We start from the raw sequence: 576,716 nt of genomic DNA, 5'->3' as shown, positions 1-576,716 counted from the left end.
GCACTTCTGGAGTGTGCTCTGATCCCTGGACAATGGCAAAGGAAGGCCTGTTCCCAAGCCACACCTACAGACTTCTCCCCAGGTTTTGGGGTGTTCTACACAGACCTGAGGGCCATAGCATGTCATATTGTGCTTGAAACACTTCAATAGTCCCCTAATTGGTTTCCCTCCAGACTACCCTCCACACCTTAGCTAGAGTGACCTAAGTACATATCTGATCTCACTGTTCCCGTTCTTGAGACGCTTCAGTGGCTCTCCAGTACCCCAGGGCAAAATCCACACCCTTGACAGGTCTACAAGGCCATGCGTAACATTGCTGTGGCACACTTCCCCTAACAGCTTTCAGCCAGAAAGAACTAGATTGACCTAGTTCTGTCTCACTTGTGTGCCTTTACACATGCCATCTGCTCCACCTACAAAGTTCATGTCCCAGCCACCAACCCCACCCTAGGACTGCCTCATTCCTATTTGCTTTCAGGTGTCAGCTTGGATGTCTCCTTTTCCAGGAGTGGATGCCTGATTTCACCCACCACGCGCTGGCACGCTGCGCTTGCTCCCACTCTTCACGCTCTGTTTTATTTTGCTTGGTTATTTGTCTATCTGTACTGTTAAAACCTTGGAAGCATAAACCAGGTCCTGTATCTGTTGACCTAAAAGGAAGAAGCTGAGCCAAAATTAATATAAGTAGTGAAGAAGCTCAAGGAATTTCACCCCAAAATATAACTCCTTGGTATAAAGAGTAGTTTGGATAAAAGCCCTTGGAGATCAACAGACATTGGAAGAGGCTTTCCCTCTTTCTGACTCCCTGGTCAGGTTTTCAGTCTGCTTACTCGCTAAGCTAGGCTGAAGTTCACATGCCAGAACTCAAGTATGTGAGCATGGAGGCTGTCGCAAGGCCACGTTTTAGTATGATTTAACACAATACAGAAAAAAACTCAAACTCTGTAAAATAATTTAAAGAGGTTTACTCTGAGCTGAATATGTGTGACCACGGGCCTGCGAAGCCACATCCAAGAAGCCTTGAGTAAGTGATCCCGAGGTGGTTGGGTTATAGTTGGGCTTTATACATTTCAGGGAGACAGAAATTGCAGGTAAAATCACAAATCAATACATGGAAGGTAGATAATGGTTTGGCCCCAAAAGGCAGGACATTGCAAAGGAGGGATTTGGGGGTGGCTTACAGGTGATAGATGGGTTCAAAGATGCTTTGATTTATAATTGGTTGAAGAAATCAACCTTTGTGCAAAAGCTTGAAATGTTTTAAGATAAGGAAGTCTCTTAATCAGAGACAAGCCACAATATACAGACTCAAATGATCTTTAAGGTAAATTGATGGCCTGTAGATGTTCTTTAACCCTTGCCTTGCACGGCCCTGGGTCCTGTTAACAATTTAGTATTTTATTGTCACAAAGAGTCTGTTTTGTCAGTCTTGTGACCTGTTTTAATATTGATGCTGGTCCATTGTATCTAAACTCCAAAACTGAAGCAGTATAACCAGGTGTGTGGGTATAAGATGTATCTCACCTCCCCTTCATGGCCACGAACTCAGTTTTAAGGTCTTGCTGGGGTCCCTTTTGACAAGAGGGGGTCTGTTTAGTTGGCCACAGGACTTAGGATTTTAACTTACATATATGTGATGTGGCACACTGGTGAAACCATTCTCACAGGGTTAACAAGAATTCTGGCAGAAATATAGTTATAATTAAGCATTAATCAGGCCACACTTTGGCCCACTTCCTTATAACCAAAAGTCGCATAGCATTAGATACTGATCATTCTGCATCCCCATTGCTCCTATAGATAGAATTTCTGATGTTAGAATGGTAAGTCTTTTGGTTAAGAATTGCTTACGGTGTTTTTCAGATTCTGCTCCTGAATTCTAGCAGAACAGCTGACACCAACCAGTTTGCAGACCCCCACAGAGGAACCAAATCATCATGAGAATGCAGCTTCTCCATCTCCTTGTCCCATGACTTCATCCTGCACTCTTCAACCAGGCAGCACTCTCCACACATTGACCCACTCCAAACACCTTAAAAATTCCTGGAAGAGGTGAATTTGAGGTTTCTTCCTATCTCCTCCTTTGGTGGCTCTGTGACTCAACCTCTTTTTCTGCAGCAACCTGGTGTCTTGTGCATTGGGCAATGAAGCTATTATGGTTACAATTTAGTGGTGAGCTAGCCAGGAGGCCCCTCATGGTCATTTGCCTGAGGTTAAAATCTGCCTCAACATATCTTTCCCAAAATGGTCAAATTTAAAGCCCTCCAAACAGACCCTGCAAAGTCAACATTCCTAAATCCTTTCCCTTACCCTTGGAGCCCATAAATTTGCCCCAGAACTCAACTTGGTGAAACAGACTTGAGCCTACTCCTGTCTCCTTGCTGACCAGCTTTGCAATAAAAGCCTTTCTTTTCCCAAAAGCTGGTGCCATAGCTACTGGCTTCTGTGTATATTGGGCATCGAGCCCATTTGCTCCATGACAATGGCAGAGCAATTACCTGCCATTTGGTCATCCTCTGTGCCTGGGTAATCAAAGCTGTCATCCAGGGTATGTCAGGTGACCAATGAATATGGACTCTCCCCCTTCCTAATATGGTCTGGTCAGTCTTTGCCAGACTATATAGTCACATCTCTGATGGCAGTTAAAGCAGTTCTTTACCAAAGGTATCCAAAGCTGTAAAGACCCAGAGCACTGAAGGTTGTGACCATTTACTTTCCATTTTCTCGTGCCAGTACAGTCTGGGGTTTGAGAGCCTGAGTTCTAGAGTTACACTGCCTGAGATGGATCCCAGTTCTACCACTCTCTAGCAAAATGACCTTATGCAAGTCACATGAACTTTCAATCCTTTGGTTCCTCATAAAATAGATAAATAATAATAATGCCTTCTCTTGGTATTATTGTGAGGGTTAAATAAGACCATCAATGCAAAAGAGCTTAGAACAGAGCAATTCTTCAAATAAACTAACAGCTGTTAGGTCAATAGTGACAGATTCCAGATCTCCTAGGGACAAAAGTGGGTGCTGTTGCCCCCATCTTGGTCCTGTCCAACCCTGATTCTCCGGACCTGGGGGAGGAGGACTACCCTATGCATCTGCCAATCAGAACTTGGCACTCCAGCTGCAAAAGAGTGCAGAGGACTCTCTAGCCTACAGGCCAAGCTGCATGGGTACCATACAGTCCGGAAAGTGACCTAGAACCCCCATGTGCAGTAAGACTCAGGCCATGCAGCTCCCCAACTGTCCAATCAAAGTGGTTTTAGGTGATGTTTGAACCACAGGGAGGTCCCTATCCGGACACCATAAAACAAGACCCAGACCATAACGAAGGTCTCTCTTTTCCTGCTGTGACAAGGGGCCTGGTTGTCATCTGTGGCATATGTACCATGCTCTGTAAATCTGTATCTTGCTCTTGCCCCATAATCCTATCTTTCTCTCTTCAATAAACCTCATTTTCATGCCTGCCTAACTTTGGCGTGTCTGGTCATTCTTCAACCATGAGTGTGCCAAGTACCAATGGCTTCAGACTGAAACCTGGCACAGCTACTACTATTTGCACAAAAGGGGAGGCAAAGGCTCAGGAAGAGTGCTCCTCATTCTCTGTCTTCCTCGTCCCACTTCTTCCCCTTCACAATCCTCCCTTTAAGCCCTTACTGGGGATAGTCTTCCCCTCCCATAGGATGAAGCAAGACTCATCCCATTCTCTTCTTGGTTCTGCCATTCCCTCAGGAGGATGTCATTGTGGCCTTGTGTTGGGGGAGGGCTTATGGGCACATAATCGGTGTTTCAACTCCATTTCACTCCTCTCCACCAGCAAAGGCCACAGTCCGCTGTTCACTGAATGACCTAAAAGCAAATACCCCTTGTTACAGCAACAATTAATTTTCTTCCAAAGACAGCAGTCTAGGATATGTAAGGAGTGCATATTCGTCCCATTAACACAGCTTTGACCCTACTCTTAAGGAAGTAATTATCCTGGCCTTATTATGCAAGAGAACCATTGCCTACTTCCTGGCCTGGTTTTTATTACAAAGCATTTCCCACCCCCCTTAACTGAAAAGCCTTCTGCCTGAATCAGGAGACTAATGGCACCATCTCCTTGGCATAATTTCTCTGACCCCAAATTCCTCTTTTAATAACAGCATTTTTCTTGCTGCTGTCCCATTGTCCACTTGCATCTTCCTGTTTCCAAGCTCCAGCCCCTTGTGAGAACTCCCACTCTGCCTCTGCTGCAGTTTGCAGCCTGAAGGGTACCTCCTGGTCCCAGCTTGTTGCAGAGATGACTAACACATCCTAAACCCAAAGATGAATCACAGATTACCAGCCCCCACCAATTTCTCACAGACCCTGTGACCTCCTCAGGCTCCCAGCCCTGTCCTCCTGGAGCTGTGGCTCTCACCTTTGTCCCTGTCCACCCACCCTGCATGCACTTGTACCCACACTGTTTACACCAGGGCATCCCTGGGCTTTTTCTTTTTTTACTTTTATTCTCTGTGGCACTAATAAAACAGTCCTCAGGTAATGCCCAATCCCCAGTTCTGACCATAATTCCAGATCTTCCCACAACTGAGCAACACTCCCACAAATCCCATTGAGAACCTCTGTTCTCCATTATATTCCAGTGCTACAATTTCTATAAATTTCTTACACATGCACTAACAAAAAACACAATTCCTTCCAAGGGAAAAAAAGGGCCACTCCTCCACCTCCCAATTCCCCAAGAAATTGGTGAGAGTTAATTCCACCTAAATCCAAAGCCCCACACACCCAGAGGGAGCCAATAACCCAGTGCCCATAATGGGCTCTCCAGCTCACCCCACCTCAGCCTCCGTCCCAATTTTCTAAATCTGCTCAGCAACCACAGCCATTAAATCCAGAAACTAATTTGTAAGGAAAACAATGAGAAGAGTAATAGTCTCTCTGTAGGATTCCAATGGAAGGGCCCATAGGGACTGGTGAGCTATAAAGAACTGGAGAAAGGTACCTGGAGAAAAATCCCTCTAGTAGAATGCAAGCTGACCCTGCTGCAAAATGAAAACCTGCCCCAGCCCACGGGAGCCTGTACTCAAGTTCCCATTATGTATCCTGCAAACGGACTTGCTAAAGGGCAAGCAATCGCAGGCCTGCTCCCCGCAGCCCAGAGGTAGCCTACAGAGCCATCTCCAGGATGCGTGCCTGGGTTGATTTGAAGCAGTGCTATTTGGAAAAGGAGAAAAAGAAAAATAAAGTGGGGAAGTGGGAGGGGGGAAAAGAGTCAGAAAGGCTGAAGAGAGAGTGAGCTGGCAGAGAGGGCAGTCTAGTGGCCAACCTTGCCAAAGGGAAATACTGATGTGATCTTCTGTTCTTCATGGATGGAGGCTGGGGCCTTAGAGATGGGGAGAGATTCACCTTGAGTCATCCAGTGAGTCACAGGCAGGAGGCAGAAATAGATCTTATGACCCACTGTTCCTTGTCACAGATGTCTTGTAACATCTGTAACCAGGACTCGGGTGCTCCTTGCAGGTTGGCTCATTTGATGAGATGTCTGTTCCCTTCCATTCCAAAGGCAAGTGATTTAAAGTCCAGAAGGACCAAGATCTTCAAAGAAACTTTCCTGGCCAAAGCTACCTCTCTACTCACATCACTTATATCTGTCACCTGTCATTGGCCAGGTATAACTCACTCACTCTCTGTCTCTGCTTTGCCTCTACTGCCTTCTTGCTTCCACACGCCACACACGCTGGGTCCACCTAGGACTTTTAGGTCTCACTGGGAGCTCCTGCAGTCCAGAAAGCCTCTCTTGATCAGACTGACCCAATTTTGCCCCTTTCTCTTACTTGTATTCCCTTAAGGCTTGTAATAGACAGTGCAGATTGCCTACCCCTCATCCAAGTCCCCTTCAGTGCCTACGACGTCAGAACTCAGATTTAGTTCTGATAGTCACCCTCCCCCTGAGCTCAAGGAAGTTGTTCCTTCCCCAGCCCATTCCTGGTTTTGGACATGTCATGTGAGGATATTCCTATTTCAAAATGTAGGTTTTACTATTAATCAGGTATGGTGAGGCCAACAGAGCAGGAGATGATTGTCATTGAATAGTTGGTTACTCACAGTTCCCAAGAGGAGGGACATACCACATGATGCGGGGCCACATGGGGAAGCACCACAGTTAGTCAGGAGAGAGGGAGCAGTGGAAAACATGGGCAAGAGCCTTTATTGCAATTTCCACAGGATGGAACAAATGAGTCAGGGAAAGCAGGCTTAGGACTGCCTCTGGGGTGTGGGGACTGTCCCTGGTTGCCTGGTACCTGACCCTGGGGTGGTTCTAAGTGTGAGAGCCTAATAAAGGAGGTGGCTGGGGGTGTGGGCTCTGCATTGATTGGTTTGTATATGAAAGGCAGGTCCTAGGCAAGAAGTTTACTATCTCTAGGAATTGTCCAGTCCTGGAAGGAGAGTTTCTCAACAGTCAGCAAGGCTCCAAGAGATCAAAGCATCAGAAACACAGAAAATAGAGAGGTATTAATACAATTACCCTTGGAGCTGCTGCAGCCATCTTGGACCATGTTGGAAAAGACCAACAGAATTCCTGAGAAGCCCTTCCAGGCCTCTTAAACTTGTTGAACTACCAAATTAAGCCACCATAAATTACCTACCTCTGATATATATTCTCATTATATGAGATAACAAATCCCTTATTGCTTTAGCCTATGGAGCAACCAGAGTGGGCTTTTACATTTTAAAACAAATTAGACCATATTACTCTCCTGCTTAAAACTCTTCAAAGTTTCAACTTACAAGTTGTGCACGGTCCACAAGGTTTGTGTGATCTGGCCTCTGTCCTCCTCCTAGCCTCATCCTCACTCTCTAGCCATACTGGTGACAACTCGAAATAAGTGACTAAGGCAAAGATCTCAATCAGTGGAGGTTTACTGATTGAGGACACGTCTGGCAAATGTACAAACTACAGAAGCATCTGTGACCTGTGCTCTACAAAGAGGGATTTGGGAACTTGGTATTTAAGGAAAGAGGGTACACAGAAAGAAAAAGGAGGATGGAGGTAAGCAGTGAGGCAAATGGTTACATTCTTGAGAAATTTTAGTTTGTACCCAGGAAACCATTACATAACGTGAAGTTAGAAGAGAAAAAGGAAGTGAAGGAAGCATCAATTATGTAGATGTACCTGGGTAGGTGGAAGAATGAGTGATCTCTTCCTGTCTCTGTTTTGCACGTGGGAAGATAAACTTGTAATCAACATTATTAGTATAGAATTGAACAGACTTTAGTTTTAGGAGCTAGTCTTAGCCTGCAGACCTAAAGTTACAATTCACATGTCCTTATTTATGGGAGGCCAGCCAGGAATTTCTTTATGGATGATCTGTGGGGGCAGTACTTGTAGATGCCTGAGGCCTTTTACCTTTTTGTGGGGAGCTGGCCAATGCAATGTTAGTAACAGCTATTCAGTTGGAAGGAGGTGTTGAATGATTCAGGCTTCAGGCTTGACCTTCCCTTTCCCATAAGGAGTTGGGTGGGAGGGTGGTCCTGAGATTTTTATTTTCCTTTACACTGGTCTGGTTGTTTTTTGTGTCCTCAAACATTCCTCAGGGCTTTTGTACTAACACACTCTCCCCTCAGAACTGCACCTGGTTGCCTCCTTCTCATTATTCAGGCCTCAGAGCCCTTTCTCTGACTTCCACATTTAAAATAACTCCATTCTCTAACCCTGTTCCATCCCATTATCCTGTTTTATTTCCTTCATTCTCTGAAAATTATCATTTTATACACATATATACTTTTTTGCTTGTTTTTCATCTCTCCCTATTGGAATTTAAACTCTAGGAGAGCAGGACCTTATCTATCCTGATTCACTGCCTTATTCCAATGCCCAGAATGGTGTCTGGCACACGATAGGTGCTTCATGAAGGCTGCCCAGCTGCATGATTGAGCATTAGGTTCTCAAAGTGGCATCTGTCCTTTTGGTGTCTCTCTCATGTCTTTCACCTCTCCCAGTTCAGTGCTGTGGCCCAAACAGGTATTCACCACATATTTAATGCTTATTGGCTGGATGACCCAAGAAGCCTTTCTTCTAGAATTTCTGATCTTCTTAAATACGGAATTTTCTGGGTAGTACCAGGATTTCACATTGAGAAATCCATCATACAATGTACATAGATAAGACTCAGAAATTTGTCCTCCATTTTTTCAATAGAGGATATATCTGTTCATCAAGACAGACTCATCCTCCACATGCATGAAGGTCTGATCTGCCCCACACTTGGGACCTGTGTGTCCAGCTAAGCTCATATATGCAAATACTTCCTGAATTTTTAATTACTTCCAACACAGAGAACACATTTAGAGCCCCTTGCCAGTCATTCTGCATCTCTTACCACTCCAAACTGCTTGGGAAAATGAGTTTTTCTGCCACAGGGGATAAAGAAGAAAACTAAGGACTATATATTTTTTTAATTAAGTCCGTATTTGGTACTATTCTCAGATGCATTGAATCTATTTGTAATAAATGAAAGTGGATTTGTATTTCTGAAAAACTGATTTATCTCAGTACTCTTCTATTTGCTGGCCCATTGACTTTTAAGCCCCTCCAAGGGCTGTTCTCAACTCAAAATCTACTGGGCAGCTTATCCAGGTCCGGTAGCAAGAACAGCCACAGCAGGTTCCTAAAGCTCTTGAAAAGTTTGCAGGAAGCAGAGTTAGCCGAGGGGAAACTGAGCCTGAGATGGCAAGTCCTGGACACGGTCACTACTGCTATTCTAGGAATACAACATCACACAGGACATAAAATCTCCAACACCGCAGTTTGTGTCCTGGCCCTGACCCTCTGTCACCATATTCACCCATTTCCATTCTGGCCTAATTACTCCAAACCAGGCAGAAAGTGATTTAAAGAAAGATAAGTAAGCTTGGCACTAGCCTCTAAGATGGAAGCATCAGTATCTATTGGGGGCAATTTTACCTCCAAACAAAAAGAATCAAATTCCTCTTCCTTTAGTAAAAGGTGTTGGGAAAGCAATCGGATTAAGCATTATGTTTTGGTTAAGGTATTTTGTTTTTTGTTTTTTTTTTGAGACAGAGTCTCACTTTGTTGCCCGGGCTAGAGTGAGTGCCATGGCATCAGCCTAGCTCACAGCAACCTCAAACTCCTGGGCTTAAGCGATCCTACTGCCTCAGCCTCCCAAGTAGCTGGGACTACAGGCATGCGCCACCATGCCCAGCTAATTTTTTTTTTCTATATAGATTTTTAGCTGTCCAAATCATTTCTTTCTATTTTTGGTAGAGACAAGGTCTCACTCTTGCTCAGGCTGGTCTCGAACTCCTGACCTCGAGCGATCCACCCGCCTCAGCCTCCCAGAGTGCTAAGATTACAGGCGTGAGCCACCGCGCCAGGCCAGTTAAGGTATTTTTGATTGCAAATAACAAAAATCCACTTGAGCTAGCTCAAACAAAATAGAAAAATGAATTATATGGATATAAGAGTATCTCATAGAACCCAAGATTGGGGAGATGATATCTCAGGAGAGATCTAAACCAGGAGCTATAAAAGCCACAGAAACCAAACCAGCTGTTTGTTATTTTTCTTTCATTCGGGGATCACATAGACTCTCATCTCTTCCTTCTGCATCTCTGAGATTTCATTCTCCCTCTGCAGCCTGGCTTTTCTGCTTCTCTCTATCTCATAGCAACCATTCCACTCCCAAGTTTATATGTTCTCCGTTCTAGCCACACACAGGAATTTAACCCTCTCTGAATCACAACTCCAGGTTCCTGGGAGGAAGAGTCTGATTGCTCCGCTAGAGTTAAGCATCCACTCCTGGTCAAGTGAACATATGCTAACAGGTATTGGAAGAACATCCCAATGAGTAGCAAGAGTGAGCCAAGGAAGATTCTCAGACAAAGGGGTTACTGAAGCCTAACCAGAAGTCCCCCAAAACGTCTAAACAATATCATTACCCCACACGGACATACAACCACCTTTTCATTCTGCCACTGTTGCAGCTCTGTTGCCTTAACTCCAGTAACCTGAGAATGTTAAAAATGACTACAGTCTGGCCCTTTATCAGTTGCTTTTCTTATCCGAGAAAGTGTCATTTGTTATTAGAACTTTCTAATGAATACTAAAATAATTTTTTCCAGAGTAGGTTTTTTTCTTCTTCCAAACTCCTGGCTCATACTCACTCTCACCACTGGGAACTGCGGCAGTGGTCCTGGGGCCATTTTAGTTAAGGCTAAGACATAATAATAATGATGATGGGAAGAGGAAGGTAAAGAAGAAGAGCAAATGGACATGGAAGAGGAGCAGCCAGCATTTAATGAACATTTACAACTGCCAGGCATTGCAGTAAGCATCTCAGGGACTCAGTAGCCAGTCCCTTCCTCGAGCAATTTGGAGACACTGGTAGCTATAATTGCATTATCCTCCCACATTCAGGATTACTGCCCTCCCCCAGAAGTCCCTGCAAGTGCTTGGTTTGATTGCACAAAATATTGCTAATTATTTTCATTTACACAAATAGCTTTCATTTGTATCTAATCACCATGTAGCACAAAGATGATTATGTGTTGATTAACTTTGCTTTAAGATTAATTTCAACATTAAACTCTACCCATTATTTCAGGCTTCTTAGTTGTTGTGTATACAGAATTGATTGTCTACTCAAACTTAAAAATAATTAGAGGAAACATATCCTGGGATGCTAAGTTACAATACAGATGGCACGTGAGTCTTTTCTCAAGCAGTAAAGGCTAATTGGATATTCCAAACAATTGATCTTAAGATATCTAAATAGCTTTTTTGAAGTGGAAAGGATTTTAGAGTCATACAGGTATACAATATGGTCTAATTGCATTTTCAAGGTGCTAAACAGAGAGGTGGGCAACAAGATACTGTGGAAGTAATAAAGTCAAATGCCATGGCCAGCCTGCCTCCAACAATTACTAGCTATGCTACCTTGGGAAGTGGGGGTGTGCAGTTACATAGGGAGAAACCAACATTTGTTGAATGCACACTATTATAAGTACTAATACTGCCAGACACTTGAGTAATAGTGGTAGTGATGACAATATGGAAACCAGATGCTAGCATTTATTGAGGTCTTTCTATATGCCATGCAATATCATACTTCATCCTCAAAATAACCCTGAGGGACTGGAGCTGTTATCCTCATTTCACAGAAAAGGAAACCAAAGCTCAGAGATGCTAAGTAACTTGACAAAAGTTGTGTTGATAAATCATAGATGGTCTGGATTTGAATCCAGATCTGTTGGGCAGCAAAACTCAAGGTCTTTCTAGTTCTAGGTTATCTCCAAGGTTAAATGATCCCTAACTTCCCTGAATCTCAGTTTCCTCATTGTAAAGTCGGATAAAAATATTTTACTTAAAACACGAGGTATTTATGTGGCTCAACAGGATTACATACCTGAAATAGCATATATTGTAAAATGCTAGCAAATATAAATTTGTTAAGACTTAGAAAACTTACCCATTTTCCTTGAGGAAAATAAGTCAACTTTCCTCCTTTCCTCCCTCCCATCTCTCCTCCCTTCCTGCCTTCCTGACTCTTCTTTCTTATCTTCCTCCCCTTCTGTTTGTCCCCCTCCTTTGTTCTCCTCTGCTTTCTTACCATCCTCAACAACTCCACCCCCACCCCCACCACTGCCTACTTTGGGAAAGAATTAACCAGAGAGCCCAGGAGAGTGTGCATTTTAATCAGTCATCTATGATTCACTGGGAAATGACTTTGTTGCTCTGAAAACAGGAGACCTGGAAGTTTCTCACCTACACAGAGCGGGCTGCACACCCAGCAGGGGCTCTGGACATAGTTGCTAAATGATGAATGATACTGTAGCTCCAGGTAGGGTATTTACTGGATAAACATGAGCAATTTCTTTTTATAGGATCATCTTTATGCTGAGTCTTGGGCACCAACCTGGATTGCCTATAGAGAAACTGGACATCTGCCCTTGATAGGGTGCAATGGATAAGTCATAGTACCTGTGATCAGAGGATCTAGATCTGAGTCCCAACTGTGATACTTTCATGCTGTGTGACCTTGGGAAAGTTACTTACCCCTGCTGAGCCTCAATTTTCTCATCTGTAAAAAGGGGATAGTGGAAACAGCATGTGTATTATATAAAGTAATAGGTACTTTGTAAACAGTATGTTTATAGTTAATCACAAATATTAGTTGTGATTATAATTATGTATTTTTCTAGTAATGGGGAGAGGACAAGGGTGAATAGCAGTGGCTTGAGCCCCTGCAAACTCTCTCTCATGAACAGGATTTACAGAGGGTTCATCTGATACCTTTTAGGAGGTTTGTTCACTCATAGTCCTTTATTATTTTCATTATTTGGAAAAAGAAGCACAGATGTCATTTACCAGAACTTGCAGAGCACACACTTGCACCTGAGACAGAAGCAGTGATGGTGGTGGGCAGAAGGCTCAATTCCGGAGGACTGGGCTTTGTTGGGGTCGGGCCCATCTCACTGTGGGGTGACTCACAATGGCTCAGGGAAGTAACTGAAGAAGGGAGAGGCAAGTGTCCATTATACACAATTGGCAATCACCCCACACCCCTGGCCTATGTGAATCCCAGCACTGCCAAAGCTGTTGCCTTTACATAGTGTCCTCCACTCCCAACTGCCCAGACACTCATCTTGAGCTGGCTTTGAGAAGGAAGGAATGCTGATAGGAGGAAGACGCCTGGTGCAGTTTGCCCTGGGATCCTCCTGCCCCCAAACATCAGGGCAGGCTCAAATCTCCCACCTCCTTAGGTACAGCTCTGGCCACACCCACACTGAGAAGGGAGTGTGAACCCTGGACACGCACTGAACTTGGCATTGGAAGACAAGGACCATATTAAGGTTCTGCCACTAAAATGCCACATAACTTGGGCAAGTCACTTACTTTCTCTGAGCCTCAGCTTCCTCCACAGTAAAATGGAGATATTAATATTTGCTGATATGAACATCAAATTTAAAAACAAAAACAATGCAAACAAAAATATCATGGGAACAAAAATAGTAGTTAAATGTTTGGTTTTAGGAGAACAATGAAACAGTTCAAAGTAATAAGCTAGATGTACATCTAGCAATGTGGTTAGATCTTAAAAACATGGTCCTAAGTCGAGATTGCAAGAAACATAATGAGCTACATAACACAATACTATTCACATAAGTTAAAAATACATGCTCACAACACAATCATACATGCTTGTTAACATTCAACAAATTAGAATAGTGATGGGACCAGGGAATGAGAAGAAAAGGAGTGAATGAATGATTGAAGGACAGGGGTCTTGCATGGACCAGTGGTGATAGTGTAACATGAGCTGAGAGGTAGATTAACCCAAACCTGTGTACCTGAGAGCCAGGAAAAATAATGTTATTATTAAGCATCAGCTTTGTGAAGTAAGAGAGAATTGACAACAATTTCTTCTGCAGTGTAGGCATTCCTTTATTCATTTATTCAATAAACATTTGTTGAACATCTACAACAGGCCAAACTGTGCCAAGTACCAGAATTATAGAGCTTTCAACAATAATGTCCTGCCCTGACATCCCCTTGTTTACAGACAGGGAAACAAATGGTCACAATATGGTATGATAGTGTCTGATAGAGGTGAAGACAAAGGAACCCGGCAGAGGAGAGGTCCTATATCCGGGGTAGGGGGAGGACCCTGGGTCAGCGGGAGGCGGGAAGAGGATGTTTGAGTTGTGCTGAAAGGTGATGATGAACAGGGCTTAATCTGGTGAAGAAGGTGGGGGTGGAGACTTTAGGTACAGGAAATAGCAGGTTCAGTGGCATTGAGACATGAAGCAGTGAGTTCCTCAGCACAAACCGACACAGACTGTCCCACGGCCGGGGCCTGGGAGAGCTGAGGCCAGAGATGCAGGCAGGAGCCAGCTCCAAATGATCTTCAAGACCAAGACGGGAAGTTCAGATCTCCCTAAACGTAGGGGAGCCAATGTGGTTGTACACAAAACATCACACTCGGACGTGTATCTTTAATAGCCATGCTGGGCACAATGTGGAGAAAGGTTAATGGAGAGAAGCTTGAGGGTGGGAGACCATTTAGGAGGTTGCAGGAGTGCTGGGGGCCTGAGCTAAGGCAGTGGCAGTGGGGATGGAGAGCAGAGACCAAGGGCAGAGATAGGAAGAGGCAGAGTCCAGGGTTATGCTGACTGGTGTCTGACTGGACGTGGGGTAGAGAAGGGGTAAGAGAGGGTCAGGATAATGGGTCAAGACTCCTGACTCAGAAATCAAGGTAGCTGACCATGCCATTTCCCAGAAAATTAAATCCAGGAGGAGGGACAGCCTTGGATAAACCAGTGAATTCCATTTTGGAGAGACTGGGTTTGGGGTACAGAAGGTGGCCGTGTGCACATACACAACTCGGGAGAGGCCCTGGGTTGGAAAGATCTGTATTTGGCAGCACTGTGAGGTAAAGCCACAGGAAGAGATGATATGTCAGGGAGAACTTAGAGGATGAAAAGAGAAGAGGGCCGAGAATGGACCATCCATTTGAGGGATGGGTGGAGGAATTGGAACCTGTGGAAAGAAGGAAAGAAGAGACAAGATGAGAAGAAATGAAGAATAAACAAGTCACGGAAATCAAGGAGAAGGTTGGTTTCAAGGAGGAGAAAGCAGAGATCAACAGATAACACATATAACATCAAGACTGTGATGATTATAGCAACCAAAAGGCTACAGGGAACAAGAAGTGGATCTGTGCTACCATGGATTGAGAAGCAGGGAGCAAAGTAGAGGCAGCAGGTGCAGAAAACTTTCAACAAAGTGAAGGGAAGGGAGACGATAGAACCATGACTGGAGGAATCAAGGAAGGAATTTTTGAAGGATGGGAACAACTTGAGCAGATACAGAGGAAAGGATTCAGGGGAGAGGAAGAGATTGAAGACGCTGAAGAGAAGGGAAAGTTGATGGAAGGGGATCACAGCCAAGGAGAGAGATGAGGGTGGGGTGCAGAATGTAGCTGAAGGGGTGCACATGGACTAAAGAAGGGACGTTTCTTCCGCTGGATGCAATGAACTTTCCAGCTTTCCTAAAATACTGCTCCATACATAGCCATCTGCTCCCTGGAAAATGAGACTGGTATCTGTTAATGAGATTCCTGTAAAGCTTGTTCCACTTCATCCTTTCCTCATTTTCTCTCTCCTCAACTTCCTCCAATAATGACAAGAACACTGAAGTGCCTGAGCAGCAGGAGAGAGGGCCAGGAGCCAGCAGAGGTGGGGACGGGAGGAATGAGTCCAGCCTACGATGGGCAGAACCCCTAACTCAATGCCTCCGCCAAACCAGAAAGCGAGCTGCGGAGCCTCACTCAGTCATGGGATACTGTCCTGGCTTCTTGACAGCATAAACCTGTTCTAACTTTCCCCTGGTTCCCAACTCTGGATCCACCTCTCAATTTTTAACTTACCCCTGCTCCTCTGGCTTGTGGAGGTTCTTTCGTTTCTGACATCTCACCCTCGGCTCCTCCTCGAGAATTTTGCCTTGTGTTCAATTCTTGAACACTCCATTTTTTACTATGTTGGGTAAAATTCATGTATAATACTTATGCCCCTCCCCACTCAATAAGAGATTTGAGGTGGTTGACAAAGACATATTGACTATAACAAAATGTGTTTAATGGGATCATGAATGGGAAGGAAAAGCAAAGTTAGAAGAAATAGGATAAATCCAACAATAAGGTAAAAATGCCAAAAATGAATTTTGTAAGTTTCTGTATACTTCATTTTAAATGGTCATAGATCGAGTTCTGAGCTTCCTGGCAACCAACATAAAGAGAGAAACATGATGAGGTATGTAATTCACTGTACTTTTAAATAAAAACAAAGATATTGTGAAATACAAAAAGACAGGAATCCAAAATAAGACAGAAGCAAAGGGAGCCTCCAGGATGAGAGTAAAGGAAAATCCTAGGATGTTAGCCCTGCAGCAGGCCTAGAGAGCACCAGAACATTTCTGGAGCTTTCTCCAAACAGCCGTCTCCATTGGAGGAAACTGATGGAACACTTGATATGTTTGCAAGTAGTGAAGAGTTTAGACAATTGGTGGAAAGCTCAAGTATGAATTAGTGATAAATATATAGAAAGTAAGCACAAAGATGATAATTATCCTCAGTATAAAAAAATAATAGTACAAGAAAAACTAATACCTCTGCTATGAGTAGCATTTATGTGGTCACAATAATGTAATCATCAAATGTTGATATAGTCATGCATTGTTTAATGATGGGGATACATTCTGAGAAATGCGTTGTTAAGTGATTTCATTATTGTGAGAACATCAAAGAATGTGCTTATATTAATACAAACCTAGATGGTATAGCCTACTACGCACCTAGGCTATATGGTACAGCCTATTGCTCCTACATTACAAACCTGTAAAGCATGTTACTGTACTGAATACTGTAGGCAAGTAGAACACAATGGTAAGTATTTATATATCTAAACATGTCTAAATATAGAAAAAATACAGTAAAAATATGGTCCAAAAGATAAGAAATGATACATCTGTATAGGGCACGTACCATGAATGGAGCTTGCAGGACTGGAAGTTGCTCTGGGTGAGTCCGTGAGTGGTGAGTGAATGTGAAAGCCTAGGACATTACCGCACAGTACTGTAGGCTTTATAAACACTGTACACTTAAGCTACATGAAATTTATTTTAAAAAATTTCTCTCTTCAATAATAAATTGACCCTAGCTTAGTATAACTTTTTTACTTTATAAACTTTTAAAATTTTCTTAACTTTTTGACTCTTTTGTAATAATATTTAGCTTAAAACACAAACATGTGGTACAGCTATATAAAAATATTATTCTTTATATCCTTATTCTATAAGCATTTTTCCTATTTAAATTTTTTTTTAACTTTTTTATTGAAAACTAAGACACAGGCCGGATGTGGTGGCTCATGCCTGTCTGTAATCTTAGCATTCTGGGAGGCCGAGGTAGGGGTGGGAGGGTGGGGATTGCATGAGGTCAGGAGTTCAAGACTAGCCTAAGCAAGAGCGAGACCCTGTCTCTACTAAAAACAGAAAAAATTAGCTGGGCACAGTGGCAGGCACCTGTAGTCCCAGCTACTGGGGAGGCTGAGGCAGAAGGATCGCTTGAGCCCAGGAGTTTGAGGTTGCAGTGAACTATGACAACACCTCTGCTCTCTATCCCCAGGTGACAGAGTAAGACTGTCCCAAAAAACAAACAAACAAAAACAAAAAACTAAGACACAAACACACACATTAGCCTAGGTCTATACAGGATCATGATCATCAGTATCATTACCTTCCACCTCCACATCTAGTCCCATTGGAAGGTCTTCACGGGCAGTGACACACTGAGCTGTCATCTCTTATGATAACAATGCCTTCTGCTGGAACACCTGCTGAAGTGCCTGAGGCTGTTTTCCAATTAACTTTTTTTATAAGTAAAAGGAGTACACTCTAAAATAATGATAAAAAGGATAATAAATACAGAAACCTGTGACATAGTCTTTTATTATCATTATCGAATATATGTGCTATATATAATTATATGAGCTACACTTTTATGTTATTGGCAGTGCAAAAGGTTTATTTACACCAGCATCACCACAAACATGCGAGTGATGCATTGCATATGACACCATGATGGCTATAACATCACTAAGCAATAGGAATCTTTCAGCTCAATTATAATCTTATGGGAATACTGTCATATATGTGGTCTATCATTGACTGAAATGTCATGACTGTATATCAATATAAATATCAACCAAACCTATGCTATGTCTATCGAGAGGAGAAGAAAGTGACTGTGAGATATAATGAATGCTCATTGTTGTTTTAATCTACTAAGTGTTATATCTCTCACTATAAAAATGGAAATGTGGAAATCAATAAATGTCTAAAACAGAACAATCAAGAAGTAGCAATATAAGCTTGTTATTTAGAGATATGAAAGTTATACCAAAAAAAAAAAAAAAGCTTACAAAGTTGGAGCTGGAGGATGCACTTCCAAGATGGCTCACTCGCATAGCTGGCAAGTTATCACTAGCTGTTGGCAGCAGGACTCAGTTCCACACCACAAAGGCCTCTCCGTAGTGCTGCTTGAGTGTCCTCACAACATGGCAGCTGACTTCCTCCAGAGCGGGCAGTATAAGAAAGAACATGATGGAAGCTGCAGTATCTTTTTTGACCTAGCTTCAGAAGTCACACTCCATCATTTCTGGTGTGTCTTACTAGTTGTACAGGTCAGTCCTATTCAACATGGGAGGTGACACACAAAGGCATGAATTACCAGGTGGCAAGGATCACTGGGGGCCATCTTGGAGGCTGCCACACAAGTATTCAAAAAGTAGAAACTTGCCTGACACAGTGAACCTTGTCCTTAACATTCTTCATAAGCACATAAAGAGACTAGTGAAAAACTGGTCAGTCCTGTGCAATAGAGCTAGCCAGCCAGGGGCCAAAATCATGTGTTCAGGCACGCAACTCTCTGAAGGTCACTGAAGGTCTGACTTACCTGTGGATAAGACTTACGGAATCTAGAAGAATGGTGGGAATACATGTCGTTTACCTCCATTAATGCTATTTTTTACAACCAAGCATTTGGTAAATGTTGAGCTACAGGGAGCTCAGTGTTATGCTATCTGACAAGTACACGGAGTTCAGCTCCTCTCTGTTGCCAATTAAGGGCAGAACCATAGTCTTTAATAGGCTGAGCTGGAGATGGGCTGTCAGCCTCCTGTGAAAGTTCAGGAGTCTGGCTAGGGCACATGCTTAGCTGGAAGGAGAGCTTCTTGTGTGTAATACCTGTTCTAGATGCACACAGCCTTGGCATTTAGTGCAGGCCAACTTTAAATCCACATCCCTCCTCTTTGCCCCAGAGCGGGAAAATGATTCATTCCTCTTTTTAACTCTATCAACCCTTCAAAGTCCAGCTCAAAAGCTCCTCTCCATCCAGCCTCCTTCACTCCCTCCGTATCTGCTCTTCTACCCCCTCCAGACCAGTGTCCAGGACACTCGGCCCTGTCCCATCTTACTAACCCCTGCTTGCTGACGCATGGGTGGCTGTAGAGGAAGGGTGGATACAAAGGGGATTAACACGCACACAGATATGGACATATTGACCCCAACAACCCCCACTGTCTCATTCAGACATAGAAAACCCCTCACCCAGGTACCCCCAGGGTCAGCTTGTACCTTCTCGGACTTCGGGTCTGTGTAGAAGCCCTTTTGCCTTTACAAAGTGTGCCCTCAGAAAGGACGATCCTGGGGGCACAGAGAAGCCAAGAAATGATATCCAAAATTTTGTGTTTTTGTTCAGGAATTTTTTTTTTTTTTCCCAGAAAATGCCTGAACTTTTTCATCAGATTCTCAATACCCAAAGAGGTTACGAATCCTTGTTGGTGGACACAAATCACAGCTTGCAAGCCAGATGTGGCCCTTTGAGGTTATTGGTTTGGAACACATAGTGTTTTGGGGGTTTTTGACAACATCTACAAGTCAGATGATTTTACACTAAAATCCAGATTTTTTGGCTTTAAAAAAAATTTTGAAAAATGAGACAACATTAAGTCCACATCCCCTGGTGGCAAGAACTGGCTAGCTCGGGGCAGCAGCCGCCCTTCAGATGGGGCATGGGTTCCCCACAGCCCCCAACAGTCCAATTTCTTTTTGATGATTTTGCCTGGCCCCATCCTAGTTTAGACTCTTTGTTTAAGATTTTCAAAAATGAGAATGTTTCTCTCCCAGCAGTTGGCTTTTATTGGTTTCAAGCCACTGCTCTCCATTTTTATTAACTCTCTCCACCTAGCGCCCGGCTTTTAACAGGGTCACCCCCTCAAGCACATGCTGGTCACTGGGGCGCTCTTCCTTCCCTGGCTGACGTTTCCTTACCTGTGGAGGGGCCTACCTGAGCGGGGCTGCCGTCTGACTCCATCCTCGCTGCCGGATCCACGGTGGACAGTGGTTAGAAATCAGGCAGGCACCGGCCCTTCCTTCCCTTCCCCCTGGCACTGTGAAAGCGAGTCTGCCTCGGTTTCTTCAGGCTGCGTGTGTACATGCGTGCGTGCTCGCCTGCGCCCTGGTGGGGTGGACGTTGACAACTCCATTTTTCTCTGGATGTGAGAGCTTTCAATGGTAACAAAGGTGTTACTTTGTTCTCCACCAGTCTGCACATGGTCTGTTTTCTCTCTTTAGCCCAAGGATTCAGAAATCACAACTGCTCTTCACTTGTTAGCTGTGTGACCTTAGACAAGTCACTTACACTCTCTTCTGCCTCAGTTTCCTGGGCTGTAGAAAGAGGATGATAGTACTAGTGTCACCCTCACAGAGCTGTCATAAGGATAAAATGAGATGATCCACTTGTAAATGCTTAGCCTAATATCCAGAGCATCATAAGAACCCAATAACTAGGATCTGTTTTAATTTCTGGTTGCAGGATTTAAAAATTAAACCAAATCAAACCAAGGAAATAAAAAACAAACTAGAGAAATATTGATTCTCCCTGGTTGGGGCCTAGTCCCTCAGCTCTCCCCTTCCTCCCTTGGATGATTCCTGAAGTGGCTCCAGGAAACTCTCAGGGATCCACCCCGGGCTCCTCCAGACGTAGTTTCAAACCACTCTCCTGGCCACTCGAGGGCCCCCCACCCACCCTGTGCTGGAGTCTGGACCCTTAAGAGCAGCCCTGGATCCCTGTCTCCCTCCCCCGACATTCCACAATCCCAGGTCCTGTTGGTCCCACCTAAATTTTTTCCCCATCTCTCCCCTTTTCTCAGCCCCATTGCTACTACCCCTGCCTTCGTGGATTTTTTTTCTTTCATCCATGAAATCCAATAATTCACTCATTTAGCAAATATTTATTGGCACCTACTATGTCCCAGGCTATAGGTACTGTGGATACAGCAGTGAGCAAAACAGACGCATCTCTGCCCTCAAGGAGCTTCCATTCTACTGGAAGGAGACAGAAAATAAACAGATAAGTAAAAGATACAGTGTGGTGGGTGGAGAAAAATAAACCATGGATGTGGGACAGGGAGTAGAGGGTGGGGGACTGTTTTAAATGCAAGGCTAGGAAGGCGTCACTGGAAAGCAGACAGTAAGCAAAGTCTTGAAGGAGATAAGGGAGAGAACCGTGTGAGCAGCTGGAGGAAGAGCAGTCGGTGAGGGGAATGCAAAGGCCCTGAGATTGGCATGACTGGCGTGTTCAAGGACCAGTGTGGCTGAGCCATGGAAGACTAAGTGGAAGATGAGGTCGTAGAGACAGGTCAGCCTGTGTGGGGCCTACAATGCTTTGGGGCTGTACCCCGAGTGTAATTGAGCCTTAACTGAGATCTCCCCATTTCTCACCTGCAATGCTGCAATAGCCTCGCATTTGGCCTCCCTGAGGTGTCTGTCCAGCCAGAGTCAGCTTTTTACAACTCTCATTCTTAGCACCTTCAACAAATTGTCAGAAACTGTCAATTTCCCTATTAAAGCTTTAAAACTTCGTGATTTGGGCTTAGGCTCTCCTCACTGACATTTCTACAGCCACTATCCAAGAAACACCCCCTGCCCTGATTCTGCGTTAGAATGTAGAACTCATTCTAATTCCCTGTGTAGCTCACAGTTTCTCACACCTTTATTGTTCCAGCTGTTCCCTCTGCACACAGTGTGCCCTTCTTCCCCTTCCCTCTCCTCTAACCACTCAAGGTTTCCCTAACCACCCTGGAGGTAAGGAGAACATCCCCATCCTGCCATACCTCTCTGTCCAGTCATTCATCTGTCTGCCCTAGTAAACTTCTCTGAAGGCAGGACAGTAGTTAGCACAATTCCTTGAATAAAATAGAAGCACAATTAAATTTCATTTTAAAAATGAATGATCTTTTCCCTACTCTCTTTAAGCCCAATCCATTAAGCTAGAATTCATCTTTTCTTCTTAAGCACTACTTTGCATTTGGTTTCAGCAGTTGTCACAATCCAGTCTTTCTTAGTTATGTGTATATATGTGTTTTATCCCCTTCTGGGTTACAGACTGACCAGGAATATTGTAATTCACTTTTGTAAGCACATTCCACTCTCACCCTTGCACTGCCTAGAATGAGATGCCTCTTGCAGGGAGATTCCTTTTTTTTTTAATTAGAGAAAAGACATACAAATTTATTAACATGTACACAGGGAGAACCACAGAGTGATTACCTACAGGGAGATTCTTGTAAAACTAAGAGCATGGGCTTTGGAATCAGACGGACATTTGCATCTTGGCTTCCTGACCTGGGTGGCCTTGGCCTGCCATTCTACCTCTAAGCTTTGCTCTACTTTTCTGGAAAATGGGGATGGCAATGGTGAAGCCTGTCTCCTGTGCTATTGCAGGGGTTAAAGGAGCTACTGCACAGGGGTTGCCATTGATTAAGGGCTCAACCAAGGCAGTTGTCATCATTAGAGGCACTGTGTAGTATTTCCCAAACTTGTGTAAAATTCAGTCCTTTTTGAAGGAAAAAATTTTTCATAGGATCTCTGAGAATATGTATGCAAAAACACTGACTTTTGTCTTTATAAATGGTATAGGAATTTTTGGAATTTTTGTAAAGCTTATCATAAAATTGGAAAGCTGAAATTCCAAATTCCAGCAATTCTTGGAAAACTTGCAGAACATAAGACTGCATCCACAGATTCAAATATGAGAAGCTTTTGTTTACTAAGTTGACTTGGGGCAGAACCAAAGGCAGTCGGGGCGGGGGGCACTTCCGTTACTGACAGTGTGGCGGTTTCCCTCCAGAGAACATTCTTCGTGGTGGTCTGCAGAGACCATAGCCTTTTGTTCTTTCTGGGTGGTGGGGAGGAGGCTTAGGAGGAGCCAAAAGGCCAGTGGTTTGTCCCTGGCAACTCTAGCCTGGTGTGGCTCCAGCCCATGGGTGTACGCGACCTCCTGCCTGAGCCCTGGAGCCAGCAGTGCCTTGCACAAGACTGCGGGGAGCAGGACTGTGGCAAGAGGAGGGCTTGTGGGCAGAGACAGAAAGAAATTCAGGGAAAATAATGTAGAGAAATGTTATATCTCTAGCTGACGGGAAAATCACCAAGGCAAGAGAGGGTCATTCACATCAAAGAAGAACCAGGGCAGCTCAATGTAAACAGAACCCCTGTCCCTCCTCCTTCCCTGCCCCAGACTGATAGGGTCAAAGGAAGCCCTGCAGGGACTGAGGATCCTTTGGGGGTGGTGCACAGCTGGTCTATAAGTGCTACTTCTCAACCCCAGCCTCCCAACCCACTCCTCACCTCACCTCTCTGCTCACAGAAGCCAGTTTCTGGTAGTCATCCTGGGCACTGACTCAGAGTGGAAACATCTAGGGATTTTTCAGCTGGGGTTTCAAAGAGATCTTGAGTGCTCCCTCCCTACCAGCAGCATATGGTAGCTTCTCCCACATAGACAGGCCAAGGCCTCAGTAGTAAACATATCAACTGCTCACCATTCCCCCTCCCAAAAACCTAAATAAAAGTATAAATGATCATGACCGCAACTAGCAGATTCATTCTGCAAATGCAAACAGAGATCATTGCCATTTGGAATTAATCTTGCAGACAGCAGCAGCTGCCCAGGAGGAAGGGCCTCCTCTGAAGCTCTCTTTTCTCATTAGAGACCCTTACTAGAGACCACCGAGCTTGGAATGTTATTTTTCTCCCCTCAGGAGACTTTGGAAAGAGTAAAATGACATTAAACCAAGCCTAGCATCCTCAAATGTTCCCAATGGCAACTTTGCAGGGGCATAGGGAGCTATAATCGCGCAGCGTCTGGGTGTGAGACAGGTCCTGGGGGTTCCCCTATCACCACGACTGCCGGCTATCCGTGCACCTGCGACAGCGCTGGTGAAGACAGAATGCCAGGGACCAGCCACCTCCAGGAAAGAGTTGTGGATTAGTGGAAGAGCTGGCTCTGCTCTAAATCAATGTGGTATACCGCAGTCGGTACTGAAAGAAAGAGAAACTCCACCCACAGAGCCCAAAGAACTGAGCAGAACTTTTCTTTCAACCCACCTCCTTCTTTCACCACTGTAAATTGGAAGGGTTTTCCAGAGGGTAATTTGGCAATGTATGTCAAAGGTCTTACTAATTTGATTTCTAGGAATTTACTCCAAGGAAATAATCTGTTTTAATTTGTTTTAAACCTATAAATATTCTCTTTGGAGTGTTATTTATGATTAAGCATAAATGACCCAACAATAAAGGACGGATCGAATAAATAATGGCATTTTTTACAGTGGAATACCATGCAGCCATCAAAAGAAAACTCTTGAAAAAATTAATGATATGAGGAAAACTCTCATGCTATGTTGGTAATCTTTAAAAAGCATTTTTCCAGATATTATTTCAGCTTATTTCCAATATCTAAAGGCAGAACAAAACAGATGTATAAGAAAATAAATGGAAAGATATATTATTGTGTGGTGGGCATATCGATAATTTTTTTTCTTCTTTATACTTTTTAAATTGCCTACAATTAGCATGTATTACTTTTTAATTAGGGCATAACAGCAATAAATTTTTAAAAAGACAGACACATACTTTTACCTAATACATACACATTTAGAGAAAACTTCTTATCACTTTGCCCCTTGAGAAAAGGCCAGACTTGAGGAAGCGCTGAAGAACACCAGGCAGAGCCACTGACAGGGAAAGAGTGATTGGCAGGACCGGCTACATCACAACGCAGAGTCCCTTTTTCAAAAATTAAGAATTTCAAGACAGCAACAGCAGAGCATTAAACCAAGCTCAGGAGCTTCTCAGTGCAGGGACCTGTGCAACTGCATGGGCCACATGCCCAGGAAGCTGGCCCTGGCTTTGGCCTGGAGCAGGACTGCCTGGCCCAGCAGGTGAGGGTTTGCAGACGGACACATACCAGGAGGAACCGACAGGCAGTCCCACTGCCTCCTCCCCTGCAGATTTTTATTCTTCATCAATCCAGCTTCTCAGCAATCAACCTTGGGAACAGAGGTATACCTTATTATATATATGCAAATCAGAAGCCAGCCAAGATTACTTAAACCCTGGATCATAACCTCTTGTTTTTCTAAGGTGGCTGCTTATTTATTCTACTTTAAGAATACCAGAAAGATGCCAAGCCATCTTCTATCCTGAAATTAATTATAGTCCCTAACCAAAAACAGAATGTGGAATTTTTTTTAAAAAGCGGTTTCTGATTATTTTCTCTCCAGAATTATCAGGCACCCCGACTTGCAGAATGTCATGGTCTTTCCCAGGTTCAAAGCACCCTTTTTTCCCCAGTTCCTTCTTTTTGAGAGCAGAAAGGAAACTCATTAACAAATTCACTACAGAGCATTATTCATTTTGCTTGTCTCATTCAAAGGTTTTTAATATCAAGAGTTTCAGTAAACCACCCCTGAGTTGTGATCACATGAATTGGAGATCTATTTAACAAGGTCCACAGAGCAGCATCCCTGCTAACAACAAGCACAGGCAAGGCTGGAGGAAGCCTGTTGATTCCCCTTGTTTGAGGGGGAGCAAACTCATTACCTAACCCTTGGATTAAATTATGTGCAAAGCAAATCTCTCCCTTTGCAACCAGTCACAGCAGCTGCCTGCCACAGAAATGCAAACAAATCAGCTTCAAACCACAGCCAGCCACCTGCCTGAGCCTGAGCTGGTGAAAAATGGATGCAGAATTACTCAGGCAGAAACGCACATGTTAAACTTCTTTCTCTAACTTCTCCAGGAGACTTTTTACCTGAGGCCAAGTTAGGGTGAGTGGGATGGGGAAGAGCCTTAGTTCTACTCCTCACCCCAATGGCCAGAAGCACCCCTCTCATTTCCTAGATGCAGCACGTGGAGGTTTGCCCTACCACCAGCCATTCCAACACCTTTGAGCCTCTTCCCTCTAGACCTTTCCCTCTTTTATCTTGCTGAAAAATGGAACAAAATTTGAATGTTGGAAAATATTCTGAAGGGCACCTAGGTCCACCTCTCAGCTACTGTTTGCATCCTCTGTCCAGCTTCACCCAACATTCATCCAGCCTTTGTTTAAACACCTTCAGGAACAGGGAGCTCACTACCACCAAAGGTAACACAAAACATTCCTGCACACAGCTGACTGTTCTTCCTTTTGTTAAGTGGAACTCTTTCTCTTCCTGTGATTTACATCTATTAAGCCTAGTTCTACAATTTGGGGCCAGATAAAACAAGTACTGTCTCTTCATTATGATGACCTTCCTGATATTTGAAGACAGTGCTTTTATTTCCCATAGGTCTTTCCATAGTAGGTATTATTTCCTTCATTTCCCGAGGACCCTGGCATGTGACTTTATCTCTTGGAGGCTAAGTTTTCTTACTTGCAAAATGGAGATAATACCATCTACCTTTCATGATTGTGGTTGAGATTTAAAAAGAATTCATTCAAGCATCTCACAGGAACCTGGCACACAGTAAGTGCCTAATAAATAGTGGCAGCTCTAATTATCATCTTTACCTAGGACAGAAAGGAACAATGCGTCTCCGACCTGACCGGAGCAGAACAACACAGGACCGTTTCCTCTCCTTGGCACCATGAATAAAAAGTTCTCTGGAAAGGAATTCAGACGAAAGAGACTTTATTCCAGCGGACAGTTTTGCAAAGCAGGAAAATACAGCCTACCCTACAAAATGAAGGTGCTTCTGGAGAACAAAGGGAGGGATTGTCTTTTATAGAGAAAGCTCCCACCCAGATTCACCCCCCCCAACCTGTCACTTACGCAAATGAAGGATGCAAACTTGCGTCGTTCTGATTGGTTGACGCAGGTCACAGCGTATTGTTGGTTCAGGCCCCATAAACAGCAAAAGGCAACTATGAAAGTCCCAAAGTTAAGTGAAGGTGGGTTTGTGATCTCTAGTCAGCCAATGGCCGCTGGGCTCTACTTTACATTTAGGTCCAGGGAGCCACTGGGGATCCGTCTTGAAGGACTGGCTCTCTCAGCGCTCACCACCCGAACGCCGTGCTCCTCCTAACGCGGCCTAAGGAGTGTCTTCTTTTTGAGCGGCCCGACCACATGGTTCCTACGTACACAAACCTTGCATCAACCAAAATCCTTAAGTCTCTTTGCTTTAAACCTAGGGGGCAATTGCAGGTGGCTGTGAACTGGGACGACGCCTACCCGGTCGCACATGGTAAGCGTTAGGCCTGCTCAGGCTGGGAACCCGGAAAGCAACGGCAGGGCGGGACGCGATTAAGGGCTTAAGAAAAGTAGGCAGCTGCTGGTTGTTACCGCTTGACACGTATCGCCAGGGGGGGCAGGAGGAGCGGAGGCCGGCGGTGAGGAGACTCGCCCCGGATCCGCCGCGGACCCGGCCGGGCCGCTTCCTCCCGGCCGTGCGTGCGTCGATCATCTCTCGCCGGCTTCGCCGCCAGCGCGCTTCAGCGCCTGTTCCGCTGTCCTCTCTCCTCAGACTCCGAACTGCCTCCGTCCTCTCACCTCAGCAGGTCACCCTGCTGTTCCTTTCCCAGCAAGACTGGAATTCGTTCCGCGCACACTCTGCATTTCCACTCGGGATCTTTGTCCCCGTGCCCTGAGCAGCCCTGTCCCCTCCCCTCCCTCGTCTGGGCTCCCTCTGTTTCCCTCTTTCTCCATTTCGTGGCCAGTCTCTGCCTAGCTTCTACCTTGTCCCCTCAGGAAAAAAAAATTAAAATGTTTTCCTTGCCCTAAAAATTCCTTCTCTCACGTGATAATGAGCATAATAATGAGACACCACTTCTCATTCATGAAGCTCTCAAAAATCAATGCGTGGTAACGCTGTCACAATTTTTAAAAATTACATAAAGGTATCTATAGATGATACCGTTTATGTGAATTTTTAAAACATGCAAAGCAGTTATAAAAATTGTACTGGTACAGATACACTCAACAAACTAATGCTTTTAAAAGGCGTGAGGATGATACTGACTTAAGCGTGGTGGTCACCTGTGGGAAGGGAGCCAGGAAAGGTGGGGGGATGGGTTAGCTGTATCTGTACGCCTACCTGTCTTTTTTTAGAGAGAGAGAGAAAGATCTGCAGCAAGTATCATAAATGTCAACATTTTAAGTCTGAGTGGTGGTTCATGGTTGCCAATTATATTAGTCTGTATATTCAAAATATTGCATAATTAAAAATACATTTTAGAAAACCTTGCTCAGCCCTGCTCCTCTTCCTCTCCTCACTCCTGCCCTCCCTGTCTGCCTGTTGATGATCGAATTTCTTCCCTGAGTAGCTGGTGGTTTCACTGCCTCCTCTCCCTTCATGGACTCCAGTGTGTCCTGTGCCTCCCTACAGCCTCTCTCCAGCCCTTTGGCTCACCTGCCTGACCTCTCTGAACGCCGGAGACTCCTGCTGCCTCCTCCTTGGACCTCTCTCCTCGCTTGGATGTGGAGATGAGGACTTTTCCTGGTTCTACTCAGTCTCTCTCCTTCACTGACCCCTCTTCATCATCCCAACCCCTGAATATAGGCAGGTGCATCCTTGAACTTCAAGCCTCTTTTCCCATCTATGCTTTCTCCCTCAACAAGCTCACCCACTCCCATGCAGTCACTGCAGCGAAAGGGTGGAAAGCATGACCTTTGGAGCCAAATAGACTTTAGTACAATCTCTGGCTCTGTGTGGAGACCATGTGGGAGGAAGTGGTGACCTTGGGCAAATTATGTGTTCAAACCTCAGTTTCCTCATCTGTAAAATGGGGATAATAACACCCCTAATCTGTAGGCATGTTGTAAGAATTAAATAAGACAATGCGTTTACAGTTAATTCAACAAATGTTAGTGATTATTCACACAATGTATTTACCTTGACTCTAATGAGTCTCTGCAGCAATACGGCCCTGATGGGGTTTTTTGTTTGTTTGTTTGTTTGTTTTTTGCTTTTATTTCTTTCTACACCCTTCGAAGCAATTTATATTCTCATAAAACTAACCTCCTTGCTGTTTCCTGACTTTGTGCTCAACCACTTCCACACCTTTGCTCACGCTAGTCCTTCCTCCTGGAACACACTCCCACTCCAACCTTTCCTCTAAGGCCCCTCCACCTTTGTGGAGCCCCCTCAAATCTCCTCATGGGAGTATGACCCCTTCCTCTTTGGAATTCTCGTGAAACATTGTCCCTCTCTCAAGAGACTTATCTTAAACTAAGTAAGTAGTGTTAGCTAGTAGAGGGAAACACATACCTGTTTTATTTCCCCACCCTTAACCCTCTCCTCATTCTGCCACCTCAACTGAGCTGTAAACTCTTGATGGCACAGAAGTCATCCCGTGTTCTCCTCAACCCCCAGCACAAAGGCTGGCTCTCGTTAAATATTTGTTGGTGGCATCAGCTGTTTTGAAGATTGAGACCACTGCCTTAGTGCTGTGTCCAGCGGGTAGAAAGGGCTCAGCGAACAGTGCTGCCGTTTATTATTTCTGTGAGGTGCCAGGGGCCTGAGGTGAGTGCCCTGCAGAAGCTGCAGCCCAAGCAAAGGTGAATTCATGGGTGAATTCAGCATGTCCAGGCTCCAGGGGACGCAAGGTTGGCAAAAAGGCCCTGTTCCTAGGAAACTTACAAAGAAAACTGTGTGCAGAAGAAACGAGGCTCTGGTTCCTGCCTGGGTTCTGGTTCCCTGGCTGCTGGCCCTCGGGCATAGTCCTACACCCGGGAGAGGAACAGCTTCTTAGAGCTGTGAAAAGACATGGTGTCTGGGGCACTTGCCTGCTAAGCTCCTAGAGAACATTCTCACAAGGAGAGGATAATCAAAGACCCTCCTTTCTTCCTTTGTGCCTTCTAGCCTTTTCCTCTCCCTATTTTCTTCAAACGTTCGTGGAGCCAGACCACGAGGCACTGAAGATGGAAAGGGAAAGTTACAGTCCCAGTTCTCAAGTGGCTGGTTCCACACCAAAAGGGACAGTTTCACAGTCTAGTTTGGGCAGATGGGTCCATAAAGAAATAATGACACACAGCAAGGTAAGAGCACCTGTGCTGGAGCCAGGAGGGATGGCAGGGGCATTTGTGAGCCTCCTGCAATAGTCCATGAGTGATCATGACAGTGGTGGCAGTGGGTGTGGAGAGGAGCCCTCACCCGCTGCCCTCCGGCTCAGGCTGAGGAGCCTCTGGAAGGTGAGCCATCCCCTACCCCAGGCAAGGTTGGGGTCGAAGGTCCTCCCATCACATAACACCTGTCACACCGTGATGTAGTTGCCTATTTATTCATCTTTTTATCCCACTAGTCTGCAAGCTGTGGAGACAAGTCAAGGTCTGTTTTATTCACTATTGTGAGTAAGCACATAGCACACAGTTAATACTCCATCATTGTTCATTAAGTTTTTAATTAATCAATTGTCTGTTCCAGTTGGCTTTGAGATTAAAGTGTTCTCACAGATTCTGCCTCTCACACAGGTTCAGACATCAGCATCTCTCAGTGGCCTTCCCTGACTCCGGCCCTCGTCTCGCTGCCTCTGATTTTCTTCCTTTTCCGTGAACAGAGTGTTGGGTCTTGCTCTTGCTCGACACTGTCATGGCATTTGACTTTGCCGCCTGAACACCATCTTTGGCTTTGTATTTCCTGCCTGCTGATGGCCACTCACAGAAGTTCAATCCCAGAGTGTGGTCCAGGTAAGGCAGAGCTCATACCCCCTTTTCTGAGTCCGGGATACCTACAGTTTGTTTTTGTTTGTAATCATCAACTCCCTTATGTATGACTTTTCATTTGTGCATCATCCTTTTGCTCCTCCTTGGCAGACAGGCTCCTGGCCTGTCCCATTCCTTGGTTGCCCCAAACTCAGCACAGACGCCAGACATTGGATGCTAAGTATTGAGTAAAGAGAGCAGCTGGCATTTGTGGAGCTTTATGATTTACAAAACACTTTCACATGCACCATCTCATTCAGTCATCACACCATGCCTGTGAGGGAGATATTAATAATGCTGCTATGTTACAGATGAGGAAACTGAGGTCACACAGGCAGAAATAGCTGAACTATAACTTGAACCTTGGATGTTGGCTCCAGGCCCTTCAACAACACTGCCCTCGGGGAGGGGTAAGCCAGCCCGATCCTTTCCAGACCATGAATCAATACAAGTGTTTTTCTGCCTCACTTGCTCTCATTAAAAACCCACAGAACATAAATCACAATTTATGGCTGATAATTTGCCTGCAATTTACAGGCTTTCAAATGAATACTGAAGTTTGATTTAAACTCGATTACTTCTATCTCAATTTAAAATCCAGTGATACGATTGACATTTCTCTATGTCTCCCCATCCTTTGGTATTTCTAGTTTACATTTTTAAAGTTTCCCTACATGTCCAAATAATATATGAAAATAAAAAATATTTCTCCTCAGTCAGGACTAAAGAGGGCTATAAACAACAGAGAGGGGAAGAGAAGGGAATTTGCTAGGTCATAATTAGAAATCAGAAGAGAAACTCACAGCTGTGTATGTTTACCTCCTCTGTACTGAGAGGGAAAAATGCTTAAAAATCCAGGTCATCGTTAGGATGCAGTTAGGGTGGGAGCTCAGGTAGAGAAAGAATTCTCAACACAGAGATTAGAATAGAGAGATGTAAAACTTTATTTTACTTTCCCCTAAAGAGAAGCAGGGAAAGGGCTCAGCACAAGAGAAAGAAAGAAGTACTTTCTCCAAGGCTAAGGGGCCTGGGCTTTTTATTGGGGGTTATAAAGGGTAAAAAACCAAAATTTTTATTGTGGCAGATTGATAACAGGAAAAGCAGCAGTGAAGCTGCTATGTCTGGCTTTTCCCCTTTTTCTTTCTCTTCTCTGTGTGGCTCGCTTACCAAAGTCCTTGGAACGTGGTTCTGGCAGGAATCGAAGTGGTGAGCTCGAACCCCTGCAGTCCACTTAGGGCTCTTCAAGGCTGTGAAAACAACTCTCAGAGATGCCGCAGGTGGTTCATCTTAAAGACAACAAGTTGAGCCCCAGGTGGTTAATCAAACAAAACAAAGGGGGCAGTTGTGCTGTGGTCTTTCCCTTCAAATGGGCAATTATGTCCTGTGAGTTTATTCCTCTTTTTCTCTCTGCTGGAGAGTTAATTTTTTCTCTGTTAGATAGTTTATTAGCAAGGCCTTCTTTTCAGTCATCAAGTAGAGATTCCAGGGGGTAGAAACCATAGCTTCCTCAGCCATTACCAGCATTAAACATGCATCTGCTTCACAAGTCACTGAGTAAACTAACACCATGTGTGAAAGGACTGGATCGGGTACATGAGTTAGGATATACTTGCATGACCTGAGGGTGCTAGACCAGATGCCTTTTAGGCCTCTCCCAGCTTAAAATTGTCAATGTTTCTGGTCTGAGGAATACTCTGCCATGCTCCTTGTGAGTCCAAAAAAGGCACCTGGTAAGTGTGCCAACTTTAAATCTTTCAAAGATCTTTTACCCCTGTTCTGCCTCAGACTAGAGTGGACAGCTGATTAGAAACAGTGATGGAAATTCCTCAAAGTGGATCCAGTGGCTGCAGGGAGAACTGACAGGTGACAGCGAGAGAGGAGAGAGAAGAAACACTCAGTAGAAAAGCATAACAGCCACATTCCACATAGTGTAATTGGTTCTGAAGGCATCATGGCAGCGCAGCACAGGATAGTAATTGATGTGGATAACAGCTCTGAGTCATCAAGAGAGGTTAAATCACAGATACGTCACTGGGAGCTGGTTACTCAACTCATTTATAAAATATTTATTGGACACTCGGTATGTGCCTGACTCTTGTCTGAATCCTGGGGCTAGAAAGGGAGCTAAGGCATGGTCCCAGCCCTCAAAAGCCTCTCTGGACTTCAGTTTCTTCAACTGTAAGATGTAGAAGCCAATGTAGATGATTCCTAAGAGTCCTTCCTATGAGTTCTGAATGCTTCATGCATTAGGGCTTGAACCTCAACAATCCTAGGAGATGGTAATCCAGGTAATAGAATCCTGTTCTGCAAATAAGCGAACTGAGGCACAAGCTGAGGGGTTAGCATCTTGCTCAAGATCACACAGTTAATAAGGAGCAGAGCCAGGTCACACAGCCACATGGACCAATCGCATAGAAATAGAAAGGTCATCTTACTCCCACCCCGTGCTCTTTCCACACTATCTCCCTTCCTCCAAAAGGGCAATCAGAATAGAGAACAGTTCATGCATTTGACAACTGCATGGATTTACAGGTCTGGAACACAAAATTCAGCAGCTACAAAACAAAAATTATGTGCAATTGGACAGTAATAAATATCTGTAAGGTGAAGTGCCAGCAAAACAGCATTGAAGGATCTGTCAAAATCAACAGCAAGATAAGTCAAAAAAGAGACACATGCTGAACAACTAAAATATCTTTGAGCAAAAATGTGGTAGAAGGAAAAAGGAAGCACTGTGTACATGAACACACATGCACACACACAGTCATTGCTGGCAGAGCTGGTCCAGGCAGACCGACAGGGGGTGATGTCCTGGTGCACCTTGCTTTCGCCCCTGAGGGCTGGTGCAGGATACCTGTCAACCCCTCCATTACCGAGAACACAGAGATCCATGATGGGAAACATGTACCATGTCTTCCTACCAAGCAACATACAAATGGAGAAGGAAGGAGCTGAAAAGCCACTGGTTCAAGACAAATGGCTTATAATGCCAAGTAGAGATGGCCACTGACATACTGTTCAATGTCACAATGGCAAGAGTTGCAGGCCCGGGATGGAGCATTTATTGAGCACCTGCTTTTCTGGGTGCTCTGCTACATATCTTACAAACCCTAGCTCATCCAGGCCCCACAAGTCTCTGAGGTAGGAAACAGTCACTGAAGCTCGGAGAAGTGATTTGCACAGGATTACACAGCTAGCAAGTGGCAGAGCAAGCACTTGAAGTCAGCCTGGGTTCAGAGCTCCTCCACACAGCCTCCATGGCACAGGTTCTGGCTCCAATATTTATTAGCTATGTGGCCTTAGACAACTCATTTTAATCTCTCTAATCCTCAAATTCCTGATGGGATTATTGTGAAGATCAAAAGAGATAAAATACATGAGAGCACTTTGCTAACTGAAAAGACTTATGCAATGATGATGATACTAATGGCGGTAATAATAATATATATCAAGTACCTACTATGTGCCACGTATTGGGCTTACTGCTTTACAGAGATTACTTCATTTATTTAATTCTCACGACAATCTATGAAGTGGGTACTATGACCTCCATCGTACAGATGCTCACAGAGGGGAAGTATTAATAACTTGCTTCACATCACACTGTAGCAAGTGGCCAGGCAGGGGTGGAACCGGGAACCCAGATTTAACTACTCCAGAACACTTGCTATGAACCAGATGCTGAGCACCTAGGTCTTCCCACTACCTCCTGCAGTTTTATTACCTTCCTCTCCTGTGGCCACGGGGCAGAGATGTGATGGCCTAGCTTGAGAACTTCCCCTTAGACGCTAGAAATCATCACTGTGGGAAGGCCAGCACACTCTGCAATTGAAAGGTGACTGCTTTCAGTTTTTATCTGTATATTGTCTTTGTCCAACTGAATTGGAAATTGCTACCAAGAACATTTACTGCTTGCTGGCATCGTGTCACTCCTGAGCTAGGTCTTGAGTTGAAGACAAATACGCTGAGTTCCAAGGATTCACAGTCTGATGGGGGAGATGAATACATACAGGCGTTTATTCATTCAACAAGGACGTATTGAGCCCTTTGATGAGTGAGGCTCTGTGTTAGGCCCTAGGGACACAAAGATGAGCAAGATACAACACACCGTGATCCAGGCTCCCACTGAGATATGCACAGCATGAACAGGGGCCGTGGGAAAGGTACCTGACCCCTGTGAGTGGGGATAGAAATGGTCAGAAAAGCTTCTCAGAAGAAGTGAGGTTTCAGAACTACCACATACTGATTGCACTACTAAAGGGTCCACATATCTCATCCTAATCCTCACAGCAACAATCCTGTTGGATAAACATTATTTTATAGATAAGGCATAAAGTAACTTTGGTAAGTGGCAGAGCCAGACTCTGATCCCGGGAGCTCTGACCCCAAAGTTTATGCTCTTTCGAATATGTCAGGCTGCCTGTGAGAACACTGTGCTACAGGCTCTAATGGAGGGAGAGACGACACACCATGAATAAACAGAACAGGAAAGAGTGACTGACCTGGCCATCTGGAAGCTGTCGAGGAGGTGTGACTTGAGTGAGCCTTGGTAGAATGATTCAGGACAGGCCTTGCACAGGCTCTTTCCTTATTCTAGTGCATTCTCTGGGGTCATGTGCAGAGAGGAATGCTCTAAGGGGTCAAGGCCATTGCACAGCTGTCCAGGGGATGGGGGGGATATTTTGATGAGGAGGAAGGGTAAAGATTAGGAGGAGTCTTTGGGTTGTAGGAAATAGAAACCCAGTCATACTAATTAAGAAAAAAAAAAAGCAAAGTGAAAAAAGGGGGTATTTATTTTAAGGATTTGGACATTGTGTATTAATAGAACCCAAGAGCCAGAAGTGTACTGTGACCGCAGGAGAGACGGTTGGAGGCCAGACGTGAACATTGGCCTGAATCAGCTGTTCCTTCTCTCCTGCCTGTGCTTCTCTCTGGTGTCCACCGCATCCTTTTCCCCCTGCAGTCTGGCTTTCACTGCCTCTGGGTAGCAGGGCAAAGATGCCTCTGTCTCTGATCTGCAATTCTAAATCCTTAGGAGAGAAAGTCTGATTTCTTTCCCTCTGACCACCCAGCAGTGGCCAGGGAGTAAGGGTGTTTATTCACAGAGAAGGCAGAATTTGAGTTGGGTAGACCCCTAGGGGTCATGCGGAATGTTCTGGAGAGGCGTCTAACTACGGGCATTGTCAGAATCCAAGTTCTGGTAAGAGAGTGCTGAGAGTTCTTTGTTTTTACTTTCTCACTCTGCCCTTTAAAGTAATACATTGCCGTCCACATTTATAATTCTTCTGTGGAGTTATTAAATCCATAAATAAAGATTTAATCTATTAAGCTCTGCATTGCAAGAACCGAAGTTAAAGACCAGGTGGAACAGAGCTTCCCAGACTTGGTGGCCAGGGGAGCAAAGGAGGAGGGCCTTGGCCTCCAGGCTGCTGGGGCAGAGGCGCCTGCAGAGTCTGCAGCTGCTGACCGGGCTAAGGCCAGTGGGTCAGCGCCTGCTCTCCAGCTGAAGAAACACAAAAGCCCTCCTGGACCAGAGACCACACTGCAAAGACGGCCACAGCGAGGCTGGACAGCAGGCCCTAATGAGACCTATCCTGAAGGCCCCGAGAAATACCAGGACAGTCAGTCTGAGCAGCCCTCAAATTGGGCATGCTTTGCCCTATACCAGGTAGAGAAATGGGAACGGTGGAAAGGGACGCTCCCACGAGCCTGGGGGAAGGGGCACTTGTACAAGGAGAGGGATTGAGAAGGGATCCAAAAAAATCTGAGACTGGAGGAGGAGGAAGAAGAGGGAAAGGGCTCTAGTTCCTGTTTAGTCCCAGAGGAAACACTGACAGCTGAATCAACAACTTCATTCCATACATCTCTGCCCTCCCCTTCCCCATCAGCCAGGGCTCTCACAACATTGGCTCAGGTTCCTTGATTAAAATGAACAAAATGAACACTTTGGTTTCTCTGGCGGACAGATGCTAAGACCAGCATCAAGGAAGAGAGGATATTGAGAACAGAGAGGAGAGCTTAGAATTTAGGGCAGGAAACACTGGGGCCCAGTGTGGGGCGGAGGGGAGCCCTCTGAACACTGTCTTGTGATGGGGAAGCAACATCTGGACCACGGCTCTGGTGGGCAGCCATCTCCATCGCAGCAGCACCCCCTGGTTCTTGATGCGATCCGTGCAACCCCGTCCCTGGCTGTTTCCTATCTCAGGGCCAGGTGTGGGGCAGATGTGGAACTCCTCTTGGGACGTTTAACCCTCTCTCCTCCATTAGGGCCTTTGCCTTCCCCTGTTCAACCAAACCAGAGGTCATAATGAGACAGGGCACTGGGAGGCATTGCTTTGGGCACTGCTTTGGGCATTCCTGCAGCATTAGCTGAGTCAGGAAGTCTCACATCAAAGTTTCAAATTATCTTGATGGAGGCAGGGCAAGTTCCAACCAGTTAGAACCAAGATGGTGGAGAAATAGAGGGTGCCACCCTGATTCCAGGAAAATACCACCCCTCCCATGAATATTCCTCCCTTGTTTAGCCTATGATTATGCCATTGCTTAAGTAGAAGGGCAACAGGAACCAGGGGGCTAGTTCTTTTCTGCAGGGAGAACTTCCCTCTGCTCTATATGTGGAGTAGACTTTCTATAGTTTCTGAATAAATCTTGTTTTCACTTTATACTGTCGACTCACTCCTGAATTCTTTCTAGGGTGAAGCCAAGGACCACTTGGACCTCAAGAGGCTCCTAGCATTGGGAGTCACTTTCCTGTGTCATCTCCTTGGCCACCCAGACCCCAAGTTAGGACCATATAGCAGTGGCATCAGATTCTCATAGGAGCAAGAACCCTACTGTAAACTGCACATGCAAGGAATTCTAGGTTGTGTGCTCCTTATGAGACTCTAATGCCTGATGATCTGAGGTGGAGCTGAGGTGGTGTTGCTAGTGGGTGCAAATACAGATTATCATTAGCAGAGAGGTTTGACCGCACAATAAATGTAATGCACTTGAATCATCCTGAAACCATATCCTCCCTCCCCTCTGTCGGTGGAAAAATTGTCTTCCATGAAACCGGTCCCTGGTGCCAAAAAGATTGGGGATGGCTGTTCTAAAGCATCAGACCCTTTTATTCCATCTCTCTTTCTAACTCTGTTCTCAGGACTTTCTTTCTGAATGAAAAGACATAAATTCACTCCATCTAACTATGGCTCCCCCTATAATTGGGTGGCAGGAATTTTAATCTTCACACCATGCAAATTTAATTAATTGATGGACACTGGGTGACTCTGGCCTTGGGAGTTGGTAGGGACTTGTTCCTACACCAAGCAGGAGTCCAACAATTCACTGTATCCTTTTGCCTTTCTTCTTCGATCTCTTCTGTGTTTTGGACTGTCACTCATTGACCTGTTTTGGTCTTAGTGCATAAATGAATGCCTATCATTATTTCATAGCTGCATTTATACTTTTTGTTAGGGTGGAAACTTACTAGGTGTTCACAGGGGGTTGAGAAAGAATTCTCAGACAGTGATTAGAATATACAGAAGTAAAAGTTTATTTATTTTCCCGAGGTGGGGCATGACACACAGAGGGAGGAAAAAAATGATAAGCAATTGAGGAAAGCTGTTTGGAGTTTTAAAGGGTAAAAATGGCCTTCCCGCCACCCCCACCTCTGCTTCAGCAGACTGGTAACAAAAGCAGCGGCTGAAACTGTTGTAGGTGATCTTTCCGGCTTATCTGAATTCTTGAAATCTGTCAAGCAAGAGTTGAGGCAAAGAGCTGGAGCAAGGAGTTTGTACTCCTACTGTCCACTTAGGGCTCTTCAAGGCTGAGAAAATGAAGTCTTAGAGATAAGTTAGATCACAGGTGTTTTAATTAAAACAAAGGGGGTAGTTGTGTTGTGAGTTTATTTTCCATATTTTCTATTTGATAGTTTATTTTCCTCTGTTAGATAGGTTATTAGTAAGACCACCTTTCACTTTTTGCTTTAGCTATTTGGGCAATTGTTTCCATTCTTTGTAAAGCAGGTCATTTTCCCAGTCTATTTTGAAATTCTTTTCTTTGTTCAATAGAGGTCCCTTGTGGTGATTCTGAGATGCCAAAGCCCTATTGTTTCGGTGACCCCAAGTTAAAGGGCTGAAAAGGCCCCTGGGGGACACCAGGTGCTGAAATAGGCCACACATTGGGTGAAGTAGGCCACACACTGGTGTCCTCAGGTTTTTGTCGATTGGGAAAGGGATTCTCTTTGTTTTTGATGATCCCAAGTAAAAGGGCTGAAATAGGCCTCTCGGGGACATTACTAGGCTAAAATAAGCCATAACTGACCCATACTGACCCCAGATTTGTTTCTTTCTTTCTTTCTTTTTCTTTGAGACAGACTCTTACTCTGTTGCCCAGGCTAGAGTGCTGTGGTGTCAGCCTAGCTCACAGCAACCTCAAACTTCTGGGGTTAAGCAATTCTCCTGCCTCAGCCTCCCAAGTAACTGGGACTACAGGTGTGCACCACCACACCTGGCTAATTTTTTTTTTCTATTTTTAGTAGAGACGGGGGTCTCACTTTTGCTCAGGCTGGTCTTGAACTCCTGACCTCAAGTGATCCCCCTCCTCACCCTCAGCATCCCAGAGTGCTAGGGTTATACGCGTGAACCACCACTCTGGCCAACTGGATTTGTTTCCTTTCTCTGCAAACTGAACCACCTTGTGTTTTCTTCTTCCTTTTTTCCTACTGCCTTTTCACACTTCTTAGTTCTGATGTCCTATCTTTACTTGCCCTAAAACTAAGACTTATTTTTCTAGCAGTTGGCTGACTATTGCTTCTTAGGTTGTTTGCTTCCAAGACTCTTAAACTCCAGCCTTACCTTTGGTATCTTAATTTGTCTAGGCTGCTTGAGATCACAAAAACCTATTCTTATGTCTGAGGTCTCTTATTGCTGGCATTCAGGCCGCTACTCTTCCTGTTAACTCTTTTTTCCCTTTTCCCAAACCCTAAGCAGTTTCTTCAAGTCATATTATAATTGCTTTTTGGCGGGGGCACCTCAATGTTACATTTGTTCTCACACTGAAGCCTGTTCTGGGCACCTAGTTCTGTAACATTTGTTTTGCTGTGTTCCTTATACTGGAGGATAGGATATAGCCTCGGTTCCTCTGCAAAGATCTATCCTCTAGCTTTTGTGTTTTCTCAGCTGCACCAACCTTGACTTAGCAAGGTTTGGCCACTATTGCCTTGTTGACTGGAAATCTGAGAGACAAGACATCTTTAACAAGCATCTGTGTCAAATATTGTTAACTAACCCTTGTGGTATTAAGTTACAGGGCCTTGGCTCATGGGTATCTCACACCAAATTCAAGTTAACCGAAGTCCTGTTTTCAGACCCAGGAAAAGACAACAATCAAAATAAACTGCTTTCATGAAATAAAGGACCAGGCCTGTATTCAGAGACATTAAGACACATTTAATAATTTTGCTTCTATCTAAATTAATATAACTCTGTTACTACATAATGTAACTGTTTAGCTACCTATGAGCTCCATTTTCCTGTCATTATCAGAACTAACTAGTTGGGAACATTTGTCTAGGGTTAAACCTGTTTCTCCTGAGCCCCCACAGGTTGGCACAGAGGACCTCGCATGTTCCTGTAATTCCATAGAGAACCTCAGGTACCTGCTCACAAGGCTGACTCTCGAAGACAGCAAGAAAGCTAAGTAACACTCATTCAAATGACTAGTATGAATGTGCTTGCTCTTCTTTTCTTAATCATTGTTAGTATTTTCCTAATAATTTACTGGTCATCGTTACTTTGCTTGCTTCCTAGTGGCTGGACTCAAGTCACTATCATAGTTATTAACCAAACTTGCATTTTGCCTTACTTCTCCACCATGCTTACATTACACTCCCTCCTCCTCCTGGAAAAGACCTTTTCTGTCCATCTTGGACATCTTGCATTGTGGCTGAACAGGGAGTGTGGTAAGTGCTGTTGCAAACACATCTTGTTGCAACCACATTAATGATTCAGGGGAGGTAGAACAAAGGGCAGACATTTTCCTTCAACAGGCTACATGGCTATGTAACATCAATAACCCCACTGCCCATACTGTCTGGGATTCTATTAGGAGATGTTTGTCCAGTATCATTTGGTTCCTTCCCTTCTTAGGGCCCTATTAGTTAAACTGCTTTCAATCTCTGTACCATGTTTGTTTAATCCTCTGGTAAAATTTGTATCTTCCAGGTTACAGTAATTTCAGTTCAAACTGATGCTAATACAAGGCTTCCAACCCATCCCACCAATCTATTAAGAACATGGAACCATCCTGCAACTGGGCCCCTTAGACCAAGTTTCTGGAGATTTTTATTCCCCCAATACTAGGCAGGATCTATTCCCATAAAACCAGCAGGAAGAAGCTACAGAAGACAGACCTTTGTCCTTCTACAATCCTTTAAGATTAAGGGAGAGTATTATCTCTGAGGGGGGAATAGGACAGAGAATTGGCAGGTATTGCTTTGGCCATTGCTTTGGACACTGCTTCAGGCTGCGGGCTGCAGTCCACAACCCATGGGCAGAGGACCAGTACTGGTCAGTGGCCTGTTAGGAGCCAGGCCACACAGCAGTAGGTGAGCAGCGGGCCAGCAATCAAAATCTGTATTTATTTACAAGCCACTCCCTATCGCTCATATCACCACCTGAGCTCTACCTCCTGTCAGATCAGCAGCCGCATTGAATTCTGCATCATGGTGAGTTAGATAATTATTTCATTACATATTACAATGTAATAATAATAGAAATAAAGTGCACAATAAATGTAATATGCTGAATCATCCTGAAACCACCTCCCTCCCCCACCATCTGTGGAAAAACTGTCTTCCATGAAACCAGTCCCTGGTGCCCAAAAGGTTGGGGACCACTGGCTTCAGGCATTGATTCAGGCATGGCTTTAGGCATTGCTTTGGGCATTGCTGCAGCATAACCTAAGTCAGGAAGTCTCAAAACAAAGTTTCAAATTACCTTGATGAAAACAGGATGGAGGCAGGGCAGGTTCCAACCAGTGAGAACCAAGATGGTGGAGAAATAGAGGGTGCCACCCTGGTTCCAGGAAAATACCACCCCTCCCATGAATATTCCTCCCTTGTTTAGCCTATAATTAAGCCATTGACCTTAAATACAAGGACAATGGTAACCAGGGGGCCGGTTCTCTTCCGCAGGGAGAACTTCCCTCTGCTTTGTCTGTGGAGAAGACTTTCTATAGCTTCTGAACAAATCTTGTTTTCACTTTATTCTGTCGGCTCACTCCTGAATTCCTTCTTGGTCGAAGCCAAGGACCACTTGGACCTCAAGAGGCTCCCACCATTGGGAGCCACTTGTCCTGTGTCAATAAGCTGTTTCTGCCAAGTGATGACTTGTAGATGGTCTGAGAAGAGGTGATGAGGCTGCTTTTTGATGATAGGATTCAGCCACCAAGGCTGTCTCCTTGAGCAGCAGATAATTTAGTTTAATGAATTGGACAGTTCACTGGATCTACCCACAAAGTTCCCCTCACCTTCCAAAATGCTTCCAAAATAGCACTAGCTGTTGTATAGGAGCCAAATGGAAAAAAAGATAAAAGTAATAAATGACAAGGCCCCAGAGATTTCTGCCCTTTCCGAAAAGTCTGAGTGAACTTTTCAAAAGAAATTTTAAACCTTAGGGGGAAAAAAGCTGCTTTTTTCTTTCTTGTTGAGGAAGCAGGCAAAGAAAGATACCCCAAAGACAAGCACACATGTGTGAGGCAGCAGGATCTAGTTTTCATGGAACTGACAAGGCATGAAGACTGTACTTCCTATTAATGGTTCCTTGATGTCGTTTACACACAGAGTCTCAGAATTACTCTTTAGTCAGGGTCGTCAAAAAGCAACTTCTGATGTTCGGTGCTACATCCAGATAACTTCACGGACACAGCCCTACCCTCCGGCTTCAGACCAGCACACACACACACACAAGCTCCTCTGCCACATGAGTGCATATACACACACACACACAGACAAGCTCCCCTGCCACATGCGTGCATACACACACACACACACACACACACTCCTCTGCCACATGCGTGCATACACACACACACACACACATACGCTCTTCTGCCACATGCGTGAGTACACACACACACACACACACACACACAGGCTCCCCTGCCACATGCGTGTACACACACACACAGACAAGCCCCCCTGCCACATGCGTGTACACACACACACAGACAAGCCCCCCTGCCACATGCGTGTACACACACACACAGAGAAGCTCCCCTGCCACATGCGTGTACACACACACACAGACAAGCCCCCCTGCCACATGCGTGTACACACACACACAGACAAGCCCCCCTGCCACATGCGTGTACACAGACACACACACACACACACACACACACACACACACACTCTCTCTCTCTCTCTCTGCCGCCCGCGCCGAGCCCCCCCCGCCGCCCCGGGGCGCAGTGCCCGCGGGAGCCAGCTGTCCGTGGGCAGCCCCCGGGCGGTGACAGGTGACAGGCAGTCATTACCGTTGCCAGCCCCACATTAGGAGGGAACGGAGTGGGAGCGGGCTCCCTACAGCGGCGCCGCGGTGAGGTGCGCGCGGCCTCTCTGTCCCCTTCCTGCCGACCGAGGACAGAAGACAAAGGGAGGCTCGCAGGGTCCCGGGGCGGGAAGGAGGGCTGCGCTCGCCGCCCCCGCCGGGGTGAATAACCGAGAGGACTCCCGGGGCCGCCGAGGTGAACTGCTCCATGAAAGCAGTGGCTTTCCCTCGGCCAGCCTGGCCCTGACACGGGGACGGGGCGAGGCGGGGTGGGGGCCGTGGGGACAGCTGCAGACTCCTAGCGACTGCGGCCCGAATCCTGGCGCCCTCGTCCCCTCCCCTGCCCGCTTCTGCAGTCCCGCCAGAGGCCAGGGCGCTGGGCCAGAAAGGGTTAGTTTCCAGGAGTTCTGGACAGACTTCAGCCGGCTCAGGGCTGGGGTGGGCAGGGGGGATGGCGAGGGTGCAGAGGAAAGCGGGGAAAGACCGGCATCTGGGACACGGTCACTGCCCCTCCTCCCTGCCCAAACCGCAGACGCTGTGGCAGCAGGAAAATCAGAGCGGTTCAGACCAAGAACGATTGTGCAACCCGCCTGGGGAAGAGCCCAACGCTGGACGTGGGAGTGGGGGTGGGAGAGGGGGTGGGAGTGGGGGGCAGAGTCCACTTCAGAGGTGAGACTTAACGTTATTACTAAAAACACATGCGTTTAGGGCTCTGGTTTCCACACTACACTTCAACGGAATCGACATCCATTTTCTGGCTCCAAATCTGCTGAGAATTGGAATTGGAAGCTCTACCCCTGGGCCTCAGAGTCTCATGGCCAGAGGCACAGTGCCATTGAGGTTCTGGGGTAGTGGCTGTAGATGACAGTGGGTGTGGCAGGAGGCCTTTCATCCAGTCTCCTGAAGTGGCAAGATTCAGCCGCTTCCAGGGCGCCTAACAGTAAAATCTCGCTCAGCAACGGGAGCCCAGCCAAATCCCTAATGTGGCTTAAGGAGTGGGGATGTGGTGGGAGGAAGAAAATGGAGGGTAACAGGGAGAAATCTGATCTGTGGGCTACCCCAAACAAACACAGGAGAGGAGTAGTGTGTTTTCCTTTTAATGCAAAATGTTGCAATACAAAACAACATGGAGAAAGTCCCATTCTTCAGGACACTGCAGGGAGGAGTAAGGAGACAGGGCAGAGTTGGAAGTCTTCTCCTATTCCTCTCTCCCCTAAGTCACACCGAGGGCAAGAACATGCTAGTCTGCTCCCTGGGGTTGCCCCCATACAAGGGTTAGAGCTCTGGGTCTGAGTCATCTTTGGCCTCAGATTTGTTAACGTGGGGCAGGAGAGAAGCGTGAACAATTTAGTTTTTACTCTTTGCTCTAACAGGATTACTCAGGATCTGGAGTTCCATATGAAATTAAGGGGCTATGAGAATTTGGTTGCCACTGGCTAAAAAATAGGGGATTTGAGCTGCAACTTGCCCACATTTGAAGAATGAGGAGCAGGAAATTAGTGGGAGTATAAATGGACAGGGGTGAGAGAGATTCAGAACACAAGGAGGCTCCTCAAACCTCCTCCTCTTTCTTCCTCATCTCCAGCTTATAGACAATCTGGTAGCCATCATCCCAGGCATAAAGCTGGCGCTCTCGGGGGTTATAGCGGAGGCTGGCATGGGCACCGTATCGGCGGGGAAAATAAGGGAGTGCTGCCCGTTCAGGGGCGAGGGTGCCACTAGCGTCAAAGGAGCACTGGATGCGGGCCCGACTAGCAGGGCGGGTGTTATAGACAACATACAGGGTCCCACAGATGACAAAGGCAGCCTCAGCGTTCTCTCTGGGGCATGGTGTGTCCCACTGCTGCTCTGTGTCCAGTGTCTGTGGATCTAACTTGGCCAGACACAAGTGCCTGTCATCCTCTCGGGTGGCATAGACAGCCCAAAGGCCTTCCTCATCGGCTGCCAGGTCAATGTACGTGTCTGTTGTCAGGCCATACGGGGGGATCAACCCCTCTGCTGGGAATACTGAGCTGTCCACCACTGTTCGGTTTGCAAGGTGGAATTTGATGAGCTGCAAAGTGTTCTCCAACTCCCCACCCCCTCCGGGTCCTCCAGGAGGCCTCCGGGCATAATAAAGAAAGCCACCATACACCAGCTGCCCCGTGCCTACCCAGGGGAAGGGCACCCGGACTCGGGAAGCTTTCCGGGCAGCCATGGCAAGGGTGAAGTCTCGCAGCCTTGGGAAGACAAAGGCTGTGTCATTCTGTGTCCCATCTAACACGTAGATCTTCTCTGTTGGCCCCAATGGATCCTTGGTCCACAGACCAGCTGGGCCACCGAATCGCTTCAGAATCTTCATTGATCTTACCTGAGAGATTGTGTAGCCACAGTCTGGTGGGGAAGGAGAAAAACACAAGAAAAGGAAATAGAGGCAAGAGTTAGATGCCTATAGCAGGAACTCCTCCAGGGTGAACTATCTGGAGAACAATTGGGCATTTGCTCAGGGGATGCCTCTACTCTCATGGAGAATTGAGAAAGAGAAGACACCACAGGGACCTGGGTCTCCAGAAACTCTCCTTAGTGGACCAGAGATTTCTGTAATATAGATCCCAGAAGATAGAGCCACAGTGGACCACGACAGAGAGAAAAAGAAGCAAGGAAGAATACAGGTTCTGAGAGTGTTAGGAGCCTGCTTTCAGATCACTTACCTGTCACCATATCGTACTTCTCATTTCTTCTGCCCTTGCTTTTGGTCCCAGGCCCTCCAGCCACCTTCTCATCAAACTCTACACAGGGTAGAGCTGGGTTCTGGGTCTCCAGATAGTCAACCTCCCGCTCCAGACGGTCTACTCTCCCTGAGATGGTGTCAGCCTCAGTTCTGAGTGCCTCCCGCTCCTTCTCTGCCACCTCCAGCAGTGGCAGCATCTTGTTCTTGAAGTCCCGCAGCTCTGCGGCATGCCGACTACTCTGGTCCTGGCACTGGGCCAGCCGTTCCTGAAGGGATGGGGGCCCGGGAGGGAGGCTGCAGGGTTACAACTTCCAAGCAGGGAGAGGCCCAACCAGGGAGTCAGGAATGGGAAAAAGAGCAAACTCAGCCAGGCTTCAATATCCCCTTCTACTCCCACAGAAAAGGAAACCAGATGTTCTGAGGTGCTAAATGTGCAAAGAGCCCGGCTCAGATTCACCTAGGCCCCTGCCCCGACTCCCTGCCTCCAACCTGTGTTCTCTGTGAGCAGGGCCACTGAGTCATCTGAGCCTCCAGGGAGGTCTAAGTGCTTGAAGGTGGGAAGGGTCTCTGCTCCATTATACAGTTCTGCTCTAGGGAATTAAGGCACTATAGACCATTAACTGTTAAAAAGCAGGCAGCTGCAGAGTCTCTGGGAACCTGCAACTTCAATAGAATCATTAACTCCTCCTGAGATGCAACCCCACATCTTGGCTCTCATTTTCATTTGTGACCTTATCCCACCTAATCCTGGGGGTAAAATACAAAGGTCTATTTGCTTTGGAATTGTTCTATGTGGGGAAAGAGGAAGGCTTATAATTTTGAGGATCCTCTTATTAAAAGACAGAATTTTCTGTCGGTTCTTACACAGCCCCACCTTATCATCCCCAGACCCTTGACAAACTGGTTGAACCAACAGAAGATGTGGAATCCTTCCAGGCTGGGCTGGAAAAGAGTCCCTCACCTCTAAGGCAGCTAGTCGGCGTTCCATGTACTCCACAAGGTGGTGCTGCTGTCCTTGAAGGGGTCCGGACCATGACAAAAGGAACAAGATGAGGAGAGGAGTGCTGGGCCCCATGGCAGCCTGGAGAGTGGGGCCAGAGTAGAACGAGTGTGCAGTGTGCAGTCAGACTCAGTCGGCCTCTTCCCCTCAAGCCCGCCGGTTAGCTTTGGAGGCGGGGTGGGGGCGGCGCCTTTTCTTTCTGATCTCTGGGTCTCTCTCACTACTCTGGAATGCTTTCACAGTCTCTTTACAACCCCCACCCCCTCCTTTCCGCCTGGACTGATCAAACACAGATGGCCTCATTGCACAGCAGCCAGAAGCCTTAACCACCTCCCGCCTAGGCGGTAGGCTCCCTTGGAGGGGAAAGAGATGGAAACCCAAAGGCAGAGGCCTTCTGGGCAGTCAATCACCCAGGGAAAGGAGCTAGCTGCAGGAAGCAGAGACCCCAGAGAAAACTCAGCAAACTCTATTCCTTGATTTAGGAGAATGCTTCCAATGTTGACTTCTTAAGAAACTGACATCCTTCATGAATCCTTCCCGTTCCCTGCAATAATAGAATGGATTGTTTTTTGCCTTGTTTAATGGAAGCTGGAAGCAGAGTAAATGAGGTTGGTGGGGAGAAAGAAGGAAAAAAGGCTAAAGTGGTTGAGTCTAACTTCTGCAGCTCATTGGCGCCACCTTGTGCTAAGCACCTGGTGTCATCTCTCAGGATTAATAGAGAAACCAAGGCTTAGACTTCACTGTATGTGGAATATTTTCCACAAAGCCAAGTAGATTGAATTTACAGGGGTTTTCCTCACTAAAATGCAGATTTCCCACAGACGACCTAAGTACTACTTTGGGGACTATGCCAATATCTTTGATTTAGCCCAAAGAAGAGAATATAACTGAGGTAAAAAACAGGTCATTGAGAAGTCAATAAAAGTAACTCTTAATTATCTGGAAATGAGACTGACAGCAGCGCCATTCTACATGGCTTTCCTTTGCCTGAAAGTGGCCAAGTTATTCTCTTACCAAAACTGAGGAGTGTTCAGCAACTTCACACTAATTTACATTCATTTTTTTAGGAAAAAAATTAAAATATATATATATGTTGCAGTCTAAATTAAAATAAAAGTATTCTGGCCTCCCTACTACTGGGAGAAAACAGACTATTGATCATTACTCCTAGTTAATGGTCCAAAAGGGTATTTCTAGGTATTTCTCATTTCTGTATCCCAACTAGGACTGCAGGAGCCCAAAATGAATTAATAGCACTATAAGGTAGACTTGGCCTAAAACATAGGTGTCAAAAAAAGTCCAACAAATACAGCGTTTATTCAGAGACTTGCAGTGAATAATCTAGACAAACCCCTATTTCTTTATGAGGAGAAATTTTATTCGCTTTATAATGAAGAGAAATCTGATCAGAGGTGCTCTGCCTCTACACTGCTATAATTGTACAACTTGAAAGGAGGGAAAAAATAGCATCTTCCTGTGGTGACTTTTATTTTCATTCTGCTACTTTTAGATGTTTGGTGAAATATGCTAGGAAACAAAGTTTAATTATCCTGTCTCAGAAGTTTCCTACCTCTTTCAAAGGGTCAGATCCAGACAATCTTAAAGTAAAAGGCCATAGACACTACATTCTTGTGAAGTATTCCCTATAAAAACCCTATTCATTTCCATTATTGGTATTTGTACAGAGAAAGAAATTATCTCTAATACTCTACTCATGTCCAAATGCAGGGTGTTTAGCCACTCCAAAGATGTCATCTGATGATCTCCTTTGTACCCCATAAGAGAAGTAAAAAACAGCCACGTGAATCAGAAAATTTACCCATTTTATTGATGCATTGCAATTGCTCTACATTTTACCATATTATGTAGAAAATACTGAAAATACAAGCTACTTTGTAAAACCAAAGACAAACATTGAATCCAAAGATAAACTATGTTTTACACAATGGACCCTTTTCCCATAGTTAGTATTAAATTTTAAATATCTATTTCTTTTGTTAAAATGATTATTTTACATACTCCCTAAGTACATCTGCATTACAAACAGCTCAGTAATTCTCAGAAACTATCTGTTTCTAGAGGCTTGTTGTAAACGAAAGCGCACAACCAGAAAAGGGAGAAAGCAAAAAAATGTTTAAATCACACACAATAACTAGCATATCAAATACATTTAATAAAGTAGGAATTCCATTGCAATATCAAGGATTCAAAGCAGAAATACTAACATTACATAAATGTACATATAATGTACTGCTACATGTAGTGAGATTATTTTTCAAGCTGAATTGAAACCACACATTATATAAAGTTTAGCAACAAACAACCATGTAGACATGCTGCACCATCCATCAGTTTAAAAAAAAAATCAAAATAGGAAGCAGGCTCGGGCCATTCCTGTCACTGAGAGGCAATTTCATTTCCTATCCTAAAACAAACCATCTCAACTAGTAGATTTTTGCATAATAATGCTGAATAAAACACACATTACTGTGCTTGCCTGGCTAAGGGCAGTCAAGTTTAGCCCCTCTAGCGGAGGACGATGGATGAGCAATCACAAAAACAGGCTTGGAATGGCCAGAACAGTTTGAAATGGAGTTATTATTCCTGGGGTTGGTATTTCAGCTGAGCACTGAGAGTGTTATCACCTCCTGGGAGCTATTAAAAACTACGGAGTGATCAAGTGTCTGGATGAGCCCAGAGTGGCTATACTTAACCCTTCCCCACTTCCTCTCTCACCTGGAAGGGGAGAAGCTGGAAATGCAAGTTCTGAGAGAGGACTTAAAGCCTTAAGCTGGTTTAAGGTCAGGCCACTGTGACCCAGGCCAGCTGCTCGCTAAATTCATGGGGCTTACCCCATGCTGTCAGGGCCAGCAGTGTTAAGCCTCAAGGACAGAATCTAAAGCCACACTGAGCACATACACATTCAGCAGACACAGGTGGGTGTTTATCTTGGTAGATCTGAAATGCCAGTTTGCAGAGTAAGACTGAAAATCTCTAAAGTTTTTAAAGCCACACACTGCTAGTCAGGTGATTAAGGTAATGATAGAGGCTCTTGTATTACCTTTTCCCATGGAGTTAGACTCCTATCTTAAATGGTATCTACTTATTGGACTGGGGGGCAGGAGTGGGGTTTTGTTTTGTTTTTCTGCATCTCATTTCTTTAAAAAACAACAAATCTTATCCCTTGTAGAGGAAAGACAAGGAACAAAAAATGTTTCCATTAGAAACTAGACCTGTGTTTGAACAAGAAAATCAGAATGTGCTTGGCAAAAATGAGACACAGAGACCACACACACTGACCAGAAAATTGTATAACACTAGTGACAGAAACTATACAAATTGCTTGGCTGTCTTGACCAATATAGTACTGAAAATACAACTCAATATAATGATGAAAAAAATACAGAAAACACATGTTCCTGGTAGGCTGTACTGATTACCTGCCCCATCTTGGAAGCCCTTACTCCTTACGATAAAGAATCTCCAAATACTTTGACAGCTCCTCGGTGTTCAACCTGGTACAGAGCTTGCTGACCAGGCTCCAGAAATCTCCCATCTCCATCCTGCACCTCCTTAACACCATCTCTACACAGAACCACTCCTAGAATTATCTCTCAAATATATGATTTTCAATTCAGATGGAACACATCTGTATCTTAGGGTTAACCTTCTTCCTCCAAATCCTTTATGGGCAGGAATGTCCCCATCCCCAGTACCTTCCACTTGACCCAGATCCATGCAGGAGCTGAGAATACAAGGACAATTTTACAGCTTGAAGGGCCCCAAGAATATACAAAGTTGTTTAAAAGAAACCTCAAAAGCCCCAATGACTCAACAGGCTTTGGTTCCTTCTTGATATTCTTCACCGGCTAAGAAACCTTTCTGTGAGTTCCTTGTCACCAGTGGCACAACAAAACTCCTCCTCATAGTATGGGAACATGGTAAGCAATACAACAGGCTCTTTGGTATAAACACATCTGTTATATGCTTTTCTTTTTCAACAAGCAAATATTTTACTAGGAATGTCAACTATTTGCAGGAAGAACTGCCACATGGGAAAAAGAAAAAAAAAATCTCATTCTAAAAATGATTGCACATACTTTTAAAAAAAAAGGAAATGAATATTTAATATTAGCTTGACTCCTCTCACCTGCTTCCTGAATTCTCACAGAAGCAAGGTAGCGACGCACAGTGAGAGAGCCACATAGGAAAAATGCTTCTGTGAGAACTCAGCTGAGAATCCAAAATAGAAAGGGGTAGAGGTGATGGTAAAGGAGAAAAGCTGCTGTTTTTACTTTTCGATGTCAGCAGGGAAACTGAGAACAATGCATTTACACAACACAGCTACTAATCCTGTTCTGATGAATCCCAGTGAACAGCATAGGGTCCACCGGGGCTTGCTGGTCCATCCTAAGGCAAGCTCACTGTAAACTCTATAAACCACTACATTATCATATAAGGCACTACAATAAGGGAAGGAGGGAGAAAGGGAAGAGACACACACTGAACAACTCCTCACCAGACACACCTGTGCAAAACAATTCCAAGGGTCTCCTCTCCTTGCAGGCAATGCCCCTGCTCATTCAGCACTACAGTAATATGCTCTAATATAATTGCAATTAGTTCACATACATTCCAACAAGTATCAGTTCATTTTGGTTTAAATACAATGGAGACAAAAATTCCATCTCCGGGGCAACACTGGAGGATCAGATACACACTAAATACACAATTCAAGTGTAATCACTACACATTTGATTACAAATAACATTTTGGGTTAGCAGGAAAAATTGCTTGTTATATTTTTCTAATCAATATGTACATATTTAATTATGCAAAATATTAAAACACCACCATTACAAAACTTCTAAAATATTTTTAAATTCAGTAATAAATTTTTAAAATATTTTTTGCAATTCCTACATGCACTTATTATATAAGTCTTAATAAGAGAGCATTCAATTTGCTGCTGGCATACAAAGGAAGCTACTTTAAAGTATAAAAGCTATACACAAGAACGTTCTTATCTGGTTTCAGATTTTTTAGCTTTCTCCCCAAACAAATCACATAAAACAGAAGGGAGAGACAAAGGAAACACACAGAGGTGTATTACTGAAAATTCATACTAATCTTTAGGCAAAGCTCATCAATGCCAACAACCTTTAGGCAAAGCTCATCACTGCTAGTATCTCATAATAGAGATTTTGCATATAATAAAATAACCATCACCATACAATAATCACCTTAATGGCTTTTCCAATGATAAAATTTAAGCTGAATCAGAGGGAGGACTTTTAAAAAATAATTTAAAAAAAAATTCATGGTGCTTCATTTAAAAAGAATACTTGGTGCTTTCACCATAGGTATGGATTCTTTCACACTAAGTTACCAGCAAATGGTGAGCTGCCTTTTTAACATCACTTGATAATAAACACAGAAGCAACTGAGAGAATCCCAATAGTAACACAGAGTAATATGTAACCAGTTTTGCAAAAATAACAATTGCCCATTAAGTATAATGTGACATAAAAACAAAACTAAAACACTAAGTTTACATGTCCCATGAACAAAGATGAAATTTTGAGGAGAAATGCCTGATATTAAAATATAGACTTACATAAGCTGAGTTTAAAATGAAATAGGCAAGTAAGTCTCAGTTTTTAAACAAACAAAAAGTAATGATTTTTCTTTTCTCACTTGTTACCAGATTTAAGTCATTCTATCAGCATTTTTCCTCTGACCAGCAATCACAATAAAACAAAGTTAAATAAAGAGGGGCTTCATATGTTTTTAAAAGCATTTATAGAAATCAAGTCAGAGAGACAAAATATTTTTTCAAAGGGTAACTTCAGAGCGATCTCTCTTCCTTGGTAACTGCAGAAGATGGGCATCTAAACTCTTCCATATACCAAAAATGCTGTCACAAAAATAAAGAATTTTAAAATAGGGCAAACTTTGGGAGACTACAACAATGCAGTCAACACTGAGACAGGTTCCCCCAGAGAAAAACTTTCTGCTTCAGTGGGCCCCTGCAGAACAAGTTGCTGGCTAAGAAGTTTCAAGAGAGGGTAAGGGAGGAGCTCACCATAGCCCATTATTAAGAATTCAGGAGTAGGCCAAGAGCAGGCAGCCATGACTCCTCCTCCCTCATGCTCATCAACTACAAGTAGGAATACTGGCTGATCTTGGTAGGACTCAGCGGGTATCCAGCGTAAATTGTTGAGCCTCGGGAAGACCCAATGTAGGACTGGGTGGCAAACTGGTGTTGGTATTGAGCAGGGGCCACATTGGCAGAAGTAAGGAGGCTGGGCCCAACACTGACAGGGACCTGGTGCACCAGAGTGCTAGGGTGAGCGGTATAGGCTGCAGCATGCCTTGACGAGCCCTGGGGAGAGAAAAGATGAGCAATGGAACTGGTGGAGCCCAGTGCAGCAGCAGAGGTGGGGGCAGCATACGTATACAGGTGAGCCTGGCTTGGCAGGTGAGCAGGGGCTGGGGCCAGATGTGGGTGCCCCGTCGAGTGTAGTGGGCTGCCATGCTGGAAAGCGTAGGGGGCTTGGGAGAGTGGGGCCACAAACGCCTGCTGCCTGCGGGGGGCAGGGTTGCTGCTTCTCTCCTGCGAGGTTGGAGCTGCCGATGACTGCTGGTTCTGGAAGGAGGAAGAAGGGAGTGAAGAATCTTGAGGTCACTCTGGCTCAGGGCACCAAAGGCCAAAGTAAGAGTTGAGGTCTTGACTTGTACAGTTTCTGGACTGCTCCAGCACAGAATCTCCCAGACTGGCACTGAGTGCTGTCAGAAGTCAGCCACCCATCCCTCTGCCTCTTAGCGGAACAGATCCTAACCCAGTTCAGGTTAACAGCAGTTTGCTCTTAAGTACAACAGAGGAAGGGGGAGAACCAATGGTTCATAGGGTTCTCCACTCATGCAAGTCAATAACTATTGACTCAACTCACCCTATTCTGGCATCAGTGAACTTGAATTTTTCCTAACCTTTCTTTCTTTCCATTGTTTCCTTTTGTTCTCCTCTGAGTTCTTCATATCCCTTTTGAAACATGGAGCCTAAAACACATGCACTTACATCTGCACTTGCATGTGCGCACTCTCTCTCACAGAGCTACACCCTCACATGGACAATTTCTCACTACTGGTAGACATACAAGCACCAAAATTTTAGCTGAGGAAAGAGTAAACACAAATGGAATAAAATGACCCTCACCACCCCATCAGATCAGATGGGCAGTGAAGGGGGATCCCCAAATCCCAGACTCTAGCAACAGGTGGGACTAGAACCAGTTGAATAAATGGTCAAAAAGCTTTTCACTGTCTCTTGACTTAAGTAAACAGTGTTAGGTTCAGGTTATTTATGGCCTGGGAGATAAAGGAAAAGAATCTGGTCTCAAAGCATGTGGTGATACAGAAACAGGCATGCCTAAAGCATCCTGGGCTCTTTCTAAATTCCAGACATTTCTCTAATCTTCCAGATATACTATGGAGGTCTGATGGAAAATCCGGACTGTACATCCTGAACACACAGACTGAATGAAGAGACACAGCATGTGCAGATACGACGCAGGCCACAGAACATCAAATTGTTTGACACAAAAGGGGCTTCATTTGGCTTTATTCAGCAGTCCAGCCAGAAGCAGGGTTCTCCAGAGAGTAACAACAGGGGGGGCCCCAAACAGAAGGCAGCAGCCCCTAGCGCTTACCTGGCTAAGGTTGAGTGGCTGTGCCGCACTGGTCCCCCCGCGTTGAGCTCGATACCCTGTAGGGGTGATACAGCATCCAGATGACTGCCCACTTACTGAGGCCACTGGCTTGGTCTTATTGCTCAGGAGACCTAAAAAAGGGTCAGGGCTTAGTGATGCACAGATACCTGCTCAGTATCACTGAGCTAACCTCAGATGGTGTATTAATCAGTCCACATTTGTAGTAGTTTGCAAGAGTTAAGGTCTCACGTGTACCTTACTTAATTCCATTTACACCAGAACAACAGAAACTATATCACCAATTTCTTTTCTTTCTTTGCATAAAACTTCACAAAGGATCTTCAAAAGGTTCACTTGAGTAAATATTACCTAATCTCTTCTTATGGACAAGGAATTACTAGAAATGCAAGCATAAGTAAGACAGTCCCTACCCCCAAGGAGCCTACAGTTTGATGTAGAAAGGGATTAAACAAGTACATAAATGACAATGTGAAGCTCAGAAAGATATTGGTAATTCTTAGGATATTTAAGTGTCAAAAGTGTTTAAAGACATGCAAGATTCTATCCTGTTGGGCACTTACTCTCTTCAAATTCTAAGAAATTATAGGACAGTTGAATATAAAATTTTGCTTCCTTCTGTGTTCCCATGAGGAAAACTGGAGCATTTATTCACTGACTTGGAATAGCCTATATTCTTTGGGCCCAAGAGTGGACAGAGGTCCTCATAATTCTGTTCAGTAGCCTCACATCAGGAACTTCTCCCTTGTCTGCAATGGGACTGTTGTCTACTTCAGAGGAGAAAAGTCACACTGAGGCTTACCACAGTATCTTTAAGTCAGAACCTGTTTATTATGCCTATGGAAGTAACATAATCCATAACAAAACATTATTTATGCAAGTATGGCATAGATGGCTATGCTGACAGCAAAATTCATGCTCCTCTTCCTTGGTGTAAAGTTGCCACTGAGAAGCAGCTGCCTAGACAAGACTACATTTCCTCAGCCCCTTGACTCTAAGTGGGGCCATGTGAGAAGTGTTCACATTTCCAAGCTAAAGAGGTTAAGAAATGTGTGTGCCTCCTCCAAACTTTCTATCTCCTTCTCACTGTTGAGGTCCTGACTTGTACAGTTTCTGGACTGCTACAGCACAGAATCTCCCAGACTGGCACTGAGTGCTATCAGAAGTCAGCCACCCATCCCTCTGCCTCTTAGCGGAATAGATCCTAACCCAGTTCAGGTTAGGATCTGGATGCTCAAGGCTCTGGTCCTAATTCATTGAAGGCCTACCAACCAGGAACACTTGCACTGGGAGGTTATATGAGTGAGAAGTAAAGTTCTATTATGTTAAGCCACAGAAATTTGGGATTTGTTACTGTAGCTAGTATTACTCAACTAACAGTAACTGAACCAGAAAGCCTAAACCCAGTATCTAACAGAGCAAAAAAGATGAAGGTAATTAGGTTGATAATAAAACCAACAAAAGCATCATTGCTATGCCATTGAGCAAGAAAAAAATCTAAAGGATGTAACTGTTTTCTAAAACACTTTTGCAGTCATTTTTAATACTGTGAAGTCCTGTCCACATCTAGATTGAATGTGTTTTTGAGACTAAAATGTCATTTTTATATTAATTCAAGGAAAATAAATATAGGAAGATAAACTGATAGCCAAAAATAATTTCACACAGCAGGGAAATGATTTCTGAATTAAGTACACTTTAAGAATATCTATGCCCACTGGTCTCTACCACTAACACAAACAGATTATAGCAAAATATTAAGCATGTACACATCAAAGGAGAATTCAACTCCAGCTGTGAAGACATACTCACCTGAGGCCTGGGTTGCTACAGTGCAGTCACCGAGCTGAGTTTTCAGTGGAGGCACAATGATGGTGCGGGTGCCAGTGCCATCTGCCACAACTCTGCCAGGCCCCTCCAAAAGGGGTCCACTATTGCCCCGGAGAGCACTCAGATTATCAGTGGAATAAGGGCTGCTCAAAGAAGAGTCAGAGTCTGGAGAATCATTGACAGTGACATAACTGATGACATTCGACCTCGGCTTCAGGCCAGAGCTGAAGAGAAGAAAAATACATAAAAGTTCAATTACCCTTTTAAGCAATGTTTCTGAGATGGTCTCTGGTCCTCCCATTATAACAATGATGATAATGATGGTAAGAATAACAGCAGCAGGAAACTTCTAAGTGCTTATTATGTATCAAGCACTATTCTAATGTTCCATATACATCTCACTGAATCCTTACAACAATCCTATGAAATACGTACTATTATCCCCATTTTGCGGATGAGGAAACTGAGGCATAAAGAGATTAAGAAACGTGTCCAGTCACACAAGTGGTAAGTAATGAAGATGGGATTCATACCAGAACAGAATGTCTCCAGAGGCCACACCTCTAACACCTACTTTGTGTTGCCTCTTAGCCATTCCTATTCACAGTTATTTCACTAATATTCTTCAAACATCACTTTTTTTTATATCATCCTTCTAGACTATTGATTCCTTATTATATCTAATCAAACTTCTGACCACATACTTTTTTTTTTTTAAGGTTCCTTCACTAACTGATTCCCACCTTACTAACTTTAGCTTTTCCTTGGTTTTTGATAGGCTTGGCTCCAGTCAAAGCAATCATGCTGGTTATGCCTCATACAACACTTTTGCCACAATTATGCCGCTTTTCCTCACTAGAAGGTTTACTTTTTCTCTTCCCCAAATTGGTTTAATGACCACTTTCAAAACTTAGTTTCAAGTCCACCATCTTACAAACAGTCTCTTTGACCTAATAAGCTCTAAATTTACTCCAAATTTACTCTTTCAAATTTATTTAAACTCACTTGCATATTACTTTCATGTATGAATCCTATCTTTTCAGGTAAAAGCAGGGTTATTCCCTCTTCCACATGCCTAACACCAAAAACCCAGTGAAGAATACAACATAGAACAATCAAGGCAGTTGATTATGTTCATACTAAGAGAGAGATGTGTATCCACTTTTTAAACTTACCCACTCCCTTTTAGTTAACTTCTCAGTTAAGGACTCAGACTAAGGTATTAGGATAAGAGGAAACAATCTGGTACTTAATTTCTTAAGCTTTCAGATCATATAGCAAAAGGGAAAAGGAAGACAGCCCTACTTAAAGTTCTACCTCTTCCCAAGAGGCCTTTTCAGATTAAGAAATTGCACAAATTTCAAATAATTTCTTATCTACCTACTCATTCCAATTAACTTCATTTATGTGCTTCTGTTATGGTTATCTGTTTTCAGACCATAAAGTTCCTTGAAGGCAGGGATCATGTCTGTAGTGTAATGTGCATTTCAAGCCCTAGTAGCTTATCAACTTAATACTATAAACCTGTTCTCTAACATATCTGAAAGACTGATATAACTGATGAACATGTATAATATTATAAAAAAAAAAACCTGACAATGCTTGATTATGAAAACTTAAGGCATTTTGGCCGACTCATCCAAGGCTACACTTCCACAATACTTTTTAGTCCTTTCTTTCATAGCCAAAACTATGCCACTTGCCTGAAGCCAAAAGACCAAAGAGCCTAGGAACCATTCATCTCTCTTACCTATTGGGCTTATATTTGTTGTCCTCTTCCTCATCGGTGTCACTTCGGATAGTGATGACACTCACAGGAGGGCTGGGAGTATCTGGAATGATGATTGGCTGATGCTGATCTTGGACAGGGACTAGGGAATTATAAGAAGATGTGGTGCGGAGGGGACTACTCCCAACCAGAGAATAGACTTGGGAAGGCAGAACATCCAGAGAGGACCTGTAGGAAAAGTTCACGAGGAAAGATGGTTCAGTCTTTAGCCTCCCACACTGTACGCCTTTCCCTCAGACTGCTCTCCAATTTGCTCTTTGATTCCTTTTTACCTAATCATTAAGCTAACACACTTTACTATAAAAGTTCCAAAGAAAATCAAACTAACCACTCTGGCCAGAGTTTCCAGGGACAAAAACACTAAAATAAACAGAAATTTTACTTTTGTAAGCCCTTTACTCTATGGTTAAAGTTCACACTGTAAAGTGGGCAGAAAAATAAAAACATCATAAAGAAGGCCTGGATTCAAAGTGGCAGCAGGGAGAAAGAACTATCATGACCTGGGCACACCTGGTGTGCATGCGCAGATGAAAAGATTGCCTCTTCCTCAATTTGGCAGGTAGCTGCTACTTCACACCAAAGTGTCCATATCACAGCACTCCAAATACCAGGCAACATATCTGGCACATTTTTAACTATCAGCTCTAACACAGACTTACTTGGAAGACACTGGAGCAGACTGCTTATTTTTCTTCGAAGGAAGAGAACTGGATTGTTGTCTGACAACATGGGCAACGCCAACATTCAAGGGCTGAGCAGTAGCCAATGTCACGTGGTTAGTCAGCAAGGATGGCTGTTGCATGATAGTGCTGTACTGGTTGCCATGAGAGTGGGCATTCCTGTGCCAATAAAAAGAGAAGAGTGAATCCTAAAACCATTGGAAAATCAGGAACAAACAGGTATTAAAATCAATTAACCAAATACAGCTGCATTTTATTTTTAAAGCAGGGCACCTGGATTACCAGGCTTTAGGATCTCACTATAGGGATATTTAATTGCTTAAGACCTTCTTTAAATCTGGAGTAAATGATTCCTAACGTTAGAACCTATTATTTCCCTATATTCAAAGTTTTCTTATAACTCTATTTCCTAGCCTGATACGGGTTCTTTTCTTAAAGGATTTCAAAAAGAGATGAATTTTCCTTTATTTTCTTTCTATTTGCTCTCCATATCATCAAGTGCTCGTACCCTAAGGGATCTTCCTTTACAAATCTCCCAGAGTAACTTAGGGCACTTGCCTCCAGTCTGCTAGTTGCTGGCCACTCCCCATGGCCTCTGGAATCATTGTTGTGGGTTGGACAGAGTTGTGTAGAGCTACCCCAGGCAATTGTTGCCAAGTTGAAGGCAGGAGAATTTGCTGAGTTCCTCCAGGCCAAGCCTGCTGTAAGGAAACACACACAAAAAGATCCAGACTTGACTCATTCTTGGCTTTTTCTTCTGTTTTAAAAGAAAGAAAAATTTGTATCTTAAAAGAAGTTGCTTGTAGATTGTTAACTTGCAGAGATTAAAAAAGAAAGGTCAGAGGGGCTCAAGGCTACAAGTCTTATGAATGGGGAAGGAAAACATACTGCTTTCTCTTGGCCATCTCCATAACCTGACCACAGGGTATTAAAGAAAAGAAGATCCCTGCAGTTAAGAGTTTCTATTATACTGTAGAGAAAAGGAGTCAAAGTTCAGAGGTAAGCTCTGGTTAAATGCTGGAGTTTCATTTTTGCAACAATTCTAAAATATATCCCTAGAAAGAGTTAAGAGGACTCCCTTGAGATTAAAAATAGGAACTATAAAATTTGAGTGCCAATGAGATAAGACATCAGGTTAATTCAACCCATAAAACAAAGAGCAGAATAAAGAGTAGTTTCCTTTTTTAAAGGGGTAGTGCTTGGAAAATGGAGCCAGATGTGGATGACCAAAGGCCAAGTCCTTTGGGAAAAAAGCTTATCCCAGCAAGAGAAAGAAACTTCATCATTTACAGCCATATGATAGAATTAAACAATAAGGCAATAAGTAAAATGCTTAAGAAATAGATGCAGAAAACATGTTTTGTTTTTAATAGCTCCATAAAATATATGCTTTATGTATCATTTGTAGAAAACAACGTAAAAACTAATCATTACAAGAAAATACATCATTTGTAGTTTTTAACAAGCAATGTCACCTGCAATAATAGATTGAGCAACAAATATGTTTTCTGTACTTCTTACAGAAATTCTGGCATTTTCTGAAAAAATGGGAACAGATTTGGAAGTTTCCTTTTTAAACTTGAATTCTGCAGTACAATTACCTATAATGCTTGGATTCATATGGTTCTGTTTCTTGAATTTCAAATTGCAAGGCCATCAACACACTATTTTAAAAATATTTCTGCAAGTAACAGATCCACTTGTTACAAATACCGGTTCCAAACAAGACGCCTTCAAAGCAGAGAAACTGCAAACACGTCTGCTACCATAAGCAGAATTTAAAACAAAACAAAACAAAACAAAAAATGAAAGAAGTATGTTAAGTCACACCATGCGTCTTTCCATAAGCCAACACCTGCACAAGACAAAGCATGTAGTTTAATACAAAGCAAGAAATAACATTCCAACGTGAGGCAGAAATCTGGCGTTCCAAGCGACGAACTGTTTTGACAGAGGAAGAACAAAAATATGCAAAGCTTAGCAAATGGCTAGTGCAAACTTAAGAAAAGCAGCAAAGGAGAAGTGTCAACTAATATCCCAATCTCTAAACTATAGGTGAGCAAGTTAAAACCAGTGGCTTAGATCACGTGGGAAATATATCTCACTCCCTTGCACTCAGATCTCATGCTTATGAGAAAATTAATCTGGAGGTGACAGAGACTTTTAAACTAAAAACCAAAAAAATTCCGACCAAAGTATGTTTCTGAAAGTGTTTTCATTCATATGAATACTTGAGCAACAACAAAAGAAATTTAAAGCTACTTTGACAATGAGAAATAACAGGGTCCAATAGTATCTTTTAGGTTTTCAAATGCTTACCTAAATTTAAATTTCAAATAATGAAATGCTGGATATCCAATAAATAATTCTAATGCCCCCAAATAAACCAAAACACATCAAAATATCACTCTTAAGTTTATGAATCCTGAAATACACCTCAAAGTCCTGTTTATGATTTCCTATCTCTAAGCCTAATACTACTGTAGTTACAGCTACATTCAATAACTTTTCCCCATGACTGTTAGTAACAAAGATATTTATTTGCATAATTCATCAGCTATATTTTTACCTTTGTATAAAGACCTATTTGTAAAATATATTAATTTGTCCAAAAATCTCTAAAAATGAGTTCATCATTAATTTCAACCAACAATGATCTACAATATGATCTACATACAAAAGGGAACATCTTTAAATGGAAAATATAAACTGCCACTGATCATGAATGGCAAAAAGAGCTACCTTCATGTGGAGGATGGTTAATATCAACAGATAAAGCAATAAATTAAGAGCATCTTAAGGATTTCTACATAAACAACAGTTTTAGAAGCTTAAAATAGCAAAAAAAGAAGAAAGCTAACTTGTCAAGGAGTTCAAATTTTGAACATCCGGGTACCTGCAGTAGAGCCAAACTAAAGGCCATTTCCTTCATTCTCAAAGATCAGAGGGTAAAAGGGCAGATAACAGTGTTGAAGCTCTTCTGAGGCTACACCAAGAGCTTTTATCACACTAGGCTGGCAAAAAAGAATCAAGGGATCTGGCTCCTTACAGAGCTACACTGAACATTAGAGTCAAATAGTGCTTCAGCAAATGTTGGGGGAGGAAAACAATGAGACATTAAAGATGTAGCAAGAACACAGCCACAAGATGGCACATGCTTCCATGCCCTCTGCAAAGACTAAGCTAAAAATTTTTTTTGAAAAATGAGAAAACCAGAAGAAAACAGAACAAAAAAAAACAAGAAAAAATAAAAAAGAAAGAAACCAAAGAAACTCCGTTAGTAACACAATCAAGTGAGGGGAATTACCAGTACAGCGGCAGTCTGTTCAACCAGCGCCGGCCGGCCGGCTGCGCAGCTCAGAGTAAAGGGCACCGCATACTGCGGTGTGATGGTGGCTACTTGAGGGTGGAGAGTTGCTACCATTAGTGGTGTACAGCTTCCCTGAAACGTAGATTAGGCAGGTGAGTGAAACAAACATGAAGGCAGGTTATCTGGATTCAGAAGGGTTCTCATTCCCCCCAAGTTATTACTGACAAAAACCAGTAATTTCTTACCACCTAAAATGTATGTACCAAACACAACTTTCCCCCTTCAACTCTGTAGAGCATTGGCCCACTAGGTCAAATGTCAATGGCCTGAAGCAAAAAAGCATAGGAATCCTTCTTGGGCCAGACTCAGGGCATCAGTTCTATGAAACAAAGATATTAAAAATCGCTCCTACTACTCACAAAAGAGGATTTTTGGATTTCAGAATTTCCTATGGGCCACAAATATTTACATATAGAATCTAAAATGTAATATTTGTTGATATACAAATATTTCATGATTTTTTCAATCATCTTAGTTGCATGTTCCATGGCAAGTATAAAGTTTTAAAACTTTTGATAGCCTGGTTAAACACAAGAAATGAAGGAATGTAATACTTGAAGAGGCCTCCTGATGTGATCCAGCCTCTTAACCATGATGCAATTTTAAAAGAGTAAGCAAAAGGTACAAACAAAGGAAGCAAAAGTGGAACCTTATATTTTAAAAATGTTGCCTATGTACTGTATCTTTAAGAGCTCTAAGGTTAAAAAAAATTCATACCACAAAATTAGAGTAAACTTACTCAGAAGACCGTTTCTCAACGTCTGGATATTTACCTGTGCGAGTCAAAGGAAGACACTGGCAGAGTTGCAACAGTGTTAGGAATGAGTATATTGTTCCATATAGTTACTTCATTTTGAGCCCACTGAATCATGACCAAGAAAGATCTTGTAGTCAAAGCAAATATCATTTTCTGGGACAAAATATCTGATTCTCGAGAATGCTTCAGCAATACTGAGCTGGCTTTTACCTGTGTAAGAACTCCTGACTGAATCTGTAGTGGCTGAGCAGCTGGTGCCTGGGGTACAATTGGCACAGCATTATCCATCCTCACAGGGAATCCAGAATGCTTTGTTGTTGCTTGTAGTCCAGCTGAGGAAAACAGCATCACAGTTAAAACTGCTTTGCTAGGTCTGGGAGTACTGTTTGTTTTAGATTTTTTTGCTTTTAGCTTTTCTGTTCAAATAATCACTATTCAGGTTTTAGTTCTAGAGACACTTAAGCCAAGTTTCATACATAGAAGCCTTGGGAGTTAATAAAAGGGAGACTTGGTTCCCTCCAGGTTTGATTAATGGAAAGACGTTTGATACAGTGAGGGCTGGTTTTAAGGGAATTCTAAATTTTTTTATGCTACAAAATTTAAAACACAACATTCATCCCATCCCCACTGACAGCATAGGCAAAAGTAAATAAAACCCTTCACTTAGTAAGTTACATTTATTTTTCAATCCACTACAGGAACAAAAAAAAAACTTCAGTGTTTTTAAAACTATAATCTCTTAAAAGCAAGACAAATACTAATTTTTTGCTAATTAGGTAAGAAAAATTATGAAAAGCTCAGTAACTTATAATCTAAGTTACCCTTTTATTTAAAATGTTTTAAAGGAAGTTTTTCCCTACTCCTCAAAAAATGTAACGTAGTTTACAAATTAGTCATATATTTATCGTTAACCAGTGTGTGAACTGAAGAAATTATGCCTAGGATAAAAAATTTTTAAAAGACCATTTGGTTTATGAAAACATTTTTCTACTTATTTTAGAAATCTGCTCTTGTCATTGACAGATTTCTAATCAACCTCTTTTGTAGTTAATGGGCAGCTAGGAAAATCAAGAATTTTGCTGCCTTTAAAACAGTGACCAGGCCTTCTTTATCTTTTTATTCATAAATGTTTCTTACAAATAGGAAGATCTCATTCTGGGGGAAAAGAGGGGTTAAAGACAGTTCTCCCTTTTGCCAAGACTTGAGAAAAGAGCCTTCTCAAGAAAGTTCTCCCAAGGAACAGCTTTCTTCTAAACCTACCATATCAAAACTGTCAATATAGAGAATTTAGCTTTCTATTATGCCTCCAATTAACTAATGCCTACAATTTTGTGAAGTGAGGATATGAACTTTTTTTATTTTAAGAGATAAGGTCTTGCTCTTTGTCATCTAGGCTGGAATGCAGTGGCATGATCATAGCTCACTACAGCCTCAAACTCCTATGCTCAAGCAATCCTCCTGCCTCAGCTTAGCTTCCCAAGTAGCTAGGACTACAGGTGCACACCACCACTCTCAGCTAATTTTTAAAATATTTTTGCAGAGACAAACTCTTGCTACATTGCTCAGGCTTGTCTTCAACTCCTGGCCTCAAGCAATCCTCCCTTCTCAGCCTCCCAAAGTGCTGGGATTATAGGCATGAGCCACCATCCCCTGCCTGAACATTTTAATTAGAAGACTCCTTCAGTGACATTTTCTAAGCTATCACCAACTAATTTCTCCTAATATTACTATGAAGGTATGAAATAAGCATGATTCATTAATCATAATTCTGTGATTTTCAGCAAGTCAGTCGTCTAATTTTCCACTTCAGGAATATATGAATAATTTAATAAATTGTTAAGAAAAATACAATCCAGAAATGTACAAAACAAGAGGGAATAGTAAAATCAGAATTAAAATACTCTGCCAGTACCTTTTTTAAAAAGTACTACTTATATAAAAATAAAAAATAACAAATCCATATATTAAGATAAACAAGTTGTCAGCCATGCTTCCTTAGGCAATGCTATCTCATAAGAAAGCTTGTCTACAGTGTCAGGATATATGCCTAAGTACGAGACAAGGTTATCATAATAGCCTCCTAAAAATTGGTAGGACCTATGGAGGGAAAACTTAGGAGGAAATGTTCACTATAGAAGTTAATCTATGGCTCCCAGGGTGATAAAGTAAGGACAAAATTACAGAATAATAGTTAACCAATGAACAAAATGTCTATCTATTTTGGTCAACTGAAATAGTATCGAAAGTAGGATTTATAGTACTGACCTACAAATGTGACTCTAAAGTATCAGACTGCTACAGTTATTTAGGCTAAGCCACAGCAGGCAAGCTAGTTTAAAACTAGTTCCCTCTTTGCACAAGTGGAAACAAAGAATTAACAAAAGGCAACACTTTTGGAAGGTTCTCTCTGAATCCTGACCTAAGAAGGATTAATTTCATTTTCTGCTGTTATTTTTGTTTTATTGAGCATTGCCCTTTAAGTATAGAACCTTGAATGTATGGAAAGAAGGGTAAATTGCCTAATTGATGAGGGTCTATCCTCTAAGTAGAGGCACCTTGTAAAATAACAGATGGTCAAAGAAAAGTGGGCAACCTGGAATATACAGAACTACTGGGTAGAAATCAGAAAACTGTGGAGGTTGGCAAATGAACCAACAACTCTTTACAGCTGTGAGTTAAAACACTGAGAGGCAGTATGGAATAACACTTCAAAATACATAAGCTGTGAGTTCCACTGCCTAGATTTAAACCAGGGTTCTGCCATAATTAGTTATAATACTTCAGACAGATGAGGGAATCGTGCTCAATTTTCTCATTTATTTAAGTTGGGGTTAATGACATTACCCACCTAAGGTTGTTAGTGAGGATGAATTAATATATGTAAAAGCACTTAGAACACTATCTGGCATATAGTAGTACATATTATGTATCATCATTATCACCTTAATTTTAAAACTCCCATTGGGAAATTTTAAAATTTGCTCTACTAGCTCCTCAGGTTATTCAGATTTCCTAGATAGGAAAAAACATTTCCAAAGCTTACACTTACCTAATTATACCAAAAAGGGTTATCCCATTTTTCCCCTCTACCTCTTCAGTTTACATTTTGTTTTGTTAAAGGAACTCAAAAGTTATTCTGCTTCATCTCTTAAGTGTCACCTGAGAAGCAGCAGAAAACTTCAGGGTACCACATCTGAAAATTGTTCCAATGAAACTCACTTTGGAAAAGGTGGAAGAAAGGGTGGCTAATTTGCTAAGTTCAGTAGAAGAATTACTCAACATATGACAACCCAAAGCACAGAATTTACTATTATGAAGCATATGCAGAAAATATTTGGTAAATCAGGCTAAATTTGCATTTACGGATTTTGAATCTGCTCCTCCGCTCTCCCTGTGGTTTCTCCCTGGTTTACATCGCTATCGCTCTCCTGTCCTCCCGGTAATCTCTCAGTCTCCCCTATCCCCTCTTTTCTTTCTGCTTGCTCCGACTCTGTCAGAAACCAAACAAACAAAAGAGTCACAGTCAATAAGTAACTGATATAAAAAGATAAAAATGATACCTGCTTCTATGTTAAGTGTTATGAGAAGCCTGAATCCTGGTTTATTCTCACAGGGTATGGACACTGACTTTCTATTGGGAAGTCAAGTGTATTGTCAGACTATAGTTTAAAATAATTTAATCTTCTAAATGGCTTATCAAATCATTAAACATACATTTCCCATATTTCAGAACAAAAGGACTAGACAGACTGGATTACAAAACAATAATGAGAAAACAGAGGAGGATGGAAATGTGAAAATTAAAATCTTATTGCAACACATGAAGTCAGACTCCTCCTTCAGCTATTCTGTTCCTCTGTTGACAGGAGCTTGCGGCAATGTTATGATTCATAAGCTGAAGCAGATAATCTTAATGCCTTCCCCACACGAGCATCTCAGCTTGCAGAATTTTTCAGGTCAATAAATAATGATCTTGATTTCTGAATGTAATTTAAGAGGTTTCTACATTCTTAAACATGATTTTTACATTTTAGAATAAAATTACTTTCATTTGGAACATAATTCTATAATAGAATGATATGGGAAATAAGATTCAATATATAGCAATTCTGGTTTCAACAAATTTTTTTTAAGATGTATACATTCAGCATATTGACAGATACATGTTTATATGAGATATATGACACTGATACAAGAATTCAATGAGCAAGAAAACTGATATCAGGCAATTCAATTAAGGAAACATAAATTGAGCTCCTATGTCAGGTAGTATCATAAGTAGATAAATAATCAATGTAAGAAGGGGAAATCCACTTTGTGGTATCACCCAATTTCAGTTACCTTGATCATCAGAGATAGACTTTAAACTTGTCAAAGATCAGAACTAAACAACTAGATCTGCCTAAAGCAGGCAGGTCTAATATAATATCATATGATACAGGAGTTTCCCCACTTACTTTGAAACGCAGGTGGACATACTATAAATGTTTGTTGGAATGGATCTGTCTGAGTGCAAATCTGGGTGGTTCCAGGCTGCAAGGAAACACCCTGCTGGGCAACTCCAGGAACTGGTGCGGCAGATGATGGGTACAAAGCCGACTGGTAGTTTAGCAGTGAGACATCTGAATTAGCCAGAGAAAGAGTAGCAGCTGCTGCACTAGAACTGGAAGCTAGAACACTGGCCTAAAAACAAAAGCATTATATTTGTACACTGGTATAAAGTGGCGACAGACAATATTTTTACACATATAGAATTTACCCAGAAAAACTTAGGACAAAGTTTTAAAATATAATCTTAACTATCCTTGAAATAACTCTCAGCTTAAGAAATTTTCCAAGTCCCTAAATTTAAGAAATATTATAAGGTTGAACAAGCAAACAAAGAATAACAAATAGTCCTGTACTGGCTGTGGCTATATAAACCCCAACTACTTCTGTACAAAAAATAGATGGATAGAAGATCCCACCAAATCTCATACACGCTTCCATTTAAAAAGTAGACCTAACAAAGAAATTGGAAAGCTTTCATCTTCAGAAATAAGCTTGAACTGTAAATATTACAGGTTAGCAAACAAATGCAAAACCATCCTTGAAGTCAATGACTTGGAAACCTTTCAAATCAGTAATGAGATATGTAAAATCCTTCTCCTAACAGGGAGAAAGAGTCATTTAGCCAAAGTTAGTATAACTAACAGCAGTGTAATAGTCAGACCCCATTTATCTGACTGTGCTAAGACATATGAGGACATGGATTAGGTCTTTGTATGTAATTTTTGTTAGCACATGAGTGGTAGGTAATATCAGTCTATCAACTTTTGCCAAGTAGAAAATTCTTAGGAAGCAACAATATCACCATAACAAGGACTGGTTCCTCACTCTGTACTCTTAGTAAGTTTCTTCCCCACTTAGGCTTGAGTTTCCAAAATCATTTACTGAATACCTGATTGTGCACTGTATTGAGCTGGTTGCTGAAGCTCATGGTTAGATTTGTGCTTGTATTTGGGGCAACATGTGTAGTGAAGGGACTCTTGATCTGACTCACTGTATCATACATATGAACCCTCCGCTTGCAGATCTCCATGTTCTGAAAACAAGACTTAACACTGAAAAAGAGATTAAAGATTCACTTGTGAATGCTGAGATTTAAACAGATAGCAAATAACTCAAGATAAACACAGATCAAAGTTTTTTTCCCAAGCACTTTCAGATAAAACGAGTCAAAAGATTTTAATAATCATAAAGAGTAAAAATACACATCTAATTTTTAACATAATAATTTTTCAATGAGAAAGAAAAGCATCAGTTAGCACCAAAGTTGCTGCTCACTTGATAGTTCTACTTGTAAGGACCACATCATGTCAGAAAGCCCCAGAATATACCATACTCACTGATTGCTATGTGGAAAATCCAAAAGGTGAGTCATTGTCACAAACTGATGGTTAAGAGTTTTCAAAGGAGTAATTCTCTTATCTGCATCAATTGTTAGCATTTTTTTTAACAGATCAATGTATTCTCTTCGATCCGCCTTCTCTGCCAACATGTCTGTTCCCTCTAAGTCTGTAGACATATTTACCTTCCAGAGGAAAATTTAGAAATATTATACTTCTTCACTTAACCTTTAAAGCTGACACTAAATAGCTGCTTTTCCTCTAAACTATATATATAATCATCAAAAGAGAAACCTGAGGACATTCCTTCTATTACAGTGTAATCATTTCACAGGAGGAAGCTCTTTTTATGCCATCTAATTAAAATCTTTATTTAAATTTAGTGGCAGAATAAAGCTGATAAATTCTTGTCATAAAAATTTGAAATAAACAAGTTAAGCAAAAGTGACTGTTATTACTGAGATATAAAAGTTTCCACTGTTGAAAATATTAAATGACACAAGTGTAAAGTGTTCAAACAGAATTTGTAACATAATAAGCAATCAATAAATGTAGCTCTTATGTAAGTATTTATTTAGTAGAAAAAATGGGACAAGAAAGAAACCTTCATAAGTAATATTTTAAAATGTTGGTATATAACAAGACCAGTTAAGCAAAGCAAGGGAGAAGCATATAATTGTAAAAGTTACTTTGTTAGGATTCAAATTTTCTTTTATATGTATATATATGGCATAATATTAATGCATTTTTCTGTAAAAACTGAAAATGAATACTAGAAAGGTAACAGATTAAATTTGTCTTTAGTATAATAAATGGAAGTGTGTCTCTGATTAAAGAAATATATAAATGTCTGACTTTCTGAAACTTTCCATGCTCACCTGAGCCATGTCATCTAAACAGTTAAAAATGTACTTCCGAGCTTCTTTTGATTTTATTCCAGTCTCCAGTTCATGTTCTTCGGGTGTCTATAAAATATGGATTTTGGGGGGAAAAATTCCACCTCTATGTTATTTTCACATTTTATTCAAAACCAAAGCCCGAATACAAAGAGATTAAGTGTCGTCACCTTGCCAACCATAGATGGTAGACATGAAAGTAATTTATAACCAGAAAATCTTCTGGTGGAGAGATGTGACCTTGATATCTAGCCACCCTTTTAACAGTGATAAAATAAACATGCAAGCAATGATGCAGCACAGTTCCTGAAGAAATGTCAGATAAAAGGGATATTACCATTACTCTCTTAAAGCTATTCTGAAATAAATTGATATCTCAAATGCTAACTGTTCAACAGTCTCAGGCAGAGTGTCACAAGGGTAATCAAATTACTAAAAGATTTCTCAAGTTAAAGGAGTAGGCTCAGAAGTAAAAACTGGATACTTTTTTCAAGAAAAAAATATAAGACCTAGATGTGGACAGTGAGAAAATTATGTTATTTTATCATATTTATTGATAGTAATGACTCTAAAAAACAGTTATTACTAAATGTCTCTAGTTCTTCATATCACTTAATGGTGAATTCTGCTTTCCACACCCCATATCAGCGGCTGACTCAACATATACAAAATCACCTCAGTCAACTGAACAGGCACTTAATGTTTTGTTTTTTAATTAACGACAAGGCCAAATAAGGTACAATGAAATAATTTTTCAAAAAGTTTCCTCCTACAAACATACTTTTCCTTCTTCTACCTCCAGAATTTAATAACTAAACTGTGAATTCAAAGTTGGGGGTGGGAAGTACAGGACCAGGTAGTATAGCAAGGAAGACAGACCTTAAGCCTCCACAGTGGGTACCCCAAATTAGGATCTCTGTTGAAAAACCTGGTTGTTTTTGTTCCGGCACTGAGAAGATATTCAGCTGGCAAGCCTTGTGTTTGTGAAATGTAACGAATCTGAAACATCAAAACAATCAAATACTAATTTAGAGGGAAAAAGGAAATTATTAAAGACTTTTTATACTAAAACATTATTAACTCTGGCCCCAAAAGAAAGGTATTACAAAGAAATTAAATCTCTAATAAATACAACTGAAATTTATCTGTAAATACATATATGTTAACCCATCCACAAGAATTCCCAAATATTTATTTAGTAACTTCCTTGTTACTATATCTGTTATTTACATGGACAACCAGTTTTGAAAATTTTGAGTGTAATCTTTTTTGCATTTTTGTAGACTTCTAATACAAAATTCAGAAAATTTTAGATTTCTAGAATAATTTCTAAATACTTTTTCATGTATTACCAATTTTTTCTTGTTTGTTTTGTTTTACAATGCACTACCAAATTAGAAAGATTAAGGAAAAATTTCCTCAAACCTCTTTCTTCCTTGGATATTCTGGTTCTTGTCAATTGCCTCTACTCTAAATAGCCACAGAACTTATCCCTCATACCATAAAATTTAGCACTTAATCCCCCATATCAGTGGAGGGAACATCAGTACAGGGCAGGTACTATATTTAATTTACTCAACTTTTATTGAACACCTACTATGAACTAGGCTAACAGTTCTCAAAGTATAGTCTGGAGGAACCTCTGGAGGTCTCCAAGACTCTTTCAAGAGGTCTATGAAGTAAAAACTATTTTCATAATAAGAAGTTATTTGCCTTTTTCACACTCTTCTCATGAGATTTCCAGAGATGATGTGTGATGATGTCATAGCTCTGAAATGAAATGGGCTATGAAACAGGCTTGTATATTCTTGTTTTTAAAATTTTGTTTTATTATTCACACTTCTATCTGCTTCTGTAATTCTCCCCAACCAGAAAAGCAATAGAAGAGGTGATTTTCTTCTCTCCCCCACCACCCAAGGGCAATGCAAGAGATAAATTTTTTTACAACCCCCATTCCATATTATGAATGGTTATACTTAACGTGAAACTAGAAAGTAAAAAACTTGCAAGCAAGGAAATAAATCATACTTCCCACTTTCCCCAACCCCAAAATTCTGTTTTAATTTCTAATCTGTATATATTAACAGATATAAGCTACAGAAACAGAACTTTGGAATCCTCAATAAGTTTTTAAGAATGTCAAGCAGGGGGTTGGCAAACCATAGCCTATAGGCCAAATCTGGCCTGCTCACAACAGCAAGGTATTACTTCAAATCTGTGGAAGCACATAAGTGCAAACTAAAATAGAGCATCAGCAAAATAGAAAGATATTTTTAAAATGTCAATCAACTTCTTTTGCATACTTTATTTTTAAAATCCAGGATTAAATCTGTATAACAGAGTAGTATGCAAACATTTTAAATGATAGGGTAGAAGCAAATTTACTGACATGTAAAGATGTTTTGCAATATATTAAGTAGAAAAGCAGATTACTGATTAAATATAATCTCATTTTCTTAAAAAATTACATTTCATTGATTGTAAAAGGCACATTTTTCACATCAACATCCTTGAAATCAAGATACGCGTTACAACCGATAGGTATCCTAAGTTACTTGTTAGCATTCTTTCTTTCTCAGAGGTAAAGAAAAAGGGTGCATCTTTAAATCAATGATGTCTTAGATTTGACGAAATATAATATATATGCCCCTTTATATTCACAAGTTTATATTTGGAACATAACTATATGCAGTAAATATTCATTCATTCTTTCAGTATTTATTAAGACAAGCAGAGGTGATTTGAAAACTTGACATGGTTCTTGCTCTCATAGAGCTTACAGTCTAGTAAGGGAGACAGACATTGAATGTATAATTCAAACTGAGTTGGTATTCTGAAGAAAATAAGTAGGCCTCTATAAAAATATATAACAAAAGAACCTGGAGACTGGTGAGGAAAAGCTCCTCAGGGAAGTGACATGGTAGCTGATAAATGAGTAGGCAATGACTAAATGAAATCAATGCGTGGTAATGTATTCCAGACTACGGGAACAGTATATGCAAGGGCCTGTGCTGAAAGGAAACATATTCTTAACTACTGCTGAAATGATGTCAACGGGGCTAGAGCATGGAAAGAAAGGAGAAATGGTATAAGATTAATCGAGAGAGAGAGAGAGAGAAAGAGAGAGAGAGAGAGAGGAGGGAGAGCCCATGTGGGGGCTCAGAGGCAATATTAAGAATTTAGTCTAGGCTGGGCATGGTGGCTCATGCCTATAATCCCAGCACTTTGGGAGGCCAAGGCAGGAGGATTGCCTAAGGCCAGGAGTTCAAGACCAGCCCGGGCAACATACTGAGATGCCATCTCTACAAAAAATTATTTAAAAGCTTTTTTTTTTTAATTAGCCAGGCATGGTGGACATGTACCTGTAGTCATAGCTACTCAGGAGGCTAAGGCAGGAGGATTGCATGAGCCCAGGAGTTCCAGGTTACATACAGTGAGCTATGATCGCACCACTGCATTCCAACCTGGGTAACAGACCAAGACTCTGTCTCATGGCTGGACACAGTGGCATGCCTATAATCCTAGCACTTTGGAAAGCCAAGACTAGAGGATCGCTTGAGCCCCATAGCTCAAGACCAGCCTGAGCAACACAGCAAGACCCTGTCTCTACAAAAAATAGAGAAATCAGTCAGGTGTGGTGACGTGCATCTGTAGTCCCAGCTATTTGGGAGGCTGAGGCAGGAGGATCACTTGAGCCCAGGAGTTTGAGGTTGCAGTGAGCTATGATGATGTCACTGTACTCTAGTCTCGGCAACACAGAGAGACTGTCTTAAAAAAAAGAAAAAAAAAAAAAAAAAAAACCCACTCTGGACAAAGATTGGAGAATAGGAAAAGGGAGACAGTCTAGTAGCCCAGGTAAGTGATGAAGATAGCCTGGACTAGCAAAGTAACAATGGGAAAAAATGAATAAAATAAAGAGGTATTTAGGACATAAACAGTCAGGAGATAGGCACACATGAATGCAGACACGTACGCTCACTGCAAACTACATTTTCCTTCACAGAATTTATCTCAATTGCATTAGGCAATTATTTTTATGATTATTTACTTAATGTCTGTTTATCACCAAACTACAGTCTACATGAGGGCAAGGACAATGTTTTTTTTAATTCAGCACTGCATCCCCAGTGCCTATAGTACCTGACATAAAGAAGGTACTCACTAAATACATGATGAAAATTAATAAATAATATATATAAACATAAAAAACACCAAAACATAAGAGGTTACCTCTGAGAAGTGAAACTAGTGGAGGTTGGAATTTTTGTCTCTTGGCTAATTGAATCTCTTTTAATTTTTCTACTATATGGATGTACTTAGGGAATTAAAACATTTAAAATTTTTACTATCATACAATGAATTTCTTCATGAAAACAGAATGAGAAGCCTTCACTCCAATGCTTTCACATAGCTTAAAATAAAGCAACAATAAAAAGCTCACATTTAAGCAAATAAAAAGTATTATTGTCATTTGTTATTTTAAACAATTAAAATGTTTTCAATGAATTTGAAGATACTAACTAATATCTAGAGGGGGAATACACATTTGACTTCAAGACTAACAAACATGCTATAAAATCTCAGCTACAGCATCTATGAAAAATTCACAGCTAACATCATACTTAATAGTGAAGAACTGAATGCTTTTCCTCTAAAATTAGGAGCATAACAAGGATATCCACTCTCAATATTTCTATTCAACACTGTACTAGAGATACAATGCAAAGCAATTAGGCAAGGAAAAAAAAGGCATCTAGACTGGAAAATAAAATGTAAAACTATTATTTGTAGGTGACATGATCTTGTATATAGAAAATCGTAAGGAATTCATAAAAAACTATTAGAAGTAGAATTCTATTGGAAAACTAACAGAAAAAGAGTTCAAGCTTAATTACAATCAACTATATATACCAGCAATGAATAATCTGAAAATGAAATTTAAAAATAATTCCATTCATTATAGCATCAATAAAATAGAACACTTAGAAATAAATTTTAAAAAGAAGTATAAAACTTATACTCTGAAAATTACATTGTACTAATACTCTGAAAAAACACTGCTATAGACAAGTTAAATATATAGAAAGATTTCCCAAGTTTATGGATCAGAAGACTTAATACTGTTAAGGTAGCAATTACTTCCCAAACTGATCTACAAAATCAGAGCAATCCTAATCACAATCCCAGCTGGGTTGTTTTTTTTTTTTTTTAAGAGATAGGGTCTTGCTCTGTCACCCAGACTAGAGTGCAATGACTGTAGCCTTGACTTCTTGGTTCACACAATCCCCTGCCTGAGCCTCTCCAGTAGCTGGGACTACAGGGAGTGCCACCATGACACCTGGCTAATTTTTCTATTTTTTGTAGAGACTGGGTCTCGCTATGCTGCCCAGGCTTGTCTCAAACTCCTGGGCTCCAACAATCCTCCTGCCTCCGCCTCTCAAACTGCTGGGACTACAGGCTTGACCCACTATGCCCACCCTGCCCCCAGTTGGCTTTTTTGAGGAAATTGATAAGTTGATCCTAAACTTCATATGAAAATGGAAGAGTCCCAAATAGCCAAAACAATCTCGAAAAAGAACGAGGCTGGAGGATTCACACTTTCTGATTTCAAAACTTACTACAAAGCTACAGTAATCAAAACAGTGTCATATTGGCATAAGAATAGATACAGGATACAGATCAATAAAATAGAATTGACAGTCCAGAAATACCAATATATTTATGGTCAACTGATTTTCAACAAGGATGCCAAGACAATCCAATGTGAAAAGGACAGCTAGTGAATGCTACATCTATTCAGACTGAAAACACAAAATTCTAGATTGAATAGGGGAAAACAATATTTTGCTTTTTTTTCTTCTAATCACTCCAGATATAACCATTTATCTCTCAAAAAAAAAACCCACTTGTGCACCTACTATGTGCCAGACACAGTATCAGGAGCAGAGGATACACTGGTGGTATGAAACTGTCTCTGCCCTCAAGGAGCTTATAGCATGGAGGGTAAAATCACTTTTTTAAAAAGAAGAACAAGAAATGAGAATTCACAATTTACTTCCAGGGCAAAATTTCTTTCCTCAGTGGACCAATTAATTAGGAAATTGTAGCATATCTTCTCCTAAAGCTTATCTATTTTGAAACACAGAACAATTATTACAATACTTTATAACTCAGCTGACTTCCCTCCTAAATCCTATTTTACAGAGACCCAAATTTATCACAGCTTCTGGGACCTAGTGTGTTTTAGACCAAAGAGAGTACTTATACTTCAGTCTGTGCCATGTCTAAAAGGAAATAACAATAGCTCTCAGTGAGTCAATGTTCACTCTTAAAATTCCAGTTCCTCATCCTTATTTTATTTTCATATCTTAACTCACAGGCATGTTAATGAAAGTCCCTAAATCATTACAGACCTAGAAAAGTACCAATCTTAAGTAATATAAAATAAAATTCTTTTTTTATTATAGAATTGCAAAAACTTACTTTAGACTAAGAAGCAGGGAGATAAAATTCGACTATTCTTTAAAAAATTCTTCAGTAGTAATTGGACTACTCTTTCCCTAGTATCTAAATACTTACTAGTACTTCTCTTCCTTTACAATCTATTTCACTAGTAACTACTAACTTTCTATTTCCATCCAAATAAACACTCTTACCTGATCATATTCTGAAGCACCAGGATAAAGAGGCCATCCCAGAAACAGCTCGGCTATCACACAGCCCAGTGACCACATATCAATAGCTTCACAAAATGGTAATCCAAGAATAATTTCAGGGGCTCTAGTAAAAACAGAAATATCAGATAAAAAAATAAATATTACTTGGGGAAATTAACTTTGCTAAGTCCTATTTTAGTATCAGCTAAAGGTACATTTATTTAATAAAACTGCAAACAATCTTTGGTATACAATCTGTCATCCAAAATTCCTGGTGCCAGATGTGTTTGGGAATTCAGAATTTTTTGAATTTCAGAAAGGTAATACAGAACACAAACTATACATTACATAATAATCCCAGTGGAGTTCAAGGCAGTGTCCCATGATCAAACACATTAACATTCCTGTAACAAAACAATGAGCAGTCATACTAAGTTGGCTAAATAAAGACTTTAAATAGACTTACAATGGTTCAAGTCAGGTCTTGCCAATAAAATAGTTTATACCAAACTGAGGGGGAAAATCTTCATTTTTGAGAGCTTTTTGAAATTTAGAATCATAGATGAGGGACCATAGATATTTTTCTTTTTATTTCTAGCACCTTTTAAATTATGAAATAAATCAATTAAATGGCCTGGTCAATAAATACCCCTTTGTGACAGAAATGCCTTCTAAAGAGACATGGTGGTTGACAACATACTCTAGAGCCAGCCTGTCAAGGTTTGAATCCAAGTTCCATCAATTAATAGCTGTAGGTATGAAACTTGATCCTTATCTATAAAGTGGAGACAGTAAGAATACCTACCACATAGGGGTATTGTGAAGTTTAAATAAATTAATATATTAAAGCTTTTAGACCAGTGCCTGGCACATAGCGAGTACTATGTAAGTGTTAGACAGAATAACAACTATTATTACAGTATCACTATTTTAAAACTTTGAACTCTGTGTGCTTTCAGAAATATTCATTTTCATTCATGCTTCAAGTGAGAAACATAACCATAGGGAAACTTAAAGAGAAGACTAAGGTAATCCATAACTCAGAGCTCTATAGATATGAACACATCTAAGGTAAATTATCCCCATTTATAGAGGAAGAAACTGAGGCAAAGAAAGATTAAATACTTTGCTCAAAATCACACAGTTAATGAGTGGCAGAGCTAGGATCTGAATCCCAGCAATCTGGCTCTAGAGTTGAGAATATTATACTGTTTCTCAGTAAGTACATACCCATCTATATAAATCTGTTTGACTGATGATATACATACATAGGCATTTTTCAAACTGTGACTAAAATTAAGAGATAAATGGGTTCAAAAAGGGAATGATAATACGTAACACTAATACCAATAATTATAATAGATGACATTTACATAGTGCTATGTGCCATGCACTAAGTTCTTTATAAAGGTTGAGACACTTAATACTTACAACAGTCCTATAAAAGTAAGAATGATTATGGCATCAATTCTAATATGCACATTTTCTCACATCTTAACATCTCTGAAATTAAGAGGATTTTTACAAGTGATAGTATATTTTAGTTTAATGGCAGTGTCTTTACTTCCTTAGGTGGTACATAAATAGTGTTATATCTTATAATCAATGGCATCTTAGACTCTATGTAGTAAAGTATTACCTCCATTCTACAGATGAAGAAACTGGGCACTGAGAGGTTAAATAACTTGCCCAAGGTACACAACTACTAAATGATGGCACCCAAGCAGTCTAGATCCAGGATCTGAGCTCCTAAGGAATTTATCATCTTCTCTAAATTATTTCCTTTCCTTCTCATAGCATTTGATCTGCTAGGGCACTCCAGATCCAGATCCCTCATGTAGTAGGAACTAAATGGAAAAGCAGATGTCTCCACGAGTAACCATCTAACTGGCTGTGTCTCCTCATGGAATGTCTAGGTTTTCCAAACTACTTTCAAATATTATGTGCTTATTGTTGCTTTGTGTATATGTGCAGTGGGTAGGAGAGAGGCAGATTGAGAGAGAGGGTATAAAATAATTTCTGTAAATAAGAATATCATCTCCAAATAATTATATGTGAATAGTAGCCCTTAGAAAACAGAGTAAACTGGGGGACTCCACAGGATCTAAAAGCTTCCCTGATCCTTACACAGAAATAGCAGAAAATCCAGGCCTGCTCAGACTTAAAGTTTGTGTCAGCTATAGGTAAAACCATCAATATCACGAGTTTTATAGTATTTGATGTGAACTCTGGTTTTGTTCACCAAAGAAACAATCCTCAAAAGTGATATTCCTGTTTTCAGGTGGTTAGAATCATATATTACTGATGGAATTTCAGAGTTCAATTAAATCCCAACAATTATGGCATATTTTTAAGATCATACAAGTTTGACAGGAGCTAAACTACAGAGTAAGAATACTCAGAAACAACATAAAAGCTTTTCTAAAATTGAAAAGGAACAAAATTTTCTATTCCCAGTGAGCAGAATCATTAATTTCCAAGTTCATGACAGTGCCAAAAATAGCTGGCAGGGGGGAGTGAAAATGGCTCTGTGCCAAAATAAAAACTGGGCTTAGAACATTCCAAAGCATCAATTGATTTTGCCATTCTCAGCATACCAGGAGGACATTTTAAAGTCCAAAAGGTAGGTCACAGAGAATGGCCAGGCCACCCGATAACTTATTTCTTTAAAAAGGTAGCAATACTATGTGATAACTGTCAGTCTTCTGGAGCTTAAAGTTTCAGGGAAATTAAGGAAAACACTAATCCCAGCCCCCAAGCCCTGTGTCTTAAAAAAAAAACAAAACTGAAGACTGGCTGAAAGTTTTTTCATTTGGTTTCACCCTGCTTCTAGAGTGACAAAACCAGAGAAAGATTTCCAGCAAAAGCTCACTCAAAACATCAACTCTACCACATCTACCATATATTTATAAAAAGGTAAATATCAAAAGAAAAAATCAGTAAAAGATTAATAAGATTGCTCAGTCCATTAAGGGCTTTTATTATTTGGGCCTAAAAATGTTAGACTTACCTAAACTCTAGGAAGCAAGAAGTCTGAAGTTATTTTCTCTTTTATGGAACAGTAAGGCATTAGAGCAGGTTCACCTCTAAGTATTGAATGTTTTAAACTCTGAATTCAGATTATAATTCTTAGAAATATTTTTATTACATCTTTCCCTTGGCCTCTATTATTTCTCAATCCCTCAATATAAACACTACAGATGCTGAAACTCTGGTTCTACTTCATCTGCATAAGGAAGCTGAGTTAGATAATTACTCTTCTAGGTCCCCTTCCAGCTCTAACATTCTAACAACTGGGCAGTCAAAAAGAGTATCTACTAAAACACAGGAAAGATAAAGAAAAAAAAAAAACTGGCACTATTTACTTTAATAGGAAAATGGCATTAATTGTGCTTTGGACATGGTGGGTCTCCTCTTTGAAGACATATTTCATCCTTAAAGAACAAATACTAAACAGGCTCTTAACTACTGTATCCAAGTGGTAGAAATAGCAATCCCTGCCTTTTGATTTCCCAACTTCAAACTTCTTTAAATTGAAAATTTCTTCTAATATTGTAAAGCTGTATTTCACTGGCTCCCAGAGCAAGCTCAGATTAGGAACACTTAACAGCACAAATCATTCTCTGGCTATTTTCACAAATATTCTTGTTTCTTTCTTCCTATCTTAGAGGCATCAAACCTACTTACTTACCAGATCAGAGATGTTACATAAAGTCTAACTTCCGGCATCTGTGGCTTAGGTGAAACTGTAGTTTCACTGTCAGAGGAAATTAGATTATTTGTCTGTCTAGCATAAACTGAAGATATGCTTTCCTTTTCTAGACCTTGTCCTTCCATAAATAACAAAGTGATTCAGCTTGAAATAAAGGCTGGCTAGTTTGTTCAGAATGGAAAAGCATTGAGCTTGTAAATATAGCAAACCTTTGTCCCTAAAACTCAAGCCCCAAAGACTGCAGCTTTTCTTGGAGTCAGTCTACATTTACAGTGTGCCAGAGAATAGAGCATATTATTTCCATTGCCTGAATCATTTAGTCATGCCCATGGCCAACAGAGACAGCAGGGTGGCAAATTTATGTCAACTGATAATATTTTGGCATGTTCATGAAAATAACCAGAGAATGATTTGTGCTGTTAAGTGATCCTAACCTGAGCTTGCTCTGGGAGCCAGTGAAATAAAGCTTTATTTACAACACTGGAAGAATTTTTCAATTTAAAGATGTTTGAAGCTGGGAAATCAAAAGGCAGGGATTGCTATTTCTACCACTTGGCTATAGTAGTTAGAGCCTGTTTAGTATTTGTTCTTTAAGTTACATTGCAAGAAAAAGCAATGTAAATTAGAAAGGAGGGTAAGAAGAAGGCTAGCTTTGGAGGCAGAATGCATCACCAGCCAAGAGGATTTCACAGAGGTTTTCTGAAAAGACAAGAGGGTCAGGACTTAACGGACTCTAATATGGCAACAAAGCAACAAGAAAGAAGATTAAGAGGACTGCTGTGGATAAAACTAGTGATAAAGAAAGAATGCCTGAGCTGCCATTCCATTTGCCTTAGGCTCATTATCAAGTATTACTATGACACAATAGAACACTCATATTAAATCCTAAACATAGTCAAGCTCTGGATACTAAACCTCAGCATACACAGTACTTACTCAGTAACACACAGAATGAACTCCTGTTTTTAAGGGGTAAACTTAGCTCCACTTAAAATTACTCTTATATTACAGGTCACTAAAAAAATAAGGAAGAGGTATACATGTTATCATAAAATTTAAACTAAATCAATACTTATTCTGGGTTTAGTCATTATTGAGTCTTTCTCTAAGACTATTTATTTTAAAAAATGTGAAAATAAATCTAAAAATAGCAATTAAAAAAGAAAAATAAACTACAAATATACACAACTATTATGTACCCATAATTAAAAATAAAAAATCTTTTTTAAAAAATTCAAATTGGGCCAGGTGCAGTGGCTCACACTTGTAAATCCTAGCACTCTGGGAGGCCACAGAGGGAGGATTGGTGGATCACTTGAGGTCAGGAGTTCGAGAACAGCCCGAGAAAGAGTGAGATCTCGTCTCTACTAAAAATAGAAAAATTAGCTCGGTATGGTGGTGCACGCCTGTAGTCCCAGCTACTGGAGAGGCTGAGGCAGGAGGACTGTTGGAGCCCAGGAGTTTCAGGTTGTAGTGAGCTATGATGATGCCACTACACTCTAGCCAGGGCAACAAAGTGAGACTCTGTCTCAAAAACAAACAAACAAATTCAAACTGGAACTGGGACCCAAAAATTTTAATAGCAACAAGTTAAAATTTTAGGGAAATAGATATTTATAATAAATAGTGCTTGGAACAGACACTGGTTTAGAGACTATAAATCACTAAAAAAATAAGGAAGAGGTATACATGTTACCATAAAATTTAAGCCAAATCAATACTTATTCTGGGTGCAGTCATTTTGAGCCTTTCTCTAAGACTATTTTTCAAAAAGTGAAAATAAATCTAAATATAGTAGCAATTTTAAAAACATACTCTTACAGTCAACAACTAAAATGCAATGGATTTACAGGAAGCTTTGTTGAAGAATTCTAAACATTTGAAAATCATACTTTCTTATAAAAACAAAACCAAAATTACTCAATTGGCAGCTTAAATTAAAAGGATAAGGAAAACCCACAAAGATCAGCAGCCTAATGCTGAAAATTATTCAAATGAATTATAAATTAGAGAAAGCTAAACAGTCAGAACTATTTATCCTTCAAATCTCCTTTCCCTTTAAGAGAAAATGCCTTCAAAAATGATTCATGAAATAATTCTTACCTTCCATTGCTCTCTCTTTTTCAATTTTAAAACTGTTACTACAGAAAATGCACTTTGTCTTTGACAGGGCAGACAAATAAAGAATGCCTAACGGCACAGAGTTAAGACTGAGAAAGAGCTGATCAGCCTTCACCCTTCAGTGGCAATCCCCCCTTACCTCTCCAGCTCTGAGAATGGGATGCTGAGCTGAACTCTTCAGTGTACCTGTAGAGTGTGTTTTATATATATGCGGGCTGGGGGAGGTCGGGATTGCTCAAAGGAAAGTATTAAAAAGCAAATGTAATTAGAACCTAAATCTCTCAACACATAAATAAATAAATAAATAAATAAATGGAAGTGAAATTCTCATAATTAACCAAAATTTCCTAGATCAGCATGAAATCAGAGGCTCTAAGAGTTTCTTTACCTCCAGGAAAAAAGGCATCACAATTTTATAAAACTATAAAATAAGGATGTATTGAAAGACTTAATATTGTTAGCATGTCAATACTACCCAAGGCGATCTACAGATTTAGTGCTATCTCTACTAAAAACCAATGATGTTTTTTGCAAAAAACAGAAAAATCCATCCTAAAATTCATATAGAATCTCAAGGACCCCAAATAGCCAAAACAATCTTGAAAAAGGACAGATTGGAGGTCTCATTCTTCCTGATTTCAAAACTTACTACAAAACTATAGTAATCAAAACGGGGTGGTACTGGCATAAGGACAAATGTATGTAGACTAATGGAATAGAACAGAGAGCCCCCGAAATAAATGCTTGTATACATGGTCAAGTGATTTCAACAAAGGTGCCAAGACCATCCAATGGGGAAAGGACAGTCTTTTCCGCAAATGGTGTTGGAAGAATTGAATAGTCACATGCAAAAATGTGACACTGGACCCTTACACCATACACAAAAATTAACAAAGAACCAAAGACCTAAATGTAAGAGAGCTGAAACTACAAAACTCTTAGAAGAAAACTTAGGGGAAAACGCTACATGACTTGGATTTGGCAATGGTTTCTTGCATATGACACTAAAAACACAAGCAAAACAAAAAGAAGCCAAATTGGACTTCACCAAAGTTAAAACCTTTATGTGTCAAACAACACTATCCAGAGGTGAAAAGACTCATAAAATGGGAGAAAATATTTGCAAACCATATATCTATTAATATCTAGAATATATAAAGAACTCCTACAACTCAACACAAAAAACCCAAATTAAAAAACGTGCAAAAGACCTGAATAGACATTTCTCCGAAGAAGATACATAAATGACCAATAAGCACATAGAAAAAGGCTCTACATCCTTAATCATTAGAGAAACACAAATCAAAACCACAATGAGATACTACTTCACACCCATAAGAATGGCTATTATTTTTTAAAAAAGAAAAAATAACAGTGTTAGAGAAAATGTAGAGAAACTGGAACCCTTGTGCACTACTGGTGGGAATGTAAAATGGTGCAGCCTTTGTGGGAAACAGTTTAGTGTTCCCTCAAAAAGTTAAACATAGAATTATCACATGACCCAGCAATTCCATTCCTAGCTATATATCCAAAAGAATTGAAAACGGGGTCTTAGGTACGTGTATGGCAACGTTAATAGCAACATTATTCACAATAGCCAAAAGGTGATAACAACTTAAGTGTTCATTAACAGATGAACAGATAAATAAAATGTGGTATATACATATAGTGAAATATTATTCAGCCATAAAAAGGAATGAAGATACACACTACAGTAGGGATTAACCTCAAAAACATTATGCTAAGTAAAATAAACCAGACTCAAAAGACAAATATTATATGATTCCACTTACATGCAGTATCTAGAATGGGCAAAGTCATAAAGACAGAAAGTCAAATAGAGGCTTACCAGGGGTAGGAAGAAGGAAGAATGGGGATTTATTGCATAATGGTTCGAGTTTCTGTTTTGGGTGATGAAAAAAATTTGGAAATAGAAAGTGGTGATGGTTACACAACACTATGAATGTACTTAACACCACTGAATGGTACCAATGGGTTAAAATGCTAAACTTCACATTACACAAATTATAACACAATTTTTAAAAAAAGAGAAATACCTATAGATGGCATTTTCTCTCTTTATATGCGTTAAAATATCCTTACAGTATTTTCACAAAAAAAATTCTCAGTTCACAATTTTTATTTTCTCAAAATTTATTACAGGCATTCAGCATGTTGGACATACTTCCTTATAAACATTTTGTGGGTTATCTATTTTTTATTATTTCATTTTTTGACCTCAAAAAAAGAAGATCGTCTTTTTACTCATCTGTAATATTTCATTTCTTGATTGGATTCTTACATGATTTGTATTTAATGCATGACCATTAAAACTAAATATCAGATTCCTTAAAATAAATAACTAGATAAATAAATGAGATGCTGAGAAATAAAAGCACATTTGAAAAGTGCTTTTAGACCAAGGTTAGACCAAGGCTTTTAAAATGTGCTTCTACTTCTCACACAAGATTGTACATACCAGTTTTTTAGTACTGTCCCAATAATTATTATATATTAAAAAGGTAGTTATATTAAAAGTATCAATCTAAAAATATAAATCACTAAAGTGTTAAGGTACTTGGGTCAAAGCCATTCTAGGATGACCAAATAAGTTCAAAGTATTATAGAGAATGTTAAAACAGGAAGAAAGAATATCAATCTTCTGATCTAATTCATGCTACTACAGAAGAAAGAAAATGTAAAAGACTAAAATGCTGCTAGAGTTAAACCTAGAGTTATTCCCAAGGCATTTTACCTGCCAAGATAAGAACTTGGAAAAAACAGCAGCATATGCTCAAATTCATTACAAGTAAGTAAGTATCCTTATATATTTAAAGAGTCTTAAAATGGGAAAATTAGGTATAATGGTACTAAAGAAACAGATGCTAGTATAATTCAACTAATATCAACCTTTAGAATCAGATTGAGTTAATTTTTCTAATGCTAAATAAAATTTCAGATATAAGATAATGTCATATATAGGAATGCCACACACAGAATGAACTAACACATACTATCTTATTTCTAGCTTAGAATCTATGAATAAATAAATTAATTATTATATGTAGCCCTGTGGAATATATGGGAAATATAAGAACACATCTCTAGTCTAAGACATGCTTTTCAGCATTTGCCACTTGCCTGTAGTAACGTGACTGTAAGTAGGTTGAGCACACAGCTTTGGAAACGTGACTAGCAGAACCAAAGTCAATGACCTTCACTCGGTAGGGCTGACGAACTGGATCGACCAGCATTATGTTTTCAGGCTTAAGGTCAGCATGAATCAGACCAAGACTCTTGAGCTTCATCAAGGCTGTGGCCACCTGCTGCAAGATTGGTCTAATGTACTTGAGTGGCAGTGGACTAAACTTGTTTTGCTTTAGAAAATCATACAAGTTCTGCTCCAGCATCTCAAACACAAGGCAGGTGTGATTCTTATGCTGAAAGCATTCATAAGAACGGACAAAATTATACTCATCAGCATTTTCACTGCTTAGGCGGGAAAGGATGCTCACTTCAATCTGTCCTTGTCTGGCGTAGGAGGGGTGGTTCTTCAAGATTTTAATAGCCACAATTTCCTTGGTGCTCCGCTTCCAGCACTTAGCCACCTGTCCAAATGTCCCCCGGCCTAGGAACTCCAAGACTTCATAGCTATTGGTCATAGAGCAAAGGATCTCATGCTGGACCAGCTGGTAATCCCCTTCTCCGCTGGAACTGCTACTCTTTGTGGTCACAGTGGTGGTCGTGGCAGCAGCACCCACCACAGTCCTGTTTTGCAGCATGAGAGGGGGATGTTCTTCTATGATCTGCACGCTACCGTTGCTGTCAACTTCCTCACTTTTTCTTTTCAATCCACATTTTTGATATGGCTCAAGCAAAGAAACGTTGCTTCTGTGAGTCAGGGTCTGACTGCTTTGAAAAGTTGATGTAGCAGCACTGCCCGAGCTATCAGCGGCTGTTACAACAATATGCTCCACTGCAGGAGCTGGGAGGAGGAGGCCCTGGTCGTAAGCAGGGATGTTGAAATTTGCTACCTGGTGAGAGGAGTTGGCTTGACCTTGTGTAGATGGGAGGGTTTTGCTGTGGGTATAATATTTGTCGTTGCTGCTCTGTCCTGAAACATCCCAACCAGAGGGCTCTATTTTCAGTTTCTTCGCACTACAGAAGGCACTCGACGACACCGATGGGGGGGAAAACACCTGCAGCTGTGATGCCATACCTACATTGAGAGAAAGGAAGAATCAGACCACAAGGATAAGAGATACAAGGCATAACGGCAACATTTATGAAAAACACTTAGTGATAAAAGAAACATAATGTAACAATATTTCCCTCCTTACAAAAGCTAATTCAGTCTTCACCTATATTCACAGATATAGTGTCCAGAACATGCTGGACAAAATGAAGGCTATCTACTCCGCTCAGATCATACATAAAATATGTTCAGCTGTCTACATTTTAAGAGGACCATTGAAAAACTGACCAGAACAAAGTAACCAGGATGATGAGAAAGCTAAAGAGTATCTTCTGAAGAACTGAGTAAGGTTACTCTTAGAAAAACATGGGGAAAGGGAGTGAGAAAAGTCCAGTTTTCTGTCCCTGAATATCCCATAGACACATTTATCTCAATAAGAACCAAGACTAAACTGAAAGCTATTTTTTCAGAATAAAGTCTAAACATTTGACATAGCATACAAGCCATTTCATATTTATCTTCTCCCTTCTCAACTATGTGATCCTCAGATGCCTTGGGACTCTATGGTAATCCCTTTTCTCTTGCTACACACTTTCCCCCTTTTCATTAATTAGTCCTCAGGATTAGTAAAATCTCTATCTCTAACCCAGACTTCTCTCTCTCTTGAACTCCAAACCCTATATCCAAATGCTCACTTGATAGAACTTTGGACATCTTATGGACAACTTTATATTCAACATCTTCAAAATTAAACTTAAGAGCCTCCACCCCACCCTCAGTTTTCTATCTCAATTATGAGGTGCCACCAAACACCCAATGCCTCAAGCTAAAAATCAGGGAGGCCATGAGCCTCTGTCCTCAACTATATATGGTGATAGCAATACCTACCTCATGGGGTTGTTCTGAGAATTAAATGGTTTAACATGTGTAAAGTAATAGTGCCTGACACACATTTAAATACAATTACTGTGAATCATTCCTCGCCCTTATTCCTCCATACCTGACCTATACCTTATTCATTCTGTCTCCTAAGTATATTTCAAATCAGCTATTTTTCTCTACCTCTAATTAGCACCATTTTAGTTCAACTTGTCAGTAGCCTCCAAACTAAATCTCCTTAAATGCACTCAGCGGATCTTTGCTTTTAAACTGCAAATCGGATAACTGCTGTCTCTTCTTAACCACCTCCTATCCCCTTCCCCAGGGTTTTTTCATTGTTTTGGGGATAAAGCCCCAAATCCTCAAACTGCCTTAACAAAAACACTCTCCAAAATCTGCTTGCTGCCTTTGAACACCTCCCTTACTTTGATTCCTCCACTCTAGCCACACTGGCCTTCTTTCTTCAGTTCGTGGAAAGCCACTCCATATTCTCAACTCCAGGCCCATTAATATGTTGAAGACTTTCTGTGAAGAAAACTGTTCCTTGACACCTCCTCCACCCATACAAACACTCCCCACAATCATCCCCCACCTGCCACCATGCATTCCCACAGCACCCTGTTCTTCCCTTATAACTTGAAAATATTTGTCTAATGCTATGTTCCCAGCTCTAGTCTAAGTTCCATGAGGACATGTATCATCTCTGTCTTGTTCTTCACTTGTATCACGAGAGCTTTAACATGGACTCTGGCCATAGGCACATACTCAATATTTGCTGGATGAATGATTTGACCCCTGCCTATCAACTTCATGTCTACTACAACTCCTTACCACTCATATTAAACTGCAGTACTTTCAAATGCTTGGTTTTTGGTTCTGTTTTGTTTTGAATGTCCTTCCCTTTTATCTGAGTGGGGTCATTGGGACGTGGGGGAAGTCTCCACTCCAATCCACATAGTATAATTTTATTATTCCTAAGAGAATAAACACATACATCCAGAAAGGAAGGAAATGTGACAAAGAATGTTACAGAACATCAAAAAGCAAAGTGTCCATTTCTGTGTGCCTGAATACAACTAAAAACCATCTGCACTGGACCAGTGAGCTGCAAAGAAGAACAAATCCTCAGCCTTCAATTTCTAAAATGCAGTTTAGATTTAGTTTAATCAAGACTTTCCATAATTTATACGAACCTTGTAGAGAAAAAAAGTTTTCCATCATATGTATTGAGCTGCTAAATTTAACAATCTATCAAAAAACATGAATACAACCTTTATGTAACTAAAAGTATTTAATGAAAATTTTGAATACAAAATTTGCAGTTTATAGCAACTAAAGTAAAAATATTTAATTCATGAAATGTCATACCAATTTTTAAAATATATGTTCACAACTACTCTACAAAAATAGACCATTTGCCAGAGTAATTATTGAAACATTTTACCCAATAAATAACAGATATTTATGATTTCAAATCTTTACACTGTGGAAAAAGCACAAGTTCTAGAACACTTTTCAGAGTGTTTAAAAGTATATAAATGAATATAATTCTTATTCAGAAAGACAAACAATCCACCCAAAAGCAAAGAACACTTCTGAATTTTACTGGCCTTCCCTACAGCAACGGCAAGATGTACTAATGTCAGTATCAGACCACCAGAACTGACTAATACAATGTAGCTGAGACTCATCCTGACCTCAACGAACATAAAATGAGAAGAAAACACAAAATCAAAATAGCCTAGAAAAATCAACAGACTCTTACTTATATTACACTCTGAAATTCAGCTAAAAGAGAAATTTCTAGACACAGGATAAAGATATGTTCCACAAAATTTAAATTTGCAAATGGGGAGGCAATCCTCTGCCTAGGCAGAAAGCTACCAAATAAAAAAATGCAACAGATTAACACCTGTGGAAACTTTACTATGTGTCAGACTCTGTTAAGGAAATTATAAATATTTTCAATTCACATGAGAATAGCTCCCCAATAAATTAAAAGGCCATTTCTGACTTCCTAAAAATGTTGCACCTCAACTCCAGCAATGAACAAAGTCTTTTCATTTACCATCTCAATGTAATGACAAATTTGCCTACTGTATTAATCCCAAATTAGAGCTGATAGGCAAAAGTTTACTGGTACTTGTACTTATTGCTAAAAGAGAATTGATAATTGCTAAAGTCCCAGGCTTTCAAAAACAATCAAATTAACAGTTTCCCTACTCCCTAGCATGGTCACATCTATTTAACATTTACTGGGTGCCCCATAATAAGCACTATAGTTAGATAATCTTACTACAAAAAAAATCCAAATATTATTACCCTGAATGCAACAGTTGGATATGGTAATCATTTTTTAGTGCTTTGTACTTTTTTAGTCCTCAGTAACTTTTACCTGCCCCCCCCAACACCAATAATAAATTCTTGTTGCTTTTCCTCAATGTCATCTTTGCCTCTTTCATACAATTTAACAATTGGTGAGCTAAATAACCTAAAAACAGTACTATATATTGATTTCTTCCTCTAGCACTTACCCTTAGCTGACATATACCACAGATGTACATATTCTCCAGCACACACACTGATATATAAAGTATCCTTATCATTAAAGTACATAAATAAGAGTACATGCTCTATAAAAATAAGGCAATACAAGTTTGGGAAGAAATTCTTTCACCAGAACACCTAAGTCTCTCTCTACTCCACTAAGTTTTCTCTACAACTACTGCACTGCACAATTCTGTACTTACTTAAATAGTCTAACTGGTCTCCCTCAAATTGTACTCTCAAGCCCCCTTTCCAAGCTCCTCTCTCCCAATTCATTCACCTCACAACTGAAGCTTTTAAAAACACACATCTGAAAAAAAAAAAGCATATCTGTCCCCCACTTAAAACCTTAAGATAAAGACTAAAATCTCTTTTGGATTACCAAGCCTTGTAAGATCTGGGTTATGCTTGGTTTTAAAGCCTTGTTTCACACATTCTTTTCCCCAGGCATGCTCTCTTCTAATAGTACTAAGTTTCTCTGAGGTCCTAGAGCAGGCCTTGCTTTTCCCCTGCCCTAGTTCCTTCACACATAATCTTCCCTATCTGAACTTAATTTTCCCCTCTTAGTCTTTTCTTTTCCTAACTTATCTTTCTAGTCTCTGCTTAAAGCTTATTTCTTCAGTATGGCAGAGGCTGTTGGTCTGTATCAAAATCAACCGTTCACTTAGGTTTATTTGAAATGACCTATCTATAGCAACAGAACAAAAGAAAAGCCCTTTGTGTTTAGTAAAAAGGTACTATTTTAGTATGTGCACAGAACAGTCTACAAGGTCTATAAAGCTTAAAGAAAACTTTACCTTTTAAAGGCAGGGGTATGTTATAAATTAAAAAAAAAAAAAAAACCACTATACCTTGAGAAGTTTCCACATAACGAAAAGGTCATATTAACAAAGCAGAGATCAATATGAAACATGAACAACACTAAGAGAGGACCCTGTTTAGATCAGCCAGCAAAAGCTGAAGGAAAACAAGACTTAAGTAAGGTAACAACAGTGTGGTGGATGGAAGATGGAAGAAGCTCTTTCAGAAGAATGAGATGACTTTTGCCAGTATGCCAAAGGAGGTGGAAAAATGAAAAATTGTGTAAAGTAAGGAGATGTATTTGATTGGAACAGAAGACAATGCCATAAAAGAACAGGGACTCTGACAGCTAAAACGGACCTTAAAAGATTATTTCTAACCACACCCACCCCTCCACCCAATTCCAAGATGAGAAAGAAGGGATCCAAGAAAGCCAAACAAGTTTTACACAGAGCTAACGAGTACCAATGGTGGCAAAGAATTCATGTCTTCTGGTTCTTTTTCATCAAGGACTTTGAGAAAGCACTCTACCAGGTGCCCTTAAATAATCCAAAAGAAATACAACTAAGTTTCTCTACCTTCAAAGAGCTTAGAATGCTGCTGAAATGATGAGGCACACAAAAAATTATGAGAAAAATATAAAAACAGGATGTAAAATTTTTAAGTGCCAAATTATGCACTACAGAAATACATTAGGCATTTAGAAGCTAGGTTTCAACAACCAAAGGAAGATCACAAACAAAAACAACAAAAAAAAGGAACCAAAAAGCAAATCAGTGATTGAAGTGGTACTTGAAAGAAAATGATAACTTGTGTTCAGAACAGCATGAAATTTAAGGGGAAGAAACTGGGCAGAAATTAATAGTAAGTCAATAATAAAAAACAGACCTAAAAAAATATAGATTGCTGTTCTACAATCATGAAAATGAAAATAAAAGGACAGATGGCAGATCAAGCAGCTCATGTTTGCAAAATTACTTCAAATTACAAAAGGACCACTTACAATATATAACTAACAAGCTGCACAAATTCCAAGTGTAAAAGTTTACAAGGCAAGTTTGGCTCCTGATTTCTACCAACAAACCATTGATGGAGCTGCACTTATAAAAACAAAGGCACAGAATGAAAGAATTCTATTTTCCAGAGAATTGTGAATTTTGAAACAAATCTTTTCTTTTAGGAGGGAGTTCTTGTTTAAGTCTCAAGTTACCAATCAACTTGCTCCAAAATCCATAAAACTACAATGTCCAGGGATAGGATAAACTACTCAGGAAGATATCACCAGCAAAAGTCCTACTTGCCAAACAGAGTCAGTATATTTATAAGCTCTCATTCACCATTTTACTCTCAGATGCTTTACTGGCGTGGCTGCCTCCAGTTCCAACCACAAGTACTTTACCAAAATATCCTTCAAGCCAGGAGCAGTATCTTAAAGTGAATGACATTCTTCATCGTACCAGAATTATAACACAGAACCCTGAGATAATTACATGTAAAGGTCCAAAATCACCAGCTGAATTACAACATTTAGGTAAAATGATGTTAGACTTTTAAATGTTTTACAGAAAGCTTCAGGCTTTCTATGTGAAAAAAGCTGGTAATGGTTTGCATTCTCTACAATCTTATGAAAAAAAGAAGAAAAAAAACATTTTACAAACCAGGAATCAAAAAATAGCTTTACACAAACAAGAGCAAAATTGTAGGTTTTGCTGAGGGCATCAGCCACTTAATTTAAACCCACTTCATCAGGAGCAGGAAGCCACAATGCTGTTTTCATCAGTTACTAAGAAACAAATAAGATAAAGGACAGATTGGGGCAGAAGAGTCTACATAGCTGAAACTATTATTTTAATGTGATTAGTGAGAATTCCCAAAGTGTCACTAACAGACAAGAAAGAAATTCTAGGGCTGGCTCAAAATGCATCTATCTACAACAAGCAGTGGTTAAGTGGAGAAAAGATTTACTGGAGCTTTTCCCTATTCCCTACCCCCATCCTTCCTATCCCCATCCCCCCTCCTCAAACAGGAAAGAAAGCGCGCCCAGCATAAACACAGGCCATTGCTCACCGTTCGTCACCACAACAAACTGGAGGTTAGACCGACGCTTCTGGAGACTGAGCCCCAGGTCTTGGTTACTAGGCACAAAAAGGGACTCTTCCCCACAGCCCTGTGAACAGTGTGGATCTTAGCTATGAGTTTTGGTTGTTTCCCCCTCTTTTCCTTTTTTTTTTTTTTTCTTTTTAATGAAAGCTTTGAAAGTGGAGACGGGCAGCAAAAGTTTCCCTTTGAACCAAACCTCTAGATTTGCCTTGCACAGATATACATTAGGAAGGCTGGTCCCACGTAGTCTACACCATCATTACAAATTACAAACCTAACGATTACAGAACATCAGCAGAGAGGAAAGAAAAGCTTCCACACCCACCCCACCACCTTCTTCCTCTCCCGACGCTGCTTCCCGGTCCCAAACAGCACAAATAACCCCAAACCACGGTGCTAAGCAGAGCTGTGAAACACACACGCACAAGCCACACACTGGGAACCTGCCACGACAGCCGGGAAAAAAACCTGCCGGGTGAGGAGACGTAAGACGGTCCCCTGTCACTTAAGGACAACACACCCAAGAGAGAAGTGGCAGGAGACAGGGGGAGCTGCCCCAGAAACGAGCCCCAGGCCTGCCCACTTTCCTGGGAACGCGAGCCCCTCCCGCGGCCGAGAGCAGTCGGGCCGCAGGACGCGGCGCCCGGTCCCGGGCTCAGAAAGGCGCCCCCAGCAGGCCGGGCGCCCAAGGAGAGCCCGCGGCCAGCCCGGCCCCGCCTCGGGGAGCGGACAGGAGGTCGCTGCCGGCCAAGGCCCCTTCCCTCCCGTCCACACTCACCGCCGGTGTGTCTGGTTCTCAGCCGCGAGCTGGGGCTGCCGTGAGGAGGCGGCGGAGGAGACGAGATCCGGGGCCCCGCCGCCGGGTCATCATACCCCCCGCGCGAGCCGGCCCGGGCCCCGGCCCCCGCCCCCCGGAGCCGTCCCCGCGCCCGTCCCGCGGGGGGAGCCTCCTCAGCCTCCCGCCCGCTCCGCCACCCGGCCCCTTCCCGCCACCGCCGCCGCCGCCACGGCCCCGCGCGCTCCCGCCTCGGCCTCCCGCTGCCGTCCGGGGCTACCGCCGGGCCCCTGACTCCGCAACCGCCGTTGTCGCCAGACCCGATGAGCAGAGCGCCGAGCGGCCGCCCCGATCCGGGGAGCCCCGCCTCGCCGGAACTGTTCGCCCGCCCGGCGCCATGACACCTACTGAGGCGGAAGTGCCGAGGATCCGGAGCTGACTAGGACCGCAGCATGGTACTGATGGCCGTGGGAGTGGGTGGGCCTCCGTGGGGAGCCAGCGTGGATCGAATGCGGGGGCCGGATTTCCCGCCCCTCCTCACGGTAGACTCCGCGGTAATTTAAATGTGCCTGGTGGCTGTAAGGGGGTCCAGCTGTAAAATGTCATCCCAGCCAGTGTGACATCACCACAGTGTGACAACCCCAGAAATTGGGCAGTGTGCGGGGGATGCAGTCCCTACCCGGGAAGTCCCCCTGCTGGTGAGGAATTACCTCAGCTTAGGCTTTCATATTTTGTTGCCATCTAGAGACATTCTAGCGGTGTGGCATACGTGTATGGGATCCAGAAGTCTCCCTGTACATCAGGAGACCCTTACAGGGCTCTCCCACTGCTGCCTTGGGAACTTGTGTTTGCATTAGGAGGTGAGAAAGAATAGCTGTATTCCCAACCCAACACCTCAAAACATGCAGTGAATGAATACTAACATCATAAATTTCTTGCATCTGCCAGAAGATAGTAAGGCTGGCTATTCAGGAAACAGAATGCGCTGGGCACAACATTCTAAGAAAATGGACACTGCATGAAAACTAGGTTATCCTAACAGAAAGACAGTTGCCATCTCCCAGAGTCAGAAGACTCAACAGGACTTCAGATATACCTCCTGCTGTGTAAAGTGTTCAGATTCCTAAAGTGGGGGATATTTTTAGGGAGACTGTAGTATAATATATTCATTTTTTTCTATCCCACAAGTGCCGGAGGCAGCAGTGATCTGAGCCCTAGAAAGTGTCTGTCTAGCATCATGGATATTTGTATATACTCTGTGAGGAGGGGTCAGATGTAGCTAAGATAAGATTTTGCTATCAAGTTCTATTTCTCAGATCTCACTAACATCCTTGATGTCCTAGGATTCCCCATCTCCTCACAAAAAAAGACCAAATTTTTGTAAAGTGTGCTAAGTACCTTTTAAGGGAAGTCATTTGGGTTTCACCCTGCCTTAACAATACTGGGAGCAGTTCCATTTTATTTGGAACAGGGAAGTTTATTTCCCTAGAGGACCAGGATTATCAGAAGTTTTCAATCCCATGATTTTGTTTGCATATATTCACAGAAACTTCCTTCTTACTATTTAAAGAACTTAAAATTCTCACATTGGGCTGATTAGGCAAACATCAAAACAGAGAGTTCTCTTACTAATAAAGAAATGGGGGGAAAAAAAAAACAGAGTGTTTGGTGATCCAGAAAAAAGCAGAAACCTGTGGTCTAGGGCAGAGCAGATCCTGCTCAAAAAGTCAGCTTTGGGTGAGCATGGTGGCTCACACCTGTAATCCTAGCACTTTGGGAGGCTGAGGTGGGAGGGTTGCTTGAGGCCAGGAGTTTGAGACACCATCTCTACAAAAAATAGAAAAATTAGCCACGCATGGTGGTGCACACCTGTAGTCCCAGCTGTTTGGGAGGCTGGGGGAGGAGGATGGCTTGAGCCCAGGAGTTTGGGGTTGTAGTGAGCTATGATGACACCAATACACTCTAGCTGGGGTGACAGAGTGAGACCCTGTCTCACCAAAAAAAAAAAAGTCAGTTTTAAACACATGAATTGTTTACCATGCCTTGATTCAACCCAACTCTATGGTATGCTCCTAATCTTCTGTTCTCCCAAGTTATGTCCATTCCTCTTTTCAAATGTATCTCAAATTTTACCTTTAGGGAGACTTTGCTGATTGACTCCCACTTTATTCTACTTCTGCATCATCATCTGACTACTTAGATAATTTACTTATTTGTACCTTATGTATTTTTACTTTTTGATCTTTATTGTCATTGTTCTTAGGTCATTTCTTCAGTCTATCTCACTATACAAGAAGCTTCTTAAAATCTAGTATTTTCTCTTCTCTAAAATCATTCATTCAGGCCCGGCGTGGTGGCTCACGCCTGTAATCCTAGCACTCTGGGAGGCCGAGGCGGGCGGATCGCTGGAGCTCAGGAGTTCGAGACCAGCCTGAGCAAGAGCGAGACCCCGTCTCTACTAAAAATAGAAAGAAATTATCTGGCCAACTAAAAATATATATAGAAAAAAAAAATTAGCCGGGCATGGTGGCGCATGCCTGTAGTCCCAGCTACTCGGGAGGCTGAGGCAGTAGGATCGCTTAAGCCCAGGAGTTTGAGGTTGCTGTGAGCTAGGCTGATGCCACGGCACTCACTCTAGCCCGGGCAACAGAGTGAGACTCTGTCTCAAAAAAAAAAAAAAAATCATTCATTCATCCAGCAAACTGCTTGTGTGCCTGCTCTATTCTAGACACTATTCTAGACACTGAGTCAGATGTAAGATGAATAAAACATTGTATTTTCCCTCAGGGAGCTTACAGTCTAGTTAGGAAAAAAATGTATGCAGACATATATAAGACTTGGATGAGGGAGTCAGAGAAGACTATCAGACAAGGGAATATTTGAGCGTGGTATAGTCAAAGAAGTTTCAAAGTTTTGTGTAGCTGCAGGGCATTTGTCCATTCAACAAATGTTTATAGAGCATCTTCTGTGTGCCAGACACTATGTTAGAAATTAAGGATACAAAGAAGAAAAGACATGGTCATGCCCTGAAGGAGCTTACAGTTCAGCAGAGAAGTGGCAGGATATGGAATTAGTAAGGTAAGTTGAGTCAGATTTTGAAAGACAATGAAGAGCTTTTAGAGGTTTAATCAGACAGGTAATATGAGAGAACTAGTGATGGTGAGGAGGATGGCTGGCTGGAGTATAGAAAGGGAGGCTAAGTGGAAAATTAATGATGAAGGTTTGATCAAGCAGGGACTCTCAAGAGAAGGGGGCAGATAAGTGAAATATTTCCTCCCAGGCAAAGTGAGGGCAGCTGGAGAGGGAGATGGGGCTATTAGCAGTTGGAAGCATTGAAGTCTCATTCAGGGTATGATATCCCCCTGGGGCCTAGAGCCTAGATTCAGTGTTGCAGGCAAGAAGTTTCTTGCTCAAGAGCTGCGGTGCTTAAGTCCAAATGGGAGAAGTTAACCAGAAGGCTGCGTCTTGGGAAACCTGAATTGAAAAGCTAGGCAAGCTATCTGAACAAGTTCGAATCCAGTGGGCTAAGAAGAAAAAGAGAATTTAAATAGAAGTCAACAGGTTATAAAACTGGGAAAACCAGATGAAAGTGAAGGTCTGAAGTAAAGGACAAGAGGAAGAACCTGGAAAAATCCCTTGAACCAACAGAAGGAGAGCTCCTTGATTTTTTTTTTAAATCCAGACCCCAGAAAAACCTTTTATTTGGAAATAATTTCAAACATGTAGAAAAGTTACAAGAATAATAAAAAGAGCACCCATATACCCTTTATCTAGATTGACTTATTAACATTTTCCCTCTTTTGCTTTATCATTTGTACTCTGAGAGAGAGAGGATAGATAAAGATATGTTATGCATACACATACATTTTTTTCTGACCATTTGAAAGTAAGTTGCATGCATCATGCCCTTTTACCCTTTAATATTTGCATATCCTAAGAATAAGTACATTCTCTTACATAAACACAATACATATAATTATCAACTCCAGGAAACTTAACATTGATATAATACTTTAATCTACCATCTATATTCCAATTTGTGTCAATCGATCCAATAACATCCTTAGCATTTTTTAAAAAATTTCCAGCACAAGAACGAGTTTAGGATCACATGTGGCATTTAGTTGTCATGTCTCTTTAGTCTCCTTTAATCTAGAACAGTTCCTTAGGCTTTCTTTGCTTTCTTTCCTTTTTTGTCTTTGATAGTTCTGAAGTATACAGGCCTGTATCATTCTTAACTGATACTTTAATTGATATCTTAACTGAAATCATTCTTGACTGATACAAGAGAGAACTAGGAGAAATTGTCTAGAAGAAGGAACTAATCTTAATATAGTGTTCAAAGATTCTGAGAGGTAAAGGAGAATAAGGGCTGAAGAGTATCAAGTGGATACGGCAATTAAAAGGTCACTGCTGGTCTTGGTGAGAGCAATTTTAGTGCCATAGTTGAGGTAGAAGCTCTGTGGTTCCTACATGGGATTACTCATAGTATGAGTGGTGACTGGCAAACTGGGAAGAATGGTTTGGTCCAACTAGATGATAGAATCTGTTCTGGTCAGTACCTGTATTCACCTCAATATCCAAGGAAACTGCTTGGGTCTGTGCTGTCCGCATCAGCTACATCTGGGAAGTCATGAACTGAATCGTTCTGACTACATTCTCTATCACTTCTCTTCTCATAGGAACAAGCCAGGAAAAGTCCTGGCCCCTTAACTGGTTTCATGAAGGGCAAATCTAGCATGAGAATGATAGGGGTTAGAATAGGGCATTTTTGAGGACTGGGTCTCAGCAGAAATGATGGCTTGATGGAATAGGAGTCTGTATGAAAGGCATGCCAATGGGATTAAAGAGGAAGATTTGAATACAGGTAATTAAAAGAAGGAGGAGGTGAACCTAGAGAGCGGTGCTCGCTGCCCAACATTGTGAATGCACTAAATGCCACTGAGTTGTACACTTTAAAATGGTTAATTGTATATCATGTCAATTTACCTCAATAAAAAAAAGGTGGGGAGAGGGAGGTTTTCAGGATCTAGAGACAATGTGCAAGAGACTTTACCCCTAATTTTCCTAACTTTCAAAAGTCAAGCCAGAGACTATTCTGGGGGAAGAGCAAATGCCTTGAATTCTCACATAAACCCATGTTTAACTGCTCCTCAGACCCTCCTCCATAATAATAATTTCTATAATAATTCCTCCCTTTTCTACACATAACCATCTTACTCTCTTTCACTTTTGTCGTAGACCAACCATTTATTCAACAAAAACAAGGAATAGTGCTTTTTTTCTGCCTTTCCCAGGGTCATTCATCATTTTTCATTATTATGCCTCATCTGTTCTGTAGCTTTTCACCTTTTCTGTTACAAATGTTACAGGAGCTTTTAGCATCTGCATTCTAAATGTCTTTGCCTATCATCAATTTCAAGCAACATCCAAAACCAAAATAAATACTCTGGGAAGCCACACTGAGACCCACAAGGGAAAGGGCAATGAAGCAGTACAGGAACTTGAAACTTAATAATTGAGTATTATTTGTGCGAAATCATTTTACACATACTACAAACTCAGAAACCAAAAAGCCCAAATGAAGTGTCCCTTGCCTAGCACAATTCCTGACATGTGGTTGGTACTAATAACTGTTTTGCTGAGTAAATTAATTAGTGCTTATTCACAGTGCTCAAAGCATCAGAATTCAGTAAACTATAGAATATGGTTTTAAAAGACTCAAAATAACAATCTTCATCATTGGCTATGAATTTTAAGTTTTTTATTATTACTTTTGGAAACTCAATTTTATAAAACCATAAGCAGTTAACAAGTGGTTATCAAATGGTTCTTTGCACTGGGGGTGGGAGAGGGGAAGGTGCTCTGTCAAAACCCTAGAGCTGTGGTCCCCAAACCCTGGGCCATAGGCGGGTACCAGTCCATGGCCTGTTAGGAACCAGGCCGCACAGCAGGAGGTGAGTGACAGCTAGCAAGCAAAGCTTCATCTGTATTTACAGCCACTCCCCATCTCTCATATCACCACTTGAGCTCCACCTCCTGTCAGATAAGTCACTGTCTCCCATCACCCCCAGATGGGACTGCCTAGTTGCAGGAAAACAAGATCAGGGCCCCCACTGATTCTGCATTATGGTGAGTTGTACAATTATTTCATTATATATGATAATATAATAATAGAAATAAAGTACACAATAAATATAATGTGCTTGAATCATCCCAAAACTATCCCCTCGACCCCCATTGCCCCGGTCCATAGAAAAATTGTCTTCCTTGAAACCGGTCCCTGGTGCCAAAAAGGTTGGGGACCACTGCCCTAGAGGTTAGATTCTCTAATATGAAATAGGCTTTTACCTGACCAACCTCACTGCACCTAGGATGTCCAGTATACACTTGATCTTAGCCAAAAGGCTGAGAAACAATTTAGGATGTCCAGTATAAAAAAATACGGTCTTTGTTGCCTGATGTCCATAGGAATCCTGACTCTGTTAGTTACTAGGGTGGGATAGTGGGCATGTTAATGAGCCTCACCTTCCTCATTCCTAAAATGGAGATGTTAGTACCCTTTCCTTGCCTCCCTCATTCCATCCATCAGAAAATGTTTTCAGTATTACTTCCAAAAGATATTCTGAATCCACTATTATTCATCTCCACTCACAGTGAGATGAACATGTGAAATCAGAAAGTCTGTGACATGTGAAATATAGAATAACAACTATGGATACTTGAAAATTGCTAAGTAGATAAATGTTCTTACCACATGTACACACACACATGCACACACATACAACTATATATGAAGTGATGGATATGTTAATTACTTGATTGTGGCAATCATTCACAGTGTACACATATATGAAAATCCCATTGTACACTATAAATGTAAACAATTTTTATTTGTCAATTATACTTCAATAAATAAATAAGGATTTTTCAGTCCCATATTGATTAAAAGGGAATGCAGGTTTTAATTATGTATAGACTAGGAGCCTTACAAAGAGAGGATGCAATCTCATAAACCTAAAATTATGTTTTTCATTTAGGTGTTCTTCTGTAAGCTTGTAGAATACCACAACTTGTTAAATTAAACAAAAAGGCCCAATTCAGACTGGATTTGGATTTGACCATGCTCTGTTCTCCATTATATCTTATAGATCTTTTTTTTCCCCAAATGCCCATGCTCAAGCGATCCTCCTGCCTCAGTTTCCCAAGTAGCTAGGATTACAGGTGCATGGCACCACACTCAGCTAATTTTTGTCTTTTTTATAGAGATGGGGTCTTGCTCTGTTCCTCAGGCTGGTCTCCAACTCCTGGCCTCAAGTGATCCTCCTGCCTCAGCCTCCCGAAGTACTCAGATTACAGGCATGAGCCACCACACCTGGCAATATGTTATAGATCTCTCCTCATAGAAGCAGATAGTCAAAGATAAGGACTCATGTTATTCTCCATAAATTTTTATGGTTAAAATTTCATGATAAATAAGTTAAAAATAAAAAGTAAGTGCTCTGATTAATGAAATTTTTTGCTGAAGAGTCTTAGTCTCACAGGAAATGTAACTTTTAACCCCAAGGCTTGTGTTCACTCCAAAGCCAATAAAACCTGTTTTTTTTCTTTTAAGAACATAGTTACGGGGGTGGGGTAAAAAAAAAAAAAGCGTAGTTATAAAACACATCTATTATAAGAAATAGTGTTAATTCGTAAAATATCCCAGTTATTTACTTATAAATTAGCTCACTCATTTTTTCCTCTTCTTTTTATTCCCTCCAGATACATGTATTTATATATTATTTGTGTATACACATATGATTACGTATATACTTTTTCTTTGTGAAAGCTTTGGTGGAGGAAAAGGTATTTCTTTCATCCTGTAGCTATTAATACTTATACTAAAGAGGTGACTCTATAAGATTCATATCCAAACACAGTGTAAAGCCCTTTTCTTCCATAACCTCAGTTCAGCTCACCAGTATCTCTTATTGCTGCAAGAACTTTCTAACTGGTATCCTGCTTTCATTCTTGCCCCATTCTCCATCTGTTGCTTTAAAAAATATATATCAGATCATATCATTCCCCTGCTTTAAAGCACTCCAATAGCTTCTTACTACAGTTAAAATCAAATCCAACCTTCTTACTTTAAAAACTAAGTCACTTTCTGATCCAATTCCTGCCTCCCTCTCTGTTCTTCTCCCTCTCCAATACACGCTCTTCTTGGTGCTTGTTAGGCACAAAGCTCATTCCCATCCCATGGTCTTGGTGCTGATGCTACCTGATCCCTCTACTCCTAGATTTTTACCTGGCTAGTTCCTTTTCATCACTCAGGTCTCATCTTGTCAATCCCACAGAGATAACTTCTTGACCACTGTATGTAAACTGCTCCCTACCACTATTTGCTGGTTTTATTTTCTTCTTAGCCCCATCACTATCTGATAGTTGTTTGTGTATACTGCCTGTCTGTCTTTTAGGATGTATTAATAATCTCCATGTGGGCAAGATATTTTCTACTACTTAATATTCCCAATGTCTAGAACAGTGTCTGACACATAGTAGGTATTCAATAAATAATTGTTGAATGAACAAATAAATGAATGAATTTATGGACACTAGTTTTCTCATAAGACAGTTGCAAGATATAGAGATAATTTTTAAAACAACATGGAACACTTCACAAATTTGTGCGTCATCCTCACGCAGGGGCCATGCTAATCTTCTTTGCATCGTTCCAACTTTAGTATATGTTCTGCCAAAGTGAGCACTAGAGATAATATTTACAAAGTGTCTGCCAAACTCAATTGTTAGCTCCTTGAGGGCTAAGAACTCTGCTCTATTCCCTATTTACGACAAATAGTATTTATTATAAGAGGATTGCCTAAAGGATGTTCAGTCATTCATTCTTCTAGACTGAATAAACAAATGTTTATTCATTCAACAAATGTTTATTATTAAGAACCTGCTCTGTATTCTAGACACTAGAGATGCAGCAGTAAAAAAAACAGACCAAAAACAAAAAAGCCCTGAAGTTTACATTCTAGTAGAATGATAGAATGAGACATACAATAAACTAAATAAGTAAATGATAGTAGTGTATTAGAAAGTGGTAAGTGCTCTATGGAGAAAAGGCAAAAAAAAAAAAAAAAGGAGGGGTAGGGAGTGGCAGGCAGGGTGGCTGCAATTTTGAATAAGGTGACCAAGAAAAGCCTCACGGAGAAAAAATTTGAAGAAGGTGAGGGAGCCAGGTGGGTATCTGGGTGGAAACCATTGTAGGAAGAGGGAACAAGTGAGGTGAATGCTTACCTGGCACATTGGAGTAATAGCAAGGAGGTCAGTGTGGCTGGAGCAGAATAAGTGAAAGGTAGGGGAGTAGTAGGAGATGGAGCAGGAGATCTTGTGGGCTATGCAGGCCACAGTAAAAACTTTTTTCCAGCTCTGAGTAAGCTGGAAAGCCATTGGAAGATTTAATCAGAGAAGTAGCATGATCTGATTTATATCATACCTGCTGTGGAGACTAGACTATGTGTTTGGGGAGCTGAGAGGGCCAAGGTTGGAAGCAGGGAGAACATTTAAGTGGCTATCGTAATAGACAAGAGAAAATGGTTGTTTGGACAAGGGTGGTGGAGGTGAAGATGGTGAAAAGAAATAAGATGCGGGATATGTTTCAAGGTAGAGTAAACAGATTTGCTGACAGTAGTGTGGGTAGGAGGGGAAAGAAAAGAGAAAGGGAGAATAAGAAACAGCCTACTAGGGAAACATAATAGGATTGCTCAGCAGTATGGAAGGCCATTTTGATGTATGAAATCATGAATTTAAGATTGAAATCAGTTAGCCTGGTTGAGTGGTTTCTCCAACAACATCTGGCTGCTCCAGTGTAGGCAAAGAGTCGATACATAGGATGATTTACCCAGAATTGATGTTTATCAAGGCAAGCATGTAAGTGAGAGGGAACAAGAGAGTGATATTATATTGAGGGATATAGTCAAGTCAAGGTGGGAAGTGAAGCTCAGAGAAGGCTTATGAATAGTAAAACATTGGCATTGGAGGCACTTGAGCAAGTAAGCCAGAAGAAAAGGTTTAAAACTGAGATTCAGATGTAGTACAATCTCTGGTAATGACAGGGTGGTTAGGTAGAGGGAGAATAAGGTCTTTGGAGATGAGGAGGTCAAGGAAACTGAATGGCCAGAATGTTGAAATTATCCAGAATGATGACAGAGCTGTGAAGGAGAAGGCTGTGGGCCAGTGAGTCAAGTCTTGATAAATGCAGAGGGGAGAGGATGGTATAGCCAGATGGCAGGCACTTCAAAGGAGAGAGATTTTCACAGGAACGAATGGGAATAATGGTCAGGAGGCAGCACAGGGAGCAAGGAGGACATCAGTGTCACCTTCTTACCTGAAGGTGAGGGAAAGAAAAATGGCCTCTATTTGAGAGGGCTGGCCAGAAAGCAGTGTGCTCAGAGGAGAGCCAGTCTTCAATTTAGGCAAGGAGGATGATGGAGACTTTCAGAAAAGATATTGGGGACATAGGAGAATTTGCTGATCACAGAGCAGGAGACCTGAGAGCCTATTAAAAGGAGGGTAGGAAAGGGTAAGAATTAGGCCTTAAAGACTTAGACTCCTGACAGTGACTGGGTTTTAAACAGGGCTACAAGGTATAAAGGGATTAATTCTGCCATCTCTGGGGTGAGGGTGGGTGACCAGACCTGTTTTTATGGTCCAGGGAGGTTGCCCCAGGGTATTGCAGCTTGGTACCCTTGATGCTCAAAGGTATCGTCCTAAGGCTTGATATGTTGTAAGAGTTTGAGTCATAAAGCTTTGGAATAACCACCGAGGTACATGGGAGAGAGGGTGGATCAAGGACATAAGGAAATGAGAAGCAGCTTTGAAGATACCAGAGGCTGAAATTTGTAATGATACCAGTTATATAGTTCTTTTCTTCAGTGGTTCTGCCTTCCTTCCTTATGTAGGAATTGAAAAAGAGAATTCCAGGACTGATCTAAGGCTGATAGTTTTAGAGCTGGTATGGTAGAAGAACCTAGAACCAAATCAAGCACAATGTCTGGCCCTTTGTTTACCCACAATGTTCTGAAATGCTCAGCCCAGCCTTCTCTGCTCTGCACACCTCTTCTGACCTCTCTGAAGCCTTTTCTGACCTTTCTGGGCCTCTGATGTACCACTTATACTTCTGTTGTGTTTTGGTCTTGCCTTAGGATTTTACAGTTAAACCTGCTCAGCATAGCATTTGAAACTAATGATTTCACCCTACTCTCCTTTTCCATCTGGACAAACAAAGCCTTGGATGCTTCAGGTAATGGCCCTTTTGGCTAGACATGTGTGGCTCCAGGAATCTCCCTACTAGGAAGTACCCTCATCAGCAACCTTTCAGTAGATTTTTCTGGGCCTGGAAAGTAGGATTAGCCAATGGCATTATTCAGGACATGGATTGGGAATGTTAGCCACTGCACTGTAACCAGAATTTAAGATGTGGCAAGGAGAATACGGGAAAAAATTTGTTTAATATATGGGATGCTTTATTGAAGTGCTTTGGTTGCTCTGTCCCATGTCATTCTCCTCCAAACCCTATGAGGAGGGCATTATTATTCCCACTCTACAAATAAGAAAGCTCATGTGCCAAAAAGCTAAGTAACTTGCTAGAGATTAAATATACAGCTAGTAAGTCACAGGATCTATTCCCAACCCAAGTCATCTAACTCCATAATCCATGCCTTTACCGCTATGGCCTATTGTCTTACAGATAGAATCCTGGGAGACAAAGCAGGAAGGATAGGTTGGCCATTGCATTATATGGCTCTAAAATGTTCTGCTGAATAGCATGGGTTCTTGAAGGTTTATGAGTAGAGGAAATGTCTTCTTAGTAAGAGGTAATTAAAGAAGGATTTTTATCTCACCATTGAGGGGGAAATTAGAAAGCCTATGGTATGAGCCTAGAAGATGGGTGGGAATTTGAAGAAATTGAGCTGATGAAGGTTTTTTTTTCCTTCCTGAAGGCAGGTTTTCTCCAAACTTTATATCCCTGACTCATTAAACACCAGGAGTCTGGTTCCACCTAATTCTTTGTCGCTACAGAGCCTGATTAGTAGGGTGAGTGAATTTAACCCAATTTTCTTAGCTCCTCAAAGGCACACCTTTCAGTGAGCACATGGAGGATGGTATGTAGTGCTGGATAAACTCTTCATCCTCCACTCTCCAAAGTTGTTATAAATTGATGAGAGGAGCCAGGACTGGTAAGACAGCCATAATACAATAGTGTAAATATTATAAGGGAAAGAATAACCCAAGGCTAACCAGAAGTTTTGTGTGATTGAAAAAATTCAATAAGCTATCTGTCCAGGAAAAGAACCAAGCTCAAGATTTTGGGAGTTTTTTGTAACCCAGTGGGTCAAGGATATGGTCAAAGAAGACAAAGTTGCCTAGGAATGAGATTGTCAAGGTAGAATGGTATAGTTACATAAAAGCATTGTAGTTAAAGTAAAACGAAGCTTAAATATTTTGAGAATCCCTCACAGGCAGGTGTAGACTCAGATGATAATAAGGGAGAACAGTATCATTCTGTATATAGGTGGGATGTCCTGGGGAAGAGAAAGAGGAAAGCACCATGAGCCCAAAACAAAACAGCTTGTGGTGGTGGTAGATGAGGGGAGTAGGCTGTGGGAGGAACTAACACAGTGACAGCTACTCCCTAGTGGTAGCAACAACAATATGTGCACATGGGCCCCCACACAGAATTTCTTCTGCTTAAGAACTACTCTAAGAATGCAGAGAGAACTTTATCCGTATGATAGAGAACTCAACTCCAAATCCCTTTTCTTGAGGAAAGAACAAGCAGACTCATTTGTCTATTTTCTACCACAAAGGGCAACCTGGGTCAGGAGTGAGAGGTGGCCCTCCAAAGGCAGCCAGGCAGTAAAGGGACTTAAGCCACTGTCAGTCTACTTGTGGAAAAGTACAAGTTCCCCCACAGATCATGAAACAAGTAACTAATGGCTCTCTAGGGAACCTCTTTTCTCCCAGCATGTTCAAGCCTAATTGCAAGATCTTCATACAACTATGGGGTCATCCATAGATGGGATTCTAAAAATAAATTAATTTTAATTGGCCATTTAAAAGATAGACCTGATGCAGCACTTTGATATGAGAAAATATTACAAAATCAAACAAGGTAACTGCCAGGCTCTAGTATAAGAAGTCAGACATTTTTACTTTAGGAGAATAGTATGGAATTTCTTATTATTAAAACACAAACATGTCACCAACAACTAAATTCCTCAAAGCCTTTTGCTTCTGCTCCCCCATCTGAATTCATATAGAATTAGCTTCAAGGAACAGGTGTGACTCAGCACAAGCCAAGAGTGGACAGGCTCCACTGTCGGTAGATGATAATACCAATACAGGGGGCCCCTGTACTGAGAACTACCTAATCTCTCCCAGACACCTTCGGGCCATACAGAAGTGAGACAGCTAGAGGCTCCTAAAGGAAGTCAGGCTAAGCCCCACCCACACAGTTTAGTAGTAAGTATTTATCAACTTAACACATGGGATAATTTTCTACATGTTAACATTGTAGCATTCTAGTCTTCAAGGTATTTTAATGCTATCCTCTTCTGCAGAAAAGATGGTAAGGAAACCTTTCTAGAGGGCAATTTGGCATAATTTACATCAAGAACTTAAAACTATAATCCGACTTCTAGTAATTTACTCTAAGGAAATAAAAATGCAAAATATATGCATAAGAATGTTCATTGTAATATATAATTTAAAACACAGTACACAAAATGTTACATAATATGGGAATGGTTTAATTAAGGTATACTAACATGTGAGGGTATTATACAAATATTAAAAATGACATTTTTAAATATTTAATGACAAACTGAAATGCTTAGGTATTAAGAAAGTAAAATTTAAGATATAAAATTATATACAGTATTATCCCAATTTTGAAAAAAACATATATTTAATACATTTACATGCACAGAAAAAAGACTAGAACAACATATACCAATTGATCTACATGGGGGAATTAAAATTTTTTCTATTTTTAATGATTTCTAAAGTTTCTTATTTCATATACAGAATAATTTCTTTGAAGAACCAGAGGCCAAGGAGAATGAACTTTTGCAATACCCATCATGTGGCAGACACTGAGCTAGAATTTTACTAATTATTTAATAATCTCCATAGCAATCACGAGAGGTAGGTATCTCAGTCCATTTTACAGGTGAGGAACTAGGCTCCGCTATTTATGCAATTGGCTCAGGGTGCCCTGGGTTCAAGGCCAGACAATGCCCATGTTTCCTGCTGCACCAAATGCCTTGCCTGCTGTGACTTAGTAGGCCCTTAGGAGACTTACAGTGAAGGTCACTGACAAAACAAGAGCTGTGTATGGGTTGCCCAAGAGCAAGGACTTATTTTGCTTTCTAAACTCTTCATTTCTTCCTCCAATAGTAGAAAACTCTTTTTCTCCCCCAGACAAGAAACAGAGCTTTCTTCACTGCTAAGGCTTGGGGTTCCATTCTGAAGCAGTTTTTATCTACATGTCCAGCTCCCCATGTCTATGCCTTCTCAGGCCTATTCCCTCATGGCCCTAGTATTGGCTGTCCTGCTTTCTGGTTTGGCATTTTGTCAGGTTATGAGCAGAAGGACAGGGCAGATTGCACACCCCCACCCCTTCCAGCCAGCTGGCTCCTTGGTCTCTTCCCTGGATACTAAAACAAAGAGGCTGTGTGCTCTGGCTCCCTACTGAAATCAAGGCAGTGGGGGGAACAACAAATATGCCAGCTATGTGTACAATCAGAGGAATATCTGGCAGCACATTTGATCTTTTGTGACTTTATTTCAGCCAAGTTGTCAGGGCCTCTAGGCATGGGGGGTCTTGTCATACCCTGAGCCTTAATGCTCAGCTGGGTTCCAGGTACTATGTTGATGAGGGGTGCCCAGGCACCCAGCTGGCTGTTTCGGATGGATCCCCAGTGACACTAACTGCACAGCCTCACGAAGGAGGCCGAAGTGGAATTTTTCGTCACTGTTCCAAAGTGCTTTTGTCCCTTCCTGTTACCTCCCAGAAGCAGAGACAGGAAGTTACTTGGATGGAGGTCACAGCAAGTCAGTGACATTCAGGATTGGAATGTGCTACTTGGACCACCAGTTTATCCTCCAGCACCACAGTTCATAATTTAAAAAACAGAACAACCTAGTGACTTTTATCTGGGAAGAGGGAGGAGGGGACATGGGAAATGGCCCATGACACACAAAATAACAATGAGAATAACTTGGTCCTTTTTGATTCAGACTCTTTATCTCTTTCTATACCCATAAGAATGCATGCTCACAAAAGTTTGAGAAATACTCAGTTAAACAAAATTAAACAGATTAAGATACCATAGGACTCCTAGGAACCTTTAATGTGCTCATGCATACTCCAAAGAATTTATAATGAAAACTATTTCTTAAACACAGTCAACTACAGGCCAGGCGTGGTGGCTCACACCTGTGATCCTAGCACCTTGGGAGGTTGAGGTGGGAGGATCACTCAAGCCCAGCAGTTTGACCAGCCTGAGCAATATAGCGAGATTTCATCTCTACAAAAAATTAGAAAAAATTAGCCAGGCGTGGTGGCACCTGTAGTCCCACTACTCGGGAGGCTAAGCCAGGAGGATCGCTTGATCCCAGGAGTCTGAGGTTGCTGTGAGCTAGGCTGACGCCACTGCACTCTAGCCCAGGCAACAGAGTAAGACCCTGTTTCAAAAAAACAAAAAGTCAACTGTAAAACTAAGGATTCCATAGGCACGAGAACTCCAGTGAACAAGCTTTGGGAAGTGCTGTTCCAGGGTAAGCCCATAAGTATTCTGTAAAGATAGAAAAGTGAGGCCCAAAACAAACTCTTCCCTACCAGCCATCAGCCACTATCTTCAAAACTGCAGCGTGAGATCAAACTAGGTTATCATTCTGTACTTTCCTGTCTGTACTTCAGCAAGGATTTGAGGTATTTTTCCACTTGCTGGTCAAAGCTTCTGGAAGAATACCCTGCCTGGAAAAAGTTCACTGGAGTCAGAAGGTATTTTAGTGCCAGGCCCCTGAACTCAGCAGCTAGAAGAGGTGTGGCCTTGCTGTGAGACAGGGGAGAACCATGTCCCATCCAGGCACTCTGGTTCCCTGTGGCTGCTGGGCCACCTCCCCTGAGTACCAAGCAGGGCTCTAAACCAACGTCCTCCCTGGTTTCTGGACAAATAAACTTCTCCTCTGTAGACCTTAAGTGCACTGAAAATCCCAAGGGGGCAGTCGGCACAGTTACCTTCTTCTGGGACTCACAGAAAGAGACTGCCCCATTCAATTCTTTGCTACAGAGGTCTGGGAACAACTGCTTCTTGATCTGCAAAGGATGGTAGCAGGGCTGCTTCTTAAGGTCCCCATGCCAGGGAGAAAGTTTCCTTTTCTTGGCCTTATTTGAGTTTCTGTCAGCTTGAGATTGATCAGCATTTTTTTCAGGGGATTCAAACACGACACCCTGGGTTCCCCGCCTTTTTAGCCTCCTTTCTAACAGCCAGAGAAAGCTCGGTTTTCTAGAGGAGGAACTCATGTATTGCTGCACAGAGTCTGGAATCAGGGGCATACAGAGTCTGGGGCTCAGGCTGTCCTGAAAGTAGGCTCCACAGGGCTGTCGACTGACAATGGGAACCACCTGGCAAGGCTTCAGTGCTGCAACAAAGGCACGAAGCTCAGAGTAGGAGGAATGGTCAGAGTAAGGGATGATGTGGATATCAGGGTGGGACCTGTGGATTTTCCGGCTTGTGGGAAGGATAGCGATGGTAGGGTGAGTCTGGTTCCAGTGCAGCATGGTGGAATGGCAGATCTCCGTATGGTCCACAGCATGGATGCGGCCAGCCTTCTCGTCTACCGTGAACACATCTGCCAGGCCCAGCAGCTGTACCAACTCCAGACGCTGAGGACTCAATACTACCCAGGTCCGAAACTCCAGGGCCAGCTGCTCTAGCAGTGATTCCTTTCCCAGGCTATAGAGTCCTGAATAATGGTAAAGGGATTGAGGAAAGTAAGACAATGAAGCTACTGGAGAATCCTAATAAATCAACCAAATGTTTAACAAAAACATATAAAATTTATGGAGCAATCCAGGGAGTATATGAGGGAGGAGCTGGCATTTGAGCTGAGATATATGGAGAATGCAGGGGGCAGGGGGCACACAGAATCCACTTTTATTCAGTTCAACAAAAGAAAGCACCTAACAAGTGTTAGGCACTATGAAAACTAACAAACAAAAAGTCTCAGCCCTCAAGGAGTACAACCTACATGGAGACCCAGAAAAAAAACATAGTTAAGGGCACTGTTAAAGATATGTATACAGTGTTATGAGGACACAAAAAAGAGTACCTAACAATTGATGCAGTTAGGGCAAGTTTCCTGAAAATGACAACTGGGCTAAGTCTTAAAGGATGGGTCAGGGTTAACCTGGCATGGAAAGTATATGGTGGAAAACATTTTAGGAGGGGTTAGTTTCATATTACTAAAGTAAAAAAAGAATTGGTAAGAAATGACACTAGAGAGGTAAGGAAAGCCTATATATTAAAAGGCCTTATATGTACTGCTAAGGAGCTTGGACCTAATCATATAAGTGAAGCGGAGCCATTAAGTCAGAAGCAGGAAAATATCTGATTCTAATCATAAGAATAATATCATCAGAGCAGGGCTTTAGAAAGAAAAATACAGCAGCAATATTATTTGACTGCCCAGATAAGAAGTTGGAAGTAGAAGTTCCAATAGAGTTGGAACTACTGAGTTGAGTTCTATACTACTTATATAGAAAGAAACGGAGACATGAATTTGAGTAATGGCTATGGTAACAGATATGGGAAGTGTTATTTAATAGTTGTTCTCAGACCTTTTCTGCAGATCTATTTCAAATACACAACCAGATTATGAACTCCTTAAAAGAACTCACATTTCTTTTATACCTGCTTTATTCCTAATTACCATTCAAATCTCACTCTTTGGGCACAAATGTAGCTGATTTTTTTCTATGTATATTCCCACCTTTTCCCCCTCTCTAGGTCCTTGCCTAATAGACTATAGGCCCTCAAAGTCAGAGACCATATTTTATTCATCTTTATATCCCCACTGCCTATTGAATACTTGGCACAGGGGCTTATTATATACTCGCAGAGTTAATCAAGTCCTACCACAGCACCCTCCTAGCCAGCTGTACTTCTCTGGAAAAATTCTGCATTAAAACTTCAAGAATGGTTAGGGCCAATATTTCTTTATGATCAGTTAAACGATCCTGAGAGTAGGGGATATTTCTCAATCAGTTTGGTAGTCACCCTGGGAGGTATATAATTTTTTCAATGCCTTTGTTTAATCTCACTTTGAAACTCCTTTCAGAGTTGGTACATCTCCTTTTAAAATATTTATAATGGTGGCAAATCTTTTCCCTTTTGTGGACTTACAATTTTGGAAACAACCAAAAAAGTCATTTAGAACTAAATCTATTACTTTTTTTTTTTTGTAAGAGGGGGTCTTGTTCTGCTGCCCAGGCTAGAGTGCAGTGGTGTGATCACAGCTCACCGTAGCCTCAAACTCCTGGACTTGGTCAAGTGATCCTCCTGTCTCAGCCTCCTGAGTAGCTGGGACTATACGCATATGCTACCATGTCCAGCTAATTTTTTAAAAAGATTTTTTTAGGCCGGGTGCGGTGGCTCATGCCTGTAATCCTAGCACTTGGGAGGCCGAGGTGGGCGGATCGTTTGAGCTCAGGAGTTCGAGACGAGCCTGAGCAAGAGCAAGACCCCGTCTCTACTAAAAAAAAAAAAAATAGAAAGAAATTAGCTGAACAATTAAAAATATATAGAAAAAATTAGCCGGGCATGGTGGTGCATGCCTGTAGTCCCAGCTACTCGGGAGGCTGACGCAGGAGGATTGCTTGAGCCCAGGAGTTTGAGATTGCCGTGAGCTAGGTTGACGCCACAGCACTCTAGCCCCGGCAACAGAGTGAGACTCTGTCGCAAAAAAAAAAAAAAAAAAAAAAAAAAAAAATTTTTTTTTAGAGACAAAGTCTTGCTTTATTGCCCAGGCTGATCTCCAACTCAAGTGACCGTCCCCCTCATCCTCCTAAGTAGCTGGGATTATAGGCATGTGCCACCACACTCACCTATTACATTTCTTAAAATAAAAATTTCTTTTCATAAGCTATATCAAAAGGCAACTCCAAAAGAAGAGTCCCCAAAATATTTTGTACCACTGTGGAATCACCAGAACAATCATACAGCTGGTTTTTTTTCCAGCTGTTTTTACAATGTATCTGATTTAAAGCACACTACTCACTTAAATATCTATTTTCTGATAAATTTCATTCATTCATATAACAAATATTAATTGAATGCTTCTATGTCAGGAATTAATGTAGGCATTTGGCATATATCCATAATAAAACAAAGAGCCCTGCCATCATAGAACTTACATTCTAGTAGGGTGAGACAGATAATAAAAACCAAATACAATAAATACGTAAATTATGGAAGATATTGTAAGGTGATGAGTGCCATATTGTCTCTCTTCTACTTAAAATCCTTCAATAGCTCTTTGTTGGGTTTAGGATAAAGTCCAAAATGGCTTACCAGCACTCCAGCCTTTCTAGCCTCCTTGCCCACTTTTCTGCCTTTCTAGCCTCCTTGCCCACTGTCATACTGGAGAGTCACCAACTCTCTGTTCCACAAATGCACAAAGCTTATTCCCACTTCCATCCATGCTCTCAGAAGTTTACATCTGTGTGTGTGAGGGGTGGCAGGGGAAATGGGGAATAAACAATAAATAAGCAATATCATATTTTAAAATATATAAAGTATACTGTGAGATGATGAGTGCTATAAAAAAAGAAAAAATTGGATTGGTATAAGGGATTAGGAGTTGGGAATGGGGATGGTGGGCAGGTTGCAATTTTAAATAAGGTGGTCAAGGTAGATTTCATGGAGAAGGTAAGAGCTACACAAAGATTTGAAAGATGTGAGAACCCTCAAAGAACCTAGATTCGCTAGCTATGGGTGAGAGAAAAAGGAAAAGAAACAACTCACCAATCTTTATGTTATGTTGTGGGTGCTTTTGAATGAGCTGGACAATCTGCTGGGCAGCTTCTTGTCGGGAAGGAAGAACCAGGTCTGGGTTGCAATTGGTATTGTCTAGGTATAAAGTATGGATCTGTTTCCCCAATGTTAGGGCTGGCTCCTTTAGCATGGATGGTATATATCGAAAATCACCTGGAAGAATACATATATAGGGACAGAAGGTCAGAGACAAAAAATAGAAAACAAGCCTCTCCTACCTCCAACAACAGATTAGCATTTGCTTACTGGTCTGTGGAAAAGCTATTATGTGGCTTGGCACTGAACTAGGCAGTATAGCTGCATAGTTTCTTTGTAGAAATGTCTCCATTCTACTCATTTTTAAATTATTCCTTACAAGGTTTGGACTCCTAAAAGAGTGGAAAATCAGTTGAGAAGGGGTCATTGTACTCATATGGGATGAAACTAGAAGGCCTTCAGACTTCTGAGTTAAGACTGTCCAAGAAAAGTAATATCTAGGCTGGGAAGGTAGGAGGGACCCCTCCAGAGGCCCACCTGTGTAGAGGATGGTTCCAAAATATCCTTCAAAGAGAAACATGACGGAGCCAGGGCAGTGATTGGCATCGATGAGGGTTACAGTCATGGTCTCTTTTCCAATTTCATCTAGAGGCAATACATGGCTCTCACCAACCTCCAGGGCTCGGATCCACTGCTTAGATACCTGAGGAAACAGTTGGTCATCCCAGTGACCACAGACTCCCCTCCCTGACACCTCCCTGGAGTAGGGACTATCCCTGTTACACGAATCAAGGAAAGCTGACCAAATCCTCAGCCACCTGAAGCAGAAGCTGCAATGGAGATTCCCAAGCAATCCGCCCTTTCTCCTCTCACTCCCCACCTCACCCTTTGTACAACTTTATTATTTTTTTTCTTAAAACCATTCCATTTTTTTTTATTTCAGCATATGATGGGGGTACAAAAGTTTAGATTACGCATATTGCCCTTACCCTGCTTCCCCACCCCCGAATCAGAGCTTCAAGCGTGTCCATCCCTTAGATGGTGCGCATCGCACTCATTATGTATGTATACACCCATCCCCCCCACACACACACATCTGCCCAACACCCAATTAATGTTATCCCTAAATGTGCTCTTAGGTGATGATCAGTGAAACCAATTTGATGGTGAATACATGTGGTGCTTAATTTTCCATTCTTGGGATACTTCACTTAGTAGAATGGGTTCCAGCTCTATCCAAGAAAATACAAGAAGTGTTATATCACCATTGTTTCTTATAGTTGAGTAGTACTCCATGGTATACATATACCACAGTTTATTAATCCACTCATGTATTGATGGGCACTTGGGTTGTTTCCACATCTTTGCAATTGTGAATTGTGCTGCTATAAACATTTGAGTGCAGATGTCTTTTTTATAGAATGTCTTTTGTTCTTTTGGGTAGATGCCCAATAATGGGATTGCTGGATCAAATGGTAGGTCTACTTGTATCTTTTTAAGGTATCTCCATATTGCTTTCCACAGAGATTGCACTAGAACAAAATGGGAGGTATTAATTTACCAGACTTCAAACTGTACTACAAGGCTGTGGTTATTAAATCAGCTTGGTATTGGCACAAGAACAGGGACACACACCAGTGGAACAGAACTGAGAATCCAGATATAAAACCATTGTCATATAGCCATCTAATCTTTGACAAAGCGGACAAAAACATACACTGGGGAAAAGAATCCTTATTCAATAAATGGTGCTGGGAAAACTGGATAGCCACATGTAGAAGACTGAAACAGGACCCACACCTTTCACCTCACAAAAATCAAATCACAGTGGATAACAGACTTAAGGTACAAAACTATTAGAATTATAGAAGAAAATGTGGGAAAAACTCTTATAGACATTGGCCTAGGCAAAGAATTTATGAAGAAGACCCCAAAGGCAATCACAGCGACAACAAAAATAAATAAATGGGACCTGATTAAATTAAAAAGCTTCTGCACAGCCAAAGAAACTGTCACAAGAGCAAACAGACAACCTACAGAATGGGAAAAAATTTTCACAGGCTACACATCCAATAAAGGACTGATAACTAGAATCTATTTAGAACTCAGGAAAATCAGCAAGAAAAAAATCAAACAACCCTATCAAAAAGTGGGCAAAGGACACGAATAGAAATTTTTCAAAAGAAGACAGAAGAATGGCCAACAAACATATGAAAAATGCTCAACATCTCTAATCATCAGGGAAATATAAATCAAAACCACAATGAGATATCACTTAACTCCAGTGAGAATGGCCTTTATCAAAAAGTCCCAAAACAATAAATGTTGGCATGGATGTGGAGCGACAGGAGCACTCATACACTGCTGGTGGGACTGCAAACTAGTGCAACCTTTGTACAACTTTAAATTAAGAGTTCAGAAAACAGTCTAGGGTGGTCCGATGTTAGTGAGTTATCTCACCTGATTGTCCATAGTCAGTTACAGATTGAACTTATTCTACTCTTTCCCCCCTTCTCACTACTGTACTTGACTAATCTTTTTTAAAAAAAGTCTAGGCCGGGCGCGGTGGCTCACGCCTGTAATCCTAGCACTCTGGGAGGCCGAGACGGGTGGATCGCTGGAGCTCAGGAGTTCGAGACCAGCCTGAGCAAGAGCGAGACCCTGTCTCTACTAAAAATAGAAAGAAATTATCTGGCCAACTAAAAATATATATAGAAAAACTTAGCCGGGCATGGTGGCGCATGCCTGTAGTCCCAGCTACTCGGGAGGCTGAGGCAGTAGGATCGCTTAAGCCCAGGAGTTTGAGGTTGCTGTGAGCTAGGCTGACGCCGCGGCACTCACTCTAGCCTGGGCAACAAAGCGAGACTCTGTCTCAAAAAAAAAAAAAAAAAAAAAGTCTAGTCAGCGATTCTCAAACTTTCTTCTGATCATAATAACTCTTTGGGTGCAACTGTTTAAAAATTTCCAGGACCCACACCAGCCATATTTACTGAATCAAATAGGGTGGAGGTGAGGAGGGAGCTGGAGAACCTGTATTATTTACCCAGCACTTAAGCTGGATTCTTTTTTTTTTTTTTTTTTTGAGACAGAGTCTCGCTCTGTTGTCCGGGCTAGAGTGAGTGCCCTGGCGTCAGCCTAGCTCACAGCAACCTCAAACTCCTGGGCTTAAGGGTTCCTTCTGCCTCAGCCTCCGGAGCAGTTGGGACTATAGGCATGCGCCACCATGCCTGGCTAATTTTTTTTCTCTATATATTTTTAATTGTCCAAATCATTTCTTTCTATTTTTAGTAGAGACGGGGGTCTCGCTCTTGCTCAGGCTGGTCTCGAACTCCTGAGCTCAAACAATCCTCCCGCCTCGGCCTCTCAGAGTGCTAGGATTACAGGCGTGAGCCACCGCGCCCGGCCTAGCTGGATTCTTCATATGAGGCAAGTTTGGGAAACATTGGCGTGGTTTATGTATGTAAAAGGTAGGAACAGTTTCCTTGGCTACACTAAAAGATCTGCTCAACTTACAGCTAAAACATCTCAAGTCAGTAGGTTGGAAGCCACGCTCATATTCTGGCTAGAGATGCACTTCTAGATTCAAATAACTCCCGCAGTTGTACAAATCAGTTGTCCTGGACCCCATTCTAATGACTCCAAGGCTGTGACAGATCGGGAGTCTTCCCTCAGATGCCTGGACTAGCCCATCAAGGCCGACTCCAATCCCGCATACCTGTAGTTGACGATGCAAGAGGTGGGCTGTGATTGGGGAGCAGTAGAGGGGCCGGGCCCAGGTGCTAGATAGGCCCACGGTGTGGTCCGAGTGCATGTGGGACAAGAAGAAGAGCCTCGCGGTACCAGCCCGGCGCAGGCTCCAAAAGTCTACTGCGATGGGCGTATGGGGGATCAAGACCCCGTTCATGGTGGCGGGGTGGGAGAGTCACCGGCGGGAACTTCACAGGGACAGGGCTCCCGTGTGAGGCTTCCATAACGGCCCACCGAAAAAAGTCATGCCGAGGCGAGAACAGGGCCAGAAACCCTAGGGGAAAGCCAGTTCAGTAGAGGAATAAGTTATTACTGTGAGCGGAAAGAAGGAAGTGACCCTTCTCGTAGGAGTCTAGAGATTAGGAGTCCAAATAGCAGAAGGCGCTCGACACTCCAACCCGCGCGCGACAGCGGGGGCCGGGCCAGGCGCTCAAAGCGCGCGCTGCCGGGAGGAGACAGGCCGAAGTAGCTGATTTCCGATTGTGCGCCTCAGCTCCACCAGAGGGAGCCGCGCCGCTGCGTCAGGAGGTGAGAGGTTGGGGGAAGGGCATTCTAAAATCCGGGTCGGGACTACGCTCGGCGTTCGCACGGAGAGTAGCAGCTGCTCCGTTGGGTCTTTGGGCGAGGGGGCGGGACTTCCGCAGAAAGCATGACTGGGCTTCTCCGTGACGGCGACGGCGCGGAGGCGCAAGAAAGACTGGAACTGCCGAGGGAGAGCCTGAGGCCCGTCGGCTGCGGGGTCGGAAGTCGGGCGGAGGGCCTAGAGGTAGCGGGAGCGACCTGTCGGCGGGGCAAACAGCCTGCGGGTCTAGGACAGAGCCTTTGGTGGGGCTCGCCGGGGAGCGGAGGGAGTTGAAGCGTGAGTGTCAGAGGGCCTGAGTTTCGGCCCTGCGGTGAGATCACGCCTTCAGACTTTTCACTGACCACTATTTCCTTTACTCAGGCCCCCACATCACGACTAGGAGCTCAGGAGTTACGTAGGGATCTGTGGGAACTGCGCCGTGACTGTTAGAGAAGATGCCTTACCTTGGCTCTGAGGACGTGGTGAAGGAGTTGAAGAAGGCTCTGTGTAATCCTCACATTCAAGCTGATAGGCTGCGCTACCGGAATGTCATCCAACGAGTGATTAGGTATCACCCAACCCCCTTAGCGTCCTGACTGCCCCCACTCCAACCCCCGTCGCAATCCCCATCAGGGTCACCACCCCTGGCCGCTCTGAAAGAGTAAATGAACGTTCCTACGTGGCAGTTGTATGATTCGGCCTTAACCTCCCTTTCCGGAGTACCGTCTCGGTCTCCCTTGTGGGATATCTTTTACTCAGCTGGGTGATTTCCTCCTATCACAGGCTTGAACAATTACTGCTGACTCCTGGATCTGTAATATATACTAGTACAGACCTCCTTTTTTAGCCTCAGACTCACATACCCCACTGCCACCTGGATAATTTATCAAAGGTATGTGCGAAATAGCACCAACATTCTTCCCTCCTCCCCGAACCTGCTCTTCTGCTTATATTTGTGTTGGTGAATGGCACCAGCCAGCCAAGTCATCCTTGATGACACCTGATCCTTCACTTATGAATTCACAATTCTAAATATCCATCCCCTCTTCTTTATTGGCACTGTTGTTCTGGCTACGGCCTTCATCACCAAAGCAATTGCAGAAGTTTGCTCGTAGGCCACCTTGTCTCATTTCAGTTAGAATTTTCCCATTTACAAATCTGAATATATAACTCTTGCCTACGGTTGTGGTTCACAAACTTTAGTATGTACAAAATCCCCTTGGGTACTTTCTTAAAAAATGCAGATTTTTTTCATCCAGTCCAGGGATTGATTCTGATTTCAGTAGGGTGGGATGGAACCCAGGAGAATCGGTGTTTTTAACAAACATCTCAGCTGATTCTAGTAGGAGACCTCAGTGAAACAATTATCTACAGAATAAAATCCAAACTTATCATGGCACCCCCAAACAACCTGTTAATCCAGTTACCTGCAGACACTCAAAAGAATGTGTTCTTGCTCGTATTTACATGCCTCATAGCATGCATTAATATCATTACCTTTCTGTCACATCTTCCTGGTGAGCTCCTGTTCATTCAGCTAAAATATGACTTCCTCTGTGAAGAAACATTCTCTGGCTTCCTGCCAGTGTCAGACCTCTGGATCCTTTCTGCTCCTTGTACATTACTTTTGTTTAAATACTTGTCTATTGTACTGTAATTAGTGGTGTTCTTGTCTGGCTCCTTAATAGACTTTGAATTCCCAGAGGTCACACCTTCTTCAAGATTGTATCCCCGGAGCATATACCTGGATGTAAAAGCTGAATTTCACTGGAATGTACAAGGGATTCAATAAGTGTTTGTTGAATGAATAGAAGAACAATGTTTATTCTAGGCCCATGGTATGAAGTATTGTGTGGTATAAGAGACAAGGTAGTCCTAGATGCTTCCTTCTAAGAGATCATGATCTACTTGGATAACCAAGACATGTATAAGTAAACCCCCTCCGTTATAAGTTGGAGATGTGTATTTTACTTCTTCCTGCCATGTGTGTTGGTTTCAGGCACATGACTCAGGGCTTGGACATGTCTGGTGTTTTCATGGAAATGGTGAAGGCCAGTGCCACTGTAGATATTGTTCAGAAGAAGTTGGTTTATCTGTACATGTGCACATATGCCCCCCTGAAACCAGATCTGGCTCTCCTGGCCATTAATACACTGTGCAAAGACTGCTCGGACCCCAACCCGATGGTGCGAGGGCTGGCACTACGGAGCATGTGTAGCCTCAGGTGAGCACCCTCTTCCCTGTCTGGTCCTCAGTGGCTGATGAATTCAGGAGATCATGGGGCAGGTTTTTAATGAGGACAATTTGAGTTCCTTAACACTGGGGGAAATACTATTGTTCCCTGAATTCAGATTTTTAGCTAGTACTTTACTTAATAAACAATATCATGTGATTTTATTAAAGGGAGTTTTTCATTCTCACTCTAGTAAGACAGTCCTCAGTTTTGGTTAAAGATTTCTAAACAATTATGAATATATCTTTATTTGCTGCCTGTGCAGCATTATTCCAAATGAAAAATCAAATTACAGCTTTTTAAGTTTGGTGGAGGCTTTCTCCAGTTCCTTATGATGATAGATACACATTCAAACATCTACTAAACTCTCTGTGAAGTGAAGAGGGGCTGAATTGTGTCAAAACTAGTATTTCAGGATCTGGCTAACTCCAGGATGTGTTGCTTAGGATGCCTGGTGTGCAAGAATATATCCAACAGCCTATTCTCAATGGCTTACGGGACAAGGCTTCGTATGTCAGGAGGGTAGCAGTCCTTGGTTGTGCCAAGATGCATAATCTTCATGGAGACTCTGAAGTGGGTAAGTTCAGTATACTCCATCATGATCAATATTTGTTTGTGCCTCTATTATGTATGACTTTGTAAAAGATTATGTAGCTTCAGTAGAAAATAATAATGTGGCCCCTCTTTTGCACATGTCTCTTTAAATAGGCTGCAGGGCTTGGTATTTTCTGAAATTAGAGAAGTCCTTTCTTTGGGGCCCAAGTGAGATCCTTTGCATTAGCTACTTAAAACAGTCTGGAGATGGCAATTTTTTTGCCTTGAATTTGTAGCAGAGAAGTTCAGCTTTGTCTGCTGGGAGCCACTACTCTGACTCTATCCGTGTGACTCTGAAGCTTTTTTTTATCTGGGATCTTTGTTCTTTTTCATAGATGGTGCCCTGGTAAATGAGTTATACAGTTTGCTGCGTGATCAGGATCCAATTGTGGTTGTGAACTGCCTGAGGTCTCTAGAGGAAATTCTGAAACAGGAAGGAGGAGTTGTCATCAATAAGCCCATTGCCCATCATCTCTTAAATCGGTTTGGATGCCTCCGTGCTTTTTTTATTATGAGATCTGCATCTTTGTGGGATCTTGTTGATGTGCTGAATTAAGAAGTGTTGGCGGGCACAGTGGCTCATGCCTATAATCCTAGTTCTCTGGGAAGCCAAGGTGGGAGGATTGCTTGAGCTCAGGAGTGCTATACCAGCCTGAGTAACAGTGAGACCCTGTCTCTACCAGAAAGAAAAAGAAAAAAAAAAATACATAAAACAATAAAACCCAGCCGGGCGTTGCAGTGTGTGCCTGTAGTCCCAGCTACCCAGGAGACTGAGGCAGAAGGATCGCTTACGACCCAGGAGTTGGAGCTTGCAGTGAGCTACAATGACATCACTGCACTTTATCCAGGGACACACAGTGAGACTCTGTCTCAACAACATCAAAAGTTTTGAACAACTTCTGTAGGGTTAACCTACAGAAAGTTAACCATGTTATTAACTTCATCACATTTCACTGAGAGAATTTCTTTCATTGGTCTTAGTTTCTCTTGGTGATAAAGAGAGCAGAAATATCCTGAGGGGTTAGGTTCTCCCCTCCTCTAGTCATTGTGTTCTACTTAACCTACTTATAGTGTCTTAAAATGTAGAGAATCTATGCCCAGTGTACACTGATCACCCACATCTTTGGCCTTAAATGAATGTGCATTTAGATTGTCAACTCATCTTGGAATTTAAAGCCTATCTGTGTAAACTTTATGTAGTAGATAAAAAGAATGATTCAATTATGGCATAGCCTATTTTTAAGAATTCTCCCCTTGTCGTGATGAATAGCTGACTGGTCATGTGGCAGTAGCATGGAGATGGTGCTAATTTTGTTGCTAAAATAGTGCTTTTGTTTTCTTTTTTGGATAGAATGTCAAAACTGGACCAATGGGGCCAGGCTGAAGTGTTGAACTTTCTGCTACGCTACCAACCCCGCAGTGAGGAAGAATTGTTCGACATTCTCAATCTGTTGGACAGCTTTCTCAAGAGCAGTAGCCCAGGTGTGGTGATGGGAGCCACAAAACTCTTTCTGATCTTGGCAAAAAAGTTTCCCCATGTACAAACTGACGTGCTTGTGCGAGTCAAGGGACCTTTGCTAGCTGCCTGTTCTTCAGAGAGCCGTGAACTCTGCTTTGCTGCCCTGTGTCATGTGCACCAGATCTTGCATAGTTTGCCAGGTCACTTTAGCAGCCACTATAAAAAGTTTTTTTGCTCCTACTCGGAGCCCCACTATATCAAACTACAGAAGGTGGAAGTGCTGTGTGAGCTGGTGAATGATGAGAACGTGCAGCAGGTGCTAGAGGAGCTTCGAGGGTACTGCACGGATGTGTCTGCTGACTTTTCCCAGGCTGCCATCTTTGCCATAGGTAGGTGTCTGCTGCTTTTCCTTTTGAGAACCTAGATCAGCCAGCTAGAAAGCTATGGTCAGCGAAACCACAGAGAGCAAAAGGGTGTGAGTCTTGCTTCAGATAGAAAGTACCATGCACTAAAGAATTGAGTCAGTGACTACAAACAAGGGGAAAGGGAGATTTTTTTTTTTGGTCCGGACTAGTGTTGCCATATCTTCCAGGATACACAATACAGGCAAATCAAACTATAATATTTAAAATTTTTGTTGTCTTCTACTCAAAATGCTTTCCTATACATCATCTTACCACAGTCTTGTGAGGCAATCAGGAAAAGTAGACAAGTGGTATTAATTTCATTTTAAAGATGAAGAAACCCAGGCACAAAAAAGGTAATCAAATTGCCTAAAGATCATACAGTTCCTAAACTGGGAGTATAATCCACCTTTTCTGATTCAAAGTCCTATGTCAATTCATCAGTCATTTATTGAGCTTCTACTATAGGCTATGTATTGTGCTGAGTATAGAACAACACAGAATAATTCCTAATCTTCTAGACTTTTTCATACTGCTTTGTCTAGGATTTAAAAGACTAGAGTGACTCAAAGACTAAAAGCAGGCCAGGTTCCATGGCTCATACCTATAATCCCAGTACTTTGGGAGGCCAAGAGTTGGAGATCAGCCTGAGCAACATAGCAGGACCCCATCTATACAAAAAATAAAAAATTATCTGGGTGTGGTGTCACATGCCTGTAGTCTGAGCTATGCAGGAACCTGAGGCAGGAAGATCAAAGAGCCCAGGAGTTTGCGTTTGCAGTGAGCTATAAGTGATAGAGCAAGACCCTGTCTCTGGTAAAAACAAATAGAAAAAGGAAAAGAAAAGAAAAGAAAGCAGCTGGGGAGCTAAGGTTTAGAGTCTTTCAAGTATAAGAGGAGAAGAAAGAACCCTCATATTTAGAATAAAGCATGGTTATTTTTAGGGGCAGAGAAAAGGGAGCAAAGAGCATGGAAATCCTTGTAGTCAGGAGACTGCTTTCAGGCATCCCCAGCAACAACATTCCTTTGTGGGTATGCTGCTACAGAATGGGTGCCTCATGTCTCACTGCCATGTAAATACCTTTGTTACTGTACGGTTTCAGCCTTGTTCAATGAGGAAACCTTTTTTTATGAACTTTCAATTTTCTAGTAATCAATGAAAAATCAATTCATTTTTACGAAAGTTCCCTTTTTATCAAACTTAGATTCTTTCTATTTCATCAAACAAAGGGTTTTTTTGTTTGTTTGTTTGTTTGTTTTTGTATCTCTGGTCCTTTTGTCTTTGGTGGGAAGTGATTTTAGAATGAGGCACTAATATTTGACTTAACAGTTTCCTCTGCTTTCTTTTACTCTGTAGGTGGCATTGCCAGGACTTACACAGATCAATGTGTGCAGATTCTGACAGAGTTACTGGGGCTTCGACAAGAGCACATTACTACAGGTAATGGATACCTTTCTAGGATTTTTCTGCCAAGTGCCTGGTCTATAGTAGTTGCTCAAAAAATATTTGTTGTTGAATGAGTAATGCAGAGGTTTAAACTTTTGCTTACATCATCATCTGTTGCTGTCAGAGAAGCATGGAGTCTATAGATCTAATAGGGTATTGAGTCTTCAGGCTACCATGAGTCTACAAGACTGTACTATAGATAATGAAGGGTACTAGGTTGACTTTGCTTGTTATTTCCCCATTTTTACCTCTCTTTTTGTTTTATGGCAGTATACTATAGGCAGTAGCTTCCAGGTGTAGCACTAGGGTAAAGCGAGTAAGTTACTTAGGATGCAAAATTTAAGAAAGCACTTACTTTCAGGTTCATGCAAGAGCCAACTCTGCATGTCATCTTAAATGTTGCTTCCTAGGTACACCTCACTCGCCTCACCTTAGTCCCAGTCATGGTGGCTCCATTTATACTGTCTTTAGAGTATCATTCAATAGTAACACTACCCCATATTGGCATATAGCTTTACGTTTTACAAAATGCTTTCCCATACATTAGATCATTTATCCTCATGTCAATCTGATAAGAAATTCATTAAATTATTGCCCATGTGATTATATTTCTCAGATAATCATTGACCACCCCTCCAAAACCAGTTTTACAGAAATTCAGCCAGAAATCTAGTCTGAATACGTGACTCTTCTTCAGATTCCTTCCTACACGGAGGCTTTAATCTTGTGCTCTTGTATCCTGGGATATGTTATAGTGGTGGTGCAGACTTTCCGAGACCTGATTTGGTTGTGTCCTCAGTGTACCGAAGCTGTGTGTCAGGCCCTGCCCGGCTGTGAGGAGAACATTCAAGATAGCGAGGTAGACTGTAATTTTCCTTTACTTCTAGGTAGAAGGGGAATGCCTGGGACCCTGCCCTCTGAAATGGAATCTAATTATTCTTTCCACCCCATGTCTGAAGTGGAAACTCTTAGAATTGATTGCCACCTCAGATTTTCTTTCAGACATAGATGGCATATAAATTATAAAAACCAGTCCAGATACAGTGACTCATGCCTGTAATCACAACACTTTGGGAGGCTGAGGTGGGAGGATTGCTTGAGGATGGGAGTTTGAGACCAGCTTGAGCAACATAGCAAGACCTCATCTCTAAAAAAATATAAAAAATTAGCCGGGCATGGTGGCACGCACCTATACTCCTAGCTACTTAGAAGGCTGAGCCAGGAGGATCACTTCAGTCCAAGGGTTGGAGGTTGCAGTGAGCTGTGGTTATACAACTGCACTCCAGTCTGGATGACAGAGTGAGACCCTATCTCAAAAAAATAATATGAAATAAATAAAAATAAAAACAATTTATCTATGGTTTTTATTACAAATAGTTTGTGGTCCCATTGCTCTTTTGAATAGTTTTGAGTCAGAGATTTATACCATGGGGTTTTAAACTGGAATGAGAGTCAAAATCATTTGTGGAGTTTCTACAAAAGTTTGGGCTTCATCCCAGGTCTATTGGCTTAAATATTCAGGAGTAGTGGGCGTAGACAGATAGATTTCTAAGAAAATTCACAGATGACTGTGATGTGCATGCTACGTTATTAATTTATTAACCGCTTTCATGAAAAATTTAGAGAGACTCTTTAGTAGCTTCCACTGAAACACTAAACCCCAAATTGGGTCAGAGGCCCCAAAGCAGAGAAAGCCTTATTTATTGCGTAATCAGCATAGATTATGAAAATTTTGAGTTTTCTCTTGTGCATTAGAATTTTGTTCCTATTTGTTGTAGAGATTGTTGTAGGGGGGAATCAATGAAATGCAAGTTGAAGTAAATTAAAGATTATACCTTTTCTGCTAGCACTAGGGGAAAAGCAAACTGGTGATTGTTTACTGTCTCCTGTGTTTTGGATAGCCAAGTATTGAGCACCTGTTCTAATTCTTTTATTCCATAGGGGAAGCAGGCACTTATTTGGCTACTTGGGGTCCATGGGGAAAGAATTCCCAATGCTCCTTATGTGTTAGAGGACTTTGTAGAGAATGTGAAGTCAGAGACATTTCCAGCTGTTAAGATGGAGCTACTCACTGCCCTGCTGCGCCTTTTCCTCTCACGACCTGCTGAGTGCCAGGACATGCTGGGACGTTTGTTATATTACTGCATAGGTAAGTTTTTCAGAAAGAAATAGTACTTGCTATGACCTATAGTAAAAATTCTCACAGCTTTCATTGTTTGGTGAGTGATATCTGGGACCCAAGAAGAAAATATTAATGCTATCTAGGGTTTTCTCTCCTTCATTTTTTTCTCCTATTATGGTTGGCACGAGGGTATGAGGAAGGCGTTTTTGTTTTTTTGTTTGTTTTTGTTTTTGTTTAGTAGAGACAGGGTCTCGCCCTTGCTCAGGCTGGTCCCGAACTCCTGACCTCAAGCTATCTTCCCGCCTTGGCCTCCCAGAGTGCTAGGATTACAGGTGTAAGCCACCACGCCAGCCACGTTTTTGTTTTTAACTAACTCAAGGTGTTTTCTTATCTCAGAGGAGGAGAAGGATATGGCTGTACGGGACCGAGGTCTCTTCTATTATCGCCTCCTCTTAGTTGGCATTGATGAAGTTAAGCGGATCTTGTGTAGCCCAAAATCTGACCCTTCTCTTGGACTTTTGGAGGATCCAGCAGAAAGGCCTGTGAACAGCTGGGCCTCAGACTTCAACACGCTGGTGCCAGTGTATGGCAGAGCCCGCTGGGCAACTATTTCTAAATGCCAGGGGGCAAAGCATCATGGCCCAGAGCTTCCTAACACTGCATCTTTTGCCACATCAGGTAAAAATAATCCTTACCTTATATCTTATCTTGATAAATCTTTATCTTTTCAATGATTTGTAGAGTATCCTAGCACTAAATCTTAGACTTGCCTGAATTTGAAGACTTTGCGAGCAAAAAAAGAGGTTCATTATTGGTTATTTAAGCCATTTATCCAAAGACAGAAGTACATATTGTATACTTTTGGGAATTCAGGTAAAAAATTTAGCTCTTACAGATTAAGAACATCTCTTACACAAACTTTCTGACTCTTTTAGGAACCCTGATTCCCGAAGAGAACAAGGAGACAATACAAGAACTCCCTGATTCTGGAGCCCTCATGCTAGTTCCCAATCTCCAGCTTACTGCTGAGTATTTTGAGAAAACTTGGCTTAGCCTCAAGGTTGCTCATCAGCAAGTATTGCCTTGGCAGGGAGCAGTCCATGCTGATACTCTCCAGATGGCTCTTCAAGTAGTGAACATCCAGACCATCGCAATGAGCAGGGCTGGGGCTCGGCCATGGAAAGCATATCTCAGTGCTCAGGATGAAACTGGCTGTCTGTTCTTAACAGAACTGCTATTGGAGCCTGAGAACTCAGAAATACAGATCTCTGTGAAACAAAATGAGGCAAGGATGGAGACACTGAACAGTTTTATTTCCGTATTAGAAACTGTGATTGGAACAATTGGAGATATAAAATCATAACAGATTCTTGTTGCTTGTCCTAAGTAAGATGAATAGCTATCAGAGTTCCTTAGTTTTTCATATTACAGCTGCTTGTAAGTCCAGATAATATCAGATGCAAAGGAGAATGGGAAATCTAAGAATCAGGATGCTTATGTCTTGCCTAAAGACCATCAACTTATTCCTTTCATGCCTACTGCTGATTGACCCAATTTTTCAATGGTGATGTTGTAAGGGTTAATGTTGGTAAGGGAATGGGAATGGGGAGAGAATGGGATTTAGATTCTTTTCTAATCAATTTAAGGGATGGTGTTATTAATTAAAGATATCTGACGTGTGGAAACTGACAGGGGTCATCATTTGTGAGGGTTATTCTTTCCTCCCTGGATTATTGTAGTAAACTCTTGGTTGTTCTCTTATTTCAAATCATACTTTTTAGGCCAGAGTCCAAAGTCCTTAGCATGGCATCTAAAGTACCTCTCAGTGTCGTGTTTTGCCACTCCCAGCACACTCTCTCTTCTGGCAAAAGCAAACCACTTGCAGTTCCATGAATGCACCAGCCTCTCTCACCTCTGTGCCATAATATCTGCTTTTATTTCTTGCCTAGAACACTTCCTCACTTTCATATCTTCATTAATTAATAAATACCTAGTCTGTCTTTTGGTGTTCAGCTCACTGCCTTCATTAGGGGCATTCTTTAAGCTGTCGACGTAGCTAGTGCATACATCTAGCAATACTATTGTAATTGTTTTCTTGTCACTTGTCCTCACTTTTTATTCATACCTGACCACATTTTATACATTAATTGAGATAACTTATGGCAAGAACAGATCTAATAACATGATGGTAAAATAATAGATAAGACCAGAGAATCCAGAATGGGGAAAATGAAATATGAATTAAGACCAGCTGGGTTAGGGATGGGAAATACACAAATGTTCAGGCAATAAGGGCCTACATAGATATAGTTGAGCCTCAGATTTGGCTTAGGTGATTCAGGAGTCAGAGTGAAGGGGAACAGTTTTAAAATTATCAGAGAGGAATAAATATTCATTTTTTTCTTTTTTAAGAGAATCTTTGCTTTGTTGCTCAGGCTAGAGTGCAGTGGTGTGATCACAGAGCTCACTGTAGCCTCAAACTCCTAGGCTTAAGTGATCCTCCTGCCTCAGCCTCGTGAGTAGCTAGGAGTAGCCTCACAAGTAGCTACCATGCCTGGCTCTTTTTTTTTTTTTTTTAAAGATAGTGTCTCGCTATGTTGCCCAGGCTGGTCTTGAACTCCTGGCCTCAAGTGATTCTCCTGCCTTGGCCTTCCAAAGTATTAGGATTATGGGTGTGAACCACCAAGTCTGGCCCAGATAATTCTTTGTTGGTGGAAAGGGGGCTTCTCTGCACTGTAGAATGATTTTTAGCAGTATCTCTGGCCTCTACTCACTGGATGCCAGTAGAACTCCTAATTGTGACAACTAAAAACATCTTCAGACATTGTCTAAGGTCCCCTGGGGAGTGGGGGGTAAAGGGCAAAATAACCCCTAGTTGAGAATCCCTGATTCGGACCATGGATCCCAAGGACTGGAAAGGGAGGAATCAGAACAGCTTCAGATTTTTATTTGTTCAGTTAAACTGTGAATGTTTAATTAGGTACTAAAAGAAAACTCAAGTGCGGTTAATTCAAAGTATAACAAGGGAACAGAATACAGGTGGTAAAAACTGAATAAATTCATTGATTAAAAATTAAAGACTATAACTGAAATTGTGACCTGAAGAAAAGTAGGTATGGCCAAGCAATTGAGTAAATAATGATACTAAAGTGATTCTGACTATTGGAGCCTTCAGAAGATTAAGTTGTATTTGGTTGCTTTTCTGTAATGTATGAGACATATATATTAATATGAAATTGTTGCTTTTGGAAAGTGTACTTTTAAAATGATCTCAGTGAAGAACTGATTTTTCTTGTATCTTGGATTTACTAATTTATAAGCAAAATGACCAAAGTTCAACGAGTATACCATGTTCTTCTTCTTCTTCTTTTTTTTTTTTTTTTTTGTGAGACAGGGTCTCACTTGTCAGCCAGGCTGGAGTGTGATGGTGAGATCATAGCTCACTGTAACCTCAAACTCCTGGGTTCAAGCAATCTTCCTGCCTTAGCCTCCCAAGTAGCTGGGACTATAGGTACATGCCACCATGCCTGGCTGGTTTTTTTTTTGTGTAGAGATTGAGTCTTGCTATGTTGCCCAGGCTAGTCTCAGACTCCTTCCCTCAAGCAATCTTCCCACCTCGACCTCCTGAAGTGCTGGGATTACAGGTGTGAGCCACCATGCCTAGCCCTGACCATAATTTTATTGCTATGGACCAGTTCTGTGTCTCCATTCCCCCTCTTTTTGAACAGGAGTTCTGTCATAATTATTCTATCCCTTTAAGATATCAGGTGCTTGGAGGAGTGAGAACACATAACTTGTTTTCTTAGTCACAGGTCTCTATGTTGACAGGAGCTGTACCCAAGGATCTTCATCCACATGCACGCCAGGTGCAGATGACAATGATATAATGAGCCGAAGCCTTTGGGGGAGGAATATAAATTGTTGTGGCCAGAGGACAGCAAGAGAAACAAGTGATAGTGAAAAATTCTGGCCTTGTCATTTTTCAGTAATAATTAGGAGCACATTAGAACTACAAGGGTAAAGGTATGTGGACCAAGGTAGGGGTGGGAGGGTTGGTTTGGGAAAGTGCTACATTGAAGGCCCAGAAGAAGTAACCAAAGGAGGAAAATTTGCTCTGCCTTGCCCATGAGAGCCCATACTCTGTTTCTATAGCTTTACAACATTGATGATACAAGATAGTGCAAAGGAATCAAGACTGGATGAGAAAGGTGGCATAAGCATATTGATAGTGAAATGAGGAAGGTAGTTTATTATTGTGGGAAAAGGGCAAGCTATTTTATCCTAGTTGGATGGCCTCTTATAAACATGTTTTCTTTTTGTATATTGTTTTGGGAGTATGTTATAAATGTATTTTTTAGAATCCTTAAATGGTCAAGTGGCTGTCTCTAATGTGAAAGGTGGCCTAGAATTTTCTCTGAGGGCCCTTCTGACATTAGAGGTCTGAAGCCTGCTTAGTAGTAACTGAAGTTTCAGCCCTTTTGCCTCTAGAGAATGAATGATAGATATTATAATGATAAATGAAAATGGTCCTTTAGTTACACAGGAACATACTTTCTGTTCCTCATCCAAAAGCAATTTATTATCATTTTTAAAAATTAAGATTTTTTATAACAGTTTTAGGTTCACAGCAAAATTGAGAGGAAGGTACAGAAATTTCCTGTACACCCTCTGCCCCCACACATGCATAGGCCCCCCCCATTATCAACATCCCCAACTGGAGTGGTACATTTGTTATAACTGGTGACCTCACCTCATAAATTATCACCCAAAGTCTACAATTATCACCGAAATTCCTCCTTGTCTTTTCATGGCTTGATAGCTCATTTCTTTGTAGCACTAAATAATATTCCATTGTCTGGATATATCACAGTTTATTTATCCATTCCTACTGAAGGACATCTTGGTTGCTTCTAAGTTTTGGCAGTTATGAGTAAAACTGCTATAAACATCCATGTGCAGGTTTTTGTGTGGACATGGTTTTCAATTCCTTTGGGTAAGTACCAAAGAGTATAACGGCTGGATCATGTGGTAAGAGTGTGCTTAGTTCTGTAAGAAACTATCAAACCATCTTCCAAAGTGGCTTTATCATTTTGCATTCCTACCAGCAATGAATGAGAGTTCCTGTTGCTGCACATCCTCACCAGCATTTGATTTTGTCAGTGTTCTGGATTTTGTCCATTTTAATACAATGTGTGTATTCATTGCCATCACTTCAAGCATTGTGACAAATGTATTCCTTCTGTCTTAGGAGAGGCTCTTTTGACATTGCTATCATTGCTGGTCACCTAATTGGACATATTGTCCTGGAAACTGTAGTGGTCATTTGTTTTTCAGAATGGAACAGAAAACAGAAGATTGGCTCTGATTATTTTGCCAGGGAGAAATTCCATTCTGAACAACTGACTCACTGTTTATGCTTGAATCTTTTATTAGTTGGAGCTATTAATAACTTCACCTCTGACAGTTTTGAGTGATAGGTTGAGTGATAGGTTTGCTGATGATGAGTAATGCTTCTGAGACCCAGACCCAAAATCTGTGTTTAGTTACATTAAGAAGGCAGCCAGTACAGCTAAGTGTCCATCCCAAGATCTCTTAAAACTATGATGGAGTCCAACCCTGTTAGGAAAATTCTCTTGTTAGAAAGTGAATCTCAGATCCCGTTTATCTTTGTCAATGGGCCTTGGGCTAAAAGGAAAGACATTTAACATTTACTGCATGCCAAACGATGCTAGGTCATTCCACATAACATCTTTATTCCTCATAATTTCCCTGTGAAATACTTTGTATTATATCCATTTATATAATAATTCCTCAAATGCCCAAGTTTTTTTCCCCCCATCTCCCCAGCCTTTATATATGTTGTCCCTTCACCTGGAACAATATTACTGCTTTTTGCCTAATGAACCCCTGCTTATCCTTCAGAGCTCATTTGAGATGTCACTACTTTAAGGAAGCCTTCCCCATCCCCTAGGTCTGTTTCCTTATTACGCTCTCAAAGGGCACTGTATGTCAATAGCACAAGTAATTGTTTGATTAGTCATTTAATATCATTTCTGATGAAATGTAAGCTCCATGAACTCAGAAATTGTGCCTGTGTCATTTTTCTGTGTTATTTGTAGTGCCAAGTATAGTTCCTTACACACATGTGTTCAGTAAATAATCATATGATTATGGCAAACAAAAGTTGAATGTTAAAAGTATATAAAAAATTTAAATAAATTTAAAAAATAAAAAAGTTGAATTCTAGTCTGTTACAACTTGACAACCTTCCTTTAAATTATACCATATACAGAAACTAACAGGAAGTATTCTTTAATGAAATTACCCAAGAGGCTCTTACTGAACTCTATTTCAGTTACAGATTGGCTAACTATAAAAGTTATTCAGTAATCCTATGTACTGGCTAGGGTGTGGTTCTGAGATAAGAAACTGAGTCTTCAACAAGTTTACCCAGTTCTGTGTAGGTAAGCTCTTCAGAGAAGTCCTACCTTTCTGAGCAGCTATTTTTGATGAAAGCTGGTGGGAAAGGTTCCAGGACTACATGTCCAATTAGGAAACTTTATAAGAGGTAGACACATCTGCTGGTTTACCAGTGTTTCCAACTTCCTGCTGAGCTGAAAACTGCTTGTTTTGTGGAAGAGTAAAACTCAGCAGCAAACTCTAAAATGAAAAGCCTCCAAACTTTTGAGGAACAAACGGAATGCATCGTGAACGCTCTACTCAAAGACTTCTTGGGTCCAACATTGCAGGTTGCTAACCGGGACCTATCCTGTATGGATGAACCAGATTCAGGTAAGGTTTCTGGCCTGAGGTGGTGATTACAGGCCAAAAAAGTATGCTTTATTTCCCCTTAAGTTTCAAAAGGCAAACTCTAAGCTTTTAGCAACACCTAAAGGAAAAAGAGATTCCCAATGAAGGGAGATTTTCTGACTTTGGTATTGACAGCATTGAAGTTCTTGGGAGAAAACAATAACAAAATTGTTTAAGACAAGAACTTTTTCTCATTGCTTAGATTCCTGGGACTTGCTGTCCATTCAAGCATTGTGACAAATGTGACCAATATGTTCCTCTGTCTTAGGAGAGGCTTGCTCTTTTGATGTGGCTATCATTGTTGGTCGCCTCCGGATGTTGGGTGACGAGTTTAATGGAGAATTGGAAGCTTCTGCCAAAAACATCATTGCAGGAACCACTCTGGGACAGGTCAAGTTTCTACTTTGTGCTATTGTTTGTTGGTTTTTTTCCTATTTCAAACTTCTTCTTTTTTTTTTTCCACTACTTTTATACTACCGTAACTAGGAATGTTCTGTGCAAGTTTTGGGTGCTTATATTCATCCAAGGACATACAGCAGGAATTCTCTAATTGCTAACTCTTTAGGAGTTAATGAAAACCTAAGTGGCATAGAGATGGAAAGCTCTTGGCATAGGCTGAACAACCTTCAGCTTGTCTCCACTTGGTTTTCATCAGAGCTGTGTTTAGTGTACAATAGTAATAGCAATTTGCTCTTGACAAAGTGTCTTTTATGCATGTTTTAAAACTTAATTTTGTTGGGGCTAGGTGTCTTTTCCTCCCCAGGCTTCAGCAGTGAAGTATATACAAGAATGACAGGCAGTTTACAAGTCTGATGCAATGAGGGATAAGCCCTTACAGCAGCCCACTGTATTTTCATCAGAATGCTGATTACTGACAGTAACACTTGGATTTTGTATTAGATATAAAGACCATAAGGCAGTGTTCTAGGACATGTTGCTGATTAAGATCAACGATGACAGCTAATATTAACTTATTACAAACTATGTGCCATTATTATCTCATTTAATCATTATACCCCTGTATGAGTTATCATAGAAACTGTTATCACTAGAACCACCACTCCTCATCTGCTGTAACACCATGAGTGCAAACATCTAACCTATTTTGTTCACTGCTATATTCACACAACCTAGAATAGTGCCTGATATATAAAAGGGCCTCAATAAGTATTTCCTGACTTGATACCATTTAAGCAGATAAAGCAACTGAGGCATAGGGAAACAAGTAATTAGGTCACTTAGTAAGTACTTAAGCTAAGATATGTTGTGTGTATATGTATATATATACACATACGGTCTTGCTCTGTTGTCCAGGCTGGAGTGCAGTAACTCCTGGGATCAAGTAATACTCTTGCCTCAGCCTCCTGAGTAGCTGGAGCTACAGGCGTGCACCGTAACACCTGGCTAATTTTTCTTATTTTTTGTAGAAACAGGGTCTTGCTATGTCACCTAGGCTGGTGTCAAACTTCTAGCTTCAAGTGATCTTCCCACCTCAGCCTCCCAATGTGCTGGAATTATAGGTGTGAGTCACTGCATCTGGCTTGACGTGAAGATTTGAACCCAGACTGATTCCAGAACCACGATCTTAACCATTATGCTTTATTCTTCCTATTGTACCCAACTTGGATAGTGTGCCTATGTTACATTCAGGCAGAACTGGACCTATTACTCCCAATTGCTTGCCCTGAGGCTGTTCTATGTAGCTTCTAGCTAAGTCTACTTTTTCTTCCTCATTTAACACAATTTTGAAACAGCCTCAAACTCATAGAAAAGTTGCAAGTATAGTACAAAGAATTTCTCTCTTGAAATCATTTGAGAGTAAGCAGGTGATATATTTCATCACCCCCTAACACTTTTATATTTCCTTCAAATAAGGACATTCTTGTAGAGAACCAAAATCTAACCATGAAAATTAGGAAATTAACACTGATACATTATCATCTAATATATAGATCCCATTCAAGTTTTGCCAGTTGTCCCAATAATGTAAGTTATAGTAAAAAAGATCCAGTCAGGATCATATATTGCATTTAGTTGTCATGCCTCTTTAGTCTCCTTCAATCTGGAATAGTTCTGCAGTCTTTCCCTGATTTTCATGATCTTGACACTTGAAGATTATGGGCTAGTTATTTTGTTGAATGTTCCTTAACTTGGGTTTGTTTGTTTCCTCTTGAATAGATTAAGGATATGCACCTTTGGTAGGAATATCACAGAAGTGTTGTTGTTTTCTTCTCACTGCATCCTGTCAATTGACATAAGATTTCATTTTGTCCCATTACTGGTATTGTTAATTTTAATCACTTAAGATAGTGTCTGTAAGGCTTCTCCACTGTAAAGTTACTCTTTTCCCCTCTGTAATTAATAAGTGTTTTATAGAAAGATACTTTAAAACTATGTAAGTATCCCACATCTCATCAAAATTTCAACGAATTTATTTCTATATCAGCATGGACCCTTAAATTCCTTTTTTACTCAATAGATTATAATCTATTACTATCATTATTTATTTAGGTGTTCATATTGTCCCAGATTTAGCTAGTGGGAGTCCTTTCAATCTAGTCTACATCTTTTTGATGTGTCTCTTATCATTCTTTGAGTGCTTCCTTAATTTCTCACAGAAGAACCTGAACTTTCCAAGCCCCAAACTGGAATCCCCTGTTCTCCAGGGACCTCTGGTTTCTTTTAATGGAGAATGCTATTTAGAAACCGAGATCTAGGTACCTTCCCATGTGGATGCCCTTCTAAGCTCGTTTGGGCTCTGATATCCTGCTCTGTCTGCTGTTGGCTCCTCTATACCCCAAAAGATCTTACTTGGCCCCACCTAATGGCTTGTGGATCACACTCTTTGGGAAAGAAAGAGGAAGAGGAAGAGCTAGTCAATTTTTTTTTAACTTTAGAATTTCCTATACATTTCCTTGTCACTGAAGCAATACCTTTACAGTTTGACCTGCTGGACTATCATGTACTTAATATTTTTCACTCAAATCATTTTATTTTTCTTTCATTTTGTTCGTCCTAAGCAGTGATATCTGAAATCATAGGTTTGATGGACTACTTATATATTTTCTAATACCCATTAACAAAATATTAAAATGAGAAAAGTTATCTGATTACCTCAGATATACCACCAATGGTACATTTGCCACTCTTTAAGAAACACTTGTGGCCAGGCACAGTGGCTCACACCTGTAATCCTAGCACTCTGGGAGGCCAAGGCAGAAGGATTGCTTGAGCTCAGGAGTTTGAAACCAGCCTGAGCAAGAGTGCGACTGTGTCTCTACTAAAAAATAGAAAGAAATTAGCCGGACAACTAAAAATATATAGAAAAAATTAGCCGGGCATGGTGGTGCATGCATGTAGTCCCAGCTACTCCGGAGGCTGAGGCAGAAGGATTGCTTGAGCCCAGGAGTTTGAGGTTTCTGTGAGCTAGGCTGACGCCATGGCACTCTAGCCCAGGCAACAGAATGAGACTGTCTCAAAAAAAAGAAACACTTGCTTTACTGGATTCTTGTACCTGCAGTCTCCTGTACTTTTCGAGTGATACTTTACTGATAGATCCTGTATCTCTCCTCAGGTAGGACCTATACTCCAGGATACAGTGAAATCTCTCAGCCAGGCATGGTGTGCTCAAGATTCCAGCTTAGCTTATGAGAGAGCTTTTCTGTCGGTTTCAGTGAAACTTCTTGGGTATGTGGTCAGTGTGGCAAGACAGCAGGCAAGACTTGAAATGGCAAGACAGGTGGTTATCCCCATGATAGACATGATCAATGGGAACAGAGCCATCCGGGAATTCATCGAGGGCCAAGGAGGTTGGGTAAGTATGTTGGGGCTCCTGGCTTTGCTAGGCATTTGCCCTGTTTTTGTACTAATACATCGTATTCCAATTCATGACCCTTTCTGTAAGTCGGAAAGCAAGCAGGAAAACAGGCCTCCCTACTTTGCTGAAAATGCCCAGATTTTCTTGCCATAGAAAAGGGGAGCAGACTAAGAAGCTCAGCCTGTAGGGATTGGACTCCAGAGTCATGCTACCCAAAATGTTGACTGCTGACTCTCATAAAGCTAATCTTCACGTCCTACACATAATCATCTATAAAATGTATTGATGGTAGAGTTCCAAGCTTATCCTGGCTTCACTTTGCTGCCTGGTAAATTTCTGGATCTTCTTTCCCTAACATCTTTAGGTGTGTGCTGAGGAAGTTCAGGATCATCTAAATATTATGTAACAATAATCTTGTCTGCTATAGTGATAACTGTAGGAGGCATTCTAAGCCCATGACTTCTGCTGTCATGGAGCACTCCCCTCCATTTCCAGTATCAGTAGGAACCTTAGTAACAGCTGTAGTCCCCAGAAATAATCTGCAGATCATACCCTGGTTTCTTATAAAGTTCCTGAACACCATTCCTTTGACTGTAGGATTTTCACTGTCTTTCCTAGGAAAATTTGGAGAGCTGAAGAAGAGGTAGAGCTATTCCCCAGAGTGAACATCACTTCCTTGACTGATTTTGTGATTGATTTCTTCATTTGGTCAGAACTGAACTTAGCTGAATAAATTATTTTCTACTGATTGTTAAAGTTGGGAGCAGCTCCCAGAGGCCTACAGAAATTTTCTACTTTCTGTTTTTACATTAGTTTTAATGAAGTTCTGTTGAAACAAAGACCTCTAGACACAAAATAATGACTTGTTAGTAGAGGAATTCCAGACAACAGGGCAGGCCTTTGCTGGATATATTTTGGGGGAAACGGAGAACAATGGAAACTATTCATTTTCTGTTTGACTAATGATGTACTTTTTATGAAATAAAATTCTTCTGTCTGTGGATCTGAACTAAGTTGCAGCAAGTACAACCTAAAGTGAATAAATACCAGCTCCCTGCTTTATCCTGTGTTGCTCGTAAAACATCAGACTGTGGATTTAGTTCCAAGTATACTGCATTATCTTGAGATTTGAAGATGTGGTGCTCATTGGGATTACACCAGGCAAATGGTAGAGCGGTTCTGGCCTGGGTGTTGTGTATCTGAGGAGACCCTATCCTAGGAAAGCTTAAGATTGGGCTGCACCAAACCCCTAAACTGACCCTTTCGTCTTCTGCCCTTCTCTCAGACCCTTAGAGGACATCCAGTTTTTTAAAGCCCGGTGGCTCCAAGCCTGGCCTCATTTGCTCACCTGCCAGGCTCTTGTGTGTAACATTTGTACCCCAGTGACCGTGATGTTTCCATGTAACTGTTTTATGTATACACATGAATACTTAAATGCCAACATTTTAAATAATTTGATAAAGTCTCTGTAGCCACTCAAAAAAAAAAAAAAAAAAGATTGGGCTGCAGGAAGAAGACATTGTAGCCCAGAGATTAAGAATGGATTCATATTGCCTGATTTTTTTTAACAATTTGATTTCACCGTGGACTAATTATGTGACATTGGACAAGTAACGCCATTGCTCTGTGCCTTAGTCTCCACATTTGTAAAATGGAGATGATCTGGTATATACATCATCAGATTTTTATGAGGGTTGAATGAAACAATACACTTTGTAAAGGGCTTAGGTAGTGCCTGGGTTATTTTAAACAACGTGCCACAAGCAATTTGGAACCCCTGTGATTTGGAATTCATAGGGTTCATAAAGTGAAAAGCTCGACTTTTGCACTCTCCATTAACTCTGTCTCTCACAGATGCAAACCACTCTTATGGCTTTACCTTTCACTTTGATGTGAGTGATTCCTAAATATGATTATGATTATTTCCCTTCTTCTCAAATTTATAGCCACGAACTCTAATTTCTTATACTCATCCTCTCCCAAATGCCAAATAACTAGCCCAAAAACCTCAGTCATTTTTACTATCACCCTTTCTCCAGTCCACCTTACCCAATTAGTCTGTCTTTCTTTCTTTCTTTTTTTTTTTTTTTAGACAGCATCTCAGTATATTGCCCAGGCTGGTCTCAAACTCCTGGGCTCAATAATCCTACCACTTTAGTCTCCTGAGTAGCTGGGATTACAGGATTACAGGTGCACACCTCCATGCCTGGCTTAGTCTTTCTCATTTATTCCTCCCTTTTTGTCATGATTCTTCCCACCAGATTTTATTATCAACAATCTGGACTATTGGCAAAACCTCCTAGTTAGGCTTTCAGTTGATTGTCCTGTTCCAATCCTGTCCTGCCCCATTCCAGTCTGTCCTATGTACTGCCCCCAGACTGACCAAAGCTATGATTTCTTTGTCCATTGTTTCAATTTGTTTTTAGATATGGTATAATTTTTTTTTTTTTTTTTTGAGACAGAGTCTCACTTTGTTGCCCAGGCTAGAGTGACTGCCGTGGTGTCAGCCTAGCTCACAGCAACCTCAAACTCCTGGGCTTAAGTGATGCTACTGCCTCAGCCTCCCGAGTAGCTGGGACTACAGGCATGCGCCACCATGCCCGGCTAATTTTTTCTATGTATATTTTTAGTTGGCCAGATAATTTGTTTCTATTTTTAGTAGAGACGGGGTCTCGCTCTTGCTCAGGCTGGTCTCGAACTCCTGACCTCGAGCGATCCACCCGCCTCGGCCTCCCAGAGTGCTAGGATTACAGGCGTGAGCCACCGCGCCCGGCCGGTATAATTTGTTTTTAAAAAGTTTAACATACCACTGAAGGAAATTACAAGATAAAAAATTTATCAGAGGAAGGCATTTATTTCTTTAAAAAAATTTTAAAGTATCTTTTATCTTCTTGTTTTACCCAATGTGAGCAGAAAAGTATATATTCTTTTTAAATCAGGAAATACTTTCCAAAAGCATTGCTTTGATTGCTATTCTCTTAAAAATCTTTCAGTGGGTGATTGGGTATGTTCATTATCTTGATTCTGTTGATGTATATATACCCTGGTTGAGGGTATGTATACATGCAAACTTACCAAAGTATATACTTTGAAATGTGTATTGTATGTCAGTACTACCTCAATAAAGTTGGTTTTTTTTTGTTTGTTTGTTTGTTTTATTTATTTTTTTTAGACAGAGTCTCACTGTCTTGCCTGGGCTAGCTCACAGCAACCTCCCGCTCCTGGGCTCAAGCGATCCTCCTGCTTCAGCCTCCCGGGTAGCTGGGACTACAGGCATGCACTACCATGCCCAGCTAATTTTTTCTCTTTTTAGTTGTTTGGCTAATTTCTTTCTATTTTTAGTAGAGACAGGTCTCGCTCTTGCTAAGGCTAGTCTCAAACTCCTGAGCTCAAGCAATCCGCCTGCCTCGGCCTCCCAGAGTGCTAGGATTACAGGTGTGAGCCACCGCGCCCAGCCAATAGAGTTGTTTTTTAAAAAAAACCTTCAGTGGGACCCCAATGTCCATCACATAAAGCCTGACCTTCACCCTGGTATTGAAGTTCCCCCAGAATCTGGCCCCAACTACCGTTTCTAGCCTTATCAATCATGATTCTCCTCTACAAACCCAATGCTTTTGTAAAACTAAGCTACTCACTATAGCTACCCCACTCCTATTGTTCTCAGTGTTTCATATTGCTTTTTCTCAGGCTCTACATATACACATCTTCAAGACCCAACCCAATTGTCACTTCCTCCATGAAGGCTATCCAGATAACCTGAACGAGAAGTGATCTTTGCCTCTTCAAACTTTTGTTTGTACCACTTTTATGGTTCTTATCACAAACAGCCTTAAATTGTAGTTATTTGTATACTTACCTTCCCTACTAGAATAAATGATCTTTGAATGATACAATTTGTTGTGTACCTCTGTAGTACCCTTTCTCCCCATTCTCTTGCATGTGTATGAATATTATAAATATTCATTAAAGAATAAATAAATGATTGACTCAGATGAGACTTCAAATTTGATTATATTTTAAACAGGATGCAAAGCCTTACCAAGAGTCCTGACATTCTATTTTAAAAAAAAATTGTTTCAACTGCAAGTTATTGGTTGACTTTTGCCTCTTGAAGATTCTGAAACCAAAGGCAGAGTATGATTCCCCGTGTGGTGTGTGGGAAGCTGACTGTGAGTCCTGTAGCAGGTGAACTGAAGGGCTCGGTGAAGTCTCAGAATGTTGTAATGACAAGAAGCAGATTGCAAGATGGGTAGGGGAGTTTCCTACTGTGGATGATGTGAAAACATGAGGAAATCAGACAAGCTTCATTAAAGGTATGTTATAAGCATCTTCTGTGTTCATTTATAAAAGGAGAAACAAGTCTATTATGGAGATAAAGGAATTAATTTCTTTCTGGCCATTGCAGTCCTTCAGAGTTGGACTCTGAACCTCAGAACCTCAGTAGCAACACTATTCCTTTCATAACATCCCTGTTGCATTGGAAAGTACCTTTTGCCAGGTTCCCATGCCTCCTGTAGGGAAGGCCCATCTGCTCCTGGCATACTGGAATAGCCTAGCTGGAGACAAGAAACATAGACTATGCCAAGCAAGAGACTTGGAATAACTGAGTAAACAAGTCAGAGTGGATCTCTCACCAAAGCCTAACCACATATAGCATGCTTCATGACAACGGACTTATTTCAGATATAGTCAAGACCATGTTAACCACTGTGGGGTTACATAAATGCGTAGAAGACAGTATCATTGCCTTTAGTAAACCTAAAACTGCAGGGGGCATCTTATGTGTCCTCTTTTGAATAAACTCTTTTAAATAAACTTATGAGAGCCAAAGAATGTGTGAATAAATGAAGAAAAGTTATACAGCTGAATATAAAGATTTATACTGAAGGGATTCAAACTAAGATAAGATCATGATGAGATGGAATTGGGGGCAAAATTTTTGAAGAAAAAAAGTAACTGGGCTTTATGCCTTTATTTTCCTCTTGGTGAAAATAAGGGATAAAGATCAGAAGTAGAAAAAAGTGGTAAAATAAACAAGGTCTGTGGGTGATGTGGTTGGATAGGTTGCGTGGTGATGGTTGGTGGCGAGTGGCTTGGTGACAAGCTGAGGAAACTGGACTTATTCCTGTAGACTATTAGTAAATACTTTGGTTCATTAGTATTAAAGTGCAGTTTTAAGAACTGTCATCAAGCCTTGGTTACCAGGAGATACTAGACTGGAAGATATATATGTAGGAAGGTCATCTAAGAGCTTAATTGCTGCAGGAATCCAGATGTGAAAACGAGAATGGCAGTTAAGTGGGAATGGAAAAGACATTGAGGAGAAATGACCAATAGGCCTTGGTGACCAGGAGAATGCTTACAAAAGACTCAACGTTTCACAGACAGTATACATAGCCCATATCAAATTACTGACCCCAGGGCATAGTGAAAGACAACAGTATTGAAACTCAAGCTAAGATTGGATAAGTGGCTTTCCTGGGGTAAAATATATGTCTCCTCAAAGAAACAGAAGGATGTTCGGAGAAACCTGAGTGTTTTTCCTATTGACCAGTTTACTTGCCCTAATAATCTCCCCTAAAATTCTCTTCGATTAAAATTTTTTATTATGTCATTCCTGACCTCCATCACACTGATGTTTCTCCTTAAATTGGCATACTCCGCTCTTGTTGGAGCAGGTGACATTGTGACTGGCACTCTGTTGTATTCTTCCTTCTGCCCACACACTACTGTAGCCGCATGAGGCAGCAGTGAGATGTAGCATCTTCACTTCTCTTCAGGTGCTCACCCACAATTTATTAATACTTCCTACAAGAGCTGACCCTTGATGGTTTCGGCAAAGCATTTATGAGTCTTTTATTGCATGATATTGTTGTGTTCACTTATGCCAGATTTGCTTAAATGTTTCATTGTAAGTTCTTAAATTCTTTTAGGTATTTGCCAGCCTTTGCTATATGACTTATTTTACCTCCCCAGCTCTTGATCTTCCCACAGGATACAAATGAGTCAACACAGCCTTCATTGAAAAGCATTATGCTCCTATTGCCCTCCAGTAACTGTAGAAGGAAGCAGGATAAATTAAGTAGTAGCTTATATTTGTTAAAAATAAAACCAAAGTTTTTTGTTTTCTCCTTCACAGTTTGTTTTTTTCTTTGCTTGAGTGGTCTGCTCAGGAAATGGCCTTGTAGCTAAGTGGGTTTTTGAGGTTTGGTTATTTCACATTGTCTCTATACCTTTTGGTTTTACAGTAAAACAGACTCCTAAAAATTGCTGCTTGTTTTTTTTTTAAAGTCTGCAGTTCTGCCAAGACACTATTTACAGATCCTCAGTTCTTGGGTAAAAGGTCTATGGAGGTATCTCAGCAAATTTTCCTTTCTTATGTTTATTTCTATTTCTTCCCTAAGAAGAGACAAGAAAGTTAGTGAATGTTCTAAAATATGGGCTTGAGAAAAAGAGATATACATTTTATTTTATTAAGTATCTTTTTGCCTAATTAATAAAAAATTAACAAAGTTCTGGTTTTGATGGAAGTGAGGACATTCTAAAGGTACAGAAAGATTGCAAAACTCTCTATTTGTCCAAACACAGAAAATCATTTTCCTTTTAGGATTATGCTTTGCTACTCTGCAATTAAACAAGTTAGTTTGGCCTGGGTGTGGTGGCTCACACCTGTAATCCCGGCACTCTGGGAGGCCAAGGTGGGAAGATTGCTTGAGCTCAGGAGTTTGAGAACAGCCTGAGCAAGAGCAAGACCCAGTCTCTACTAAAAAAAAAAAAAAGAAAAGAAAAGAAAAGAAGAAAAAGAAAAAAAATTAGCCAGGCAAGTAAAAATAGAAAACTTTAGCTGGGCGTGGTGGCACACGCCTGTAGTCCCAGCTACTGGGGAGGCTGAGGCAAGAGGATTGCTTGAGCCCAAGAGTTTGAGGTTGCTGTGAGCTAGGCTGACACCACAGCACTCTAGCCTGGGCAGTAGAGTGAGACTCTGTCTCAAAAAAAAAAAAAAAATTTGGAATGTTTTTATTTTTATCAGTAATCAAGTCCATACCTTCAGTTCTGAGATGCTTTATTAGTTGGTTTAGGGTGTTTTTCACCATATCCTGGTTTTCTCACTACTGTATACCCAGCTCCCTAACACAGTGCTTAGCATTTAGTGCATACTCAATAAGTTTGTTGAACAAATTAATGGGCTTTTTGTCTTTATTTCTAACTTTAAAAAATGGTATAATAATTTTAAAAAGGATCCATAATCCCATCACACTCATACAACTGATTCTTTTTTGCATCTTTTAGCCTTCGTTTATGTGCATATTTTTACATGGTTTTAGTTGTAAATTTGAAATTTTGTATTTTTCTAAATGTAAGGCTTTTCCATGCTTTATGTTTTAAAATGGCAAAAGTAAAAATTGTATTATTTAGAGCAGCAAGAAGTTCTCCTTTAATGCTAAATGGGGATAATTTGAGAAATACCCTATTCCCCAAAAATATTGCTGAAGAACTTATGTGGACCGGGATTGAAATTCTTTATTTGGAATATTGTCTTTAGGCTGTCTATAACCAAGATACTTCAATGACCTTTCCTTTCTTATTATAGTGCTCAATAAAGAGGGTGCAACCTCTTCAGTGTTCAGGATAAACAGTGTTCAGAATCATGATTTCCCGAATCTCCCAAACTCCTGATAGGAATTTGAATAATGTTGCAAAACAGAAAGGATTGCTAATATCTTAAATAGAGGAAGTGCTAACAACGTATTTCCTAGTTTTCTTCAGGATTACTTAAGACTAATTTTGTTAACACATAATTTACTGAACTTCTGCCCTCAAAACAAAAATGATATTCTGGTTTTGGGAGGTTCTCACACTGAATTAAACATTTGGGTAGATTTGTAACCCTTGAGGAGAGAACTTATGCAAGCTGAGGAAGCTTTTTCTAGAAGAGCCTGCCTCTCAGGGGCAAAATGCAGCATGCACAGCATAGCTTCCTGAAACACTGTCTTTTCCAAGACGGTTGCAGAGTAGAGATCTTCTCTAAAAACAGTTCTTCAGGATTTCTGCCCTAAAAATTACACTGTTATCAGCAAGGTGGTTGATTTTTCTTTTTGTTTCTTCATAGTTTACCAACATTACACATAGGGATACTGTGCTAACTGCCTGCTCAGGTGCTCTTTGAGGGGGCCACTTGCTCCTGATCCTATATGAACCAACACTTTCATTCTTTATATCCAGAACCCAAGTGAAGCTCCAGAAGCTACTGGTGGGTTGAAGAGGTGCTGAAATCAACACTTCCCTTAATGTAGGTCAGCACTTCCCCAGCCCTGGGAAAGACACAAACTGTCAGAAGCAGCTGACTTTGCTTCATCCAAAGAGAATTTGAGGTCCATATGGCAGACTTTAAAGTTCTGAATAAATATGTCTCCTCTGATGAACAGAAGTTTGTCATTAATCATACTGACAAGAAACCTTTAGGTGAGCAGTCTAGGTAGAAGACGTGTAATTCCAAACAGTATCTATCCTCCTTTTCTGGGCCTAACTGAACTTTGCAGAGTTCATTTAGGACATGAGAAAACCGAAAGTATCAACTGGGCCTTTGTGCTCATTAGGAAAATGAGGAGAGGCAGAACTCATCTATGAGAGCTGTAATTCTGCCTTTTTTCTGGGAAGCAAGAAGAAAGGTGACTTTTGCTTAAGGGTGATGAAGCAGAAGTCTCAGAACTAAGCAGACCACAGTTTTTGTTTTGGTTAGCCTCTTATTTGTTAAAAACTTGAATTATAACCAGGTTTCTTTGTTAAGAAGGAAGGCACTAGGGCCCTGAAGTGAGATGATGGCTTTGTTGTGTGACCACAGAGGCTGGTTGCATACTAATTTCCTCTAGGGCTTGTGATGAAGTCAGTTAACCACAGCCTTCAGCATGCTCCGCTTAGGCGGCAACAGTGGCTTCTCAGTAGCGTCTCGGCCATGACACACATTTGACATGCCCTCTCTCAACCCGCTGATAGACTATTTCTCTTGCTCTGCAGCATGGACCAAAGAGAAATCCTGCAGAAGTTCCTGGATGAGGCCCAAAACAAGAAAATTAACAAGGAGGAGCTTTCCAATGAATTTTTGGTAAGTCCTGTGTGTGATACTCTCAGGGTAGTTACATACAGTATTTAACTGACTATGGGGGTCCAACTTTCCTAGACCAAATTGCTCTTCGGATACAGTAAATATCAGATCTTGGAGGGGAAGAAGGGAACAAGGCAACCTAAAAGTATGACTTCTTTGGTTTGTGTGTATTTTAGGAATTCTCTTTAAAATATTGGTTTTAATATTTTGTTTGCTAATTCTAGTTCTTCGGAGTTGGGCTAGGAATCTTACTGAAGACATATACCATTCCAAATGTATGAATATTAATATTAATTGAACACCCTGAGTTCTCCAGGTATCTGACTTGTGGTTTATGCTTCAAATCACTAGTTTTAATTAATATTAAGAAGAGACCAAAATTAACTTTTCATGGAATATTACGTTTTTTAGCCTCCCCATGGGATTCTATTTGGATGACAAAGGTTTTTGAAGGGCACTAAAACTTCTCACTGCCACATTTCTCTCTTCTTTCTTTTCTTTTTTCCTATAAAAATATTAGAACATGTGTTTTTACAGTAAAAGGATTACCTTAACTTCTTTGGCTTGAAGAAGTGGAATGGCTAGCGTGGGGAGTAGAGACAGGCAGGGTCATGGTGAGAAACATGAGTACAAGGTAGTCTTGTGTCAAGTAGATTTGATTACCCAGAAGAACAATGCACCTCCTTTAAGGGAACTGTGGTTATTGATGCAATGGCAGCTGGGTAGGCCTCATTCACCTTATAAGCTGGCACATCAGATAACACAGGGTGTTTGACAGTACCTATCCTGTGTTTTAGAATACTTCCAGCTGGTGTTTCAGAGCTATAATAACTTTAAACTCTAGCTTTTCAGTTGTGAAAAAGTGGAAAAGCAAGGGAATTGAAGGTCAAAACCTGAAATTAAATCATGATTCTGTCACCAAATTATCAACTATTTGGCATGTTCCTTAATCTCCTTAAGTCTCTGTTTTTTTATTTTTTGTTTATTTTTCTTAGAGACAGAATCTCACTATGTTGCCCAGGCTGGTCTTGATCTCCTGGGCTCAAGGGACCCTCCCACCTCTGTCTCCTAAGTAGCTGGGATTACAGGAGTGAGCCACTGTGCCCAGCTTGTTTTCTAACTTACAAAATGGAGATAATTTATGTCCTACCTATGTTCACAGGATTGTTGTGATGATTAAATATCAACAATAATCATTAAATGTGGTCACTTATTCAGTACTATTTATTGAGCACCTACCATGTACCAAGTTCCATTCTAAGCACTGAAGACAGAGTAGTGAACAAAAAGAACAAAAACCTTTGCCGTCATGGAGCTAACATTCTGGTACCAGGCAGTAGATATGAAAATACTATGAAAGTCTTGAGTGATTAAATAGTATGATTCAGTGATTAGATATTATGACAAGAACCCCTATGTCAGCTCAAATTGGATAATACTGTGGCATCATGAAAAACGTGCTATCGCTGGCACTAGCCAGGCAGTCTGAGCCCCTCTGGAGAGAGTCACCAGTGAGAAAGGAGGGAGAAAGTCCTAGCCCATGTATCTGTTTAGACACGTGCCTTCCCCCAGACTATAATTCCTAAGCCAAAGTCACCCAAGGCATAGAGGTAAAAAGTGAGCTGATCCCTAATATTTTACCTTTTCTTACCTCAAGTCATTCCTCTCACCAAAATATAGCAGCTACCTCCTAACTGGTTTCTCTGCTCTAGCATTGCCCCACCTTCAGTCAATTTTCAGTTCAACACCCAAGTGATCTTTTAATAATAAAAATCTGGTCATTTTTTCCTCTGCCTAAAAACTTTTTATAGTTTGTATTTTTTAAGCTGCTTCAAATTGTCAACTATGATACATATTTAGAAAAGTACATAAAACATGTAAGTGTAATTATAAAGCAACCACCACCCAAGTCAAGAAACAGAACACTGTCAGACCTCAGAAGACCCTTTCCCCATCAAGCCCCACCCCCACCTCTATGCCCTGTCCTGCCCTAAGGGATAATCACTATCCTGATTTTTATATTAATCACTTCCCTGCTTTTCTAGCTCCTGATCGCAAGGACTTTGTTTTTTGGGTGGTGATTAAGTGGAACCTCACTATTCACTGATTCACATCCTCCAGTGGAAAAACAGAGTCTTGCTCTCAGCCCCACCTAAAGGTTCAGATGAAACAACAGAGAGAGAGCGCTTTGGGGGAGTAGGGGAATGGCGAATGGTGCCAGATTGCTTGCTTGGATAAGGTAAATAATACTACTAAATTGGAGGGCTAGAAAACAAGAGAGTTAGAAAATTGGAGAGTTAGAAAACAAGGTGGGTTTTCTACCCACTCCTGTAATCCCAGCTATTTAGGAGGCAGAGGTGGGAGGATCCCTTGAGCCCAGGAGATCAAAACCAGCCTGAGCAATATAGTGAGGCTCTGTCTCTAGAAAAACAAACAAAAACTAAAAAACAGAGACTTATGGAGATTAAGGAACATGCCAAATAGTTGATAATTTGGTGACAGAATCAATCATCTAGTTCTATTCCACATCCCACCATAAGCCCTTAATGTAGTCTCCAAGGAGTTGATGTTTCTGGGGTTTGAGGACTGATTCTGTCACACAAAGCCACTGTTAGCTTACATGGTGGTGCCTTTGTAGGAATTACCAAAAGGCATTTCTCCTTCCAGGTAGATACCCTGTGCGTCTTAACCTCCATTCTCGACCCCAGGTCCGTGGCTCAGATTTCAGTCCTCACTTCCCTTTTGGCCACGTATTTTTGTACAGAGCACAATACAGATGGCCCTCCATATCCCCCAGTTCCACATCCTCAGATTCAGTCAACTGTGAATTGAAATATTTGGAAAAACAAAGAAACAAAATTACAAATAAAAAATAACACTATAACAACTATTTACCTAGCATTTACATTGTATTAGGCATGATAAATAATCTAGAGATGATTTAAAGCGTACAGGAGGATGTATGTAGGATGTGTAAATACTATACCATTTTAGACCAGGGACTTGAGCATCCACAGATTTTGGTATCTCTGGGGGTCCTGGAACCAATGCCCTACAGATACTGAGGGACGACTGTATTCATAATTAGACGTGGCAGCCCTGCTGTGACAGCTGAAGCCAATGCCATGCTGCTTAGGCCTTTTCCCTGTGCCAGGACTAAATTCAAAAACCTTTCTGTAATTGAAGCTGCTGCTGACTACCCATATAAGATTTTTCTACATTCACCCAAGTATTCATTGAGTGCTTACTGTGTGCAAAGCAACATGCTAGATGCTGGGAATGCAATGTTATGCTCCATGCTTTAGTGGAGCTTGTTTTTGAAGACATTAGAAATTGTCTTAGAAAAGCAGACATTAAAAATTAATTACTCTATTAAATATTTAATTATAATTGTGATAGTCTGGGTGGGGTGTCAAGGAAGTATCAACATTCATTATCTTATTTACTTCTCACTAGAAAAAAAAAAAACCTATGAGGTAGCTACATCTATGATCCGTGACTTACAGATGAGGAAACTGAACCTCTGGGACGTTAAGTAATTGGCCTAAACTCACTCAGCTGTTCAGCTATAGAGATGAAATTTAACCCAGATCTGGCAGAGGTGGTGGCTCACGCCTGTAAAGGCAGCACTTTTGGAGGCCAAGGCAGGAGGATCCCTTGAGGCCAGGAGTTCAAGATTACAGTGAACTGTGATTGTGCCACTGCACTCCAACCTGGGTGACAAAGCGAGATCCTGTCTCAAAAAACAAACAAACAAAAACCTCCAGAAATTTAATGCAGATCTGTCTTATTTCAGAGCCTATGAAATTAATTGTTATGCAATAGTGTCTTGCTTCAGCCAATGACACTGAGTCTCTCAAAGGGCCTAGCTTGACAGTAAGTGCCCAGTTAGTATATAGTTTTTATACAACAGGAAACAGCAGAATGCAACCACACTATTAAAATTTCATAAAGGTACTTAAAAAAAGCCCTTATTGTTATTCTTATAAAACAGATTATTGCAAGTTAAAAGAAAACAAATTAGGCTGGGGCAAGGTGGCTCACGCCTGTAATCCTACGACTCTGGGAGGCCAAAGCAGGAGAATTGCTTGAGGTCAGGAGTTTGAGACCAGCCTGAGCAAGAGTGAGGCCCCATCTCTACTAAAAATAGAAAAAATTAGCCGTGTCTGGTGGCAAGCACCTGTAGTCCCAGCTACTCGGGAGGCTGAGGCAGGAGGATTGCTTGAGCCCAGGAGTTTGACGTTGCTGTGAGCTAGGCTGATGCCATGGCACTCTAGCCTGAACAACAGAGCAAGATTCTGTCTCAAAAAAAAAGAAAAGAAAATAAATTCACCAAAGTGAATTTCCAATAACCAATAACCAGAACTTTCAGTGGATCTTCTAATTCTTGTCCATTTATATGTTTTTATATTATTATAATCATGGCACAGATACAATTTTGTATTCTCGTATTTTCACTTAACATTATACCAAAATTTATCATGCTGATTAAAATGTATATAATTTTTAATAGCTGATGATGCAGCATGGTATAATGAAACAATAATCATAATAATAGTGAATATTTCTATACCTCTTATAGATACTATTCTAAACACTCATATATCAACACATTTACTCCATTGAGGAAGGTACTGTTATTATTTCCATTTTATAGATGAGACACAGAGAAGTTAATTGACTTGCTCACGGTCACATGGCCAGTAAGAGCAGTAAGAGATGGAAATGAATGTCAGGTTAAAGCAGTCTTCCTTTATCTTTTTTTCTTTTTTTTTGAGACAGAGTCTCACTCTGTTGCCCGGGCTAGAGTGAGTGCCGTGGCATCAGCCTAGCTCACAGCAACCTCAAACTCCTGGGCTTAAGCAATCCTTCTGCCTCAGTCTCCCGAGTAGCTGGGACTACAGGCATGTGCCACCATGCCCGGCTAATTTTTTTTCTATATATATTTTAGTTGGCCAAATAATTTCTTTCTATTTTTAGTAGAGATGGGGTCTCACTCTTGCTGGTCTCGAACTCCTGACCTCGAGCTATCCACCCGCCTCGGCCTCCCAGAGTGCTAGGATTACAGGCATGAGCCACCGCGCCCGGCCAGTCTTCCTTTATCATCTGAAGTTGTAACAACTGTGGAGTCATATAAATCTTGGTTTGAATTTAGGTTCTGCCTATTAGCTATGTGACCTTGAATGAAGACACTAAAAAGTGGGAACAAATAATATTCACTTTGCAGAATTGCTGTGAAGGCAGTATGTCTATAAACTGTGTAACACATAGTAGGCACCAAATTATTTAATTAGTTCTCTAATGTTAGACATTTAGGTTATTTCTAATTTTTCATGATTATTGATAACACTGTAATTAATGTTTGTCTGTGTGGTTTTTTCCCCTCTTCTTTTGGCTTAATCCCGAGAATAGATCCTCAAAAGTGTTATTACTGGGTCAAAGAATATTAGCTCTAATTGGTTAAGTATTGCCAAATGTATTTCCAAAACAGTTTTTCTATTTGCCATATGTGAATACTACCTTGCTAGTATTAATTTAGTTACTATAAAAGATAATAATAGATACTTTTTTTTTGCCTGCTTACCATGCACTAGGCAATTTGCTAAGTGTTTTAATATATATGATCTCAATCACTATAACAACCCTAAGAGGAAAGTATTATCTTCATTTTACGCATGAAATGGCAAAGCCAGGATTTGAAACTTTGGTCTGTTTGATTCCAAAGCCTCTTAACCTCTATACTTAAACTTTATCAGGTAAAATCAAAACATCGTTTTTTTAAAATAATTTAATTAGTGCAAAATAAGTACTTTGTTAATTTCATGTTTAATTTCTCAGCCTGAAAAAGTCCCGTGATTATTTTCAATCTACATTTCTTCATATAAATTTTCTTTTCGCTTTCTACAATCACAATGGCTAAACCATAGAACTGTGCTTCAGACTGTGCTAAAAGTACTTCACAAATGAGAACCTCATTGACTTCCCAAATAACCCTTTAAAATGGCTAACAAAGTCCTGCATAGTCTAGCCCTCAAGTGCCTCCCTACTTCTTACAGCACGTTCATTTTCTTGCCCTTGCTGTGCTTCCTCTGCCACAGGGTCTTGCACACATGCTGTTACCTCTCCTTGAACAGTCCTCATACTCCTCTTTACCTAGTTAACATTAATAATTCTTGAGATCTAATAGTCTTTTAGATCTCAGTTTGGTGATCACTTCCTCAAAGAAGCCTTTCTTGACCTCCCTGAAAAAAAATCAAATCTCCTACTATAAATTCTTACTAGCACCATCTGTTATTTTCATAGCATTTACCACAATTTCAATTTTACATTTATTTGTATGATTATTTGATTAATGTCCACTTCCCCATCAGACTTAAGCTTTGCAAAGGCAAGGCTCATATTTAGTTCTGCTTCTCTTTGGTATCCTTAGTGACTAGCGCAGAGTTTGGCGCGTAGTAGACACTGAGGCACAGAGAGGTTAAGCGACTTACCTAAGGTCACATAGTTCATAAACTGTAGAACTAGGATTTTAAATAAAGCTATCTAATTTTTCAGCCTGTGCTCTACCTTCCACCCTTGCTCTACTGTCCCCAACTTATCCATTGGCCTTAATTTTTTAAAATTTCACTTATTTTCTTTTTAACTACAAATTTGTTTTCTATGTCTTGACACTTTTTTTTATCCCACTGCACATTTGAAGATAGGCTTTAATTTTTTAAACTTTTGAAAATTGTGAAACGTGTATACAGAAAATGCTTTAAACACAGATATACACACAATAAAGCAATAAAGCAGGCACCGATACAAGTACCACTCAGGTCAAGAAATGGAACATTGAGGGTGTGGTGGCTCATGCCTGTAATCCCAGCAACTCAGCAGACTAAGGTGGGAGGATCACTCGAAGCCAGGACTTTGAGACCCGTCTGGGCAATATAGTAAGGCCCCATCTCAAAAAAAAAAAAAAAAAAAGAACATTGCCCCCACATTCCTTGAGTGTCCTTCCAGATTACAGCACTCCCTAGCCCCTGCAAGATCAGAGGTAAACACTAGCCTGATACTTTTTTCCTTTGTTTTTCTGCATAGCTTTCATATTTATATATTACTAAGCAAGAGGTTAACTTTTACGTTTTTAAACTATGCATAAATGAAATCATTAAATGTTTTATGTCTTGCTTCTTTCACTCTACATTCATCAATTTTGTTGCATGTAGCTGGACCTTAATTTTTTCTAATCGTTTTTATAAATTCTGTGAAGGCTCAATAGATACAATTACTGTTGTGATCACAGAGTGCATTGAGAGAGGTCATGTAGTCACTTAGAGTGGTATTATTCATTTTGGATCACCATAGTCTCGTGTCTAGGCTTTAGCTATGCTGGTCTAGAAATTCAATTTTGTTAGTATATGCAGAGTTGACGAGGATCAGGTAACTGACTTATGATAACCAAATGCATAAGAAATTCACCAGAAGCCAGAATGCCAATTTATTAATTTTTCAGGGAAAAATAACTGTCAAATAGAGTAGAAGTTTGCATTGATTGGCCAGCATATTGTCTACTTTGGAGGAAAGGATGAGAAGCCAGCTATAACTAGAAAGTGCTTGACGAGCATGGTGATTTTAGTAGCCTCAACTTTGATGGTGTAATGTCTCCATCTCCTTGTTTGAACTCCCACAGGCTGGTGGCCAGCATTCTCTAGACAGCAGTAGGCACACTGACAAGTGTTTGTGTCTTACTTTTCCTTCCTCTAAGCTTAATGAAGACCATCCTCTCTCCTTAGTATATTCTTTATCAGATACATTACAAATAGGTATCCTCTTTGACTAGTTACTGCAGCTGATTGTGGTTTTATGATGTGTATATTTCAGCTATTATATGAGGGTTAAGTCTTGGTTGTGTTATGTGCTGGCCAATTTTGCTGCACATGTTTATGTTAAAACTCTTTAGATGTATTTTTTTCTTTTCTACACTGGAGGCAGCTGAAGCATCTTCATTTAGAAAGCATGTGTAAAAGTATGAATTGTGTATAAAATTAGCAAATGTTGGGTATTAGGCTAAAATATGCATATATCAGCTCATTGGATGTTTATATGTATTTGTACAATAACTAGATGAGAATACAGAAATATGAACACAGCTTTGATTATGGTATATCTTCTTCCTTGAAAAATATTTTGAAGTGAAGATATTGCAAATAAAAGTACAATTAACAGAAATTCAAATAAAAATAGTATTTAATACCACTTTACTTATCAAAAGGACTTATGTTTAAAACATTATAATCCCAGAGTTGGTCAGAATTCAAATATATGCAGTCTCGTATGCTGCTAGTATAACCTTTTTGGAGGCAAAATTTATATACTGTTTCAGATATATATTTGGTAATATGTATCAAAAGCCTTAAAAATAGGCAAATTCTTTGAACACTCTTAAGATTTCATTGAAGGAAATAATGAAAGATGTTTATATTTTGTTCATACACTGTAGTATTGTTTAGAATTATGAAAGGCCGAGTGGGGTGACTCACACCTGTAATCCTAGCACTTTGGGAGGCTGAGGCGGGAGGACTGCTTGAGGTCAAGAGTTCGAGACTAGCCTGGGCAAGAGTGAGACCCCCCTGTCTCTACACAAAATAGAAAAAAATAGCCACTGTGGTGGTCCATGCCTATAGTCCCAGCTACTCGGGAGGCTGAAGCAGGAGGAGTTTGAGGTTACTGGCAAGGTACTCTAAGCCTGGGTGACAGAGTGAAACTGTCTCAAAAAAAAAAAAATTGGAAGCAAATGTCCAAAAATATAAAGGAACAGGTTTAGTAACTTATGTTACACCCCATGCAACAGAGTACTCTGCCACCATTAAAATGTAGAACACAAATTGATAAGTTAAAAGAACAAGTTTCCAAACCCTATATACAGTGTGATCCCATCTTAATACACATATACATAAAATATTGGAAGGTAATATTACAAAATATTAAGGATAGTTAACTCTGGGTAGTGGGATTACAGGTTATTTTATCATCTTATTTTTGTTTATATAATTTTCTTCAATGAATATGTATTACTTTTATATTTTAAAAATTTATATTTAAAACTTTCCTTTAGTCTTGTTAAATTCCATTTAGAAAATAAAAAGCAAAAAAAAAAGGTGAATTTTATGTTTCTTGGGGGTAGGACATTTTTGTAGAAAAGATACATTACATTTATTAAATATAAAGACATATTTACTAAACATGAAGGATTCATCAAGCCCCTAATAGAGAGAAGATACCCAGTTCTGAAGGCCAGGTTTACCCGCTAATGTTGGTTTAAAATATATTAATACTAGACATCAGGCTGGGTGCAGTGGCCTCCTAGCACTCTGGGAGGCCGAGGAAAGAGGATTACTTGACATGAAGAGTTTGAGACCAGCCTGGGCAAGAGCTGGACCCCATCTCTACACAAAATAGAAAAATTAGCTGAGCGGTAGCACATGCCTGTAGTCCTAGCTACTCAGGAGGCTGAGGCAGGAGGATCACTTGAGCCCAGGAGTTTGAGGTTTCAGTGAGCTATGATGACACCATTGCACTCTAGCTTGGGTGACAGAGTGAGACTCTGTCTCAAAAAAACAAAACAAAACAAAAATACCCCCTGAAAATCATGTGTGTGTGTATGTGTGTGTGTATGTGTGTGTGTATATATATATATATATATATATGGTAGTTAAGTCAGACTAGTATTGAAGCAACTTCTGGAGACTCATCAGAAGACCTGAGACAGACCAGAGACCTTGATACATCTTGGTAGTATAAAGAAGATATAAATACAACCTAGTTCTATATGTATTTAAAGTAACAATGCTAACACACAGTTACGAACACAGTACCTCTTGCAGAGCAAGTACACAGATATCTGTTGAATTGAAACGACTCATTTGTGTGAATAAACCTATCCCTTGAGCATATTTACCAGCATTTGTTGACTTTTGTGCACACTAAGGTGAATTTTTTTCTTTTTTCTTTTTGCTGCCACCATGAAAATAAACATATCACCTCTAAAGCTGATTTTTTCCAACTCCATCTCCAGCCTCTCACTAGGGACCATCTAGTCCTACATTTTCAGTTACTCACAAGATATTTTAAATATATTTCTTGCCATTTCTTCACATTTTATGTATCTAAGGCTGAACTTCTTGGTTTACTCACCCCAGTTTGGTTATTGCCTACCTGCCTATCTACCTACCCACTTGCCCTACTATTGCACTGGAATCCAACCTCCATAAGTTTGCCTGTCTTGTTGGAAAAGACTGTGTGCACACTTAGGAGCAGTTCAGTTTTGTCCTTTGTTCCTACTGGTAGGAGTCCTATTTACTGGATTTAGAGGCCAGAGATCCTAATTCCATTCTTGGGCACTCCTGCTTTTTGTGCCCTGTTGGAGGCTTGGGACAATACTGACATGCAGTTATAAAGCACTGAGGAACTACCTTGAGTAGTTCTGGAGACAGCTAAACTTTGATTCTCCTTTCTCACCTAGCACAGGAGGGACAATTTTATTTTCCTCTCTCTAAAATGTAACTTATGTCTTCTATGCAATAACACAGTCCTTCAAGGCAAAGATATCGTGGTCTTCAGTTGTCTCGATGATGTGGGTTCGTTCAAGCGGCTGCCTCACTCCAAGGCCCAGGAGACGAGGGTGACGTATTTGACCAGGAAGCTAATGAGTCTCTCCTGGTGCAGAGGGAATGGCAGGGTCACATGTAGACAAAGTAGACCTGGGTGGAGGGTGCGTGGGTTACTCTTAGGTGTGCCGGGTTTAGGGAAAAGAGGCGCGGAGGTGTGAAGAAGCTGGGTTCTGAGTGGTCCCAGCTTGGTCCCGCGCTGTCCTCCCTTAGCCCTTGCTACCCAGTCCGGCCCACGTCCTGCTAGGATTTCCCAATGGGTTATGCGTGAAACAACAGGTTCCTAGAGCGCCTGCGCCTGCGGAGTGTGTTAGAAGCTGGGGACCAACTGAAATAAACTTTGTCCAGACTTTGGGGGGAAAAAAAAAAGATATCGTGGTCTTGTGCTTTCCTTTTTCCTTCTGTTCTCTTTTGGGAGTGATCTTAACTAGTTTATAAGCAGAGCGTGCAAAAGACTCAGTCCCGATTTCTAGAGTCTTATGGCCAGGGCCCCAGTTCTCCTCTCCTGGCTTGAAAGGAAAGGGGTGGTGTAGTCTTCAAAACAAATGGACTTACTATTAGCTTAACAAGCACACACAGAATCTGGTTTCTTACACATTCCACCCTAGCAGAAAGAAAAGGAGAGGCCTTCACAGTGGTCTGACATTAAGATAAGATGTCTGAGGAAAAAATCAAATTTTTCACACTTTACAAGTTAAAAATTCGGTTGGCATTTCCTGTGTCATGTTTTGCTAGAAGAGTGTCTCCCTTTGTCATCCAGCCAAATGACTCCAGGAAGAAGAAAAGAGTAGGGGAAAAAAAAGCCACTCTGCCCCATTGTTGAAGGTGGCAGGGAAGGCAGCTAACACACACACACACACATACACACAGAATCTTTATCTGTGACACTTTGCCAAATTAATTGAAGCATATTTTATAAAAAGGCATTTGTGTATAGCATTCTCCCTGGAAAGCATTCCACAAGCAAAACAAAACAAACAAATAAAAACCAGTACATCAAGGAGTATGCGGTGGACTCAGTTCTGGAGATTTCTAGAAGGAGCTATTCTGGGACTCAAGATCTTTTCAGCAGCCCTGGGCTCAATAACAACCTGAAAATGATCATTCTGAAGTTGCATAAAAGCAGAGAGGGCTGGAAAATTGGCATATCTTCAGCAGAAATACTTTGTAGGCTGTCATGTGTCCGTGTCATGCCCTTAGTTTAATTCCCAAACTAGCCCACTTGTATACATACATCTTGGTGTAAAAATATGCTGTACAGATACCACTTCAGCACCTCTCCTCCCAAATCCAACTCTGAAAATCTACAAAAATTCAAAGTATAGGAGTCACCCTTTATCTGTGGGGGATATTTTCCAAGACCCCCAGTGGATGCCTGAAACTGTGGATGGTACTGAACCGTATGTTGTTTCTTTCCTATACATACATAGCTATGATAAAGTTTAATATATAAATTAGGCACAGTAAGACATTAGCAACAATAGCTAATAATAAAATAGAATAATTATGATATACTGTAATAAAATTATGTGAATGTGGTCTCTCTCAAAATACTGTAATATTTTTGGGCTGCAGTTGACCACAGGTAACTGAAACCATGGAAAGATAAGAGGGGACTACTGTGTGGCAAAAAAGTAAGATTTAAGAACTGATTATATACCTGCTTTTCAAGGTTGCCTGTGTCTGACTGACCTCTAGAAACAAAAAAAAATGGTCACTGTAAAAAATACATGTTGGCATTTGTGGTCCAGCAAATAAGCAAGCATTGGCTGTCTGTTCCATTTGGCATCCTTAGTTGGAAAAAGTTTACATTCCTACACACTGATAATTTAATGAGCTATTTATTATTTGGAAAGTATCATTTAATTAGATTCTTGATATTTGATAATGTTTGTGTTATGAACTCCCAGCTAACAAACATACTATGATCTCAACATTTTTCCTCTCCTTTTAGAATCATTGACATATTTAACAAGGTATCCTGAGCCAATTTTGAAACCTAATGATGGATTTGGATGATTTGTTTTTTTGTTTTTGTTTTGTACAGCTCACATTTTAATGTTTACTATTAGAAGTGTTTTGATGTTTATTTAGAAGTTTTTGTGACCAGAAATATGATGTAGGAACTGAAATCTAGTTTATATCAATTAGCCTATAATAAAATCGGTTTTGTTACACATCATTACACTTAAAGTTACAGTTTTCTGGATGAGTTATTAGATCAAATTTTCTTCTCTACTATTTCTTTTCTTGGTATCTATCTCCTCAGTGTTATTTTATCTTTATTTTAGGATCCCCTTTCCACACCCCCTTTTTTAAAACTACTTAGTTAAATCTCCTTAAGTAAACTCCTACAGATAGATGCACATCCTAATTAATTACGTGAAAACACTATATGAAATATAAGCAACTAAGTTATAGTAATTAACAATCCCCTTCTTTTAAAATTTTTTCTTGTTGCTAGTCACTTGAGAAAATGTCTTTCTCAATTTCCGTACTTCTCTTGATTAGTTCTCCCTGTGGAACAAAATAGACCATAATCATGGCTTCGAAATGCAAAAGCAGTACTGGGGGTATATTTATGAAGAAGAAAAGGAAAGTGCTAGTTTTAAAGACATCATATTATATAATACTTAGTTGTTAGTGATATCAATTTGTACAATCTTGAACCTAGAAGTCATCTTTAGAGACCTCATAGTTGGAGGCAATGGGAAGTATATGAAAGTTAGCTTGGGGTCTAACTGGGGAGAGCCTTAAGTACGTGGCTAAGGAGTTTGGATTTTTTCCCCTAGAGGCAAAAGGGATTCACTGAAGTTGTTTTGAATACAGGAAAGATAAAGGAATAGTATTTTAGTAAAATTAATTTGGTATAATTTTGTACAATGGATTTGAATGGAGAAAAGAAATATGTGAAGATGAATTAAAAAGCAACTGTGGTAGTTCAAGGTTTAGGGGAAAAGTCCTAAACTAAGATATCTGTTTGTGGGCATGGAAAGGAAGGCTAATGCAAGATAATGCATGGGAAGAATCAATTGAACTTGCTAACTGAATTGGAGGTGGGAATTGTGGGAACGGGAACCAAAAGTCTGGGATAAAGATAGTGCCACTAGCATTTACAGTGGGGACAATGATGATGTTAGTTTTAAATGTGCTGAGCCTGAAGGTGTAATAACATACTTAAGTGGAAATGTTCAGGGCATGGTTAGGAATTCTAGATCAGAATTTAGTAATCAAATCTCAATATAAACATTTGAAACTGATCCAGTAGGAGTTGGAAATATAATTCAATTTGAATCAGTTAAATAAGTCAACAAACATTTGTATGGTTTCTATAAGACCATGCAATATCTCTGAGCAAATGCATATAATAATAGAAGAGCAGAAAGTTGAGGATTTAACTTTGGAACTTTGGGTAATTCTCAATTAGAAGACAGGAAAAAAAAAAAAACCAGAGAGCCAATAAGAAAGAGTGGGAAGTGGGAAGGAGAACCAAGATAACATAAACTAATAAGGGCCAAAGTAGGAGGAAATTTCAAGAAGGAAGTTAAAGAGAATGAAGACTGAGTAGATGCTGAGGGATCTAGCCCACTGGAGGTAAATAATATTCCTCATGTGACCATTCACCGTTAAATGGTGGGAAAATAATGAAAATTATTTTCTTCAGTTTAATTCAACAAATATTTTTATTATCACAGATGTCACCTCCTTCCATCTTTTGCAAATTGAGTAAGGGTTCACCTCCTTCCATCTTTTGCAAATTGAGTAAGGGTTCACAAAAGCCAGATCTAGTAAATGTGGTTTCTTGGAATGATAAACAAAATTTGGAACAGGATTTATTCCCAAGAAAAAGCCAAAGAGTCATTTCCTCTGACCTTAAGTTTTGGTCTACAGTATAATATTAGAAAATGAGAATCATTGTAAGGAGTTACTTCACTATTTTGAGGAATCTTGCTCAACCACATTAAGCTAGCTCCTGCCTGGCACAGATCATATTCTACCAATAGGATATGATGCTTTTTAAAGATTATTGTTTGGTTGAGGGGTAGGCTTAAAGTTTGGGTCATATAAAAAAATGACCATTTTGGGTATTGAAATCTTTGAAATTTTGCTAGATATAGATTATTCACTTAAGCTCCATTTCCACTTAGGACAAAAAGTGATCTGAAGTAAAAAGACTAATGTAACTTAATAACTTTCCTGTTGACCATTAAACTAAATATAAACAGCAACTATAAAGAAAGTAAATCAAACTTTTAATATCTGCCCATTGGGCGGAGCATACAGCTTCCTTTCAGAAGATATTTAGTTATTATAATATTCACCAGTTTCACCTCTAAGTTTTGGCTATATGTGGCTCAGCTGCAGTAAGTGTGATCTTTTCACTTCTCCAAATGTCACTGAACTCTGCTGTCCTTGTGTCCTGTAGCTCTGTTCTGAATGGAGTCAGCCCCAGAGGATGCTGAAAGGCTTGAGGTAGAATGTTTGGGCAGTGAAGAAGGAAAGTTCTCTAGAGACAGATTCTTACCTCCTTTCTCTGGGAGATTAATTATTCTTGGAATTTTATTACAGAAGCTGAAAAGGCAATCTACCAAGTACAAGGCAGACAAAACCTATCCTACAACTGTGGCTGAGAGGCCCAAGAATATCAAGAAAAACAGATATAAAGATATTTTGCCCTGTAAGTTCCATTTCTCCCCATAAACTCATACTTTCTCCCAAATTCAATCACTACTATCTCTTTTTACCCATTGCTTGTTGTTCCTAATCTTAGAACAGGGCATTGGCAAATGAGTTTGCATTATTTATGACTGCAAAAAAGCATTCATTCAATTGCTCACTCATGAGCATCCATTATTCACAGTGTTAGGCCCTGATTTACAGTAACCCCCCTGACTAAGCCCTCTTAATTACACTATGCCTTTCTTTTGTATTATAGATGATTATAGCCGGGTAGCACTGTCCCTGATAACCTCTGATGAGGATTCCAGCTACATCAATGCCAACTTCATTAAGGTACATTGAAAGGAAATGAAAGCATTCTATATTTCTCTAGGTACCTAAAAAAAAGTGTGGGTTCGGGGTTGGGGGAAACAGGTGAGAAGAAGAGGGTATTATCTGTAGTTACCCCATGTAATTTCTATTCCCTTTTAGGGAGTTTATGGACCCAAGGCTTATATTGCCACCCAGGGTCCTTTATCTTCAACTCTCCTGGACTTCTGGAGGATGATTTGGGAATACAGTGTCCTGGTAAATGTAGAGTTGCTTTTGTTACTACTTTATTCTTTAGTTCTTAGGATTAGAGGGGGTACAGTGTCAGGATGTGTGACTGAGACTTCCTATCTATTAAAACTAATGCTTTTTTTGTTAATTGGTTGATGGAATTTCAGGGTTCAGGTATCAAAACCATAATGTCATTCTTGTTCAAGGAAATAGAAGTTCTCACCTTGACAGGATCATTTGGTAACAAGAATTTACTGATTTGAGTAGAGAAACGGGATGTGAGGACAGAAAGAAGGAAGAATAAGAGCAACATTTTATAAGTTACCGGGATTTTTTTTTTTTTTTTTTTTGGTTAAAAAACAAACAGAACAGGCCAGGTGCAGTGGCTCACTCCTGTAATCCTAGCACTTTGGGAGGCTGAGGGAGGAGAATTGCTTGAGGCCAGGAGTTCGAGACCAGCCTGAGCAAGAGCAAGACCCTGTCCTACAAAATATAGAAAAATTAGTCAGGTGTAGTGGCACATGTCTGTAGTCCTAGCTACTCAGGAGACTGAGGCAGAAGAATTGCTTGAACCCAGAAATATGAGGTTGCAGTGAACTATGATGATGCCAGTGCACTCTGGCCGGGGTGACAGAGCGAGACGCTGTCTAAAAAAAAAAAAAAAAAAACCCCAAACAAAACAGAAAAAGAATGATTAACAATTTCTGACTCTGGAACTCATGTATTAACTGCTCTATATAGAGATGTTTAAGTTTCTATTTCATCCCCCCAGATCATTGTTATGGCATGCATGGAGTTTGAAATGGGAAAGGTGAGTTACTTTCTAGTACCTGCAGACCTAAGGGTAAGGAAAGAAGGAAAAGGAGGGAAAAACTGGCAGCAGAACTTACCTTAAGTGTGCCTAGGTAAAAATTATGTTATCTTCCTAGTTTTCAGTTCGGGAATGCCACATGACTCTTGAGTTGGTTTTCTTTTTTACCCCTAAAAACCCCTATTATCCATTTTCCCAGTAGACTCTATGTTTTAAAGTAAAAAGAAGATATGCTTTTTAAAGTAACAGTTACTTTCCCATTTCTAGTAATCAGACATCTTTAACTGCCAGTCAGAGCTTCTAATCCTGTGCTGTCCAACATGGCATCTACTAGCCACATATAGCTATTGAGCACTTAAAATATGGCTATTGTGACTGAGAAACTCAATTATTTTGTTTAATTCTAAGTAATTTAAATTTAAGAACTGGTACTCAATTCAGTTACTGGAAAATGTGAAGTATGGAATAACTTGGGTATGTGAAAAATTTTCATATGTAAATTCTATGAAATCTAAATGAAAATAAAATATTTTCAGTGAAATATTAGTATCTTAATTGAGATTAGCTATAAATATAAAATACACACTGGATTTTGAAGACTTAGTAAAAAAATCAAATATCTAATAACTATTTTATATTGATTATATGTTGAAACTGTTGTATATTGGGCTAAGATGTTATTAAAATTAATTTCATCTGTTTTTATTTCTTAATGTGACTTTTAGAAAATTTTAAATCACACATGTGGTTCACATTTTATTTTTACTGGACATCATTGTTCTAACCTACTGTTGCCATCCTCAGTTGATAATTCTAATCAAAACCAAGGAAACTTGGTATCTCACTTACCTTGTGCAGTTGTTTTAATAGACATATAATTTCTGTTGGTCCTTTTGAAATACTGAAAATAGGTCAAACATCCCTATTTCCACTCTTTCAGACTTCCAGGAAGTCTGTAAGTTGTATCCTTGGAGATTCCAATGATACAGGAGTTGAAGCCCAAGGGGGGTAGAAGTATCTAACCTAAGATGAAGGACATAGAGCTGAAGTTGCTTCTGAATGAGGGAGTGGGTTTTATTTCCCAGAAGAGACTAGAATGTATGGAGGGAAATCACTACATTTTGCTTTGTGCAACAGAAAAAATGTGAGCGCTACTGGGCTGACCCAGGAGAGATGCAGCTGCAATTTGGCCCTTTCTCTATATCCTGTGTAAGTATAAGGTCTGTTCCCATTATGACTGAGCAAAGGCTCCCAGATCTAGTTTATAGAGAGCTTGCTTGCCTTTGAAATTACTAATATTTTAATCTTCTTCTTCTTAGGAAGCTGAAAAAAGGAAATCCGATTATGTTATCAGGACTCTAAAAGCCAAGTTCAACAGTGTAAGTATAAAACAAGAGTGATAAACTCAAAAGCCTATGGAAATTAGGTACATAAATATATATGTGTGTGTGACTCAGGATGGGCATAAGAAAATGGGGAGTGGTGGAGCCTTTGATGTCCTGAATAAGTCTTCATATTCAAGCGACCTTTGCTGTAATCTGTGCTCCCCAATCAATTCCACACCACAGCATACATATAAAATGATAACATTTGTAGGGTGAATAGAGGCTAAACAGTGAATAGAGACTGGGGACCAACATGTGAGCTCGGGCTGTCCTAGGCCCTACTTAGCCTTTCTAAGGCAGAAGGATTTAATATATCAGCATGCCTGTGACCCATTTGAAGCATGCCAGTTGAGAAGCTTTGGCTTGAACTATTTTCAGATCTACCTCCTCTTGTGAATAGGGCAGATGGGGACAAGCTAATAGTAAGTGACCTGAAGTCACTTTTAATTGTTCTCAGAAAGCACCTGGGCACCAGAGATCTATAGAGAAGAAAGTAGAATAAATTGCAAAAGGAATATAGATATAACTTAGTAAGTCAGACTAAGGTTAGGTGGAGTCCTAACCTTGAAATCTCTTTTTATTTTGACTATTTTTTACAGGAAACTCGAACTATCTACCAGTTTCATTACAAGAATTGGCCAGACCATGATGTGCCCTCATCTATAGACCCTATTCTTGAGCTCATCTGGGATGTGCGTTGTTACCAAGAGGATGACAGTGTTCCCATATGCGTTCACTGCAGGTATGATGCTATGTATGAGCCTTCTACCTAGAACAAACCAAATGTCAAATTCTGGCTAGGACTCTGTAATTCAAAGGGAAAGGTCAATGGCAGAAACAAACTATAAAGATTCAACCTGAGCATTAAATTCGTATTTTTCTGATAAGTTACTTGTGAACAGTACAGCTCTAGATCCTCATGCCCTGAGAAGTTGCTTAGGACCTGTCATGAGGTTCACGGTGGCATGACAAATGTGCTTTGGGAAATGGTAGGGTTTGAAAAGTTTCATTGCCTCTAGGCTTCTTCTTCCTCAAATCTGGTGGTGAAATTTTCCAGCTATTGTCAATGATCCACTCTCTACAAGGATACATGCTACTGTGATCTTTCATTTCAGTGCCGGCTGTGGAAGGACTGGTGTTATTTGTGCTATTGATTATACATGGATGCTGCTGAAAGATGGGGTGAGTTTCTCTCAACAGGTACTTCCCATTTGCTTACTCTACCTGCTTTCAGACTTGGGAATTGTTTGGTTTTTCAAAATATCTATCTTCATGATTCATCTTTTCTAGAATATATTCACCTATAGACTCACCCTATCAGATGATTAAATTAGTTCCTAAGTAGGTGGTTCTTAAAGTGTGGTCCCCAGACAAGAAGCCTCAGTATCCCCTGAGTATCACCTGAGAACTTGTTAAAAATGCAAATTATTTGGCCCCACCCCAATGGATTGAATTTGAAACTCTGGAGGTAGGGCCCAGCAAACTTCAGGTGAATGTGATGCGTGCTAAAGTTTGAGAACCACTGGTCCAAATTACATAGTTACCCTTCCTTTATGCGTACTGCTTTAGTAGATGCATTCAACTAATCATAATCAAACTTTGTGTTCCAATCTATAAATCACTTTTAATGTCTAATAGGAAATGGGAAGTTTAAAATATGGGCTTTAGACTTATCTGTCAACTTCTTTTATTTCATAAAACTCTCATGCTTGCTCATCTACTGAGCCCTTGTCCTTCATTATTTCTTTAGTTTGAGACATTTGATTACACCACATGAAATCATTCTGAAGAATTTTTTCACTCTTTTCTAGGGAAAACACTAGGCTCTAAAAATCATGTTGCAAGTGATAAGAAACCTCATTTGTTTTAAAATGCAATGTTTTTCTGATACTATCCCATGTTAGGAGAGCAGATGTCATGGAAGTACAAGACTATGGAAAAGTGGCAATAACTTTAACAGAGGATCAAAAAGAATAAAATATTTTTCCCTTTTATTTGATAGATAATTCCTGAGAACTTCAGTGTTTTTAATTTGATCCAGGAAATGCGAACACAGAGGCCTTCATTAGTTCAAACTCAGGTATGGACTATGGTGAATGGATCAGAACGTGTCTGAAGCTTGTTCCTTCTCTGTTTAATGGGAAGGCATTGAAAGACAGCTGAGGAGAAGAGGAGGCAACCACGTGAAGGGAAAAGTAGAGATGGGAGTTGTGCAGCTATAAGCCAAGGAATGCCAAGGATTGCCAGCAACCAACAGATATTGGCGAGAGGCATAGAATGGGTTTTCACTCAGAGCCTCTGGAAGGAATCAACCCTGCTGACACCTTACTTTCAAGCTTCTGGGCTGCAGAACCATGACAGAATAAATTTCTGTTGTTTGAAACCCCCCCCCCAAAAAAAAAAGGCCAGGTGCGGTGGCTCACACCTGTAATTCTAGCACTCTGAGGCAGGATTGCTTGAGCTCAGGAGTTTGAGACCAGCCTGAGCAAGAGTGAGGCCTGCCTCGTCTCTGTTAATTTAAAAAAAAAAAAAAAAAAAAACAACCAAACAGCTGACTGCTCAGAAATAACACTAATTTACTTTTTTTTTCTTTTTTTTTTTTTGAGACAGAGTCTCACTCTGTTACCCAGGCTAGAGTGCCCTGGCATCAGCCTAGCTCACAGCAACCTCAGACTCTTAGGCTTAAGCAATCCTCCTGCCTCAGCCTCCCAAGTAGCTGGGACTACAGGCATGCACCACCATGCCTGGCTAATTTTTTACATATATATTTTTAGTTGTCCATATAATTTCTTTCTATTTTTAGTAGACACAAGGGTCTCCTCTTACCCAGGCTGGTCTCGAACTCCTGAGCTCAAATGGTCCACCCACCTCGGCCTTCCAGAGTGCTAGGATTACAGGCCTAAGCCACCGTGCCCGGCCACTATTTTAAGTGGTTTAAAGTCCATTGGCATTTCCTCTAACTCTGAATATCCCAGCATTTTGTGTGCATCCCTTGTCCTGGAACAAATTCCTTTCATTCCTTAAATTTTACTGTTTATTCATAAAATATTAAGAAACCAATATAATATTTCTTACCAAAGATGTTAAAAACAATTCAACAAGCTGTTTGACTTATTAGAAATCGCTGGATCATGTTAACTGGAAATTCTGTAGTAATAAAATTCATCTCTGAAACTACAGAAAATCAGGAATTTAGAATTTCTACTTCAGGAAGTGGTAACAGAATCTGTAGAATGTATTCCATATGCTCATCTTAGGAAACACTGAAAAATAAAAATAAAATCAACCATAAACCTATTATCTAGGGACAGCCATTGTTACTATTTTTCTATAGTTTCTCCTACTCCTTATTGTTTGCATACTTAAAAAAAACACAATTACAATTATACTGTATTTACATATCAAAATCTTTTAACTCATCCAAGATTGCTCATGCTTGTTCACTCCATTAAGGAATGTTCTTCCCTTCTCTTCTTAGCCCAAATCTCTCACTGTCTACAATATTAATTTCACCCATATTTCTATAGCAATAATTTTACCCACATTTCTAAGTGTTCTTCATCTTTAATATAGAATTAAGCATTTACCCATTCATTCATTCATCAAATATTTATTGATGTTTATATGTACAGGCAATTTGCATAATTTTTAAGAACTACTTTTTACTACTTAAACAGCAAGACCCTAAAGTGTTTAAAACACTTACAAGTGAACCTGCACATAAGTTTAGAGATAAAACAATTGACAATGGCAGTTCAGATATTTTAATTTGGAAGTTGTGAAATGAAGGGAAAAAATAAAGAGCTGTTATAATATAAACCTATCTGTTTGGCCTACACAGGTTTTCCACTAATAGCTGGTGGAAAAAAATAATTTTTTTTCATGTGTGACTGTAGGTGTTTTCTATATTCAACCTGTGAGGGGGAGAGTTTCTGTGAAATGACAGCATTAACTAGTTTAGTGCTGTCAGACTTGAAAGAAGGCTGTTCCATGTAAATGCATAAAGACTTCAGGAAGTATGCAACCTAGTTATATAAACTGTAATACTCAATTCATAAAATCATACCCTATTTCAAAAAAATTCCATTTCAGGCCCCCTTTTAAGAGTTGGAAGATAGTTGAAAAAGCCTTCACAGTTTGGCATTATCAACGACAAATATCTTAACAGTTGTAGCTGCTTTTTCTGACGCTACTCTAACCAGGAAATGGCACTGTAACCAGATGAATGCTTCCTGTTTGATTTTTCTCTCTTAAAAAAATTAAAGAGTATACCAATGACTGTGTTGGCTGATAGAAACTCTGCATTGTTTCCTGCTAAATTATCTTTGAAAAATGTTGTTCTTTATTTGTATAAGATTGTTTATAAAGTATCAAGGAAAACCCTGAATAGATCCATTTAGATAAAAAATAGATCCAAAATCAAGTGTTTGAGCAGGTACAGAAGCAAAAATGGAGTGGTAATAACCCATAAACTGTGTAATAGAGATCTTATTTCTCTATGGTGAAATCCTTTTATAACCACAAAATTCCAAACCTTATTCAGTGGTTTACTTTTCTTCGGTATCTTTATTATGATGAAATTTCAGCAATTTGATCTAAGTACACTAAAGTAAGAGTCAGAAGATTCAGTTTCTAAACCAAGTCCTGTAAATTACTTCTGAATGACCTTGGACAAACTGTCTATAAATAGCTCTAACAACCTACCTAATTTATAGAGCAACTGTGGGGATCAAGTTAATGAATACATGTTAGGCTAGGTGCAGTGGCTCATCCCTGTAATCTTAGCACTCCAGATAGCCGAGGTGGGAGGATAGCTTGAGGTCAGGAGTTCGAGACCAGCCTGCGCAAGAGTGAGACCCCGTCTTTACTAAAAATAGATAAATTAGCCGGGTGTGGTGGCACATGCCTATAGTCCCATCTACTTGGGAGGCTGAGGCAGGAGGATCGTTTGAGCCTAGGAGTTTGAGGTTGCTGTGAGCTAGGCTGATACCATGGCACTCTAGCCTAGGTGACAGAGCAAGACTCTGTCTCAAAAAAAAAAAAGAATACATGTTGAAACTATCTATATATACACCAACCACTATGTACCTTTTTCCAGGAAAGATGTAGGTGGCTTACTAAAAATGTATCCAGGATGAAATAAATTTTTTTAAATGTGAGCAAGGAAAACAGAATTAAAGGGACGATGGTGGAGGGAAAGAAAAGTAAGAAAGTGGGGTTATTAATAGAACATAAAGACACATTTCTTAAGATCCTTGTACATTAGCTAGAAGTATATCAAATATTTAGCTATTTCTAGTAACCTAAAAGTGCTTTGAAATTTGAATTGGGCCATACAAATGTAAGGCATTGTTATTAAGTTTAATAACTTAAGTTGATCGTCCTTTTGGGTCTGTTATGTTAGGATTTAACTGGTGTTCGTAGTCTTGAAATCTGGTTCTGTAGTTCACCATGGTTTTTTTTTGTTTGTTTTCATCTGTTCCTGTTTGTGATGCTCTTCAGGAACAGTATGAACTGGTCTACAATGCTGTATTAGAACTATTTAAGAGACAGATGGATATTATTGGCGATAAATACTCTGGAACAGAGGTAAAGTTTAAAATGGATATTATGTCAAAATTTTTTTTCATACTTGCTTTTGTTCAAGGAATCTCAGATTAGTTGCAGGACTTATCTATTGTCACAACTAACTTAGGGTGTCAGGTGTGCATACGGCTACATCGAAAATCTCCTGAGGAGAAGGACAAATTAATTTGATGTAATTTAACTTCAAAAATTAATATTTTGGTTAACTTATTAGATACACTTTTCAGCTAAATTTAGAAACAACAGCAATAAAAGGGCAAGCATACATTCTGTTCCCATGTTTTAGACAGTTGTGTGAGGAGTTAGAAGTGAGAGTGATAAATATTAAGTTAGTCATAGTTGAGTGATTTTTCAGGTTATACCAGCCTTGTTTTGATTGTAAATGTCTCACTGAATTTTTTTTAATTAAAAAAATGGTAAATAAAAATTATATGTATTTATGGCATATAACATGTTTTGATATATGTATGTATACATTGTGGAATGACTAAATTGAGCTAATTAACATAGCCATTGTCTCACATACCTATTATTTTTTGTGGTGAAAACATTTAAAATCTACTCTCTCAGTAATTTTCAAGTATACAATATATTGTTAATAACTATAGTCACCACGTGATACAATAGATGTCTTGAACTTATTCCTCCTAACTGAAATTTTGTATCTTTTAACCGACATTTTTCCAACCCCACTGCCCCTACTCCTCACCTGACCTCTGATAACGACTATTTTACTCTCTGCTTCTATGAATTGGACATTTTGGGGTTCCACATGTAAGTGGATCATGCAGTATTTGTCTTTCTGTCTTGATTATTTCATTTAGCATAATGTCCTCTAGGTTCATCCATGTTGTCACAAAGGACAGGATTTCCTTCTTTTTTTTAAAGGCCGTATGGTATTCCATTGTGTATATAAATCACATTTTCTTTACCCATTCATCCATTGATGAACACTAACATTGATTCCGTATCTTGACTACTGTAACGGTGCCATGAACATGGGAGTACAGATAGCTCTTTGACATAGTGATTTCATTTCTTTTAGATATATACCCAGAAGTTAAATTGCTGGATCATATGGTAGTTCTACTTTTAATTTTTTGAGGAATCTCCATATTGTTTTCCATAATGACTATACTAATTTACATTCCCACCAATAGTGTATAAGTGTTCCCTTTTCTCCAATATTTGTTATATCTTGGCCTTTTGATAATAGCCATCCTAACAAGTATGAAATGATACCTCATTGTGGTTTTAATTTGCATTACTCTGATGATTAGTGATACTGAACATGTTTTCATATGCCTGTTGGCCATTTGTATATCTTCTTTTGAGAAATCTTTTCAGGTCTTTTTCCATTTTTTTTTTTTTTGAGAGTCTCACTCTGTTGCCTGGGCTAGAGTGCCATGGCGTCAGCCTAGCTCACAGCAACCTCAAACTCCTGGGCTCAAGCAATCCTCCTGCCTCAGCCTCCTGAGTAGCTGAGACTACAGGCATGCACAACCATGCCTGGCTTATTTTTTCTATATATTTTTAGTTGTCCAGCTAATTTCTTTCTATTTTTAGTAGAGACAGGATCTCACTCTTGCTCAGGCTGGTCTTGAACTCCTGAGCTCAAACGATCCACCCGCCTCGGCCTCCCAGAGTGCTGGGATTATAGGCGTGAGCCACCACGCCCAGCCTTTTGTCCATTTTTAAATACGTTTATTTTTTTCTTGCTATTGAGTTCCTTATATATTAATATAACCCCTGATCGAATATATGGTTTGCAAATATTTTCTTCCATTCCATAGGATGTCTCCTTTTTTTTAATAATTGAAATTTTATTAGTTGAGGATCAGTAAACAGGCATTTCAATTTGCAAACCATTTTTAACATACATACTGAAAATCCAAAAATCCATGTATTGTAATTCTTTTTTAATAGTTATTCCAGTGTCTTTCCAGCTTAAAACTGGAGGCAAATTCTCCTTAAGAGGATATCAAGTACCACTATCTTCTTATGTTGATAAGCTATTACGTAAGTTTGACCAATGCACAACTTACATACATTACATGCACAGATTTTCAATCTTTCACAGCACATTAACAAAGTTATTAGGAAAACAAAACTACCACGACCAAAGATGTTACAGAGTCCCCACAGTTCTGACAGGGAGAGGCATGATCAAGGAGTGGTTTTCTTTAGGAACAATTCTACTAAAAAACAACATGGGGCTGAATGTGGTGGCCCAAGACCAGCCTGACCAAGAGCGAGACCCCATCTCTACTAAAAATAGAAAAAATTAGCTGGGCATGGTGGCACATGCCTGTAGTCCTAGCTACTGGGGAGGCTGAGACAGAAGAATTGCTTAAGCCTGGGAGTCTGAGGTTGCTGTGAGCTAGGCTGACGCCACTGCACTCTAGCCAGGGCAACAGCGTGAGACCCTGTCTCAAAAAAAAAAAAAAAAAAAAGTTTCTAGAGCTACTAAAATTTACATTTACAAAATAGTTGATAAACATATTACTCCTCTGGACTGTACAAGAAGGGAAACAGGGACCACTGATAAAACATGGTATATGATATTAATCAGACTTGGCTTCTTTCTCTCCTGCTTCATCAGAAGCTAGACTTTTGGTTGTAGTTCCTCTGGTTTCTGCAGGTAAATCTTTAGTTTCTTGGTTAGCCACTTCTGCCTGTTTTCCCTTTGCTCCCCTTTTCACTTTTGTTTGCATTTTTTTGTATGAAGATTTATCCTTTCCTGCTGCCTTTTTTGGCTTCGTTTCTACTTCTGCAGGAACATGTTTAGCTGACAACCACGCTGATCTCCTCTTGGGCTCTTCCTTCACTGCCCCTTTGGCTGAGCTGACCTTCTTCCCGGGCGTGTTGGCCATGAAGAGGATGTGTGCCGGGTGCCAAAAAGCTGGGCTGTCTGGCCACTTGGCTGTCTCTTTGCCCTGCATTATTGAATTCTGAGAATATTTTGGAATATCCAAAGGATTTTTAGCTGAAGATCTAAGACTTAAAAACTATTATCATTTGGCCAAATGCAAGCCGATTTCAAAATGTCGAGAGTTCTAGAACATGCTACTTTGATCTATCACAAAAGCTGATGTTAAATACTGTGTAATTACAAAAGTACTAGGTTCTGAACAAACCTTGACAAGACAAAATTGCTGATTTACTTTCATGTAACATATACATTTCAATTTTTAATATCACATTTTTTATTATTAATCTGGAAATATTCACTGAGATTCTACTATTTTCTTGGCATTAGGAATACAAAGGGTATAAGACATGACCCTGATCATAAATCTCATCAACTGAATGCTGAGACCTCAGCAAAATGAGTGGGTGAGGAAAGGAAGCAAGCCAGAAAAACTGTTGGGGTGAGGGAGCTAATTAAGCTATCATAGTTAATGTCAACTCCAAAGAGAAACAATATAGTGAAGGGGAGTATAATCGCTAGGAATTGTTACTTATTTTATATTCATGGCTATTTCATTGGCTAGTAGTCCCAGAATAACATTAAATAATAGGGGGAGGTTAAAATTAAATTAGTTAAAATCTAATTTTTATAGGAAAATAGGAATGATTCTGGTGTTCCACTACTAAGCATGATGCTGAAGATTGGAGATATTGATTTTTTAATTGCTTGAAGAAAGAATTCATTGATTTCTATTTTCATAAGAATTTTTTTCAGAAAGAATGTTGAATTCTATCAGTTGCATATATTTACACTTATGGAATGATCATGGATTTTCTCTTTTGGCTTATTAATGCAGTCATATTATTGGGTTCTTTTTTTTTTTTCTTTTTTCTTTAGAGACAGGATCTTGCTCTGTTGTCCAGGCTGGAGTGTAGTGGTACACAACACAGCTCACTGCAGCCTCAATCTCCTGGGCTCAAGCGATCCTTCTTCATTAGCCTCCCAAGTAGCTGGGACTACAGGCTCATGTCAGCACACAGCTAATTTTCATTTTTTGTAGATATGAGGTCTCGCTATGTTGCCCAGGATGGTCTCAAACTCCTGGGCTCAAGTAATCCTCCTGCCTCAGCCTCCCAAAATGCTGAGATTAAAGGTGTGAACTACCACACCCAGCCAGGATGTTCTTTTAATGTGCTCCTGGAGTAAGTGTGCTAATATTTTATTTTGGATCCAGCAAATGTCAATACTCAAATTTAGCCCAGTAGCAGTGCCATGGTTCCAGACAGCTGGGTTGTTTGGAGTGTGTCCTCAACCAGTAAATGAGAACATACGAACATGGCTCAACGCCTCACAGGGGAAACTAGTGAAAGCTGGTCATGGGGGACTTCTACTTCCAAGAAGATCTAGTATACATACTTTGCCCTATTTCTCCCATAAAGTGCAACTAGAAATCCTGGACATTGCATATATAAAAAAAAAAGAAAGAAAGAAAAGAAAACTCTGAGGAGTGGAGAGAAGAAGGCAGACCAGTTAGGGCACTTAGGACCTGAGGAACAACATTGTGGCGAGTTCCCTGGGTTTTCTTTTGCTTCACATATCCCAAACTTGGTACTAAAAATACCAACCACCGAGAAATGCCAACAGTGTAGACAAAAAAGGCCCAACAAAAGCCTGCTCTCTCTAGCCAAAGAACCAGGAAAGGGGTAGCTTATCAAGACAAAATACTTTAAGACAATAATTGCTCTACTCCAGTCATCATCAAAGAAAAAGCTGGTAGCCTGGTCTTCCACCTGGCATTAACATGACACCCTAATGCCTCCCCACTGAAGTAATATCAGAAGAGAATAAGGAGTTTACCACCATCCAGTGGTAATGAGGCCACCCCTACCACAGTGTCAGTGGAGACCACATGGGGAGCTTCCCTCACAGTGTCTTCCCTTGAATGTCAACAGAGGCAAAGTGAGGAACCTGGTGGAAGTAGAGTCTACCTGGTAGTAATGAGGCAGCACCCCCAACGCCTTTCCCTGCCAGAGCAGTATCAAAAAGCCCCAGCAAAAAAGAGAAGCTTTAACTAAGATCCAAAGTCTCATAAAAATGTGAAAATATCAGGCTTCAGTTGAAAATCACTTTACCACACCAAGAACCAGGAAGATCTCAAACTGAATTTAAGAAAAAGACAATAGGTGACAATGATGAGATGACAGATATCAGAATTATCTGATAAGGATTTTAAAAGCAGCCATGATAAAAATGCTTCAATGACTAATTAAAAATATGCTTAAAACAATTAAAAAAATAGAAAATCAATTGTCCGCATCTATGAAGGTTTACTTCTAGGCTCTTAATTTTATTCCATTGATCTGTAGTCTATACCATGCCAGTACCACACTGTTTTGATCCCTGTAGCTTTTTAGTAATTTTTGAAATCAGGAAGTGTTAGTCCTCCAACTTTGCTCTTCTTTCTCAAGACTGTTTTGGCTATTCAGTGTCCCTTGGGATTTCATGAATTTTTAGGATGGATTTTTCTATTTCCATAAAAATGGCATTGGGCTTTTGGTAAGGATTGCATTGAACCTATGGATCACTTTGGATAGTATTGTTATCTTAACAATATATCTTCCAGTCCTTAGATATGGAATGTCTATTTATGTCTTGTTTAATTTCTTTTAGCAATGCTTAATAGTTTTTAGCATATAGGACTTTTGCTTCCTTGGTTAAATTTATTCCTAAGTATCCTATTTTTTTTATGCCGTTATAGATTGAACTGCTTCCTTAATGTTCTTTACAGATTGTTCATTGCTAGTGTGTAGAAATGCATCTGGATTTTGTGTTTTGATTTTATATCTTGCAACTTTGTTGACTTATTAGCTCCAGGAGGTTTTTTTCGGTTTTGTTTGTTTGTTTGTTTGTTTTGTCTTGTTTGTGGAATCCTTCTATATATCATGTCATTTGAGTATCTGAATATAGAGATAATTTTACTTCCTCTTTTCCAATTTATCCAAATTTATCCTTTTCCCCCCACTTTCCTAATCACTTGGGCTAGAACTTCAGTACTATGTTGAATAGAAAATGTCAATGTTGGCATCCTTGTCTTGTTCCCGATCTTAGGGGAAAAACTAAGTCAGTCTTTCACCACTAAGTATGACATTAGATGTGGGTTTTCATAAATAGCCTTTATCATGGTGAGAAAATTTCCTTACATTCCTAGTTTATTAAGTGTTTTTATCATGAATTTCATTAAATGCTTTTTCTATGTCATTTGAGATGATCATGTGGAATTTTTTCCCTTCATTTTATTAATGTGGTAAATTGTATTGGTTTTTGGATATGAACTATCCTTACATTCTAGGAATAAATCTCAGTTGGTCATGGTGTATAATCCTTAATATAATATGCATCCCAATTCAGTTTGCTAAGCATTTTGTTGAGGATTTTTACATCAATATTCATAAAGGATACTGGTTTGTAGTTTTCTTACAGTGTCTTTGTCTGGTTTTGGTATCAGGGTAATGCTGGTCTCAAGAGAATGAATTAGAAAGTGTTCCCTCCTATGCAACTTTTTGAAAGAATTGTGGAGGACTGGTGTCAATTCTTCTTTAAATGTTTGGTAGAATTCACCAGAGAGGGCATCTGTTCCTGGGTTTTTCTTTGTTGGGAGATTTTTGATTACTGATTCAATAGCTTTACCAGTTAAAGGTCTATTCAGATTTTCTATTTCTTCCTTCATCAGTTTTAGTAGACTGTGTGTCTCTAGGAATTTGTCGATTTCATCTAATTTGTTGGCATATAATTTCTCATAGTGTTCTCTTATAATTATTGTTTTATTTTATTTTTTGAGACCAGTTCTCACTGTGGCTCCCAGGCTAGAGTGCAGTGGTGTCATCGTATTTATTGGCTCACTGCAATCTCAAACTCCTTGGCTAACGTGATCCTCCTGCCTCAGCTTTCTGAGTAGCTGGGACTACAGGTGTGCACCACCATGCCTGGCTAATTTTTCTATGTTTTTGTAGAGACAGGGTCTCACTCGTGCTCAGGCTGGTCTTGAACTCCTGGCCTCAAGCAATCCTCCTGCCTTGGCCTCCCAAAGTGCTAGGATTACAGGCATAAGCCACCATACCCAGCCTCTTATATTTTTATATCTATAAAATTGGTAGTAATGTCCACACTTTCATCTCTGACATTAGTAATTTGAGTCTTCCTTTTTTCCTTAGTCAATCTAGCTAAAGTTTTGTCAGTTTTGTTGATCTTTTCAAAGAACAAACTGTTAGTTTTGTACAGTTTCTCTATTTTTTTCTAGTCTATTTCATTTATATCCACGCTAATCTTTAGTATTTCCTTCCTTCTGCTAGCTTTGGGATTGGTTTTTTTCCAGTTGCTTAATGTGTAAAGTTAGGTTATTGATTTGGGATCTTTCTTCTTTCTTAATGTATGCATTTACAGCTGTAAATTTTCCTCAGTACTGTTTTCATTGTTATCTCATAAGTTTTGTTTTGTTGAGTCTTAGTTTTCATTTGTTTCAGGTATTTTCTAATTTCCCTTGTAATTTTTCTCTTTGACCCACTGGTTATTTAAGAGTGTGTTGTTTAATTTCCACATATTTGTTCATTTTCAAGTTTTCTTTATGTTACTGATTTCTAGTTTTATTCCACTGTAATTTGGAAAGGTATTTTGTATGACTTCAATCTTTTAAAGTTTATTAATACTTGTTTGTGGCCTAACATATAGTCTATCCTGAAGAATGTTCCATGTGTACTTGAGAAGAATGTGTATTCTGCTGTTGTTAGGTGGAGTGTTCTATATAAGTCTGTTAGGTCTACTTGGTTTATCTAAGTGTTTTTCAAGTGCTCTACTTCCTTATTGATCTTCTGTCTTGTTTTCTATCCATTATTGAAAGTGAGATATGAAAGTGTCTGTATTAGATTTCTAGGGCTGCTGTAACAAGTACTACAACCTGGGGTATCTTAAAACAACAGAAAATTATTTTCTTACAGTTCTGGAGGCTAGAAGTCTGAAGTCAAGATTTTAGCACAGCCATGCTGTCTCTGACAATCTAGAAGAAGAATCTTCCTTGCCTTTTCCTTGTTTCTGTGTTTGTTGGAAATCCTTGGCATTCATTGGCTTGTAGATACATTACTCCAATCTCTACCTCTGTCAACACATGGTGTTCTTCCTGTGAGTCTCTTTTCTTTTGAGGTCACAAATTATTGTATTAGGGCCCACTTAATCCATAATGACATCTTAACTAATTATATCCATAAGGACCCTATTTTCCAAATAAGGTCACATTCACAGATATCAGGGGTTACATTTCAACATACCTTTTAGAGAGACAAAATTAAACTCCTACAGGTGGTATCTTAAAATTGAAATGATATTTTGGTTGCATTTCAACTTATCTGAAATCAGGATATATCTTACAATATGGTATCTTAAGATTCCATGAACCAGACTGGGCCCAGTGGCTCATGCCTATAATCCTAGCACTTTGGAAAGCTGAGACAGGAGGATTTCTTGAGGCCAGGAGTTCAAGACCAGCCTGAGCAACATAAGCAAGACCCTATCTTTACAAAAAACTTTTTTAAAAAAATTAGCTGGGAGTGGTGGTATGTTTCTGTAGTCCCAGCTACTCTGGAGGCTGAGGCAGAAGGATGCTTGAGTCTAGGAGTTTGAGGCCATAGTGAGCTATGATCATGCCACTGCACTGTAGCCCAGGTGACAGAGTAAGACCCTATCTCAGGAAAATATTCCATGAACTACAGTAACAAGTTTTATAATGTGATAATTGCTGTAAAAAAATAATAAAGATTGAGAGTAGCTGGGCAGAGACTGAAATGGGATTATAGGTTGCGGGGTCAGGAAAGGTTTTCTTATGCTGATGGCAGTTAAGCAGAGATCTAATTACTTAGAGAGAGCCAGCCATGCAAAATCGGGAACAAAAGTAAATCAATTGGAGGGAATAGTAAGTATAAAAGCCTTGAATTGGAAATGAGTTTGGCATGCTAAAAGAATGGCAAGAAAACCAATGTGCCTAGACTGGGAAGAAAAAAGTAGAAAAAGCAGAACAAGATGAGAGAGGTACAGGGATGTAATAAGCACCTATTAACTTTAGGGTTGAGATACTGAAATATCTGAAGGCAGAGTCTTCTTGAGACTGAAGTTACTCCCCAAGAACATTTAAAAACTATCATATTTCGGCCGGGCACGGTGGCTCACGCCTGTAATCCTAGCACTCTGGGAGGCCGAGGCGGGTGGATCATTTGAGCTCAGGAGTTTGAGACCAGCCTGAGCAAGAGTGAGACCCTGTCTCTACTAAAAAAAAAAAAAAAAAAAAAAAAAAAGAAAGAAATTATATGGACAGCTAAAAATATAGAAAAAATTAGCTGGGCATGGTGGTGCATGCCTGTAGTCCCAGCTACTCGGGAGGCTGAGGCAGTAGGATTGCTTGAGCCCAGGAGTTTGAGGTTGCTGTGAGCTAGGCTGACGCCACGGCACTCTAACCCAGGCAACAGAGTGAGATTTGTCTCAAAACAAAACAAAACAAAACAAAAAAGCTCTCATATTTGAAAAGATGAAGCTATAAGCAAATCCTTTCTAGTTTTTATAACACTATTGGTCTTTTTTTTTTTTTTTGAGACAGAGTCTCCCTGTCTCCTGGGCTAGAGTGCAGTGGCATCATCATAGCTCACTGCAACCCCAAACTCCTGGGCTCAAGTGATCCTCCTGCCTCAGCTTTCTGAGTAGCTGAGACTACAGGTGCACACACCACATCTGGCTAATTTTTCTATTTTTTGTAGAGACAGGGTCTTGTTTTTGCTCAGGCCATTCTTGAACTCCTGGCCTCAAGCAATTCTCCTGTCTTGGCCTCCTAGAGTGCTAAGATTAGTGAGCCACCTCGCCTGGCCACTATTAATCTTTTATTCTGGTCTTTTGATATCAGTATACGAACAAGTCTTGCTTGGTTCAATATTTTGGAAGCTCATCTAACCCTTTCATGAATTATTTTTATTAATAAACTTTTTTTGTTTTTATCATTTTTTCCCACTACTTGTATAATTGTTTAACTTTCATGAATTATTTAAAATTTTTATGTTTTCTGAAAAATTACTTCCTAGCCTTCTAAATATTAAAATATCTCATCGACATTGTTTCACTAAAAACCAATCTCTGACTTATTTCTCTTGAAGAGTCAAGCAAAGCATTCAGTTTCTGAGCAAAATCACACCCTACAAGCAGACTCTTATTCTCCTAATTTACCAAAAAGGTGAGTACATATTTACATATCTAAATGTTGACTAATTATGTCTGTGAAAGGAATCTCACGTTTACACTTCATTGGGATGCTAGGAAGAGGACTTTTTGGGGTATGGTATCATCATTACTCTTTCTTTTTGTTTTAGTGCCATAAAAGAAGCAAAAATGATGAACCAACAGAGCAAGCAAAGGACAAAGGTGGAAAATACAGAAGTTTCTTCCTTTGACTTTAGGACTTCTGAAATAAGTACAAAGGAAGGGTTAAATTTGCACCCTGCTAAACTGAGCACTTCTTTTGACTTTCTGGAGCTAAATTATGGTTGTAACAAAAATGTTGACACAACAATGAAATGGCAGACAAAGGCATTTCCAATAGTTGGGGAACCTCTTAAGAAGCATCAAAGTTTGGACTTGAGCTCTATTTTGTCCGGGGCATGTCCTAATTCTAAACCTGTAAATGCAGAAGGAAGATATTTTAATTCAAAGGAGCCAATAATACGGACAAAATCAACTCCCTTTGAATTGATACAGCAGGGAGAAACCAAGGAGTTGGACATCAAGGAAAATTTTTCTTATTTGGAATCTCAATCACATGATTCTTGTCTTGTGAAACTGCAGGCTCAAAAAATGAGGCATGTTTCTTCAGCAGAGCTGAGTTATTCACTGCCATATGACTCTAAGAACCAAATGTGTAACGCCCCTAATGTAAAGCAGAATGAGTCTAGTGATTTTAGTGTATGTTCTTACATGGATTTAGTAGAAGATCCTTATTTTTCATCATTGCCTCCAAGTAGTGCTAGTTCGAAGATGTCTCTTGATTTAGCTGAGAAGCAAGATGGAACTGTTTTTCCTTGTTCTTTGTTGCCAACATCTTCTACAACCCTCCTTTCTTATTACAATTCACATGATTCTTTAGCACAGAATCCTCCATCCAATTTTCCCTCCCTACTGAACCAAGGGACAGCTGTAGTGGGTAAGTTAATTTTTTAAAGTTTATATAGAATTTTATATAATTTCCTACATTTGGCTTCGTCTTACTCTCCCCTTCTCCTCTGTTTCTTTCTCTTTCTTTTCCTTCTCATCCTCAAAGAAGTAAATCCCAGGAGTGTTTTAATGATGTATTAAGTTGAAAATAGAAACATCAAACATGTAATATTCCATGAAACAGGTAGCAGTGGAGGCAGTCAGATCTGGTACAGGATCTGTGCTAGCAAGAGTGCTTCTAAAGAAGGCAATCCTCACTTCCAGAAACGTATGTCAAAGGCCCATGATTTACCCTTAACATATAGAAGCAGCTTCCAAAAGAACAGCAGAAAAAACTTGATCAATAGCACCACATGGTCACTCACAATTTTTGTTGCACAATCATGTGACTATAATGAGTTGAACATATTGCTAAAAACTGAGTCCTCTTCCTGCAGGAGTAAGAAGGGGAAGACCTGATTTCCTGCCCTTTTATAATAATTTAGATGAGAATATGTGTTTGGTATTTTGTGTAAAATTTTTATCTTATATACAGGTTTACTTTCCAATTGTATCTATTTTATAATTCTATATTTTTTCATATTATGTATATTGTTTTGTTTTACTGAGTAGTTTGAAAGTAGAAGTAAATATCCTGTTATAGATGATTATAATAATTTGATATGGAAGATGAGAGAAAGCAACGAGCAAGTTTAACTCTCTTACGCATATTATCAAATAATTTATAAAGCACATTTTACCTAGAGAGACAGTAGAGAAAACTTTTGTTCTACAACATTATTTATTGTACAGAGTTTCCTAATAGATGTATACAACATTATTTATTGTACAGAGTTTCCTAATAGATGTATACATCATTTGTAGCTTTGTTGCAAAAATATTTTATCTGGATCTAGGGAGTTCCTTCCCAATTAGATTATTTTATGCATTTTAATCTTGTTTTACAACTTAAAGGTACTTTCTTTTTCTAGATACCATGAATACCTCAGACTTCTCTTGAGTGTCAACATAAAAAACAAATCATTTTCAGGGATTGTAGCAACATTGACATGTGTGCCCTCTGGTGGCAGTTTCTTAAAATAACTCTTCAAATTTTCTATACAACTTCTCCATGTTTCTATAGAAATATAGAAAACTGTGTTATACCATTGTATTATAAAAAGGAAAAACACCCATATTCTTGGATTCTGTGTGAAATTAAGAAGAGATACTAAAATCTTTATGATTTTACCTACTATATAACTGAATCTTTGGCATGTCAAAAGTGCTTTATAATACTTCATTATATATTCTATGTGAAACAAAAGGAAAGAATTCTGTAGAAAACAGCCCAAGCTTCTTAAATTTATATTGTTTTGTGTTAACTAATACTCAGTTGCTCAATCAAAATACTTTTGGGCTTTTAACACATTGTCACACTAGAAAAAAAACTTTTTCCTTGGGGCCATAGTGTTTTATTATGAAAATGGAATAAAAACTTCGAAAACAAAATGATCCTTTCTAATTTAATAAAAAATTTGTAATTTTTTATTGTTTTTTGTGCGTGAGTTATATGCAACTTGAAACATACTTCACATGGCTCCCAAGGTGAAGAGATATGTCAGTTACATATGCTTCACGAGGTCCAGGGCTCAAAACTAGTGTGAGTTAAATACAACTCACATGGCAGTTAATGCGTTAAAACAAATAATTAAGATTGAAGAATAAGCAACCACCTCCTGGGTCTGCACCTTAAGACAAGATAATTTATTTTGCCTTTTCCTCGAGTGAACAAATACCATACCAATTTAATGGTGCTTTAATGAAATTTAAATATAAATTCTGGGCCAGGCATGGTGGCTCACACCTGTAATCCTAGCACCCTGGGAGGTTGAGGCAGGAGGATCCCTTGAGTCTAGGAGTTTGAGGCTGTTGTGAGCTAGGTTGATGCCATGGCACTCTAGCCCAGGCAACAGAGCAAGACTCTGTTTCAATAAAAAGAAAATATATATATATATATATAAATTCTGTTACATTTATATTTAATATGAGATTAGAATATAAGAATTTCCTTTGGATTGTTCTAATTAACAACTGTCGTTATATTTCTGACATTTTGGATAGCAACTCCTCCAAAGATAGATGATGAAATTCCCCCTCCACTTCCTGAACGGACACCTGAATCATTTATTGTGGTAGAGGAAGCTGGTGAGTAGAGTTTAAGTATAATATAAGGTGTGTATTAACTAGATTACTTCTCAGGTTCTTTCAATGCTTTATGTGCTATTTGCTGAGCAACATTTGATTTCTAAAAGAATACCACTCCTAAGAATTAGATCATATTCACTTTCTTCCAGGAGAATTCTCACCAAATGTTCCCAAATCCTCGTCCTCACCTGTCAAGGTAAAAATTGGAACATCACTAGAATGGAGTGGAACACCTGAACCAAAGATACTTGACGACTCTGTGAGACTTAGACCAAGCAAGGTCAATAACTTTTTTTTTGACTCTACTCACTTGGATTCAACAGAGTAAAGTTCTACTCTTTGCATTTTTAACACCTATCATTCAATAAATATTAAGCAAATACTAAACATAAAACAATGTGCTAGAGGATGTGGGGGATAAAAAAGATGTATAAGACAAAACTCTTGCCCATAAGAAACTTATAGTCTAGTAGTGGAGATAAAGGATGTGTACCTGAGTCTTTATTTTTGCCTATATTTATTATAACAAGGCAAATATGATCAATGCCATATGAGGGATAAAGAGATTCAGAAGTGTGGGAGATCATAAGTTGGAAGTGATCAAGGAAGATTTAGTGAAACAGAAAACATTTGAGCTGATTCTTGAAGGATAGTTAAGGCAAAAATAAATTTTTCATATGTTTGGTAGGCTTTATCATGTTAGCTGTGATAAAATTACAGAATAATTTTTTGAATGGTAGATGTGCATATTATTAACATAAATCTTTTGGGATAATGTTTCCTTCTTGTGGAAGAAAAATCTACATTTCAAATAATGTTATGCATTTCTATATGTTCTGTGAACCAATTATCTTAAAATTTCAGATATCAGCAAAGCAGATAAAACACATTTAAAAGTTCCTACAATTGCAATGTTGGTAGGCAAATATTCTCTACCTTTTAAATTACAATTTTAACGTACTAGTAATTATTATTATTGTTAATAATATGCATACATATAATGGCCTTTATTTATTTATTTTGAGATAGAGTCTTGCTCTGTTGCCCAGGCTAGAGTACAGTGGTATTATCATAGCTCACAGCAACCTCAAACACCTGGGCTCAAGTGATCCTCCTGTCTCAGCCTCCCAACTAGCTAGGATGACAGGTACAGGCCACCACACCTGCCTATTTTTTCCCCTTTTTTCTTGTAGAGCAAGAGTCTCATTATGTTTCCCAACTGGTCTTGAACTCCTGGGCTCAAGTGATCCTCTGGCCTCAGACTCCCAAAATGTTAGGATTACAGGCATGAGCCTAATGGTGTTTATCTTAACAACTCCGAGAGCAAAAAACTACCACTCTTTTTCCAATGTCATGAAATAACTTCAATTTCAACAATTTATCTCTAATTAAATTTTCAGGGAAATGTTTTACGTAGGAAAGAAATAAGTCAGAGGGGGAACAATTTAGGACTAATTACCATGGGATATAAAAACCACTGTAAGAGTTAAGGATGCCTTTTTGTAATTCAGCACACTTATGAATTAGGAAAAATAGAGTTTACATTTTGTAACTACCTCTATAGGACTATGAAATATAATTTCAAAAGTGCCATTTTCTGCTCTGAATTTGTATAATTTGTGTATATATTCTTTCACTTTCCTTTTCTTTTTTCTTTTAGAGTGTAAAATTCCGGAGTTCCAAATCAGGTAAAAATTTCTCTTGGCCTTAGATGACATTCAGCCCTAAAAATTTATATTCTAAGAATGGTCAATTAAATTTAGAGTGATTCACCTCAGGAGGTCCTTGGTTCTCACAATAGTTTCCGCTATTTATTGATTTACTTCCAGTTTTCCCAGACTAGGAATTTTGTTTTGTGAAAGGCAAGGAGAAGACAGATTTTAGAATTCTGCTCCTTAATATATAACCGTTTAAAAATTATTTCAGATAGGATCTTTTAAAATTTTGAATCATTTCCATTATATAGGTTTTACCATTGTTAACAGTGAGATTCTAGAAAATCATCTCTGGTCACTTAGTTCTTTAATTTGCTATTGCTTCTTCAGTACTTTCCTGAGATTCGTTTGTTTTATACATTGAATAACAACAACAGCTAACATGTATTGGGCATTTATTAGGTACTTTGCATACATTATCGCAGGTGGTAGCTGCCCTTAACATATTTATTCATATTGTATTATTCAAACTATAAATAGGTAATATAACATAGAGGTTAAGAAACATGGGCTTTGGGGTCAATAGGCTTTAATTTCAAATCCCCAGTCTACTAGGAATTATCAAAATACATAACGTTGGTTAAATTACATAATTTCTCTAGTGATCTATTTTTCTTATTTGTAAAAGGAGGAGAATGGAACCCCTTAGAAGATTTTTATGAGGATTATGTGAGATAATGCATATGAAGCTTTTAGTGCAGTGCTTGTCAAATAATAAGTCCTCATTAAATATTACCTATTATAATTTTTATTAGATAATCATTAATGAGCATTTACTAAGTAAGTTCTGTGTACCTTACACAGTGTTAGAATCATCAGGATATATAAGAGTACTACTTAATGCTTATATTGCCTGGCAATTTAGATTTAACGCAGTAAGTATTATGTATTGTGGGTTATTATCAGGGAAGTATTAAGATGAAATGGTATTTTAGAAAGATATCTGCCAGGATATCACTAACTAACAGCTTTAATTCTCAGAATATCTCCTAACACCAAACTGGAAGATGATAAACTATTAATACTTAAGAGTAGTTATCAAATATTTATTAAATGCTTACTGTCTGCCAGTTATTGAATTAGGTGCTAGAAATAAGTACTGTACTTTTGTACACTGCCCAGCATATAAGAAATAAACAAAAAAACTTATTTAAAGACAAATTCTAAGGCCCACAAAACTACAATGACCAATGACAGGTGAGACTTTAGTACTTAACTGCAGTTTTGTTTTTAGGCCTATATAAAAGGACTTAATATAATATATAATAATACTCAGCACTGTATGAGACATGTATGCCACTAGATCACCATGTGTATCTTTAGAAATTTACATTGTGGGAAAATAGCTCTGTTAATTAAGATTCTTTATTATGAAAAATTTCAAACATACATTTAAATCTACCATAATAGCATTATCATACCAATAAAATTAATAATTCCTTAATAGCATCTAATATCGAGACTGTGTTCAATTTCCTCCAATTGTCTCAGAAATGTTTTTTAACAGTTGGTTTATTTGAATCTAGATTCAATGTCTACACATTGCATTTGGTTTATATGTTTAAGTATTTTTAAATCTGTCTTTTAAAATCTGTAACAGTTCTCCTTTTTTATATATTCTCATGTCATTTATTTGTTGAAGAGAGTGGATCATTTGTCTTAAAGACTGCTTAACATTCTGGATTTGGCTAATTGTAACCTCATGGTTTCATTTAACATATTCCTCTATCCCCAGGATTTCATGTAAAATGGTAGTTAGATCTAGAAGCTTGACTTTTTCAGTTTCAATGTCTTTGGAAGAACACTTCTGAAGTGAGCTATAAGTTTTGGATGAATCATACACTCATTTGCTAATGAGATAGGAGAACAAAGTTCTAGAAGCTCCAGTCACCGTTCAGATAATTTTTTATTTGGTGATTAAGATTGATTAATTGAAAAAATTATAGAAAGCCAAAAAGAGTCATGACTTATGACTTTTTAATTGATGGATTTCTTTGCTTTGTTGTATACTTTTTTTAAATCACAGATCTACATCAAGATCGTTCTTCTTCTCCCCCACCTCCACTCCCAGAAAGAACTCTAGAGTCCTTCCTTCTTGCTGATGAAGATTGTAAGTAGCAGTATTTTCTCTCCAAAAAAAGTTACAAAAATGAGGAGGTTAAAAGATTAACAGTAAAGTAGGACCTAAATGGAAAAGGTACAAAGAATGATCAAATAAAAGAGTACATTTTAAAAGCCCATGATGTTCCCCAGAAATAATAGACAATTAAAAAATTAAAAATAAAAGCCCAGAATATATAGTAAAAAATAATGCCTAAAAAAGCCAAGCTAATGCCAGGCATGGTGGCTCATGCCTGTAATCCCAGCACTTCAGGAGGCTGAGGCAGGAGGATTACCTGAGGCCAGGAGATCATGATCAATCTAGGCAACATAGTGAGACCCCATCTTGACAAAAAATTTTTAAAAATTAGCTTCAGCCCAGGAGTTCCAGGTTACAGGGAGCTACAATTACACCACTGCACTCCAGCCTGGGCAACAGAGTGAGACCTTGTCTTCAAAAAAAGATAGAAAGAAAAAAAAAAAGCAAGCATTGCTGAATATATATCTATATACAACCCGGAGGCTTAAGAAGCTATGCCACAAAATTCTTTTTCTCCTTATTTTTTTTTTTAAAAGGTATCCAGGTCAAATCTGTAGAAACTTATTCTACTAGTTGTCCTGACACCATGGAAAATTCAACATCTTCAAAACAGACATCGAAGACTCCTGGAAAAAGTTTCACAAGGAGTAAGGTAAAGAAGATAGCTGGGTTCATTCACGTGGTAACAGCAAACACAACAAAATAAAACAAGAAGATGGGAGTTTTAGAAAACAAGCCAGGGATTTTCCATTTCTGATGGTTTCCCCTTCCCTAGGATTAAGAAGAAAAATTAGATTAAATATCTTTACTAAAACTGTTAATCTCACAACAATCAAAATTAATAGAAGGAAACCACAAAGGAGAAAAAATACAACTTAGTTAAGAACTTATTTCTCCCTAAGGTTAATTTATAAATTTGAAAGATGCCCAATAAAACTATCAACTTGTTTATTCCTGGAACTAGACAGTCTTGATTCCAAAGTTCATATGAGGTAAGGGAGGAGAAAGAGTAACCAGAAAACTGCAAATAAATAAATGAATACATAGATAAAAATAAAAGCAATGGAAGGAGGTTAGCCTTACCAGATATTAAAATATTGTAAAGCCTCAATAATTAAAATGGTATGATACTGGTGTATGAAAAGAAACATATACCAACAGAGGAAAAGGGAAAGTCTAGAAATATTTCCAAATATATGTAGGAATTTAGTGTACGATGAAGGTGGTATCTCAAATCAGTAGAAAGAGAGAGATGATTTAATAATTGTTGCTGGATCAAATAGATAACCACCTGGGAAAAAAGCAGGGTCTATACCTCACATCTACACCAGGATAAATTCTATAATGGCTAAAATATTGAAATGTTAACAAACAAACAAACAAACAAACAGCCCTAACTCATAGAAGTACTAAAAAAAACTTGGAAAGATTCTTTTATAACCTGGGAGTATGAATGACCTTTATAACAATGACTCAGGGCCGGGCGCGGTGGCTCACGCCTGTAATCCTAGCACTCTGGGAGGCCGAGGCGGGTGGATCGCTCAAGGTCAGGAGTTCGAGACCAGCCTGAGCGAGACCCCGTCTCTACTAAAAATAGAAATAAACTATCTGGACAACTAAAAATATATATAGAAAAAATTAGCCGGGCATGGTGGCACATGCCTGTAGTCCCAGCTACTCGGGAGGCTGAGGCAGTAGGATCGCTTAAGCCCAGGAGTTTGAGGTTGCTGTGAGCGAGGCTGACGCCACGGCACTCACTCTAGCCCGGGCAACAAAGTGACACTCTGTCTCAAAAAAAAAAAAAAAAAAAAAAAAACAATGACTCAAAATTCAGAAGTCATAAGAAAAGAGACATATAAATTCAACTAAATAAAAGCAAAAATTTCTGCATGGTGAAAAAAGAAAAATTCCCTTAAAAATCAAAAGACAGGCCAGGTGCCGTAGCTCACCCCAGTAATCCCAGCACTTTGAGAAGTGAAGGCAAGAGGACTGCTTGAGGCCAGGAGTTTGAGACTAGCCTGAGCAAGAGTGAGACCCTTGTCTCTACAAAAAAATAGAAAAATTAGCTGGGTGTGGTGGTGTGCTGTAATACCAGCTACTCATGGGGCTGAAGCAGGAGGATCGCTTGAGCCCAGGAGTTGGAGGTTGCAGTGAGCTATGATCATAACACTGCACTCTAGCCTGGGTGACAGACAGAGACCCTGTCTCAAAAAAAAAAAAAAGAGACAAAAAACAAAGTGGAAAAGAAACCTGCAACTAACATCATAGAAAAGAGGTTATTTCATGGCCGGGCACGGTGGCTCACGCCTGTAATCCTAGCACTCTGGAAGGCTAAGGCAGGCGGATCGTTTGAGCTCAGAAGTTCGAGACCAGCCCGAGCAAGAGCGAGACCCTGTCTCTACTAAACATAGAAAGAAATTATACGGACAGCTAAAAATATATATAGAAAAATTATCCAGGCATGGTGGCGCATGCCTGTAGTCCCAGCTACTCGGGAGGCTGAGGCAGGAGGATTGCCTGAGCCCAGGAGTCTGAGGTTGCTGTGAGCAAGGTTGACGCCATGGCACTCTAGCCCGGGCAACAGAGTGAGACTCTGTCTCAAAAAAAAAAAAAAAAAAAAGAAAAGAGGTTATTTCTTTAACATACATAGAGCTCTTAGAAAGTCAGAGAAAATAATAACCTTAAAATAAAAATGGGCAAAAATATATGATCAGAGTTCACGTATTTCAAAGAGTTCATGATCATGTAGTTCAAAGAAAATAAATGAGTGTTGTCTGCCCTTTAAACATTTGATATGTTCAACCTCATTCATAGTAAGAGAAATACAAATTAAAACCACAATGACATATTGTTTTTCATCTACCAGAATGGCAAGTTCCAAAAGTTTGAGTATGCTCTCTGTTAGGGAGACTATGGGGAAATAAACACACTCCTATGTTGTTGGAGGGAATGTCAAATGGTACAACTTCTATGGAGGGCAATTTAGCAATATCAAAATTACAAATGTAGGAGGTGCCCGCGGTCTGAAGTCAGAAGAGGCAGGAATCGCAGGTGCTTCCAGCTATCAAGGCAGTGACTCTGCATTGTCCACCCTCCTCTGCTCACTCCTGCCTACTGCCACCAGCAAGAGATATCATGCCTAAGGATCAGGAGAGTCCACAATGCAGACATGATCAGCGCATTCAGACCCAGAGTGAGACCCAGAGTGAGACCCTGGAAATAGCCCAGGTGTCCAAGGCTGTGGAGGAGACCTCTCCCTCCTCCCCCAATCCGCTCATGCCAGGCAACCTGAAGGAGGCTCCTGCTGCTAAGATGCTGAGCACTCCTGAGGGTCCTCAGGATTCCTGCTCCTCTGCCATTGCTGTCGCAGCCACCTCATCAAGCAAACCTGATGAGGGCTCCAGTAACGAAGAAGAGGAAAAAAGTCCAAGCACCTCACAGGCTACAGCAGCCCCCAAGAATGCGCCCATCGATGCTGTTGATGAGAAAGTGGCTCTTCTGGTCAATTTCATGCTGTTCAAATATCAAATGAAAGAGCCAATAACAAAGGCAGAGATGTTGAAGATTATCATGCCAGATGATGAAGAGCACTTCCTTGAGCCTTCCCTGAGCACCTCCCGAGAGCCTCTCTGCACATGGAGGTAATCTTCTGCCTTGATGTGAAGGAAGTAGACCCCACCAGCCACCGCTATGGCTTCTTCATCAAGCTGGGCCTCACCTATGATGGGATGCTGAGTGGTGAAAAGGGGGTGCCCAAGACCAGCCTCCTGATCCTGATCCTGGGAGCAATCTTCATGAGGGGCAACCGTGCCACTGAAGAGCAAGTCTGGGAAGTGCTCAGTGTGATGCGGCTATATTCGGGGAGGAAGCACTTGGTCTTTGGAGAGCCCAGGGAGTTCATCACCAAAGAGCTGGTGAAGGGAAAGTATCTGGAGTATCGCCAGGTGCCCAACAGTGATCCTGCACAGTATGAGTTCTTGTGGGGCCCAAGAGCCCATGCTGAAACCATGAAGATGAAACTCCTGGAGTTTCTGGCCAAGGTTCATGGGACTGACCCAAGTTCTTTCCCTTCTCAGTATGAGGAGGCTCTACGAGATGAAGCAGAGAGAGCTCAAGCGAGAGGTTCAGTTAGTGCTGGCTTTACTCCCACGGCCACTGCGAGTTCCAGTGCCATGTCTGGCAGCTCCTCCCACACCTAGTGAAGTCAGGGATAGATTCTTCATCCCTTTGAAGAGGGCAATTAGTGTTCAAGGAACGCAGGCCCAGGGTGGAGCTGGAGGGAATCATCTATGTGTTCCTATTTGTATGTGTAACTTTACAAGTTGTTCTTTTATTTTTGATGCGTGTGTTATATGAATGTTACTTCTTTTAATAGAGCATCAATTATCTTCAAAATCTTCGAGTTTCAAATGATTTTGATCCCACATCTAATGCTGTTCATGAGGTTCGATAATAAGAACTCCTCTTCTGTAAAACATAGTGTAAAACCATCCATTTTATTTTGTGATCTGGTATAAGATAACATGGCATTTCTATAGGCATTTCCTCTGAAAGATGGAGGAATTCAGCTTTAGAAGAGTTGGGCTCAACAGTGAGAACTAGAAAAAAAAAAACAAAGATCTCAATTGTATTCAGTTCTTGTCTTTTATCTTTTTAGTCTTTTTTTCTGTAACATTCAATGATATTTGCATCCATTTGCTTAGCTCTTTCCATAGTGTATGAGAAATAAATCTTAATAAATTCTAAAAAAAAAAATTACAAATGTATATATCCTTTTATGCAACAATTTCACTAGAAGTGAAATTTATCCTACAAATATACTTGTACACATATGAAATGACATGTTTACCAGGTATTCACTGCAGCATTATTTATAAGAGCATATGGCTAGAAACAACATGAATGTTTATCATTAGGAGAACTGACTAAATAAGTCATAAACCATGGTATAGCCATACAATAGAATACCATGCAGCTAAAAAAACAATGATGACTCTCTCAATATATTTATATATAATTTATTAACTTTTGCTTAAAAGGGGAAAATATAATCTATATGTATATTTACTTACATATTCATAAGTAACTCAGGAAGGATACATAAGAAACTAACAGTGGTTAACTACAGGGGACGGGTTCTAAACTGGGTAGAGGAAGACAAGGATATGAGTATTTTTGCTAGGATTTTAAAAATTGTAAATAAATTATTTTTTAAAAAACCTAAAAATGTATTAAATATCTATTTATATAAGAGTACATTTCTGTTAGGTATTAGGAAAATAGAAATGTCATCAAGGACATCTATCTGCCCTTGAAAAGAGTATAGTTAATCTGTTGGAACAGTACACCTCTTTGAGAAACAACATGAAAATTGTCAAGAAGAATAAAATACCATAAAGCAGATTAAAAACAAGTATGCCGAGCAAGTGTGGAGTAAAGAAGAAATTTGTGTAGGTTCCTTGAAGAAATAAGTTAGAGATACCACCATAAAGAAGGCAGAGGACATGGGTTTGCTGAGAGAAGGGAGAAGAAAGTATCATGGCTAACAGTATGGAAGTGGGTCTTAGTAAATTCAGTGCAGAATAAAGAATACGAATGGTTATGTATCACAGCTATATTCTGAAGCCATTGTGGGTTCTGAAATGGTCCTAATAAAGGAAAGAAGTAGGAACGAACTTCATTTTTCTCCCTTGATGTTCTGATAGCATTATTTCTAAGTATATGGTGTGATACTCATATGGGTGGTAAAAATAGCAAGATAAAATCAAGTGGAGATTTTGCACTGAATTAAAAATGGCAAGATGGAAAAATAACTGCATTTCATGTCTACTTTTAAAGAAATTAACCCTTTTGACTTAAGTCTATGCTTCTACTTGATTAAAGTATTTTGGATTTCACAGGAAAAAACTAACATTTTCCCTTTCTTCATGTTTGTAGAGTTTGAAAATTTTGCAAAACATGAAAAAGAGTAAGTTTCTTTGTAATATGTTTCTTATATTACTTTCACAATTATGTATTTTTTCTTTATATATACACTCTGTAAAAAATTAACAACATTTTTCCCAAACACAGCCTCTCTAGTATCCTATGGGTCAGAACAATCACCCCTGAGCCCTATACATTGTGCTAGGCTGCACAATGCTAATGTTGGGCAGGGATTAGGGAGATGGAAAGTTTTCTATTTAACAGACAGAAATAATAATTAGTACAATGTTCCTACCCATCCTAAGATGCTGCCATACGTATGTGTTATTTAAAATTCCCAGCAGTCTAACCTCACGTGTATTTTCTTTGAAAATAGTCACAGCAAAGCATATTGTGAAACAAATGTGTTGAATTCATGAAATAAGCAAAGCATTGACATAAACATTTCCATTTTTACCAAGTATTATTAGCAATAAGTCTGTTGCTTACTATTTTTGCTATATTATAATGAAAATAAAGCCCATAGACTCCTGAAACTGTGAGAAATTATCTTAGAAATCCTTATTTACAAATATAAAATATATAAAACATGGTGCTACACTTTTTAAAATTTTGATTCATTTGGTCAATCATGAAGGACCAAATAGTTACTTGAAGTGATACTGGTGCTATAAGGAGGGACAAAGAGCATTGAGAAAATATGATTTAAGGTATAGCCTAAGAAGGTTTATAGTGGAATCTTACTTTTTCCTTTTGTGTTTTCACTCTATCTCCCTAGCCATAAACTCTAGATTCTTGAGCTAGTTTGCTATCATTGCCATCTTAGTTGATCTCTGAAATGAACTGATTTCTCATTCATGATGGCTGAAGTACGGTTGGAAAATATACCCTTTCTCCTAAATTTATTCAAAAGAGAATTTAAACATTTCAAAAGGAAATTATGATGGGAAACAGGAAATAAAATAGCCAAAAAGCAAAGAAATGAGTGATTAGAATAGCCAGCCAAAGATTGATTTGATCACTTTAGCTTATGAAACACTGTGTTCTTTCTCTAGCTCCAACTATGTCTGAAGATATCAAACAAAGAAATAGAAACTTCAGGTAGATTTAGATTGGCATAGTTTTGAGATATGGTAGGGCTCTCAGAGACAGTCTTATTCTAAGTAAATGCTTCCAGGTCATTCTTGGGATCTAAGCTGTGCTGTATTTCTATTTTTCAGTTACCTTGATCCTCTGGTCTTTTTCCCTTAAATGAAGAAGGACATTTGGCCCCCAAAATTGAACCTGAAGCTTTAGACTTATCTATCTGCCTGTACTTCACGTGTCTTCTGCGTCTTACAGATGGTTTACAACTCCAGAATTCCCTTTCTTCTCCCTGTAGCCTGAATCTCTTACAGATCTATAGTTAAAGCTGGTCCTACTTTTAATGAAATTAGGATTCTTCATCTGTTATTTTAAGCTAGCATCTAAGCCTAGTGTCTTTCATTCATTCAATTAATCAATCAATATTTGGTTAGTGCCTCCTGTGTGCCAGGCAAAGTGTGGGGAGAGTACTCCAGATAGTGGGGAAAAAATGTCTGCAGTGTGAGAATTGGGTGTGTTGTAGGAACTCAAAAGGAAGCCATCAGAGCTGCAGGGTAGTAAGTAAAGAGGAGACAAGAGTAAGGTGAGGCTGGAAAGATGAGGGAGGAGTAGTCAGATTCTTATGGGTCATGTTAAATAGTTTAGAGTTTATTCTAAGTGCAATGGGAAGCTATAAAAGGGTTTTAGGCAGAGATGTTACATGCCCCATTTTTTTTTTTAAGAAAAGATCATTCTAGCTGCTGTATGAAGAATGAATTATAGGGTGATAAGAGTGGAAGCTGTGAACTCTGATGCCTGGTGCCAACTTTTGGTGGGAAACTTTGGAATTGCTCAGAAATCCCTTAGTTGTAAAGTGACAGAAAACCCAACTTAAGCTGACTTAAGCAGAAAAGGAGAATTTATTGGCTTGTAACCAAGGGTTCAGATGATGGAATCAAAACCTAATCTCTCATTCCATCTCTCTCAGGTTTGTTTCACTCTGTGTTAGCTCACTTGTAGGCAAGCTTTTACCCTGTGAGTTGAGGCTTATGATGGAAAAAAACAGCTCTTTCCTGGTTGCTCAAGCAACAGTCTGATGACTATTGTTGATTGGGCCTGATTATCTTGGGTTAGTTCACTTGCCAATCCCTGAACCAATTATTGCCAGTATATTTAAAGTTCTGATTAGGCAGGATAATGTCATATCTAATATTTAACACTTGTTACATGTAGACACTGACCAATCAGCAATGAGGTAGAATCAGCTCCACTGGAAGTATGGGAACTGAAAATTGGGCAGGGATGGTTTCCTAAAGGAAAATTCAAGATCTATTATCAGAAGAGGGAATGAATGCTAGGCAGGCAGCATAAAAATATCTATGACAAGCCAATATGCAAAATAGCAGCTCCTTTTGATACATATGTACAGAATCTTTGCCTCTTTTATAAAAAAAATTTCCTTTTGGGACAATTGTTTTCTTTTTGAGGCATGTATACAACTCTCAGCTCAGTACAGAGATAGTGGTATCTCCTGAACTTCCTTACTTTCACCCATTTCACATTCACGTTTCTGTCTTCAGCGCCTAGCTCAATGCTTGGCACATAGTGGGTATTCAATAAATATGTATTTTAATTGGATTTGACTGAAATTCACTACGTAGTCTAGTGATTCATACTCAAGTAGCTCCTGGAAGAGAAACATGTTTCTTGAACCCTAGTATTAGGTGTGTATGTGCAAACACGTGTACGTAGTTCACACTGCATTCTGAAAACAGCATCAAAAAGAATATTTTCTAATTTCTCCCCATTTACATGCTCTTTGTTAGAAAGTTTATACAAATTTGGAATTACCTTTTATTTTTCATTGCAACATAGTACATGTAAAAAATGTGGAATTTCACTGGATTGTTTTCAAAACTGGGCAGAAATTGATACATGACTATATCAAAGTAGCTACCTGTAAATAACTAAAGTAGCAAAACAAAGCAGTATGACAATGATTTTGGGAGATTATGGGTCTAAATTAGAATCATCTATAATGCGGGAAAAAAGTAGGCTGGAAAGTGGAATGAAGAAAGATTGTGAGAGGAGAGTGTAAGAAAAATCACAAACTTGCCATGGATAAATTAATGTGGAGAACAAATGATTTAAAAATGTACTAAGAATGATCAGAGGGCAAAGTGAGATGAAGTCCAAACCCAAAATGTGAATCCCCAAAAAAGCTGATTCATAATATATATTTGATCTATCTTATTCCTTTGGCAATTTTCTTTAGGGTTGGGCTTTACTATACAATCTGCAAAGAAAAGAAACCTTTAAAACAACCACACATACATACAAATGAGAAGACTATAGTGTCAGTTCATTTATAAGCACCTATATTTTGTTACTATTTGACAGTGATATATTTATTTGGGAGTATTAATTACTGTGGAGGAAATGTTTAAGCTCAATAATTATGCAATCTCACAAACAGTAATCTGAGTTTGTCTTTAGTCTTTCCCTTACATTTTTTCTTTTGATTCCAGGTATCTGTAATTCTTCCCCACCAAGAAAGCATGCAGAATCTGTTCAGTCCAATAACTCCAGCTCCTTTCTTAATTTTGGTATGTGTGTTATTTTACAGCAGAGTTGTGAAAAATTATCTAAATTATTCATTTACAATATAACAGATACAAATGTAAATATGATTATGGTTGTATGTATCAGTCCTTATATTTTTTTCATGTAATTTATCTTTTTAATTTTAACCTCAGCTACCTTTTAACATCACACATAGAACTAAATTATCTAGCATATGCAAAAAATAAACCTAGGTAACCAAATTATTATGTTGGCATGTAGTAAATAAATATGACTAGCCAAATGAAGAAACTCAGATGCTGTGATATTCTGGCTCATATCTAAAGCAAAGTTATAAAAAACATACAAGTGTGATAAAAAGAATAGCAGCTGCTGCTGTCTAATCTTATATAACTCATTCAACAGTAGGAGATGAAGTACAATTCTGACAGCTTAAAGGAATTGCTTACCCAACTGCTCCTAACTGTAAGCTATAAACTTAAAATGACTATATTATTTTAAGCATTCTATTATTCTACGTGATATATATTCATGGTACTATTTAAAACAGTATCATATACAATCTAATTTTTTGTATGAAGTGCAGCAATTAGTAGTAGGATATTACTACTAAAAATTATTATTAACCAAAAAGCAGACTCTCTGACAGGGTCTGGGGGACCCCCAGGAGTTAGTCCGTGGACCACACTTTTGAGAATTGCTGCTTAGTAGTATTGTGGCCTATTTGTATTGTCAAAATTAGGTTGCTGCCACATTCAGATTGCAGGTGGCAAGAGAAGAGAAAAACATGGAGGAGGTATGGCCTCTTCTTCTGGTCTTAAGGCACTGGCCTGGAAGTGGCAACATCACTGTCAGCTCACATTCCCTTGAAGAGAACTTAGATATGTGCTCTAACTAAATTGCAAGACAGACTGGGAAATGTAATATTGCTGGGCAGACAGATATAATTGCCTAGATACATTTCTATTTGAGGAAGAAGCAAAGAAAGATTTTGGTGGATAGGTAGCAATCTCTGCCTCACCTGGGTTATGGTCCCCATGCCACCTTCACAAAATATTTAACTAGAATCTCCGGATCTGTTTCTTTAGCCATAAAATTTTCTTTGTAAGGTTTACAATGTTATAGTTAAGAAAAAGAAGTTATAATTTGTATGAAATCATTTAGCTAAAAACATTTACATAGAATATTATATAAACTGTAAAAAACTATTTTTTCATAGTTTTCTTGGAACACAAATGTTCTCTGCCTCCTTCTTTTCTCTCAGTGATACCACTTGAGTAATTCAAGGCCCACCCAGTTTTACAATAGTCTGTGATCTAATATGAGGATAAAATATTAGACAGCTGCCTCCATGTTGCTTCCTCTCAAATATGCCTAGATCTGAACATTTTATCTACTTAAAAACAACACATTTTTTTCATTGGCCCCTTTTTATAAAGAAGGCTCCTTTTAAAATATAAATTGTAAGGTCATATTATTCAAATAATAATTTTTTTCATTCATATTCATTGAATGAAAAAAAATTATGGTTCAGGTTTATTTTCCCGAGTTGTCCCATATGTAAAATAAGGTAGCTCCCAATTGTTCTAAACTATTGAGAATTGACTAATAGAAGAGACAATATAGGTATTCCTAAAATTTTAGATACTCAGTACCTACATGTGTCCTTACTTCTATTCCCACTCCATTTGGGTTATAATCAAGCTATCTGTACTGATGGGATGATTTTGACTATTACGTGAGACCATTTAACCTGAAGTATTCTTTCTATCTTCTTTCTCACCACTCAGAGGAATAAAATGTACATGAACTAAGCTGTATCACCTCTCCCTCAAATTTTTTTTTACCACCACCATTAACAAATTTAATTTTAGTGGTTTTTATAAAAAAAATCTTCTCTTCCCCTTCCTACTATCCTCTTCAGTTCTGGTACAGTTTTTTAGGTTCAGATTTAAGCAACATTTGAGTAGTTACTAGGTGTCAGGCATTGTACTCGATACTTTTAAAACAAATATCTCATTTGATCCTTATGTTCTTTAAGGTAGATAATATATTTTGTAAGATGAATGAAATTAAAGGTTTAGGAATATCTTTGAGTTTCCCATTCTCTGGTCTTCCTCTGTATTTCAAACCTTTCATTTCTTTATTTAAGCCCCTAAAGTTGCTAAGTGTAAGATACTGTGAAAATACACTGCCATCAAAGAAAAGTCCTATGTTGCCTAAGTCTGCACTCCCCAATCCCCGGGGCTACGGATCAGTATCGGTCTGTGGCCTGTTAGGGACTGGACTGCAGAGCTCCACCCACACCAACCCTGGGTCCGTAGAAAAATTGTCTTCCATGAAACCAGTCCCTGGTGCCAAAAAGGTTGGAGACTGCTGGCTTAAGTGATTAAAACAAAAATAAAAACAAACAAACAAAAAAACCCCCACCAGTGTCATCAATCTGGTGGGGGTCATAAATCTTTTGACAGCATCCAGAAATAGCCTTCATTAATTGTGAAAAATTTCCTCAACCTCCTTCTTTGGGGTGGGTGTGGAGGTCCAAGTTTGAGGAAGAAAGATAAATAAAAATGATTACTTAACTACTTTTTTTCTAGGATTGCTCATTATTTTTTCTAAGCTTTTCAAATATAATCTCTTAGTAAATTGATGGCTTTCTGGGCTGAAGTAGAGGTATAACTGAATTTAATATAATAATTTTGCAAGTAATAGTGCTTATTTTTGTGAAATTGAAATTTCCCAACTGTTTTTTTGATGGATAGGTGGTAGGTAAAGAAAACCATAAATAAATGATATTATATATTGAATTATCAAGGGCTATCATAACCAGGGTTCTTCATCCTATTATTATTACCATTATTAAATTTTTAAATGCTCTACAAACTTAAAATGTATCATTTAAGCTTTAAATTACTATAATGCCTTTATAATTTATTACTAAATTGATCAAAGATGCTGGCTAACCTTTTAAAAAAATCCATGTATTTGCATATATTAAAATATATTCTAAAATCCAAGTATTCATTTCTATATAAAAAACTTTCTCTTTTCATTCAAATTTCTTTTTGTTCCCAGGTTTTGCAAATCGTTTTTCAAAACCCAAAGGACCAAGAAACCCACCACCAACTTGGAATATTTAATACAACTCTGGATTTATACTATAGGCTGCAAGTGCATCTGCAAATAAAACTACTAGAATACTGCTAGTTAAAATAAGTATTCTATATTCATAGTATCAGTAATGAAGATATGCTAATGTTAATAGCTTTTGAAAGAAAAGTAATATGCAAATACATGTCAGCAGTTTTGTATTTTCACATTATTTACATTGGGTTGGAAACTACAAATAAAAGTTTATCACGAGCTTATGTAAAGAATGCTGTATGAGAAACACTATTTTTCTTAACTTTCAAAGGTTTGTAAGATTTGGATCGTAATTAAATTCCTACATTGTCAGAATTTACTATAAAAAGTTTAAAAAAAAATCTTATCTTGTGGTTGCAGTACAAAATTCCTGCTTGTGACAATGACTATTCCCTGGTAGCTATTTTTGACTAAATGGAGTACAACTTGCACATCTTGCCAAATGTACGGGGAAACTAGAGCAGTAAGAAAAGGAGAAATTGTATTTAAGAGAATAAAATGTGCAAATCATGGCAGTAATCATTTTTAAATCTAATCCAACTAACAAGATGTTCAACTACATTCCTGATAAGTTTTAACCTGCATTACTCAATTATGAATTCTAGAAAAATAATCAACTAAATACAGCAGCTATTTTTTGGTAGCATTTCCTTCATTTAAAAATTTATATTCAACCAATCAGAGATAAGTCTAGTTTAAAATAAAGTTCTATGTGAATATGGATCTGCCTTTAAAAAATTTATTTCAAATCTAATTTTATGTAGCAAATAAGTTAGTGGGTAATTATTATTACAAAGAATTCACCCAACTTTCTCAAATGATTTAACATCTTTTTATCGAAAAAAACCAATACGTTATTTCTAACTTTTAGACACATGTAATATTACTTAAACATCATTTGCTCTGTAATATATTTCATCCGGAAGTCGCAGTAGTGTTAGTTTAGGTAGTACTTCTCCAGGAATTAGTGGTATCAAATCACTGTAATTTTTTTCTATTTAAAATTTTTTTTTAATTCTTTTTTTACCCTGGTCTCCCGCATGAAAATCACAGTAATTTTATCTGCTGAGTGTATCACTGAATCAATTATTTCCAAATATCTTTATCAAGGACCAAAATATATTAAACGAATCCGAGGTAAGGTCCTGTGCATGGCGCACACCTATATACAGTCTCAGCTACACGAGAGCCTGGGGCAGGAGGATCCCTTCAGTCCAGGAGCCCCAGGCCAGCCTGGGCAACACAGTGAGACCCCGTCTCTAAGAAAAAAAAAATAATGATGATGATAAAAAGTCCTAGGTAAAAGCTAACTAAAGTGAGAAGTGAGGATAAGATTCTAAATGAACTTCTGAGGAGCAAGCATCCCTTAGTGAACAGTGACAATTTTTGAAGTGTTCTCTGGTAGACACGCTTTTCAAATTTAGAAAATCTTACACATATGATTTGAAAAGATCTTATAAAAAAATCTTAAACATGGTTTTCCATGTAGGAATATATTCACAATAAATGCTGGACTCTACCTTTCCAGGCATTAGAAGGGCTGTGGCTTGACGGCGAGGCGAGGCCGTGCCCACCAGGCTCCCAGGCAGTTCTTGCACCTGACTTGTGACGCCCGTAGTTGTAACCATAGCAATGCCCATCAAAACGCTTCAACAATTTTCTGAATTGCGGCCCTATCATATTTTACAGCAAAACTGCCCTCATTTTACACATTAACTCCTTTTTGCCCTTCATTTCATCCCTCGTCAAAGGTTAAAGGCTGGAGATTCTTTTACCTCATAAAGGTTATGAGAGAAATATGAAATTTAAAAGTCAATATGGAGACCACCTACTCCGTGTAACATGACGAAGGGGCACAGGAAGCCGATGGTGGGAACGCGCCGCCAGACTCCGAAAGCCATAATCGTTTCGGCCGTTAAGGCAGTTGGCCGCCAGTGCCCGCCCAGCGGCGGTTGCGTCGCAGCCCGCAGCGTGCCTCGGCGCACGCTCCCTCTCCGCTCCTCCACTCACGGCGCCGGGGCCGCGGCGGACTACCGCTCCCAGGAGGCTGTGCGCGGCCGGGCGCTTTACAATAGAAGCTCGGGTGGAGAGGCCTGCGGAGAAGCGCTGGGAACCGCCGCTTCCGGCATGTCGGGCTCAGGACGAAGAACTGCCGACCAGTGCAGGGCGCAGGAGAGACTCCAATGCCCAGCGGGCCGTGCGCGGGTGGCGCTTGCGCGATGCGCGGACGGGGGGGCGGTCGGGCCATTTAAATGTGTGTTTGTGGGTGAAATGGCTGCGCAGGTCGGAGCGGTGCGCGTAGTACGGGCGGTGGCGGCGCAGGAGGAGCCGGACAAAGAAGGGAAGGAGAAACCCCATGCTGGGGTCTCGCCGCGGGGAGTGAAGCGGCAGCGCCGAGCTAGCAGTGGGGGGTCTCAGGAGAAGCGGGGGCGGCCGAGCCAGGATCCCCCTCTCGCTCCCCCTCACCGGCGGCGTCGCAGCCGCCAACATCCCGGGCCGCTGCAGCCGACGAATGCAGCCCCAACCGTCTCGGGCCCTGTTGAGCCTCTTCTCCTGCCGCCTCCTCCGCCACCTTCGCTGGCACCCGCCGGGCCCGCTGTCGCTGCCCCGCTCCCGGCCCCAGGCACCTCGGCCCTCTTCACCTTCTCGCCCCTGACGGTGAGCGCGGCCGGGCCCAAGCATAAGGGCCACAAGGAGCGGCACAAGCACCATCATCACCGTGGCCCCGATGGTGACCCCAGCTCCTGCGTTCCGGGCGATCTCAAGCACAAGGACAAGCAGGAAAACGGCGAGAGGGCTGGAGGGGTGCCTCTGATCAAAGCCCCCAAGAGAGGTGAGAGCAGGCGAACTGCCCCGGCTTGGGCTCTAGGTCTTTCTCAGTTCCGACATTCCACACCTTTAGTACTGAAAGACGCCAAACCCTTGCTTACCTCCTGCTGCTTTACTCTCCAGAGCCCACTGGGGTGGACTCTGGATTTCAGACCGTTGACACTGTTTGACCTACTTGAGGTTTCTCGCTCCGAGACGGAGCTGTCAGTTACTAACCCCTCACCAGTCCCCGGGAGCCTCGCTAGGTTTGTTTTCAAATTCGGCAGGCTTTCCGCGCCGCGCCGTTCTGGGCGTTAGATTAGTAGGTGGGGTATTAAAAACTGCTTTCTGAAGTAAAGGCTTGTCTAAAATTCCTTCTCCCTGTTTTCCCTGCCGGAAAGCTTTAGTATTTGCTCCCTTCTCTTCCAGAATATTCATAGGTATGGTTCAGGCATTTAATGAGGGAATTCTTACAGAGGTTACACGACTCACCGGTTGACTTAGCTTCTGTAAGGTAAAATATCAAACGCAGTTTATCTTGGTTCTTTTTCATCTAGAGTAAAAATCATTCCTATATTTTCATATTGGTTATTTTAATTCTTAGAATAGGGATGGGGAAGATTTTCTGTCCCTTTTGATCCTAGGAAATAGGACCAACAGTGCCTCTGAAAAGTGGGAAGTGTACAGTAGATGATAGAGGCAGGAATTCCAGTTGCATTTTATTCTGTCTAGCACTATTTGTGAATCTATTTAATCCAGTAACCCTCAAGAATATTTAACCTAGAAAATACAGGACTGATTGTGTGGATTCTAAAGAAATTCAGTTGGCCAAAATTGGTGTTTTCCCGTTTCCAAGTACCTGCAACATTTGTTTATATTATTTGTGGAAGGAAGAGGTATGCTTTTGATTATGCCATATGTTTGTACTTTGTGTATTATTTTATGTAGTTTGTTAGTTGTTTCTTCTCAAGAAGCTTTTAAGGTACTTCCAGGTTCCTTAGTACTGAGCCAGTTATTACATGCTAATGAACCAGTCTTTCAGCCTAAAGTTTTGTGGGTCTTGCATTCTTTCCACATATTTGGCCTTAACTTAGGGCTAGTCAGTTTTTTGTGGTGCTGTTTCCTCTTTTTTTTAACCTGTTCCTTACAAGGTGAATTTTGTGGTGTTACTGCCAAATAATGTAGCTAGTTGCAAATAATTGCTTAGTGTTTATTGAATAGAATTAAATTTTTCTTCTTTTGATGGTATCCAAATCTTATCCTCAGGAATAGAGCTTGTGGTAAGCTGACAGGAGTGCCAGTTTCCATGACCAATATGCAATGATCTTGCTCTCTTTTATTTTTACCTTTATTCCCCACCTTCTCATTTCTTTTGTGTGTGTGTTTCAACTGTACAGAACTAGAGGGAATCTTAGTGATCATCTGGTTTAAATTTGTATTGTAGAAGAGGAAAGGAAGGCCCAAAGTAGTGAAGGGACTTGTCTAATCAAGTCATAGTTAATTAGTATGAAGTACAAAATTTTTAGATTTTTTTTTTTAAATGAATCATTGGCATAATAGGGAGTGTAACCCAGATTACTGAATCTCCAAGGTGCATGTTGTTGCTTTCTCTTCTTGCTATTCATTTTTTTTCCACTCCTTTGTTTTACATCTTCCCTGTGCTTTGACGTTATGGGGCAGTAGATGATTTTAGATCATCACAGATCTTTGACCCAGCCCCCTTTTATAGGAGGATAGTGGCAATGGTATGTGTAATAATTCACAGTGTGCTTCTTTGAAGATTACACAGGTCCCATGTTCTTTAAAAAAAAAAAAAACAAACAAAAACAAGCCTCTAATCCAGTGCTGAGAGAACTTTCTCAGATGATGGAAATGTTCTGTATCAGTGCTGTCCAATATGGTAGCCATATATGGCTCTTGAACAGACCTGAAGAGTGGTTAGTGTGACTGAGGAACTTAATTTTTTATTTTATTTAATTCTAATTAACTTATAATTAGTCACATATGGCTAGCAGCTACCACATTGAACAGCGCAGCTCTAAACATTTGTAGTTTGCCAATATGTGAAGAAGAGAAGTGATTTAAGATCAGGCTGTTTACACATTTTAAGTTTTGGCTGAAAAATTATTAGATTACCCAAACTATACTTTGGTGGAAAAAGGCTACCTAGTCAAAAATACATTTGGGAGAAAGATGGTTGACTGCACTGAAAACCCTACAGAAAATAAACCGGTTTGAATTTATTTAATCCAGGCTTTTGCACAGTTTAACTGATGCTTTTTTTGTTCTCTGAACATCTTTATACTTGATAGTGATATGTAGGAGGCATGCCTCTCATATTAATCTGAGTTTAAATCATGGCTCTACCACTTACTGTGTGACGGTGAGCAAATTGCTTTAACGTCTCTCAACCTCAGTTTTCCTGTCTGTAAAATGGGGTTATGGTGTTTCATTTATAAAGTAGTTAACGTGGATTAAATGGGGCAATGTGTGGGAGGCACTTAAAACAGTTCCTGGCTCATTGTAGGCACTTGGTTAAAACTGCCTTTTATTATTTTGTTGTATTTGGTCCTTGAAACAACTAATTAATAAGGAGAATGAGTAGTCTCTTTTTATTTACAGAGCTAGGTCTTCCCTTTGCTTATCCTCAGACTTTCAGAAACTATTTTAACTTTTTGAGATAATTACAGATTCACAGGAAATTTCAAAAAAAGTACAGAGAAGTCCTTACCCTTCACCAGTTTCCCCCAGTGGTTACATCTTACATAACAACTATATGATACCAACACCAGGAAATTGACATTAATACACTGTGTGTGTAGTTATGTGCCATTTTATCACATGTAGATTAGTGTAACTACCACTACAATTGAGATGTAGAACTATTCCATCACCACAAAGCTCTTCCTTGTGCTATCCATTTACAGCCTTAGACACTCCTTCTGTTTCTCTACCCTCCCTAACTCCTGGCAGCCACTAATCTGTTCTTCATCTCTATAATTTTGTCATTTTGGGAGTATTACATAAATGGAATCATGCAGTATGTAATCTTTTGAAATTGGCTTTTTTCGCTCAGTATGATGTCCCTGAGGGAATGTATCAGTAGCTCACTCCTTTTCATTGCTGAATAGTGTTCTGTGGTATGGATGTACTGTGTTGTTCACCTATTGAACTTTTCACCTATTGAAGGACATTTGTGTTGTTTCTAGTTTTTGGCTATTACAGATAACGCTTCTACAAACATTCATGTTTAGGTTTTTGTGTATATATAACTTTTCATTTTTCTGGAGAATGCAACTGCTGGGTCATACAGTAGTTAGTCAGCCCTCTGTATCTGTGGGTTCCACATCCATGGATTCAACCAACCTCGGATCAAAAATATTTGGAAAAAAATATTTGGGAAAAAAAATTGTGTCTATACTGTGCATGTACAGACTTTTTTCTTGTCACTATTCCCTAAGCCTACAGTCCCCAGTCCCCAGGCTGTGGACCAATACTGGTCTGTGGCCTGATAGGAATGGGCCGCAGGGCAGGAGGTGAGTGGCAGCAAGCAAGCAAAACTTCATCTGTATTTATAGCTGCTCCCCATTGCTCGCATCACTGTCTGAGCTCTGTCTGATTAGTCACTGTCTCCCATCACTCCCAGATGGGACCATCTAGTTGCAGGAAAATAAGCTCAGGACTCCCACTGATTCTGCATTATGGTGGGTTGTATGATTTTTTCATTATATATTACAATGTAATAATAATAAAGTGCACAATAAATGTAATGTGCTTGAATCATCCCCACCCCCATCTGTGGAAAAATTTTCTTCCATACAACTGGTCCCAAAAAGGTTGGGGACTGCTGCCCTAAGCAATATAGTATAACAACTAAAAATATTATAAGTAATCTAGAGATGATTTAAAGTATAGGGGAGGATGTGTATAGGTTATATGCAGGGATTTGATCCTCCCTGGATTTTGGTATTCCTTGGGAGGTCCTGGAACCAGTCCCTCATGGATACAAACGGATGACTGTATATGTGCGGGTTTTTTAAAATTAATTAATTTATTTAAGATATTGCCAAATTATTTTCTGGAGTGTCTGTACCATTTTATATTACTACCAGTGATGTATAAGAGATCCGGTTTCCCCATATTCTTGCCAGTATCTGGTATTGTCACTATTTTTATGTTAGATATTTTAATAGATGTGTGGTGATATCTCATCATGGTCTTAATTTACATTTCCCTAATGGCTAGTTGATATTAAACAGCTTTTCATATTATCATTTGCCATCTGTATATCTTTGTCAGTTAAATGTCTAAAGTCTCTTTATGTTTCTTGCCCATTTTTTAATTGAATTGTTTGGTTTTTTTTATTATTGAGTTTTGAGAATTTTTTTGTAGATTACAGGTACAAGTTCTTTGTCGACTATATAGTTTGCACCTATTTTCTCCCAGTCTGTTGCTTGTCTTTCCATTGTCTTAGGTCTTTCACAGAGGAAAACTTTAAAATTTTGTTGAAGTCCAATTTACTGAATTCTTTTTTTTTTTGATGGATCGTGTTTTTAGTATTATGTCTGAGGTCCCAAGGCCTAGGTCTCAAAGATTTTCTCCTATGTGTTCTTTCTAAAAGTTTTATAATTTTAACTCTCACATCTATGATCCATTTAAGTTAATTTTGTATAGGTCGAGGGTTTTTGTTTTGCTTAAGGATATCCAGTTGCTTCAGCATCTTTTGTTGAAAAGATTATTCTTCTTCCATTGAATTACTTTTGTACCTTTGTCAAAAATTGGTACAACCTATCAGGTAAGAATGGTTTTTACATTTTAAATAGTTGGAAAAAACCCCATAACACGGGAAAACCATACAGAATTCAAATGCAGTGTCCAGAAATAAGGTTTTATTGGAGCATAGCTCCATTCATTCATACATATTGTCTATTGCAGTTTTTGCATTACAGTAGCTGAGTAGAGTAGTTGAGACAGAGAGCAAAGCCTACTTTCTATCTCTGTATGGAAAAAGTTTGCCGACCTCTGAATTCAGTTGAGACATGTTCAGCACACCAGCTCAACAGCACTCAATCCAAATTCATGTGTAGGCTAATTACAAATTATTACAATCCCAGACATTTTGAGTTGCTCATAAATAGTTGAAAAAAACTTTAATCTGTAAATGCTAGGGTAGTAAACTTGCTTCATCTGTAAAACAGAAAGTAAAGTGATTTTAAAAGAGGTGAAGTGAAATGCTTAAAATTTTTTAGTTATTGATAGAATTGAATATAGACCTTAGTCTTTTCGACTTACGGCAGTTGGCTTTTCTCTTTCCACTATGCCTCTTGGGAATTATAAATTAATAAAAAGATATTTAAGTTATTTCATGTAAATAACAGGCTTGAGTCTAACTAAAGCGGAAGTTACCTGTGTCTTTTGAAATCTCAATTTTTTTCTCTCCCTCTTAATGCTCATAAAAACATAGGACAAAATACTTCCTCAAACTATCAGAATTATTCTTGGTTAGTAAATTTCTGATTTTAATAATATTTTAATACATTTTTAAAAATGAAAGAAAGGGGAGACAATCCCTATAGCTCTTTTCTCCAGTGTCATTAAATGACAGCGTTGCTCTTATGTATGCCCTAGCGAGTCATCCTTCTTTTCTTATATTGTTTCACTATTGACCACCTGCCTAACTGTTATCACAGGGAAAGTGTTCCTAAGCCAGACAGTTAATGGATATTTTCTGTGATGTCAAAAAGCTTTTGGCAGGAATTTTTTTTTTTTAGACAGGGTCTCACTGTGTTGCCTGGGCTGGAGTGCAGTGGCATCATCATAGCTCACTGCAACCTCAAGCTCTTGGGTTCAGGTTATCCTCCTGCTGCAGTCTTACGAGTAGCTGGGACTACAGGCACATACCACCACGCCTGGCCTATTTTTCTATTTTTTTGTAGACACTGGGTCTTGCTTTTGCTCAGGCTGGTCTCAAACTCCTGACCCCAAGCAATTCTGCCACCTTGGCCTCCCAAAGTGCTAGGATTATAGGTGTGAGCCACTGTACCCAGCTTGGCAGGAATTTTAAGACCAGAAGCACTTCATTTTTGGTGATAGGAATGGAGAATTATTGGGATTATAAAGAGAACTGAAAATAGATACTCTCACTTACCAGAGCAACAACTCAAGGACTAATATTTTTCCCTACCCACTCAGAAAGAGGCAAAAACATCTTTAAGGGCATGAAAAGTTTTGCATAACATAAATAATGCCATCTTTTGGATCTTGAAGAATTTTGTAATGGGCACCACGTAAAATATTTGTTGAATGAAATAATACTCTCTTTATTGGAAGTTCTTCCAAGCCACCTCAAGTCCATTAATTGTAACTAGATAATCTTAGTTGATCATCTAATGGAAATGTTGCAGGGAGGGGTCTGATAGAGAAGGCAGAAAAGAAGAGAGTATATATATAGTGTAGTGTATTGGAAGAGTTTGAATTTCAGAGTTAGGTGAGAGTTTGAATCTTGGCTGTTGCCTAATAGCTTTATCACCTAATATAAATTACATATCTTTGTGTCAGGTTCTGTTTCCTTTTCTGGTTTGAGGATTAAAATGAGATAACATATATGGTTCCTATTAGACACTTGGTAAATACTAGTTTTCTTTTTTCTTTCAGAGATTTTTTTTCCTTTTTATGTGTCTCTCTTTTGATACACTCCATTGTACTGTAGGCCAGTAATCTCTAGCTCTGGTTTTGATATTGCAGAGTTGTTGCCAGTTATTTTGAGGAATATTGTCAAATACTATTAATATTATTATGATTATGATAATCAAGATGATAAGGACTTGTGTGTCAGATACTGTGATAAGGGTCTTATATTGATTGTCTCATTTAATCCTTACAATAACTCTGTGAGAGAGACACTAGTATTTTTTTTTTTTTTTTTTTTTGAGACAGAGTCTCGCTCTGTTGCCCGGGCTAGAGTGCCGTGGCATCAGCCCAGCTCACAGCAACCTCAAACTCCTGGGCTCAAGCAATCCTTCTGCCTCAGCCTCCCGAGTATCTGGGACTACAGGCATGCGCCACCATGCCTGGCTAATTTTTTCTATATATTTTTAGATATCCAGATAATTTCTTTCTATTTTTAGTAGAGATGGGGTCTCGCTCTTGCTCAGGCTGGTGAGACACTAGTATTAATAGCATTTTAAGATGAGAAAATTGATATTTTAAGAAATTTATGAACTTACCTAGAGACCTTAGTAAGCAGTAGAGCTGGGACATTAACCTAGGCCTAACTGTAAAGCACCTGTTCTTATCTTAAATAGTGCACTCTGTTGTGTGTAGAATTCATCTGTTTTTTGGTAATAATAGTAGTTAACATGTATTAAGTATTCGTTCTAGGATGATTCTAAGTACTTTACATGCATTTTTCATTTAATTTGTACACTAATTTTATGAGGAGATACCGTTTTCCCCTCCATTTTACCAATGAGAAACAAGGTACAAAGAAATTAACTTGTAAGAGATCATGCTGCCTCATTCATTATTGCTAAGAATGCAAAATGGTACAGCTACTTTGGAATAGAGTTCGGCAGTTTTTTACAAAACTAAACATACTCTTACCAAATGATCCAGCAGTCATACTCCTTGGTACTTATGTACACTCAAATACCATAGATGTTTATAACAGCTGTATTCATATGCCAAAACTTGGATGCAACCAAGATATCCTTCAGTGGGTGAATGGATAAACAAACTGTTGTACATCCAGACAATGGAATATTATTCAGGTAAAAAATATTCAAAAAGAAATGTGCTATCAAGCCATAAAAAGACATGAAGGAACCTTGAATACATACTACTAACTGAAAGAAGCCACTCTGAAAGGCTATATACTGTATTTTCCCCATTATATGACACTCTGGAAAAGGCAAAACTATGGAGACAGTAAAAAGATCAGTGGTTGCCCGGGCTTAGGGGAGAGAGAGGGATGAATAGGCAGAGCACAGAGGATTTTTAGGGCAGTGAAAGTACTCTGTATGGTACTATAATGGTGGATACATGTCATTATACATTTGTGCAAACCCATAGAATGTACAACACCAAAAATAAACCCTAATATAAACTGTGGATTCTGGGTGATTATGTGTCAGTATAGATTCATCAATTGTAACAAACATACCACTCTGGTGGGGAGGTGTTGACAATGGGGGAGGCTATGCATATGTAGTGACTGGGTATATGAGAAAGTTCTGTACCTTCTTTCAATTTTGCTATGAACCTAAAACTGCTTTAAAAAAAATAGGGCCTTAGGGAAAAAAAGGTTGTACTTCTAGGAAGTGGTAGAACAGGGATTCAGACTTTTTTTTTTGGAGACAAGGTCTTGCTATGTTGCCAGGGCTGGAGTGCAGTGGCATCATCATAGCACACTGCAACCTCAAACTCCTGGGCTCAAATGATCCTCCTGCCTCAGCCTCCTAAGTAGCTCTGACTACCGGTGTGGGTCATCATGCCCGGATAATTTTTCTATTTTTTGTAGAGATAGGGATCTTAAACTATGTTGCTTAACTGGTCTGGAACTCCCGGGCTCAAGCGATCTTCCCTTCTTGGCCTCCCACAGTGCTGGGATTACAGGGGTCAGCCACCATGCCTGGCCACAAACCTAGCCAACCACTCTTAAACACCATAATATAGAGAAATGGGGTAAAGTGAGGCAGTATTATGTTTATACAATGATTCACAAGAATTTGGCCTTCAAAATAAGCAGCTTTTTGTTTTTCCTTTGTAGTCAGGTTTTTATGTAGAACTGGAAGAACTCTCAAGAACACTGAAAATAATTTATTTTCAGAAAATAACTTTAGCTTTTTTAAAAAGTATGATTAATAAGATGTAAGCAATTGTAATTGTTTTGCTGTTGCTTACCTACCGTGATTTTTGGAAATTAAGATACTACTTTTTTTTCAGTTTTAAGCTATAATTCAAGTGTAAAAATGGTATTATGAATTTAAGTTTTTTAATGTGGAAAGCAAATTTTTTTGCATTAGTGAAATTGTGATGTCTAATAAATGATGCTATTTGATAATTGAAAATATTAGCCCATATTATCATATGAGGATTTATTGATAGTGTCCTATATTAATAATGACCTTTTTAAAGACTGCCAGCAGTTTGTTTCTCAGATGAATGTTTCTATCTTCCTTTGTAGAATTACGTATTTCTTTTTGTATTTAATCTCAGTTCAATATGTGAAAACTTTCTGTAATCACAGGTATAGTGTAGCTTGGCTCTTTTTCTGTAAAGAAGTGTGGTCAATAAATTTTTTCTTTTGCACTGTGGGGAAAGATTCAAAATGTGACTTCCTGAATACATTAAACCTCTGTTGGAAAGCTAAAACTAGAAATGGAAAGATGCAAAGACTTGATTGATTTTTAAATAACGTCTTAAACTCAAGGCAAGGCAATTGGTATTTTTCTCATAAAGCAACAGTGGCCAACTTATAGTAATAACCTCTAATGACTTATGTATATGTATGCCATTCTCAATTAGTTGCCACCACAAGAATAAATTTTGTTTATTCTTGGGAATTTGTTAGCTCATATGAGATGGGTAGTCTCAAATTTCTTTATGAACAAAGTTGAGCTTTCTGTATCTTAGCCTTAGATAAGAGTCAAAATTTGAAAAAGAGGATTAGTGAGGAGATAGGTTGAAATTTATTTCATATTTTAAACTTATGTTGGCAAATGAGATTACAAATTAAGGTTTTTTTCATTTCCTTGTACAGTGGTTTTTTGTTTTTTTGAGTTGGGCCATGTTGGAATAATTGAATGGTTTTCGTATAAATGAGTTTTGGAATAAAACCCACAGAGACTTGGCCATGTTAGAAATAACCACTGGTAAGCTGATAGTAATACAGAAAACGTGTTACAATCAAGGCAGTTCCTTTTTGGTGTTAATTCCAGTGGCAGATCTAGGTCGCAATCCATCTTCTGCATACCAAATACCTCTTCTGAAGCTTAAAATAACAAGTTCTATTCAGAGACATTTTCTTTTCTTGTTTTCTTGTGAAACTGCTAAAACATTTAGCAGAGGGTAATTAGATGACTATTTTAAAATTGGTCTAGCCTTTATATTTAATGGCATTAACATTTAGTAGCTTGGGTGAATTGCCTAAATTATCAATTTGATGTTGGGGAAAGTATTTAGATTAATTTTATTTGGTAAGAAATATAAATGACTGTTGCTAAGTGTTTTAAATAATTCTCAAAGATTTAGTTATATATACAATAAGAGATTGCTTTATCCCTTGCCAGTTTAAGCAATCTGATTACCTGTATATTTTAGTATATGATCTCAGTTTAAGTACAAGTGATGTTTACAAACAAAAAGTTTTCATTTTGTTGTTCTTAAAAGCAAATATAAACAATGAAAGTTATTTAGTATTTTGTACATTTTAAAGTCTTTGACTTACACTTTTAAATATTTTCTTCAGATTTCATAACTGTTGTAATCTCTGATTGATTTGGAGTGATTTTATATAGAGTTTTGCAACTATCATACATTTACGTATTATACCAAGTAAATTCTTCACTGTAAAATTTGTTGAATTTGTTCTTCTCAGATGTAATAATAGGATTACTTGGGAGTATTTGTCTTAACACTGGCTTACTTGAATCATGTCAGAAATACTATTGTTTGGTGGACAAATTCTATACAGTAAATACTAGATGAAATTTGAAGGTTGGTCAGGACTGTACCTGATATTTAAACCTCAAGATTTCATGTTATATTTTATAACTAGTAAATAAAAGATGTCACTCTGTCTTGGGTTTGTTAATTCATGATAATCCTTTAAAATTAAAAATAAATTTTTAATTATAAAAATAATATGTTTATTGTAGAAAGTTAGAAAATACAGATAAACAGAAAAGAGGCTAGACAGTTATAATACTACCACCCATAGATAACTATGATTAATACCTTGGTATATATTTCTCCAGATAGTTTTCTGTGTTATATAACAAGCATAGATCATCCAGACTTTTTCCTTTCTTTGGGTCCTTTGTTTCTTTCTGCAGTGTTTTCCTTTAGATCTTTATGTGCTTGTCTCGTCTTATTATTTAGAACTCAGTCTAAATGTCACCTCCTAAAAAGAGCTTCCCCAACATCTAGAGTAGCCTACTTATAGCTTCCTGATACTTTCTTTTTCTTGTCTAACTAGATCGTAAGGTCCAAGAGAGTAGGGATTGTATCTGTTTTAGCACCTATCCCTAGTGCCCAGAAGTGTACCTCGCATATAGTAGGTACTTAACAAATACTTAAATGAATAAATGTTTAATATTATAAAAATGGGATCAGAATATCCATGTGTTAAGTGCTCTGGAAAAAAAGGTAAGATACACATCCCTGACCTTAGATTGCTTACGGTCTAGGGAAGAGGTAGAAAATTAAATATGTAATAACACAGAGTGTGATAAGTGTGGAGACAGGGAAAGTACAACTAAGGGACCTCCTGTCAGGAGTAGCTATCCAAATTAGGTGGGGAAGAGTTGTTAGAGAAGGCTTTCTGGAAGAGTGACAGTGTAAGCATTTTGTAACCTTGTAAATTTGTATGTCAGTTTTTTTCATCTATAATATAATCTGTAATGGCTGGGTAGTATTTTATAGTATGTAATACCAGAGTTTAATCAGTCCCCTGTTAATAAATATTTAAAGAATACCTTGTTTTTGTTATTTTAAATAATACTGTAATGAATATCTTTATATATCTTTAATTATTTTCTTAGGTAACTTTTACTTGGAAGTGGGATTTCTGGGTCTGAGGATTATAAATATTTTTAAGACTTTTGACATGTATCACTAAATTGCCCACCAGAAAATTGTACCAGTTTATACTTCTAGGAGTAGTATATGAGAATGACAAAAAACAAAAAACTTTGCCAATTTGGTAATCAAAAATAGTGTATTATCGCTTAAGTTGCTTTTGTTTGATTTGCCTGTATGTACCATAGTAATTTGTAGACTATCACAAAATAGGACCAGCTTCGATTTAGATTTTATGGTGGTTACTGAACAAGTATTTCATACAGTATGGCACATGTGAAATTACTTGGATATTTCCTTTAGTTTTGTTTGTAAGTCATATTAAATTATTATTTATCCTTGCATTATCTGCTTTTTAACATAATCTTCAAGCCAGAATATTGTATTGTAAGATCTCCCATTTTATTCATTTTCTAAACATTTAAGTAGTAATGGAAAATTCAGAGAAATTGAGAATAGGCTATTTGAGATCAAGTACCTTAAGAAGCTTGTATGTTGACACTAATACTAGCAACTAATTTCTTTTTAATTATTGTGGCCAGAAACATCAGATGAAAATGGTAAAACCCAGAGAGCTGATGATTTTGTCTTGAAGAAAATAAAGAAGAAAAAGAAAAAGAAACACCGAGAAGACATGCGAGGAAGACGCCTTAAAATGTACAATAAGGAAGTACAAACCGTCTGTGCTGGCCTGACCCGCATCAGTAAAGAAATTCTCACCCAAGGACAAATAAATAGCACTTCAGGAGTTAATAAAGAGTCCTTCAGGTATCTGAAAGATGAACAGCTATGCCGATTAAATTTGGGCATGCAAGAATATCGGGTACCCCAGGGAGTACAAACACCATTTATGACTCACCAGGAACATTCTATTCGTAGAAATTTCTTAAAAACAGGTACTAAATTTAGCAACTTCATTCATGAGGAACACCAGTCCAATGGTGGTGCTCTTGTCCTTCATGCTTACATGGATGAACTCTCATTTTTGTCTCCAATGGAGATGGAGAGATTTTCTGAGGAGTTTCTTGCTTTGACATTCAGTGAAAATGAGAAAAATGCTGCTTACTATGCTTTAGCAATAGTGCATGGAGCAGCTGCTTATCTCCCAGACTTCTTGGACTACTTTGCTTTTAACTTCCCCAACACTCCAGTGAAAATGGAAATTCTGGGCAAGAAAGATATTGAAACAACAACCATTTCAAATTTCCACACTCAGGTAAGGTAAAATCATTATTAAATTATTCAGTAAATACAGTATCTCAACAGTGTTAACCTCATTCTGTTCCATAGCACTTACCAGCACACTTTTGATAAAAATTCACAGTGATAAAGGTGCTTCAGATTGTTTGTTCCTCTAATTGAAAAATCTTAATTGTTGAGTTCTTTGGGGTGAGGGTTGTTACTTACTTAAAGAATTGCTTTATACATGTTATTTATCATTAGAGATCTTGATGGAAAACCAGTTTGGAAACTAATCGGGTTTTTTACAAATCAGGTGATGTTAGTATGGAGTATGTGATTTAGATCTGGTAGCTTCAAGGTAACTTTAGTTAAGACTTACTTTTGTGTCATAATAAAACACATGAAGGTGTTGGCCTATTTATTTGCCAGGTTTTTGCAGTTTTTGTTTTTCTTCTTTCAGTAACTTGTTGGCAGTCTATCCCAGAAATATACCCCATTTATGTGACTTGGAAGTGTCACTAGGAAGACCGCCATAGCTTCTGCTCCTTCTGCCTATGCACTGTTGTAGGTGAAGACATTTTCTGAAGCCTTGCTTGGGCAGCTAGGCTTAAGTCAGCAGGGAAACGTTTCCTTCCTAACCAGTGGTTTTAACCGAACATATTTTTCAGTGATGTTATTTTAGGGCGTAAGACGAAGTTAATAATGTGTCCTAGGTTTTTTTTTTGCTTGCTTTTCTCATACAGATTATGAATATGAATGGTCAGCTATAAGTTTGTACTATACGTATTGTAAATTCAAGTTTAGTGAAGATTATTTCACTTTTTAAAGATTTATGATTATATATCTCATTTTTTTAGGTTATCTAGTAATTTGCTGCCATTCGTTTACCTTAAGATATATATATTTTTAGATAAATAGACTGTTGCATAATAAGACTCTCAGCTGCCTGCATTATAGTGGTTTCAAGCCACTTAAATTTATTTGAAACCTCCTCTAACTTGAATCTTTTTAGTGAGTCTTACCATCTTTGCCTCCAATGAGGGGAGTATCCAGTTTAGATTTATGAGCTTCAGAATTTCTCTAATTGAAGTTCTCTCTGCAGTAGAGAGAGCAGGAGCAGCCAATCTGGAGAGGTCGCAAGATGGGGCTGCCCAAGATGTTGGAACACGATGTGCAATAAAGGGCTTCGTCTTGGATTTTGGCCTTGTTACCACAATCAGGTACCGAAGTGCTGACTTTTTTAGTAGATTTTCTTTTTCCTTTTTTTTTTTTAAGAGTTTTGCCCTTTGAAGGTTAAGGAATCCTATTTTTATAATATTGCAGAAGACACTGAAAACAGTTCTAATATGGTCCATAATCCCCATAAGTCCTTACTTAACAAGGAAGGATATTGCTGAGAGCAGAGTTAAACATGCTTTATTACTTCAAGAAAGTGACTTTTTTAAAACTAAAAGTTTAAAAAAATGCAGCAAATTTTCTCTTCTGATTGATAGACCAGCAAGCATATCTGAAAAATAAGCCAGAAATTTTGGGGAAAAAAGTCCTGGTTTTGTAAGGGTGACTTTTTCACTTTCATATAAGTCTGTAGTGGATCAAATTAGTGTGTCAACAGACAGTATCCAGTCTAAATAGTTAATAAAAGAATATATCTCAAAATATTCCCTGCTGATTTTTGTCCTCCAATTAATTTTTAAAAATGGAGCTGAAATTTAAATGACTGTACCAACAACTTACCTTGAGCTTTACTTTGAGATTTATAAAATAACCACTTTTAAAGAACATATCAGATTATTATTAAATACTTCGCCACATAAGAATATTGGGGACTATAGTGAATCTTGTGCTCTGGTGATCCTAGAACTTAATTTTATTTATGAATTAGTCATTGGAGAGAGAGAGGGGTCTGGGGTGAATATGGGAACTACAATTAGCCTGTGAAACTTTGATTTAAATTTGCACCTGTTAAATCTTTGACAGATGTTGGGATGGAAGCTAACACAGTAGTTCAGATTTATTTAGTACTTCATGGTTTTGTAGAAATGCATTCACATTCATATCTGAACATTTGAAACTACCTAGGGAGTGGGTAAGCAATTTTATCTGTTTTGCGTTGAAGAAACTGAGGCTTGGAGATGTTCATTGTTTGTTATCCAAGGTCATATAATTAGTAAGTAGAAGAGTCCAGATGTAACTTAGGCCACCTCAAGAATGTCCACATAATTTTACCATATTCTGTCCTTACTTCAGCCATTGGAGAAGAGATTAGTGCTTTTATTTGTCTAACAGTGAAATTAAAGTATCTCAGTTTAAAACAATGTACAAAAGGCTTTTGTTTCTAGGTTTTTGTTTTTTTGTTTTTGAGACAGAGTCTTGCGCTGTCACCCTGGCTAGAGTACAGTGGTGTGATCATAGCTCACTGCAACCTTAAACTCCTGGGCTCAAGTGATCCTCGTGCCTCAGCATCCCAGGTAGCTGGAGCTACAGGTGTACACCACCACTGGCTAAGTTTTCTGTTTTTTGTAGAGATGGGGTCTCACTCTTGGTCAGCTGGTCTGGAACTCCTGAGCTCAAGCAGTCCTCCCATCTCAGTCTCCCAGAGTGCTAAGATTACACCACAGCATCGAATTAATTGAATACCTGGGGTATTTTGGACTTCTGTGTTTTATGAAATCTTATGAAGTTCTGTTAAACCTATAAATAAAGTCTAATAAAGTTTTTATTACTTAGAGACAATTACTGGAAGTCATTTATAGTTTAAATATGTAGCCATAATAATTATTCATGACTATATTTCAAGATAGTTTACTCAGCAAACGTATATTGAGACTCTGCCATGTACTGAGCACTCTAATATTCTTAAAAGGACTAATTGCTGAGTTCAGTCTAGTGGGGGAGATGAATAAACCAGGCAGTATAGGGAAAACCCTATCATAGAGGGAAAACATATTCTGTGATGTTATGTAACTCAGACTTGAGGCATTTAGAAAAGGCATTTTAAGGCATGTTATGCTTAAGTAAAGTCTTCTGATGTTGTTGAAACAGAGCGTTGCTGTGTTGCCAAGGCTAGAGTGCAGTGGCATCATTGTAGCTCACTGCAACCTTGAACTGGGCTCAGATAATCTTCCTACCTCAGCCCACCTAGTAGCTGGAACTACAGGCACGTGCCTCCATGCCCGGCTAATTTTTTTTATTTTGTGTAGAGACAGGCTCTCACTATGTTTCCTAGGCTGGTCTTGAACTCCTGGGCTCAAGGGATCCTTCTGCCTTGGCCTCTCAAAGTGCTGTGATTACAGGAGTGAGCAACCATGCTGGGCCCTTGAGTACCGTCTTGAAAGCAGATTAATACTTAACTTGAGTAAGGACATTTTAAGGGAATAACAGCCTATGCAAATGCACAAGGGCATTTGAGAGTGTGGTACTTTCAGGGAGCTGCAAATAGCTTGACATGGCAAGAGTATATGCTGACTATTAAGGGACGGGAGGAGTTGAGACTAGGAGCAGAGAGACATAATCAAGATTGTGAAGAGCCTTTTATGATATGCTTTTAAAAAATTAGTACTGTTTCCTGAAGGTAATGGAGAGTCATTGGTGAATTTTAATAGGGGAGTGTTGTCAATTTATGTTTGTAAAGATTATATGGCAGTGTGGAGGATGGAACTGAGGGAGGATATGAGGAGAAACAAGAAGACTGGTTACTGTAATGATCAGATCAGAACTTATCCATGTCCAAACTGGTATGGACACTAAAGAGAAAAGAATGAAATTTGAAAAATAATTAGAAGATGGAGATTAACTGGACTTGGTGAGGGAGAGGACAGAGTCTTAAGATGTGGTTTGGATAAATGGGTGGATGGTGGTACTGGTCAAAGTCAATACAGGGTTGAAAAAGCTGGTTTTAAGTGTGGAAGTGGGTGATGAGTGCACTTTGAGATATTTTGAGTTGGAGGTACCTCTGGGGATTTATGGGTAGAAATGTCTATTAGGTAGTTGAATATATGGTTGAAAGATTAAGAGACATGTCTGGGCTTGAGATGTAGAGGTTGGATTCATTAACGTATTGGTAATCCAGGGATAGCATTAGAATGGAAAAGAGATGAAACTAAGGGTGGAATCCTTTGATGCATCCACATGTAAGTATGAGGAACATGGAAAGAGATCAGAAAGAAAGACAGGTGGAAAGAATACGAGGATACAAGTTCTTTAGATTTTAACAGTGATAGAGTGATTAAGTATTTCATCCATATGAAGGATCAAGTTAAGTAAATATGGAAAAGTGCTAGGCTGATCAATTAGGAGTTTAATTGGAGACATTATCAAGACCAGTGCTTTGCAAACCATGGACCTCTAGATACTACTGTAAATTGTGCCTTTTCTTTAGAACTTTGCCACTCAAAGTGTGCTCTACCTATGAATTTGGCACTACCAGGGAACTTGTTAGGAATGTAGACTCTCTTGCTCTTACCTAGATTTTCTGAATCAGAATCTGCATTTTAAAAGATCTCCAGTTGATTCATATGCCCATTAAGGTTTTCGAAGCTTTAGAACTCATCTAGCAGGAGGAAGTAAAATTTTGGTTTGTTTTGTGTAAGAAAAATTGTAACTTCTGTTATTTTTCCGTTTTTAAATTACTGTGGTGGCTAAAACTAGGATTCACATGTAGGTGTTTTTTTCTTTTAATATTCTATAAAACTCAAATGTTTTAACACCAAAGGAGATAAATTCATGATATTAATCGAAACACTAGGATGATCCATGTTTGATTACTTAACTGTCAGCAGTTGATAGAGGATAACTTTGTAAAGTTAAGTTTCTAATCTAAAGGACTACATATGTATTGACACAATACAGTATCTTTATAATTCTGTGGGATTATTCAGGTCTGAATAAGTTTTAAATAGTCATTGGCTAAGTAAAAGTTTTCATCAAAAAGTTTGAATGTTTGTAGATTCTTTAGGTTAGGTAATGGAGAAAAATTAGTGTTCACTTAGAAATGTATTTCTCAAAAAAAATCTATCCATCTATGCATATACACACACACACTTAAGGAGTAAGTACAATCTATCATATTTTTGCTTAGGTCTTATATTTTACTATTGGCTACACGAAAACTTTTTAAATGGTTTTAAACTTTGAATTGTGACAGCTTTGCAGTAAGATAAGTATGCAATCCTTGGCTCCCCCTGCTTTATGAAAATCCTATGGTAGCAAATTAATTAAAAATTCAAATCTAGTCATTTTATGGACCAACAGGATTTTAAAACAGAGAGGAGCCATTTCCAAACTCTTGTTTTATAGGTAAAGAAGATCACATTTTGGTTATGACCTTCCCCAAGTTTAAATAGTGGCAGATCTTCAAAGAGGAATTGCCTGTCCCTGAATGGTATTATTACATTCTATAGGTTAGAGATTATCGTAAATTATATAGTGCATATAATTCACCGGGGAATTGTGTTAAAATGTAGATTTTGATTTTGTAGGTCTGAGGTGGGGCTTCATATTCTGCATTTCTGACAGACTTCCAGGTGATGCTGATGTTGCTATTCAGTGGGCCAGCAAGGCTATATAGGTCTCAAAATCTATATGTTAATTAGAAACACAAACGATAACAGACACTGAAACATATAGTAAAGTTAAAAGGGAATTGTTTTAAATATCACCATCTGAGACTCTTCACCTTATAGCAACTAAGTCATTGAAGGGTGTACAGGGAGAAGGGCACGTGTGCACACCCATGTGTGTGCACAGGGGGAAGAGGAGATTGGCAAATGTGCATATTTTAAGTTATTATAAAAAAATTTCTGTATATAATATTGAGGTCACTCACTGAGGATCATAGCTTTTAAACTTTATTTGGGTAGTAGTAGTTCTTATAAATGTTACTTTTATTACTCTATAAAATGTAAATACAATTGGAGTGTTTAATTTTAATGTCTACTGTTCCAGAGAAAAACAAAAAATGTTATTTGCTCATAGTGTGTTGGGACAAAGGCCTTCAATGGGTTTATTATGTGTTCTCTGATCTTTGATTAATATAATTAATATTTTATAGTGAATTGATAATGCTAATAAAGAGTGGAACTAGTAGAGTGGTCTGTGTCTTGGGAATAACTGAGAAATCCTTAAGGAACTCTATATATCAGTGTGTTATATAAAAGGAGAAATAAATATTTTAAGTGGCATGCTTTATAAAATAAAACAGCATAAATAAAAATAGTAGGTTTGATTCTTTTTTTCTCTCATTCTAAGTATAGCTTATAATAAACTCACTTTGACCCACTCAAACTGGCTGTGTGTTTTAAAATGGAAATGCCTTTTGATTCGCAGGTCATAAGGTTAGGAAGATTGCTGGCTATCTTTTTCATTTCTATTTTTTAAATAATAAGCTTGAATAGACTTCTTCCTGAAACATGAGTTCTGTGGGATAATCTACCCCCTCCTCCACAAACTCCCATATACAGAGTTTTCCATATAGTGCATTTCTAGTTTGGTGTTCTCCTGAGTTATTAACCAACTTAGGACTGTCTTTTTTGTATATGTATTGGGAACCCAGATGAGCTTACTTAACTCTTCAGAAATCTCTACAAGATAATTTTATAAAGTTGAGTTTCTAATCTCAAGGACTATATGTGTATTGATGTAGAGCAATGTGCATATTCAAAGTAATTGTTTAAGATTTTATAGATATTACAAATATATTACATTTTTATGCAAATCTAACTACTATTTTCTCATAGGCATATTTCTGTTTGATCCCACATCCTTCTCCCCTCTCCACTTTGCCTTCTAATTTTACTAAAGGCTGAGTTTTTCCTATTAATGTAATGTCTCCTTCTATGGCAGCCTTATTTTTTACTGTTCTTTGGTCTCCGCTTACCTCCCTCCAGTCTTCCTAACATTTGTTTCTTACTTCACTGTGCCCCAATACATACATTTTGGAAAGGGTAGAACTCAATTTGTTCTTTGCTTTCAGGTGCCATTTCCAGGCCAGATTTTTTCCAAACTTGCCATATCCAAAGAATAATCTGGGGTTGCTAGTGCAGGGTACGCATTAGAATCTCAGGTTCTTTTCCTGGAAATTCTGATTCATTAGGTCTAGAGTGAGGCCTGAGATAAGTACCTCAAGTGATTTGATTCCTATAATCAGCCAAGTTTAAGAAACACTATTTTAAACCATATACCTCATCTACCATTACTCTAATTCTCTTAATTTGACCTGTACATACCATCCTCTTAAAATTTCGTAGCATCATAGACTAAGAGATAATCATCTAATCTCTACAAAGTGCAAATTAAAGAAAAAAATATTTGGATTGGTAATCATTCGGGACTTTGTCTTTCTGTAAGTTTTCATAAGGCTCCCATTGGTCCCTCAACATTGCCTAAGAAGCCTACTTCTTTTCTTTGTTCAGCTCCTTGCCTATTCTCCATAATTACTATTTAAATGTTTTTATCTGTATATATCTTTTCCTCATTCCCTCCTGTTAGAGAAGATATCCCATATCCTCCTCAAAGGCTAATCTGAAGAAAAATGACCTCCAGCCTAGAATTCCCTACCTTTCTAGAGGTATCTCACTGGAGAAAAAAAAAAAATCTATCCATACACATACACACACACACACACACACACACGTATACTTCAGTAATAAATATAATTTATGATAGTTTTGCTTAGGCGTTATAGTTTATAATTATTCTGTTCTGGATTCCATCTGTTAGTCTGCTAAGGTTTTTAAAAAATTGTAAAATATACATAACATAAAATTTACCATTTTAACCATTTTTAACTGTTAATGTAATTCTGTGGCATTAAGTACATTCACAACATTGTACAACCATCACTGCCATCCATTTCGAGAACTTTTCTATCTTACCAAACAGAAACTGTACCCATTTACTTACGATCTTTAATGTCAATTACCTGCCCCCACCCCTCCAACCTTTGCCGCCTCCATTCCCACGGGAAGAAGAGTATAAATTATATTAAATGAATTTCTGCTTTGTATGTGTATTCCTTTCTCTACATAAGTAAATCTTTATCCTGAATTTTTGGTATATTATTTCCATGTATCTTTTAGTATTTTACTACTATGTATGAACAGAAAAACAGTATGTTACTGTGCATTTAAAACGTTATAGGCCAGGCTCGATGGCTCACGCCTGTAATCCTAGCACTCTGGGAGGCCGAGGCGGGTGGATGGCTCGAGGTGAGGAGTTTGAGACCAGCCTGAGCAATAGCGAGACCCTGTCTCTACTAAAAATACAAATATATTATCTGGCCAACTAAAATATATATAGAAAAAAAATAATTAGCTGGGCATGGTGGCGCATGCCTGGAGTCCCAGCTACTCGGGAGGCTGAGGCAGTAGGATCACTGAAGCCCAGGAGTGTGAGGTTGCTGTGAGCTAGGCTGACACCACGGCACTCACGCTAGCCAGGCCAACAAAGCGACACTCTGTCTCAAAAAAAAAGAAAAAGAAAAAGTAAAATTTTATAAATAGTATATTGCATGTATCCTTCTGCAGATTGTTTTGGTTCAACATTGTTTTTGAGAATTATTTTGATACATGTAACTCTAGTTCATTCATTTTAACCATTGTGTTTAGTATTTCATTGGGTTACTATATCCCAATTTATTTATTCTTGGACATTTAGCTTCTTTGCAGTTTTGTAATATTATTGTGTTACAGCAAACATTTGTGTATCTGTTTATCTGCATGTATATCCTGGTTTCTCTGTTTGCCTTTTCTCCTGTCTGGCATGTCATGACTGTTGCCTGGTTTTAGTGACTCAAATAAGGTCTCCCATGTTTGAAAAGTCTTTCTTCTGCTGTTACATTTTGATTGGTAGTGTAGATAGGTGTGGAATTCTAGGTGGGAGGTCGTTTTTCTTCAGATTTATAAAGGCATTGCTCCAACGTTTAAACTTCTAGTGTTGCCATTGAGAAATCCAATGCCGTAAATGATTCCTGATTCTTTTTGGGTGTTCTGTTTTTTTCTTTATGGAAGCTTTCAAAATCTCTTTACTATAGAATTTCAGAATACCAAGGATAATGTGCTTTGAGATAGGTCTTTTTTCTTAAAAAATTACTGTGAAAGATTTCAGACATACAAAGAGATATAAAGAATAATAACAAATAGCTGTGTTCCTACTACCTGGACTAAAAAATAAAACATAACCAGTGCAATTGAACTGTGCTCCCTCCCCCCCCTTTTTAATATGGAAGCACATGTCCTTCTGTTAGAGAAATCTTTCTTGTATTCTTTCTTAATTTCCTTCTCTTGGTTTTCAGTGTTTGTTTTTCTTCAAACTTTTTTGGGTTAGGGGGACAGGGTCTTGCTCTGTTGCCCAGGCTAGAATGCAGTGGTGTCATCATAGCTCAGTGCAGCCTCCAACTCCTGGGCTCAAGCAATCCTCCTGCCTCAGCCTCCTGCATAGCTGGGACTACAGGTGTGCGCTACCGCAAGTGGCTAATTTTTTAAATTTTTTCTAGAGATGGGCTCTTGCTGTTGGCCAGGTTGGTCTCAAACTCCTGGGCTCAAGTGATCCTCCTGCCTCGTCCTCCCAAAGTTCTAGGATTACAGGTGTGAGCCACCTCGCCTGGCCTGAAACTTTTGTTTACTACTTTTATGTTAGGGCTCCTAACTGAATGTCTAATTTTTTCATCTTTTTTTTCTTATATTTTTGTCTTTTTTCTCTCTACTTTCTGGGGGGATTTAACTATCTTCTTAATGTTGATTAATTTCAGCTATAATCTTTTCAATTTGAGAGCTTGTTCTTGTTTCCTCTTTTTAAAATAACTTCCTGTTATTGTTTCATGGATATAATGTTTTCTTTCATCTATCTGATATTAATACTTGTTTTGAAATTTTCTTTTTTAACAATTTTTTTTTTCTTTTCTTTTTTTTTTTTTTTTTTGAGACAGGGTCTTACTCTGTTTCCCGGCTAGAGTGCCATGGCGTCAGCCTAGCTCACAGCAACCTCAAACTCCTGGGCTCAAGTGATCCTCCTGCCTCAGCCTCCTGAGTAGCTGGGACTACAGGCATGCGCCACCATGCCCAGCTAATTTTTTTTTATATATATATATTTTTAGTAGAGACGGGGTCTGGCTCTTGCTCAGGCTGGTCTCGAACTCCTGAGCTCAAACCATCCACCCGCCTCGGCCTCCCAGAGTGCTAGGATTACAGGCGTGAGTCACTGCGCGTGGCCTGAAATTTTCTTTTATGTTCTAAGTTGTCTCTGTTTTCACGTTTTTTTTTGTTTTAGTCTTCTGTTTATGGTAGATGTTTTCATCAAACATCTGGTGATCTGTTCATATTTAAATGTGAGTCAGTATAAAACTCATTAGAAACTCTGTGAGTACATAGGGTAGGGCTTATCATTTGATGACTGGGTGGGGAATCTGGTTATATCATTATGAGAAAAACCTCAGATATTTTAGAGATCTTTTTTTTCTGGGGCTTTTAATTTCCATAGCTAAGAATCCACCACATTTTTGCCAGGGGGTAGAGTAGGTTATATACCTGTCTGCTAGAATTCTTGGAGCTGAGCTATAGAAGGAGGTAGGTGATTGCATTGTTAAATGAATGGAGTTTTCCTTAATCCCTTGCTTTCATTTAATGGTTTTCTCCCATACTTGTGCCTTGTATCGTTGTTTCTGTAATCGTTTTGGTTCACTTTCTACACAAATAGATAAGAAAAGGAGTATGGAGTTAGGGAGGTGAAAAGTAGGTAAATAGAGGAGTCTAACAAGCCCTTAAGCAGATATTAAACCCATCTCCTTTGTTTTTCAGTTTCATGCTTTGTTCCCTACCTTCTAGAAAACTTAGCCTTTCCATGGTTCTGTAGCATAAACTGGCTTTTTGGGTATTCTCTATATAGGTACTTAGTGCTCAAAGGTTCTCAGTCTCCCGATTCTATAAACTTTTCATCTTCCAAAAATGTTTTCATAGCTTGTATCTACAGTTTTTACTTCTGCTCTCTTTTACTTTCTGGGATTGATACCCTTTCCATTATACTCTCATTTGAGTGGGGTTTTAATAAGGAATAGAAATAAATCATGTGCTTAGTCTACCATGTTTAAACAGTAGTTCTCTTCACCTTTTCATCTTTACCAGATTCTTCCTTTTAATGTTGAAGCATGATCACACAAAAGAAGACTTAAATGGAAAAATATACTACTATGTTCTTGGGTAAGAAGAATCAACATCAATATGAGAATTTTTCCTGAATATAATTTTCTTATAATAGAACACAATGCCAATAAAATATAAATAGTTTTTTCTGGGGCAAACAAGCAGATTTTGAAGTTTATATGAAAAAATAAATAGGCAAGAATATCCAGAAAAGAAAAGTAATGATGGAGGAGTGCCCTACCAGGTACCAATACATTCTAAAGATTTAATTATTGAATTACGATGTACTAGTTTTTAAACACTGTTTGGTGAGACAGAAAGGTCCAGAAATAAACCCAGTACATGTAGACATTTGATATATAAAGATGATAGCATCTCAGATCATTTGTGGCAGAGAGAAGATAGTATTGGGACATCTGGGTACATATTTAGAATTTATCTTTGTATTTGTATTACTGTATGCCAAGGTAAATCTTAAATGTGATCAAAGATTTAAATGTGTAAAATGACGTTAAAGTAATAGACAAAAACATGGAAGAATTCTTTTATAACTTTGAAATGGGAAAATACTTTCTAACGACCCTTAAAAAAGCAAAAACCACTGTAAACAAAGTCAGAAGACAAATTATGAAATATAGTGCTTGCTTTGGCAGCACATATACTAAAATTGGAACGATACAGAGATTAGCATGGCCCCTGTGCAAGGATGACACACAAATTCGTGAAGCGTTCCATATTTAAAAACAAAAAAAAAGAGAAAATTATTTACAGCTCATATCACTGACAAAGGATTAACCTCCCTAAATTATAAAGAGCTCTAGAAATAAACAAGAGAAATACCAACAACCCAATGTAAAAATAAGCAAGCAGTGTGAATGGACAGTTCACAGAAAAAGAAATGCAAATGGCCCTTTAACTTCTGAAAAGAGAGAGGAAAATGAAAAATTATTTTTTTTCCTTTTTTTAAGAGACAGGGTCTCGCTGTCATCCAGGTGGAGTGCAGTGGCATGATCATAGCTCACTGTAGCCTCAAACTCCTGGGCTCAAATGATCCTCCTGCCTCAGCCTCCTGAGTAGCTGGGATTACAGGTGGGTGCCACCATGCCCGGCTAATTTTTTATGTTTTGTGGTGACAGAGTCTCGCTGTGTTGCTCAGGCTGTTGTTGAACTCCTGGGCTAAGGTGATCTTCCTGCCTCAGCCTCCTAAAGTGCTGGGATTACAGGTGTCAGCCACCACGCCTGGCCAGAAAAATGAAATTAAAACTACCAAGATACCAGTGCTTGCCCACCACTAACCACCTGAGGTGCTCCCCCCCCCCAACCCCCTATTCCTAAGTTTCACGTAAGACAATTTTTCCTCGGACTATGGGAATGGGGTGGCAAGGACAGCGGAGCTCTGCAGCCCAGTCCCTAACAGGCCCAAGACCAGTACTGGTCCGTGGCCCTGGGGGTTGAGGACTGCAGCTATAGAGCATTGCTCAATCTTTCCATCTTAAACATTCTCCCTTGATCCAGTTTCCCTTTCTGTCAATCTTATTTTCACAGCCAAACTGAAAGAATTGTTTACACCTGCTGTCCTCGTTTCTTCATCTTTTCTCAAATTTGGTTTCAGCCCCCATAATTTCTCTGAAACATCTCTGGTATTACCAATGGGCATTTTTCATCTTCTTACTAGAAACCTCAGCAACATTTTGACCAAGCTCTTAAAATGTTTATTTCCTTGATGTTCAGGATATTGTGCTCTCTTGGTTTTCTTCTTAACCTCTGTGACCACTTAACCACTCCTTTGCATTCCCTTTTTTGCTAGTTTTTGTTACCCTCTTGGGTTTTTTAATTGAAGTTTCTAAGAACTGCTCCCCCTCCCCCAACTCTGTATTTTCTCTAGTCAGGTTAAGTCTAAAGTTTCAATTATTGCCCATCACTAGGATTTATAATCTTAGTCTAGACCTCTTCTGATTCCAGACCCAGCTGCCTTCTTGATGTACCTTTGGGTACACAAAGTACCTAGTTTCCATTGCTGCTATAACGAATTACCACAAACATAGTGGTTTAAAACAACACAAATTTAGTCTTTTACAGTTCTGAAGGATCTGAGGAAAGTTTTTTTTGCCTTTTTTAGATTCTAGTGTCCGTCTGTATTTCCTGGCTTGCGTTCCCTTCCTCCATCTTCAAAGTATATCACTCCAATTTCTGTTCCATCATCACACCGAATTCTCCTAGTCAAATCTCCTTTTGCCTCAGTCTTATAAGGACAGCTATGATTACATTTAGGGTCTACCTGGATAATGCAGGATAATCTCCTCATCTCAAGAAACATAATTTATTCACATCTGCAAAGTCCCTTTTGCCATAAAGTAACACTCACAGGTTCCAGGAATTAGAACCTGGATATTTTGGGAGCCATTTTTCAACCTGTCACATACTTCAAGCTCATCATGTCCAAAACAGAAGATATCATCTCCCCATCCAAACCTGGTCCTCCTCCAGAAGACAGAGTAATTTCTCCATCCAGTTGCAAAGTGCAGAACCTGACAGTCATCCTTGATACTCCTTTCTCTTATCTATCATCTCCAGTTTTTGTCCAAATCTTGATAATTTTATCTCCTGAATACTTTTTAAATCTGTCTCTTTTTTTCTTCCTTTTAAAAATCAAAGCCAGGCATGGTGGCTCACGCCTCTATTCCTAGCCTACTCAGCAGGCCAAGGTGGGAGGATTACTTGAGGCCAGGAGTTTGAGACCAACATAGCAAGGCCTCCTCTCCCTAAAAAAAATAAATAAATAAAGCAGGTTATTAGCTTAGCCTATCATTTATTTGGAATAGTAAAAAAAAGCCTGTTAACTGATCTCTTTTCTTTCTGTGCTCCTCTGAGAAAACTAAATGAACAAAGAAAAAGGGCAAATTGGGTAATTTTACTTCTCTTCAGACCCTTTAGTGGCTTTCCCAAATCCTAAATGTGATCTTCAAGTCTCTCCATAATCTAGCCACAGCTCATTTCTCTAGTCTCGAGAATCTTTATTTTCTGTGTTTAATATCATTAGCTTTCTTTTAGACCTTGGAAAGGGCAATGCTTAAGAGATTTTGTTTCCCTCTGAACTTGTTTTTCAGATTTTAGCTCAATGTTACTTCTAAGAACACTTTATGCTTTGGATCAGGATCCCATGTTTTCCAAGTGTCACATACCTTTCATTCTGAAGACATTGCAGTTTATAGTTAAACATTTATTTAGATTAGGGTCTTCCTCTCCCTACTAGACTGTGAGCCTCAAGTGCCCAGGAACAAGTTTGTTCTGTATCTATGAGAACAGTGCCTGGCATATGATATATAGTCATATGCTGTATAGGAATGTTTTCTGTCTCTGAAGGACCCCATATATTATGCTGGTCCCATAAGATGTAAGGGAGCTGAAAAACTCCTATCACCTAGTGTTTACTATACTTTTTATTGCTATTTTAGAGTGTACTCCTTCTACTAAAAAAAAGTTAACTATAAACAGCCTCAGGCACGTCTTTCAGGAGGTATTCCAAAAGACATTGTTATCATAGAAAATAACGGCTTTCCAGTGGGACAAGATGTGGAGATGGAAGATAGTGATATTGATGATCCTGACCCTGTGTAGGCTTAGGCTAATGTGCACGTTTGTGTCTTAGTTTTTAACAAAGTTTAAAAAGTAAAACAAAAGAGATTTTAATAGGAAAAAGCTTATAGAATAAAGATATAGAGAAAATATTTTTGTACAGCTGTGCAGCGTGTTTGTGTTTTAAGCCAAGTGTTATTAGAAAAGATTTAAAAAGTTAAAAAAATTAAAAAGTTATAAAGTTACTTTAAGATAAAGTAAATTTATTATTGAAGAAAGAAAATCCTTTTTTATAGATGTAGTATAGCCTAAGTGTACAGTGCTTATAAAGTCTACAATAGTGTACAATAATGTCCTAGGCCTTCATATTCACTCACCACTCGCTCACGGACTCACCCAGAGCAACTGTCAGGCCTGGGAGCATCATTCATGGTAAGTACCCTTTGCAGGTATACCAGTTTTTATTTTTTATACTGTATTTTTACTGTACCTTTTCTGTTTAGAAACACAAATACCATTGTGTTCCAGTTGCCTACAGTATTCAGTACAGTAATATGCTTTATAGGTTTGTAGCCTAGGACATAAAAGCTATACTGTATAGCCTAGGTGTATAGTAGGCTATACCATCTAGATTTGTGTAAGTACTCTATGTCGTTCGCACAAGGATGAAATCACCTAATGACATTTCTCAGAACATATCCCCATTGTTAAGCAACACATGACTGTATGATAAACTTGTATTAAATGAATGATACCTGCATTTCTGTAACTCCTATTCTTTAAGGTTATGTAGATCCACTCTTCTATGATAAGCCTCCAAGTATTTGAAGACTATTATGTCTGCCTCCTTTAATCTTTTCTAAAGTTAAGCACTTTTGAAATACTTTAAATTTCTTACACTCTTCCTCCAATTTGAGTTGGTCACAAGTCTCCTATCATCTTAATTGTTCTCTTTTGTGTGTGCTCTAGTTATAGATATTTTCTAGCCCAGATAAGGAGCTAATACTCCAGATGTCATCGTGCAATGCAGAGTTAATTGCCTTCCTTAGTACAAAGTATACAAAATATAGACAAAACCACCATAATAAAGAGACCCAATATACAGTAGCTAGAACAAAAAGTTTCTTGTGTAGCAGTCCAGAGGTAGGCAGTGATGTCATTTAGGATCCTAGTTTCCTTCTGTCTTCAAGTTTTGCCATTCCTTCTTGTGTTACGTGTATGGTTGAGCCTCAGAAAGAGGAAGTGGAGGGCAAATCACTTTCTTATAAAGACATGTTCTGGAAATTGCATATGTAACTTATGCTGATGTCCTATTGGCCATTTAGCTGTCAGGGAGCCCAGCTCGTTGGCCTTATGCCCAGGAAGTTCTCTTACTTAAAGGAAGAAGTAGTTTGCTTGTTTGGCATCAGTTTCATGCAGTTGGTGTATGTTGAGTTTGTGGTCACAAATGCTGTTCATCTTCTAACTTGTGCTGTTAATTAAATGCATCAAAACATTTGCATTTATTTAATTTAATGTAAGTGATAGACACTGTTAATCAGCAGCTCTTCCTCTTTTTTTTTTTTTGCCAGAGTTTAATGGTTAATTACTTCATTTCTGGCATATATAAATTCAACAAATATTTGTTTCTACTTATCAGGCACTTTTGTATTACGCATACATACTATTCAATAATACAGATTATTCTCTTTCACAAAGTTTACATTCAAACACATTCCCTGATTTCTTTTTGAGTAGTTTAAATTGGGGGTTGGTAAACTTTTTCTAAATATGGCCAGATAGTATTTTAGGCTCTGTGGACCATACTATTTCTGTCCATTTCTATCACAACTACTTAGTTAACTCTGCCATTGTAGTGTAAATGAATGGGTATGACTGTGTTCCAATAAAATTTTGGCAGCTTGGATTTGGCCTGTGGGTTGCAGTGTGCCAACTCCTGGTCTAAATTAAAAGCATATGTTTCCTTATCAATCATTTGTCAGCTTCCTTTAGCTTAGTTCTTTACTGAAAATGCATTGTTTTTTTTTCTTCCTTTGAGATAGTGATTTTATTTCCTTTGGATATAGATCTAGAAGTAGGATTACTGAACCATAAAGTAGTTACATTTTTAATTAATTGAAACCTCCATACTGTTTTCCATAATGGCTTTATCAATTTATACTCCCACCAGTGTACAAGGGTTGCCTTTTCTCCACATCTTCACCAGCACTTATCTTTTTGTTTTATTTTTAATTGACACATTGTAGTTGCACATATTTATGGGGTACAGTGGGATGTTTTTATACTTATAGTGTAATGATCAAATCATTTCTTTGTGGTAAGAACATTCAAAATCCTCTATTCTAGCTATTTTTAAATATAGAGTACATCATTAATGATACTCTATTGTGCAATAGAACACCAGAACTTACTCTTCCTACCTAACTGTGACATAGTACCCATTGAACAACCTCTCCCTGTCTCCTGCTTGCCCCTACCTATTCCAGCCTCTGGTAACCATTATTCTACTCTCTACTTTTATGAGATCAACTTCTTTAGACCCCACGAATGTGTACGATCATGTGGTATTTGTCCTTCTGTGCCTGGCTTATTTCACTTAATATGATATCCTTCAGGTTCATCCATGGTGTTGCAAATGACAGGATTTCATTCTTTTTTATGACTGAATAGTATTCCATTGTGTGTATATACCACACTAATTTTATCCATTTATCCTTTAATGGACACTTAGGTTGATTCTGTTTCTTGGCTGTGAAGAGACAGCCTACAGAATGGTAGAAAATATTTGCAAATTATCCATCTGGCAATAAATAAGGGACTCAGCTCAATAACAAAAAACAAATAATCCGATTACAAATTGGGCAAGGCCGGGCGCGGTGGCTCACGCCTGTAATCCTAGCACTCTGGGAGGCCGAGGTGGGAGATCGCTCGCAGTCAGGAGTTCGAGACCAGCCTGAGCAAGAGCGAGACCCTGTTTCTACTAAAAATAAAAAGAAATTAGCTGGACAACTAAAAATATATAGAATATATTAGCTGGGCATGGTGGCACATGCCTGTAGCCCCAGCTACTCAGGAGGCTGAGGCAGGAGGATTGCTTGAGCCCAGGAGTTTGAGGTTGCTGTGAGCTAGGTTAACGCCAGGACACTCACTCTAGCCTGGGCAACAAAGCGAGACTCTGTCTCAAAAAAAAACCAAAATTGGGCAAAAGACCTGAATAGACATTTCTCAAAAGAAGACATACAAATGGCTAAAAGGTATATGAAAAAATGTTCAATGTAACTAATCATCAGGGAAATGGAAATCAAAACTACAATAAGATATCACCTCGCCTCAGTTATCATGACTATTAACAAAAGGACAAAAAAAATAACCTGCTGGTAAAGATTTGTAAAAAGGAGAGCTTTTATACGGTTGGTAGGAACATAAGTTCGTACAGCCATTATGGTTGTCAGTATGGAGGTTCCTCAGAACATTAAAAATAAAACTACCACATGACCCAGCAATCCCTCTTCTGGGTATATATCCATTCAAAGGAAATTAAATCAGTATGTGGAAGAGATCTCTGCAATCCCATGTTTCCTGCAGCACTATTCACAATAGCCAGTTGTTTTTTTTTTAAAGACAATCCTTAAGTTCTTGGCCATTTTTTGAAATGTTATTCTTGTATTACTTTAGTTGTCTTACTTTCTTCATCCTTGCACAGTTTCTTTAACTAACTCTTCCTTCTGTCTCTCAGACAGCCTTTTCACTTCAGGGCAGTTTTTGGTTTTGTTTCTTTTCTTTCTCTTGATTGAGTCTTACTCACTTTAAAAATTGTACTTTGTAGATAATTTCCAAGTCTACGCACTGGTTCTTACCTTTTTGATTTACTTGTAACTCCAAATCCAACTTGTCTAAAACCTATAAATTTTATGTACCTCATTTCTTTGAGCTTGAGACCTTATTTTGAGTCTTTCCTTCTCTTGGGTCTACTTTTAGCCATCTTCAAGTATAAACAAGTTAGAAAAGTGGATAATAACATGTGAAAAGTTGTGAAGACAGCACAGATTATTTAGAATTTGGAAAATGTGTATGTATTTATTTTAGAGACAAGGTCTCAGTCTATCACCCAGACTGGAGTGCAATGGCATGATCATAGCTCACTATAATCTTGAACTCCTGGGCTCAAGCAATCCTCCTGCTTTAGCTTCCCCAGTAGCTAGGATTACAGGGAGGAGCTGCCATGCCCGGCTGAAAATGTGTATATAGAATGTGGCAAATGTGGTGGTTCTTTTGGAATAATAGATCAGGACAGGTTTTGTCTGGACTGAAAAGGATTTTGAGCTAGATGCTATAGTTAATATAGAGCTAAAGGATTTAAAACGGGAAGTTTGGATGGTAAGATGTTTTTTCCTTAAGAGATTATTTGTAGCAGTATGTAGGATGGCTCATGTGGATGGGAATCCTAAAGCAAGGATTATGGTAAGGAGGGTTTTGCAATTAGGTGAGAAATGATTATTTCCTGAATTAAGGCGGTGGTACTGTGGATTTAGAAGGGTAGATTTTGAGATGTAAGGGATGGGGAAGAGGGACTTATTAATTCCTGATTTGGGAACTGAGAATGAAAATCATTAACTGGTGCAGCAAATAAAGAAGGCGAAAAAAGCAGGTTGGAGGTGGAAGGGAACGTTATAAGAAAATGAGCTCAGTTTTGTCGGTATTGCCTTTGAGGGTGTCTGTGGGCCGTCCAGGAGGCAATTGTATGTAAGGCTCTGAGTCTGAGGAATAATTTTAAGTTAGAGATGTAGCTATGGAATTTAGTAGGGGTACAGGTGGTGGTTAAATCTGTAGTATAATTGAAACCACCCACAGATAATATGTTGAATGAGAACGGGGCCAACGCTGCAACAACCGCGTTTTGGAGAGGAGGAAGCCTGAAAGGGAAGTCAAGAAAGCAGATGACTGAAAAACATTCTTTGAATTTGGCGATGAGGAGGTCATTAGTGATTTGTTTCAGGTGAGTGGTGTGGGCAGCAGCCTGACTGCATTCATAAGAAATGTGAATAAAAGGTGAGGGGAGGCAGTAGAGACAGGAAATACTGACGAATATCATAGGAGTAGGATTCTGATGTGGAAAAGGTGTATCTAGGTGCTTTTGATGGCAAGTTGCAGAATATTCAATTTTAAAATGGGCTTAAACGATAAAAGGGTTTTATTGGCTGATGAATTGGAAAAGTCCAGAGGTAGGACTGATGCTTAGAATGTTTTAGGCTTTGGGTTTACAGGCAGTGCTGGTGGAAGGACTCGGATAGGATATGAGAGTGTGTTTATGAGAGAGGGATAAATCTTGAGGTCTAGGCTAGATATGGAAGGAAGTAAGAAGCAGGGCTGATGTTGAGAAAAGAACGTAGGTAAAGGAAAGCCAAAGGTCTAATTTCTTGTAAGTAAAGGAATGAAAACAGGAAGGTTGTGGTTTACTAATCAGGGCTTTCTGTAGCTGGGGAAATTTAGCAACAGTTTTCCAAATAGGCCTTAATACCTTGCAGGTTTCAAAATCCAGTCTTGGTATATTGTAACATACTTATTTACTTGATGGCTCTTCTGCTGCTAAATAAAAATTGGACATTGTTAATTCTTTGGCCCCCATGGGTACTCACACAATGGTATGACCCTGAAGATCCTCATAAGAAGAGGAACTTTCTTTGTGTGTAGATGAAAATAAACGTGTTGGCCTTGACAAAATTATGAGATCATAAAAGTTTGCTATCTTTTATGATCATACCGTCTCTTTTTCTTATGTTGTTCCCTCTCTCCCCTCTTTCAGGTTTACTTTTTTTCTCTTTCCAAATAGGAAAAGATCCTTTATATTTATTCATTCACATAATGATCATCCTAGGTGTTTGCATTTTTTCTTCCTTTTTCTTTTCTTGTGTAGAGACTGGATCTTGCTATGTTGCCCAGGCTGGTCTTGAACTCCTTGGCTCAAGTGATCCTCCTGCCTTGGCCTCCCAAAGTGCTGGAATTATAGGCATGAACAACTGCGACCAGCCAGTGTTTTTATTTCTTAGTTGTATTCAAGTTCAATGCTGTTGAATTTAGTGATATTTGAATTAGGTAAACTTGGAGTGGTGTAATATAAAAATACTCTCACTTTGTGTGTGAGATTTCATGTGTATTCCTTCAAATTAGTAATGCATTATGAGTTGCATATCTCAAAGCTAGTAGACATGACAGTGTATTTCTTCAGAATTGCTTTTGAGTTTCAGTAGCTTTGAATTCTGATAGGTCTTTCGGATATTCCTCCTATAAAATGCCACTATCCTGTATAGATTAGTAAAGGAATTTTTGACAATTGGGAATAGTTGGGGGAAGTATTTGGACAAGACTGATATTTCTTAGTGCTCCTGAAAGTAAATGATTTCTAGGACTGTTGTTGAAGGTTAAATCTACTTTAGTTATTTTAGGATGATTGGCTTAGGAAGGTTAGAATAGTGATTGTAAAAAGCTTCCTTTCTTTCCCTTACTTATCTCTGTGATGATGCTCTTTTCCATGCTGTCTCCTCTGGCTTTTTAATAGCACAACAATCACAGAAAACTTATGGAAGATAATTCATACAAATATATGCAAGGTAATTCTGACCTGGGTAGTTGCTGCTTAAGGATCACCTACAGTGATCTTGGGGGAAGGATTTATAAGGAATTAAGAAATCCCCCTGCTATTTGAGAACAAGATCTAAGACTTTTTTTTCTATATATGTGTATATGTGTGTGGGTGATGTTAAATTGTCTATGGGGAAAAAAAATGAGTTGATTCTAAAAATGCTGCTATGGTACTGCTAACTAGTACAACCTCTATGGAAAGTAATATGGAGATACCTCAAAGAGCTAAAAGTAGAACTACCATTTGATCCAGCAATCCCATTACTGGGCATCTACCCAAAAGAACAAAAGACATTCTATAAAAAAGACATCTGCATTAGAATGTTTATAGCAGCACAGTTCACAATTGCAAAGATGGTGGAAACAACCCAAGTGCCCATCAATACATGAGTGGATTAATAAAATGTCATTTGTATATACCATGGAGTTTTACTCAGCCACAGAAAACGATGGTGATATAGCACCTCTTGTATTATCCTGGATAGAGTTGGAACCTATTCTACTAAGTGAAGTATCCTAAGAGTGGAAAAACAAGCACCACATGTGCTCACCATCAAATTGGTATTAACTGATCAACACTTACGTGCACATATAGTAATAACATTCACTGGGTGTTGGGCAGGTGGGAGGTAAGGAGGGGATGGGTATATGCACACCTAATGGGTGTGGTGCACACCGTCTGGGGGATGGATGTGCTGGAAGCTCTGATTTGGGTAGGGCAAAGGCAATATATGTAACCTAAACATTTGTACCCCTGTAATATGCTGAAATAAAAAAATAAATAAAAATACCGCTGAAGAACTAATAGTGAAGAATTGTATAGTAGATGATCATTTCACTAATTGTGAAATATTGGATGGTCATTTATGTAGACTTTCCTATTAAGGCAAAATAGGTGGCATTTGAAACAGTAACATTTGATCCTCTAAAAATTTTTTTTTGAATCTTCCATAGAGGCCCACCTTATAAAGATAAAGTTCTGTATGTTAGGCTTTTCAATTTAATCTGCATCTTTTTTATTTATTTTATTTATTTATTTATTTATTTTTTTTGAGACAGAGTCTCACTTTGTTGCCCGGGCTAGAGTGAGTGTCATGGCATCAGCCTAGCTCACAGCAACCTCAAACTCCTGGGCTCAAGCGATCCTCCTGCCTCAGCCTCCTGAGTAGCTGGGACTACAGGCATGCGCCACCATGCCCAGCTAATTTTTTCTCTCTATATATATTTTTAGCTGTTCAAATCATTTCTTTCTATTTTAAGTAGAGACAGGGTCTCGCTCTTGCACAGGCTAGTCTCGAACTCCTGACCTTGAGCGATCCTCCTGCCTTGGCCTTCCAGAGTGCTAGGATTACAGGCGTGAGCCACCTCGCCCGGCCTAATCTGCATCTTAACTAAAGTAGAAAATGCTAGTTAACTGAGCTGAGGTGGAAATTCTGATTAGAATCCATTATGTCTAGTCTAGTCCATCTCTATGCACAGGATCTCTCTACTCTTGAGAAACATTTATTCCAAATTGAAGGTAGGATAAGAACATAAATTAACTGACTAGAAGAATGGTTTGTATGGAATTAATTGATAGATTGCATTTAAATGCTAGATAGGATGCTCTAGGCTGCAAATTTGTATATTGTATACCCTAAATTCGCTAGAGAGTTGATATAGAGAAAATGTATATGTGCTCATTACATAACATTAGACTTCAGAAAAGGGAAAGATCATGGAGGGTGACCAGAAAGACTTCTGGAAAAAAAGAACTCTCGAACTGATCTTTGAAAGATGGATAAGATTTGAGTTGACAGAAAAGAGGACATTGCAAGTTGAGCAGATTCAAGAGAAAAATCAATGGAGGTAGAAATAAGTTTGGCATAAGTTCAGTAGGGAAAAAGATCAGCCTGCCTAAAGTGAAGGCTCTTATATGGAAGTTATGGGAGATTGGATTTGATAATGGTCAGCTTTGGTAACTGGCTTGAAGACTTTAAAGCTAGGGAGTACAAAATGAATATAGATATCTGACCATGGTCTTTTTTATTTCCTGCCCTACCGATTTCACTAATGTTTATTCTGGTTTTTCTTCTTAAATAAAGATCACACTTTGAAGTGTTTACAAAGTTCAAAAATCATCATTCTTAGAGAAGTTTAAGTAATCTTAACATCTTCAATATTTCTTTGAGATGTTGGGACAATAGGCTAACTTGCACATTGAAATTTCCATTTGTGGCAAATGTATCAGTGTATTTGTCAGTGTGCTTTGGTGCCTCTCTGTAACTATTGACTTTATCCAAGGTACAGACCATTGAGTTCTTAGTATGTAGAAGAAATAGCAACGTTAGAAACAGTATCCTATTCTAATTCTTTATATTGTAGTATACCTCATTCCGTTTTCCCCCCTTTTGTTTTATACCAGGTCAACAGGACATACTGCTGTGGCACCTACCGAGCAGGTCCTATGCGGCAGATAAGTCTTGTTGGAGCAGTAGATGAAGAAGTTGGTGATTATTTCCCAGAGTTCCTTGATATGTTAGAAGAATCACCATTTCTGAAAGTGAGTGGTAATTCAGATTATTAAAGTTTTGATCATTACTTAAGTGGGCATAGAGTATTAAGTTAACATTGTCTGTTAAAATTAAATTTTATCCAATATTTTGAATAGAAATATTTAGAAAAATATTGCTACAAAGTACTTAACTCCAATTCTTTTTTATTAATAAATTACTATATGAATAGCATTTATTTCTTTGTATACATACACTTACAAAAAATGCTTCTTAGAACTTTTATAATATTTGAGTGGGTGGGGTTAATTTGTAAATAGTCTAAAAATTTTTTTCATGTGACTCATTCATCTGATTTCTAGATGACTTTGCCCTGGGGTACACTTTCCAGCCTCCGACTCCAGTGTAGGTCCCAAAGTGATGATGGGCCTATTATGTGGGTAAGGCCAGGAGAGCAGATGATCCCTACAGCAGATATGCCAAAGTCACCCTTCAAAAGACGACGGTAAACATTTATTTTTCTCAAATAAGCAAAACCACTTTTTTTCCAGTTGATTGCTTATAAAAATGTTTGAGACCTGAGCATAGTTTGAAAACCATTTGTCTGTATTATTTGAAGAGGTTTCTTAAATAAATCTTCTAGTTGTAAGTTCCTTAGTCCAATCCACGTTCATTACATAGTTATCAGGGTGAGGAATCATTCTAAAAAACAAATTTTATTTTTATTTTTTTTCTTAAAACCTTGGCCTTAAATGCCTGCAGGATAAAAGATCAAACTCTCCTTAGTGTAGTCTACAAGGATCTTTCATAATCTAGCCCCAACAGTACCTCTTCTCATCTGCTTCAGCCGTAATAAATTCAGTTTCCAAACCATGGTCTTTCATAACTCTTTGCTTTTGCTTTTTACATGGAATGGTATCCCCCATCTTCCTTTCTACCTAGCAGACTTCTAATAAATTTTCCAAAACTTAACTTGGATGGCACCTCCTTTGTGAAGCTTTTCTTTGTTCCCTTAATGTAATTAATTGTTCCCCTTTCTGTGCCACAACATTCTATTCATTAATGATCTCTTTACATGTTTTTATTATTTACTAATATTTAAGGTAAGCTCCTTGAGGACATGGGCTGTTGTATTCATCTCTGTCCTCGTGACACATAGTAGGTGACCAGTAATTGCTGAATGAAGCAGTAATATAGTCTAGTACAGAGCTTCAGTAATTCATATTGTGCTAACATATTTTGTGTTTCAGACACTTAAAACAAATGTAGATTAACTCACTCTGGTACTTTGAAAAATCTTAGACTATGGAAATAGCAACTTGAAATAAGTGCCCAGAAGTGAGTTCTAATGGACTAGTCTAGACCTTAACTTAAAGCTCACAGGGGAATGATTCTTGAGCTAAGTATGGAATAATCTTAGGTACTTGAGATGATGCATGAAAATACATTGTAAAAATTGTTGTTAGGCAACAGATTTTGTACAAGATAATGATGAATCTTGAAATTCTACTAAATTCTTAAGTACTGTATATGTTTTTAATTCTATCATCTTGGCCAAAAATGACTATTGTTTCCTGATTATTATAAACTTAAAAAATAGAGTAAAAAGAAGGCAAGAAGTCAGCCATTATCTCATCCATTTAGGCATATTAACCTTTCAAATTTTAGTCCATACATACAGTATAAATTTTGTTTGTTTAAAAATATACACATTCTTTACATGATGTTTACTTTAAAAGTTGGGAATTTTTTTCCTTTAGATTTATGTGTTTTATTAAGATGCAGCTATATCATTTTAAATGACTATGTAGTTCACTGTATGGTTGTATAAAGATTTATCTAACCAATTCTTTATTAGTGTAAATTATTTCCAGTTTTTCACTATAAACAGTATTTTGACAAACATGACAGTGGTGTGCTGGAGGCAGTTTGTATCTGCTCACAAGGGCTATTATTAGCCTCATCTTCCAATTCTACATTGAGTGATGTCATATTAGTAGCTGGAAATTAGCCATTTGGGGAGTATTTACACCACAGAAATCAGCTACAAATCTGCCACCTCTCCCCACCTCCCCTAAGCCAGGTGTTAAACATGTACAACATACCACTGATTGTAGATGGATACATGTTTGGTAGATATATATCTTTGTGCGTATGGGTGTTTATTTTCTTAGTAGAAATTACTAAAGGCTCCAAGTATACACATTTCTAATGGACCTCTAGAAATGTACCAATTAATACCCCTACCCATATATTAATACTAAGATAGTGACCTATTCCTCAAACTCTCCATTAATATTCTCTTTAACTTTGTTGATCTGATTGGATGAAAATGTCTCATTTTAATTTGTTCTTCTTTAAGGGGTTTGTTATTTCTTCTTTGGTGATTTCCTTTAATTTCCTTTACCCACATTTCTATTGGAGTGTTTTTCCTTTGTAAAAATTCTGTGTGTATTATGGTTATTAACCTTTTGTTTTTCTTCTGTTGTGGTTTTTCTTTTTGCTTCAGTGGGGATTTTTTTTTTTTTACTCACAAATTTTTGTTTATTTGTAGTCAGATGTCTGTATCTTTTCCTTTGAGGTTTCTCCTTTAGTAGTAGGCTTAGAAAGGCCTTTTCTCATTCAGTATTAAAAATATTCACCTACACTTTTTCTTAGTATTTCTGTGATTTCAGTTTTATTTAATCTACCTGGAATTGGTTTCAATACAGAGGAAGAGATTTAACATTTTCCTCCAAGTAGTTAGGCAGCTGTACCAACATTATTTATTTAATCATCTGTTATTTCTCCAGTAATCTGAGGTGCCATCAAATTTTATTTCTGTTGGTATTAAATGTTCTTAAGTGAAGCATTCAAAAATACTTTGAATTAGAGTGAATGAATCAAAATGTAAATACCAATGTCATCTTTTTGTGTTAATGAGAACTTCTTGTTGCTGAGAATGGTGGAATCAAATGTGAGAAGTTATCAACTTACCAAGGGACTGCTACTGAAGCTGATCTTTGGATTTCCAAACTCCAGAGTTAAAGAAATACATGCACACAGTTTTTAAAAAAATCCAATAGTATGGCAGAGCTTATAATGAAAAATCCTGTCCTCTTTTCCCTCCCAGAGGCAAACTGACTTTTACTAGAGGCAAAAACATTTGTTTATAATGCCTTTTTTCCCCCTACAAATTTTTTTTTTTTTTGAGACAGTCTTACTACTCTCTTGCCTGGGCTAGAGTGCCATGGCGTCAGCCTAGCTCACAGCAACCTCAAACTCCTAGGCTCAAGCGATCCTCCTGCCTCAGCCTCCTGGGTAGCTGGGACTATAAGCATGAACCACCATGCCCAGCTAATTGTTTTTTTTTCCTATATATTTTTAGTTGTCCAGCTAATTTCTTTCTATTTTTTTTAGTAGAGATGGGGTCTTGCCCTTGCTCAGGCTAGTCTTGAACTCCTGAGCTCAAGCAATCCTCCTGCCTCGGCCTCCCAGAGTGTTAGGATTACAGGTGTGACCCACCGTGCCCGTTTCCCCACAGAGTTTTTGACAGGGTTTTGACTTCTTGGTATGATAGATATTCCTTCCTCTTGTTCTCTGAATAGTTAGATGACCCTTGCTTTTATCCTCTTCTTCTCCACTTTTTTATGTCAGCTGTTACTTATACATTGTTGAGATTAATTCATATTCTGCTTTAAAACCATAATTATGTCTCACATGCTTTGTTAATAGATGGATTCTAAAATTTGAAAGCCATTAAATGGCATTTATAATATTATAAGTAGCTATGTTTACTGCAGATGCAGCTAGTGGGCTAAAAATTCTTATTCTAAGTTTCCAATATTATGTTGTCGCTCAAAGGATGAATATACAAAAGGATCTTTGTTTCCTATATTTCATCTAGATACTCAAAACCATGCCACAGTTTTAAAAGTTTTATATTTGGATCATGCTTTAGAAAAAAGTTGTTTTTCTTGCAGTTTCCGATTGCTCTTTTTTTGAGGTGGGGGCATAAACTTTTCTTGACTATATCCTAAATATCTTCTATTATCTTTATTGCTTAAGATACATTACTTTCTTCTAGAACCACACTGCCTTTCTCAACTACTTGACTGTGGCTTTCTTATATAACCTCTTTTTTTTTAGGGTGATGGTAGTTACCTTATATTCTGTCATTTTATCATATCCTTAAGTCTTTTCCAGAATTTTGTTCATACAATCTGCTCTAACACGTCAGTCTTTTACATGGTAATCTTGTTTAAAAATTTTTTACTGATTTATTTTTTTAGAGACGGGGTCATGCTTTGTCACCCAAACTGGGGTGCAGTAGCATGATCTATATAGCTTTACTGCAACTTCAAACTCCTGGGCTCAAGCAGTCTTCCCACCTCAGCTTCCCAAGAAGCTGGGATTACAGGCATAAGTCACCATGCCCCGCCCATGGAAATCTTTTGAAGCTCTGTATTCTGCCTCAACGTGGAAGGCTTATTTCACGGTTATCATCCTAGGACTTCCCATTTAGTGCTTTTCTGCATTATTCTATGGTGGTTGTCTTCCTAGGTTTATTTCCTTCTCTTGCTTGAGCACATTCTCAAGTAATATTCTAAGAAAAGGAAAGTATTTTGAGTCATTATATGTCTGAAAATTTCTTTTTCTGTCACTAAATATGATTAATAGTTTAGCTGGAGTCCAGAGGTTGTATTTTCCCTTAAGATTTTTAGCATTGCTCTAGATTCATGTCTCCTTTCCTTTCTGAGAATTTTTCTAGCTTAATTGCTTTGGTAATTTCTTCTCCATTTCTTTCTTTTTTTTTTTGAGACAGGATCTCACTCTGTTGCCCTGAGTAGAGTGCCATGGTGTCAGCCTAGCTCACAGCAACCTCGAACTCCTGGGCTCAAGTGATCCTCCTGCCTCAGCCTCCCACGTAGCTGGGACTATAAGCGCACACCAGGACGCCTGGCTAATTTTTCTCTTTTTAGTAAAGACTGGGTCTTGCTCTTGCTCAGGCTGGTCTCGAACTCCTGAGCTCAAGCGATACTCCCTCCTCAGCCTCCCCAGAGTATTAGGATTACAGGCATGAGCCACCATGCCTGGGCCTCCATTGCTTTCTGAATCTATTACTAGTTGATCTACACTAGTAGATAATACTAGTATTATTACTAGTTGATCTATATTTACTACTAGTTGAATAATAGATCTCCTGGTATGATTATCCTCATATTTCCATTATCTTTTTGCTTTTGATTGAGACATTTACTTGAATTTTGTCTTTTAACCTTTCTTTTGAATTTTTAAATTTTAGTGTTGTTTATTTTGGTCTTTCTTTGTCAGTCTGCTAACTTCAAATATATCTAGTGATTCTTATTTGACCGATTCATATTTTGAAATAAAGCATTGGCCTTATTGGGAGTTCTTTTTATATCTTGGTGGGGCTTGTCAACAGATAGGTTTGAATTTAGAGTGAACAGGCATGGAAGTGGACATTAAATGATGTGTCCAAATGTCAGAGAATTATGTTCTATTTATATGGCAAGTACAGTGTGTTTAGAGAAACATGCAGGTTTTTTGGCTGAAAGTTTATCAGGATGTTTTTGTATAAGCAATTTTGACTCAAACTGATTCATAAAATGTTTGTTATATTCTGTATCAGGAAGTCCAGAGAGGTTGGCTCCAGACACCATATGGACAGTGGCTCAATGCTATTATCAAGGAACAAGGTCCTTTCCTTTTCTCTGCTTTATCCTTCTCTTTGCCTAGGCTAGATGCAAAGGCCCTAGGCTTTGTATTCACACTTGGCTCTCTTGTTGTGGTTGCTGGAACTGCTATAGCAGTTCTAGGCATCACATCTGGATCTGGTTATATCTAATAGAAGAGGAGACTATCTTTTCTTGTATTTCTTTCTTAGGAGCTATGAAACTCCCCAGAATTCTCCTCAGCAGATTTTCTTTCATTACTGTTACCCAGAATCAGTTCATGTCTATTCTGAAATCAGTCACTGGCAGGGAAATGAGCTTACCATAATTTGCTAGAACTCATCAAGATCTACCTCTGGAGCTTGTGAATTAGGTCACATCAAGGGTAGGATCAGATGCCTAATGAAAATCAAGGTAAGGAGCGGATGTTGGTTGGGTAGCCATTGTCTACTCCATGGGGTAAATGCCTCATTGTCTGCATTTCTACCTGCAGGTGTGGTGAATGACTGATGTATTTGCAGAATTTCACCTCAATTCCTCTTTTCTCAGCATCACTTCGTTTGTCTTATTGTTATTATACCTGGCTGTTTTGGTTGTGTATGGTTTTTTGTTTTTGTTTTTGTTTTTTGAGACAAAGTCACTCTGTCTCCCTAGCTAGACCGCAGTGGCATCATCATAGCTCACAGCAACCTCAAACTCCTGGGCTCAAGTGATCCTCTTGCCTCAGCCTCCTGAGTAACTGGGACTACAGGCATGCACCACCATGCCTGGCTAATTTTTTTCTCTTTTTAGTAGAGACAGGGTCTTGCTGTTGCTGATGTTGGTCTCAAACTCTTGATCTCAAATGATCCTCCTGCCTCAGCCTCCCAGAGTGCTAGCTGGCTGTTTTTTTGGAGTCAGCCTTGTCCAGAGTCTATTGGACATGTCTTCCCTTTTAGCTGCTGATCCCTTCTTGTGTATTCTAAGCCTGTGGCTTTCTCTGCTCAGTTTTATTAGTCCAAGACTCTGGTCATTTTCTATGTTGCAGGAGTTTGTTGATATTGCTTATTCACTAATTCCTTTCCTTTGCTACTTCTTATTCCTTTACTATCACCTTTAGATTATTATATTTAGAAATTTTTGAGCATATAAAAATGCAGAAGATAATATAATAAACTCCCATGTATTTAATACCAACAGCTTTCAACTCTTGGCCAATTCTGTTTCATTTATATACTCATCCATTCCCCCATCTAATCCTCTCTCCCTCCATTATTAGTTTGAAGCCTTTTACTTTCATTTTAATGTTGAAGGAGATCACATGGATGTTTATTTGGCCGTCTTGAATCAGATCTCTAGTAGAATGTTTTAAGAGTTAGAAATGAAAATGACTGAGGGTAAAGAAGCATACAGCCTTAAACTTTGAGTTGCATTTTCTGTTGCTAGACAGCAATACTACATTTGAGACTAATCTAGGATATAGTTTCTACTTTGTTATGGCCTATAGGAAGAGAAAGGTGGTAATCACATTAAGCATTATAAATAGTGTGTTAAATGCTAATGGTCAAAATCATTGAACCGTTCTCAGCCCTCATCTTATTTAAATCTGGTATTGCTTCTGTGCCTTATTGTTATTGATAATTTTGGGGGGGGGGCTCTTTCTTCCTTGCTTTCCCTTTGCTTCACAACGAAATCAACTCCAGATCAATGAATGAAATTAAAAATCTCCAGTACCTACCTCGGACCAGTGAACCCCGTGAAGTCCTCTTTGAAGATAGGACAAGAGCTCATGCTGATCATGTAGGTCAGGGGTTTGACTGGCAGAGTACGGCTGCTGTTGGGGTTTTGAAAGCTGTACAGTTTGGTGAATGGTAAGTAACTCAACTGCAAGGTTGGTTAACATTGTCAAAGAAAATGTGGGCTCTATTTAAAAGGTTGGGGACCAATTTTTAAATTGTGGTAAAATACACAGTTTTCCATCTTTATCATTTTTAAACTGAAGAGTAAAGTATAATCATATTGTTGTGAAACAGATCTCCAGAACTTTTTCATCTTGCAAAGCTGAAACTGTACCCATTGAACAACAGCTCCTCTTTTTCCCTCACCCTCAGGCTCTGGTAACCGTCATTCTACTTTCTGTTTCTATGAATTTTGGTACTTCAGATACCTCATGTAAATGGAGCCATACAGTATTTGTCATTTTGTGACTGGCTTATTTCTCATAGCATAATGTCTTCATGGTTCATCCATGTTGTAACAAGTGTCAGAATCTCCTTCTTTTCTTTTCCCCCTGTACCTCTCCTTTTCATATCTCCTTCCTTTTTAAGGTTGAGGGGTAATCCATTCTATGTATATACCACGTTTTGTGGTATAATCCATTTATCCATCAGTGGACACTTGGGTTGCTTCCACCTTTTGGCTATTGTGAATAATGCTGCTATGAACATGGGTGTACAAATATCTTTGTGTCCCTGCTTTTAATTCTTTTGGGTATATACCCGGAAGTGGAGTTGCTGGATCGTATGGTAACTCTATTTTTAATTTTTTGAGGAACTGCTAGACTGTTTTCCATAGTGGCTGTACCATTTTACATTCAGTTGGGGCCCAATTTTAACAAAGCTCAGGACATAGAGATGTAAAGTAGAGAATAGCAAATGCAACTGATTTAGAATAAAACTATTCTTTTTAGCCACTGTTGTTTTAATTTTGCAATAACTAATCTGATTTTCATGGGTTTTTTTGTTTTAAAGTTTTTAATTTTAATTTTTTGAAAATTGTATGCTTAAGTCCTTAGAAGCCTGTGTATCTATTTCTTTGCTAGTAGTAGCATTTCCAAGAACAAAAAAATTAAAATTTGCCATCATTTTTCATTATGACATGCTTGTTTCTGAAACATAGTTTGTTAATCTTAGGAGTGACCAACCTCGCATAACCAAAGATGTGATTTGTTTTCATGCTGAGGATTTTACTGACGTTGTACAGAGACTTCAGTTAGACCTTCATGAACCCCCAGTTTCCCAGGTAATAACTCTTGCTTTTTTATTACTCTTTGAGTAAGATATTAGAAATAATTGTCTACACCTATTTTATTTTGCATAGTGAGTTTAATTATATTACTATTAAAGGCTGGGGGAGGGGTGCCAAAAATCACTGAGACAGAGCTTCTCACCACATGTACTCACCATCAAATTGGTTTCACTGATCATCACCTAAGAGCACATTTAGGAATAACATTAATTGGGTGTCGGGCAGATGTGGTGGGGGGGGCGGGGATGGGTGTATACATACAAAATGAGTGCGATGCACACTGTCTAGGGGATGGACACGCTTGAAGCTCTGATTCGGGGCAGGGGGCAAGGGCAATATACATAATCTAAACTTTTATACCCCCATAATATGCTGAAATAAAAAAAAAAAAAAAAAAAGAAACAGCTTCCCAAGCAGAATGCTTGAGATCTCTTCAATCTTTGGGATGCCAGGTGGGCCTGGACTGGTCAGAGGGCCCAGGCTGCTCAGTTCTAGGCAGTCTTCACTTGTTAACCCCATTGTATTTTGTGTCAACTGCAAATGGATGAATGACACTGAAAGGGAAGATAAAATGTTGCCCTTACATGTGGCAAAAAATATTGATATTTAGCTGCATTTTGAGATACTTATTTAAATGATTCCCTAGGCCATCCTGACTTTAATATGAGGAAAAATATTTCTCAAGCATTACAGGAATATTTAGAAAGTTATGTATCATTTAGTGTTATTTAACTTTGTCATTATAACACCTTTTGTCTCTGCTGTTTTCTTGTGCCAATTATGTTTTATGTGACTAAATTATTCTATATTTTAAAGTCTCATGCAACTTTTTTCCTTTCTTTAGTGTGTACAGTGGGTGGATGAAGCTAAACTAAACCAAATGAGGCGGGAAGGCATTCGTTATGCTAGAATTCAGCTTTGTGACAATGATATCTACTTCATCCCTAGAAATGTCATTCATCAGTTCAAAACAGTGTCAGCAGTGTGCAGCTTAGCCTGGCATATAAGGCTTAAACAGTACCACCCTGTTGTGGAAGCCACTCAAAACACGGAAAGCAATTCTAACATGGACTGTGGTTTAACTGGAAAGCAAGAATTAGAAGTTGACTCCCAATGTGTGAGGATAAAAACTGAATCTGAAGAAACATGTACAGAGATGCAGCTTTTGACAACTGCTTCATCATCCTTCCCACCTTCATCAGAACTTAATCTACAGCAAGATCAGAAGACTCAGCCTATCCCAGTTTTAAAAGTAGAAAGTAGACTGGACTCTGACCAGCAACACAATCTGCAAGAACATTCAAGCACTCCTGTGTGACATGTACATATTCAAACACATTTTTTAACTTTTTTAAATTTTGATGTGAAGTTATAGTTTTATAACTGGCTTAAGTTAAGTTTTATTGGAGAAATCTTGCCTATAATTCTATAAAGAGAAATGACATTCCACAAATGTCAAGCATATCTTTTTTACACAGATTATGCAAAGTTAAGAGTTGTATCTTATCCCGTTAGTACAGTATGTAATAGTGGGTCTGCTGCTACTTTCTGTTTTAAGGTGTGAGGTAATACTTCAATCTCTTCTTCAAATCAAAATGAGAATTCTCTGGAATAACAGATTCTTATTTGGTGAATAATTCACTTCCTTAATTTTCTCTTGCCTTTTCTCTTGCCACACTTGCTGTTTTTATGATACATCAGATTTATGGTATAGGACTTGTGTCTTTATGGCACAGATTCAATTTCTACAGTAAAAATGGCATAGGTTGCGGGAAAGACTTCCTGCATCTGGTATATGGGCAAGTAAGTTATTTATTTCTAACCACAAAGAACAAGTAGTTTCTAAGGAAAATTCAGTGGCTCTCTGGTTTCTTAACAAAAGAGAAAGCACAGCACTTTCTGATCCAAACTGTCTTTTTTGTATCTGTTACTTAAAGCCCAGTGGATATTTCAATTAAAAAAATCTAAAGATGAATAGTCCTTGGTCATTCATTATCCATGGTTCATTAATCTCTTCTAGAATATATGGTAACTATGGAAGATATTTTGGGTAAAAGAGACATGATACTCTATTGTTGATACGATACTCTATTGTTCTGCTTCCTAGAATCCTCACATTTCGTGTGGATACTTTTGCTTCCTAAACTGATTACAAATATCAAACTTAGAGAATTGTAGCAATCTTTCTGATGAGGCTGCCATATTTTGAGCATCAAACTTACGATAAACTATTCTTGTCACTTGGCATCAACTTCTTCATAATGAATATCTACTATTGAGACACTCCACAGTTTTAACTGGCGAATACCTGGGTTTATTTACTATTACTCTGTGTTGCTATTTTCTAATAAGGAACGCAGCACTAGGCTTCATCCTAGAGTTTCAGGTAGCCTAATGCTTAGTGCCTGAGTATTTCAGTTTTTTCAAACAGGCACAGTTCATATAGCTAATGTGGTCCCAACTTTCTGTTATTTTAGAATGTTAATGCTATACATATTATACTTTCTCTTAGTTAATAATACAGTAGGCCTTTTGTTTATTAAAGGAAGAGTACTCCCCACACCTAAGACCAGATTTTTGTATCTACCTGGTTACAGTGCAATTTGGAGATTTTGTTTTCCTGGATGGTGAGATTTGAAATATTTACATTAACATAGGCAAAAAAAGATGCTGCTTTATTATGTCTGTCACCATGAAAACTTAGCTGCATCTTTTGAAATATCAAATATGAATTATTTCTAAAATATTCTGAAATAGGTTAAATCTTATATAAATATTACTTTGTGCAATATTGTTGTGTAGTTAAAAGCATATTAGCAAAGTATAGAGGTCACTGTGTAAACCGATAGAAAAGTAACCATCAGCAAATACTGCAGTGATTAGTTAGAATCTGTATTATTCCTTATATATATGTATATGTATGTATTCTCTGTTACAAAGGATGAAGACAAATAGGGAAACATTTCAGTGTAAACCATTTATGAATTGGAAGTGATGTTGGCTTTAGTTATCTTTGTAAATAAGGTAATTAGAATGGTATGAAAGGTAATGTGATTATTGCAGGGGTGTTTTTAAATCTTAGATATAAATTCTAGGGTAAATTCTAGTTTATCAAGACTAGTTTTTAAGGGACCTGCCTTCGAGGGTGTTTTTTGTTATTTTTGGGGGGAGGGTGTTAAACACAAAGTGTGTGGGTGTGCGTTATTTCTTGTGATTATTTTTCTGTCCAGAAGAATTTCATAGAGCTTTACCAGGCTGTGCAAAGTAAAATTCTTCTCAGGCAACATTTGCTTTTTAAAATAATCATGAAGAGCAAGGTTGTTAAAGCAAAAAGTTTTTTATTTTTCTCGTCTTCCAAGATCCGATTTCCCCATCTCCCACTTGCCATCCAGCAGATGCCATCTGTCATCTAAGCTGGTCATTGCTAATAAACAAGGAGACTGTCTCCTGACAGCCAGCACTGTGTATAATCACTCAGGAACCAGCGGATCTGCAAAGACCTACAATCAAAAGCAAATCCCCATTTTCCTTTTATAAAACATTCTACCCTCACCTCCAGTATAAACACATTAAAAGAGTATTAAAAATGTTTAAAATCATGTACTAATAAATTCATTGTATGTTAGAATTGCAATAGAATGGAGAGAAACATTTAGCTAGTAATGTATCTGGAAACCTTGAATGTCCTATGTGAGTATTAGATTTTAATAGCATGCTTTAAAGACTGATGAATATAAAAGCAGAAGTTTTGAGTTTTTTACCGCTTTCGAAGCTGTATCCTAGTTTAGTGATACAAATGATCACAACTTTTCTAAATCATAAAATTACTTGGTTTAGTGGAGTGAGGCATGGAGCAATCTGGCGTCTTCTGATTTGTAAAGTAGTGATGGCAGTGAAGTTGTAACTGGAATTTAAGCTGATCTTCCTTTTTGGTATATTATCCGTTGTGCCAACTCTTGAGATTACTTGCAGAATGTGGCTATAAGTTTTAGTATTTTGTGGAGCAGGAGGATATTTTTAAAACATGCTTATGGAAAGGACAGAATAAATGAATATTCCTAACTTAGTTAAGTAGAATGATTTTACGGTATCCATTAAAAAGGATTAAAGTCTTCCCCCTGCCCCAGAAGTCATTTCCAATTACCAAGATATGCCCTGAGTAGGATTATGATACAAAGAGGTAGTCCAAATTCACGAAGCAATAATAAAAACCTGCATATTATTAATAGTTCCCCTTAAACTTTTAACTCTTTAAAAATGAATTCCTAGGCTTAATTGTACTTTTAATTTCCTTATTTAATACTTAGAATTTTTAAACTGGCACTTCATAGTTTTTAATTAAAGACTTTTGAAAAGTGCCCATTCCCCTTAGAGACAGTTGGAATATCAGTTGACTAATATTACAAATGCTTGTAGGGGGAAAAGGAGCTTATTAAATAAAGTTCTTTACTAAACCTTAAGAAAAGATGTCTTGCATCAGTCTTAACAGGCATAAAAGACACACTTAATGACGGGAAACTTTTGCTTCTTGCCTTTCCCTATATAAATGTTATTGTCTAGAATGAAAGCTAATATAGGAATGAGACTCCAAAATCCATGAAAACCCTTAGTGAATATATTCTTAATCATTAATATTAGCCCATTATATTTTCATTCATATTTGCCATTAAAAATTTATTTGCATTTTTACCTTTAGGATAATTGAGTTTGTGTCTTTCTAATCTGTTTTATCATTGCTACAGGTTTTTAAAAAAGAACCTTTCACTAGCACATGCCAGATGTTAACATTTGTGCTAAGTTTTGTTTTTAAAACAGGTTGTAGCTGTATTTATTGGCCATGCAAGTAGAGGAAATGCACAATACATATGTTTTTCTTTAGCACGTAAGAGACCTATCCTTATCTTGAAAGTTTGTTGCTTTAAAAGCAAATGTCTCTCCATAAAAATTATGGCCTTCCATTTTCTTCATACATTTTTAGGATCCACTTGTGCATGTAGTTGAGACCATTGTCTCTTAAAATATAGCACTTTTCAATTCTCTCTAAAGAAATACTTATGTACTACTTACTATCACATGTTGTAAATTTTCATGTAATAGTGTTTTCTGTGACTAAACTTCATTTTGATTGGCAGCTATGACTTTTTTTCCTGTGGCTTTAATTTATCTAAGAGGTCTTTGCATATAGATGAAATGTATAATTTGCCTGGCGGACTATTTGCGTTGTGTGGCCTTAGTTTGTTTATTGACATTAACGAGTGTTTTAAAAAGGTTTTTTAATGAATAGTCTTAAATCTAAATTTGTGTGAATAATAATCCTTTTAACACAGTGCTTTTTTGTAGCTGTCTAAGTGTGTTAAATTGTTAAGCTATTTCTTTGTAAAATAGGACAATGGAATGCATAGAGGTCTTTTTTTTTCCTGTAAAGTATTTTTTTAATAAACAAAGTCTGATTTGTCCTTTACTGGTGTTTCATCACAAAATGAATAGCACATGTGAATTCTAGATACCTGGAACCTGTTTTTAGAGTACTGATCCCTCGCCTTCAGTATCCCTTGTTATTTAAAAAAAATTTTTAAAGAAAATCTTGTGATTTTCTTTTGTAAAAGAAATTCCATCCATATTGAGATGTAGTCAGTTCTGGGGAAGAAGAAAAATTACTCTTAACATTTGTGGCAGTTATGCGTCTTGTTACTTAAATTGGCTTATATGAGAGGACCATTTTAAATTTTTATTCTGGTGATGTACATATTCTTGAAGGTGCATGGAGTATTAATGCAGATGGTATATAGACTTTTTAGATGTCTTTGTTTTGATGTATTATGTGATACAAGAAAATGAATTTTTTCCTCATCAGTTTCTGTTGGTGTGAACTTCTCTTTAATTGAGGCACCTGTCCAAAGCAGAGAGCCCTTGGTTCTGATGAAGAATAGAAAAGGAAGGCAACTAACATTTTTTGAGTAACTGCTATGGGCCAGGCACTTTATATGAGGGACTCTTATTTAATCCTCACAGCCTTTAGTAGGAGGGTAATTATCTCCATAATTAAGATGAGAAAACAGGCTTGTTAGGTTGAATAAAGTGCCTATGATCACATAGTTCATTAGTGGGAACAGGGATTTGAATGCAGTTCTGGGTTCAAAGCCCATGCCTTGTTCAATGGCAGCCTTAGGAAGCACTGAAAGGTTTCTAACAGGGCTCCTGAAAAATGGTTTGCTACTTACCACTATACTCTCATAGGACTCTTTTGAAAATTAAAACAATGTAATTAAAAATCTCTCACAGGACTTTAAGTGACTCAATTCCTACAGACACACACACACACACACACACACACAAACCTCTTCTGTGTGCTACACAATAAAGTAAAACAATTTTACTATTAATGTAATTTAGGTTTTAGAGCAAATATTTAGATGTGCAATAAATGACTTTTTATTTGTCATTTATTTTTTAAGGTGGCCAATTTCTCTTGAAGCCCAACAAAACTAATGTTTAGCTCTAAGACGAAAAGCTGTCAAAGAGCAAAAGCAGAAGGAATATAAGATGTAAGTCTGAGTGAAACAATTTTAAAAAATTAGTCCCATGGAAGTTACTTTTATCTTAGTCAATTTTCCTCATCGGTAAAAAGGGAATAACTTCCACCTGGCGCTGATTTAATGAATTATAAGAAATGTATGTAGAACATTTAGTGCCGCACCTTTTAGGCTTTCTCAAGTGGAAGCTATTATCTGGTCATTGGCTTTTCCTGGCCCAAGTGCTACATGCTGTGGGCAAGCAAGAACATTGCTTCAAATAAGGTGAGGAGAATGACCTTTAGGGGTCAGTGCTCCATTAATAACAAAAATAAAAGAGGAGGAAAGTGGCTCAAAAACCCTATTAACTATCCTTGAATACTCACTTTAGGGCTCAACTATTCCTTCCTCCTGACCTCTGTCAGCCTACTTGAATTAACACATTAACTGCCACACTAGAAAAAAAAATTTTTCCTTGAAGTCAGGGCGTTTTATTACGTAAATAGAATAAAAACTTCGAAAACAAGACGATCCTTTCTAATTTAATGAAAAATTTGTTTTTTGTTTTCTGTGCGTGAGTTAATTGCAACTTGAGAAATAGTTGACGCGGCTCCCAAGGTGGAGACGTTTAAGTTACAAATGCTTCACGAGGCCCCGGGCTCAAAACTAGCATGAGTTAAATACAACTCACATGGCGGTTGATGTGATAATCCAGAAACAGTTCCCACCGCCACCTTCCCTTGACCTAGTTTGGGAAAAGTCTCCTGTGACTCCCCCAAGCCTTGTCCCTGCTCTTTATCCTTGTGCACCAGAAAGCTCAAGTCCGCGAGGTGAGAGGGAGGGAGTCGCTAAGCTGCAGCCCGTTAGGCTCTTGGTCTCAGGGCGGCGGAAACGCCCGCAAACATTCGCTCATTCAGCAAATACTGAGAACCTATGTGCCAGGCTTGGGCGAGGCCCCAATCTCTTACCTCGTGGAGTCCACAGCCCACCGGGAAAACCGATGTTAAGCAATCAAACGCAAAGATAAGTGTTAGAGACATGAACCCGGAGCTATTAGAATATCAGGACCGACCTCCTTTAGACTAGTGGATGGGAAAGTCGTTTCTGAGAACGCGACTTTCAAGTTGAGACACGAAGAGCGACCTGATCGAGGCTGCTCTCGGCCAGGGGTCCCCGCGCGGCCCCCCAGCCCCTCCATCCCCTCCATCCCCGAGCCCGGACGCAGGCTGGGCGGGAGGGCCCGGCCCAGGGGCGGAGCCACCTCCGCACAGAAAGCCGGAAAGCGGAAGCCGAGGGTGGCCGCGCTGTGCTCTGCCGAGCCGTCTTCGCCCGGCTCTGGGCGGGCTGAGTCACGGCCCGGCTCGGCCCGGCCCGAGCCAGGGAAGACGAGCCCTGCCGCCCCGCCGCCGCTGCCTCCAGGGCCCTGGGGCCTTTGCACCTGTCATTTCCAGCCTGGCACCAAGCCTTCAGCTGTCACCCTAGCGAAGACTCCTTAGCTTTTTATACCCTTCATTTTCCAGTTTATTCTGTGCTTATTTCACGGTCAGTCTGGTGACCCTGTAGGTTGCGCTTGGAGGGGCCGTGTCTGCGGCAACAGACTGCCGTGGTCTGGGCGTTGGGCGCCCGGCTGACTCCGGGGCTGGGGCGGCCCCCGCGGTCTCCATGGTAACGGCCCCGCCGGCGTCTCCGCCTCTAGGGGAAGATGCGGCCTGCAGGGCCCGCAGCCTCGCTCGCGGCCGGACGGCGGCCGCTGAAGACGGAGGCCCAGGCCGCTGGCCTGCGGGGCAGCGGGCACCAGGTGAGAGCCGGACGCTGGGGTGCGGAGGAGGGGGGTGCGGGTCAACTCCAGCGGCCTCCCCTCCCCTGCATCCGTGAACACACTCGCACAAAATATTGCAGAGGCTTCTCCGGTCGCCACTGCGCCAGTTTTTTTTTTCCTTTTTATTCTGGCCAACAGCCGGAGAAAGAAACAAGCAGCTCATGGAGAGGCTGAAAGAAGCGATTTTCGAGCGCTACCCAAACTCGAAGAGTTAACTTCAGCAACTGGACTCACCGACTGGTTTTCCTTCATTTTCAGTGAAATCCCATTCTCTGGCTGGAGACACAGATGGCCTCAAATGAGAGAGATGCTATATCGTGGTACCAAAAGAAGGTAATGCCAGTATCTTTTATTTGTCAAGAATTCTTCCTGCAAGAAGCTCCCACAACGAATATGACGTTACTTTTCCCTGAGTTTGGTAATGCCAGGTATTATTTTGTGATATCTGAACATAAACGAATAATTTGGTGTACAAGGTCATTCCGTCTTTTAAACCCCGTTCTAGGTCCCAGAATAAGATTTTTGAGTCACTTCCCTTCTCCAGGCTGCAAACACAATGTCACGGCTATGCTTTGAAAGTTTTCTTCTGATCAAACTGCCTTAAAAAGAAAAAAAAAGAAAGAAACCCTAATCTGCTCAGATTAGTACTCTGAACAATCTTATTGAGCTCCCCCTTACCTTTTATTCCTTTCTAGTTTTCCTATTGATGCTTTCTTTAAGAAGTGGAAATATCTTTTAAGGTAATATTTAATTTGAAATATTTTGGGCATTGTTCTTTAACTTGGTTTTAGGTCCACCTGTTTTAGATTTCTGAAAGAAACAATCCCTTGGAAGTACTAATTTATTCTAACTCTGAGAAGCACATACATTTTTCAGATAATAAATTCATGACTTTTGTGGGGCTTGACTTAAATATAAGGATTTTTGCATCATTTAAATAGCCTGCTCCCTATTTCAGATTGGAGCATATGATCAGCAGATATGGGAAAAATCAATCGAACAGACTCAGATTAAGGTAAATTGATTTCTTTGATTCAATTTCTTTGGTTAAGGTCAAATGATAACTTTGTTTTACTGCATCAATGTAAAGAGTGGATTGTACTTTTTAAAAAATCTGCACTTGTCTACCAAGTATGACATTCTTTACTCTTTGAAGTTTATTAGAAAAACAACAGTGCAAGCATGATGATAAGTGACAGTTCACATTGGCCTCAGTATCAAGGAAATAGAAATAGGAGTAGTTGATCTATGACGAATTAGCGAGCAAATGTCCTATATAAATGGGGCTATGATTACTTTGCTCTGGCCAGTTTTTACCACATGACAATCAGGTCCAGTGTTGCAAGTTTCAGATTTTTCAAGAAAACCTGAAAGTAATGCATTTTTATGTGAAATATCCAGAGTTTTAAGAGAGTTGCCGTACCTTCTCAAGCCAAATAAAACCATTTGCAACCTGAATCCAGCCTGTGGGCTCCCATTTTTTCTGTCACTGGTTTAGAGCATGTCTTAAGTTTTTCAGGTTCTTAAGAACTGAGCAGATTATTAGGCTATTTCATGCTAACCAGGCAACCAAAGCCTGTTGTTTATAATTCAGAATGCCAGTTTATTAATCTATAATAGGGAAGGAGAAGGTTAAATAATCTTCTGATATTCCAAAGTCAGGGTTGTGGGGTCAAGGTGTATGGGGATGCTAGTGCAAATTAGTCATGGAATGGTTGCTTGGTAGTCAGATGTAACTGGATAGTTTTGAGAGATGTAGAAAAGCCTAAAGAACCATCCCTTGCCCTAAAAAGAATGTTATTTCTCTGACTTTAATATTAGGTCTACAGATTCATGGCTTCACTTCCTTAGAAAGTGCTGATAAATGCTGGCAGATTCTTGTTTTTGAACTCTTTTTAAGAGATTTTTTATGGTTCTTCTATGAACACTTTTAAAAAAATGGGTGACTACAACTTAATAGTTTTTTGTTAAATAGGTAAATAAACTAAAAAGCTATTTGAACCACAAGGTACTTGCTAACTTTTCATAATCTTGTACAGTCCTTGATAATGGGAGATGGAGTTAGGATGAATAAATCCCCAGATTTTATTTTGTAACTTTCTAAATTCTGTCCCATTATTCTTTCGTGAGCTGCTACACAGTATTGATAGTAAGTATGAAGTTAGATCTTGTTTTGTGATCTCTAGCTAGTGCTATAGTTTGTCTGGGTTTTGGTTTCCTTAAAAGGATTTTACTTCCTAGTATAGAGTTTCCTTACCTCCTTCCCCTAGACAATTAAAAGATTTCCTCAATTCTTATTTCCACATGATTTAATACATTCCTTTTAGTGTACCATATCAAAGTTATTTGTTAACCTGTGTGTGTTCATAGGCCTTGAGGGCAGGAATTCTGTTTGTATTCCACTCTTAGAACATCTTGATTCAGAGTAGGAACTCGGTGTCTGTTGCTATATTTAATTGAACTCCATCCATGATGCGTATTTTTAATCATTGTTCTCTGGTCCGATAATCTACCTAACAACTCCTTAATGTATGCTTTTTAATTTAGCAGGAGTAGGAAGAATGAAATTTAAAACAACTATAAAAACCTACTGAGCTAATGTGCCACACATGTATGAGGGGTTAAGAATACAGTGAAAAAGACGTGGTTCTAACCTTCGTGGGTTTCCTAGTCTAATAGTGATGGGAGAAAAGCCAAGATATCTTTTTAATATGTTTAATATGTTTAGTTAGGTCTTAGACAAAAATTGATCAAAGAATAAAGTAACATAATTTAAATATAGATTGATACAAATACAAATATTTTCGAAAACAAATAGAAAAATAAGGAAAGAAAAAACAGAAAAAGAAAAAACTTAAAATATATTAACATCAGATTATAGTAAAGAATTAAAAATTATATATGTAAAAGTATAATTCAAAATTATGAAAGGCATAGATTTTTAAAATCTTGGATTATGAAAAGTGGTATGCATTCTTCCACAAACATTTATTGAGCTACTGTGTTTTAGGCATTTTGCTAGGTGCTGAGCACAAGAGGAAAAGTATTAAAAAGCAGAAGTGTAAGACTTGGTTAAGGGAAGAGCAAATAGCTTAATATGATTGGAGGATAAGGTATATAGATGGAGTGATTGGCCATAAATCCATTTGGTGTTTACTTGACTGCTTTACTAAGAACTTCAGATAGTATTCTGTACAAATGGAAAAACTTTGATGATTTTTTAGTAGAGGGGCCACATCATATCTGTGTTTTTGAAAGATAGAAATAAAAATACAGACATTATAATGGAATCTGTGGAATGTTTCCAGAGTAATACTTGATGTAATTATATTACTCTAAATGTCTATATTAACAAATGTCTAGATTGAATAGGAAGAAAGTTACAGTGAATCATTAATATTGAAGAATCTAGAGAGAAAATAGTAATAAGCCAAAGTAAAGCAGGGAAGTAAATACCAAACATAAAATTAAAGCAGCCATTATGTATTCTTCATTTAACAAGTATTTGTTGAGTACCTACCTACCACGTATCGGGTAGTAGCTATGTCTACATAATGGTGAGCAAAAACACTCAGCATTTTTCTTTTCATGCAGTTTATGGTAAAGTGGGAGAGAAACAATAATAAAAATAATCCTGATGAGTAAAAATTACTTTGTGATAAATTTACTAAGAAGAAGAGCTATTATTTACAAGCTACTACATGTAAAATAAGGAAAATAAGTGAACCTAGTCAAGGAGGTGAGATAACTTTCTCTAAGGAATTGATGCTTAAAATGTAATCTGAAGGATCTGTAGAAGTTAATTAAGTGAAGAACAAATATACTAATACTGCACAGATTTCTTCAGAAAACAGAGGAGGAAATGCACTTCCCTGCTTATTCTGTGAAACTAGTATTACCCTGATACCAAAGCTAGACAAAGACAGCATAAGAAAATTCGTTGTGAACATAGGTGTGGAAATCTTTAACAAAATATTAACAAAACAAATTCAACAACGTACAAAATGGATCATCTACTGTGATCAAGTGGGATTTATCCCAGGAATGCAACTTTGGTTTAACATTTGAAAAGAAATTAATGTAATATACCATATTAATAGAATCAAGTACAAAATTACATGATCTCAGTAGACACAAAAAAGCAGTTGATAAAATTCAATGCCCATTAACAATAGACTAGGAATAGAAGGTAACTTCCTCAATCTGTTAAAGGTTGTCTAGGAAAAATCTACAGCAAACATTCCACTTGATGGTTAAAGACTGTTTTCCCCCCTAAAATCAGGAACAAAGCAAGGATATCTGCTCTTACCACTTTTATTTAACATTATACCAGGGGTCTTAGCCAATGCTATAAGGCAAGGACAAGAAATAAAAGGCATCAAGATGGGAAGGAAAATGAAAATTGCCTTTATTCTTGATGACATATTCCATATTTAGAAAATCCTAAGGAGTCTACAAAAAATTATATTGACAAATGAATTTGGTGAGATCTCTAGATACAAGATCAGTATACAAAAACTGTGTTTCTATATACTGGTAGTGAGTAATTCAGAAATAAGAACATTCCATTCATAACAGTATCAAAGAGAATAAAATATTTAGGAATAAGTTTGACATGGAAAGTATAAGACCTGTCTATAGCCATACTACCCTGAGTGAGCCCGGTCTCATCTGATCTCAAGCCTGGTTAGTACTTGGATGGGGAAAAGTGTAAAACCTGTACTCTCAAAACTACAAAACATTGCTCAGAAAATTCAAAGGTCTAAATAAATGGAGTAACATTTCACATTGATGATCTGGGAAACTCAATATTGTTAAAATGGCGATTCTCTCAAAATGTATCTATGTATTCAGTGTATCAATAATCCCTTCAGGGCCGGGCATGGTGGCTTACGCTTGTAATCCTAACACTCTGGGAGGCCGAGGCGGGTGGCTTGTTTGAGCTCAGGAGTTCGAGACCAGCCTGAGTGAGACCCCGTCTCTACTAAAAATAGAAAGAAATTAGATGGACAACTAAAAATATATAGAAAAAATTAGCCAGGCATGGTGGTGCATGTCTGTAGTCCCAGCTACTCGGGAGACTGAGGCAGAAGGATTGCTTGAGCCCAGGAGTTTGAGGTTGCTGTAAGCTAGGCTGACGCCATGGCATTTTAGCCTGGGCAACAGAGTGAGACTCTGTCTCAAAAAAAAAAAAAAAAAAAAAAAAAAAAAAATCCCTTCAAAATTCCAGTGGGCTTTTTTGCGGTAGAAGTTGAATAGCTAATTCTCAAACATACATGGAATACAGAGGATGTAGAATATTCAAAACAGATATAAAAAGAACAATTGGGGGAACTTATTGGATTTCAAAATTTATTATAAAGTTACAGTAATCAAGATAGAGTAATATTGGCATAAGTAATACATTGATGGTACAGAATAGAAAATCTAGAAATAAATTCTTACCATTTAATCAGTTGATTTTTGATAAAGATCTCAGAGCAATTCAATGAAGAAATGATAGTCTTTTCAATAAATGATACTAGAACAATTGTATATCCACATTTATAAAATGGACTTTGATTCTTACCTGACACCATACACAAAAATCACTTAAAATAGATCATAGATGTAAGTATAAAAAGTAAAACTTAGATTTTTCTGGAAGAAAACATAGAGGATTTTTGTCACCCTGGGATAGGCAGATATTTCTGGGAAATACATCTAAAAAAGAAAAAAATGATAAATTGGACTTCATCAAAATTAAAAACTTATTCAAAATATCTCATTAAAAAATGAAAAGACAAGCCACAGACTGAGAGAAAATATTTTCAAATCATGTATATAATGGAGTATTTGTATCCAGAATATATAATAAGAAGGCAAAAAACCCAATTTAAAAATGGGCAAAAGATTTAAATAGATAAAACCTAAGGTGTGAAACTATTAGAATTCTAGAAGACAATGTGAGAAAAACTCTTATAGACATTGGCCTAGGCAAAGAATTTATGAAGAAGACCCCAAAGGCAATCACAGCGACAACAAAAATAAATGGGACCTGATTAAATTAAAAAGCTTCTGCACAGACGAAGAAACTGTCATGAGAGCAAACAGACAACCTACAGAATGGGAAAAAATTTTTGCAGGTTACACATCTGATAAAGGACTGATAACTAGAATCTATTTAGAACTCAGGAAAATCAGCAAGAAAAATATCAAACAACTCTATCAAAAAGTGGGCAAAGGACATGAATAGAAATTTTTCAAAAGAAGACAGAAGTATGGCCAAACAAACGTATGAAAAAATGCTCAAGATCTCTAATCATCAGGGAAATATAAATCAAAACCACAATGAGATATCACTTATCTCCAGTGAGAATGGCCTTTATCAAAAAGTCTCAAAACAATAAATGTTGGCATGGATGTGGAGAGATAGGAACACTTAAACACTGTTGGTGGGACTGCAAACTAGTGCAACCTCCGTGGAAAGCAATATGGAGATACCTTAAAGAGATACAAGTAGACTTACCATTTGATCCAGCAATCCCATTATTGGGCATCTACCCAAAAGAACAAAAGACATTCTATAAAACAGACATCTACACTTGAATGTTTATATCGGCACAATTCACATTTGCAAAGATGTGGAAACAACTCAAGTGCCCATCAATACATGAGTGGATTAATAAAATGTGGTATATGTATACCATGGAGTACTACTCAGCTATAAGAAACAATGGTGAAATAGCACCTCTGTTCTTTTCCTGGGTAGAGCTGGAACCGATTCTACTAAGTGAAGTATCCTAAGAATGGAAAAATAAGCACCACATGTGCTCACCATCAAATTGGTTTCACTGATCATCACCTAAGAGCAAATTTAGGAATAACATTAATTGGGTATCGAGCAGATGTGGGGGATGGGAGGGGATGGGTGTATACATACATAATGAGTGCGATGCGCACTGTCTAGGGGATGGACACGTTTGAAGCTCTGATTCGGGGGAGGGGAGCAAGGGTAATATACGTAACCTAAACTTCTGTACCCCCATAATATGCTGAAATAAAAAAAAATTTGAATAGACATTTCACCAAAGAAGGTAAAAATGGCTAATGGACACATAAAAAGATGCTCAACATTATTAATTAGGGAAGTACAAATGAAAACCACATAAGATACCAAATATATATATACAATGCAAAGGACATGGAATATTCAGAACAAATTTAAAAAGAACAGAGTTGGAGGACTTAACATTACTGGATCTCTGAAACACTTATTTGAATGGCTAAAATTAAAAAGACAAAGACTGACCATACCAAGTGTTGGCAAAGACATGGAGGAACTAGAACTCTTGTACACTGCTGGTAGGCATGGAAAATGGAAAATAGTTTGGCCGTTTCTTAAAATGTTGTATATATACTACTTCCCATATGACTGAACATTTCCACTTCTAAGTGTCTACCCAAGAGAAGTGAAAATGTAAACACATACAAATGTTCATAGTAGCGCTATTCATAATAGCCAAAAATTGGAAAAAATCCAAATATCCATCAGCTGGTAAATAGATAAACTAATGTGTTAGATCCATAAAAGAATACAGTTTAGCAATTAAAAACTATTAATACATGACAACATGGATGAACCTCAAATATTATGCTAAGTGAAAGGAGCCAGACAAAAAATACAACATATTGTGTGATTCGTTCCTATGAAATTTCTAGAAATCTGTAGAGATAGAAAGCAGATAGATGGTTGCCTACGGGTTAGGTGTGTAGGAACAGGCTAACAGGTACAAAAGAACTTTTTGGGGTAATGGAAATGTTCTAAAGTTTGAGGTGATGATGGCTGTTCAACTTAAAATTTAGATTTTTAGTAAATTTATATATTAAAACTCTATACTTAAAAATGACTGAATTTAATAGTATGTAAATTATACCTCATAGAGCTATTTTTATAAATCACAATGATAGAAAAAAGTAGGAAACATAATGTACATAAATTTATACATGTTCACAATGAAAATTATCTTCTAAAATTTCTTAATTGAGAGAATATAGTCAATCTAATGTCTAAAATTATTTTCAATGATGAAGCTTAACTTAGTCCTCCAAAATAAGACTAAAACATTTCCTGTTACTGTTTAACATACTGTTTGAGATACATTTGCTAGGATGAGCAAAGCATTCTAATGTTTTCTTTTTCTTTGATTTTTAAAAAAATTAATATTAGAATGAACAAAAATCACTGTTTGAAAATAGCGTGGTTTTATACCTGTAGAATGAAAAAGGCTAGTCAAGAGCACAGAGACTACTTCAGCTGTATTCGTGATGTTTTATTTCTTAAGCTGGATGGTGGATATATGACACATGAGACTCCTTATTAAAGATGACAGTTTGAATACACACATTAATTTCCACCTGATCTCTCCTAAAACCCCTCAAAATTACAATAAATACGAACGGATATCAGCCCACAAGAACAAAAAGAATGGGAGAGGAGACAGTTAATGAGAACTACCAGTATAATTTTAAAGGTTGGAAAGTGGATAGAAAGTGAAGAAAGTAAAAATCTAAGTGTCTACACTAGGGAAAGCCAATAAGAAACAAGTAAAACCCCTATGTTTAAAAATTAAGAGGCGGGGCGTGGTGGCTCACGCCTGTAATCCTAGCACTCTGGGAGGCTGAGGTGGAGGATCTCTTGAGGTCAGGAGTTCAAGACCAGCCTGAGAAAGAGACCACCATCTCTACTAAAAAAAAGAAAAAATTAGCTGGGCAACTAAAAATAGAAATGAAAAATTAGCCATGTGTGGTGGTGAGTGCCTGTAGTGCCAGCTGCTTGGGAGGCTGAGGCAGGAGGATCACTTGAGCCCAGGAATTTCAGGTTGCTATGAGCTCCGCTGACACCACAGCATCTAGCCTGGCAACAGAGTAAGACTCTCAAAAAAAAAGAAAAAAAGATGGTGATGCATCAGCTATATCTGTAGGAGTGAGGTAGAACTGAAAACAGGATAGTTTTAGCATATGTATAAGGGACAATAGACCTACCCCAAATCTTCTTCCTTATTTCACATAGCCACATAGTTACCCTTATCTTCTTCTGACAGAAGACTGGATTGAAGCCTGGAGAGGCTGAGCCAGAGAAGTTCTGGATTCTGGAACACCAAAAACAAATGAGAGTTGGGTGAGATGCTATACCAATAATGGGGATTAAGTGAAGGTCTAGTGGTCAGGTTTATAACCTCCAAACAGAAGACTGGAATTTCTTTTTGCAGAAACTGACTATCCAAAGAGAAATCTAAGGATACTGAAAAGTGAAATGACTGGCCACCTCTCTATGGTGAGGCCCGCTGTTCAGAAAACTTCATCCATTGCATGCGTAGTTTGATTCGGCGTGTTAGTGCCTCACTCTTAAGTATAAATGAGTAATTAAAGATCATCAAATATTTGAGACATAAAGGAAAAGAAGAAAAGAGAAAAGCAATGTGGGAATCATAAGAACACTTTTTAAAAACATAATGTCTTTAAAGAACTGAATACTAGCCGGGCGCGGTGGCTCACGCCTGTAATCCTAGCTCTGGGAGGCCGAGGCGGGTGGATCGCTCGAGGTCAGGAGTTCGAGACCAGCCTGAGCAAGAGTGAGACCCCGTCTCTACTAAAAAAATAGAAAGAAATTATCTGGCCAACTAAAAATATATAAACAAAAAAATTAGCCGGGCATGGTGGCTCATGCCTGTAGTCCCAGCTACTCGGGAGGCTGAGGCAGTAGGATCGCTTAAGCCCAGGAGTCTGAGGTTGCTGTGAGCTAGGCTGATGCCACGGCACTCACTCTAGCCCGGGCAACAAAGTGAGACTCTGTCTCAAAAAAAAAAAAAAAAAAAAAAAAAAAAAAGAACTGAATACTATAAAAAGACTGGAATAAATCTGAGATCTATTGTACTACATGGTGACTATATTAAATAATCTTGAAAAATGCTAAAAGGGTGGATATAAAGTATTCTCACCACAAAAATGATAAATACATGAAGTAATACATATTTTAATGAGCTAGATTTATTCATTCTACAATGTATATACTTTAAAACATGGTGTTGTACATGCTAAATGCATACACTTAACATCTGTCAATTTAAAAAATAAAAAAGAATGCTTAAAAAAAGGACTATGCAAGAGAACTTGTATATACAAGACTATACAAGAGACTATAGCAAGAGAACTAGAAAAAAAAAAATCAAATACATGAGAAAAGTTAGAAGATAAAGTTGAGACCCTTTCCCGGAAAAGCTATGTAAGAACAGGGAAAAAGAAAATAGTAAAGTGAATACAGTTCGTGTAGGAAACCTAACATCAAACTAGTAGGTGTTCCAGAAAAAAAATACATGTAGAGGAAGAAATTATCAAATAAAAAATACAAAAATAGTACCCTAGAACTGAAGTACTATATACACATTTCCAGTTTGAAAGGATCTTTTGAGCGATCAGCACTAAGAAATGTTATCATGGAGTTTTAGAACATTCACAATTAGAACTTGAGTTAAGCATGGAGTAGATGGAAGGATTGAAACCGATCATGTACAAAAGAATGGGAGTCAGAAGGATACTGGGTCTCTCAGCAGCAACTTCTGGCTCATCTGGTAGCTAGAAAGAAGACAACAGAACCTTCAGTGGATGGTAGAAGACAATGGCACATGAGAGAAATTGATTTTCAACCTCAAGTTTTATACCTAGCCTAACTGTTAACCAAGTGTAAAGGTACCAACATAAAGATATGTTTAGAGCTTCAAGTTTCAAAAAAATTCATATCTATGCTCCCTCTCTCTGAAAGCTATGCGAGGACGTATACTGTAATATAATGAATGAATAAACCAAAAAAGAGGAATCCATAGTACCAGGAAACAGGATATACAAAAGAGGGAAAAGAAATTTCAGGATAATTCCAGATGTCCTGGGATGATAGCTTATATCTGGCCTAGAAAACAACCTGTCTAGAATGGAATATGAGGACAGAAAACTAGTATAGACATCTTCAAAGGGAAAAATAAAGAAACTGATGTTTGAGTAAATTGAAAGCATATAGGTAACACTTATAGAGAGTTTGAAGATGAATTAGTAAGAGGTATATAGAAAATTACGTGAATGAAAAAAATGAGGGAATTAAAATTCTAAGACAAAAAATTTATGAGAGGAAAATTTAATCATGGTTAACTGCTTGGCTTAGCTGTGAACAATGTTTATGTAATCATGATATTAGATATCAAATATCAATTTAACTAAAATTTGTGATAAAACTATAGTTCAGGAGGGTGTGTGTTATAGTCATTCATAGTTAGCATGTAGTTTGTGTCTTCTATTATCTAAAGCAACACACACAAACTGAATTGATCCTTATGACAATTCTATGAGATACAGGCTATTATCATCCCCTTTTTATAGGTGAAGGAACTGAGGCACAAGGCCAAGAAAGTTATCTCCTCATCTTCAAAAGTAAGAAATGAATGGGTAGCATTTGAAATAGAAGAAAGCACTGTAAACATTTTATTTAGAAATAAGCAGGAAGATGGCTGGCTGTGGTGGCTCATACCTGTAATCCTAGTGTTTTGGGAGGCCCAGGTGGGAGGATCGCTTGAGGCCAGGAGTTCAAGGCCAGCCTGGGCAACATAGGGAGACTCTGGGTGTGGTGGTACGAGCCTTGTAGTCCTAGCTACTCTGGAGGCTGAGGTGGGAGGATCACCTATACCCAGGAGTTCAAGCTTACAGTGAACTATAATTGCACCTCTGCTCTCCAGCCTGGGTGACAGAGTGAGACCTTGTCTCAAAATAAATAAATAAATAAATAAATAAGGAGAAAGAAGAAATAGCTAGGAAGTGGGAATCAAGGGTAAGGCAGGGTGAGGCTGGAAAGAGTTATTTTTTGTTATTAGCCTTTTTATTATTTTAATAAAAAGATTTAACTTTAAAAAGTTTTCCTTCAAAAAAATATATTAAACGAAGTTATCTAATAGTATATACATGTCTCCATATGAGATAGATAGGTAGATATAGATGTAAATGAATATATAGGTGTATTGGATATGCCAATATCCTTTATGCAAAAACAACAAATCTCATTAGTGTTTAGACAGGAGTTTTAGAGCCAGATAGACTTAACTGTATATTATATTAATTTTCCTGATTATTTATTACCTGTAATTATTCTTACTTGTAAGAGAATTATATGGTCCTACCTGTTGTCACGTGACCTGTAGTGCCTTCGTGTAGGAGGAGAATTCTTCTTTGCCCCCACAGACTTCTAGCTTGGCCCTGGGGTTTGCTTGGCCAGTGGAATGTGAGCTGAATGTGACCTCCGCTCCCATGACCCAGCCCTGTTCCTTCCCTTCCCTATTCAGTGAATTGCTAAAGTCAGGATTTAGAGTCCTGTGGCTTTGCCTTCACACTAATCTCCCATTTTCAATTACCAATACTTCTAGATTCTACTTGCTAAATAGCTTTTGAATATGAATGCTTTTCCTAATTCATGCTTCTAATTTCCTACTCTGACCTATTTTGTCTGTACTCAGCTTGTTGGCAAACTATCGCCTATGGGCAAATCTAACTGGAACTCAGCCAGGCTCAGTGCTTTACATATTTATTTTCGATGTCTACGTGCTACAGTGGCTGAGTTGAGTAGTCGCAACAGAGTTGGTGTAGTCCATAAAGCCTAAAATACCATCTGGCCCTTTAGAAAACATTTGTCCTGATCTAGATTACTGGAGTAGGTTTTTTTAACTTTCTGACTGCTTTCTCTTGCCTCTTATCTCTCCCCATCCTCCATCACGAAGCCAGGTTGTTGCATTATTGTTTCTGTTATAACACAAATTTGATTGTTTTTCTTATATTTAAAACTGTTTCCTGACTTCCTAGCATCCTTACAATACTAGCATGATTATAGTTTTTACAATATGGCTTTTACCCACCTCACCAGTTTATCTCTTTCACTCGTACCTTGCCCTATTTTCATTTCCACTCTGTGCTTTAGGCCTTCGTGAACTTTCTTTAGTTTCTGTCACGTTATTTGTTACTTTTGGGTCCTCTCATGCTTTTCTTGATTCCCCATTTTGCTACATCTCATACCCAACTTTGGAAACTCTTATACATCCTTCAGGTCTTGGGTTCGATATTATTTTCTTTTGGAAATTTTTCTTGGACTTCCTGAATGTGAGTTAGGTGCCCTTTACACATGTTCCTATAGTACTATATACTTGCCTTGTAATTGTTTTGTTCATCATATGCCCTAAATCAGGGGTGACTTCCCTCTCTGTGCCAGACTGTCTAATAATTTGATTCTTTTGATGGTAATAAAATGGAAATTTGAGCACACTAGGAAATAGATATGTGTTACAGGGTTTCACTTGTCTTTATTCCTCGTTAAATACAAAGTGCAACAATATTGCAGGAATACTTCCAATGTTTTTATCCCTCTACCAAAAAGTAGGAACTTTGTCAAATGGGTCTGAGCTTATGATGGTGCTGCATGTTTATGTTGGAGGCAAACAATAGAGAGGGCTGAGTACAGCCCACAGCTAGGTCTCTGCGGAGAATTTCTAGACCACCACTCTGGCAACTAGTGCAGGGGTATCCTGATTCTCTCCTACAGTTTTTTCCCTATGCTGCTAGGGTAGAGGTTGTGGCCAATAAGAAAATCCACTCGTGACTCCCCAGGGTTTAATTCCATTAAGCCTTTCAAAGTTAAGCAATATATTTTTTAACCCACTTTTTTAAAAATTTCAGAATATTATGGGAGTACAAATGTTTAGGTTACATATATTGCCTTTGCCCCGCCTGAGGCAGAGCTACAAGCATGCCCATCCTCCAAACAGTGCTCACCTCACCCATTAGGTGTGAATATACCCATCCCCTCCCCTTCCCCCTCCCACATGCCCGACACCCGATTAATGTTACTACCATATGTGCACATAAGTGCTGATCAATTAATGCCAATTTGATGGTGAGTACATGTGGTGCTTGTTTTTCCATTCTTGTGATTCTTCACTTAGTAGAATGGACTCCGGCTCTATGCAGGATAATACAAGAGGTGCTAGATCACCATTGTTTTCTGTGGCTGAGTAGAACTCCATGGTATACATACAACACATTTTATTAATCCACTCATGTATTGATGGGCACTTGGGTTGTTTCCACATCTTTGCAATTGTGAATTATGCTGCTATAAACATTCGAGTGCAAAGCAATTATCTTTGATCTTAAACAAAACCTCTCCCTATTTTGATTAGGGTTCCTTTTGTAGCAATATCATATAATGAGGGGCAGGATAATGTAGTGATTAAGAGCACAGACATTGGAGTGAGAATGACTGGGTTAAAATCTCTGTGCCTTGGTTGCCTCAGCTGTAAAGGATAATAAAGGTACCAATTTTATAGGACAGTTGTGAGGACTAAATGAGCCAAACAAGTTAGTGTAAGTAGAGTCATGTGCTGCGTAAATGACATTTCAGTCAATGACGGACTTCATATACAATAGTGGTCCTGTAAGATTATAATGGAGCTGAAAAATTCCTATCAACAGTGACATCATAGTTATCGTAATGTCATAGCCAATGCATTACATGTTTGTGGTGATGCTGGTGTAAACAAACCTATGCTGACAGTCATATAAATGTATAGCACATACAATTATGTATAGTACATAATACCTGATAATAAACGACTATGTTACTGGTTTATGTATTTGCTAAACTATACTTTTTATCATTGTTTTAGAGTGGCCTCCTTCTATTAAAAAAAAAGCCTCAGGCAAGTCCTTCAGGAGGTATTTCAGAAGAAGGCATTGTTATCATAGGAGATGACAGCTCCATGCATGTTATTGCCCCTGAACACTTTCCAATGGGACAAGATGCAGAGGTGGAAAATAGTGATATTAATGATCCTGACTCTGTGTAGGCCTAGGCTAAGTGTGTTTGTGTCTTAGTGGAAGAAAGGAACAAAGTATATATAAAACCAGAAAACAATAAAATGATATGATTAAGTCTTCACTTATCAATAATAATCTCAAGTGCAAACTGAATAAACTCCCCACTTAAAAGATGTAGACTGGCTGAATGGATTAAAAAAAGCAATCCAACTATATGCTGTCTAGAGAAAACTCACTTCACTTCTAAAGACACATATAGACTGAAAGAAAAGGGATGGAAAAAGATACTCCATGCAAATGGAAACCAAAATGAGCAGGAATAGTTAGATAAAACAAACTTTAAGTCAAAAACTGTAAAAAGAGACAAAGAAAATCGTTATTTAATAATAAAGGTATCAATTCAGCAAGAGAATATAATAATTGTAAATATGTATGCACTCAACACCAAAGCATCCAGATATATAAAGCAATTAGGTGTAAAGGGAGAGAGATAAGTTACAATACAATATTAGTTCAGGACTTTAACACCCCACTCAGCATTGGACAGATCAACTAGACTGAAAATTATTAACAAAGAAACATTCTATTTAAATTGCATTTTAGGCCAAATGGACCTAACAGACATTCATAGAGCTTTTCATCTAACAGCTGCAGAATGCACATGGTTTTTATCAGCACGTGGAACATTCTCTAGGATAGACCACATGTTAAGTCACAAAACAAGTCTCACAGTGCAATAAAACTAGAAATCAATAACATGAGGAACTTTCAAAATTAAACAAATATATGGAAATTAAGCAACATTGTCCTGAATGATCAATGGGTCAATAAAGCCATTAAGAAGGCAAATTTTTAAAATTCTTAAAACAAATGAAAATAGAAACACAGCATACCTTTATTTTTGTGCTAGTACTAGGCTTTTTTGGTTACTGTAGCCTTATAGTATAACTTTTAATGTCTTGTAGATTGATGCTTCCAGATTTGTTCCTTTTGTTTAAGGTTGATTTGGCTATTTGGGCTCTTTTCTGGTTCCAAATGAGGCATAGAATTATTTTTTCTAGACCTGCGAAAAATGATACTGGTATTTTGATGGGGATTGCACTGAATCTGTAAATCACTTTGGGTAGTATGAACATTTTAACAATGTCAATACTGCTAAACCATGAGCATGATGTATTTTTCCATTTGTTTACATTCTCTGTGATTTCCTTCCTCAGGGATTCATAGTTCTCCTTGTAGAGATCTTCCACCTCCTTGTTTAAATATATTCCTAGGTACTTTATTTTCTTTGTTGCTATTGTGAAAGTTATTGAGTCTTTGATTTGATTCTCCACTTGACTGTTGTTGGTGCATAGAAATTCTACCGATTTGTGCACATTGATTTTGTAACCTGAGACTTTGCTGAATTTATTTATCATTTCAAGGAGTCTCTTGGCAGTGTCTTTGGGGTTTTCTAGGTATAAGATAATATCATCAGCAAAGAGTGATAGTTTCACCTCTTCTTTTCCATTTGGATACCCTTGATTTCCTTCTCTTGTCTGATAGCTCTGGCAAGGACTTCCAGCACTATGTTGAATAAAAGTGGTGACAATGGGCAACCTTGTCTGGTTCTAGTTCTACGTGGGAATGCTTTTGATTTTTCCCCGTTCAGTATGATGTTGGCTGTGGGTTTGTCATATATGGATTTTATAATTTTGAGGTATGTTCCATCTATGCCCATTTTGTTGAGAGTTCTTATCATGAAAGGATGATGAATTTTGTCATATGCTTTTTCTGCATATATTGAGATGATCTTATGGTCTTTGTTTTTGCTTTTGTTTATGTGGTGAATCACATTTATGGATTTACGTATATTGAACCATCCTTGCATCCTTCCGCATATTGCCATCTGAGCTTTGACAAAGCAAATGACAATATACACTGGGGAAAAGAATCCCCATTTAATAAGTGGTGCTGGGAAAATTGGATAGCCTCATGTAGAAGATTGAAACAGGATCCATATCTCTCGCCATTCACTAAAATTGATTCAAGATGGATAACAGACTTAAACCTAAGACATGAAACCATAATAATTGTAGAAAAAACTGTTGAAAAAATTCTTCTAGATATTGGCCTAGGCAAAGAATTTACAAGGAAGACCCCAGTGGCAATCACAGTAACAAAAAAATTGATGGGACCTGATTAAATTAAAAAGCTTTTGTACAACCAAGGAAACAATCAATAGAGTGAATAGACAGAATGGGAGAAAATGTTCACATGCTATACATTTTATAAAGGGCTAATAACTTCAATCTACAAAGAATTCAAGCAAATTAGCAAGAAAAAAATCAAACAGCCCCATTAAAAAGTGGGTAAAAGACATGAACAGAAGCTTTTCAAAAAGAAGATAGACAAATGGCCAATAAACATATGAAAAAATGCTCAATGTCACTAATCATAAGGGAAATACAAATCAAAACTACAGTGAGATATCACCTAGCCCCAGTGAGAATGGCTTTTATCAAAAAGTCCCAAAACAATAGATGCTGGTATGTATGTGGAAAGGAACACTTATACATTGTTGGTGGGACTGCAAACTGGTACAGCCTCTGTGGAAAGTAGTATGGAGATTCCTCAAAGAACTAAAAGTAGGCCTACCATTTGATCCAGTAGTCCCACTACGGGATATTTACCCAAAGGGAAGAAAAGGTCATTTCATCAAAAAGAGACTTGTACTCGCATGTTTATTGCAGCACAATTCACAATCGCAAAGAGGTGGAATCAACCCAAGTGCCCGTCAATTCATGAGTGTATTAATAAAATGTGGTATATATATAACATGGAGTACTACTCAGCCATAAATGAATTAATACCTTTTGTAACAATCTGGATGGAATTGGAGACCATTCTCCTAAGTGAAGTATCGCAAGAATGGAAAAAGAAACATGATGTGTACTCACGATTAAATTGGAGCTAACCAAACAGCACTCATGTGCATAACAGGAAGTAAAACACAATGGAAATCAAACAGGTGGGAGCAGGGAGGAGGGGGATGGGTGAAATCATACCTAACAGGTACAATGTACACTATCTGGGAGATGGGCACTCTTATAACTTTGTCTCAAGCAGTACAAAAGCAATCCATGTAACCAAAACATTTGTACCCCTGTAATTTAAAAAAAAAAAAAAAAACAACTTAAAAAAAAAAAGATGGCATAGCAAAACCTATGGGATATAGCTGAAGCAGTATTAATTAAGAGGGAATTTTATAGCAATAATTGCCTACATTAAAAAGTAGAAAGATTTCAAATAACCCAATGGTGTATCTCAAGGAACTAGAAAAGCAGAAAGAAATAAAACCCAAAATTAGCATAAGGAAAGAAATAATAAAGATCAGGGTAGAAATGAGTGAAATTAAGACTAAAAAAAGTACAAAGGATCAACAAAGTGAAAAGTTTTTATTTTTAAAACAGTCACTTTGTATTAACTGACCAGATTACAAAAATAATCATGGTAGATACCTTAGTTCATTCTTCTGATAAGCAGTCGATCTGATCTTTCCTGTTGCCAGCATCTCCACCTTCTACAAAATGGGTTGTCTTTTTCTTTGTTCCACCTCTTGGAGATGATAACCTGAAGGGCCACAGGAAGTGATTTGCTTCTCTGAAGTGTTTTCCAACAGTATAGATCTCAAGAATCACATCCTCCATGCAGATGATGCCATACTTACCAAGAGATCGAGCAATCAAAGTGTTACCTGTCAACGCAATTCTCTTACTGATTTCTGCCATAACCACACTTGTTGATTAGTTCATTTACTGACTTTAGGGTTGGGTATCCCCATGCAATATATGGTTCTGCAATCACCAGCATGTTCATTGAAGCCTTGTGGAGCTTAATAAAGGTTCCATTGAAGATCTGGCAAAGGCGAAGAAGCTGCAACACCTTTCAGACCTTTGGGCTCCATCCCTCTGATCCTGATGACAAATGCCAATTTGGGTTCTGTAGGTACCTAGAAGTTGCCTGCTTTTCTTGTCATCCAGCCATTCGAATCTCAGTTTTGTACATCTGCCTGTATTCTTTGTGATAGTGGTTAGCTTTTTCATAGATAAGCTTCCTCCTTGCCTTTCAAAGCATCTTTTGGGCAAACTTCTTTCTCAGGCACTTGACCCTCAGCTCTGCAAAATTCCTTTGCTTTTTCTTAAGGGTTTCTGGCATAGCAGGAACCTCTCTTTTTCTTCTCTTAAACACCCTCCGTGGTTCCAGCCAGAAAAGAGTATTTTTTTTTGATATGGTAAGGTTGATAAACCATTTGGTAGACTAATCACAAAAAAAGAGAAAAGACCCAAATAAAATCAGAAATGAATAGGAGATGTTACAACTGATACCACAGAAATACAAAGAATCATTTAAGGCAATTACAGGGGCCAGGCACAGTGGCTCACACTTGTCATCCCAGCACTTTGGGTATCCAAGGTGGGAAGATCACTTGAGGCTAGGAGTTCAAGACCAGCCTGGGCAACATAGCAAGACCCTGTCTCTACAAAAGAAAAAAAAATTAGGTGGGTGTGGTGGCGTATGCCTATAGTCCTAACTACTTGGGTGGTTGAGACAGGAGGATTGCTTGAGCCCAGAAATTTAAGGCTTCAGTGAGCTATGATTATGCCACTGCACTCCAGCCTGGGAGACAGATCAAGATCTTGTCTCAAAAAATAAGATAATATAAGGTAAGATAAAATAATTAAAAATAACCATTACAAACTATACTCCAATAAATTAGAAAACCTGGCATAAATGGATAAATTACTGGATACATACAACCAACCACAATTGAATCAAGAAGAAATAGAAAACCTGAACAAACCAATTATGAGTAACAAGACTGAATCTGTAATAAAAAGTCTCCCATCAAAGAAAAGCCCAGGACCTGATGGCTTCACAGCAGCATTTTACAAAACAGTTAAAGAATTCATACTAATTTTTCTCAAGCTCTTCTAGAAAATTAAAGAGGAAGTTCTTCCAAATTCATTCTATGAGGTCAGCGTTACCATGATACCAAAACCAGATAAGGACACAACAAAAAAAGAAAACTATGGGGTAATAGCTGAGGAACATAGAAGCAAAATTCCTCAACAAAATACTAGGAAACTAAATCTAGTAGGACTTAAAAAGATCATTTACCATAATCAAGTGGGATTTATTCCAGGGATGCAAGAATTGTTCAACATGTGCAAATCAATGAATGTCATATATCACATCAACAGAATGAAGGAAAAAATCATATGATCATCTCAATAGATGCAGAAAAAACATGGGATAAAATTTAACAACCTTCATGATAAACACTCTCAATGAGTTAGATAGAAAAGGAATGTACCTCAATACAGTAAAGGCCATATGTGACAAACCCACAGCCAACATCATACCAAACAGGGAAAAGTTGAAAGCTTTTTCTCTGAGATCTGGAACAAGACAAGGATGCCTACTTTCCCCATTCATATTCAACATAGTACTATAAGTTCTAGCCGGAGTAGGCAAGAGAAAGAAATAAAGGACATCCAAATTGGAAAGGAGGAACTCAAATTGTCCTTGTTTATAGACAACATGCTATTCAATATATAAAATCCTAAAAGCTCCACCAAAAAACTCTCAGAACTGATAAGCAAATTCAGTAACATTAGAGGATACAAAAATGAACCTAAAAATATCAGTAGCATTTATATATACCAACAGTGAGCTAGCAGAGAAGTCAGGAAAGCAATCCCATTTACAAGAGCTACCAAAAAAAAAAAAAAAAATTAAAATACCTGGGAATGACTTTAACCAAGGAGGTGAAAGATCTCTACAAGAAAAACTTACAAAACACTGATGAAAGAAATTGAAGAGGACACCAAAAAATGGAAACACATTCCATATTCATGGATTAGAAGAATTAATATTGTGAAATGACCATGCTACAAAAAGCAATCTACAACATTAATGCAATCCCTATCAAAATACTAATGATATTCTTCACAGAAATAGAGAAAATAATCCTGAAATTCATAGGGAACCACAAAAGACCCCAAGTAGCCAAAGCAATCTTGAGCAAAAAGAACAAAGCTAGAGGCTTCACACTAACACTGCAGTCCCCAACCCCCGGGCTGTGGGCCGGTACCAGGCCATGGCCTGCTAGGAACTGGGCCGCACAGCAGGAGGCAAGTGAGAGAAGCTTCATCTGTATTTACAGCTGCTCCCCATCACTTGCATCACCACCGGAACTCTGTCTGCCTCCTATCAGATCAGCGGTGGCATTAGATTCTGCATTATGGTGAGTTGTATAATTATTTCATTATATGTTACAATGTAATAATAATAGAAATAAAGTGCACAATAAATGTAATGTGCTTAAATCATCCTGACCAACCCCCCCTCCCCACTGTCTGTGGGAAAATTGTCTTCCATGAAACTGGTCCTTAGTTCCAAAAAGGTTGGGGATTGTTGCGCTAACAGATTTCAAAATATACTACAAATCTATAGTAATGAAAACAGTGTGGTACTTACCTAAAAGTAGATACATAAGCCGATGGAGCAGAATTGAGACCTTGTAAATAAATCCACATATTTACAGCCAAATGATTTTCAACAAAGGCACCACAAATATTCACTGGAGAAGGGACAGTTTCTTTAGTAAGTGGTGGTGGGAAAACTGGATATCCATATGGAGAAGAATGAAACTAGATCCCTATATCTCACCACATCAAAAATCAAGTCAAAATGGATTAAACACTTAAATGTAAGATCTGAAACTACTAGAAGAAAATAAGGGAAATGTTTCAGGACATTGGTCAGGGCAAAGAGTTTATGGAGAAAATCTCAACAGTACAGGCAACAAGCAAAAATAGGCAAATGGGATTATAGCAAACTAAAAAGCTTGTGCACAGCAAAGGAAACAATCATCAGAGTGAAGAGACAACCTGCAGAATGGGAGAAAATATTTGTAAATTATTCATGCAAAGGGGATTAATTTCCTTCCATATTATGGATCTCATAGAACTCAACAGAAGAAAAGAATTCTATTTAAAAATGGGCAAATGAACTGACTAGACATCTCTCAAAAGAAGACATACAAATGGCCAACAGGTACATGAGAAAATGCTGAACATAACTAATCATCGGGAAAATGCAAATCAAAACCGCAGTGAGATAGCATGTCACCCTGGTTAGAATGGCTGTTATGAAAAAAGACAACAAATGCTGACGAGGATGTGGAGAAAGGGGAACTCTTATATACTGTTGGTGAAAATGTAAATTAGTGTGGGCATTATGGAAAACAGTATGGAAGTTCCTCAAAAACTAAAAATAGAGCTACCATATGATCCAGTAATTCCATTACTGGATATATATCCAAAGGAAAGGAAATCAGTATGTTGAAGACATATCTGCACACCCATGTTGATTGCAGCACTATTCACAATAGTCAACATGTGGAATCAACCTAACTGTCCATCAACAGACAACTAGACAATGTGGTATATATACAGAATGGAAAACTATTTAGCCACAAAAAGAATGAAATTCTGTCATTCACATTATGTTAAGTGAAATAACCCAGGCCCTGAATAAATGCCACACGTTTTCATGCATATATGGAAGCTAGAAAAGTTGATCTCATAGAATTAAAGAGCAGGATAGTGGTTCTTAGAAATGGACAAGTGGAAGAGGGTGAGAATGATAACCAAAAGTTGATTAACAAGTACAAAAGTCCAGCTAGATAGGAGGAATAAGTTCTAGCATTCTGTAGCACTATATGTTGACTACAATTAACAATTTATTGTATATTTTCAAATAGCTAGAAGAGTGGATTCTAAATGTTCTTAATACAAAGAAATGATTAATGTTTCAGGTGATGAATATGCTAATTATCCTGATTTGATCATTATACATTGTATAAATGTATTGAAATATCACATTTTGTCCCATAAATATGTACAATTATTATGTGTCAATTATGAATAATAATAGAAGCAAAAAAAAGTTACTCGGTTTTGAGGAGTGAAGTTGGGAGGAAAGGAGAGGTGGCTCAGGAGACCATTATTTTTCACTTATTGATCTTTTGGCACTGTATGAATATTTTAAGAAGTGATAAAGTACATGGATGAGTTAGTTGGTAAAAACTAAAACAAAATACATATTAATGACAAGTTCCTTTAAGGAATATCAGGACTAAAGTGTCCCACATAAAAGGGAGTCAGATATAGAGAAATCTTTTGTATTCTCTCTCTATATAGAGGGAAATCTTTTGTATTATCTTTTGTATTTAAAAAGGCTTTTTTTCCTTGTTTATTTTGGTTTTGTTTTGTTTTATCCTAGGGCTTCAAAAACAAACCAAAAAAGATGGGTCACATAAAGCCAGACTTGATTGATGTTGACTTAATCAGAGGTGAGTTCTAAAATTGGTTTGTTTCGTATGCACATTATTATGTTATTTCATAGTGATACTAAAGACTATTTTTTTATATCTTCCCTATGTGAGGGTATACTTTATCTTCTAAAAGTAACAGTCTTCTCTCATCAGTCAGGCTTTAGCACTTTTTACCTTTTGCTTTAGTACTCTGTGTCTGTATAAATTACATGGTTTTTATAAAGATGAAGGAGAGATGAACCTGGAGACTTGCTGTCGTGTAATTGAGCTCCTGTCTTAGTGATTGAAGTTAGAAGTTATTACATTTAACAAACATCTAAGAGGGTTTTTTAACTGAACAGGTAATATGCTGATTTTTTGCTCTCACTTGAGTTTAATGTAGTGCTACAGCTAGGCATCCATATATTGTATATAAATGTTTGATGTTTTGTTTTATTGTATGTTTAAAGGCTCAACATTTGCCAAAGCCAAGCCTGAAATTCCATGGACATCTCTAACTCGGAAGGGGCTTGTTCGAGTTGTATTTTTTCCGTTGTTCGTTAATTGGTGGATTCAGGTTACCTCTTTAAGAATCTTTGTTTGGCTGCTACTGCTTTACCTCATGCAAGGTAATTGGGGGAGGGTGGAATAAGCTATGAAAGTTTCTTTTTGCTGCTTTTGCTACTACGAAGACCTACTGTTCTTACATTTACCCGTTTGTTTGATGGTTTAAAGTACACAGAAATGAAGGGCTGTACACCATTTGGGGGTCGTCTTAAAATCATTTGCTATGAGAGAATAAACAAGATTGTCTCTTTCTCCTCTCTTGAATTTCTCTCTGCCTGTTTCACTGGCCATGACTTCTCAGTCTTGTCTTCTGTCTGAGCCTTGAATATTGAATTACCTAAAGGTTGGATCCTGGGTTCTGTTCTGTTCTCTAGGTACTCTCAACAAGCCCTATTACTTTAAATATAACTGATATACTAGTGATTCCCAAATTTATATCTTTAGGCCAGATCTGTCTGCTGAACTTGAGACTTATAAATCTCCCTGCTTGACATTTCCATATGGAGATTTAACAGGTGTCTTGAACTTAATAATATAAAAAATGGAACTCTTTTATGTGTGTATGTGTGTGTGTGTGTGTGTGTGTGTGTGTGTAAACTTATTCCTCTTTAGGTCTTCTTCATTTCATTAAGTGATACCATTGCTCCACCAGTATTCAAGTGAAAAATTAAATCTTCCTACTCTAGCCTAACATCACTTGTCACATCCTGTCATCAAGTCTTGTAAGTTCTACCTCCAAATTCTTTATCTCATTCTCTACTGCCACTATCATTGTCCACCAGCATTTCTTTGTCTAGACCACTGGTATAACATCTACTCTGAGCTTTCTTTCTACCAATCATTCTTTTTACAGCAATTAGAGAAATATTTTAGAAGTAGAACCCATATCATGTCATTTGCCTGCTTAAAACCCATTAGTGATGTCCTGTTGGCCTTGGAATAAAAATCCGAAGTCCTTTCCGTGGCCTATAATGCCCTGCGTGATCTGTTCCCTGCCCTCCTCTCAAACATCATCTCTTACCACTGTTCTCCATGTTCACTCCAGGCATAATGGCATTTTTTCTTTTCCTCACACAAAGCTTTTCTTTCTGTTTGAAGCACCTTTTTTTAAAATTTTTTATTTTAGCATATAACAGGGGTACAAATGTTTAGGTTACGTAGATTGCCCTTGCCCCACCGGAGTCAGAGCTTAGAGCGTGTCCATCCCCCAGACGGTGCACACCACACCCATTAGGTGTGTGTATACCCATTCCCTACTCCCCCCTCCCATCTGCCCGACACCCGATGAATGTTATTACTATATGTGCACCTTAAGTGTTGATCAGTTAATACCAATTTGATGGTGAGCACATGTGGTGCTTCTTTTCCATTCTTGGGATACTTCACCTAGTAGAATGGGCTCCAGCTCTATCCAGGATAATACGAGAGGTGCTAGGTCAGCATTGTTTTTTGTGGCTGAGTAGAACTCCACAGTATACATATACCACATTTTATTAATCCACTCATGTACTGATGGTCATTTGGGTTGTTTCCACATCTTTGCAATTGTGAATTGTGCTGCTATAAATATTCTAGTGCAGATGTCTTTTTTATAGAATGTCTTTTGTTCTTTTGGGTAGATGCCCAGTAATGGGATTGCTGGGTCAAAAATGGTAGTATTTTTTCTTTCTTTGGAGACAGGGTCTTGCTTTGTTGGCCTGGCTCTAGAGTACAGTAGTGTCGTTATAGCTCACTGCAGCCTCAAACTTCAGGGCTTCAGCAATCCTCCTGCCTCAGCCTCCTGAGTAGCTGGGACTATAGGCATGTGCCACCATGTCTGGCTGAGTTTTTCTATTTTTTATAGAAACGAGGTCTTGCTATGTTGCTCAGGCTGGTCTCGAACTCCTGGCCTGAAACTATCCTTCCATCTCAGCCTCCCAAAATGCTAGGATTATAGGAGGGAGCCACCATGTCCAGCCTGTTTGAAGCATTCTTAAGGCTTTTCAAATGGTTGGCTTTTTTCTCATCTTTAAGATATCAGTTCAGATGTAACTTTCATAGAGATGCCATTCCTATCCTTTCTAAATACTCTTACCACCTCCCAGTCACCATCACATGAATCAATTTTAATTTCTGTATTACATGTCACTACCTGATGTTATCTTTTTCTCTTCTCGATATGTACAGGGACCCAGTATAATCGCTTTGCCATCATATCCCCATTGCATACCAGAAATACTTTTGGAAAGTGGGCAGTATATACTATGGTTACACCTGTGCAAAAAAGATATGAAATAGAACAAAGAGGACAAAGTTAGGTTAAGGTGAAAGAATTATGGGTTATGCTGTCTACTTTTATCTGTGTCTGTTAAAATTTTTTTTAAATTATTAATGAAAAATATGTCTGAAGTTACAAATCTATAGGCTTAATTTTTTTTTTTAAAGTTGTGAAAGTACCATGAAATAGAATTTGTGTGATGATGAAAATGTTCTGTGTCTGTGCTGCTCAGTACAGTAGCTGCTTAGCCATATGTGGCTATTGGGTACTCAAAATGTAGTTAGTATCACTAAGAAACTCAATTTTTAATTTTATTTAATTTTAATTGTCTTCATAACTCTCAGTCTAATGGCTACTTAATAATCCGTCATATGAACATACCATCATTTAAAACTCATTTTAATGTCTGTATCAGAAGCTGTCATATGGATTTACCATAAACACTTTTTTATAGCTTAAGGGCACCATAATTTATATAACTCCTCTGTTTTAGTCTGTTTGGGCTGCTGTAACAAAAATGCCATAGACTGGGTGGCTTATAAACAACACAAATTTATTTCTGACAGTTCTAGAGGCTGGGAGGTCCAATATTAAGGCACCAGAAGATTTGGTGTCTGGTGCGGGCCTGCTTCCTGGTTCATAGACAGCAGTCTTCTTGCTGTGTCCTCACATGGTAGAAGGGATAGATAAGAGACCTCTTAGGAACCCCTTTCATAAGGGCACTAATCCGAAGACTGTAGCCAGCTGGTCAGATGTCAGAGTGATCCTGGGAACCTCCCTAACGTGCTTTCTCATTTTTTACAATATGGATAGATGGATAGGTTGAGAACTTTTCAAATCTTTAAGTTCTGCTTCCTTTTTGCCTTTTTTTTTTTTTTTTTTTTTTTTTCTGAAATAGGACCTTGCTTTGTCTCCTGGGCTAAAGTGCCATGGCGTCATCATAGCTCACTACAGCCTCAAACTCTTGGCCTCAAGCAGGCCTCCTGCCTTGGCCTCTCAAAGTGCTAGGCATGAGCCACTGTGCCCAGTCTGACAATTCTATCTTTAAGTCATTTCTTTCTTCTTGCATTTTATTATAAAGCACTTAGAAGAGTCAAGCTGCACCTTCAACACTTGACTTAGAAGTAACTTCAGCTAAATAATCAGTTTCATCACTTGCAACTGTTACCTTCCACAAAACACTAGAACACAAGCACAATTCAGCCATGTTCTTTGCCACTCTATAACAAGCATTGCCTTTCCTCCAGTTTCTAATAACATGTTATTTCTCATTTCTGAGACCTTTGCAGAACAGGCTTTATCCCGTATTTCTGCCTCTATCCTGTGTCTGGTTACTTAGGTATTCTCCAAGAAGACTGAGGCTTTCTCTCTAGCTGTTTTCTTTTCTTTCTGATTCCTCACCAGAATTTCCTTTAAAAATAAGTTTATGGCAATCTAGGCTTTTTTCTAGCATAGATCTCAAAACTCTTCCAGCCTTTACCCATTACCCAGTTCTAAAGCTGCTTCTACTTTTTTAGGTATTTGTTATGGCTGGGAAGTCCAAGATCACTGGCAGATTCAGTGTCTGATGAGGGCCTGCTTTCTGGTTCATGGATGGCCATCTTCTTGCTGTGTTCTCACATGGCTGAAAGGGCGAGGGAGCTCTCCAGAGTCACTTTTATGAGGTCACTAATCTCATGAGGGTTCTGCCCCCAGGACCTAATCACCTACCAAAGTCCCCACCTCCTAATATGATCATATTAGAGGTTAGGATTTCAATATGAATTTGGGGAGGGACATATTCAGTACGTAGCATCTTCCCATATTGTGGGCATTTAGGGTATTTCTGGTTTCTATTAATAATGCCATCATGAACAAAATTTTCCTTGTATTATTTCCTTAGAATTTATTATCTGAAATAAAATTAACACATCAAAGAATGCAAACATTTCAGGCTTTTAGTATGTATAGTGAAATTACTGGTAGCACAATTTTTCTGGAAAGCATTAGATTAGAGTTCATTGTTTTACCACAATCTTACCAGCATTATTATAATTTTAAAAAATTGTTATGTAATTTGATATGCAAAAAACAAAAAACATTTTGTTTGTTGAATGTGCATTTCCCCTTGGTCATTTGTAAAGGTCAAATTAAATATTTTTTCCACACACTTGTTAAAGAATTTATTCTTTCCTTGTTGATATATATTACATTATTTATATTAAATTTTCATATACACCATAGTCTGTTTCTGGGCTACATGTTTTGTACCATTGATTTGTCTGGGTAGTCTCATATCTCTACCATACTGCTTTAATTCCTATAGCTGTTTAATGTGAATTAACACTGAACAAGACAAGTATTTCTTTATTATTCTGCTTTTCAACATTTTTCTCTTAGGCTTTCTTGCTTGCTTATTATTTCCAAAATAGGTTAGCGTTATTTTATCATGATCATAACAAAATAAAACAGAACCCCAAAAACAAAGCCAACAACACTGGAATTTGAATTTGAATTCCCCTGAGCCTCCCCTTTTGCCAACACATACACATATACATATAGATATGCTTTTGGAGGATGGGCAGAAAATTGACTTCTTTCCAATATTCATTTTCCTATACAAGAATATGATATATCTCTCCTTTTAATCCAAGACTTCTATTTTATCCCTCAGTAAAGCTTTGTTGGATTTTTTTTCTTGTAAGACCTACTTAGATCTTATTAAACTTAAAGTCAAATTTTTTTATTGTGATAAAATATACATAACATGAAATTTATCATCTTAACCATTTCTAAGTGTACAGTTCAGTGGCATTAACTATATTCATACTGGTATGCAGCCATCACCACTATATACCTCCAGAAATTTTTTCATCTTCCCAAACTGAAACTCCATACCCATTAAATAATAACTATTCCCCGGTACCTCTAGCCCCTGGCAACCACCGTTCTACTTTCTGTCTCTATGATTTTGCCTACTCTAGGTACCTCATATAAATGGAATCATATAGCATTTGTCATTTTGTGACTGGATTATTTCCCTTAATATAACATCCTGAAGGTTATCCACATAGCATGTGTCAGAATTTTCTTCCTCTTTAAGGCTGAATTATATTGTATGTATATACCACCATTTGTTCATACATTCATCTACTGATGGACACTTGGGGATTTCCACCTGAAATTAAAATATTTTGATTTTTTTCTTGCTTCTAAAGATACACAACTTTGTTTTACAAATTTTAACTAGTTCTCACTGTTATATTTGAAAGCTATTTGTTTATATTTAAAATTATAATAATCAGCCACTTCATTGGACTCTTTTTCATTAATTCTAATAGTTTTTCAGTGCTTCTCTTAGATTTTGTAATTATACAACCATATTGTTGGCAAATAATAAAAATTTGGTCTCATCCTTTTCCATACATTTCATTTACTTTTATTGAATTAGTCAGCATTTTGGAGTAGTATTAGGTAACAACAGTAAAAGTGGTCATCCTTGTTTTGTTGCTTATTCAGTTTGTCTTAATTAATACATGATGTACACTGATTTTACTTATATCCTCTTTAGCATGTTTAGGAAATATTTTTATATTCTTAGTATTTTAGAAGAGATTAGCATTTAAGATTAATTACAAATCAGCAACAAATGTTGATTTTTCTTTCAATGGAATACTTTTTTACTGTTATCTAGAGTTGGGCCAAACTTAACAGGTTAAGGGCACAGTCTTCCACAAGACTGTATTCCCTTCAGATACCAGCCTCAAATTTAGGAGTCTGAAGGGTCACTCTCACTTCTCACTAGCTGACTAGAGTTTTAGGGGTTCCCCACTCACTACCTCAGGTTAATAATTAGATAGAATGACTCACAGAACTCAGGAAAGTGCTAAACTTACAATTATAGCTTCATTATAGCAAAAGGATACAAATGAGAAGAGATGCATAGGGCAGAATCTGGGATGGTTCCAAATAGGATGCTTCTGTTGTCCTCAAGTAGCAATATGTAGGATATTGCCACCCAGGGAAGCTCACCTGAGCTTTGGTATCCAGAGTTTTTATTGAAACTTCATTGTGTATGCATGATTGATTGAATCATTGGCCATGTGGTCAAACTTATTTTCCAGTCTCCTTCACTCCCAAGAGGTCTTCTGATACAAAGTGGCTCAAAGTCCCGAAACTCTAATCACATAGTTGATCTTTCTGCTGTGACTAGACCTCATTCTTAGTTAACTTATTAGCATAAATTATCAAGTCTGGTAACAAGGGCCCCAAAATGAATAACAAAGATTTCTGCCAAGTTGGAAATTCAAGGGCTTTAGACATTACCTCACGGGAACTGGGACCAAAGGCCAGCCAAATTCTTTATTACATAACTTTTAATTGAGATTATTTGTACTGCCATGATCAAAATTACATTATATTAAATTATTAGATTAATTCAGTTCAGTCAACAAATAGTTAATCCTATTATGTCTGTGCCAACTATTTTAGGTGCTGAGATAGATTTCCTACTTCTAAACTGTCCTTGCATTTCTAGCATAAACCCTACCTGGCCTTGTTGAATTATTCTTTTGCTATATTGTCAAATTCATTTTGATAGTATTTCAATTATTTATTCAACAAATATTGAGTGCCTAGTCTGTACCCCTGTACTGATCTAGGTATAGCAGTGAACAAAACAGACAAAAATCCCTGCATTCATGGTGCTTACTTTTGAGTGGTAAATTTATATATATATTCACAAGTCAGCAAGGTCTGTAGTTATCGTTTTGGAGCTGAAATGGTGATGTTTGAGTATCAGGATTTTATTAGGGCATGAAATGAATTTGGTAACTTTCTTTTTCTCCATACAGAAATAGTTTACATATCACAGAAATAACCATTATGTTATAGTCTGAAAGAACTCATCTATTAAATTGTCTGTATATGGAAATTTTTGGAGATAACTTTTGATAGTTTTCCATTTCTTTCATCATTTCTTTGACCATTTTGTATACATCTATAAAGAGGCGATATGGCATGGTAGTTAGTAGTGAGGTATGTGGAGCCTGACTGCCTGTGTTCGGAACCTAGCTTTGCTAATTGTTTTCTGTGCAGCCTTGGAAAATAGTCTTCCTTTGAGCAGCAAAACACTTCAAAATGTGTGTTTTATAACAGCATCTTGTTATTTTGTATTGGAAACTCTTGGAATTTCTAGATTATCATGCTGCCAGAAAAGCAGATCCTTTTAGTACATTATTCTTCACTTGCTCAGGGATCTAGGACTTCGGGTTTTCACTCAAAGCTAATGTACAAGTGGATGGGTATTATAGAAAATTATCTACTTGTGTGCTTTTTTAACTGATAGATTTTTGTAGAAACAATTTCTATAGTTATCGGAATTAATTTTAAAAATGAGCCTCTAATGTTTTACATTTTAAAACCTCTTCAGTTATAGCGATCATCTTATATTTGATGATGCCTATTGTGAATATAAGTGAAGTACTTGGACCCTTGTGCCTTATGCTACTCATGGGAACTGTCCACTGTCAAATTGTGTCTACTCAGATAACAAAGCCGTCAGGAAACAATGGAAATCGGAGAAGAAGGTAAAATGAGAGATTACACTGTAGTATATTTTCTGGGAGAGGTATTATAGAGATATATAAAATCTTTGATTAAATAATTTAACATCTTCCTATTTTGTGTATTTTTGATCATTTTTTGCCTTAAAAAATGAATGCTTTACTTTTCACTTTTCTCCTTGATGTTAAGAAACGTTGTTATGAACTTTTAATCCTAGTTGAAATTTTGTCATTCATTATAGTTGTTTAAAAGGAAAGATTTCACGTTATTATTATTTTTAATATATATTTTTATTTCAGAATATTATGAGGGTACAAATGTTTTGGTTACATAAATTGCTTTAGTACCATTTGAGTCAAAGTTATAAGTGTGTCCATCACCCAGATAGTGTGCATTGTACCCATTAGGTGTGAATTTACCCATCCTCTCCTCCCCCTCCCACCTGCTGGATTTCCAATGGATGTTATTTCCGTATGTGTACATAAGTGTTGATCGATTAGTTCCAATTTAATGGTGAATACATGTGGTGTTTGTTTTTCCATTCTTGTGATACTTTGCTTAGAAGAATGGTCTCCAGTTCCATCCAGGTTAATAGAAGAGGTATTAGTTCGCTATTTTTTTATGGCTGAGTAGTACTCCATGGTATACGTATACCACATTTTCTTAATCCACTCATGTATTGATAGACACTTGGGTTGTTTCTACTTCTTTTCAATTGCTGCTATAAACATTAGAGTGCAGGTGTCTTTTTTATAGAATGTCTTTTTTTCCTTTGGGTAAATACCCAGTAGTGGGATCACTGGATCACATTGGTAGATATACTTTGAGTTCTTTGAGGTATCTCCATACTACTTTTCATAGAGGTTGTACTAGTTTGCAGTCCCACTAGCAGTGTATAAGTATTCTTATTTCTCCACGTCCATGCCAGCATTTCATTTGTTGTTTGGGGACTTTTTGATAAAAGCCATTCTCACTGTGATATCTCATTGTGGTTTTGATTTGGATTTCCCTGATGATTAGAGATATTGACCATTTTTTCTTGTATTTACTGGCCTTTAGTATATCTTCTTTCTGTTCATGTCTTTTGCCCACTTTTTAATGGAATGGTTTGATTTTTTTTCTTGCTGATTTGGGTTCTTTATGCATTCTCTTTATCAGCCCTTTATCAGATGTATAGCATGAAAATATTTTCTCCCAATCTGTAGGTTTTCAATTCATTCTATTGATTCCTTAGCTGTGCAGAAGCTTTTTAATTTGATCAGATCCCATTTATTTTGTTGTTGCTGTGACTGCTTTTGGGGTCTTCTTCATAAATTCTTTGCCTAGGCTAATGTCTATAAGAGTTTCTCCAACATTTTCTTCTAGAATTCTTATGGTATCATGCCTTGGGTTTAAATCTGTTACCGATTGTGAGTTGATTTTTGTGAGTGGTGAGAGGGTGAAGATCTTGTTTCAGTCTTCTACACGTGGCTATCCAATTTTCTTTTAAATTCAGTCTTAATCAAAATTTGGTGAAAATTAACCGTAAACAAGGATCTTGGTTATGTTGGGTTAGTGGTACCAAAATTTTACCTTTTTTCAAAGGTGTATAATAAGAGTTGATTTCTATGTGGTCTAAGCTTTTAACAAAGATTGATTTTGACTTTTTTACATATTGAATTCATGTCATGTTTTTATTGATTATGTGGTATATGTGAATTTTGGAACTGTTGAAGATTTCTTAAGTATACACAGCATTATCTTCGAAAAGTTATATTATCTTTTCTCAGAATATCTCTAGATTTTTTGCTCCCATAAGCAATTACTAAATAAGAATTTTTCATTTGGTACAATGAATTGCAACATATTCTTATTTTTAAATGTTATTTTCAAAACTTTTAAAAACAGATTTCTTATAAATTCAATTAAATTGATATGTTTTTTAAGAAAATCAAGTGCTGTACTGTGTCTCATTGGTGTTTGTAAGATATATCTTTCAATTGCATAGGATATCAATAAAAGTGATCAGTTGCTATTATTTTTTGTTATGCTACTAAAATTTGTGAAAGGGATAGATTCCTGATGTCCGTACTTAAGGAAATTGCTCCTTCTGCTAGTGGTGTTGAGTGTGGCTGAAAAGACTCTTGATCATAAAAGTGAAAATCTTCCTTCTAGTAATGTTTCTGATAGCAGTTGTATTTCTTTAATGATAGAACAAAATGATAGTATAGGACTTTGGTTTGGAATCTGTTTTTGCCCTTAAATCAGAAATGTTCTTGCATAATTTATCTTCAGTATATGAGGTGCACTCTAGTTGATTTTAGGTAGAAATTTGTCAGTATGATTTTCTGTAGGGATATTTTGGGCATAAATAGAAAAGGTCTTGAATAATCTGAAGTTAATAATTTTTTTGTAGAAAATTACGAAAAACTATAAATGGTGATGGGAACCGAGAAAATGGAACTAACTCCTCTGATAAAGTCAGAGGAATAGAAACTTTGGAATCTGCACCCATTATTGGTGGTTTTTGGGAAACACTCTTTGGCAACAGGTGGGTGTCTTAACATTGCAATTTTTCACTTGATGTTGTATTCACATTAGTGTTTACAGAGTATATAGTATCGTCAGGCCATAGGAGTAAGTAGTGTAGGCATGCTATCACTGTGCTGATTTTTTTAAGAGTTCTAGAAGGATGCTACACAGGAACCTGGTGTTGATGGGCTGTAGAACAGAAAGGGAAAGGAATTAAAGACATATTTTACCTCATTCATAATTTTGCCAGTTGTGACAGCGCTAGTATGACTCAAAAAATACTTTTGTCATTTATTAATAATTGTGACTTAAAGTTTCTTTGCAGTTACTTTTTTGAAAATGAAGTATGCTTCACATATTTTTTTAAAGTTATGTTTAACCCTGTAGTTGAAGTGCTTGAGTTCTTTGTGTTGAATATTGTACTGGGCACTGTGCATCCCTGTTCTCAATGATTTTACTGTCTAGTTAGGAAGAAAAGAGCAGCACATGTGGTACAGTCACAGCAGTGTAAAAATATTATGAGGGGTTACATGTTCAGTAAATGCCATGTAGGTTAGCAGATAGAGTGATTACTTTGGGGAAAAGTGGTCAGCAGGAGTTAGGAAGGAGTTGAGTTACTGGGCTTTGAAGGCTGGGTAGCATTTTCATAGATAGAAGAGAGGAAGATATTCTGTGAAATTGTATGAGGTAGGAGTTGGTATTGTGTTTGAGAGGATAAGTGGAGAGGACTGTGAACCTACCTTTTTGCAAAACTGAAAAGTACAAGCTCTCTCAGTTAATTGACATGAGTCTTTGAAGAATAGATTCACATTCTCTATGACTATCTGTGAGTGAACACTTTGTCATTCTACACACTTAGCAAGCTAAAGGTCGGAAAAATATGGTTCCTGAATTTTCTTGATTTCTAGACTAATGTATCTTAATTACTCCTCAGAAGAAAATGATTTCATGAAAGATGTTATTTTCAGAAAACTAGTTAGTAATTATTTTTCCTTTCTTAAAAATAGGATTAAAAGAGTATCTAACAAAGGGACTGAAACTGACAATGATGCAAGTTGTCTCCATCCTATCATTAAGAAGAGACAATGTCGACCAGAGATGAGAATGTGGCAAACAAGAGAGAAAACAAAATTTTCAGATGGAGAAAAGTGCCGTAGGGTAAGATTTAGATGGGTATAAGTGTAACAAAATCTTTTCTTTCCCATGTAAAATTTCCCTGTTGTTAGCCCCTGCTAGCAAGACAAAATAGATACTAGTAGGTTTGTAAATTTGTCCTAAAACAAATAAGTAAAACCACAGGATATGAAAAGAAAAGATCACATGAAGACTAGAAGTTAGTCTTAAGATTTCTAGGACTAGAACTTGTTACTGATTTTGCTACTAATCCAGCCTTAGCAGTAGACTCATAGATTTAATAAAGAGATTGGTGTAGAGGCTACTGTGTCATATTCCAGAGAAACAATGTTAGTATAGTAAGGGCTTGGGATACTATTTTCTAGGTAGATAGAGATGGTCTGCTCTATGTCTAAAACGAACTATATACATTTACTTCATAGTCTTGAAGTGGTTTCTTATTTGTTAGACTGTGACATTTAGTCTAATATTTATTGAGCCATTACTATAACCAGGCATTGTTCTAAGTGCTTTACATATATAATACTAATTTCATTTTTTTCAACAATCCTATGAGATAGGTGCTTTTATTAGCATGACTTTTCAGATGAGGAAACTGAGCCCCAGAGAGATTTAGTATATTGCCCAAGTTTATTATGTATAGCTAGTAAGTAAAAGAGCTGTGATTCAGGCTTAGAGTTTGACCCGAGTCTTGGTTTTTAGCTACCAAATAATACTATGTCATCATTTAGACCATTTAAAGTTAATATTTTTCTTTATTGAGATCAAATAATATATAGGTTTGTTCAGTTTTGGTTCAGTTTACTGCTTGGTAGTTTTTACATGATTTTTTGCTTTTACATATGCAGCTTATTAGAGTATTTGGGGTTGTCCTCTGTGAAGGTGTTGTGTTCTCTTTGTAGGAGGCTTTTAGGCATTTGGGTAATGGGATTTCAGATGATCTGTCAAGTGAGGAAGATGGGGAAGCACGGACACAGATGATATTACTGCGGAGGAGCGTGGAAGGGGCCTCAAGTGACAATGGCTGTGAAGTGAAGAATAGAAAATCAATACTTTCAAGGCACTTAAATTCTCAGGTAATTTTTATTTGAGTTTATAAAAGCATAGCACTGAATTATTGAATAGTAACAAAATATTTAATTTGTTTTTCTATTGTTTGGTTTGATCTTTGGCAGGTAAAGAAAACCACTACAAAGTGGTGTCATATTGTACGGGATTCAGATAGTCTGGCTGAATCAGAATTTGAATCAGCAGTCTTCAGCCAGGTAAAGTATCCTTTTGAGCGATTTTTGAGTATAATAACTTTATCCATCCCTTTTTTTATTGGTTGCTCTGAAGTAGTATTTATATTTGCCTGCCCTTCCCCTGCCTCCAGTTATCCATCTACTTACCTGGCAGCTTTTAATGATTACTCACTCAGAAAGAGAATGAATTCTTTTTCATTTCAACTCTACTCTTAAAAGTCATAGGTGATGCTCAGAAAGAGGTTACTTAATCCTGAAGTGATGAGAAAGTTATTTAACATTCATTTGGAATGTGGGGGTTTATTCTTAAGCATCGTAAATTGGATTGACACTGATAAAGATAGATTTTTGAGAAAAGACCTTTGAAAGACAGGAGTAGTAAATCTCATCCTGAAAGCTAATGGACATTTTGTATCATTTGGAATATTACAGTTCACAGGTGAGCAGAGTAGATGGTGGTATGGTTTTTGTTTTGTTTTGATTAATAAGGCAATTGTGGTTATGGAATAACTTCATACTTGTTTGTATTGCTGGAGAGCTACGTTGTTTGTCCTTTTCTTTGCCTAATTATCCTTTAACATATGGGGCTGAGTCTCTGGACATGACTATGTCTAAAGTAAGCTTACAGTATTTAGTTATTTAGTTACATTTGGCATTTATTTAGTTTTTTAAAAAAGTATATAGATTTGGGGGTGCAAGTCCAGTTTTGTTGCATGGATGCATTGTGTAGTGCTTGAGTCTGGGCTTTTAGTGCACCAATCACCCAAATAGTGTACATTGTACCCAATAGGTAATTTTTCCTTCCTCACTCCCCTTCCACCCTCCCACCTTTTGGAGTCTCCAGTGTTTATTATTCCACTATGTATGACCATGTGTACCCCTTGTTTATCTTCCACTTAAAAGTAAGAACATGCAGTTATTTCATTATCTGTTCCTGCATTACTTCACTTAGGATAATGGCCATCCAAATTGCTGCAAAGGACATTATTTCATTCTTTTTTATGACTGAGTAGTACTTCATGGTATATATACACCACATTTTCTCTATCCAGTCATCAGTTAATGGACACTTTATTTGATTCCATATCTTTGCTATTGGTAATGGTATTGCAATAAATGCAAAAGTGCAAGTATCTTTTTGATATAATGATTTCTTTTCCTTTGGGTAAATACCCAGTAGTGGGATTGCTGGATTGAATGGTAGATATATTTTTAGTTCTTTGAAAAATCTCCATACTGTTTTCCATAGAGGTTATACTAATTTACATTCCTACCAACAGTGTATAAACATTCCCTTTTCTGTGCATCCTTGCCTATTGTTTTTTGACTTTAATAATGGCCATTCTGACTAGAGTAAGTTGGTATTTCATTGTGGTTTTAATTTGCATTTCTCTGATGATTAGTGATGTTGAACATTTTTTTCAGATGTTTGTTAGCCATTTGTATGTCTTCTTTTGAAGACTGTTCAGGTCCTTTACCTACTTTTTAATGGTGTTATTTGATTTTATTTCAGAATATTATGGGAGTATAAACAGTTTGGTTACATATAATGCCTGTGCATCGCCTAAGCTAGGGCTACAAGCATGCCCTTCCCCCATACAGTGTGCTCCTCATCCATTAGTTGTGAGTTTACCCACCCCAAGCCCCCCTGCCACCTGACCGGTACCCAGTGAATATTACTACCATGTGGACACCTTAGTGTTGATCAGTTAGTACCAATCTGATGGCGAGTACATGTGGTGCTTGTTTTTCCATTCTTGTGATACCTCACTTCAAAGGATGGGCTCAAGCTCTATCCAGGATACTATAGGAGGTGCTAGTTCACCATTGTTTTTTGTAGTTGAGCAGTATTCCATGATTTTTTTTCTTGTAGAGTTGTTTGAGTTCCTTATAGATTCTGGATATTAGTCCTCTGTCAGATGCATAGTTAATGAATATTTGCCTCTCATTCTGTAGGTTGTGTATTTACTCTGTTGATTATCTTTTGTGGTGCAGAAGCTTTTTAGTGTAATTAAGTCCCATCTGTTTGTTTGTTTGTTTATTTGTTTATTTTAGAGACAGAGTCTCACTCTGTCACCCCAGGCTCTAGGGTGCAGTGGTGTGATCATAGCTCACTGTAACCTCGAATTCCTGGGGTAAGCGATCCTCCTGCCTCAGCCTTCTGAGTAGCTGGGACTACAGGCACCCGCCACCACATCTGGCTGATTTTTAAAAATTTTTTGTAGAGAGGGGATCTCACTATGTTTCCCAGGCTGGTATTGAACTCCTGGGCTCAAGTAATCCTCCTGCCTCAGCCTCCCCAAGTGCTGTGCCCAGCAGTGAGCCACTGTGCCCAGCCTCATGTGTTTATTTTTGTTTTTATTGCATTTGCTTTTGGGGTCTTAGTCATAAATTCTTTGCTTAGACCAGTGTCCAAAAGAATTTTTCCTAGGTTTTCTTCTAGAATGTTTGTTGTTTCAGGTCTTATATTTAAGTCTTTAATCCATCTTGAGTTAATTTTTGTATGTGGTAAGAGAAAGGGATCCTGTTTCATTTTTCTGCATATGACTATCCAGTTTATTGAATAGCGTTGCCTTTCCCCAGCGTATGTTTTTGTCTGCTTTGTTGAAGATCAGTTGGTGGTAGGTATATAGCTTTATTTCTAGGTTCTCTATTCTGTTCCATTGATCAATTTGTCTATTTTGTCTATTTTGATACCAGTAACATGCTGGTTTGGTTACTATAGGCTTGTAGTATAATTTGAAGTTAGGCGATGTGATGCCTCTGGCTTTGTCCTCTTTGCTTAGCATTGCTATGGCTATTTGGGCTATTTTTTTGTTCCATATGAATTTTAGGATTATTTTTGTAATTGCGTGAAAAACTACATTGGTATTTTGATAGAAATTCCATTGATTCTACAGATTGCTTTGGGCAATATGGTCATTTTAACAATATTGATTCATCCAATCCAGGCAGTCTCACAATATTTAGAGTTGGGGACACTTTGTGTATGTCAAAAGGTTCAGCCAAGCCAATTGAGTAGCTCATCTGGGTGTGGTTACAGGAGTCATTCCCATTCTAGAACACCTTAGTTGAACAATCCCATGACTTTGCAATAACTTCTTAGAGGGAGTCCTTTGAAAATCCTCTCTTCTAGAGACATCAGAGTTTAACATTTAAATATTAAAATGTATTATTATGTGAAGGCTTGTGAACAAATGAATACATGATGACAGACTTATGAAGGTTGCCAGCCATTGCCATAGATAACTTCTTCTAATTTTCAGATATGTAATTCTTTTTAAAGATGAATAAAAAATTTGTTTTGTTTTGTTTTCCTTTAAAGGGCTCTAGATCTGGTGTGAGTGGTGGCTCTCGAAGTGTCAACATGTCAAGAAGAGACTCAGAAAGCACCCGCCATGACTCAGAGACTGAGGATATGCTGTGGGACGACCTGCTGCATGGCCCAGAGTGCCGGTCATCTGTCACCAGTGACAGTGAGGGGGCCCATGTGAATACCCTTCACTCAGGGACCAAACGCGACCCCAAAGAGGATGTTTTTCAACAGGTCTGTGAACATGTGATAATTGCTAACATTTACTGTGTACTCACCATGTTTCAGGCATTATATTGTCTCATTTAACTTTACAATAATCCTATAAGGTAGATAATGTTGTTATCCCCAATTTAGAGGCTAGAAAATTGAGCATAGTTTATAAGTAAAGATGTTAGGATTATAACTCAGGAATTAGTAATGTAGAGTTGCCCTAAATTAAATTTTTCTTCATATCTCTTTTCTTCATTAGTTTCCTAAGAATGATCCTTAATGTTCATTTTACATTAGCAAGGTTGTTTGATTGGTATGTCTGCCTTATAATCTTCATAAACATCAGAGTATTGTATATGAATTACTAGGAAATGGCTTTGCTTGCTTCTCTAATGAATAAATCAAGTTATGTTTTTAATTTCAGGTTTTATATTGATATCATAAAATCAGATATCTCTTAGAAGGTATCAGCCTTTTAACTAGATTCATTCTGTATCTGTAGAAATTTTTTACCATCTGTCATGTGGTAATAATAGTTCCTATTTCTTAGGAATATTGTGGAAAAGCTAATGAGATAATATAAAGTGTGTAGCAAGAGTCAGCACCCAATAAATGTTAGCAGTATTATTCATATCTCCATCAGAGGGACAGTTGGCTTCTGCTTGAATACTTCAGGAGCGGGAGTGCTTATTATTTCCTGAGACAGCTTATTCCACTGCTGGATAGACTGAAAGATAAGAAATGTTTCTCATACCAACGTTTCAGATGTTTAATCACCATGATCATGATCCTTCTTAGTTTTTTGTTCTTTAGGCTAAATATTTCCACATAATGGCCTGCAAATAGTGGATGATGGATATATGTTAGTTTAATTATTGAATTTCTTAATTCTAAGATACCATTGATTTAAGTTATACATTTTCATGACAAAAATCCACTTTATTAAATGTATACAATTTTTAAAAAACTAACCAGAAACAATATACATTTTCTCATTAAAGTTTTATGCTACTTTCTCCAATTTTGCTATCAAAGTTTGTGTCTAAATATTCTTTACATTCAGTCTGAATATTCATCTAAATTATTAATATATTATCCCTCAGTAGTTATGACCTCCTTAGTACTTTTGGGATTTGCGGTATAATTTTAAGACATATATAAGAATAACTAGGTGTGGTCAACTCACCAGGTCAGTTGGAATTCATTTCCCAATTCCCTGTGCCTCACCTTTTCCTCTCCTTTTATTCCGCATATTTCTGAATACCACCAGTAACCACCCAAGGCAGAAACCTTGGAGTCATTCTTGACCCCACTCTCTCCATCATTTCTGTCGTCATGTTCTCTTGATTCACCTGTCTAAATAGCTGCATCTGTCCCTTTGTGTCTACCCTGCTTGGTGCAGGCTGTCGTCATCTCTCATCTGGATCATTTTATCAGCTTCTCTAGGCTTGCCTCCATTCCTTTCATTTTCCTCACTACAGCCAGAGTGACACTTCTAAAATACAAATGTGATAATACAGTCACTCCCTTTAAAATCCTTTGTTCTTCCTTCTGGATTGTGTGCTTCTTCTTCTTCTTATTTTTTTTTAAGACACAGTCTCACTCTGTTGCCCAGGCTAGAGTGCCGTGGCGTCAGCCTAGCTCACAGCAGCCTCAAACTCCTGGGCTCAAGTGATCCTACGGCCTCAGCCTCCCGAGTAGCTGGGACTACAGGCATGTGCCACCATGCCCGGCTAATTTTTTATATATATATTTTTAGTTGTCCATATAATTTCTTTCTATTTTTAGTAGAGATGGGGTCTCGCTCTTGCTCAGGCTGGTCTCGAACTCCTGAGCTCAAACAATCCTCCCACCTCGGCCTCCCAGAGTGCTAGGATTACAGGCGTGAGCCACCGCGCCTGGCCTTGATTGTGTTTTTGTGTTCTTTTATTTGCCCTAATACAGTCTCATCTCTGACCATTCCCTCCCTGCTCTTGACATGCTGTACTTCAGCCCAACTGAACTTCTTCCAGTTTCTGATATGTACTAGCCCCTGTGTGCTTCTGGGCCTTTACACATGCTGGTTTCTTTGCCTGGGACATGCTTTTCTCTAATACCCATTCCTTTGGCTCACTCTTTTTTATTTTTCAGGCAGGTCTTGGCTTGAGTGATACTTCCTTCAGGAAGCCGTTCCTAAATACTTCTAAAGCACTCTTCTCTTTCCTTACCATGCCATATAGTAACTCTGTTTAATTATGTCTCCTTCAGAAGTCTGTAGGCTCCTTGATAGCAAGGAAGCCTATCTTGTTCTCCATTTTATCTACAATTCATGATACATAGCAGGTGCTTAATAAATATTTGTTGGATAAATTGATGAATCAATGAATAAAATCAATAAATGCTCATTGGCATTATACTAAGCATTGTAAGAGAAAGAAGAAATATGCCATATAATTCCTTTCTATAAACTTATTTTAATTTGAGGACAAGATGATTATATAGGAAATAAGTAGAGGACACTATAAAAGCACCGTATAATAAGATGCTAATTTGTCTGATACCGATTATATGGGTTTTTAATTTCAGACAAGGGCAAAATTAATGAAGCTGTGGCTGTCCAAGAGGACTATTTTAAGTAAAATGGGTCTTCAGCTGGTACTTGAAAAATAAGACATAATATAGCAGAGGGGGACAGGGAGATGTTTTCATTGTGACTGTCTCTTGAGCTTGAGCTTTTCTAAATCTCACTACTTTTCTGTGTCCTGGTTAGGCCAGAGACAGGCTTAACTCTTGTCATTCGTGTGATATATAAGACTTTTTAGCACCTCTCCTATTTTACTTCCTGATTCTCCCAGTATAGTCTCATTGCTCTGGAAATACTTTCTTCCTTAATATCCTGTGAATACACTAAGCTTATCATCACTTCCCCACCTTTAGAGAGGGAAACAACCTTGGAGATCATGGAATCCTTTCTCTTCTCATTATAGAAGACATTTAGCCTCTCTCCAGGGAAGAAAATGGCTTAGAAAAGTAAAGAGGACTGTAAATCAGCATCATAGAGGTGGTTTATTGGCGTGATGAGCTTTGTGAGAGAGAGACTAGACTGATGAGATTCAACATTGGTGAATGTAGCCTGCGAACTAGCCAGAGGGAAAGAAACTAACGGAGGAAAGGAAGAATGGATATAAACACTTTTATGTTTTTCTCTTTAGAACCATTTATTCTGGCTTCAGAACTCAAGTCCTGCCTCTGATCGAGTCAGTGCAATAATCTGGGAAGGTAATGAGTGCAAAAAGATGGATATGTCCGTGTTGGAAATAAGTGGCATCATCATGAGCAGGGTAAGATTGAATAAGTATTCAGGTGTTTCAAAAAAATGTACTTAGTGGTCAGGAGCTATTTTGTAAGAATCTACTTCATGATTAAAGCAATACGACTGCTCTTGAAACACAAATATATATATATTTAATTTTTTAGTCAGAGTCTTGGTAGTATTTTTTTTATTATACATGTTCTCTGTTAGGATGAGATGAACAACATCAGTTCAGATGTACTCTACAAATATTCTTTATCTCATTTAAGCCTAGTTTTTAATAAGATCTAGAAGTCATAAATCTGTGTCATTTATATTTGTACTTTTAAAATGTGTTTTTAATAGTCTAAATAGTATTTGATAAATACTGCTTTGTAACTCCATTTAGCTATGCAATAATGATGGAAATTTTAACTCAATTCCCAGGTTAATGCATATCAGCAAGGAGTAGGTTATCAGATGCTGGGAAATGTTGTCACCATTGGATTAGCATTTTTTCCTTTTATACATCGACTTTTCCGTGAGAAGAGCCTTGACCAACTAAAGTCCATTTCAGCTGAGGAGATCTTGACTCTCTTTTGTGGCGCACCACCTGTTACACCTATTATTATTTTGTCTATAATTAATTTTTTTGAAAGATTGTGTCTTACTTGGATGTTTTTTTTCATGATGTGTGTGGCAGAGAGAACATATAAACAGGTCAGTGGAGAAATAAGTAAAATTTTTTACCTCTGTTTTTGTATATGGTATTCCATTGAGTTTTTGTTCTTTTGATTTGGTCTCTTTCCAAAAGTTAATGTGGGCAATGAAAGATTGATAAGTGGACATCTGGTATTTGTGAATTTTAATGTTTGTGTTATTGACTATTTACAAATGACATGTTGTAGTCTGAAATTTTGCTGAGCTCCATGTGTAGAAGTATGTGACTTTGTTTTTTATCTGTGGCATAGGTAGTAATTCTCAAAGTGATAATGTTTTTGTGAAAATGTTTTAGAGAAATAAATTTGTTGAAATTTGATGAGTTATGGATTGAAGACTTAATATATTGATGATATGCATAAGAAATGTGATTTTGGAGGGAAATATAATTTGAAAATAACCCAGAGTTATATAGAAACATTTGAGTTGTGAAGTTGGAGATTCATAAACTCCAAGCATTCTTTGGGGATCTCCAAAGGATATTCCTTGCAAATATCAAGAGTGTACCATTTTGTGAAGAAGTATATTACTATATAATGTGCTTTGGAAGCAACAGGGGCATGAACTATTAATGAAATTTTTTCCCTGCCCCTCTAAATGATTACTGATTAAGATTTCATTCTTTTAAATATTCTTTATATGCTGGGAATATTGTTGACAATTATATGAATGCATACACAGAGACATATGTACATTTCACTTTGTGATTTTTTTTTAAACTTCTTCTAGAGATTTTTATTTGCAAAACTCTTCAGCCATATTACTTCAGCCAGGAAAGCTAGGAAATATGAAATACCTCATTTCAGACTTAAAAAGGTGGAGAATATTAAAATATGGTTATCACTTCGTTCCTATCTAAAGGTGAGTTTTATTTAACTAACAATAGAGAGAATATGCAAGAATATGCTCACTGAAGTTTCTGGCAGCAGTTAGTAGGCAGTGTAGTTCTGGTTATTACACAGATTATATCAGCGAGTGACAGACTTGCTGGACATCAAGTTGGATGCCATCTATCTGTAAAGCAGGCAGGGGTAAGTAAGAGCTTAGAAAGGGAAAATTTAAATTTCCTAGGGTGGAGTGATAAATATTGCATTTTTTTTTTTTTTTTACTTTTTGGGAAATATTTCAGCTGAAAATATGTCAATGAATTAGTCCCCCCTTAATTTGGAAAGGTATGATTTCAATAAAGTTGATGATGTCCAAAATATGTTAAAATCCTATGTCAAAAACTTCTTATAAATGTTGTTTTCACACTAATGTAGTCAAATTCAGAGTGTTAATGAAGTGAGGGCTGTTGTTGTCTCTGACATAAACTAAAATTTTAACTTGTGTGTCTCACTCCACAGAGACGGGGTCCACAGCGTTCAGTCGATGTGGTTGTGTCTTCAGTCTTCTTACTGACACTTTCGATTGCTTTTATTTGTTGTGCCCAGGTAAAAGTTTTATGTCTGCTTTAAGGAAAAATGAAAATTTTGTTACAGAGTTTACTTCTTGTTTTAGAGCAGGTCACTGTGTATTTAAGTATGTATTTTTTAATGTAGCTACATTTCTTTTACTATTTTATAGATACTTGTTAATTTTTGTAACTTTTAAAGATGGGAATAAAGATACCTTTGAAGTCCTTTAAGACACGAAGATCACTCTAATTTAATTTTAGTTGGTAATTATTGACTGATAATAAAGCTGTCATACCATGATTGCAGAATATTGATTTTCTAACTGCATCACTACTTCTACCTTTATTAGTTGTCACTCCAAGGTAGACCTTTCCTTTCTTTCTCATTTATTTATTATACTATGGAATCGATCATTCTTATTTTTATCCAGTGTGTTAAAATATATTACTATATTTGTTTTTATGCCTAAATTGTCCCAGATTTGGCCAGTGGGAGCCCCTTGAAGCCCCCTCCTGTGTCCTTTTGACAGATCGTCCTATCATTTTTTTTTTTTTAAGCACTTCTGTGCTTTCTATATTACAAGAAGCTACAGGCTTATCTTATACTTGCCCATTTATTGAGTTTTAACTTAATTCTACTGTGGTCAGAGAACATACTCTGAATGTTTTCAGACCTTTGAAATATGTAGAGGCTTTATTATGCAGCATATGTTCAGTTTAATTAAATCTTCCATCAGCACTGTGAAAGGATTGGTGTTCTGTCATTGTTTACAGTGGTGTTCTATATATGTTGGTTAGTCCAAGTTTATTAGTTGTGTTGCTGAAATTATATTCTTACTGAATTTTTGGTCTGCTTATTCTGTCAGCCATTGGTAGAGGTGTGTTAAGCCTATTATGATTGTGGGCTTGTCTGTTTTTCCTTTTATTTCTGTCAATTTTGCTTTATATATCTCGAAGCTGGGTAACCGGGCACATTCAGATTTTGAATTACTATCCATCTTCTTGGTGGATTGACTTTTATGTCCTTTATCTTTTTAATTTTTTTTTCCTGAATCCAGGATCCAATTCAGAATTACATATTGCATTTAGGTGTCATGTCTCTTTAGTCTCCTTTAATCTGGAAAAGTCTCAGGCTTTTCTTTGCCTTTTATGACCTTATAAAATATCTCTATTTCTGATGTTTCTACTTCATTTGATGTTAATTTAACTACACCAGCTGTCTTTTGATTAGTTTTTGCATCTTATATCTTTGTCTACTCACTTTCATTTTTTTGTTCTCATAGTTTAGATGTGTCTCTTGTAATCAACATGTCCTTTTTTGGTTTCTTATTTCTCAATCTAGCTTCATAGTCTTAGTATTTTGGAGTTTCTGGCCCATTTAAACTTAACATAATTACTGTAACTACAAATACTATTTGGTTCCTATTTGGTCCATGTGTTAATTTTCCTTTTTCACTTCTCTCTTGCCATCTTTTTATTAACCAAACATTTTTTAATGTTCTACTTAATCCTCTCTATTAACTTGTTATATATATTTTTTACTATTATTTTAATAATGAACACAGAGATTACAATATGCATCTTTAGCTTAGTATAGTCTAATAAAATGATTAATTTACCATTTCCTTGATAATGGTAGGATCTTAGAACCCTCTATCTCATTTGCCCCTTCACCTTTTGTGTCAGTATTGTCCTTCCTTCTAATTTTACATATATTTTAAACCCACAAGATGAAATTGTTATTGTTTTGTGTATCATTCATTTATATTTACCCACACATTTACTGTTTCTATTGCTTTTCATTATTTCCTGCATTTCTCTGTTTCTCTCTGGGATTATTTTCCTCCTACTTGAGTATCCTTTTTAATATTTATTTTAGTGTCATTCATCTGCTGGTGATGAATTCTCTGTTTTTACTTGTTTGAAAGGTCTTTTATCACTTTCATTTTTTTTATTTCAGCATATTATGGGGGTACAAAAGTTTAGGTTATGTGTATTGCCCTTGCCCCCCCCCCTCCCTCAGAGCTTCAGGAGTGTCCATCCCCTAGACGGTGCGCATCACACTTATTATGTATGTATACACCCATCCCCTCCCCCCCACAGCTGCCCGACACCCAATTAATGTTATTCCTAAATGTGCTCTTAGGTGATGATCAGTATTACTTTCATTTTTGAATGATTTTTTTTTTTTTTTTTTTTTTTTTTGTGGTGGGAAGAGACAAGGTCTTTTTCTGTAGCCCAGGCTAGAGTCCAGTGGTATCATCACAGCTCACTGCAACCTCAAACTCCTGGGCTCAAGTGATTCTCCTGCCTCAGCCTCCTGAGTAGCTGGGACTACAGGTTCACACCACCATGCCTGGCTAATGTTTCTATTTTTTGTAGAGATGGGGTCTCGCTCAGGCTGTTCTCAAACTCCTAGCCTCAAGCAATCCTCCCACCTCAGCCTCCCAAAGTGCTAGGATTACAGGTGTGAGCCACCACACCCAGCCCAGTTTCCATATTTTATCTTGAGAAGGCAGCTGTTAGTTTTGTTGCTGCTCTTTTAAATGTAATATCCTTTCTCTCTGGCTGATTTTAAGAGTTTTTTCTTGTGTTTAGTTTTGTAACAGTTTGTGATGTGTGAATTAGTTGTCCATTGCTGTGCAACAAAGTGTATCACTTTTCTGAAGAGTTGGGCCTAGGCTGTTACTATTTGTTACTTTCCTCCCCCTAATTGACGGGTGTGAACATCTGACCCAGATTAAGCTAAACATTCTCTTTTTTGGAAATCAGAATTAAGAACCTGAGATATCAGGTGGACTTTGGAGAAAAAAATGCCAGCAAGGGTTTGTGGAGCCATAGGGTGCCATGACAAACCAAAGCTGGTACAAGTGAAAATTAGCAGGGAAGCACAAAACAAAGTTTTGTAAGGCAATGAAATTAGCTAAGAGGAGTGGGGATAGGAGCCTAAACGGCTCTAAGGGAAGAGAGAGAGAGGGCAGTTGTTTGGTGACTTATTATTTTTCAAAAAGTCTCCATTTGGTTTCTGTTAGAGTTCTCTGTATATTTTTCAATAAATTCCATCTATTGGGCTTGGTGGGGTAAATTTCTTCACCTTTAAATCAACAAATTTAAAATAAACAAAAACTTTTTACCAGAAAACTTGATACCTAATAGGCACTCAATAAATGGTAGCTGCTGCTGCTATTGTTATTTGGATCCTAAAATGGAATAAAAAATGATCCTTAGGGTTTTCTAGTCATAGTAATGGGAGGGGCCATATGTTATAGGGAGATCACTAGACATAATGCAAATTTAAAACTTTGAAAAATGGTCACCATATAATTGTGAGTGGACACACTGGTGGTTAAAGTAGCTAGAAATGCATTAATCTTATTTTACTTACTATATTTTCCTTCTTTGCTACTTCTAGACCCTTACTGTCTTTCATGAAAAAGATAAAATCTAGGAAACTTAGAGAAATATATAATGATTAATTAAATAGATAATACTTTATGAGTATTAAAACTCTTCTATATTAAAATACTGGATTTTTTTAGTGTTACAGCTCTCTTAGAATTTTCACTGGAAAACTCCAATTAGAAAAGCTAAGATAAAGTGTTGGATTTTAAAAAATGTTTTAAAATTGATAAAGGAGTAATTATATGATTATAAGACAAATGAAAAACTTAACTTTCTTTGTTGTCTTTTATATAGGTTCTCCAAGGACATAAAACTTTCCTGAATGATGCTTATAACTGGGAGTTTTTGATCTGGGAAACAGCTTTACTACTTTTTTTACTGCGCCTGGCCTCATTGGGGTCTGAAACCAATAAGAAATACAGCAATGTTTCGATATTGCTTACTGAACAGGTATTGATTGGTTCTGTCAGTTTAGTGGTTTAGGGGTAGCATAATATACTGTAAGATTTATGCAGAAGATTTAGGATTGAATTACTATCTAGCTATCACTTTCTAGCTCTATGACCTCATAAGTCACTTTGCTGCTCTGTAATTGTTTTCTCCTTATATTAATAAAAGTATCTTCACCTGGTCCCAGGATTGTGAGAATTAAAATCTGATGGATTGAAAATCCTTTGTGTTACTATAGAGGTATTTTTATTGGTGGGTAATGGAGTTTGCTTTTAATCTCATAGTCTACATCAAGTATTAGATCTTTAGAGTACTTGTCATTTAATATGTATAATTTTCTTGAATTCTTTTGTATCAGACATAGAACACATTATTCAGTGTTTGGAAAATACTTATTTTTCAGTATGCAAATAGATACTAAGATTGAGAAATGTTTCTTGTAAATACAGAATAGTATAAAGTGTTTTTTAAAAATTTTGTTAATTTCAAGTTTATCCATAAACTTTAAATTAAGACATTTGTGATCATTAGTGACTTTATTTTATTTTATTTTATTTTGGCCTCAGTATCATTGCAGAGAATTCTTCCTGTAAGGGAAAACATAAGGAATTAGTAAAGTAAAGGCTGCCATTTTCTTTCATTTCATAAATGTTTAATGAGGATGTCAGATCGTTTGAGGGACAGGCAAGATGAATAACATGTAGTTTTTGAGCTCAAGAAGTTTACATGCTAATTATGTTATATTACAATTAATATTAAAATTTTTCATTGTTCTGATTTTTTTTAAAATTTTTTTTTGTTTTTTTTTGAGACAGAATTTTGCCCTGTTGCCTGGGTTAGAGTGCTGTGGCATCAGCCTCGCTCACAGCAACCTCAAACTCCTGGGCTCTCAAGGCTTTCTCCTGCCTCAGCCTCCTGAGTAGCTGAGACTACAGGTGCATGCCACCATGCCCGGCTAATTTTTCTATTTTGAGTAGAGATAGGGTCTCGCTCTTGCTCAGGCTGGTCTTGAACTCCTGAGCTCAAGTGATTCTCCCACCTCGGCCTCTCAGAGTGCTAGGATTACAGGCATGAGCCAGCACTCCCGGCCTGTTTTGATATTTTTAATTGCTTCATCATTAAGTATTTTCTTTATTATGTAGGTTTTTTGTTTTTTTTTTTGCCAAAAGTAAAGGAGAATGGGGCAGGGTAGGATGTGTTCTCTATAGGAATAGCTACTGGAATTTCAAAATTTATGTTACTTGAAAACGTAACCCTTGTAATCTGCCAGATTTTATGCAGTATATTTATCTTTTTTTCTATGAAATTTACCTTAATCTCCATTCCTTTCTTTAGATTAATTTATATCTTAAGATGGAAAAAAAGCCAAATAAGAAAGAACAGCTTACTCTAGTAAACAATGTATTAAAGCTGTCCACCAAGTTGTTGAAAGTAAGTCATACCCTATGATACACTTTTACTACTATTTAAATTAAATCAGCTTCTCTGAGAAAACATCAAATGATGGATGATGCCCAGGACCAGGAGGAGGCCTGGGAGCGAAGGCTTTGGCAGTGGGCAGGAGTCTGGGGCACAGGTCATGGTGGTGGTTGGGGCCAGAGCTGCAGTTGCAGAGCTACTGGAGGCAAGGCTGAGGACAAAGAGTGGCTCCCCATCATCATGTCGGGCCACCTGATCAAGGACATGAAGATCAAGTCCCTGGGAGGAGATCTGCCTCTTCTCCCTGCCCATCAATGACCAGGTTCAAGACATTTGTCACCATTAGAGATTACGATGGCTCTGTTAGTCTGGGTGTTAGTGCTCCAAGGAAGTAGCCAGTGCCATCCATGGGACTATAATCATGGCCAAGTTGTCCATCGTCCCTGTGTGGAGCGGCTACTAGGAAACAAGATTGGCAAGCCCCACACTGCCCTTGCAAGGTGATTGGCTGGCTGCCAGCTCTGTGCTGGTGGCCCCATCCCTGCTTTCAGAGGCACTGGCATCACCTTGGCCCCTGTGCCCAAGAAGCCGCTGCTGGCTGGTAATCTACCACTGCTGCACCTCGGCCAGGGGCTGCACTGCCACCCTGGATAGCTTTGCCAAGGCCACCTTTGCTGCTGTCTCCAAGACCTACAGCTATTTCATCCCAAACCTCTGCAAAGAGGTGTTTCCACCAGGTCTCCCTGTGGGGAATTCACTGACCGCGGCCTAAAGAGTCTCCATGTGGGGGACCCATGCTCCGGCTGTGGCCATATGGTGTTTTTATACAAGAAAAAGTAAGTGAATTAGTCTGTTTTAAATAAATAAATTAAATCAATGCTTCTCCTTTTGGAAAAGACCCTAGTAACAGTTACTAGGCTGTACAGATTCATATGCTGACCTGACGGTTTTGGGTTAATAACTATATGAGAAAAAATTTCTGACATTGTTACACAGATTCTGATGATTGCTGATGTGTCACATTTTTAAAATTACATTTTTTTAAAACCACAAATGACATATCACTCAAATCTACCTTAAAATGCTTAGTGGAAAAGTCGGTGAGAATACATGATGGATTTTATGAAGGTAGCTCTTCAATATTAAGGAAAGACAGCCTTAAGCAGTCATCCTCACTCAAGACTTGAAAAACAGCAAGAAATCACTGAGTAGCTATCAAGAAAACATGTATCTCATTTCAATTCTTTCATGTTTTTTGTAGGAGCTGGACACACCATTTAGACTCTATGGACTGACAATGAATCCCTTAATCTACAATATCACAAGAGTAGTTATCCTTTCTGCTGTCTCAGGTGTTATAAGTGATCTTCTAGGATTTAATATAAGAGTAAGTGTGACCACCACTCTGTAATGTCTTAGTCTTAGAAATGACTAATAATCTGTCATTTTTAAGCTGTTCACACTTTGTGTATGTGTGTGACTATCATGGAAATAACTCGAGGTAAAGAAATAAGCATTTTGATTGGTGTTCCACAGGTTCTCAGCTTAGGTTTTCTCATTTACACATGTGCAGTAGACTGTGCTCTTGAGTGGAACAGAAAATTGTTCGAATTTCCTAACAGTTTAATACCATGAGCCGGCTAAGGGTCTTTTTTTTTTTTTTTTTTTTTTTTGGCCTTAGAATCATAGCAGAGAATTCTTCCTATAAGTGAAAAAATAAGGAATTAGTAAAGTAAAGGCTGCCATTTTCCTTCATTTCATACATGTTTAATGAGGATGTCAGATCATTTGGGGGGCCGGCAAGATGAATAACATGTAGTTTTCTACACTGATCTAGGGAAATGTGCAGGGACAGGGTGAATGAAAACCAACAGTATGTGAACTGCAGTATGTTATTTTTGATTCTGGAAGTTTTTAATGTTTTTTCTCTAAGATGTTCCATGGTTGCTATTTCCAGACTTGATACTTTCTCCTCTTGGTTCATAGTCATGTGTGTGTATCTATAAATCCCACCTGTTTGTCTAAAAACTAACGTATTTTGGTGATTTTCTTTTCTTAGCTGTGGAAAATTAAATCATAAGCTGAGTTAAAAGCCTGAACTCTCTCCCCTGGCTGGCATCAGTACTTACCCATTACGGAAGGAGCTGACAGCAGAAACTAGTGAGATACCCACCTGCTTGTTCACGTGCACAGGTGTTCTCAGCTCTGCGAAATCTAATGAATGGTGTTTCCAGAGGAACAAGTCCTTTTCCAACTGGGTGTGCATGCTAAAAAGCTGTATTCTCATGGTTTTCAAAAATATGAATAGTCAGACTAAAGACTGTTACGGTAACACAAGAACAATTTTCTAAGTTAGGAAATTTATTCTGGGTACTTCAGTACTGTGACAGTTATATTTACTGGAAATAGTCTTTTGGGTAACTTTGGTAGATGCCCAAAGCATAAAGCAAATATCTTTTATTGGAAATATGCAAATTCAGTACTTTTCTATTACAGTCTATGGAATTGGAGATTTCATTTCTCTATCAAAGAGAGACCAAACAAACTATTTTAGGTTGAATGCAAATAAAAGAACTTTACTGGGAAATTTCAGTTTCTAGGCTTTTTTTGTTGTTGAAGAAAAAAATAACTTTTAAACTGTGAGTTTCCATTAAACTGCAGAAATTTTTAATTAGTTTATAATTTTGAATTAATCCTAATAACTATTATTGGTGAAAGAGTCATGCATATAATATGCTATGTAAGTCAGCATGAAAAATTTAAGTAAGTATATGCCGATTCATGGATGTCCATCATACAACATGGTTTCCATATAAATCATCTGAGCTGTGTTTCCTAACACAAGCATCGTTAATAGTGTGTCGGTTATGCATCGTAATTTATTCAATCCTCAGTACGTTTTCAAGTCCTTAGTGTCTATAATCAGCCATCCCATGTCTTTGATGATGTAAGGTTCTGTTATCAGTATCCCCTGTTACAAATACATGCATATACATGTTAATGAAAACTCTAGTAGTCTACTTACAGTTCTTGCTCATTAAGTTACCTGCTTTGAAGAATCTCAAGGCAAATTGAAAGCCTGAATGTTTTAATGATAAGATTTTGTGAATTTTTAAATGAAAATAATTTAGAAACTTGGTTATCACATATAAAACATGTACTCATTCAGAATCAGAGTATCAGTTACACATATTCTAATAAGCAGGATATTTTTGAGCTGAAAGATGTATTTCTCAAAAGGGATTGACTTCAGACCTGTCTCTGAGTTCAAGTCCTTGACCCTGCCATTTATTAGCTTCATAATCTGGGGCAAGTTAACCTCTTTGTGTTTCCATTTCCTCACCAGTTAAATGGGGATAATAACTATATAGTAGAGTTATTAAGATTAAATGAGGTTATCCTGTAAGTTATTTGCACAGTGTAAAGTATTTAGCACTTAGTAAATCCCCACAATAAACATTTATTATTACTATTTGAAGTCCTTCAAAAATCTTACTGGTGGATTCCTAACTGTGAAGATAGAAACATAGGAAGCAAGTTTGCCAAACTAGAAGTGGATAACCAAAAATATGTAGCTATTCTAAATGCTGCATGAGTGATAATTTTTTTAATGGTAAAGCTCCATTAATAGTGATCTATCTTTCTACCTTTAGAAGGAATTGTTCTGTAGAAGCATATCAGTTTCTCAACAGATGGCTCATAGAAACCATGCTTTCACTATTTTCCATAAGGAACAATAACATTGCTCTCCTTTTTTTTTTTTTGAGACAGAGTCTCACTCTGTTGCCTGGGCTAAAGTGAGTGCCATGGCATCAGCCTAGCTCACAGCAACCTCAAACTCCTGGGCTCAAGCGATCCTACTGCCTCAGCCTCCCGGGTAGCTGGGACTACAGGCATGCGCCACCATGCCCGGCTAATTTTTTTTCTATATATATTTTTAGTTGGCCAGATAATTTCTTTCTGTTTTTCTTTCTTTCTATTTTTTTAGTAGAGATGGGGTCTCGCTCTTGCTCAGGCTGGTCTCAAACTCCTGAGCTCAAGCGATCCACCCGCCTCGGCCTCCCAGAGTGCTAGGATTACAGGTGGGAGCCACCGCGCCCAGCCAACACTGCTCTCAAATCCAAAAACTGAGCTTAGTGTAGATTTCAAATGAAGAAAGCTGATGCCTTCATCTTTTTCTCCTACAAAAAAATGCTCTTCTATTTTTATTTGCAACTTTTACACAGTGAAATCTTAGTTTAAATGCAGTGCTTAGAATATATTAATTTACTCTTGTGGGTTGCTTCAGTCGTGGTTTTGATGGTATATAATTGGTTTAAATTATTTTTCATATGGGTAAAATTACATGTAAATGTAGTTGATCATGTCAGAAACTTGGGAATCATTCTTGACTGCTTCCTTTTCCTCATAACCCCCAATCCAATCAGTCACCAAGTCTTTGAATAATTATCTTCTGGATATCTTCCTAATTAATCCACTCTTCTCCATTCCTACTGCCACCACCCTAATTAAGTCAACATCCTTTGTTTTTTGAGCAAGTTTCTGCTGCTTCAGCCCTTACATATGCATGACCCCCCATTCCCTCCAAGCCCAATTCATTAGTCTCAAAAAGGTATTGTATTTTCTGAAATGGAAGTCATCATTTAGAATCCATTAGTGGCTTACTAGCACTTTGAAGGTAAAAATTGAAGATCCTTTTTTTTTTTTTTTTGAGACAGAGTCTCACTTTGTTGCCCGGGCTAGAGTGAGTGCCGTGGCATCAGCCTAGCTCACAGCAACCTCAGACTCCTGGGCTTAAGCGATCCTACTGTCTCAGCCTCCCGAGTAGCTGGGACTACAGGCATGAGCCACCATGCCCGGCTAATTTTTTTTTGTATATATATTTTTAGTTGGCCAGATAATTTCTTTCTATTTTTAGTAGAGATGGGGTCTCACTCTTGCTCAGGCTGGTCTCGAACTCCTGACCTCGAGCAATCCACCCGCCTCGGCCTCCCAGAGCTAGGATTACAGCCGTGAGCCACCGCGCCCGGCCACTGAAGATCCTTTTAGCAAGGTATGTAGGGCCCACCCTTTTGAGAAAGGTTTTTGGGTGAATCTTTATATTTGAAAGATACTTTTGCTAGGTGTAAAATTACAGGTTTAAAGATGTGGTTGCTCCCCTACCTACTGGATTGCATTGTTTTGACAAGAATCTGTTGTCACTGTTATCTTTGTTCCTCTGTGTGTGCTATCTTTTTAAGAAAAAAAAAAAAAAACTGTGGCTGCTTTTAAGATTTTTATCTTTATCATTGAATTTGTGCAATTTAATTATAGTATGCATTGGTATAGTTTTCTTCTGTTTCTTGTGCTTGGAGTTTGCTGAACTCATTGGATCCTGTGGGCTTATAGTTTTCTGATTGTTATATATATAGTTTTTTCACATTATCAAATTAGGAAAAAAATTGGCTATTAAGGTAATTTTTTGCACTCCACTCTCACCCACCTCCTTCTGGGACTCAAATTTACATGTATATTAGCCTGCTTGAAGCTCCCTGATGCTCCATACATTTCCCCGGTCGTCTTTATCTTTAGTTTTCAGTTCACTAATTTGTCCTTTTGCACTAATTTGCTGTTAATCTTATCCAATGTAATTTTTCATCTGTAGAACTTTGATTTTGGTCTTTTTTATCTTTCATGTCTCTCTTTAACATGGGTATTCTTTTTTCTACCTTGTTTAACATAGTAAATATAATAGTAAATAAGGACATTAAAACAGTTGTTGGGGTTATTTTGGGTTTACTTTTATTGGTTTTTCTCATTTTGGGTCATATTTTCCTGCTTTTTTGCATGCTAGGTAATTTTTTATTGGCCGTGAATTTTACATTGTTGAGTGTTGAGTTTTGTGTATGTGTGTATTCTTTTTGTTGCCTTTTAAATACTGAGCTTTGTTTTGGAACACAGTTATGTTACTTGGAAATAATTTGATCATTTCAAGGTTTACTTTTAAGCTTCGTTAGGTGAGCAAGAGCAGCCTCTAGTTTCAGGCTACTTTTCTTCACTGCTGAAGCAATATCCTTCTGAGTACTCTACCTGATGCTCTGTTCATTATGAGGTGTTTTCACTTTGGTTGTGGGAATATGCACTATTCCCAGAACTATGTGAACTTCAGGAATTTCTTTTTGGTAGTTCTTTCCCTATTCTTAGGTATTTTCTGATATACTTGTGCTGATCAGTACTCAGCCAAAGACTTGGAAGGAGCCCTCTGCGTGTCTCTGAAGCTCACTCTCCGTGGTATGCAGCCGCATTCTCTCCGGGACTTTCCCTGGCAAATTCTCGGCCTCTCCAAATTCTCAATCGTCTCAACTCAGCAAGACTAATTAGTTCTGTTTGGATTCTCCCTTCTGCATCATAGCTTGAAACCTGCCCTTAGGCAGTAATTTGGGGCAATCATCGGGCTCACCTTGTTTATTTCCACCATCCTTTGCTACCTGTTGTCCAACATCTAAAATCCATTTTTCATTATTTTTTCCATTACTTTCAGTTATTTTAAAGTGGATGAGTAAATGTTTTCCCCACCTTACTAAATGATACAGATTACCCAATCACTCAAGCCAAAGGCTCCATATCTAATCTACCACCAAGTCATGTCAGTTCTGCACTTCCACTATTAGGTCAAGCCTCCTTTAATCTCACCTGCACTATGCTGACCCACTGGTTTTCATTCTTGCCTAAGTTGGTTTCCCATAGCCACATGAATGAGCTTAAAGATGTAAAAATATACTTACATCATTTCTACTTAAACCCTTCCTGGCTCTCCCATGGTGGCCTCCAAGGCCCTTTGTTAATCAGGCCTGCCTCCCTTTCCAACTTTACCTTACTCATCTTGTTCTTGACCTTCAGGGACAAAGCATCGATGGAACCAATCCAGAAAAACGGTTCTTATTGTCCAGGCCTTGTTGTACAACCAAAAGACTGGCAGCTGGTGTTATCTTTTCCCTTCAAGCATCGGGGGTTTAGTAGCTTTATAGATAAGGGAAGTCCTGATCATAAACCCTACTGCCCTTGTACAAAACAGCCTATCCTTTCATGCCTTAAATCCTGGTGCTCGCTTCTCTTCCTTACTAATAACCTGTCCTTTGTGGAATTTTTTTCCAAAATAGGACACTTTCATCTACATTAAAAACCTATTAAGGCAAATATCCCTTCTTCTCAAGGATTTTTCTTAATGGCATCTGGGAACTTGTCTGCTGCCTCTTGCTTTAAGTTGTCATAAAGTGACTTCACTTTTTCTCAAATCATATAATCTATAGGTATACCTTTATTAATAGTAATCCTGCACCCACATAAAAGCTGCCTTTTCAGTATGAGATTAAAAGGTATTTCACAGTAACTGTGAGGTTTTTGCACCTACTGGCATAGTCCAGCAGTGACTTCATGGATTTCCTTTTTTTTTTTTTTTTTTATAATGGTCCTTATGCTGGACTCATTTATCTTGAAATGGTGGGCAATCGCAGCTGCATACCTCAGTCTACAGCACATGGCAAGCAATTAACTTTTTCTTGTAACGTCATGACTTTTCTCTGCTTCTTGGGAGCACTTCCAGCATCACTAATGGCACTTTGTATGGGTCTCATGGTGTTAATCAAGGTTTACAATATAGCACTGAACATGGTGAGAAATATGCAAGAACTGTGAGAGATCACTTTTTGCTGCAATATGCAATTTACTAGAGAGAGGAACTGCTCACAGGGAGATGATTAACCACATGGCATTTTAAGTGGATACTCCCAACACTTGAGCTCACTGCAATAGCAACAGGACATGGCTATGGAATTATTACAGTAGGATAGTAGGAACTATAGTTAATTTTATGTAGTTATTTAATATTGTATCTTTACATTTCTCATGACTGGTACAATGTACAATCTACGTAAGTATTGATACATTTTAACTTTTTAAAATTTGTGTATATTTTATGGTAGCAAATGATAAAATAGACTAGTACCTACATATATTTTATACATTCACGACGTACCTAACTTTTTCTTAAGTTTTTTATTTCTTGGCTATGTGGTTTGTCTGGGTTTTTTAAATTGTCATAAACTCCAAAAATTTTTCCAATATATTTATAGAAAACTTATGTCTAAGTGGGTCAGCACAGTTCAAACCTGTGTTGTTCAAGGGTCAACTGTAATTTCATGGTTCTTCCACTCTCAGTGTTTCATTACCTGTGTAATAATTTCTAGGAACTTGGGCTTTTGTTTGGATTCTGAAAAAGGAGCAAAATTTTGGTAATATTTACCTTATTACTCAGAACTTAAACCAAGGTGTAAAAACAGAACTAGATCATGCCATTTATATATTATTTAATTGGAATAGTAATAACCAAAGAATGATAAGAAAAATACCTGACTTTTTAAATCTGCTGTTGTATTGGGAAAAATTATCCCTCCTAAAATTGTTATCAGAGATATAATCTACAAACATCCTAAATATGTACATTATGGTCCATGTATAATACAAAATAAGCACTTTGAAAAGGTGAATAACCAAATACTTGCCTAATTGGAGTATGGTTTTCGTGACTTTCAGAGACAGGTAGAAAAATTCTAAATACCAGGATGTCTTACAAAGTACAAGTTTATGGGCTTATATTTTTATTTTAGGTTTATTGTATTTAGAGGCAATTAGGCCTATGTGCTGTAAAAATAACCTTTCAAATTAATACAACTAATTTTTGAAAACTTTTAGATCTATACACTCATAATTGGCCAGGTGAGTTTCACTCCCAAATACGGTGTGTGATTTGGGAATCTCAGGAATTCATTATTCATGTATTCAAATCTATACATGTATTGACTAGTAATTTTAAGTAATCCTTTGCTTCTTGCAGTTATTGGTGCCCATGTTGAATAATGAAGTTTGAGTTTCACAAATGTGCAATAATGCTATACCTTTCCTACAGCATATCCTGACCATATAAGCTGTAATAAGGTACTAAGTTATTAATAAATAGTTGTCCTTTGATTTATGAATTAAATAGCTCTGCTTGACTTTAATGCAAATATTGCAAATAGACACCCAGTGGATTCTTTCTCAAAATGCAGGTTTAGGCTAAATTAAAGCTCTTGGCTATGTTTTTCTTTTCTCTTTTTTTTTTTTTTTTTGATACAGCCTCTTGCACTGTCACCCAGGCTGTAGGTAGTGCAGTGGCATCATAGTTCACTGCAGCCTCAAACTCCTGGGCTCAAGCAATCCTCCTGCTTCAGCCTCCCAAGTAGCTAGGACTATAGGCGCACACCACCATGCCCAGTTAATTATTTTATTTTTTGTAGGGATGAGGTCTTGCCATGTTTCCCAGGTTGGTCTTGAACTCTTGGCTGTAAGAGATCCTCCTACCTCAGCCTCCCAAAGTGCTGGATTACAGGCATGTGCCACTGTGCCCAGCCCCTGTTTTCATATTTTAATGTGTAAGTAAGAAAGATTCAGAGTTTTCTATTAGATGGAATTCCAACTCTTTATAAGCCTTCCCACTCCCTTATACTTCTTAAGGCTACTTGTGTGGCAACATTGAAAATATATCCAAGTTAATGGATATCTTAACTAATTCAACTAACTAAACCAAAGATTATAGATTTCATGTAATAATTATGGCATACTTTAAGTCATTATGTTGCTGATAAATTCTAATAGCAGAACTGAAAAACAGCCATCTAAATAAATCTGTTATTGTTTAAAAAGCACAGATAGGTTTTAGGCATTGGAGCATGCCATGATGATTTAAGTTGCTCGGATGTATTCCTCATACCAGACTGAAATGTCACATTCTGTAACAAGTCTGTGTATATACCAATGTTCCTTAGTTTCAGCAGCACACTGTGTACTGAGCTTCAACTTAAACACATTTTTGTGGAAGTCATCAGTCAGACTGTCATATAATTTAACTAACTTGAATACTCACTGCTTTCTTACAACCCAACTTTGAATGGTGGACATATTAAACATAAAATTCTTCATTTGTCCACATGTTTAAAAGCATTTGGCTGGCCGGGTGCGGTGGCTCACGCCTGTAATCCTAGCCATCTGGGAGGCCGAGGCGGGTAGATCGCTCGAGGTCAGGAGTTCGAGACCAGCCTGAGCAAGACCCTGTCTCTACTAAAAATAGAAATAAATTATCTGGACAACTAAAAATATATATAGAAAAAAATTAGCCGGGCATGGTGGCGCATGCCTTGTAGTCCCAGCTACTCGGGAGGCTGAGGCAGTAGGATCGCTTAAGCCCAGGAGTTTGAGGTTTCTGTGAGCTAGGCTGACACCACAGCACTCACTCTAGCCTGGGCAACAGAGTGAGACTCTGTCTCAAAAAAAAAAAAAAAAAAAATTCTGAAAAAAAAAAATAAATAAAAGCATTTGGCTTTTTGTTGCTACATGAGAATATCTTGCTATTAAAGAAGGAAATAACAGGATATTCTCATGTGGAAATAAAGAGTCAAATGCTTTTCTGGGCCTAAGACTTCTGAAATAGGAGTTGACCCTGTTCAAAAGCTGCTTAGTCCATAAAGATTGATATAATAGGATCTTAGCCTTCTAATCTCGCTATTGAGACAATGCAATAGCATCCCAAATGTTTTCTGCCTTTTGTGACCAGTAAGAAAATATGTCTACTAAAAAAACAACAAAATTGTTTTGCTGTCACTTTCTGTAACCTATGACATCTCCACTTTGAGGCCTGGAAACAAGGGGTTTGGGTTTACTTTCAGTGTGAGTTAATGCCATGTAGGTAGGAATTTATTTTCCCCCTCAAGAGCATTAAATTAACCATGGTCTTGAGTTAGGTTTCAGGCATTTGTCATACCAAGAATTTAATGAAATCAAGTCAGAATGCTTCATTCTGTAAGTATAAAACTAAATAAAATGACCTTTAAGAATAATGTGACTTGTCACAATCTGATGAAATAGTATTTTGTGACTTTGTGGTAACTGAACTTACAGTACTATATCCCATTATAAATGTCTAGTAATTGAATTTCCAAGAAGACAAATTGTCTTCTCTCCCTGACAGTATAAGAAAGGATTTTTTTTAGTAGCAAATCATTTATCCAAAGCCATGTTCTTTACAATGAAAGACAAAAAAATAGGTATAATGATATTCAGCTCTGACCAGTTTCAGGGTTTACATATAGCTAAAAGTATAGCTATATAGGTAAAAATCATCATGAGTCTTCCTCAGTGTGGGACTTTGAGTGTTTGTTACTTGGAGGGACAAACCATGATGGGAACTAGCTTCACCATTAGAAAGCAACATTAATCTAAATGTAAAAGAAATGCAAGCCACGAAATGTTTTTTTTTGTTTTTTTAATGTCTATATAAAAAATAACGAGCGATTTACAGATCTTTCTCTAATCAGAACCTCAAGTGTATATATAAAGGTACTGTACAATATATAAACATTTACAGCCGGTACATCCATGTTTTGCTCAGCATTCCAAGGCCACATTGCTAAGTCAGTATATAATCAGTACAGTGACAGGTTACTTAGGAAGAGCCACATCAGACTGACAACATATGACATCAGTTATGTCACACTTAACAATATAAGGATTTGTATCACTAATTGTGGACTATAGGGAAAATAAACCATTTCTGTGATACTAAATTCTTAGCATTTATCAAGCCTCCTAGATTTGCTCTATTTGAGTAGTTACAATAAGTGGGTAAATATAATTCTGGATGAAAAGAGGATTTCGAAAATCTCACACTGGGAAGCATGTCTTATCTACAGGGGCTGATTCAGTTGTTATATTAAAGAGCTTCACAGTCAGACTCTCAGAGGGGAGGACCTGGACATAATGTGTTTCACAAGATGAATCCAGGGTGACAGAATAAGTGTGTTCCAATACTCCATAAAATAGGTTTATTTTGAGAAGGTACCCTTATTTATAGATGCTACTTTAGGGGACTGAAAAACCTGAATCTATTTTATGGAGTTAAACGTCTCCAACAAACATCTTTATTTAGACTTTTAAAAAGAATTCTGAAAATTTGTACAAGCTAAGCAGATGTTTAGTCTCACTTTCTTGTTTTTAAATAAGAAAGTTAATGTAGCTAAAAGTTAAAATTAACTAAGACCCAGCAAGGACTGTCTACCACGTTTGTCCTTACTTGCTGGCAGGCCTTACACAGGTTCTGCTTCTAAACATCCGAACTTAAACATCTGCTACCAGAAGAATCGGTACTTTATCTGTCCATGAACTGTGAAACTGGTTTCATGATCAAGTCCCTCACACAATCTATGTCATTTTGACTCTTCAAATATGTATTATGTATTAAAAACCAATGACTTTAGTAGTAGGTACAACCAAAATATTCAGAAATAGATAGTTTTTCTCTGAAGCGCAATAAGCACTATTTCCACATGCTTCTTTGTGGTTTCATAATGAAATAACTGAACTAGAAAGGGTGATCGGAGATGCTATAACTACATCAAGGTTGGATAACACAGCAGGAGGTAAACTCTATTACTTAAAACGTAAGTACTTTCTCATTTCGAACATTCAATTGTAATATCTTTTAACAGTTATTTGAAACACCTTATCTAGCCAAATTAAAATAAAAAGCCATAAGAAAGCATTAATATTTGACTATATATTTTTTCCCTTAAAAGTAGTGATGTTTTGGAGTTTTATTTTTGAACTGGGACATCATCAGTAGCTGCTAAAAGAGACAATTGCCATCTTTAATGATGAGTTAACAATCTCTTCTGCAAGGACTCAGTATTTCTCTCTGTAAACATGCAACATGCTATTGAGAACATCAACTTCCAAGCCAAACCTAACTTTTTCATTTACTGTGGAAATAGCTGAATGAGAAGGCTGAAACAGACATGACACAGTAGATAACTTGGCACAAATACAAAGTGAATTGTGACCACACTGTTAATATCAACATATGTCATTTGTTCGGACACTCATGAAGACGAGCTGGGCAGCCTGAGCAGGGTGAGATGAGCGCGTGGATGCAGCTCCTTCCTGAGTGCGCGGGAGGGCAGCCAGCCATGGGGACAGTTGGTTCTTAGCAATCCTAAAGGCCCTTCATGCAGCCTAGGTAACTTGGTGCTCAAATTAAAATGTACTTACGTGTTTCAGAATTTCTGAAAAATTTTTTTTCTGGAAAAATGCTTTTTAGTAAGAAAAGATTACAACTTATTTTTCTTTGTTTTATACTAAAGGTCACAGCCGTTTCTCAGCCATACCGGTAGTGCCTGTGACTTTATTTGCACTTGGCACCTTCCAGGGCCCTGGAGTTATTGGTGTTTTCTTAACTGGAGAACTACATTCAGGTTTGAACCCTCCAGTCTCTTTGTTTTTGTCAGCTGCCTCTAGTTCTTTCCCTTTGTGACCTTCTATTTTGTTTAAAACCATTCTCTCTTCAGGTTCCTGCTTTAGCTTCTTTTCTGATATTTGGACATTTTCTCCTACTTTATCTTTACTGAAACTTGTTTCTCCTATGATTGCTTTCTTTCCTTTCTCATTGTCAGATACTACTCTTCTAGTAGTGTTATGAGTCTTTTTGGATGGAAGAGACTTTTCATCCATTCTTTTGTTTTTCTCTGGAGACCTTGTTCTGTTTTTTCCCAACTGACTCTGCTTTGCATCTTTCCTGATGACACCTGATTTTTCTTTCCCATCAGCATTATTGTTAGCATGGCTTGTTGTTCTTCTACTCTCACCTAATAATTTGGCTTCAGCATTTGATGGATCTTTGCTTCCTTCAATTTTTTGCTGTTTCTTTGGGCTGGAAGAACGTCCTCTGCTTTTTCTGTAATGATCTTGTCCAGAACCTGCCTTGGTGCTGATCTGACAACTTTTATTCTCCCCTTTCCTGGGGCTCAGCGATCGCTCTCTGGGTCTTCTTTTGGGGTCATTTTTCAGAGGACTAGAAATCGTTTCCAAATGTTCCTCTGTATACCGACCAGATGACTTTTTGGGACTAGCAGATCTACCTCTTTGTCTAACACCGTTTTCTACTTTTAATAGATTTTTCTTGTCACTGTGCCCATGACTGTTGGGTGGATCCCGCTTATTCACATTTTTCTGGAGGAGAGACTGATGCTGCATTTCAGACTGATTTTCATTTAAAGTGCTTTTCTTTTCAGGCACAGTGTCCTTTAATTCTTCTGTCTTTTCACATATCTGAACTCTCATTAAAGATTCTTCAATTGCTGGCACGTGAGACTCTTCAAATATGGAAGCAGAATGTGAAGATGGGGGAAATGGTGACTGTTCATCATAAATCACATTTGAAGATGAAAGATTGTTAATATCCCAATCACCTAAAAAAGTGATTTGAGTGGAACATTATTAAATTTTAGAATTATAAATAGGAAGAATTTTGAAAATTGTACTGACTGTTTAAACGGCTTGCATGAGTATTTTATACAGTTTGTATATGTTTACATATCTCTCCGTAAAGGCAGATGTGTACAGACATCTGTTCATACTTGAAAGGTAGGTTTATAGATACAAAATAACAGTATTCATTTTTCCAATTATGTATAGTAGATAATAGATGATCTGTAAATTCTTTATTAAAGCCCAATCAGAAACTTAGAAATAATAAAATTGGACCAAATTACCTGGTCCAAGAAGCTTACTAATTATCAAAGGATATAGCTTAAGGAAATGACAAAATCACTAATAAAGGAAACCAAACTGTGGTAACCAGAATAAGGTTCATGGGCATTTGTAAATAATTTTCTTGCATTAAGCTGTCAAATTTAATGTCAAAAGGAGACTGAAAAGTGCAGAAGATAGAAACAGATGTATTTAATAGCATCATTTTTAATTAAAAAGAAAACAAAAGAAGGAAGTGATTTACAAGACATGCAAATTTACCAAGTCTTTTTAAGGAAAGACCAAGAAAAGCCCTGAAAGCCTTAATGTTGCTCAGGTTTCACGTAGGAGCACAGACCGGAAGGAGCCAAACCTGAAGAAGGAAGAGAAAAAGCCTAGGACTATGTGAAAAAAAATCAGCGCAGTTAGCAAAGATGTCACTGGGAACGTATGATTTACAAGCAGATGGTGGAAGGTAACACAGAGAATCGTAAGCTGCAAGGGGACTGTAGGAGGTTATGTCTACACTTACTCCTCAAAAGCTCTGTGTGGTAGATTTGAGGCGGGGAGCCAAAGGAGACAAGTACTAAACAAGTATTGCCTTTATTTCTAGAATAATGCGTTCAATTAAAAAATAGTGATTTTCAAATACTGTGATATTTCAAAAACATACAATGAACAATACAACGAAACCAAGGAAGTTTAAAATCAGTACAGGAGTACAGACATGGCCTCAGGTCCGACTCCTTGTCTCCAGGTAAGGCTATGGCAATTTGTTTTTGGCAAGTGACCACAGACCTTAAAGTTTTTATGCTATTTACTCATACAGATATAATCTTATTAATACTTTACAGAAATAAATATTTGTTGGTAATGTGTAATTAGCCAAGGAATGGAGAATGCTAGGATATTCTGAAGAGATTTAAAATGTTTTTCATGATAGTTGTTTGCCTCTAATTAACGTACTTGCTTTTTACAGGCACATTTCTCCACAAAAGCAACTATATATTTTCTGATGAAATCAATTTAAAATATATTCCATTCCAACAAAAGTCTCGCTTGAAGTCACTTGTTTTGTAATACTATTATGATAACTCTGTAATTAGCTTTTGATGGTTCTGATATTCACCTCTGAATTAGCTAGTAAAATATCCGCTTCAAATAGATACTCCTTTGTGTTTTGCCCCCTCCCTAACACATAATTTTTTAGCTACCAGTGGGCTACTTCACTTACCATGGTCAGGTATCAAGCCAGTTCCTGGCCTCAAAAGGAGAAGAACTTTATTTCCACCGGCCTGAATGAGCTCAATTGCTCGAGTATGTGTGATTCCTTGGGTAGGTTCCCCATTGATTTCAACAATCTGGTCACCAACCTAGACAGGGAACATTCACAGCAACAACATGAAACTGTGCATCCTTCTTCAATTCTGCTTTTCTCGACTCTTGGGCCATTCAACCTTGCTAAGTGACTCTATTTCATTTATACAATACTTGTACACAGTGCTATCATGCTAGAGTTGATAAGAGGACAGATGGTAGCAATAGGAAGAGACAATGTCTAGTTTTATTTACTCTATAAAAATCCTATATGGAAAGTTTTATATGGCCAGTAGTAAGTCAGGATCTGGGTATCTTGAAATCAATAATCAAATTCTGGGCCAGGAGCAGTGGCTCATGCCTGTAGGGAGGCCGAGACCAGAATGGGCAACATAGCAAGACCCTGTCTCTAAAATAATAAAGATAGCTGGGCATGGTGATGCACGCTTATAGTCCCAGCTACTCAGGAGGGTGAGGCAGGAGGATCTCTTGAGCCCAGGAGTTTGAACTTGCAGTGAGCTACAATGACACCACGGCACTCTAGTCTGGGCAACATAGTGAGACTGTCTCAAAAAAAAAACAAAACAAAAAACAAACAAACAAAACCCTAAAAAAATTAAGCTTGGAGACCAGATTAATATGAACATGTGTTTAAAACCAATAACTAGCACATGCTTAATGACTTTAAAATTTCACGGGAAAATACACATAAAACTAGGAATCAGAATAAGATGTTTCAATACCATTGATATTTACTAGAAAAAGGAAAAATATGGAAAAGTGAAGTATAACTTTTACAAAGGACTTGATTAAAAATAATGATGGTAGTGATTTTCAAAATCTATTTCAAGATGACAAGCAACTGAAGGCTTGGCTTAAAAACAGAAACTAACAACAGAATATTACTGAAATTCCAAAACAAATATTGTAAATATTTATGAGAGTTTACTAAAACAATCCAGAAGTAACACAACAGAAGAGGACTTAATTACTTAACCAAGGTCAGTGGGACAACTCTATGTATAGATACAGCATGGCACAGGGGTTAGTAAGCTGGGCTTTGGAGTCATAATGTCTGTGATTCACATCTTGACTCTATCTCTTTATAGCTGAGTAGTCTTTTTCCTCATCTGTTATATGGGAATGTTAGTATCTACCTCCTGAGGTTGTTGGGAGGATTTAATAAGATAAAACATGATTACACACTAAGCACAAATAAATGTTAGTTTCCAAATTATTTTAAAGTGTGTCATTATGAAGATTTAACTGTAGACTTACACCCCATTCTATACAAAGCAAAAACTTCAAGTAAACTATGAAATAGAAAATGCTTTGTTGCATATTTATTTCAAAAAGTCTCACTCTTGAACAAATAGGATGTCAGAAACAAGATTGATGGATTTAATACACAAAATGAAAATAAAATACCTTAAAAAAAAAACCAAAGATAATAATAAAGATAATAGGATAGAAAAAAGTAATAAAGATAATTAATAAAAAAGTCCTTACTGTCCAGATTCTATAAGCCAATATCTAGATTTCCCTTGCTAAGTGATGGGAGAACCATTTCCATAAGGAAATACAGATAATAAATTAGCACTAGATATATAATCCTGCTGATAAGAAATGAAAATTAAAATATGCCCAAATAATATTTACAAAATATGTTTTGGGCATATTTTTTAAAACATGATCAAGGTTATAGTTAATTTCAATCACATTCTTTGGCTTAAATTATACTTTTTAATTCTTTTAATACAACAAACTGCAAATAAAACTTGTAATTGAACAGATTTGCCACCAGGTGTCATTTTTGTTTAACTTAAAAGTAGGGGGAATGCAGGAGAGACGTGGCTTTAAGATTTATGATAGGCTCTTGGGAAAAAAGTTCTGAACTACACAAAAGTAAAGATAACAAAGGCTCCTCTGAGAGGAAAATGTAAACATTCTTTTAAAATTTTAGGTTACTTTAAAAATTAAAAATGTGATAAAATAAAATGGAGAAAATAGCTTTGATCAATAAAGATTCAAGTTCAGTTTGGTTTTTTGAGACGGTCTTGCTTTGTCACCTGGGCTAGAGTACAGTGGTGTCTCATAGCTCACTGTGTATGATGCTCAGATCAGCCTGGATGACAGAGCAAGATCCTGTCTCTTAAAAAACAAAACAAAACAAAACTTTACACAGGGTCTGCATTTTGCAGACGAGGAAACTGAGAGATTCAGAGAAGTTACCTAAGAGTACACAGCTACAAGATGGCAAAATGACAGTTCTATTCTTGTGTCTGATTTTCAAATCCATGTTCTCTTCACTCTATTAAATTGTCTTTATAAGAAACTGAGGCTAAACCCACCAGTTCTTGATCAGCTATAGTAACAGCATTTGGTCATTAGTCATACACACTCTGCAGCTCTGGTTCTGTGGCTCTGCTTTCTCACCCTTCCTGTTTCCTTTACCTTCTCCAGCCCACATTACTCTTGCTCAGAGTTCTTCCCTTGGCCCATGACTCCCTAAACCTTTCATGATTTTATTCACTGCAAAGGCTTTAATCATCATCTTTAAGTAATGTCACAATCTGGGTCTCTACCACTAGTTCTAATTGCCTGCTAAACATTTACACCTACTCGATTAGCTGGGGTTTCCACCTCAAACATACTAAAACTTATCACACCATCAGTCTTTGCTACATCCTTTCTCCCCAGGCCTCCCTACTGGTTTCTCATAGTACAGACAGGGCAAAGCCTGAGTCATCTTTTACTCTTCCTTTTCCTTCATCCCTCATGTAACGAATACTTATCAGTCATCTAGATTGGTCCTTTCTTCACTGACAGTTGATCTCATAAGCATCTCCTGTCTTCTATCCCAAGTGTTGCCATTCAAGTTATACTCCTACCACTACAACTATATGCATAAATTATAGCCACCTCTATTTCCTTCATCCATCCTGGCATACCACTAACAGACTGATTTTATCAGCATATTGCTCTGAGGGGAAACTCTTGGCTCAAAAGCCTTCCCTGGTTTCCCACTGTCTAGAACCTCCATAGCGGTGACCCATCCTACTTTATATTCTCATTTTCCTCTACATGCCTATGAAATCTAGGTAACTTCAACCAATGGAAGTTCCCTGTTCATGATTTATTCTTCCTTAGTTTTAACCCACTGCTCATTTCTTCAGCCTGGAATGTTTTCTCTCCTTAATCTCTCCCTATTGAAATCCTTCACACCTTTCAATGCCACCTATTCTACAAATCTTCTTTATTTGCCCCCTCTGAACATATGCATGTGTCTGGTCATTTTGAAGAAGGACAGTATCTTATTTTTTTGGATCATCCGTTCTCCCAACTCATTCAGCACCAGGCATAAAGCCTTGGGTAGTACAAACACTCAATATATGTTTATGAAATGAGTAATAGGAGTGAAGTGAAAATTTCAAAACTGCAATCACCCAGAAGCCTTTTAAAATCATTATTATAACATACCATCTAATAATTCACCAGGATCATTTGCTTTTCTAGTTGGTTTACTTAGTTAAAACTAAGGAGAAAAAAAAGAGTTCCTTTTCCCTGATGCCTGTTGGTAGCAGGGAACGGAAATCCCAAATTTTCTTGGGTAGTAGGAGGAAAGCTGTCTAGAACTTAAAAATTATTAGTGTATAAATTAACTGAATACCAGTGAATTAACTATTTTTTAAAAATTGAGGACAGCAATTGTCTTCTCCATAAGATTCCTCTTTAATTAACAACCAGAGAAGTAGGAAAAATATCTTACACAGATCTAAAAACAATTTGGTCTGGAATGCCCTGTACAAAGCCACAGTGTTTCAGAGTTGAGAACACCTATGATGGAATATTATTGATGTAAATTCTAGTCCTTCAAATGATAATAAAGGTTGGAAGGGTCATGCTTTTCAAATTCCGGTTACCTTTAGAGGTAGCCAAGAGGCTGAAAAAATCCTGGGCCTGTTGTTTTTTGGAAGAAACTGAACATTCTATTTTATCCTGGCTTTCCCAAGACTCTTAATAAGATGAAAGTATATTTATTAATCCATTTACCCTCAGATGTTGACTATGCAAATAAGAAATGATTTTTCTTATTGACCAAGGTCAAGAAGGCAAAAGTAGCATAACTGTAATATTACAGCACACTGAAGAGAAAAGATTATCATCAGGGGTTGTGAAAAAGCAAAATGATAAGCATTTGCCTTTTAGATTTTAGTGATAGACAGTCTTGCTGCTTAGATTCAAGAGGTTTCTACATTCTCTTTAAGTCAATTATTTTTTGAAGTTTCTAGTCTACAGCCAGAACCAAAGGTTACAGACAGAAGTCAACTCACATGAATTCTGCCATCTTTGATGGCAGGACCATCCTCAGCCAGACGAAGGATAAAGAGGCCCATGTTGTACTCCTTTCCCCCTCGGAGACTGAATCCAAAGCCCCGGGGGCCTCTCTCCAGCTCTACTGGATAACATCCAAGGCTCTAGAGAGAAAGAAGTGTAAGAAAAACAAGTTCTTGTTGATTGCTTTGTTTATATTTTGAAGAAAGGCTATTTTTATAGCTGGGAGAAATGATTTATACTCTCAATATGCATTTCTGTATCATAAGGAAGGAACGTAAGTTTTGGTTGAAGGGCTAATTTTTATAAATGCAGCCTAAATTAATCTGAGGAGTATATATGTGCAGTGGAACAATCAGAGAACAGAATTTTGGAAAGTGCTTCCTTTAAGTGTATGTTGGGCTGGGGAACCTGCAGCCTTGGGGCCACATGTGGCCTTCTGGATCCTTGAGTGCAGCCTTTTGACTTACTAAAAGGATTTGTTATTTGATAAACAAAAACTTCCTGCTTTGATTAGCTAAAATACTATTTATTTCTAAGTATTTAACCAAGTGTTCAAATTTCTCCTACTTATAAGGTAAACTTTTCTTTCACTATTTACATTCTCTCATGGAAGCTAACAGAATGCCAAACACATAGTAGGTCTTCAAGAATTATTAATTTTGGAAACAATTTATCTGAACTGATTTGCAATAAAAATTTACCAATGTCAGTGATACAGCAACTCAAAATATCAGTCCACATCTGGGGGGATATTTGTTTACCTGAGTGTGCCGACTGCCTACAACTGAAATCACTGCAGTGTCAGGCTGTGCAAGGTGCTTGTGGTCAGACCACGAATGTCTGTAAGAAGTGGAGACATCTTTTCCAATTTCACCTTCTAGGACACTTCTACAAGAGAGAGAAGTCAAGTCATTCTCTGAACTGAGAAAATGGAAAACAGCCTTAAAGTAAAGGCACATTGGTTTGTTTTCTTTTAAAAGATGAACATTGCCATTCTTCCTCTGATAAACCACTGTGAAGACAGACTGTATCTAGAACCAGAGCGATGTGAGGAAAAACCTGGTCATTAACTCCAACATAGCTTAAAGTCTGCCAGCATCCCATTTTTTTTCAGGGCATCTCAGTGCAGTTTACATCAAGGAAAACTGCACTCAAATAACTGAACCAGAAGGCAGATAAGTTGACCTCGTCACAGAGAAAAATGACTCTCGTGTAGCGCCAACACCGGGGAAAATGCTGAATTTCTGGAAATGTAGTTTTTGTTTCATGGTTAACATTTAACAAAAGAAGAAAGAAATATGTACAAAATACTGCTCTGCTCAGGTAGTCTAATACAGCAGTCCATGTAGGCCTGGGGCTTTCCTACCAAAACTATGTGGACCAAGAGTAGCAGAGCCAGATGCTACTGTCACTTCTTTCTAATCCCCGCCTGTCAGGCATGACTGGATAATTATGTTGTGCCTTGGCTGGGGCCCAGGAAGAGGAATGAGGGTCTTGAGGGGGTGGAAGGAATCCGAGGGTGAAATAGGCAAGAGTTCTCGTCTTGACCTCAACAACTGGCTTCTGCATAACTGCAAGGGAGTGGTGTGGATTATGAACAGAGGAGAGATGAGAGCAGCCCCACCTGTCCCCAGGTATGTGGTTGGCTTGTGACTGTCCCATGGGCTTGTGCTGCAGGGCTGGGCTTTGCCTGGCTGAGTTTGTTCCGGATGGTGGACCATGATGCTCTGTTCAAATGAGAAAACAATAGAAATAAGAATTTGTACATAAAAATATGAAGGCCAAGTGGATCTATGAAAGTGGGACAATAACAAATGTTTATTGCTTTACGCACTTTAGCATGAATCGTACCGCTGGAATTGGAACATTAACATCTTTTTCCCTGTGGTTTTGATTATGTTTCTGTTCGAAGAGAATAGGAGTCATATTCCTCCTTCCCCACTTTCACCTTTGTTTTGGTCATCCATACAACTTGAAAATCAAAAATGAACATAATAATATTTATTTAGAAGACAGAGCTCCAGAAATCATCCTATAGCCTCTTCTATGAGTTTCCATAGCACACTCCTCATAATTGGTAAACCATTCTAGATAACAAAGAGGGTCTCAGGAATATTGGCACACAGAGCCCAGTCTGCAAACTATACAAACATCTTTGAACCTGCACCTTTAATATTGGAGCAATTATTATTAAGTATGAAATGTCCGATTTCCTTAATACATTGACTGCCACACTAGAAAAAATTTTTTTCCTTGGAGCCATGGTGTTTTATTATGAAAATAGAATAAGAACTTCAAAAACAAAATAATCCTAATTTAATGAAAGATTTGTTATTTTTTATTATTTTCTGTGCGTGAGTTATATGCAACTTGAAAAATAGTTCTCGTGGCTCCCAAGGTGAAGATAAATGTGAGTTACAAATGCTTCATGAGGCCCTGGGCTCAAAACTAGCGTGAGTTAAATACAACTCACATAGCAGTTAATGTTTTAAGTACTAAGTTTTACAGTTGATATCTCTGACATTTCACTTTGACACTCCTTGTTTTATTTTTGTTGTGAAAGGTACATCTTCATTCTTTCAAATGCATGGTTTGGCTTGTGATTATCTTTCAAAAATTTTTTTAGAGCAATTTTGTGAAACCATGGATTGGTCAAAAATTTGTGTTATTTTCGAATATGAGTTCCATTGTGGAACCAATGCAGCACAGACAGCTCGAAATATCAATGAAGTGTTTGGGAAGGATGTGGCTAATGAACGCACAGTATGTCTATGGTTTGAGTAGTTCCATTCTGGTGATTTTAATCTTGAAAATGAGCCATGTGGGTGACTTGAGACAAAGGTGGATAATGATGAGCTGAAAGCTGTAGTGGAAGAGAATCCATCTCAACCTATGCATCAATTAGCAGCAAAGTTTGACGTTACTATTCCAACAACATTGGGCCATTTGAAACAAATGGGCAAAGTAAAGAAGCTGGATAGATGGGTTCCTCATGAATTAAATGAGCATCAGAAGAGAAATTGTCTCAAAGCTTGCCTTTCTTTGCTGTCACAACATAAAGGCAAACATTTCTATACCATATTGTTATGTTTGATGAAAAATGGATTCTTTTTGACAATGACAAGCATTCAGCACAATGGTTAGATAGAGATGAAGTGCTGAAACACAGTTCAAAACCAAATATTCATCAAAAAAACCTAATGGTGTCTGTTTGGTGGTCCAGCACTGGTATCATCCACTACAGCTTTATGAAACCTGGTTAATCGAGTACCGTTGATGTCTCCTGCACCCAACTGGACGAAATGATGAGACACTTGTGATTAAGCAGCCGAGATTGGTTAATCCTCTCGCAAGACAATGCTCAACCACATGTCGCACAAACAACGCTGCCCAAACTACAGAGGCTGGGCTTGGAAACTCTCTGTCATCCACTATATTCACCAGAACTTGCACCAGCTGACTACCACTTTTCCAGGCTTTGGACCGATTTTTGCAAGGAAAAATACTCAATTCTCAACTAACTGTGGAAAACGCCTTTCGAGATTTCATTGTCACTCTCCAGGATTCTTCGCTGCTGGCATAAACAAGCTACCGTTAAGATGGCAAAACTGTGTCAGTAGTTCTGGCATGTGCTTTAATTGTACTGCTTCTTGTTTGAGATATAATAAACTACTTTTGATTCAAAGTCAGACATTTCATACTTAATGACCTAATATTTTTTTTGCCTGACATGAGTACCAAAGGCAAACTTATACTTCATAGCTAGGCATAATAACTACCTACATCTAGCACTAGATGGCAAGTCATGGAAAAGGACAGTTAAAAGAGATTCTTAAGGCTGTCAGACTCATATTTTTAAAGCTGAAATTTGGAACATTTTACTCCTCTGTCCAAATATCAAAGCACAGGATATGTAAAATATTAAAGACAGGGAGTATACCTTAGTGACTTAAGACTATGAACTCTAGAGCAAGATAGACACGGTTTAAGCCTGACCCCATCATTTATTATCTGTGTGTTCTTGAGCAAATTAGTTATATTCTCGGTGCTTCTAATTGTCTCATCTTTCAAAGGGTTATTGTTACCTCATGGTGTTATTGTGTTTCAAATGGGCTTATAAATGTACATGTTTATAACAGTGCCTGGCATATAATATTCACAATATAAAGTTCCTATCATAACTATCATCATTGTTGTCACTGTCACCATCATCAAAATGATATACTGCATTTGGGGCTACATTTCTCCTTAAGTATGTATTCTAAAATATTTACCTTACTTTGCAAAAATGTTCAATATAGAGGCCATTTTAGGTTAGAACATGTGGAAACTGATATAAACTGAATCTTGGAATATAATGGAGATAGAGAAAGTCTGATGCTAAAGATAAGAGCTATGAATGTTAGGCAGCACTTTCTACTGAGAAAGCTGAAACTTCAGGCTTTACTACATGCATCACTATTTTATGGCTTGGATTAAGTCATTACTTTTCAAAGTTCTATGGGACTAAAAACATTGATAAATAGCTTATTTTTATTTAAGAACTTCTTGTATCTGGAAGCTAGAGAGTACTCTAAAAACAAAGGCAAGAGAGTAAAAAGTGGCAGGACGGATAAATGGTATATGGTCAGTCTGGGTGGCCCCTGAGGATTTCTAACGCTCTCCGGCTGCAGGCTTGTGTGTTGACATGGACTTCAACAATGTGTGCCAGACCTAGAGGTGTAGGGCCGACTGCTGGACCAGAGCTTATCCAGAGGGTTGTGTTTCCTCTCTAAAGTCAAGTATTCCAGGAAGGAAGGGTAGGGGTGGGGTAGGTGATGAAACTTTCTTTTTCTTTTTGGGTGACCTGGAAATTTGTTTCTCCTTTATATTGCTATCACGAATCTTATTTTCTCAATTAACTTAACAAGTTACTTACATTGGCCACCTAACTAGGTTCCCCTTCCCACCAAGGATTCCAGTTCTAACACACAGGTTGAAACATGGCACTGCGTTGCTTTTAAGCAGTTTTTTAAACCTATGGTGACATTTTCTTGCTCATGAGAGATACTACCCAACCTTGTCATCTGGGGACTCCTGCCTTTCCATTTCTCCTCATGTCCAAAACGTGAAATCCTGGCTCCTTAAAGCACACTGTGATCACAATGTTTTTGTAGCATTTACCACATTGTATCAGAAGAGCTAGTTCAACACCTGTCTCTCCTGTCCCTTGACTGCAAGAATCACACCTCATTTATCTTTACATTCCTGTACCCCACTGGAAATTCCCAGAAGTTCTTCCACCTTTGCTTACTGGGTATGTCAATTTCAAGTTACCTGTATCTAAACTCTATGTCCATTATAGAGCTGAATTATCTTCTGTCATAGTAAATTCATGGCTACTGTTAAGGGGATGGAAACTGATGGGGAAAATTATATCTCTCAACAAGATGACTGGGAGATACTTGTACTTCTGTGTGAGTCCAACATAGGTAATTTATCAGCTTTACAGCTTGGCTGTAGTAACATGTGTACAACATCAGAGCAGAACAAAATAATAATCTGATCAATTTCAAGTTTTCCTCTACCTTCCCTTGAAGATGAGAGATGTCACTTCTAGGCAAAACGTACCACAAACTGGTGCTTACTTGTAAAGTTACATGTGTTTTGTTGTCCTCATCAAGGCTAAATAAAACTCTCCATTATTGATACTCTTTTCATTTTTAGTCCTTCAACCAATGCTACATGGCTTCTCCAATTTATTTGTTATAAGCTACATTACTTCTCAAAGTTAAATGTTTATTCCATGATGTCAAGCAGGCCTATGTTCTCTCTGAATTTTATCTGAAAATTCTTAAAATGGTAAAGCAGTGGGTTAAGTATCTCTCTCCCTCAATGAGAATTAAATTTTTGCTGGAGTTTTTATAAGTACAGGTATCCTGTGTTTTATTGCATTTTGCTTTATTGTGCTTTGTAGATATTGCATTTTTTACAAATCGAAGGTTTGTGGCAACCCTGTGTTGAACAAGTCTGTCAACACCATTTTTCCAACATCATGCACTCACTTTCATGTTTCTGTGTCATTTTTGGTAACTATCATAATATTTTTAACTTTTCCATTATTGTTATATCTGTTATAGTGATCTGTGATCAGTGATCTTTGGTCTTTGTGTATTCCTGTACCCACTGAAAATTCCTGTAAGTTCTTCTTATCTATCTATCTATCAATCATTATTTGCTAACCAGGTATGTCAATTTCAAGCTACTTTCTCTAATTGTTTTGGGGCGCCATGGACAATGCCCATATAACATGGTGAACTTAACTGATAAATGTTGTGTGTGTTCTGACTGCTCCACCAACCAGCCTTTCCCCATCTCTTTCCCTCTCCTCAGGCCTCCCCATTCCCTGAGACACAGCAATATTGAAATTAGGCCAATTAATAACCCTACAATAGCCTCTAAGTGTTCAAATGAAAAGAAGATTCACATGTCTGTCACTTTAAATCAAAAGCTAAAAATGATTAAGCTTAGTGAGGAAGGCATGTCAAAAGCCAAGACAGGCTGAAAGCTAGGCTTCTTGCACCAAACATCTAGCCAAGTTGTGAATGCAAAGGAAAAGTTCTTGAAGGAAATTAAAAGTACTACTCCAGTGAACACATGAATGATAAAAAAGTGAAATAGCTTTGTTGCTGATAAGGACAAAGTTTTAGTGGTCTGGATAAAAGATCAAATGAGCCACAACATTCCCATAAACAAAAGTCTAATTCAGAGCAAGGCCCTAACTATCTTTAATTCTATGAAGGTTGTGAGAGGTAAGGAAGCTGTAGAAGAAAAGTCTGAAGCTAGCAGAGGTTTTAGGAAAGAAGCTGTCTCTATAAAATTGCAAGGTGAAGGAGCAAGTGCTCATGTAGAAGCTGCAGCAAGTTATCCAGAACATCTAGCTAAGGTAATTGGTGAAGGTGGCTACACTAAACCACAGATTTTCAATGTAGATGAAATAGCCTTCTGTTAGAAGATGCCATCTAGGACTCTCATAGCTAGATAGGAGAAATCAATGCCTGGCTTCAAAGCTTCAAAGGTCAGGCTGACTCTCCTGTTAGGGGCTAATGCAGCTGGTGACTAAGTTGAAGCCAATGCTCATTTACCATTCCAAAAATGCTAGGGCTCTTAAGAATTATGCTAAATCTATATTGCCCCTGCTTTAAAAATGGAACAACAAAGCATGGATGACAGCGTATCTGTTTACAGAATGGTTTATTGCAAAATTTAGGCCCACCGTTAAGACCTACTACTCAGAAACAAACATTCCTTTCAAAATATTACTGCTCATTGACAATGCACCTGGTCACCAAGATCTCTGATGGAGATGTACAAGGAGATGAATGTTGTTTTCATGCCTGCTGACACAACATCCATTCTGTTGCCCATGGATCAAGAAGTAATTTTGACTTTCAAGTCTTATTATTTAAGAAATACATTTTGTAAGGCTTTAGCTGCTATAGACAGTAATTTTTCTCTGGATCTGGGCAAGGTAAATGGAAAACCTTTTGGAAAGGATTCACCATTCTAGATGACACTAAGAACATCCATGATTCATGGAGAGGAGGTTAAAATATCAACATTAACAGGAGTTTGTAAAAATTTTTTCTTTGTTTTTTTAGAGACAGGTCTCACTCTGTCACCCAGGCTGGAGTGCAGTGAAATGATCATGGCTCACTATAACCTCTAACTCCTGGGCTCAAGGGATATTCCTCCTGCTCAACCTCCCAAGTATCTGAGACTACAGATATGCGCCACCATGCCCGACTAATTTTTAAAATTTTTTTCTAGAGATGGGGTCTTGCTATGTTGCCCAGACTGGCCTTGAACTCCTGGCCTCAAGTGATTCTCCCACTTTGGCCTCCCACAGTGCTGGGATTACAGGCATGAGCCACTGTATCCAGTGAGTTTGGAAGAATTTGATTCTAACCCTCATGGATGACTTTGAGAGGTTCAAGACTTCAGTGGAGGAAGTAACTACAGATGTGGTGGAAACTGTCAGAGAACTAGAACAAGAAGTGGAGCTTGAAGATGGGACTGAATTGCTGCAATCTCATGATCAAACCTGAACTGATGAGTTGCTTCTTATGGATGAACAAAGAAAGTGGTTTCTTGAGATGGAATCTACTCCTGGTGAAGATGCTATGAACATTGTTGAAATGACAACAAAGGACTTAGAATATTACATAAACTCAGTTAATAGAGCAGCAGCAGAGTTTGAGAGGACTGACTCCTATTTTGAAAGTTCTACTTTGGGTAAAACACTATTAACCAGCATCACATGCTGCAGAGAAATCTTTCATGAAAGGAAGAGTCAATCAATGTGGCAAGCTTCATTTTTGTCTTATTATAAGAAATTGCCACAGCCACCCCAACCTTCAGTAACCACTACTATGATCAGTCAGCAGCCATCAACGTTGATGCAAAACCCTCCACCAGCAAAAAGATTACAACTCACTAAAGGCTCGGATGACTGTTAACATTTTTTAGCAATAAAGTATTTTTAAATTAAGGAATGTATATATATATATATATTTTTAGACATAATGTTATTGCACTCTTAATAGACTACAGTACAGGGTAAACACAACTTTTATATGCACTGGGAAAGTAAAAAATTTGTGACTGTCTTTATTGCAATATTTGCTACCTAATGGTAGTGGTCTGGAACCAAACCCACAATATCTCCAAGGTATGCCTGTACTAAAGAGAAAGTGTATTATCAGGATATAAACACAAAATTCACAGTTAAACTATAGCAATAAACATTATAAGGTACTGAGAAGCATCTTTCCCAAGAATAAATAAGAATCCTATTAGAGAATTTCTAAGACTCTATCAAAGAACATAAAAGATGATCTGAGTAACTGGAGAGACATCCCATGCTCTTAGGTGTAATGACTTAATATTGAAAGATATAAATTATCCCAAAGTTAATATATGTATGCATATATATGTATATATGCTTATATAAAAATATAAATATTCAATATATACAAATAAAATTGTAGTTGGATTTTTTTGGAAGAGCTTAATAATGTGCTCTAAAATTTTATATGAAAGAGTTCCACGAATACCTAGTTGATTTCGGGAAACAAAGACAGATTTGCTGTGAAAGACATATATATTAGGATACATCACAAACTTACAGTATAAAAAAATTTCTTTAAAATACATACATATATATATGTCATCAGATAAGGGACAAATAAACTAATAGAACAGAATAGAGAGCTTTGGAGACTCATTTCTGATGGGAAAGTTATTCAGGATATATGGCACTACAAGTCAATGGGGAAAGGAAGTACTGTGTAACAGCTGGTATTAGGAAAATTGACTCATGATAGGAATAAAAAATAAAACTGGATCCCTCCTAAAACTATATTCAAAGGTAGGCTTCAGATGGATTAAAGACCTAAAGGCAAAAAGCAAAATTATAAAGCTAGCAGAAGCTTATGTAAGAGAAAATCTCTGTGATGTGGGGTAAAAGGATGATTTATCTTAAATAAAACCTCAAAAGCTCAAGCCATAGGTAAAAAGTGACTAATCTGATTACATCTAAATTAAGAATTTCTGGGCTGGGCGTGGTGGCTCATGCCTATAATCCTAACACTCTGAGAGGCCGAGGTGGGTGGATCGCTCAAGGTCAGGAGTTTGAGACCAGCCTGAGCAATAGTGAGACCCCTTCTCTACTAAAAAAAAAAAAAAAATAGAAATTATCTGGCCAACTAAGAATATATATAGAAAAAAATTAGCCGGGCATGGTGGCGCATGCCTGTAGTCCCAGCTACTCGGGAGGCTGAGGCAGTAGGATCGCTTAAGCCCAGGAGTTTGAGGTTGCTGTGAGCTAGGCTGACGTCACGGCACTCACTCTAGCCCGGGCAATAGAGCAAGACTCTTGTCTCAAAAAAAAAAAGAAAAAGAATTTCTATATAATGAAGGGTACCAGGATCAAAGTTAACATATAGATGACAGGAGAAGATATGTGCATTTTCTAAAACAAAATTTGACTAATGCCTATATAAATCATGAGGAACCACTAAATATCAACAGGAAGAAGACAGAAATCCCACAAGAAAAATGAGTAAAGGATCTGACCAGGCAATTCACAAGAAAAAAAGTCCTAAGCATATGAAGAGATGCTCAAATTCATGGGTAATCAGAAAAATGCAAATTAAATAACAATGAGATAACATTTTCATGCTTTAGACTAGCAATTCAAAAGCTGATAATGCCAAGTACTGTGGGGGGGGGGTAAAGGTACAAGAATCCTCAGTGTTTTGCTGGTGGAGTATGGAAGGGTGCAGCAACTATGGAGAACAATCTGATAGTACCGAGTCAGGTCAGACACACGTATACCCTTTGATCAAGTAATTTCACTCCCAGAAATTCTCTAACTTTTTAAAATTTTTTAATTTTTATTTTTTTAGAGACAGGGTCTTGCCATATTGCCCAGGCTAGCCTCGAACTTCTAGGCTCAAGTGATCCTCTTGCCTCAGCCTTTTGAATAGCTGGGAGTACAGGCATGCACCACTGTGCCCAGCTTCTCACACTGTTCTGTAACATACATATATTGAGGATCTGTATCACAGAATTATTTGTGATATTGAGGAATTAGAGGCAATGTGATTGTCTATAGGTAAGTGGACAGGTTATGTATAGTAACTACATACTACAGAAAACTGTCAAGTAGTTAAAAGCAATCCATTATGTTCACCCAGCAATATGGATAAATCTTAAAAGCACATGATGCTATGATACCAAAGTACAAGCAACCAAAAAGAAAAATAGGAATTGGACTTCATCAACATTTAAAACTTTGTGTATTAAAGGATAGTATCAAGAAAGTAAAAAGACAACTGCAGAGTGGGAGGAAAATACTTGCAGACTATGTATTTGATAAAGGTCTAGTATTCAGGACATATAAAAAAATCTTACAACTCAACAATAAAAAAGACAAATAACTGAGTCATAAATGGGCAAAGTATTTAAACAGAATTTTCTCCTAAGAAGATATACAAATAATCAATAAGCACATGAAAAGTCCATCAAGGAATGAAATATTGATAAATGCTTTAACACAGATGAACCTTGAAAAAATTTTGCTACATGAAAGAAGCCAGACACAAAAGGCCACATAGTGTATAATTCTATTTATGTGAAATGCTCAGCAAATCCGCACAGAGAGAAAGTAGATTAGTGGTTTTCCAGGGATGGGGGGTTTGGAGAGAATGAGAAGTGACTTCTAATGGTTATGGAGTTTCTTTTGGGGGTGATAAAATGTGGAAGTGGTGATGATTGCAAAGCCTTGTGAATACACAGGAAAACACTGAATTGTGCACTTTAGAATAATAAATTTTATAGTATGTGAATTGTATCTCAATTAAAAAGAAAAAAGAAGACATAACAACTAAACGTCATGAGGAATCCTGGATTGGGTCCTGGAAGAGTAAAATGACCAAAAAAACTGAAAAAACAAACCATGGTTCTCAAGAAAAACCTAGCATAAAATCTATAACGTTTATATAACTCAAAAGTAAATGCCAACACACAACACACAACAAAAAAATGTACGTAAAAAGACACAAAAATAAAATGCAACACATAAAACATACTAGAATGGTTGCCAGTGGGAGCAGTGAGAGAAATTAGCATGCAAAATAGAGATTCCTTAGCAGCCTTTGGTAACTTATGTTCACTCTTAAAAATAAAATAAACAAGACCTGACAATAATTAGAAATTGACAGAATTACCATTTAATCCAGCAATCCCACTACATTATCTACCTGAAGGAAAATAAATCATTTTATCAAAAAGATACCTGCACTTGTATGTTTGCCGCAGCACTCTTTACAATAGCAAAGATACGGAACCAGACTAAGCAGCCATCAATGGATAACTGGATAAAGAAAATGTGGTATATATACATGATGGAATATTATTCAGCCATAAAAAGAATGAAATCATGTCTTTTGCAGCAACATGGATGGAACTGGAAGCCATTATCTTCAGTGAAACAACTCAGAAAGTCAAATGTTCTCACTTATAAGTGGGAGCTCAATCATGTGTACATGTGGACCTAGAGTGTGTGGAATGATAGACATTGGAGAGTTGGAAGGGAGTGGGGCAAGGGGTATGGGTTATGAAAAATTACTTAATTGGTACAAGGTCCATTATTCAAGTGATGAATACACTAAAAGCCCTGACTTTACCACTACACAAATATATCCAATATAACAAAATTACACTTGTACTCCTTAAATTTATACCAAAATAATTGGAAATCAATTTTGAAAAATAATAAAATTTTAAGGTTTCTCTACAGTAAGCAGGTACTACCCGACACAGTAAATTTATGTTCTATACTTGAAAACACAATACCATGGTGGTAGAAGAGGTGTTGTGGGGAATGCTGTAGGATAGAGATAGTCCCAAGTCATGACTGTGGTTTGAGAGTTTTATATGAGACATGACACTTGCCTTGTCATTTCTTTAGCAAAATAGGCACAAATATTAAACAGTATCTAGCAAAGGGGGCTGGGAGGGAAGGATGGAGGGAATAAGTATTGTTCTTTTTCGAGGTAATTGTTTTTTACCTACTAATAGTGAATAGCTTATCGAGAGCAGGGGGCAGTATCAGATGGGAAGCAATGCTGCTCTAAGGTGTGGATCTGAATGTATGATTTCTGAAAACAGATTTAGAACTATAAATATTCATCTGACTCTTTAGTGCAGTTGATAGATTTTGTACTGAATTCTATGATAAACTTGGAAGACTTAGAAACTCCATGAATGAGATTTTTATGAACAGAAGGAAGACTTTCTATTTTTTCCTAAGAAAAATGAGAGATTCTAAATGTTTTCCTAGTTAAAAAAAAAATCTTAGCATATAATAAAATAATGTGTAATCACTGAAATGTGATTTTACATATCAGATGTGATTATATTTTAAGAGGCTATGTGCCTCCATATGAAATATACTTTAAGGATACATATCTGCTAGGGAGGTTTCTTTCCACCCTTCTATTTCTTATTCTGAACACTGACATTACACAGAAAATCTTAAGAGTCTGTCCAGAAGTATTTGGGCCAAAATGTCAAAGGTAACTTTTATTTTAAGAAAAATGATGAACAGTTTTGGATAATGTCCTAGAGAAAACACTATCAATAATAAACAGTAATTTTGAAAAAAAATTATACTAAGAGAAAGAACTGGTCTTTTTCCTATTAAACTATTCTAAGGGTATTTAAAGTATGGTTTGTCAGTCAGCAATAAGATACATACAGGTATTGAGAGCAAGCATTTAGAAAATTTTATAGCACTTTGACAAAATAATCTTATGTCATTTAAAAATTTTTTCATGTAATTTTTATTGTATTTCACAAAATATTGGTCAAGATGGATTGGGAAAAAGACACTGTTTTCTATAGATGGTTTGACTGATCTGCACTACTGCTAGTTCTGCTATTTCTGGACAATTCTATCACTTAGTGCCTACTGCATGCCAGGTGTGGTGATATAAATGCACTATATATATCATTCCCAGAATAACCCTACAATGTTATTTCGTGTGGCACAGAGGCCTGCTTTTCTCTGTGGGCCACAGAACAAATGTTAAGGCTAGAATGCAGGCTATAGAGATCATGGTAAAGAAACAAAGAAAAAGAAATTTGACTGAAATCCCATTTGAATAACATTCAAAAAATTTTATTGAGCACTTACATGATAAAATATGTAACTTCATGAATCTTTGACTTTACTTGTTTCTTTTGTTTTTTGTTGTTTTGTCTTTTTAGAGATAGGGTCTTGCTATGTTGCCCAGGCTAGTCTTGTACTCACAGGCTCAAGTGATCCCAACCTCAGCCTCCTGAGTAGCTGGGACTATGAGCCACTGTGCCCGGCTGACTTTACATTCTAGTGGGGGAGATGGACAATAAAAAAAAAACTAAATAATCTCAGAGATATGTGCAATGTAGAGAAGTAATGCAGGGTAAGGGATTAGAGGAGCACTGGAGCAGGCAGAGGGAAGGGTTATTTTAGGTACCGTGGTTGGGAGGGCACAGTAGTTTAAAGCACGGGTTCTAAAGCCAGACTGCCTAAATCAAATACTGGTTCCATTGCTTATTAATTTTATGACCACAGGCAATCTATCTAATTGCTCTGTGACTCAGTTTCCCCATCTACAAGAATGGAGAAATAATAGTGCCTACCTAGGGTTACTGTATTAAATGAGTTAAAATAAGTATTTAGGAGAGAGCCTGTCACATAGTAAGCACTTATTAAATACTGTTATTATTTCCTTAGGAGGTGAGATTTAAACAGAGACCTGAATGAGGGAGCCAGTCATGCAGGTAAAATAATGATAGATATCATTACATGAGCACCTTAGGGTATTTCTGTAGCTTATGTACATTTTCATCTTTTACCCTTGCCATGATCCTGAAATAGATCTTACTATTTCTATTATACAGATAAAAAACTGAAGATTAAAAATGTTGAGTAGCCTGTTTGTCATACAACTAGTTAATAGGTGTCGGTGAACTTGTCAAAAGACTTACTTCTTCCAATGGGTTTAGATCGCCTCTGCGTAGGTAATGGCACAGAAGGCCTCAGAACTAAAATTTCCCGACTTTCACTTTGTTCATTTGTTCATTCACTTATTCATTTGTTTATTCATTCATTTACTCGTTCCTTCATTCAAAAAATATTTACTGAGCACCTACTAAGTATCATAGTCAACCAATATTTTCTTTGTCTTAAAAGAGCAGAGCATGGAAGGAAGGAGACACTTATCTTACATGAGAATACTGTCTAATGGACTGCATCATGGGAGGTGCTACGGGAGTCGGGGGAGGAAGCCCGTCTGCACAGAGGCCAATGAGGCCCACTAAGAGAGGGCCTGGAGAAAATACTGGCAGGTAAATTCAAAAGGCAGGCTGGGAGCAAAATCATAGAACAACTTTATGTGCAGAGCGGGGAGGCACTGGAGTTTCTATGGAGGAGGATTTTGGAAGAATCAGCAGAGTTTCAGAAGAGTGTGAGAACAGAATAGAGAAGGGAAAGAACAGGGGCAGGGATGTCACAGTATCGTGGGGTCCTACCCAGAACTGGAAAGGGCCTACCCAGTGAACTCATATCCATGCAGAAATACCGCCCTACAGGATCTTGAACAGAAAGACACTTTACGTAATACCTTAGAAATAAACGTATGAGAGTGATGCAGTAGGAACAGGAAAGAAAGATAGAATCAAGAAGTGTAAAAGATCTAAAAACCAATTAGATTAGAAGGTTGTGGAGGAAAATGGAACATGAATGCACATTATAGTATGAGGTATTTTAACTTAAAAGACTAAAACTTCATAATTCTGTTTTTGGCTTCTCATCAGTTTTGCAAAATCAAGAAAAATGACAAGAGCATTATGTATGTAGTGGTTATGTTCATAAACCAAGAACAAGGACAGGTTCAAATGGTTCCTAATTAGAAATTCTTTTTTTTTTTTTTCTTTTGAGACAGAGTCTCACTTTGTTGCCCAGGCTAGAGTGAGTGCCATGGCATCAGACTAACTCACAGCAACCTCAAACTCCTGGGCTTAAATGATCCTACTGCCTCAGCCTCCCAAGTAGCTGGGACTACAGGCATGCGCCACCATGCCCGGCTAATTTTTTTTTTCTATATATATATTTTAGTTGGCCAGATAATTTCTTTCTATTTTTAGTAGAGACGGGGTCTCGCTCTTGCTCAGGCTGGTCTCGAACTCCTGAGCTCAAGCAATCCACCCGCCTCGGCCTCCCAGAGTGCTAGGATTACAGGCGTGAGCCACTGCGCCCGGCCTAGAAATTCTTAATGATCAAAAGGCAGCTTTAACACAAGGCAAGACATTAAACATGTTTGTGAGACTCCAGGGCTGCCCGTGTGTGTTTTATGCCCTATTCTCTAGCCATTCCTACACACTTGCCTTTCCCCCGTTTATACAGCAGCTGCCCAGGACAAGGCCCTGCCCCCAAGGAAAGGCATGGGCCTGACATAAAAGGCTTGACACCAACAGTGACTTTCTTTGAACTGTTTAAAGGATTTTCTCTCACTTCAGCAGAGAATTAAGACACTATTTTAAGAAAATAAGATCTGAAAAGTATTATTAATCTCTTTTACTTCTGAGTGCTTGATTCTCCAGCACATAAATAAACGGCCACCACTCACTAGCTGGATTATTTTTCTTGAACTGCTGACAACTTTAACTGTCTTCTAAGTTCATTAAATGGAAAAGACAAAGAATGAGACACAGTTCTATGACTGCAGTGATTCTGGCAATGCTGGAGGAAGCCCTGTGGCCCTCAGATCAGCTTGGGAAAGGCAGGTCTATTGGTTCCTTACCTTCTTCAGCAATGACCGTTAGTGTGACGGTGACACCAGCATCTTTGATCAGCTGAACAATGTTATCATGAGACAGTTCAATAATGGACTGCCCATTCACTGCAGAGATGTGATCTCCAACTTTCAGTTTTCCACAGCGATCAGCTGGACTTCCTTCTATGACTCGGCCAATTTTATGAGGAATAACTATGGGGGAAAAAAAAACCAGGTTTTTCAATTATTTAAGATATCTGCTAGTGTTAGATTTATCATCATTATCATTTAAAAACTCAAAATAACATCCAGGAACATTCTTTAAAAATATAGCAAAAAAGGCATGACACGTCACCATCCTAACCAAATGCAACTATTTTCATATCACCTCCCACTTTTTGCCCACGTGCATAGATACTCTTTACATAGTTGTAATCCTTGCATATAAACTTCTTTTCTGGCTGGGCGCTGTGGCTCGTGCCTGTAATCCTAACACTCTGGGAGGCCGAGGTGGAAGGACCACTTGAGCTCAGGAGTTCAAGACCAGCCTGAGCAAGAGTGAGACCGCATCTCTATTAAAAATAGAAAAATTAGCCGGGCGTGGTGGTGTGTGCCTATAGTCCCAGCTACTCAGGAGGCTGAGGCAGGAGGATCGCTGGAGCCCCAGAATTTGAGGTTGTAGTGAGCTAGGTTGTAGTGAGCTCTACCCAGGGTGAAGAGTGAGACTGTCTCAAAACGCCCCCCCCCAAAAAACCTCTTTACTGTTTCCACTTATCAGATCCTTTTTCCAGTTTTTACATTGTCATCCTAATTATTCTGTTCAAGGGCCACTGATCTCACTGATACTGATAATATTTCACCAATCAGATGTCTCATTGTTTATCGTTGGCCATTTAGGTGGCATCAAGTTGACAGCTATTTTAGAAACTGCTACAATGAGACTATCTTTGCTTCTGTTGAAGGGGCACTTGGTCCCACAAGAAACCGTGTAAATAAATGCAGGTCAGACTCAAGTTTAGGACTTAGTAGTCACTGGTCAGAAATCCAGGTACAGTGAAATGACTGATCATTAAAACGAATCATAGTTAGTTCTATGTGAAAATTCCTCTTATTTATGCCTTTAGATATTTTTAAGATTCAAAAAGCTGAGCAGAATTGGAACATTAAATGTTTAATGTTAAGACTATCTGACTCACAGATAAAATTCTATCCTGAATGCACAAAGCTGAATCTAACACATTTACAAAGATACTCTGTGCAGCTCTACTATATCTCTAGCTCATAATGCTAAGGGCTTTCCTAGACTAACTATTAAGACACTTTGCTATTATTATAGCTTAAATGAGTCCTTAGATATTCTGGAAATCTTGCCAAACAAAATATCTTCTACTGTCCAGTAAGGGGCATTTGTATCAGGAAACAAATATTCCTCCTATGTTCTCTGAGAATTTCCTAACCTAGGTCAGTAAACTTATCAGGCATTTGGGCTCCTGCTGACTACTGATTGATATAAATAGGGATAATTAATATTTTTAAATGGCACTGTGAATTATGTTTAATTTCCATAGTAAAACACATTCCTTAGTAGTCCTTCTGAATCATATCTAGGAGTAGGTTAGGGATATTATAATAGACTTTCATTTGGAATGGAAAAGTTATTCTTGGTCCTGATTTATAGCCCTACAGATAGTGACTTGGCTCTTCTAGGATAATACAGTGGAAGATTTTATCTTAAAATAGAGGACTCAATGTTGGAACGAAGTGCCTTTTAGCTCTGAATTACATCAAGCACTTATTATTCCATTTCTTTACAAAGTAATTAGAGAAATGCCAGTGGAGTACGACCATGTCCTGTGCCAGGCATTATGAGTTGATTCACTAATAGTACATACAACAGGTTGCACACCAGAAACATATGATGGATCATACGGTGGCCCTGTGGTCACCTTCTAAATCAATACCTCGGTTATTCTCCTTCTTGGAAGAGATTTACTCATACATAGTGTTCATTTGAGATCCCCTGAGAAGAACACCATTCAGCTCCTTGGCACACTGAAAAGAGTTTGTTCAGACTGGGGAAAGCATTAAACAGAATTAATCTCTGAAGTCTCAGTGGTCTCCTCTCTCAACATGTGAGCAATGTGGTAAAAAAGAATTGGCAAATGGTGGTAAACAACTTCCTGAAGGGTTAGTTAGTTGTCTGGGCAAGGGAAGGTAAAAGTAGTCAGATTTTAATGTCTTAGCATTCATGGACTGAAAAGTTTTTCAAGGTAACCCCTTAGAGTACACATAGCTAGGGAAACGCCTGCAGTTCTGCTTTGTTTTGCTGATACGCAAAGTCTACAGCCATTTGTCATAAAGCCAACTTATCCAATTTCATTCATCTTTGGCCTAAGTCTGTCTCTCAGCCTGGTTGGTCCAGCTGCTGAGATCACTTTACTGCTCTTAAAACATTTCTTTTCAGGAAAGAAATAACAGTAACTGGAAATGTCCACTTCTCAAAGAAATCCTTTGCAATCAGAACTGAAAACTATATGATAAAAAAGACTAACACTAAAAGCTCTGAAGTACTGGCACAATGAAAACTAGCCAAGTCCTTTTCCTCTTAAATAAAGGCCTTTTCTAAGTACTCCATTCACTTAGCACTTAGACAAACTATGAGGATGTTGGACCTGGATCCCTGATCTTTGAAAAAAATCAACAGTAGAGCATCTCAGAATTTCATAACTGGTACCAGAGATGTTACTAGGACATACATCATTGGAAAATACATCTAATTAGAAGAAAAAAGTAATCTATGTGGAGCAGTTCTGAGACAAGGTCTACATAGAATGATTGATTCTGACAGATAGGTGTCCTGCCTTTCCCCCTGTGCAAACTGCTTTCTGAACCAAACCTCTGTCACACAATTTGCAGCAAGTGCTCAGTCTCTGTGAGTGAAAGCTCCTCATCCAAACTTGCGCCACGATCCTCCTTCTGTCCATATGAGACGAATGGCGTTCTAAGAAGAACGCTTGCAGGACTCAGCATTTTGTGAGATTATTAAACTAGCATTTCAGTGAAATTATCAATTCTAGTTCTACAGCATGACCAAAAATATCAAGCACTTTATATAAAATTCATCAACAACCTGAACCTAATTTATCATTCAGGATGATAATTAATGAGCTGCAAACACTCATTTCCTGCCACATGTTAGCTTGCTGCCTCAATCTTACATTTTAATTGGACTTTCTTTCCCATCTCATTATTAAGTACTGATAAACTTTTTAAAATTTCTTTAAAATAAAATTCAAGAGACAGTGGCAATTTTCTAAATAATAATGATGATGATAACAATAGCAGCAGAAGCTACAAGCAAGAGCAGCTAATATTTACTGAAGGTCTGGGCTAAGGGCTTCACATGCCCTATCTCTTTTAATCCTCATACTCCTGTGAGAGAGGGAGTGTCATCATCATCCTCATTTTACAGAGGAAACTGGAGCTCTTGGAGGGTATGTGATTTGCCCAAGATCAGATAGCTATTAAAAGATATAAGTAGGGCTTGAATCCAAGTTTGTTTGATTACAAAACCCAACACTTAAGGACACTACCTCATATGGAGATCAAGCATCTACATAGGCAAAATCAGAAGAGTAAAAAACTATTTAAACAAATAAATATGCAAATATCTTAAAAGTTTAAATATAAACAAATATATATAAAATTTTGTTTAAACATATTTAAGTAATACAACTTATTTTACTGAATTCCTCTATTTATGGTGAATACTAGACTCTCCCCTAATTCTGTAGTGCTAGAAAGAGAATATTTTCAATGCAAAAAGTGGTTGGCATCTATCAACTAGAGCAATAATCTTTCACCATTTCTGTTAATTTGAATGCCTGGGATTATTGTGTGGTATTAGAATGACAATATGATTATCCTAAAAGGTTTTTTGTTTTCTGAAATACGGATTTCCAATGATACAACATGAAAACCACCCAAAAGCTGCTTTCCTCTCATTTTTCTAACAGAGGCCACATAATCATCCTCACAGTATCAGTGACAGTTCCAGTTCCAAGTGTTACCATAGCAACTGCTTTTGGAAAATGGAAACTAGTATCCGAGAGCAGTGACCTAATACTACAGCAATAACTCATCCATGTCACAGACTCTTCTTCCTTTACACACTTGCACCAACCCTAGCAAGATTTTTGCAAATTGGTTTGGCTCACAACACTTTCCTGAAAGCGTTTTTTTTTCCACTAGGGTTTTAGTAAACATCTAATCTAAAAGGATCTCACTAACCACGATATAATCAAATCCACTGGCAGAGGCAAGAGCATATTTCATGTGGTCAAAGATTTTTATCATTTGACTTAGAAAAATAAAGGTATTAGATAAGCATAATACATAAATATCAATGTGTTGGTTCTCATCTTATATGCAATTGGGTTTTATAATTATATTAAAAGATTATTATTTTTTAGGAACAGCAAGACAAGCCAAACACATATATTCATTCTTTCCAGATGAGAATATTCTATTAAACTTAGATTAATTTTCAAAGGTTTGACAAAGTTTTTACCTTCCAATGAAACATATATGAAAGATAGGAATGTATCTTATCATTCCACAAGGGCACTTTATAGCTGAAATATGGCAATTATTATTAAATAACATGAAATAACTAAGATATATTTGGGTCAAGACTTTTCTATTAATCTGTTTTGCTTTTTCTCCATTGCTTCTAGTATTTAATTCAATTCTGCATACATTATTTATTCTAATTTTAAAAACCTATGCCACCATATTTAAAAAAATTCAGCATTGTATCTTTCGTTAAATCCATTAAGTCATGTCCCTGATATTTATACTGTTTCAACATAACCTTGACACAAACTGAGCTACTGAGACTTATTTATAGAATCTGAAATGATAGGTAAACTTGAAGCCTGGAAGGTTTGGTTCACATTACCTAATTTTGAAAATAAGGAAAATATTCACCATTCTTAAAAAGATAAGTCTCTAAGACAAATTATACATAGGTCCTAATTAGTTTCATAAGCACCAGTGGTAGGCTCAGAAAACTGGCCTTTTAGGGAGAGACAATAAGATACAGTAGCCCTTACCTCCTGGAGGTGGTTTGTTTTTGGAGGTGAGGATGACAAAGCCAAATCCTTCATTTTCTTTTCGTTGCAAGACAACATCATAGGCCTCCTGGGGAGCAGGCCTGGCTGGGACGTCTGCTCGGTTCAGGCGGGGAGATCCATTCTGTGTTGAAATGAAGGCTTGAGAGCCGTCATCTTCAGGTTGTTTTTCTGTAAGAAATATGATCAATTTTGATATTTCTGGAATACCATATTTTTTTGGTAACTAAAGTGTTTTTGCGGTATACCTCTCACAAGAAAATTTTATTTCTAATAACAGATAATGCACAGATATCAATGTAAGGACACAGGAACATGAAAAAGCAAGGAAATATGACACCGTTAAATGAACATAATAATTCTCCAGTAACAAATCACAATCCAAAAGATATTTACAAAATTCTGGAATTCAAATAATCGATTCTAAAGCACAGTGAGATACAAGAGAATTCTATAAAACAATACAAAGAAATCAGAAAAACAATCCAGGATATGAATGAGAAATTTACCAACAAGATAGCATAAAAAAGAACCAAACAGAAATTCTGAAGACTTCACTGAATGAAATACAAAATATATTTGAAGGCTTCAACAACAGACTCAATCAAGCAGAAGAACGAATCTCAGAACTTGAAGATAGGTTTTTTTAAAATAACCTAGTCACACAAAAATAAAGAAAAATAAACCTAACAAAGTAAACAAACCCTTTGTGACAGGTAGGACACCAAAAATGACCAAATATGCTTATTTTCAGAGTCCCAGAAAGCAAAGAGACAACAAGAGAGTTAGAAAACCTATTTAACAAAATAATAAATAAAAATTTCCCAAGTCTACAAGAGTTTAGACACCCAGATATAGGAGGCTCAAAGATTCCCTAATAGATACAATTCAAAAAGGTCTTTTCCATGGAAACTGTCAAAAGTCAAAGACAAAAAGGAAATTCTAAAAACAGGAAGAGAAAAGTGTCTAGTCACTTATAAAAGAACCCATATCAGACTAACAGTGGATTTCTCAGCAGAATCCTTACAGGCCAGGAGAGAATGGGATGATATATTCAAAGTGCTGGGGGAAAAAACCAAACAACAACTGGATACTATACCCAGTGAAGTTTTCTTTCATAAATGAAGGAGAAATAAAATCTTTCACAGACAAGCAAAACCTGAGGGAACTCATCACAACTAGACTAGCCCTATAAGAAATGCTTAAGGAAGTCCTATACCCGGAAGCAACAGAATAATAACTACCATGAAAACACATGAAAATATAAAAGCCACTGGTAAAGCAAACGCACAAACAAGGAAGAGAAAAAACTCAAATATATCACTACAAAGTACCACCAAACCACAGTGATAAACAATAATAGAGGAAGAAAGGAGACAAGGTTATACAAAACAACCACAAAAATTAATTAATAAAATGACAGAAATAAACTGTCACATATCAACAATAACCTTGAATGTAAAGGAATTAAACTTTCCACTTAAAAGATATAGACTGGCTAAATGGATTAAAAAACAAAACAAAACAAAACAACCATGACCCAACTATATGCTGCCTACAAGAAATCCACTTCACCTGTAAAGACATATCTAGACTGAATGTAAAGATATAGAAAAAGATATTCCATGCAAACAGAAATGAAAAGCAAGCAAGACTAACTATACTTATATCAGATAAAACAGACTTTAAAATCAAAAACAGTAAAAACAGACAAAGAAAGGATCAATTCATATAAAGGATATAACCATTCTTAACATATATGCAACCGACGCTGGATCACATAGATATATAAAGCAAATATTATTAGATCTAAAGAGAGAGATAGACTCCAATACAATAATAGTTGGAGACTTGAACACCCCACTCTCACCATTAGACAGATCATCTAGAAAGAAAATTAACAAAGAAAAACTGTATTTAAACATTGCACATTAGACCAAAGAGACCCAACATATATTTACAGAATATTTCATCCAATAGCTACAGAATATACATTTTTTTCATCAGCATATGGAACATTATCCAGGATAGACTATATGTTAGGACATAAAACAAGTCTCAACAAATTTTAAAAAATTGAAATCATGTCAAGTATCTTTTCAAACCACAATGGAGTAAAACCAGAAATCAATAACAAGAGGAACTTTGGGAACACATGGAAATGAAACAACATGCTCCTGAATGACTATTGGGTCAATGAAGAAATTAAGGAGGAAATAAATAAATTTCTTGAGACAGATGAAAATCAAAACACAACATACCAAAATGTATCAGATATAGTAAAAGCAGTGCTAAGAGGGAATTTTATAGCAAAAAATGCCTACATCAAAAAAGTAAAATGATTTCAAATAAACCACCTAACAATACATCTCAAGGAACTAGGAAAGCAAGAAACAAAACCCAAAATTAGTAGAAGAAATAATAAAGATCAGAGCAGAGAACTAAATGAAAGAGAGACTGAAAAAATAATACAAAGGATCAGGGAAATGAAAAGTTGGTTTTTTGAAAAGACAAATAAAATTGATAAACCACTAGATAGACTAACTTAGAAAAAAAAAAAAACCCAAATAAACAAAATCAGAAATGAAAAAGGAGACACTACAACTGACACCATAGAAAAACAAAGATTATCAGCCAGGCATGGTGGCAGAAAACTCTTAGATACGATATACAAATTCAGTAAAGTTGTAGGATACAAAATCAACACAGAAAAATCAATGGAATTTCTATACACCAATAAGGAACTAGCTGAGAAGGAAATCAAGAAGTAATCCCATTTATAATAGCTACAAAAAATTAAAATACCTAGGGATAAATTAAACCAAGGAGGTGAAAGATCTCTACAAGGAAAACTATGAAACACTGATGAAGAGGACACAAATGGAAAGACATCCCATGCTCATGGATTGGAAGAATTAATATTATTAAAATGACCATGCTGCCCAAAACAATCTAAAGATTCAATGCAATTTTTATTAAAATACCAACATCCTTTTTCACAGAAATAGAAAAAAATAATTCTAAAATTTGTATGGAACCAAGAAAGAGCCCAAATAGCCAAAGCAATCCTGAGCAAAAAGAACAAAGATGGAGTCATCACACTACCTGATTCAAAATATTAATATACTGCAAGGCTATGGCAGCCAAAACAGCATGGTATTGGTATAAAAACAGACCAATGGAACAGCATAGAGAATCCAGAAATAAATCCACATATTTATAGCCAACTGATTTTTGACAAAGGTGACAAGAACTGTGAAAGGACACCCTCTTTAATAAATGGTGCTGGGAAAATTGGATATTCTTATATAGAAGAATAAAACTGAATCCCTCTATCTTATTACATACAAAAATCAACTCAAGAAGGATTAAAAAGTTAAACATGAGACCTGAAACTATAAAATGGCTAGAGGAAAACATAGGGAAAATGGTTTAGGACATTGGTCTAGGCGAAGATTTTATGGCTAAGACCCCAAAAAACACAGGCAATAAAAATAAAAATAGACAAATGGGAGTATATTAAACTAAAAAGCTTCTGGCACAGCAAAGGAAATAATCAACAGAGTGAAGAGACAATCTGTTAAATGGGAGAAAATATTTGCAAACTATTCATCCAAGGGACTAATATCCAGAATATACAAGTAAGTCAACTCAACAGTAAAAAAAAAAAACCAAAAACCAAATAGCCCCATTAAAAAATGGGCAAAGGACATAAGTAGACATTTCACAAAAGAAGACATACAGATGGCCAAGTATATGAAAAAATGCTCAATATAAGTAATCATCAGAGAAAAGCAAATAAAAACGACATGAGATATCATCTTACCCAAGTTAGAGTGGCCATTGTTAAAAACCAAAAATATTAGATGCTGGTGAGGATGTGAAGAAAAAGGAACTCTTATATAAACTCTTGGTGGGAATGTAAATTAGTACAGCTTCTATGGAAAACAGTATGGATATTTCTTTTTTTTCTTTTTTTTTTGAGTCAGAGTCTCTCTCTGTTGCCCTAAGTACAATGTAATGGCATCATTGTAGTTCCATGGCACACACCATGACACTCAGGTAATTTTTCCATTTTTAGTAGAGACAGGGTTTCACTGTTGCTCAGGCTGGTCTCAAACTCCTGAGCTCAAGCAGCCCTCCTGCCTCAGCCTCCCAGAGTGCTAGGATTGTAAGTGTGAGTCACCATGCCCAGCCTGGAGATTTCTTAAAAAACTGAAAATAGAACTATCATAGAATCCCACAATCCACTATTGGGTATTTATCCAAAGGAAAAGAAATTGTTATATCAAAGGGATACCTGCATCCCCATGTTTATTGCAGCACCATTCACAATACCAAAGATGTGGACTCAACCTACATGTCCATCAACAGACAAATGGATAAACAATGTGGTATACATACACAATGCAATACTATTCAACCATAAAAAAGAAGGAAATCATGTCATTTGCAGCAACATGGATGGAACTAGAGGTCATTATGTTATGTAAAATAAGCCAGACACAGAAAGACAAATTTTGCATGTTCTCACTCATATGTGGGAACTAAAAAGTTTGATCTCATGGAGGTAGAGAGTAGAATGATAGAAATAAGATGTTGGGAAAGGTGTTGTGAGGGATTGCAGGGGAATAAAAAGAGATTGGGCAGTAGGTTTGATCATGCAGTTAGACAGAAAGTATAAAAATTCTAATGGCCAACAGTGTATTATACATTTCAAAGTGGCTAGAAGAGAGAAGTGGAAGTATTTCCAACACATGGAAATGATAAATACTCAAGGTGATGGATACTCCAAATACCCTGACTTGATCATTACACATTCTGTGTGCATGTAACAAAATACCACATGTACCCCATAAATATGTAGAATATTATGTATCAATAACAAAATTAAAAAAGAAACACAGTACCCCATTTTTAAGACTGATGCAAATATTCATCAAGTTCACAAACACTTACCGATGTCCACTCTGTGCCAGGCAGGCACTTTTCTAGGTGCCAGGGGTGCAGCAGATAACCAAACAGACAAACATCCATACCTTCATGAGGCTTACGTTTTTGTGCTATAGTTGTCTTTTAAATTTTAAAGTGGCAAGAATTCACTTATAAAAATTCCTATTTAATATTCACAAAACTATTGATGAGAAAACTATACAAGATACTCATATCCTAGTGTAATGGTTTAGACCCTGATCTCTTCAATTAAACTGAGAATTTTAATCCTGGCCCTACTACTTACCAGTTATGTGTCTCTCAACCTTTCTGTAATTGTGGAAATGACAGTTTCTACATCATAGTGTTGTGAGATTAAATAAAATAATCCATGTACCTGGGATATAGTGAGTACTCAGTAAATGTTAAATTATACTTTAGTTAAAGTATAATTAAATTAAAGTTAAATTTGCACTTCTCAAGTAGGAACATTCTACTTTCCTTGAATATTTGAGATTTCTGTCAGTATCCAAAACCTTTGCATATTCAGCTAGTGGTTATCTTGGAATATGATTAAATAACTTTGTATTTGTTTAAAAAAAACCCCAGATTTAAACTGATATTCCCATCTGCAATACCACATTGGCAAAAATGCATCAATATATTTATATGATCTTAGAATAGAGGCCCAAAATTTATTTCCTTTTTAACAGTGGTATTATTTCTGGATCCTTTTGACCTTACATGGCCTTCCACTATGAGGTCCCGGATCACACCAAATGGATTATATACTATTAAACAAAATATACTATTAAACAAAATAACCTGTAAAACTACATATAAAGTGGAATAAGTCTCTTTGTTTCTTTTTTAACTTTTCAGAGCAGGAACAAGTTTGCATACCTCCATAGAAGATCTTTCTTCTGACAGTTAATAACACATGACCATTTCGAGCAGCAGTGGTCATTAGGTCCAAGACTTGTTTGTGTGATTTTCCTTTAACAGGAATTCCATCAATGCACATTAGTTCATCAGCTGCCCGGAGCCGACCATCTTTCTCAGCGGCTCCAAGAGGAATAATGGCTCCAATATATATCTGATAAGATAACAAAGTGTAGGTTGGTCTACAGTCTAAGATGCACTTGAAGAGTAAAGGACTTCCTGATTCAGCTTTGTGCAAACCAACAGATTTTTACAGTTCAATTATGAAAAGTCATATTTTAGAAAGGTATTATCTTAGAAAATGCCCATTCTCCAAAATGGCACTTCAAATAACCACACTGTATTATGTAATCCCTTGTAGATTCCCAGGGTTGTGTCCAAAGAAGACAGAAAATAAAAAGTTGTTCAATAATTCAAAAAGTACCACTGTCATCTCCATCACTACCAGGAAACAAAATGTTAAATTCAAGAAATGCAATTCTTGGCCTTGTGCAGTGGCTCATGCCTGCAATCCTAGCACTCTGGGAAGATCGCTTGAGGCCAGGAGTTTGAGACCAGCCTGAGCAAGAGCGAGACCCCGTCTCTACTAAAAATAGAAAAAATTAGCCGGGCATGTGGCATGCGCCTGTAGTCCCAAGCTACTCCGGAGGCTGAGAGGCAGGAGGATGTCTTGAGCCTAGGAGTTTGAGGTTGCTGTGAGCTAGGCTGATGCCACGGCACTCTAAACTGGGTAAGAATGAGACTCTGTCTCAAAAACAAAGAAAAAGAAAATGCAATTCTGTGGAATAGCTACTAAAAGTAGGAAAAAACCTGTTCAATGCCCTTGGCAAGATTTTCTACACACTGTTCACAGCAACTGGGATCATTCTCACAATACTCCCATCACATATGGCTAACAGTATAAGTTCAGTATATACAACTAAGAAACAATTTGTTTCTAAATCTCAAGGGGAACAGAGTGGACTAAGTAAGGTTCACTTAGGTGAACAAATCTGGTTCATTCTGCTCACCAGCAATTAGAATCCTATAATTAGGCAATCCTGAATGTTTGGCTAGTTTCAAAGCTGCTAGAGTCTGACATTAAAAGGAAAAAAAAGGTTTTTCCCAAGTTCTTCAAGATAAATTCTTAAAGTGTCTAAGTGAACACTATGAATATTAACAAAATAGGAAGCAATAAAAAGAAATACATACACCATCAAGAACAAAGTATCTTATATTTGCCCTGTATAGGGCAAGCTCCCTTGTAATTGTAACCAAACAAATGTTTTATTCAGAAATAGAAAGAAGCTTGTCATTTTAAAGATTATTGCTTTTCACCTAAGTTCCAAGCAAAACAATATAGTTTGATATTATACCAAAAAAAAAGTAAGTATGTTCTTAAATTCTATACAGCTCATTACTTCATTATTCAAACCAAGGGCAAAACGTAAAACCGACTACATTTGTTCTCTAACTATATGAGAGTCATGTATAAACGCTAAGTCTAGACTTTAAATTCTATAACCCTTATGCATTCTAGATAGAAATATTAACTATTTTATATGCTTCTGGCTTCATAGGTAATGGATGAAATGACATGCAAAGTACCAAGCATGAAAATGCCAAGCCATTAATAAGATTAGGTGAAGTAATATGCACAGGCTCATGCCAACTATTTATGGAAAATTCAGAAGACAGAGTAATTGTGGGAAAGAGGACATAGAATTATAGGTTTCTTAGAGAAGGAAAATGTCTAAGACTCTGTTTAATGAAGGCAAATGGAAATAAAAACTTAAAATAAGCTTTATTTATTTACACAGAGAAGTAAATAAATTAATCACTGTCCAACTTGCAGCTGATATATTCAGTTTTTAGCCTCAGCTGTACTATGTTAACTGAGGGACTATGATACTAATAAAAATGCAGTTCTTCCTCATATTCATGAAACTGTTAGAGAAGAAAAAAACTTAAAACACCAAACCAAACACACCATATTCCACCAAATCACCACTACGAAGTTTGAACGGGAACAGCTATATTCCAAGGAACTGACACTTACAGACTGGTCAGGGCCATCTCCTCCTAGCACCCTGAAGCCAAACCCTGACTCTTGTTTCCGAAGAAAAACATCCAAATCTTTGGTGTTTGGCGCTAAGGAAAACCAGAAAACATAAAATAAATACTTTATTTTAAAAGGATTAAAACAAAACAAAGTTCAATATATTACAGAGGAACAAACTATAATCTCAGAACTTTTTGATATGTGAAAATTTATACAAGAGGATAACACATACACACAAAAATTCAAGTATAAATCCTTATTTTGAGCTCTAAACAAAACTGTATCAAGACTGTTTAGGAATATTTACTCCCACTTCTATGCACTCAGTGTTCCACTACTGTTAACTTCTAATGCTGTCCAATCAATATTACAATATTAAATTTAGAATTATCCAATTTGAGTTTGACATTTGATAGGCACAAATGATCTAAGTTAACACTTGAGTAAGGTACTTTAAACCCTAGGAAAAGAGAGCCTATAAAATACCTTCTTTCTACTTTCATACTAATACCTTTGTCTCAGAAAAATATTACATATGAATTACTTACCTAGCCTAATTTTGCAAAATGATAGCATTTTAAAGGAAAATTAAAAAAACAGCTAACACCTATTATTAGCCCCATTTTCTAGGTGGGGAAACTGAAGCCTAAATAACTTGCCCAGTGTCACACAGCAAGTAAGTGGCGGAGCTGAGATTTTAACCCAGCTTGATTTCCAGGGTCCAGACTATTAACCCACACTACCCTGTCCCCAAAGGGAGGGTTGCATTCCTCAGAATATTAAGTCAGGAAAATCTATTTCCTAAGATTTTTATCTCTGGGAAAACAATAATGTTACCTACAAGTAAGAAGTATTTACTAATAAAAGAGATAAACGTATCAAGGAAATATATAAAAAGTGAGATATGGTATGGTATAAATTCCTGATAATATTCTTTAGAAGCAATATCTTTTGATAAATATTTCCTATTAAAAATCATAGAACTTTAGAGATTAAAAGAGTCATGAGTCCAACTTACTTATTTTATGGGTAAAGCCCAATAGGACTGCAAAGTTTATACCAATATTAAGAACGTATCAGGCTTGGAATGGCAACTCATTCTACACAGTTACACTAATTTAAACTATTACTTTGCTGTGCTTACACTTGGTTTTCATCTTTCTAAATATGGCTTGGGAATATCAAGATAAAGTTCTGCAACTAGTTAAATAAACATGAAGTCAATTACATATAATATTTCCACCTGCATGTATCTTTTCCAAGGTAGATTTAGATCTATTTCTTAAAACAAATTTTAAAAAATTAAACCCACTTAATTCTGCAATTTACTTTGGAATAGATTTCTCATTAGTAAGTAAATTAGTTCAAACATGAATTTCTGCCTTATGCTCTCTCTCTCCTCATCTCTCAGATGGACTCCTTTAAGGGGTCGACTCTTTGGTTTCCTCCTCAAATTGCACACACTTCCTCAAATTGCATAAACCTCTGATTCATCTTCCATCCTCCTGCCAGAAAAAGCTTTCTAAAATACAAGCCCAAAAAATATCTTTCCCATAGTTAAAACCATTCCATGGGTCTCTCTTATTTATATGACCAAGGCCAGCTTCCCCAGAGTGGCATAACTGACCCTCTACAATCTGCTCCTGTTCTCATCTCTGACTTCCTTGTCAATTACACCCAGCCAAAGTGAACTATTGATACTTGTAGAACCTGGGCCACACAAGCCAATGAGAAAATGCTATTCCTTCTCTCTTTATCTTTTATCTTCCTCATAAACACCTCTGCATCTCTGAAGATTTGGTTTAAGCTTTACTAGTATGAAGCTTTACTTGACACTTCCTACTACCCACATTGATAAAATTGACTGTTTCCTACTTTGGATCCCAATTTATCCAGTCCATCTGTCTATCACTGCACCTGTTAGGCCTATGTACACTTATTTGTATACTTATCTGATTACACACTTGTCTTTTCCATTTAGGTTTAATAATATTTTTGGGTGCAGGGCCTGTGTAACCTATTTATCTCTGTATTCCAACGACCTAATATGGCATCTGTTAGATAGCTGGCACTTAATACATGGTTTTGAAAAAAATGAGTAAGTGAATGTTGAATGTACATGGAAGAATCCAAAGTTATATTAAAATAGGAATGAAGGAATAACTTTTCCATATGCTTTTCTGAAAGATGGGAAGGTCCCAGTTAAAAAAAAAAAAATCCAAATTTATCTTGTTACATGCTCTCCTGAAATATTCCACAACTACTTACGTTTATCTTCATATAAAGTCTTAGATTTCAGGTAGACCTCAGAAGGATCCAATTTCGGGGATCCTGACCTGATAATGCTGGGTGGAAAAGGCATAGGCTGGGGAATGGGCTCATTTATGGCCTCCAAACTTCCTGAATTTTCCTTTTTATCTGTTTTCTGAAATGGAAAAGGGCCTTACTTAGTATTTTTAAAAGTCAGCTGGTTGATTAATTTATAAAACTGTTTTCTGAACTAGATATGTCAACTGATTACAGTTGTATAGTGGCAGGGTCAAAGCCAGAGCACATTTGCAGTCTTATAGGAATTCACTTTCATAGCCATATGTATTTGGTTAAAATGTATTTAAATTAGAAAAAGTTTATAATGATGTCAACTGAAGGGCCTCAATTAGTCCTATGTTTAAGCAATCTTGCACTTTTCTCTACCCCCAAGACACAAATTGACTCTCAGATGATGATAAATAGAAATACAACACAAGGCAGCACTTCTAAATAAACCAAGAGGGAGACTCAGAGAATACCTTCATAAAATTCTTGATAAGCCCCACCTCCTACTCACTGAGTTTAATTTTCAGTGAAGATGTTTAAGATAATATTTGTTCTCAAAAAATGGGACAGGAAGTGTTAACTCTAATTTAGATTACAAAGATGACATTGTGAAAACCCTGCCTGGCCAATTCACATATATCAAGGAAAAATGTACCATGCCAGGCAATCAGATAAAGGAAAGAGGAGCATATTTTGATATTTTTCCTATTTAGATAGAATGTTCCCAAAATAAAAGCCAAGCAAAATGACTTCTTTAATAAAATTTTATGAAAAATGAAATCTAATAAGTAGCCTAAGAAATATGTTTTTGAGACCAGCTTTTTATGCTGAATGATTGTTAGGAGAGGGAGATTATAGATGTTTGTGATAATTAGTGCTGACTAGAATGCAGGGGCACCAGCTTGTCAGGGAGTAATGAGGGGTCAGTCACTACAAAATGTTGTGCCATAGGGAAACTTTCAGTGACCCAGACCCAGTCAGATGGCAGGAAAGGTAAGAGCAGTCACCTCCCCTTTCCCCACATGTCCTAGTAATTCTGTCAGAAGCAGTTAAAGGTCATCAGAGCCTTCCATTAATTATAAGCACTGGGGTCACTGTGGCTGCAGTGGCATCCATTATGAAATAGATATGCTGGCATAGGAGTTAAAAATGATTACTAGAGGAACCAGAGAGATGTAGAAAAAGTGCAATTTTAACTAAATGGACAAAAAGAATTTCTGTTCACACTAGATCTAAGTAGTATAAACAGTTTATAAAAAGAGCAGATGCTGAGTGTTTCTTTCCCTTTGATCTGTAAAACAGCAAATTTGCCAAAGATTCCTACTTGGTGGACTAGAAACAATTAATCTATTTAATATATGATGGTCTTTCCTTTAATAGTCTATGCCTTACGGTTGTTATAGAAGACCATCTTTCAATTTTGAGATGAAAGACTCCAAGCAAACTAGAAATAAATTAGGATTTTAAATTACAATTGTCTTTATATTCATATCAACATAATTGTGGATATTTAAGTAGGCATAAATGTGCACCCAGTACAATTTCTTCCACAAAAGCACTATTTGGTGTGTCCTTATTTTAGTTCTTATTCTCTGTACAGGTACTTAAATAGGCTACTCAGTTATTTAGAAGAATGGCAAAGAAGATACTGTTTCAAGCCTTGACAGCCTTTCACTTTGATAACAAGCAAATTTAGCAAAGAAGGCCACAATTACTCTAGAAAGTCTTGTTTAATTCTAAATGTAAGAAGGTTATCTAAGTAAGGGTACTTATAGTCCCCATGAAATTATGTGAAGTTACCATGTCTTCTCTTCCAACACCAGCAAGATTTAACAGTTTATCATCTGTCCTAACATTTAGCTGCTTCTTACTTTGCTCCTTGGAAACACAAAGAAAGTAAAAGGACCCCTATGCATGTTCTTCAATGTGGCCACAATCTACTACTTAGAGAATAAGATTGTTGGTAGTATGGGCCTCCAGCAGTCCTCCAATAGCAATTCTTAACCAGGAGAGCACATCCCCTCACTAGGGGGCTTTTTCTAAATGTTTCCTTAGAGTTTCTGATATAAGCCCAGGGCAGCATGCCTCCTGACTTCTCCCAGTCAATAATCACCACCATGGTGAGCTGTTCTTACAGAGGGGAACATGACATCTCTCTCAGTGTGTTAGGAAGAAGCATTTGACGACCAGTATATACTCACCATTTTGGCAGTTTTGGTTGGTGAAGGAGGACCTTAAAAAAAAAAAAAAGAGCCAAATTTTAAAAACAGAGGAGGCATTCCCAGATCACAAATACTGATAATGTTTATGATAAAACTAGCTTCAACTTTTATTAGGCTAGTAAATTCTATGTCTAATACCTCCTATGCCAGGCATTATACATATATTCTCTCATTTCATTTTTATGACAATCCTAAGACATAAATGATATGACTATTTTACAGATGATGTAAACTAAGATTCTTCCCTATATCATAGAACCAATAAATGGTAAAGTAGGAAATTGACATCAAATCTGTGTGACATCAAACTCTGGTCTCTGTTATTTTTGTGAAGCCCTAAATAACTCTCAAGCACTCACACAAAGATTTTCACCTCACTCTGAACATACTCTACCGTCACCCAGAGAAGAAACCAATATGGTTCAAAGAAATGAGAAGAAGAAAAAGCCCCCTGAAGAAGTTAAAGTGCTCACTTGACTAAAAAATATAAACAAAAAACCAGAGGGATGAGAGAATAAAAAGCTAAATTTTATTCTTTAAAATACTAGTCATTTATAGGTATGGATTTAAGAAAGCCTACAAAAGTGAAACTTTGTGATCAGTCTTTGGAACTGGATTTATAATGTCTGGGAACGGTTCATGTCAGCTGATGACCTTGGAAAATAAAAATTATATTTCTTTCACATAAGTTCTGTGGGGTTTAATTAACATTTACAGGCAGATACCAGAGCTTAAGATAAAAGCTTTATGAGCACAAGCTATCATGATTGCCTTTGCAGAACAGATTAACGTACCCTCCAACATTTTACTTATCCACAGAGATGCTAGCTCTTTCAAAACATCTTTGGTGCATTACAGCGGTCCAGAGATGAAGCACCACTGGTTGAAAGAGTCAATTTCTATTATTGCCATTAACAGAGAAAATGAAATTAAGAGAATGTATTTCATTTGAAGTAGCACAATGATATGACTCTCTCTAATCATTAAAGCCATAAATCAGATTTTAAAAAGAATACAGAGGAAAAGAAATTCTTAATGGACATAAATGAAACCACTAATAACTAAATAAACTTCCGAAAAAGATATCACTTATGGAAACAATCAGACAGAACCTTAAGGAAATGCACCCTAATTACCAGTTAAGTCTGCTGGGAAAAGATATTCTGATCTGTAAGGAAGGATAATCAACAGATATAAATGTTTGAACACTGAAGCTTTTCCCTTGTTGTGTGTTTACTCACCTCCTCTTAAGATAAGCAATGGTACATCTGCACCTATTGGAAACTGCTTTAGCACCTCTACCACTTGGAGATGTGTTAAATTCTGCACATTTTGATGGTAAATTTCCTTAATTATATCCCCTTTCTGAAGGCCTTGACACCACTGGCTATCCAATATCATTTTCACCTTCTGTCCAGTAGGGCTGTCAGCAATTGCAAACCCAAAACCTTTTGGGCCCTTAATCAAAGGGATAGTCACTAGTTCAGGCTGGGAACTGCCTGATGATGCCATGGATGCTCTCTGTTCGCTTAGATCTGATGATCCATTGAGACGATCACTGGTCAAGGTGTGTCCTGATTTTCCATTCTGGTCCAGAACCATTGCTCCTGGCTTAAAATCCTGAGTATTTATGCAAGTCTCTCCCTTGGTTACTGACTGTCCATTGATGACAGGGGTAGCAGCAACAATATCCACAACAGGATCTTCACTGTCATCAGGAAGTGGATAACCACGACATAAAGTGAGGTTTACATACTGATTGACAGGTACCAGTTGAAACATCTGGACAACATCTGCATGGGTGTGACCAAGGACACAGTTGCCATTGATGTCTACAATAACATCACCTGGTAAAACACAATCATGATAAAAAATATTAAAACTACAAAATAAAGTTAATTTTTTGCTGGAGGAGAGGCAAAAATAACTTAAATTTAAGAACTAAATTTGAATTCTGGAAACCTCTTACGGTTCATTAACTGCAGAAAGGATAGATTCTTTCTTTTTTTTTTTTTCTTTTTTTGAGGCAGAGTCTTGCTCTGCTGCTCAGTCTAGAGTGCCGTGGTGTCAGGCTAGCTCACAGCAACCTCAAACTCCTGGGCTCAATGTCCTCCTGCCTCAGCCTCCCAGGTAGCTGGGACTACAGGTGAGCACCACCACACCTGGCTAATGTTTTCTATTTTTAGTAGAGATGGGGTCTCACTCTTGCTTAGGCTGGTCTTGAACTTCTGACCTCAAGCAATCCTCCCGCCTTGGCCTCCCAGAGTGCTAGGATTACAGGCGTGAGCTACCACGCCCGGCCTGAAAGGATAGATTTCTAACACAGACATTCTCCTTTTTGTGACTCCTCTCTAAAAAGTATATGTAATGTCTAAAATCTTAATTATTTTAGCAGCAAAGGGTTTTGACTTCAAGCTCAAGTGCATCATTAAAACAAACCCTGAAAATTCATATAATCACTGTTAGTATACCTTCTAAGTCATACCTAAGTAGCCATACAAAGCTAGGCACATAATAGTAAGTATTTAGTACATAGAAGAGTGGCAAATAACTCAACTGGCTACTTGTACAAACAGGCTATCTTTAAATATCACTTTATTTCTTGAGTTTAAGAAGCCATTGATTACAATGTACTTAAAAATTTATTCTAATTTGAGAAATGTAGAGCTAAGATTAGAATGATGTTAGTTTATGAATGTATTTTCTTTCAGCATCATTTTTGTAGAGATTTTGAATTTATTCATATTACAAATCAGATTTCGAAAGGTGAAACAAGCAACAAAAAATCAATACAAGCAAAGGATGTATTATCTAAGACATTGAAAAGTCAGCAAAATTAATCTTTATAAAAGTTGGTTTTGCTTTCCTGATTTTACATTAGTGTATCTATTCTTTATTTTATTTTATTTGTTTATTTATTTTCAGACAGGGTCTCACTCTATAGCCCAGGCTAGAGTGCAATGGTGTCATCATAGCTCATTGTACCCTCAAATTCCTGGGCTCAAGTGGTTCTCCTGCCTCAGCCTTCTGAGTAGCTGGGACTACAGGTGTGCACCACCATGCCCAGCTAATTTTTCTACTTTTTTGTAGAGACAGGGTCCCGCTCTTGCTCAGGTTGGTCTTGAATTCCCAAGCAATTCTCCTGCCTCGGCCCCCCAGAGTGCTAGGATTACAGGCCTCCCAGAGTGCTAGGATTATAGGCATGAGCCACTGTGCCCAGCCTAATTTGGTTTCAGAATCATTATCACTTGACATTTGTCAGTTGGGTATTTTTTAATGCAGACTTGACTTAAAATTTGGCCTCTGTTGTCCCATTCATTTGCTTTTATTTGAATATGATTATTTAAAAGGTTATTGCCAAAGTAAAGGGTAATGGTGTTTTAATTTGTTCTGATGGCTTTAAAGAAATCAACCTGAATAGTGTTAAAATCAATTGTTAGTCTGTGGAAATTTGTTTCATAATCTAAGATACAGAAATTAGACTAATTAGAAACAAAGTTTTGACTTTTCCACTCCTGGTGAAAGCTCCTAGGATTTTCATGGGAGTATTATATTTCTATGCAAATTAGGCAATAACAGTTTTAGGCAAATCTGAAAGTATATTATGAAATCCTGACAGCATATACAATAGCTAAGAGATATATTTCACGGACAAAATGTCGAAAAGGTCAAAACTGAAAACAAAAAAACCTTACTGTTAATTCTAATCTCTTTGGTTTGTTACTTTTATAAAGTAACAAAGCAGAATTAAAATAATTTTCTTTATAAATATAACTCTTGATTATTTTAAGTTTTCTTGTTGTTTCTATCACCTCAATAGGATAGCATAATATAAGAGATTCCATATCCTAATTGAAAATAACTTGATGTTTGTCATCAAAAAGTACTATGACAATTTAGCCATGCAAATGTGGGCCCATATTTACATGGTATGTGAAATAACAGAGGATTAGAAATGTCTAGCAAACACTGCAAGAAGCAACCTCAGTATAATACCTTTTCCTTCTGGAAAAAAGTGCTTAAACCTCCCCTGTAATCAGTAACTTGTCTCAAACCTCCTCTAAGCTCCTCAGCCACAAACACTGCCAGCCACATTAAAATATCCAACAACTACCAAGAAAATACTTTGGGAAAACTACATAAAGGACAACTTAAGTTTATACAGCTTTGTCAAAATGGTAATGTTTGTGTCTATAATTCTTAACATAGGAGTTAAATTTTACTAATGACTAGTAAGATTAAGGAAGCAAAAACACTTGGGGAAAAACTGTGGGATATAACAATTTGTTTGGTATAACTATAAATACTACACTGGATCATTTTTCAAATACGATTATAGGTAACTGTTAGCTACAAAAGTATCCTACATAATCAAAGAAAATCAAACAACCAAACAGTTTTCTAAGATGGTTAATAAATCTTTAATTTTATGTAGCCAAGGATATATATCTCAAAATTATCTAAAGTATTCCAAAATATTAATAAATTTGTTTTCTCTAATAGTTTCCACATATTTATAAAATGGTCCTTCTTCAAAGCTAATATGCATTTAATTTAGAGGATAAGCTATTTTAATATAAGAATCTCACTCTTCAGTTATATAATTTAATTTTCTTTCTAATATAATATGTAAATAAAGTATCTTTACTATAATTTTTGTTATAGTATCACTACTTTTTAAGAAATTCTGAAAGATTTGTTACCTGGTGCAATTTTCCCATCCTGAGCTGCGGGACCATCTTTCAGGACGTTTTTCACTTGCAGGAACTCATCAGGCCTATCTCCACCAATAATGGTAAAACCAAACCCCATTGTGCTTTTTTTCAGTGATGCTCGAATAAGGACACCTTTAAGCTGGGATGGATCTCGTGTAAAGTGTGATTTTTCCACATCTGTGCCAAAATGAGAAGTGAGTTAGAGAACAAAAATAATTACAATGCAAATAGCCTGTACACCAATCTTCAAGATAGTCTATATAACTTAAACATAAGAGAAACCATAAAGTAAAGAAAATTGGAAAGAATCCAATGTTGTAGAACAGTTAGAATTTGAACTCACAAATCATTAAAAAAAAGCTTAACTAATGAATCATTTATCTTTAATAGGACTCTTATGTTATTTGAAAAGTAAAAACACCTGTGTCATCTCCTCCTGATTGCCTTGTTTGTACTTACTTTCTCTTAACCCAGACTCCATTATATGAAGTCAAAACCTTTAGTACTAAATTCCTGAAAGTTTTGGACACTCATTTAGCTGTACTTTTCATTTGAATAAGCATCTACTGAGCTCTATATGGAAAGCACTATACTAGGAAGATGAGGTCCAGTGTCACAAACTTATAAAAGAGAATATATCGAGAATTTTTATAATTCATAACTCAGGCTGCCTGCAGCCTCCAATTTATATCTGATAGAAGGAGTGAATCCCCAGCACGTGAATTAAATAACTTCATGTTTCTTTCCCTTTCCCTCATGTTTAGTGCATACTTCAGGAAGAAGAAAAACACGATTCCTTTGAAAGGCCTATTTTAGAGGTTGGATGATCCTAGAACTAAAAGTGACTCACATTTGTAAATAACACTTTCCTTCCCTTCCCTAGAACCTTTTCTCTCCTTTCCCCCACTATGGCTGCCATTAGGACAGTTACGAAAACTGTGAGAGAATCAAATTGTACAGATTTATAATTTATAAAGCATTAACTTACCTTTTTAAAAAAATGGTTTAAAATTTTCTGACATATTTATTTTTAACAGCTTTATTGAGATATAATTCACATACCAGGGGATTCAGCCATCTAAATCATACAAATTCAATGTTGTGTAACTCTTAGCACAATCCAATTTTAGAACATCCTCCATGCACCTCCCCCAAAGGAAATCTCTGTGCCCATTAGCAGTTACTATCCATTTCTTGCAACCCACATTCCATACCCTCATCTTAGGCAACCACAAATCTACTTTCTGTCTATAGATTTGCCTAATCTGGGCATTTCGTATAAATTAAATGATATATGGTCTTACATAACAGATAAATAAATATATTTAATAAATAGATGCATAAATATAAAATATTATATTATTGCCAAATAATATTCTATAGTATTAATATAGATATATCACATTTCATTTATCTATTCTTTAGTTGATGGACATTTGGGTTATTCCCACTTTTTGGCTATTATTAATAATGTTGCTATGAACATTTACTGACATATACAAGTTTTTGTGCGGACATGTTTTTATTCATCTTGGATATATACTGGAGGAAGAATTCCAGCAGTTTCTACAAACATATGGTAACTACAGTTAACATTTTGATGAGCTGCCAGACGTTTCCAAAATGGCTGCAGCAATTTACATTTTTACCAGCAACACAGGAGGGCCCCAATTTCTCCACATCCTTTCTAATAATTGTTATTGTCTGTCCTTTTGGTTGTAACCTTTCTAGTGGTCATGGGGTGGTATCTCATTGTGGTTTTGTTGTGCATTTCCGTAATGACTTAAATTAACAAGGGCAGCTTACTTCATACTTAGCCCACATTTGGCACTAGTATCATGCCCAGAGTTATCTGTGTGTATCTGTTGCTGGCCCTCTTAGCAGAGTATTCTAAGTGGTATGCATTACTGTCAGAAAAAAGAGCAACCTTGGGACTGCTCTGTATGGTTATGCCCTCAAGAGGTAAGCTGGAAATACTGACAAAGTCAGGTTTGGGGTGGAAAGTAGGGTCGCCTTTATTTGATACATTATTTCCAGATTTGCTGATCTCTTGCAAATAAAAGCAATTGATACTAACAAACAAAACCCAACTATTTTGGGCTTCTCAAAGTAGAGAACTAGACTTGTCTAGACAGCAGTGCACTTAACCCTGTAAACGCCATTTTGTAAGGTCTCCCAGAGGATGGCCAGTCATGGTGATACCTCTGTGCATTGCTGAGCTCTTGTTGAGCTTCTGACATTCACAATAGCAACTATTCTCTAAATAAAATATTATTTTTCAAAATTTACTTAATTGACATGTGCAATACCCATTCAGTTAAGAAAGTTGATTTTGACTGTCCACTAGTGCTGCCTACCAGATTGTAGACAAAAACATTTCTTTAATGACTGAATACTTAGGTATTTGATGATAATATCTTTAATGAAATGTACCTTTTTCATTTTTATGTCAAATATTGATTGGTTAGCTATCCCATGCTTTAGTCCCCACGAATACTGGAGTAAGACTGGCTTGTGAGGGTAAAACTAAAAAATTAGCATACAACGAATGGATGACATCCAAGATGTGCAAACAGTAAAGAGAAAGGGAAAGTTTTGGTTAACACCTAATTTTAGAAAGGAGTAATAAAAAACCAAAGCTAACTGAAAGTTAGTCAGGAGTATCTCCCATACTGTTCAAGGATGGAGGTTCCTTGGCTTACAAACACGAGTGCTTCTGTCCCTGTGAAAAGTATAGCCATGGGATGGATCAGACAATTTTAACTTGATGCCATCAAAGCCTCCAAATGGGGGAAATGACATTAATAACTATGCACAGCTATTTTGAGACTTAAATGAGATAATTATACAAAGCATCTAGTTCTGTGTTTGACTCACTATCTCAATAATGGTAGCCATTATTCCTGAAGAACTAGCACAACTTCGATAACACCCAGGAATCCTTTCTTGCCCTCTCACATCCACTTGGGAAAAACTCATAATGAACTACAGATCTAATATTGGCCTCTCCTTAAACATAAAGAAACATTCTAATCTTCAAAACAATACCTCAAACTCATAAAAAGCTACCCAAATCCCTTCTCCCAACAATTTTATGCTTTTTATATAATCATAGGAAAAATCTCAGTATTCTCAGAATGTTCAGATGTTTTATTGAGATTATTCCTCTTCACAGTGACAAAAATTAGACATTCCCTGCTGAATTTCAAAGCCTCAGCAATAAAAAGTTCAAACCCACTTTTATTAACTCAACATACAAATTTCACAAGTTATTCTTAAAGAAAAGACCAAGGAAAAAGTTTTACCTGGTTTTGAAGATCCAATTTCAGACTGTCCTAACTGCTTTTTCCTTTTGGCTTCTTCCACTGGATTTTCAAACTGGGTTTTCTGGTTAAGGTGACTGTAAAATGTAGAAAAATATGCACTTCAGTTTAAGATGTAAGAGTTACATATTTTTAAACAGATTATCATACCAGTTCATTACCATATATTAAGGGAAAAACATGTATCCTTAGGCTATGGAACACGGAGAAACTGACTGATGATAGTGGAGGGACTTTTTGGCAACTAAAGAAAGTCCCACAGAAGATACCTAGAAGTCAAAGCTGCTGAAGATTATATTACATTTACTATAGGTTCTTTATAAACTGCCCAATATAGCCAATGACAGTATCCAAAACTATAGTAGAAGCCCAATTATCTGGTGCAATCAGAAGTGTTGGTAATTGGTCATTTAATGTTTTTTAAAGGGTAGTTAATGACAGAAGGGTTTTAATTTAAGTATCTCCAAAATGAAGTGAGCTGCAAGGACTTTTTCAAAGAAATCTTGGTATCAAACCCTTCTAGAATATTATTATTACTTTTTCACTGACTTGCCCACATTCATTCAGCAGCAACTAGGAAAATGACTTGCTTTTTATCAAACTGTATTATAGAATAACTGTTTTACATGTAAATTTCTTCACAATTATATCATAATCAAATGAATTATATAACACATAAGTTCAACTTTGTTGAACACTCACAACTGACTCCTGAAAAGCATACAGCTCTGTGAGGGAAAGCAGAGAAGCCTGGGGAGACTAGAGAGGAGGAGATTAGCCAACAGTCTTCAACATCCTATGGCAGTCTATGTTTTATAAAGGGAATAGAGCATTGTTATTCTGGCAAGTCATTTAAGTAGAAGTTGCTTAAGAAAGTAACTTGTTAAAAAAAAAAAGATGTTTAAGACCACAGATAGGTCTAATGCAGAAACAATGGGAATCATATTCTAGCAATTCCATAGTACAAAGATATTTCACCAAATGATACATGTTTTCTGGTAAAATCTACTCTAACAAGAAGTGATATTAGTGAATACCAACAATTAAACATCAAATCATGAGGATTTCAGAATATGATTGTCTTTAGATAGGCTGAATATTACAATATATACCTATAAATAGTCACATAAATTGGACATTTACTTTGCCATTTGTGAACATTAATGGCGGTGGAGAAAAGGGGCAGCAAGGACAAAAAAAACTGTTAAACTTAAAAAAAACATAGAAAGGAATGTTAGCTTTCTCCATGTCGTTTAGGCTTCTAGTACATATTAACTCCACAACAGATGTGGCTATTTAGTTTCAGAGCTCTAAATACGGCAAGTTCCACTTGACATTCTTTGGGTTCTGATTTCACTAACACTTGAGTATACTTCTGCTTCATACTATGTGGGGGCACCTTATCCAGTGAGTTAACTATTTAACTCTCTGTGAAAATGAAAATATGAGGTACCACTTTAAAAAAATGTATTAGGTATTGACATTATACATATTCTTTAAAAAACAAAAACTAAAAACTGACACTCAGAAAAGAATAAACCTGTTTAGAAAGAAACTTGGCTCACTTTCACTTTAACGTCATCAGCTAGAATGACTCACTTTGCCACCCAGGCATTAGAACATAAAAAGTAGTAATTTGTATTTATACCCTTTGTTATGTGTGGGAGAAGAGGGCAGAAGTATGCAAATGAGTAATCTCTTTCCTGAAAATTCTTTAACAAAAGAATATAAGATTTAGTGAGGGAATAATTGCATCTATTACCTTAGACTACCTAGATTAAAATGCCACCCCCCAAAAACAAAACAAAAACCAAAAAAGTGAAAATACTCTCCTTTTCATTTAGTTACTTATCCCCATAATATTATTAAGATGTAACAGATTTTGTTTTCCATATAACTACGGGAAGTAAGAGAGAAGGATATTACAGATTATCAGAATTAAACAAAGGTAGCAAACAAGCATGATTAAATATATAATACATAATTTGGAATATCATGTGTAATAAAATTTTATGTCTAATATCTGGATTTAAAAATTTATCTCAACTAAAAGAATAGTTATTCCTTCATAAAGAGTTTGAGATATGAAAGTAGATGTATATTTTCACTTTGTCACCTAAGTATATCAAGACATTTAATTCTAATTACCCTGGTCTGATCACTATACATTATATATATCCAAACATCACTATGTATTCCATAAATATATATAAGCATTATATGTCAATTAGAAAAAAGATATTTCATGCAATACAATCAAGACAGCATTTCTATATATATAAGCATTTTTATGGAAGGCCTGCCATTAAATTTTTGGAACAATTTTATTTTCAAAAATAAATTAACATCTTAGAATCTCATCCTCTGAAATACTCACAAAGAACAACTGCCGTTGCAGTTGGTGTTACTACTACAAGGCTCCTGCCAAGAGCAATCATTGTGCCATCTGGTTTGACAAACTCAGAGAGCCAAAGAGTAGCCATTCAAGTAACAGCTTTTTATCTCCATCAGTAAACTCACTGCAGATTACTATGGTTGGGATTCAAAACCTAACTAATCTGGGAATCAAGCCACACTCCATAGCTCAGCTGACTCCATACTAATGTGCATCTTGAGTACAGTCTGCTCTTTCTTAATCTAATAAATTACCCTCCTATAAAATGAGCTTGTTCTGGGAATAATCATACAAAATCATGTTGCTGCTGCTGCTGTTGCTTGTAATTCTGGCTATTTCAGGCACCTCCATGACAACTGGAAGCAGGTCACTTCAGGATTTGCCTTAAAGTTACTTCAATATTATATCCTTGCATAATGGGAACCAGATCAGTCAGCTCAAGAGTTTATAACAGGCAAATGACTTTCACCTTTTGACCATGTATTCAAATTCGCTTGGAATGGAAAATAAAGAGAATGAGAATCATTATCTCAGAAATGTTCAGCAGTGTCAATGGCAAATGATAGTTGATTGAAGTCCAATTTAAATAGACTAAACTTTGAGGGGGGAAAAATCCCACAAAACCTTTTCAGTTGGCCTCCAAATATTCCTTTGACTTGAAAAATGGTTGTTTCTTCCCTGATTTTAGTTAAATATGCCACAGGAAAAAAAAATAACACAAGAGCTGCGGTACACTTTTCACATCACAGCATCAGTAAGATATTAAATAACACAATGGACATAAAATTAGCATAGCCTTTCAAAGGAACCAAAATATTAAATCTCTGAAGTTATATATCCAAGGGTCAATCTAACTGCGTCATTTCCTTAGGGTACACCTTGGGTTTTAAGAAGTCATTCCAAAAATCTGTCTAACCACAGTGACTCAAGTAACAACCTACATATTAGAATACAGATAAGAGTTGTAACAAGAGTTAGAGATACTTGCTTTAGGGATAATTACCAGGAAATGGCATTGGTTTATGTTTACAAATGATGAAAAATTAATAAGCAATCATAAAACTAGAAGAGTCCTGTGTTTGCTATTTTTCCAGTTAATAATAATATCATTTTGTCTTTGTGATCTAGGCAGAAGGTTCAGACTCCTAGATTCCAGGTAAATAGTAACATGTCTGCTAAAATTATTTGCCTGATTGTAGACATCTAAGGTCAAAATTCTATCTGTAGCATCTGAAAAGAAAGCAATAGTTGTAGCAATGTGGCAATTAGACAAATAAAAGGGAAAGGAAAGTTAGATGTTGACATTAGCCTAATTTCTCTGGCTAACATAGGCAGGTGTTTGGTGCTCCTCTCTAATATATATTTATGTTTAAACTGAATCATAACAGCTGCGTAAAAAGCATACTTCACCCACAAAAAGCATACAAAGTTTTCCTTTATTAACTCCTTCAAAGACAGCATACCTTTAATTGTATACTTCAAAATTTTGTATTATTATGTTACAATGTACTTAAAGTCCTTTTATGGCTTTCAAAAGCATACAATGGCAGTGTTGGAAGTGACCTCAATAATTCATCTAGTCCAGTGGCCTCATTTCAGTTTTCTACCTACTTCCTTTCTCTTTAGAGGCTGTAGTAGTAAGGATAGCATCTCCAACTATTAGTCCTCTAGGCAACTTCCCTCTTACTCTCTATATTTAGAAATTCAAAGCGAATTTCTGGGAAGCCCAAGGTCAGTGAAGCAAATGCTCACTGCCCCTACCTTCTTATCCCCCTAGTTGAAAAACTGGATCACAGAAGCATAAAGTGCTGTATCCAGTATTTCCATTAATTTTTTTTTATCAACAGAAAAACTAGCTGATATACCCAGTATGTCCTAAAGCTGTACGCTGAAAGGAAAACATTTAGGAGAATATTAACTAAAGTAACAAACTTACTCAACATAGTATGTCCCATACTGAGGGTCCTCTATTTTCTCCCAGCCATAAGGAAGCTCTACAAATAAAGAAAATTGAGTGAAATGCCAGATTCAAAACCAACAGAAAAGAATTCATCAATGAATGAATTTCTTTTTTATTTAATTATCCTAATATATGGAATCAGAAAGCTGAGGGTTCACTTTCAAAGAACAAACACAACTTAAGTCTAAGTGGCTTCTTCAATAGCCAGTGAGTATCTCAGCGAATAATTAGAAGCCCAGAACAAAATATGACATTAAACTAAAAGGTATTTAACTAAATCACAAACCATAAAAAATACTAATTATTTTTAAAAATTATATATTTCGTTCATTTAAAAAGCCTGATAATGCTGACATGAGGCACACTTACCCTGTAGTCCAATACAAGAAGCAGCTGCTTGTTAAATTTTTCACTATCATACATCATCACATCTGCTATTACATTCTGACCCCCTTCTCCCCAAAGCAAAGGCCAGCCTTAGATTTTTGCCATTTCAAGTGGGCAATCCAGATTTGCTTAAAACCAGAAAAGTACCTGCTTTCCCTTGGATTAACTTGATCTGAGTATCTGAAGGAATACTAACTTAACTACCATGGCACCTTGTGTAATTTCTATGTGTGAATAGTAACAAAGAAATATCTTATGTAGCATTATTATATATTATTTATTCCAAGTAACTGACCAATAAAATACAACCAGAAATACCAAAGGTAGTTAAATTTTTGATAGCTAAAAAATATTTCTAGTCTATTCAACATTAACTGACCCTGTCAAGAAAGAATCTTCTTTTCCTTTCCACTTTGTTTGATTCCTTATAAAATTAAGGTTTCTAAAAAGCCATCTTATTAACAAAACATGGATTAAGCTGGCAGGAATGTTTCTAGCAGATGGTTCTAGTACTATCAATTATATACAGGAGTTGGGCAAGAAGGAATTTTTTTAAAAACCCACATTTGTAAACTATGATGTACCACACTTTCACTTTCTTTTTTGTTGTTGTTGCTGTTAACTGTTAATTTTTTTCTATTTTTTTTTAAGATATGGGTCTCGCCCTGTCACCCAGGCTGGAGTGCAATGCCCTGATCATAGTTCACTGTAATCAACTCCTGGGCTCAAGCAATCCTCCTGCCCTAGCCTCCTGAGCAGCTAGGACTACAAGCATGTGCCACCACACCCAGGAAATTTTTTTTTTCTTGGTAGAGACGGGGTTCTCACTATGTTGCATAGGCTGCTCTTGAACTCCTGGCCTCAAGGAATCCTTCCACCTCAGCCTCTGAAAGTGTTGGGATTAGAGGCAAGATCCACCATGCCTAGCCTCAATTTATTTTAGAGGGTTTCTGTTATGCCGAAAAACACACACAAATGAAGTATGCTGGACGCAAACAGACTTAGACTATATCAAAAGATCTATCAGTTTCATATCATTTAGCCTCGGTTATGGCATATCAACTTGGTGAGTAAAAATTCTATTATAATGAACTTGCCAAGCTATACAAACTGCTTTGCTCTAATAAAAATGACTGTTCGCATTCAGAATAAAAGAACAGATGACTAGCCTCTTGATGAAAAATTCTGAATTACCCTACCCCTTTTCTCCAGCATATTTTTCTGCATATATATTGATTTGTGATTTCAAAATTTGGTGAGTTTTTGTAGTTTTCCTTTGAAGGACCTGGCTGAAATGTCTGAGGTGGAAAAAGTGAGAATACTTGAAATATTCAAATAGTTGAAATATGTGAAAACAGAACATAAAACTAAGAAGAACTGAGATGTACTTCAGTTCAGTTTTATCCTTCACAGCTAAGAAGCAAAAGTTCATCAATTAAATGGGCCCAATATTTTATCATCAAACAACTGTTGTATGGATAAGAGTATTTTTAATTACATCTATAAAAATGCACTATAACAATATTACCAAAGCATTATCATATGGATCTTCCACAAAAGAAATATTTTTTTCTGTAATAGAAATTTTCTTGAAATACCATGGGAAGTGAACGGCACTGAGTAAGGATGAATTCTACAAGTATACCACAACTGGATTTATGCTTTGTCTTTAGAGAAGTTTGGGGCATTGAAGGACTATAGAGATAGCTGAAACAGTCCATTTGATATCTGAAAAACACACTAAAAAGGATGTATTAATAGTTAATGAAGATACAAGATCAACAAATATATTTCAGTGTTAACTTAGAAGTTGATTTAGCAGTTTAGTTAGCACTATAAAGCCATTAGCAACTAACACATTAAGTACAGCCCTTTCTTTTGGAGAGCAAACAAATGTGGCAATTTATCTTCTGGGTTATTTTTAGTAATATTTTTTTTTTTTTTTTTTTTAATTAGAGATGGGGTCTATGGTGGCCAGGCTGGACTGGAACTCCTGTGCTCAAAGAATCCTCCCACCTCAGCCTCCTGAGTAGCTGGGGCTACAGGCATGCACCACTACACCTGAACTTTTAGTAATTACAAGCCTTTACCACTGGTACAATTAGCCAGTTTTTTGTAAGGCAGATTAATACAGATAAAGAGGTGGTTATTATCTGCCCATTTAAAATGAAGGTAATAAAAGCAAGACTAAAACACCTAGCAATTTTATACACTAGGCAGTGGATCAATTCATCCATTCATTTCCTTTCTTCCTTCCCCTCCCTTCTTCCCTTCTCTTCCTCCTCTCTCCTTCCTTACACAGAAATAGAAATTAGAAACAAAATATACATTTCTTGATCTCAAGGAGTTCCTAGTCTAGACAGGAAGACAGGGAGATAAATGAAATGATGAATATAAACACACTCTTTCTGGGGGAAGTGCAGAGGAATGACACCAATTGCCTGTAAGAGTGGCTATCAGGAAAGCCTTCTAAAAGTGGTGATGTTTGAGCAGTCTTAAAAGATGAGTTGGGATTAGGGAAAAGGAGGTCATTCCAAATAGATCAAAAGGCATTGAGGAGTTAAGAATGCCTGGCATTTTCAGTAATTACACATAATTTAGTAAACTGGAATGAAGGTTATATGCAAAGAAAGATCAATTTTATGAACAAGCATCAAGTGACATTCCTGGAGTGCTGTGTTAAAGAGTTTGATCTTTTTTTTTTTTAGTTTGATCTTTATTTTGATGATGACGATGGAACTGATTAAGGTGGACTGTGACATGATTAAATTTATATTTAAGAAAGATTATGGGCAGAAAAATAGAATAGATGGAGTGGAGTGAGAATGAATACAGACAAATAATAAAAACACTAATAGACTGGATAAGAAATTATGAAGGCTGGAACTAAGGTGGTAGTAGGTAGTAGAATGGATAATAGATACAAGGAAGTCAAAGTAATAGGGCTTAATGACTACCATCAGGATTGAGGGGGGAGCCCAACCAGATTCCCAGGTTTCTGGCTCTTCAGGCATGAAAACAACACATTATGAAATATTTATTGAATACCTAAGAATGAAAATGGCTGTGGGAATAAAAAAGAAGAATTAATTTGGATTTAGAGGAATTTAGGAGATAAGATGATATATAAAAAGTGTCTAGTATAGTGCCTGTCATCAATGGATACTCAAAAAAGGGCAGGTTTTTAAAAAGTCAGAATAGATAGAACTTGGTGGTCAACTAAAACAAAGAGGACAGGGTGAGGAAAAAGATGATAACCAGTTTTTGGCTCAAGCAACTGGGAAGATGTCATGTCATTTGTTGAAGGCAGGAAGGGAAGCTGTTACATCTGAGTGGCCTGTAGAACATCCTGATAGAGCTATGTGACAAGCTCTTGCCAATATGAACCTGGCACTTAAGAGAGAAATATAAGAAGATAAAGATTCGGGAGACATTGTAGCTAAAGCTATGGCAATGGAGATGATTATCTAGATAAATTGTCAACAGAAAAAGGTGGAGAACAGAACTTTAGGAGTACTAACATTTTAAGGAACATACGGAGAAAGCAAGAACAGTTACGGGGAATGGTACCAAAGATGACAGAAGCATGGTCAACACTAACAAATGCTCTGTAAGGCTGTCAGGAATAAGATAAAGGCTAAAAGGAATGAAAAGTGTCTATCTACCAGATCAGGAGGTTGTTGGTAACCCTGAAAAGGTGGGGAGCAAAAGTCAGAACGTTGCAGTCACCGAACAGAAAAATGAGAGGTAGAGTTCTTAAGAATAGACAACTTGGTTGTGAAAGACAGGATAAGAACTACGAGGAAAGGAGGATTAGGGCTAAGAGAAAATGTGTTTGTTTATTTTTGAGATAGGAGAGACCTATCTTTTCCTGTGTATAAAGCCAAAGCATTTCCCCCAAAAAGTTATTTCAAAAGGCAAAACTATTTTTGTCATATCAAGCAGCTGGTTGGTTCAAAAGCCCATGAATTTATCCTTCTTTCTTTCTTCTTCCCAAAATAGGATTTTTCTTGTTTAAATGTATGAATTACAATTGCTTTCCCATGGTGCAGCTCTATTCAGTTGATAATTTTCTTTTATCATTCTCTAAACTCCAAAATGGCATCAACATCCAATACATTTCTAAGCTGTCTTAGTATAAATTTAATCTTTCTTTCATCATAAGAGAAATGGGATGGGTTGAAAGTAAAAGGGATTCCTGATGTTGTATTTTTAAGATAACTACTTACCCAAAACACTAATTATTTTACTTGAATGGAAGAGAAAACATACATCAATTAAATCATCAGATACAGTATAAAGACACATTTGGGTTCTAAATATCAGAAGACTAGGAAGAAAAGGATAAGTTTTAGAAACTGTAAGATCTTTCTAGAGGATCTTAAATGTTCATCAGAATGTAAATATTTTAAACCATAAAAATCTACATTTAAAATATTATTATGGTTGCTCTCTTTTCAGCATCTACTCTGTGCAAACCACTGCAGAGAATATCAATGTGAATCAGATATAGTCTAAACTGAAAATAGTCTACGGTGGGGCTGTTTTGCCCCTATTTAGTGGGGAGACAAATGCATAGAGAAAGTGGCAAAGTTCGGCTGAGCATAAAACAAAAGGCACAGGGTTCCAAATTGTAGGCTCCCCACCAGATAAGTACAGGCAATGTTAGAAAGATGTATCCAGTTATGGGAATGGGAGAGAGTAGGCCTTACATTAAAGGGTTTTGAACATTCCTGGAATGCTGAATGCAATTTTGCTTGTTCTATCTTAAGAGAGATATTAATAGGATGACCTATAATGTATTGTCCACTTTTGAGAATAAAGGGGGATACTATTAATAATTATGCTGGGACAACAGGAATAAGCAGGGTTAGTCCTGGGCCAACCAAGACATACGATTAGTCTTAAGATAAAGGGCATTAGGGGGACATGCCCATCCAATTCTTCAAATTCCATAAAAAAAGAATGGGTGAAAAATTTCCAGTTTCTCTGAGCCTCCTCACTTTCTTCCCCAAGGAAGAAAGAATGTCATATGACTGGTGAGTTTTATAGAATGAATAAATATGTTTGGCTCAGGAACTCTTGGGTTTTCTCACTATTTTAGATGCCAGCCTGCCCTTAGAGGTGGGTTCTGGTCTGTTCTCCACCATGCCTGCCTTATGGGAGGAGGCCTGTAGCTGAACAGAGGCCAGAGACTGAGTGCTGAAGTCAGCCTCCCATAGAGGGAAACTATCAGTAAACACATACAGATGCAGGGCTGATGCCACATTCATTCATCAGCTGGCATTCTGACCTCAGCTGTCTATCTCCTGTGAATTATTTCTCTATTGACTACAAACTAGTGAATCAAGACAGCCTTATTATTTATTGGCCCCCCAGAACCTTATGGAGATTAAAAAATATTTCCAAAAAGGATGACCAAAATAATTTGGAGGACAGAGTAGCTTCTTTCCTTATTTTCCTTTCCTTCTCTTCCTTTCATTTCCACCTTCCCTTCCCTCTTTCCCTTCTTCCAAACATTTACATCTCTATTGAAAGTATTTACAGATAGATAAGACAAAAATCGTTGCTCTTAAAGAGTGTTGTATCTAGTTACAATTCAATGTAACTGCTTGCTGCAACAGAAATATGTCATATGATACCACTGAGCACAAAGGAGAGAATATCTAATTCTGACCTGGAAAAGAACGACAAAGGAGGATACAAAGAAATTGTAAGTTTGAGCTTAGAAGGACAATAGTCAGGGGGACACAGGGAACAAGGCTGGTTCCTGGCAAAAGAAATGAGCATATGGCAAAGGCAAGGACAAAAATATGTCTGACTTACGACATGAAAATACTTTGAAAAAGAAATAGAGAATACGTTTCAATTATAAAAGATCTTTAATACTTGACCAAGGAGTCTGGACTTTATTCTGCTGACAACAGGGAGCAAAAGAGAGAGAGAGTTAGAAAGTTAGTTTTAGAAAGATTAATTTAGTGATCTTAGGCAATGTCTATGTCTCCAAAGTTTTTTGATCATGTAGCCTTTTCAGTAAAGAATCTGAACATCTGCTCCCCAAGATATATATATTTGGTCATATACATATGTGCTACTCTACTAATATGTGTATAATAAAGCATATGGAAAAATAGATATTTGAAAAAGAGATGACTAAATAAACAATTATTACTATTTTATTAATACCTCAATGAGGTTGAAAAAAATCTCACATGAGGTGTACAAAGAGTGTCAGCCCTGTCATTTTCTTACTATGAGCCTGGGCTTGCATATATCTGTATTACTTCAATCAACAGTATCTTTGGAGAAATCTTTCAAAGCAACATTTCCATTTTGTGTGGGTTACTTTAAAAACTATATAACATAGTCCATAAATCCACTTAACTGGGCACAAGTGAACTGTAAAACTTCACAGTGCCCTTGAAAATAAGGCAAGGGTGTCACACCCATTCCTCCCTCAAGACAATCTGGCTAGCATATGTGATAATCTGACATATGGAATGAGGAAAAATGCCATTACCAATCTGTATCTAACATAGTACTGAAGCTTAGTTTCTTTTTTTTCAATAATAACATCGTGAAAAACAAGTTCTAACATTTTCTTCCTGTATACCAGTAGGCAGTTTGAGTACTATCATTTTGGAGACTACTGGCATAAAAGATATATTAAAGTGAGAGAAGTAACTGGAGGAAAAAAGACAAAAATGATCCAAGTGTGTGGTGATCTGAGGACTGGAGAGGAAGATATAGTAAATCTTCCTGGATAGAGAAAGCATAAATAGATAGCTATGTGGAAAAGCTAATGTAGCAAAATGGTAATTGTAATATCCCAGTGGTAAGCATATGTATGTTAACTGTAAAGTTCTTTCAATATTCCAACGTATTGGGAAGAATAGAAAAAGGAAAAAGCAACAGGACTTTAAAACTATATAGGATATAGAGTAAGGAGAGAGAAAGAAGCAAACATGATTGCAAGGATTTTGGCCTAGATGGTTATGAGGATGGTACTTATATGACAGAAAGTGGGACTGGGGTGGTGTTAGAAGACGTCAAATTTAGTTTTGAATATGTTTATTTGAAGTGTTAGTAGGACACTAAAAAACAAAGGCTTAAAAGCAATAGGAAACCCAGAAATAAAATTCAGAAGACAATACTAGAGATTTAGACAATTGGACCAGCTATAGTAAATTGATAAAGTTGTAAGAATAAATACCTTCCACAAAAGAAAAGAGGACAAAGCAGAGAACTGAACTGAAACAATTAGAGGCAGGAAAAGGAACAGAGACCAAAGAGACATGCTCTAGAAGACTATTACCACATTCATAATCAAAAAAGTCAAATTCTACAGAATTATATATTCTAGTTTGCCTTTACCATGGCTGATTTCACCATAAGAAGGAACTCACTAGTATAAAAATTATTTTTGAGGTATAATTTACAAACAATAAAATGCACAACTCTTAAGCATTCTTTCAATTATTAAAAAAAATCAATGTAAGTACTCATTCAATTATAAAAAGTGGGTTTTGGCAATTGCATATAGCTGCCACCCCAAACAAGATAGAGAACATATACCCAGCATTCCACAGAATTATTTCCGTTCGCCCTCTTCCTTTCTCCCCCACCTCATTTTCTGACTTCTATCACCATAGATGAGTTTTGCCCGCTCTCAGGCTTTAAATAATAGATAATTTAGAACCTATTCTTTTGTGTCTGGCTTCTTCCATTCACCATGCTTCTAAGACTCATCCATGTTGTTGAGTGTTATCAACAGTTTCCTCTTTTTATTGATGAGTAGTGTTGCATTACATGAATATACTGCAAATTGTTTATCTATTCTCCTGTTGATAGATATTATTAATATTTGGTATGTTTCTAGGTTTGAGCTATTATGAAAAAGCTGCCATGATCATTCTTGCAAAGTCCTTCTGGAGACATGTTTTCATTTCTCTTGAAATAGTACCTCATAGGAAACTGCCAAAAGTTCTCCAAAATGTTCAGGTAATTTTACATTCCCACTAACAAAAAAATGAAAGTTCCAATTGCTCTAAAGTTTCATCAATCTTTACTATTGTTAGTATATTTGACTGTAGTACTAGTTGATGTGGATGGGATCTTTAGCCTTCCTGGTGGGTGTGGATGGTATCTCACTGTAGTGATGACTAACGAACAGCACCTTTTAATGTTCTTATTGACTATTCTTTTATCTTCTTTTGTAAAGTGTGTAAGTCCTTTGGCTATTTTTAAAAACAACTATATTGAGGTATAATTTACATAATAAAAAATTGATCTGTTATAGATATACAATTCAGTCATTTTTAGTAATTGGAGTTGTGCAACCATCACCAAAATCCAGTTTTAGAATGTTTCCATCACCCCAATAAGATCACTTGCGCGTTAACAGTTAATCTCTACACTTATCCTCAGCCCTAGGCAACCACTATATGTTCTGTTTCCACAGATTTGCTTATTCTGGACATTTTGTATAAATAGAATTATACAGTATCTGGTCTTTTGTGTTGAGCTTCTTTCATTTAGCATGCTTTTAAGGTTCATACATGTTACAGCAAGTATAGTATATTGGTCTTTTTCATTTTTGAATAGTATTCCACTGTAGAGTTATACCAAATTTTGTTTTTATATATTTATCTTAAGAGATGGGGTCTCATTCTGTCACTCAGGCTAGAGCATAGTGGCGTGAACATAGCTCACTGTAACCTCGAACTTCTGGGCTCAAGTGATCCTCTTGCCTCAGCCTCCCAAGTAGCTAGGACTAAGGGACATGCCACCACGCCTGGCTAGTTTTTAAAATTTTTTTTCAGTATGTTGCCCAGGTTGGTCTCAAACTCTTGGACTCAAGTGATCCTCCCACCTCAGCCTCCCAAAGTGCTGGGATTACAGGCATGAGCCACTGTGCCCCACCTACATTTTATTTATCCATTCATTGGTTAATGGACATTTGGGTTCCCACTTTTTGGCTATTACTAATATGGATAGTGCTGCTATGAATATTTGTATGTAAGTATTTATGTGGAATTTTACTTTGATTCCTCTTGGGTAGATACCTAGGAGTCAAATTACTAGGTCATATGGTAAATTTATATTTAACCTTTTAAGAAACTGCCAAACTGATTTCCAAAGTGGCTGTACCTTTTTACAATGGCCCAGCAATATACAATGGTTATTGTTTCTCCCCATCCCATTAGTTATTGTCTGTCTTTTCTTAGTATAGTCACTCTAGTGGGTGTAAAGCAGTATTTCATCGTGGTTTTAATTTTCCAACTACCCTTATGACTAATAATTTTTAGTACCTTTTCATGTGCTTATTGGTCATTTGCACATCTTCTTTGGTGAAATGTCTATTTAAATATTTTGCCAATTTTTAAATGTGGTTGTCTTATTGAGTTGTAAACCATTTTTTATAGATTCTGGATATAATTCCTCTGTCAAACATATATTGCAAAATCTGTGACTGTGTCTATTCATTTTCTTAATGGTGCCTTTTGATGAATAGAAATTTAAAATTTTTATTAAGTATAATATATCAATTTTTCTTCTATGGTTCACACTTTATATAGTATGATTATACTAGCCTGTATAAGAAATCTTTGCCAATCCCAAAGTCAGGATGATACTCTCCTATATTTTCTTCTAAAAGCTTTATGGTTCTAGCTTTTATGCTTAGGTCTTTGATCCATCTGAAATTAATTGTTTCGTATGGAGTGAGATATAGTTGAGGTTCATTTTTCCACATGAATATCCAGTTGTTCCAACATGATTTGTTAAAAACACTTTCCTTTCCTCACTGAATTGACTTGGCACCTTGGTTGAAAATCAAGTGACCATATACATGTGCATCTATTTCCAGACTCTCTGTTCTGTTCCACAATTGTCCATCCTTATGACAATACCAAACTGTCTTGATTACTGTAGCTGTGTAGTTTTCAAATCTGGTAGCCTACATTCTTCAACTTTGTCTTTTTCTAAGGTTGTCTGGCTCATTAGAACCTTTGTATTTCCATACATATCTTAGAATTGACTTGTCAATTTCTTCAAAACAGCCCATTAGGATTTTGATTGGGATTGTCCTGAATCTAGGCATCAATTTAGGGGAAATGGACATCATTAACAACATTATATCATCTAACCTATAAACACAGTATATCTCATCAATTATTTTAGGTCTTCATTAATTTATTTCAATGATGTTTTATACTTTTCAGTGTTGAGAATCTGCACATCTTTCAGTAGATTTGTTCCAAAGCATACAATTCTTTTGATGCCATTGTAAATAGAATTCTAAACAATTCTATTTTCTAATTGTTTGTTCCTGGAAAAACTCTTAATATTATAATCATGCAGAACAAAATATATGAAAATTCTGTTAAGTTTTTTTTATAGATTCAAATTCAATATAAAGAGGATTATCATGAACTTCATTCTAAGCCACTCTTTTTTTAACCAATTAATACTTTCCAATTAGTGATACAAAACATATACAAATTTTATTCATTAGCACCCTGTGTTTAAGAAGAAGACATAGCAAACAATTTTAGGTAGAATAAATTCTATACACATTAATAAAATTATACTATTAAGTAGAATCTATATAACACAGGTAAGCACTATTATCTGATGATTCTTAGAGAAATAATTTTTCCTTTAAGAAGTGAAAACTTCTTATGTGTGAGTAGGTATACTAAAGACTTTGAGTTTCCAGTGCTGCTCAAAATAGCTAAAGGAACAGCCATAGATACTAACATATCTATTGTAGTATATATTAATACTAAATGAAATATACTTTTGAAAGTTCAACAAAAATGATAAAGCTGTTTTGTAGTTGAGAATGTGTCTAATTTATTGAATATTTATTTAGAATTTTAAAAGTTTGTTTTCAAAATGCATGTCAAAAAAAGGGCAAATTTATTTTTATTGATTTTTGTGAAGAATTATGTAATCCTCAAAAAGAGAGAAATGAAATCAGATGTGATGACATAATTACCATAGTCAGCTGATTGTGATACCCACCCACTGCTTATATGCTTCTGTACACTGTGATTTGTTTAGGGTTTTGGAAAACCCACTATCTAAGCAAGAAGATCAAGAAGGGATTAAGAGAATAACTATGGTATAAAAGGTTTCTGAGTCACTACCTCCATCTTCACAGTCTTCAGGGGCTTTGGCTTTCTTACAAAGACGAGGATCCAACCAGGTGGTTGTCTTGGTATTGTGGCTATAGAAAAAAGATTTCAATTAGAGACAGTAAAATAAAGAGGGAGAAAAGTATTTCAACAGTAAGGATTAAAAGCAACTAAAATGTATATGAAGTTTGAACGTTAATCTCCAACAGGCTCCATTTATGTATTTCAGATTCGTTAATCCGATTGCTTTCTGTCTGTTACTTCAAAACTGCTATAAAGGAAAGGTAATGTTAGAGGCACTAATTTGAGAGTAAAAACCTTAAAGAAGGCCTAACATGCCGAGTACAGAATAACAGATACTTCCTTAAGCAGTTGAAAATGTTTCAAAAGGTGGGCACACAGCCACATACTACGTATTATCTAGCTGAAAAAATTGCAATAAAAACCTTGTTTGTTTTCTGGCTGTATTCCTCCCTCCCTTCAAAAATACTGTATTTCTTGAGTGCCTGTAATATATAGGTATTGTACCGGGGGCTGGAATATAAAGGCAAATAAACAATCAAATAGAGCCCCTGTCTTCACAGGGACTCTTTAAAATAAAATAGAATAAAATAAAACAAAATGTTTTAAAGTGGCTGTTTCTGTAATATGCAAGTAAAAATGAGTACAGTTAAACTTCACTCTACAAAACTAAGTTTTCATCAGCATGGAGTGTTCTGTATGCTACATAACAGGTAATCTATGTAGGAAAAACTGAGATTGTTTCTACAAAGTCTGTGTTACCCATTCTGTCACAGAAATAAATGTCCCCAAACTAAAACCAGTTAAACGAATTTTAGCAAAATGAAAGGGATCAGGACTCAAAGAGGCCTAGGAGTATACAGATTGTTGGGCAAAACAAAAACAAACATGGAAATATCTTGCTAAACTAAACTCAAAATTACTACTTGAGAAAAGCTTAACTTTGGTTCCAATGATTCAAAATTTTACTGCTAAATTAGCAGATGTAGGCAATTCACTAGGATTTTACCCCATATTTTCCAAAGAAAAGAAATGCCCACAGGGGCTATTCTCAAAACAAAAACTAAAGACTATAGACCTATATTAATATTCTTACAGTTGCATACAGTAACACAGATCAACCATATTAGCTACAGCAAACAAAACAGCTTTATCTAGCAGCAAATATTCAACTATATTCTAGATATTAACCTCTTATCAGATACATGGTTTGCGAATATTTTCTACTATTCTCTAGGTTGCCTTTAAACTCTGTTGATTGTTTCCTTTGCTGTACAAAAATTTTAAAGTTTGATGTAGTCCTATTTGTCTAATTTTGCTTTTGTTGCCTGTGCTTTTAGTGTCATATCTAAGGAGTCTTTACCAAATTCAATGTCATGAAGATTTTCCCATATGTTTTCTTCTAGGAGTTTCATAGTTTCAGGTCTTATGTTTAGGTCTTTAATCCAGTTAAATAATATTTAGTTCTAAAGAGATTTCTTTTATAAATTCTTTCCTCCCTCCTCCTCCAAACTTATCCCTGTTTGCAGGGTGAAGTACTGTTAGATTCAATGTCTTATAAACTGTTTCTAAAGATATCTTAGTCACTTCTAGTCACTATACACCTTACTTTGGGGTTTAGCTCTAGAGTCAGCATGAAAGCCAAAGTCTAAATCACCCTTGAAAAATCCCTTAAGTTGTCCATAGAGGAGAGCATAGCTGGTTATGCCTGTTTTGTATGATCCTGGTCTTTAATGTTTATATAAATGTAAAATATAATCAATAAAGTACCATATATGGTAAAAAGAATACCATGCACCATGCACACAAAAATCTATGTCTTTGAAACACTAGAATCCTATGTGGTACAGCAAAAAGCTCACTCTATGGGAAGGATGTGGAATTGGGACAATCTGAGGAAACAGATACAAGTACCCCATCCCTAATTCATTTCTGAGTGTATGTTCTTTGAGTCTAGTGCCCAGCCCTCGATATTTTAACTGTTATAATTGTTATATTCTGTAACTTCACCACATTAATATTCTATCTTTGAGCAAATTACTTCAAAGATGAGAATTACAGCTGTATAAGAATATAAAAAATTTTCATAATGAAACTTCTAATAAATTATTTGCATAATATTATCTTTTGGTGCAAACAACATAAAATTTTAGGTTGATCTAATACATGTGGTATTTAATATCTCTATAAATACATTAATTGTGCTTATCCATAAAAATCATTTTTTTGGTGAACTTGTACCAATTACTCTGAGGATCAAACCTAAACTGTAAGACTGAAAACATTTAGCTCAGATAATAATATACCCCCTTCCTATGATGATAATTTTTGAAATGCTCATTAATTTGGACAATTGACACAAAAGTTAAAAAAAAAGAAAAAGAAAAGCAACACACCTTTTTATTCCTTACATTTTTTATCATCAGTGGTGAACCTGTTTTTAATCCTCCTGCTTTTACAAAACCAGAGGTCAAATGCACTATTCCTTTATCCAAGCCAAATAAAAATGAAATATCATCCAGGGAAATAATCAGATTAAGAATCAACTGTCACTTTTATGAAAAATATTTTGAAAGAAAGAAAAATAAATGAGAGTCTTGTGAAACAGGCACATGTCCCAATGAAGTTTAAAAAAATTTTAGACAATCTTCACAGTGACAGGGCACGTTAGAAGACACGCAGACATTTGCTTACTCAATGAAGTAGATCATCCCCGTATCAGTGTAGGCCATTTCCCAGTTTTTGGGCAGTGGCTCCAGAGTCTCATCTCTCATCATATAATTTCTGAAGTCCATGGAGCTATTTGTTTGGTTGTAACTTGGAATAGTCTTTATCCAGTCAGATGACTCAGAATGCCTCTCTCTGTTTTCTGCCATTGTTCAAAACAGAAAAGCATGAAAAGTATGTAAAGTTACACTTTTCTTTGAACAGCCCTCTTCATGTCTAACAAAATGCCAAATACATAAATATTGCAAATTTCCTTGTCTACTATGCCCACATTCTCTCATAAATTTTGAAATAACAAGTACACATATTCAATTTTACTTACTAATTGACATTAACCCTGTATGGCATCTCTTATGCTAGTCTGGGAAAGAAGCAAAAAACAGCACTAGAATCAATTCAGTATAAATCCTAACAACAACAGCCTCCAAGCAGCACTTAGAGGGTTTTTTATGTGTCAAGCTCTATTTTAAGTGCTTTACATATATTCACTCATAATTCTCACAGCAACCCTGTGAGTAGCTACTATTACTATCCCCGTTACACAGATTGAGAAACTAAGACACAGAGAAGTTAACTTAATCAAGGTTACAGCCAGTAAACAGCAGTCAGGATTTGAATCTCAGTGGTCCATGCTCTTAACTGTTATGCTAAGCTGCCTTGTATACATTTAACACCGGTTTTTAAATAATACTCATTTTTAACAGTTACACTCAATAGAGTTCCTATTGTTAAATATAATCCTCTGTTTGGTAATATTAAAATCCTTTTAGAGTCCCAAAGTCCATAATGTAGGTAAGAATGCTAAAATCTGGTTACTGTCTAGGGAGTTCATAATTCATATACTTAAAACTCATTTCTAGCACATAAAACTTATTTCTAGAACTTAAAAGATGCTACATAACAACTCCACACTGTAGGTAATGCCTCAGAATCAGAGAATCTGAGAAGAGACCTTAGATATCATTCCCTATGGTACTTGAACTCCAACTATCCTTTATCCAACCAAGTCCTATAATTCATTAATCTTACTACTTACTACCTTTCACTATTCCTCACCGTCCACTCATGTCACCATTGCCCTGCTAACCCAACTTACATTCCATGATCTACCACTATAATCACTCACTCCCTTGTAAACACTCCTGATTCCTTTGCCCCAACCTAACTTCATCATACTTGCCAGGCTAAACCATAACTCTGCTTAAATCCCACTCTCCACCTACTCCTTGTCAGCACATGCAGCTGAACACAGGCAATGCGAACTAGTTCACTTTAAATTCATGGTCACTAACCTCAAGTGGACATTTGATGATGTATGACAATCATAACACATTTCTTTAGTCCATTCACTGACGCTTTCTTAGATAACTATTTCGTACCTTTCTTCTCCTTAAGTCACTATTACTTTCCCCTTATTCCTAATCTCATTTGATGACCCTGTTTCCTATTTCACTAAGGAAACAGAAGCAAGCAGAAGAGAACTTCCACAAACTCCCACCATTGCATCTACACAGCAACTGTGCCCATTTACTCTACCATCTGTTACTAAAGAAGAACTGTCTGTACTCACAGCTAATGTTAACCCACCAATTATAAATTATATCCCATCCTCTCTTGCCTACAGCAATTCTTTTACTCTCCTTCCTGCATCACCAATCTTCCTTATCTATTAGATAATATCCATCCACATAAAAACATGTTATTTCTCCATTCTTTAAAAAGCAAATTATTCTCTTTGTCCTCTGGCAACAACACTGTTTCTCTACTCTTTACACCAAACCACCTTGAAAGAGTTTGTATTTGCCATGCTCCTCTCGCTCTTCCAGTTCTCTCTGGATCTCACTCCAACAAGGCTTTTGAACTCCTATCATTAAACTGTTCTTATTAAGGTCACCAATAACCTCCACACTGCTAAATCCAATGATCAATTCTCAGTTCCCATCTTATCTGAGCTATCAGCAGCTCAAATAGTTGATCACTTTCTTACTTGCATACTCAATAACCTCCTAACAGGTAGCCCTGTTTATGCTCATGCCCTCCTACTGCCTATTCTCAGTACAGTAGCCAGAATGGGCCTGTTAAAGCCTGTTGTATCATGTTACTCTTTGACTCAAAACCTACAGTGGTTTCTCATCTCAGAATAAAACCAAAATTTTACCAACGACCTATAAGATCCTAAATAATATGCATTCTTCCCATCTATCCCTCCCATCATCTGACTGACCTCCTTGGTTACTATTCTATTCTATTCCTTCTGTCACTCTGCTCAAACTACATATAATGCATTGTCCACATTATATCCAGCCACAGTGGTTTCCTTGCTATTGTCTGAATATTCCAGGTACATTCCCCCCTCAGGGCATTTATACTTACAGTGCCCTCTGTCTGGAATGCTCTTCCCCCAGATATTTTGAGTTTACTCACTCACTTCTTTCCAATCTTTTCTGCCACCCTATTTAAAACTGCAAACTTTGACTGCCATTACTTCTTATCCATCTTCTCCTCTGCTTTATTTTTCTCTTTAGCACCATCTAACACACTATATATGTTATTCATTTCCATTAGCTAGTTCTGTCTCTCCCACTAGAAGGCAAAGTCCCCGAGGATTAGGGGTTTTTGTCTGTTTTGTTCACTGTTTTATTCCCAGCATTTAGAACAATGGCTAGCACTTAGTAGCCTAGCAGGTGCTCAATAAATATTTGTGAATCAATGATATATAGAAAAAGTGATAGAAATTAAAACGCACCTGATGTATAAATCAATCTGAAAGGGAGTTACATTGTTGGGAAATAAGTATGTTGGAGAAAAGCAAGAGCAACTATATGATCTATAACATTTTTCTTAATGAGTTCCAAGTGACTGGGTAAACGGGTTTGCTTAATAGCCAATGACTTGGGAAGATGTTATTCTATATAACACCACCTCTTTGAAAAAAAATGTTAGCATTATTACATAACATATGTCATCCTGTGTAGCCATATTAGCATTTTGGGGGTTAATTCTTCATCAAGGTATAAAATAATATACATAATAGTGTATACAAATAAACCTCTACCTACCATCTCCCCACTCCCACTCTCCCACAATTTTCTAATTTTTCAAGGCAGGGACTCTAGTCCCCAAAAGCAATACACAAAGCACATTTCCCCAACTTTGAATGATAAATTAATAACCACAGTTCGTATTTATTCAGAAAAGATGAAGGGTTTTTATTCTGTCATTTTGTTATTTTTTCATTTAAATATTCTGAATATTTACAAAGAAATATATAATTCAATGTTAGTGTCCTGTGGTATCTATACACAAGAGGTAGTATACAAACTGCCTCCCACATACTCTTGGACACATTCCCTTTAAATATTAACATCAAAGAGTATGTAACACCTGATTTAACAACTGGTTTACATGACAAGCATAAACTATGGAGATTATAAAAAGGTTTACCTCTTAGGGAATTGCAGTGATCAACAAAAAGTTCTGCATTAGGAAGTAAAAAAAGAACATTTTCTTTTCCCTTGAATCAAGACCATATAAATTCCCATATTGGGACAGATTCATGGTCTCTAACCCTAGTGTTCAGCATTTTAAACTGTTAACAGACTTAATTTTGTGGAATAGCAAAGCTGACATCAACATTAAAAGGCTGCACAGGTATTATGATTTCCCTTAATAACTCCTAAAGATTAGAGGTAAATTCACCTAAATCTTTTTAAACCTGTTTGCAGTCTTTACACCTAAATACACCGGGGCAATTCATTTAACATTCAACATAATATGTGATATAACTATGTAAGAAGTTAGGACTATAAAAGAGAACTCACGCTTTGGAGGGAGAGATAAATAATGAATACATTAACATAATAAATATAATATATATAGCAATTTTAATGATTGATGAAGGAAAAGATCAAGGTGCTTTGAGAAAATGATATGAACATGGGTTCTGCAAATTTGGGAACGTGAGCTCTTACTATGTGCCAGGCACTGTTTTTGGTGCAAGGGCTTCAACAATGAATGAAACAAGCAAAATTCCAGCCCTTATAAAGCTTACATTCTAGTGTTTTGAATGGAATTATTACAGTAAATACCACTGAAATAAGTTCAGTTGTGACTCTATGATTTCCTAGCTACACTCTCAGTTACAAGTAAGAACCTCCTAAGCAATCACCACGTTAGTTAGTGGTACTCAAAAGGAGCAGATTCTTCACCGGTAAATCTCTGTTGGTTTTGCATTTAATGAAAAATACAGGAGTCATATTTGGAAATTTTCTTTCAGTGAATCCAAAATTTAAATCAAAATATTGCAAACAAACCTTTCAGATAATTTTTACTGGCATATTTTCAAACCCGACATACTTTGTTTAGACTGAAGTCTATATTCCAAAACATCTATATTTTGTTTATATTCTGTAAAGTGGGATTTAGGTCAACAAGATTCCCATATTCCAACAGCAGAGGTGAATCTCAAATATTTTAGGCAGCAGGATAACCATATATTTTATTACTAATGATAGTTTATTGTTATCAAAATTGGACAACTCACTTTAGCTTACAGTATGGTGTACAGAGATATACTTTGCTCCACATACAACCTTTTCTTTTTTTTTTTTTTCTTTTGAGACAGAGTCTCACTAAGGCACCCAGGATAGAGCGCCGTGGCATCAGCCTAGCTCACAGCAACCTCAAACTCCTGGGCTCAAGCAATCCTTCTGCCTCAGCCTCTCGAGTAGCTGGGACTACAGGCATGCGTCACCATGGCCGGCTAATTTTTTCTATATATTTTTTAGTTGTCCAGCTAATTTCTTTCTATTTTTTTAGTAGAGATGGGATCTTGCTCTTGCTCAGGCTGGTCTCAAACTCCTGAGCTCAAAGGATCCTCCCGAGTTGGACTCCCAGAGTGCTAGGATTACAGGCGTGAGCCACTGCATCCGGCCCCACATGCAACCTTTTCAAAACATTAGAATCCCATCACTTGCTTTCCACATGCTTTGTAAAAAGTTTTACTACTTCCAATTCAATGCCATAGTAAAGTCAATCTAGAAGATCAGTTAGAAGTTCATGTATTTACAAACCTGCATTTCCACTCCCATTAATAGCTTCCTTGTCCTCATCTTCTTCCTCTTCAGGAAGAGAGCTGTCCATTCTTTCCATTTTGCTGACAGATGTAGTTCGTTTTCTTTGGGATTCTGTGTCAAAGTCATTATCAAAGAGGACCTGATCAACAGGATCTGGCTGAAAAGGGCTGGGTTCTGCTGGAGGCTTGGGAGTTCCATAGAAGTTTCCTGAAGTGAACAGAATAGCAGCTGAGAGAGCAATATGACCTAGTGTATGTTTCTCTCCTGTTTCTCACAATGACGTTTTTGAATATTTATCATTGGCCAGAAGGCGGCCAAAGCACTCCTTGGGAGAAAAGTGGGTAGAAATAGGGGAAAGAATTAATTTTTCAAGGGCTCCTTCACCATTTATTATCTAACATTTTAATACTATTTGTATTAAGGCCAGGAAATTAACTTTATAAATGTATATTATTTATACCTACAGGGCTTGCTTTACATGGCTTCTCAATTAGGGCCTAATTTGTGAATTTAAATGCATTGATGCTCTCATGTAAGAATAATTGACATAAAAGGAGGGAGTAAAGGAGGATAAAACTAACTCAAATAATTTTATTCTAATGTACAACATAATGAAAAATTTTGGTAAAATGAGGAAGTACACGGGCAGAGGTGAAGCTGAGAACTAACCAGTTTGTATAGAAATGTAGGCTGTTTATGTAAAGGTAATTTTACAAAGTTTTTCTGAGCATTCTATCATTTTATCTGACAATTTATAGAAGAAATAGAGACATCAGAACATAATTCAATATTGGTTTATTCTTAGGAAAGCAAGAAATACTTAATTTTCTCTGGAGAATCAGTAATTGTTGCAGTAAAAATAAATGTTCCAGAATAGAATGAAAACAATTGAGTATTTTCTCAATTTGTCATGCAGTTCCCATTAGTCAGCCAAATACAATGGGAAAGCAATCAACAGGACTAGCTATATTAACAGTTTGTGGTCCTACCAGTTTTGACTTTACATCAATCATCATGCTAATGTTATAGAAAGATAAATATGATTAGAGAGTAAAATACTCATAATCTTTTTTTTTTAATAAAATCACATCTTATAATCAAATCCTTTGTTTCCTAAGGAGATGCTCATTCATGTACGGCAAAGTAGTGAGGTATATAATAGATTTTTTTCCTAGATGGAAAAAAGCATAGGATGTTTCCCATAACACTGAGTCAAATCTAGAAATAACACAGTTTACCTTCAATTGTACATGATTTGAGGGGGAAACCATTAAGATGAATTCTTTGGAAGTTTAACTTTGAGCGTAACTGTCATTATAATATTCAAGACAAAACAATGAAATCAAACTAAATAATATTTCAACTATATCCTGTCTCTCCCCACTTAACTATTCCCTTGCTTCCAAATCCATGTTTGAAATGGTGTTACTCCTACCATGCAGATGGATGCAAAGATTCGTATTAAAAGAGACTCAACTTTCTGGCCCATAAGTAAAGCAAAGAACCAATGAAAAAGCTACTCACACTTCTCTGGGGCCAGAGGGCATAGAAATACTACAAACAGAGGTTTAGTTGGGGAATAGGATATTCTAGGATCTCATTTTTTCCTGAATTATGCCCAATTATCACACTATGAAGGAAACTGGATGTACGATGACACAAATAAAAAGGCCACATTTTCTAAGGATGGTAGTAGTATTACTAGAAACACTAGAAACACATTTTACTGTGAATTCCTATAATTATTATCTAATTCTAGAAAGTTTAACTTTTTTCTAAGGAGAAAATTTAAAAACACAAGATATGATGACTGTTATCCATAATCATTGAAAAGATTTTAGGATTTCATAATAACTGTGGCAGTTTCCTTGTTAACAAAAAGATAACTACTGGGCTTAGATTTAAAAAAAAACTAGCATTGTTTATAAATAAATTACATCCATTTCTTTGAATTGGTAAATATCAAGATTTCACATAGAGCAAGGTATAAAATTCCAAGGTTTGTGAACCCTGACAAAGTCACTGACAGAAAATTTTTTTCATCATTTTAGAGCTGTTTCGGAGTTTTTCGTTTCTGAAGGCTTTTTCATTTTTACAGAACTATCAATTATTAAACATTTCAAATACATATAAAATTATAGACCATGGTATCAGAATAGTATTAGAAATATATATTATTTATATAAATTTACTTATATGGATATATTTACATTTATTTGTTTACATACACATCCTCCAGATAACTATTGCCAGTTTTCAGATCCCCCAATTTTTCCTCTTTAAGGACATACATATATGGTCCCATATACAATTAAAGCCCAAACTTCCTGTCTGTAGCCTTCCCACTCCATGAACCATCCTGAAGTTGGTATGTGTCATTCCCCGGAATATTATATACATCTAGGACATATGTATATGCATTCATAACATATAAATACTACCATTTTCATAAAAGCTTCATAAAGGCCGGGCGCGGTGGCTCATGCCTGTAATCCTAGCCCTCTGGGAGGCCGAGGCGGGTGGATCGCTCGAGGTCAGGAGTTTGAGACCAGCCTGAGCGAGACCCCGTCTCTACTAAAAATAGAAATAAACTATCTGGACAACTAAAAATATATATAGAAAAAATTAGCCGGGCATGGTGGCTCATGCCTGTAGTCCCAGCTACTCGGGAGGCTGAGGCAGTAGGATCGCTTAAGCCCAGGAGTTTGAGGTTGCTGTGAGCGAGGCTGACGCCACAGCACTCACTCTAGCCTGGGCAACAAAGTGACACTCTGTCTCAAAAAAAAAAAAAAATAAATAAAAGCTTCATAAAATGTTTTCATAACATTTCACATCTTTTCATAAATAGTATATTGTATATATTCTTTTGTACCTTCTTTTTATACAATTATACTTCTAAGACTTACTCTGTTCCTTTCAACTGCTATAAATAGTCCATTTTTATGAACAAATTAACATGTATTTTATTTATTCTTCTACTAAAGAGAAGTTGTTTTCATTCTGTCACTGTTTCAAATGGTGCTAAAATGAATATTCTGGTACATGTCTACATAGGCCCTTGGACAGCTGTTTTTCTAGAGTAGACATCTAGAGAGGGTACTCTGAGGTCAGAGTTATGTACATCTTTGAATTTACTAGCTATTGTCAAGATGTTCTCCAAAGGGATTATACCATTTTATATTCTTACTAGCAGTGTATGGGAGTTTCCATTTCTTGCAATTTTCAGACTTTAAAACTTTTGCCAAACTGCTGGATGTGAAATGATGTACAATTATTGTTTTAATTTGTATTTCCTCTGAATTAAACATGCAGTAATTAATATGTAATATACCACTTTGTCATATACCAAGTTCTTAAACTTAATGCAAGAAAATGTAGAATATTTTCATCATGTAAGGGCAGAGGACTACCTAAAATGATTTCAACTACCTAAAATGATTTCATCAGATTAATAACATACATACTCTATTTTAAGTCAATTGTGCTCTTGGGTATATATTCCACAGGCATTCTCACATGTGCGAGAATGTTCACTGCAGCTTTACCTGTGGTGATAAAGCTTTATCTGTGGTGTGCAGTAGCCCAGACATGAGCTCTTCCGGTGGGCCTACAGCGAGGTGGTGAAAGTGAAAACAAAGCATTGTGAAAGCGGCTACAGAAGAAGAAATGACAATATTTGGTAACTGACTAGATGTGAAATGTGAGAAAAAGGAGAAAGTAAATGATGATTCTGCTTCTTTGAGATCATGGTGCTGTTTAGAGAGAAATTATGAAAAATTACTCTTTTGGATAGAAAATAAATGCATATTTGAATATGTAGAATTCAAGGTTAGATGTTCATTGAACACCATCTCTTAGGCACTGACGATGTTATCACGAAATAAAGACATGATCACTACTATCGCAGAGCTTGTGTGGGAGGCAATGATGGAAAAGTATAAGGTGTTACGGAAGTGAACAAGCTTATCAGATCTAACATAGAAAATCATTTAAAGATTAAAATTGATCTCAAATCTCTACTTCCTGGAATCAAGTGGGTAGAGGAAAGAGAGATATGAAACGAAAACCAATTATTCTGTATTTGTTGTTTTTTTCCCCCAAAATCTATATTCTCTTTTCTCCAACATAATCAAGGTACATGTAGATTTTTTAAAGTGTACAGATTTTGCATTCTCAACCACAAATAGAAAGCAATCAATGAACACTCATGGAGATCATATGATGACTATGAATTACTATGAAATATGTATATTAGTCAGTTTAACTGAATTTTTAGCATATTTTATACAATCAACTTCATAATATAATGGAATATTTTTGCTTATTGTTTAATCCTATTTTAATTAGCAAATTACAAATTTCCTAATGAAAAGAAAATTTTCCTAAAAACTGAGAGGAAAAAAACTTCTTCAAAAAGTGGTATATTACTCATCAAATTTCCTCTGAAATAATACCAGTTACTCAAATAGTTTTCTGGGTGGTGGTGGTGTTAATACTGGGGGACATACCATCATACGTTCCACTTTCTAACAATGCTCCACTCTCTTCCAGTGCTTTGAACTGTTCAACAGAAATGAAATTATAGTCCACTCCTGGTACTTCCCCATCCCTGGGGGCCCTTGTAGTGCCTAAGAAAAAAAAAGAAAAAGAAAAAAAGTAGGTTGTAAAGTGCTTTTAAACTTACAAAACATTCAGAGTAATAGAATATTCAGCCTATAGAGAATACATGGGAGACACAGCCTACTGAATATATTGTACCTACTAGAATAAGGATCAGAAAATTTTAGGCAACTTAACATTATTAGGTGAAAATAGGATAATAAATAAATGTACTTTAATAAATCTACAGATAACCATGAAATTCAAAACTACAAAAAGTCTAAAATAATTTTAGTGCCAAAGGAGGCTTAACTTTCCAAGACAGAATAGCTAATTCTTAAACCTCAATTATCATTACTTAACAAGCAAGGAGAGAAAAATCCAGCAATGATAGACTTCTTCCCCCTCCCCAACTTTATTAAGGTATAATTGATAAATAAAAATTATTTATATTTATAGTGTACATGATGTTTTGGTGTATATGTATATATTATGAAAGACAGACTTCATTTTTAAGTGGTTATCCTATATTTTTTTTTCTTCCCTAGCATAAATGTAAACTAACATTCTACTTACTAGGGTCATGAAAGACAAAAAAAAAAATAGAGAAACAATTTTTATAAGTTCTTTTAATAAACTTTATTTAAAAAACTTGGACAAACATTGATTATGAAGTTATTTTATACTAATGAATAAAAGGCTTAAGATTCATGTATTGCTTCTTAGCCATTACCCTCTTCAAGTCATTTCAAAAAATTAAGCAAACTGTAAGTAAGTAAACTGTTTTATAAAGTTGACTACAGCAACAAATCGCTAAATTTCTATACATTAACGAATTTATGCTAAAATAAAATCTTTCTTTCAGCTCCAAGGTTTAAATTCAGTTTATGGCAGCATTGCTACATTTGATTGAATTTTACTAAATAAGAATCACTTTTATGAACAGATATTATAAATGTCACTATAAATACTACAGAATACAAAAAGAGGTCCAGAGTTTTTAGCTGGGAATAGAGTCTGGGATATGGTAGTAAGTCTTGGGCAAGGAGGCCTTCCCAAACCTGTTCCTTCATGTGGGTCCTTATTCAGTAATGGCACGCCAGCTAGGAAACCCGAAAGTCAGACATCTTGAGAGACTTCCTCTACTCCACATCCAGTCACCAAATCCACCTCTTAAATATCTCTAGATACTTCTCTTCATCTCCACAATCATCTACTTCATATCATTATCTATGACCTGTATTTTTGGTCCCCCCAGGTCAACCCTTGCCTCTCCCCACCATACCCTCTACTCCCACAACCCAAACTGCAGCCAGTGATTTTTCTAAAGCCACAGTCTGAGCAAAACAAAAACAAAAACAAAAACAAAAACAAAAACAAAAACAACCAACCAAACAAACAAAAGTGTCTCTCTCTAGACCCACCAATGGATACCCATGATCCTTGATATAAAATCCTGACTCTGTAACAACACATTTTATAATGCCCTATGCAATCTGGCCCCTGGCTACCTCTCCAGCTTTTTTCTTGCCTCATCCCTTTCATACTCTAGGCTTTAGCATATAGATTTTTTTCAATTCTTTTAATGTTCCCTTCACTCACTCACCTCCAAAGCTGCTATTCTTTTCCTACAGGACTTCCTACTTCCTTTCTCACTCTTACTTCAGCTAACTCCTACTTATCCTTCAGGTCTTGGCTTATAAAGTTCCTTTAGAGAACATTCCCTGATTCCTCCTAGGGTATGCCAATATGCAGGAACCCTATTTGATTCAGAGTATGGCCACAAGTCTTGGTACAGTGCAAAGATTATAGCAGGTACTCAATACACTTAGCTGTCAAATACATTAAGTAGAAATTTAAACAAATGCAATTAGCACACTACCTGGCAATATGCTCTTATTATTATTATAATAAATTAAATTATATATTATTATAAATTATAAATTAATTCATGGCCAATTCAATTGCTCCTACCGTTTAGGTGCATTACATTCTGTGGGAAAAATCCACAAAGATGATGATAATACATTAACAGTAATGATCTGAGAAAATAATGATTAAGCCAATATTCTACACAACAAAGATGATATTGAATTTTCTCCCTCATTTTTTTACCCAACTTTTTCTAAAAATGAGTATTTCTCTGTCTGTTTTATATCACAGAAGAAAAAAAATCTGGAAAACGTAACTTCCTTTTTTTCCTTAGCATTACACATTTTTCATTTTCAATTTTTTGTGTTTCTCATATATTAACCAAAACTACGTTGTTAGATTCCCTATCAGTAGCTTTAAGCTCCCTATTAAATAAAATTTATCAATAGGAAATAAATTCAATGATTAAAATTATAATTTACAATTATTTGTGATGGAAAAAAACATGGCCACAATATTATGTGCCTCCTCCCAATAAGAGGTGGGGCCTGTTGCATCATCTCTTGAATCTGGACTGGACTCATGACTTGCTTTGATTAATTTAGTGTGAAGGATGTTTTGTTGTGTAAGTTTAGGAGTCCAGACTTACATCCTTTTGGAATGCTCCCACCACCATGCAAGGAAGTCTAGGTTAGACCACCAAATGACAAGAGTGCCCCAGACAAAAAATAGCACCAAGGCACCAGACACATGAGTAAGACCATCTTAGCCCCTCCAGCCCTAGTTGTGCTGCCAATGACCCACTCAGGTGGGCAGCCACATGAGTGTCCCCAGCTGTACCCTGCCAACTCATGGAATCATGAGAAATAACACATGATGATTATTTTAAGCCACTAAGTTTTAGCATGGTCTTTTATGCAGCAAAGATTGAGATATTATCCAAATAAACTCTACTATAAAATATTATGACTATAAAAAACTCAGTTTAAGAGCAAATTGGATTATGGGTAATATTTTTAAAAGAGCACTGACCCAAGGAGTGGGGCAACTTTGTTTTAGTCTGAGATTATTATTATTATTATTATTTTTTTTTCTTTTTTGAGACACAGTCTCGCTGTGTTGCCCGGGCTAGAGTGAGTGCCGTGGCGTCAGCTTACCTCACAGCAACCTCAAATTCCTGGGCTTAAGCGATCCTCCTGCCTCAGCCTCCTGAGTAGCTGGGACTACAGGCATGCGCCACCATGCCCGGCTAATTTTTTCTATATATATTTTTAGTTGGCCAGCTAATTTCTTTCTATTTTTAGTAGAGACGTCTCGCTCTTGGTCACGCTGGTCTTGAACTCCTGACCTTGAGCAATCCACCCGCCTTGGCCTCCCAGAGTCCTAGGATTACAGGCGTGAGCCACCGAGCCCGGCCTGAGATTATTATTAATGGCACAATTTAGAACAAGCACTTAACCTCTCTGGGCTTCATTCCCTTCCCACAAAGTGGTGTTGAGCAAGATGTTGTCCATGATACTGTCCATTAATAGATATGAATGTTATGTGTGATTCCAACATATGTTTCTAAGACTTCAGAAAATAGCTGTAATGTTAATTCTCCTTATAAAGCATTATAAATTTTCACTTCTCCCCCAAACCATTTATAAAAGCCCATATACATAAAAAGTTATCTACCTTCCCCTACCCCATTGCCTTTAGCATCCCTCAAAATTTATCTTTATATTCTCTTGATACTCTATATATTTTATGTAAAACTTCTACATCAACCCCTGTTATCACTACATTTCTCCCTTTTACCTAAAAATTCCTCTAAAGAGTACTGTTTACTCACAATTTCCAATTCCTCTCCTCTCATTGTCTGTAGAGCCTATTCCAATCAGATCATGGCCCCAATCAATCACTGAGACAATATGCTATGTTCAGCAATAGTTTCTACTTTGCTTGATTCAATGGTCAAGTCTAAGTCCTCATATTACCTGACCTATGAACAACACTCGACATGCCTGATTATTCCTCCTTTTTTAATTCGGAAGTATGCAGAAAAGTGCATAAGATGTATTTATTTAAACAACTGATTACAACCACACATACATCTAGGTGAAGAAATGGAACATTACTTGGACCCTGAATGCCTCCTTGGGTGCCTCTGATAATAAACCTCTACCTGCCTCCACCCCCAAAGGTAACTACTATCTTGACATTTGTGATGATGATTTCCTTTCCTTTTTGATGGCTGTACCAACTAAGTAATGCATTTCTAAGCAACATAGCTTAGTTTTGCCTGTTTTGTAACTTCAAGTGAATGGAATCATACAATATGCATCCTCCTGTGTGCACACCAATAGTTGTTATCAGGTTTTAAAACTTTTGCCAATATGCTGAGTGTATAAAGGCACCTCACTGTGCATTTAACGTGCAACTATCTAATGAGATTAACATTATTTTTCATATATTTACTGGCCATATATTCAGATTTCCTTTACTTGCTTATAAAAAAATATCACAGCAAATAAAATACTTTGTCTTTAAAAAAATGAAAAGGTAGCTCAACAAAAAGGAGTGTAAGAAAGGGTTGAAGCTACTGAACAATGAAAATAGGGTAAATTGTGCAACATACAATTTTCAGACAGTGTGTATGGTCAAACTGAGAAAAGAAGTCAAATTGAGATGAATGGGCATCATGCATATTACCATATTCTTCCTCAGCTGCAACATTCACCTGTGTTTGCTTGTTATTCACCTGTGTTTGCTTGTTCTGTTTACTTGCTACTTGATCATACAAAACATTAGCATGCTGAGTAAAATGGCATAAGAACCAATATAACCTCAGTTAAATTCACATCATTCTCCTACTTATTTGCCAATCACATATGAACTTATCTGCATTGCAGAAATAAATGTACCAGGACAGTATCTTTTCTGATTTTTTTGCCTGTTTTATTAAAAATGGTCTTTTCATGACAGAAGTTCTTAATTTTAATGAAGTCAAATTTATCAGTCCTTTCCTTTGTAGCTAATGGTTTCTGAGTCTAGTTGAAAAAATACTTTCCCAAGGCCATGGAGATATTCTATGTTCTTTTTAAAAAGCATTACAGCTTTGCCTTTCACACTTAGGATTCTGATACACTAAAATAGACTGGGGAGGGGCCAATGGGAGGTACCAGTCCAATTTCCTTTTTTTCCAAATGACTTTTCAACATGATTTATTGAAAAGTCAATTATTTCCCCCTCTGATCCGGCAGAGCACTTCTGTCAAAGAAACACTTATATAAGATTGAGCGTCTACTACTGGGTTTTCTGTTACATTCCATTTATCTACTGACTATTCCTGTACTATTAAACAGTGTTATAATTATTCTATTTTCATGACAAATCTTGACATATAATACAGCAAGTACACCCTATCTTGTTTTTTCTATTCATGGCCCTTCCATATAAATTCTAGCATCAGATAAACAGGCTAAAACGGCTGAAATTTTTAAGGAGATAGTTTGAATCTATTAATAAATTTGAGGAGAACTCACATCTTCACAATACTCAGTCTTTAACTCATGGACAAGAAAACTCTACCTATATATTTAGTTCTTCTTGAGTGTTCCTTAATTTTATCCTATATAGCTGTAATCCCCAACCCCTGGACCAGTCTGTGGCCCGTTAGGAACCAGGCCACACAGGAGGAGGTGAGTGAAGATTATTTATAGCCGCTCCTCATCACTCACATCACTGCATAAGCTCCGCCTCCTGTCAGATCAGCAGCGGCATTAGATTCTCATTGGAGTGTGAACCCTACTGTAAACTGCACATGTGAGGGATCTAGGTTGCGCACTCCTTATGAGAATCTAATGCCTGATGATCTGAGGTGGAGCTGTGATTGTGATGTGGGAGCGGCTGCAAATACAGATTATCATTAGCAGAGAGGCTTGACTGCACAATAAATGCAATGTGCTTGAGTCATCCCGAAACCATCCTTCCCACCCCCCAGTCTGTGGAAAAATCGTCTTCCACGAAATCAGTCCCTGGTGCCAAAAAGGTTGGGGACTGCTGCTATAGAGGTCTTACACTTCTTTAGAGGTTAATTCCTACATATTTCAAATATTTATATGCTATTATAAATAATATCTTTTTGTAAATTTTCATTTTTCTAATTGTTGATGGTATAAAAGATATAACTTACGTACAATAGAATGCACTAATTCTAACAGTACAATTCTGTGAGTTTTCGGAACCATCACCTCTAAAAGTTTTCTTGGGCCCCTTAGCAATCTCCCACCCTGTGGCAGTTACTAACCTATTGTCACTATAGTTTTGCCTTTAAATCTCATATAAGTGGAATAATACATTAATTCAATTCCACTAGTGTTTGTGTCTGGCTTCTTTAACTTAGCAAGATGCTTTGAAATTCACTTAGATGTTGTTCAATTTCTTTTTACATATAAGATCATGTTGTCTGTGAACAGAGATCATTTTAATTCTTTTCTCAGTTAGACGACCTTTATTTCTTTTTCTTATCTGATTATTCTGGCTAGAATTTCTAGTATTACGCTGAATAGTAGTGGCAAGAGTAGGCATCCTTACCTTGTTGCCTGATCCTAGAGGAAAAGCTTTCATTTTTTCCCTGTCAACCATAATGGTAGCTGTGGGCTTTTCCTATACAGCTTTTATACTGAGGTAGTTTCCTGCTACTTCTAATTTGTTGAGTTTTTTTTTTTTAATCATGAAAGGGTATTGAATTTCATCAAATGCTTTTTCTGCATTGATTGAGACATTAATGTGGTGTACTACATTGATTGACTCTTATATGCTGAACCATCCTTGTATTCCAGGCATAAACCCCACTTAGTCATGATATATGTTTCTTCTAATAAAACATAATAGAATTCATTGCTAGTATTTATTTTAGGATTTTTGTATCAATATTCATCAGGGATATTGGTCTGTAGTTTTCTGTGTCTTTGTCTGGTTCAGGGTAATGAAACTGAATGAGTTTGGTGTGTCCCCTTCTCTTCTATTCTTTGGAAGAGTTTGAGAAGGATTGGTGTTAAATGTTTGGGAGAATTCTCCACTGAAGCCATCTGGTCTTGGGCTTTTCTTTGTTGGGAGGTTTTTGATTACTGCTTCAATCTCCTCACTAGTTATAGGTCTGTTCAGATTTTTTTATTTCTTCATCATTCAGTCTTGCTAGATTTATGGTTCTATTTTATTTTTATTTTATTTTTTATTTGTTGTTTTTGAGACAGAGTCTCGCTCTGGTGCCCAGGCTAGAGTGCCGTGGTGTCAGCCTAGCTCACAGCAATCTCAAACTCCCAGGCTCAAGCAATCCTTCTGCCTTAGCCTCCCGAGTAGCTGGGACTACAGGCATGCTCCACCATGCCCGGCTAATTTTTTCTATATATATTTTTAGTCATCCAGCTAATTTCTTTCTATTTTTAGTAGAGATCGGGGTCTCACTCTTGCTCAGGCTGGTCTCGACCTCCTGACCTCGCGCAATCCTCCTGCCTCGGCCTCCCAGAGTACTAGGATTACAGGCATGAGCCACCGCAACCGGCCCTCTTTCATTTCTAATTTTAGAATTTAAGTCTTTTTTTTCTTAGTCTAGCTAAGAGTTTTTCAATTTTATTGACCTTTTCAAAAAACCAATTCCTGGTTTTGATGATTTTTTTTTTTTTTTTTTTTTTTTTTTTGAGACAGAGTCTCACTCTGTTGCCCGGGCTAGAATGCTGTGGCGTCAGGCTAGCTCACAGCAACCTCAAACTCCTGGGCTCAAGCAATCCTACTGCCTCTGCCTCCCAAGTAGATGGGACTACAGGCATGTGCCACCATGCCCGGCTAATTTTTTCTATATATTTTTAGTTGTCTGGTTACTGTCTTTCTATTTTTTAGTAGAGATGGGGTCTCGCTCTTGCTCAGGCTAGTCTGGAACTCCTGACCTCCAGTGATCCTCCCGCCTTGGCCTCCCAGAGTGCTAGGATTACAGGCGTGAGCCACCGCACCCAGCCTGATGATTTTTAAAGTTGTTTTTCTGTTCTCTATTCAATGTATCTCTGTTCTAGTTTTTATTATTTCCTTCCTTCTGCTGACTTTGTGTTTTGTTTGTTCTTTTCTAATCCTTAAGGTATAAGATTAGGTTGTTGATTTGGTATTTTTCTTCTTTTTTAATATGAGTGTTTATTGCTATAAACTTCCCTCTTAGTACTGCTTTCACTGCATCCTATAAATTTTGGTAGGCTGTATCTTTGTTTTATTTGTCTCCAGATATTTTTAAAATTCTCTTATGATTTCTCCTTTGACCCACTAATTTTTTTAAGAGCACACTGTCTAATTGCCACATATTTGCACATTTTCCTGTTTTCCTTCTGTTATTAATTTTAGTTTCATTCCATTATGGTCAAAGAAGATACTTTTTATAATTTAAATTTTAAATTTGTTAAGACTTGTTTTGTGGCCTAACATGGTTTACCGTGGGGAACGTACCATGTACAATGGATAAGAATGTATATTCTGCTGCTATTGGGTAGAATGTTCTCTGTATGTTTGTTAGGTCCATTTCATCTATAGTGTTGTTCAAGCCCTCTGTTTCCTCATTGATCTTTTGCAGGTTCTATTCAATTTTCTTTTATTTCTGACAGGTATCCATTGTATGGATGTACCAAAATTTGATTATCTATTCACCAATGAGGGGCATTTGGGCTCTTTCCAAATTTGAGCTATTATAAATAAAGCTGTTATGTAATTTACAAGTCTTTGGGTAGACATATATTTAAATTTATGTGGAGTTAATACCTAGGAGTGAAATTGCTGGGCCATATGATAAGTGTATGTTTAACTTTATAAGAGAATGCCACATTAGTTTCCAAAGTAAATGTACCACTTTGCATTCCCACCAGCAATACATGAGAGCTGCAGTTTATTTACGTCAGTATTTCTATGTAGGAATTCTTTTCTAAAGTTTCTCAGGAAATTCACTTTTTCTAAATCTTAAGAAAAATCAATTAATAGAGAAAATGAGAAAAAAAGTATTGTAATTCTCCTGCGTGAGTTCAAGCTTAACAATTTGACATAGACACATTACTGGCTTAAAAGAAATCAACTGGTATCAACTGAAAGCAAAAGAAGGAAACACTGAAAAGTAGTATCAAATGTTAAGGTCTATCACCTAAGTGTCTGTCAACAGATGAATAGATAAAGAAAATGTGGTACATATACACGATGGAATATTATTCAGCCACGAAAACAAATGAAATCCTGTCATTTGCAATAACATGGATGGAATTGGAGAACATTATGTTAAATGAAATAAGCCAAGCACAGAAAGACAAATCTCGCATGTTCTCATTCATATGTGGGGGCTAAATATTAAAATAATTTATTTTATGGAGACAGAAGAATGATGGCTACCTGAAGCTGGGAAGGGAAGCAGGGAGGGGAGGACAAAGTGGGGATAGTTAATAGGCACAAAAATATGATTAGATAATTAGATAGAATGAACAACATTTGATAGCACAACAAAGTGACTATAGTCAACAATAAGCTGTGGTATAATATAAAATAACTTACAAGAGTGGAATTAGAATGTTCCTAACAGAAAGAAATGATAAATGTTTGAGGCAATGGATATCCCAATTATCCTGATTTGATTATTACACATTATATGCCTGTGTCAAAACAGCACATGTACACTATAAATATATACAACTATTATGTACCTGTAATAATTAAAAATAAAATTTTTTTTAAAATAAAAAATGTTAAGGTTGATCAGATAAAGACAAATACCACATTTTCTCATAAGTAGGAGCTAAATTATGTATACACATGAAAGCAGAGTGTGGAATGACGTATGATGGAGACGGGAGGGTTGGTGGGGGTGAGGGTGGGGGTGGGGGTGGGTGGATGGTGGGAAGTTGCTTGGTGGGTACAATGTGAGTTGCTCCAATGATGGATGCACTGAGGGCTCTGACTTCACCACAATGCAATATACCATTGTAGCAAAAACTCCACTTGTACCCCATAAATATAAACAAATTTTTAAAAAATTAAAAACAAACAAACAAAAATGTTAAGGTTGACATCTCCAGGAACCAGGACAGACACATGTTAGAGAACAGCAGTCATAACATGCTCAAGTCAGTCTTACTTGCAGCTATTCCCATAAGTGTGTGCTCAAGGTCCTACCTGCTAGTGGTGGGTCTTTCTTACAAATACAATACTAATAAGATTATATGTGTATTATACTTTGTATAAATCCTATGAGTGTGTTCCAAGAAATAACAAGTTCGGAGGCCAAGTCAGTCCTTAAATTGGCAGTTTCAACACATGACTCTGTGTAATGCTATTAACCATGCTGAGAGATCTGAATGTTAGGTTATTTGAACACTATCCAATAATATTCTCTAGCATTTTCCACTGTTTGAGTATTTGCCCTGAGCTTCAGTGCTTTGTAAATGCTTTAACAAAAGAAATGCAAAGAGAAGAAGTGAACGCTGTCCTAAACACTCCAACATGAAATCAGAAACTGATCTAAAGATCTCAAATAAAAGCAATATAGATTTCAATGGCAAACCAAAATCAGGAGCAGATAAAATATTTTTATCATTAAAAAAGAAAACAAGATATGATGCAAAATACATCATAACGCCCAATTTGAAGACACTTTTGGACACACTTGCTATACTGATGAATATCAATGCAAAATGAAATAGTTTTTCCTATGTCTGGAATATCTGTCACCAAACAAAGATCAAAACCATCAGAAAATGCAATTGATACTTTTTGCTTTAATATTTCATTTTAGGAATGAAAAATTCAAATATTAAACATGTGTATGATTATTTTTCAAAGTTTTACATGATTTTTATTTGGCATTTATTTTGTATTAATGTTTCCCTCTTTTAAGACTTTCTATTATCAAATGTCTGTATAAAGTAGAGATCACTTAAAAATGGCATTAAAATATTATATTAGCGCATAATAATAATAAGCCATCATTATTGCCATAACAGTCAAGTGCAGCAATTATTTAGGCTCTCAATATACGAGGTTCATTGGCACTTCTTCACAATCAACCGCAGGCGATACTGTGATTTGTGATCCTACAGCTTGTCATGAATTACAAGCACCGGAAGAAACTTGGCACTGCGTTCAAGACCAAGAACACAACCAAAATCAATCTTGAAATCCCTTCTTGAAGAGTCTGTCTCTCGGGACTACTACCAGTACCAATTCTGTACCAGTCAGGATCCAGACAGGAGGGAGAATCCACATGGAAACTTGAACACGGAAGGTTTACCATACAGAATTATTAACTATTTACAGGGAATTAACTAATTGGGAATAAAAGAGAACTCTAAAGAGTATCACCCTAGAGCTGAGGGAGAATACCCAAGTAAGGAACAAACCTGAAAGGGAAGGAGCCTCTCAAAGTCTGGCATTCAGATCTCATCAAAGAGGTTGTGGTAAAAGCCCACTGGATAGTGGAGAATTTTGCTGGGTCGTAGCTGGTTCATACTCAATGGGTTAAAGCTGGCAGGCACAGAACTGTCTGGGGTACCAATGAAATTTGCCAGCAAGTTGCCTTTGGTGTGGTGGATGGTTTTGTTTATTTGCTTGTTTAACAGAAAACCAGCTAAGACACAGACTGGACTTGCCAGAAACCCACAGGAAAATTGGTTTGCAAGGGATGTTGCTGAAATCTGGGGGAATAGCTGGGGTGTCCATAGAACTCACCAGGAAACTGCTAGGAAGTCAGCTGGTACATTGGTGATACTGATGAAGCCACCTATAAGCGTGTTGTTGAACTTGCTGCTGGGAAGCTTCCCACAGCTGTGCCACTAAACTTGCCACTGGACACTGACTGCTAGGGTACTGCTGAAACTTGCTGGGTGTCTTTTTGCATAGCAGGAGCAAAAAGAAAAGACACACTGGAACCAGGAAAAGAAGTCTCTTCTTTCTCCAGTATCCTTCCTATTCCCTCTACTGACAAAGCTTAAAAGTGTGCCAGTGGACAGGAGAGAAATGTTACAGTATAACAAGTAGGCCAAAAAGAGCAGATTTAAAGTCAAGAGGCAATGAGTGAAAAACAGCGGACTAGTTTTCTGAGAGATTCTATTATGAAGGGAAGTTAAGTTTTGTCAAATGATTTTTCTGTTATCAGTTGAGACGATCATTTGGTTTTTCTTTTCTAGTCTAATATTACATTAATTTTCAAATGTTATACAAACCTTGCGAACCCCACTTGGTTGTAATGTATTGTCCTTTTTTATATTCCTATATTTTGATTTGCTAAAATATTATTAAGGATTTTTTTTTTTTTTTTTTTTTTTTTGAGAAAAGGTCTTGCTCTGTTGCCAGACTGGAGTGCAATGGTGATTACATACAGCTCATTGTAACCTCAACTCCTGGGCTCAAGGGATCTTCCTGCCTCAGCCTCCCAAGTAGCTGGGATTATAGGTGCATGCCACCATGCCTGGCTGGTAATTTCTGTCTTCTAAGGAATTTCTCCAGTTCTTGTACTATTTCTGTACTATGTTATTGAGTTTATTGGCATAAAGTTGAGAATAGTCCTCATTATACACTTAAAATCTGTAGGATTTTTAGTGATGCCACCTCTATTATTCTTGATATTGTTAATTTGTGTTTTTTCTCTTTATTCCTAAGCAGCCTAGCTAGAAGTTTATCAATTTTATTGATTTCAAAGAACCAGCTTTGGGTTTCATTGATTTTCTCTATTTTCTATTTCATTGATTTCTGATCTCATCTTTATTATTAATATCTCCTTCCTTCTGCTTAATTTGGGGTTACTTTGTTCTTCTTTTTTCAGGTTCTTAAGGTTGAAGTTTAGATTATTGACTTGAGATCTTTATTATTTTCTAATACGAGCATACCATAAGTTTCCACCTAAACACTACTTTAGCCAGATCCTACAAATTTTTATATATTTATGTTTGGTATGTTTTGATATATTCACATATGTGATATTTTGTAATTTCCCTTGTGATTTATTCCTTCACTCACAGGTTATTTAGGCATGTGCTATTTAATTTCTAAATTTCTTTCTGTGAATAATTTCTAATTCAATTACATTATGGCCAGATATTATTTAAATCATCTTAAATTTATTGAGTCTTGTTTTATGGTCCAGAATATGTTCTATATTTGTAAATGTTTCACATACACCAGAAAGAATGTGTATTCTGCTGCTTTTGGGTGGCATGTTCTAATAAATAGCAATTAGGTCAAATTGGTTCAAAGGGCTGTTCGTGTCTTCTATCACCTTACTCATTTTTTATTTCTTTATTCTCCTTTCATTTTTGAAGGATATTTTTGTTGTATACAGAAATACAGGTTGACATTTTTTTACTTTTAGCATGTTAAAGATGTCATTTGATGTACTCTGGCTTGTACTGTTTCTGTGGATAAGTCTACAGTCATTCTTTGTTCCCTTGCATGTAATGTATCTTCCTCCCGTCTGCCTTTTGCATTTTTTTTCTTAAAAAATTATTTCATTATTTTATTTTTGAGAGACAGGGGTCTTAGTATGTTACTCAAGCTAGACCTGAATTCCTGGGCTCAAGAGATGCTCCCCGCCTCAGCCTCCTGAGTGGCTAGGACTACAGGTGTGCACCACCACACCCGGCAGCATTTTGTTTTTATCACTGGTTTTCAGCAATTAGATTATGATGAACTCTGGTGTGGTTTTCTTTTTGTTTCTTCTGCTCGGGGTCTGCTGAGCTTCTTAGACATGTGGGTTTATAGTTTTCATCAAATTTGCAAAACTGGCCGGGCGCGGTGGCTCACGCCTGTAATCCTAGCACTCTGGGAGGCCGAGGCGGGTGGATCGCTAGAGGTCACGAGTTCGAGACCAGCCTGAGCAAGAGTGAGACCCTGTCTCTACTAAAAATAGAAATAAATTATCTGGCCAACTAAAAATATATATAGAAAAAATTAGCCGGGCATGGTGGCGCATGCCTGTAATCCCAGCTACCTGGGAGGCTGAGGCAGTAGGATCGCTTGAGCCTGGGAGCTTGAGGTTGCTGTGAGCTAGGCTGACGCCACGGCACTCACTCTAGCCCGGGCAGCAGAGTGAGACTCTGTCTCAAAAAAAAAAAAAAATTTGCAAAACTTTCAGCCACTATTTCTTTAAGTATTTTTTCTGCTTCCTCCACTTTGGCTTGATATTTTTCCATAGGGCAACATAAACAGATCATAGTCCTATTCTGCCTACGTTTCAATGTCTGAAAATAGCTGTTACATATATTTTGTCCCAATTTCTCAGTTTTAATGACAAGAGGCTAAAACCAGTTATGGTACTAGTACTCTATGGCAGAAGAAGAAATCTTTCTTTCAACCTCTCTTTTTTTGTTCAAAAAATTTTTACTTTTTCAGTCTTTTTCTTCACTGTGCTTCAGTTTGATTAGTTTGTATTGCTAGGTGTTAAAGTTCATGGATCTTTTCTTCTGCAGTTTCTAATCTGCTGTTAAGCCCGTCCAGTGAATTTTTTAAGTTACACTTAGTTCTTTCTTATGTTTTTCATTTTCTCTTCATTATATTGATGTTGTCCTTTAAATCCTCAAGAATATTTATAATAATTCTTAAATTCCTGGTATAATAACGCCATTATCTGTGTCATTTTTATTTCTTTTTTTCCATCAGCTGACTTCTCTTTGATTATGAGTCACATTTTCCTGGGTTTTTTGCATGTCTAGTAATTTTTCATTAGATGCTGGACATTGTAAATATTATGTTATTCAGTGTCTCCATTTTTTTGACTTCCTTTAAAGAGTCCTTCTTTCCTTTCCTTTCTTTCTTTGCTAGCCATCAAGTTGCATCCATATCTGTTTGATCCTTTTGGGGATTGCTAAATTAAGCTTGTTAAAGTGGGCCTAGAGGAGCTTAATCTATGACTATTTTAGCCCTACTAGTAAGGCAGGACTCTTCTGGGATTTCTCCACTCAGGCTGATTAGAACTCAAATGTCTCCCAGTCCTGTGTAAGCCCTACGAATTGTTAACCTTACAGCTCCTAAAGAGGTTTTTTTTCCTTTCTTTCGAGGCATGGTCTTACTCTGTCACCTATGCTGGAGTGCGGCAGTACAATCACAGCTCACTGCAGCCTTGAACTCCTGGGCTCAAGGGACCCTCCTGCCTCACCCTCCCAAGTGGCTAAGTACTACAGGCATGCACACCATGCCTGGCTAATTTTTCTCACTTTTTTTGTAGAGACGAGGTCTTGTTATGTCAAGCTGTCTTGAACTCCTGGCCTCAAGTGATCCTCCTGCCTCTGTCTCCCAAAATGCTGGGATTACAGACTTGAGCCACTGCACCCAGATCCAGAGAGTTCTTTGCTTGGCTTTGTGGATTATGATCCTACACATTCTTAGCTTAGTACTTCCCAACAGACTCAAGGGGGTGCCCTCACAGGTTGCTTGAACTCTTTTTCCTTATAGCTGTCTCCTCTCTAACGCTTGTACTTCAAATTCAAGATAGAATTTGAATTCTATCAGACTTCTTGAATTCAGATTTCTGTCCCCTCGACTCAGGGTCCAGAACCTGCATGGGCTCTCCCTTCCCATGCTGTGGTCCAGAAAATGCCGCTACGTAGAAAGTTTAGGAAATCATATGAATCCTTCGTGTGCAGTCTCCTTTTCTCTTCTCTCAGGGATCACAGTTCTTTTCAACCTACAGTCCAATATCGGACAACAGTAGAAACTTCTTTCTCTCTTTCTTTTTATTTTGTTGCTCAAATTGTGTCAGATTTCTGTAACCCCTTCCAAGTGGCTTCTATGTCCTTCTGTTATGTCCCTATAATTTTTAAAGCATTTATGTACTTCCTGGTACAATTAGATGATCCAAGCTTATGTTATCCTTTCCTTGCCCCAAATCTAGAATCAGAATTTTCTCCAAGGAGACCTGGAATCTTTCAGTAAAGAATGACATTTAGAGGCCAGATGTGTCCATTCAGTATGCTACCTACTACTGATGTGTCATTGTTTCTAGGTTCCTAGAGGGGTTTTTGGACACTTCAGTTTGTGGGTAAGTTAAGAAGTCCTGTTAAGATCTGAAAGGGCTGCAGCTGCTTGGACCCTATGAACTGAAACTAAATAAATTATAGCTTCTTTCTAGGACTAAACCTCATACCAAGGAAACTGCAAAACTGGGACAACAAAAGTAAATTTTTAAAAATCCTAGTAAAAGTGGCAGAGGGCAGTAAAGAAGGCAGAACTTAGAAAGTACAAGTACATATTTTTATTATCTTGCTTTAAAGGGAAGAGGAAGCTCTAGAGCTATGAAACTAAAAATGTTATATCGAGACACCCCATGCAGGAAATACAAAGTTACTTATAACGGAATGAAAATCAGATTGTTATCAAACTTTTCAAGAGTAACATTTTATGCCAGAAAACAATGAGATGATTGACTAATATATTTAAGATAGTCAAGGGAAAAATATGAGCCAAAAATTTCATATCCATCCAAATAAACTATTAAAGTATAAAGGTCACAAACTGCTAAGATGATTCTGTAAGTCTTAATCCTGGGAAATCTACTAGAGAACAAGCTTTAGACAACCACAATTATTAAAAAATAATAACACATTTAATGGTTAGATAAAATATGTATTTACCCACAGAATAAAGAATAAATGATGATTATAAAAGGGAGACTATACAGTCTAACATAATGGCTTGCTGCTTTGCCAATATACATATAGCTCAATTATCTAAGAAACAAAAACAAAAAAGCAGGGTAAGAATGAGGAAAGAATATGCAAAGTAGTATAAACTTACTGAGTACCTTATACTTTAGGGGAGTAAAGAGATATACTTCAAGTCAGATGGTAAAAAAGAGGGAGGGGAGGAAGAAGAAGAGATATTACTCATAGCAGGGACAAAAGCAAAAAAAGGGAGAAGGGGGAACATAGAGTATTATATACAGGCATAAAGATAACCATTAGAATAAAGATATAAGCCTTCCTAAAAACAGAGATCAAATAAAATAGACTACATATTGAAAGGCTTTTTACATAAAAGACTTATATATAGTAAAATAGAAAACATGACAGAACTGAGGCTAAAGGTACTGATCACATCAATAAATATAAAGAGAAACCTTGGCTATTGAGTAAAGTCTAGAACTATGTGTAAAACAAAGAGATTCAGAAACTTTAAAAATAAAAAGACAAAGATATATCAAGAAAATGCAAATTAAAAAGAAGGCAGGAGTTACAATCCTGAAATCTGACAATGTAAATTTATGGGAGGAAATCACAGATAAGGAGTTAGATTTAAAAATAAAAAATATTTTATATGATGCTAAGGAGTTTGAACTTTATCTTGCAGTCAATGGGAGTCTTTGAAGGACAAACTATATAGACAGACAAGAATAGATGTGCACTTTAAAGATGAACTGAACTGAAGTAACATGAGAGGCAGGAGATCCAGTTAGAATTGGGGGAGGGGATAAACATTGCCTGAGTGCCTGCTCCAGGCCAAGGGATTTACATACATGTTCTCATTTTAATTCTAGTGACAACTGTATGAGATGAGTCTTGCTATTCTCATTTTATATATGGAGATTCTGAGGCTTAGGAACATTAAGCAACTTGCCCAAGTAAAGCAGCTAGTAAGATGCTAGAGCCAAGATTTTGAACTTAGTTTTACTTAGATCTTTGCTACTACATAATGCTATTTGTCATTTAAAAAAAAGAAAAAAATATATAGTCCAAGCAAGAAACAGTGAGGGTTTAAGTAAGTGCAGAAGGATATATATTTAAAAACACAATTAGGAAGGCTTGGTGATAGACTAGATACAAGATTAAACAATAAGAAAAAGAAATCTAGGATTCCAGAACCATTATGAAAGCTAGTATCCACAAGGAGTTACAAACATGTTGAAAAGGGAAACAAAGCAGAATGTCCTTACATGTCCTTTTATTTTGCACTGCCTTTTATTCCTTCCCAGACTTGTACTAACTAAAGCCAAAACTTAAGCATGTATGATCTCTTGTTATGTGTTAAAAAAAAAAAAAACCATTAAACCATTACAGCAATAACCAGGTCTTCTGAAAACTACTAAGACTAGAATAGATCCATCAACATCTAGATAAAAATCCAAAATGGATTACAACAAAGAAGGCAAAGCAGGCTTCTTCTTTTTCTTTCTTTTTTTATTTGTTGGGGAAGGGGCAGATTTTAAAACTAGTAATATTCTAATAAAATAGTTGTTCTCAGTATACAAGGCATTGTGAGCTAAAAAGTCTTTTTACTGCATAGGCTTTAGAAATTGATTCAAACAAATAAAATCTAGTTAACATATAAGTATATATCCTTAAATTCTAGTCATCACTTTTCAAAAATCACAATTAGACTCTTCCAATTTTTCTACTTTTAAAAACAAAACCTCTAGGTCCTTTGAAAATTTTTCTCCTTATCCAATTTTTGTTTCATTCTTGTCCCCAGCTTAGTCTTCACAATTTCATATGAGTTACTCTATTGAGTTGTTTCCTTTTTTTTTTTTGAGTTATTTACAGATATTTTCTTAGTTAAGTAAGGACATTTCTCCCTCATTTCTTTTATTCATCACATACTTACATGGAATGGTTCTCAAGTAGAGATTATCTCTGATCACTTGCTGCAGTTTGTGGTCAACTGATCCCTTTTGAAACTGAAGACTCAGGTAATGTCGCAAATCTTTATTAATGACTTTGCCTACAAAGAAAACCACAGAAAACAAAACATAATTGTTAGATGTCCAGTTAAATATAGAAACTAGTGATTTAATATCCTTAAACCATTTAACTATAAATAGGAAAAAGAAATAAGAATATTTTACTAAAAAGAACATAACTAACACAAATTATTATTAATATTACAATTATTAAAATAAGTACTTGCAATATAATGTGGGTATAATTTTACATGGTAGGAGAGGGAGTAGATATAGGTCAGAGAATGTGACAAACATTCAAGGTAATTTCAGTCCCATGGCTTTAAGTATCACCTATATAATGATAACTTACAGATTTATATGTCTCATTCCCTGACCTACCTCCACCAAGCTCCAAATTCATCAAACTCATTCATATATTAATATATAGTAGATATATTTGGAAGTCAGATAAGCACCTCAAATTTCAGATAGTCAAAACAGCTTAATTCCACCCTCCCCCAATGTTTTCCTCTGCCCCATTTTCCCTGTCTTTAGAAAGCACCATTATCCTATAGAACAATCCCCAAATCTAGAAGTCATCTTCAATTTCTCCTTTTCACTTCTATCCCTTATATCCAATCCATTAGCAACTTTAGTTAGTTCTACCTCTAAAACACATTCCACTCTTCTCCACTTCCACTGTTACCACATTAATCTAAGCTACCATCATTTCTCATCTGGAATTCTGTAACAGCCTTCTAATCAGCATCCATTCTTGCATCCCTCCTGCCCCCACCACTCACACAGCAGCCAGGATAAGACTTAAAATATAAATCCAATAATTACTACTCTATTTAAAGCCTGCAATGACTTCTTGTTGCACCTGGAATAAAATCCAAACTCCCGTACAAGGCCTAGAAAGCCCTACATGTTCTGACCATCTCTGACCCTAACTTGTTCACTCTTCCCCCTCTCAAATTATGCTCCACGTATGCTTGGCCATCTTTCTCATCTTTGAAAAGGCCAAACCGGGCCCTACCTCAGGGTCTTCTACCTATCATTAGATCAAAAAAGCATTTTCTGTCTACTTGCCTCACTCCTAGATAAAATGTGAATAAATAAGAGAGTCAAAGATTTCCTATTATCTGTGAAGAAAATGGGAGATAAACAGGGAATATTAGGGCTCTCAAAATAAATATTAAGCAGAAAAATAGGGGAGTGCAGAAATGTGATAGCAGTCAATCTGTAGTAAGGGTTGAACTTAAAATGAAAATCAAAGCTGTCCAAACATTATTCATTAAACAAGACTTCAGATAATTAGAAAAGAACAATGCTAAGACAAAACTGATTACTGAATACGAAATGACTAGTTGAAGTACACTCTTCATTTTATTTGGAGCAACATGCTTACCACAAGCTTAGATAAACCAAATACTACAAATCAGTTCATTCTATTATTACACAATGTTATATTTCTTTTCACCTCTTTTGGTTTTTTCTTACATGTATAAATAATCATAACCTATGTAAGAAGGTGTTAATATAAGCAGGAAATCAGAGTTTAGAGATAACATTCAGACCCCAAACTAATAAACACAAATCAAGAGAAGTCCTTTTGCCTTGCCAAAAATAGATGCCAAGCAAAGGGGGGAAGCTTTGTGATTAAAGAAAATAAAGCTGAAAGATATTTTCAGGGATGAATATAGAAGAATCCCTGGTCCCATTAATCCAAGTCTAATTTAGATAAAATTATATTATTTCATTTTTTATTTATATCACAGTACTTGTCCATTATTAGGTAGAAGAAAAGCTTAATTTATAATCACACTATACAGACTCATTGCTTACTGAACAAAAATATACCCAATGAGTTAGGTATTTTAAAAATTAGGTAAAAGGTGTCTCAGATGCTTTGTAAATATTATACAAAGTTTTGGTGGATTGCTATATAGTTGCTTAAAAGTACTTTTTGATATTTGGGGGCATTTGGTTAGGGTTTTTGAATAGACAGAGAATTACTACTGTTTTTTCCCCATTTAAAAATAATATAGGCTCCAATATCCAAAAAACTGCCATACAATATATTTTTAGGAAAAGACTTAACTTGGATAAAAGATAATATATTTATAATTTAAAAAGGCAATCTGAATAAACACTTTTTTAAACTTAAGGTTTCCCTTTTTTTTCTTTTTCAATTTGAACCTTTAGTATACGATATGGTATAACTTTCAGAGATAACTATAATATGTTTAAAACCCAGGTTGGATTTTAATCTATAAAAATAACAGCCATTAAGTTAGAGATAAAGGACAAAGCTACAATATAATCATAAATCACAAATTACAACATGATGGGTCTCTTAAGAGAAAATGGTTAAAACAATTCAATTCTTATTTTAAGGGCTAATAAGATCTTAAGACTGAGAGGCCAGCTAAAGCAGAATAAGTAGTTAGACTTAAAGAATAACACCTACAATTATCAGGGCTGGAAATGTGCTGTTTTCACCCTCCACTTCTACTGGGATTCTGGATATAACACTGAGATGAACAGTTGTAAAGAAAAGAGGGAGGAACAATTTTATAAGTGTGATATTTTATTTAAAATGTGAAACTATCCAAAAAAAATCATCATACTTTTTTGAGGCTAGAGATAAAATATTATAAACATCAATGAAATATCAATTATGAAAGTTTAGTAAATTATGGGGTTGGCATTAAGATTAACAATTAATAATACATACGTTGGATATAGTAGTCATCATGGACTTCCTTTTCTCAAGAAACCAAAAGAACTTTTCTAAACAGGAAAGATTATGGTTCCCTCTTTGATATGATTCAAGGGAATTTTTATTTTATTTTTATTTTATTTTTTTGAGACAGAGTCTCACTCTGTTGCCCTGGCTAGAGTGTCGTGGCATCAGCCTAGCTCACAGCAACCTCAAACTCCTGGGCTCAAGCAATCCTCCTGCCTCAGCCTCCCGAGTAGCTGGGACTACATCATATAAATAAATTCAGGCACTCAAGTTTCAACATATAAATCCTTAGTCAAAAGTACTCATAACTACAAATCATACTTTCTGAATATATGCAAATTAATATTCACCACCAGTTTTCTTTGGGGAATCAGTGTATAAGGTAACTGGTTATTATTCTGATAAACCTTGTGGCATGCTGGCATGGGTGTGGCCATGCAAGTGGCTATAAATCAATCTAATTACCAATATTTCATCATCTTTTCCAAGAGGATAGTCAAGGAAATTTTGTTAACCACTTGGATAAAGTCAAGACACAACATGTCTTTACTATTTCCCAATCCAGTAGTAATTATAAAACTGAAAAAAAAAATCAGGGGTGCTTGGTATGTCTTGTTCTTACAAATTCACATTGATTCATGATGATCATCCCATTTTCTTCTAAATGCTTACAAAATTTTATTTTTTTATAATCTCTTCAAATTTTGCCACAGCTTAACTTATGACACTCAGCTTAAGTTTTCACAATACACATTACTCCTTTTTGGAAACTGGGATGTTTGTCTTTCTCCAGTCTCTTGGTACTTCCCATATTCTTGGTGACTTTGTAAAAAATACTGACAATAACCCTGAGATTATATCTGAGTCCCTTCCATTCCTGGGAGGTAATTCATTTAAGTCTTGAAAACTTAAATTCATTTAAAGTGAATGATACTTTTACTATTTTCTCATCTTTTGATTTAACTTCCCCTTTCAGACTGTTTGTTCTACCTTTTGCTCTTGGAAAAATAATTCTGCTATTTCAAAATTTTAGAAGCTAGTAAGAATAGTATAGGTCTGATTTCTGCCTGGAAATAGCTAACATTAAGAATACCTTTTTCAGACAGTAAGCCTACTTCTTCCCTCTTCTTGCTCTTACTCCAAATACAACCTAAAAGCTCTTTGTGCTCTCTGAAGCATCTTGGCTCCTTTTGAGCTTTGGCCTTTGAAAAGAAAATTCTAAAATGTTTATTTCTTAAAGTCTACTTAGGACTGTATAACTGAGTGATGATTATGCGCTCCTTTCATCTATTAATCATGCACATCCTTTGAGAAACCTGAGCTGCTCGGAGCATTCTATACACCCATAGAATTTCTTCACATAATTTTTCTTTTAGAAATCTCTAGCCTTGAGACTACACCTATGGATGCTATAAACTTTCAAAAACCTGTTATCCTCAAAGGCAAAAGATGGGCATAACCATGTCCCGGTTTTCTTCCTTACTATGATGTCTATAAGACAACTTGATAACTTTCCCCAATAAACTGTTCAATATAACGAGCTCAACAAAAGTAGTATTACTGACTAGTCCTTTCCCATTAGACCAAGACTCAGAAGAGCAGTTCATCTTATTGCTTCCTCTACCTTGTGAGAACTATAGCAATAAGGGAACGTTTCATGAAGCGGTGAGATTAGTTTAAAGCCAGACTGGCTCCTTGGCTCAAGGCAGGAGGTCCCTAAAACAATAAATGAAACTGTCTACTTGTTTGTGAAACTAAATGGTATTTACAAGGCTTTTCTAGATAATCAGTATCTATACATTTCATAGTAAAACCCATTCTATGGTACAAAAGTTATTTAAAAATGCCTTACACCTTGTTAAACATAAACATTTGTCAGCTGAGAGCCAAAGCCACGGTTTGTTTTTACAGATTTAGTTCCAGTATCTAGCACATGGAATGAATGAATCAGCTTTACTTTGTTTAATTGTTCATTTGACCCTTTCCATCCTTGAATATGTGAAATATTAGAAGACAGTACTTACTTAACTGATATAGCACTCTTTAATAGTCTATATATAACTTAAACTATGTTTCTTAAACAATGAAATTGATTTTATTTTGACTGTCAAAATGCTGAAATAAATTCTTCACTAAATTCTTCAATACTTCATTAAAGCAGTAAGCTCTCTAAGTGTTAAAAAGTAGGGTTTAATTACAGTTTATATGCCAATCCTTCAAATTCTGTTATTTATTAACATTTTAAAACATATTCATAAAATGATATCTGGCCTGAAATATAAAATAAGGCTAAGTTAACCATTCAAATCTACTGACTTCTGGCTCCACTGGGGATGACAAATTTACAGCATGGAAAAAAGCCAAAAACTCTTCTACTCTTTCTTGAGGGAGGGTGTAGGAATGAGAAGAGAATGGGAAATAGAAACACTGATGACTAAGACTGTTATTTTAGAATTATTATTACTATTATATACATGTTATACACTATAAGTTTTAACTCACTCTTCACAACAACATTTGAGGTAGGTTTTATTACCACCCCCATTTTATAGATAAGAAGCTAAAGTATCGAGAAGTTAAGTAACTTGGCCAAGGGTACACTGCTAGTAAGTAGCAAGCCTGGGATACGAACCTAGTCAATCTGACTTCAGAACCTGCACTATAAACACTGTAAGCACTAGATGAGAGAGAGAGAGAGAGAGAGAGAGAGAGAGAGAGAGAGTGTGTGTGTGTGTGTGTGTGTGTGTGTGTGTGTAAGAAGCATGGTCTCTTTCGATGAATTTCTTCTCTTGCACAAGCTTATTCTCCCCCCATCCGAGGTTTCCTTTCCCATGGTTTTAGTCACCTGTTGTCAACTGAAATTCAAAAATATTATATGAAAAAATCCCAGAAATAAATAAATAAATCATAAGTTTTAAAGTGCTGCCATTTTGAACGGGGTGATGAAATCTCAAACTGTCCTGCTCTGTCCCTCTTGGGATGTGAATCATCCCCTTGTCCAGCTGTACCATCCCCGTATTCATGCTGTATACACTACTGTCTTAGTAGCCATCTGGGTTATCACATCAAAAAACATAGTATATAAAGGATTCAGTATTATCTGCAGTTTCAGTCATCCACAAGGGGTCTTGGAATATACCCCCCTAGGATGGGGGGACTACCCTACAGAGCACTGTAGGAATCTATAACCGAGATCCTAAGTCTAGGGGTTATGGAAAGACTTCACTGAGTAAGTGCCACTGGAGCTGAAACCTGAAGGATAAACAGATGTTAGCTAAGCAGAAAGGGGGGTCAGGGGCTGTTGGTAGAGGAAGTGGGACATGCAAAGACACTTACTTCAGGTGGGAAAGAATATAGTGGTTAGAGGAACCGAAAGAAATCCAGTATAGCTAGTTCTTAGAAAGTGAGGCAGAGTTCACACAAGCTGAGACAAGAGTTCCAGAGACCAGTGAGTTGAATAGAACTTTGTAACAATAATTTAAAAGAACATCAACTAACTCAGGTCTGACACCAAAACCCTTCATAATTGCTATAAGCTAACAACTATGGACATATTCTTTTTGGTAACCTCTATATTCCATAGTTGTGTTCAAATGCCATGTCATTATTTCTATTCTGTCTTCTGTGAACGTATCCAAGGTTATAAACTTACAAAGTTAGAAACCCCATACCCACATATTTCTCTAATATGCCACTCTCATTACAGACAAGCAGGAACTTAATGAATTTTTAAAACAACTTATATAATTAAATTCTTATTCAGTCCCAAGTGTGAAAAGCATTAAATACTGTGTCTTAGGCCATTTCAATTTTTTAAAACTAGTCATTTTTTTAAGTTACAGTTTGAAGAAACACAGACTAAAGTAATCAAGCATTGTTGCTGTCTTCTGCATAACACTGTAACCACCTCACCAATCAGGAAAAAGTATCCTGCTTACAGAGGCTACATTCTTTGTCTCCATCATGGCAATAGTACATGTTAAAATGGGAGTGTCCATTCTCCACTGGTTGTTGGAAGCAGCTATCATAAATTCATTGGTCAGATTTCCTCTATCACCCAGACTCCTACACATTGCTGGCATTTTAAGGTCAAGTCTGCCTCTGCACATCTGATTTTTACCCCTGTACACCCCAAGAAAGGTTTTCTTTCCTCTCTCCCTCCTTTCTTTCCTTCCTCCTCTTCCGTTTTCCCATATTATTTCTTTTTTGTTTTGTTTTGTTTTTTTTTGAGACAGAGTCTCGCTTTGTTGCCCGGCTAGAGTGAGTGTCGTGGCGTCAGCCTAGCTCACAGCAACCTCAAACTCCTGGGCTTAAACGATCCTACTGCCTCAGCCTCCTGAGTAGCTGGGACTACAGGCATGTGCCACCATGCCCGGCTAATTTTTTTTTTTCTATATATATTTTAGTTGGCCAGATAATTTCTTTCTATTTTTAGTAGAGACGGGGTCTCGCTCTTGCTCAGGCTGGTCTCGGACTCCTGACCTCGAGCGATCCTCCTGCCTCGGCCTCCCAGAGTGCTAGGATTACAGGCGTGAGCCACCGCACCCGGCCCCATATTATTTCTAAATACATTTATAATCAGAAAAATTAGAAGCACAGCTAGAGAAAGAACTCTTTGGTTTTAATAGCCTACACATCTGAAAAATTCATGAACTCCACCAAACTAAAACATATCCATTCCTAGAAGTCTAACACTGTTCATTACACATAGAATTCCATATTAATGCAACATCAAAATTGCTCCATTATAGTGAAATTATGTGTAAATAAAATCCATCATGCCGTATACTTTTTTCTTTTTTTTTTTTTTTACTATTTAACAGCAACAGTACCATTTTTTCTTTGTTTTCTTTTTTTTTCCACTACTATTTCTTTTAGTTATTTGCTGAAATAAAGCAAGTGTTTCCATGTACAATATACTTACAAACAACAATCATTTCTCTAAAAAACTCTCAGACACATGGTCAGGGATGTGAGTTGTAAAGAAAAAGATTTGGGGCCCCAGAGGAAAATGTCATTGTAGCTATATATATATATATATATATATATATATATATATATATATATATATGCTCTCACTTCTGAGGCAACTACACCAGTCTATTAACACCTGGCCCTACCCTTCTAACCTCTACACACCACTGTTTCCCCTAGTGGTTTCAGTTTTGTGTCTACTCTACCTGGTGCCTCACAGTGCTGTGTACCTATAAATACTGTTAGAGTAAAAGGCCTGCTCACTGACCACTTGTCCACTTGTTCTCTGAAGCCGAGACCCAGGTATAACTCTGGAGTTCACATTATGGAGGTCTTGTTTTTATCTTTCCGCTCTGCTGGTTCTTGCCACAGAACAGTGGGGTACGTGTCTGCTTCCCTCACTGGATCTTAAGCACATGTGAAGTCAAGAACTATTTTATGTTCATCTCTGTATCATCCAAAATACCTATCATAGTGCTAAATAAACACTTGGTCTTAAATGCACAAAAATGACATTTTAAATAATGTGACTGCTACGTTGACAAGAGTTTTTAATTGATCCATCTTAGAAAAATACTTTTACTATCATTCACAAAGACACAGAATTCAAGCAGCATTATTAAAAGTAATGTTTTGGGCCAGGCACAGTAGCTCACACCTATAATCCTAGCTCTTTGGGAGGCTAAGGTGGGAGGATCACTTGAGGCCAGGAGTTTGAGAGCAGCCTGAGCAACACAGCAAGACCCTGTCTCTGCAAAAAAAAATCTTAAAAATTAGCCAGGTGTGGTGGAGTATGCCTGTTGTCCCTGCTACTCAGGAGGCTGAGTTAGGAGGATGGCTTGAACCCAGGAGTTTGAGGTTGCAGTAAGCAACGATGATGCCACTGTACTCTAGCCTGGGCAATAGAGAGACTCTAACTCAAAAAAACCAAAAAAGTAATGTTTTAATATAGAACAATGTGGTCAATGCTCATGATGTATTTTAAATGACAAAAAAGGAAGTTATAAAATATTCAGTGTGAATCCAAATGAAAACATATCTGAGGATATGCAAATAAAAAATGTAAGGGACACACACATAAAACAAATCCATACTTAAACACTTACCAATACTTAAGGTATTATCACAGGGTATAATTACCTTGTGATTTAAAAAAAATTTTTTTAAACTTTTTCTTTACAAACATTTTTCTTCTTAGTTTTTGTATTTGCAAGTTTTCTACTGTGAAAATATATTACTATAATGAGAAAAAAACCTTTACAAACTAGAAACCATATTTTCAATAGCTGTGCCCTTCAAAAATCATTAGTGGAAAAGGAAGCCTGACACAGTAGACCATTATGACAAAAAACTTCGAAGTTCTATATGAAAGTTGAGCCTATTTGTGGAGGTTCTTCTGCAGTCACTTGTCTTCAATGTAAGTGTTATTTTCACCATACCTAGGTTAAATTGCAATCATTTATCTTTTAACTGAAACTCTCAGTCAACGGATAAGCTAAAGAACTAAAATCTACATTTGAAAAATAAGATGAAAATCATCATTTTAGATAAGACACAAGAAAATCACAATTTCCCCTTAAAAAGTCATATATCAGGAGGAGAAAAGTAAAATGGAACTTCCTAACAGAACAAAGTAGGAAAAAAATAATAAAAACTGGGTCCTGGCTGGGTGCGGTGGCTCATGCCTGTAATCCTAGCACTCTGGGAGGCCGAGGCGGGCGGACTGTTTGAGCTCAGGAATTCGAGACCAGCCTGAGCAAGAGCGAGACCCCATCTCTACTAAAAATAGAAAGAAATTATATGGACAGCTAAAAATACATATATAGAAAAATTAGCCAGGCATGGTGGTGCATGCCTGTAGTCCCAGCTAATCGGGAGGCTGAGGCAGGAGGATCGCTTGAGCCCAGGAGTTTGAGGTTGCTGTGAGCTAGGCTGACACCACCGCACTCTAGCCTGGGCAAGAGTGAGACTCTGTCTCAAAAAAAAAAAAAAAAAAAAAACTGGGTCCTTTTCTTTTCCCAGTCTTTTTGACGGGTTTATGTAGATTTAGTATATTTAAAAAACCACTATTTTAAAAGTGCTAGCCTGAGGCTATTGATAATTTTTTCTTTTTGACACTCATGTCAGGAATCCTTAGCAAACCTGTCATAATACCAGATAACCAATGCCTGGCTGGCAAACCAATAACTGAGTCATAGTATTAATGCCTTATCCTTTTAACAGGAGGGAACAAAGCCATCTACTGTGCCCTGTCATTTTCACTGAAAACAGAATAACTGGGTTCAGTAGTCTTTGCAAATCAAAGTTATGTGTTTTAACAGAATGTCCAAGACTTGAGGTAGAAGATCTGTTACTGAATTTCACTCCATCAGCCGATAAAGCAATAGGTGAAAGGGAATACTGACCCAGAAAAGGTGACCATTAGAGAATTCATACTGTGTTTTAAGAGTTTTCATTATATAAACAATCTCAACCTCTAGGTTCAGGCAGTAGGCTAATATAATTAACCACTATGAATAAGGAACAATTTAATAGTCTCCTTTCCTCTGATAGCATTTAAAAATATATACCAATACATATAAAAATATATACCAATCCTCAGAAATTTTCTACAGTTAAAGGTCCTAAAAACTCTATTACACACCAAAAATAATCTGATTCCAGAGAGAGTCAATATTCATTTAACAAACAAAATAATTTAAGTACTTCCCATTTCCATTTCTAATCTCTATGTGTAATCAATAACACATTTAGAAGAATTTTTAAGTTATCCTTACAAATTATGGTTATGTAAAATGTCAGTTCAAGAACTGTAAGAGTATTCAAGGTAGCATGGCAATACAAGTTACTTTTACAAAAAGCCTTCTCTCCAACACAGAACAAAATGAGAAGAAATACTGAAAAATAGAAGGACAGTTAATCTCTTTAAAAAGTTATCAAATCCAAAATGTAAACAACAATTCGGACCACACTGACAGAGTGCCAGAAGCTGCAACTCTCTATCTCATAAGCACAGCACATTTTGCGGACTCTGAGTGGAAAATATTTGAAAGTCTCCACTGACATTCCAGGTTTCCATGAGCTATGAGAAGCCTGGCAGGACTCAAGGTGAAACTCACTGGCCAAGCTCATTGGACATTTTCCTCTGTCCCAGGTTCTTAGCTGGGAGGTGTGACGTTAGTAGGGAAACCTACTTCAAAGCTGCAGACCAGTGACTCTGCAAATGGAATGGTACATGTGGATCTATAAAACAAAAGGCATATGAGCTGCTGTATGGTGGTGACACGCTAATTCACCATCAGCTCACTCTGAAACAGAAGGAACCAAATGAAACCACCACCCCCACTCCCAACAATGGAAGGGCAAAATTTCCCGATGTCTAGGAGCAGGAAACAAAAAAAATTGAGAGAAACAGAGACAAAGCTCCCAACACGTAGCTGCCATTGGCTCTAGCTGCCTCCCTACCTGCTACCTCCTCAAACATCCGAATAGCTACAGGCTGGCCAGCATGACTTATGGCTGTAATCCCAGCACTTTGGGAGGCTGAGGCAGGAGGATTGCTTAAGGCCAGGAGTTTGAGACCAGCTTGGGCAACATATCTCTACCCAAAAAACAACACAAAACAAAACAAAACAAAGACTTAAAATTCAATCAATCAACACATCAAAACATCAATCAATCAATCGAGGATATCTGCCACCTACATCAAGCTGGAGAGTTTGTGTGCTAATGGTAAGAGCCAAGTGGTAACAGAGGTAAAACCAAAAGCAAATAAGTAACAAGATTAGACTGGGCTATCAGAAAAGTAACTTTGTTAGCATTGATGGGCTTTAGGCAAAGAAGTAACAAGATTGGACTAGCATATTAAGAAGGTAAGTTTGTGTGAACAACTGTAGAGGGGGCCAAGAATAGCTACCCAGTATGCAGTTAAAAAGCGAGGGGCGCTATTAAGGTGAGAGATGATTTAGATTAATAGTGGTAGTGGAGGAGAAAAAGAGATGCACTTGAGGTTCACAGTACATACCCATATATATGGAGAGTTTTTCAATAGCAAAAACTACCCTTAGAAGAGGAAGTCATCTTATACTTGAACCTTATAAAGTTTCAGATTATAGGATGATCTATAAATTAATTTATTTTGAAAAAACACAAAGTACTATCTTGAATAGATATGTTAGTCTGAACCAACAATAATTGTTTCAGGAAATAATCTGACATAATCAGTAAGAGGGGGGGGAAATGTAAATAATGATCACTTGAAAAAGTGATTCAGTCCACGCTTAGGTTATGGGATCATGAATATATGCCACCAGAAAAATTAGGGGAAAAAATTCTGCCCCAATTGTTGTTGTAGCTGGGACAGCATTATACACAGATTCAAAAAGAAAAATACAATATCTCAAACAACTTAGATGGAAGAGAGGAGGAGATGATTTGGAAAACTATATTAAACGACTCATTCCAGTGTTGGCAAAACACCAAAAATTATGTTAAATAGCTTGAACAAAATTTTTGCATGAGATAGTGGAAAAAGCAATATTTCTAAATTATTGTCTTAAGTATACTTATTTATAATTAAATTAAATATTAGTGGGAGAAATTTGATTATATCCCTAAAAGTTTAGATTCATACTTTCTGATCGAAAGATATTTTTTAAAAAAACAAGTCTTTCGGTAATTGTGGGATAGCTTAAGAACACGGTTCTCATCATATTTGGATATACATGGTATTCAGGTAGAATCCATAAGCTTTGGTGATATATTTGTCAGGAAGAATCAGGGAAACAGAGACCCCCCAAAAAATTTTTTTAAATCACTGCAGGTTTCTAACTGCAGTAACCAGGTAAATTTAAGTTCTGTGAAAAAGAAAAGAAAAAGAAAAAGAAAAAGGAAAAGGGAAAGGAAAAGGAAAAGGAAAAGAAAAAGAAAAAGAAAAAGAAAAAGAAGGAAGGGAAGGGAAGGGAAGGGAAGGGAAGGGAAGGGAAGGGAAGGGAAGGGAAGGGAAGGGAAGGGAAGGGAAAACAAATAGAAAGGAGAAGAAACAGGTGTGGAAATTGAGGCAGGAAATCAGGTTATTGTTTGGGGTATGCTGTTTTGAGGTGCCAGTGAAACAGACATCATGTGAAAATATCAAGTAGGTTACTGGATACAAGTATGTGGAAATTAGAAAAGAGATCTGAATTTAGAGCTGTAAATTGGGAGTCTTTAGCTCACAGAGAGTAACTGACCAAAATCTAGCTTTGGAAGAGATGCGGGACAATAAGTGTTTTCATATGCTATTGATGAAGGTGAAAACTGGTACAACCTTTCTGAAAGGCATTATGCCAATATCTATCAACATATGCTTGTATATCCTCTTTTAAAAAGCTCTAATCAAACACAAATTTTTTTAAAAGTAAAAGATAAATGTTCATCGCAGCATTATTTATAAGGAATTTAAATGTTCAACTTAGGTAACTGGTGAGTAAACTACTAAAAATGAAACACATATTCAATTACTGATGCATAATTATGCCTAAATATATTGCTGAGTAAAAAATGGGGAAGCCGAAGAACAACATTTAATGCACAATGCCACTTATGAAACAGGCACACATTTCTTACACATATATATGCAAAAATATATTCTAAAATGCACTTATCTCTGACTGGCAAGATATTGAAGAATTTTTACCTTCATGCTCATAATTTTCTATATTGAGGGTTTTTTTTTTAAAGCAAACAAAAAAGCATACAATTTTTTAGAAATATACAAATCTTGATTCCCCCCACCTCTTTTCTTAAGTGTTTAAGAATTAGAACACAACATAATCTTGGAGTTAAACAATAAAAACAGGAGAGGAAGACCACCCTGGCTGAGTATAGCTGGATTTCAAATTTCAGAGCTGCATAACTAGAAACACACTGTAAAAGCTGAACACTATCCCAGGCTTGAGATCAAATAATTAGGCTAGAGAAGCCAGTCCTGTTGACCTAAGCCTGTAATCTTTCACAGATGACTGACAGAACTGGTTCCAGAACCCTGACACGGGGATTGAATACTATATGGTGATTTACGGTAAGTTACTGTAACATCATATCTTAAAGATTAGTAAATTGTATACAAGAAAACATGGCCAGGAAAAAAATAATTAAGTAGCCTGGCTCTAATAAAAATTCCTCCCATAAAAAAGAAAAAAAATAGATCATATGATAGAGGTCAACTTCTCCCTTAAAGTAAATAAAACCAAAAGGACAAAGAGAACAATAAAACAAAATATCATGGACTGTGCCAGGTGTTGGGGATATAAAATCGCAAAGTAGTACCCGCCCTGGGTGTTACAGTACCCGCCCTGGTGTTACAGTATCATAGACAAGTATAAACAAATAACTGTATAACCCAGTTAAGAAACATGTACAAGGTACACAGAGTATGTACACAAAGAAAATAACTGTATCTGGTATTGGAAGGCAGGCAATGTAGGCTGGAAGTAGGATGATTGAGGAGCACAGTGGACATTCTGGGCAGGGGGAAAGGCATGTTGAGCGGCATGGGAGTAAAAAGCAGTGTGGCAAGATATTTAAGACTAGAGTGATAGGCAGGATGCTCAGATAACAGAAGGCTCTAACTCAAGATATTAAAGGGTTAGAACATTACTCTGCAGTAAAGTCACTACAAATTTTAACAGGGGAATGACATAGTCAGACTTGCATTTTAGATGGATCATTACAATGTGGACTATGGAGACAAAAAGAACAGTTAGAGGGCACTAAGACCAGCACAGGATAAATTTAGCCACAAACCAATTATCACTGGCAGTAGAAGCAGTATTAGAAGAATCAACACAGCAGAAAATTAGATTGGTGAAATAGAAGGCAGACTCAAGAAACAAGCTAACCATAAGAAATTAGCCAAGACATGAAGGGAATGAATGCTCACAGATGTGCAGAACAAGTGCTGTGATTCAAACTTCAAATTATAGGTGTCCCTGAAGGAGAAAAGAGAATGAACAAAACAATTAATAAACAAGGAGTACAGGTGAAGAAAACTCAAAAATTAAAAAGAAATGAGATAGGAAATGGAAAGATTCATTGTGTCCCAAGAAAAAGGGAAAAAAAACACAACAGTATCATAAAGACACAAAATTTAAACCATTTAGTTTTGGGGGGTGAGGTGGGGAATCTCTCAGCTTCCCAAAAGGAAGAAGAGATATTATTTGAATAGCTCAAATCGAGAGAGTTTAAGGGACAAATCTGTGGTGAAAGACATGTGTTGTCTGTATTCCACTTGCTTGGCAACAAAAGGTCTTTCAGAGTGTGGTGGTAGTGGTGGTTTCAAATTTAAAAAAAGATAAATTTCATCTAACTACCTTTTCTTCATAGAGCAATGAAGGGAGTAATCCAGAGCTCTCTGACTGAAGCTAAAAGAAAACATTATAATTTTAGAGCTGCTGTAGGGAAATATTATGTTATACTGCCAGTGTGATGAAAAAATATACAGGTGACACGTGAGAAAAAAATAAGAGACACAGATAACAAGACCAATAGAAACAGGGAACAGGCACAATCCACACACCACCTTATTTTTATGGTAGCATGTCAAAAGTTACTGCTTTATAGAGACATAAATTGATTACAATTAGACTGAAAAAGTCTGTATTAAGTTCAAGTAAAGACTAATATCAACTCTTCTTTGTAACTCTTCTTTGTGTACAAAGAAGAGCCTAATATCAACTCTTCTTTGTAAACATAAATTTTCATACATTATATGATTCTATCACCTCGTTACTGACATTATGAGAAAGGTTTACAATACACACACACACACACACACACACACACACACACACAATCAATGTTTCTAAACTCTCCAATAAATGATTCATTTGTGCCTTAACCTCAGTACATAATAGATATTTTGCTAAATTTTAAATTTAAAAGTAAAATCAAGTCCCCTTTTGCTGCTCTTGAAGAATACTATTGTATTTAAAAGTGGGATTATCAGATAAAAACCACGATTGAAGACAAAATTATTCTTAGTGATCAGGATTTTTAAAGAGTCAGATGTGACAATTTTAGAAGAGACCTTAAAAAATAAAATAAATTGGCAAATAATTAGATAGTTGGTAGTGATAAGATTACAAGTAAGTGTGCTTTGTCTTTAAATTTTTGTCTTAAATGTTGTTACTATTTTTACAATTTAAATAAAAACCCTAGAAAAGTCCAAACAAACATGTAGGTATGCTTGTTTATTTTATTTATTTATTTTTTTTGAGACAGAATCTCACTCTGTTGCCCAGGCTAGAGTGAGTGCCGTGGCATCAGCCTAGCTAACAGCAACCTCAAACTCCTGGGCTCAAGCGATCCTTCTGCCTCAGCCTCCCGAGTAGCTGGGACTACAGGCATGTGCCACCATGCCCGGCTCATTTTTTTTATATATATTTTTAGCTGTCCATATAATTCCTTTCTATTTTTAGTAGAGACGGGGTCTCACTCTTGCTCAGGCTAGTCTCAAACTCCTGAGCTCCAACGATCCGCCCATCTCAGCCTCCCAGAGCGCTAGGATTACAGGCGTGAGCCACCGCGCCCGGCTGGTATGCTTGTTTATAACTATAAAGACAAAGATATATACATTAATATTGACTTTTGAAAGGGAATTTACAGACATAGAAATAAAGCTTAATATTCAGTTCCGTTTCTGGGAAGCTGTTTTTATATAATATAAAAATTTAATAAAAACTGGATATAAAAATTCATATTTGACTATGAAAATGAAATATAGCATTTTTCTTATCAAAGTGTGAATAATTTAAACAGTAAGGCTATATTTGTCATAACTATTTTAATTAAATTACCTAGTCCATTCAGTGAAGAAACCAATTTAACTGATTTTATTGGTTAAATTACTGATTTCTAATTGTTTTGGTCATAATTATGTAGCTGTCATTATATGACTATATACTATAAAATTTAAAAGAAACACCGATGCTTCCTCTCACTTTATATCAGTGATTTAAAAAAAATTAAGGACAGAATTATATGGTCAAGAAATTTTATGACAAATTCCAATGTATAAAAATAGATAACACTGTTAGTCCAATTCGAAAAGCTCTGTTTCACCACTCACGGGTTTTCCAGGCTTATACATACGAGGTTGTTTTAGTTCCTCAGTATAGCTGCTGTCTGCATAGGCCACCGTTAGCATCACGTTGTATACTAAGGCTTACCATGACCTTGGTCAATTTAGTAAAAAATGGTGCCCTGTTTCCCCCTCCTCCAAAAAAAACACAGAACCTAGAACTCTTCTTCCATAAATTGAAAAGAGTGGGTGAAAAGCTACTACAAAAAATGGTGAAATAAATGACTAGGCAACTTAAAGAAAAAGAAATGCAATGACCTTTATACTTACAAAAAGATATTCATCATCACTCTTAACATAAATACTAATTCAAACAGTATGATTTCTCACCCATCAGACTGACAAACCATTCAATGACACCGTCAGTGAGGTTAGGAAGACACAGGAATTCTTATACGTTGCTAGTCGGTACAGTGGCATGCCAGGAGTGGGGTGGTGGAAGCAGATCACCCAGGTGCCCCCAGTAAGGGGATCCATTCTCCACAGAGAATTTAACAACTAAATCTCACCAAATATTGGCCTGCTTTTTATCATCATGTGCCAGCAATTCTAAACAATATCGGTGACAAAATACTCCCTACCAAAAAATTTTTGTTGTTTTAATTCTAAATAATTGTTACAGTGACTGTTGAGTTTTAATAACATATATGTAAGCCTCACATTGGCATATTTTTATTACTTATTTCTCAATAAACACTGAATTTTATATGGAAGTTAATTTGGAGAACTTCCAGTTTAGCTTCTGATATACATGGACTCAGTTACACACATTTCTTTCAGAAGTTAATTTTGTAATGTTTTGAAATCATTCCAGCTTCCTTTGAACACAGTCATGTCTATACCCCTGTGATACTACATATTCCTGCATTGAAACAATAGATTTAAAATAAATAATGACAATTGTATGATGTTTTCTTTTTTCTAGGTGGCCTTTGGGGTGTGGGTAAGGAAGTTTAGATGAGTTAATCAGACACAAACATTTTTGCAGACAGTGGGAATCAGCCTTGAGTAATGAACAATAAACACAAAGCTTTAAAACTGTTATTTAAAGAACAGTGCATGGAAACTGTGGTAAGGTCATTAACTATACAAAAATAAAATATAAGGAAATGGACATTTACACTGAAAAAAGAATAAGAATTTGAAAAATGCTAAGAGAGACAATGGAAGACGCTGCTCCTACATTGCTAGAAAAAACCAAAAGGGCAATGTTTATTTGAATGCCTGGTTATAGACCAGTGGATCAAATAGCATCAATGTTTGCTATCAAGTTGTCATTTTTCTCTGGATTTTGCAGAAAAAGAAAAAATTTATGTTTTTTTTTTGCTTGTTTTGGAGACAGAGTCTTCCTCTGCTGCCTGGGCTAGAGTGCCATGGTATCAGCCTAGCTCACAGCAACCTCAAATTCCTGAGCTCAAGTGATCCTCCTGCCTCAATCTCCCAAGTAGCTGGTACTACAGATGTGCACTACCACGCCCGGCTAATTTTTTCTATTTTTAGTTGCCCAGCTAATTTATTTCTATTTTTTTTTTTTTTTTAGTAGAGACTGGGTCTCTTGCTGAGGCTGGTCTTGAACTCTTGACCTCAAGTGATCCTCCCACCTTGGCCTCCCAGAGTGCTAGGATTACAGGCATGAGCCACCACATGGGCCTAAAAGTCTCTCTTTTTTTTTTAAACCAAATATAATAAAAACTTAAGATGAATTTCCTGGTGGAGATACTTTAATAAGTATTTTCTATACTTTAATATTTACTTTATTTTTATTAAAATGATTATATATTCAACATTCAATAAAAATATTTAATGTTTACGTGTTTCTACTCATTATATTTCATGGTTATTACTGAAAATAATTTTGTCATATAGAAGAGGAATGTATTAAAAAATTATTTGCACCAGGCAAATATACTAGGTGTGCCAGGGTAGAATAAAAAATGATACAACCAGTGTGGAAGTATTAATAAAAATAAGGACAGTTAGAGTTACAGTTACTGCTGGAGACTGAATGTTGGTACCTCCCACCCCCCAAATTCATAGGCTAAAACATAATCCCCAATGTAACAATATGTGGATATGGGGCCTTTGGCGGGTGATTAGATCACAAGGGTGAAGACTGCAAAATGGGATTAGTGCCTTATGAAAGACACCCCAGAGAGCTCCCTTGCCCCTTCTGCCATGTGAGGGCACAGTGAAAAGATGGCCATCTATGAACCAGGAAGTGAGTCCTTACCAGGCATCAAATCTGTTGGTACCTTGATCTTGGACTTCCTAGCTGCCAGGACCCTGAGAAATAAATGTTTGTTGTTTGAGCCACCGAGTCCATGGTATTTTTGTTATAGCAGCCATAAGGGGCAAAGACAGTTACATAATAACAAACAGAAACACTGGGAGGCAAAACTAGAAATTAATAAAAATGGTTACCTACAGTGGGGGTGGTAAAAGGACTGAGGTAGAGAGTAGAGATAGAAAATAGAAGCGAAACTTCTCTAGTATGCTTTTTAATATGGTTTGACTTCTGAACAATGGATGTTTTATACATTCAAGTGAATAAAATGAAATAAAAGATCTATCTAAATAAACAAAGCTTAACTGAAAACAACCAGAAACAAATGAACTTAATTGCCTATCAAACTAGTAATATAACCATACGAAGACAAAAAAAACTTGAAGTCATTTTTGAACACAGCACTCTGACTTACATTCCCTCTGGGATATATTCTAAGAACAGTGAATAATACAAAGAAATCTCTAACTTTACATAATGCTTATAGGATTAATATTTGGTTTTGTAATTTTGAACCTTTTTTTATACTGTAGGATAAAGCAAATAAGTAATTACGTAAATGTTATTAGAAACCAAGATGTTCAGAGTAAGATAAAAGATACAATATAAAATTATAATGTTAAATTTGCATAGGTATCAACATGAACCCATGACTTAAAAAATATATGCATATACATAAACATAATTAGAAATATATATACACACTAATTATACCCACTAGAGGTAATGACAGCCCAGTAGCAATGAAAATTCCTAGTGCTCAGATCTTGCTTTCTAAAAACCCTTCTCCATTAAAAGGAACTAGGACTCCTTGGAGAAATTACCAGTTTCAGGTCTACGGGAGGAAAAGTGTAGGTGAGCCTGCCCTAGGGCATTATGGTTTTCTAGAAAGTAAACAATTACTCAAAGACTAATGGAGGGCTGTCAAAAAGACACTGGAGCCAGCTTTGATAGGCTCTCACTAGCCATCTGAGAGAATTTAAGCATCAAAAACTAATTATTATAAGTGATTATAACAAATTAAATAAATAAAAATCCATGAGTCCATAATGACACTCTAAATAGAGGGGGAAAAAGAAGCTTATTTATAACTAGTGAAGGTTTCTATAACAACAGATTCCCTTTTCGCAAAACTTTTAATTAAAAGAAAAAAATTAAGCATTTACCCTGAATTTTCGAGAAATAACTGCTGTTCATTTCCAGCTGAAAACTTCTTCTTTATCTAAGAATGCCAGCTAACAATGTGGAAGGAATGATAGAATTAGCAACCACCAATGAAATAATTGATTCAGGCAAGAATTATCAATAGATGCTAAACCATTTAGTATGAGATAATTCCCACAGATTTCTTGATATTCTCAAAGGGGAAAGGTATATTATCACACAGAAAAGATCAAACTTATTATTGCTAATAGTGGAACAATCTGACAACGTCCTGATGTGATACAATATGAAGAACACAGTATCACCAATGATGTAGTCTTGTCAACAATGTCTAATCTGAATAGAATAAACTTTAGATTTATGTTCTAGTATACAGGAATTACAAAGGCTAGAGAAGCAAGATAAATAATACCATGAAGAAACAATCAGACAAATTTAGACTTTAGAACATTCTGGTCTCTTAACTATGCTTCCTTTAAAAAAAAAAGGGGGGGCCGGGAGCGGTGGCTCACGCCTGTAATCCTAGCACTCTGGGAGCCGAGGTGGGCGGATCGTTTGAGCTCAGGAGTTCGAGACCAGCCTGAGCAAGAGCGAGACCCCATCTCTACTAAAAATAGAAAGAAATTATCTGGCCAACTAAAATATATATAGAAAAAATCAGCCGGGCATGGTGGCACATGCCTGTAGTCCCAGCTACCCGGGAGGCTGAGGCAGTAGGATGGCTGAAGCCCAGGAGTTTGAGGTTGCTGTGAGCTAGGCTGACGCCACGGCACTCACTCTCGCCGGGGCAACACAGCGAGACTCTGTCTCAAAAAAAAAAAAAAAAAAAAGGCAATGTGAACATGTTCTGGAATAAGAGACTAAAGAGGTATAACACCTAAAGGCAACATGAGAACTCTGGTTGTATCCTATTAAGAAAGAAAAAAAATCTATAAAAAAATAATTTTGAGATAACTGGGGAAATCTGACCATAGACTGGATAGTAGGTGATATTAAGAAATTATTGTCAATTTTCTTGTATGTGATAGTGGTATTGTGAGGTATAATAGGCAATACATATGCTAAATATTTGAGGAAAAAAGTGTCATGAAATTTGCAATCTACTTTGAAATGGTTCAGCTACACACATACACACAGACACACACACACACACACAATTCTCTCTCTCTCTCTCTCAAAGACTGGTGGGTATGAAAACTAAATGGTTGTTGCATGGGTATTCTTTGTCCTAGTCTTTCAAGTTTTATGTGTGCTTGAAAATTTTCATAGTAAGAAGTTGAAAAATATAGAATTCCTTAGTAAATATGATATTAACTAATTCTAGCAATATGTACTTAAATAGGACACATAATTTACAGAAAGACTTAAGAACTTTCTATATCTCTGCCATTCTGCCAATTAGGAATCAGTCTTACATCTTTTATTTTCCTCAGTCAGATGCAGAACAAGGGAAAGCAGTCAGCCACATCTTCCCTGTGTCACAGCAAAGTGACTTCTCCCCAGTTGTGGTTTCCTCAACAGGTGAAGAATTTTCTTTCATTTGACTTCCCACTTTACCCCAGCTCAATATCCTCTGAAGCCCAAGCTACTGTAAATGAAGTTGCACTGAATGCTGAAAGTCTTCTAAGCCTTCCACTTGGCATCAAGTTTCATACCTTGACTTTTGGCCTATATATTAATACATTCTTTAAGAAAACAGCCTGTTATATCACTCTCTCCCTATCTAATGTGCTCTTCATTTGAGTGATCTCATCTACTTCCACAACTTCTTTAAGTATTACCTACATTCTAATAATTCCCAAAATGACATCCTCAACTCTTTTCTCCCTACTTCCAAATTTTGTATCCTACTTAATCTTTCTACCTGGAAAAGTTCCTCAAACTCAGCAAATCCATGTGAAATCATCGTACCTTCACCCCTACACAAAAAAAAAATTCACCATAATTTGCTTCAACTGCCAATTTAGAAATCCAGGAGTCAGTATTGATTCTTTTCTCCCTTCATTGACATATTAAATCAATAATAATATTAATAACAAATTACAATAATTATTACAGTAACTAACACTTACATAGTACTTACTATGTACCTGGCACATGTTCTAAACTCTGTACATACATTAATTCATTTAATTCTCACAACAATCCCATGAGATAAGTATTGTTTTTCTTCCCATTTTACAGATGGGGAGAATGAAGCATAGAGAGATTTAACAATTTGCCAAAATTCACAATGCTACTAAGTGTTAGGGCATGAACACAGGTGTTTTGGCTCTTAAGAGTCTTTTCTCTTTAACTAATACATTATACCTCCTCCTCAATCACCAAATACTGTTGACACCATCTTCTAAATATTCTCAAACTCACTTAGTTCTCTCAATTTTGATGACCATTACCATAATCCAGGTCACCATCATTTTCTGCCTAGGTAAGCCAACAGCTTCCTAACTGGACTCCCTGCCACCAGCCTTGTTTTCTAATGATTTTCCTAAAGTACAAATATGATTATATCATACCTCCATTTTTGTAATAATATCCAATGGCTTCCAATTGAGCTAAGAATAGCATTCAAATCCCTCCACGTGGTTTATAAGACCTCCAGCTTTCCCCTTCAGCATTATCTCCTGCCACTCCATAGTTCCCTCTCCATACTCTACACCCACCACAATTCTTACATTCCTCAAACATTAGGTTTCTCTCTCTCATTCCAAGGGCTTTGAACATGATGCTCCTTTTCTCTGGAACACTCTTCCCTCAACCTCTTATCTGGCTGTCTTGCACAACCCTTCACACCTACCTTTATGTCGGTACATGGAAGTTATTTCTCTGAAGAAGGCTCCCTGATCTCTCATTCCAAGTTAGCTGCCCTTCTTATTTGTTAAGGACCCTGTAATCCCCTTATCACATGTACCCACATGCCTTATCACACTGTACTATACCTACCTAATTACTTGTCTGGATTGCAAACTACTGGAAAACAGGGACAACTAAGCAAAAGCTCAATAAATAATGAAGAATTAATAAAATGCGATAGAAACTTAAAGCTTTTGTCAAACAACACAACTTTTTTGGTCTAATCGTATTTTTTTTCCCTTGTGAACCTAATCTTATCTTCTGGAATATTCTAGTCAAAACATTTATTTTATTTTTAATGATCTTCCACATTACCCAAATTATCTCCATTATTTATTTATCTCCTCAAAATTTTGGATTTTAATAGAAAAATGAAGACTACACAGAGGAAATATAGTTTAACAATGTCTGCTATCTTTTAATCTCTATATGCAGTTTTCAAAAGAACATTTTACAGAGCAATTGCCCTAGACTCTTCTAAAATGTCAATGTCATAAAAAGATAACAACAATTAAAAAAAGGCAGAAAGACTGCTTTAAATTAACAGACTGAATAGTCAGGACAACTAAAGCAAATGGGATTCTTGTTTGGATCCTAGATTTTTAAAAAGAGAGACAAAGAAAACAAATATCTATAAAGGCCATTTTTGGAACAACAGGGAAAATTTGAACATAGCCTGAATATTAAATACTTTTATTGTCTCATTCTTACATTTCTTGAGTATGCAAATGGCACTGTGGTTACGTAGGAAAAATGTCCTTTACTCTTAGTAGATACATGCTAATATATATGATGTGTGTAGTTTACTTTCAAATAGATTATTTAAAAAATTAACTCCCCCTCCCCCAGAGACCAAAAAAAAAAAATTGGCATAGGGATACTCATTTACTCTTCTTTATCATTTTTGAAGGTTTGAACTTAAAATGTTGGGGGGAAATAGCTAATATTTATTGAGTGATTACTTAAGGGCTGGACATTGTCCTAAGATATTTACATATATTAACTCACTTAATCCTCACAAGATTCCTATGAAGTACTATTATTATCTCCATTTTATAGATGAGTGCCCAGAGGCATTGAGAGGTTAAGTAACTTACCCAAAGTCACACAGCTAGTTGTACAATTGAAGTAAAAAAGCACAGCCTCTAAGAGAACAGAAGGCGAAGATAAGCACACAAATAATTATAAAGAAATATACCAACAAAAGATACACATATATCAATGCAGGAATTTAAAGCAGAGAGGAGGAAGAGTTAGTAAAGTTCCAGGCCTGGAGCCCAGGTTCTAACATTCTTTTGTGGAGCTACTGGCATGACAGAAGACTCTGATACCAGGTTAGAAGGTAGATTAGAACAACCATCTTAGACCAATAAAGACTAGAAGACAAATGCCAAGCTTGTTATGTTAAGGTAGTCACATAAGAAAGAGAAATAAAAACATGAAAGAAAGCAAAATCGACTAATAACTTGGTTATTTCAGGAGTTGAGGTAGGAATAAAATGGCAGATTGCATGCCTGAAACAAGAAACAATTGATAATTGATTTCTTTTCATATAAAGTTTTACATAAAATTCAAAATATGATAACTACTAGTACCAGACATTAACACTAACTGCAAAATTTTTCTTAAAGCCAGTTACTAAAATGTTTGTGGTAGCTGTATGTAGGGAGGGCATAAATAGTTTCCAGCATAGTGGTTTATCATAGCTAAGAACAAAATAATTAAGCACAACTTTTCTCACATTCTCTAGCACAAAAATCCACAAATCTGAAGAAAATAGGACATATCAAAGAAATTTTAAAAAAAAACAAAAACCCTAAGATTACAAAGTAGTGTCCACAGAATATACACAGACACATAAATAGTAGAATAAGGAAATGTATTTTAAAATCCCTTATAAAATATAACGTGATATAATAATATTCCTTATATTAATTTATAAACATTTATTTATTTACATTTCTGTCATCTTTGCTAGAATATGGGCTTCTTCATAGCAGAAACCATGCCTAGTTCATTTTATATCCCTAATATCTAAAACAGAAAAAGGTATACAGTAAACACTCAAATGTTCGCTGAACTTATACATACTTATGAAACTTATACATGAAGAATTGAGAAAAATAAAATCTTAACATATTCATTCCTGTAACATGTAATCTTTTATTTTGTAACATGTAACCTTTTATTTCTATTTTAAAAAGTTAAATGCTTGTCATGTTGAAGTCTGAACTTACCACGTTTATATTTATTTCAAACCACAGACATTAGCTATCACAAAACAGGCAAGAATTTATTACCATCTTCCAAAGCTACAGTAATTATGATAGACAAACTTTATCGATAAGCATTTAAGTCATGCTACATATGCAGAGAAAAGAGCATAGGCAGGCCTGAGACTGCTACCCTTAAAAAAGACTGCTTGCAAGGTTACCCTTTAGCTGGCCCCTGGGAACTTCGATTTTAGGGGGTTCCCACTATGTACTGATAAGAATGTCTCACTGTGCCTAAACTGTGCAAACAATATTGTTTGCTTTCCTTTTGCTGTAATAAAATCAGAACTATGAGTAGGACTACATACGGGCCCTCTTGAGTCCTCCTAGCAAATCAGCACATGGAACTGGTCTTGGAAACCTCTGTCACAGCATGTTATGTCAGATAGTAGGCCCACTATTTTGGGATAATGAAAATTATCAAACATCTAACACATTTACATAAAAAGTCATATCAAAAAGAAATTTAACAGGAGTCATTAAGAGTTTGACTTTGGACTGTGTTTTACAATAATTACTTCTACCCAATGGTTAATATGGACATCCCTCATGGGGCAAAGAAGCAAAAAGATAATTAATTATGAGAAATTCAATCATATCTTAGGCTATGAACTAGGTCTCAGCCTCAAAAGTAATAGAATTATTCTTTAAAAATCTCATTTCTACCACCCCCACCACACCAATAGACATACCTCTACAACAGGTTTCTGGAGCTCAAAGATTACATTTTAAAAGCCAAAATTCTTGAGGCTTTGGTTTCTCTTTACATAGAAAGGATTAGGGTGATGTCAGAAAGCATCAGTGCCCGTTATTTTTCCTCCTAAAATAACATGTAGTTTGCAGTAATGGGAGAAACAAACTGTTACTCCTCTAAAGAAGTAAAACTTGGAGAAAATGTATATCCAAAAATTGTCTAGCTGCTTCCTGCATTACGTATTTCCATTTTTAAATAAACAATGACAGGAACTCTTAAATATCTTCTTAGAATAAGCATATTTTATGCCAAATATTAACATTCTAAATAAATATAATTACTTTTTAAATTAAACTGGTTAGAGTTAAGATCCTGTTAGAGACAAAATTTAATACACATTTTTATCCATCACAGAAAAATATATTTGACCTAACAAGCTTTCACAGCAGTTTCACTTTGGAACAATTATGTTAGCTGTAGGAAAAATAGGTACACTGCCCAAACTTTAAATCACAGTATGAATGGACACATTTAATAAATGGGAATGTGGCTGGGTAAGAGAGCTATTATTTTAATTATGGTTGAAATGCTTCAATATCTAATCAAACATCCATGTTTAGGACATAAATAATTATGTTCTTATTGTATTAAATGCAGACATATAAGAAAAACACAGTAAGGTTTCTTTCTGAAAAAATGAATGATTTTAACTACTCTGCCTTTCCCAACTATTAATACTAAAATGGAATTAAGTAAAAGGCCAATCATAATGTTCAAAGGAAAACTATTGCTTAAATAAAAAAACTGGGGTCCTATTGAATTTATAAAGCTAAACTCTAAGAAACATCAAAACACAGGAAACCAGTTAAGTTGAACACAGCAAATAAAAACTATAGCCGTAAATCTAAAACTGCATTCCCTTATTCACTCAAGATAAATGAACCATCATGGGGACAGAAAGATATAGTCTTTCCACTCTAGGAGCTCACAATAGAGTACAAGGCGAGACAGGTCAGCAATATCAGTGGTATGTTATTTGTGTTATAATAGAAGCCAGTAAGATAGACTTGGGGGTTCAAAAGAGGAAGTGGTCAATTTTAGAGATACTGAAGGATATGCCCATAATGAAAATTTTTTCCAGGCAATAAGGAACCATGAAATAATAAGAGAAAGGGCATTAGGAGATTCCTTATTCCAGGCAATAAGGAACCATTAAAGGATTAAGAGGAACGGCATTAGCTACACTGGGAGGAAGAGGGTATAATAATCCAAGCCTTATAGTAGAGGGAATCTAGGATGACTCCCACATACCAGGCTGGGGGAACCAGACAGAGAATGAAGGGAAGAATAGATTTTGTGACTGAATTAACACTTAGTGAGTTTGACATGCTATGGGACATACAAGTATAGGGAGATGCTCACTCCGTAGCCAGACATAAAAGCATCATGTTCACTAAGATCAGCCTAAAGATTTTGAATTAGTATTGTCAACATACAGATGACCAGTGAAGCTACAGGTAGGCAGGGATGAGGTAATCCAAGGCAGCTACTAGAATGAGAAGAAAAGTATAAAGTATAGACGCCTAAAGGACACTAAAATTTTAAGGAGGCAATGGGAGAGAGATTAGAAAAGGTAAGCAAATATGTACTTTCTATTTGCTAGGTATCTAGGCATTTCCACTAATGTCATTTCTTCACTAAGGACTCAAAAGACACAAAAAAAGGAATATACTTTTTTTTTCCTGTATGGTATTATCTATAATGGTAATTCTCTCAATTGGGTACAATTTTGCTCCCTAGGAGACATTTACCAATGTTTGGAGACCTTTTTTCTTTTAATAAACTTTTTATTTTAGAACAGTTTTAGATTTATAGAAAAATTGTAAAGAGAGCACAGAAAGTTCCCATACACCACATCAATTATATTACTATGACACATTTTGTTACTATGAACCAATATTGACACACTATTAACTAAAGTCCATATTTTACTCAGATTTCCTAAGTTTTTACCTAAAGTCCTTTTTTCTGTTCCAGGATATCACATTACATTTACTTGTCATGTTTCCTTAGGCTTCTCTTGGCTGTGATAGTTTCCTGTTTTTGATGACCCTGACATTTTGGAGTACTAGTAGTCAGGTATTCTGTAGAATGCCCCTTCACTGGGATTTGCCTGATGTTTTTCTCATGGTAAGACTGGGGGGTTCTGTGTTTTGGGGAGAAAACCAATGAGGTAAAATGGCATTCTCATTACTTCATATCAAGGATACATACTATCAATATGATTTATCACTGCTGATGTTAACTTTGATCACCTGGCTGAGGTAGTATTCATCATATTTCTCCACTAGAAAGTTACTTTTCTCTCTCTTTTCATACGGTACTCTTTGAAAGGAAGTCACTATGGGCAGCTTATGCTTAAGGAGGGGGGAATTATGTTCCACATCTTGAGGGCAACTAGTTACATAAATTATTTGGAATTCTTCTACATGTAAGATTTGTCTATTTCACTCCATTTATTAATTTATGAAATAATTTATTTATATCAGGCTTGACTCATGGATATTTATTTTAAACTTTGGGTTATAATCCAATATTACTCTATTTTGCTGCTAAAATTGTTCCAGATCTAGCCATTGGGAATTCTTCAGTTAGCTCCTGTGTCCCTTTGGCATACCTCTATAATTGTGGGGGGGAGGGCCTGTCCTTTTTTTTTTTTTTTTTTTTTAGCACTTCCTTACTTTCTGACACTATGAGATACTCCAGGATCATCTTTTAGTTTGCCTGACCCAGTCCTAGAATCTGCCATTTCTTCAAGAAGCCCTTGTTCATTTTGTTGGAGAATGGTATTAGAAACCAATGTTGAATGTAAGTTGTGCTTATTGCTACTGAGTTGTCATTCCTTCTAGATCCTATCAGCTGATGGAGCAAGGAGATATATGTGTGTACATTAAGCTGTGTATTATACACACAGTGATAAGTATGTCTATGTGTAACCATCTGTATCTATATAAAGCTAAACATGAGTTCTTACTGAAGTTGGAGACATTTTACATTGTCACTACTAGACGGTGCTATAGGCATCTAATGGGACTAGCCCGAGACGCTGCTAAATATCCACAATATACAGGACAATTCTTCATTACAAATATTAATTATCCAGTCCAAAATGTCAATAGTGCTGAGGTTGAGAATCCTGTATCTATAATAACACAACAACTCAAATATGTCCACCTCTAAGGAACGATTTAAATAGTGCCACAGATCATCACGATGCATTATTACAGTCACAATATATATTGTCTCTTAAACTAAAAAGTAGATATAACTTAAACCTTAAAAAATTCCTTCACTCAAGCACTAAGAGTTTGCTTTTGTGGTAGTAGCTAAAAGCATAGGCTTTGGAATCAGGCAAAACCTGATTTTGAGTCCTGCCTCTGTCATTTATTTACTAGCTGGTCTTAAGCAATTTATTTATCTCTCTACACCTCACTTTCCTTATCTATAAATAAAGATAATATCTATTCTTTAAGGTTGTTTTAAGAATTAAGACAATCATGTGAAAGGTTGGGGTCCTGACTGGCACAAAGTTTGTCTTAAAAATGTCAGATCATTTCTGGAGGTCACGTATAAATAAAAACAACTTTTAAGTTATGAAATTTAACTGATTTTTAATGAAATGAGCTTCTCGATTACTTTTAGACATTTGAGAAGAGACAGTAAAAATATATTTCCTAGTCTTGATTCTCCCTTTCTTTTTAGTCAAAACTCTACATCAAGCCATGCTACTACTAATTTACTGGTCAGATTCCAATATATCATATGTCAAATCACAAAAACTGAGTAGTCCCAAACATTACTCATATTAGTCAAATATCACAACAAAATAATAAACATGAATGGCCTTTGAGAGTTTGTTGCAATGAGATCACACTTTTTTAAACCATTTTTACTCAAGATATGGTTTGCTCCTTCCTATACTTTCACGTTGCCACTGTGAGGTTCAATAGAAGAGAAATCTTTATTTAGAGACCAAAATCAACATCTATTTGAAAAGCTATATTGTGTCCACATCGGATTTACTTATAAAGATGCACAATACATGCTAAAAAATATCAAGTAAAGGTTGGCAATTAGAGTACTGACCTTGAATTGCTAGATGTCAGTATTTATTAAAGTAAAATTTCTCTTACTTGTTCTTCAGGTTTTATATCTAATATTACTCTTTGCCATCTTTCATACACTGGAGTTATGTTCTATGTTTGGAATTTGGACTTGTGGTTTAAGAAAGCTCTAAGAGTACAAATTTTTTGTATCATCATTAAGCAGACCACTCTGAATAGGACAGAATAAAAAGAATAGGCTTTAAAAATCCTAAAACTTATGTTCCCAAAAGCATATTTTATTTCCCTTCCTTACAAATGTAACAGACTGTTTTCTAAGGAGAAAGAATAAGAAGGACAGAGGCAGGGTGGGCCTGGTGGTGCGTGCCTGTGGTCCCAGCTACTGGGAAGGCTGAGGTGGAAGTATCACTTGAGCCCAGGAGATGGAGGCTGTAGTATGCTGTGATGTCACCTGTGAATAGTCACTGCCTTATAGCCTGAGCAACATAAAGAGCTGTCCATGGCCTTGTGGAGAGAAATCTCCCCCTAATTTTCAAACTGAACACTACAAAATATTTAGATCTCTAAGTGTTTGCTGCAGTAATAGAGTTAATTATGCTCTCTTCAAGGCTTGCAATTACAATTAAAGCCAAACAAAGAGAGGTCTAAACATCTCATTTTTAAATCTTTTAGATAGTTTGTAGAATAGAAGATTAATATGCTTAAACAGTTGCAGACAAAGTATGACCTTGCTTTTAAAATCTAGCACTGGACATACAGAAAAATGTTTTTTTTTGTGATGACTCTTAGCCCCACAAATATATGAGTCATTTTTACTCTTTTGTCTTGCCCTAAGAATAATTATTTTATTGGCTTTAAATGTGGGATTTTTTTGGCATTTAAATCTACACAAATTAAATGTACTGCCTTTAAGAACTAAATGACTTCCAAATTTAAAGAGAAATAAGACTAAAAGAAAAAAAGTTTTTTGAAAAGTGTATCACCCATGTAATACAAGGAAAGGAAACTTGAGCTAGGAAGTTCAGCCTCTCCTATGGTTATGTGAGGGGGTATTGGGGAAAGGTATAAAGATGATAACCACAATGATGCTATTGTAACTTTAAAAGTCAGACTTTCCCCATTTACCTCAACTCCCCCGATACATCTGCAACTGATTAATTCTAACTAATCTGTAAGAAAGTAGTTCAATATAATCGTGCTACTCTTACAGTTCTAATTTACCACTTCCTGAGAGCAATGCTCCTGCAAGGTGACTTTTTCCTCAATTAATTCACCTTTCATTGACTCAAAACCATTTAGGTTAAGCCCAATATCAGCTTAAGTAAATTCATTAAATGTCCTTTCTTATAAATTAAATTTTATAAAACTATTTATCTAGCAACTTATAACTACCCAATCTTTCAGTTTATCTGATGCAATCTTTTAATTGTACAAAGAAACTAAAGCACGGAAAAGATGAAGGACCTGCCCAAGGTTGCTGAGAAAGTTAATGCACGACTTCTTTACCAAGTTATTTTCACTTCATCTCCTCTCACTACCTATAACAAATATAAATACTAATTCGGGGTCTTAGAGGCCTAAAACTAAGAGAAAATATTTGGTGCAAAAACAACAACAAAATAAATAAAACTACCCTACTATGACTTCAGACAAGAGGACATCCCTATAATTTAGCAAACCACTGTTGCTACTAAAATAATCTAAACTTTCAGCCATCCATTCTTTTAAGCACATATTGACTGCCCAGTCTGTGCTGTAGACAACTAGTTCTCATGTCCGTAACAAAGAAGGCTGTCCCTCCTAGCTCTTCAACATACATCCTTCAGGCTGCATGCTATGGGGTGGCTTCCTTTCTCCTTCAATACTATCTATCACATTCAATTTAATTTGATTTTACCTATGTAAAGATGTTTTGGTCTTTTTTCTTTTTTTTGGTAGGTACAGGCATAGGGAAAATATTTGCCCCATCAATGCAAGTATTCAATGTAGTGATATGCTAAATTCGAATGGAGCAATAGGCAAATTTTTACATAGACAATAGAACAGAAAAATGTAATCAACTCATAATTACGTTGTGAAGGCAGAGAAGACATCTGCCATTTCATGAATCAAAATCTTCTAAACTAATTGCCTAGAGACATACAAATGAAAAGTGCACACCTATTACATTTGCATAGCAAATAGCATGATTCAGTCAAACTTATGTTTACATTTTAAACTGATATGTATACTTTGTTGCTGACTAAGGAAGGGAACACAAACCAGATGACAGAAGGCAAAAATTGATATTTTTTTTTCCTTCTAAGCATGGACACACTCAATCCAACTGCTTCCAATGACAAGCTTCCAAGTAATCAACATTTAGTACCCTGAAATGACCACTATTTCCTATTAAAGCAAAAACAAAACACACAAATAACTCAGACAAGCACAAATGTAGATATAATTTAAGAATTAGCATAAGTTAAAAATGACTATCCCTTCATTATTTCCCATCGTGAGTTAGTATAGGATCACTCTTGGACTATTTATCTAACTCAATTTTAAATATTTATTGTCAAGTATATTATAACAAAGTTTAACATTTCATAGTTTAAGGATACCTCTCCCTCTCCACAACTAAATTACTAGAATATCCTGAACAGGTCCTATTTTGGAAGAATGTGATGGAAAGTAGATACCATATTCCTTAGAAATTTTTATAGCTCAAAGAAATTCTTTTGGGGTAAAAAATGTTTAAACCCTGCATATGTACCCAGTTCAATATCTAAAGGCATATAGAACACCTATCACATGTCAAGGCACCACAATGAGCACAGCAGGGGGGTGTTCTATAAAATAATGACTAGTCCATGCCTTTAAAGAGCTCCTAGTCTAGTGAGAAAGATATAAAAATTATAATTTAATGTATTAATGCTGTAGCAGCGATCTAGACACAGTATTATAAGGACGCAGAGTCCTAGAGAAATCAGAGACTGTTTGAGCAGCAAAATAAGAAAAGGATTTCTGGGAGTAGTGGCTCACACCTGTAATCCTAGCACTTTGGGAGGCTGACGCAGGAGGATCACTTGAGGCCAGGAGAGTTCAAGACCAGCCTGACCAACAAGGTGAGACTCATCTTTACAAAAAATAGAAAAATTAGCCAGGCATGTTAGAGTGTGCCTATTGTCCCAGCTACTCGGGAGGCTGAGGAAGGAAGATTGCTTCAGTCTAGGAGTTTGAGGCTCCAGTGAGCTATGATGATGCCACTACACTGTAGCCTGGGTAAGACCCTGTCTCAAAATGAGGAGGGGGGAGAGGGGAGAGAGGAGAGAGGACAGACGAGAGAGGGGATACTCAGGGCAAGCAGTGAATGTGAAGAAGAAACCATAAAGGCCAGTTTAGAAACAGCAAGTAGTTCAACATGGCTTAATAATATGATAGCTAGGGGAGGATCACAGGACAGACTATGAAACTAGTAAAGTAGGCTGAAGCCAGATTGTTCAGGGCCTCTAGGCTCACGCTACAGTTTAGAATGTTTCCTCTATACAATGAAGGATGCTGGAGATACGTGATACATTTAGAAAGATAATCTGTCAACAATGTAAACAAGAAAAAGTCTATGGAAAAACTTTAAGGAGACATCTCAATTAAAAGTTTACTTTTAGTCTTGATGAAAGATGAATTTATGAGAAGAGACAGGCTCAAGAATTATTGAAAAGACCATACAGATATTTGGTAATCTGAATCGTGTATATTTATATAAGTAAATCCAATTGAAATGTCATAGGGGTAGACAATATAATTCCAAATGTAAAAGAAAATGAGTTAGGCATGGGCCTAGGATTAAATTTATTTTGCATCTCTATTTATTTTAAAAGGTTACTGTTGTTATGTATAATGTTTAGAAGCATCTTATCAAATACTTACATGAAGTTTCTGTTACCTTACTAGTACTTACAATACCAAAAATTTGCAGGAGATTATAATTTACAAATGTTTGATCTTTTTTAAAAAAAACTTGCTAAATGTATTTTTTTACATATTAAAAAAATAGGGATGGGACCATAACTCTGTAAACAATGATACAGAAAACACTACATAGACAACCTGTAAGAATTATTCCTATGGTGGCCTGCTCATTCTCATGCCACAGAAACAGCATATATACAAAAATGACATAATTTACATGAAAAGATAATTGAAGAGTATTTATTAGTGATGACAGATTGAAACTATCATAATTTCAGCTGAGGGAATTCATAATAAGAAGGCAAAATTAATTATCGAGTCGTTTATTTTAGGGTTGATAATGGGGTTTTTTAAATAATTTTTTTAAATGTGTATATGATTTTGTCGTGGCTGTGAAAAATTTCTAGATCTCAAAATGGTAATTTAAAAACAACAGAAAAAAAAACCCATCAAGGAGTTTGGATAAGCAAGCAACATAACAGCAAATTCTTCACAAACACCCTCTTGCATAATGTTAGGGTTGCCTAAGTGAAAATGGAATTGTTTCTAAATAATACCATCATTTACTCACTTTGTTGAATTTCCTCCTACTCATTATCAGAAGGAAAAAAATAAACAAAATATTTTCTCCATATAATTTATGCATAATTGTTTTTCTATTTTGAAACAGTAATGGCAACATCCAACAAAGGCTCCTGAGGGTTTTTAAAAAAAAAAACCATCAATCAATTTCTCAGCAGGGAGCAGCAGTGTAAGAAAAAGCACAGATCAATAAGGCATAGATGTTTCCTTTTCCTCTGACTCCATTTTTTCATTAGGGATTACTTTCCACATACAGCAAAATGTGGTATAGGTACATTTAAAGGAACAAGGAATAGCACTAGATGTTTATCGGTGATGAGAGGAGGGGACAGTGTATCAGCATTCACACCTCTCCCATTTTCCAAATGGTTCCCTATCTAATTCTTTTCTGTTTTTTTCACATCTCTCATAGTTATCAGGAACAAGCTTGGCTGACTAGGAACTGTGATAACTGCCCCTAAGCAAGTTCAGCTAAATAAGGTGAGTTGCGATAGCTTCAAAGTGCACTTATTTGCCTCTTCAATGGACCTTTGAGCTTGTGCCGAAAACAGTGGAAAAATGAGCCAGGCCTGCCAAAACAACCTGAATTGCAGCCCTTTGACCAGAGGGATTAAGACCCCCATATGGAAACCTGCAAATAAAGATGCTTACCTTTAAGTTTTCTTTCAATCACTTCAGAGTCTATCTCTGCCTCTCTCTTTCCTCCTAACAAAAATATTAAGATGTACATTTTCCATGTTTATATATTATGTTTCTTTTCAACTTGTCCTTTTCCACAAATTTGATGGAGTTAAGAGACAAGACTTGTCTGGAAATTTAAATTCCAATTAATTTTTGTGGTAGATAATCATGGTTGCCATTTTGGTCTGCTCAAGTTCCATATACCTTTCCTTTTAGTAACGCAATCTGCCTCTCTGGCCATTAAAAAGGAAAACTTGACCTAGGCTTAGCCAATCATAATATCTCAAATTTGGGCAGTAATGATTGGTTCAAAAAGTAGGCACATGACCCCAAAGCCTGACATGTGAGTAAGGCCTACATGTGAATACTGGAAGATAGAACTGCTCTCTTTCCACTGTGGATGGCTAATCTGGGGCAGTCAGTGGTCACACTTTCCCTTTTTACAGAGCACATGTGTCTTTCTTTAGTAGGTAAAAAATAAAACCACGTTGCAAAGAAAAACTGGTCTTTTCATTCAGTCGTTCAGTAAACATTCACTGAACATCTGCTATGTGCCTTGTGTTGTGCTGGGCACTGGGGATACAAAGACAAAGTAGTATGATGACCATATTCTGTGAATCAAAAATCCAAATATTATCTGTTTAAAGAGTTTTGTGTAACTTCTAGATGTGAGATGTCATCTGAGAGACACTGTTTACATTCAAAAACATGGATTTTCAAGACATTTGGGTGGTCTGAGGGAAAGAAAAATCAGCAGGACATTCAAAATTGGAAGTATAACAGAAAAAAGCCAAATTTACAGGTGCTGTATAAATATAAGAGATCAGCTATTCTCTCAAATCTTCTATTTCGTTATTCAACACCACGTAAAACGGAAAAAAAAAAGTGAAATCAGAAAACATAAATGCTATCCCCTTACAAGTAGAAGAGAGGATACTATAAAATATAATATGCCATGTTGAGCAAGTTTAGGTGCCAAGTTTAACTGATGCCACTTAAGTACATGTGTCCTCATAAGTAAAACAGGAATACTAATGCCTGTGGTAGGTACTTCATAGGGTTGTTTGAGGATGAAATGATTTAATACATTAAAAGCACTTATACCAATACTTTGTACATGATAAACAATAAGTGGTTTTTGTTACCTTAATTCTTGCTATCATTACAACAGAACAACATTGAAGGCCAAAGCAAGTTCTAAGAGAATGTGAAATGCAAAACACTGGAATAATCAACACCTATTAGCAAAAAAAGGCTATGACATTTAGAGGGGTCTGGTGATTACTTTGAGATTTATAGGAAAAAAGTTTTAATCAATACCTCCTTTTTATTATAATTTATCTGCTTTGCTTTTTAGTACCCTAAAGGGTTCTACATAATTAACATTGAGGGTACTAAAATATATTCAAATTTTGAAACATTTTTGTGTGATTCCAAAGTGAACACAATTAAAATATATCAGTCCTTCTGTCATGATCTTCAAGTGCCTCTCCCTTTACCTTCAAAATGTATCTGAAATCTGACCCCTTTCTCACTACTTCCACTACTTAACAGAGCCACCATCACCCCTTGCCTATGCTAGGGTAATTATCTTCCTTGCTTAATTTTCTACAGAGCAGCCAGAGGAGGCTTTCCTAAATGCAAATTGGCACAGCCTCCAGTGCTCATAACCTTCCAGTTGTTCATAACCCTTCCATGGCTCCCTATCATCACCAGAGTAAAATCTAATCTCTTTACGTAAGTAACAAGGGTCTATGAGATTGGGCCCTACCTACCTCTTATAACTCATCTATTCACACTCTCTCAGTCTCTATGCTTTACTCACTCTGGTCTTCAGGTTTCAGGAACAAGGCATGGCCTCAGAGCCTTCTTACTTGTTCTGTTTGACTGAAAGGTTCTTCTCCTACATATACAGTTGGCCTGATTCTTCATTTCATTCAGCTCTTTTGTCAAATTTATCTCCTCAAAGAAAAACCTTTCCTGACTACTCTATCTAAAATAGTCACATCCCCTACTTTTCCCTTCCCTGCTCTGTCCCTTTTTATCCCCTTAAAATGCTTTATTTTTTTCCCATAGCATTTACATGATCTGACATTATTTTGTGTATTTATTATGACAGGAACCATGTATTCCTTATTTGTCATTGTAGGGTCTATAACAATGCCTGCCGCAAAGCAGGCACTCAATAAATATTTGTTGAATAAATAAAAGCTCTTATAAACATCAATTATATTTTTATATGAGCTATCTAAAGCAGAAAATATTACAAAACCTATTGCTGAGCTCTTGCTGACCAAGGTGAAGCAGAAACTGATAAAAATAAATGACAAAAAATACAGATAAATGTTAAAGGATATTTTTGTTGGCGTCAAATATTACCTCTACAGTCGACTTTCAAATTTAGATCTTGAGCCTTGATTTCCTCCTTGATTCCATTTCTCCCCTTCTCCTTCCTATTCCTGCTGCATTATTATAACCGCCGAAACATACTAACCACCAAATTTGCATTCTTCTATGTTGTCACCTGCTACCACTATCATATGAACACATAAATGTACAAGTAAAATATACTCATACAAAAACACACACACAGGATTTTTGGTCATTGTTCTATAAAAGAATGGGATATATTAATACATACTTCTGTGTATATTTCTTTCCTCATTCAACAATACCTCATAGAAAGTCTCTCTAAGCTAGCTCACATAGTGCTCTTTGTGATGGTAATATAATAACCTATGTTGTAATATAATTTCTCATTGCACTATTAATAGGCATGATTTTGTTTTACAATTTTTGATATTATAAACAGTGCTTAAATAAACATCCTTGTTCATAGCAGTGCTTTTAGTACTTAGGGACAGATTCCCTGAAGTGGAATTACTGAAGCATACAGTACATATATTTTCAACTTTAACAGATATTGCCAGATTGCCTTCCAAAAAAGGCAGTAACAACTCACATTTCCATCAGCAATGTAATCAAATAACTTCCCACATCACCATCCCCAAGTAACAGTGTTTTTGATCATTTTCAATGTTTGCCAATCTTATGGATACAAAGTGATAGTTTGGTGTTATTTTAATTTGCATTTTACTAACTGCCATTAATAGTAAGTCTCAGCATCATCACCATCATCTTGTTTTTTTTAACTGGAGATAGGGTCTTGCTCTGTCTTCCTGGCTAGGGTGCAGTGGTGTCATCATAGCTCACTGCATCTCAAATTCCTGGGTTCGGGCAATCCTCCTGCCTCAGCTTCCTGAGCAGCTGGGACTACAGGTGCACATCACCATGCACATGGCTGATTTTTCTATTTTTTGTAGAGACGGAGTCTCACCCTTGCTCAGGCTGGTCTGGAACTCCTGGCCTCAAGCGATCCTCCAGCCTTAGCCTCCCAAAGTGCTAGGATTATAGGTGTGAGCCACCGTGCCCGGCCAAGCATATTTTCAAAAATATTACTGACCATCTGAATTTGATCTTCTGAAATTGCCCATTCATATCCTTTGCCCATTTTCCTATTGAGTTGTTTGTCTTCTTATCAAATTGTAAGAGCAGTTTGCATATTATAGATACAAATTCTTTTTCTGGCATCTCTGTTACAAATATTTTATTTTCCAAATTTGCTGTAGACTATTAATTTTACTTATACTCTCTTTTGCCATATGTTTTAACTTTTATGTAGCCAAAATTCTTTTCCTTGTCAAGCTTCTACATTTCCTGTTTAATTAGGAAGGTCCCCTAGAAGGTGCTTTTTACTTACATATGAAAGTTTCTTCCTTCCATAAAACATGAGAAATCCTCCTTAAACTGTGTTTTGTTAACGATACCCCCTGCTTTTTTATCATCTGATATTTTTCATTCTCTTTCTCCTTTTTGACTCTATGTAATGCAAAATCTTTACATTCTTACTATTAAAGTAAATAGACTTTTCATAGAAATTTGAAGACAAAAAAGATCCTGGATGTCTCTAGAACTTTCTATCTATTATAATGGGACTCTCCTCTTCACTAGCACTGTCAAAGTGTAACCTAACCTCTGCTTGTTTCCAGTGATGAGATACTTCTTATTTAATAGTTCTCTAGACCTTACTATTTCATTTTCCAGAAATTTGTATTCATTTCATTCTGAGTCACATATATTTTTCATACTGCTGTTGAAATAACCAAACTAAGCAAATATATGACAATGCAAATTAGACTTAAATAATATTTTAAGTATGACATTCTTAGTACCTGAAAATTATTCATTTCCCTCCTCTCTTACTGTCAATAAATATCTACTTGATACCAAGTATTGGAAATACAAAGATAAGGAAAATACAGCTTCTGACTTTAAAGTCACAGAAACACTGTGTATATAATGTATGTGCACACATGTGAATACTATAATAATACAGACAGAAAAATTATTGTTAAAATGGTACTCAAGATCTATTTTAAAGAATTCTAGTGCATATATTAGGTAATAATTGGGATAATTTCAAATTATAGAAGCTAATGCAGCTGAAGATTGAAAAAGACATCTACAGGATTAAGAAAATTAAAATTTAGAACTGTTTTTTTGAATTTGGTTCGATCAATTAAGCTTTAATGGTATCATTTTACCTAGATAATATGATATTCAAGTCAGGCAATATAACGCATTTTATAAAAGATCTAAGAAGTCTCAGTCAATAGGTCACAAATCTTGAAGGGTAATCTGGCCTAGATAAAAATTACTTTAAAAAAATGTGCCCAGCCTACAAATTTACTTACTCATTAAGGGGCAGGTTTTCTTAGATAATACTATCCCAAGACTGAGAAAAATTTGGAAAATTATAAGTTTTCTTGATAGTTTAAACAATTGAAAATGGGTTCCATGTGATGAAAAAAAGGTTAAAAAAATTCCCCAATATAAAATGTGATTATGATTATACTAAGAAGTTAATCAATAGATAAAATGCTAGAAAAACACAAGAAACTCATTAATTATCAAAGCTTTTTTTTTCTTTTTTGACAGAGTCTTACTCTGTCACCCTAGCTAGAGTGCAATGATGTCATCATAGTTCACTGCAACCTCAAACTCCTAGGCTCCAGCAATCCTCCTGCCTCAGCCTCCAGAGTAGCCGGGACTACAGACATAGGCCCCCACACCTGGCTAATTTTTCTGTTTTTAGTAGAGACGGGGTCTTGCTCTTCCTCAAGCTGGTCTCAAACTCCTGACCAGAAGCAATCCTCCCACCTCAGCCTCCTATATGTTAGGATTACAGGCATGAGTCACCACACCCAACCTAATTATCAAAGTTTATTCCATCAAGGCAGAGGTTTGTTCCTTTTGTGAAATTCTAAGAAACTTTGCCTATCCTTACTTGGGATTTGAGAGCAATCTACTTACTGATTTACTCAGAGCTGACAGTCACATTTAACAAACAGATGTAGAATTTCATAGACAGTAAGCTATCATAAGCATTTATCTGTCTATCCATCAACTGGCATTCCCAAATCCTAACTCAAACCTTGAATTCAAAAAATCACCAGCCAAACAATTTTTCTAGGATGAAAACACAGGATAATTCTGTTAAATCAAACAGAAACCTCACCCTTGGTAAAGACAAATTTCAGCAAATTCTAAACCTAAGTAGTAATCAATTAAAGTAAAATATCTACCTGAAAAATGTTCAGTTTTCAACACTGAAGATATTTGGAAAACATAAAAAGCATTAACAACAAGCAAAAAAGTATTAATAGCAGATTAAAGCACAATTCCTTTATCAGACTATCAGGGTAAAAGATCAACAAAAAGTTCACAAAAAAGATTTCAACCACTAAAAGCTTCCAAACGATTAGTCAGGTTTACATACAATGTTAAAGAAAACCTAAGAATTCTTATGTAGAGCACATCCACTTGCCAAAGACAAAAACCTCTATGAATCATAGCAGGTCTAATGATGTCAGCTGATTGATTTATATAGTCATAAAACTGCTCCATTTTAATATGGCAGAGTTAGCTGAGTTCTCTGTTGTGCTTCTATGATATTTTCTATAACGCTTTTTTATAGAGTTTACTACAAATATTTGTTTATACTTCTCTTTTGTAAGTCTGTAAGATCCTGGAGATAACAGAGTTTATATCCCTAACAACAAATATAAACTCCAGTCCTAAAGCTATTACTCATTTTATTTGTTAAATTAATCATGTTGCATGATAAACAGGATGATTTTACCCAGGTTCAATTCCTACTTATGAATATGTATATCTTAACTTCATATACTTAATATAGTTGCAAGTTCAAATATGCATTATAAGCTGCATTAAAAGAAAGGTACAGTATCTTCAAAAACTAACACAAAAAGCCACATTCTTTGGGAGTCTACAAGCTAAATATCTTCTTGAATTCTATAAAAGCATATGGGCTTATTCTTTGAAGCGTTACATTCATATAAGAGCCTGACAAATGAGTTTTTAAACAATTTAGATCCTCTACAATTTTCTTAATCCACGTATTTTGAATTATTTCTAATCACTCAGCAGTTAAATTGGTTCCAATTGTTTTACATTTCTTGAAGTAAATGGAACATGTACCTACAGACAAAATAGTCTAAGAGGTATTTTATACGAATTAATTCCTATGAAAGCCTAGAAAAATTAGAGTACTAACAAAAAATTATGAAGACTCTTTCCAACATAAATGTCCATTTTGGTTTGGGTTTTTTTGTTTTTTAATGTATGGCCCTTTTTTGAGGATATATTTAAGCTAGCATAGCAAATCTGCAATTGGTCATTCTTAAAAATAACAAAAGCAAGTAAACAAACAAAATCTAGCTAGTTTAAACCATTATTAACAAAACTCACTAATTGGAATTAATTACAGTATATATTAATAAAAGTATTTACACTGGGCATCACTGAAGAACCCTTGCCTAAGCAAGGTTTCAAAATTCAAAAGGGAAAAGGCCCTAACTAAAATAGAGTTGTTTATGGACATGTTGAATTATCCGTGACCCATGCATAAAATGTGAACAATACTTATGAATCCTACCTTTTGAAAAACTCTAGTACTAGAAAATGACTTGAGTTTTTGCCCAGCTTTATATTTTAAAGAAATACTTTGATACATCATTTAACATTTAGGAACTATTAATTTAGAGATTATGATTTTTAATAACCATTTTCACTTTAAATGATCCAATTTAATATCACCAAGAGTGAGGCAAACTAACTTCATGTCATCATGATATATTCTTGCCATAAGTATTTAATCCAAAATTAATGAGGAAACAATCAGATAAATCCAAATTGAACATTCAGCAAAACAACTGGCCTAGAACCTAAAAGTGTCAATGCCAACATGGAAAACCTCCCCTCCCCCCTCCCCGCCGGCCCTCTACCCTACCAAAGAAAGAGCTGGGAAACTATTCTAATTTAAAGGACACCAAAGTAACATGACAACTACATGTAATGTATGATGATCCTTGATTGTCAGTGGGCAAGCTATAAAGGATTTTATTGGGACAATTTGAATACGGACTCTGTATTACATACAGTGTTATATCCACATTAGATTCTTTGGTGCGATAATTATTATGCTTATGTAGAACTCCTTGTTCTTAGGAAACATATGCTGAAGTATTTAGGAAAGAAAAGTCAGCCAAAGTATTTAGGGAAGAAGTGTAATGACATTTGCAATTTATTCTCAAATGATCAGGGGAAGAAAAGCTTTATTTACATACAGAAAGCAAACATGGCAAAATGTATTCAACTAATAAGTTTAGCTAAACAGCATACCCAGTATTGATTGTTGTCTTCTTTAAAATTTAAAATTTGAAACTTTCAAGGTTTTAAAACTTTCACAATAAAAAAGCTGGAGGAATAATAAATAAAAACTCTATACTATTGTTTGCTCCCACCAAAACTCATATTGAGGCTTGGTCCCCAATGTGGTGGTGCTGGGAGGTGGTGCCTTTAAGAGATGGTTAGGTCACTAAAAGAGATTTATACCTTTTTCATGCAAGTGAGTTCTTTCTTTTGTGGGATTAGTTACCATGTGAACAAGTTGCTATAAAGCGAGGCTGCCTCTTGTGTTTATGTCTCTTTGCATGTGCCTGTTTCCCCTTCCGTTTCTCTGCCATGTTATGATGCAGCAAAGGCCCTCACCAGAAGCTGACCAGACATGGCTGCCTGATCTTGGATCTCCCAGCCTCCAGAATCATGAATTAAATAAATCGCTTCCTTGATAAATTACCCAGTCTCAAATATTCTGTTAGAGCAAAAGAAAACAAACTAATATACTCTAAAACAGAAAAAGACAACAACTAAAATTAAGAACTTAATGGATTGGGTTCACAAGCAGACTGGACAGAACTGGAGACAAAATAAGTGAACTAGATGATAAGTCAAAAGAAATTATAACTAAAGCATAGAGAGAAAAATACGGCAATGAGTGTAGAATGTGAGACATGGTGAAAAGTTCTAATAGATATAACTGAAGTCCCAGAAGAAGAGGAGACAGAGATTGGAGCAGAAGCAACATAAGACACAATGGCTGAGAATTTCCCAAAGATGGCTGACCTTAGACATCAAGCCATAGATTCAAGAAGCAATATATTAATAGACTCCAAGAAGGATAAATAATACAAAAAAAAAATGCTCAGGTACATCATAGTAAAACTTGCTAAAAAACGAAGGGGAAGCTCTTAAAAGCAGCAGAGAATTGATATGTTGGCCACTTGTATGTCTTTTTTTGGGAAACATCTGTTCAGGTCCTTTGCCCATTGTTTTCTTGCAACTGAGTTGTTTCAGTTCCTTATATATATTGGATACCAATTCCTTATCAGATGTATAGTTTGCAAATATTTTCTCCCATTCTGCAGGTTGTCTCTTCACTTTGTTAACTGCTTCCTTTATTGTGCAGAAGCTTATTAGTCTGATGCCATGAGACCTTTTCTAACCTTGACTTTCTGTTTCTATGAATGTGACTAGTTTAAATAACTCATATAAGTAGAATTATGTCTTTTTGTGATTGGCTTATTTCATTAACCATAATATCCTCAAGGTTCACCCACGTTGTAGCATGTGATAGGATTTCTTTCCTTTTAAATGCTGAATCATATTCCATTGTATGTATATACCTCATTTTGTTTATCCATTCACCCACTGATGGACACCTGGGTTGCTTCCTGCTCTTGGCTATTGTGAATAGTGCTGCCATGAACACAGGTGTGCAAATATCTCTTTGAGATCCTACTTTGACTTCTTTTGGATATATACCAAGAAGTAGGATTGCTGGATCTTATGGAAATTCTATATTTAGTTTTTTGAGGAACTATCATACTCTTTTCCACAGTGGTTGTACCATTTTATTTAATATATTAATAACACATTCCCACTAACAGTGCACAAGAGTCCCAGTTTCTCTACATCCTCTTCAATACTTGTTATTTTCTGTTTTTCTGATAGTAGCCATCCTAATGTTGTGAGGTGTCTACTATATAAATTTTAATAGTATGTTCATATGTGAATATATGTGAACATATGCCTATATATGTACCAAACATTCCTGTAAAGAAACACAACACCTGGTAGCAGAAGTTGCCTTCTAGGAAGAAACTGAGAAGTGATGGGGATGAAAGAAAGACTTTTTTAGTATTTCCTTCAGTATTTTTTTAATTTATTTTGATTTTTTGGTTTTTTTTTTCTTTTTCATTTGCTTCTTACATCTTTTCTCACTTTAATAAGTATTTTATAAAAGTGAAATTATACAGAGAATAACCTTTCCCAGTAGTCAATAAAGCACTAAATTTTCTAGACTAGATCTAATTAAAAACTTAAATAATTTAATAATTATAAGTTAAAATGTTTTCCAAAAATTAAGCAAGAGAAAAAATAAGTAAAACATTTAATGTAATGAATTACCAGGATAAAAAATTAAGATAGATCCCTTCAAGGAAAAAAGTTTGATTTATTCTCTCTTTATCATAACTTTACCATTTTTGCAGTTGTTTATCCTTACAAAGAACGAATTCTTTCGTTCAACCATAGAAAAATGTTTAATTATGCCACAACTACTTGTAATATTAGGTAGTCATTTAAAATGTTTACAAAAATGTGGTACTAAAATGGAAAAAATTGATTATTTTATAATTTGAAGCAGAACACAATCTATATTTGGCATGATCAAATAGAACCACACAAATGATACGGGGAAAATGATGGAAAGAAAATATACTGAAATGTCAACAGGTATTATCTTTGAATGAAGTGGCTATAGATGACATTTTTCTTTTTAATTTCTACTGTTCTACACTTAAATTTTTTATCATGTATTATTTTCAATAAAAATTATAATGGTTTTTACTTACAATACATCACTAACACAAGTTTCCCCCTATTTTTCACCAGTTAATCTAATTGAATTATGCCTACCTCATGCTTATTAATATAGTTAATTCCAGTTAAAATTCTTACATAAACAGAAAAATCATAGTAGAGATCCTGGATTTCTGTTAACAAATATTTATAATCCAGTAAAGCTTTTTTTGTTTTCTTCTTGAAGAAATAATCCAGGGTATTCATTTAGAATTTGCCATGGTTTCCCATATGATAAATCTTCTTTAAAACTCCAGTATTTTCAAAGTGATTTTCAGATTTCCAAAGTAATACACACCCTTTTAAAACCATTTGCTATTTTGGAATCTGAAAACTGAAGAAATTTTAATATGAACTATCTAATATATAATATTGCATCTTTGTTAAACTTCCTGAGTGAGACACATGCTGAAATATTTGGAGGTAAAATATCTGCAACCAACTCTCAAATGGGAGAGAAAATAAACATACAGAAAGACAGAAACACACACACACACACATTACAGACAAAAAGAGAGCAGGAATGTGCAAATGTAGCAAAATATTAACCATCAGTGCACCTAGGTAAAAGACATAGTTTATACTATACTATACTATTCTTGCTACTATTCTGAAGTTTGAAATTTTTCAAATAACAGTTGGAAGAAAATAAATCAATCGAAACTTACCCATCCACTCTCAATAATATTCATTTCATACCTTTACATTTTTTAGATATCCTTCACATAACAGGGCTTTGAGGAACTGGTATTTATTTAGACAATAGAATTTAAACATCTGTCTTCATCAGTTCGGGCTGCTATAATGGAGTATCATAGACTGGTGGCTCAAATAGAAATTTACTGGCCGGGTGCAGTGGCTCACGCCTATAATCCTAGCACTCTGGGAGGCCGAGGCAGGAGGATCGCTCAAGGTCAGGAGTTCAAGACCAGCCTGAGCAAGAGTGAGACCCCCGTCTCTACTAAAAATAGAAAGAAATTAGCTGGACAACTAAAAATATATATAGAAAAAATTAGCCGGGCATGGTGGCACATGCCTGTAGTCCCAGCTACTCAGGAGGCTAAGGCAGGAGGACTGCTTGAGCCCAGGAGTTTGAGGTTGCTGTGAGCTACGATGATGCCACAGCACTCTAGTTTGGGCAACAGAGCCAGACTCTGTCTCGAAAAAAAAAAAAAAAAAAAAGAAAGAAATTTACTTCTCACAGTTACAGAGCCTGAAAACTCTTGAGATCAGGGTACTGGCACGATCAGGTTTAGTGATGGCCTTCTTCCTGGTTTGCAAATGGCTGTCTTCCTGCTGTGTCCTCACATGACAGAAGACAGAAAGAAGTAAGCTCTCTTGTGTCTCATAAAGGCACTAAGCTTATCATGAGGGCTTCACCCTCATGACCTGATTACCTCCGAAAGGTCCCATCTCCAAATATCATCACATTGGAGATTAGGTTTCAACATATGAATTTTGAGGAGACACATTCAGTCCATAGTAAGCTCTAAAAAGAAAGAGCATCAGCAGTCAGTTACCATGGACAGATCTTATATGTAAATATCAGCACCAGCCTGCTTTCCTACTATAATGGCATTCACATATGTTAAAATATGAGGCACATTGAAATTTCCCAATAATCTTTTAAAAGGTAAAGAAAGTATAAGAAAAGTACCCTAAATATTCTTGTTTCTGATATTGACAAAGCAATTCAGAAAGGGCTTCATGTGTATAATCACGCCGTCAATTTACAAATGCAATTAATTTTCCATACACATTACAAGATTAGGCAGGAAGTAAGATCTCCAGCCAGTTGGTTTAAAAATGGGTTGAACAAACTGAATTAAATATGAAACTCTCAAATATCTTAACAATTAAGATAATTGTCAAAAGACTTACATAAGAGACCTTATGTGTACATGAAAAGGAAACTGAGATCCTTAAAGGTTCGACATCATAATTGCCATCACCATCATCATCAATGGTAAAGCCTTTCTTTCCTATCTCCTGTGTATCACAATTAAATAAATAATTTGAAAATTGGAACACTGTGGGTTTGATAAAATCAGTTATATTGAGGTTTGGTCACTGTTTTATAGATTAATTTAGTCTCTACATAAATTCTGAACTAAATTTCATGGGACTGCAATCATATTGAAAGAAATTAAGGAGAGAGAGAGAATTGTGAAAGTGCTTGTCTAAATTATGAGCAACAAAACACATTTTTCCCTAGAATCTCCAGAAAGGAATGCAGTCCTATGGCATCTTGATTTTAGCCCAGTGAGACCCACTTTGGACTTCTGACCTTCCAAACTGTAGGACAATAAATTTGTGTTAAGTCACTAAATGTGGTGTAATTTGTTACAGCAACAACTAAAAACAAATACAAATATAGAATTAAGTTTATTGTACAAGGTGATTAATGGGATTCTATGGTAAATGCTGGGTTTAATCTGGAAAAAATGGAATGAGAGATTTGGGTTATATAATAATAACATTGAGAGATTTGCCAATAATAATAAAATGCATGCCACCAGCTTTAGTTGCACTAGAGTAAAGAATTAAAGTTCAAGATAGAAATTCTCTTCTCTTTTTCAAAAACCTAAGGCTAGAAACCATGGTCCTCATTAGTTCAAAGCTACAAGCTTTATAAGGTGAACTTAATTGCTAACATAATTGAATTAAGTAGGTCTTGTGAAACTTATCCATTTGTTTCTTTCAATGTATGGTGTTCATTTTTTAGAATAACATATCTATTTGAACAATTTAGATACATGAAGATAAATTTAGATGGTGAACTACAAAGGCAGACCTAACTAGGTTTTTAAGCTTTGGGAGATAAAGTAAGTAGAGCTCACGTTAAAAAGTATCTCTAAATCTTCATGGAATCTTTGCTGAGGCACACAATTCTAGAAAAGCAATATGCATTACTAAATAGTAGATTATTAAAGGAAACTAGGAAAATTAAAAAAAAATAAGCAAGCCATTAGAAAGAATGTTGCCAGAAAAGAAAAGAAGACAGAAGATGTGTAGTATAAGTAATATGAGGAAGTGATAATACCAAACCAGGAATCTGTAGGTTAAGAGCCTACTTTCCAATTCCAATTTTATTAAATAGTAGCATATGAAAAATCGAGTCCCCTCTTCTGTTTTTTGTGGAACAGGTACTTCTGGCTATACTTCCAAACTCAAAGACAACAGCTAAGCAAATCTGTGATTCTTAGGATGATAAAAGGCTTCCTACTGGTAGATTCAAAATTTACACTACAATGACAAAACCGAGGTTGTAAAATAGGAGTTTCAAGCCCTTGTTCCCTCACAGAAACATCGATTTGAACAACCATCCATATACAAAAATATCTTCACAAGAACTAAGGCATCCAGGTGACAAATTATAGCACCTCGGTGGGGCACAGAATTAAGAAAAGACATATTGAAAAGAGTAGAAAGGACACTTTCACATTACCTGTATCACCCATATCCCAAGCCTGCACAACACAATGTGGAGAGAGATACCCTTCATGTGGAGGAAGGAGAGTAAAATGAGAACTTGGCTTTACCACAGAGCCTGACACCAGGCTAACTCCTTCAGAGCCAATGTCCAGGTCAGCCTCTGTGGACCCAGGTTCTGAGCCTATCCCAGTGCCATGTAGGCTCTAATTGCCTCAGGCTCCAGGCCTACCCCTCTGGACCCAGACACCAAGCCAGACTCTGTGGCCTCTGGCTCCAGGCTGGCCTGTGCAGACTCAGATTCCAGGTCAAAACCCACAGACCCAAGCACCAGGTAAGCCCTCCAATGGACACTGCCAAATGTCCTACACAGAATCTCTGACGGGATGGCTATTGGATGGATTTCCCTGTCAAGGGATATCTTTAAAGGATGGAAGAGGTCCCTAATTCTTCAAGCATGCAGACACTAACGTAGGGCCACAAGGATCGTGAATAATCAGGGAAACATGATGCCACCAAAGGCACAAAATAAGCAGCAGTAACCAACCCTAAAGAAACATAGATCATATCAAAAGAATGAAGGACAAAAACCAAATGATCTTTGCAATTGATACTGAAAAGGCATTTGATAAAATTCAACATCCCTTCATGATAAAAACTCTCAAAAATCTGGGGTATAGAAGCTAGTATCATACTGAACTAGTATCATCAGCAACCAAAATCCTTTCATTTAAGATCTGGAACAAGACAAGGATGCCCACTTTCACCACTGTTATTCAACGTACTACTGGAAGTTCTAGCTAGAGCAATCAACCAAGAGAAAGAAAGAGCATCCAAATTGGAAAGGAAGAAGTCAAATTAGCCTTGCTTGCAGACATCATGATCTTATATTTAGAGAAAGCAAAAGATTCCACCAAAAAAAAAAAAACAACCCAACTAGTAGAAGTGACAAACAAATTCAATAAAGTTACAGGATACAAAATCAACAGACAAAATCAGTAGCATTTCTATATGCCAAGAGCAAATAATCTGAAAAAGAAATCAAGAAACTAATCCCATTTACAACAACTACAAATAAAATAAAATACCTAGGAATTAACTTAGCCAAAGAAGTAAAAGATCTCTACAACGAAAACTATAAAACATTGATGAAGGAAATTGAAGACAACACACAAAAAAATTCTCATAGGTTGGGAGAATCAATATTGTTACAATGTCCATACTATTCAAAGCAATCTACAGATTCAATGCAATCCTTATCAAAATACCAATGGCATTCTTCACAGAAATAGAAGAAATAATCCTAAGATTTGTATGGAACCACAAAAAAGACCCAGAATAGCCAAAGTCATCCTGAACAAAAAGAACAAAACTGAAGGAATCACATTACCTTACTTTACATTATACTATAGAGCTGTAGTAATCAAAACATTGTGGCACTGGCAAAAAAATATACATACAGACTGAATGGAACAGAATAGAGAACCCAGAAATAAATCCACACATCTGTAGTGAACTCATTTTTGACAAAGGTGCCAAGAACATACCCTGTGGAAAGGACAGTCTCTTTAATAATGGTGCCGGGAAAACTGGATATTCAAATGCAGAAGAATGAAACTAAACCCCTATCTCTCGCCATATACAAAAATCTAACCAAAATGTATTAAAGACTTAAATCTAAGTCCTGAAACTATGAAACTACTAAAAGAAAACATTGAGGCAATGCTCTAGGACATTGGTCTGGGCAAAGATTTCTTGAGTAATAATTCAAAGCATCAGCAACCAAAGCAAAAATAGACAAATGGGATCACATCAAGCTAAAAAGCTTCTGCACAGCAAAGGAAACAATCAACAGAGTGGAAAGACAACCCACAGAATGGAAAAAAATATTTGCAAACTAGCCATTCGACAAGGGATTAATATTATAACCAGAATATACAAGGTGCTCAAACAACTTAATAGGAAAAAATCAAATAATCTGATTAAAAAATGAGCAAAAGATCTAAATAGACATTTCCCAAAAGATGATATACAAATGGCGAACAGGTATATGAAAAATATGTTGAACGTTATTATACATCAGAGAAATGCAAGTCAAAACTACAATAAGATGTCACCTCACTCCAGTTAAAATGGCTTTTATACAAAAGACAGACAATAATGCATGCTGGCAAGGATGTGGAGAAAGGGGAACTTTCACACAGTGATAGTGGGAATGTGAATTAGTGTAAGCACATAGAAGAACAATATAGGGGTGCCTCAAAAACCTACTACCTTATGACCCAGCAATCCTACTTCTAGGTATGTATCCAAAAGAAATCAGTACATTGAAAAGATATATGCACTCCCACATTTATTGCAGCACTATTCACAATTGCCAAGATTTGGAATCAACCTACGTGTCCATGAGCAGATGAACGGATAAAGAAAATGTGGTACACAAACACAATGGGGTATTATTCAGCCTAAAAAAGAATAAAATTCTGTCATTTGCAACAATATAGATGGAAATGGAGAACGTTATGTTATGTGAAATAAGCCAAGCACAGAAAGACAAATTTTGCAGGTTCTCACATGTGGGGACTAAAAATTGAAACAACTGAGCTCACGGTGATAGCAGAATGATGATTGTCAGAGGCTAGGAAGGGTCATGGGGAAGAGGGATAAAGTAAAGATGGTTAATGGGTACAAAAATATAGTTACATAGAAGGAACAAGATCTAATACTGGATAGCACAACAGGGTGACTACAATCAACAATAAGTTAGGGTATATTTTAAAATAACCAAAAAAAGTAGAATTAGAATGTTCCTAACAGGAAGAAATAATAATAAATGCTTGAGGTGATGGATACCCCAATGACTCTGATTTGATTATTACATATGTATACCTGTATCCAAATGTCACATAAACCCCACAAATATATACAACTATTATGTACCCATAATACTTAAAAATAAGAATTTTTTAATTAAAAAAAATTTAAAGCAATCCGAAAAAAGGGAAATGAAAAATCTTAAACAAAAAATAGAAACACGGCATACCATAACTTATGGTATGCAGCAAAAGCTCTTCTAAAAGGGAAGTTTATAGCAATAAACACCTATAACAAAAAAGATGACATCTCAAATAAATAACCTCACTTTACACCAGAAGGAACTAGAAAAAGAAATGCAAACTAAGCCCAAAGTCACCAGAAGGAAGGAAATGATAAAGTTCAGAGCAGAAAGAAGTGAAATAGAGACTAGAAAAATAATAGGAAAAAAAAAAAATCAGTGCAACCAAAAGCTGATTCTTTGAAAAAATTAACAAAATTGACAAATCTTTAGGTAGACTAAGAAAAAAAAAGAGAGAAGATTCAAATAAATAAAATTATAAAAGAAAAGACATTACAACTAATATCACAGAAATACAAAGGATCAAAAGAGACCACTTTAAACAATTACATGCAAACAAATGGATAACCTAGAAGAAATGGGTAAATTCCCAGAAACATGTAACCTGCCAAGACTAAATCAGGAAGAAATAGAAAACCTAAACAGACTGATAACAAGCAAGGAGATTAAAATGGTAATCAAAAACCTTCCAACAAAAACAAGCCCAGGACCTGATGGCTTCACTGGTGAATTCTACCAAACATTTAAAGAAAAATTAATAAGCAATCCTTCTCAAACCCTTCCAAAATATTGAAGAAGAGAGAACATTTCTATGCTCATTTATAAAGCCAGAATTACCAATACCAAAACCAGAAAAGAACACTACAAAAAAAGCAAATTACAGTCCAATATTCCTTATGAACAAAGATGCAAATATCCTCAACAAAAGAGTAGCAAACCCAATCCAACAGTACATTAAAAAGATCATACACCATGATCAAGAGGGATTTATCCCTGGATGGAAGGATGACTCAACATATGCAAATCAATAAATATGATACACATTAACAGAATGAATGATAAAAACCATATGACCATCTCAATAGATACAGAAAAGCATTTAAGAAAATTCAGGCCGGGCATGGTGGCTCACGCTTGTAATCCTAGCACTCTGGGAGGCCGAGGCGGGTGGATCATTTGAGCTCAGGAGTTCGAGACCAGCCTGAGCAAGAGTGAGACCCTGTCTCTACTAAAAAAAATAGAAAGAAATTAGCCAAACAACAAAAAATATATACAAAAAATTAGAAGAAAAAAAAAAAAAAGAAATTCAACATCCTTTCAAGACATAAAAAATTTCAACAAATTAGGTACAGAAGGAATAAACCCCAACATAATAAAGGCCATATATAACATGGCCACAGTTAACATCATATTCAAGAATGAAAAGTTGAAAGTTTTTCCTCTAAGATCAGGAACAAGTATGTTCGTTCTCGCTTCTTTTCAACATAGACTAAGTAAGCCCTAGTCAGAACAATTAGAGAAGAAAAAGTCATAGAAAGTATCCAAAACGTAGACTAAGTAAGCCCTAGTCAGAACAATTAGAGAAGAAAAAGTAATAGAAAGTATCCAAATCAGAAAGGAAGAAGTAAAACTTTCTGTTTGTAGATGGCATGATCTTATATACAGAAAACTCTAAAGACACCCCCCAAACTATTAGATCTAATAATGAATTCAGTAAAGTTGCAGTGTACAAAAATCAACATATAAAAATCAGTTGTATTTCTATACACTAATAACAAACTATCCAAAAAAGAAATCAAGAAAATAATCTCACATACAATAGCATCCCCTGCCCTAAAATACTATATTATAAATTTAACCAAAGACATGAAAGATCTCTATGCTAAACACTGGGAAACACTGATGAAAGAAACTTAAAACAACACAAACAAACAGAAATATATCCCATGTTATGGACTGGAAGAATATTATTAAAATGTCCATACTACTCAAAGCAATCTATAGATTTAAGGTACCTGTTATCATAATTCCAATGGCATTTTTCACAGAAATAGGAAAAACAATCCTAGAATTTGAATGGAACCACAAAAAACCCCAAATAGCCACAGGAATTTTGAGCAAGAACACAAAGCAGGAGACATCACACTATCTGACTTCAAAATATACTAAAAACCTATAAAAAGCTAAAAGCTATAGTAATCAAAACCATATGGTACTGGCATAAAAACAGATACGTTTACAACCACTTGATTTTTGACAAAGATGCCTACAACACAGAATGGGGAAAGGATAGTCTCCAATAAATGGTGTTGAGAGAACTGGATATCCACATGCTAAAGTGTGAAATCAGACCCTTATGTCGTATAGAAAAACCAACTCAAATGGATTAAAGACTTAAATGTAAGACCTGAAACTGTAAGATAACCAGAAGAAAACATGGGGAAAGAGCTTTGTGACATTGGTCTGGGCAATTATTTTTTGGATATGACCCCCAAAGCACAGGCAGCAAAGACAAAAATGGACAAAATGGATTGCATCAAACTAAAAAACTAATATATTAATAAAAGGTAGTTAATATGTGAGGTGATATATATGCTAATTATCTTGATATGATAATCATTTCACAATGTATATGTATATAAAAACATGTACATCTTAAACATATATAATTTTTGTCAATTATATAATGCAATAAAATGGAAATAAAATTTACACTGGCAATAGAGAGTAGGACATTGTACTTCTGTGTGCAAAAGTCAGAAACAGAAACACATTGACAAAGTTGATGGGAGGAATAAAAATTCATCTATAAAAACAATCTTTTCTAATTCTTCATCTCTCATATCCTTTAAGAATGGAATACCCCAAGGCAGTCTTTGAACCTATTCCCTTTATCTGCAATCACTTCCTTAATGACCTCATTCAAATCATTGTTTTAAAAACCATCTATATTATTAAATCAATGTCTTCAGTTCAAACATTTGCCTTGAACTCAAGGCTCATATATACAACAGCCTACTCTATATCTTCACTCAGATATAAATAGGTCTCTTAAATTTAAAATACCCTAAGTGAATTCCTGATCATTCCACTCAAAATTGTTCAATTTTCTTCTCTTCGTTAATGACAGCACTATCCTTCACGTTGCTTGGGCCAAAAATCTTAACCTAGTCTTCTAATTAATCTAATTAATCTCCTAGCATGAGTAGTAGAAATAATATGATCTTTGGAAGTCAGACAGAACTTTGAGTTCAAACCCCAGCTCTGCTACTTACCTTCTGGATGACCTAGCCTGAGACATTTAACCTGTACACATCTCAGTCACGCGAACTGAATGAGATAACAATAGAGAAAGCACCTGACACACTAACATATAGCAGGTGCTCAATAAATGAGAATTACTTACATGGCAGAGATTGGTAATTTTCCAATAACCATTCTTCTTTCTTTTAAAAATGTAACAGGTGTATTTCCAAGCCTCACTTGCAGATAGGTGTGTCCATGTGACTAAACTCTGGCTAAGGGGATGTAAGCATGAAGTGTTGTGTGTAACTTCCAGGTGATACATTTTTTAAAAAGCTGCTGCCTTCAGCTTGTTTTTTCCCTTTTTCCATAAACGAGAATGTGAATGTGGTGGTGGTGATTCTGATTCATCTCCGCAGACAAGAATAACACCATAGGGGATGGAGAACAAGACAGAAGGAACAAGGTCCCTGGATGGCAGTGTGAAACAGAGCTGCCCAACACTCAGAACTGCCTGCCAGCTCAGACTTATGCAAGCAAGAGAAAGAAACCTATTTTCTGCATGCAAAATGATAATAGCTACAAGTAAATTCATTTTACTACCTAGAATCCATCTGAATCTTTTGATGACATCTTTTTCAAGCTAAGTTTTCCAGAATACCCTTAACAAATGTAAGAATTCTCAAAAGCTATGTCATTACTGAAAAGAATCATGTGAACAGAAAAAAATAAACTCAGCCTATAAGGGAATTTGTGGCACTATGTTAAAAATGAAAAAAAATGTATCTTTTCCCTTGAATATTATACCCGGCTGCTTCATGACTATTCATTTCATAAGATTTATTGAGAACAACATGATACTGGATTTACAATTAGATATGAAGTAAAACTTTCTGTGGGAAAAGTTAACAGAAAGCTGAGGGGAAATAAACTTATATTCTTGCCTTTTGCTTCATCCCCAAAAGTAAAGCATTATAAGCCTGTTACCAAGCAGAAATATCCCCTATTAATAATACAAGAAAGAAGCTGATTTCTGGGACCACTATATAAATAACCATCTCATTTTCCCAAAAGTCAAATGATAATTTTCACTCATATGCTACCAGCAGCAACACTTTTATACTTTTCTGAGAGCTGAAAAAAAATACTATGCAAAAGTATAAACATAAAAGCTAATACTGAGTGGCTGGGCATGGGGCTCATGCCTGTAATCCAGGTACTTTGGGAGGATGAGGCAGGAGGATCACTTAAGGCCAATAGTTTAAGACCAGCCTGGGTGACATAACGAGACGCCCATCTCTACAAAAAATTTAAAAAATTAGCTGGGCATGGTTGCACATTCTGTAGTCCCAGCTACTGAGGAAGCTTAAGGTGGTAGGATCGCTTGAGCCCAAGAGTTGGAGGTTACAGTCAGCTATGATCATGCCACTGTACTCTAGCCTGGGCAACAGAGTGAGACCCAAAAGATTTTGAAAAAGCTTATACTAAATGGACAAAAACAAAGACTTTGATTGCTGAACTTTAATAAATGTTAAAGCAATTCAAAGCAGATTGTAAGTCCTAATTAAACTTTCTTCATTCCAGGAAAGCAAAGCAGGCATCATAAAGTTCCCCAAGTCCAAAGCTGCCCAGGGTTCATTCATACAAATCCTTTCACAGTTTGGAGGTAATTAAATAACTATGGATGACCAAAATTCTATTACACCTCCTTAGCATACTATTTAAAATTATAAACCATGAAGCCTGACTGCCTGAATTCAAATTATGGGTCTACCACTTAATATTTTGTGTCTTAATTTTGTTACTTAATCTCCCTGCCTCAGTTTCCTGTAAATGGGGATTGTTAATAGAATCTGGCTCACAAATGCTGTTATGGGAACTTAATGATTCAACTTTTAATAGAATTTAGTTCAGAACAAATGCTATTGTTGTCTTTTTAGATCTCTTAGGTTTTTTTCCCTTTGTATGCAAGTGTGTATTTATGTATATTATCAATCATATATCAAAACATACTATGAAATAGACATACACCTGAAGTCATGTAAAGCCCCTTGCTTTAATTTAATCTAAAACTTTAATCCTTCAAAAGGCTTGTGATTACAATTTCTAGAGACAACTTACTTCATCCACTCAATAACTGGTTACCGAGTACCTACTATATTTAAGACATAGTAATAGTTAAGATTAAAAGGAAAAGATAGTCCTTGCCCACAAAGAGCTCATTGTCAGAGTAGCAATGTCCTATAGAAATATAGTGAAAGCCACAAATGTGAGCCACATACAGAATTTTACACTTTCTGGTTCCTAAATAAAGGTAAAATAAAAGAGGTGAAATTATTTTTAATAATGTATTCTAATTAACCAAATATATCCAGACTATATCACTGTAATGAGTAATCAATTATTAATGACAAAGTTATTCTTTTTTATACTATATCTTTTAATTTAGCATGTTTTTTATACTTACAGCATATCTGAATGCAGATGCTAAATTTTCATTGGAAATACTATGCTCTTTATCCACTTCTTCCCTTCTTCACCTATTGGGACACTACAAAAGCTGGGGGCTGTGCTATCTAATACAGTAGTAGCCACTAATCACATGTGGCTACTTGCATTTAATTTATATCAAATAGAATTAAAACTTCAGTTCCTCTGTCCCAGTAGCCACATTTGAAAGTGTTCATTTTAAGGCTACTGACTGTATTGGATACTGCAGGTCTAGAGAGAGGACAAACGTGCAGAAACTACATTTAGATAATTTCTATAGTGGAATGATCTGCCAAGTATAGCACGGGCACTGAAAAAGTAGAAACAAAGTCTGCCCAAGGGAAACACTACAGAGGAGGCGATCCTTCAGCAGAAATGTAAAGAGTAAGCAGGAATTTGCCAGACAGACAAGTTGGGACACAGTATTTAGGTAAAACGAACAAAACCATGAGAAAAGAACCAAGAATTTTAGAGAGTTTATTAGAAAAACTATAAATAGCTCAGGAATACCAAAGATATGAAATTGGCCAAAGCTTAGGCAAGGAACAAATCCTAAAACATTTTGCAGCCCATGATGTAACATTGCAGGATACTAGAGATTTGCTGAAGAGGAAGCCTTTCCTCCCTATAATTGTGGCAAAACTAAGGAGGAAGAAGTAAGTGCTGAAATGGGAGGAAGAAGCGAAGAATCAAGGAAGCTACATCTTCAATCCAAGAGGCTAAATAAAAGTTAAAATATAAAATTTATGAGCACAGACATGTAAAATAATAGTTTGACAAATACCTCGAATAAGTTTAACTGACCGTTTTACCATCATCAATACCAAAGAACTTTTATTTTAAATAGTCAACTTTAAGAAATTTTGAGCTCTTGCTTGCATGCAAAGTTTTAGAAATTATGTTTGAAAATTAGTCTGGAGGGACTTTTGACAATGATACTAAATAATTTCTGCATCCAACAATCTCATTTAGTGGAAGCCAAGCATGAAAATTTCAAAAGCCAATAGCCATCTGTATTGTTTAACTGCCACTGAGTTCCAGGAATAACACTTAGAATTATTCCAGAAAGTCTTACTGTCTAAGCAGGCTTACAATATTAAGCTATCACTTATAACACAGAAGGATTAAGAGTTTAACACAAATAGGTAAAATAAAGAATAAAAGTTGTAAAGAAGATATTTTGATTCCTTTAAATCACAAAATAATGAAGTTGGTATAACTACATATCCCAAACAAATCTTTTTTAAAAATTATATTCCAAATATAAAGCAATAAATATCAGAAGTGATCAGAGTCAATCTCATTGGATCCAACCTTTACACTCTCTAGAGAAACATTATTTTTTAAGGGAACAGAGTAAAGTATCCAAAATAGTGTCTTAAGTACAAGTTCAGACTGCTCCAAACTGGCCCATTCAATACAGATTTGGCAAACCAGTTTCTACAATAAAGATTTTCAAGAGCTTTTCCTCCATTTTAATTATTGGCAACTCAAAACATAAAATATCTCAGCACCTTTGTTCTTCATAATCCTAAGCAACACTTATATAAGAAAATAATATGCTAAATTCAGATTTTAGATTATTCTAAATTAAGTGCTATTTCAATTTATCTTATTTAGATAGCAATTATTATATTGTATTATAGCTCATACAAGCCCCAATAGATAAGGAAATCTAGCTAGCAGGTACATCTCACTTAAAGGATTAAATGTATCCCAGAAAACTAAGATTTGCTTAATACAGAGTTTAAGTTTTTCCTGTTGAATTTCATCATAAAATCAAATAGGCAGGCCAGTACTCAGTGTTTTATGTTTCTGATAAGTAAATGGCAAGTAAAAATCCTAGCAGAATTTTTTAACATCAAAAAAGAGAAACATGTCCAGTTCCAAAATGGAGGCATAGAAGCAAGCTGGCTTCACTTATCTGCCTCCACAGAAAACCAAAAATAAACATAGAGTGTAGAGTGCTGAGATTATCACCAGCAATATCCCAGAACTCAAATACAAGAATGAGACAGCTCCTGGGGCCGCAGAGATGTGAAAAAACTCCAAGTAGACAGCAAGAAAATCAGACTTCCACACCCACAATGCCACTCCCCCATTCTGCCCAGCACCAAGCTCATGGAAACTGTTCCCCCAATCATGGTTTCTACACTGGAAAAAGTAAAACTGAGGTGGACGAGCAGCTTCCACACCAACTTGGGTTCCTCAGCAGGAGACCAGTCCCTACCTAAATCCATGGGAAGCATTGTGAGTGCCAGAAGGAAGAAACATCCCTTTAGACAGAAAGAGACAAAGAGGGGAGGTGGAACTACCATCCACAGCCCTGATAACTCTGCTCTGTAACTCAGCCAAAGGAGACACCAACTCAGAGTGGCTACTCAGCAGCACCACACTGTAGGAGGTATGTTCCACAGGTCCCCTAGGCATGAACCTTTACCCAGCCTTCCCATACTGCTAAGATATCCCCTTTGGGATCTCCCTTATTTAGATTGGGCAGCACTCTGCTTGTGTACTAGAGCCGAGGGGAACCTGGGTTTAAGATGCCACCTAGAGCTGAAAAGGAGGCAAAGACCTAATGATACAGAATCTCTCAGTAAATATATCTCATAAAAATCAAAACAAGCCAGAGAAGACTGGAATAAATAACTAATCTTTCATTGCAAAGACACAGACATACATACACAAGAAACAATAGCAAACAGGGAACCATGACCTCCCCAAATAGACAAAGCAAGAAACCAGTGATTGACCCTAACGAGACAATGATATGTGAGCTCTCTTACCAAGAATTCAAAATAGAAGTTTTAAGGAAACTGAATTATCTCTAAGATAACACAGAAAATCAATTCAGAAATTTCTCAGAGAAATTTAACAGAATTGAAATAATAAAAAAAAAAAATCAAACAGAAATCCTGGAACTGAGAAATACATTTGCTGAACTGAAAAATTCATTAGAGACTCTCAACAGCAGAATGGATAAAGCCAGCAAAATTATCCTTCAAATATGAAGGAGAGATAAAGTCTTTCCAGGACAAACAAAAGCTGAGACAATTCACCACCACCAGACCCATTTTACAAGAAGTGCTAAAGGGAGTTATTTCTTCAATGTGAAAGAAAAAACACTAATGTGCAAAAAGAAAATATGTGAAGATACAAAACTCACAGGTAAAATTAAGTACACAGACAAACTCGAATACTCTAATACTGTAATTGTGGTGTGAAATCCACCCATAATTCCAGTATAAAGTCCAAAAGACAAATCTATCAAAAAGAATAATAGCTACAGGAAACTGCTAAGACTGCAGTCCCCAACCCCTGGGCCATGTACAGGTACCAGTCTGTGGCCTGTCAGGAACCAGGTTGCACAGCAGGAGATGAGCAGCAGGCAGTGAACAAAGCTTCATCTGTATTTACGGCTGTTCCCCATTGCTCACATCACTGCATCAGCTCTGCCTCTTGTCAGATCAGTGGCAGCATTAGATTCTCATAGCAGCACCAACCCTACTATAAACTGCATATGTGAGGGATTTAGGTTGCGTGCTCCCTATGAGAATCTAATGCCTGATGATGTGAGGTGAAGCTGAGATGGTGATGCTAGTACTAGGGAGTAGCTGCAAATACAGATTATCATTAGCAGAGAGGTTTGACTGCACAATAAATGCAATGCACTTTAATCACCCTGAAACCATCCCTACCCCACCCCCGATCTGTGGAAAAATTGTCTTCCATGACACCAGTCACTGGTGCCAAAAGGTTGGAGACCGCTGTGCTAAAAGATAGGTAATATAAAACATGTAAATTAAGACAACTAAGATTCAAAAAGGGGGAGGTGAGGAAGGATAGAGTTCAAGTGTAGATTTTTTTTTCATTTTGTTCTTTGTTTTCATTCCTTTCTTTGTGATTTAAAGTAAGTTGTCATCTCTTTAAAATAACTTATTATATCAATGAGATATTTTTGTAAGCATCATGGTAACCACAATGCAAAAACTTATAATAGAATCACTAAAAATAAAAGCAAGAAATTAACACATACTACCAGAGAAAATCACTTAACCACAAAGGAAGTCAGTAAAGAAGGAAGAGAGAAGTTATATAACAACCAGAAAACAAGCGACAAAACAGTAGTAGTAAGTCTTATCAATAATAACACTGAATGTAAAATGGACTGAATATTCCAATTAAAAGGCCTAGAGTTAAAAGGCCTGAACAGGTAAAGAAACAAAACCAAACTATATGCTGCCTACAAGAAACTTACCTCCCCTACACATAGACTGAAAGTAAAGAGGTGGAAAAAGATATTCCATGCAAATGGAATCCAAAAGAGAGCAGGAGTAGCTATATTTATATCAGACAAAATAGACTACAAATCAAAGACTGTAAAAAGAGACAAAGAATGTCACTATATGATGATAAAGAGGTCAATTTAGAAAGAGAATATAACAATTATAAACATCTATGCACCCAAGACGGGAGCTCCCAAGTGTATAAAGCAAACATTAATAGATCTAAAGGGAGAAACAGCAATACAATAATAGTAAGGGACTTTTACACACTATGGTCAGCATTGGACAGATCACCTAGATAGAAAATTAACAACAACAACAACAAAAATTGCAGTTGAACTACACACTGGACCTGATAGGCCTAACACATTTATAGAACATTTTACCCAACTGCTACAGAATCACATATTCTTCTCATTAGCACATGGAACATTCTTCAGAATAGACCACAGCTTAAGCACAAAACAGGACTGAACAAATTCAGAACAGTAGAAATCATATCAAGTATCTTTTCTGATGACAATGGAATAAAATTAGAAATTATTAACAAGAAGAACCTCAGAAAGCACACAAACACAAGGAAACTAAACAACATGCTCCTGCATGACTAACATGTCAATGACGAAATTAAGAAAAAAATTTAAAAGAGCCTTGAAACAGATGAAAATGGAAATACAACATATCAAAATCTGTGAAATACAGCAAAAGCAGTACTGTGCAGGAAGCTTAGAGCAATAAATGCCTATATCAAAAAGTATAAAGATTTCACACAAATAACTTTATGCAAGTCAAGGACGGAGAAAAGCAAGAACAAGCCAAACCCAAAATTAGTAGAATGAAAAAAATAATAAAGATCAGAGCAGAAATAAATAAAATGGAGATTTAAAAAAAATACAGAATAGCAATGAAACAAAAATTCAGTTTTTTGAAAGATAAACAAAATCGACAAACCTTTAGCTAGACTAAGAAAAAAAGAGAGAAGACTCAAATATTAATAAATAAAAATATTAATAAATAAAATCCAGTCATTCAACAAGAAACTTCATCACGCAATATGTTATGAGAACCTAGTCCTAGACCATCCCATTTAGCTTAAAGGATGTGTGGTGGTATTCTTTCATCTTTTTATGATGTTTGTACAGCAAAATTTACTTGATAAAGTTCATAAATGCATAATTGCTGAAGGCAGGTGTCTATACAAAAAGTGTATAGAAGGAAACAGATGATGTAGAATTAAAAAAATTCTTTGGATTGATCATTCTAATTAGAGTTGATAAATCTAAAAAATGAAAACACTTTTCAATTGAGAGCGTTCATCCATTCTTCAACAAAACCATTAGCCCTCAAAGTTTTCAAAAGTATTAGCTTTTGACAATGGAACTATGATAAGCCAGAACTTATTAGAGATATATTTTAAATCTGGAAATCAGTATTTATACAATGTATACGTTTTCCAGGTTGTGCATGGTAATTGATGAGCAGTTAATTATATTCAAAGGACTTTTTTCCATTTTGAATGTGTATATGCCTTCAAAGCCAAGAAAATACAAATAAAAAACTGGGTTTGCTGTGTTTAAATTCTTATTAAAATTTCTAAAAATTGTTGTTTTTCATTATTCCTTTATACTTACTTCTATAAATTATTTTTAAAATAGCTTAAAAATACAAAAATTGAAAGTAAATTGAAGGGTACAATGGATTCAGGTGATAAATGAAGATAACGATTTTCCTTGGTATATTAAGGGTTAACATAGCCCAGAGTGTTCTCAACTCACACCTCCACTTCCAACCTCAAGACTTGCCCATTTCACCAAATAGCATCACCATTAACTTTATTACTCAGACAAAAAAAATTAGGGTCATTCTGACTCTTTCTTTCATAACATTCTAATCCATCAGTCAAGTTCTACAGGCTTTACCACCGAAATATACCCTGAATCTCCAATGCCACCACCTGGATCCAAGCCACCACCACATGCAACAGTGTCCTACTTGGTCTTCCTGCTTAAGCTTTTGCTTTCCTCTTGTCTATCTTCCACACAGATCATAAACATCTCACTTTGGAAAAATGTTCTAAAGGTTTTCCATAACATTTTTTAAAATCCAAACTCCTTTCTATGGCCCACGAGTTTCTAAGCGATCTGGCCCCTGGCAACTTCAGCATTACCTCTTATTACTCTCCCCCTTAGCTCACTGTTCTTCAGCCACACTGGCCTCCTTTCTATCTTTGAACATACTAAGTTTATTGCCACCCTATAGTTCTTTCTGCTGGGAATGCTCTTACAGCAGGACCTCTTATGGCTTCCTCCTCCTCATCCTTCATGACTCAATCCAAATGTTACCTCTTTAGCAAAGCCTTCTCTGACTCTACCTAAATAGTTCTTGCCATACTGCGAACCATTCACAAGCAACCAATATATATTTTATTTTTTCCATATTTATAAATATTATCTTGATAATTAAAATTATCTTATTTAGGTACAGTTTATTATCTATCAATCACCTGGGCAATGTTTTCTAAGGAATAAAAACTAACTTGTTCACCACTGCAATCCTACCACAAAGAACAGGGACTAGCACTTAATAAGTACTTGATAAATATTAGTCATTTAATCAACAAAAGAAAATCCATAAAAATTACCATGTAATCCTTGATAAGGACAAGATGATAAGTGTATGGGGCAGTACCTGACCTCCACTCCTATACTTAAGTCAGTACTCCTTACTGAATAAGGAACAGAAATGTCTTTGTCAATCCACTAATGTAAAACAGTCTCAGAATCAAATAGACTATCCATATTAATATGTTTAATCTGTAAGGGTCAAGTGGGAAATTGGAGATTTGTAAAAAAAAGAAAATGATGTCTCTGCCCTCCTCCAAATTCCTTTCCTGAAAGAAAAATCTGTTTACAAATATAAAATAAATGAAAAGCTGCAAAATTTTAATCTCTTTCAACATTCATGTTGGGTTTAGTTCCACTGAAAGAAAGAAATATGGCTCAGAACAATGTAGGAGCTGGTCAGGCTCTTTCTCTTCCTCTGACTCATGACTGCATACTTACTACCTGGCCAACTTTCAGCAAACACAACCCAATAAATGCAAGAGAGCTTGGAAAGCCTTTGCATGAATCAGCTCAAAAACATTTGTACTACCAGAAAAACAACGTATGGCTGTGCTCTACTGATTGTGAATGAGTGATACTGTCATTATTATTTTAAAATTTTCAACAGATTGACTGTTACAAATATCTAGGTATTTTAACTAAACTATATTGGTGTACTGAAAATATCTAACATATTTCTTCTTTTGAACACATGATATAAAAGCAATGTAAAACAATAATCCAATGAAGAAAAAAAAGACGAATTAATCCAAACCCTTCAATGACATCAGTATTTTACACTTCCCAAAATTAGTGAACAAGAACTGATATAAGGATAAACATATAGCCAGGTGCAGTGGCTCACACCTATAATCCCAGCACTTAGGGAGGCCAAGGGGAGGATCACTTGAGCCCAGGAGTTTGAGACCAGCCTGAGCAACACTGTGAGATCCCATCTCTACAAAAACAAACAAACAAACAAACAACAACAAAAAAGCACAAAACACCACACACACAAAAACATATAAAACTAGTCACAGCCTTAAAAGGAAGGATAGGTGAAACAACATCTCAAACTCAACTATCAATACTACCTTGAAATTTAAAGCCATCAAAAACACTGCATTTTAGATGATAAATACAATTTACTTTTTCCTCCTCACTTTTCAGTAAAAGCATAGTTTAACATAGGATCCAAAGGAACAAGAGCTGGGTCATCTGCATCTTTTTTTAATGCCATTAAAAAAATTTTAAATCCTAAATCCATCTATATACAAACACATCACTACCTATAAAATGTAATGCCTGTATATCAAATTCTACTTTCTCTCCTGACTTATATTTATATATATATAATAACTTGAAACCAATTTCTGGGACATAACCATTGTTAAATTCCCTCATTAGTAGAAAAAAGAAATGTCCAGATTCCTACTCAGGTTACATCCTACCCATGCTTCATCATTTGAAACTGTTTTTTCCCTTTTAACCCAGCTACTGGGATAAACTCTAGTCCCTCAATTGCCACCCTTTTCCTAGTATTAACCTCTTGCTTGCCAAACTCTGGGTTCCAGAGCTATAGTAATTTTAAAAGAGGAACAAGGACTGAAGAAAATAAAGGCATTAATATCTTAACTTATACTAAGAAACAAAAGGAAAGTTTCTCATATCCCCACAGCATAATATGTCAAGTTAAACGGGTCACAGACTTTGAGAACAGAAAGGAACTTTAGGGATCATTTAGTCTACCCACCTCATTTTACAAACAAAGAAACAAAGTACTACATATCAAATAACTCCCAATTTATCAATTCCTTAAAATTCTATATTTTAGATGAAGAATATCCATTGGGCAATGCAAAGACCACTTTACAATAACACGTTTCAGAAGCTTATCCCTTCTATTCAGTGAGTTTGAGTTTGAGCTTGATTTACATGCAGAACAAGTCAAAGCATTTCATTCATTCCACAAACATATGTTGAACACCTACTATGTGCCAAGCACTATGAAAACAGATGGAGTGGGAGAAGATACAAAATTCCCTGCTCTCATTGAGCTTATACACTAGTGAAAAGGAAAAAAGGCAATCAACAAACAAAGAAAGCAATAAATAAAACGTAATATGTTAGGCTGTTGGTAAGTGCTATGGAGAAAAATAAGGCAGGAAAGGGAGATACGGAGAAGGGTGGGGGGCTGGCAGTGATTTTAAATAAAGGAGTCAAGGAAGCCCCCCTGCTCTCCTTAGACAGTAACATGTAAGTAAAGATGTGGAGGAGGTAAGGGAACAAGCCATGAAGATATCTGGGGGAAAAATATTACAATGAAGGCAATAGCAAGGTCAACGACTCTGAAGTAGGGACCTGCTAGGCATGTTCAAGGAAAAGCAAAGAAGGTAATGCAGCTGGAGGGTGTAAGGTGGAGAGCAGTAGGAAATGAAGTCAGAGGGGTATTAGGAAGCCAGATCTTATAAATGCCCGTAGGCCATTGTTCTCCAAGTTTTACTCTAAGCTGGACATCATATAAGTGTTGACCAGAAGAGAGGTATCATCTGGCCTGTTTTAACATGATGACTCTAGCTACTGATAAAGCATAGATACAGCATAACAAAACCAGTTAAAACTCCAGAACAATTATCCAAACAAAAGACAATGGTAGCTTAGAATAGTGGAGTGGCACTGGAATAATGAAAAGTCACTGAATTCTGGATACATTCTGAAAGTAAAGCCATCGGGATGAGCTGACAAATTGGATGTGGTAGATGAGAGACACATCCAGACATATATACAATAAACTGCATCCATTCAAAGTATATAATTCAAAGAGTTTTGACATGTATATATACTTATGAAACTAATGTCACAGTCAAAAGACAGAACATTTCCTTCAGTCCCAGAAAATTTCTCATACACCTTTCAGGTCACTGGTAAGCACTGATCTACTGCTATAACTATAGATTAGTTTGAAGCTTGTGTAATTTTATATAAATGGAAACTAACATATGAAGTCTTTAGTTCCTGGCATCTTTCATTCAATATAATGATTTGAAATGCATTTACTCTGTTGCATGTATCAATGGATCATTCCCTTTTATTGTTGAGTCACAGTATATGCTTGGTAGAACTATACACTTTTTTTTAACCCATTCGCATTTTAGTGGACATCTGGGTGGTTTCCAGTTTGGAAGTATTGTGGATAAATCTGGTATGAACATTTGTAGACAAGTCATTGAATAAATAGATGTTTTCATTTCTTTGGGCAAATACCAAGGAATAGAATGGCTAGATTGTATCAGTAGGTACATGTTTAATGTTTTTTAGAATTGCTAAACAGTTTTCCAAAGCAATTGTAACATTTTACATTTATATCTGCAGTCTATGAAGGTTCCACATCCTTGTTAACAGTTGGTATTGTCAAGCTTTTAAATTTTAGCCATTCTAATGCATGCATGGAAGATAGTATCCGGCTGTGTTTTTAATTTGCATTTGACTAGTGACTAATAATATGGATCATCTTTTCATGTACTTATTGGCCATTTGTGTATCTTTTGTTTTATGAAGCTAATTGCCTGATTTTTAAGTTTCTTTTTAAAAGCATGTATTAATTTCTTACACACAATGAATTCTGTTTCTGGGCTTATTCCAATGTGTTTGTCTATTCTTTAGTATTAGTAATACCGTTTAAATTGTTGTTTTACAAAACATGGTACAGCTGGTATTCAGTATCTGTAGGTTCTGCATCTGTAGATACAGCCAACAGCAGATTAAAAATTTCTAGAAAAATAATGTGCCTGTACTGAACATGTACAGACGTTTTTCTTTGTCATTATTCCTCACATAACACAACATAACCACTTACATAGCATTTACATCATATCAGATACTGTAAGTAATCTAGAGATGATTTAAAGTATACAGGAGGATGTGCACAGGTTATAAACAAATACTATGCCATTTTGTTATATATAGGGCACTTGAGCATCCATAAATTTTGGTATCCATAGGAGGTCCTGGAACCAATCCCCCATTGATACCAAGGGACAATTGTATTTGGTAATGCTACTTCCTCCTAATTATTGTTCACTGAGACTCGTCTTAGTTTTTATCACACATTATTTTTAAAAATAAATTTAAATTTTCCAGTCAAATATCAAAAGAAATATTTTGAGGTGTCTGGTGCTGTGAATCCATTAAGCAATTTTGAAAGCATTCACATCTTTATTCTGTCATCCTATCAAGGATTATGGTATGATTTTTTATTTAAATTTTCTTTTATATCTTTCAGTAGAATTTTATAATTTCCTCATTTACTTACTTCCTCATTTACTTACTTATTTTTTTTCATTAAGGTGTTCCTTGATGCTATGGTAAATGGAGTATTTTTCACTATATTTGCTAATTTATTATCCTATTTAAAAAGTCACTAACTTTATCTTTTATCCAACCTCTTAACTTTTATTTTAACTCATATCTATTATTATTAACTCCAATAGTTTCCCATTTTCTCTTTGGTTTCTACATATAACCATTCTGCCTGCAAATAATGGGAACTATATCTCCTTTTTTCTAAGTCTTGCTTCTAATATCCATTATGTTTTATTTCATTGTCCAGAACTTGGCAAAAATTGGTAACAAATGGTGGTGTATTAGTGAACCTCTTTGTTTTATTCTATTTTCACAGAAATGTCTCTACCATTTCATGATATAGCATGATACTGGATATTGGTTTGGATAGAAATTGTTTTTTACTTTTTAACTAAAGAAGTCTTCATCCTAACTATTAATATTAAATGGTTACTAAAAAATGAATATTGAGTTTTATCAAACTCTCTCCTGGCATCAGATTGTGGTTTTTCATTTTTAACCTAATATCCACCTATTTTTTTTATTCAATGGATAAATTATATCTGATTATAAAATATTATTCTTTTAATATCCTGTTGAATCTGATTTCCTAGAATTTTATATTGACTTTTTCAATCCATATTCATGACTAAACTAGGTCTCAATACTACTTTTTAATACTTTATCAAATTTGAGATTGGGACAAATGAACTAGATAGCTTCCCATATATATAGGTATGTTATAAAACAATTTAATATGGAAAATTATTTCCTAGAAAGCTTAGAAGAATGTGTCCATAAAGCCATTTAGGTCCTTTCTTTTCTTTTTTTTTTTTTTAAGAGAGAGAAAATGGGTTTGTAATTCTCATAATTAAAGAAAAAAATGGAAAAAGTTATTTGACTATGCAAATACTTACTCATTCAGAAAGTACGTATTGAGTACCTTTTCTATGTGCTAGGCACCAGAATTCCAAGGCTCAGCCACACAGTCATGAACACTACCATCAAAGAAACTAAAGACTACTTGGAGAGAAAGAAACATACATAAATAACCAGAAATAATTGTTAATAGTGCTCAGTATGAAGAACAGGTATAAGGAGCTATGAGAGCACATAACACAGGGACCCAAACCTCATTTGTGAAAATTAAGGGTCAGTTTCCCCATGGACATGAAATTTGAATTGAAATCTAAGGATTAATAGAATTAACTGTTCAAAACAGGGGTAACAGCATTCCAGGCAAAACAAACAGGATGTGCAAAGGTCCTGGTGTTAGACAAGAAAGAGAATAGTGTTAGAGGAACCAAAAGAGAAGCAAAGCTGTAGTGTATTGTAGCCTGCAAGAGGAAGGGGTGCAAGGCTGCAGGGCAGGAAAAGAGGTCATTTTACAGAGGATTTGAACACAGGTTAAAAGTTTATATCTTCATCTTGAGAACAATGGGAAGCTATTTAAGGGAATTTCAAACAGAGGAGTGACATAATCAATTTTCTACTTCCCTTGTTGATTTTTGTATTTGCTAGGAAATTTTAGATTTCATCAAGACCTCCAAATATATTATCACAAAGCTCTGCACAGCAGTCTCTCATACTTTTCCCAATTTGTACTAGTACTCTTTAGCTTTATAAACCATTTCCTTTTTTTTTCTCCATTAGATTTGCCACAGGTTCCTGTATTTTACTGGGATATTTCAGAAAGTCCATTTTCATATTTATCTTAGTGTATTTCTGTTCTCTAACATCAATTTCTATGTCATTTTTATTTCCTTTCTTCAGCTTATTTTTTTTTTCCACATTGATCCAGTATTTATCTTTTAATGAACCAGAGGTAAAGCCCAGAAATCTGACAACTCTTTTGGACCACACATTAATTCTTCATGTATGCCTTCCTAGTTCTCCCACTTCTTGTTTATTTCTTTACCTAATTTCCAATATTGCATACCTCAGATTCATCTTTCTGGGCACAGTTTCAACAACGTCACTATTCCCCTTTTCCAAGGCTGATAAGGATGATGACGGCTATCATTTATTGAGCATTTACTATAAACAAGGCACTGTTGTAAGAACTTTACATCAGTTAATTTACTTAATCCTCATTGGAATTACATGTAACAGATACTAACCTCTATTTTATAATATAATGAAGTAACTGAGATAAGAGAGGTTAGGTAAATTGCCTGAGGTCACACAGCTACCAAGAGAAATAAACATACGTGGGCTGGACATACTTGGCTAGTGTGACTCCAGAGCCTAAGCTATCCTGCCTTGGGATAAAAGGTAGTTACCATTCCTTCTCTAAAGACTGGGCTGAGCCATTCCCACAAGGTGGGAAGACACTGAAAACCAAAACAAGCAAAATATTCATCCCAAATAAAAATTATCAACCAAATGGGTTTTTTCCAGGTTGTTATTAACTTATAATTCTATTTTATTTTTTTCTGCATAAATGGTTTGCATAATTTCCATTCTTACTAATTTACTGACATATTGCTATCCTAATTGAAGATCAGTTTTGGTAACTCTTCTAGAGATACTTGAAAAGAAAGTAAACTCTCTGTTTTTTAAGAACAATATTTAATATAGAAAATAAGTCAACATTATATTATTTTCTGTGCACCATTTCTTTCTTATCTACTTGCTGTATCATGCGCATAGAGTGCTGTGCTACTAGCTCCCACATGAGGAAGCAGCAGAGAGCACGGTGGCTAATTGCACCAGCTCTGAAATCAGATCGCCTGTTGCTCTCTTCCCATAGTAGTGTGTATATTTAGCTCCTTAACAACTCACCTCACCAAATATTATTGTTAAAGGTCTTAACCATAAGGGCCTATCATAGCTAATTGTCTCTAAAGAAGAATGCACGCATCAGCTAAATCAAACAGTGCAGAAACTCCCCAAATGGGCTTTCTCCACTGGATTTATGGGCTTACTCCACATTTCCTCTTTAAAACATGCAGCTGCCCCACAGCAAGCTAAATGCTTAAGTTGAACAGACTACTCCATTAGCACTATGCCGTAACACATTCTGTTTTTCCAAGATGAAATATATGCTTGGGCTCATTCTCATTGCTTTTATGCCAATTTGTGATTATATAATCTAATATTTAATGAAATAGTACAAAAAAGGGTGTTTCTATGAAAACTAAGATGAATGTTTTGGGCAAATGTTAAAAACTTTGGGAAGGTAAATCTCTAAAAATTAGAAAATAAAAATTGTTTTAAAAAAATGTAAAAATCAAGTAGGATTCCACATTCAATTTGCTTTGCTAATGTGTAAGTTCCTGTCCTAATTTACAGAAATTGGAATTGGAAATGGTAGATAAGCATTATGGGTTGTTCATTCAAGAAAGATGACAGCAGTCTCCAGTAAGTGTACATTATATATTTTAAATTAAAAATCAGATGTTTATGGAATACATATCAATTTTTGTGCTTCTCTACCTTAACTACCATTTTCAATTAATCAACGGTGAGCTCCACTAATTTGGAGTCAACAGTTGATTGATTGGTGCTCATATGAGAGAGCACTAAGTGGTATTCAGCCTAGGCTGGGCTGGTCAGCCTTCCTGTAAGGAACCTATAACTCAAACTCATATATGTTTATATACTTACAATGTATAACATACAAACTGCTTATTTATAATGACCTGACTTCTTTTTTTTTTTAATTCTTATTTCAGCATATTGTGGGGGTACAAAAGTTTAGGTTACATATATTGCCCTTGTCCCCCACCCCCCCCAAATCAGAGCTTCTAGACAGTGCACATCGCACTCATTATGAATGTATACACCCATCCCCTCCCCCACCCACATCTGCCCCACACCGGATCAATGTTATTCCTAAATGTGTTAATGACCTGACTTCTGCAGCAAAGTGGAATATATCAATTTGTTTTGTTGGTCAACTATTGAGTCTACTATTACTTGATAATGAATAATCAAAGTAAGAATTCTTGCCATATTGCTTTGGAGATGGGGGGGAATACCTTCTTCATTTCTCTGAGTAAAATGTCTTCACTGAATCTAACCTTGGGTTTTCTTTTGTCCTGTTTTCCTTGTTTCTACCTCATCTTACTTTAACCTCCTTACTTTTTGGTCTGTGCCACTTTGTGGAATAGACAAATCACCCTAGAGGTCGTTTAATCCTATTCAAGTCAACAGAGAAAAAAATATGCAAAACAAAACACAGTAAACAAAACATAGTAAAAACTACTGTGTTTGTGACTCTTCTTTTATCACTATAAAATATTACTAAAGCAGTTGCTTCTAAGAGACTGTCCTAAATCACAAGTCACTGTAAAAGTCTTTGGTGTACTCTTAAATATTAAAGGAAAAACACAACAGTTTTATAGTCTGTGCAAACCCATAGTACTGCATTCCCATCGTAACTTTCCTTAATAGTATATGAAAAGAAGTAAAAATATAAAATAATTAAAATTTCATGGACCAATGATGTTTCAGTGCATGTGTGCATGTATACACAGAAGTTAATCCAATAGAATTAACACATCAATACTTGGCTATGTCTGATGTCCCAATGGAATAGTTACAGAGAGATCCTAAAGAGAGGTCATCAATCCTCAGATTTCAGATTAAAATTTTGCAATGAGACAGCTTTGGAGTCAAAGTTCCAAAAATGAATTAATGCCAAATGACTTTACTGCACCTTCATTCCCAAGTAGAATATCCTATGGATACATACCTTGACTTCCTCAAAATTATACTAGGTCTCCAGAATAGGAGTGCTAACTCTCCTCCATTCACTTTCCTGTCTCTCTCATTCCTCCCTCTTCCTCAAAAGGGAAGTTAGGAGTAGTAAGCAAGGTCCTCTCTTTGCAGGGAAAAAAAGAAAGAGGAGTCTGTAACAGTCTATACTTCTGTTCAGGAAATAAAGATATTGTGATCTCTCTCTCACTCTCTCATCAATAAGCAAGGACTATCCCTCCAGAGCAAAAAGTGGTCATTTCAGCATGTCTGTAACTGGCACTTATAATGGAATACTTCAGAATTTCTAGTGAAAGCTAAGGAAATAATTATGAAGAAATATTTATTATGCATCCATCCTCATTTGCTTAGCCAGTTGGGAGACTGCCAATGCAAGGTGGGTAGAAAGAGTGAAAAAAAATTAATATGTATAGACACACTGCTATAGCAATTAAGATTAGGTTTATTTCCACTACATGTTTACCTTCTCTGTAGAAAACATGTACAAAAAGAGAAGAAAATGCTAGAGAATAAAAACCACCTACAACCCCACCACATAGAGGAAATTATTAGTAGCTGGGATTATTTTCTCCTCTTCATGCTGTATTCCCCAGGGGAATATACTTGCCTAACCATACTACTCATTTCTACCTCCAAAAGGAAAAACAAAACAAAACAAAACCATTCTTAACTGATGTCAATTTCTTTATAAGGAAAGAAAATCTCAAGAATAACACTGTTCTAGCAATGATCTCCATCGTGACATTTCCAGGAACACTTGGTATCCAAAAGTGAGTTTCATGGAGCAGCATAAATTAGAAGGGTGATATAACTGCATGTATGGAGACTTTTTAAAAATGTATAATATTATGTACAACTTAAAATTTTTTTTAAATCCACATACACTTTTTAGAAAAATATAAATGACCAGAATAAATCCAAGAAGATGAAGATTGTCTGAAGAAACCCAAAACCAGAGATCAGAAAACAGTCAACTATACACTCTCAAAGCCATCCAGAATGAGATCATCTTTACAGGTTAAAGCCTAAAATAACACATAATCCTTATAAAAAGTTTATCAGCTCATGCTACAGGCTAACAATCCTAATAACAAAATTGAGTAAGGGTAGCCTTCTCTAATATAAATGATAGACCAATTGCACTTATGCAAATACACTTAAATTTTCCTTTTTTAGAAAACTCAGCAAACTGAATGTTGACACATAGCTGAATCTATTGGGAAAAAATATATACATTTGCAGATAATTTAGCCAGGATTTCCAGGATCTTATCTGTTCTGGATGGACGTCCTTTCCAATGGCCTAGAAATTATAACCCCAAAATATTACAATGATGAAAAAATATAGATCCAATCCTAAAATCTTCTAAGTGAATTCATTTGTTTTTCCTTAACATTATATGATTTAAAGCTTGAAACCTAATACACACACACACACACAAATGTAATGCAACACTTACAAAAGATTTATTTCCTACCCCAAAATAAGACTAAATAAGGGAATTCACAACTCATGTATTATCTGCTGTCCCACCAGGATGTCACTCTCATCATCAATTATGATCAGCAACTTCTTATCCATTTTGCTCAGACCAGGTGTCTATGTCACCATTAATCCTTTACCATTCAGTATATCACATTATTGCCACCTGATATTGCAAAATGTTCTTTCTCTTTTTGCCAACCAATGTAACATTAAAATGCATTTAGATCATAATAATGTGAATCATTACTTTAAAACAAATTAGGGTTACTTGTATGAAGAAACCTCACTATTATTTTGAACAGGCATGTCACAACAACCAAAGAACTATGACGTTAGTTTGTAGGACATCATCCCTATTAACAGAAGAGGAAAGAACAAAGATATCCTTCTATATGCAGATTTACATCAATTAAAACAATTTTTCTTATCCAATATTTTTTTAATAACCTGACAATTCTGCTCTTATAGCCTCAAAAACACTAGTGATAATAATGTTAAAGGAAAAAAGCAGCTTGAGATCTCCCAGTTACTTCAACTCCCAAGCAGTAGCTTGGGTAAAGAAAGGATCTTTACCAGAGTAATCTATTACTCCACTCAAAAGGAAAGGCCTATTCTAATATTAAAACTTAAGTCTTCTATATATCCTCAAGAAATATTTGAGAGAATAGTCAAATTAGCTGTACATGCTCACATAGAAAATCACCCAAAAAAACCCAGGTCTGACTTTCAGCCTAGAGAATCATTCTAGAAACTCTAATAGCCTCCTCCATGCACTACTGTCTTGAAAGAAGCTTCTTGGCTCTAAGTCCAAATGAAGAAAATTGTTAAAAGTATTATTTGCTCATTCTTTATAACTATCTACTTAAAATATAGGGAATATTACCAAAATTAGAATAAGACATATTCCTATTAGAGCTTCAGTTTTATTTTCAGTCATTTAAACTTCCAATATCCTTTGTGATCCTACTAAAATGCAACATTTGCACATTTTTTAAAAGGAAAGGCTTAGAATTCTATTTAATTTACACTTCTAACTCTGCTAAAATCAATGTGAATATATTGACTAGAGAACTGTTCTTTTATAATCAACATGAACAATAAAAGAAAGAGAATGCTCTATGAGGATAAGTACTTACTCTTTAAATAGTAGTTATCATATTTGTTTAGGTGATAGAGTACCAGAAACACTTCTGAAACATTTACATGTGTAATTTTTTAAATAAGAATTAAATATATAATTTGTGTATCTGGAGCTAGTAAAAATAATTAGTAAGTTTCAATTATTTAATAACACTTATAGAAAAAAGAGGTAAAGTTAGTTACTTTTCTACAAACTGAAAAATAATTATCTTTGTCTAATTTAATACTACATTACAAAGAAACTCACTTATTTTATGTCTCACTCACTAGGAATGGTTATTAATACAGAGAGACAATAACAACTGTTAGTAAGAAGGTAAAGAAATCAGACCCTTCATATGCAACTGGTGAGAATGTAAGATATTGCAGCCACTTTGGAAAACAGTCTGGCAGGTCCTCAAATGGTTAGATTGAGCTACCATATTATCCAGCAATTCTGCTGCCATGCATATACTCAAAAAAACAGAAAACATATGCTCACATAAAAATCTGTATGTAAATGTTCATGTAGCACCTTTGTACATAATAGCCAAAAAGTGGAAACTCAAATGTCCATCAACTAATGAATAAATGAACATTTATTCATCGATTGATTATTATTCTGCCATAAAAAGGAATGAAGTAATGATACATATTACAACATGGATGAACCTTGAAAATATTATGCTAAGCAAAAGAAGCCAAACACAAAAGGCTGCATACTGTATAATTCCATTTATATGAAATGTCCACAATAGGAAAATCCAGAGACAGAAAGCAGCTTAGTAGTTGCCAAGGACTAAGCAAAGAAGAGAAGTGACTGCTAATGAATATGGATTTCTTTCAGGTATGATAAAAAGGTTCTGGAATTACATATTGGTGATGGATAATTTTTCTCATTTCCCAGTTTATTTTTATTGTGATTGCTATGGTCTGAATATTCATCTTCTCCCAAATTCATGTTGAAATTTAATTGCCATTGTAACAGTATTAAGTGGTGCGATCTTTAGGAGGTGATTGGGCCACAAGGGCTCTGCCCTCATGAATGGATTATTGCTATCATTTCAGAAATGCCTTTTTACAAAAGATTAATTTGGCCCTCTTTTCTCTCTCTTGCCCTCTCTTTGCCCTTCTGCCATGGAATGATGCAGCAAGAAGGCCCTCACCAGATGCAGGCCTCTCAATCTTGGACTTCCCAGCCTCCAGAACTGTGAGAAATAAATTTCTGTCCATTATAAATTACCTAGTCTCAGGTATTCTGTTAATAGCAGCACAAAATGGACTAAGATAGTGGTAAAATACTCATACCATAAAGTTTACCATCTTAATCATTTTTAAGTGTACAGTTCAGTAGTATTAAGTACATTCATATTATTGTGTAACCATCACCACTATCCATCTCCATAACATTTTTATCACCTCAAAATGAAACTCTACCCATTAAACCCTAACTCTGCACTCCTGTCCCCCCACCCCCGCACCCCCAGCTCCTGGAAGCCACCATTCTACTTTCTATCTCTATGATTTTGACTACATTATATACCTCATATAAGTGGAATCATACAGTACTTGTCTTTTTTGTGATTGACTTATTTCACTTAGCACAATGTACTGAAGGTTAAGCCATGTTGTGGCATAGGTCAGTATTTAACTATCGTGTCATCTTGCTGTACTGAACCTTTTATTAATATATAATATCTTTCTTTGTCTCTTATAATATTTTTTATTTAAAGTCTATTTCTTCTGATTTTAGTCACCCTTGCTCTCACTGGGTTACTATTTGCATGGAATATCTTTTTCCATCTTTTCATTTTCAGTCTATTTGTGTCTTTGGATCTAAAGTGAGTCTCTTGTAAACAGCATAAAAGTGGATCATGATTTTCATTCACTCTGCCAAACTGTCATTTGACTGGACGGTTTAATGCATTTACGTTTAAAGTAATTACTGACAAGAAGGGACTTACTTCTGTCATTTTGCTATTTGTTTTCTATATGCTTTATAGCTTTTTTTGCCCCTCATTTCCTGCACCATTATCTTCTTTTGTGTTTAGTTGATTTTTTGTAGTGAAATGTTTAAATTCTTTTCTTATTTCCCTTTGTGTATATTCTATAACTATTTTCTTTGTGGTTACCACAGGCATTACATTTAATATGCTAAAGTGAAAAAATTCTAATTTGAATTATTACCAGCTTAACTTCAATAACATACAAAAACTCCGCTCCTTTAACAGATTCATCCCCACCCCTTTAAGTTGTTGATGCCACAAAATTACGTCTTTATATCATATAAAGTGTGCCCAAAAACATAAACTAATAATTATTTTAAATGTATTAGCTTCTTAAATTATATATAAAAAATGTGGAGTTATAAACCAAAGTGACAATAATACTAGGTCTTAGACTAATAATTGCTTTTTAATGTATTAGTCTTTTAAATCATGTAGAAAATATAAGTGGAGTCATAAACTATTGTTACAATAACACTAGCTTTTATAATTGCCCATTGATTTACCTTTATTTATTTATTTTTTTTTTGAGACAGAGTCTCGCTGTGTTGCCCAGGCTAGAGTGAGTGCCGTGGCATCAGCCTAGCTCACAGCAACCTCAAACCCCTGGGCTTAAGCGATCCTACTGCCTCAGCCTCCCCAGTAGCTGGAATTACAGGCATGCGCCACCATGCCCGGCTTATTTTTTTCTATATATATATTTTAGTTGGCCAGATAATTTCTTTCTGTTTTTAGTAGAGATGGGATCTCGCTCTTGCTGAGGCTGGTCTTGAACTCCTGATCTCGAGCAATCCACCCGCCTCAGCCTCCCAGAGTGCTAGGATTACAGGCGTGAGCCACCGCGCCCAGCCTGATTTACCTTTATTTAGATCTTTATTTCTTCATGTAACTGTGAGTTACTGTCTAGGGTTCTTTCATTTCATCCTGCAGGACTCCCTTGAGCATTTCTTGCAGGGCAAATCTAGTAGTTATGAAATCCCTCAGCTTTTGTTTATCTGAAAACATCTTAATTTCTCCTTCACTTTTGAAGGATAGTTTTGCCAGATACAGAATTCTTGGTTAACAGTTTGTGTCTTCTAGCACTTTGAATAAGTCAGCCCACAGCCTTTTGGTCTCCAAAGTTTCTGATAAGACATCTGCCAATAATAGTATTGAGGACCCCTGGTGTGTGTTGAGCCGCTTCTCTTGATGCTCTGAAGATTCTTTCTTTGTCTTTCAAAGTATGATTATAATGTGTCTTGGAGTGGGTCTACATTACTTAGAGTTTGTTGAGCTTTCAGGATGTTTATATTCATGTCTTTTATCAACTTTGAGAAGATTTTAGCCATTATTTCTTCAAATATTCTCTCTTCCCCTTTCTTTCCCTCTTCTTCTGAGACTCCCACAGACTGTGTGTGTGTGTGTGTGTGTGTGTGTGTGTGTGTAGGTTGGTCCACCTGATGGCCCCTTAAGCTCTGTTTATTTTTCTTTAATCTTTTTGTTTTCTGTTCTTCAGATTCTATAAGTTCCACTACCCTATCTTTAAGTTTGCCAATTTTTTCATCTGCCTGCTCAAATCTGCCTTTGAATTCCTCTAGTGAATTTTTCATTTCAATTATTGTACTTTTCAGCTCCAAAATTTTTTTGGTTTCTTGTTAGGCTTTCTCATTGTTGATATTTCCACTTTGTTCATACATTATTTTCTTGACTTTCCCCATATCTTCCTTGAGTTCTCTGAGCATCTTTAAGACAGTTGCTTAAAGTCTTTGTCTAGTACATCTGCCATAAGGTCTTTTTCAGGAACAGTTTCTGTTGATTTATTTCCTTTGAATGAAGCATACTTTTCCATTTCTTTGTACGCCTTGTAATTTTTATGTGGAAAATTGGACATTTAAATATAAAAATATGGTAACTTTGGATATCAGATTCTGACCCTTCCTTAGGGTTTGCTGGGGTTTGTTATTGTTTTTATTTATTGTTTTATATTTTAGATTGGTATAGGCTACCTTTGTGCTAATAATTAGCCTGAAGTGTAAACTTAAGGTCCTCCCAGGTTTTTTCTGAACCTGTACCTTGCCCTGGGCATGCATGGTCATTTTCTAATTTTTCCTGCGTACACAGTTGCTTTTGAAAATCCTAGCTTTAATATCTGCTCCCAAAAGGGGAAAAAGAGAAGAATGAGGGGGAGGAGCAGCATTGGTCCTTCAAATACTCTGGAGGTCACTTCAGCTGAAGGGGGAAAGGCTTGCAACAATGGGGGGTAGGTACAACAACAATGGCTGCCAACCTCTTTGTCTGCACCTCTGTGATCAGAAGCATCAGAGCACAGCTCCCCTATATTTGGATGACGGTGCTTTTTGCCCACTCTGGCTTTCCCCCCAAGCTGTGTGCAAGCCGCTCCTGAAACACGTGAACAACTGCCCACCATGGGGTTGGGGGTAGGGTATGAATAGTTGCTATGATGCGAAGAGATGAAATTGACCAAAAATAACCACAATTAGGTCCAATCCTTCCCCTGGAAGTTGCAAGCCTTAAATATACTCCAGAGTTCCAAAATAGGTATAAATGACAGATTCTGTCAGTGCAATTGCTGTCTAGGTAAGGAGAAAAATTTATGATGCTTCCTACTCTACCATCTTCCCAGAATCCTCTTCTGATAGTTGTACAACTTTGGGAATATACTAAAAGCCATTGAATTGTATATTATAAAAGGTAAATTTTACTGTATGTAAAATTGTACTGAATTTTATCTTAACTTAAAAAAATAGAATACACAAAAAGTACAGTCTAGGTCTATTAAAAAACTTGTTTTTATGATATAAACATTTTTATTTTTTAAGAAAGTCACAATCAGTAACCAATAACTTTTGCCATATTTCAATGTATTCATCACATCTTCAGGTTAAAAAGGACTTTAAAAAGAACAGTTGCAAACTAAAACAAAACTAAGGATGGAATTATACTAATTACACTATTCCCTTAGGATGAGTCATGAATCATTGGTACATTGTGAGCACCATAAATGATCCTGATTACAGATTTATTTACACAAGGTAAGGATTATAAACTTTTAAAATAAACGCCACAAACTTCTTGTCAGGAGTCAAATTTCTAACAAGGAGTCAGTGACTGCTAATTTTTACTCTGTACAACAATAAATGTTTAAAAACCTAGTGTATGCTGCTCTTGCTATGTCTCAATTTCATTTAATTCTGTTCTAGAAAAAAAAGACTTCTACAGGAACTCAGAATAACTGCAAGTAATAGCTTAAAATCCTATTAATTCAAATTCATAGCACCAGAGGACTGTATGAATTATTACTATACTAAAATAATAATGTCTGAATTATTAATATATTAAAATAATTTTATTATTCCTACTATACAGACTAATTCATTTTAATTCTAGCAATGTATACTGAATTGCTAAGCCAAGAACCTGCCTAGGTCTACCTCATTAAGTCAACAACTATTTGCTGAGTAGTTGCTATGTCCACAATATGGTGAAGAATAAAAAGATGTTAGCCCTCATACTGAAGGAATTTACAGTATAATATAAGACGGAAGTGAGTAAGTAATATAAGCTGGGGACAGATAAATGTTGAGGATCTTATACTTTAACCTATAGATAATGAAGAAACCATTAAACAATCTGAACCATCAACTGTATCAGACAAAACTAGGAACAGGGAGACCAGTTGGGAGGCTAACACAATAGTCAAGATAAGGATGATAAAGAATCTAAACTAAGGCATCGGCAAGGAAATGACAGCTAAAGAAAGACTGTCAAGTCTTATTTAGGAGGCAGACTCAACAGGACCTGGTGACTGCATATAAAGGAAGCAATATCACCCTAGAGGTTAAGGCTTGCGTGTGTTTTGAAACCAACACTCCTGGGCTAGAGGTTTGGCTCTGACTCATTCCATCTGTGTGCACTGGGCAATGACTTCATCTCTATTGGTTTCCATTTCCTCTGTTAAAAGGGGAAAATGATAGTACCTAGATATCATAGGGTTGTAATAACGGCTGAATTAGAAGAAAATGCATGTAAAGCACTTAGCATAGTGCTTACTAACACACAGTGGTCCTTCTCACCATGGTAGGAAAAACAGGAAGAACTACTGATGGGGTTAAGGGTGGAGATTACCTAACTACTTCAGCTTGAGGCTTATGGATGAAATCTGTTAAGTCTGGAGAATGATTAACAGTACAACAAAATTTGTGAAAGTAAATTAAATAAAAAATAACTCTAGAGCTTTCTAGATGTCAAAGGCCTTTAATACCACGTTACAGGATTTAGACGAATAATAAATCTACTGCCTTCTAAAAACAGAATTTAGAGCTCATCTATTACACCATGCTTTTTGTTTTCTACTAATACATGAGAAAACTAAGACCCATAGAACTAAGAAACACCTCAAAAATCACATCATCCACAGATATACACAGTAGGAGCTCATTAATAAGTTAAATGCTATTCATACTCTTCACTTGCTTAACAAAACTGAGTCCTTATATAAAACTTCTTAAGATAATGGCACATTTGAAATGACTGGGATAAAAAATTGAGAGTATTTAAAGCAAACTAGTGACAACAGTTATAATAAAGGCTTTCAACAGAAGTTTATGAAAACTCAAATGCCTTCCACGTACTAGGGCCGCCTTTTCAATTATGATATTATAAATTTTAAATATTAAGATTTGTCTTTAATGATAATTTTTAAATTATGTTTTTTAATCAAGTAAATATATTTCCTGAAATATTTTGTTACAGAAATTCAATTAACATTTGTTGTCTTCATTTTGAAAAATATAATTGCAGGGATAATAACGGTTATAAGAAGTTTCCTTTCTATAATCCTCTTCAAGACTCTAGCTCACAAAGATCCTGTATGAATTAATGGAGTATCTAGAAGACCCTGCATAAGTCTCTAAATGCCAATGACTCCTATAATACTTTTCCTCTCATGTCTTTGTTTTTCCCTTTTGTAACTCACTCCTTTCACTGTATACAGCATTCTCTCTCTGTCCACTTCTTACTTGAGCTCCATAAAGTACTACTAGATTGGTACTTAACCAAAGCAAAGCTCCCCCTCAGTCCTCAATAAGACACACATTACTGTATTCTGTGCATAAAATATTTTCAACTCTTATCAAAAGCAAAGTTATGGCCGGGCGCGGTGGCTCACGCCTATAATCCTAGCACTCTGGGAGACCGAGGCAGGAGGATTGCTTGAGGTCAGGAGTTCGAGACCAGCCTGAGCAAGAGCGAGACCCCATCTCTACTAATAATAGAAAGAAATTATACGGACAACTAAAAATATATATAGAAAAAATTAGCCGGGCATGGTGGCGCATGCCTGTAGTCCCAGCTACTCAGGAGGCTGAGGCAGAAGGATTGCTTAAGCCCAGGAGTTTGAGGTTGCTGTGAGCTAGGCTGACGCCATGGCACTCTAGCCTGGGAGACTCTGTCTCAAAAAAAAAAAAAAAAAAAACAAAGTTATATAGGGAAAAACAAGACCAGCCAATAAGCCAAAATTTTTGTAGACATCATAACCAGAACAAGAATATAAATTATGTGGGATGCCAAGGCCCTCAGAATCTTAGGTTTTAGTTAAAAAATAAGTTATATGTAAAGATACTTGAATACTCTAATGAAAGAATCTCTTTCCTGATTCATAGTATTATGAGAACTTCTATCCCCATAGAATTTGTTGAATCAAAGTATGCTTTCAATTTGTTGGAGATTATTAATATAGAAGTAATGAATGCCAAAGCCTACAGGCTAATTTAGTCACACCCATACATTAATAAATGCTTAATTATACTTTTTTGTTTTCATTTTCAGACAAATTACATTGGCCTTGATATCTTTAGTTTTAAGGTATTTCATTATATTTCTAAGAAAATTCCATGTTGTGGTTCGTAACATTTCTAAATATTGAGGAAGAAAAATCATCAAACCAAAAGAAACCAATTGCAAAGAGCTCATATAGCATATAGAAACAAATCTATGGGTATAAATTCTTCAATTTCTGGTCATAAAAGGGAAAGTGGAATGGAAAATTATTTTAAGTCCTGAAGAGTGAACTTTTAGCCTAAGTAGGCCATCTCTAAAGGCTCTACCACCTATTTAATCAAAGAGGGAAGGCTGCTAAGTTGAGAAAGCCCTGCCCTTTCTGACAGAAGACTATGACAATAAGGGTCAACAGCATTATATTTGGTAGTTAAATGGTCATACATCTAAAATCTGGCAAAGAAGCACTTCAAAAAAATTTTTTAAAATAATTAATAGATTTGACCTAAAAAGAATTCAAAGAAGACTTGAACAAAACAAAAAAACTTGCTTCGTGACAAACAAAAAAGCTAATATTAAATTAGTTAGATTTATATACACCAAGTAGAATTTAACTGAAATAACATATTTCACTATATCAAAGTGCCAAAATGTAGTGATAATATTTGAGAAGGAAGACTAATGGGTTAACCAGTTTTTTTCTGGATGTGAACTTGGTATGACTTATCCACAATAAAATCAACTCTTCAATAACAGATGGTAGACTAGACACTGCCAATGTTTTAGGCTTAGAAAATGCTTTTAATTTTTTTTTATTTTCTCATGCTGTGTTCTCTGCTTTACATATGTCTCTGACTGCCAAAGAATTGTTAACTAATCGGCATGAGATTCATTTTGTTAGTACACAGCTGGGTACTTTAGTCATACAACATCTGCTTCTCTACATATCTTCTGCTTTTTCTTCATCTATCTCAAATCAGTTTCTAAAACTTGTCACAGTGAAGTATATATGCTCCCTCTCAATATTTGGAAGCTGAACTTGATAATCATCATTATGTTTATTATTTCTGTACTAAATTATAAGTGGCTTCTGAATGACTAAAAACCATCTAGAAAATCTGGCATTAACATTAATTTGTAAAACAATGTAGTTGAGCCAAAGAATGAAACTCAATAAGAATCATGCAATAATCAGATATTAATTCTCTACATATATATCTCTAAGCTCTCTGAGTAAAGACCTAATAGAAAAATAACTGCTTCAAAATATAAATATTAAAAAGAAAATAAAAACACACAAAGTGCCCATAGGAAAGAACACGCTTCATTTTGCAACCAAGATTCAGATTTTCTATATTTTTAAGTTTTTATTACAGAGAGAATAATTAACCAGGCAATGAATTATCTTGTCTTTAGCTTCTGCTTTTACACTTTGGATGAATGTGTGTTAGTCCAGCATCCTATCAAGGTACGGAAAGGTAAAACCCAAACTTGGGTCACTCAACTCATGATATATTCTATTCCAAATGTTTGCTTTCAATTGGCTGGCAGGCATAAAGTATTTCCCTATAGGAATAATGTATAAGGGTAGTTAGATCTCAGGCCAGTCCTCAAAAACCAAAATGTAGTTGAACTAGAGAAGTAATAATTTCTGTACTAAATTATAAGTGGCTTCTGAATAGCACTTATGTTGGTACACAACCCAAACATCCTTTATAACACTGTTACTATAGCAAAATTCTTTCCAGAATCCAAGTAAGCATTTGAGTAACATATCTTCCCAATCACTGGCAAAGCAGTAAGACCTCCACAGTTCAATTTCCCTTTTCTCTCCCAATCAGCCAAAAATCAACAGGATGAGAAAGCAGAAGGAGGTCTAATAATTGTGGAAGGGTCCAAAAATAGGAAATTGGATGGTAGGAGGTAGAACGACAGAAGATACTGTTTTCACTGAGTTTGATACGGGTAGCAGGGGAAGTCCCAACCAAGAGATATTAGGAGAGAAAAAGTGGCTTTAAAGCCACTGTCATCTCTGAGCAGTTGAAGCTGAAGTTGTAGATCTCCAAAAAGAACAGCAGCCAACAAACTATCAGAGGGACTCCAGCAATGTTACGAGGTTTTGTTGTTGTATATCTGTTGGTGGGGTTGTGTCCACTTGGCTTTTATTGTTTGGTGGGGGGGGGGGGCGGGCAGGAAGCAGTAGCAGTATTTTTTTAAGCATTCTTAGCCAAGGAGATAGGAAAATGCCTGAAAAGCCAATTTTGCAAAATGTTAACACCTAAATATCATATAAGGACATAGCTGATCCACTCTTAGCCTTTACTTGATATGGATTAAAACAAAGTACAATGTTTACTTATTAACTGCTTCAGAATAATGAAGTGATACACACACCGTGTGATATTAACATTTTTTAGTGCTATGTCATCACATTCATTGCATTATCATCACCACCACCACCACTACTTAGAAGACACTTCTCTAACTTTATATGAGGGAGCAATGCACTCATTCCTAGAAGAAAAATGATTGTTGCGCTAATCACAACCACCCTGGTTCTCCACTTTCCTATTTCATAGCTTAGATAATGGCAAGACTGTGGTTAAGGGGAGAGAGGTTAAGCTATTACAGTAGCCCATGTAACCAATTCCAGCCAGTGAAATGTAAGCAGAGCATCTCAAAAGGTTTTTCTCTTCTAATAAAACATATAGACATGGCTGACCCATTCCTTTCTCTAGCTTTATACATGATACCTGCAACTTCATAGATAGCTTGTGACTAAGAGGAAAAAAAGAAAACTAAGTCACCGAAGACTATCTCCAAACTTTTCATTATGCAATACCATTTAAAATCGTTTTTTTGCTAAGCCACTGAAAGTCAGCTTTTCTGTTGCTTGTAGCTATGTGTTTTCTTATCTGATACAACTACCATCTGTAAACCATATCAACACGTGCTCAGCACTACACAAAACCCACTACATATGTTATTTCATTTAATTCTCACAGCAATCTTCTGAAGTAGATAATGATACCAACCACATTTTTAAAAGGGAGAAACAGAGATTTAGAGATTAAGACATGTGTCAACTGTTAGTTAAATGGCAAACTAGAATTCAAACTCAAATCTGTACAATGTCCAAGTCCATGTTCTTTACATTACATTATACCATATCCCATCATCAATTATTATATATGTAAGATTAAGGAAACAGCATGGTAAAATGAAATAAGCAGAGACTGTACAATCAAAACAAGCCTGGGTTTAAGTACTGGCTCTAGCACTTAATAACTGGACAAATTACTTAATTTCAGTTTTCTAAACTATAACATGGAGATACTATGCAATAATAATACATAAAAGTATAATATCATAACAATATACAATAATATAACAATATATTCTTAAAAATTATGGCAATTGCATTTATTCAAATGTCTAAAATAACACGTTTGAGCACATTCCCTGGCATAGAAGAGACATTCAAACTTTAGTTTCTTTTCCCCTTTCCATTTTAACATTTGAGTGTTCTGTCCAAAGCATGAAGACAGAAGAAAGATTCCATTTATGTTCTCATGGAGCTCAGAGTCAAGTGAGGTGATAAACACTAGAGTATAGTAATTTTAGAGGCTTACACAGGTTGCTACAGGAGCACAGAAAAGGAAGAGGTGTCATGAACTGTCTACAGGAAATGAACTCTGAACTCTAAAAAGAGTTTGCCAGGTGATGAGAAAGGGAGGGGGCAAGAACAGACAAACTCTCCAAGTAGAAGGAACAGTATGTGCAAAGGCACAGAGGAAAGAAAAATCTGGATACACAGTAGCCAAAGGGGTATATTCAAGGATTGTAAACAAATGGTAGTACAGTAGAAGAAATAAAAAGATCAGCCTCTGAGCTTCTGAACTATAACCATAGGGCTCCAACATACAAGCAGAAAAAAAATTAATTCTATAAGCTTTTTAACTAAAAGAGTAACTGAATATACACAGTTTAAAAACTTAATGTAGTATCATTCAGTGTACCAAGGTAATAGAAAAATATTTCTGCCAGTGGCAAATATGTTAAATAATAAATAAGTAAATGAAAAATCATTAAGTAATCCTTATTTATGTTCTACCTTCTTTCCCTTTCTATTATCTGGAGTGAGAAAAACTAAAAAGCACAAATTAATCACAAGATAATGAGATGGGCAAGAAAGAAAAAGGAAGAAAGGAAGGATCTAGAAAAATCAAGATATTTAATTAGTTATGAATGACTGAAGTAGTAATCAGTTTAAAAGATAACATGTACTTGCTCTAATTCCAACTTCACTATTCTTATTAAACATTAATAGATAAGGATGAATTTAGTTCCAAGCCCATTTTGGGGAAAAGAGGAAAGGAAAAGACTGAAAAGGAATATTAAAATTTAAACAATATTAATATTAAACAACAGTATGTAAGAAGTAGGCTAAGCATGGGAGTATAAAGGATAATCAAAGAAATAAAGGGAGAGAAAAATACCTTTTCTAAAATTGTTACTTTGAATTATGTCATTTTAAAATACCCTTAAAATATCTAGTACGATACTGATATTATCCTTACTTGGCATCTTCTCTATTAATGTGATGTTCAAACGACTCTATAGATGGATATGCACCTTCATAAAAGTTAGAATGTTTTAGGGAAAATAAATTGGACCTATGAACTTTTCTTCATATATGTAGTAAATACAAACATATTGCATATATACTCACTTTTTTAAAATTCTGACATTAGAGATGGAATAAAACATAGAATTGAATTTATCTACTCAAAGTAAATAAGCAGAACAATACATAATTATTGCCTTTCTAAGGAATAGTTTGAGTTTAGGTACTCCTGCAGTGCAAAATGGAAATGGATCTTTTAATTGACTTTGTTAAGCCTGTTTTTTAAATACAATTTTCAAAAAAATCAGAATTCATAAGTTGGGCAGCTATAATTCCATTCTCCAAGCTGCTTCAACAACATGAAAAATGATGTTTGTTTATTAAATAAAGGAGCTCCAAAAGAGAAAAAAGAACCATTTCGCACCCTTCATGAACTATTAACATTACCCAGCTCAATGGTTAAATATCCTTTCCATTTTAAGTAAATGAAAAAATTAACCCCCCCCCAAATGGCCTAGCTTTTGAGTTTTGAATACCATAAACCTCCTTGCTGATCTACAGATTAATTTATTAATCATGTTTAAATAAAAACACAATAAAAATAACTTAGGCATATAAATATATAAGCTCCTATACAGCACCTTCATCATTCTTACAAACCAACTGTCCATTAGAGAAATCTTCTGTTTTTACCTCACTAATGTTTTCATGTCTTAATTTGGTCTTCTACACATAAAAAACATATAGAGAGATGCCAATTATATGATTTCACTTAAATAAGAGTAAATTTTGGCCAGGTGCGGTGACTCGTGCCTGTAATCCCAGCACTTTGGGAGGCCAAGGTCAGAGGATTGCTTGAAGCCAGGAGTTCAAGACCAGCCTCAGCAACATAGTGAGACCATGTCTCTACAAGGAAACAAAAAACTTAAAAAATGAGTGGGTGATGCGTGCCTGTAGTCCTAGCTACTTCGGAGGCTGAGGCAAGAAGATCCTTTGAGCCTATGAGTTCAAGGTTGCAGTGAGCTATGATCAGCCCACTGCACTCCAGCCTAGGCAATAAAGCAAGACCCTGTCTTTAAAAGGAAAAAAAAATGTATACCATCTTATAGAACACATTGGAACTAGAAGAAGTTAATGAGAGAATGATTGTTATTCAGTTTTTTTTGCTATCAAATTATACCTCCCCTAAATCTGCAGTCAAAATAATTTATATCATTCTGTAAGAATTCTAACAATTATTCATCATTTTGAACTGCTCAGATAGTAATTCATCTTTGTAACTTTCATAAGATGCCGATATGTCTGTACACGTTTCTCAACAATCATTTCGAAACACTGAATTCAATCCTCACAAACTCGCTGCAACAAATATAAAACACTTAATAAGGCCAGGCGTGGTGGCTCACACCTGTAATCCTAGCACTCTGGGAGGCCGAGGCAGGAGGATCACTCGAGGTCAGGAGTTCGAGACCACCCTGAGCAAGAGCGAGACCCCATCTCTACTAATGATAGAAAGAAATAAGCCAAACAACTAAAATATATAGAAAAAATTAGCCGGGCATGGTGGCGCATGCCTGTAGTCCCAGCTACTCAGGAGGCTGAGGCAGAAGGATCACTTGAGCCCAGGAGTTTGAGGTTGCTGTGAGCTAGGCTGATGCCACGGGACTCTAGCCAGGGGAACAGAGTGAGACTGTGTCTCAAAAAAAATAAATAAATAAAAAACACTTAATAAGATGCTATTAACATCTCCAAAAATCCTTCATTTATGAAAGATCTACAGCCTCATGCTTTCAATCCATTATTTGCTACATACATTTTATAGAATAGTCAAGTCACATGCTAGAATAGGTTAAAATCCTTGCAGTCCTTTCCTCTCCCTTTTCCACCTGATGTTTATATTCTACCCTTCTGTAATATTTCAAATTTTAAAGAGAGATTTAAATATAAAATAAAGACACCTCTCCACATGTCAACTGTGTTTAATTCCTCTTTGTAATACCAGCACCTTAAACATATAGTAAGCACTTTAAAATGTTTACTAAAGGGATGAATGGCTGAAGAACAAACCAATCAATAAATAAATGATGTGACTATGTAATAACATGTTAAGAAGAATCATACTACTAATTCTTTTAACGTAATAAATCACTTCTCTATATTTTCCTTAACTTCATTTCTGCAGGCATCAATTTATAAAATTCATACGCATATTCTCAAAACATTTCAAGTAGGTTAACAATTGTGAAATAGGCACTTCCAAATTTACACATTAATATTTATTAAGAGTAAAATGGAGATGGAAGAGAGAAAATGGGTATCATTGTGATTCATAATGGTACAAAAGTTAGTATACTTATGCTGAGGGTCAAGAATCCATTTAGCCATTTAAAAGCCAGTCAAGAATAATCGTCTTCATTGAAATTCCATGAAATAGAAAACCAAAGAGGCTATTACTATGAACAAATGCTTATTAAGTGCCCACTATGTATTTGTCACTATATTAAGCACTAAAATCTAATTTCCCTTGAGGAAAAAGAATTTCGAACTTCAACTCTGAATTCTAAAATACGTAAGACATACACTGTCCTTGGAGATGAAGTAACAAGGAGGGAAAGAGTGAATAACCAAGTAAAGAGTGAACTACTAAGCAAAATAGTATATGAATTTCAATATACTTAGTATGCTTAGTTTGCAAAACACACATTGTATAATAACTAAATATGTAACTATAAAAATCAAAAGTGATTGCAGATAAAATCTGTAAGAATAAAACATAAAAAGACTTATGGATGAAAAATAGTATGGGGCCATAACAAATAAAATAAAACCTAATATACTAATCTTGCTAAAAAAAAAACCAGTATTATTACAAATACTACTTATGTAAGTTTCATGAATGCAAGAACCTTCCTTGTCTGTCTTGTTTACTTCTAGCACTCAGCAGTGACTGACACTCAGTAAGCATACAATAAATACTTGTTGAATGGCAATAGATAAATAAGAAACTGATCCTTGTCTTCAAACACCTTACTAAGGAGATAAGAAATTATCAATCACAATTCAACATTAACCAGTGTTACAATACAGTATGTTATAAAACATAGAGGGGTACAGAGAAGATTGTTAGGAAATGTCTCCAAGGAGAACAGAGACTTGAGGGAGAGTAGAGTTGACCAAGGCAAGATTCATTCAATAAATGTTTCATTCTATAAACATTTATAAAGCATGACTGAAAGTACAGGCAAGTGAGAATCAGAGGAGTGTTCTGGGACATGCAACTGGGGCAATATGGCTAAATTAAAGGGCATATTTTGGATTATAATAAAACAGGACAATTTATTGCTATCACTAGAATGTACACTCCACAATGGCAGGAATTTTTTTTGGTCTATTTTTCCACTGCTTGTGGTAGACTGCAAAAATGGCCACAAAATGGAAAGCATGCCAGAAACCAGGAATAAAAGCCCCTTCCTCCTGCAGTGTTCCTCCAGCACCCTCCACTGACAAAACTTAACATTTTGCCAGCTGGCAAAGGAGAAAAGTTTCAGGGTACAGCTCCAGTATCACAAACCAGTGCAATAAGGAAGGACGGATTTGGAACTGAGAGGCAATAAATTGATAACTGGCACATTCTCCCATTTCATTTCTCAAAAGGATTTAAAGTGGTCACAGCTTAAAAAAAATCATGCCCAGGAAAACAATAAGAATAAAAATAAGAAGATACACAGTTACTAAGATTGGACCATAAATTTTGACTTGACTTCTATGTGATTAAATTTCTAAATAATTATGATTATTTGTGGGATTTGGAGGGACATAATATAAAGTTAAAGCTCATCTTTTAAAGTGGGGCTGTTATTCTCAACTATGTTTACAAAGGTTAAAAAAAAAAAAAACACCACAAAAGAGTACAAAAGAATATATTACAAGCATTAGGTCACCCTGTTTTCTAAATGGTTTATTATCATATACATGTTTGTATTTTCCAAATTTTCTCACATAAATATGCATTACTTTTTAAATTAGGGAAATTAAAAAAATTTTTGAAGGATAACTGGTCACTAAATATCAATACATGGGATTAAAGTTGTATAGCCTCTTATGTAACAGGATTCTAAATTCCTTTGAAAGAGCATACATTAAAAGGAAATCATTTTTGTAAAGTAAATCCTGAAGTTTTAGGTTATTTCCTAATAGCTATGGATTTAGAGAGAATAAACCAAATGTTAATCCTTTCGAATGTTATGAACTGTACCAGCAAATTCATAGTGTTCTATTTAATGATTCAGGAGCACAACTCTAAGTGAAAGACCTTCTAGAAATAAAAAATCAACCAGGGCAGGAAATCGGATCATGCTGTTTCTTTGGTAAAATTTATAACCCAGGCATACCTGAAAGTAAAATCACCTCACCTACCCACAAGTTCCCTGTAGTGCCAACTGGTCAGTCCCATGTCCTAACTCCTACAGGCTCTTTATTGAAGGAAAAAAAAAAAAAAAAAAACACAAATGGCCATTAATATAGGGTGTTTTGCTTAACCTCATTAAAAATCAAGGAATACAAGTTAAAACCATAAATACACCACTTTATGGCCACCAGGATCAGAAGAATTTTAGAAATCGAAAATACCAATCATGGAAGAGGATGCAGAGCAACAGAAACTTCTATCTTATTGATTATGATAGGGATTCTTTATACTTATGGTTATAATCCTGTCTTCTTTTAAGTATTACAAATACCCTCTTTCAATTTCTGACTTGCCCTTTCCTTATGGTATCTTCTGATAAACAGAAGTTCTTAATTTTAAGTTAGCCAAATTTATCTTTTTTTTTTTACTTTGTGATAAACATAAAATATTTCCCTTCAAAAAACAAAACAAAAACAAAAACCTTAGGGACAAGGTCACCCTATCCTTAAGAGCATAAAGACATGCCCTTATATTGAAAATTTTAGAGTTTTGTCCTTCACATTTAAGTGAAGGGGCAGTATAGCAGAGTGGTTTAAGAGTATAGACACTGGAGCCAAACTATTAATACATGGGTTCAAATATGACTCTGCTATTGTGACCCTGGGCAAATTATTTGAATTCTTTGTGCTTGACTCAGTTTCCTCATGTAAAAAATGAAGATAATTGACATAATTAAGGGACTAAATATATGTAAAGTGCTAGAACAAGGTCAAATATATAATATGCATTACATAAGTGTTAGCCACTTTTACTAAGCCTTCAATCTGCCTGAAATTAATTTTTGTACAGGGTGTGAGGTAGAGATTCCATTTTTTCCCATTTAGATAACCAGTTGTCCCAGCAATATATAGTGAATAGTTTATTCTTTTCCTATCAGTGTGCAGTGTCACTCTGACATATATTAAATTTCCATAACAGTCTGTTTCTGTGCCTCTATTTTCCATTGTTCTATTTATCCATCTCTGCTGCCACCATACTGTGAAATTATAAATTACTGACATGACTAATTATTATACTACATAGTAAATGCCTGCCCTCCAACTTCTTATTCTCAAGTTTTCAGAATAACTTGACCTTTGCAAATTTTAAAATAAGTTTTCAAATTTCATTTTTAAATACTCTGAGAATTTTACATGGAATTATATGAATTTACAAATCAATTTGTGAAGAAATGGCATAACTATGATATTCAGTCACCCTATGCAAAAATATGATGGTTTTTCTCCATTTATTGAAAAAACTTTTAATTTTCTTTCTTTCTTTCCTTTTTTTTTTTTTTTTTAGTACAGGGCCTTGCCCTGTCACCCAGGCTGGAGTACAGTGGCACCATCATAGCTCACTGAAGCCTTGAACTCCTGGGCTCAAGCGATTCTCCTGCTTCAACCTCCCAAGTAGCTGGGACTACAGGCACATGCCACCACGCTCAACTAATAAGACTTAGCTTTTCACTCAGTAAGTCTTACTATCTTCTCTGAAAAGGTCTTATACATATCTGTTTACACTTATATCTAGATATATTTTTGTGGAATTATAAATGTCATCTTTTTAAAATATATTTTTTGATTTCTGACTTACTTAAATACTACTCATTTTGGGCATTATCTTACATCCAGTAATTATAGTAAACTATTAATTTTTCTGTAGACTCCTTGGAGTTTTCTATGTAGACAATTCTATTATCTACAAATAATACCACTGTGTTTCCTCCTTTCCAATTATTATAACTTTGTCATGTCTCATTATACAGGGTAAAATTTACAACTGAAAATATATTTTCAATAACTTACAAATAATTTATTTATAATTCTTAATTTAAAATTTCCAATATAAAATAGAAACAGTGATCTCGAGCATCCTTGTTATGTCTCTGATTTTTGTTTTTTAAAGAAAAGAAGGCTTCTACTATTTCATCACTGAGTATGAAGCTTGCTGTAGGTTTTTGGTGGATTTCAACAGGTTAAGAAAGTTTCCTTTTATTCCAAGTTTGCTAAAATTTTTTACAGTCCAATAAACATATGGTTCAATGTCCAATGAATGGGGACTGAATTATATTTAAATTTATAAAGAATTTTAAATTCTTTTTCAATGTCTATTCAGATGTTACACCACCCTTGCATTCCTGATTATTCATGAAAATACAGGATTGACCAAGTTGGACTTATACTTTTTCATACATCACTATTTAGTTTGTTTACATTTTGTTTGGGAATTCTGAATTTACATTCATAAGTAAATAGATCAGTAATTATCCTCTCTCATATTGTCCTTAATTGGTTTTAATATCCAGTATATACTAATCTCATACAATGAGTTTTGTTTCTTTTTCCCAACTCTTTGAATTTATATAACACTCAAATTATCATTCCTTTAAGGTTTGAAACACTATCTGAGCCTGTCATTTTCCTTGAGGAAGATCTCAGATTGCTGATTTAACTTCTTTATTCAGGATTTTGTTTTTTTAATTTCACCTTCAATTTTAATAAGTTATATTTTTCTAGTAACTTGTCCATTTCATCTAAATTTTTCAAATGTTGGAGCACAAAGATGTTCACAGGATTCTCTTATCTCTTTAATATCTGTAAGCATCATTAGTATATCCCATTTTTCCTCCCTGGCCTAAAGCATGGTCAATATTCAGAAATGTTCAATATGTACTTGGCGGGGGAGCTATATTTTCCAGTTGTTGAGATGTTGGGAACAGGGTTCTAATATACATTCACCAAATCAAATTTGTTAATAATACTGTTCCATCTTCTATATCCTTATTTATTTTTGTCTGCTGAATCTAAAAATTACTGAGAGAGGTATGTTAAAATTTCCTACTGTTATGATGGATTTGTCGAAATTTCCTTGTACTTCAGTCAGGTTTTTCTTTATGCTTTGAAGTTAGGGTATTAGGTTCATATAAACTTAACAATTATTGTAACTTCCTAATAAAATCAACATTTTGTTTATGTAGTGCCCCTCTCAGAAGCTATTATTTTCCATAAAATATATTTAGTCTGACAGTATCATCACTACACAAAAAATATTTTGGTTAGTATTATCCTATTTTTTCCACTGTTTACTTTCAATCTTTTTCTGTACTTATCCTTTGGATATTCTCTTGTAAACCTCTCTTATAGATTTTATTTACCTTTCCAGTCTGACCTGTGTCTTTCAATTTAAGAATAGAGTCTATTGATGATAAGAATGGGATGCTGAAAAAATAATAGAGTCTATTAATAATTATGTTGTTATTTGGATTTATTTCTACCATTTTATAATATTTTTTGCTATTTTCCCCACATACTGTTTAGTTTGTTTCTTTCTTACCTTTTGTTAAATTGACTAAAGTGTTTTTCTCATTTCAAATTTTTTCTCTCCTCATTTAGCATATATCTACTGTTTTCATTCTTTGGATATTAAGTTTTACTTTTTAATATTCACTGAAATCCTATTTTTTGGCCTCTTCACAAATAATACAAGGGCCTTATGAGGTTTTAAATCTAATTATCTCCATCTCACTTACATTGAATGGTGATAACATTATTTTAGCACTATCCTTATATTTTTGGGGTTTTTATACTCCACAAATTAGACATTGTTTTTGTTTTACATCATTAATTTGTGTTTAGATTTTCTCCCATACTTATCATTTTATTTAGCTACGTTCCTTCTTATCGCAAACCTTCCTCCTAAGATTAGGAGTAAATCCTTCAAAGTTATTTGGAAGGGGGAGGTCAGTGGTTGCAGATAAGCACTTGTTTTTGTTTATCTTGAGAATATATTTTATGTTCATGTTTGAAAGACTGTTTCACTAGGATACAATCCTAGGTTGGCCATTATTTTCTCTTAGCATTTTAATTATGCCACTGTCTTCAGGTTTCTGTTTCAAGATCTCTGTCTTTGTCCTTGTTGTTCTGCATTTCTACAATACACCTGTGTGCCCAGGTGTTGATTTCTTTGTATTTATTTCTTGGGCTCCCAAAACATGAAGATTCTGATCTTTCTTTGAAAAAATTTTCAGCCATGAATCACTTCAAATATTGTCTCCGCCCCATTCTCCTTCTATCATCTTCTGAAATGTATTGCCTATATCTCCTATTCTTTTTATCACAATTTCCATGCCTCTGCCTCTGTGTTGTTTTTCTATAACAGCTTCAGTCCTACCTTCCAGAGTAATTTTTCACTTCTTGTGTGTCTAACCTGCCTTTCCAATGATTTTTTTAAATTTGTTTTTTATTTCACATTTCTACAATTTCTATTCTGCTCCTTTTCAAAACTAACAGCTTGGTCAATTTGATAGTCATTTGCTCCTTATTCATGTTTTCAATATTTTTAATCCTTTAAAGAATATTAAAATGCTTATTTAATAATATCTATTTGTATTCCAGTAACTGGGTTTAGTTCTTTGGGATACTATTCCTCCTGCCTCTTATTCATAGTAGCCTGCCATGACAGTAGTTTCTGATTGTATACTTCTATTTTACATAACTCTGTGGCAATTCTCTGCAGTGTCACTGAAGATGTTTTAGTCCAGGGAGAATCTGAGTTTGGTTTTGCCAGGCACCTGGCACATTAAAGACCCAGATCCATGTTAAATTATGATTCTTGGTCTAAGATATTTCAGATCATGCAAACAGTATTAACTTAAACCCCAAAACACATGAGGGTGAGTGGTCACAAATTCTCTGAAGAGACTTTTTTTCTTTTAACTTCTGCTCAAAGCTAAGGCCAGAGAGAATATTTTCTTTGCCTACTTCTGCAGGGTAAACCCTTTTGTTCCCTTTATACTTACTCACCCTTCTGCTAAAGTAGTCTCCAATATGGCTCCCCAACCTGTGGAAGCCCCTATCTTGGTTCCCAGACCTTCTGTACTCTAAAGTTCCTTGTCACCTAGGTCTATATATGTCCCCAGGGTATCTACTGGCTTCAAAGCCATCTCACTTCCCTGGTCTCCTGCTTGTTCCTTTTTGTAGATTTATCCATTCCTTTAAAGTGGCTTTTTGTTGTCATAGTTTTTTTTTTTAATCAAACGTGTTTTACATGTTTTATAAATGAAAGAGTCAGTCAGCCATACTGCCTGATAAAAAAATCCTATGAATACTTTCTTGACTGCTTAACCTAAGGCCCTAAGTCATATCAAACTTTTAAGCATTTTCTACCTTAAAAGAATTGTTATAGAAGTTACTTTAGGCTAGTTTATTCCAATAGGAAAATTCCTTTAGAAAAAGAATTTAATAAGTCAGTTCACTAGGGTGGAGATGAAATCAAAGATATTTAAATGTGGAAATTTTTGTATTAGAACAATTAACCAGATAACTGGTCTAGTGTGAATACAATTTGAGAACCATTTAAAAAATATGAGATGGTTTACTTTAATCGTATTGTATTTAAACGAGGGAGATTCACTTTCTAGTCATGTATCATATATCAAGAGTTATACCAAATTATACAACAATTCTATTGTAATTATGTCCCCAAACACCTCTTTTCATACTCTAAAACAAAAGTCACAGAGCTAAAATGCCACATATTGCTTTGTATGCTATTACTCAGCCATTTCAACCAAAAGATCTTAGTTTGCAGTAACAGAGGGCCTCGAGCATGGGAACTACAAGTACAATATAGCTCCATATCTAATCAATGAGCTTTCCTAAGTATAATGCTTCCATTTATTTATTCAAATATTTGAATATCTAGTATGTGCCAGGCCCTGTGCTACCAGAAATGGTACAGAGAAGTATGTAATTTCCAAAACCAGCAGGTACTCCAAACTCTTCTCTATTCCTAACAATTTTATAGGCTCTATTCCCTGATTAGAATAAATAAGTAAATATTTCTTTTAACTTCTGCTCAAAGCTAAGCTACTGTTTTATACTTTTAAAATCCTGTCCTGTGGCTTGCATTTTTAGCTTGGATAACTGATATTCAGAATGATCCAGAAAAGTCTATGCCACTTCATATTATATTTTATAATTTCAGACTCAGTTGTTTAGTTAGGGAAAGAACCAAGGCAACTAATTATCCAACCTCCATAACTCAATATCACTTTGTTTTTCTTGTTATCCTATATCAACTAACATTGTGAACAGTAGTAAACTGTAAGGAAAAACTGCTACTGGACGTTGACAAGGTGATTCTAAAAGTTGTATGCAAATTTAAAGGTTAATAATAGCCAAGGCAATAGCCAAAAATAAAGGATTTATACTACCAAAGATATCAAGATTTATTATAAAGCAAAAGTAACTAGAAAGTATGTTACTAGAGCAAGGACAGAAAATAAAACAATAGAACAGAATAGAGCTACATTGTCCAATACAGTAACCACCAGACACATTTGACTACTGAGTACCTGAAATGTGGTTAGTGCCATTTGGGAACTGAATTTTTAATTTTTAAAATTTGAATTAATTTCAATTCAAGAACTGATAATTGACTCAGTTATTGGAAAATCTTTAAGTATGATTCAGACCAACTTGAGTATGTGAATCTACTTATTCAACTGCGAATTTTATGAAATCTAAATACAGATCAAGTATTATTTCTGATAAAAATTTTGAGACTGACCTGAGACGTGCTACAAATGTTAAACAAATACCCTATTTCAAAGACAGGGTATAAAATAAGAATGTTAACTCTCTCATTAAAAATTTCATATTGATTACATGTTGAGAGAATATTTTTTACATGTTGGGTTAAATAAAATATATTCTTAAAATAAATTTCATTGGTTTCTTTTTACTTTTTAAAATATGGCCACTAGAAAATTTAAAGTTACATATATGGCTCACATTTGTAGCTTGTATTACATTTCATTAGATAGCCTGGTAGAGTGAGTCCAAAAGAGTCCCACACACACATATCTTACTCATAAGGAAGGTGATATTGCAAGTGTGGTGAAGAAAGGATGGTCTTTCAATAAATGGAGTTGAGTGAACTGAATATCCATATGGGAAAAAAAAATGAATCTTGAGCCCACCATAATAAACAAAAATCAATCCCAGATAGATTGTGTACCTAAATGTGAAAGTCAGAACAATGAAGCTGTCAGAAGAAAACAAAGAGAGTATATTTATATATCTTGGGCTAGGCAAACATTTCTAAACAGGATTTAAAAAGTATTATCATTTTTAAAAACTGGTGAATTATACTACACTAAAATTAAGAACTTTTGTTTATCAAAAGATACCCTTAAGAGAATGAAAAGGCAAGGCATTATGGGGAAAAAAGCATTAGAGTAGGGGAAACACATGCAAGAGAAGGGGAGTATGAGGGACACACAGAGGAAGGACACACCATAAAATAATGCCTCAACATTTGACCATTGTTTTCTACTTAATATGTTCCACTTAAGCAAAATGTCAAGTAAAAGTTTACCCATTCAAGAAACCAAATCTAGCTAGCCAATTTCGATTAATATTAGAGATACTTATATACATATATTCCTTGTTGTTAAAGATAATGCACCCAAATTCAATTTTTACAGAGTCAGTATGGAAGAATTAAGTTATCCTCAAACAAAAGGTATCCTCTGGAAGTTATGCTCAGATTAAAATTAGGAAAATAAATATTTAAAAACATAATTGGGGCTTTCAGTCCAGACTAACTTAGACTGGTTTCTCCCTGTTCCTCCCCCTAAGTACAATTATAAATGCAAGAAATAATGCAAGAGATAGCCAAAAGAAAACTTTAAATGGTGGTAAGAGGAAGGCAAACTGGTTTAGGATCCCAGGACTAGAGGAACAACACAGAGGCAGTGCATCTTAGTGTCCTCCACTCAACAGAAGGAAAGTCAGTCCCAGTATGTCCCAACCCCACATTCCTCCCTGGGATTGAACAGGAATCCCTCCAACACCACCAGGTGAACCCAAGATTAAAGGCAAGGGGATATAATTGGGAACCCCACTAACAAGAAGCAGCCAGAGAAAAACAATCTACTTTTCCACAAGATCTGAGATTCCCCTGCCCCAGAGAGGGAGACAGAGGTGGGAGACCAGATGGCACAGGCAAGATGGATTCCTCTAAAAGTGTCCTGCGTGGCAGGCATGTTTGGCCCCAAAGGCCTGAAACTCCCCTCTTTCAGCCTGAGACATGAGGTCGCCCAGCCCAGGGAAAGCCCTTTCACCTCCTCCGGCAGCACCAACAGAAACCAGTGGGAGCCCCGGTGGTGGCCCCAGTGGTACTAGATAAACTTCACAGATCAAAATAACACCACAAAGGCTCTAAGAATTAAGCTGTCATTGAAATCACAGCCCACAAAAGGTGTCAGATATTATGCTAAACCTAAACAGGATAACTGCCTGTGGTAAGTTTTATACACACACACACACACACACACACACACACACACACACACACACACAGAAATATATAAAGAGGGGGAATGAGTCATATGTATAATCATACACAGAGAGTAACAAAATGGCAGACGTAAGGTCTAACATATTAATAATTACCTTAAATGTAAATGGCCTAAATACCTGAATCCAAAGATAAAGATTGGCAGTGTGCATACAAAAAACATGACCCAACTACATGCTATCTACAAGAAACTCAGTCCAACCTTAGCAACATTAAGTAAGCTGAAAGAGAAAGGTTAAAAAAAAAAAGTTACACTATGCAAACAGTTTTTAAAAAGAGGAGTGTCTATATCAACATTTCATATAGTAGACTTCAGAGCAAAAAAAAAAAATCACAACACAAAGAGGGATATTATATAATGATTATATAATGATAAAAGGATCAATCTGCTAGTAAAACATAATGATTTTAAATGTGTAAGCACCAATAGACCCTTAATACATGAAGCAAAACCTGACACACTTGAAAGGAGACATAGACAAGTCCATAATTATAATTAAAGACTTTAACATCCTCCACTCATCAACTGATAGAACTATTAGAAAGAAACCCAGCAAGGCTATAGAAGATTTAAACAGCAAAAAATTAACAAACAGAATCTAACTGACATAAATAGAACACCTCACCCAACAACAGCAGAATATACATGTTTTTCAAGCATCCATAGAAAATTTACATACAGAGACTACCCCAGGCCCTAAAACAAACCTTAACAAATTTTTAAAAATTGAAATCATATAGTGTATTCTCTGAACATAATAAAATCAAACGAGAAATCAAGCCAGAAAGACAACAGGATAATCTCTAACCACATGAAAAGTAAGCAACATACTTGTAATCATCAACAGGTCAAAGAGAAAGCCTCAAAGGAACTTTTAAAAATACACAGAACTGAATGAAAATGAAAAGACAACATATCAAAATATGTGGAATGCAGCTAAAGCAGTGCTGACGGGAAAATTTATAGCACTAAATATTTACAGTAGAAATAAGGTGGTCTCAAATCAATAATTTGTTATTACCTCAAGAAACTAGAGAAAGAAGAACAAATAAACCCACAGCAGAAGGAAGAAAATAAAACTAATAATACTGGAAATAAAAAAAATAAAGAAAATCAATTAAACAAAAAGCTGGACCTTTGAAAAGAAAAACATTAAAATTTATTAACCTCTATCTCAGAAGACTGGCAAAAATAAAGAAAGAAGACACAAATCACCAATATCAGGAATGAAATAGGGGATATCATTACAGATCTTGCAGCAATTTAAAGGATAAGGGAATATTATGAACAATATTATACTCATAAATTCAACAATTTAGAAGAAATAGATAATTCCTCAGAAAACACTCAACCAAGATGAAAGAGATAATCTGAATAGTCCTATAAACATTAAAGAAATTGAATTTGTAATTTAAAAGCTACAAAAAAAGAAGCCTAGATGGTTTCACTGAATAATTTTATCAGATATTTTAAAAAATTAGTAACAATTTTATATAATCTGTAAATCTCTTCTAGAAAACAGAAAAGGGAATATTTTCCAACTCATTTTATAAGGACAATATTACCTTTTCATTTATATTCATATAAAAACCTGTACATGAATGTTCATACGAGCTTTGATCATAATAGCCAACAACTGGATCACACCATATGTCTTTCAAGAAGTCAATGGTTAAAAATATTATTCAGCAATGAAAAAGGGAAAAAAATGATAACATGAAACAACCTGGATGACTCTCACAGAAATTATGTTAAATGAAAAAGCCGATTCCAAAAGGTTATATATTGCATGATTCCACTTATATAACATTTTTGAAATGACGAAATTATAGAAATGAAGAACAGAGATTAGTGGTTGCTAGGAAGAGGGAGAGGCAGGAAAAAGGTGGATGTGGTTCTAAAAGGGTAATAAGAGGGATCCTTTAGGTATGGAACTGTTCTGTATCTTGTCTGTAGTGTTAGATACATGACTTTACACAAATGATAAAATTGTACAGAACTAAATACCCACACAAATGAGTGAAAATATAATAAAACTAGGGAAATATGGTAAGATTGGTGGTATCAATGTCAATATCCTGACTGTGATATTGTACTATAGTTTTGTAAGATGTTACCATTGGTGAAATCTAGGGAAAAGGTACATGGGATCTCTATTATTTCTTATAACTTCATGAGAATTTACATTTATCTCAATAAAAATCTCAATTAAATAAAAAACAATAATTGTTATCTAAACTCACTCCTTTACAGGCAGTAAAAGAATAAAGAGAGAGATATAGGCAGAGTATGTTTTATCTACAGCTGTAAAGTCAGTTCACACTAATGATGGGAGGGAACATTCCAAAAACAAAAAAGAGATTAATTCTAAAAAGACATTTATTCCAGCATCTAGGTCACCAAATCCTATATCAGTCAGTGAGAAAAGCCAAATCCAAACACATATAGTTTAAAAAAAAAAAAGCCATGGTGGTTACAGACTATAACAAGGAGACAGGAGTAGACCAGAAATATTCCTTAAAGCAAATGCAAAAGTAATTAGAGCTATAGTCCCCTTATATCTAGTTTATTGCATGAAGATACTATAATGTCCACTTTGGAGATCCTTCCCAAAACAATGAAAATGCTCTGTGAAATCTACTTAATTTCGACAACAATAATTGTTGGCATCCTTTATTATAATAGTAATATAGCTCCCTGTTTTAAGATTGGTTACTTCCTACAGGCTGCAGATAAAACAAAAGGTCAAGTTTATTAAGAATTATATATTATATTAAGGATAATGCCATCTGCCTGGTACAAGCTTGACATAATATTTATTATAGGATAGAAGGGAGAGAGAGAATAATTCATGAATGAATTAATAAAAGTTGATGGACCCTCATCCCATAAAAAGACACATTCACAGTAATTTTGCATGCAGCTTTAGAGGGTTGTCAAAAGCTCTAAAGCCCAGATTTTATGAAACTTTGGTTTAGATTCTGCATTTTGGGAAGTCTGCTCAAGCAAATTAGGTCATTTGCCTCTTTAAAGCAGGGGGTTAGATAAGACAACTTCTCAAAACCCTTTCTAATGCTATTATTTACTGATTTACATTCTGCTCAAACCCTCGAATGGGACTACCTCTTTTTCACTGTCAGATGTAACAGCACAGAATTTTTAACTGAATATCTGGTTTATCTAACAGGACCCTTAAGCATATTTACCATCTCAGACAGGTTTGAAACATAAGAAAGAAGCTAGAGGAACCATGGAAATTTTTTATGTATCATCAGGAAAGTCATACTTATATAGAAAACATGAGGGACAACAGCTTCAAGGGGGAAAAAAAGTAAATGCCATGATGTTGCCCTATGCCAGACTGGTTAGAAAATATGCTCAATCTTACTTTGTTTCAGTAAAAGTACTTCTCAAAGAAAATACAGTCAGCCTTTCAAAAAAGTTTTACTCTATAAAATCATTAAAAATGTATGGAGAAAACAAATTTGCTACATAATACATTATGAGATGTCCAAAAGCACATAAACTTTTTCAGGTCTTTCAATACAATCTTCATTAACTACCAGCATAAAAGCCTCTCCCTTGTGTACAGACCTTGGATTCCCTGAGACGCAGAAAAGCTTTCGGAGCAAACCTAAAAGTGAACTACTAGTAGGGATTAGAACTCTTGATTGAAACCACTGAAATTGGCTGAAATTGGCTGATTATAACCGAAACTATAAAATATTCAACATGGATAAACAGATGCTACAATCCTCAGCTAAGGTCTTCACCTCAGCCTACTGAATTTCAAAAAAGTTTTCTCCTATCTGGAAAACGGTAGGATTAAATATTCAAATTTCTTTCCACACAACTTTTTAGGAATGCCATCTATTCTGTTAAAAAAAAAAAAAAGTGTTTGAATTTTTTTCACCTGAATGAAAGAATGACTCATTAAAAATAAGTGAAAACATATTTAACCCACAAGAACTTTACCAAAAAGAAGTGGGTCATTGTCTTAGCAGTGGGTTCTAAAATCTGCAGCCCTTGTTTTCAATCCTCCTTTTAGGCCTTATGTTTGCTGCAGTTTTGAAAGGGGAACAATAGAGCAATAAAGCAACTAATGGAATCAAAGTTGAATTCCTTAAGACACGGCTATGTTTCATATCCAAATGATAATAGCACTGAGCTGTCCACAGAGAATCACTGGATCTCAGGGCTAGCAACAGTCTAAGGATCCTATAGACCCAGCCAATGCTTAGATACCATTTACAACAATTCCAATAAGAGGTATTTCATCCTCCGTTCAACACTGCCAGTGTCTAGGACATGCTGCTGCTTTCTGAGACTGCCTACTCCATCTTTACAGCTCTGTTATAAAGTTCTCTCTTAATGTGAGTACAAATCTGTCCCTGTATTTCCACCCACTGGTTCTAATTCTATCCCTTGGAACCACACAAAAAAAGCCTAATATTTCTTCCATCTTCCACATGTCAGCCCTTGCTTCAACTATTTGAAGACGGTTATCAAGTCTCTATTACTGTGGTAGGCTAAATAATGGCCCCCCCAAAGATGTCCACATCCTAATCCTCAGAACCTGTATATTATCTTATACAGCAAAAGGGACTTTGCAGGTGTGACTAAATTAGGGATTTTGTTTTGTTTTGTTTTGTTTGAGATAGGTCTCACTCTGTCGCCCAGGCTGGAGTGCAGTGGGGAATCATCATAGCTTATTGCAACCTCAAACTCCTGGGCTCAAGTGATCCTCCTCCTTCAGCTTCCCAAGTAGCTAGGACTAAAGACACACACCACCATGCCTGACTAATTTTGTTATTTTTTGTAGAGATGGAGTCTCACTATGTTGCTCAGGCTGGTCTCAAACTCCCAGCCTGGATAAAACAATCCTCCCACCTCAGCCTTCCAAAGTGCTAAGATTACAGGCATAAGCCACTGCGCCTTAAGGATCTTGAAGTGGGTGATTAGCTTGGATTATCCTTGTGAACCCAATATAATCACAAGGATCCTTATAAGAGGGAGGTAGGAGAGAGGTCAAAGAAGGAGATGTGACAATGGAAGCAGAAGCTAGAGTAATGCCCTTTGAAGATGAAGGAAGGGATCATGAGCCAAGGAATACAGGCAGATTCTAGCAGCTTAAAAGGGCAAGAAAATGAATTCTTCCCTAGAGCCTCCAGAAAAAGTGCAGCCCTCCATATCCATTTAGACCCCTGACTTCCAGAACTGCAAGATAACAAATCTGTGTTCTTTTATGCCACCAAATTTGTGGGAACTTGTCACAACACCAATGGAAACTAATTCAATCATTCTTTCTCCAAACTAAAAGATTTCTTCAACCACTCTTCAAAAATGACAGTTTTAAGTCTTGCCCTTGGGATAGTCCCAACCTTTCTTTTGTCCAAAACTCCATGCTTTCCCTTTCTCCTAGACCTGTACTCTATTGCCAGATACAAAACAGATTCTTAGACTTTCTCTCTAGCAATGATGTCTAAAGCTCTATCCATTTGGTTCATTTTCTCTTACCAAGCTTATTCTTAGAGTAACTGATCAATAAATAAGCATTAAGTTAAAATGAAACAACTGTTCGGAACTCTAAGTTCAGATCTTCTAAAAGATTAAAAGGCCTTATTCCTCTACATCACCCAAACTGAGTAATAATAATATAATTTAACCTTTAGAGTCCTTGAGTTTTCCCCATCCATAAGGATTTAAGAGTACAGAATGGAGATTAGATGACTCCTCAATTGAAATTTTCAGTTTTATGACTCCTTGATTAATAAAGTCACTGTGGAAATTGTAGATAAAAAGAAAGTTTCCCTATATCAAATGGTCCCCAAACTCAACTCATTTTCAATCTTGCATAAGAAGATGGCATATTTATAAATAAAAAGAGAGAACAAGGAATAATAAAAGGCAATATAACAAATGAGTAGCATAGACAGGTAAGTCCCCAAAAGAGGTCAAAAGAGAGTGCTCTATGAAACAGAATGGTCAAAGAAGGTGAAGGTTAGACTTGAGTAAGACTCAGAAATTAATGGAAAAGAAGAGCATAGCACATTAGTAAAATAGTACAAGTAAAGACAAGAAAGTAAAAGGCATATTCAGAGAAGAGTAAGCAACAAAATTAGTAATTGTGGACAATTTTAAGTAGGGGACTATAAAAAGATGACAAGTGGTTGGGGACAAATTACAGAGCCTAACACATCACCCATCACAGTGCACTAGATGTATCAAACACTCAACTTTCTAAATAAATGATAAAGGTCTTGAAAGATAGATAAATAAGTTTCACTGTAAGGTAAATATTCCATTCTCAACAAGCTATGGAAAATGCCTTTCGTGATTTCATTGCCACTCGCTCTCCAGGCTTCTTTGCTACTGGCATAAACAAGCAACTGTTAAGATGCAAAACTGTGCCCACAGTTTAGGCACATACTTTGATTAACTGTACTGCTTTTTTGAGATAAAATAAACTACACTTTTGATAGGAAATTGGACATTTCATATTTAATGACCTAATATTTTTCTCTGGTAAAGAAAAGAGATCCCACTGAGCTTTCTGGATAAGAAAACAACTTACACAAAACTGAATTAGCAGCAGTATACCAGGTAAAAGAGAAATACAAAAGAGTGAAACCCCAGGTTTGAGGTGGGAAAAGACCAGACAAGGAAGTGGATGTAAAAATAAAAATGAATGGATGGAAATACTAAAAGCATTACAAAGAAAGAAGAACTGACAAAACTTGATAATTGGTTTTTCTTTTTCTCAAGAGAAAGGTTTAAAAAGTGTAATATTATTCTAAAGTATTTGAGTCTGGGTGACAAGGAAAACACACTGAGAAAATATTTATTGAGTACCTACTATGCCAGTCACTGAATTAGGTAGTAAAGATCAAATAATGATCAAGACAATGAACCACCTCAGTGTGGCTTACGACCTAACAGGATACTGACAAGTAACTATCAGTTATAACAGTGCGATAAATGCTATGAATGAGGGAAGAAAAATATATTGGAAGAGTACATAGCCCAACACTGAAATCATGAGAAGAAACTGATTTTAAGAAGAAAATCAAATGTGAAAGGGAATGGGGGAACAGGAAGTAGAAAAATAAAAGTATACATTTATATTAAGTCCCTTTCTTAAATTACTCAGTTAAATATAAGAGATTCAAATTAAGCTATCAGAAATCAATGAATGTGGTCCTCAACTTAAGACCTAACTGTACTCCAAAAATCCATTTCTATAATATTAACAATTTGATTGTTTGAAACCAAAAACTTCTATTTTGATGAAATATAAGGTGAAATTGCATTCTCAAAAGATCAGCAATCTACAAAGGGGAGCCAGGGAATTTTATGGGTGATAAAAATATTCTGTATTTTAATCATGATAGTGATTATACAATTCCATTCATCAAAACCAATAGAACCAAACTCCTAAAATGGGTGAATTTTACTGTATGTAAATTATAACTCAATAAATCTGACGTTTAAAAAAAAGGTCACCAATGACTAATTGCTAAATTCAATGGCAATCAGTCAAAGTGATTCAACAGTTAATGTTATATGAGAAGCAAAGTATATGTCAATATCATCTTTACTATTTATAGTACTTTATAACACACCTCCAAAAACATATGCTTTCTTAATAAATATGTAATTTTATAATTTTTATTTGAATAGAACTCTAAGCAATCCATCCTGAATTTGAGAAACGAATCTTACTGCTCTGGCTCAGGGTGTAATCTGAAGTCCAAATCTGTATCCTACCATCATTTCAACCAAACCTATTTAAAATCTAAATCATATTCCTCCTTAAACCAGCTCTCCTTCATAATCTCCCTTCTTCTGTCATCCCTAGTACCTCAAGATGTATTACCTTTGATATCTGCTATCTCTTTCTCACTCCAGGTATCAGTTCTACCTACCCTGGCAAATCTGATTCTTCCTTCAAAGGTTTCCATGCTAATATCTAACCCCTTTAATCAGTCCCACATATCAGTGCCAGATTAATCATATATATTCTTTTGTTAATTATATACACCTCTGCTCGGAAACATTTGTGTATTTTCATTGGCTTTAGGATAAAATGCAAACTTCTCTGACTAGTTTTCAAATCCTCTATAATCTGACCTAATCCCATATAAACAGTACAACTTTATCTAGATAAAATGAAAAAATTTAAAGACTATAGAAGGTGAAGCTACTAGAAGAGGAGGTAAGGAGATATACTAAAAGTTTTAAAGCTTAAAAAGAAACATAAGGCATATTCTAGAGTGAGAAATAGACCAATTTCATTGGTATAGGAAGGAATAACTGGAGGTGAGGCTGAAGAGTAGGCTTGGTCCACACTGGTACGGCTTGCATGCTAAACTGAGGATTTTAGTGGGCAACAGGAGAAATCATCACGAATTTTTAAAAATAGGAATGACAAACAAAAGTGACGCTCAAGGAGAATTATTCTGGAGCTGGAGTATAGGATGAAACAGTAAAGGGGAAAAATAGAAAATAGAGGCCAAGGAAGATCACAATCATCATAAATAATCTAGGCATAAAGTCATAGGAAAAAAGGAGAAACTATCCACTCTCGGGTATTGCTGATATACACAAACCTCCCAAAATAATCAATCAATATCAGATATCCCATCAGGTGTGGAGTACTGGGGATGGTTACAAAATTTATCCACACAGTATTTCAATAATTCATGCTCATTTTAATCTATCTGGAAAGTAATGGCATAGAAAATTCAAAAACACCCAAAATTCCTTCAAATTTTAATGAACTTTTGGCAGAAAGACTGCTTGAACTATAATTGCTTACTTTGGTTATTAGCATTACTTGTATTACTAAAGAGACTACTGGCAAAGCAGTTAGAAGAAAGCTACCAAAAACATTAAAGGGAAGAGGATCCGCAATTAAAAATTGCTCTAATTTCTGCAAATGCAAACATTTGCCTCACATTTTCACTATTTGGTCTAGGAACACATTTAGATAAATATTGTAAAACTTGTAGTAATAATTATGTCATCTCATTAAGTAAATGATATACCAAATTTCATGTAACAATTGGGATTAGTGTTAGAAGTGTGAAAGAAAGTCTAAAGTCTTATTACATCTAGCAATGTCTTACACATAAGCATCATTTATTTAAATCTGTTTTAGTAACATGTTAGATTGAAATAAATTAACTCATAGAACTGTTTTATTAATATTGCTAAATGGTAAGTATAGTTATTTTTATTTTTATATAGTATTAAGTAAAATAGAATAGAAAATTCAACATTCTTTAAAATCAATTTTTGCTCAAGATTCAGAGACAAAATCAAGGAATAAATCAGCTCCCTTCAAAGAAGCAAGTTTTGTTTAATTTCCAGCAAAATTTATAGTTCATTTAATTCAGCAGTGTTTTAAGAATCATTGTGACTTAAAACATGTCACTTTTAGATACCTGATGGTTAGACTGGATTATCTCAGAAGTCATCAGTGGCAGTAATTCCCAATGTACCAGAACACACATGAAAACCTGCCTATATTTACAAATTACCCTTCTGAAAAAAGATATAATAGAGATGCCTAATTATACTATCAGAAGTAGTTAGAGAAAATATAAGACTTAAGAACAATAATTTAAAAATAAGGCATTTTGTGGATACTAAGAAGGAGGTTTCTGTTATGTGCCAATTTAAAAGCCTACTGTTTTCCACTAGATTAAGGTCAGGGTATCCAAACAGCTCAGCTTTAATACTGAAACCCTGACACTCAATAAAGTGATTAAGTTGCTGAGAATAAGTCATTTATTAGTGTTTCACATCTGTCAAGTTTTTAAGTAGTTTGGCAACTTACTGGTAGCTCACTCCAGGTTTGGGTTTGGTTTTATTTTACTTATTGACTCAAATTTAAGACTGATTCGGCTTCTTTAAATGGAAATATCAACAGTTCTGGTTGTACAGCCAAAATTACTTCTGCTTTTACACAAGATCCATCTGGCTGTGTAACGAAGAGCAGAAACTGGGAGGTGAGGAGTTAAGTTCCAGAGATCCAAATTAAAGAAGATGTTTACAGATAGAATAAAACGACCCTACTCTGTGTTGATCAAAGCAGTTACCCATGGCAAAATTTTAGGTATAGAAGACAAAACAGAACCAATCACCAACAGGTACTAGGCATCCTCACTGGGCCATTTAACTACTTAGGCACAGTTAACAACCTGGGATATCATGATTGTTTATCAACACGACAGTCATTGCTGTGAGATGAAGGCTGGAAGTTTCCTGTATAGTGAACAGTTTAGCAAAGAATCCAAAATAACAGATGACTTTTTGGAGCCAAAAGAGGATCGAATCTCTTTTTGGCTAAAAGATTTGATGTTGTCTATAAAAAAAAATAAAGCTCAAAAGATACTAAGACAATATAGTATGATGAAAATGTATGAGCTCCAGAGGCAGAAAAACACAATGTAACAGTTACCAAGATTCCCCCAAAAGTTCATATTTTTTGACCACATAATCACATGTCTAGGAATATGATAGCCAAAATAATTTAAAATAGTAAAAGAAAACAAGAGTAATTATTATGATTGTTTCTGGGTGGTAAATGATTAGTAGCAATTTTTTGTCCTTATCCTTTATATTCCCTGGAACTTTTGAATACAAAATTGTGGCATGGCTGAGATTCAAACTTAGGAATAATAACCAAAATCTAGGCTCTAGACTTCCTTATGAGAGGCTTTCCAACACTTGCCCCCCCCCCAAAAAGAATTGTCACTCAGAAAAGATGAAGCTGACATATTCTAGTCTTTACAAAGAATCTCAAAATACAAGGCACTCAATTTATTTTGAACAACAAAATACTGTTACAGAAGGATCACAGTATTATAATACATGGAGGAAGATAACCCCCAGGCAAGAGAAGTGAAACAGTCTGAAAAAACGTGATAAAAGAAAGGGCTCAGAACCACAGATATCTTTCTCATACTTTGCAGAATCAGTTCGATCAGGGAGAATAAATTTAATGGTATAATTTGTAGCATCACTTGAGATTCTGTTATTTTTGGTCACATAGGAGGTTAAGAGGAAAATATGCCTGAGTAGGTTTAGCAGTGATAATTCTTCACATCAGTTTAGTATAAGTTGGTATAGAATAGGTTAATCAGATAACTTTCCTAACACCTATCTATTATATACAATGGAAAAATGCTGAGATGTGGGGAATGCCAATCAGGGAGAGGGTGCTAAGACCCCGACAGGAGACAGACAGCATGCAGACACAGAAATATAACACCAAGAGGAAAAAATGAGTATGGGATAGGAGAATAAAAAATAGGGAGGTACCGGCCGGGCGCGGTGGCTCACGCCTGTAATCCTAGCCCTCTGGGAGGCCGAGGCGGGCGGATTGTTTGAGCTCAGGAGTTCGAGACCAGCCTGAGCGAGACCCCATCTCTACTAAAAATAGAAAAGAAATTATACGGACAGCTAAAAACATATATATATATAGAAAAAATTAGCCGAGCATGGTGGTACATGCCTGTAGTCCCAGCTACTCGGGAAGCTGAGGCAGGAGGATCCCATGAGCCCAAGAGTTTGAGGTTGCAGTGAGCTATCATGATGCCACGGCACTCACTCCAGCCCGGGCAACAGAGTGAGACTCTGTCTCAAAAAAAAAAAAAAACAAAATACGGAGGTACCAAACAGTAATTTCACTTTATAATCTTACTTATGGTCTAGCCCTAAGCCCTACCTCTCCCTAATGTCAATGATGCTGTCATTTAAGTCTTATCCCAGACATCCTACTTGATTCTGACCAAACTGGTACTTATTCTCACCAAACTAGCCAGCCCCCTGTGTTTAGTGTAAAAATTTCAGGAATATTTCAAAAGGATAATAAGTCAGAGATGCCAAAGAAAAAATTCATATACGCTAATTTTATACCTTATAAAACTATGTACATATTCAGTTTATGGGGAACTATACAGAGAACAATGTCACATCTCTCTTCTTTAATGAACTTTGTTCCCAAGGCTGAAGTTAAAACAAAAATAAGTACAAATAACTTTACTTAATTCAACTGGGTAAAGTCATTTTGTATTTGCGTTAAATTTTTTAAAAAGAAGGTTTTTAAAAGTCAACTAGTAGTTGAAACATATATCCCAAATAAGTTCAAATAGATATCAATTTTAGTCTTTTACCACTCTATATTTTTTAAATTCTTACTAAAAAGGAACTAAATTCTACTCATTTCTCTTTTTCCTTCTAAGATTTTGAAGAGTGAACTGGGCTGGGGGAGAACAGATCCCCTTTTTTATCTATGTGTATTCCTCTTAAAACTTTCCACCAAGGTGAGGCTCTTCTTCAGTCAAAGGTATAAAGATGCCTTCCAGTCCAGAAAGTGTTTATTGAGTAATATAAATCTTTTTCACTATTGGTAATAGACCACTTCTATTACCACAGCCTGCTGGTGAAGTCTAAATTACTGGGCTAAATAGCTATAAAATTAATAATGTATACAGCAAAGTACGAACTATTTAAGTATTCTGGAGTTGAAAATTACTGAAATAAAAATTATTAGATCAATCCTAGTAAAATACGAAGGAAATAAATTTAGGACTGGATTTTGAAGAAATACAACAAATACTTTGGCTGTAACTGAGTATCCATATTGGGTACTAATGAAAAAAGAGTTTGAGAAGACATGAAAGCTATTGGAGGACATTAAATGTTAGAATAGAGAATAACCACAGCAAGGAAAGAACACAGGCTCTATTGGGTTAATTTCCTTAAAATTCAAATTCTCAGAAGTCAATATACAGCGAAATGTTTATTTTATAAGAAAGCATGAAAATAACATCAATATGAAGCAATTAGTTTGACTTTTTTTTTAATTAGAGACAGGGTCTCTGCTCTGTCATCCAGGCTGGAATGCAGTGGCACGATCACAGCTCACGACAACCTCCAACTCCCAGGCTCAACTCCCGCCTTGACCTCCCAAGGTACTGGGATTACAGGCATGAGCCACCATAACCAGCCAGTTTGACTTTTAAAGACAAACATGCCTCGTATTTCTGTACCAACTTAAGTCATTATTAACTTCCAGGTTTGATACTGACTTAACTGATAACCTAGCTAGTTAAAATTCCATAAGATAGAAACGTAAATAGCATATTTTCACTCCTTAGAAAATAAAGTGCTCACCCAAAGCAAACAAAAAATGTTTGCCCTTCACACTACTGGAGATTAATTCAATTCTGCAGCCTATACTATAGGCTCATTCATATAATTTTACCACAAAGGTTGAAGTTTTGCCCCTAAATTGAATAAGCTTTCTACCTTTTTGAACTTCAGCTTTTGTTACATTTTTTAACAAACATATAGCAAAAAATGAAGAGAAATTTTAGAAAATTGAAACAGAAGTCAAAGGCTGAATTCCTTGAAAGTATAGAACTTGAATCACTCACTCCCTTTTGTATCTCTGGGCCTTGCATGGGGCTTAGTACATAGTAGGTATGCAAGGCACATTTGCTAATTAAATGCAAAGGCCTTGCCAACAAGAGTATTCATGCCTGGAAGAATCCCAAGCTACTTTCCTGGACCAAATACCTGAAAATGTTCCAATTCTACAACATTATAAGCTACTTTCCAACAAGAAGTCCTAAGTGCCATGCTAACTTTGTAATCCAATCAAATCCAACACTAGTACTATATCCTTTGCATTTTTGTCTAAGAAATTTGAGTCCAAGAGATTTTAACACATAAACCAGCTGGTAACTTGTTCTGTTTCCAAAATTCACTTTTATTCTTATAAGTTAAAATACAATCAAATTAGAGTCCTAGACTAATGATGACCTACATGCTGATCTCGGATCTACCAGTAACTAGCTATATGACCTTGAGGCTATTCTTCTCCAAGCCTTAGTTTTCTCATCTGTAAAATGAGAAAAATAGGTATTTGAAAGCCTTGCTTGGGAAAATGCACTGGTGACCGCAATTTACTTTGAAATGCATAAAAAATAAGATAGACTGGTGAATGGATACAGAAACAGATTCATATATGATATATTGAGTAAAAAGTTAAGAAAATAATCTAGGTGATGAATATATGTCCTTTACACAAAAAACCTGATCATGCCACCCAACCTCCTGTCTTTCCTATTCCTGGAAATGTTACCACCACTCACTCAGGTGCTCAAAGCAAAAACCTACAAGTTATCTACCCTCCAGTCCCCTCCTTTCCTTACCTGCAATCGATCAGTGAGTACTGTTAGTTCCTCTTTCAAAATATATCTCAAATCTATCTCCTTCATTTCACTGCTACTACTCTTATGATAGTCCAAGTCATCACTAATCTTCACCCAATCTAAAGAGTCTCCCTTCCTCCACTCTTGTCCCCCCTTCTAAATCAGAAATAATGACTTTTTGAAATGTATGCCAACCATTTTCCAACTTCATACTTTCCACTGGCAGTAAGATAAATAAAATTCAAGCCCCTTACTGTGGTTTACAGACCAACACTGGCCCAGGTCTACTTCTTCAATCTCATCCCTATTGTTTTTACCCCCTCACTTACGAGGTGCCAGCCACACTGGCCTTTCTGTTCCTGTAATATACCGGGTTCTTACATTGAGGGCTTTGTATTTTACAATTCCCTCTAACTGGAAAATTTTCATACAGCAGACTCTTTCCTTCTAGTCATTTCACTCACGGTTTACATGTCTCCTCCTCAGGAAGACCCTTCCAAGTAGACAATTTCTTAATTCTTTCATTGGTAAGAAATTATCCTAAGAGATTATCTATCGGATTTTCAAAGATCCATTTCCAATCACTAATTTTTTATAGATGATTTTTTTAAAAGATGGGGTTTGGTTTACTAAATGCAGTCCAGTTTGAATCTCTAAAATCAGGGTACCAAATAAAAAGTAAAATATTCTCTATCTTGAGATCAGGCTTCTGCAATATTTTCAAATAAATCCAGAACAGAAAAAAACATGTGCACTCATGTTCTAAGGGTTAAGAGCAGCTCCTGAATATCTAAGCAAGGATAAACATAAGAGAAAAGAGAATAACACCTGACCCCCTGAGATTTAACAATCCACAATGAAGAAGTTAAGGAACACTGCAATTGGCTGGTAGGATCTGTACAAGGTTGGTTTTTTCTTTGGAAAGCAGAGAAGCGTGGGAGAAGCAATCAGAGTAAAGAGAAAACAAAACTGGAGAGAAAACAGATCAAAGGAAGAAGAGAGGTTAAGGCTGTGAGCTACAGACACAGACAGTTCAGATCTAATCTGCACCTTAGCAGTTCCTAAAGGCATAGACAAGAGCTATAATAGTAAAGAGACAGATAACACCTATACCCCAGTATTCTAGCCTTTGAGGCTTAGGACATTTATATAGTAACAAGCTGTTCCTATGTATTATACAAGCAACTACAATAATCTATACAATGTTTATACATGAAAAATATCACAGAATAAAAAAATATATTTATATGACGCATCCCTCAATAGAGATTTCAATCTTATTCTAGTGTAAAATGTGTTAGGGGTAATGTGGACCATATATTTAAAAGCTACAAATGTTGCCCTCTAGAAATTCTTATATTTCACATTTCTCCCTCCCTTCTTTAGCTTCTTTACCTCATCTCAATTCCAGAAAATCTGATCCAAACTTTTAACATATTGCCTCCTCTTCAATGAGAAGAAAGCACATAAGCATAAATACAAAACCAAAATTAAATAAAATTAAATTCCAGAGTGCTCTATTAAGGTTGGTAATACACAGAAATTCACAATTTCATATAATATCTAGAACTAATAAAATAGGGCTGAATCTCACAGAGACTAGGGCTGTAGGATGATTCTAGAATGATTCTGGACCTTGGGAAGAGGCGTTTGTGGCCCTTCCCTCCAGTGCTCTGCTATTAACACCACTCAGTTCTACATCATGCATCAGCTTTTTCTGCTTACTCATAGTTTCTTCTCCCATAATTTTAGTTTGTACATGGTTTATCATGGTCTTTCCAACCTTGACTCTCCCTCCCTACCCCCACAATCAGTAGTGTGTTTGGTAAATAAATGCTAACAACTCCCACCACAGTCAACTGTGACAACAGTGCAAATGGCCCTGGGAAGATAAATACAGTAGCAAACCATTACATAGTATTTCTACCATAAAGATATAATAGATATAAAGAAATTCAAGAGCATAGATAGTATTAATAGTATAATGTGGGAAAATAACTAGGAAATGATTAGTTTTGAGTATTTATTACCTTTGTTTTTAATTATAATTTCATGCAACTTAATTCTTAAAAATGGCTGTTTGACAACTGACTCACTAAATGCCTGAAAATTTAACACTCAGTCTCATGAAAGTACAGCCAACTCCACTGCATCACTGCAAAACCTCTCAGGCGAAGCTCCTACCCCTAATTGGAAATTCTCTCCTTTTTGTCTTAGCTCAAAAGACAATAAGCTCCACTCATCTTTTTAAGCCACGGAAATCACAGGTTCCTGACCAGCCTATAAATTGGTTGCTTTGGTTGAGGTGCCCTCCCTGCCCTGAATGCCTGTGGCTTGCAGGGGAGGTTGAGATCAAATGATATAAAACACAGATGTCTCAGCAGCAGATATGGAAGCCAGAGCAGACACAAACTAACCTGGTACAAAAGGTCACTGCAGATGTTAAAAATCTAGTGGCCCTATGATCATTCCAACTACAGGCCATTTCAAAAAGAGAAGCTCACAGAAATGATAATGAGTCATCAAGAATGAGCTAAACTGTAATTAAAATACTATGTTTAAGAAGATGAGTGTGTGGAAAAGGATCAGCTATCACTCACATCCACTTCTTTATAGTATGCCTTCCTGAAATGCAGACATTATAAAACTGAAAACTTTATTTTCCAGACTCCTTTACAGCTAGTATTCTGGATGCAAATTTGATTTCGCCATTAAGATGCAGGACACAAGATATGGAAGGCAGAAATGAAGCAAAGCCCCATCAGTCCGTAGCTGTTAGCTGCTTTCAGGTAGTAAACAAGGTCATGAACATGTCAGTGTCCAGTCTACAGCTCTGAACTAAGACAAAAAAGAGAGAATTTCCAATTAGAGGTAGAAGGTTCAGCTAGGAGGTTTTATAGTTATGTACGGGAGTTGGCTATGCTCTTTCACAAGGCCAATTATTAAATTTTTAGGCATTTTGAGAGTCAAACACAGCCATTATTAAGAACTGAGTTGCATAAAATTATAATTAAATTATATTAAAAACGAAGGTAATGAATACTCAAAACTGATTGTTTCCTAATTATTTTACAGACAGTTGGCAGAGGCGGCAGAGGCAGCAGAGGCCAGGTTCAGCATAACATAACAGCATCTAGTCACTAGTTCATAGGCATCAAGAAGTTGTCACAGCAATAACTAGACGCTGCATTTTAGACTTCAAGGAATTATGATGGCAATAGCAGTGACTGTTGTGATCCCCTTTGTGACTGCTACAGTGGTATTTTCTTGCCACTGTTTTAGTGGCAACCTCCTGACTGTGACTTTCCAGATGGTGGCAGAGGTGGCAGCTCCCATGGGGGTTGCTCCAAGGTGTCCTGGAGATCATTCTCAGAGGCCCAGCCTAAACCCCAGCCCAAACCCCAGCCCCCCAGCCCTTTCAAAGATTCCCTAAGCAACTAATTCCTGCATTATAACTCTTTCTTTTTCCTGTACTGAACCCTAACTAATAATACTGGAAAGGAGTATGTGGTAGATTGATTGTATAAAGAGTTTTTCATATCTACACTCATGCTGTACTTTCACAGACCTACAAAGAGCCCAAGCAAGATCCAATCATTCCCATTAGTCTTACCTAATGAATACACAATCTCCCCAGAAATTGCCGCCTCAATCCCCTTTCTTCAGTTTTGTCCCATAAAGAGTGCCTTGTCCTCTGCTGCAGCCAGCTATACAGCCTGAGACATCCACCCATCCAGCACCCAGCAGGAACACAATCTCTTCTTCCAGTTATGTCAACATTCATTATAGCCAAACAAGCTTGAGGACTCTGAGCCAAAGGTACCCTTGAAGGTTCATCTACCACATCCCTGAGTGTCCCCTGGCCCCAAAATTTATCTTCCCTGTTGCATCCCCTAGTCAGTCATGGGGGGGGGGCGGATAAATATATAGCTGATTCTAAGTCAGACTTGTAGCATCACCCCCACAGAAAGGGGCAAGAAACAGCATTAGCAGGCCACTGTAAAGCAGCAACTATTCATAAGGATTTTACTGAAAGCATTGAGAAAAATCTCTTTGATAGGAAAAATAATTTTTCAAAGCCAAAACAACTAAGAATAAATACTTAAATATTCAGCTCTTATATCAACTAACAATTTTATAACTATTTAAATCTTAATCATAAGCTACACCATTATGTAAGGTGAAAAATGCCCTGAAAATCTGTGTCATATAATAATTAAAATTCTTTCTTATGCTCCAAGTTCTGGGTTTGCACTGTCGTGAATCACACTGATGGCCTAACAACTGAGTCTAGCACACTACACTTAACTCCAAAAGAATGCAGATCTCATAAAGAAACAGCATGTTTAACAAATTCTTTTTTCACCAGTTTTCTACATAAATTCCTATGCTAGAAGCCAAAACAATAAAAGGAACCAAAAACAGGTTCATGCTATGACTTCTGCCATTGCTAAACCTCAACTTATTTACCTATAGACTACGATTAGATTGCTATGGCTCCTTCCGGTTGAGTGACTGACTTTAAGCCAAAATAGAAAACATAACAGCACAAATACTTAAAGAATAAGAGGTGCCAACACTCCACAACCTGCTTTTACTGCCTCTTCAAAAGATCCATCTTAGTGTATAGTACTTGAAACCTGAAAGAAAAAAAGGTCTACTTGAGTTATTCTTCTGTCTAGCTTGGCTAAATTTTATTTAAGCAAAGTACACTTTGAAAAGAATCTGTATACTTATAAAAGATCCCTAATTCCAAAATATATTCATTCCTACATTCACCAAAACATTTTCTAGGCTACCTGTCTCAAGATAAATGTGCTAAATGCCTTCCTGATGAATTATAGCACGAGTGGACAAGAAACTCAAGAACAAAGTATTATTTCCAGTATCAAATATACAATTTTCCCAAGCATATTTATCCAAAAATATTTATCCAGGCTTTAATACATAACAACTCAAAACATTCTCTTAGAAATGTAGCAAGAATTAATATTAACTTTCAGTTTGATTACTAATTCTCAGGAATAACTACTTTCTCATGCAGTTTAGCTATCCAGATTAAAATGCGCTGCTACAAACTTTGTTTAGAAACAGAAGCAAGCAATGAAGCTTTTATTGTAAGTACTTGCCCAATGTTTTACTGCATTTAATACCCCCTCAAACAATTCTGAATTGTGGGGTTTTTCCTTTGACTAGAGAATGAAGTAAAACAGAGACTTTTCAGACATAAACTAATATTCTATCCAGAAAGTGAAGAAAGACTCAACACTTAGTTCATAGTCCCCCCTGTGAGTCCAGGAGAACTCCAGCGTGTTTGGCTCTCTGAACTTCAGTTTTCTCATGGGAGATGATAATACCTGACTCATGGAGAATAACAATATATAAATTTCTTTACAAGAAAACATGGATGCCAACATATACATCCATATAAACCAAATGAGATGGGTGTATAATGACCTGACACATGGTTGTTACTCTAAGTGACAGCTAGTATATCATGATAAGTCCCCAAGTCAGAATATGCTTATTAGACATAGAGCAAGGTTGAAATTGGGGTTACCACCAAAGCGACGGTGAAGTGTCATTTCACTCATCAACATTATTATGAGACAGCCTAGTTAGCAAATCTAACTCTATTCAAAGGAAATTAAAATTTCATTAGCATGTGCATTGTAACTTAAATCAAACACTGAAATTAGTGAATAGAATCTTTAGCTAAAATTAATAATATTTTGACAAACTGTTCTGCTAAAAGTTACCAAGATGGGTTAAGACATAGTTCTGTGAAGAGAAGTACAGAAGACTATATTAAATAGATTTCATGGCTTCATTAACCAATATATGGAATTAATATTGGAGAACTCTAGTCATTACAGGCTTTTGCAATAGAAGCAATAAATATGGTCTAAAGACATCCAAAGGGGACATAAACTAATGTAAAAACACGAAGTCCCTGCTATGATTCTTCCTGGCAAATCACACCCAATTCCATGGGTGTTCATTTCTATGTACTTACCAATAACCTACCAACATTTAATATTTACTAAAGGTCCAGCTACCAGATGACACTTGTCAAAACTCCCACTGTGCATGCCATATATAAACTGAAGGTTAATATTAAAATTATTGTTTTTATGGCACCAAAGCTAAAGACATTGATATAGTAATTAGAATATAAAAGGTATGAAACGATACTCAGAGCACCCTTCCTTCTCTTTCAACTCTCAACCCCTACTCCAGGCGGGGCAGGAAAAAACTTTATAAAGGGGATCAGGTTTTATTCTGTAATATCTGTTGAACAACTTTTTTGGTGATTAAACAGGCACCACGTTATACCACACTGAAGTAGTGTTTCAAAGTTAAGAGTCAGTGAAGTCATTTCTTTATGCGTCACTTCCATGAAATCATGGTTAAAAGGTATTATTAAGGAGGCCTTAGATATAATGCAATAACGATACTGTCTTAATTTATGTTTTAAAAGACCATTGTTTAAGAGCAAAACACCTTGGAAAGCAATTAGTTTAGAATTTCATTTTCAAAATGGTAGAATATAATTAAGTTTTAAACACTTCATTGTTTATGTAGACTAATAATCATTTTCTCAATGCCAAAGATAATTAAATGATCCTCCAAAGTATTCCATCTACCTAAGAACAAGCAGCATTGATTTAGAGAATCTTATTTGGCCGGGCGCGGTGGCTCACGCCTGTAATCCTAGCTCTGGGAGGCCGAGGCGGGTGGATCGCTCGAGGTCAGGAGTTCGAGACCAGCCTGAGCAAGAGTGAGACCCCGTCTCTACTAAAAATAGAAAGAAATTATCTGGCCAACTAAAAAATATATATACAAAAAAATTAGCCGGGCATGGTGGCTCATGCCTGTAGTCCCAGCTACTAGGGAGGCTGAGGCAGTAGGATCGCTTAAGCCCAGGAGTTTGAGGTTGCTGTGAGCTAGGCTGATGCCACGGCACTCACTCTAGCCCGGGCAACAAAGTGACACTCTGCCTCAAAAAAAAAAAAAAAAAGAGAATCTTATTTGATGTTTAAAAAAATCAAAGAAAGTTAAAGACAAATTGCAAATAGTACTTTACCTTGTGCACATTAAAGGATCAGCATTTCAATTTTTTAAAGAAACAACTTTTAGATAAAAGCAATTTCTGGATTAAAAAACACCATGACAATATTTGGGCAAAATATCAGAGTAAAAGCAGTGCCTAGAAATCAAATCAGTTTGGGTTTACAGCCAATATCTGTTTTTTTCAAAAATAATAGTTTTATGACAACTGTGTATTGCTGTAGGCTTCAAAGTAGGAAAGATAAAATGTTTTAAACGAGGCTATTTTCTGTAGTTCTGGCTCCTGAGCATCCCACCCTTTGAGGAACTGCCCCTCCCTTATCTCCTGGTGTTCTGCTATAGTTATTAATCATATTGTGTTATTCATACTCAGCTCCAAGAGTAGATATATCCCCAGCCCTGACCAATCACAGTACCCCACTGCCCTCTCTCCACAGTAACAGGTCTAAGAGATGGACACAGGGCCAATCAAAGTCCCTTCATGAGATGTGTTATTGGACCCCAGAAAAAATATGAGATGCTTTAAGGAGGACCCTTAAAGGTTCAGATTTGAAGGTGCAGAGCTACCTTTCCTGCTACACTGAAAGAGTCTGAGAGAGAAGCTAACTGGAAAAGAAAAGAGCCAAGTAATTGTCCTGATGACTATCACTTGAGAACATGAAGTTAGCTGTTACAGATCAATGCCTGGATCTAAATTAACCTCAGTAGAGTTTCTGTCACTTGCTACAGAATTCTTTAAAACATAAAAACTAACATGTGAATTTTTTTTCTTTTCTGCTAAGATGTAACCTATAGATTACAAGATACTTGTCGCAAACTAGATAACCATATTCAAAGAGTAATATAGCTCCAGGACTATACCATTAAAGTGAATTTTTTAAAGTTATTTTATTGGAGGAACAAACAAAGCCAATTTAGCTTAATTCTATTTGATTAAGTTCAGAAAATAAAGCATTTATTAATAAATACTTTTTTCCTCCCTTGTAGGGCATTTTCATTTCATAAAACTATTTCTGTTAAATGTCATCATGTGTAGTAAAATCTCATTTTTCACAGCCATATGTAATTCCCAATCAGAACAGCAATGAGATACAGGCTAGCCTCTCCCAAAATTCCCTGAAGCAAGAAAAAATAACTATGTGTTTAAAATTCTCTGCAAAAAAATGGCAATAGCAAAGAGGTTAAAACACTAGAAATTTTTAATTAAGTAGATCAGTTACTGTTCATACTGCATACCCCAGACAATAGGAAGGGAAGCCTCTAATAGAATAGATCTTAATTATTAATAAATTGAAACAAAACTTCTTTCCAATTCCTATTCCATAATATTTTTTAAAACCCTAAACTCCAAATGGCAGAAAAGTTTAACTCTTTATAACTCTTATTGAGTCTCTAAAACAGTATCTCTAGAGTGTGTTAATAAAACAAAGTATTTATAAGTACAGTCTGTCCTTTCTCAGGCATTTAGATATGTCACAAGTCAAATTATGGTTCTCAAAATGTAGTCCATGCTCCCCTGGCCATGTTGGGATAACTGAAATGGGGGGGTGGGCATTGCTCCTCAGAACCACTGCAATGCAGCTGAGTGGCTGCATCAGGATAAAACTGCTAGGGTTGGGGAGAAAATGGAGATATAATGATGCCACCCTTTTCACTGGAAGCCAATCAGCTGTGACTGTGACTATAACAAAAGAGAAGGCAGAGTTAAGGTCAAAATATATTTTTCAGTTCCCTTTTTCCTAGGCTAGCAAATTGTACATTTTCCCATAAATTGGCTAGGCTTCCAAAACAACCCAAATAGGGCTATTAACCATAAAGAATAGAACTGCTGGTAATACTTAAGCCACATTAAGGGTTAAATAAAAATACTCATAGTATTGCATTGTGACTTGAATAAGGCTGAAGGCAGAAATAGCATCAAGTACCTTATAGTAGTATTTTTAGGAGAAAACACATTTCAAAAAAAAAAAAAACTTGCAGGAAACAATCCATAATGGAACTACCTACACATTTAAATAATTAATATGATTTTCCCTCTATTTCCCAAGTATTTTATAATGTAGATTTTGTGCATTTGTACAAAATAAAGTTTTTACATATACGTACACATAAAATTATTGAGATGGACCACACTGTAGACTTTTCTGTATTGAACATTTTTATCCTGTGTTTTTGTCCTCCTCTGCTTCTTACCTACTTTTGAAAAGACCCTAATTCTATTCAACCAAAACCTGTCCATCTTTCAAAGCCAGTATAAGTTCAAAATTCTCCACAATTCCCTCTCCAACCAGCCAAGCCAGAAATAAGGGCAAGTGGCAAGGACCCCACAAGACATTAAAAAAGAAAGAAAGAAAGAAAGAAACCTTTCTTTCACCTCATGTGCACATTCAACTTACACAAATTCACTATATGTACCTAGATTAGTTAGAGTTAAAAAATATGCTTGTGGGGTTTTGTTTTTTGGTTTTTGGTAAAATATATCTCTTTAAAGCAAGCAAATTACTTCATCTGGTATTCAATCATGGTTCCAACATGAGTGGAAAAGTGGCATATAGAACTTATCCTAAAAATGGTACAATATAGTATTTCATGGGCAATTTAAGGGCTTTTAAAAAGATAGCTTTATTTATTAATATATTTGATTTCCCTCTTTTTGTAATGACTTGAGAACCCCTAAAATGCAACTCCACAACCACTTTTTAGAACACCACACTATGCAGACATTTAATTGTGTCTAGTTTTTACCAAAATTCATACTAAAACTGATATAAAGAGTTTTAAATATTGGGAGAAAAGTGAAGAGAGCAAAATTCTAACTACAGGTTTTCCTTAACAATGAGTCATTAAGCTCCCACTAAATTGTGAGCTTCTTGAAGATATACCTTTTCTGACTTATTTTTATATCGCCAGTGCTAGCACATGGTGGGTGCACCACTAAACATTCTTTGAAGGAATGTGTACCAGTAACAGAACTTTAATTTTCTCTTTATAAAGTAAAATAAGCACCTGTTCTAGGAAAACATTCTGAATAATATTTGTTCTTGAAGCACAAAATATTAGCAAGATATTTTGCTAGCAAAATTAGCAAGAAAAGCAATGAATGTTTGCCTCTATTCCCCCACAAACAAGTCTCTCACGACAGCCTCCAAGCCACTGAAAATCTTAACCTTGGCAACAGTTTTAAATTCAGGGGACTCATTCTCTCTACCAAAATGTAGTATTTCAAAAAAACTTCTCAAAATTTCAGAAAATGAAAATGATGAAAAGTGACAAAGTTCTAGCCTTTAATACCAAAACATTTATCCTTTGCCAAATTACAAACAACCAGAAATTGACTTTGAAATTGGAAGAGTTTGAAATCGGTAAATAATAATGAAATGGTTCATAAAAATGAAATTCTCTTTCAACACACTCCCAAAACACTAAGTGCCCACAAAATTTACTATGTTCTTGGGGGTTGCACAGTAAAGACTCTACATGAAACTATTCACTTGAAAAGATTAGGCACTGACTTCACAAGTTAGATAGTTAAACAAATTTAGATTTGTTTTACCATCAATTTACATAAATTAGAGATCAGAAAAAAAAAAAATCACTAAAATTTGTCCCTCCTAATAAGAAGTTTTATAAAGTACATCCCAGGATATCAGGGGAAAAATAATTTATATTCCCTAGGAACACATAGTTATGTTCCATGAAAATCAGTTTTAGCAATAAACTGAATAAAATAAGAAATGACTGAAAATTGAAAGGGACAAATGTTTGTACCACTAAGGTAGCAGGAAATTCTTAAAAATACCTCAACCTAGGAAAATAAAGTCTCAGGGTAAGGGCAGGATCAACAAAGCAACCAAAATTATAAACTAGAAAAGTGAACAAAATTATATATATATCTGAGGTATTTGGACACAGTACTCCTACAAAGAGAGGGATAGAAAAAAATTTTAAGTACAAAGAGGTTGATATAATAGGAGTTATCAAACCTAAATAAATCAGAGTTGTGCAGCTGTGATGTAAGCCCATTACTCATAAGAATTGAAGGTGTCGATGAATATAATTCAAAACCTGAACTCTTAAGTTTTAAGACCTTTAGAACAACAAAAAAAATTGCTACCAAAATTTGAAAAAGCAGACAAGTTTCAAATTTAAGGTTTATCAAAATGTGATGCTCCTTTCCCTAGCAAAGGGGCTGCCTCATCCAATCTCTAGATTCCTTTGTTTAAAAAAAGGTATCAAGGAATTTACCATATTGCAAACCTGGGAGGCTAGTAATTAAATTCGCTTACCCTTCCCTTCTTCAAACATTACCTAACTAAACAAAACTCACCAAAAATCCAGAATTACTCACTAAAACCAAGAAAACTAACAAAAAGATCCAAGAGTTACAAGCAGAAAGGCACAGTTATTTATTAGCTGAACAACATAAACATTTCTTATTTAAAAGCATCCAGGAATGTTTCTTCACAATGGGGAATGTATTTCTAGGAATGAGCTCATTTTGACAAAATTCCCTTACAAATTGGATGTCCCAAAGAGTCAGTGATGAAGACTTATATATACATTTAATTAACATTACACAAGATCTGTTGCAACTTAGTTTTTATTTAAACAAACTGTATTATTGTTCCCTGTGATTTTCATCCCTGGATACAGCACTAGACTTAGGGTAGCTGAATGTAATGTATGCATAATAAGGCAACAGACAATGATTTTATGCACTTACTTTAACAATACTTAACCTCTGGAATAAAATCCATGTAATTTACAACTGCTGAAATATGCGCTTGAAGGTGTATGAAGAAGTAAATATTTATATACTCCATAAAACTCTGCATATTCATAGTTTGGGGAATTTTAGAACAAAATTAACTACTTGCATCATTAATCAGAATAGAAATGGTTTAAGAATATACTCTGCAGTAAAACCAAAGAAGCTAATCCTGATCACAGGACTATATCATGAAACAATTTCACCAGAGGTCCAAAGTTCAACTTCCTTTTACTATTGGAAAAATACAAAGTTCAAATTCAAGTGACAACTTTTCTCTTTGCAGAAAAATAAACAACAGAGTCATAATCAAGAAACACATGACTATTAGGGCCAGCGAATAGCTGAAACTAAAGATTCTCCTAGAAGCAGGAAAAGTAATGAATGTTAAGTACTACGTTGAAACTAAAACAGTAAGAAATTCCCTAATTCATTCAGGAAAAGTCTTGGATTACGAACCATATATTAAAGAGTTACTTTCAATTATCTATTAAGGAGTATAACAAAATAAAAAAATCAAAGCTTAAGACAGTCACTTCCAGAAAGAGCTTTCATTAAGTCATCCGGTTGATGGTACTGGCTTTGGGTAGGCTCCCCTTAGCATCCACTAGATAAAAAAGAGAAAGCTGGGAAGAATCAGGGCTGCAGCAGCCATATCCCACAGTCTACCGTAGACTTTGTCAGAAGACAGTATGAGATCATTCCCCATTAGTATTACATCTTACAGAAACGGTTACATTTTACTCTTACATTGTGCTAGTTTCTAAATGATATGCTATGAATATAGTCTAATAAAAAGCTACGAGTCAAGAGAGTGCTAAATATACGGTACCTTATTAAGTTGAAAAATCCATTTCTCTCACAAAGTTTAGATAGAAAGGGGAAAAAACAATGTGCAGGGTAAGTTTCTTTTTAAATTCCCTTACTCCTGTATTTTCATCCTTTTCAAAATGAATCACAACAGTACAGAATCTTTGTCTCCTCTAGAGATAATATTTATGTTGTTTTATTGAAGAAAGCCCTTTAATATAACATCTAATGTGAGGTTAAGAAATTCAGAAGACTATTTTCAAAAGAGATTAAAATTTTTAAATTACAACCTGCTTAGACTATTGATAGACATAATGATATCCATTAGAAATGACTGATGCAGAGTGCATGCTTAAAAAATAAGTGTCATATTCAGAACTTTAATATTAATCATCACAAAATGTTCTGCAGCCATTAATATAAGTTAGTCCCTTTATTTTGGCTAAATATTTAAAATGGGACAGTGTCTGGCTGTCAAGAGGATAAAATTTTATTACTGTAAAAATGTCAACTGCACTCTGGGGCATAGGATTTTTATTCAATACAATTAATATTACTAAACACACCCTAAACCTTTAATTATTTTCATAAATTTGATATAAAGGTAGAGAAAATGTAAAACATGTAGATGAAAGTAATGTTAATTAAAGAGCCATCTCTCCAGTCTTCTAAAAGAATCACAATAATTTGGAATACACTAGCTTCTAAATCAACATATCAACTTTAAGATTATTTTTTAAAATAAGTTATACTCTCATCTATGCCCCCAACTAATCAAAACAAAACACAAGGCAATGATGCAGATGTTCTCATTATTCACTGACTCATGGGATTTGAACTAAATGGCACCTAGACTAGTAAATGCTGCCTATATAGCCTTGCAGTGCCTGACTGCCTGAATTACAGCACCAAAAGCCTTTCCTCTACCCTTCACATATGGCTCTAAAAGTTTGAGTTAAGAAAGAATTTTACAATTCTCAAAACTATATAGAAAAAGCTGCTTAAAGTCTGCCAAACTTTTTTAAAAAATTAACAATGGAAAGAAAACCTCACATAAACCCATAAAATGAATATAATGGAATAGGCTATGTGAAGAAAATCTTAATTTAAGACTGTAGGATCATGTATGTGTGTGTATATATCCACAATACACGTAAATTGCACCACAAACCATCGGTTCCAATTAAGCTTAATGACTCTTAAAGATACATTTCCAAAGTGAGCTGCTGAGAAAGAAAAAAAAAATGTGAAGGAGATAACATACATAACATTTTTGTCCAGAATTTTCTAGCATTTTGTAGCTAAGAAATGGACTGATACCTAGCTCAGGTCACAATTAAGCCCTTTGTATTTTGATGCACCATATATTCAGTAGAGCACATTCAGCAAAGACAGTTTGATTTCTTCTAACATTGCAATCGCAATCATAATTCCCTCTCCTACAAACATCTCAGAAGACAGACCCACATTCTACCAATGTTGAAATGGCCAACAATGTTGTCGATAACAGATTCATAAGGACTACTACATACTATCAGATCTCACTGTATGCTGTCTGATCAATGCTTTGAAATTGGCAAGTATGCCATAAACATAACATGCTTTGCAGCAGATTTTACTAGCATAACAAGACACCAGGGCGACAGGGGCTCTTTTAATCTACCACTTCGATAAAATTCTATAAAATCAAAAGCTTTACAAAAGCTTTTAGTAAGCTAGGCACCTAGGTCTTCCTTCAAAACCCAGACTATTCAACAGCTCCCTGCAAGAATACACCACTCTGCCACACATCACATATTGTACTTTCATCGGTACCCAGACACCTGAACCACTTAGACTGACAGAGTTAGGCTTGTCAGCTCGGAGATGTCTGCTAGTGTGCAAGAAACACTGAAGCAGCTAAGCCCTCCCAGGTACACCAGGTAGTAACCTTGGCACCAAGTGCCTCATAGTAAAAACCTTTTTCCGTGTTAGAATCTGCATAAGACCATTCCAAAGAAAATGCTACAATTACAAGGACCTTTTGCACAAAAGAGAGCAGGAAAGGGCTGGCTTTTCCTAGTCAAAAACTCTTGTTTGCGGTGGCAGTCGAAAGCTACAAATTTAGGAAACCCAGCTTCTGGTGGCAATTCTGCGACAGCCTGCAGAGCAGCCCAGCCAAGTCAGAGCTCAGTTTTCCCACCGGCAAAATGGGAATCACCACCGCCACCCTTCCCCCCTCGCCAGGGAGTCAGGCGCACCCTTGAGGTCTACGATTATCCACGGCGAGAAACGGAGCGCAGGTGCCGCCGCTCCCAGGACGCCCACCCCGGACCTCACCCCAACCCCCGCGACAGAAAGGCAGGGCCGGCGTACCTGGCTTCACTGTCTTGAGACGGATGGGCTCGCGGAAGTGGCGGATGACAGCCAGGGTGTCCCGGTTGGTGAGCCCGCTGACAGGCGTCCCGTTCACCTCCAGCAGCACATCCCCAGGGCTGGGCGTCTTGCCCGAGACGACGCAGCAGGTGCCCCCGCCGGGCTCCTCGCGGAGCCGCCCCAGGTAGGGGAACTCGCCGCGCTCCGCGCCGCCCCTGATCTCGGCGCCGAAGTCGCCCGGGGGCCCGGCCCAGGACACCGCGCACTCCTGCACCTTGCTGAGCCAGTGCTTCTTCTTCTTCAGCGTCTTCGACATCCCGAACCCCGCTGCACCATGGGGGAGACCCCGCGCGGGCGGCCGGGGCGCCGCTCCGGCCCCGTCTCAGCCCGGGGGCCCCGGGCGGCCCGCGCAGCCTGGTCAGGGGGCCTCGCCGCTCCGTCCCCCCCGACCACAGCCTGCTGGGGGCCCGGCCGCCCCAAGCCCGAGACGCCCCTCGGACACTCCTCCCGGCTGCGTTCCCCGGGGCTGACCAGACTCCGCGAGGGCCACCGCGGGTTAGGCTGAAGAAAGGAAAAGGGAATTGTCCCCAGGCGGTTCCAGAAGGGGTTTCGGGCGGGGTCACTGCCACCGACTGGCCCCCGGGCTCCGCGCCTGAGCGGCGGGAAAGGCAGAGGTGGGGGGGGCGGGGAGGTAAAGTGGGAAGAGCCGGAACGGGAAAAATCCGTCGGGGGCGCGCAGAAGCGCGCGTAGAGCCGTCGAAGGATCGATCGTGGCGGCTGCGGAGCAGGAGCGCGGAGACCAACGCCTGCCCAAGCTGCCAGGAAACTGCCGCTTTCAAACCCGCCGCAACCTCCTCCTCCTCCCTCTTCCCTTCCCCCCGCCCTCGCCCATCCCTCATCCAGAGCCCCGCCCCCTCCCGCCGCGCGGCGCCCGGCGCGCTGCCGTCACAGGACCGGCGCTGGGGATCGATCCCCAGCACTCGACTCTCGCGCCGAGGATTGGCCCCCGGCGCGCAGTGGGCGGATCCCTAACGAGAATGAAGACCAACGATTGGTTAGTGGGAGTGGAGGAGGCGGGCACTAGAATGACTGAAGTTTAGAGAGGGTGGAAAAAAGAAGTTTGGAGAGAGAGGGAGGGTGAAGGGGAGGGGCAGGGGAGTGAGGCTGGCTGCAGGTCGCTGGGCAGGGAGAGGCCGTCCGCGGGGCGGCTGGAGCCTAGAAAAACTCGGATGCCGAGAGCGACCGAACTCCCCAGGGTGGGGGCGTGGCTGGCGAGCCGAGCGGAGACGCGGGCGGAGCCTCAGGGCCTGAGCAGGGGGCAGAAGGGGGCCGGTGTGCTTAGATTGGAAGACAATGTGCCAAGTCTCGAGCGGCCAGAGGTGGCGGTGCCTCTAGGGTGCCCTGTTATAGTCGATCACTTACGTTGAGTTGATGTTTCTTGTTCTTTCCTTCATTCCACAAAGGGCTTTGGAGTCTGGTTGATGAAAGGTAAAACAGAGTCCTATACTGCTGTGTGACCTCAGGCAAATTAGACAACCTCTCTGGGCCGCAGCATCCTTTATTGAAAAGTGGTGATGATTGTATCTACCCATCCAAGTAGTTGTGAAGATTACATAAGATACATATAGACTATTGTCATAGTGCCTGGCAGAGGATGGATGCTTCTTAACGTTGGGTAGCCGATAATGATGATGACAATTTTGTGTCAGGTAGAAATTGTGCTAGATACTGAGGTTCAAAGATGAAGAAAACAGAGGCCCTCACCTCAAGGAGGTTAGAGTCTAGTGGGAGAGACTGACAAGTAAGCTGATTGCCTGAGGTGAGTGGGGTGGGTGGAGGTCAAAGGTGTACTAACCTGATAGCCAGCAGACCTGGGTTGGAGTCCTTGCATGCTACTTACTTGCTGTTTGACCTTGGCCAAATCTCAGTTTCAAGTTTACTCATCTGTAAAGGAGGTGGAGGGAGAACTAACTTTCAATAAGGAGTATCTTAGATCCCCTGAAGATGTAATTTTTCGGAAACTCATCTTGAGCTTTCTCTCCTCCCTGGCTAGACTCACAATCTTTCCTGTCTTTGGAATGCCCTTCATCCCATGTCTTTAAAATATCCTATCCATTCTCACCCCAAATGCCTTCTCTTGCAGGTAGCCTTCTCTGATTTCTTGCCCTCAGGTAGAAAATGTTTTCTCTGTGCCATGATACTTTGTTGCATGTTGCAACATGACATTTATGGAGTCTCCTGTCTCCCTTAAATGGTAGGAGAAAGCCTTTATTTAAACTATGAATAACTCTACAGAATCTTACATCTCAGATAGACTGGACCAAGCTTCGGTAGCTGCAGTGATTTTGTTCACAGCATTGTATCAGTCAGGGTCCTTGCAGGAAACAAATGGCACTTTAAAAAGATGTGGGCACGGTGTGGGAAACCACAAGGGAAGTGTGGAACCCTGGGGCTACAGCTCCTAGATCCACAGAAGCAGTGGAAAGAACTCTTACCAAAACGCAGACACTGAGAGAGCTGCCTAACAGGAGCCTCTGACCTTCAGTCAATGGATACAGTCAGACTTAATAAAGGGATTTGTTCTGTAAAGTTTGGATTTGGTGTTGGGGCCATACTTGAGGATCTGGGGGGCCACATGTGGTCTTGAGGGTGCAGGTTCCCCACCCTCTCCCGGAGAAAACCCACGGAAGAAACTAGGGGATTTGTATCTCACCACCCTTCTCCAGTCTCCTGCTGGTGCATCCCAGTGACCAAATCCAACCAAAGGCCAAAGGGCAAGGGAGCCTTTTGATGCAGTCCGCATCAGTCATTCTCATGGAGAAAAGGAAACAGTGCATCTGGAGGGAAAATGGAAATACCCAGGATAGATAAGATGTGGGTTGCTCAGATTTATCCAGATCTGAGACAAAGCTGTAGGGTTGTTTTGTTTTGTTTTGTTTTTTCTCTGAACTACTGCCTATACTAATGGATTCCTGGATGAAATGATGATTACCTGCATATCATCTATTTTTGCTGAAATTCTGGGAAAACATCTTTCCTTCTCTGGATTGTGTCCATTAGAATGCCTTTGGTCACAAGGAGCCTGACAAACAGTAGCTGAAAGCATGAGGTCATTTATTACACCTATAACCTGAAGTTCAAGTGTAGGTAGTTTCAGGGTTAGTTGAGCAGCACAATCATGTAAACAATAATCTGAGCTCTTTTTCATGTTTATTCTCTGCCATCATATGAATGTTGGCTTTTGTCTCTAGGCCTGTCACTTCTTAATTGCAATGTGGCTGCCACAGCTCCAGACTTCATATCCTCAGAGGTTATTGTACAAAGCAGAATGGAAGGAAAAGGAAATGCTACTCCCATTTTTATGAAGGAGAAAAATCATTCCCAGACTTCTCCCTAGTGGAATCTCCCTTATTGGCCAGAAAATGATCACATGCCATATCAGACCAGTCACCTACAAAAGGAAATGGGATTGCCGCAGTTCATTAAATTGATCATGAACCCCCAACCCCCCAAAATAGGGGTTCTGTTTGAGAGGAGAAAGGGGGAGTAGTTGTTAGGTTGGCACCCAACAGTGTCTGCCATATGCTTCAACCAAGAGTAAGTTATATTGATTCTTGGGCAGAAAACTATAGGGATTAGGAGCTTGAGCTCTGCTCTCAGACTGCAAATCCTAGTTTTTCTACTTACTAGCTCTGTGATCTTGAGCAAGCTATTTAACCTCACCTAACCACAATTTATTCATCCACAAAATGGGTTTTGCCTGAGTTGTTGTGAGAACTGTATGAAGCTATTTAAGTACTTAACTAACATAGGGTGCAGCATATAGCAAACAATAAATTATTATTTTAGTTTGTACTAAATTGTAATATTTGTGACAGATAAAAAGCATTGCTAACCTTTACAATTCTGTACGTGTTAAATTCACTCATCTCAGTAAAGCTTAGGCTTAGTTTTTAAAATACTCTAGAAATAAGCTGCCCACCTCATTGAATGAATTCTGGTAGGATACTATTCTGGAAATTTTTACATAGTTAAAAGGATCATATTATAAGTTTCTAAAACAGCACATAATTTTTAGGCACCTAATTAAATAATTAGATTATATCCATATTTATCACTGTTTCCCAGACTTATTGGTTGGCTTAATAGTTGTGGTTTCCATTGAAAAATATTAATAAGCCAAACAATATTGAACCTGGTTTAAAAAATAAATGAGACAGTTGAATTTGATGATATCCAAGGTTCCTTTGGACTATCTCTGTCTATCTAATCTATGGACAGATATGTTTCAGTATGAAAACTGCATAAGTTTTGTCCCAAGATTGCTGCAGTGGCTCCAAGTATCACATCCTCACAAAATAACGTCCAAAAACTGAAAGGAGGAAAGAAGATATCTCCTTTCCTCATTTCCTTTTTATAGATCAAGGAAGCCTTTCCCATAAAGACCCTCAGCAAGACTTCCTCTCCAGCTCATTGGCCACAATTTCCCAAATGTCCTTCACTAAACCAGTCTGCCAAAGATAGTGAAATACCACAATTACTTATCCAGCTTCACTTGTGGTGCTCACAAGAGGGCTCAGCCTCTTTTAAACCATGTGGCTGCATAATATCTGAACAAAACTGGGGCTCTTTTAGTAATATGAAGAGAGGAGATTGGCTTTTGGGTAAAGAATCTACAGTGCCTGCCACATATACATGGCATTGATTTGCTTCTGATAATTTCTTTTAGCAAGGTAGAAGGTTTGTTTTGTCTCATAATATTGTGCCTAGTGTTCCTAATGAGAGTTAAATAAACCCACCCCTTTACATGGAAAACTTCAGAATGGAAGTGTAACTTTCTAATTGTTTTGAAGTGACCCATGCTTAGTTACTCCTTTGTACAATCAGGGATGCCTCATATGGTGGTGCAGTTCAGAGTCTATGTGAGTGCTGCCCCTGGAGTTATGCCTGGCTCTGTGCCAAAGCCAAACAAGTATAGGGGGAAGTGTTAGATTTCATTTATCTTTATATTCTCACTAGTTTCATGGAAACCTGAATTTCTAGTAACAGAAAATCAAACCATCATTATTTAGTATTCAATTACTAAGGTGGCAGCGGGGGAGAGAGGTGGACAGATAGAACAAATATTTGCCTTCCATACAGAACAAAAGAAAATTTATCCTTCCCCTCCACACAGATAATTAAAATAGAATCATCTTGAATTGTTAAAATTCTAGTCCACAAAATCTTTCACTGGCTTAGAAAATGTTTATATTTACCTATGTAATGGAAATGATACATTTAATGTAGTCCAACATTAATAGCCTAACCAAATTTAGTACTGATGTTCTATTGTATCTTTATATTTTATTAGCATTTTTATTTGCCTAGGCCTATGGGCTAATTTGTATGCTAATGCTAAAATATGCTCAATTACAAAAGCAATAACATGGAAAATTTTATTTCAGTTAAACAAACTAATTTATTGTCTAAAATTGGTATTACTATGTTTTATGCATAAACATGCATTTTTTTTTGCTCATAGGTTCTCTTACCTGCGAAGGACCAAATGAATCTAGCCCCAAATCACGGAACAACAGAAACATTAAAAATCAACTGCAGGGCAAACATGCTTTGGAAAGGAGAGTTAGTTAAGCAGTCAGAGGTCAAGTTTGTCTAACAAAGCAGGACAAAGAGAACATTGAATGAAATAGAAAATGTCAAAATGCTCATCTTTCAGCTAAAATACCACCTCCTACCCAAAGCTGGCCTTGATTTCCTATAGGTGGGTGTCATCTCTTCTTTCTCCAGAACCAATAGCATGTTGTTTCTGTCTATGTGTTTTATCTTTTCCAGTAGACCTTGAGATCCCTGAGGTTAGGATCACTTTCTGATTCATTTATGTCTCTCATTGGGCTGGGTACTTTGTATTTAGTATAGGTAGCACACATTCATTCATTCAACAAAAATAGAGTATATGTTATGAGCAGACATTGTTTTAGGTGCTAGTTTATAGCAATTAACAGACTTGCAAAGTTCCTGCTTTCATGGCGAAGAAGACAATAAACCTGAAATGAGTAAATAATCAAGATAATTTCTGGTAATAATAATTATTATAAGTAGAATATGAAACAGAATGAAGTGATGGAGTGGTTAGGAGTGGACACAGGCTACGTTACATAGAGGGTTTAGAGAAGGCCTCATTGAGAAGGTGACAGTTGAGTGACAAAGAAAAGTGAGCCATATGAAGACACAAGCCCAGAACATTCCAGGCCAACACCAAGACCTTAGGTGGGCCTTTGTCTGAATGTGAGGAACAAAGAGTGCTCACGTGGCTGGAGTGTGGTTATGGTAGGAAGTTAAGTCAGAGAGGTAGGCCAGAGGCCAGATCACATACAGCCTTTTAGGCCAAAGAAAGGAATTTGGGTTTTATTGAGAGCACAGGGAGAAGTTTTAAGGAGAAGAGTGGCATGATGCATTTTACATTTTAGACCTGACTGCTATGTTGAGAAGGATGGGGGTGAGGGCAGAAACAGGGAAGACAGATAGAAACCTACAATGAGAACCCACGGAGAGAGGTGACAGTGGCTTGGACCAGGGTAGAAACAATGGAGATGAAAATTTGTTGAATGTACTGTGGAAATCAGAAATTATAGCTTTAATTTCCTAGACTGATCACAGTTAAAGAAATATAAGTTACAATTGTATTTAATAAGAAGTTTTGTGGAATGTAATTGCTTTGTTGAAATGTCCCTTCCCAGTAAGATAAGGAGATTAGAAAATAAAAAGTGAGGAAAAGTTCTTAATTAAGTTTAAATTTATACACGTTCATTCTTTTATTATGTTTATTGAAAAGAGCTTCCAAAGGGATGTAATGCTAATTTAAAGGGTTTTTTTAATCTCTTAAAGTAATATCCACTCAAAGCACCTTAAAGTTTGTGAAACAATATTTATTGTTCTTTTAATCTACAGAATATAAGAAGTGGAATTTGTTTCTTAAATTATAAATTTACTCACGAGCCTTGTTTTAAAAGAGCTCTACCACCATATAAAATCTTTTAGGTTCTTTGACTAGTTAGAAAACTTCAGATTCTTGAGTCTTACTTTCTCATTACAGACTGGAAGCAAATAGTGCCTGTAGCAGATTCCAATACAAAGCACAACTTGAGGCTCCCTTTCTTCAACTAAAGGAAAATTCTCATTTACTTGGCTAAGCTTAGGTGAAGTGCTTCCAAACATTCACTCCCAAATTTTTCACAGTAAAAATTACTGGAAGCACAGCACATGAGCTTAAAATAAACACACACCATTCAAAGACAGGATACTGTAGCCTTTGTTACACAGACAGTCCCCGACATTCGCTGGTTTGGCGATTTTTCAACTTTATGATAGTGCAAAAGCAATACATATTTAGCAAAAACCATACTTCAGGTATCCAATCATTCCATATTATACTTTCAGTATAGTATTCAAAAAGTTACATGAGATATTCAACACTTTATTATAAAATAGGCTTTGTGTTAGATGATTTTGCCAAACTGTATGCTAGTGTAAGTGTTCTGAGCATGGTTAAGGTAGGCTAGGCTAAGCTATGATGTTCAACATGTTAGGTGTATTAAATACATTTGACTTAGTATATTTTCCACTTATGGTGGTTTTATTAGAACACAACCCCATCATAAGTCAAAGAGCATCTGTATTTACAAAGGTATCAAAGTAAGGTCTATACTGTATTTGCCTTCATCAAAAAAATGGAGAGTGATCCAAAGGAAGACATATACATGCCCAACAGATATGTGAAAAAAATGCTCAACATCACTAATCATCAGAGAAATGCAAATTAAAATCACAATGAGATATCACCTCACACCTGTCAGAATGGCTATAATCAAAAAGATGAAAGATAACAAGCGTTGGCAAGGATATGAAGAAAAGGGAACCCTTGTACACTGTCAGTGAGAATGTAAATTATTACAGCCATTAAGGAAAAGTATATGGAGGTTCCTCAAAAAACTAAAAATAGAATTACCATAGGATTCAGCAATCCCACTTCTGGGTAAGTATCCAAAGGATTTGAAATTAATATGTCGAAGTAGCATCTGCACTCCCATGCTTATTGCAGCATTATCCACAATAGTCAAGATATGGAATCAGCCTAAGTTTACCTATCAACAGATGAATGGACAATGTGATATATGTACATAATGGAATACTATTCAGCCTTTAAAGAGAGGGAAATTTTGTCATTTGTGACAACATGGATGAACCTAGAAGACGTTACGCTGAGTGAAATAAGCCATGCACAGAAAGATAAATTCTGCATGTTCTCACTTAAATGTGGAATCTAAAACAAACTCATTGAAGCAGAGAACAGAATGGTGGTTACTAGAGGCTGGGGGATGGAGAAATGGGGAGATGTTGGTCAAATGGTACAATGTGTCAAAAAGGAGTAATAAATAAGTATTTGAGGTGATTGATATGTTAATTATCTTGATTCAATCATTCTACATTGTATACATGTCATATATCATAACATCACTTTGTAGCCCATAAATATATACAATTATAACTTAATATTCAATTAAAAATTTCTTTTAAAAATGGAGAGTGATTTTTCTGGATTTGGGATGAAGGAGGAAAAGAGGTGAATTGTAGTACAGAAGCAGGGGAACATTCTAGGTAATATGGGTTCTGATGAGGTGCTTCTGTGCTTAGAACCTAAAGTTAATCTAGGTACATTTAAATATATAATAACTGTCCATTCACAGTTTGATAGGCACAACTGTGACAAAGAGAGCATCTGGTTATATCAATAGCAAATCTTAAGAACCAATCATACAAACAGTAGCTGGTTAATTTTCAAGTTTATCTTTTTAGCCTGGGTGTGTTTGAGAAAGTTTAAGATACTGAAAATTTCAAGTTGCAAGCTGCTATAGACTGAATTGTGTCTTTCCAAAACTCCTATTAAAAGCCCTGAATCCCAATGTGACTATATTTGGAAATAGGGTTTTTAGGAGGTGATTACAGTTAAATGAGGCCATAAGGGTGGGCTCTGATCTATTATTACTCTGATGTATTACTGCCCCCCATCCTCCCACTTGACTCTATTCCCGCTACCCTGGCCTTCTTGCAATTCTTTCAACATGCCAGGTATGCTTCTGCCTAAGCTCTTCCAAATGTGGGGAACCTACACCCTCAAGGCCACACGTGGCCCTCCAGATCCCCAAGTGTGGCCCCTTGACCGAATCCAAACTTCCTCTATTAAAAGGATCTGTTCGGTGAAATTTGGATTCAGTCAAAAGGCTGCACTCAAGGATCCAAGAGGCCACATGTGGCCCCAACAGGTTCCCCACCCCAACAGGCCTCCTTACCCAGCTTTTCCTTGCCTTTCCTTTGTCTACAGTATTTATTACTTTCTAGTATACTATACATTTTACTTGTTATATCTATTATTTTTCATCTGTCTAGAGTGTAAGTTCCAGGAGGAAAGGAATCTTTGTTTTATTCACTGATTTATCCCTGATGGCTGGAAGAGGTCCTAGCTCACAGTAGGATTTCAATAAATATTTGTTTGCCCAGGTGCTTTCAAAGTTCTTTCAGATATATTAACTGTACTAGGTCATTTAATCTTCATAATAATTTTAAAATAATTCAATCTATAATAATCCTATGAAGTAGCTGTCATCATATACCTATTTGTAGCTGGTCAGAAAGGTTACTATAGTCACTCACAGATTTCTCAATATGAAGTGTGAGTCAAAACTTGAACTCAGATATTTTTGCTCCACATCTAGCTTTCCTTCCTATTGCCATGGTGGTCATTCTAAGACATTTCACAGTGTAACAAAATGTCAACATACTTAGGTTAAGAAATAGTGATCTCCATTATAACTACATCAAAACTGTTACAATTAAAAGGACCCTATTAAGTGTTAGCAAAAAGTGTGGACGTGTAGGAAATCTCATACACTGCTAATGAGAATGTAAAGTGGTTCAACCACTTTGGTAAACTGGCCATTTCTACTAAAGCATGTGTATTCTCTATGACCCACCAATTCCACTCCTGGGTATATATACAACAGAAATGAATACTTATATCCTCCAAAAGATCTATACAAGAATTATTCATAATAGCCTAAAACTGGAAACAATCCAAATGCTCATTAAGATTAGAACAGTTACATAAATCTTGGAATCTTCTTACTATAGAATACTATGCTACATAGCAATGTAAGAAAAAAACTAATCTGTATACAATAAAATGGATAAATGTCACAGCTATAATTTTAAGCAAAAGATACTAGGTAATTCCATTGATATGAATTTCAAGAATGGGCAAAACTAATATATGGTGATTGAGAACAGAATAATGATTTCCTTCAATGGAGTATTGACTAAAGAGGGCACCAGGGACATTCTGAATATCTGACAGTGTTCTGTATCTTGATCTGAGTAGTGCTTTACAAAGGTATAAACATATGTGGAAATTAATCTGGTTGTACATATAAGATTATGTACTTTACTATGTAAGATAGATATATCTTACATACATTTACGTATATATGATATATACATACATATATACACGATATATATATACACACACATATATATACATTATGTGTGTGTGTGTATGTGTGTGTGTGTGTGTGTATATATATATATGTATAACTTTTTTAGGGCTCAGTGAGGTGGCTCACATCTATAATCCTAGCACTCTGGGAGGCTGAGGTGGGAGAATCACTTGAGCTCAGCCATTCAAGACCAGCCTGAGCAAGAGTGAGACCCTATCTCTACAAAAATAGAAAAATTAGCTGAGCATGGTGGTACGTGCCTATAGTCCCAGCTACTTGGGAGGCAGAGGCAGGAGGATTGCTTGAGCCCAGGAGTCTGAGGTTACAGTGAGCTGTGATGACGCTAATGCATGCTACCCAAGGTAACAGCCAGACCATCTCAAAAAAAAATTTTTTTTAAATAAATAGTTTTTTCAATGAGGAAATGATAGATTAAATGGTTACAGAACACCTGACTGGCCATCTAAAAATAAATGTTGAACCTCGATCCCTACCACATTTCTTACTAAAAGATAAATTTTAGATGATCAAACATTTAAATATGAAAATATCCAAAGCTTACTAGGATAAAAGATGATAAAATTGTTTTATAATATTGAAAAAAGGAAATCTTTCTGATCAAGACATAAAACACAGAATAACCTTAAAGAAAAGATTAAATTTGACTACAAAAAGTGTAAATGTGTGCATGAGAAAACAATTACCATAAACAAAGTTTAAAAATAAATGGCAATCTAGGAACAAATATTTGTAATATTTGTTGACAAAGGCAAATTTTCTTCTTATACAAAGAAAGCTTGTAAGTCAATAAGCAAGCAAAACAAAACAAAATAAATAATCCTGTGGAGAGACAAAGTTAGATTATAGAAAAAAATAAACTGACTTTAAATATATGAGAAAATGTCGATTGACCTCATTTTTAAACAAAAATAAAATTCCATTTTTTACCTAACAGATTGTCAAGGATCAAAAAGTTTGATAGTATATTATGTTGCTGATACAGGACTACAAACTGGTGTACTTCTTTGGTGGGCAACATGCCAGCATCATGAACAAATTGAAATTTCAAAATGTTCCGTGCAGTTCCACTATTAGGAATTTTCAAAGACTTGTATACTAGCATGCACATTGCAGCACTGTACATAATAGAAAATGTCTAGAATCAAGGCTGGTTAAATGAATTGTGATACATACATCCAATAGACTATTGCGCAGAATGAAGTAGGGCTTCATGTGGTGGTGTGGAAAGATCCCTAAGGTAAATTTTAAAGGTACAGTACTATTTGCTCCTATGTGGAGTAAAAAAGGGGAAATAGATTTATACATGCACCTGTCTATGCCTGTGTTCCTCTGGAGGATATACAAGAACTGATGGCTGTGGTTGTCTCTGGGCAATGTGTCTAGGACACTGGAAGGAGACATGCTTTTCACAAAACACCCTTTGCACTGTGATTATTGTTACTATTTTTTTAAACCAAATATATGTATTACATGAAAAAAAACATGAGAATAAGAACACTATGTTCAAGAAAGAGGGGTAAGTGGAATGAAAGGGAGGAATGGGGGAGGTGAGGAGATGGTGGTAGAAGAGAAGGAAAAATAATCAAGACCTTCACTTCTACATGTCCTACATCGCCTAACCCTGTGTCTTAAATATAATATGCTTAATAAATAAAACTCCCAGATCTACTCTACCAGTCCTGAATCTCATCCAAGAACCAGTTCAATATCTCCAACTCAAATTAACCTTTTAAAACCAGACTACTTAGGGCATGAAATACCCAGGCTTGGGAATTTACTGTTTCTTAGTAGTCTATCCTAGTAAGAAATTAAAGTTTACCTAATGCTTACTATCTTTTTTTTTTTTTTTTTTGAGACAGAGTCTCTCGCTCTATTGCCCGGGCTAGAGTGAGTGCCGTGGCGTCAGCCTAGCTCACAGCAACCTCACACTCCTGGGCTTAAGCGATCCTACTGCCTCAGCCTCCCGAGTAGCTGGGACTACAGGCATGTGCCACCATGCCCAGCTAATTTTTTTCTATATATATTTTTAGCTGTCCAGATCATTTGTTTCTATTTTTAGTAGAGACAGGTCTCGCTCAGGCTGGTCTCGAACTCCTGACCTCGAGCGATCCACCCGCCTCGGCCTCCCAGAGGGCTAGGATTACAGGCATGAGCCACCGCGCCCGGCCATGCTTACTATCTTTAGACCAGTAGAAGGGTAAATCAACATTCATGGAAAAACACTATCACACCAAAGCACCATGCTACCTATCCAAAGCTAAAGATGGCTATGTTATAGCTACTAGGACAAGACCTACTAGCAGAAATTTCATCAATGTTGGTTTATGGAATGGTTTGGGGTTCAGCTGATTGCTAGATTTGGGGTGGCTTACAGAGGGAGTTCTAGCCCATGTTTATCTTAGTCTGGGGATTAATCTGTACCAAAAGGAAGTTGTTTTAACATGAATCTAAACAAAGTTTTACAGAATATTAATAGAACAAAAACCAATGTAAATAGGAAGACAGACCTGGGAAATTATCAGGAATTTAGTTTTGACTATATTAGTGTCAAATTGTCTGATTTTCAGAGGTTTGGTAAAAATAAACAAGAGGAAAATATTCATCTATCATGAGTAAGATTCCTTCTAGTTGTAAAAGTATATAATTACCGAAACAATTGACATACAGAATTGTTGAAGTTTAGAAACAACAATGGAGTTATACTTTTTATAACCAAAATTACAACCTTTCATAGTAGCAAAAGTAGAGTGCAGTAAATGCAGCATCGTTGAACAAGGGACAAGCTTATTTAAGGGGCCAGAATTCTCAGTTCTGGAAGAGTGTGATGCCCAGACCTTTGGGGAACCTTATGCTTCCTGTGCTCAACTAAATAAGAAGCATGCTATTGCTGCTGCATCACCACCAGAGCAGAAACAAGTATTGCAGAAGCATTGTGACCCATGAAGACAGATTCTCCCACCTTTTTTTAGTTTTCAAGCCATCCCTTCCAGGCTGAATTGCATTCTCTTGATTTCTTTTCATGGACCTCAGCAAAATGCTTATGTAACAGCTTGGCCTTTTCACAAAAATTAAGCTCTCTGCCGGGACACGTTGCTAGTTGTATCAAGAATTCTAAACTTTGAAATCCCCAAATATATTATTCTAAAGGTCTTGAGTGTTCATTCGGATTATAAATTATGACATTTATGCAGAAACCAATCTGGATTGAATCTTAGGATATCCAGTGTGGCTGGAGCAGAGAGGTCTATGGAGACAGAAGGTAGTAAAAAGAATTATGGAAGGAATGTTGGAAGGAGCCCAGACTATATTTGGTAATTACGAAAAGTTCTAGTGGATTATAGAACAGTATAATGACATAATCAAAGTAGTGCTTTTAGGCCATGAAAGAGAAGAGAAATTGAAGGGGAAGAAATAGTTTTTTAAAAATTGCACATGTCAGGAAAGCATTGCAAGTTGTTAACAGTAATTGAGTGATAGAATTATCAATGCTTTGTATTTTATTTATCTGTTTTGTCTAATTTTATTAAGAATGTATGAATTTGTGTTGCATTGCATTAAAGACTTAAATTATTAAATGTTTATTTTTAATGAAAACACTCCAAGCAAATACAAGAGAAAATAGTAAAATGAACCCCATACAGATGTCAGCTAGAATTATCAAGATTTTGCCATATTTTCTCCATCTCTCTTTTATGTTTCTTTCTTTTCATTCCTTTACCGTGTTTTACCCTTGTTAATCCCTGTGCCTTGCTTTTCAGCACAGCAAGATGTCCCAGACTCCTCTTAATTTCCTGCCACGGGCCTGAGATCAGCCCATCTTTCAATGTACTCTTTCCTTTCAGTGGGTTTAAAATTGTTTTTAAGAAACAAAGATATAAGCTAATAGCAATTTTATTTAGAAGTGATCCCTGGACAATTATGGGTGTTACCATCCTGAGCATTGTGGAGAAAACAATAAAAATAGCATTAAATAAATAAGATCATACTAAAATGAATCTGCTTTTAAAACAAAAGGGATTCATTAGAATTAAAAACATGCCCTGTAGGTAACTCTTCTCCTGAGTTGCTTTTAATTTAGGAAATATTTAGCTTCTTTGTGATCTTTTAAATAAAAATTGTAAGCCAGCTCTTACTGGTTAAAATTTAGCATCTTTTACACTAGCACCTTCATTTCATTTTTATAACTCTTGGCAAAATGCTAAGTAACATCTACTGCCTTCTCCTTTCTGCTTAGGGCAGTTTTCATCTTCTAGTTTAGCCTAAGCAGATAAAGTACTATTGCTCCCTTTACACCATGGGAGCAAAGATTTGTTAACCTTTAAGGCAGTGATTCTTAACCTTTTTTTTCTCCCCACCACAAGTGGGGATAGCCAAAAGCCCATCTATCACAGTGGTTTTCAACTACAGTGATTATGAAGGTGTGGGAGGGAAGAGTAGTATACCTCTCAAGGGGCATGACCTCCAGGAGATTCTAATTTGGGGAGGTGGGGTGAGGAAGGATAATTCTCTTAGTTGAGAAACACAGTTTAAGGGGCTTGAACTGAATATGTATGTAATGAACTGAATGTTTGTGCCCCCCCATCCCCCAAAATTCATATGTTGAAATCTAATCCCCAATGTGATGACATTAGGAGGTGATGCCTTTAGGAGGTAATTTCGTGAATGGGATTAGTGCCCTCATAAAAGAGACCCCAGAGAATGAACTTTCTCCTTCCAGCATGTGATGGAACAGCAAGAAGACAGCTGTCTATAAATCAGGAAGAGAGCCCTCACCAAGAACCCAACCCGGTTGGCACCCTGATCTCAGACTTCCAACCTCCAGAACTGTAAGAAATAAATGTTTGTTGTTTAAGCCATCCGGTTTATGGTATTTTGTTTTAGCAGCCAGAGCTGACTAAGGCAATGTATAAATATATATGTTTAAATAATAATAGCTAAAGCATGAGAAGTGTTTACCATGTACCAGCCTTCACACACCTTAACATTTTTAATCTTGGACAAAAACTCCATGAAGCAGGCACTGATTACCTTCATTTTTATAAATAAGGACACTGAAGAATCATGGGTAAATATGTAAGGACCCCAAGACCACTCAGCTATGACATGACAGAGTCAGAATTTGAATCCAGGCAATCTGGCATCAAACTCGGGGCTTTTTTTTCCCTCCTCAAACACATAGAAAAACCCTGAATCTCAAAATCACAGCTGGAGAGAAATCACTCTGTTTAAGAGTGAAATACCAGAGCCCTTCATTTTTAAAAGCATGAAAACAAGGTGCCCACTATCACCATCATGCTGTCTGGCTAGCCCAAGAATAACACGTTCAGTGGACGATTGTATAGTTTTTACTTAGGAAAGAACTAAAACAAGTGTTTATTGTTTACAGGGGCACTTTTCACATTGCATTATGTAAGCTCCATATGGGCAGGAGCAATATCTTCCTCTTTGTATCTCAAACAATCATTCCTGGCACATAGGTAAATGTTATATAGAATAAATAATTTTTAAAAGAATTAAAGTTGATAAAACTCTGGATTTTTAAAAAATGCATATAGCATCATGCTATATGTGTACAGGTGACCATATGTTGTCCAAATCCAGACACTTTTGAAAGTGAAATGAGGAATTAGTACTAGTTACATCAGTGCTTCTTATTTGAGCAGTTTTTCTGAGTAAACTATGATTGACCAAAACCACTGAGTCTTAAGGCAAGGTAATTTACGAAGGTGTTACTGTACCCTATTTTAGAATAAATGTCATTTTGTAGTATAAATTTATCAGACCTGCAGCTCCTTCCTCTTTACCTATTTTTACAACTCATTAGTGAAAATTCATCCTGCCATTTTTTAAATCCTTTATTTATGCTACTGTTCTAATCTAAACAACAAAAATATCTGCAGATAGCTGCCTAAACATTTCATCTTTGTTCTTAGTTGAAATTTTAAAGTGAATTAGAAATAGAATGCAGTATTTTCAAACTCTAAGAACACTTTTATATGTAATTCCAATTTTTACAGTTTTCTAAACTTTGGGGTCATTTACATATTTTAGCGGTGGCAAACTTTGTAGGTAAGCCAGGGAAGTATTTATTCTAGTAAAAAAAAAGTGTTTATCTTTCAATCTTTGTCTCTGTGACCAAAAGACCAGTATTTATGATTTCTATGAGTTCCTTTTGTATTCTAGAATTTAGAGAATAGTGGTGATGCTGGCAATCTGGTTGTTTACATCCTTGTAAATGATTTAGTTTTCTTGTTTTGTCAACGTAGTCTTTTAAGTCTCCTACGAGCCAGAGCAAGGATATAATATCATTTTCAGTATTATTTGCAAACATAAAAAGAAATGACTGTGTGTGGCTCACAGATACCACTTACATTCCATTGTAGACAAGGAAGCAGGAAACATAAGCATAGTAGTTATAGATTTAAATGGTTTGCCTGTTGTTCCATAAAACACTTGTTTCATTTACTCCTCCAAGTCTGTGCAATTCAGCTCAGTGACTGTGAAGCAGAAAATATTATCAATTAGAGGCGCAGTGTGTTAGTCCTGAATCACAGGGCTTCAGTACCCTGGTGTGTTATGATACCCGAGCTCTACCCTCCTCCCCCTCCCAGCACACACATCACAGCAGGATGGGATGTGTTCAGAGGCTAGATGTGTCATGAAAATTAATACAGAGAAACACTAAAAAGGCAAAAAGTTAAGAAATGAAAGCTTCTTATAAGGTAAAAATCTGGAAAACCATAGTAGGAATAAAAGGTTGATATACGATCCACAGCTCTTACTCCCTTTAGTACAGTATGACCAGATCTCTACGAGACTGACGCACTGCCGGCTGTACTAAGAGGGCGATGGTAGGACTAGATCTCTAAATTGGCAAAACTAGGAGTGACAAATGGGTCAATTAGGCCTTCACATCAAACTCAATATACCTAAAATTTAACTTGTCCTTTCTCTCCCATCCAACTCCAACTTCTCAGTCAAGAGCAAGACCACAAGCGAAGGCTAGAAACTGAAATCCTGTTAATTGAAGTCCAGGCCTCTTTCCTCCCCATGGCAATCAGTCTGCAAGTGCTGTAGATTATGTTTGCTTTGAAGTGTTTCTTGTATCTGATGTTAATTCCTCATTTTCACTGCCTCACTGTAGTCCAGGCTTTCCCTGATTCGTTTGTGGACCATTAGAACAACTTCCCAGCTGGTCCCTCTAACAACGATCTTCCACTTCCAATCCCTCCTACTTACTTTGTAAGTGGCAAATTAATCTTCCCCAAACACCACATTTTCTTCTATAGGGAGGCTCAGCAGCTTCACTGATTTCAAGGCCCTCCATAATCTGGGTTCCCTTACATCCTCCTCAATCTTATCTCATTGGTTCTGAATATTCACTCTCTGATCTGGTCAAGGCCTTCTCTACACAAGCCCACAAAACTCTAATCCCCCCCGAGCTGTTTCTTGGCCTTCTCACCTGGCATGCCCTCTTTTTACCCTCTCTCTGTTCATTAAAATTCTGCAACGTATTCAAGCCCCAGCTCCAACCCTTGCTTTCTCTGAATTATACTATTTGGCCAACATTGACTTCTTTTTTCAATAAGCAAAGCACTGCCTTATCACTGTGGGTGGTTCATTCAACCTTGAACGAGGGAGTATATGGGTCATAGCACCTGAGGGTGGGCTCCCGTGTCAGATGTCCTCTTTTAAGTATGTAACGTTGGATTATTTAACCTCTCTTAGCCTTGGTTTATTAATCTATAAAGTGGGGATAATAGTATCTACCTCATGGAGCAGGTACTATAATGTTGAGAGATTAAATGATACAATTCAAATGAAGTGCTCAACACTGTGCCTGATACGGCAAGTGCCCATTAATGCTATCTGTCATTATCCATAAAACATTTGCTGAGTACACACCCATGGGCCTTACCTCCAGGAATTCACAATCCAATGGAACAGAAAGACTCAATGTATGGATGTGCATGTGTTGCACATGCAAGGCAGGGGAGCCGGAGTTTAGGATGGCACTGAAGTGCAGTGGCACTATTAACCAAGATGACTAAGGAACCCAGGAGAAAGGTCAGGTTAATGAAGACAATGTGGTTGGTTAGGGAAATGTTGAGTTTAAGGTTCCAACAGGACAGTCATGGACTCAAGCTTGTCACATACATTCAGTTTTCTCCTCGATATCTGCTTTCCATCCTTCCACACTCTGCTCTGGACCCCAGTAGTACTGATCTGAAGGGCTACATCCATAGCCTCCTGTGCCCTCTGGCTCCTGTTTGAGTTTCGCCAATGGGGAGCCCAGCAGGAGGTAAGTAGGAGGGAGGAGCATGAAGTCTGGACATTTATTTCTCTGGTTTCTTCCCGGTGAGGCCACCTCAGCCTGGCTGCATCCCCTGGTGCAGGGAAGATCACTGTTCTCTGCAAGCATCCTACTCTCCACAACTCTCGCTCTTTCTAGGTTCTGGTAATCTCTCCCTCTCCTTTTCCCTTTGGATTTGGGCTGATGAAAGCCCGTCGTTCCCCTCTTCCCAAACTTTTGCAAATAGTCTCTCTGTAAAGGAAGGCTCCTTTAATTACCCCAATTTAAAAGTGTCATCTGTTTCCGGTTGAAACTGTGGGTGATATACCATGTTTATCTGGCCATTGGGATTTCAGGTCTAGGATCTGGAAGCGAGATTAGGATTGGAAATATAGATTTTTAGGGACCAGTTTAAGCAAGGAGAGTGAATGCAATTGCGACTGAGAAGAAGTAGATGAGGAAAAGAGCATCAAAAGCAGAACCTTGGGGGACTTCCATCTGCTCCAAGCAGTGAGAGAAAGAACACACCAGCTTCATGAAGGAAAGTAGTAATAACTCTTTTCTCATGACCCTGATGCTGCTAACAAGCATCAGGTGCTGTTGGAACCTTAAACTTAATATTTCCCTTCCGGAAAGATGTAGAAATTTAGTAATCCTACTGACAGGAAGGTCATTTTACCTGACAAACATGGACTTGGCTTAGAACCAGATTCTGAGTTTATTATGTATGCCTATTTGTCTAGGAACTTCACCTTTCAAATTCTTTAATTTTATTTTTTAATAGGCAATACATTCACAAAATTCAAAATCACACAGTAAAAATAAAAAGATATACATTGAGAGTCTCTTTCTCCACTTTTGTCTCATGTACCTAGTCTCTTGGCCTCTGCTTTCTATAGTATCATTTTTATTAGCTGCTTGTACAGTATAAAGGCATAACTCGGAGATACTGCAGGTTTAGTTCCAGACCACTGCAATAAAGTGAATATCACAATAAAGCAAATAGTGCAATAAAGTGAGTCACACAATTTTTTTTAGTTTCCCAGTGCATACAGAAGTTATATTTGTACTTTACTGTAGTCTATTAAGTGTGCAATAGCATTATGTATAAAAAAACAATGTGCATACTTTAACAATATTTTACTGCTAAAAAGTGCCAATAATCATCATAATCTTTTTGCTTGTGGAAGGTCTTGCCTGGATGTTGATGCTGCTAACCGACTGTGGTGGTGGTTGCTGGGGTGGCTGTGGCAATTTCTTAAAATAAGACAACAATGAAGTTTCCTGCATTGGTTGACTCTTCCTTTCATGAAAGATTTCTCTGATACATGTAATGCTGTTTGATAGCATTTTACCCATGGTAGAACTTCTTTCAAAATTGGACTCAATCCTCTCAAACCCTGCTGCTACTTTATCAACTAAGTTTATGTAATATTCTAACTCCTTTGTTTTAATGTCAACAGTGTTCACAGCACCTTCACCAGGAGTAGATTCCATCTCAAGAAACCACTTTCTTTGCTCATCCATAAGAAGCAACTCCTCATCCATTAAAGTTTGATCGTGAGATTACAGTAATTCAGTCACTTCTTCAGGTTCCACTTCTAATTCTGGTTCTTTTGCTCTTTTCACCACAACTGCAGTGACATCCTCCACTGAAGTCTTGAACCTCTGAAAGTCATCCATGAGGGTTGGAATCAACTTCTTCCCAACTCCTAAGAATGTTGCTATTTTTGACCTCCTCCCACAAGTCATATATGTTCTTAATTGCATCTAGAATGGTAAATCCTTTCCAGAAGATTTTCAATTTATTTTTCCCTGATCCATCAGAGGAATCACTATCTATTGGCAGCTATAGCCTTATAAATTGTATTTCTTAAATACTAAGACTTGAAAGTCAAAATTACTCCTTGATCCATGGGCAACAGAATGGATGTTGTGTTCGCAGGCATGAAAACAACATTCATGTCCTTGTACATCTCCATCAGAGATCCTGGGTGACCAGGTTCATTGTCAATGAGCAGTAATATTTTAAAAAGAATCTTTGTTTCTCAGCAGAACTTAACAGTGAGCTTAAAATATTCAGTCAACCATGCTGTAAGCAGATGTGCTGTCATCCAGGCTTTGTTATTCCACTTATAGAGCACAGGCAAAGTAGATTTAAAATAATTCTTGAAGAACCTAAAGTTTTTGGAACAGTAAATAAGCATTTTGGCTTCAACTTAAAGTCACCAGCTGCATTAGCCCCTAATAGGAGAATTATCAGCTTGTCCTTTGAAACTCTGAAGCCAAGTATTGACTTTTCTTCTCTAGCTATGAAAGTCGTAGATGGTATCTTCTTCCAGTAGAAGGCTGTTTCATCTTCACTGGAAATCTGTTGTTTAGTGTAACCACCTTCGTCAATTATCTTAGCTAGATCTTCTGGATAACTTGCAGCTTTTATGTCAGTGCCTGCTGCTTCACCTTGTACTTTTATATTATAGAGTTGGCTTCTTTCCTTAAACCTCATGAACTAATCTCCACTAGCTTCAAACTTTTCTTCTGGGGCTTCTCACCTCTCTCAGCCTTCATAGAATTGAAGAGATTTAGGGCCTTGCTCTGGATGACTCTTTGGTTTATGGGAATGTTGTGGCTGGTTTGATCCAGCCACTATCCAGACCACTAAAATTTTCTCCTTTTCAGCAATAAAGCTGTTTCACCTTCTTATCATTCATGTGTCCACTGGAGTAGTACTTTTAATTTCCTTCAAGAACTTTTCCTTTGCTTTCACAACGTGGCTAAATGTTTGGTGCAAGAGGCCTAGCTTTCAGCCTGTCTTGGCTTTTGACATGACTTCCTCACTAAGCTTTATCATTTCTAGCTTCTGATTTAAAGTGAGAGACATGCGACTCTTCCTTTCACTTGAACATTTAGAGGCCATTGTATAGTTATTAATTGGCCTAATTTCAATATTGTTGTTTCTCAGGGAATAGAGAGGCCCGAGGTGAGGGAGAGAGATGGGGGAACGGCCAGTTGATGGAGCAGTCAGAACACACACAACATTTATCAATTAAGTTCCCCGTTGTATATGGCCATGGTTCACAGAGCCCCAAAACAATTACAATAGTAACGTCAAAGATCACTGATCACAGCTCACCGTAAAAGATATAATAATAATGAAAAAGTTAGAAAATATTAGGAGAATTACCAAAAGGTGACACAGAGACACAAAGTGAGCACATGCTATTAAAAAATTGCTGCCAACAGACTTACTCAGGGCAGGGTTGCTATTAACACAAAGCTTCAATTTGTAAAAAATGCACTATTTCGGAAGTACAATAAAGCAAAGTGCTATAAAGCAAGGTATGCCTTTTTCTGTTTCTTTATGTAAATACAAGCTAACATAATTATATATTCATATTTTCCCTCTTTCTTATGCAAAAGGCATTATGCTCGATGTACTACATCTTGTTTTCTTCATTTAACAGTATATCCTAGAGATGATTCTTTCTATAGAGTGCTTCCTCTTGTTTTTTATAACTGCATAGACGTCCACAGAGACGAGGTACCATTGTTTATTTGCCAAGATGATAGAGGAGCGTAGATGAATGCTGTCTACCAACCCCAGGTTCCTAACTATAGCTCTCATATTTTTTCCCCTCCCTGAAAGCATCCATGCCCCATTCCCACCTGCCGCTTTTCAGGGCTTTCTCTCCCTCTTGGTAGACAAAATTTAAGGGCTTCAGAAGGAGATTCCTCAATTTCCTGTTATCAAATACGAAAACCCACCTACATCTGAACTTCGCCTCTTCTTCCCTCAGGCCGCAACACAAGAGACTATTCACCTGCTGTCTAACGCCAGTCCTCTGGTGAGGATTCCACCTCCTTTCAGTCTTCTCAGGACACTGTCATTGACTCTAGTTTGTCTCTTGTATTTTAAACTTCCTTCCTCACTACTGGATCATATAAAATACCCCCACCACATGATTCTGATAGTTCCAAAACTTTAGCACTATCAGAATCACCTGGAGTAGGTGATAAACCACAGATTTTTGGGCTCCACTCCTAGAGTTTCTGATTCAGAAGGACTGGAGTGTAAGAATTTTCATTTCTAACAAGCTCCTGAGTGATGCAGGGACCAGCTTTTGAGGGCCACTGACTGTCCTAGGACAAGAGTCTGAGAGACACTTCACTGGTTACTTAATTTAATTATCCTTGACTCCACCACTTTCAAAGTAATTTCCAAAATATACATACCCCCACTCTGCCATCTCTTCATACCCCCCTCTGTGAGAATTGCAGAAAATAGCAGATTTGGGGACCTAGAGAATACTCTCTTGGAGTGATATCCTTCAGCAGCTTGAGATAGAAAATCTACTTTCAAAATGATGCAAAGTTTGCATATAACTCCAAAATGTTAAAAGCTTTGAGATAGGACTCATTCTAGACAAGAAATAGTAAAAGCGGTGGTCCTTCTCCTCCTCTTCTTCCTCCTATCCTATTTAAGATTTAAAAAGCAGGGAAATCCATTTTTGTCACAAATGTATTTATTTCTGACAAATATAGTATATATATTTATGAGTGTATTTAATACAACATAATTTACATTTAAAGTTATTTAGCTTTTGGGAAACTTGGAACACAAAATGTCAGACATATCCAATTTAACATGAGGAGATATTTTAAATCGAGATAAAAAATAGGATTTAACAATTTTAATCTTATATTGTTCTTCTGGGAAAATCATTTTGTCTAAGGTTTCCTAATACTGCTCTAGATGAAGAAAGACTGTGTGTGTGTGTGTGTGTGTGTGTGTGTGTGTGTGTGTATTAGGATTGCTTGATCTCAAGGCCCAAACTTACTAAAGTGCAAAAAGTAAGCAAACAGCATAAAGGATGACGATCCCATGATTCAGAGCCCACTCACTTGAGGAATTTTTGAGATATGTTAGGTAATCTTTTCCGCATATGTGAGCTATGAAAATATTTTCCATAAAGGCATTTGGTGAATGAGTTTCTGACAAAATGTACTTCTAGACTTCAGTATCTTCAGAAATAATTCAGTACTCTCAGATTTTGGAATTAAAAGATTATGTTTCTTATAGGCATCCGTGAGGAGGGCTGTCAACACTTCATCTTGAAAAACCTTCACAAACATCACTGTCTGCACAGAGCCTCCTCTTCTGGCCCACTAGTCCCTTATTCCAAGCCATGGACTCACATCATCCCTGAATTCCACTTCACTGTTGTAATGAACAGACATCTCACTTTATTGATTGAAATTGATTGGCTTTGTTGACTGAAAATCAACTCAACTTCATTTATTTTCCCTTTCTCTTTTTATTAATACTACTTTCAGCTTAAATACATCTAAAGAACTCTTCTTTCCTACAGCTGTCCACAGGAAGTGAGTATTTTTAAATTATCAAATCAAATGTTTTGGTGTATAGGGAATTATGTTTTTGTGAACTCTTGATGATTAAGGCTTCTGAGAATGCCAACAGGCATCCAAAATTTTTTTCTTTTCTCTATTAAAAGAGACCCAACTTCAGGCATATTTGAGATATATGGCAGAGAGATGTACTCTCCTAGATATAAGGCTGCTCTAACTTCACTGTCTTACATATGGAGGAAGTGGTTGAGGACACAGCTGCCAGCAGGCACATGGGCTCTGGAGCCAGACAGTGTGACTTCAGTTCTGGTTCCTACAGTTACTAGCTGTGTGGCCTTTGCAAGTTGGTTACCTTCTCTGTGTCTCATCTGTAAAATGACATTCTAAAAGCACCTACTTCAAAGGGTTATTCTCAGGATAATATGTAAAAGATACTTACAACAATGTCTTGAACATAATAAATGCTCAATAAATATTAGTTGTGGTTGTACTGTTGTTACAATTATTATTGAAAAATTCATATAATGTTAACACAGAAATGAGAAGCAATTTGATTCTAAAGAGATAAATAATAATGATGGTTTTGTTACCAGCCTCCAGGTGGAAGTTTTTGCAAGTTCTTGGTGTTCTTTGGGAAAAGAATTTCAGGATGCACCACGTAAGCCAAGCAAGTGACAGCTTTTCATTGAAAGCAAAGGTACACTTTCAGAGGAGAGCAGGGAGGCTCAAAAAAGAGCAGCTGAAGTGGGAGGGAGTGGTTTTAGATCTTTTGTAGTCTTATTAATTGAGGGGAGGAATATTCAAGGCCAAAGCGTTGGCTTTTACTAAGTATTTGAGTAATAATTTCTAGAATTGGGTTCCCTTCCATTTTCATACTTTATATGGCTGTCTCAGAACTGTCATGGTGATTTCAAGGGGGGTGGAATTTTAAACCACAATGTAAATGACATTGCAATTAGCCAAAGTTCAGGTAAGGTGGCAGAGATAGCTGACAACCTGGTTGAAGCCAGTTCTTGCCTGCAATTGTCAGCCCCTTTTGCTTACGGTTGTTTCTTTAACACCTACACCCAGTCTTCAAGCCCCTGAACCTGGTCTCAACTCTGTCTCCTAGTCTCTTACTCTAACAATTTGGTTATTGAAAAATGGCATTAATGCCTACTTAAAGGAATACAGAATAATTATTAGTTTACCTGACCTGAAATTAAGATGAGAAAGCTCCTTTTTGTAGAAAGGTACTACTTATTGCTAAAAAATATTACAAATGTTATAAAGTATATAACAAACACAATATAGCTTGATAATATCCCTCAAGAAAAACCCAAAACCTTGATTTTAGTTATGAAGAGAAGCCATTACATTACTACCTTGAGACATTAGCAGAGAGGGAAGCACAATTACATAATACAATCAAGCCTAATGAATGCATATTCAGTTATTTACACTGCAACTTATTCCAGAAAGGAATAGAGGCTGCTATAATGAGTGAATCATAAGAGAAACCTAAAAAGACCTTCTAAAGTAGTTGGGCTAGCTCTCAACGCATATAAAATACATTGTAAAAAATATTGCAAAGAAATATAAATAAATAAGAATAGAAAATGCTCCTTCTACATTTTTATTACTGGCACATTTCCTTTCTTGAAGTATCTCAGTTTTATTTGAGTCTTTCCCATCCCTCGTTCCTCACATTCAGGCAGTAGCTATGACTATTAGTTCCACCTTTGCCATATTTCTCAGCACCACATCTTTTCTCTGTTTCTACTGCCAATACCCTAGTTCGAATTACCTCTTTAATTATTAAAGGTTTCCTGCTCAACTCTCTGCCCCTCATCTCTCCTCTTTCCATCCTCCTTCTCTTCTACCACCATAAACCATCCAATGCAGTGCTACTGAATTAATCTTTATGAAGTATAATCTCTGGTCTTGTCATTTGACTACTAAAAAACCTTCTGTTGCTTTCTATTTTTGATACATTTTAAATTTGGGCCTCTTTTATGCCAATGTTTTCTACCTTATATTGTAATAAAGTTTGTATACTTTTGAGTTTCTCTACTACAAAGTAAACTCCTTGCATTGTTTCCCCACAACATCTAGCACATTGTCTTAAGGTATCAATGAATGTTGAAAAAAAAGAAATAAGTAAATAAAACCTTAAAGGAAAATATTATGTTGATATGCAATTCTAACTATTACAACTTTATGATGACATAATTTGATCAGGACAAAGAGATAATGAATCACCAAATTAGGCAAATGTAATTAATTCAAGACCTAAAGTAAAGATTTGCAAGATAGTCACATAATTCCTTTAAATTGAAAAGAACATATTTTCATCTTGTAGCTTGTTATGTAAGTTGTGCCAAATGAAATATTAATCAAAGTTTAAGGAAAGGCCAGTAGAATGGAAAAAAAAAAAAACAGTAATTGAAAATACCAACATTTAAAAGGTATCATGACACTAGAGATTCCAATAAAAATGATAAACTGGAATGCCTTTACATGTAAGGTAGTAAGCTATTTAGTAAGTTGTATGACTTTAAGAAAATTTACAAATACACGACCATTGAAAGAGAGTGGTTCATTTGTGCATTTATGATTCTGCAGACAAACGGTATTCTTGACAATGTGCATTTAAATGTTGTGTAACCCCAGAGTACAATTATATGAAGATGAATTTTTAGCTTGTGTGCAATTTGCATTGTAGCATGATAAGTCTCAAAGAAAATTGATCCAGGGATTTCATCAGGTGTTTAAAAGAGCTTAGAAAAATAAGCAATCATTTTAATAACAACTCAGGTAAGGTAAAGATAACCATCTCTTAGTATCTATAATCACTGCAAGATTGAGGTTTGTGTCTTTCTATGTGGTGGTAATACCCATAGATACTTCTAGAGATTATAATTGTTGCTGTATAAATCTCCAAAATATTTGTCTTCGTGGTATTCTAGAAATTTATTGAATTGAATCTGAATGGAATGCAAGAGCTTTATTATACATTCAGATTTTTGCATACGAGTATTTTAAAAGCAAACCACCACTTCCACCACTTGAGTGTGGGCTAGACTTAATGACTCTTTTCCAAAGAATAAATTATGGAAAGGGAAAAAGATTAATAGTAACTTTACAGTGGAGAAACCTGGCAAGTGATAAAGGTTAACATCGCCAGTCATGTCATGTGCGTACTATGCACCCTCTGATATGTATGATGAGAAGTGCACCACCTCTGTGGGATTCTTCTAAAAACCTATAACCCCAGTCTAATCATGAGAAGAACATCAGACAAACCTAAACTGAGGGACACTCTACAAAATTCCTGAGTTTTCAATACTGTCAAGGTCATGGACAATAGGAGAAATGGAGAGAAATTGTCACAGTCAGAGAAGATTAAGGAGCCATGACAATGAAATGCAGTGTGGTATCCTGGATTGGATCCTGAATCAGAAAGAGGACATTAATGGAAAAACTGGTGAAGTCCAAATAAAATCTGGAGTTTAGTTAATAGTAATGTGCCAGTGTTAGTTTCTTAGTTTTAGTGTAATAGATGTACCATGTTAATGTCAGATGTTAACCACAGGGGAAACTGGGTGAGGGTATGGGAACTCTGGGTCATATCTTTGCAACTTTTCTGCAAGTCTAATTTACTTGGAAAAAAAACCACCTTAGTTTTTCTGCCTCCAAGATACAGCAGACATACACCCACTGTCTGCTGTTGGTATCCAAAGCTGTATTATCATTCCAGGAGCACTTGGTTGACAATGGTGTTGAGTGAAATGGATAAGAAAATGGATAGGAGAAAGCAGTTTAAAGAAAGGACATGGGAAAGCTTAAAGAAAACCAAAAAGCTTTGAAAACAATGTATAATATTAAAATTATTTTTAAAGAATGTATTTTACTTTTTACAAACACAAAAGAGCCACAGTAATAAAAATTCACTTCCGCTATATTGTGATTCCATTAAAATACAAGTGATTTCTATGTTTATGCTTTTCTCAGAAAAGACTGTCCTTCTGTTATCGCAGAGTAGAGCTCTAAGCTACTATTACCCTCTGGGGAGAGCTATGTTTTGTTGGATAGTGTGTAACAACATTGCAGCCTATATGCATGCTCTGAGACAGTATCTGAGTATTCCAAATTCTTTAAAAAAAAAAAAAAGAATTTGGCTGCTGATTTCCTTTAAATGTGAGCAAAGGTAAATACCATTTTAAAAACAGATATAATCCTAAAAGATTGAAGACAAGTGGACCATGTCATAACATTCTCCATCCCACCTTTGTTCTCCCAGTGGCAGGCAGATAGCCCCTACTGAATATTCATGATGACCGTGCCTAGCTATTCTTAAATACAGTCTTCACCCCTTATCTGCAGGATAACGTTCCAAGACCCCCAGTGGATGCCTGAAACCTCAGTTAATACGAAATGCTATATATACTGTACTATGTTTTTTTGTATATATATATATACTTATAATAAAGTTTAATTTGTGAATTAGACACAGTAAAAGATTAACAATAACTAATAATAAAATAAAACAATTATAAATAAATTTATAAATAAATTTAAATAGAACAATTTAAAAATTATGAATTGCTTATTTCTGGTACTTTCCATTCAGTATTTTTGGACTGTGGTTGATTGCAGGTAACTGAAACTGTGAAAGTGAACTGTGGACAAGGGGAGACTACTGTATTTACAACAACATAATTTTATTACTGACTTTGGGAGGCTAGTTTATATTTTCACTGTACAATTTCTTCTTGACCATAATAAGTTAATTTTTGCTCATTATTACCTCTTAGATTTTAATCCTTGTCAAACATTTGCAAATGCTAATATCATCGGCTAACCCATGTGTTCCTTCCAAAGGGAAAATTTTAAGAACTACTGTATTTCCTGCATATGCATCTGGATGAATGCCTTTGTATCAAATCCATTATTGAAAGATTCATTCATCATTGTGCTGGGAAGATTACAGATATCTCCTATAATTTGGAAATTATGTTCTTGTAGTTTGCCACTAGGTAAAATGTTAAATATCAAACCTTATTTTCCTGTGGATTCCAATAGCACACATAGTGTGATTTTCAGTGTAGAGGTAGGACAAAGACATAAAGCCTACGTCTTTGGAATAGGAAGTGCAGTGACAATGAGAAAGGAGTACGGAACGTCATAATGTCAGGCTTCAGTGGGCCTGACTCCTGGTGAGCAGATGGTACAGCAAGGCTGTGGCTGTGTTTGCCTTCCCAAGACTTCCTTCCTATCCCCTGCTTCCCTAGTCCTCAAGCTGAATGGGACCTTAGTGGGAGGGAGAGACCACTTCTGAAGAACAAGCTGAGGACAGAGGCTCACCATGCTTCCTTCATTTTCTTCTCTCCCTGTCCTGTCCCCTGGACATCAGGGCAAGACTGCATCTGAAGGCTGACCTCAAAGACTTGAACTCGTTATTACTGCTGGCCCTGCTCTTTGGGATGGGTTCTAGAACATCTGCTGTACTTAATGTAGGGAATTGCAATATTTGCATTGTTTACAGTATACTAGGAAGAGAACTTTATATATTCTAAGGTTCCAGTTATTGAAATGCCAAATAGTTGCTGTCTCTAACAAGACGTGCATGATTTTTCTTACATTAAAAAAATTTGCACCATTTAGAAAGAAGTTTTTTTGCGTGGATAATTTTCCTTACATTAAAAATATTTCTGCTTCTAAGAGAGCAGTTTTGCTTCATTATGAAGCTGGTATCCCTTGATCTGTATT

The 576,716-nt window shown here is 37.3% G+C and overlaps 11 protein-coding genes, 2 long non-coding RNA genes, 2 other non-coding genes and 1 pseudogene across 33 annotated transcripts; 9 read left to right on the top strand and 7 right to left on the bottom strand.

The window, feature by feature from the left end:
• Window positions 1-44,187: 44,187 nt before the first annotated feature.
• Window positions 44,188-47,037, bottom strand: OLFML3 (olfactomedin like 3). Of its 2 annotated transcripts, none has more exons than XM_045546868.1 (3): window positions 46,778-47,037; window positions 45,797-46,082; window positions 44,188-45,479 (listed from the first exon to the last, which is right to left on the bottom strand). In XM_045546868.1, exons 1-3 carry the CDS (start codon window positions 46,889-46,891, stop codon window positions 44,659-44,661), a joined length of 1,221 nt encoding a protein of 406 aa, XP_045402824.1. In that variant the 5' UTR covers window positions 46,892-47,037; the 3' UTR covers window positions 44,188-44,658. The 2 variants fall into 2 exon arrangements, with proteins under 2 accessions (XP_045402824.1, XP_045402825.1); XM_045546869.1 differs by lacking the exon at window positions 46,778-47,037 and adding an exon at window positions 46,286-46,464 and having other exon boundaries at window positions 45,797-46,083.
• A 1,585-nt stretch (window positions 47,038-48,622) lies between these two features.
• Window positions 48,623-93,659, bottom strand: HIPK1 (homeodomain interacting protein kinase 1). Of its 4 annotated transcripts, none has more exons than XM_045546864.1 (16): window positions 93,543-93,659; window positions 85,384-86,461; window positions 76,410-76,533; window positions 70,633-70,752; window positions 69,736-69,822; window positions 68,858-69,042; window positions 68,410-68,572; window positions 67,427-67,652; window positions 63,180-63,301; window positions 62,150-62,284; window positions 59,401-59,543; window positions 58,822-59,001; window positions 58,124-58,330; window positions 56,356-56,597; window positions 54,526-54,656; window positions 48,623-53,465 (listed from the first exon to the last, which is right to left on the bottom strand). In XM_045546864.1, exons 2-16 carry the CDS (start codon window positions 86,457-86,459, stop codon window positions 52,977-52,979), a joined length of 3,630 nt encoding a protein of 1,209 aa, XP_045402820.1. In that variant the 5' UTR covers window positions 86,460-86,461; window positions 93,543-93,659; the 3' UTR covers window positions 48,623-52,976. The 4 variants fall into 4 exon arrangements, with proteins under 4 accessions (XP_045402820.1, XP_045402822.1, XP_045402821.1 ...); XM_045546866.1 differs by having other exon boundaries at window positions 59,401-59,540; window positions 93,543-93,657; XM_045546865.1 differs by lacking the exon at window positions 93,543-93,659 and adding an exon at window positions 92,732-93,171.
• Window positions 93,660-102,182: 8,523 nt separating this feature from the next.
• LOC123636169 lies at window positions 102,183-102,289 on the bottom strand. The gene has a single exon (XR_006734377.1). It is a non-coding gene; the product is annotated as a U6 spliceosomal RNA (small nuclear RNA).
• Window positions 102,290-104,812: 2,523 nt separating this feature from the next.
• On the top strand, window positions 104,813-107,637 carry LOC123635072. The gene is made up of 3 exons (XR_006734043.1): window positions 104,813-104,832; window positions 105,537-105,626; window positions 107,619-107,637. It is a non-coding gene; the product is annotated as an uncharacterized LOC123635072 (long non-coding RNA).
• Window positions 107,638-109,229: 1,592 nt separating this feature from the next.
• Window positions 109,230-117,951, bottom strand: DCLRE1B (DNA cross-link repair 1B). The gene is made up of 4 exons (XM_045546863.1): window positions 117,345-117,951; window positions 114,167-114,332; window positions 113,624-113,806; window positions 109,230-110,564 (listed from the first exon to the last, which is right to left on the bottom strand). Exons 1-4 carry the CDS (start codon window positions 117,531-117,533, stop codon window positions 109,486-109,488), a joined length of 1,617 nt encoding a protein of 538 aa, XP_045402819.1. The 5' UTR covers window positions 117,534-117,951; the 3' UTR covers window positions 109,230-109,485.
• On the top strand, window positions 117,593-127,882 carry AP4B1 (adaptor related protein complex 4 subunit beta 1). Of its 5 annotated transcripts, none has more exons than XM_045546861.1 (11): window positions 117,593-117,904; window positions 118,320-118,506; window positions 119,938-120,162; window positions 120,618-120,748; window positions 121,101-121,248; window positions 122,117-122,613; window positions 123,986-124,069; window positions 124,831-124,934; window positions 126,017-126,224; window positions 126,594-126,875; window positions 127,133-127,882. In XM_045546861.1, the coding sequence occupies exons 2-11, from the start codon at window positions 118,394-118,396 to the stop codon at window positions 127,558-127,560; spliced, it is 2,220 nt and encodes a 739-aa protein (XP_045402817.1). In that variant the 5' UTR covers window positions 117,593-117,904; window positions 118,320-118,393; the 3' UTR covers window positions 127,561-127,882. The 5 variants fall into 5 exon arrangements, with proteins under 5 accessions (XP_045402817.1, XP_045402814.1, XP_045402815.1 ...); XM_045546858.1 differs by lacking the exon at window positions 117,593-117,904 and adding an exon at window positions 117,969-118,142; XM_045546859.1 differs by lacking the exon at window positions 117,593-117,904 and adding an exon at window positions 118,129-118,201.
• A 4,708-nt stretch (window positions 127,883-132,590) lies between these two features.
• BCL2L15 (BCL2 like 15) lies at window positions 132,591-140,929 on the top strand. 3 transcript variants are annotated; one of them, XM_045546855.1, is made up of 4 exons: window positions 132,591-132,989; window positions 133,276-133,397; window positions 136,582-136,821; window positions 140,849-140,929. In XM_045546855.1, the coding sequence occupies exons 1-4, from the start codon at window positions 132,863-132,865 to the stop codon at window positions 140,873-140,875; spliced, it is 516 nt and encodes a 171-aa protein (XP_045402811.1). In that variant the 5' UTR covers window positions 132,591-132,862; the 3' UTR covers window positions 140,876-140,929. The 3 variants fall into 3 exon arrangements, with proteins under 3 accessions (XP_045402811.1, XP_045402810.1, XP_045402812.1); XM_045546854.1 differs by lacking the exon at window positions 140,849-140,929 and adding an exon at window positions 140,512-140,714; XM_045546856.1 differs by lacking the exon at window positions 140,849-140,929 and adding an exon at window positions 137,443-137,833 and having other exon boundaries at window positions 132,594-132,989.
• Window positions 140,930-141,051: 122 nt separating this feature from the next.
• On the top strand, window positions 141,052-199,707 carry PTPN22 (protein tyrosine phosphatase non-receptor type 22). 4 transcript variants are annotated; one of them, XM_045546849.1, is made up of 22 exons: window positions 141,052-141,137; window positions 145,840-145,927; window positions 161,149-161,257; window positions 161,516-161,592; window positions 161,731-161,826; window positions 162,572-162,610; window positions 163,748-163,819; window positions 163,930-163,989; window positions 164,595-164,737; window positions 165,111-165,177; window positions 165,998-166,075; window positions 169,498-169,584; window positions 179,677-179,753; window positions 179,890-180,716; window positions 182,831-182,914; window positions 183,064-183,194; window positions 184,575-184,602; window positions 186,656-186,739; window positions 187,306-187,421; window positions 192,707-192,737; window positions 196,285-196,362; window positions 199,415-199,707. In XM_045546849.1, the coding sequence occupies exons 2-22, from the start codon at window positions 145,841-145,843 to the stop codon at window positions 199,477-199,479; spliced, it is 2,436 nt and encodes an 811-aa protein (XP_045402805.1). In that variant the 5' UTR covers window positions 141,052-141,137; window position 145,840; the 3' UTR covers window positions 199,480-199,707. The 4 variants fall into 4 exon arrangements, with proteins under 4 accessions (XP_045402805.1, XP_045402808.1, XP_045402806.1 ...); XM_045546850.1 differs by lacking the exon at window positions 141,052-141,137 and having other exon boundaries at window positions 145,700-145,927; window positions 183,067-183,194; XM_045546851.1 differs by lacking the exons at window positions 141,052-141,137; window positions 169,498-169,584 and having other exon boundaries at window positions 145,701-145,927.
• Window positions 172,146-172,523, bottom strand: LOC123634135 (non-histone chromosomal protein HMG-14-like). Its single transcript, XM_045545461.1, has one exon. It carries the CDS (start codon window positions 172,521-172,523, stop codon window positions 172,146-172,148), a length of 378 nt encoding a protein of 125 aa, XP_045401417.1.
• LOC123635066 (melanoma-associated antigen B16-like) lies at window positions 189,350-191,612 on the top strand. The gene is given in 2 exon segments (XM_045546853.1): window positions 189,350-190,369; window positions 190,372-191,612. Coding segments are annotated over 2 exon segments (1,062 nt in total). The 5' UTR covers window positions 189,350-189,904; the 3' UTR covers window positions 190,969-191,612.
• Window positions 199,708-201,479: 1,772 nt separating the features above from the next.
• RSBN1 (round spermatid basic protein 1) lies at window positions 201,480-253,253 on the top strand. Its single transcript, XM_045546848.1, has 7 exons — window positions 201,480-202,316; window positions 214,633-215,306; window positions 239,024-239,161; window positions 239,474-239,616; window positions 246,469-246,636; window positions 247,678-247,786; window positions 248,637-253,253. Exons 1-7 carry the CDS (start codon window positions 201,611-201,613, stop codon window positions 249,108-249,110), a joined length of 2,412 nt encoding a protein of 803 aa, XP_045402804.1. The 5' UTR covers window positions 201,480-201,610; the 3' UTR covers window positions 249,111-253,253.
• LOC123636158 lies at window positions 227,042-227,145 on the top strand. Its single transcript, XR_006734366.1, has one exon. It is a non-coding gene; the product is annotated as a U6 spliceosomal RNA (small nuclear RNA).
• Window positions 253,254-255,609: 2,356 nt separating the features above from the next.
• Window positions 255,610-309,392, top strand: PHTF1 (putative homeodomain transcription factor 1). 4 transcript variants are annotated; one of them, XM_045546843.1, is made up of 19 exons: window positions 255,610-256,102; window positions 256,382-256,456; window positions 257,082-257,138; window positions 279,338-279,407; window positions 279,839-279,997; window positions 287,603-287,759; window positions 290,132-290,266; window positions 291,255-291,405; window positions 292,284-292,457; window positions 292,557-292,646; window positions 295,951-296,172; window positions 299,343-299,471; window positions 299,870-300,142; window positions 300,872-301,003; window positions 301,489-301,575; window positions 305,235-305,390; window positions 306,726-306,821; window positions 308,071-308,196; window positions 308,869-309,392. In XM_045546843.1, exons 2-19 carry the CDS (start codon window positions 256,412-256,414, stop codon window positions 308,887-308,889), a joined length of 2,280 nt encoding a protein of 759 aa, XP_045402799.1. In that variant the 5' UTR covers window positions 255,610-256,102; window positions 256,382-256,411; the 3' UTR covers window positions 308,890-309,392. The 4 variants fall into 4 exon arrangements, with proteins under 4 accessions (XP_045402799.1, XP_045402800.1, XP_045402802.1 ...); XM_045546844.1 differs by having other exon boundaries at window positions 256,262-256,456; XM_045546847.1 differs by lacking the exon at window positions 255,610-256,102 and adding an exon at window positions 256,819-256,863 and having other exon boundaries at window positions 256,411-256,456.
• On the bottom strand, window positions 274,508-275,218 carry LOC123635062 (annotated as a pseudogene).
• Window positions 309,393-319,444: 10,052 nt separating the features above from the next.
• On the bottom strand, window positions 319,445-547,609 carry MAGI3 (membrane associated guanylate kinase, WW and PDZ domain containing 3). 3 transcript variants are annotated; one of them, XM_045546842.1, is made up of 22 exons: window positions 546,732-547,609; window positions 415,808-415,924; window positions 397,258-397,377; window positions 392,747-392,956; window positions 387,642-387,816; window positions 384,939-385,018; window positions 373,375-373,432; window positions 369,026-369,120; window positions 365,709-365,897; window positions 362,247-362,852; window positions 360,985-361,016; window positions 358,736-358,892; window positions 356,465-356,556; window positions 354,388-354,580; window positions 348,535-348,723; window positions 343,448-343,633; window positions 328,681-328,783; window positions 327,818-327,944; window positions 327,053-327,196; window positions 322,636-322,774; window positions 321,684-321,774; window positions 321,083-321,121 (listed from the first exon to the last, which is right to left on the bottom strand). In XM_045546842.1, exons 1-21 carry the CDS (start codon window positions 547,045-547,047, stop codon window positions 321,725-321,727), a joined length of 3,378 nt encoding a protein of 1,125 aa, XP_045402798.1. In that variant the 5' UTR covers window positions 547,048-547,609; the 3' UTR covers window positions 321,083-321,121; window positions 321,684-321,724. The 3 variants fall into 3 exon arrangements, with proteins under 3 accessions (XP_045402797.1, XP_045402796.1, XP_045402798.1); XM_045546841.1 differs by having other exon boundaries at window positions 319,445-321,774; XM_045546840.1 differs by lacking the exon at window positions 321,684-321,774 and having other exon boundaries at window positions 319,445-321,121.
• LOC123635060 lies at window positions 321,033-329,314 on the top strand. Its single transcript, XR_006734042.1, has 3 exons — window positions 321,033-322,158; window positions 327,004-327,212; window positions 327,938-329,314. It is a non-coding gene; the product is annotated as an uncharacterized LOC123635060 (long non-coding RNA).
• Window positions 547,610-576,716: the final 29,107 nt, after the last annotated feature.

This window comes from Lemur catta, chromosome 3 (assembly GCF_020740605.2).
Source record: "Lemur catta isolate mLemCat1 chromosome 3, mLemCat1.pri, whole genome shotgun sequence".
Lineage (NCBI taxonomy): Eukaryota > Metazoa > Chordata > Mammalia > Primates > Lemuridae > Lemur > Lemur catta.
The sequence above is the reverse complement of the archived record's forward strand: the minus strand, read 5'-3'. Positions and strand labels throughout refer to the sequence as shown.

Coding starts and splice junctions, on each gene's coding strand:
- OLFML3 (XM_045546868.1), bottom strand. CDS start 46,891: ATGGGGCCCAGCACTCCTCTCCTCATCTTGTTCCTTTTGTCATGGTCC. Junction 46,083..46,777: donor GCCGACTAGCTGCCTTAGAG/GTGAGGGACTCT, acceptor CCATCCCTTCAG/GAACGGCTGGCCCAGTGCCA. Junction 45,480..45,796: donor GAAGTACGATATGGTGACAG/GTAAGTGATCTG, acceptor CTTCCCCACCAG/ACTGTGGCTACACAATCTCT.
- RSBN1 (XM_045546848.1), top strand. CDS start 201,611: ATGTCGGGCTCAGGACGAAGAACTGCCGACCAGTGCAGGGCGCAGGAG. Junction 215,307..239,023: donor TTTCAAATTTCCACACTCAG/GTAAGGTAAAAT, acceptor GTTTTATACCAG/GTCAACAGGACATACTGCTG. Junction 239,617..246,468: donor TCACCCTTCAAAAGACGACG/GTAAACATTTAT, acceptor AATCAACTCCAG/ATCAATGAATGAAATTAAAA.
- PTPN22 (XM_045546849.1), top strand. CDS start 145,841: ATGGACCAAAGAGAAATCCTGCAGAAGTTCCTGGATGAGGCCCAAAAC. Junction 163,990..164,594: donor TAAAAGCCAAGTTCAACAGT/GTAAGTATAAAA, acceptor TATTTTTTACAG/GAAACTCGAACTATCTACCA. Junction 192,738..196,284: donor TTTGCAAAACATGAAAAAGA/GTAAGTTTCTTT, acceptor TTTTGATTCCAG/GTATCTGTAATTCTTCCCCA.
- PHTF1 (XM_045546843.1), top strand. CDS start 256,412: ATGGCCTCAAATGAGAGAGATGCTATATCGTGGTACCAAAAGAAG. Junction 279,408..279,838: donor TGATGTTGACTTAATCAGAG/GTGAGTTCTAAA, acceptor GTATGTTTAAAG/GCTCAACATTTGCCAAAGCC. Junction 306,822..308,070: donor TGTCCACCAAGTTGTTGAAA/GTAAGTCATACC, acceptor TGTTTTTTGTAG/GAGCTGGACACACCATTTAG.
- BCL2L15 (XM_045546854.1), top strand. CDS start 132,863: ATGAAAAGCCTCCAAACTTTTGAGGAACAAACGGAATGCATCGTGAAC. Junction 133,398..136,581: donor CAGGAACCACTCTGGGACAG/GTCAAGTTTCTA, acceptor ATCTCTCCTCAG/GTAGGACCTATACTCCAGGA. Junction 136,822..140,511: donor TCGAGGGCCAAGGAGGTTGG/GTAAGTATGTTG, acceptor GCTTTTTCTCAG/GCTCTACATATACACATCTT.
- DCLRE1B (XM_045546863.1), bottom strand. CDS start 117,533: ATGAACGGGGTCTTGATCCCCCATACGCCCATCGCAGTAGACTTTTGG. Junction 113,807..114,166: donor TGGAACCATCCTCTACACAG/GTGGGCCTCTGG, acceptor GTATTCTTCCAG/GTGATTTTCGATATATACCA. Junction 110,565..113,623: donor ACAACATAACATAAAGATTG/GTGAGTTGTTTC, acceptor ACCATTATTCAG/GACTCTATAGCCTGGGAAAG.
- MAGI3 (XM_045546840.1), bottom strand. CDS start 547,047: ATGTCGAAGACGCTGAAGAAGAAGAAGCACTGGCTCAGCAAGGTGCAG. Junction 397,378..415,807: donor CTACTTGAGAACCATTCCAT/GTAAGTATGTGA, acceptor TTTTTTTCTTAG/GCACTACAAGGGCCCCCAGG. Junction 356,557..358,735: donor GACTTTATATGAAGATAAAC/GTAAGTAGTTGT, acceptor GGTTTTCCTTAG/CGCCAAACACCAAAGATTTG.
- HIPK1 (XM_045546864.1), bottom strand. CDS start 86,459: ATGGCATCACAGCTGCAGGTGTTTTCCCCCCCATCGGTGTCGTCGAGT. Junction 59,544..62,149: donor AACAGACTGCCGCTGTACTG/GTAATTCCCCTC, acceptor GTTTCCTTACAG/CAGGCTTGGCCTGGAGGAAC. Junction 59,002..59,400: donor CAGCAACTAGCAGACTGGAG/GCAAGTGCCCTA, acceptor TTATTGGCACAG/GAATGCCCACTCTCATGGCA.
- LOC123634135 (XM_045545461.1), bottom strand. CDS start 172,523: ATGCAGGGCAAAGAGACAGCCAAGTGGCCAGACAGCCCAGCTTTTTGG.
- AP4B1 (XM_045546861.1), top strand. CDS start 118,394: ATGCCTTACCTTGGCTCTGAGGACGTGGTGAAGGAGTTGAAGAAGGCT. Junction 118,507..119,937: donor GTCATCCAACGAGTGATTAG/GTATCACCCAAC, acceptor TGTTGGTTTCAG/GCACATGACTCAGGGCTTGG. Junction 121,249..122,116: donor GCCCATCATCTCTTAAATCG/GTTTGGATGCCT, acceptor TTTTTTGGATAG/AATGTCAAAACTGGACCAAT.